This window comes from Diceros bicornis, chromosome 34, assembly GCF_020826845.1.
Source record: "Diceros bicornis minor isolate mBicDic1 chromosome 34, mDicBic1.mat.cur, whole genome shotgun sequence".
Lineage (NCBI taxonomy): Eukaryota > Metazoa > Chordata > Mammalia > Perissodactyla > Rhinocerotidae > Diceros > Diceros bicornis.
In genome coordinates this window covers 36,283,564-36,860,279 of record NC_080773.1, presented here as the reverse complement: position 1 = coordinate 36,860,279, position 576,716 = coordinate 36,283,564, and the positions used below count along the sequence as shown (strand labels likewise).

The following is a 576,716-nucleotide window of genomic DNA, read 5'->3' as shown; positions in this document are numbered from 1 at the left end:
CCACATCCTCTCCAACATTTGTTGTTTTTGGTCTTGGTCATTATAGCCATTCCAATGGGCGTGAGGTGATATCTTAGTGTTGTTTTGATTTGCATTTCCCTGATGATTAGTGATGTTGAACATCTTTTCATCTGCATATTACCCATCTGTATATCTTCTTTGGAGAAGTTGATTTCCTCTGCCCATTTTTTGATCGGGTTGTTTGTTTTTTTGTTGTTCAGTTCTCTGAGTTCTTTATATATTATGGAGATTAACCCCTTGTCAGATATATGTTTTGCAAATATTTTCTCACAGCTGGTGGGTTGTCTTTTCATTTTGATCCTGGTTTCGTTTGTCTTATAGAAGCTCTTTAATCTGATGGAGTCCCACTTGTTTATTTTTTCTTTAGTTTCCCTAGTCTGACTAGTCATGGCATCTGAAAAGATTCCTTTATGACCAATGTCAAATAGTGTGTTGCCTATATTTTCTTCTATGAGTTTTATAGTTTCAGGTCTCACCTTCAGGTCTTTGATCCATTTTGAGTTAATTTTTGTGAATGGCGATAGCAGATGGTCCACTTTCATTCTTTTGCATGTGGCTGTCCAGTTTTCCCAACACCATTTATTGAAGAGACTTTCTTTTCTCCATTGTATGTTCTTAGCTCCTTTGTTGAAAATTAGCTGTCCGTATATGTGTAGTTTTATTTCTGGGCTTTCAATTCTGTTCCATTGATCTGTGTGTCTGTTTTTGTACCAGTACCATGCTGTTTTGATTACTATTGATCTGTAGTATGTTTTGAAGTCAGGGATTGTGATGCCTCCAGCTTTGTTCTTTTTTCTTAGAATTGCTTTAGCTATCTGGGGTCTTTTGTTGCCCCAAATGAATTTTAGTATTCTTTTTTGTATTTCCGTGAAGAATGTCATTGCAATTCTGATTGGGATTGCGTTGAATCTGTAGATTGCTTTAGGTAATATAGACATTTTAACTATGTTTATTCTCAGGTAGGGTATTCTTGGCTGTATGTTTTTTCCTTTCAGCACTTTAAACATATCATGCCACTCCCTTCTAGTCTGTAAGATTTCTGCTGAGAAGTCAGCTGATAGCCTTATGGGGTTTCCTCTGTAGCTAAATTGTTGCCTTTCTCTTGCAGCTTTTAAAGTATTCTCTATCTTTAATTCTGGAGATTTTAATTATGATATGTCTTGGTGTGGGCCTCTTTGAGTTCATCTTGTTTGGTGGTCTCTGTGCTTCCTGTACATGGATATTTGTTTCCTTCCCTAGGTTAGGAAAATTTTCAGCTATTATTTCTTCAGATTCTCTGCCCCTTTGTCTCTCTCTTCTCCTTCTGGGACATCTATGACACGGATGTTAGTGCACTTGATGTTGTCCCAGAGGTCTCTTAGACTGTCCTCATTCTTTTTAATTCATTTTTCTTTTAGCTGTTCAGCTTGGGTGATTTCCTCTAGTCTTTGTCCAGCTTGTTAACCCATTGTACTGTATCATCTACTCTGGTTTTGAGTCCCTGTAGTGAATTTTTCATTTCCAGTATTGTATTCTTCGTTTCTGATTGGTGCTTTTTCATATTTTCCAATTCTTTGTTGATGTTCTCACTAAGCTCATCCATTCTTCTCCCACGATCAGTGAGCATCCTTCTGACTCTTTCTTTGAACTCTTTGTCAGGTAGAATTGCTCACTTCTGTTTCATTTAGTTCTTTTTCTGGGGTTTTGTTCTGTTCTCTTACTTGTAACATATTCCTTTGCCTCCTCATTTTGTCTCTTTCTTTGCTTATATCTATGTATTAGGTGGGTCACCTACGTCTCCTGATCTTGGAGAGATGGCCTTATGTAAGAGTCCTTTATGAGGTCCAGCAGTGTGCTTCCCTCTCATCACCAATTCCAAATGTTCCAGGAGTGACCCCCATGTGGGCTATGTGTGTCCTTCTGTTGTGGTAGGGTTGTTCTTGCTGTAGGTGCCCAAGGAGGCTGGGCTGTCCCTCTGGCCATCTGGTTGTAATGCTCAGTTGTGTGTGGCTGCTATGAACCCTTCAGTCTCTTTATCAGATGTGGGGAGCCCCAGCACAGTTGGCTTCAAGGTCTAATAGCACATTCCTGTTGCAGTTTTCTGTTAAGTGAGTAGGCCCCCAGTGTGGTTGGTTGTTAGGCCCAGGACCTTATAATTGCTGTAGGCCTCCAGCCTATAAGTTTTTTGACAGCTCTCTCAGGATTGCAGCTGGGTGGGCCTGGCCCTGGGCAAGGGAGCACCCAATCGTTTCAGGCTTTGGAAGGTGGGGCCAATTGCTTATGTGGCTGTTTGAGAAGCACAAGTCTTCTGCAGCTGACAAGCCCCACCGTCCTCAGGGCCACACATACAGTCAACACAGTCCTGCCCTGTGCACACGCCCCAACCCCCTGAAGAGGACCCAGTCGCCCGACTGCAGAGGCCCTGCGCATTCCACCATTGCCCAAACACTCCATCTGCTCCTCACACATGCCGTGCCCTGCAGAGGTAGACCCACTTGCCCAGCTGCAGAGAACTGAGTCACCTGGCCTATGCAGGCCCACAAGTTGCCTGAGGGCTTGCCATTGGGTGGGGCCAGTCCCTAGGGTGGGCTGCCTGCCCTGGCTGAGCTGGATTAAATTGGTGCTCTAGTGGATGGGGCAGACTCTGGGCTGAGAAGCCGGGAGAAGAACTCCAATGGTGTCTGCAAGTATCTGTGTCAGCACGCCTGCACCAGGTCACAATAATGGCTGCTGCCAACGTCTCAGTCCCTAGACAGGTCTCACTTCTCACTGAGATGCACCCAGAGCCTATCAGGTGAGTCTCTTTTCACCAAAGGGCTGTGCACCTTTCTGGTGATTTTAGGTTGCGTTCCAGAACAAGTGAATTTGTCCATGGGGCCTTTAAGATCTGGGTTTTTTCCTTTATGTCTGATAGCTTTTCTGGGGATATTCCCTATTGTTGTTAGTAGCCAGCAAGGCCAGATATTATGACACTCCTCTTGGTTGTGCTGGGTCTAAAAAACACTTATAGCAGCAACACTCCCCCGCTCAGGTCCTCCATTCCTCCCGGGAAGGCTGTGTACCTTTGGATTGCTCCTGGGCGGATGGAAAGTGCTGTGGCTTGTGAGGGTGGCTTTTTTTTTCTCTCAAGAAGGGAACTTCTGCCTCTTCCACCTCAGTCAGGACTGTGGCTTGTTGCAGGTGTTCCTCCTATCCAGTTTTTGGTTCTCTCTCAGGGGTAATTGTTCCAAGAGTAGTTGTAGATCTGTTGTGTCTATGGGAGGAAGTGAGTTCAGAGTCTGCTTATACCGCCATCTTGACACCAACCCCTCCAAGTAAATTTCTTTCTTTCTTTTTTTTTTTTGTGAAGAAGATTAGCCCTGAGCTAACATCTGTTGCCAATCCTCCTCTTTTTGCTGAGGAAGATTGGCCCTGGGCTAACATCTGTGCCCATCTTCCTCTACTTTATATGTGGGATGCCTGCCACAGCATGTCTTAATAAGTGGTGCATAGGTCTGTGCCCAGGATCTGAACCTGTGAACCCTGGGCTGCTGGAAGCAGAGCACTCAAACTTAACCACTATGCCACTTGGAGGGAAGGCCCCTCCAAGTGAATTTCAACATGAAATAAAAATGAAAGGAATTTGTTGGCAAAAGTCCTAGTAGACAAAATAACAATTTAATCAATTAAAATAAAATGGAAAAGGGCCAGAAATCATTTTTAAGACATACCAAAAAATAGATTTAACATACAAATTAGGTAGGTTCGTTGACTTGAAGTGAGAAGCAGCCAATTTTGTTTACATCTGAGACACCACAATAGATATTTAAGATCCCAGGAGGCATGGCATCTAATGGTGGATTACTGTTACCGTGGTCCATTGAAATGAGCGAGGCCATTCAATCTTTACAGGGAAATACTTTGCTGTTGTAAATGTTCTATTCAGTGCCTATTTCAATAGCCTCTCAGTCTTTCTTACCTTCAAAGGTGAATTCAGTTATTCACTTTAAAAGAAACACAATACACCTTCTCTCAGTTTCCCATGGGATACCTCAAAAGTTCAGCCATCACACACAACCTCTACTGGCGAGACCTTAATTGGATCCAGCTGTCCCCAGGCACCCAAATTTGGCACTACAATGATGACATCATCCTCCTGTGAGAGGATTCACTAGACACTCAGGATATACAAACACTCATCATTGCACTTACAGCAGATGGGCTATTTCCCTACCCAAGCTTCAGGGTCTTGCCACCTCAGTGAAATTCTTAGGTTCATCTAGTGTGCCTAAGGACCACTCTATTCCCGATGTAGTTAAAAGGCAATTACTAAGTTTTTCAGGCTTATTTATGCACTCATCCAATAATTGGCCCACTCTGAGACCTTTACAACAGAAGGCCCTAGATTCATAACAGGCACTTCTTTTAGTGTCTCCTGGTGGCTCCATGGTGGAAGCTCTGGTGCCCACCTACTATGCTTCCTAGAGTCTCTGGACCACCCATGATGGCAATAAGTTGCCCAGGGGCTTCTGGATTGCAAAAAGCTGCCTATTTTGACTCCACATTACATGCCCTTAGAGCAACAACTGCTGACTGTATGCTGAGCCTTCTAGGAAATGAGGTTCTCCCAGGACCTGAACCCGTGACACTCTGCAGCCATGTACCCATTATTTCCTGGGCCATAAAAGCAATATCACACAAGCTCAGCATGACCACCAATGCCTTGATACAGGATGGAGCCAAACCTGGACTCTGGTGTATCCCACCTGCAGGAAGAGGTGGCCTCCCCTGGCCTCCATCTCTTGCCAGATGCCATGGTCCTGAAGGAGGAAAATCCTCTTCTGGACCCTTAACTACCTGGGGATACCCTTGGGATCAACTAAAGTGAACAGCAAAGGGAGATGACATACTTTATTGACAGTAATGCCACGAGCATACATGATGGTGTTCTCTGGAGGGTTGCTGCTTTTCTTCCTCTGAACAGGACATCCCTGACAAAGACTAAGACCTAAGGGTCAGCACAAGTGGCCTAACTCCAGGAAGTCCTCTTAGCATTGGATTAGAGGATTAGAATAGCATAGATTAGATTGGATGATTGGATTGGCATTGATTAAAATAAATTTCAAAAACTCATGTGAAAATTTTGCCAGATGACCCTCCAGATCCCATTCTTCTATCTTGTCCCAATGGACACATGAAACATCAGTCACAGAGGAACCTCTGCCCTTGAAGCTTGGGCTGAACAGAAGGGGCTTCTCCATTCCTCTGCCATGGCCAACATGGTGACAAGTCAATGCATTCTACATAGGAACATCTATCACCAGCGATACAATGGAGGGACACCATCCCAGGAGGATCCCTCTCCTATAGTCACTGGCAAATCGACTTTATCAGGCCACTGTCCCCCTATGCCAGTGCCACTTTTTATGACTTGACAGTGGTAGATACCCACCCAGACGTCTTATTTGTCCACCCCCAGACATGCCACTGCTGAAGCTACCATGTAGAGCCTCGCAAAAACACTCCTCATTCCTTTTGGAGTTATTGACATTGAACAAAGCTCTCACTTTAGAACAAGGCATTCAGTAGATGTTTCACCTTCCCTCTCAGTCCCAGGCTGCTGGTTTTACAGAATGCCACAATGGCTTAGTTAAACAAACCTTACGGAAATTACAAAATAAAGTATGATCTTATCAATGGGTCTCCCTCCTACCACTGGACCTCATTATACTAAATTCCTGGACCTTGGGGCCCTCTACTCCATATCAAAATGCATTGAAAACAATGACCTTTCCTTGCCCTCTGTGGTGACACTTCACATACCAGGGTCTACAAAGATCATATTGAATTAGGCATTCCTCCTCGTTCCTCCTCGTTTTTTGTCTATCCTTTCTGGTCTTGTCCCCCTCCTGACTGGGAGGGAATCCAGGTGAGGCTTGAGTTATTGTGAGTTATGAACCTCTCACTATCAAATGCCCCTTTGGCCATCTGCCAGAGTTATCTGGCACCCTGATAAATGTTAATTGCCTAGCCTAAACCACAAGCTTTGCCAAATATTCCTGGCTATAAAGGATGCTTGATTTCTTTTTTTTTTATAATTTTATTTATTTATTTTTTTCCCCCAAAGCCCCAGTAGATAGGTGTATGTCATAGTTGCACATCCTTCTAGTTGCTGTATGTGGGATGTGGCCTCAGCATGGCCGGAGAAGTGGTACGTCGGTGCGCGCCCGGGATCCGAACCCCGGGCCGCCAGCAGCGGAGCGCGCACACTTAACCGCTAAGCCACCGGGCCGGCCCAGGGATGCTTGATTTCTAATGTCCATAATGATCTCACTTAGGAAGTAGACATCATGGCTCCAGGACCCACACCCATAACAGTGTGAATAGCAGAAAGGCCAAGAATGATTAAAACTAGACTCATCTAATAGGATCTTCCACTAAGGAACACAGGCTCCCTCCAACCACATAGATCTGAAATGGAAACATCACCCGCTCCACACTATGCCCATGTGGTCAGTGGGCCCTCGGTGCCTCAGGTTATAACACTTACACAGAAAAAAAGCTATTGCTCAGCCTTCTGGCTTTTCATAGCCTGGCTATACTTACTTTGGGTAGGTAATAGCCTGGGCCTGGGACACCCTAGGCCATGGGCAGACCCCACCTGGCAATGCAATAGCCATCTGGCTATATTTTGGCTCACTGATACCCATACTTAAATGGCCTCTTAAACACCAATACCATAGCCAACCACTAGTTGGCACCATAATTTTATTCCCATCGCACTGGCAAATTTTGTACAGCTGGATGTACCATAAGGCTCCCTGTCAACTGTCTGCCCACATGGCCACCCAATCAGCTGATCTTAAATAACTCTTGGCCATTGCACCACCCATACTCTATCGAGCTATTTGGCTGACGCTACTTCCAAACCTAAACCTCAATTGTTCTCCTGGCCTTCTCTTTAAAACACTGGCTGCATCTGTTCAGGATGGTCATATAATGTCCTGACCAAAATGCTTACTGGCAATACATTAATTCTTGGTTGTTCATGCCAAATGCTAAGTCCAAGATTTTAGCCCCTGAGGACTACTGGTTTTATTTCCCCAAATACCCCTCACTTCTGCAGGCATATGTTCCTCCACCTCAGACTTCTCTTATTTTGACTTGTACTATCTGCATTTGGGGGCTAAATATAGTTTTTTTGGACCTCCTGCCAAAAGAAGTTCTGTATCTTGATTATGGTGGTAGTTACATGAATCTACACATGATAAAATTGCACACACACACACACACACTTATATGTAAAATGGTGAATTCTGAAAAAGGCCTGAGGATTGAACCAGTGTCAAATTCCTGGTTTTGACATTATGGTTATGTATGATGTTACCATAGGGGAAGCTAAGTGAAAGCTACTCTGTACTATATTTGCAACTTCCTGTGAGTCTATAATTATTTCAAAATAAGACATTAAAAAAAAGATCTTGTGTCTGTCTTGCTAAATCCTTCCTAACTTTCCAGAGCAGTTAGAATAAAATTCAAATTTCTCATCATAGCCTACAAAGCCATGTGCATCAGCCCCTTCCCCCTCGTCCCTCCAACCACCACTTTTCCCTCCTGTCCTGCTGGCCTTCCCTCCATTCCACCGACAATCCAGCTGTCACTCACCTGGGGCTCTTGGTACACGCTTTTCTCTTTGCCAAGAATTTCTCCTCACCTTTGCACCTGGATGTTGTCTTCAGTGGACTGCAAAATATCAACTCTTATTTATTGTCTGCTGTTCCTTCTGTGCAGTTTAATATGTATTTTCCCACTTTTACAGATGTGAATCCTGAGGCCTGGGGAGAATGGACATGATCAAGGTCAGCCAGTTGGTAATAGGCACAGCTCAGACAAGTTAGATCCCAATCTGTCCCCAGAGACTGAGCACTTAGCTACTAGCCCACACTGACCCCACTCAGAAGTGAACTGGGAGGAGATGAAAAGAGAAAGGGCCAAGTTCTAAGCTTGGTGTTTTGTTTTATTATGAAGACAATAAAATCTTGAGGTTATGTTCACTTCAAAAAACAAGAATAAAATAAAATATATATTGAAATGCAAAAGACCTGTAATAGTCAAAACATTTTCTTGAAAGTAGAACAAATTTGGACCTTAAAGATCTGATTTCAGAACTTACTATGAACCTATAGTGGTAACAGTGTGGTGCTGGTGAAAGTATGGACAACGGAGCAATGGAAGAGAGTCTGGAAATAGACCCACATGTGTATCATTAATTTATTTTCAACATAGCTACCCAAGTAATTCAAAGGGAAAAGGATAGTATTTTCAACAAATTATTCTGAAAAAATGTGATATTCTCATGCATAAAAATTTAAAAAACTTCAACCCTTCCCTCAAAACATTCACAAAGTAACTCAAGATGCATCATAGACCTTAATATAAGAGATAAAAATGATACCATCTTAAAGATAACGTAGGAGGAATGCTCTTTGTTCTTGCTTTAGGCCAAGATTTCTAACACAAGAAAAAAACAAACAGAAACCATAAAAGACAAATATGATAAACTAGACTTAAATAAAAATTTCTTGCAGTTCAAAAGATACTGTTAAGGAAGCAAAAACTCTAGCGACAGCCTACGAAAAGAATATTTGCAAAACATCTATCTGATAAATGATGGGTATTTAGAATATGTAATAAGATGACCAACACCATTAAAAAATAGGAAAAATATTTGAACACATATTTCACTAAAGATGACACATGAATGATAAATAAGCATATGAAAATAAGTTCAGCATTATTAATATTTAAGGAAATACAAATGAAAACCACGGTGAGATACCACTACACACTCATTTCAATGGGAAACATTAAAAGGCTGACAATACCGAGCTGTTGAAGATACGAAAGAAACTGGAACTCTCATACATTGCTGGTGGGAATGCAAAATAGTAAAATAAATGTGGAAAACACTAAGAGTTAATAAAGTTAATTATCCACTTATCATTTGACACAATCTTATTCCTAAGTATAACCGCAAGAGAAATTGAAACGTGTCCACAGAAATACTTGTGTTTGCAAGTTCCCAGCAACTTTATTCTTCAAAGCCAAAAACTAGATAACAAAAACATCCATCCACAGATGAATGGGTAAGAAATTACGTTATATTTATAAATGGAATACTCCTCTTCAATATAAAGGAATAAATTACCTTGTTGACCGAGGAACAATTCAAACAGCAGGTATTTATTTGGGCAATTAGAATGGCAGTTCGGGAGACATGGATCCAAGGTAGAAACCCAAAATGTGCTCCAAGGAGAAAAAAAGAGGCAAGAGTTTATAAAGGCAAAAAGAGATAAATTACACAGGTTGTTTTGCAAGATTTGTGATTGGTGCCGGCAACAACTGTTACTTCTTGGCCATACATAATTGTTTGCTAAGGCCACCGCTAAGGCAGAAAGTTCTTATCCATGGGAGTAAGCATATTTCTTGGAAGAAGGTTAGGTTGACAACAGTGAAGCACAGTCCAAAGGGTACATTCACTATGGTTAGAGATAGACATAAGCCCCACTTCCCTAATGACCTCCCAGCTCTATTTTAGAAGCCTTGATGTATGTTACTACATTTTGTTATCGTTGCCTACAACTGATACAAGAAAAACCCCACATTGATCTCAAAAGCATAATAAGTATGGAAGTGCGCATGATCTAGATCAACTACTGCCTAGAGTTTTTGCCTAGCATCTAACAAGGAAACAATATAAAGCCTGGGATCTGGCCCTGGGCGCCCAGTTCTGAGGGGCCAGCCCTGGGTGAAGGTTTGCTCCTCTCCTCTGAACTGTGCTAAACGGCTAAAGATTGAGGGCCACTGGAGAGGTGAGAAAGCTTTTCAATTCACACCGGGGTCTTCTCTACCAAAGTATCAATCTCCCTTTCCCGCCTGTCCTGTCCCAGACTCCGCCCCACCACCCTCACTTTAAATGAGCTGCACCATTTCCAGGTTAGGATTCCTGCCTTCTTACATTCTGGTCTCTCTTTGCCACTCCTACCAGCCACTATACAGACTGTAACATCCTCATGGTGTCCCCAGCAATGGTCACTTGTGCCGCCTTCTTCGTGTCTCCTGACTCACCCACACCTGTGTCTTTCTGCCTCATCCCTGAGCTTCTGCCCCCTCCACCCACGTGCTTCCGAGTCCGGCAACTGAAGGATCTCATGGCCGCGCCCACCTTAGGCTGATGGACCCCCCACCTATGTGTCTCCTGCTGGGTCATCACAGATTTTTCCCCTCTTTTGGGGAGTACTTGTATCCAGATCTTGGTAACTCTCCTTCCGTTTTCTTTATGTATTGCACAACAGGTATTTAAGAGCAGCACATGTTAGCCACTGTTTCGGAGGCAAAAGCAGAAAAAGATACTTTCCCACAAGTGGATCACAACCTTCACTCTTTTATGCCTTCTACCTCCTTCTTGTGTCCTTTGCCTTTTAGATGTATCTCCAATCCAATCATCTGACTCAGTAATTCTTCAAATATCTCCATCCTCTTATTTATTCTATTCTGTCCTTTTTATTTTGTGTTTTTTTTGTGAGGAAGATCAGCCCTGAGCTAACATCCATGCCAGTCCTCCTCCTTTTGCTGAGGAAGACTGGCCCTGGGCCCCGAGGCCATGTAGGTGGTAAATGAAACTGCTTTTCTTGAACTGTTCCTCGCCGCAGCTTTGGGTTCTCCTCTAGACAAGTCTAAGATGGCCTAGATCTCCCCCAGGTCTGGGGACAGAACTCCACTAGTTGCTGTCATCTGTGTCTCCCTCTAACTTTGAACTTCTCTACGGCGATTTTGGGGTGTGATCAGCACCCCTTCAAGATCACCATCTCTCCCAGACCCTGAAGCTGTCTCGAAGTTTCTACTCCATAAATCCCTCTGTGGTTCATCTGATTCTGCCCTCCCTGCAGCTGCCACATCGGTTTAGGCCATACCCTCTCACACCTGGAATATCCATTTCACATTGACACATACTGAACAGGACCTGCCAAACACTGAGCTCCCTGTCAACTGCTGGGGATGCAGCATGGAACAAAATGGACAAGAATTCTTGTGTGTGAGTTGGTTAACTTCTATGGGGGGGTGACAGACAATAAACAGACAAATCAGGGGAATACAGAGTTTGTCTTTTGGAGGTCACAGCTTTGGAGAAAATAAAGCAAAGAGGGTGAATAGAGAAGCAGAGAGGGAGTGGGGGAGTGTGGGCTGCAATTTTAGAAAACGTGTCCAGGGCAGCTCTCTCTAAGGAGGAGATGTTTGAACAGAGACCTGGAGAGAGTGCGAGGAGAGCCGTGGGCTCCTCTCCCAGAGGCAGAGAGAAGAGGGAATAAATGCCCAAGATGGCAGTGAAGCTGCTGGGTTCTGGGAACTGCATGGGCCGTGAGGCTGGAGCAGAGCGAGCAACAGGGCGAGGTCACCAGGGTCTCCGGGGCACCGTGGAGAAGCTGGTTTCTGCACTATGTCTGTGATCTTCGGAGTGAGGTTCACACTCCGCGCTCTCTCCTGTCTGTGGTGAGGTAAGCACAGAAACAGAGTGAGCCTATAAACTCTGAGGGCAAGCTGACAGACATTTTATGTCCATTGAATCTGATGACATAAAAGACCTTGCACTTCGTGTGGCTTTGTTTTCTTATTAATTTCACATTTCTGGTAATTCATTTTGATTGTGTTTTGTGAAATTCTGAGTCCATGACAGACTGGAGATCAGGGAGATCCTTCACCAGAGGCAGTTTGAGCTCTGGCATAGTGACTCTGGGAGATGTTGGGGAGCTTCCGGAGAGGAGGGACGTGGTCAGACGGTTATAACAGGGTCCCTATGAGGCTGCTTTGAGAATTGAAAAGACTGATGGGAGGAGGGGAGGCCAATCAGGAGCTGACCTCATAATCCGGGGGAGGAATGATGGGGCTGGGTGGTGGATGGGTGAAAAGTGGTTTTATTCAGTTTTTATTCCCACTCAGTGTGAATATTGTTACATTTCACTGCAGAAATATTAGTGTGTTTGATTATGGCCTATTGCCCCAGGCCCGGGTGTATAATATAGTACGTACATGGATTAGTGAGCTGGATGAAGATTCCAACAGGGAGTCCATCAACAGGCAAACTTTATCCAATCATGTCTTTAAATGCATCACCCATCCCTGACCCTATAAAAGGAGGAGCCTGGGGAAGGCAATCAGATGAACCCAGTGAAGAAAGCCAGTCGCACAGCAGCTCAGCCTTCAGCCCAGGATTACTTGGTTTGAAGTTCATTCAAGGAGGTGAGTTTTCAGAACTTAAAAGGAAAATTCTAATTTTGTGTGTGCGAGTGTGCATGCATGTGTATGCTGGAATAGCTGTGCGGAGAAAATTCCTAGGTACAAAGAGGTGGGGGGTCTCTCGGGCATGGGGGATGGTCTATTGTGACAACTGCTCTAGCTGTGCAAAACCTGGCCTGAGTGAAGAAGACTTCTCCTGGGAAAGTCTTTTTGTATGGCTCTGTTGTCTTGTTAATTTTATGTTTCTGGTAATTCATTTTTATTGCATCTTGTGTGAGTCTTGGTCAATGGCCATTTGCGGTGGGACTGGGGCTGAAATTTAAAGGGTGAGTGTCAGTTATTTAGCAGACTTGTACTGAGTGCTTGCTTACTATGTGCCAGCAAATGCTCCCCGTGCTTCATATATATTCACTCCTTTAGCTCCCATGGCACCTCTGGGAGCTGGCGTCATTAGAGATCAGAGTCCCCATGACACAGATGGGGACCTGATGGGTAATGTGCCTGGGGTCACACAGTTTGTAAATGCCAGAGTCTAGATTAAGAACCCCAGAAGTCTGGGTATTTTTCTTTCCTTTTGTTTTTTACTGGGATATAATTGACATATAACATTGTATTCGTTTCAGGTGTACAACATAATGATTCGATATTTGTATATATTGCCAAATGATCACCACAATAAGTCTAGTTAACATCTGTCATCAAACATAGTTACAAATTTTTTTTTTCTTGTGATGAGAGCTTTTAATATGGCAGTCTGGTTTTGAATTCCAAGGTCTTAGCTGTAATAATGCTCCACAGCCGTGTCTGTGTGGGACTGAGTGCATGTCTGCAAGTGTGAGCATGTGGTCTGTGTGTGCTTGGGATGGTGCTGAAAGAGAATTTTTTAGGGAGGCCCAGATAAAGAAGAGGTCATGGGATCTACATAAAAAAGTAAATAGAGGCCAGTGTACCTGGATATAGAGAACCAGCCACAACACCTAAGATGGGGGGGAGGGGTGAGCGCAGGCCCAGGCCCTGGTCCCATGGGACCAGGGAGGACTTGCTACATTTCCCCCAGGGCAAGAGGGAGCCAAGGAAGGGAGTAAAGTGGGGTGTGACCTGAGCAGATTAGCATTTTATAAAGATTGACTGGAAGATTTGTGGTGAATAGATTAGGGAAAGTCAAGAATGTGTTCAATTTTCTTCTATGGGGTTTTTCTGGAATCATCTTTGCCTCGTTAATTGATGAGATCAGCGTGGCTAGTCTGATCAGACAGCCAGGTAAGGTTGACACAAATCATGAAATGAATGACACCAACTGGTGGAAATAAATGAGGTCTTTGTGTGTCCGTGTCTCAGTCCAACCACACACCCACAAGTTCTGATTTGTAGCATGAAATTTGCTTTTTAAAAAAAGACAAATCTTTGAATTGTTAACTATATATAAATTGGGAAAAGGACACAAAAATAGAGCAATGATATAGAAAAAGGATTAAATCTTTTATCCATTCGGCGTGCCTCTGGTTGCCCAGGTAATGTGATTTGTAGTCAGAAATCGAACTGAGCAACGCAAACAGAATTTCTTTTTTTTTTGTTTTTTTGTGAGGAAGATCAGCCCTGAGCTTACATCTGCCAATCCTCCTCTTTTTGCTGAGGAAGACTGGCCGTGGGCTAACATCCATGCCCATCTTCCTCCACTTTATATGGGACGCCGCCACAGCATGGCTTGACAAGCGATGCGTCGGTGCGCGCCCGGGGACCGGAACCGGCGAACCCCAGGCCAATGCAGCAGAGCGTGAGCACTTAACTGCTTGGCCACCGGGCTGGCCCCATGCAAACTGAATTTCATCTCCACTGGACCCTACTCTCCAGTGGAAAAGGACAGGCATTAGAAATAGATCAACATAAAACTATAACTTTGATAAATGTAGTGAAGCAAGGACAACTGTTGTTCACAAAGAAGGGTAATTGTTGATAGAATAAAGATGGTAAAGATGAAAGTAAAGGGAAAGCGAAGGAACGTATCCTTGGACAGTGGGTGTAGCTAGGGGTGGTTGTGCAGATGTTGCGACTGATGGAGGAGGCTCCAACACAGGATGAGATCATTTGCACGAATTCCGGCCTCTCTCTTCTATTTCATTCATTTTATTCTCAACTTTCTCTGATATTTTGTTGTCTTATAATAACTGAAAGAATGTATTTGTACCAGATCATTGCCTTCATTCAATTACATCATGTCCAATTACAATTTAAGATCCTATTTAGTATTTAAAGTTGAACATTTTTGTTTAAGTGTAGTGCAAATACAGAAAATAAAAAAGTGAAAGTATATAGCTTGGTGGATTTTTACAGAGAAACACTCCTGTGTAACTACCTCCAAGATCAAGAGGTAGAATATCACCAACTAAAACCGGAAGTACAGCATCCCAGGAACTCTCTTAGTCCCAGGCAAACTGAGATGGAGTCCTCCTCTGGAGCCCTCCATGTATGTACCTATCGCAGTGTCTACTGTTGTCTCCAAAAGTAACCAACATCCTAAATAATATTGATCATATTTGTATGCTTTTCAATCAACATAAATGGGAATAAACAAAATGTATTGTTTAGTGTCTGGATTATTTCAGTCAGCATTATGATTTGTGGTTAATCTGTGTTGTTGCATGAAGTGGTTCATTCATTTTCATTGCTGTCAAATATGCCTCTCTATAAATTAATTGTAATCTATCCCATTTAATGTTGGACATATAGTTAGCTACAGCATGGGAATGTTATGAATTATGATGACATAACATTCTTGAATGTGTCTTTTTTTCTGTGTGTGTGAGGAGATCAGCCCTGTGCTAACATCTGCCAATCCTCCTCTTTTTTCCTGAGGAAGACCGGCCCTGGGCTAACATCCGTGCCCATCTTCCTCCACTTTATATGGGACGCCGCCACATCATGGCTTGCCAAGCAGTGCGTCGGTGCGCGCCCAGGATCGAACCGGCTAACCCCAGGCCACCGCAGTGGAGCGGGCGCACTTAACCGCTTGTGCCACTGGGCCGGCCCTTGAATGTGTCTTTGATGCACATGTGTACTTTTTCTATTGAGTATATGCCAAGGAGAAAAATGGATGAGTCTCCAGGAATGTGTAAATACATATTTAGTAGATACCAGTCAAAACATTTGCCAAGTGAGCACTCACCAGTGGTGATTAGGAGTTCCAGGTGCTCTCATCCTCAAATAGCACTCAGGCTATTTGATTTTAGTCGTTCTGGTAGGTATTTTGTATCATGTTACTGTAGTTTTATTTTGCGTTTCTGGGATGATTAATGAGGTTGCGCCACTTTCCATTTGTTTATTATTCATTAAGATATCCGCTTTTGACAAGTACTTTTGACCATTTTTCTATTAAGCAGTCTTCTATTTAATTGATTTGAAGGAGTTCATTATAAACTCATTCTGTGTTTTGTATGTGTATTGGAAATATCTTCTCCTATACTGTGCTTAATCTTTTTAATGACTGAATAATTTTAGTTGACGAACAGAAGTTCTTGTTTTAACGTAGTCCAGGATAGCAATCTTTTCCTTTTGCTGAGTACTTTCTGTGTCGTATTGAAGATATCTTTTCCTACTACACATTCTTTTTTTTTTTTATAATCTTATTTATTTATTTTTTCCCCCAAAGCCCAGTAGATAGTTGTATGTCATAGCTGCACATCCTTCTAGTTGCTGTATGTGGGACACAGCCTCAGCATGGCCGGAGAAGCAGTGCGTCAGCGGGCACCCGGGATCCGAACCCGGGCCGCTAGCACTGGAGTGCACGCACTTAACCTCTAAGCCACAGGGCCGGCCCCCTCCTACACATTCTTAAACATATTCTTCCATGTAGTCTTCTAGAAGCTCTATTGTTTTATATTTCAGAGTTTTTTTGTTTTTTAAATCAACCTAGAACTAATTTTTATAAATGATGCAAGGTAGAGGTCAGGATTAATTTTTCATTTTACGGATGTTCAGTTGACCTACCACCATTTGTTGAAAAAAAAAATCTTTTCCCTCTGCATATGCAGTCAGTGTCAAGTTTTCAAGGAAGCAGGTAACTGTATAGATGTCAATCTATATCAGGACATTATTTTGTTCTGTTGCTTTATTTATCTGTCCTTGTGCCACGATCAGTGTAGTCTCCTAATCCATTTTGTCTTCTGATTATGTAAATCCTAAAAAAATTATTCTTCTTAAGAATTGTCTTGGCTATTTTTAGCCCTTTTATGTCTGTATAATTTTAGAATTAGCTTGTAAATTTTTGCACATGTGCACGGGCATACACACACACTTGCTGGATTTTCATTGAGATAGCATTGAATTTATAAAGCAACTTGGGGAGAATTGATATTTTCTATAATACTGAGTCTTCCAATCCATAACATGGCTGTCCTTTATATATAGAATATTTATTAACATTGTGTGTTTGGGTAGAGGGCTTGCACATTTTCACTGGATTTTTTTCTTAGATATTTGAGGTTTAATGGTAATATAAGTGGTAAAGTATTTTTTTATTTTAATTTCCAGCTGCTTGTGTTATTATACAATCCAATTGATGGTATATTGGCCTTGTATCGGGCATCTTGCAAAAATTCACTTAACCTAATATTTGTAGAATATGTGAGATTTTCCTGCAAACCAAATCAAGACGTGTATAAATAATGGTATTTAATATATTTTCTTACCATTTTTTACTGGCTAGGGAGCAGTCCAATATTGAATGGAGTTGACAGTGGGCATCCATCTCTCAATTTCAAGGGGAAAATTTTTAAGGATAGTTTTTGCTGTATTTTGAATACTTTATGACATTGAGGAAGTACTCTTTATTCCTGGTTTACTAAATGTCTTTTTCAGTAATGAGCACTGACTTTTATTAAATGTTTTAAATGTATCTACGGAGATGATCATATAGTGTTTTTCTATATTCTACTGATGTGATAAATTACATTGATTTTTAAATTTTAGCCCAACTTTTCATTTAGAAAGTAAACCCCACTTGTTTGTGATGTATTATTCTCCTTGTATGAGACTGGATTTCATTTTCAAATATTTTGCTTTCAATTTTTATGCCTACATTTGTGAGAGATATTGACCAGTAGCGTTCTCTTCTTTAATGTACTTGTAGGATTTTGTTATCAAGGAGCTGCTGAACTCATTAACTAAAAGGGGAATGTTCCCCTTTTTTTTCATGCTCTGGGAGAGTTTGTGTGAGGTCAAAATTCTTTCTTTCTTAAATGTCTAATAGAATTCGCCCATAAACTCATCTGAACCTGAAATTCTTTTGTTTTTTAATTTTTTTATTGATGTTTTAATAGTTTATAACACTGAAATTTGGGGTTGTACATTTTTGTTTGTCCATCACCATATATATGTCTCCCTTCACCCCTTGTGCCCACACCCTACCCCCATTGCCCCTGGTAACCACAATACGGTTTTCTCTGTCCATGTGTTGGTTTCTATTCCACATATGAGTGAGATCATACAGTGTTTGTCTTTCTCTTTCTGGCTTATTTCACTTAACATAATACCCTCCAGACCCATCCATGTTGTTGCCAATGGGACGATTTTGTCTTTTTTTATGGCTGAGTAGTAGTCCATTCTATACATATACCACATCTTCTTGATCCAATCATCAGTCGAGGGACACTTAGGTTGCTTCCACTTCTTGGCTATAGTGAATAATGCTGCAATGAACAGAGGGGTGCATAAGCCTCTTTGGATTGTTGATTTCAGGTTCGTTGGATAGATTCCCAGTAATGGGATAGCTGGATCATAGGGTATTTCTATTTTTAATTCTTTGAGGAATCTCCATACCATTTTCCACAGAGGCTGCACCAGTTCGCATTCCCACCAGCTGTGTATGAGGGTTTCTGTTTCTCCACATCCTCTCCAATATTTGTTGTTTTTTGTCTTGGTGATTATAGCCGTTCTAACAGGCATGAGGTGATATCTTAGTGTTGTTTTGATTTGTGTTTCCCTGATGATTAGTGATGTTGAACATCTTTTCATGTGCCTATTGGCCATCTGTATATCTTCTTTGGAGAAGTGTCTGTTCATTTCCTCTGCCCATTTTTTGATTGGGTTGTTTCTTTGTTTTTCAGTTGTGTGAGTTCTTTATATATTATGGAGATTAACCCCTTGTCAGATATATGTTTTGCAAATATTTTCTCCCAGCTGGTGGGTTGTCTGTTCATCTTGATTCTGGTTTTGTTTGTCTTGTAGAAGCTCTTTAATCTGATAAAGTCCCACTTGCTTATATTTTCTTTAGTTTCCCTAGTCTGGGTAGGCATGTCATCCGAAAATATTCCTTTATGACCAATGTCAAATGGTGTGTTGCCTATATTTTCTTCTATGAGTTTTATAGTTTCAGGTCTCACCTTCAGGTCTTTGATCCATTTTGAGTTATTTTTTGTGTATGGTGATAGCAGATGGTCCACTTTCATTCTTTTGCATGTGGCTGTCCAGTTTTCCCAACACAATTTATTGAAGGGACTTTCCTTTCTCCATGGTAGGTTCTTAGCTCCTTTGTCGAAAATTAGCTGTCTGTATATGTGTGGTTTTATTTCTGGGCTTTCAGTTCTGTTCCATTGATCTGTGTGTCTGTTTTTGTACCAGTACCATGCTGTTTTGATTACTATTGCTTTATAGTATGTTTTGAAGTCAGAGATTGTGATGCCTCCAGCTTTGTTCTTTTTTCTTAGGATTGCTCTAGCTGTTCGGGGTCTTTTGTTGCCCCATATGAATTTTAGTATTCTTTTTTCTATTTCCGTGCAGAATGTCATTGGGATTCTGATTGGGATTGCGTTTAATCTAGATTGCTTTAGGTAATATAGACATTTTAACTATGTTTATTATTCCAATCCAGGTGCATGGGATGTCTTTCCATTTCTTTATGTCATCATTGATTTCTTTCAATAATGTCTTGTAGTTTTCATTGTACAGGTCTTTCACCTCCTTGGTAAGATTTATTCCTAGATATTTTATTCTTTTTGATGCAATTGTAAATGGTATTATCTTTTTGAGCTCTCTTTCTGTTAGTTCGTTATTAGCATACAGACATGCAACTGATTTTTGTAAGTTGATTTAGTACCCTGCGAGTTTGCAGTAGTTGTTGGTTATTTCTAATAGTTTTCTAATGGATTCTTTAGGGTTTTCTATATATAAAATCATGTCATCTGCAAATAGTGAGAGTTTCACTTCTTTGTTGCCTATTTGGATTCCTTTTATTCCTTTTTCTTGCCTAATTGCTCTGACCGAAACCTCCAGTACTATGTTGAATAGGAGTCATGAGAGTGGGCAGCCCTGCCTCATTCCTCTTCTCAGAGGAATGGCTTTCAGTCTTACCCCGTTGAGTAAGATGTTGGCTGTGGGTTTGTCATAAATAGCCTTTATTATGTTGAGGTACTTTCCTTCTATACCCATTTTGTTGTGAGTTTTTATCATAAATGGATGTTGGATCTTGTCAAATGCCTTCTCTGCGTCTATTGAGATGACCATGTGGTTTTTATTCTTTGTTTTGTTGATGTGGTGTATCACGTTGATTGATTTGCAGATGTTGAACCATCCCTGCATCCCTGGTATAAATCCCACTTGATCATGGTGTATGATCTTTTTAATATATTGCTGTATTTGGTTTGCCAATATTTTGTTGAGGATTTTTGCATCTATGTTCATCAGCGATATTGGCCTGTAATTTTCCTTCTTTGTGTTGTCTTTGTCTGGCTTTGGTATCAGGGTGATGTTGGCCTCACCCTGATTTAAGAAGTTCCATCTTCCTCTATTTTTTGGAATAGTTTAAGAAGGATGGGTATTAAATCTTCTTTGAATGTTTGGTAATATTCACCATAGAAGCCATCTGGTCCTGGATTTTTATTTTTTGGGAGGTTTTTGATTACTATTTCAATCTCTTTACTTGTGATTGGTCTATTCAGATTCTCCATTTCTTCTTGTTTCAGTTTTGGGAGGTTGTATGAGTCTAAGAATTTATCCATTTCTACTAGATTGTCCAATTTGTTGCCATATAATTTTTCATAGTATTCTCTTATAATCCTTTGCATTTCCGTGGTATCCATTGTAATTTCTCCTCTTCCATTTCTAATTTTATTTACTCGAGTCTTTTCTCTTTCTTTCTGAGTAAGTCTGGCTAAGGGTTTGTCCATTTTGTTTATCTTCTCAAAGAACCAGCTCTTTGTTTCATTAATCCTTTCTACTGTTTTTTTTTCTTAATTTCATTTACTTCTGCTCTGATTTTTATTATTTCTCTCCTTCTGCTGACGTTGGGCTTTGTTTGTTCTTCTTTTTCTAGTTCTGTTAGGTGTAATTTAAGGTTGCTTACTTGGGCTTTTTCTTGTTTGTTAAGGTGGGCTTGTATTGCTATGCGTTTCCCTCTCAGGATTGCTTTTACTGCATCCCATATGATTTAGTATGGCATATTTTCATTTTCGTCTGTTTCCAGATAGTTTTTGATTTCTCCTTTAATTTCATCAATGATCCATTGGTTGTTCAGTAACATGTTGTTTAATCTCCACATTTTTGTCACTTTCCAAGTTTTTTTCGTGGTTGATTTCCAGTTTCATAGCATTATGGTCTGAAAGGATGCTTGTTATGATTTCAATCTTCTTAAATTTATTGAGGCTTGCTTTGTTTCCCAACATATGGTCTATCCTTGAGAATGTTCCATGAGTGCTTGAGAAGAATGTGTAGTCAGATGTTTTTGGAAGGAGTGCTCTGTATATGCCTACTAGGTCCATCTCGTCCCGTTTTTCATTTAAGTCCACTATTTCTTTATTGACTTTTTGTCTGGATGATCTATACATTGATGTAAGTGGGGTATTAAGATCCCCTACTATTATTGTGTTGTTAATGTCTCCTTTTAGGTTTGTTAATAGTTGTTTTATGTACTTTGGTGCTCCTATGTTGGGTGCATATATATTTATAAGTGATAAGTCTTCTTGGTGGAGTGTGTCTTTTATCATTATATATTTCCCTTCTTTGTCTCTCTTAACCTATTTTATCTTGAAGTCTACTTTGTCTGATATAAGTATGGCAACACCTGCTTTCTTTTGTTTGCCATTAGCTTGGAGTATTGTCTTCCATCCTTTCACTCTGAGCCTGTGCTTGTCTTAGAGCTGAGATGTGTTTCCTGGAGGCAGCATATTGTTTGGTCTTGCTTTTTAATCCATCCTGCCACTCTGTATCTTTTGATTGGAGAGTTCAATACATTTACATTTAGGGTAATTATTGATATATGAGGGCTTAATGTTGCTGTTTTGTCACTTATTTTCTGGTTCTGTTGCATTTCCTTTGTTTCTTGTCCCATTTGTTTCGGACTACCAATTCAATTTGGTTGTTCTGTCTTATGACTCTTCTAGTTTTCTCTTTGTTTATCATATGTGATTTTGTTTTGATTACTTGTTTAGTGGTTACCTTGAGGTTTGTAAAAAAAATCTTGTGTATGTGATACTCCATTATCTGATGGCCTCTTATTTCCTTATAATAAGTCAATTCAATCACTTTCCTCTTCCTCTTCTAAGTCATTCTTGTTATACCTTATTCTATCTTGCTTTGTGGGTGTGTGTTTACAGTGATGAGGTTATATTTATTTTTGGTGAATTCCGTCCTTTAATCTTTGATTTCGGTATTTAAGTGGTTGCTAACCTATTCCAGTAAAGATCTACTATTTTTCTTATTTTGTCTACCTATTTTTCTCCTTGCTCCAAGCTTTGTATTCCCTTTCTTTTTTTCATGCCTGAGGGCCTTCTTGAGTATTTCTTGTAATGGGGGTCTCATGGCCATGAACTCCCTTAGCTTTTGTTTATCTGGGAAAGTTACTATTTCTCCATCATATTTGAAGGAAATTTTTGCTGGATAGAGTATTCTTGGCTGAAAGTTTTTGTCTTTCAGTATTTTGAATATATCATGCCAGTCTCCCCTAGCCTGTAGAGTTTCTGTTGAGAAATCTTCTGAGAACCTGATGGGAGTTCATTTGTACATTATTTTTTCTTTTTGTCTGGCTGCCCTTAATATTGTTTCTTTGTCATTGACTTTGTCCAGCCTTACCACTACATGCTGTGGAGTGGGTCTTTGCCTGTTGACATATTTAGGTGACCTATTGGCTTCACTTACTGGTATTTCCTGCTCCTTCCCCAGATTTGGGAAGTTCTCGGCTATTATTTCCTTGAATAGGCTCTCTGTTCCTCTTCCCCTCTCTTCTCCCTCAGGAATACCTATGATTCTAATGTTACATTTCCTAATAGAGTCATATATTTCTCAGAGACTTTCTTCATTTCTATTTAGTCTTAGTTCTCTCTCCTCTTCCATCTGGAGCATATCTGTATTCCTATCCTCTATAATGCTAATTCTTTCCTCCATATTGTCAGTTCTGTTCCTTAAGGATTCCAGATTCTCCTTTATCTCCTCCATTGTGTTCTTCATCTCCATCAGCACTGATTGGTTTTTCTTTATGATTTCAATCTCTTTTGTGAAGGAACTCCTAATCTCATTGAATTGTTTGTCTGTGTTATCTCATATTTCGTTGAGTTTTTTTATGATAGCTATTTTGAAATCTCTGTCATTTAGGTTATGGATTTCTGTGTCTTTAGGGTTGGTTTCTGGGTGCTTGTCATTTTCCTTCTGGTCTGGTGATTTCATGTACCTTTGCATTGTGGTTCCTGTATTGGCTTTATTTTTCCTCATCCTGGAAATATCTGGTTGCAATTTCCACCACCACCACCATGTGAGGGTTAAGGGCTGTGTAATCTGAGCCCCCTGTGCTCTGCCCTGGCTGTTTGCTGGAATCTGCCGGCCGCTTAGTCTGGTCTGGTCGGCTGAGCTGCAGTGTCTGGCATGCAGGGGGGGGACTCTCTCTTTTGCCCGCTGGGTCCCTGGCATGGGGGGTTTCTCGCTTGCCCCTCGTTATCCACTCTCCTGGGGTGCTCAGATATTCATGGTACCCCTGTATCAGTTCTGAGTCCTCTTTGTGGGAGTTTCCCACTGGCTGAGAGAGTCCAAAGAGCTATGGTTTACCTGCAGAGTGCTGCTCCTCCCCCCTCACTGGGAGCCCTGCGGACTGGGATTGCTGATCTGATGGGGAGGGAGAGGAGGTCTCCTTACCTCTCCCCACTTCCTCTGGGGGCCCAGCACGTTCCACTCTCAGATGTGCAGCAGTGTGGATCTGTCTGATCTTGCTTTTCGCTGTCTAAGAGTCCATTGTTGGTCTGTGACTGTTCCTTTTGTTGTATCTTATCAGGGGAAGAGTTTACGGGAAAGCTCACTCTGCCATGATGCTGATGTCACCCCTCTATTTTTTTTTTAATTATGCCAGAGCTGTAATTAATTATATATCTCTTCTATTTGTAGCTTGCAGTTTTTAAGCATCCACCAGTTGTTGAAACAGATCCCAAGAGAACCAAGTCAGCAGAGACTGAATCCTTGAAGTTGAGTCTCTCCGAGCATTCTTTTAAGAATGGCTTTAGATCTCAGAATCTCATTTCAAGGTGAACCATCCAGGAACGATCCTGGGTCACAAAATCTAGAGCTTAAACCCAACCAAGGATGTGCTGTCCAGGAGGGAGAGGGGATCTCTGCATTCCCGAGCATGCAGCACAGCTTATTTCAAAATGGCAAGAACTCATGTGTAAGGCAGGAACTGCAAAGACTCTATAAGTTATTTCACTCATGGCTACAGCCAGAAAAACACAGTAAGGATGAAATGATTTCTCGTTTGGTCCTGGAGCAGTTTATGATCAATGGCTACTGCAGTGACAGGTCCATGTTGAAAGAGAAGTGGGAATCAAGTGGCAGAAACCTGGAGAAATTCATGGAAGACCTGAGTGATGATTGCATGAAGCCACCTGGCTTAGTGAGTAGAGGGTTCTGACCTCTGGGGTGAGGAGCTGAGGGATGTAAGGAATCAGTACAGTCAGTTGGAGTTGCCTGTAAGTAGCGAAAGAAGAGTTATTGTAGACATGGTTATTAGTCCTCACCAAGGGGAGTCTTTACCTCCTATGTAAGCAAGAATGAAAGCAGAAGTTTCTATAGGCATTTATTCAGTCAGACATATATGAGCCAACATATTAATTAATTGATTTTAGCCGGTGAGATGGTAGGAGGGCTCACAAAGAAATTGGCAGTTGAGCACAAACCTCAAGGAGGAGAAATGCCTTAACATGAGCTGGTGCTTCCCTCAGAGAGCCTTAGTATTTGTCTTTTTTTCACTGAGGAAGACACACTAACAGGAAATTTAATGCCAGCAGAGACAAGGGCAGGACAGTGGGTGTGGGGCACACAGTACAGGAATCTTGGGAAAGCCTGATGAGGGCAGGTTTTCCATGAAGGCTTCTGTCACTCAACAGATCTGTATACAACACTGAACAGGCTTTGTTTACAGGTCCACGTCTGCATGCAGGGACAGGAAGCCCTCTTTTCTGAGAATATGCCCTTAAGAGAAGTCATTGTTCACTTCACAAAACAGTTGTCAACAGGAACCCCAATAGGAGAGAACATGGGGACCCCCTTCTGGACTCCCCAAGATACTTTCCTGGAAACAGAACAAGGTGAGTGAGGGGAGCCCAGATACCAGAAGGATGTTCTGTGTGAACTCTTTTTTGGGTACAACTTCATTGAGTCACTTCTTTATTTTCACAGGAGATGAAGATAAAGAAAATGGTGGCAACATTTCTTTGAAAATTTGTCAAGTAAATGACAGTATTTCTGTCAATCGTAATCGAACACCTTCCCTGCTCATTATCCAGGAGGAGAACTGTCCTGGGCCTGAAGAGGGAGCTGTTTCCTTGGAGAATCCACTCAGCTCCAGAAGAGCAGGTCTAGGCACCTCCAGGTCCCAGGAAGGGTCCCTGAAAGGACCCCCTTATCGAGATGTCCTTATGGAGGTGGGACCAGGATATCTCTCCAGGCCAGACCAGGTTACCCCTGAGCATGTTCCCACCCTCCAGAGCATTGAAGGAAACTCAGCATGTGGGGGACACCAAGAAAGATGCCACAGAGCCCCCAAATCATACAAATGTGAGAAGTGTCCCAGGGTCTTTAGGTATGTCTCTCGGTTAAAAGCCCATCAAAGAAGACACGATAATGAGAGGACATTTATTTGTGCCCAGTGTGACAAAGGCTTCTTCCAGGCATCAGACCTACGTGTGCATCAGAGGATTCACACAGGAGAGAAGCCTTTCAGGTGCAGCACGTGTGAAATGTCCTTCAGCCACAAAACCAACCTTCGGGCTCATGAGAGGATCCACACGGGAGAGAAGCCCTATGCATGTTCCCTTTGCCAGAGAAGGTACCGCCAGTCATCCACCTACCACCGCCACCTGAGGAATCACCAGAAAATTCCCCTCAAAAGTGTTCCCTCCACACCAGAAGCTTCCTTGGGTATGGTCGCGATGGAATATGTATAAATATGTATGATAGTATGTATATTTCCCAGTACTTCTCTATTTAGAATACACTTTATAATTTCCCCATTATATTTTCCATTTATTGTCTCACTGCACTGAAGTATAAGCTTAAGAAGGGCAGGCAATTTCTCAGTTTTGTTCACTAAAGTATGTCTAAAGATGGTGCCTAGAAAAGTGGATGACACATTTCAAACGAGCAATAAATAACTGTTGAATAAATGAGTGAATGTGTAATGTTGGTGTTCATTCCTTACAATCCAGGAATGTCCAAGCCCAGGATACACACCCCAGCTCCCAGTGGTCCAGGGAGGCTTTCCCTGTCTGCTCCCCTGTCCTCTGTCCACACCTTTATCTCTAGTGCAGGCACAGGCGCCTAAAACATGGGAAGCAGAGGCGGAAACCTGGAAATAGGCCTTAGCGGATTAAAGGGAACATTTATATTTAAATGCTATAGTCATTTCTTTAATTCACTGGAAATATTAATAGCTAATTGGACCCAAATATGACTGGTGACTGAAGGTTGCAGAATGCTATTTTATTAACACATACCAAGAAAATCAAATGTTTTCCATCCGTTTCTTCTAGAGATGTAAGTTATGGGGGATGGGAGAGCTTATTTCAGAACTAGTTTGAAAAGGCAGTTTGGAGAAAAAGAAAGGATTCCACACAGTGCTGAGGCAAAAGCACCTGTGCTGGTTATTGGGAAAGCATTCATGAGCTGGTTTCCACTAGGAAATTGGGGCTCATTCCCACTGAGAAACTAGAAGGTGCCATGTAGAAATGGCTTGTATCATGGAAGCGGGCACTCTGTAGGGTAAATTCTGACATTTGTCTGATTCCCTCACTGCATCCACAGAACGGAGAATTATTAGGCTATGGATAATGTTCCACTGTGTGGATAAGCCCATTTATCCATCTTCTTTCCTGGGCTGTCCCCAGGTGTTATGCTACTGTGAATATTCTTGCACATACTTCTTGGTACAAGGGGAAGTTTTCTTTGGAAAGACCTCTGGGAGGTGGGTTGTGAAATAATAGAAAATATAGATATCGGTCTCTGCCCCTGGTTCCTGGCACAGAGCTCCTATATCCTTTGGAATTTCCTGGGTGAAAGGAGTGTCTTTTGTTTTAATAAGGCGACTCTTGGTGGGCTCCTGGATAGCTTCAGGATGGGGGCTGGTCAGCAGAAAGACCAAGCCATGATTAGAAGCTTGAACTTTTAGCCCCAGCTCCCCATACTCCAAGAAGGTGAGAGGGACTGCAGATTGAGTGAATGATCAATCACACCTCCATAAATAGGGAGTTGGGAGAGCTTGGTGAACACATCCACATGCCAGGAGGGTGGCACACCCCAGCTCCACAGGGACAGAAGCTCCTGCACTTGGGTCCCTTCCAGACCTCACCTTATGTATTTCTTCATCTGGCTGTTCATCTGCATCTTTTATCATATCCTTTATTATATAATAAGCTGGTCAACGTAAGTGTTTTCCTGAGTTCTCTGAACTGTCCTAGCAAATGATCACATCCAAGAAGGGTGGTCAGGGGAACCTCTAATTTGTAGTCAAGTCAGACAGAAGTTGTGGTAACCTGGGGACCTACTATTTGTGATTGGTGTCTGAAGTGGGGGGCAGTCTTGTGGGACTGGGCTCTCAGCCTGAGGGGTTTGTGCTAACTCCACTTAGTATCAGAATTCATTGACTTGTAGGACACCCAGCTGGTGTTGCAGAGAACTGCTTTGTGTGGAAAAAAGAAAGCCAGATTTCTGGTGTCAGGAGAGTTGTGTGTGGTAGTAGTGTGAGAGTAAAACATGAACGCAGGAGTGTATTTTTCCAATACACAGGGCAAACTTTGTGTGTGTGTGTGTGTGTGTGTGTGTGTGTGTGTGAGGAAGATGAGCCATGAGCTAACATCCATGCCAATCCTCCTCTTTTTGCTGAGGAAGACTGGCCCTGGGCTAACATCTGTGCCCATCTCCCTCCACTTTATATGGGATGCCGCCACAGCATGGCTTGACAAGCGGTGCATCGGTGCGTGCCCAGGATCCAAACAGGGGCTGCCAGCAGCAAAGCACACGCACTTAACTACGCACTTAGCTACGCCACGGGGCCAGTCCCCGGGGCAAACTTTTTCAAAGTGGTGTTTACCCATGATAGCACCATCAGCACTGTAAAAGATCTGTGCCCATGTCTTCCGAAACACTCTGTATTCTGACTGGTCTGACTTTTAACACCCAGACCCCGGGTACAGATCATTGCTTTAAATGGGTAAGATAAAGGTGTAAAAAATAAGTTATTGCTCTCTCCACCCTCTGCTTAGCCAATATACTTGGATTTTGCAGGTTAAATGCACGTTGACAGTTCTCCCTGACACATCGGCTGCCTGTACGACTCTGCCCGGCATCATACAGGTACTGAAATCACAGGTAGAATGCGTGCCTGGCCTCCACCCAGCTGCAACCTCAGTGATTATATGCAGCGTTCAACAACACAAAGGTGAGTTCCCACTCGGAACCTCCTGTCCATCTCAACTAAGGTGAAGTTCGGATCTGAGGCCCGGACTAGCACGTTTTTGGAGTTCCTGCTCATATGCTGGGGAGGAGAGGGCTTGCACATAGGGTAGAACCAAGAAGGTCACTGGATTTATCTTCGCAGTTGACATTTGTTTATTTGAGGTGGAGCTGGCTTACCCCTTACAGTAGCGAATCCATTTTCCTCTTTAAGATATTTACTTATATTTGAAAAATGAATCCATTAAAATACTTAATAATGATTGTGTGCAGGAGTATCATGTCCCCTAGTATGTAAACCCAAAACATCCTAATCATGAGATGAAACATTTTCATCACCCCAAATACATTCCTTCATGTCCCTTTGCACCTACTGTCCCAGGTGGACACTGTTCTTTTTTTCTTGCTTTTTTTTTTTTGACGAGGAAGAGTCTCCTTGAGCTAACATCTGTTGCCAATCTTCCTCTTTTCGTATGCGAGCTGCCATCACGGCATGGCTGCTGAGAGATGAGTGGTGTAGGTCTGAGCCCAGGAACCAAACCCGGGCCACAGAAGCGGAGAGTGCTGAACTCAACCACTAGGCCACCAGGGCTGGCCCAACACTGTTTTAATTTATACAATTATACCTCTGTATTGTTTGTGCTAGAACATCATGTAAATGGACTATACAGTTTATAGTTGTTTTTGATGGTTGCTTTCCCTCATAATTTCCTTGTGATTCATCCATGTTTAGGTATCTATCAGTCATTTGCTTTTTGTATTACTCAGTTGTGTTGCAACAAACACACACACACTACTGGGTCATTTTACATAGAATTCCAGACACCGGCTCAGAATACAGTTCCAAAATGTAAGCATTTCATGACTTTAATAACTTGATCACAGAAAATTAAAATATTTCAAATATCGTAAAATATGCTGTCAGTGTTTACTTTTCTCAGTTGTCTCAAACATGTGCTTGTTCTTTAAGGCACCTTCACTGCAATCAGGATCCAACATCTACCCACATGGCCTGTGGTAGGGATGGCTCATATGTCACTCTTTAACCTACACATGCCACTTCTTTCCTCTTTTTTATTCTTATAATTTATTTGTTGAAGTTTCTGGGTCATTTGTTCATAAGAATTTCCCACATTCTAGATTTGGCTTTTTGCATCTCTCTGTTGCTGTTTTAACATGACAAGCTCCTGACCACATCTCCTGTAAACTAGATATTGGTGGGAAGGGTGATGGAGGGCTGGTGCCAGCAGACAGGTATGTAATGTTGACTCACCTACAAGCACAGGGAATGTGACAACATTTTGGGCTAGCAAACCATGGCACAGCCTGGAAACACACAATCATGTCAAGTACCATATGACCCAGGTGTGTGACAGGTGTGATACTGCAGTGCAACCTAGAGACATGGATATCTTGGGAACCCTGTGTGACAAGTGTGTGCTACTGATACAGCCTGCACAACCTGGGGACCCTCCACACTCACCCTGGGGACACTGTGTAACTGATGTGGGATGCTGACACTCTATAAAACAGCCTGGAAACACAAATACCACATCCCAACAGAAAATATATGTGACAGACATGAAACATATACAATGAAGATACAAAACACACCAAGGACCTATGAGATTTCCTATTGCCCACAGCCATGGCAACACAAATACACAAATATTCCACGGAGACTGGAGACTGGTGAGACAGGCATGTCAGAGGGATGCCCCAAAGACACACAGAACCACACTGTCCACATGCATGGAGTGTGATGAGGGGGATGGGGGTGGGGATAGTCTGGCTTGGAGGAAACAACCCAACTCCGATCTCTGCAGGTTTGATGAGGCGCTGGTGGTGGTCACAACAGGAGTCAGGTGCACACCATGGCACAACCTTGGAGACTAACATTTGAAGAGTCACAGGTGGTGGGAGGAAACCAGCCAGAACTGAGAAGTCTACACAGAAATGCCTGCCCAGAAGGTCCTGGAGCCTCAATCAGACTTGGGTGGGAGGGTGGGAGGCTAATAGGTTTTACAGGAGGGGTGGGAACTCTCAGCCAGTTTCCCCAGCAAAAATTCTAGGGGGTTAGCAGCCATTGTTTTGGCTATTTGCAATTTACCAACAATGATGAGAAGGAGCTCGGAGGGCTAAGGTCTCCTGCAAGAGCCCCCTGGCAGAAATGTGTGAGGCTTCAGTGGCCCCTCTCACTCCTTCAGAGTCTCTCACAATGTCCACAATAGTGACAGTGATAACTGGGTGACAACTCAGTATGGGGGCACAGAGGGGAGGGGGCACCCAGAAGCCATATTTAGGAGGGAGACCTACCAGACCGCGTGGAGGAATCATTGCCTATGATGGCGAGGGGGCGGGATGCTTCCAGGGTGACACCGATCACCGTCCACGGATTGGAGGTTTCCAGCATCGCAGGAGGGAAGGAAGTTTGCCAGGAAGATGTTGCACATCACGGGGGAGGGCTCGGAGAGCCACAAGTGGAGATGTGGGGGTGTAGTTACTTGATGGACCAGGACTCAGCAGACAGTCTGGGCAGTCAGGTGTCTGGGAGTCCCAGCCGAGAGTCACTGGCAGTTCCTGCTGGGGAAGGACCAGAGGGAACAAGGTAAGGGACCCAGCGCAGTGTAGACTAAACTGTTTCCAGCTCAGCCGTTTAGCAGATGTGCGCCCTCATGGAAGTCGCTCACCCTCTTTGAGCTGTAGATCCCTCCTCTGACAAGTGGAAATAATAGGTCCTGCGCCCTGAGTGGTTTGGGGGCTATTAAAATGAGATAATCCTCAGGAGAGCTCATCAGTGTTAGCTCCCTATGAGCAGATGAGTGGGGGCCCTCAGCGTACGTGGAAAGGGGGCATGTCTGCAGAGCGCCCTGGGGGTCCAGAAGTAACCCAAGCGAGGGGCCTTCTGCGAACCTGGGGAGATAGCAGGGAAAGAAGGTGGGGTTCCCTAAGACCCAGGCCTAGTGGCCTGGGAGTGAGTCCTGTCACTGGGGGCTTACAGGCAGACAACACTCCCTTTCTGGGCCTCAGTTTTCTCCTGTGCACGATGGAGATAATGAGGGGACCTGATCCTAAGGCTCTCAGAGGAGGTGGGAGCGGAAGCAAGGGCCCTGCATGGCTGTTACTGGGGACATGCTCCCCCTGGTGCGAGTTCAGGGCATATTGGGAACTCAGGGTGACCAGAGGGAGAAGCCAGGCCACACGGCCCAGGCCCAGCTCCAATGGCCCTTGCCCGCCTGCTCTCTGCAGACCCCTCACTTGGGGGCATCGAGGGCTGTATGCCCAGGGTTCCGGGGAGAGCTTGGCCCCTAGGCTGCAATGTGGCTGCACCTGCGGCCCCTTGCTGCCCCAGTGCCCCGGCCCCTCTGTCCCTGGGTGCATGAGAAAGAAATGGAGCTCCTCAGAACCCCTTGGCCCTGCATGGCCCCCAAGTGTCAAGCTGCAGGGAGGGGGCTGCCGGGTACTGAGGTTTCAGTGTGGCTTCCAGGGGGGCCATTCCAAGGCTGTGACCTGGAGCAAGTCCCCTCACCACCTTTGGTCTCCATTCCCTCGAGTCTAAAATGGCAATATTATCAGTTCCTCCCTGTGTTGAGCAGACTGGAGAGGCCCCTGTGTTACCTGATCAGGTTCATTTTGCCCTTGTCAGGATTATGCCAATCACTGACATGATAAGTTTGCAAAGAGAAAGGGTTTAATCACAAGGCAGCCAAGTGAGGAGACTCCACCTCCCTGAAAAATGAGGATTAGGGATATTTATGGGATAAAGGAGCGAAGTGGTCTGAAGTGGGAATAGATCATTAGAGGTAAGGAGAATCGAGGTAACTGATGATCTGTGCAAGTATAATCAAGCTCCATGCCTCTTCATAGGATGCATGTTCACAAAATGGCAGTTTCCATGATCTGAGGGTGGAGTTTTCAGCTCCTTGAGATCAAAGTGTCACCTATCGGTCATCTGCACAGGCCCAGTTGATGAGTCAGTGGTCTTAACCAGCCTGAACTGGACAAGGAGTTGACTCTCAGTTCCTGAAAAACTCAAGCACGTTACCATGGTGACCCAGGCATCAGAGATGGGTTGTAGTAATGCATTATCTAAGCACTTTTGCAAACAAACAACTGAGTATAGTTAAAGCAAGTTGGTCCCTGGTTTCACCTGCGTGATGTGTGTCCCCTAATGCCCAGGTGGTCCCCTTAGTTCTCTTCCCCAGTGCAACGAGGATGGCTCAGATCCTCTGGCCAGATCCCCAGAAATATGAGCAGGGGAGGCTGAAATACTTATAATGGCAACAGCTGTTGGAAACATTTCATGTCCTGGTGATGGTGGGTTCACTGTGGTGATGGAGGAGCGTGGGGTTACAATGCATCCTGACCAGAGAGACCTGGGTTCAACCCCACCTCTGCTGTGTAGACTGAGTGACTTTCCAGAGCTGCCTGATCCTCAAACCTTGAGCAACTGATTGAGACAGAGAAGATGATAGGGGCTACCTCAAGGGTTGTGGGAGGACCATTAACAGTTGCAGAAACACCAGGAACACCTCCATAACCAGGTACCTCAAGATTTGCTTTTTGAGCATTTTGTCTTTAATTTTCACAACAACCTGGTGAAGTGGGAACTATTATTGCATTTCTGGGAAAATCCAGGATCAGAAAAATGAAGTGTCTTCCCCAAGGTCACACAGCAGAGAAAGTTTTGGATTCGAGAGTCTGAATAAAGGGAGCGACATCAGCATTATGGCAGAGTGAGTTGTTTTCTCAGCCTCTCCCCTTTAAGTTACAACTAAATGGACATTCATTAACCTGCAGAATATTCCTTGCATAGCACAACAGGACTTCTGAGAGATCCATGCAGCTATACATCTGAAGGTGGATTGACTGGATCCCTGGGAAGCAGTGGAACTAACTAAGTGCACCCCTCCTCTCCCTAGCAGTAGCAAGCCAGTTAATGAATCCTCACACAGCAGCCATGATGACTGTAAGACAAGGCAGGGACAGCCTGGCCTGCATGAATGCTTTTAGGCTCTGGCCCATGGGAGTGCCCAACATGCCATGGCAGCCCCACCCACAGAAATGCTCTACATTGAGTGGCAGGGGCTCAGCCATCACGTGGGCACCCCTCCCCCCAGCACAGTGCAGGCGAGAAGGCACCACACCCACTCAGATGGCTCCCCTGCCTGCAGAACACAGCAGCTCACAGGACCCAACATGTGGCAGCTCAGCCCCCATATAGACACTCCTTCTGCCTAGTGTGAAGCAGCTCAGCTGGTCCCCTGCTGAGCAGAGGCCCCACCTATGGTGCCTGACCTGACCACCCAGTGCAGAGGCCCTGCATATGTGAACACAACCTGCAGAGCAGCTGTGGCCAGCCTGGGCAAATGCAGAGTAGCCCTACCTGCACAACTCCCAGCAGACAGGGCAAGATCAGAAAACATAGCTCCTGCCTACCCCACCCCCAACAATAGCAGATGGAATCTATGACCTGATACTACCACAAATGTGCTGGCAAAGGATCACTTCATCAAATACCATGAAGAACTACATTAACACTTCAGAGCAGAAGGAAAATGACAAGTCTCCACAGAGACCAATCCTGAACTCATATAAATTTACAATCTAAATGACAGAGAATTCAAAATAGTTATCATAAACTCAATGAATTACAAGAAAACTCAGAAAGACAATTCAATGAGCTCAGGAATAAAATTAATGAACAGAAGGAATACTTCACCAAAGAGATTGAAACTCTAAAAAAACACCAAACAGAAATTCTGGATATGAAGAACACAATTAATGACATAAAAATAATCTAGAATCCATCAAAAATAGAGCTGATGTTACAGAGGACAGAATTAGTGACTTAGAGGATAGAAATATAGAAATGCTTCAGGTAGAGGAGGAGAGAGAATTAAGATTTTTTAAAAATGAAGAAATTCTTTGAGAAATATCTGACTCAGGAATGCAACATAAAAATTATAGGTATTCCATAGGGAGAAGTAAGGGATAAAAGAGTAGACAGCTTGTTGAAAGAAATAATGGCTGAGAACTTCCCAAACTTGGGGAAGAAACTGGACTTACAAGTACATGAAGACAATAGAACTCCTAGTTACATTAATGCAAAAAGTCCTTCTCCAAGGCATATACTATTAAAACTGGCAAAAGTCAATGACAAAGAAAAAATATGCAGGGCAGCAAGGCAAAAGAAAATAACCTACAAAGGAACCCCTATCAGGCTTTCAGTGGATTTCATGGCAGAAACCTTACAGACTAGGAGAGAATGGAATGATATATTCAAAATACTGAAAGACAAAAAACTTTCAACCAAGAATACTCTATCCAGTGAGAAAAACCTTCAGATATGATGGAGAAATAACAGCTTTCCCAGATAAATAAAATCTGAGAAAGTTCATTGTCACTGGGCCTTCCCTCCAAGAAACATTGAAAGGAGTCTTCCCATCTGAAAGTACAAAGCAAAAGTTTACAAAACTTTGAGCAAGGCGATAAATAGACAGATAGAATCAGAAAATTGCAGCTCTATATCAGAACAGGTCAGTAAGCAATTACAACATAAAAGACAAACGGAAGGAAAGCATCAAAAATAACTATAAACAGTTCAATTTAGTCACAAACTCACAACACAGAAAAGAGCAATTTGTGACAACAATAACTCAGAAGGGGAAAAGGAAAGGGATGGAACCTGCTTAGGCTAATGCAGATAAGAGTCTATCAGAAAATGGACTATCTCATCTTTGAGATGTTTTATACAAACCTCACAGTAACCACTAAACAAAAAAATCAGAGCAGAGCCACAAACCATAAATAAAGAGAAAACTGAGAAAACTATCACAGAAAACCACCAAAGTGAAATGGCAGTCAGAAATACAAGGGAAAAGAAACAATGGAAATATAGAACAACCAGAAAATAAGAGATAAAATAGCAGTACCAAGCCTCCCTATATCAATTATCACTCTAAATGTAAATGGATTGAATTCTCCAATAAAACGACAGAGAGTGGCTGGAGGGATAAAAATACAAGACCCAACAATATGCTGCTTCCAGGAACAGATCTCAGCTCTAGAGACAAACATAGGCTCAGAGTGAAGGGATGGAAGATGATACTCCAAGCAAATGTTAAGCAAAAGAAAGCAAGTGTAGCCATACTTATATCAGACAAAGCAGAATTCAAGATAAAAAAATATAATGAGAGAGAAAGATGGGCCATATATAATGATAAAAGGGACATTCCACTAAAAGGACATAACACATATGAATATATATGCACCTAACAACACAGGAGCACCAAAATACATAAAGCAACTATTAATGTACCTAAAGGGAGAAATTGACAGCAACACAATAATAGTATGGGACCTCAACATCCCACTTATATCAATGGATAGATCATCCAGACAGAAAGTCAACAAGGAAACAATGGATTTAAATGAAACACTAGATCAAATGGACTTAGTAGATATATATAGAACATTTCATCCCAAAACAGCAGAATACACATTCTTCTCAAGTGCACATGGAACATTCTCAAATATAGACCATACGCTGGGAAATAAGGAAAGACTCAATAAATTTAAGAAGATTGAAATCAAATCAAGCATCTTTTCCAACCACAATGCTATGGAACTAGAAATCAACTACAACAAAAAGGCTGGGAATGTCACAAATACATGGAGACTAAACAGCATGCTACTGAACAACCATTGGATCAATGAAGAAATCAAAGGAAAATTCAAAAAATACCTGGAGACAAATGAAAATGAAAACACAACACACCAACTCCTATGCAGCAAAAGCAGTTCTAAGAGGGAAATTTATAGCAATATAGGCCTACCTCAGCAAAAAGAAAAATCTCAAATACGTAATCTTGAACTACACCTAGCAGAAATAGAAAGAGAAGAACAAACAAAGCCCAAAGTTAGCAGAAGTAGGGAAATAATAAAAATCACACCAGAAATAAATGAAATAGAGACTAAAAAAACAATAGAAAAGATCAATGAAACTAAGAGCTGGTTGTTTGAGAAGATAAACAAAACTGAAAAACCCTTAGCCAGACTCACTAAGAAAAAAAGAGAGAAGGCTCAAATAAATAAAAATAAATGAAAGAGGAGAAATTACAATGGATACCCCAGAAATACAAAGGATTAAAAGAGAATACTAAGAAAAACTATATGCCCACAAATTGGGTAACCCTAGAATAAATGGATAAATTCTTAGACTTATATAACCTCCCAAAATTGAATCAAGAAGAAATAGAGAATCTGTAGAGACCAATCTCAAGTAAAGAGATTGAAACAGTAATACAAAAACCTCCCAAAAAACAAAAGTCCAGGACCAAGTGGCTTCTCTGGAGCATTCTACCAAACATCCAAGAAGATTTGATACCTATCCTTCTCAAATTATTCCAAAAAATTGAAGAAAATGGAATGCTTCCTAATCCACTCTATGAGGCCACCATTACCCTGATACCAAAACCAGATAAGAACAACACAAAAAGGAAAATTACAAGCCAATATCACTGACAAACATAGATGCAAAAATCCTCAACAAAATATTGGCAAATGAAATACAGCAATATGTTAAAAGGACCATACACCATGATCAAGTAGGATTTATACCAGGGATGCAGGGATGGTTCAACATTCACAAATCAATGTGATACACCACAGTAACAAAACGAGGAATAAAAATCACATGATCATCTCAATAGACACAGAAAAAGCATTTGACAAGATCCAACATCTATTTATGATAAAAACTCTCAATAAAATGGGCAGAAAAGGAAAGCACCTCAACATAATAAAGGCCATATATGACAAACCTACAGCCAACCTCATACTTAATGGTGAAAAACTGAATGCCATTCCTCTGAGAACAGGAACAGGACAAGGATGACCACTTTCACCACTCCTATTCAACACAGTACTGGAGGTTTTGGCCAGACCAATTAGGCAACAAAAAGAAAATAAAAGGTATCCAACTGGAGGGTAAGAAGTAAAACTCTCACTGACTGCAGACAACATGATTCTATATATACAAAACCCTAAAGAATCCAGCAGAAAGCTGTTAGAAATAATCAACAACTAGAGCGAAGTGCAGGGTACAAAATCAACTTACAGAAATCAATTGCATTCCAATACACTAAAAACGAACTAGCAGAAAGAGAAGTCTAGTATACAATCCCATTTAGAACTGCAACAAGAAGAATAAAATATCTAGGAAGAAATGTAGCCAAGGAGGTGCAAGACCTATACACTGAAAGCTATAAGACATTATTGACAGAAATTAAAGAAGACATAAAGAAATGGAAAGATATTCCATGCTCATGGATTGGAAGAATAAACATAGTTAAAATGTCCATATTATCTAAAGCAACCTACAGATTCAATGCAATCCCAATCAGAATCCCAATGACATTCTTCACAGAAATAGAACAAAAAATCCTAAAATGCATATGGAACAAGAAAAGACCCTGAACAGCCAAATCAATCTTGGGAAAAAAGAATAAAGCTGGAGGCATCACAATCCCTGTCTTCAAAATACACTACAAAGCTATAGTAATCAAAACAGCATGGTACTGGTACAAACACGGACATACAGATCAATGGAATAGAATTGAAAGACCAGAAAGAAAACCACACATTTATGAACAGCTAATCTTCAACAAAGGAGCCAAGAACACACAATGGAGAAAGGAAAGTCTCTTCAATAAATGGTATTTGGAAAACTGGACAGCCACATGCAAAAGAATGAAAGTAGACCATTATCTTACACCATACACAAAAATTAACTCAAAATGGATTAAAGACTTGAAGGTAAGACCTGAAACCATAAAACTCCTAGAAGGAAAGACAGGCAGTACACTGTTTGACATCGGTCTCAGCAGCATCTTTTTGAATACCATGTCTACTCAAGCAAGGGAAACAAAAGAAAAAATAAACAAATGGAACTACATCAGAGTAAAAAGCTTCTGCAAGGCAAGGGAAATCATGAAAAAAATGAAAAGCCAACCCAACAACTGGGAGAAAATATTTACAAATCATATATCTGACAAGGGGTTAATCTCCAAAATATATAAAGAACTCATATGACTCAACAACAAAAAGACAAACAACCCAATCAAAAAATGGGCAGAAGGTATGAACAGACATTTTTCGAAAGAACATATACAGATGGCCAATAGGCACATGAAAAGATGTTCAACATCACTAATTATTAGGGAAATGCAAATCAAAACTACAATGAGATATCACCTTACACCTGTCAGAATGGCTATAGTTAACAAGACAAGATGGGCCGGCCCCGTGGCTTAGCGGTTAAGTGCGCACGCTCCGCTGCTGGCAGCCCGGGTTCGGATCCTGGGTGCGCACAGACGCACCGCTTCTCTGGCCATGCTGAGGCCGCGTCCCACATACAGCAACTAGAAGGATGTGGGCCTATGACATACAATTATCTACTGGGGCTTTGTGGGGAAAATAAATAAATAAATAAAATCTAAAAAAAAAAAAACAAGACAAGAAATAACAAATTGGAGAGGATGTGGAGAAAAGGGAACCCTCATATACTGCTGGTGGGAATGCAAACTGGTGCAGCCACTGTGGAAAATAGCATGGAGATTTCTAAAAAAATTAAAAATAGAAATACAATATGATCCAGCTATCCCACCACCGGGTATTTATCCAAAGAACATGAAATCAACAACACAAAGAGATCTATGCACCCCTATGTTCATTGCAGCATTATTCACAATAGCCAGGATGTGGAAGCAACCCAAGTGCCCATCAATTGATGAGTGGATAAAGAAGACGTGGTATATAAACACAATGAAATATTACTTAGCCATAAAAAATACAAAATCGTCCCATTTGCAACAACGTGGATGGACCTTGAGGGTACTATGTTAAGCGAAATAAGCCAGACAAAGACAAACACCATATGATTTCACTCATATGTGGAAGATAAACAAACACATGGCTAAAGAGAACAGATTAGTGGTTACCAGAGGGGAAAGGGGTGGGAGGTTGCACAAAAGGGGTAAAGGGGCACATATATATGGTGAGGGAGAAAAACTGCATCGTGGTGAGCATGATGCAGTCTACACAGAAATTGATATATAATAATGTATACCTGAAAGTACACAATGTTATAAACCAATATGACCTCAACAAAAGAAAAAAAGAAAAAAGAAGCAGCTGAATACAAACTCCTGAGACTGGCCAGAGCTGATCGTCATGATCCTTTCCTCCATTCCTCTGAAGTCCAGGAGCATTTACTGTCTGCTCCCACAGGGCTCACGGGAATGCCATTGTCTGTCATCTCCAGTGGCTTCCCCCTTGTGAGGTTTTTCTCTCAGGCACAATTGCATTGTGTCCAAAGGCCACGTCCACCTCCCCCTTGAGCCCAAACCTGAGCTCACCCCTCAGGAGGTCTTGGTGATTTGGGCCTGGGTCTCTCTGCACCTTCACCAGTGACTGAGTGACAGGCTCTGATCTCATCCAACAGCACAAGGCCAACACCACTACCTCTGGTAGGTGTTGGTGGCCTTCAAGGATCTGGCCGTGACTCAGGAAGAATGGGGACAGCTTGACCTGGACCAGAGGACCCTGTACCAGAAGGTGATGTTGGAGACCTGCGGACTTCTGGTCTCACTGGGTAAGGGCTCACCTGTCACCCCTCTGGGGGAGCCCAGCCTCCTTGACTCCTGGCTGGTCAAGGAGGTCACAGTACCCACCTTCCCTCCTCCCTACAGCCCCTGCAGTTTCCTGGTCCCTTCTCCTCCTGCCTGGTCTCCTTGTGTCTGCATCAGGGATTATTGGGACAGAAACAACATCCTTCTGAACACAAACCCTCACCCCAGCGCCCAGCACACTGGGGCCTCAGTCTGAGCTCCTTACTCCCGATTCCACAGAAGGAGCTGACTGGCCCAGCCAGGCTGCATTGAGTATCCTCACAGCCCAGTTGGCAGGGCCATGGGTGAAGGGCTGTTCTCAGAAGAGAGGGTGAGTCACACAGACCTCCAGGTGGCATTTGTCAGCATCACCCCTCAGGGATCTTCCTGAACAATCTTGGTAAAAAGGACCCTGGTGTCTACATGATCATCACATGTTTCCTGTGGCCTGGGCCATGATCCCCCATTGGTATAGGTGATTTTAGAGAGTGCACAGGGGTGTCATCTAATGCCATGGGTGGACACCCTGAGAAAGCCGATCCTTTTCCCTTCACTTTCCCTCCTGATTATTGTCGACAGAATTTTTCAATTCAGCCCTGAGTCTGCCATGCCCCCTATCTGTCGTTAATTTCCCTTTTCAACAGAGGGAGCAGCCTCCAGCTCACAGCCCTGAGTAGGCCGCATGAGCTCACTGAGAGGTAACAGCATTATAGCGTCTTGTTGCTGTGGTTTGATGGCAACCTTCCATTTGTGGAAATGAAATTGGCTTTGCCCTCTACCAGAGAAATACCAGATTCTCTTTTAGAATAAAACTGTTTAAAATGATAAAAAGTGGGTCAATTTAAGGAAAAGCCAATGGTCACAGGTAACACCTCCTGAGCGCTGACCACACACCAGTCTGGTGGGCGCTACTCACGCTGTGTCCCTTAGCCCTCCTGACGGCCATCCTCCCAAAGTGAGGCACATAGGACCCATGCAGTGAGTCCCTCATTAGGCTGCATTTACTCAATTTAGATGTGCCCTTTTTTTGAGACACCATCCTCTGCTTTCTTTGATGAAAGAAGTCCTTGCTTTTGTGAAATGTAGGTGACAATAAATGTGAAAAGTCTTTATTGGACCAAAGGACAGGTAGGTTTTCTATTTTTAAACTTTTTAGCAGTTTTTTTATATTCATTTGGGAATCACCAAGTCAGCCCCTCCTAAAGCCCTCTTAGCCAAGGATTAAATACCCCAGATCACCTCCTCTCACCTACATTGCCCACATAACGCCTGTGGGCTGCCTCCTCGTTAGGGCTCCAGAGCCCGACCAGATGGTGTTGAATCCCAGCTCTGTTGTTTATGAGCTGTCTGGCCCTGGGTGAGTTTCTGAACCTCTCTGTGCCTCAGCTTCCTCTTTGGCATAATGGGTATTATGGTATCTACTTTACAGGGCTATTGTGAGGGTAAATTAGTTAATATATGAACAGCGCACAGAACAGGGTTTGTTCCTCCCTGTGTGTGGGTTAGTGATTATGACCCCTGCTGCCATCACGCTGTTGTTAATAGCATCATCATCATCATCATCATCATCAAAGTGCCTGGACTCAGCATCTTCTGGGGCCCTGAATGTGGGAACACCCCCAAAATATTGGCTCTGGTTTTTCTGTTAGGAATAAGCATCCCATGGCAGCATGGCACAGGGAGGGAGCAACTGGACTCAGAGCCAGTGTGTGACTCCTTCCTCGTGCTGACACTTATTAGGGTTGGGACATGGGGCTCCCTAGTGAAACTCTCTGGGCCTCAGTTTCTTCATATGTACATTTGGAGTTATTATAATAATACTACGAGGTGTGTTATTGCAGTTATTTAAATAGATTAATGTCTGTAGGACTTGAACTGAACCGGGCACATAGGAAGTGCTAGAAACACTTTTTTTTTTTTTTTAAATTTTATTTATTTATTTATTTTCCTCCAAAGCCCCAGTAGATAGTTGTATGCCGTAGCTGCACATCCTTCTAGTTGCTGTATGTGGGACGCGGCCTCAGCATGGCCGGAGAAGCGGTGTGAGGGTGTGCGCCCAGGATCCGAACCCGGGCTGCCAGCAGCGGAGCACGCGCACTTAACCGTTAAGCCATGGGGCCGGCCCTAGAAACACCTTTTTATACAAAATAAATTAATGAATTATCTGATGTTCTCCCACGTGATCCTTGCCAGCTAGTTGACCAAGAAACTAATGTGAATGGGAACTGAATGAAAAGTAGGGGGCTCTTCACACACAGATAACCAAAAAGTTCCGTCCGTCAGGGTCTAACGTGTTTTCCAACACCATCAAGCAATTAACTCAATTGGAGATCGTGTCAGCTCCCACAGGTTAAGGGCTCAGTTCCGTAAGACTGCCATCACTTCAGACTAAGAAAAACAACTTTTACAGGAACACATTCTAAAATACAGACACACACACAGAGCAATTTTGTGTGCAAAAGCAATTCTAAAAGGATACTATACTGCAAACTGTTTTTCTCCAGGAGAAAAATTTAATTATCTGAGACTTTTGACATTTTATTTTGTAATTGTATATGGTATAAGACTCCTTTAATAAATAATAGAAAATATTTTACACTTTTTTTTGTCTATTAGGAAAACAAATATACACTGATCCAGTTTTTTTTTCCAACTTCAGTTAAAAAATCCTACAGATTTAGGGCCGGCCCCGTGGCTTAGCAGTTAAGTGCGTGCATTCCGCTACTGGTGGCCCGGGTTCGGATCCCAGGCGCGCACCGACACACCACTTGTCCAGCCATGGGGAGGCCGAGTCCCACATACAGCAACTAGAAGGATGTGCAACTATGACATACAACTGTCTACCGGGGCTTTGGGGGGAAAAAAAAGGAGGCACATTGGCAATAGATGTTAGCTCAGAGCCGGTCTTCCTTAGCAAAAAGAGGAGGCTTAGCATGGATGTTAGCTCAGGGCTGATCTTCCTCACTAAAAAAAAAAAAAAATTAAAAAATAAAAATAAAAATGTTAAAAAACATCCTACAGATTTAGACAGAACAGCTATTAATTGCAAGAAATGCAGGTACACGTTTCTACAGAATACAGAGCAGAAGGATGGAAATTTCTTGAACATGTATCAGAATCACTTGGAAGCTTGTTAAAATATGATTCTTGGGCCTTATCCACAGAGTGCCTGATTCAGTACGTCTGGATTCAGGATTGAGAATGTGCATTTCTAATGAGTCACCAGGGGACACTGCTGGGGAAGGTCCAGGGATCAAACTCTGAAAATCAGATTCTAGGAAAGATGAGGCTGCCTGGGTTCAGGCCCCAGTCCATCACAGTGGAGATGTGCAGGCTCTGAGAGGCAGAGCCAAGATTTCTCACCCGTATGCCATGAGTGTGTCTGCAGTGAGCAAAGCAGAGGAATGGCTGACTGGGCTGGTGTCCCAGGCCCTCCACTGCTGAGGAGACCTGTGAAGCCTCCACCCACTGAACGACCCAGTCACCTGCTGCTTCTGCCCAAAAGTTATTGCAAAAATACCCACAAGGCTCATCCCTCACCAACTTCAAGAGTTTTCTCCTCTTATCAAGGAGCCCCCTTACTGTGCAGTGTAATGTTATATTCCATACTACCCCTCTCAGGACACTCACCCTGTCTTCTTCCACTTTGTCTGCCACATTCTAACATACTGTATAATTGAGTATTCTTTTCTGTTTCTGGTCTTTCTTCCTTGAATACCAGGTAAGTCCCATGGGTGCAGGGATCTTTGTCTCTCTTATGACCCAGTGTCTCTCATGCACCCACAATAAGTCCTAAAACCTAATATTTGTTCATTGATCATTAGTGAGACCAGAGAATAAACATGACATCTCAGTTTCCTTGTATATTTTTACAATTCTGGCTATTCTAAATGTCCCCTCCTTCTACGCCAGTATTGCTCAAATTTTTCAAGAATGAAGAAGAATCACATTTTGGAGACAAAACTTTCAGTGACCCTTCTAGTCACATGCTCAGCTTAATTCTATCTGTTCACAGACATCACTGCTAAAACTTCTCAGAGGTCTTACCCTTTGTCACCTTCCACTGGTGTTTCACCAGAGCTATTTCTGCCACCACCTGTGAATCACTACATAGAATTGTTAACAGCTCTTTGTAATTTGCATTTTACAATGTTTTTCTGAGATAACATCATTGCTTCATGCAAAACAGTCCCTTCATCACAAGAGAAATGATAATCACTTCCTAGCAATGAAATCATGAATTTAAGATACTCCCACTATCTCCAGGTTGAGAGCACCCTTTGCATACATGCTCCAACTTTGAGCACTGCAGCCATTGCACCATACCAAAATAGCATTTTTCTCATTGTTCTCTTTTTGACACTGATGTTAGAGTCCTAAAAGGAACTGAATGTATGTGAGGATATCAAGTAAGAGATATTAAATGGATTAAAGTGTTGCTCAATGAATTGGACAGAATAATTGATTGCACAGACAGGAGAGAGGTTTTCTTTGGGAACCACAGACAGATCTGTTAAATAAGAATTATTCAGACACATTAAACAGTAAGGCAGACTTTTACTCAGGACCATTACCATAGGTGTAGAGACAATGGGGTTTTGCAGTAGGCAAGAGATATTGGACTCAACTCCAATTTTTTTTAAACAGTTGGGATTTACAGCTAAGGAGGGTGGGGGTGAGTGCATGGAAAATTACTAAGAGAGCAGGGAAATTCTTCCCAAACTGATCTAAAAGATTCTTGCTGAAGGCAGGTCAGCACGATCAGATATCACCTGTGTGATGGTGATGGATGAGAAAATTTGATCAGGCAGGTATCAGTGGTGATCAGATACTGAGGATGGGAAACTCTCACTAAACCAACTTAGCAGGATTCTTGCATCTACAGGACAAGGCCCAAGAACTGGGCCTAGTCAAAAAAGATTAGAGGAGCCTGAGTAAAGTTTAGTAAAGGTGAGACTCTTTGTCCGATCTATCTTTGTACTCCTGCTTCAGCGTGGCCCAACATTCTTCCTCTATTTTCCTTCAGACGGCACAGTCTGGGGTATTTTCTCTCTTGTCTCTGACCAAACATAATAGGTTGACAAACTGACTTTAATGCTTCAGAGTGCATGCATTTGAATGAAATAAGATAATGTTTATTAGCTTCCACTAACAGTGGACACATTTTGTGTCTGAATGACTCTATGGAATTATATGTTTATTTGGATTTGTAGCCTTTGGAAGCATCTGAAGTAATATTTGTAGCCTCTGGGAGCATGCTGAGCTTCACTGTCTGAAATAATGTCTCCAAACAGCTAGATTATCAACTGCAGGAGCATTCTGCACGAATATGATTACGATCCCTTTAAAGAGGTGCAAAGCCTCCCTGGATATGCCATTTCCCAACGCCCCACTTAGTGCCGGGAAAAAGGGGGAAAAAAAACCCTTACTCGAAGTCTGTGGATCTGTGGGGACTACATTACCCAGAATGCTCGGAGTCGAGCGACAGCATCACTACCAAATTAGAGCTTAGAAAAGAGGATCCGCGTGCGGCCCAAAAGTCGGGGCGGGACTTCCGGCCTTTTACCTCAAGGCGGCCATGTTAGATGCTGGCGGTTTTGTTCAGCCGGTAAAAGACTCCGGAGCTCTGGGTCGGGGTAGAGGTGACGGGACCGAGAAGGTGCGAGAGGAGGCGCTGTCCCCGCTGCACAGAGCGGTTCTGAGGCTCGGCGACGCCGCCCGGGGGACCCGCGCCAGGGCCGGGACAGCGACCGCTGTCCCCGCGTCCCCTCCTCTCCCGCCGCTCCCGGCCCCGCTCCGCCTCCAGAGTCCGATGGCGGCGGCCGCGCGGAGGGAGCCGGCTCAGGTCAGTGCTCGTGCTCCGCGCCCTCCCGCCCTCAGCCCAGCCCAGCCCAGCCCTAGATCCTGAGTGCGGCGTCGCTCACGGGCCTGCATCCCAGGCTCTGGTGTCCGGGCCGGGGAGGCGCTCGTGGGGCCTCTTTCTGAGAGCTGGGGTGACGGGTGTGGGGGAGGGACCCAGGCGGAGGGATACCTGCTAAGGGGTCATACTGAGCCCTGAGGCACGAGGTTAAACGGCGGGCTGAGGCCTACTCTTTAGGGTCAGGGAAGGGTCCATGGAGGCCTGAGCCCATCGAACACCACCGTAGACGCATGCCTCTAGGGTCTACCTTTTCCCACACTGCTCACGGCTGCGGAAACGCTCGTGGAACCAACCCAGCCGAGAGGAGGGTGTCCCTTTTTCTCACTGGCCCTGACCCTCACCCACATTTCTCTGGATTATTGTATCCCGGGACTCTTAAGTGCCATTCCCGTTTTCCCTCTGAAGTGGAGACCCTGGAGAAACCCCCAGCCCGTGCCAGGAGTCATATGAAAGTGTTTCCATTTCTGGTAACCAGTGTAAACAGGTATGGAAGGTTATCCCAGGAACTGGTAGCACAGTGTGCCCATGCCTGAGTTGAAACTGAGCTGGAAGTGTTCAGGAAACTACAGATCTTTTTTCTTTCAATTGGGTAGAAAGAGCAGGGGGACGGGAGTCAGGACGGAATGACTGCCTGAGAAGCTGGGTGTTTTTTTTGGCGGTCATGAGATGTTTGGATCAGAGGAGGGAAGTGATATTGCTAAGGTCTTAATAGGCTCTCTCTGGCTACAGTATGATTATAGACTATGGGGTTGAGGGAAGAGGAAGATCAGGGTGGAGCCTGCTGCCATAATCCACTTGAGGGTTAATGGACCAGAAGTCATGGTTTAGGGGATGTGATTGAATTCTGGATGTGTGTTTTAAAAAGTGACAACTTTATTTTTTAATGTGGACCATGAGGGAGTGAAACAGGATTCAGCTATGTTGCTAGGGTTTTCTTCTTAGTAGCTTTGGGAGTGGAAGCTTCGTGAATTGAAATGAGAAAGTTGGTAATAGGAGTGATATTCACAGGAGCTATCAGGAGCTTCTGAAATGTTCCAGAGAGCACTAAGTGGAGGCATTGAGTGAGCAGCGAAACACACAGGTCTGGAAATCCGGGGAATGGTTGAGGATGGAGGCTTCTAAAATGTCAAGGTGAATAAGCTGTGGATCACATTAGGAGGAGCAATTTTTTTGTTATGGTGGTAAAGTTATTAGGGTGCTGGGAAGAGGGGGAGGTTAGGGATTCAGGACTTGTTTGTGTATCTGGGTGATGGCATTGGACTTCACAAACAAGTGAGGGAGGTAAGTGGCCATGAAGGGAGAGTGTGTCAGGGACAGGATAGTCTGGCAGGTGGCCAGGGTTTCCAGAAGAGCAGACGTGAGATGGATGCAGAAGCTTAGGAGTAATTAAGGCAAGATGGCACTCAGGCCTGAGCTGGTGTTTATTCACCACTCGGTGAACTCCGCCAGGATTTTGTGAGGACTTTGGTGGAGCCTGGAGTGTTTTATTCAGCTTGGAGGATAAAGTCATCTGTGACCTGCAGATGTAGTCACCTGTGAGAGTCACTAGGCCTGGGGTGGGCCACTAGTGAGGCTGGGCTTTGAATGATGGTTAGGTGGACAGAGGAAGGTTATGACTGCTGAGGGGACATCAAGTGCAGCACAGGAGTGGAAGAGGGCCGGGGGTATCTGAGCTCCACATGTGATTCTGTGTGGCTAAGTCTGAGGAAGGGAATGGAGCCAGGCAGGGTGGTCTTCTAGAAGGAATTTGGGCTGCCAGTGCTCATGGAACGCATGGTAGGTCTAGGGTAGTATTGGATGCTGTTCGAATTTGCCAAGCATACTCTGGATGCTGTCACCCATGTAGTGTAAGTCCTCAAATTAAGACCCAGTATCATGTGCTTGCCTTGACATCTGATGAAAGGTGGGGGGCCTCACATGGCCTGAGTGCATGGTCGTCTATATGGGTTTCAGTTCCCCGCCAGCCCAAGGAGTTGTGCAGACAAGCCAATCACATCTTCTTACAGGAACCAGGAGGTACTCCATCCTCTTGATCCTATAAAGCTTGCAACCTACTGGTTGGTCACTGTTTCTCAGAGTGCAACCCCCTTGTGGCCCTGTGTAGAGTGTGCCTTTCTCTCTTCTCAGGCTGTAAATATATGTGATTAATAAACTGCTGTGTGTCTCGTCTGTCCAGGGTCAGGTGTCATGTGTTTGGCCATCCCCATAACCATAAGGTGGGAATCCCACCCTCAGCAGTGGGGTGAAGAGGAGGTGATTAAAACACAAGTAATGTGGGGAGGCCAGAGATCCCTGTGGTGTGGGACATTGAGGTGGTGGTGACCATAGATTTGTGGCTGTGGGATCCAGTCTCAAGAATTATGTGTACTTGGAGAGGGAGTATGCCTGATGACCCCAGGGTCCTGGTATTGAGACTTATGTGACCTTGGCCACACCAGCACGATAGCCTGGCATGAGTGGGTAGATCCCTCCATGCCAGGTCCACAACTTAGACATCTACTTGTCCACCTACCTTTTCTTACTGGTGGCTGGATCCTGTGATCAGTGAGCCCATGAGGAGACTATAGCACAGTAGCACCCGTGGCACTAGGACCTGGTTTCTCCTCTGAGTTGGGGAGATTGGGAGGAGGGTAGGCATGGGGTAGATGGATGGGGGAAGGGATTGTGCGTTCTCGGGAGAGGGGCTTTTTATGGTTTCATCTGTCCCCATAATGCCAGGGCAGTGTGACCTTTGAAGACGTGGCTGTGTACTTCTCTTCAGAGGAATGGCGTCTCCTTGATGAGGCTCAGAGACGCCTGTACCAGGATGTGATGCTGAAGAACTTGGCACTTATAACCTCCTTGGGTAAGGCCCTCACACCTACCCTTGTGCCCTGAGGTAGGCTCTGCCCTTCCTTGTTCCTCAGGGCAGCTCTGTCCTTCTCACACAGGACCAAGGGCACTGCTTCCTTCCTCAGTTTCCTCGGTAGGTGCTTGGTTAGTAAGCCTGAGGTGTGTGCACTGCTCTTTCCTTTCTTGAGCAGGCCCAACACCAGCTTCCCTGCTGACTTGTAGGGAAGGATGCAGGGTCAGGAGTCCTGCAGTCACCCTAATGGATCCCACCTGCTTGCCTTCTCCCTGACTGTGTTATTCTGTCCAGATGCAAGGCACCTGTGTGTCCCAGGTCTCCTTCCTTCCCCAAGCTGACATTTCCTCATGCCTGCCTGTGCCAGGAATTGCCATCACTGACATAGTCGCTATTTACCTGGACCATAGGCTGCTCTTGCAAGACTCTCTTCCAAAGTTCTCTGTGTAATGTTTAGTTTTCTTTGTTGTGGGCTATCATGTGCTGAGTTGTTCTGGACTAGTGCTGGCTGCTCATCTGTCCTGTCTTTTCCTCTATTTATATCATCAAGGTGCCATGTATTTGCTCATAGAGGGAGTGCGGTTGGGTTGGAGAGCCCACAGTGTTTCCCAGGATGTACATGAATCCATCCATGGCAAGATGCCTCAGAGGGAGCCTGGCCCTGTGGAGTGGCCCTGGAAGAGGTCATGTGTTCACCTCAGAGCAGAAACCTATTCTGTTTGACTAGTATTTTGATGCCAGTGGCCACATTTGATTTCTATGTTTCCTTCCCCTTTCTTGATGCTTTGCCAATTTGTTAACTCTATTACTTGTCATTTCTAGTCTTACTTGCAGCCTGGAGTTAACCTCACATTTCTGGGCTCCATGTCTCACCTGTTTTTCTCACCACTCCATCTGTAGTGCTTTCCACCTTGGCCCCTATGTATTGTGTCATGAGGTGTGCACATGTCCTTACACAGTTCTTGAGCACCAGCTGCCCTGTTATAGTTGTATTTTCCTGGGTTTTGACACACCCTTCTGTACAGCGTTCATGTGTCACCAACAGACAAGCTTCTTTGGAAAGTTGTTTGCAGAGGAGTGAATTGTAGACCCTGTCTTTCATCTCTGTGTCATGCCTCATGGTTGTGTTCTTCACTTCATGAATCTTCTCTCATTCTGTCCTCTTTATAGCCCAGTACTGCTAAGTAGCTCCATTTTCAAGCTGAACCCACTCCTTTATCCTGCAAACAATCCCATGGACTGGTTTCTGGGTTATTTAGACACACACTTGTGCAGTAGCTGCCCGTTCCCACCAAAGTCAACATGTGCTTCACCAGGCTTTCTTGCTTTCAGGTTGTTGGCATGTAGCAGAGAATGAGGAGGCACCTGCCAAGCAGAGCATTTCTGTACAGAGTGTGTCACAGGTCAGGACTCCCAAGGCAAGTGTGTCTCCCTGGAAGGCCCATCCTTGCGAGATATGTGGCCCAGACTTGAGAGACATCTTCCACTTGACTGAGCACCAGGGAACACATTGTGGGCAGAACATTTACAGAATTCGGGCATGTGAGAAACAATTGTGTTTGCATGCAAAACTGCAGCACCAAAAGCAGTGCACTGGAGAGACATGCTTAAGAAGCAGCAAGGGCAGAGCCTCACTTGTGAAGGACTGCAAATCCTGTGTGTCAGGGAAGCCCTTATCCTGTGAGGAGGTTGTGAGGGACGTCGTGGCCGGCTCGAGATTTCTCCAGCATCAGGCCACGCACACCAGGGAGGAGTCAAACAGGAGAAGTGAATGTGGAGCAGCCTTTCATGGAGGAAACACTCAATACAACTCTGGAAAATGCACGAAAGACTTTGATTGCAAACGTACACTTCTTCAGTCCCAGAGAGTCCTCACTAGAGAAAGAAGCTACATGTGCAGTGAATGTGGGAAATCTTTTAGCAAGAGCTACAGCCTCAGTGACCATTGGAGAGTTCATACTGGGGAAAAGCCTTATGAGTGTGGGGAGTGTGGGAAATCTTTTAGGCAAAGCTCTAGCCTCATTCAGCACCGGAGAGTTCACACTGGAGCTAGGCCTCATGAGTGTGATGAATGTGGGAAATTATTTAGCAACAAGTCCAACCTCATTAAACATCGGAGAATTCACACTGGAGAAAGGCCATACGAGTGTAGTGAATGTGGGAAATCCTTTAGCGAAAGCTCTGCACTCCTTCAGCACCGGAGTGTTCACACTGGAGAAAGGCCTTATGAGTGTAGTGAATGTGGGAAATTCTTTACCTACCACTCTAGTCTCATTAAACACCAGAGAGTTCACTCTGGATCAAGGCCCTATGAGTGCAGTGAATGTGGAAAATCCTTTACTCAAAACTCCAGCCTCATTGAACACCGTAGAGTTCATAGTGGAGAAAGGCCTTATAAATGTAGCGAATGTGGGAAGTCATTTAGCCAAAGCTCTGCGCTTCTTCAGCATCGGAGAGTTCACACTGGAGAAAGGCCTTATGAGTGCAGTGAATGTGGGAAATTCTTTACTTACAGCTCCAGTCTCTTAAAACACCAGAGAGTTCACACTGGTTCAAGGCCTTATGCGTGCAATGAATGTGGGAAATCCTTTACTCAAAACTCCAGCCTTGTTAAACACAGGAGAGTTCACACTGGAGAAAGGCCTTATGAGTGCAGCGAATGTGGGAAATCTTTTAGTGACAGCTCTGGCCTCATTAAACATCGAAGAGTTCACACTGGAGAAAGGCTTAATCAGTGCAGTGAATTTGGGAAATCATTTAGCTGTAGCTCCAACTTCAGTGACCATTAGTGTTCACACTGGAGAAAGGCTTTATGAGTATTTGAATGTGGGGAGTTATTTACCTACGATTCCAGGCTCCTAAAACATGTCACATTGGGTGATGGCCTTATGAGTGTGGCGAATGTGAGAAATCATTTAACCGAAATCTAATCTCATTACACTCCAGAGACTTCAAAGTAGGGTAAGGCCTTATAAGTGTTGTGAAAAAACCTTCAGCCAAAGGACTTACCTCATTGGGTACCACAAATTTCAAACGAGAGAGATACTGTAAATGTGCAGGTATATACTATTTCTTTGTTCAGTGCAACAACACTGGAGGAGAGCCGTTATGAAGGTGCCGTTTGCGTGTATTGAACCTCATACAGCCAAGCATCCACATAAATTCCAGGTATGTGGGAGCTGCATTGTACTTTTTAACCTGCCCAGGGCCATTGCCAGATTTATGTCACTGCCGGTTCTGTAGCAGAGGCCATTTCACCTTTACCACCTGGCAGGTGCCCACAGTGGGCAACATTTATCTGTCTCAGTGTGTTCAGGGAAGTAAACCCCAGCGTTCTCCTATTTGTGGGACGATTCATGAGTAGCCTGGGCACTTTTTCCCCATTTTTTCCTCTTCTGATGAGTTAGGGCATAGACGTTACCCCATTTTGGCCTAGAGGACTCTTGGTGATTTGGAAAGATGGACTGCGTTTTTCAGAATATTATTGGTCTCATGAGACTCTAGCGATGGAATTTTCCAGCCTCTAAATCACCAACCCGGGAACAGTCTGCCTCCCATTGCTCTTGTTTGTATGATAATAAAGATCTTATTGTTTCAGCTACCATTAATCTTGGGGGTTCTGTTCACTGTATGGGGTGGTTTGAAGTTAACTGGGTTTGCTAAAATGAAGGGTGAACAGCTTTGGTTGAGATCCCAAACTTTGTATGCCTCCGAGAGGACAGTATGATGGCAGAATAAACCTCTCCCATTTTGCCCTCGTTTGCATTGTTGCTCAGAACCTTCAAGGAAAAACTGTAGGGCTCTGTGGTCCTAATTTGTAACTTGAATGGCATGATATTTTGTAGGTTCAGAGTTCAACCCAAGGAGGGGACAGTTGGTTGTTGTGACAACCTTCAGTGCTTCTGAGAACAACATGAACTTGTTCTCTTGTTCACAGGGGACATTGCATCATGCTCAGCAGTGCTGAGGGAAATCTCTTCCCCAGGTCCTGCAGCAGAGCCATGTGCCCTGATGTCCTGAATTCTATAGGGTAACATCACTGGTGTTAGGATTATAGGGACCAGGGGAATGAGGATTGTTACAGAAACACTGGATTAATAAAGGGTGCAGGAGACTGCAACAGATAACCTCATTTAAAAGGTTATCTATATAGTGTTTGGTCACTATGGCTGTGAAGGGGATGAGCAGGTAGAGAAATTCTCAGGATGTCCAGAACTGTGTGTCTTGTCACTGAGGGCCTTGTCAGAGAAAATAATCTAAAGGTTTTATGGATTCCTGTGGCCTCTCTGGGCTGTTCATTTAAGGCCATTGCCTCAGAGGCAGGCGAACAAGAAAAGAGAAAGGGAGATCTTTTAGTCCAGCGTGTGGTTGTGTGACCCAGCTGGTATTCCTGTTGAATGAGGTGGAAACAGCCTTCATGGCTCACCTATTTTTGCTGCCAGTGGGGCAAGTGTCCCTCTCGTGGAGAGAGAGAGACAGTGGAGTCAGTATGGTTACCAAACCTGATTTTCTAAAGAGCAGGAAATCCAGACTTTTAGTTTGAACCATGTTGTTAAAGTTTTAATAGGTATAAATGATATGCAGTAAGCTGTCCGTATTTAAACTATACAACTTGATAAATTTGAGATTCATATAAACTCATGAAACCATCAATCATGATGATAAAAATAAAAACTTTTCCATCACTCCTGTGTTTACCTTGTGTCTTTAATGTCTTTGTTTTCCAGGCAGCCACTGATTTGCTTTCCATTACAATAGGTTAGTTTGCATTTTCTAGAATTTTATATGATTGAAATCATAAAGTGTTTAGTTTTTTTTTTTCCTTGGGTACCCTCATGTGATGTTTATTTTGAAACTTGTCAATAGTGCTTATATGAGTAGTTCATTCTTTTTATGTAGTTGAGAAGGATAGGATGTTCTGTCAATATACCATGATTTATTTATTTATGGGTAGTTTTAATTATTTCCAATTTGGACTATTGCAAATAAAACTGCTGCAGAAGTTGGATGCATTCTTCATATTGGTATGATTCTTTTCTTTTGTTTTAGTACTTTGAAGTGCAATACCTGAGTCAGAATGTAGGTTAGTATATAACTTAAGAAACACCAAGTTATCGTCTGAAGTGGTTGTTCCCTTTTGTATTCCTACCAGCAGTGTGTGAGATTTCCAGTTCCTCCATATTCTTGCTAAGTGGCTGTAGTTAGTCTTTTAAAACTTGGATCCTTTTAGTGAATGTGTAACAGTATCTCACTGTTGCTTTAGAGGCGTTTCACTGATGTTTCATGATGTTGAGCATAGCTAGTGTACAAGAAATATGACAGAAGGGTGAGCATGTTAAACAGTATGAAGAATCAACAAGCCAAATCTGGATTGTGGCAAAATCTAATGGACAAATGGCTTAGCAACGTCAAGTGAAGAAGAATTAAGAAATAAGAAGTGGTACATATACGTTAAAAGACATGCAAGACACGCCTAATAATTGCCTGAGGATAAATTTTGCATCCAGATTGCAATGAATCTGCATTAAATAACGACTACAACTGACAAAATTCAGCACTTACAACAATTTATCATATTTTAAATATTTTGCTTTTATCTGAGAAAGTTATTGGAGTTAGATAAGAGCCTTTACATTTAGAAACATTCTGAAGGGGTTATGTGTGAAACGACCTGATGGCTGGGATTATAAATAAAATCAACCACTAAGTGCCTGGGGATAGATGAAACAAGAACAACCATAAACTGATAAATACTGACAAACAACTTCCTAACGGTCTTTTCGCTTTTCGATACATTTGAAAATAGCCATTACAAAGGGTAGAGTATGTCCTGTTATGAGTCATTTCATATGGGTAAGAAGGATAAATTTAAAAGGGCAGGAGGAAACTTTTAGTTTCAATACTCTAATGTAAATATTAAAATGTATATTTGAAGTATGAGCAGTTTAAAACAATTATGTGTGAATTAAGCAGTTTAGAAAACAAATAGTCAAAACTTACCACTTTCTAATCTTTATCTTTTTTCTTTTTGTGGGGAAGATCAGCCCTGAGCTAACATCTGATGTGGATCCTCCTCTTTTTTGCTGAGGAAGATTGGCCCTGCGCTAACGTCTGTGCCCATCTTCCTCTACTTTATATGGGACGCTGTCACAGCATGGCATGACAAGCGGTGCATCAGTACGTGCGTGGGATCCGAACCTGTGAACCCTGGGCCACCGAAGCAGAGAGTGCGCACATAACCCCTTGCGCCACCAGGCTGGCCCCTTTTTTAGTCTTGATTTTAATAGATATTACTATTGTGTGTGGCCATATTATTTTGTTTTATTTAATATGATATACAAAATCCTACAAATGTTCAGAGGGCCCTTGGTAGCTGTAAAATAGAAAGAAACAATTAACATTAACCATAGAAAGTTGGAATAGGAAAAAGCCTTAAATGTCACGAGACCCAGGAAGTTAACTAGGACCCAGAAAGGGGAAATGACTTCCATAGCTAGTTAGTAAGTCTTCCTAACCCTCAGTCCAATGTTTTGTTTTGTTTCGTATTTACATTTTTTGTGTTTCCATTTAAAGACTATTTTTTAGTGCAGTTTTAGGAACATAGCAAAATTAAGAGGAAGGTAGAGATTTCCCATGTACCCCCGTACCCACACATGCATTGCCTTCTCCATTATGCCGTCCCCCAGCAGAGTAATAACATTTGTTACAATTGATGAACCTACATTGACACATTGTTGTCACCCAGAGTCCATAGTTCATATTGGGGTTCACTCTTGGTGGTGTACCTTCTGAGTTGGAACAAATTTATAATGATATGTATCCACCATTGTGGTATCTCATAGAGGAGTTGCACTGCTTTAAAATCCTTCTGTATTCTGCCTATTCATCCCTCCCTTGTCCCTGCATTATCCTGAACCACCCATCTTTTTACTGTCTCCATAGTTTTGATTTTTCCAGAATGCCATATGGTTGGAATCATATAGTATATAGCCTTTTCAGATTGGTTGTTTTCACTTAGTGATATACACTTAAGTTTCCTCCATGTCTTTTCACTCCTTGATAGCATTTTCTTTTTAGAACTGAATAATATTCCATTGTATGGATGTGCCACTGTTTATCCATTCACCTACTGAAGGAGACATCTTGGTTGCTTTCAAGTTTTGCCAGTTATGAATAAAGCTGCTTTTTAAACAATCGTGCAGAGTTTTGTGTGGACATATTTTCAACTCCTTTGGGTAAATACCAAGGAGCACAATTGCTGGATTGTATATGGTAAGAGTATGTCTAGTTTTGTAAGAAACTGCCAAAATATCTTCCCAAGTGGCTGTACTGTCCTACCCATCAATGAATGAGAGTTCCTGTAGTTCCAGCTCCTCACTAGCATTAGATGTTGTTAGTGTTCCAGATCTTGGACATTCTAATAGGTGTGTAGTGGGATCTCATTGGTGAGAACTTTTGCATCTATATTCATGAGAGAGATTGGTCTGAAGTGTCCTTTACTTTGTTTGGTTTGAGTATTAGGGCAATGCTAGTGTTTTAGAACCAGTTAGGAAATTATATCCTCTGCTTCTACCCTCTGAAAGAGATTGTAAAGAACTGGTATAATTTCTCTCTTAAATGTTGAGTAGAATACACCAGTGAACCCGTTGGAGTCTAGTGCATTCTGTTTTGGAAAGTCGTTAATTATTGATTTAATTTCTTTTGTTCCTTTCTCTCTTTCTTCAGTTTTTCCTGTTTACTCATCATTTACAGCTTTTGTAGTCATCTTGCCATTCTTGGGTATCTTTTTTGTTTTTCAGCTTTTCTGTTCTTTTTTTTGTTCTCAGTTTTGGAGGTTTCTATTCAGATATCCTGAAGTCACATTCTTTTCTTAGCTGTGGCCAGTCTACTAATAAGCCTATCAAAAGCATTCTTCATTTCTGTTACAGTTTTTGATCTCTAGCATTTCTTTTGAGTGTGGTTTAGAATTTCCATCTCAATTGACATTGCCCATATGTTCTTCCTTGCTGTCTGCTTTATCCAGTAGAGCCCTTAGCAGATTAATCACAATTGTTTTAAATTCCTGGTCTTATAGTTCCACATCCTTGCCCTGGTTCTGGTGCTTGCTCTGCGTCTTCAAATTTTTTATTTTTATTTTTATCGTGACCTGTAAGTTTTTCTTGATAGCTAGGCATGATATACTGGGTAAAAGGAAGTGCTATAAATAATCCTTTTGTTAGGTGATGTTCAAAGCTGTGGATAGAGGGAAAGTGTTAGTTCTATGATTAGGTCTCAGTTGTTTTTTTGAACTGTCATTTTCTGTTTAACCTATGAGTCTTTTAGGAGTGTATTTATAAGCTTAGGAAGTTTTGTTTGTAGTTGATGGTGCTCAGGGCAAGCTGCCCCAGGAAGCACCACTCTGGTATGCGGATTATTTCGAGCTGAAGACAATAAGGACTCAGAGAGCTCAGGAAAAATATTTGAGTTTCCCCTCCCAAACTGCCTAAAGAATTTAAAACCAAAAAAATCTGTTTTAGGAAGGGGTTATTATCATGACTGCTATAAAAGATAATTTAGGATAGAGGTTACAATAGAAAAGGCACCAACAAGCCCATCTTATCGGGAGTCCTGTCTCTCTGGCCACATTCTTTGGATGGCCCTGCGAGGAGTTGTCAGACAATCATTTACAAGGGAAGTCTCCATTTGTAAAGGTATCTCCCTCTCTGTATTGAGAAAAAGGGGGGGTGAGCTCATTTCTAGTAACTTATCAATGTGGAAGATGAGGCCTTGGGGCTGTATAATAAACCTTACTCTTGTTTACTGTGCTTTAGTGGTAATCTCCTGTAACTGACTCCCCCACCCCCAAAATCCTCCTTTGTCATTGGCTGAAAATGATATTTAAGACGAGAATTTCTGCTATTGTGTGGAGAAACGCAGTGTCCCTGCTTTCTCCCATGTATACATGTTATTAAACTTGGTATTATTTTCTCCTGCTAACCTGTCTTGTTGATTATTTGGCCAGCCAGAAGAACCTTAAGGGAAAGGGCAGAGGGAGATTCTCCCTCTTCCCCCGACATAGTTTAACATTTCATTTTCTTTTATTTCAAAAAAAAATTTATTGACATATAACACAAGTGTCAGTCTTTTAGTGAGTTTGTGCTTCTGGACTGTGAACTTCACATTTGCTTTTCAGTCCCCCTTCTGCCTTAGGTGGGATGGGATAGCTGGAGTGGGCTGGAGTTGGTTGGGTTTTGTTTCCTTCTGTCATGAATAAGGCTAAAGCTGACTGGAGTTTGGGTATTTCCTTTCCCCCAGGTCACTCAGGCTCTGATGAAACCTGAGCAAGTTAGGCTCTGCTTAAATAGTTTCTCCTTGGGGCAGACTTGGTACAGAACAGAAGGCTTTAGCATAATTGAAAATGGTTCCTTTTCCTTTTCCCCTGCTGGAAGCATGACAGGATTTTTCTCCACTAGTCACTGTGAGAACCAGTAGAACTCTAGGGGGTAAAAAATCAGTGAAAGTGTGGGGCTCTCATGACTGGTTTCCCTGGAGTTTTCATCTCTCAGACTTGCCCCATGGAGCCTCCAGCAATTTGTCCATTACAGTTCAGGTTTCCCTATGCTGGCTCCTGCCATGGTTTCAGTTTGTGGGTTTCTGCTTCAGTAAGTTGTGATTCTCTGTATTTGCCTGTCAGTCTCTCCCATCTGGGGACAACGGTTTGCCCTGTGACCACACTTCTTTTAGGAATCTAAGAAGAGTTGTTTATTTTCCCAGTTTGTTTAGCTTTTTACTTGTTAGGAGTGAGTGATGACTTCTGGCTTCTTACATGCTGTACCGGAAACCAGAAGTACTCTCCTGCCCTTTTTGTGTCATCCTTCTCAACAAATAAAGTTGGTAATACTATGACAGTGCCGTGGTCTGAATGTTTGTGTTCCCCTCAAATTCATATGTTAAAATCCTCACCCACAAAGGTGATGGTTGTAGGACGTGGGGCCTTTGGAGGTGCTTAAGTCATTTGAGTGGAGCCCTCATGAATGGGATCAGTGCCTTATAAAAGAGGCTCCAGAGAGATCCCCAACCCCTTCCACCATATTGAGGACACAAGAAATCAGTGACCCTAAAGAAGGCCCTCCCCTGACCATGCTGGCACCCTGGTCTCTGAGTTCCATCCAGCCTCCAGTAGGGTGAGAAGTAAATTTCTCCTGTTTATAAGCTACCTAGTCTCTGGTCTTTTCTTATAGCAGCTCGAACTGGCTAAGACAGATACAGTCTGTCTTTTGTCATGGCTATATCTAAATATATACAAAAATGAAAAACACTGTTATGAAGCCAGATGAACTCTTCCCCAGTCTTCCACCATTATTTATCATTTCATGGCTGTTCTTGATTCATCTATCCTCACATATACTAGTGGGTTGTTTAATCAGACATGATATTTAATGCATAAGAAGGCATTGAGGGCCAGCCCTGTGGCTTAGCGGTTGAGTGCGCGCACTCCGCTGCTGGCAGCCCAGGTTCAGATCCCGGGCGCGCACCGACGCACCACTTCTCCGGCCATGCTGAGGCCGTGTCCCACATACAGCAACTAGAAGGACGTGCAACTGTGATGTATAACTACCTACTGGGGCTTTGGGGAAAAAAGAAAAAGAGGAGGAGGATTGGCAATAGATGTTAGCTCAGAGCTGGTCTTCCTCAGCAAAAAGAGGAGGATTAGCAGGGATGTTAGCTCAGAGCTGATCTTCCTCACACAAAAAAAAAGGCATTAAGAATACATGTTTAAAATGTAAGGGCTATTTTCTAATCCCAATAACCGTCACACAAAAATATTTTATATATGATAAATATGTTACCTATGCTCAATTTTCTCAATTGTCTCAAAAATGTTTTTTGTTTTTTGTTTTTGCTGAGGAAGATTTGCCCTGATCTAACGTGTGCTGCTGGTCTTCCTCTTTTTGTATGTGAGCTGCCACCATAGCATGGCCACTGGCAGACGAGCCGTGTAGGTCTGCGCCTGGGAACTGAACCTGGGCTGCTGAAGCGAAGCACCCTGAACTTAACCACTAGGCCACCGGAACTGGCCCCTGTGTTTGTTTTTTAAATCAGATTAATTGCAGTTAGGCTCAAAATATATCCTGATGGCTTTCAGTATCTGTATCTCATAAATTTCTTAACCTATATATGTTCAACTTATTTTTTTAATTCTTGTTTGTTGAAGTTGCTGAGTTATATGCTTACTAGAATTTGTCACATCCTAGATTTGGTTTATTGAATCTGTGATACTGGTTAACTAACTGATCACCCTCTCCCATAATCCTGTACACGAGGTATGGATGAGATGAGTGCTTGAGGCTTGGTCTCAGCAGATAGGTGTGTTGTGGTGACTGTTGGGGGAATAAAAACAAAATCTTCTCCTACCCTACAAATCCTCTCCACAATGGTGGTAGAGACAGAAAACACTTTTATTATTTGCAGTGTGTGGGTTTTCCAACACCACTAAGCAATTAATTCACTTCTGACACTGTCTACCTGGAGATCACATCAGAGCCCACAGCTTAATGGCTCAGTTTGATAAGACTGCCCCCATTTCAGACACCATGGCAAGTCCAGGTCACCTGTGCTTCAGAGTGACCAGCTATAGATTGGAGGTTCCCATGACCCCCTCCTTGGGTTTGATTAATTTGCTAGAGCAGCTCACAGAACTGAGCAACATGTTTGTCGGTTGATTATAAAGGATACAGATGAACAGCCAGATAATGTTAACTGAACTGAGTAGCTTTAGTAGGCAAAGATAAGTTTTAAAGTAAAGAGCCTTTATTAAAAGGTTTGCAAACTGGGGAAGTACATCTCAACCCGCAAGTTGATGGGTGAGTTTCCCCCTGGTCTTGGGGTGGCTGGTTTTTAAAGGTGAAAGGTTCAGAGTAGGCAAGGTTAAGGCTGAGTCTAGTTCTGATTTGTCACCCTTTCCAGCTACAGTTATCTTGTGCTCAGGGCTTTCTAAATGTCCTAACTGCAGGGAAAAGCTACTGCATTGTTCTCTAGCCATCTGGTGATGATGAATGTTAAAGTGTAATTTTCTATATCTGCCCATAGTTAAGCCTTGAATTGGCCATGGTAGCTGTCACCTTGACTCTGCCCCCGTTCTTATCTCTTTTATCATTTCCCCCTCTTGATCACAGGTTCGCCATGGTGACACCTTTGATCATTTCAAGGAGTATTCAGGTCCCTTGATGCTAAAGTGTCCCCTTGGCTGCTTAGGTTCCATCTAGTCCCGTGTAGGAGGCACCAGAGTATGGCATGGGCTGAACGTAGGTAGTGATTTGAGCCAGCGTTGTGGGTTGCCAGTGGCAGAGTGGCATCCAGACACCACTGCACCAATGTTTAGTCAGGTGAGGGGGGCTGTCAGCAAATTGTTCTCTTATCAGTGGTCTTCCTGTTGTTCTGCAAAACAAGCTCAGAAACTTTGGTTACCTTGTTTCCCATGTCAACCTTGTGGGTAAGAGGCACAGTTTCAACCTAGTCAAGGGAAAATCGTAACTCCTTTGTTCTTGGTTTCAATCCCCACTGCCTTATGATCATTCCTCAATCTTGGGGAATGGAGATGAAGAGTGCTCTAGCTACTTCCTGCTGTGAAAGTTCAAAGATGAGGGTCAGAGGAATGAAACTGTTCTACCTTTGTTTAAAAATAATTTTTGGCACCAGGTGGGGAGAGCGAGGTATGTTTTGCATGACTAATATTTTAGTACTCTGATCAGTGGCTTTGGAGCAACTTAAGTCCACATTTTCTAATTACATAGACAACCACACGTATTAGCAAAATAGCCCAAATTTTAGTATCCTCTCCATAATGGACCTCAATCCTTGGGGCATCCAGGAGAAGAGGTGTATAAACCAATCAAGCTTAGGGCCTGGAAACTCAAGTGAAATTTGATATAGCCAAATAGCCTGCTAGTAGTCCAACAAGTAAAGTAAGAACCTGGAAGTCATTTATTACTTATCTTTAGGAGATTGTCTTCTGAACAGCAGCTTGCAGTCTATCAGGGGTTCATTTGTCCAATTGGAGAAGTCACTGTCTACAGTGTGAAGCCAATCAAGGTTTGGGTGATCCCAGTTATGATATTCCTCTTCAGCGTGGTTCTCGTTCCTGTGGCGTTTCTTGTATAGTCCCATCCAGCAGGGATGAAGTTGATCTGGATGCTTGTGCTTCCAGGATTTTAATGGGACCCAGTTTCCATGACAAAGATGCTCAGAGGCACATCTGACAGTGTCTAGTTTCTTAATTAAAGTTCCCTCTGGGCCTTTTGGATCATCTCTAGAACATAGGAAGTGTCTCCCAAGGTTAGGCCTATATTACATAAGCAAGTAACCAGGTATTTAATAAGAAACATTTCTAGAGAAACAAAAAGAAAAACAAGATTAATGGTTGGAGCAAATTATAAACCAATTTCTGAGCCCAGGGTCACAGCCAGTCAACAAGATTTCTAGATGTCAGGGTTGAAGCATCTTTTGCAGTTTGAAATGTTTCTAATGATGTCTTTGGGTGTTCAGGTAAACTTTTTGAGTGGCTTATACAGCAACAGGCATGAAGATTGTCTAAACATGAGCTGTTGTGGTGATCTCTGTTAAGTTGATATCAAGTCGTCTAGATTCAGTTTGCAGGGCTTCAGCAAAACGTGTGGTTTCAGTTCTCAGTGATTCCAAATGAAAAGGATGGAAATAATTGAAAATATTAGTTTGGAGATCTGTACCAGATATTTGAGGAAACTAGAAGAATTCAGGTTTCAGTCCAGGTTACAGATGGAAAACAAAACCTCAAAGACAGTTAACAGAACTAAAATCTAATATCCACAAATGTGTATTATAGTTTCTATTGAAACATAATTTTTCTTTCTAAAATCACCTTCATTTTTACCAAAGATAGCCAAATTAAGACTCATTGGTTTGCAAAATAAGTCTAGTTTTAATAAATTTGGTCCAATTATTTACATAAATACAGCAAGAATAACAGTTGATCATATGGGCTCCTTTAAATCTGCTTTGCTGGAACTCTTTATAAGGAATCTCAGATTAAACTTTAAAAGCCTCTTGAGGCCAGGAAAACCAAGCCTAGGACTTGTGATCAGACTCCACTTGCAGTACCTACAGATTTGGGTGAATTCCTCTCTTCTCGCAGTTCCCAAAATATTCTGAGGTTCTTGTACCTGCCAAGGAAGTGACCTTTACTCACCTGATAAGGTTCCTGGGAACCCTGTAAGCAGGGTACCAGGCCAATATTTTCAAGTGGCTTTATGTGTTCCACAAAGTCAGTCCTTGTTCCTTAAAGCTGTTTAGTCATATCTGAGTCTGTGCATGTTTTTTCAAATATGACATTCCAGTCAAGCCTTTGGTAGTATGACCAGTGTTTCCAATTGTGTTTTGCTGTAAGGAGAACAGATGCTTATTGCACTTATGCAAACAACTATATTGCCATGGAAATAAGAATACTCACTTATCAAGGGTTTCCAAGTTCTGGAGGGATCAGGTAGAGAGAAAAAGATAAATGCTTCACTTCTGCTTACAAATTGCTATAAGTCATAGTTAGCTTAAGAGAAAAGAGTTCATTAAATCCGGAAAAAGAAAACATTAGAGCATCTTCCTCAGTTCATGTAGTCCCATGTAATTTAATATTTGTTCTGCTTGAATTTTTTCCATTAGTTTTTCCATTAGTGTTCTCAACTTGGCCTGATGATTGAGGATGACAGGAACCAAGAAGTTTAAAAGAAGTGTAAAAGTCCAAGAAGTTTAAAAGATTTTCATTAAGGTTCGTATGATTTGTCCAGTGATGTGGGTGCCTCGATCTCTGGAGACTGTGGAAGGTATACCCCAAATAAGAAAAACATTTTCTAATAATTTCTTTGCCATTGTGAGGTTATCAGCTTTGTGGCATGGGAGGGCTTTAACCCATCCAGAAAACGTACATACAATAACAGGAACATAATGATAACTCATACTAAGCAATTGAATGAAATCCAGCTGCAGGTGCTCAAAGAACCCAGAGGGAGGATTTCTGAGGCAGCTAGAGACAGAAATAGTTTTTCTTAATGCAGTATGGTGGGTGAGAGAATGAAAAAATGGAGTTTTGCCAGGGAGCTGGGAAGAAACAAGCAGCCATCTTGGGTTTCCCACAGCCCTGACTGTTTGTTTAATTTATAGCCACTGTTCACCCATCTTAATTTCTCTGATTCGGGAGCCGACTATTGCTATGTTACAAGGACATCAGGATGGCAAAAGTTTGGTAATGAGGGGTCAATTTTTTTTCTTTTTTTGTAAGAGAGGCAGAATAGACTTCGTCCACATGTATCATAACCTTTATAGAGTCTGTTGTTGCTACGTTTGCATGAAAATCAGGTAGGGGCGCTTTCCTAGTATTTACTGTGAGCCTCAATTTTAATGACAGACAACATCTTATACCAAGACATATTAGATTTCTTGGAATATCGCATGATTTCTGTAACTCTTATAATATATACTTATAAAGACATAACAAAGAAAGCTTAATGTTATTTCTTATTTGATAATGCTTCCCAAGTAATTTAACATACCAAATATGTCTAGTTTAATATCTCCCTCTTTAGAGAAAGAGAACAAATTCTTTGAGAAGTCCCAGGGCCATTTGGAATTCCCAGAGATCCTTTTTAAGTCAAAAGAAACACTTTACTTAGGATTCAAACCTTGGGGCAAGTTTGTCAAAAATATCAAAAGGTTTTAAAACATTTGGTCAAATAGGAAACAATGCTTAGTTATCCGTTCAATCAAGGTGACAATAGAAGATGTCAAAGACAAGCAGAGAGAGTTAAACAGTTAAAAAAAAAAACTAGTAGACCTCATCTTTTTTGAATATAGGAAATTATTTTAACAAAATAGAGATTTTCTGTCTTTTAGATGGACTTACTCAAAGGTAAAGAGAAACCTTTTATAATCTCTCTTTATCAAGACCAGACTAAAAGTTCAAGAAATTATCCTTTTAAGAGAAAGGTAAATTCTAATTTTTGTACCAGCTTACTTTTGGTATTAAAACTTATTTACTTAATTGAATTCTTTTTAATCTTAGCAAAGTTAACCATGCACAAAACTCTCCTCAGGGTTTTACTTCCACTAACTTCCTGCCCACCTGGGTTTTACATTCAGAATCTGTCCCATGCCCTCTTTCCTTTTTTCTTTCCTAATGCTTGAGGACAAATTTATCTTTCTTAACAAAACAAACAAAAATATTTCCATTCTTTATGCTTTCTTGTTGAAAACACATATCTTGTTGTCTACTTTTCATATATAGTCATTTTCTCAATTTCAAAACTTACACAGTTTATCGAGAAAAGAAATGATGCAAGGCAGTGGTTACAGAATAACAGATTTTACTCCTAGAGGATAGCATAGGTGCCTATGCTTTACATTAAATGAATATAAACTCCTTTTACATAATATAGTTAAAATAAACTATACACTTTTTGGAAATTACAGTATGAGATTCACTTGTGTCTATGGGTTCATCAAGACATTGCTTTGCCAAGCCAGGAATGATGGAGGAGGCAGAGGCAACAACATCCCCACATTATTGTTGAAGAGGGTTGCTCTAGGTTGAGTAAGCAGAATAAAGATTTGAAAGATGGAACAACAACTTCTAAACTGATGGCAGAACTACAAATATCTGGGAATCCACCACTAGAATCTTCAGCTTTGCATGTAGTTATAAGAAATGGCGGAAGTTCTTTTAAACAAAGATTCATTGCTTGACTGTAAATCTGAAAAGACAAGGCAACAGAGTTTGAGCTTATCAGAGAGTGATTACAGCTTGGCCTTGAGGAATTATTGTGTGTGTACAAGACAGAAAGAGTAGTTATTCTTGTATTGGCCTCTCCATCTGGCTGCGTAGACCCTTCTTTTGCTCAGTTTATTGTGATATAAGAGCAGTGTCTTTCAAACATGTTGGATCATTCCGTAACAAGAAATGTACTGTATGTTATGGTCCAGCTTATACCTATATAGATAAAATCATATAAGTAACTGAAATGAAAATTTAATAAACTGACATGTGTTTCCTATTTTTAGTATATGCCATACATGCATTCCATTTTGAATTTTATGAAATTATTTTCTTTTATTTAAATATACAAATTTTATGATAAATGTCTTTGTATTGTAGATAAAATTGAAGATATATATTATCTGCTTATCTATATTGATAAATGTAGATGCCATGTACATTTTGTATTTAAATAAATGTTACTCATAATTTATCAATGGTCTGTGACCATAGTTTGAAAAACAAGTTATAGTAAACCTTCCATAGTAGGAGAAAGCTCTCATGAGAGTTCCATTTCTTCTTATCTTTCAAAGGGGCTCCTGCTGCTTTGCCTGTATTCTCTCAGCATCAGTGCACACAGTTTCCATAGAGTTAATTTACGTTTATTACCATAAGTGTTCTGACATTTTCTCTTTGGTTCGTTTTATATTCTCAGCTCTTCTTCCAACTTTTTAAAAACCATTTGTAATCTTTGCTTCCCAGTGAAAACTAGGAAGCAGGCAATTATAAACTCTCTCTCATATATTAGCATCCTTTAGTAGATTAGCAAACCTGTAAACACGTTTCATAATTTCTAGAAGCATATTTCTCTTTGCAGTAAACTTTTCAGTGTGGCACACACATGTCCATTGATAGACCCAAATATTGTTTGTCTCTGTAATAAAAAATTAGAAAGCCAAAACTAGACAAACATATTTAGCAGTGTCTCAGTATACCACTCTATTTGGAAATGATTATCCATTATTTAGTTTAACTTAGTATAAACTTTTATCTTATTTATATCTATTTAAACGTTTTTTTAACAGTTATGTTTGAATTAGACGTTAAATAGTTAACCATCATCCCAAGTCATTCCCTCTGCTAACACATTCCACAACAGAAACAGCATGAGCCAACCTGACCAGTAAACCCAGGTAGAAAAAGTTGTATGTTTGCATTATATTCAATATTGGTACCTCTGAAGACATGCCTGTTTTTATTAAACCAAAAAACGTAAGTTATCTTTTATTTACCAAAGATCATTTTATGTCATGTTAACTTGAAATACTTCTGAGCTAGTTTCTATTATATTTAGAAATAGTTTATATAAGCATTTACTTCAAGCTAATTAAGTAGAGCTCTTTTAGAAATTATACCTTCTGGAGACAAATACATATAAAGGGAGACTTACATACATAGACATATATAGATACAAACAGAGATCTTTAAAAACCTTAGCCATTTCTCAGGCACAAAAATCAAAAGAATAGTTGGATCCAAACTGCTTCCTGGCAGGTGGACCTGCTCAGATGGCAAAAGATTTTTACCAAAGATTCTTTTCTTTTTGCCATAAGGATCCTTTTCAGAGCTGTTTTTGAAGTCATTTTGTCTTTTAGAAGCTTCTGCGTATTAACCAAAGAATGCATCCCATTGTGAGAGGTTTTGAATCCTCTCTTTTAAGGGTGACCCTTAAGGTGGACTTATCTGAAACAAAGATTCCCCAGAATGGCCTTTATAATTTCACATTATCTCAAAAGTCTACCCATTTGCACTTGCTTAATTTTAGATCAGGAATTTCGAGGGAGTTGAAGTGGGGGAGCTCGGCGAGAGAGGAGCAGCAGATTTGGTTTCATTTTGCTAGCGCAGTCGCTGGTGCAGCTGACACCTTCCAATCTGATATGGTTTTTATTTAATTGTTTCCTTTTAAAGAGGCAGTAAGGGATTCCCAATGTTGTGTCGAAGCCCGAAGAAATTAAAATAGGCTTCCTATAGTATTTGAGAGGTTCAATATCGTGTCTTTTCCAATTAAGTGCACAAATAAACCAATTTGGAAATATCAAAGGAGCCCCATTGTGGCCAATGTAATTTTATTTATTTATTTATTTATTTTTCCCCCAAAGCCCCAGCAGATAGTTGTATGTCATAGCTGCACATCCTTCTAGTTGCTGTATGTGGGACGCGGCCTCAGCATGGCTGGAGAAGCGGTGTCGGTGTGCACCCGGGATCCGAACCCGGGCCGCCAGCAGCAGAGTGTGCACACTTAACCATTAAGCTACGGGGCCGGCCCAGGCCAGTGTAATTTTAGATCGTCTCTAGTGATCTGGACGCAGGTGATAAGGAACTTGCAAGTGTTTGGTCCATAATTTTTGCACAGAAAAGCCGCAGAAGTGGTGGCAGGCAGCTGGCCATTTGCTGCTTCTTTAGAACAAAAGGTGCCCATCCCGAATGGAGAAACCTCCCTTTAAGCCAGCTGAACCTTAAAGAAACCTGAAATTGAGGGATTCCGCTCCTTAGAAATTGAGGGAGTCCCCTCCTCAAAGAGCCTCTAGACCTCTGCTGAAGCGTGGGAGGCTGAGGATGTGAGAGGGCTTTACCTTGATTGTCCAGTTGACTGCAGGAGGTGACCAGGCAACCAGACAGCTTCACATCCTGTCCTCCTCACCAGAAATGTTAACGAAAATGAGTAGCTTTATGAGGCAAAGATAAAGTTTTAAAGAAAAGAGAGGCTTTATTAAAAGGTTTGCATATTGGGGAAGTACAGCTCAACTTGCAGGTTGATAGATGAGCCCCTCCCCTGTGCCCTGGTCCTGGGGTCACTGGTTTTTAAAGGCAAAAAGTACAGACTGTGCAAGGTTAAGGCTGAGTAGAGTTCTGATTGGTCGCCCTTTCCATCTGCAGTTTATCTTGTGCCTCGGGGCTCTCTAAATGTCCTAATTGTGGGGGGGGGGGAAACTACTGCATTGTTCTCTGGCCATGGTGACAGTCAGGGTTAAAATGTAATTTTCTACTTCTGACAGTAGTTCAGCATTGAGGTGATCATCATAACCGTCATCTTGACTCTGGCCTCGTTCCTATCTCTTTCTTATATCACAGAGGTACTTAGGTGAGATGCGGAAGGGTCCTGAGTATAGGAGCTTCTGTCCCCATGGAACTAGAGTACTCTACCTTTTAACATGTGCTCACCAATGTGGAAGCTCATCAAATCTTGTTCAAGAGTTTTTATAGGGCTTAGTCTGCACCCCTTCTCTCCTTTCTCTTCTCAGAGGTCCATGTGTGGGGCTGACAGTTCTGACCCTAATCACTTGGGTTTTCTGGTGACCTGCCCCATCCTGAGTCTATCTAGAGACCCCACCCTAAGTCACGTCATTAGCATAAACTCCAAGGTGTCTCTTTATGAATGACAAAAGACATTCCTGTCACCCAGGAAATTCCACGGGCTTGAGGAGCTCTGTTCCTTGAGGGGAGGAAAACCAAATATATTTCTTTTTTAGGGCACACAGGGCTTTCCTATACTCTGTGTCCACAAGGTCTTTTCGAGTAGGCAGACCAGAGCTTCCAAACCCTTCACAGGAGTAGTGAGGGAGTGTTTAGTAATTTGTATTATCAGTGCCATTCATTTCCTGTGTGATATAAAGTGTTCTGTGTGTTGAGGACTTCCAAATCTTGTTCGTAGTTGCGACTACACCATATTTCTAGCCCAGTACATCCAGCTGTCAACTGGACATCATCAATCAGTTGTCCAATAAGCACCACCCCCCAAAACAAACCTCCCACATTCCCTATATCATTTCTTCTGCTCATCTTCCCTCTGTCTATACAAAACACAACCATCTGTGTAGTAAAGAATTAACCTTACCCTAAGAGAGGTCTGGCTTTTGCCCTTGGGTCTTGGGATGTAACCTTTAAGCCCTTGGAATCCTGCTAATAAGAATGTCTTTCTTTATCTAGGTGCTTTGGGCCTGTTAAAAAAAGAGACACAGGCCCAAAATGGAGTCACTTTTGCTAAACTCCACATCAACAAACCAAAACTTAATACCTAACCAGTTGCAACTTCAGCCTTTCCCAGGAAAGTAACCTTTAAGCAGTTAATTTGGAATTATTTGCTCAGCACTAGTAATCTGCCCCAATAGACTACTTCCATCCCCCTCAGGAAGGAGACCTTGCCTGAAACAATGCACTCCTTGCTAGTAACTTTTTCTTCTGCTCTCTTTCAGCTTTTAAAAACTTTTCCTTTTTCTACAGCTTTTCAGAGTTCCTTTCTACTTCCTAGATGGAATGGTGCCCAATTCATGAATCAGTGAATAAGGCTAATTAGATCTTCAAATTTACTGAGTTGAATTTTGTTTTTTAACAGATTTGGTGGTAGCATTGGTTTCAAAGTGAACTTCTGACAGCCTTCAGGGACAACGAGAAACACAGGCATGGTACCCTGTGATCTCTTTCAGTTCACTGTCTTTCTCACTGTTTCTGAGGGCCGTGGATAGGTTCCTCTCAGTTCTGAGCTCTGCTCTCTTTTCATTGAGCTCCTGATCTCATTGTCTTTTCCAGTCCACAATTTTCAGGTGTCGGGGGAAGAGGGAGAATCTCCCTCTGCCCTTTCCCTTAAGGTTCTTCTGGCTGGCCAAATAATCAACAAGACAGGTTAGCAGGAGAAAATAATACCAAGTTTAATAACATGTATACATGGGAGAAAGCAGGGACACTGCGTTTCTCCACACAATAGCAGAAATTCTCGTCTTAAATATCATTTTCAGCCAATGACAAAGGAGGATTTTGGGGGTGGGGGAGTCAGTTACAGGAGATTACCACTAAAGCACAGTAAACAAGAGTAAGGTTTATTATACAGCCCCAAGGCCTCATCTTCCACATTGATAAGTTACTAGAAATGAGCTCACCCCCCCTTTTTCTCAATACAGAGAGGGAGATACCTTTACAAATGGAGACTTCCCTTGTAAATGATTGTCTGACAACTCCTCGCAGGGCCATCCAAAGAATGTGGCCAGAGAGACAGGACTCCCGATAAGATGGGCTTGTTGGTGCCTTTTCTATTGTAACCTCTATCCTAAATTATCTTTTATAGCAGTCATGATAATAACCCCTTCCTAAAACAGATTTTTTTGGTTTTAAATACTTTAGGCAGTTTGGGAGGGGAAACTCAAATATTTTTCCTGAGCTCTCTGAGTCCTTATTGTCTTCAGCTCGAAATAATCCGCATACCAGAGTGGTGCTTCCTGGGGCAGCTTGCCCTGAGCACCATCAGTTCCCTCCTCTGAAACTTCCCTAGAAGTTTCACATATTAAAAGCTGAGCTGGTGACTGTGGAGAGAGAAATCGTGTTAGTACCCGGGTGATAAGAAGTCTGCAAAGAGAGAAAAGAACATAGATTAGAATGAGGATGAACAAGCAGAAAAGAACAAATCGGAGCACATTTCCCCACACTCCATTAAACCAGTCCCCCAATCCTGGAAACAAGTCAGTCCAATAAAATGTGTGAGCTTCGTTTATCTGATGAAAAATGTCAATCTTCTCTTTTAATAGATTTAAGTTAGATATTACTTGACCTGTTTGATTCACATAAAAGCAACATTTTTCTCCAATGATTGCGCATGCTCCTCCTTTCTGGGCAGTGAGTACATCCAGAGCACGCCGATTTTGGAGCACCACAGATGCTAGGCTGTTAATCTCTGACTGGAGTATGTTTAAGGTTTGCATGGTGGTGTTGAACTCTTGTTCCATTACCATAGAGAGATTTTTAATATTGCTTTCTCCAACTCATAATCTCCAACGCCGGGGAATAGGACTCTCAAGGCTGAAAAGAACTTGGAATTGTGATACACAAGTGGATTTTCCACGATTTCTCGACTGGCACGTTTATGTGGCACAATCTTATGAACAAACGAACCCAAGTTTGTAATTTGGCTAGCATTTAAGGTGGAGTGTTTGGTGACAGAAGGAGCCAGGTATCCAAGTCCGCATCGTCCTGACCAATTAGGTGGGAATCCTTTATACACTTTGTTGCCGCATAAAATGAAAAGACCAGTGTAGTTTAAAGACAAGGTTAGAATTGAGTCTGTAGTTCCCAGGATCTGGACTATTTCATGATCTGTGCCACTTGCACTGTTACTACCTAAACATCTCCATTTCCCATGAGCTCCTGTCAGTCTGCAAGAACAGAACAGATTGCGGAATAGCTGGTACAGGAGGCCTGCAGTCTGATTCTGACAGCTATAAAGCCTGGTCTTGTCACCTGACCAGGTGAGTCCAGATTTTTGATCCACCCATATATAGTCTGTGGCATTGGGCAGCTTAACCATGCGGATAGCTGCTATACCCCAAGTTGCACACGGGTGGCTCGTAAGCCATCCAGAGCACTTGGTGATTTGGCAAATGTTTGTGCCAGAGGGAGTAGTGATTAGAGTCACTTACAATTCCCTTGAGAGTTCTGAAGATGCCACCTGCGGAATCAAACCACAGAGTTTGACGGCAATATTGTCTCGGTATATCACCCAGGAAAGGTCCAGTGCCATGTTTACTTTCAATGCAGAGGCAAAAACTTTCACCTATTGCTTGTACTTGGGCAAGGGACAGTCCTTGACCTTCTAAGTAGTCTTTCTGGGGCCCAAGTGACTCATCAGGAGAAGAAGCAGAGTGAAGTTTCCCTTGTTGCGGATACCATACTCTGTTATTCATCCATTTTCCATACTTAGTCTACCAGGTGTTCATATCAGCAGGAACAAAGACTAGTTCAGGTTCTTTTGCACTATCTAGCTGTTGACATAACCAACAGTCAGATTGATTAGTTAGCGTGGCTAGGGCTTGGTAAACTGGCATAAGGGGGTGTTTGGTCTGTGCCCGACCTGTTGAAAAGGAGAGGGTTAGTAAAAGCAAGACACAGATCGGAAAAGAGCCCATAGCGGAGACTTAGAGAGGGGAAGAGGGACAGATAGAGACCAGCACTCTCCAGTCAGCTTTCTAATAAATGATTAAAAAAATATATATATATATCCACTAATAGTTTGTGTGTGTGAGTGTGTATATATATAGGGAGTTTTGAAGCAAGGGGGAGGAAATGGGTCAAAGTAGGTTTTCTTGATCCGTGATCTTGGGAAAAGCTGTCTACTTCGTGATGTCGGCTGCTTCTGGGGCCTGGGTTTTGGCCCTCGAAATCCTTAGTTTAAGGTCACCTGTGGGGATTATCTCCCAGTTGTCTTGAGAGCGATGTTCTGGGTCTATTTTGGCGTGGCTCGCATGGATCCAGGAAGATTTTTCCTTTATTTTGATGGCAGTGCAGGTCGTCAGTAAGACTTCATAAGGTCCTTCCCAGCGAGGTGACAGTGCGTGTTTTCTTCTAAAGACCTTGATGTACACCCGGTCTCCTGGTCGAAAGGGATGGCAAGGCTTGTCAGAAGGTGGTGGCCATGCCTCTTTTACCTGTTGACGATATGCTTCAAGTATACTAGTTAATTTTTGTATATAACAAGTCATAGCATCAAATTGTTCACTTAAGTTCCCATAATATTCATTTAATCCAGGAATTGAAGGTTTAGAGACACCAGTAGGCATTGGACGTCCAAAAACTATTTCAAAAGGAGTCAGTCCATGCCTTCTATTTGGAGTATTTTGAATCTTCATAAGGGCCAAGGGCAGAGCTTCTGGCCATTTAAGTCCAGTTTCTTGACAGATTTTTCCTAGAGTTCTTTTTATATCTAGATTTTTACGTTCCACTTGCCCTGACGACTGAGGGTGATATGGGGTATGAAATTTTAATGAATACCCCAGAGTTTTTGCAAGCAAGTGGTTTATCTCTGCTGTAAAATGAGTTCCTTGGTCTGATTCAATCCATAAAGGAATGCCAAAGCGAGGAATAACTTCAGTTATTAATTTCTTTACCACTGTTGTGGCATCTGCATGTCTGGTCGGATAACATTCAGTCCATCCACTAAACATGCAGACAATAACCAAACAGTGAGAGTAACCTAAAGCTGAAGGGAAGTCTATAAAATCCATTTGGAGTGCCACAAAAGGCAGCGTGGGCCTGGGAGGACTTTCTGGATCACACTGATTTCTCCCAGAGACTTGGTAAGATTTGCAAGTTGTGCACTGGGAGGGGATTTGGTCAGAAATTTTATGGATGCCAGGGCAAAACCAATTGTCTTTCAGTTCCTTAACTATCCCCCGTTTGCACATATGTCCCATTTGGTGGGAGATAAGTGCAAGCCAAAAAGTCAAAAGAAAAGGAGCTATTGGAAGTCCATTTGGTCCAATGTATAATCTATCTGATAATTGTTTGGCACCCTTTTGTATCTAATTGTCTTTTTCAGATTGTGGGGCATTTGCCTGATAGTTAATAACATCAGTCAGGGATAAAGGCAGGTTTAAGAATTGGGTGGAAAACGGATAAGGGGGTCCATAGTGAGCTGCATATTTAGCAGCTCTGTCAGCTCTGTCATTCCCTAAAGATATGACATCAGTCTCCTTAGTATGGGCTGAACAATGAACAATGGCAATTTTTGAAGGAAGGTGAATAGCTTGTAATAAGGCTGCAATTAAGTGTCTATTAGCAATAGGAGTTCCTGCAGAAGTTAAGAATCCACAGGATTTCCAAATTGTGCCAACAGCATGGCAGACTACAAAAGCATATTTGTGTAAACGAAAGAAAAACAAGGTTAATGGTTAGAGCAAATTGTAAACCAGTTTTTGAGTTCAGAGGACAGCCAGTGAAGAAGAATTTTAGATGTCAGCGTCAAAGTATCTTTTGCAGTTTAAAATGTCTCTGATGGTGTCATCAGGTCATCTCTTAAGTTTATATCAAGTTCATCAGCTTCAGTTTGTAAGGCTTCAGGAAAAAGGGCAGGTTCAGTTTTCAGTGATTTCAAATGAAAATGATGGAAAAAATCAAAAGCGTTAGTTTGGACATCTGTAGCCAGATATTTTACGAGACTAGAAGAAATCAGGATCCAGTCCAGTCAACAGATATAAAACAAAAACCTCAAAAGACAACAAAACTAGGATCTAATATCCGCAAATTTATACTGAAATACTTTTTACTGAAATATAATTTTTTTCTCTAACATCACCCTCATTTTTATTAAGATAGCAAAATTAAAACTAGTTTGCAAAATAAGTCTAGTTCCAATAGAGTTGGCTCAATTATTTGCATAAGTACAGCAAGAATAGCAGTTGATCACATAGGCTCTTTTAAATCTGCTTTGCTGGAACTTTTTATAAGGAATCTCACATTGAACTTTAAAGGTCTCTCGAGGCCAGGAAAGCCAAGCCAAGGATTTTGTCATCAGACTTTGTCTGCAATACCTATAAATTTGGGTGAATTCCTCTATTCCGAGGTTTCCCCAAAATATTTCAAGGTTCCTTGTACCTGCCAGATAAGTGACATTCTTTACTTATCCTGGTAAGTGCTGCTTGGAACATAAGGTACCAGGCCAATATTTCTACGTGGCTTTATTCCATAAAGTCTAATCTTCATTCCTCAAAAGCTGTATGGTTATATTGTAAATATGATGTTCCAGTCACAACCTTGGTAATAGAACCAGTGTTTCCAATTGTGTCCTGTTATAAGGAGAACAGATTCTTATTGAACTTATGCAAATAACTATATTGCCATGAAAACAACAATATTTACTTACTAAGAGTTTCTAAATTCGAGGGATCAGGTAGAGAGAAAAAGATAAATATTTCAATTTTACTTATAAAAGTATCATTTACCAAATTGCTATAAGTCATAGCTAGCTCAGGAGAAAAGAGAAAAAGTTTTTCTTAAATCTGAAAAAACATTAAAAATTCAGCAATACTTCAAACGAAAAATCATAAAAATTATAATCATCCTTATCAGTTGGTTCAGTCCTGTGTAATCCATTCTTGATCCCAATCTTTTTGTTAGCAGCTTTATGAAGTTATCAATCTCTCCATCAGATTTCTATAATTTTTTACCCAGTTCAGTTTTATGATCAGAAAGTTTGTCAGAAACCTGTACAGTTCCAGTGTAAATGTCAGAGTCCTTTCTATGAATTTTTCTGAAGTCGAAACATTTTGCAAAAGCATTAGAGCAAAGAAATAAGTCTGTAAACAACAAGACCTCAAAATGGCAATTGACAAGGGAATTTGGTTAATTTTGTGACATACAACACTTTAAAATAATAATAACCAGAATTATGACTGATAACCAGGACAGATCAGAATTTCAGTAATGTTATACAATTTTAAAACACCTATGTCAATAACATTTGCCCACATAATAGCACCTAAGCAGGCTTATCATCACTGTTCTGACAATGCTTTCCATGTAATTGAACATATTGAATAAGCCTAATAAGTTTAGTATCTTTCCCCTTATAGGAAGAGAGCAAATTTCTTTGAGAAGTTCCAGGGCCCTTTGAAAATTCTCAAAGAAAAAAGTAAAAAAAAGACTTTATTTAAGATATGAATTTTGGTGGAGCTTCTCAAAAATATAAACAATCAAAGCAAACAGAGCATTAACAGTCCAAAAGTCTTAATAGAGAGACCTCAGTCTTTTGAACGTAGGAAATTATTTTAACAGTTTTTTTTTTTTTTCTGTCTTTTAGGTAGACTTACTCAAAGGTAAAGAAAAATCTTTTGTAACCTCTTTATCAAGTTTAAGCAAATTATCCTTTTAAGAGACAGAAGACCAAATTTTAATTTTGCACCAGCTTATTTCTGCTATTAAAACTTATTTACTTAATTAAATTCATTTCAATCTTAGCCAATTTGACCATGCATAAAACTCCTTTTCCAGAATTCTTCTTCCACAAACCTTCTATAACTTTCCTTTTACATTCAGAATTTGTCCCATGTCTTTCTTTTCCCTCCTAGTACTTGAGGACAAATTTATCTTTCTTAACCAAACAAAATATTTCCATTCTTTGTACCTTTATACATCTTACTTTCCTTGTACACAGACATATTTTTTTTAATTTTTAGTAGCTTCAATCACATATATTAATTAGAAATTTTAACCCTTAGAAACCTTAATTTCTAAGTAAAAACTAAGTAAACAATTATAAACTTTCTTTTACATTAGTATCTTGTGGCTTGGAAAATTTATGAACACTTACTTCATCATTTCTGGAAACATGTTACTTTATAGTACAATCTTTTAATAAAACACATGTTTACCAATAGACCCAAAACACCTTTTAGTTTTCCTGTGATGAAAAGCCAAAAGTAGATAAACGTAAGTTTAGCAATCAATGTCTAATATTTTATCTTATTTGGAAATGATGATACTCAGAGAATTTTTATCATAAAATTCAGCAAAACTCTAAAGTTTTGGGTCACCAAAAAGAGTTTGGAAGCTGTAACCACCATAACACATAATTATTGTTTAAAGTTCATCCAACATTCATCTTTTTTACAACTATTTAGTTACTTCTTTCCAATAATTATTTAGATTGCCTACAAGACTTCATAAGACTTGAGATAAAATTAGCCATCATTTAAATTACTATTTTTGTTAACCAGTTCTGTAACAGAAATAACATCAGTTTTTTTTTTCTTACAAAATTTCATGTAAATTTCATCACCTCTTATACCTTTAAACATAGTTATCATTAAAATTTTTATCAATAGGTCTTGGTCTTTTAATTTTGGACAAGGGAAGCATTCTCAGTCAGACATTTTAAAACATACTCAGGCAAAGTTGATGTAACCTCTTTGTATAAAATTAGCTCAAACATTCCAACCTTTATAATCTTATCAACACTTACACTTTTACATGTTCTCAATTCAATTGTAACCTGAGTCAAGGTCTTAAGACTAGTCAAATTTTTCCCTTCCTTTTTCTGGCCTTAATTCTTAGGTACCAATTAAGCAATTATGTGAGAGCTCTCAAAAAATTTTTTTTGCCCCAATTTAGAAGTTTTTCCAATTCAAAGGATCCGTCGTCTGGCCATTGACGAGTAGGATCTTCACTTGTATATTTATTCCAATAGTGACTCAAACCAATAAGCCTTTTTAAGGAAAGACCCGGAGGTAACTTTCCACGCTTAGAATAAATCTACCATGGATGCAAGAGGCGTCCCTGGTGAGGGCGCAGATGATGTAGCCCCCATGATCCACAGAATTCACTCCCAAAGATATTCAGAGAAAGTAAAGACCTTCGTTGCACAGGCGGTAAGGATAAAAGGGTGTCTCCGGTCTCCCACAATAGTGTGGGACGCCTCCAGTCACAGACCCGCTAATCTGTGACACCGGGCGGGCGATACTGGAATGGGATTTTTCCAGCACTAACAAGCAACGAAGGTAAAGACGACAAAAGCCCTTATGGACTGGGCCTTTTATGACAAACTCCCCTGAGAACTTGGCACAGCCGGACAAAGAGACAGTTTGGAACCCCAGTCTACTCGACTGGCCACCAAGGTGCACCCCGGTAAATGCACCTTCCGTATGGTGGAGACCAAGGAGAATATTCTCACTGGTCACAAAGCCAAGTTTTCTCAGGACACAGAACAAGACAGAAGGAAAAACCTCATCCGGTTTTTTTTTTTTCTGTGCACAATGACAGCTTTAGTCACGCCTTAGGTCTCTTGGAGCCAGAATAATACCTGGGGGGGAGGTGCCGCAGGGTTGGGGACTGTGTGCTTTTACAGAGTACCTCGTCGTTGCACGGACATTTTCTTGCAGTTGGCGGGGGACCTGTGTCATCTACCCCGTTCCGTGATCCAACTTATCCTGTCACGGGAGTCTTCTGAAAGTGGCGAGCGCCCTAATGGCTCTTAACTGCTCGACCCGCGCCCACTTAAATTTGCGGCCTTTTTGGCTTCCAAGATGCCCTTGGCAATGACCTTCACTTCATGTGCATAATAACCCACAGCAAAGTTTGTAGACGCCAGTCTGGTGAGACCTGCAAACTCACCAGTCTGTGGGGCTGGCCCGGACAGCAGGCTTGTAGGGCCTATGCCTGCGTCCTACCCTATGGTATTTCCTTCTTATGACAAAAGACACAGACAAAAGAGAAAAACAGAGACTATCTCTGGGAGGAAAAGGGATCAAGATCAAAAACCAAGAGTACTCTACCAAATTTAAACCAAGAGTCACTAAAAGCCCAAGAAACTAGTTTCCCAAATATTTTCTCCTGCCAATCTAAATTTAGAAAGAGAAAAAATTCTCACCACTTCCTTCCGCCAGACTCCGCAGATAGAGATTCCGGGATGCTGACGTGGTAAGAAGTCTTACCTTTTGCCGGCTTTCGTCAGGCGTTCCCGTATCTCATCATCTGCAGTAGTCCAGGGAGAAGGCAGGTCTTCCAGCCAGAGAAGGCAACTTACCAGCCAGTGCTTCTCCTGGCTGGCTCGCCAAAACTGTCGGGGGAAGAGGGAGAATCTCCCTCTGCCCTTTCCCTTAAGGTTCTTCTGGCTGGCCAAATAATCAACAAGACAGGTTAGCAGGAGAAAATAATACCAAGTTTAATAACATGTATACATGGGAGAAAGCAGGGACACTGCATTTCTCCACACAATAGCAGAAATTCTCGTCTTAAATATCATTTTCAGCCAATGACAAAGGAGGATTTTGGGGGTGGGGGAGTCAGTTACAGGAGATTACCACTAAAGCACAGTAAACAAGAGTAAGGTTTATTATACAGCCCCAAGGCCTCATCTTCCACATTGATAAGTTACTAGAAATGAGCTCACCCCCCCTTTTTCTCAATACAGAGAGGGAGATACCTTTACAAATGGAGACTTCCCTTGTAAATGATTGTCTGACAACTCCTCGCAGGGCCATCCAAAGAATGTGGCCAGAGAGACAGGACTCCCGATAAGATGGGCTTGTTGGTGCCTTTTCTATTGTAACCTCTATCCTAAATTATCTTTTATAGCAGTCATGATAATAACCCCTTCCTAAAACAGATTTTTTTGGTTTTAAATTCTTTAGGCAGTTTGGGAGGGGAAACTCAAATATTTTTCCTGAGCTCTCTGAGTCCTTATTGTCTTCAGCTCGAAATAATCCGCATACCAGAGTGGTGCTTCCTGGGGCAGCTTGCCCTGAGCACCATCACAGGTTTTTGAGAGGAAAACCCCAGTCCTTGATTCTGTCCCAAGATCCACATAGGAACTGTTAGTGGCAGTTTGCAGTTTCTTATTTATCTGGAGCCACCAGTCCACAGTCCCCATTTTGGGGGTTTGCTGGTGTCGGGGGAAGAGGGAGAATCTCCCTCTGCCCTTTCCCTTAAGGTTCTTCTGGCTGGCCAAATAATCAACAAGACAGGTTAGCAGGAGAAAATAATACCAAGTTTAATAACATGTATACATGGGAGAAAGCAGGGACACTGCGTTTCTCCACACAATAGCAGAAATTCTCGTCTTAAATATCATTTTCAGCCAATGACAAAGGAGGATTTTGGGGGTGGGGGAGTCAGTTACAGGAGATTACCACTAAAGCACAGTAAACAAGAGTAAGGTTTATTATACAGCCCCAAGGCCTCATCTTCCACATTGATAAGTTACTAGAAATGAGCTCACCCCCCCTTTTTCTCAATACAGAGAGGGAGATACCTTTACAAATGGAGACTTCCCTTGTAAATGATTGTCTGACAACTCCTCGCAGGGCCATCCAAAGAATGTGGCCAGAGAGACAGAACTCCCAATAAGATGGGCTTGTTGGTGCCTTTTCTATTGTAACCTCTATCCTAAATTATCTTTTATAGCAGTCATGATAATAACCCCTTCCTAAAACAGATTTTTTTGGTTTTAAATTCTTTAGGCAGTTTGGGAGGGGAAACTCAAATATTTTTCCTGAGCTCTCTGAGTCCTTATTGTCTTCAGCTCAAAATAATCCGCATACCAGAGTGGTGCTTCCTGGGGCAGCTTGCCCCGAGCACCATCACTGGTTTATCCCTTTTCCCCAGTCCCAGCGTTCCACGGGAATTGCTGGTAGTGCACACATGGCCTCTATTGGCCAGTTCTCAGTAACATCTAAACCCCAGCCATTGCTCCTGTCCCCCCGATTCTATGTTGGGAACTGCTGGCAGTTTAGTTCACTGGTGGCAGCTGCAGTTCTCCATTTGTTTGGAATCAGTTCGCAGTCCTGATTTGATGAGATCTTCTGGTCCATTCCTTTCCCCAGTCCTTAATTCTTTGGTTACTGCTAGTGTCCACAGTCCTGTTTCTTCAATTACTGTTGGTTTCTGTTAATGTGCACATGAGATAAAGGCTATTGCTAAGGGAAATCTCAGAAGCCAGAAAGCTGCAAAAATTGGTGGGTGTGAGTCAAGCACTTCAAAGCTGTTAGAGCACTCACCACCTGACCCAGAGAGTCCCGTGTTAGGATAAGTTGGTCACTGAATGAGTTAGACTGACACTAGGTCACTTGCCAACCACAAGAAAATTTCTATGCAATGAGGTACACTATAACACACCGCAGAATCTCCAACCCAGCAGCATGTTGTTGGATTCCCAAGGGGAAGGGGAGGGAAATCCCAACTCACCAGGTCTCGGGATGACGCGGGCCCACAGACACAGAAGACCGAACTTGATGCAAACGCAAGAGGTTTATTGAGCGGAGCTCCGGGTCGACTCGTGTCCCTCGCAGGAGACAGAGGGGTCGACTCCGAGCCTTAGGGGGCAAGTTCTTTTATAGGATTTGGGAGCATAAAGCGGGAAAAGGTTGGCGCGGTTTTACATGATTGGTTAATTCAAAACATTCAGACAGTTACATTTTATGGCGCGAATTGCTACGGCGCGAAACAGCTATCAAGGTGCACACACATGTCCCCACCTGGCCCCCCTCCACCCCGACCCTCCCAAACTTATCCCTCTGTAGCACTCCCTTGTTCTCAATTTTCTCTGAACAGTTTAGGGTGAGTCTTCCGCGAACAGAGTCAGTCAGGATCGATAGACTCTATTCATAGAAGACTCGCCCCAACTGCCCCTTAAGGTGTTAACATATTAAATTTTTAACATAATTTACATCCTTCAATGTCACCTTCAGGTATTAATTTAGCTCCAGAGACCCAAAGACTTAAATAAATAAACAATAATAAAATGAGATCCTTAACTCCAAAGAGTTGAGCAGGCCACTGTCTGGCACACCTGCTTAAGAACTGTGGTCCTAGAAGCTATAAATATCTACAAAAATGGCAAAATCCTACCGAAAACAACCTAGAATTACAATAGCCATTATGAGGAACATTTCAATTAGATAAGATTGTTCATTTAAGAAGTACACTTGAAAGTAAGAGTTCCTAAATTAAACAGAATGGGATACCTATTTTAATTGGTATGCAGAAGCTTCCAAAAGGCTTCAATATTCCAAAATAGTTTCATTGAAAGATCTGTTTGAAAAGGCTAATGAAAAATTAAAGATACCAAAGGTATCTAAAACAACACCTATCCCTCCCCCCATTACACCCTTGTAGGAGTTCATTATCAAAACACTGGCCCAGGGATTGATGTTTCAATTGTAATCAACTGGGACACTGGAAAGGAGATTGCCTTCAAAGGCCATATGTAAATCGTTTACCCTTGTCGGGGGAAGAGGGAGAATCTCCCTCGGCCCTTTTTTTTTAAGGTTCTTATGGCTGGCCAAATAATTAACAAGACAGGTTAGCAGGAGAAAATAATACCAAATTTAATAACATGTGTACATGGGAGAAAGCAGGGACACTGCGTTTCTCAACACAATAGCAGAAATTCTCATCTTAAATACCATGTTCAGCCAATGACAAAGGAGGATGTTGGGGGTGGGGGGAGTCAGTTGCAGGAGATTACCACTAAAGCACAGTAAACAAGAGTAAGGTTATTATGCAGATTTAAGGCCTCACCTTTCACATTGATAAGCCCCTAGAAATGAGGCCATCCCCCCCTCTTCTCAAAACAGAGAGGGAGATACCTTTACAAATGGAGATTTCTCTTGTAAATGATTGTCTGGCAACTCCTCGCAGGGCCATCCAGAGATTGTGGCCAGAGAGACAGAACTTCCGCTAAGATGGGCTTGTTGGTGCCTTTCCTATTGTAACATTTATCCTACATTATCTTTACAGCCACCATGATAGATGTGTTCCAGGAAGGAGCCACCATGTCAAATTCTTTAGGCAGTTAGTGGGGGAGGTCAAATGTCCCTAGAGAAAACAACCAAGGTAAAGAGATAGATTTCAGGGTGGCCAAATCTTGATCTCCCACACCGTCAACTGAAATGCCCCTATATCTGTCTTCAAAGGATGAAAAAAAAGTTGATGAAACTGAGGGATTATCTGGTAAACTGCTTTGCTATTCCTTTAAACAGCCAGGGGAAACTAAAGTTAAAATAAATGAGAAAACTTGGCCAAATTCTGGTAGGTACTGCAGCCTGCAGAGGGGATCTTGGGAAAACGGGCATAAGCCGGCGAAGGGTGAGAATTCTTACCAGAGTCACTCTCCTGAATCTCTGTCTGTAGTGCCCAGTTGAGAGAGGAAAATAAAATTTCACATTGTCTCTTCCTTTCCAAATCCAGACCCATTGGTTTTTGATCTTTTCTCTCCCAGGGCTAGCTGTTGCCTTCTTGCTTGTCTCGTTTTGCATCCTGAGAACTTGACTTTGCTTTCTGCCTGTCTAGGACATGCAGGTTGTCAGTTCTTTTCTTTTGGCTATCTTTGGGAGTGACTAGCTCTTGTGAAGATAATATCTTTTGCACCCTCTTTGAGGACACCTCTTGGGTCCGTGTGTAATACTGCCAGAAATATTTACTGTTTGTCTTGGATGAAACGTGACAAAATACTTGAAAAGGCTTAATAACTGTGATCAGAGATTTGGCCAGATTGGAAGCTGATATTCAGTCTGATATGAATTTTTTAAGGCCTTCTCCACTAAGCTAAATGTACCTAGAGGGAAAGAAAAACATTCCAGCATAAGTGGATGGGTGTGTCAGTCCTTTGATAAGCAACTAACGTGCCTTTTCATCTCAAAAGGCTTGTAACTATTCTGGCCTTAGGAAATCAAAGTCCTTAGAGGAACTTACATTTTTCCCCTGTGCCTTTGAAATGTGAACATTAACTCTTACATAGGTCATCTCTTTCAAATAGCAACTTCAAGGAGGCAATTTTTTTTGAAAGGTGAACAAAAAGGGGGAAAAGTCATTTGGAACTTGGGTTAATGAAGAATCCTAAGGGTCTTCTCCACAGATATTAATAAACAACTTATTCCAACTGTTCTTTTATGAACTAGTGAGTTTTGCATTATCATACTCATCTCATAATTAAAATTTCAGAATGACAGCTATGAGGTCTCTGTTTGCATCTGTCTGTATGTTCTTGTGTGTCTGTATATGTGTTGTAGCTATGTGGTATTTTCTACCTTCGGATGATATTGCTAGAATTAATTTGCAAAAGAGCTCTATTTAATTGGCATTAAAAAATTAAGCACTAATATAAATTGAATTGTCAGAAATAAAATAGAAACTTAAATGAATTTCAGGTTCATGTGATCTGAGAAAATATTCAGTATGAAAGCTAATTTTAAGCTTGTTGGTTCAATTAAAAGAGATATGTCTTTAGAATTATTAAAACTGAATGTAATGCAGTCATCAAAAATTTATTCTACCTGGGTTTATTAGTCAAATGAGTTCATGTTATCACTTACAAAATTTGTCAGCCAGAAAAATAACTTCGAGTGGTGACTGACATTGTCTTATGTCTCATGAAGTTTTTGTGAGCACTCTGAACATATTTGTTAAGAACAATGCAATTAAATAGATATAATGAGGATAAAAAGTTTTTAAGTGAACTTTTTAAATAGTTTCCCCAAATCTTTTTGGTAACCTGAAACCTTAACGTTTTGCTAGGTTAAGTTAAATGATGACTTAAGTTAAATTCATTGAATATCTAGATCATTTCCAAATAAAATACTGAAACTAATTACTGAACATAGATTTATCCACTTTTTTGCTTCCTTTTACAGAGGAATTAAAGATATTTGGGTCTATTTGTAGACATGTTTTGTGCTATGCTGAGAAATTTACTATGAGAAAGCATATGTTTCGGGCCGGCCCCGTGGCTTAGCGTTTAAGTGCGTGCGCTCTGCTGCTGGCGGCCCGGGTTCGGATCCCGGGCGCGCACCAATGCACTGCTTCTCCGGCCATGCTGAGGCCGCGTCCCACATACAGCAACTAGAAGGATGTGCAACTGCGACACACAACTATCTACAATAGTAGATATTGGGGCTTTGGGGGGAAAATAAATAAATAAAATCTTCAAAAAAAAAAAAAAGCATATGTTTCTAGAAATTGTAAAAGGTATTTATGTTTTCCAAGCCACAGAATGCTAATACACTTCACAATTGTTTACTTCTTTATTTTCACACAAGAAAATAAATTTTTAAGGGCTAAAAATTCTCATTTACATAATTAAAGCTACTACGAGTAATAAGGGAAACGTCTCTGTGTACAAGGAAAGTAAGATGTGTGTTTTTGGTAGGAGAAGGTATGAAAAATGGAGATCCATTTTTAGTTGAAGGAAAAGAAAGTAATTTCGTCCTAAAATGAGGCTGGTTGTTTCCAGATGGGAAAGAGGAAAAGCAGGACAATCTGAATGTAAACAAGACAGTTGTAGAAAAGGTTTGTGGAGAAGGAATCTTTGGAGAAAAATATTAATGTGTGGTCAAGCTTAGCGAAGATTAGAATAAATTTACTTAAGTGAAATGAATTTTAATATTGTAAGCAATCTGGTGCAAAATTAGAATTGTTTTTCTCTATGATAAAAGATAACAGTTTCTTGGACTATTGGTCTGCCTCTGATAGGAGATTGTAAAAGATTTTTCCTTACCTTTCAAGTAATCTGCCTATAAAACAAAGATTTTGTGTTTTATCAAAATAATTTCTTGTGCTTCATTTTATCTTTCTCATGAGGTCTTTGATTACTTAGGATAACTGAATCTTCCTAATATTAAAAGAGCAAAGATTTGCTCACAACTATGTAACCTTCTGTATTTGCCTTTAAAATCTTTTATTGTCACTTTGGTGTAATAGATAATTAAGTATTGTTTCATAATGATCTCTGATCCTTTTTAGTCTAATGTCCAAATCTTCTGATGTTTTTGACAGACTTCCCCAAATTAAATTCTAAGTCTAGTCTTTTTGACCTGGAACAAACTTTAGGATTTTCTAGAAGTCCCCTGGAACATCTGAAAAGATTTGTTCTCTCTCCTTATAAAAAGAGAGAGCTTAAACTAATTATGCTAATTTAATCTGTTAAATTACATGGGAAGCATTGTCAAATAAGAAGTAAAACTAAGCTTTCTTTATAGTGTATTTGTATAGGTGTATAAGTGTTTCAAAAATTGAAATTCCAAAAGTCTGATATGTCCTGGTATAATGTTATCAGTCATATTACTAGTTATCTGAAAATGTTTTATGTTACAAAGATAACCAAGTTTCCTTATCAAGTGAACTCTCATCAGATCTTTAACAATGAGCATTTTTAAGTCTTTTTACAAAGAGATATTGTTTCACTCTGATGCTTTTGCAGAAAGTGAGCAAAAAGTGCTTCAACTTCAAGGAGATTCATGGAATGGACTTTTAACAGATACAGGTTTCTGATCATTTTCAGATCATAAAACTGAACTTGGTAAGAATTTCTAGAACGATAGAAAAACGGGATTCAAACAGAACAAGTATGAATTACATGGGACTGGGTGAGCTGAGGAGGATGATTATAATTTTTATGGCCTTTTCTTTGAAACATTGTTGGTTCCTTAATGTTTTTTTTCCCCAGATTGGAGGAAACCTTTTCTCTTCAGCTATGACTTTTTGGTAAAATATACCAAATATGAACCAAATACAAAATATACCAAAGGTAAAATATACCTTTATAAACAAAGATGAACACATTTGCTTTTTCTCCCTACCTGATCCCTCCGGCATTCAGAAACTCTTGAGTATTCTTTTCATGGTGGTATAGTCAGTTATTTGCATAAGTTCAATAAGAACATGTTCTCCTTATAACAGGACACAATTGGAAACATTGGTTAAGTGATCAGGCCGATTTTAATACAAACAAATTAGTTTTACTATGATTATCTTTGGTAAAAAGGGAGAATGATTATGGAGAGGAAAATTATGTTGCATCTTTGCAGATACTAGATTCTAGTCCTGTGAATTATATTTGAGGTTTTGTTACATACCTATAAACTAGACTGGATCCTGAATTCTTGTAGTTTCCTCAATCATCTGGCTACAACTCTCCAAAGTAATGTTTCCAGTTTTCTTCCACTCTTCTGATTTGAAACCACTAAGAACAAAAGACTGCTTTTGAATGTCCTTGGAAGGGACTATACCAGGTCTTCCTCACTACTACCCATATGGCAGCCAAACTTCAGGGACTTGAACCTTGGATACATATCTCAGAGCTGAAGAAGAGTCCACCTGACATCTAACCCTATACAAACACTGGAGACCTCCAAATAAAATTGGGAAGATAAGTAGCCAACATAGAGATAGACCACTTCCCCCCAAGACACCAGATCAAGATTTCATACTTCAACTAATCAGGAAATTCTTTCTTCCTCTCTTTCTTTCCATTACTCTGGCACTGGCCTCGAAAGATAGCACCATCAACCATATCTCCCAGGTCAGCTAAGGGGAGTCACCTCTGGAATTTAGAACAACTTTTTATTTCAGGCTAGAAGAAAACCTAACTGACCCTTGTCTTGAATGGGCAAATGCAATAATCCGTGTGAATGAATCCATTAACACGCCGCGTTAGTGGGAGTGGTTTTTGCCCCTACAGAATTTATCTTTGTTTGTGGTGGTCATCATTCTCCTTGGGCCTGTGAATGCGTAGATGGCTGGTGCATGACCAGCAATGCCTCTTAGGTTATCTAACTGTGCCCTTAACTATTCACAAACAAGCTGAGACACCTCATTGGTCAACTCCCTTGAATTTACATCTTTGAGTTAGAAAGTACCCACCAGGAGGCGTTCATGATCCAGGACTCGCTTGCTTTGGCAGAGTCCTGCTTCCCCGGTTAGGATTAATTGTAAATGAGGCTATGATCAGGAACCTCTTGTTTTTTTTTTGTAAGGAAGATCAGCCCTGAGCTAACATCCAATGCCAATCCTCCTCTTTTTTGCTGAGGAAGATGGGCCCTGGGCTGACATCTGTGCCCATCTTCCTCTACTTTATATGGGACGCTACGACAGCATGGCTTGACAGGTGGTATGTCAGTGCGCGCCCAGGATCCAAACCTGTGAACCCTGGGTTGCTGAAGCAGAGCGTGTGCACTTAACTGCTGGGCCACCAGGCCGGCCCCAGGAACCTCTTTTTAACTCTTGAAAGTATTCCAGAATCTGATATGAAAGCAATAACTGCCCAAGAAAAATCCTTAGACATTCTACAAAGTTGTTCTTGATAATAGGATAGCCTTTGATTATCTTTCAGCTGAGCAAGGAAGTGTCTTTGCTGTGGGCAACACCGCCTGCTGTACCTGGATTAACACTTTAGAGGAGGTTGAAGCTCAGTTACATAAGATTGCTGAGCAAACCCCTTGGCTTAAAAAGATGACTCCTTCAGTGGGGTCTTTGACTTATTTGATTTTGACTGCCCTGGGTCTTGGAGACCATGGCTCTAAGTTCACTCCAGACATTGGGAATCATCCTGCTGATAATAATCCCAGTAGTCTCTCCATGCGCTGTATTGTTTCAGAAGCTATAAATGTGTGTTTGTAGCCACTAACCACCAAGCAAATGATCTCCCTAAGACCGGAACGCCAGAAAAGGAGTGAAGAATATAACTGACTAAAAAATTTTGAGCCTTAAGTTGTGACCTGTGACGACTACAGGGATTCAGTAAAAAACATCATGACCTGTGAATACCACACAGAGGATCAGTGAAAGCTGTGAAAACTGCAAAGCAGTGTCTGGGGGTGGCACAAAGGGCTTAATTTTTGATCATGTCTCTCAGTGAGCCTGAGAGTTTGAGCAAAAGGGAGAAATTGTTAAAAAAAGAGCCAACAGGCCCCATATGGAGTCGTTGTGCTAAGCCCCACATCAAACAAAAAAAAAATTGTAGTTTCAGCCTCTCCCAGGAATGTAGTCTTAACCAGTCAGTCTGGAATTTCTCACTTAGCACTAGTGAGGGAATCCGCTTGTTAGGCCCGTGCCATCCCCCAAAAGTTGAGGTAATCTGCTCTTTCCTAAAAGTCTCCCGTTCTGTACGGCTCTTCAGAGCTCCTTTCTATTTACTAGATGGGATGCTGGCTGATTCGTGAATTGTTGAATAGAGCCAATTAGATCTTTAAATTTACTAGGTTGTGCCGGCCCCGTGGCTTAGCGGTTAAGTGCACGCGCTCCGCTGCTGGCGGCCCAGGTACAGATCCCGGGTGCGCACCGACGCACCGCTTCTCCAGCCATGCTGAGGCTGCGTCCCACATACAGCAACTAGAAGGATGTGCAGCTATGACATACAACTATCTACTGGGACTTTGGGGGAAAAAATAAATAAAATTATAAATTTACTAGGTTGAATGTTTTTTTTTTTTTAACGATCTCTAGGACAAGCAGGGAAGCTGGCAGCCAGAAAGGGCCTCTGAGGTCATCATCCACACAGAGATGTCTATGTTGAGTTCTGCACGGCAGTGGATGCCCTGACCCTTTCCTCTGTCTTGCAATCAAATCAGTGTTATTGGCCAACACTCGGTGGAGCTAGGCTTCCTCTGAGGTTGCAGCTGAGTCAAGTCCTCAGTGAGGACATCTTGAGAACAGCGCTATGCAGAGGGCCTTAGCCGCAGCCCACCACGAGTCCACGCACACCATCCAAACCACAGAAAGGTGAGTAAAGCCAAGCTCTGTCTGGTGTTGGGAGAGTGTAAAGAGTATCCGACTGTGATGCAGATGGGATCTTCCTGCCCGCAGCCAGCAGTGTGGCCGTGTCAGCAGAGGTCCGAGCTAGGTTTACTCTGTCCGTTTGGATAGAATGCCAAAGTGGATTCTCCCAGAGCTTAGCCAGTCCTCTCTCAGGCCAACCATGAAAGAGGACTTTAACAGACGGCTGTGCGTTTTCCCGAGAGGGGAGACCCGTCCCAGGCCGAGGACCCACTCTCGTCAGGATCCACAACAGGAAGCTTCTGAATCTCAAAGGAAGAATGAAGATGAGAGTTCTTGGAGGGAAGCATGGACATTTTGGGTGGCAGTCTGCAAATCGTTTGTTTGGCACAAATGTAAATTGGTTCTTTTTCTGATTGTAAAAACAATACTACTTAAAAAACATCAGACAACTCACAAAAGGGCTCAAGTGCAGACAGAAGTCAAAAGGACGGCCCAGTGACCTCCCTTAGTGGGTTCATGACTTGTAAATGAGACTACGTATCATGTAGATGAGTTGAACATGAATGGAGGTGGGCATGGTGCCCACGGTGCTGGTAGGGAGCAAGTGTGGCCTGGCCGCACGCACTGTGCAGTCTCGGCAGGCGCAGGACTGGCCCGAAACTTCGGCATCCCCTACGTCAAGATGTCACCCAAGATGTGCCAGGTGAGCCGGATCCCACCCACAGCTGGCCTGTGACCCGCTGCACCCACCCCGGCCAGGGAGCAGTGCTCACTGCCCCCTCTCCCTCCACACAGGGCAGCTGCTCTGGCTCTGACCCCAGCTCCAGGACCCCTGGGATCCAGCAGCCCCTAGTGCTGTAAGTCTCCCTGGACAGCAGGGCAGTGAGGGAGGCCAGGGCCTGGGTGTTGGCTGACACAGCTCCAGGGAAAGGTGGAGGCCCCTGGAGAGAGCTGCCCTGAGCCAGGCCAGAGCAATGACCCTGGAGACATGACCCCTCTGCCCCCAGAGCACCCCGTGGGCCCCTGTGGGCCCTGACCCCTTAGTGGGCTGTTGGGGACAGGGTGATAGCTTAGACAGGAGATGGACACAGGGTGGTCAAGCTCGGAGCCAGACCTGGGGGCCACCCTGCCCTGTTGGGGAGGGGCTGAGAACAAGCCACCTGATGGGGGTGGCTTTGGGGCCCACTCTGAGCAGGGCCTGGCTCCCTGTTTGTGGGAGTGTGGGGGCTGGGGAAGGGGCTGGATTCTGCTTGAGCCCGTGGCAGGGGTGCCTCGGTCCCCTCCCCTGCCGGGCCCTCAGGCTGAGTCCCCCTCTGAGCTGCCCCTTCTGCCCAGGGCGCAGAGGACACCTTCTACACGCTGGCGCACAAGATCTGGCAGCACAAGGTATGCAAGCTGAGCCCTGCCGACAGGGGCAGCCGGGCTACATGAGCTGCAGGTGCCTGCTCTCCTGAGGGCAACACCGCTGCGTCCACTCTGACCCACTCTGACGTCCCTGATGGTCCTTTGTGTGGAGGTGCGGATGTGGGGAGAAGGTGCAGAAGGAGGAAGGAGGGGGGAAGGCAAGAAGGAAGCGCCACCAGAGCCCAGCCGGCCCAGGGTGGACAGAGTGACCACAGACCTCCAGGATGCTTTGCACAGACTGCCTTGAACTGACCCCGCCAGACCCCAGCTGTTAGTCTCCTCCAGCCCCGTCCGGGCCCGATGGGCACACGTTGAATCGCAGGCAATTATTTGATGGTCTGGACCCTGGCGTCTGGCCGAGGTTGGGAGGCTGCAGTGCGTGTGGCTTCTAACCAGGTGCAGCGGGAACCTCTGCTTCCTCCAGCTGGTGGCCCCTCTGTGGGGACAGCTGGCAGAGGCTGGTCAGGTGGCCCCGACCTCGCCACCCTCAGCCTCGCAGGATGTCCAGCCCTTCCTGCAGAGAGCTCTGGGCGCTGCAAGAACAGGCCGGCCTTGCATTTTAACACACAAACCCTTTATTGACCTTTAAGCAGCAAGAAGAGAATGGAGGCCACGCACACGTCCCTTTGCCCTGGGAGGGAGGCCTTCTTGGGGAACGCTGAAACCAGGTTGGGGGCGGGTATCCGCCACCTTGGAGTCTTCTTCTGACTCTGGGTGGGGTCGCATTTCCTGAGTGTTGGGGACTCTGAAAGGCAGTTGTTGATGACCACAGAGTGAGGAACCCAGCCTCTCAGGTCCATGCCTGCCAGCGTCCTGTCCTCCAGCCCGACGTGGAGCAGCAGCTCTCAGGGTCTCAAAGCAGGGCCCCAGCACTGTCAGCTCGGTCTCAGGGCTCTGCCCCATCATGCTAGGTGGCTGCTCAGGGCCCTCGGGTCTGGCCGTCCCTGCCCCCTTGTGTGAGTGAGGGTGGGCTGTCCCACCTGCCCCTGCCACCGCCTCCCTGGGGTGGTCTGTTGCTCCCAGAGCTGCCTTAGGTCACTGACGAGGCCTTGTGGGTCATGCCCAGGTCCCAGGTGGCCCCATACTGCTCCGAGAGGGCTCACCCTGCTTTGGTTCAGAATCCAGGACCAGCCAGGACAACAGGCGCTTGGTGCCCTCAGTCCTCATCCCGGCTGGAGGGGCACTCGTGGCACCTCTCCCCTCCCAGGCCCCGGGTTCAGGCCAGGCCCCTCTGAGTCAGGGACTTGTGCCATGTGAGGCGGTCACTGTCCACCAGGAAGGCCAACATGAAGAGACAGGGCAACTGCTCGCTGGCTGGGTCTTTGGAGCCACCGCACTCTCCATCACCTTCCCCTCCAGAGGACCCCGAGCATCCAGCTTCCCTGTGGACATGGAGGTCAGGGAGGCAGGGACATGCAGGTCCTTGGGGCAGCTCGCCCAGCGCTACCAGGGCTCCGTCTCAGCCGTGCCAGTCATTGCCCTGAGAGGGATGTTGGCTGCAGGCGCCACAGGGCAGCAGGAGTGTCTGGCGCCCTATGACTTGGTCTTCAGTGGGCTGGGCAGGACCTGTCGCTGGGACCTCAGTGGGGGTGCAGGGCCGGGCCTGTTGTATGACCCCGGGGGTGGCCCAGGCAGGTGTTGAAGGGAAAGAGACCCAGTGTCCTGGATCAAAGCCGATGTCGGAGGCCACCTGCCCACAGCCTCGTGGTTCAGTGGGAGGTTTGGGAGGGATTTCCACCACTGTGGACTCAGCCAATCTGGAGAGTTGTTCTGGGCTGGGGGCAGGCAGGCCGGATCCAGAGCCTCCATGGCCCCTAGAGAGATGTGTGGAGCCTTGGGCCCTGCGGAGGTCCCCTCATCCTGCTGCTCCTCAGCCTTTGGGACAGCCTGGCCGGGTGTGAGTATGGGCTGCTCGTGCTGGGCAGGTGGTTCCGGGAGGGCCAGCCAGCCTTCTTTGGGGAGCGTCTCAATGCTGGGAGAAGCGAGGAGAGGCCTGGGCACTGGGGACACTCGCTCCAGGCCCAGGAGCATCGTGGGGAACTCTTGCATTTTCGCTGAAAGTAGGCAGACTGGGTTAGAGCCTCCACCGGGCCGTTTGGCCCACACAAGGTGGAGCCCCATGGTGTCCTCCTGGCTCCCCACATGGATACCCTGGCCTGGCACTGAGAACAACCCTCCAGGCTGCTGATCCCAGCGTCTGCAGTGTCTGCCCTGGCAGCCAGCCCTGGCCTGGTTTGCCAAAGCTTCTTCAAGCAGAAGAGCATGTGGACAGGGCCGGGGAAAGGCCCTGGGGGCGCCCCCACTATTCACTGCCTCAAAAGGGGGAAGCGGGAGGGGACCGTGCACTTGAGCCCACCTTGGGGGGGCAGGTCGCACTTTATCCTTCGTAGCTCAGCCATTGAGCCTGGAGGTGCTGAGCACCGTGTCGTCCTCCAGGGCCCAGGGCTGGGACAGCCTGTCCTGCAGAAACTCCCGCAGGCCTTCCAGGGGCAGCTGCAGGAGGCGTTCTAGGAGAAGGGTGCGAAGGGTGCGCGTCAGGCCTGGGGGGCCCACTGGGAAGGCTCAGGTCCCCACCTTATCCCCCAGGGCACCTCATGTGGCCAGCTGCTGTGTCTGCTTTATGCCACGCCTGAGGGTCCCGCTGTGCCCACGAGAGCCATGGGCAGTGCCACGGCAGGGGGAGGCCTGGGCAACAAAGGGCCCCCCCATTCCTGTCCCTTCTCTGGAGGGTGCCCTGCCCAGCTCGGGCCAGAGCAGTGGGCCGTCGTTCGCCCGGGCTCACATGGGCTCACCAGCTGCTGTGCACCTGGAGGACTGTGTATGCCATGGCTGTGAGCACGCGCTCACTCTCCAGGATGTAGGCGTCTCAGAGCTCAGGGTGAGCGGGAAGGGGGTCTGTGGGGACAGCAGACATGGGAGAGGCAGCCTGAGCAGGGCCACTCGGGGTCTCAGCACGGGGTAAGAACCCCCCATTTGCCTCTGGTCCCTGAGTCAGACAAGGTCCTGCAGCTCCTCATCGGGGTGGACTCGTCTCAATGGGGATGTGGCTGCTGGATGAAAGTGCTCCCCACCAGGCCGCTCAGGGTCCTAAGGGCTTGTCCTTGACGACCGCTAACCTGGGAGACAACAGAGACTCTCCCCCATCCGGCGGGAACACACCCGAGAGGAGGGCGTGACTGGCTGCAAAGTCACCGAGGGCTCGTCCACACCCCAGGCTGACCCAACCTTCCCTCCGGGAGCCGAAGTGGAAGCAGCTGGTCCCCGTGCCTGGAGGTGCCGGGTCCTCCTCGAAGAGGGCTCTGGGCTTCCCCAGGAGGGGTCCTGGCTCCATCCACCCCCGGGCAGAGCCTTGCTTGTCTGGGAGTGAGGCTGAGCTAGGCCCTCCCTGGGCGCCGGGGGCTGGGAGCATCTCGGGACCGGGTGTCCCCGGGCAGCCTCACCGGGTCACTGAAGCACTGAAGGAACCACTTGGCCACGTAAATCCCAGTGGACATCTGCTGCTTGTCCTAACGGAAGGGCAGAGGCTGCTCAGGGCCCACCAACCTCCCTATTTGGGGCCTTTGTAGCCACTCCCAGGGGCCGGGTGGATGCAGTTGCGGTAGCCCCACTCAGGCCCAGCTTGCCCCTGGCCCCACCAGGACAAAGAAAATGAATCCAAACTCTCTCCAGCAGCAGGAGGGCACACCCCACCTCCCTTGGCCTCTCAGCTAGTGGGCCAGTGCCCCTGGGGTAGGAGACGGGGACGCTTCTGCTCACCATGTGTTTCTTCTGCTTTGGGAGAGCTTTGCCTAGAATGTGCTGCTGATGGGCCTGAAATCTCAGTAGTTTCGGGAACCCAGAAATGAAGAAGCCTGAGAAGCCCCTAGGTCCCCAGCCAGTCGGAGCCTGCTCCCATTGGTGTGGGGGTGGGGCAGTGGGAGATGCCACATGCTGAACCCAAGGCCTCTTCTCTCTCGCAGTGACCCCACCATGCCCCCACACCGTCTGGAGCCCTGGCTGGGCACGCTCTTTCCAGAGAGCAGGACTGTCTTTGAGGCCCGGGGTGGCCTGGGGCAGAGGACCCCCCTCATGGGGCCCAGCCCAGCTGGCCCCCTTGCTGAAGGTCAGGCAGATGTTCTGGCCCCAGCACCCTGCCACCTCCCCAATCCCCGCAGCAGTCAGAATGGGAGCATGGGGGGTCCCAGCACTGAAGGGCAAGGAGTCCAGCCCACGGCGTGGGTGGCAGGGATGTGCATGGCCATTTCCTGGGCTCGGGAGCCAGGCTGGGGGCACAGAGCAGGGGGAGATGCTGTCATCTGGGCTTCATCTGGCCGTGGGCCCAGAGACACCTGGGCAGGCAGCCAGATGTGAGGCAGAAGGACCAGCAGGGATGTTAAGAATAGTCTGGACGAGGACGGGACCAAGGGCTGTGTCTACAGGACCCAGAGGGCTCTGTGGGGAGGTGGTGCCCTTTTCTGATGGGGAGATGGACTGAGTGAGGGTCCCCAGGCAGCCCCACTGCCATGGGAACTCGACAGGGAGGCTCTCCTGGGCTCCAAGTCACGTCTAAGAGCCTGTAGCAACCACCTGCTGTGTGTAGCATGCCTCTCACTGCTCATCAGCTGGGCCAGTGCTCAGAAGGCGTCTTCCTCACTCAGAAACATCAGCAGGATGGCCAGGACCTCACTCGTGCCCTGGCAGTAGCCCACCTCCTGCAAGAGTCAGAAGGCGTAGAAGGATACACCCAGAGGCCGCCTCTGTGCCCCTCCCCTGCACTCGCCTCTCAGCTTTCAAGGAGCTCCTGGACAGACCCCTGCCCAGCACAGGTTCACAGGGTGGAGGTGAGGACAGTGTGGGGCCACCGAGACGCGCTGGGCCAAGAGAGCCGCCATGCCGGCTCAGGTGCCAGCACCGCGGCAGCCCCGTGCCCGAGCTCTGGGGTGTCCTCCTGGGTCTCCTTTCTCAGGTGAGGCAGAGGCACCTCAGTGAGGTGCGCCAGGGTGACGGGGACCTGACCTCGCTATGGGCAGCCCATGGAGTCGTCTCAGCTGATGTTCCTTGAGAGAATGTTCTGGAAAGAGCAGGCAGAAGGGGAGCAGCACCTTGGGAACTGTCTTGCTGTCTGTGGCCTATTCCGGAGTTCAAGTTCATGGGAAGCTTCATCCCGCTCAGTTTCTGATTAATAATAAGGCATCTCCAGGATCCAAACTCAAGTTTGATGGCAGCAGCGGCGCTTATGAGGCCCCGCGCTAACTTGTGACTAGTTTCAGCGGAGCCGAGTGTCCGGCAGCCCCGCCAACCTCGTGGGGCCTGGGGCAGCCCCAGGGGTGAGGGGCCGTTGCTGGTTCTGGAAAGTGGAGTCTGTGCCCACCCCTCTCTTGTCTCTGTTTTAGACTAGAGAGCCCCCCTTGCTGCAGCTCTGTGACACTGTGAGCTGGAGTCCCGACTAGTGTGTCCTGTTTGGTCACGAATACTCTTAAGAGGCAAGGACACCTCGGGACACCATGGCTGGGTGGCCGGGACACTCACGGTGTTGTCCCTGGAATAGGCCGAGAGCACGTGGAACGCGGCTTGCTGACTAGGAAGGGGAACAGCAGAGGGTGAGTTTGTTTTGTGCTGATGCTGTGTTTCATTTTGTCTGACAAACCCTGACGACAACACAGGTGTGGTTAAGAAATCAGCCAAATAAGCAGTGAAGTCTCCAGGGCACCTCAGTGCTTAAAAATATTTTGGGGGTGAAGTCTACATACAATAAATGGCAAATATCTCAGCTGTACCATTGGTGAGTTTTAATTTTTATTCTGTTGTTCATTTGCATACATTAAGGTTCAGTCTTTGGGACGTACAGTTGCGTGGGTTTTCACAAACGTATAGAGCCGCCACATCCACCCCTCCAGCTCCGAGTGGAGCAGCTGCTTCATCCTAAAAGTCCCCCTTTGCAGCCAGGTGCTCCTCACTCCATCAGGCCCTGGCAACCACAGATTCTTCTCCTCCCCATGGCTTTGCCTTTTCCAGAATGTTCTATGAATGGAATCATTTATGGGTCTGGCTTCTTTCACTTTGCATCCAAGATTCATCCATGTTATTGAGTGAATCCATAGCTTGTTCCTTTTGATCACTGGATTGTATTCCAATTATGGATTACCACAGTTTATCCATTCTGCCATTGAAGATCATCTTGGTTGCTTCCAGGTTTAGCGATCATGTATAGAGCAGTGAATGTTGCAGGCAGGTTTTACATGGACATAAGTTTTCAAATCAGTTGGGTAAATATCTATGAGCACTTTGGGGCCTTGGTCAGAAACTGCCAGACTGCCCTCCAAAGTGGGTGCACTATTTTGCATCCCCACCAGCATGAGTGAGAATTCCTGTCGCTCCACGTCTTCGTCAGCATTTGGTGATGTCAGTGTTCTGAATCTTGGCCTTTCTAAGAGGTGTGTAGTGGCTTCTCCTTGTGGTTTTATATTGAGCACTTTCTCAAGTGTTTATTTGCTCTCTACATATGCACACAACACATATGGATATATATGTCTGTACATTTATCTTCTCTGTTGAAATGCCTGTTCAGATCTCGTGCCCATCTTTATTGGGACATTTATTATTGAGTTTGAGGAGTTTGTTGTTCTTATTCTGTATGGGTCCTTTAGCAGACATACGACTTGCAAATATCTTCTCCCCCTCCGTAGCTTTCCTTTTCCTTCTCTTAACAGTGTCCTTCGCAGAGCGCAAGTTTCTCATTTAGATGAAGTCCTATTGGTCAGTTCTTTCTTCCATGAGGGTGTTCTCTCTCACTTGACCAGCCTTTTCCTCGGCATCCGTGGCCTTACCCTCCCCCGGCTGTCTGGTTTTCTAATGCCGCAAAATGAGCTGTCCCCACCCTGTAAAAAGCTAGAGATTTCAAATGGGGTCACCAACTGGAACACAGCCAGGCCCATTCGTTTCAGATCCTATGGGCGTTTTCGAGGACAACAGTGGACTGTCCCCAAGTTGAAAATATTCACCATCTGGCCATTTACAGGAAACCTCATGGGTTGTGTGCCTGGGTCTGCAGATGGGGAGGGCTTGGTGGGAGCGGCTGGGGTCACTCACACCTTAGGCTCCTGTCTCCGTGAGGCCTGCTGCATGGCAGCCGTAGGGTGATGGACATTTGGGGTGTGGCTCAGGGCAAGGGCTGGTGGAGGCTGACTCGCCCTGGACCCAGCCTCAGACGTCAGCAGGGACACACTCCCTGGATCAAGGCAGTCACGGAGCCACCTGTGAGCCGACCAGGTTCGGGACACACGGAGCCCTCTAGGGGGAGGAATGTCAATGTCTCATTGTAAGAAGAACGTGTATCGGCTGTGGGTACTGAGTGGCCAGCTTAGGGAGACACGGTCCATGCCTGCCTGGCTGCTCCTCAGCACTGGCCTTGGCTGGACCCCTCTCCTCTCCCTCTCTCTGAGACGGCCTCTCCAATGTGTGGGCATTTAAAGAGCATCTCCTGGTCTGCCGTCTGGATCCACGCAGAGCTATGTCTCCTGTGGGCTAGCTACGTGCACCTCAAATCTGTCAGGATGGAAACCGCACTCCTGTCCCTCCCACGTGGTCTCCCATCAGTCAGAGTCTTCACCCCACACCCAGTTACTCAACAAGAAACCTGGCCTTCCAGGTGGTAAGGTGGTTGGGAAGATGTGAACTCTGACTAGGCTAGTAAGGAATAGCAGTGATACTTGAGGTGTGATGATGGTGTCGTGGTCACATATAAAAAAAGAAACCCCCAGGGGCCGGCCCGGTGGTGTAGCGGTTAAGTTTGTGCATTCTGCTTCAGTGGCCTGGAGTTCGCAGGTTTGGATCTCAGGTGCGGACCTACACACTGCTCATCAAGCCCTGCTGTGGCGGAGTCCCACATACAAAATAGTGGAAGACTGGCACGGATGTTAGCTCAGGGACAATCTTCCTCAAGCAAAAAGAGGCAGATTGGCAACAGATGTTAGCTCAGGGCCAATCTTCCTCACCAAAAAATCCCAAGAACCCCTCTTTTTAAAATTCATACTGAGACATCTACAAATAAAGTGGGACCAGATGTCTTGGGTTTGCAGTGACACACTTGCTGCTGGGGAGGTGTCTGGGGAACACAGGAGACTGGACTGGACAAGGGTCACTAATGGTGGATCTAGTGACTCAATCTGAGGGTTCGTCATATTATCTTTTATTTTAATAAATGATGGAAATTATCTAAAAGAAGCAAAAAGTTTGCAGAAATATATAACTAAAAACATGAAAACTGGGTGTTGTTATGACCCCTCTGACCCTCATTCAGTCCATCTGTGACCTGTTCCTGCCTAGTCTCTGCTGCCCAGTGCCCGCTGCCTGTGGGGCCCTCTAGGGGGGCTCTTAAGGACTCATGGCATGTCTAGCCCCTCTGGGCCTGGCCCCCAGCCTCACCTCAGCACCGCCCACCTTCGCCCCCCACACCTCTGCCCCTCCTCTTCATGAGGCCATCTCTGCACCACCCCTGGCTCAGCTTTCATGGTAATGCTGGGATTCCCTTGTCCTGCCACCATCCCAGTAGTTCCAGACCCCAGGCCCACATGGGTCATCGAGAGAACTTCCACCATGTGGCATTTTTGTGTTTGCTACTGTCGCCTCCCCTCTCCCATGAAATCCCTACATCCCCCTGGGACTCTCACCTCCCCTGGGACTCCCAAGTCCCGCTGGGACCCCTGCGTTTCTTCTGGTACCCCATCTCCCCTGGTACCCCCGTATACCCTGCATCCTCCCCCCAGGACTCTCATCTCCCCTGGGACTTCCATGTTTCCCTGGGACCCCTGCATCCTCCCCCCATGACCCACATTTCCCCTGGGACTCCCGGGTCTCCCAGGGACCCCTTGAGACCCCACCTGCCCAGCAGCCTCACTTGATGCTATAGTGATCCCAGAACACGGTGTGGTTGTGGAAGGTGCGGTTCACACCCAGGCTGATCTGTTTTATTTCTGGAAAGAGCTTTAGCCTGCCCCTTCGCTCTCTGTGGGTGGAACCGAAGAGGAGGAGCCAGCATCAGAGACACAGAACACTACCTGCCACAAACTGCCATCCTGAATAGAGCACTGCTGGCTGGAACCTGAGTTTTTCCTGCAGAAACCTCATTCTGTTGCTTGTTTCTGAAGCCAGGGAGGGTCCCAAGTGCCCCCCATGTCCGATAGGCCCCATGTCACGGCCTGTGCCCAGCAGCCCTGGGGAGGGGACCCCCAATGGTCAGCCAGCCATGGGCTCCTGCAAGGCCCAGACCCCCACCCATTAATTAGGCCTCTGCTCCCTGGTGCCCACCTGAGTCCTACAGCCAGACAGCGAGACGAGGCTGCTCTCTCTCTCCACGCTTCATCCTCACCCGCCATCTTCACCCGCTCATTCTGTTCTTCAAGCGTGAATCTGGCTCAGCCCACCCAGGGCCCCGGAGGATGGGAGGGCTGCAGGGGCTCGAGGCCCATCTGCGGCACCGGCTCCCATCACCCTGACACTAAAACCACCCGGAAGAGCGCAGAGCCCCACGGCCCTGACACCCCCGCTTTCGGACCCCTGGTTATGATGGCAGAAGAGCGTCCTTGGGGCTCCACGTAGGCCTCACTGCTGCATGTTTCCCATTTCAAAACTTTTTGTGCTTCTAGAGAGGAAAACTCTCGACCTTTGCATATTCTCTTGTACCCAGCCAACATGCTAGATTAGTTTACTGCTTCTGATTAATGGGTTTTTGCAGAATGTCTTCACTTTTCTAAGATCATACCACCTGCAAGTGGGGCTGAAGATAATTTTTGTTTCTTTTTTGCTTGTGTAACTGTTACTTTTATTTTCTTGTCTCAGTGTATGAGCTAAAACTACCAAACCAACTCTGAATGACAGTGATGACAGCAGACATAACTTTTTTCTCCCTAATTTTAATGGAAAGGGCTTCAGCATTTCATGGCCCCTTAGGATGTTTGCTGTTGGCTCTTCTTCAGTAGTTCTAAAAATATTTAGTTTATTTCTACTCTTATATTACTTATGATTTTTTAACCATTTACCAATAGCGGCTGAATTGTAATCACTAGCTTTCTGGAATCCACGGATGTCATCAGATGACTTTTCCCTTTGAATGTGTCCACGTGCTATTTGGTCCCCACAGGCTGGTTCTGGAACGCACCGTCCTAGGTCGTGAGGATCGTTCCTTTAATGCCTTGCTACGTTAAACCTGTTAGGATTATATTTAGACTTGTACATCCATAGCCACATGTGAAATGGACTGACCGGTGTTCCTCTCTGGCGCTCTGTACGAGGCTCTGGAAGTGGGGCTGGCAGCTTTATGAAAATGGAGCTTCCCCTCTGCCCCGCCCTGAGCCAGGCTGAGGAGCTGCAGCCAGGAGCAGCCGCCTCCGCTGACGGCGCTCCCGTCTTGCCCTTGGTTCTCCTTCACTTAAGTCTTCTCTTTGTCTTCCACGTGGGCCGATTTTGCTGGTAAATCATCTGTTTCCTCGATTTTCAAATGTATGCCCACGAGTGGCAGACGGCTTTCCCTTGGAATTCTCTGACCTCATCCCGCCTGTAGTCAGGGCCCCGCCTTTCTGAAGGCCCCACATTTTATCCTCTCTCTTCTTTGCGTCAAGCTTGGGAGAAGTTTAGCTACAAAACTGGTCTTTTCAAATAACCAACTTTGGGGTTTATTTATCTTTTCTACACCTTTTGGTTTTTATTTCATTTTGCATTTTAAAATTCTTCTTCTTTTTTTTTTTTTTGTGAGGCCGATCAGCCCTGAGCTAACATCCATGCTAATCCTCCTCTTTTTGCTGAGGAAGACTGGCTCTAAGCTAACATCTATTGCCAATTGTCCTTTTTTTGGTCCCCCAAAGCCCTAGTAGATAGTTGTATGTCATAGTTGCACATCCTTCTAGTTGCTGTATGTGGGACGCGGCCTCAGCATGGCCAGAGAAGCAGTGCATCGGTGCGCACCCGGGATCCGAACCTGGGCCGCCAGTAGTGGAGCGCACGCACTTAACCGCTAAGCCACGGGGCCGGCCCTCTTCCTTATTCTTTTACTAACTTTTTCTTCTCATGTTAACGTTCAATACGTAGTTCTTTAATGTCAGTCTTTAAAGATAAAACATATTTTGTGGGAATTTTCATGATCTCTTACATAATTTGTAATTCAGTTTTGATATTCTTTTAGCTCTAAAGTTTTGCTGCTTTGGTGAATAGAACATTTTTCTTATAATATTTACTAAGCAGTTGGTCAATACTGATTCAAGTGGCACCATCGTGTACTATAAATTTTAACCGCGTGTGCTGCAAGTAGTAACCACCTGCTCCTTCAGTCCACTCTCTCGTGGCCAACTGGGCTCTTGGCCGGGTCTCTCGTGTCCCTGTATACATGGCATCATCAGTGATTGGGCAGTTTGTCTGGTTTTCACCTGGATCTGGATGCACCTGGCTGGGATCCTAGTAATAAGTTTAGAAATGGACTCGGGCTCTCAGAAGCTTGAGGGAATTTGTGGGTGGCTGTGCAGGGTCCCCGGATTGGGGCCCAGCCGGGATGCAGATGTCTGGTGCTGCCCCTTCCTTCCTGGGGAGAAGCTGGCCTCGCCTGGCCCTGCAGCCGCGGAGCACGAGGGGTCTGGGCTCACCATCCTGCCATGACAGCACTCCACAGCCCAACTCATCCCGCAGCTTCTCTGAACGCCTGCTTTCCCCATCTCATCACCCTGAGCCGCGTCTGCAGGGCCACAGGGGTATGCTGCGCAGTTGGTTACTAGAGCCTCCTCTTGTCCCCGGCTGCACGGGGCCCCTTTGAGGGTTTCCAGATTAAGCACGATGCTGGCTGTTGTTCTACAATTATCAGTGGATGTCCACGTGTGTACATATTCACCACATTAAGGAATCGTCTATTCCTGGCTGCTTGTTGAAGTGTGACCACCATCGCTCCCCCTGGTGTCCAGGCTTCACTGGCCGGTCCCATCGGTCTGGACACATCGCTGCCCTTTCACTTGCCAGGTGTGCACAGAGCACCGTTCCTGGGCAATGTGACCTGGGGGGACCCTCGGGTGGAGACGGGGCTGAGCTGTGGGAAGGAGCCCGGGTGCAGGGTCCACGCTGGGGAGACAGGAAAAGACCCATTCCTCGTCCCAACTAAGTCTTTTCCTTTCTAAACAACTTCACTTTTAGCTGTTGTTCCTGTGTGTTTGGTTGCTTTTCTCATTTTATGGTTTCTGTGGGTGTGTTTCCTTGCTCTTTCCCCTGGTTTCTCATCCTTCCTGTGTGACTTTGTCCCCTGCTCAGGTCTGGGGCCCTTACTTGGATTCGGGTGGTGTCTGTCTGTCTCTGGATCCACTGTCTGCACTGGGCCAAGCTGAAAGGAATGGAGGTGCAGGCAGCAGGGGGACAGGCAGGGCCTTCTCGGCAGGAGTGTCCAGGGCCCCTGAGTCCGGGAGGGGCCGAGAAAGCGCTGAGGTCGGGCGAGGGGTCCCCATGGTGCACGACCTATCCCCTGGGCTACCCCAAGCTCCTGACAAGGCCTGGCCTGTTGGCGCTGCCTCTGCCGAGTGTGGAAGGGCCGAACCTCATATTTTCCTTCATTCTCCGCCTTCACCTTCTCAACGTCAACAGGAGAGACCACACCTGAGCTGCATGTGCGGTTCTGGGATGGGGAGGTGTGTCAACCCCACAGGACAGCTCTGGGTTTGGGGTACAGGACCCACAGCCCTGCGCCCGCAGCCTCCTCCTGCCTGCGGGCAAGGATGGCTCTCACCCTCGCCTCCTGGGGGCTGAGGCCGGCAGCTCCTTCTCGCTGGAAGGAAGAAAAGCAGAGCCCTGAGGACCTACCCCAGGCTGGCAGTCAGGGAAGGACCAGGCCCATCCCCAGGACCCCAAGTTGGGCCCCGGAGACTCAGAGGGAGGGCTGAGCCCGGAGGGAGCCAGGATGTGGGCAGAGGAAGGGCATGGCGGCCAGGGGCCTGTGGCCGGGGGAACACCCTCCCCGCGAGCCTGGGAAGCGTTGGTGCTGGAACGGGAGGTGACCTGTCACTGTCCTGGGGTTGGGCTGGCCCCAGAATGCCCTGTGTGCCCATCCTGCCAAAGTCCCCGTGTCCCCCACAGGGTCTGACTGTCCGGTGTCCCCCTGCCTCTGCCTGCAGCTGGCCGCCCACCCTCCAGCCCCGACTCCACCCATCTCTTGTCATCACTTCAGCCCCTGAGGCCCATCTTTCATGCTTGTCTCCTCAGAACCTCTCAGCATGAGCCACCTCTGGTGGGTCCAAACCGCTGCTTGTCACTAGGCCAGGAGCGGCGACTGAGGGCCCGCAGGCAGGCGGGTGGGCCCCCGGCCACATCGTCAGCCTCCTTCCCTCCCGGGGCGGGGTCCCCGCACAGCCCGCTGCGCCCTCTACATTTAGCCCTCATCCCCCAGGGCAGCCTCCTCCCTGTCCTCCCTGCTCCTGCCATGCTGCTCCTCCACTCTCTCTGCTCCGCGCCCTCCACCTCCATCGAGGTTTCTCCCTGCAGTTCTGACCGGCAGTGTCTCCAGAGAGCACTGCAGAAGCCTTGGGACTGACCGAGGCCCTGGCTCAAGTGTCTCAGGTGAGTCCCTCCCCGGGGCCTTACCCTGTGCCTGGCTGTCCTCCCTCAGAGAGGAGGCCCCATCCCAGGAGCCCAGCGCCTTTGGCGCTGCCCCAGGCTAGCTCCATCCATGTGCACACACGCCTCACCCAGTCCCATCTCCCCCAGTCTCCCCTTCTCTCCCCCAACCAATGCCCGGCCTCCATCCTGAATCTCCTCCCAGCACCAGACCAGGGGGTCAGGTCATCTTCAGCTGCCTTCAAACTCCACCTGCCTCTGTCCCCTTCCCATGAGATCCCCAGGCCAGGGCCTGCCTGAACGCTGCCCCTGCCTGTCCCCTCAATGTGTGAGGCCAAGCCCCTCACTGCCACGCCCCTCACTGTCCCTGGTGCTTGTCCCCACGGGGCCACTTGGCTGGGCCCACATGAGCCCTTGGAGACCTGCTGGACAACTGCCCCAGGCTGGGCCAGGCGGCCCTCACTCTGTGGCCACAGCTGTGGAGCCCCTGCTGACCAGGCTGGATGCAATCTGCCCGGGGGAGGCAGACACCATCACACCCTCCCTCATGCAGGTGTGGAGGCCACACTGCTGAGCAACCAGGCGCCTGGCCCAGAGCCCAGCTGCACCCCCTACCCCAAGTTCACCTCTGGGTCTCTCAGCTCAAGCCTACTGCCGACCCCGGACTGTGATGGGCACCTGGGGATGAGGCCCTGTGCTGAGGAGACGGGTCTTGTCTCCAGAGAGGTGTTTCCGCAAACAGAAACCATGCTTGAGATGAGATGGGGGGTGTCCAGATGACTCACTGCAGAAAACCGATACGGTCAGGAGTTTGCACAGCGAGAGGTCAGCATCTTCCCGAGGTTCCACTGGTGCCCCTGCTTGGCATCCCTGTACCCCAGAGGGGCCACCGTGGTGAGAGCACAGCAGAGCCAGGGACGTGGGGACAAGGAGGGAGCAGGGTGGCTCCTCCCTCCCCTGCATCCTGAGGGAGCCCAGGAACCTCTGACAAGGGGCACAGCCTGAGGGGCAAGGACCCACCTGCCTGAAAGGGAGCAGCCTGACAGCCTCACCTGCTCCTACAGGCTGTGATCCCACCTGGGCCTCAGCTGCTCCTAATGGCCATGATCCCACCTGGGCTTCACCTGCTCCTAGTGGCCATGATCTCCGCCTCGGCCTCACCTGATCATTCTGGGCTATTATGTCTGCTCATTCCAAGGCCAGCCGGGTGTCCAGGTCCTCTTTCAGGTCTAACATGCAAGACAAAAAGAATCCAAATATTACACTGCACTGAAGAGCTTCAGAGCAGAAACAAGCCTGCTCCCTGCGGCAGCTCCCCAGTCTGTCTGATCAGAGGGCGTGAAAACCCCGTAGCCAGGGTGGTTGACATCCAGCTTGGTGGATCATAGGTTCACACTCACACTTTCTAACACTCCCGCTTACAGGCTACCTTCCCAGCCCCCTGGAACTTATGTCCTCATGAGATTACCGAGTTCTCTTCAGAGTTATGAGGAACAATAACGTGGACCTGGCGGGCTCAGATCAACTGCTGACCAGCAGTGCAGTGTGCAAACTCCCAGCCCGGGGCTGGCACTGAGGAAAGGAGTGTGCAGCCGTCGGCTGATGAGGGGGTTCCTGCAGGCTTACTGGGAATCAAATTTTGCGCTTAGACACCAAAAGCACAAGCAACAAAAGAAAAAAATCAATAAACCAGACTTCATCAGAATTAAAAACTTCCGTGCTTCAAATGACACCATCAAGAAAATGAAAAGACAACTCACACAATGAATGAAAATATTTGTGAATCACCTGTCTGATAAGGGGTGTAGTATAAAAAATATATTAAAAATCCAAAACTCAACAATAAAAAGACAAATAGCCCAATTTGAAAACGGACACAGGGCTCAGGTGGACATTTCTCCAACGTGATTTACAAACGGCCAACAAGCACAGAAGAAGATGCTCAACATTAGCCATCAGGGAAATGCAAATTGAAACACAACGAGACACCACTTTTCACCCATTGGAAGGCTATTACCAATAAAATGGAAAAGAACAAGTATTGGTGAGGTTGTGGAGAAATTGGAGCCTCCTGTATTGCTGGTGGGAATGCCAAATGGTGCAGCTGCTGTGGAAAGCAGTTTGGAAATTTCTCGAAAGTTAAACATAGAGTTACACATGACCCAGCAATTCCACTCCTCGGTATATGCCCAAGGGAAGTGAAAACATGTCCTCAGCAAATATTTGTACATCTATGTTCATAGAAGAACTACTCACAATAGCAAAAAGTTGGAAACAACCTAAGTGTCCACAGATAGATGAATGGATAAGCAAAGTGTGGTCCATACATGCAATGGAAACTTAACCACAGAAAGGAATGAAATACTGATCTGTGCTACAACACGGATGGACATGATGCTGAGTGAAAGGAGCCAGACACAAAAGAGCACATATTGTAGGGTTCCATTTTTATGAAATGTCCAGAATAATCAGATCCATAGAGACAAAAAGTGGATCAGTGGTTGCCAGGGGCTGGGGGAGGGGGGAGTGGACGTATCTGCTGATGGGCAAGAGATTCTTTATGGGGCGGTGAAGTGTCGTGGAAATAGTGATGATTGTGCAACTCTGTAAATATTCTAAAACCCACTGAAGTGTGTACTGAAATGGCTGAATTTGATGGTTTGTGAAGTTAAGAAAATCCACTTGCAGAAACACATTCCCACTGTCTCAGCCCCAGGAACCCTGAAGGTGAGAGTTGGGAAAGGGACGTAGACTGAGAGAACTGCCAGGGGCCTTCCCAGCCACGGACACCCCTTTGTTCCTGCCCTCTAAGTTCCTCCCTGGCCCTGCGCTAACCGAGGGATGTGCCTGCTGAAGGAGGGTTTGGAGACCAGAGGTCCCTAGCACCAGGCTCCAGGAGGTTCCACAGACCAGGCAAATGCCCAGTTCTTCATAGGAAATGAGAACTCTCACATCTACGCCATTCTACTAAGTCTTAACTGGTTCTAGCTGGTGAATCAGCTTAGAGAACACCACCAGCCAATTGGGAGGGCTTGAGTTTGGGGAAAAAGATTACATATTTGACCTCAAGCAGCCTCTGTGCTTGTGAGACCTTCTCTTAGGTGGAGGGACCCTGGATTTCACAATTGTGAGCAAGGCAACAGGAGGAGGGGCTTCATTTTCCTCAGTCACGGTGAAGAAACACATTAGCTGGTGGGACTGGAGGTCCTGGAGACCACCCGGATGGATGATCCAGCAGGAAGCAGGCCTTGGGGCCTGGGGCGGCAACACGTCCAGAGACGTGGGGACAGGGCTGCACTGGGGGAGCCCCTCTGTCCCCACCCCAGCCCACAGGATGCAGAGTTGTCACCCATCGGGTGTCCGTGAGTCTTGACAGGCTGGAGAGCTCAAGGCTGGAGTCTAGCATGACACAGAGGAGCCCTTCTGAGTGAGCAGCACGGCCCTGGGCGAGTTGTCCAAGCTCTGACCTCCTCCTCCTCCCCTGGACATAGCACCGGGGGCAGCAGCCTCACTCATGAGCCCGGGGAGGGCTGCCTGAGCTCGGCTCACTGTAAGTGCTTGGGGGTGAGTATCACCTTGACCACAGCCCAGGGACGCCAGCACCACCCTCCCGGTGACCTCTGTTGCCAAAGCGGCCCAAGGGAGGAGCTAGCAGTTCACGCTCACCTGTCTGAGTGGTCACTGTGCAAGCCGCACCTCCTGTCTGGAATTGGACAGGCGGGTTGAGATGGTTGGTGCCAGGTGGCAGAGCCTGTCACAGGGAGCACGAGCATCTCCAACTGCTACAGACATGCGGCAGAGTGGGTGCCAAGAGGCGAGCAGAATGTGAGGGCTCTGCCATTCCACCGACAGTGGGGCTCCCGGTCAGCCGTGCAGATCAGCGGAGCCAGGAGAGCCCTCAGTCCTTAACCCCTGAGGGTCAAGCGCCCCAGGGAGAGGGTCTTGTCACCATTCAGGGCACAGAGCAGAGATGTGACACACTCCTACCATCCCTCACCCCGATCCCCAGGCCCTCCAGGCCTCCTGCCCTTCCAGACGGACCGTGCATCACAAATGTACACCTGTCCCCCTCACAGGTTCACAGCCTGCTTTTTTCAGTTAACGTTTTAGAAATCCTTATCATTATCTGCAGAGGTGCCTCATCTTTTGAACGGCTGTATAATATGCCCTTTTATGGATCCACCATGACTTTTTCTAGAATCCCCTGTCGACTGAAATAAAGAGTCTAGATAAAGGTTAAATGAAGGGGTTTATTTGATAATAAAAGTGAGGAACTTGGGTCCCGGGAAACAGTCCAACAGACTATTCTGAAGAACTGCTTCAAGATCTACGGATCTGAGTGCAGTTATATACTTTTTAACGAAGCAGTGCACATGCAGGAAAGGGCTTACACATCTAATAATAATATACTTCAAAGATAACTTAAGAACTTTTTGGTTATTCATCAAACAAGGCTTGGAATGTTGGTGTTATCTATGTGTTGAGGGAGGCAAGGACGAGGGTCGCTCATTTTCCCCTCAATATCTGAGAAATGCAGCTGGGGAATGTGAGAGCGAGGCACCATTTACCTGTTCCTGTTGCTAATGTCTCCAGCTGACGTCTGGCCTGAGGTGTGGGGTTTCAAGTCTCCAATCATGAAGTGTGGCGTTGTAGTCATTCTAACAGAGGCTTAAGATGGCCTGCACGGCCTCGGGAATTTATGTACTGACTTTAAGTCTATACAGCTCACTTGCTAGATTCGCCTGTTAGACCAGCGAGAGGGACCGCAAACGTTTGTTCACAATCCTCCCTTTTGGTCGTCATCAACCCACGGTTTTGTTCGTGACAAGGAGGCGCTCCTTTGGTTTTTCTCTGACACAGTGGAGTGCCTCTCATTTCCTTACCTATCTTACAAGTCATTCACTAAAAATGCACCCTGGATTGCGTCTACCTTCCTAGCTAACATGAGCCAGGCCTTTTCATGTTGTTGTCTCCTTTGACACCTAGCACAAAATCAGACTAACATGGTAATTAATACAGTCAAAATTACAATTCTGAATACAGTTTTTATAATATCAATGTTAGTAGATGAACAAGAAAGACAAGAAAACTATCCAATGAATTCCAAACAGATGTTGGCATATTTTTGAACTAACTGGATAATTCTTTTCCCTCCTTTATCTGCAGTTGTACTTTATGAGAAGTCTCCTCGGGCTGCTGAAGTGCATCTTGCACTTCTTGAGAAGCCAAATCTAATGTTTCCTCAGGCCATTCATTTTCCATGATCTTAACTTCAGCTGGGGGTCTTAGTTCCAGCTCCCAAAAGGCATAATTTTCTTCGTCTGTATTATCATAAGTCTTATTAACCTCTGGAAGATAAATCTTTCCTATAATTTCTATATTACACCAAACACCTGAACTGTTCATCTTAAATTCAGTTTGGTTGCAATAGTGATCTGATAGTTGAACAGTATGGTTTCTTATTCCCTCCCAGCGAAATCGTCCCCTTCCCATAGACCATATGTTGTTTTAGACAGGAGTTTTTATCACAGGCCAAGTAAGAGTTATTTCTGAATTCCACTGTTCCTGGGGGCATAGCTGTATCCTTTTACGTTGTTCACAACCTAGAACTGAGATAGGTTCCCATCGTGGTGTCGTTTCGTTTTGGGCAAGAAGGGCCCCCCAGCTCCCTACAGGAAGTACCTGGTAGTTGTAGTGGATAATCTGTTTCCCCACAGGTTGTACCACCTGATGTTTTTCGTTAGGCCATAGTCGAGGCTCTAGAGCCATCAGGGAACACGGTGCAGGTGGCAGGTTCCTTCAATTATTTCCCATAGGTTTACATGCAGGAGGGCAAGTTTTCTTCACTGCACTTAGTTTTAGTTTTTAAAAATTTCATACCTCTGCAATTAGTAGACCTATGAAACTTTATCATTCTGTTTGAATTTCATTAAATGTGATACTTCTATTTTTAAATTGCATTACTTACCCTGACAGACTTTCCATTCAGTTCTGCTGTTTGTTTCTGCTATTATTTAAAATGGATCTAAGGATTTAAATAGGTTTTCAAAGTTTATTTCAATATCTCCCTCAAATTCTACCTCATTTGTCTAAGAGACATCTAAAACAGAATATGTTCAAAAATGAGGTCCTACTGGTTCCTCCAAACCTCCTCCACTGCAGTCTTGAAATCTCAGCCCATAGCAAATCCATCCTTCTGGCTGCCTGGGACAAAGTTTGGAGTCACCCTCATCTCCTGATGTATTGTGAACCATCGAGGCTGCTCTTTGACAGGGAGCAGGGAAGGGGAGTAAGGAGAAAGGGACCAATCTCTGACGTTCTGTAAGACCTGGGTTGGATTCGCCTGAGCCTGTGCCACCTGCCCAGCTTGCCACCTCTCATGGCCCACTCTGACCACGGGCTTCTGTGGTGGCGCTGGCGCTGAAGACCGGGGCAGGTAAGTGGAGGGTTTCCCGGGCTGCCTCACTGAGACCCTCACCCCTCCCACAGGTCCTTAGTGCCCTGATATAGATGACGTTTTTTCCTGTACACTTTGTCTTCCTCTCTTCCTGATGTTGAGTCTGGGGTCACTCAACATCAGGAAGTCACTCCTGGAGTGACCCTCCAGGGGTCACTCCCACCCTAAAGTCCTGAATCCATGCCAGGGATTATATGGGGAGTTCCCACTACAGGAATCCAATGGGATGCAGTGTGGAAGGGTGAAATGTGGCTTCTCAGAATCCCACTGACCCCGTGCCATCTGCTTGGATGGAACCACAGGGAGAAGGGGAGCTGCTGAGTCCAGAAACTCCAGTGTGGATTTGGCTGAGCCCTTCCCCAGGGCTGTGACCTGGAGCAAGTCCCACTGCTCCCCTTGGTCTCCATTTCCTTGGGGGGTAAAGTGGGAATACTAACAATCCCCCTCTCTGAGTGGAGGGGAACAGAGAGGGCACATGTGAGGGTGTGTCCCCCTGTGCCAGCATGGCCAAGGGAACATTGCTCCGGACACTGCTATAGTGAGATGCATATCTGGGCTTGCAATGATCTTAGAGGCTCATCTCAGTGGGAGTCTGGCCCTCGGGCCTCCCTTCCCTTTGGGCTCCACACAGCTAAGGGCTGGGGCAGAGGAAGGGTTGAATTTGTGGGCAAAGATGGGTGGGAGTAGCGTTTTGAGAATTGCCACTCCTCTGCTGGGTCAAAGATGGTTGCAGGACAGACTGGGAACCAAGAATGTCACTGGGTTTATCTTTGCAGTTGTTGTCTATTTATCAGCAACAGGAAGCGGATTCTAACAGAGAATTCATTTTCCTGATGAAGACAATGACTTGTATTTGGAAAGCGATCCATTCAACTGTCCAGTGACTACAGTGTACAGAAATGAGGTGTCCCTTTATTTATTTATTTTTGTGAGGAAGATCAGCCCTGAGCTAACATCCGTGCTAATCCTCCTCTTTTTGCTGAGGAAGACTGGCTCTGAGCAACATCTATTGCCAATCCTCCTCCTTTTTTTTTCCCCCAAAACCCCAGTAGATAGCTGTACGTCATAGTTGCACATCCTTCTAGTTGCTGTATGTGGGACGCGGCCTCAGCATGGCCGGAGAAGCGGTGCGTTGGTGCGCGCCTGGGATCCGAACCCAGGCCGCCTGTGGTGGAGCGCGCGCACTTAACCGCTAAGCCACGGGGCCAGCCCATGAGGTGTTCCTTTAGATGTAAGCGCCCAAGAGGCCCTGTGTTTCTCTCATTGTACCCTACTTACTGGCGTGACTTGAATACTTTATTCATTTGTCATCCACATGCCTCTCTTTTTCACTTCATTCCAGACTCAGTCCAATATCCCCTCCTCTGAGAGCCCTTCTTGGGTTGCCCCATCTAAAGTCGCCCTAAACTCTCTGGTCTCCTCACGCTCTTCTGTTTTTGTTTTTCTTGGGATCCTTAGGGGCATTTTACATTCTCTTGATCATTTACTTGGTTCCTTTGTGAGGATGTGCCTCCATCCCTGGAACATGAGCTCCTCTTCACTTTTCCCCAAAATTGCCTCTTTGACATACATTTATTTTAAACTAAAGGCAATTAAAAAGCAGCAAACACAAGAAAAGCACTCTGTTCTCCCCCTATTTGCCTAAAAGCAGTACATAAATTTACAAAGGACAAAAGTTAATCACCAGAAACAACTTCAGACTCCCATCAGCCTGGAGACAGCACCAGAGGAATTTACATAAACTCTACCAAAGCCTTTATCCAGCGTTACTTTCCCATATGAATTGCCGCCGCTAGAGACTCAAGATACTTTTCCTTTGTCTTTGTTACCTCTTTTATATGTATTGTTCTTTGTAGAAGATGTTATATAAGACTCAATTCTAACCCACCTCTGAGTTCCTCAATTCTGACTCTGTCATGTATACATGAGATGTACGTGTTAATGAACTTCTGTTCGCTTTTCTCTTGGTGTAGTCTTTTGTTACAGAGCCTGAGCGAAGAAGGTTAAGAACAGGGTAGAGGGAAAAATTTTCCTGTCCAGTATCTCAAAATACTTTACTGATGAGCTGCAGTCAACACTCCCCTGCAGGCAGCCCTCGGCCCCTTTAAGAAGGAATGACCCTCTCCCACGTCCTTGATGCCCGGATGTTATTTCCCAGCGCCCCTCACAGTGCCCAGGAACGTTTCTCCTTAACGTCTAGCTAAGGAACGCCCCGAGCTGTGGGCATCTGGAGTCCTGGGAACTACATTACCCAGAACACACTGCACTGAAGGACGGCTGCGTTGCTCCAATGAAAGAGCAGAACAGGGACATTTCCGTGCCTAGGAAGCTTTACGGGAGGGACTTCCGGCGTCCCTTTTCTGAGGGTTACTGCGGTTTCTGTGCGTTCGGTTCGCGCGGACGGAGGCTTCCGGGTGTTGGGTGGGGCCTGTGGTGACGGGACCTAGGACCAAGAATGTCACTGGGTTTATCTTTGCAGTCGTTGTCTATTTATCAGCAACAGGAACCGGATTCTAATAGAGAATCCATTTTCCTGGTGAAGACAATGACTTGTATTTGGAAAGCGAGTCCATTAAACTGTTCAGTGATGACAATGTGCAGAAATGAGGTGTCCCTTTAGATGTAAGTGCCCAAGAGGCCCTGTGTTTCTCTCATTGTAGCCCTACTTACTGGTAGGACTTGAATACTGTATTCATTTGTCGTCCACATGGCTCCCTTCCTCACTGCATTCCAGACTCAGTCCAATATCCCCTCCTCTGAGAGGCCTTCTTGGGTTGCCCCATCTAGAGTCACCCCAAACTCTCTGGTCTCTTCATGCTCTTTTGTTTTTGTTTTTTTCAGGATCCTTAGGGGCATTTTACATTCTCTTGATCATTTACTTGGTTCCTTTGCGAGGATCTGACTCCATCCCTGGAATATGAGCTCCTCTTCACTTTGCCCTAAAATATGCCTCTTTGACATACATTTTTTTTGTGAGGAAGATCAGCCCTGTGCTAACATCTGCCAATCCTCCTCTTTTTTTTTGCTGAGGAAGACTGGCCCTGGGCTAACATCCGTGCCCATCTTCCTCCACTTTATACGGGATGCCACCACAGCATGGCTTGCCAAGCAGTGCGTCGGTGTGCGCCCAGGATCCGAACCTGCGAACCCCGGGCTGCCACAGTGGAGCGGGCACACTTAACCACTTGCCCCACAGGGCCGGCCCTGACATACATTTATTTTAAACTAAAGGCAATTAAAAAGCAGCAAACACAAGAATAGCACTCTCTTCTCCCCCTATTTGCCTAAAAGCAGTACATAAATTTACGAAGGACAAAAGTTAATCACCAGAAACAACCTCAGAACCTCATCAGCCTGGAGATAGCACCAGAGGAATTTACATAAATTTACCAACTAGGCTTTATCCAGCATTACTTTCCCATATTAATTGCCGCCCCTAGGGACTCAAGGTACTTTTCCTTTGTCCTTGTTACTTCGCTTAAAATGTATTGTTCTTCCTGGAAGAAGTTACACAAGACTCAATTCTAATCCACGTCTGAGTTACTCAGCTCTGACTCATCATGTATACATCAGATGTACGTGTTAATGAACTTCTGTTTGCTTTTGAAGTCTTTTGTTACAGAGCCTGAGCGAAGAAGGTAAGAACAGGGTAGAGGAAAAAATTTTCCTTCACAGCATCTCAAAATACTTTAGTGATGAGTTGCAGACAACATTCTCCTGCAGTCAGCCTGCGGCCCCTTTAAGAAGGAATGACCCTCTCCCACGCCCTTGATGCCCGGATGCTATTTCCCAGCGCCGCTCACAGTGCCCGTGGACGTTTCTCCTCAATGTCTAGCTACGGAACGCCACGCGCTGTGGGCATGCGTAGTCGTGGGAACTACATTACCCATAACCCGCTGCGCCCAAGGACAGCTGCGTTGCTCCAATGAAAGAGCAGAAGAGCGGCATTTCGCGACTGGGAAGCTGTCTGGGCGGGACTTCCGGCGTCCCTTTTCTGGTGGTTACTGCGGTTTCCATGGGTTTGGTTCGGGCGGATGGAGGCTTCGCGGCTTTGGGTCGCGGCAGAGGTGACGGGACCGAGGAGGCGCTGTCCCAGCTGCAGAGGGCGGGTCTGAGGCTTGGCGTCGCCGCCCAAGGGACCCGCGCCAAGGCCGGGACAGGGACCGCCGTGCCCGGGCCTCTCCTCTCCCGCCGCTTCCGGCCCCGCTCCACCCCGGAGCCGGATGGCGGCGGCCGCGCGGAGGGAGCCGGCTCAGGTCAGTGCTCGTGCTCCGCGCCTTCCCCGCCCTCAGCCCAGCCCAGCCCTAGAGCCCCGAGTGCGGGCGCCGCTCACGGGCCTGCAGCCCAAGCCCCGGTGTCCGGGACGGGAAGGCGCTCGTGGAGCCTGCTTCTGAGAACCGGGGTGACGGGTGTGGGAGAGGGTTACAGGGGAGGGCTCGGCGGGGGGTAAAGCCGTGCAGGGGCAGCTGAGCCGGAGGATTAGGGAAAACCAGGCTCTTGTTTCTGTCCACAGGCGACAGAGAATGTGAGGTTAAGTTGTGCTTGAGGAGTTTTACCTTCATTGTCAGGACGCTGGGAGCCACAGAGGGTTGTGAACAAAAGAGGGCCACTGCCTGAGATACGGTTCTGAAGGTTTTCCAAAAGCTGGTCTGGGGGAAGCACAGATCGGAGGAGAGATGCTAATAGTTAGCCACACGAAGGTTGAGTCCTGTAGAGGATTGCGTAACTGGAAGAGTGTACTCAGGACTGAGGCCATAGGGAATGCAGGCCTCTTGAGATCACCTGGCTCCTGGGCTGCGCAGTGGTACTTATCGGCCTGAGCCCGTGGGATCCTGGCCGTGGTTGCCAGACTCGCAGATGACCTTTCCCTTTCCCCCGATTCCCCAGAACTGCAGAATGGCATAGGGATACTGGTGTGTGTCCTTTATTGCAGGTCCTCCCTAGTCCTCACCCATCCTACCCACATAATCTCTGGGATAATGGTGTTCTGGGACTGTTCTGCCACTCTTCCAGCCCTTGGGCCTGGGGACCTTGAACAGGCACCAAACCCAGAGTCCTAAGTCCATGCATAAGATTTTTTGGAGTGGTTCCTGTTTTTGGCAATCAGAAAAAGCTGTGGAAGCTTGCCCTAGGCATGGTTACAAGAATGTACAAAGACTTGGAGGGAAGGCTGAACTGAATCAGGGACCTGCAGGTATCCTACTTTCTCATGGGAACTGGGAGCAGTAAGGTAGGAGTCAGGTCTGGAACAGCTCTGTGAGAAGTTGGGTGTCTCTTCTGGAGGTGGTGGGAGCAGGGGATTTTGGAGCGGTTAAGGCAGGTGATCTGACCCTGGTCGCATCAGGCTCCCTGTAGCTGCAGCATGAACAGTATGGGTGTGAGGTGGGTGGTAGGAAGATGAGTGTTGGAGTACTACTGCAATAGTCTGGGTGAGTGTAATGGTAGCTGGATCAGGGTGGTGGCTGTGGGGGTGGTTAATCATGGTTGGGTTCTGCATCAATGTCTTGGGTATGGTTGCCTGCATTTTCTAATTTTGAGGTTGAGAGAAAGAGAGAGAGGAATTAGGGATAACTTGAAGGTTTGCTTTTAGCAGCTGGAAGGATGGTACATCCATCAACTAAAATGGGGAAGTCCATAGTAAATAATTGTCAATGGAGATATCAGAAGGATTTTTTTTTCCCAGGCTACTTTTTTTTGAGGAAGATTCGCCCTGAGCTAGCCACTGTTGGCAATCTTCCTCCTTTTTTCTCCCCAGAGCCCCAGTAGATAGTTGTGTGTCATAGTTGTACATCCTTCTAGTTGCCGTATGTAGGATGCTGCCTCAGCATGGCTCCATGAACAGTATGTAGGTTCACACCTAGGATCTGAAGTGGAGCACACGAACTCAACTGCTACACCACTGGGCTGGACCCAGAAGTTTTTTTTTTTTTTTTTTTGTGAGGAAGATCAGCCCTGAGCTAACATCTGCCAATCCTCCTCTTTTTGCTGAGGAAGACTGGCCCCTGGCTAACATCCATGCCCATCTTCCTCTACTTTGTATGGGACGCTGCCACAGCATGGCTTGACAAACGGTGCATCAGTGCACGCCCAGGATCCGAACCGGCACACTTAACTGCTTGCATCACTGGGCCGGCCCCCTGGACCCAGAAGTTTTTTTATGACCTGCTAAGGGTATGAGATGTTTCAGAAAACAGTTTGTGGGCATCTGGAACTCTGAGGAGGAGTTCAGGATTTTTTAAAAAATTATTTATTTATTAACTATTATTTTTTTGGTGAGGAAGATTAGTTCTGAGCCAACATCTGTTGCCAGTTCTCCTCTTGTTGCTGAGGAAGATTGGCCCTGGGCTAACATCCATGCCCATCTTCCTCCACCTCATATGTGGGACATCTACCACAGCATGGCCTGATAAGTGGTACGCAGGTCCGCGCCCAGTATCCGAACCTGCAAACCCCAGGCCGCCGAAGCGGAGCATGCGAACTTAACCACTAGGCTGCTGGGCTGGCCCCAGGAGTTCAGGATTTAGACTTCTGCAAAAGGTAGTAGAGAGTATGTGGACCAGGGAGGAGCTGTAGGTTGCTTTAATATGGGGGATCCTGGTCAGGATGATAATGGTAATAGTAGCCCAGGAAGAAGAGGGTGGGCCTACTTGTAGCCGTGGTTGTGGGTGTCACAACACAGAGAGAGGGTTGGGGAGAGCATATGGTTTGGTATGTGGCCAAGGCCTTTGAGGAATGAGTGGAATGGAGATGGGTGCTGGAGGCATAGGAGGAATTGAAATAAGATGACACTGAGGCTGAGACTGGTGCTTATTCACTGCTCTACAGATTCACGAGGACGTTGCTGTGACCCTTGGTGGAGCCTGGGGTGTTCCAGTAGGCTGGTGGATTCATTTATGGGCACAAGTGGTCATCCGTGAGACTCCCTGAGGATGGTGTAAAGGGCCACTGGGGCTGGGCCTTGAATGAGGGTTAGGTGGAGACAGGAAAGCTGTGACTGGTGAGGGTACATCAAGTGAAGGAGGGCCATGGATATCTGAAATCTGATGTGGTTGTCAGTAGGTGAGGTTGAAGCAAAGAACAGTCAGAGAGAGAGGCCTTCATAGCAGGACTCAAGGTTGCCTCTGTCAGTGGGGACCATGAGAGTCTGGGGTAGTACTTGATCCTCATTGAATGTGCCGAGCATTCTCTGGACCACGTATGCTAAGTAAGGAGAGGTCAAGGAGATGACTGTGGTGAAGGGCAGGAGGTGACTGCGGCTGTGGGAGTGCAGTTATGAGAGAGAGGTGTGGTAGAAAGAGTGTTGTGCACATGGAGAGGGAATGTGAACTCATGGTCCCAGAGTCCTGGTGTAGGCCTAAGAGTGAAGGCCGAGCCCATGTTTGATGGGGTCTGGGAGAAACGAATGATCTGTGGACTCTCAGGGGAGTTGCCTGAAGAAGGGGGTCTGGGGCCCTACAAGTTAGCCCCAGAGCTTAAATGCCATCTACCTGTCTCCCTGCCTGTTGTTGAGGGCTGACACAGTGATCAATAGGACCATGATGAGACAGTGGGCATCAGTGCCCACTGAGCTTGGAAATCTTCACTGATGTAGGGAAGAGAGGAGGGTAAGCAGGGAATAGATTAGGGAGGTGTTGATATTAGGATCCTTGGAAAGAGATGATCATGAAACAAATTGTCTCCATCATGGTAGGGTTGTGTGACCTTTGAAGTTGTGCCTGTGGGAATGCAGCTGTGGGAGAGAAGTGGGGTTCAAAGAATGATGCGCACATGAGGAGGTAGTGTGAGCTGATGTCCCCAGGTCCCTCGAATTGGGGTCATAAGGGTGAAGGGTGATGCCATGTTTTTTGTGTCTTGGAGGGACGATCTGGGAGACCTCACAGGTAGTACCTAACAAAACCAGTGTCAGATCACTCTCACCTTCCATATAGCCAGCTTCTCTCCCTAACCCGTGTTCGCGACACCCATCACATTGTCAAGAGGCAGTGTGGCCTACATGTCAGGCCCAGAGCTCAGATATCATCAGTCTGCCCATCTGCCTATTGTTGCTGTGGGAGGACATGGTACCAGTGGGAATATAAGGAGAGAGTGGCTCCAATGGCATGGAGGTCTGGTATCTTCTGAGGTGGGGAGTACAGTGAGCAAAGGATGGATGTGGAGGGTGGGGGATATGATGAACTGGGAATCCTAGGAGAGAAGCTGATCATGGAATGAACTTTCCCCCTTATGACAGGGTATGGACTTTGGGAATATGGCCAGTCACTTCTCCCAGGAGGAGTGGAGGCTCCTTGATGAGGCTCAGAGATTCCTGTTCTGTGATGTGATGCTGGAGAACTTTGCTCTTGTAGCATCTGTGGGTAAGACCTTCACATCCCTCCTGGTGCCCTGAGGTGATGTCCTGCCTTTTGGTTTTCCCCAGCGTTAGTTCTGTCTTTCTGACATCTGAACTGTGGGCTCTGCTGCTTTTCGCCACTTTCTTGTCATATATGCTGTGCGTGCCAGCACGGAACTGTGTGTTATGCCCTGAACAATCGACTCCCCAAGCAGTCCTAACACTTGTGGCATCAAAAAGTGCAGAGAAGGGTCTGAGTGTCAGGAGTCTTACAGTCAGCTTAGTGGATTCCTCCTTGCTTGCCTTCTCCCTGTCAGGGTGACTACATCTAGATCCATGGCGTCCAGTTTTCCACCTTTCTCAGGCTATGTCTTCTTTGTGACTGCCTTGGCCAGGTCATGGTTGTTACTGCCATGAACCATGAACAGTTCTTCAGTTGTCTTTTGTTATATTTTCTTTTCTTTATTTTTTTCGGTTGAAGAAGATAGTCCCTGAGCTAACATGTTGCCAATCTTCCTCTTTTTGCTTGAGGAAGATTGTCCCTGAGCTAACATCTGTGCTATCTTCGTCTATTTTCTATATGGGATGCCAGCATGGCATGGCATGATAAGTGGTGCATAGGTCAGCTCCTGGGATCTGAACCCATGTACCCTGGGCTGCCAAAGTGGGGCAGGTGGACTTAACCATTACACCACCGGGCCAGCCCCAATATTTTCTTTTCTGAATACTATTGTGTGCCAAGTGGCTCTGGGCCAGTCCTGATCACTCACCTATGCTGTCTTTCATTAAGACATATCATTTAGGTTGTGAGTAGTTCCACAATGGAGGGTATAGGGATAACCCTGGTTGCTTCACAGGGTAAGCATGGCAAAATGATTTCAGAGGAAGCCTGGCTCTGTTGAGTGGAAACTAGAGGAGGACATGACATCAGGGCTGTGTTCACATCATGCCAGGAAACTGCCATGTGTCCAATAGTGTTTTGGTGCAGTGTCACTGGCCATACCTCATTTCTACCTCTTCTTCCCCTTACGTGACACTTTGCTCACTTGTCATTTTGACTTGGCTTTTCGTCACCTCCAACTTCGAGGCCTCTGTGTATCACCTATTCCTCTGCAATATTCTCCAACATTGACCTGCACTTGTGTCATGAAGTGTGCACATATTCCTAAATAGTCGTTGAACACCATTTACTCAATTACAATTGAATTGTATTGGGAGAGGACACAACTAGCCTTCCACACAGTGTGCCCATGTCACCAGCAGACCAGGTCCTGCTGAAGGCTATTGGCAGAGGAGTGATTTGGAGACTCTGCCTGTCCTCCATGTGGTGTACCCCATCCTTGTGTCTTTTGTCTGGTGAGATCTTTCCTATTCTGTGATCCTCAGAGACCTGGTACTGCTAAGCAACCCTTCTTCCTGCCCCCAAGTCCCTTGTTTTCAGAACAATCCCTTGGACCCAACTTGTTGTGTCTGACACAACTTTGTAATGGGGCTTTCCACACCCACTGAAGTTAACTTACATTTTCTCAACATTTCTGTGCTTTCAGGTTGTTGGCATGCAGCAGAAGATGAGGAGGCCCCTTCTGAGCAGAGTGTACCTGTAGGAGAGTCACTGGTCAGGGCTTCTAAGGCAGGTCCATCCACCAGAAGACCCATTCCTGTGAGATGTGTATCCTAGTCTTGAAAGATATTTTGCCCCAAGCTGAGCACCAAATAATATACTCTTTGCGGAAACCATACTTGGATTGCACATGTTTGAGATGTTTTTGTTTCACTGCAAACCTTCACCAGCAACAGAGGCAAGGCAGTGAAGAAAAGCCTTGGAAAAGAGGTGTGCATAGGGCCTCATTTGTGATGAGCTGCAGCCTTTATATGTCAGGGGAACCTCACCTGTAGGGAGGTTTGAGTGGACTTCCTGGCCACTTCTGGCCTTTTCCCGCACCAGGCCACTCCCAACAGTGAGGAGCCACACAGTGACAACGAGAGTGGGCAGGCCTGTCACAGTGGGAAAAGTCATTACAAGTGGGGTGAACGTGAAGACTCTGCCAGCCACAACCACACACTTGTACAACATCAGAGTATCTGCTCTGGAGAAGAGCTTTATGAGTGTGGCAAATATGGGAAAGCCTTCAGCTGCAACTACAGATTTGTTCAGCACCAGCAAGTTCACACTGGATGAAGTCCATGTCACTGTGGTGAATGTGGAAAATTCTTGAACAAAATCTCTGACCGTATTAAACATCAGAGAATTTGCACTGGGGAAAGGACGTATGAATGCAGTGAATGTGGAAAAGTCTTTATCCACAAATTCAAACTCATTCACCACCAGAGACAATACCACACTGGAGGAAAGCAGTATAACTGTGGCCAATGTGGGAAATCCTTTCCCCACAAATCTTACGTCATTCAACACCAGAGAATTCATACTGGCACAAGTCCTTATGAGTGCGGTGAATGTGGGAAATCCTTTAGCTTCAAATCCTCCCTCATTCAACGCCGGAGAGTTCACAGTGGAGAAAGACCTTGTGAATGTAGTGAATGTGGCAAGTCTTTTAGCCGTAAATCTAACCTCTGTAAACACCAGAGAGTTCACACTGGAGAGAGGCCTTATGAGTGCAGTGAATGTGGCAAGTTCTGTAGTCAAAGCTCTGGCCTTTTCCAACACCAGAGAGTTCATACTGGAGAGAGACCTTATGAATGCACTGAATGTGGCAAATGGTTTAGACAATGCTTTAGCCTTATTCAACACCAGAGAGTTAACAATGAAGAAAGACCTTATGAGTGCAGTGAATGTGGGAAGTCCTTTAGCCGACGCTCCACTCTTAATGAACACCAGAGAGTTCATTCTGGAGAAAAGCTTTATGAGTGTGGGGAAGGTGGGAAGTCCTTTAAACAAAGCTCTAGCCTTTTCCAACTCCAGAGAGTTCACACTGGAAAAAGACCTTACGAGTGTACTGAATGTGGAAAATCCTCTATCTGCAAATGTTACGTCATTCAACACCACAGAATTCATACTGACTCAAGACCATGTGAGTGGGGTGAATGTGGGAAATCCTTTAGATAATACTCTGTTCTTGTTCAACACTTGAAAGTTCATTCTGGAGAAAAGCCTTATGAGTGCACTGAATGTGGGAAATCTTTCAGATGATGCTTCGGCCTTATTCAACATGAGAGAATTCATTCTGGGGAAAAACCTTATGAGTGTAGGGAATGTGGGAAGTCCTTTAGACAAAGCTCTACCCTTTTCCAGCACTGGAGGGTGCACACTGGAGAAATACCTTATGAGTGTACTGAATGTGGGAAATCCTTTACCCACAAATCTACCCTCATTCACCACCAGAGAATTCATACTGGTACAAGTCCTTATGAATGCGGGAGAAAAGCCTTATGAGTCTGGGGAATGTGGGAAATCTTTTAGTCAAAGCTTGAACCTCAGTCAACATCAGAGAGGTCACTCTGGTGAAAGGCCTTGTGAGTGCAGTGAATGTGGGAAGACTTGTACTTAAAAATCTCACCTCATTGAACAGCAGAGAGTTCACACTGGAAGACTTTATGAGTGTGGTGAATGAGGGAAATTGTTAGCCAAAAATCTAACTTGCTTAGACACTGGAGAGTTCACAATGGAGAGAGGCCTAATGAGTGCAGTTCATGTAGGAAATCCTTTACCTTCAAATGTGACCTCTTTAGACACCAGCAAGTTGATAGTGACACAAGATTTTATAAATGTGGGGAATGTGGGAAATCTTTTGTCAAAGTGCTAGCCTCAATTGACACCAGAGAGGTCACACTGTAAAAGGCCTTATGAGTGCAGTGAATGTTGGAAACCTTTTACCCAGAAATCGATCTTTAGTCACCAGGCAGTTCACGCTTGAGAAAAGCCTGAAATGTGCCAGGAATGTTTTGTTTTTTCACTCAGTGTGATAACACTGGAGGGGATTCTGTGTGAGAGACGTTTAACTGAACATAAAACTCTTTTGTCCGAACACAGACTATACGAGATTGCTCAGAAGTTTCAGGTGTGTGGGAGGCTTTAAGGAGATGCAATGCACTATGTAACCTGCTGAGGACTATTGCCAGATGTACATCACTGCAGTTTCTGTGGCTAAAGCCATTTCATCTGTACTATCTGGCACATCTGCACAGTGTACATCAGTAATCACCCTAGTGTGCTCAGAAAAGCTGACTTCTGTGTTGTCCCATTTCTTTGAGGAAATTATGAATAGCCCAAGCCCTTCACAGAGTCCTCATTCGTTTCTCTCTGGCTTTAGGGAATGGACCTGACCCAGTTTCGGTCCAGAGGACCCATCCTCAGCTTGCTATGAAGGCCACCTTTTTCAGTGACATTGTTGTTCTCATGTCATGCTTGTGATGTACTCCTCCAGATTCTAATTGTCCAATCTGGAAACTGCTTGCTGCACATCGTTCTGGTTTATGTTCTTTTTGTAAAGGTATTTTTGTTTTTGACCCTTTAATTTCATGGTTCTGTTCACTGTGGGGTGATTTGAAAGCAAAATTGTGATTTGTCAGCATGTTGGGGTGACCAGATTTTGTGGGGATCCCAAACTTTCTGTCCTTCAGAAGGGACAGTATGATGGCAGAAATAGCTCTTTGTCCAACATTGTTCTAATTTGCATTGCTGCCCAAGGCCTCAAAAGAAAGACTGCAGGGTTTTGTGGTCCTAATTTGTGGTCTGGTGCCACAATTTTTTGGGAGGCCAGAGGTCACCCTGAAGGGGAGACCTTTGTTATGACAACCTTTTGTGCTTCTGTGAACAGCAGGAATTTTATTCCTTTGTTCATAGTGTCTATTACATAGTTCCCAGCATGTTGAGGGGACCTCTTCCCCAGGTCCTGCAAAGGAGCCCTGTGCTATAATGTACAAAGTTTCACAGGGTAGTGTCATTTGTTGTAAGACTGTAAGGGTCAGGTGGAAGTGTAATTGCTACAGAAACACTGGATTAATAGGGAGTGGAGAAGATTGTAGTAAATTGGATGCAATGTGTCTCTTCTAAGAGTTTGTAAACATACCCATATTGGAATGTGTGATCAATGTGTACAAAAGTCTTCAGGACCTTTGTAACTGTATTTCCTGTAGCTGAGTTCATTGAGAGAGAAAATGATCTAATGTTCGGTGGATTCCCACACTTTTCTGGTCTGTTCACCTCTGGGCCATTGCTCTATAGGCAGAAAAACAAGGACAGAGAGAAAAGTGATCCAGTTGTCCAAGGATGTGTCCTTTGTGATGCAGCCAGCATTCCTGTTGATTCAGGTGACAGCAGTCTTTATTGCTTGCTGATATTTGCTGCCACTGAGGCAAGGCTGCCTCTCTGGGGGTGTGAGGAGAGAGATGGTGGGGTCCATGTAGGGTTGCCAACCTTATGTTCTAGGAAAAGAGAGACACCTAGGCTTTCATTTTTAGAACTTAGTTAAGGTATAATTTGTATAATTGACAGGCAGGCAAGTGTACTTACCTAATGTGTACATTTGCTAAGTTTTGATGTACATATACAGCTGTGAAACCATTGTCATACTCGTGAAAATGAACTTATCTGTCACCCACATATTTACCTTGTGGGTGCCTTCCCCAGCTCTCCAGGTGATCGTTGATTTACTTTCCTTTACAATAGATTAGTTTTCCCATGATTTAAAATAGGTATCATAGGAGTGATGTCAGCATCATGGCAGAGTGAGCTTCCCCCATTGAACTCTCCCCCTCTAAGACACAACAAAAAGGACATTCATATTCCAACAGAAGCTAGTCACACAACACAGGGGACGTCTGAGGCACCCAGACAGCTGTACACCTGAGGACAGAGGTGCTGGAATCCCCAGAGTAAGTGGAAGGAGGTAAGAGGAACTCCCTTCTTTTCCCAAGAACCATGACCCAGAGAGTGAGACCATGCAGTTCTCGGGGGGGGGGGGGGGCGCAAGGGGCAGCTTGCCACATGGAAACCAGCGTTCTCCAAGACTGCTAACAGCCCATAGGGATCCCCCTATGGAGGGAGCAGTACTGTTGTGAGGGTACTTGCAACAAGCTAGCCCCTCAGGAGAGCAGAGAGCCAGAGCAAGGCAAGAAACCTCTGAGATTGGGGAGGCAAAAGTAAGCTCCCCTCCCCTACCCTGCCTGCCTGACCAGTGCTTCAGCACAGCAGCACTTGTGCTCAGCCCCATCCCCAGATGCAGCAGCCCCCGGGCACATGGGCCCCACCAGTAGTGGGGTGAGCCAGCTCCTCCTTTGACCCAGAGCACTCCAGCTCCAGCTTCTTTGGCCCAGTGGCACTCCAGCTCCTGCTTCTTTGGCCCAGCAGTACTTCAGCTGCAGCTGCTTCAACCCACCGGCACCCGAACCCAAGTTGCTTCACCCTAGCTGAGCTACAGTTCCAGCTGTTACCCTGCTCCAGCTCCAGCTGTTCCCACGCTTCAGCCCCAGCAGCCTTGGCTTAGCCACGCTTCACATCAGCCGGAGGCTAACAAGTGTGCCCGTGGATTGAGGCAGGCCAGAATACACAGCCCTTGACCCCCGCCTGGTGGCAGCAAGAGGAAACTGTGACCATATGTTTTCACTATGAGAAAAAGTAAGCCAACACCGACAGGCACTATGCAAAAATATATTAAATTTCTGGACCAAAAGGAAAATGACAAGCATCCAGAAGTCAACCCAGAAAGCACAGAAATGTATAACCTTAGTGACAGAGAATGCAAAATAGTCATCATAAAAAATCTTAATGAAATATAAGAAAACAGACAATTCAATGAAATCAGGAGTTTCTTCACAAAAGAGATTAAAACCATAAAAAAAACCCAATCATAAATCTTAGAGAGATGAAAAACACAATAGAGGAGATAAAGACAAATCTGGAAGCCTTAAGCATCAGAGCTGACAATATGGAGGAAAGAATTAGCAATATTGAGGACAACAATGCTCCAGAGGGAGGAGGAAAGAGAACTAAGACTAAAAAGAAATGAAGAAACTCGCCAAGAAATAGCTGACTCAATTAGAGAATACAACATAAGGATTATAGGTATTCCAGAGAGAGAAGAGAGGGAAAAAGGAGCAGAGAACTTTCCCTGCGAGGGAAACTCATAGCAATACAGGCCCACCTTAACAAACAAGAAAAAGCCCAAATAAGTGTCGGGGGAAGAGGGAGAATCTCCCTCTGCCCTTTCCCTTATGGTTCTTCTGGCTGGCCAAATAATCAACAAGACAGGTTAGCAGGAGAAAATAATACCAAGTTTAATAACATGTATACATGGGAGAAAGCAGGGACACTGCGTTTCTCAACACAATAGCAGAAATTCTCATCTTAAATATCATTTTCAGCCAATGACAAAGGAGGATTTTGGGGGTGGGGGAGTCAATTACAGGAGATTACCACTAAAGCACAGTAAACAAGAGTAAGGTTTATTATACAGCCCCAAGGCCTCATCTTCCACATTGATAAGTTACTAGAAATGAGCTCACCCCCCCCTCTCTTCTCCAAACAGAGAGGGAGATACCTTTACAAATGGAGATTTCCCTTATAAATGTAAATGATTGTCTGGCAACTCCTCGCAGGGCCATCCAAAGAATGTGGCCAGAGAGACAGGACTCCCGATAAGATGGGCTTGTTGGTGCCTTTTCTATTGTAACCTCTATCCTAAATTATCTTTTATAGCAGTCATGATAATAACCCCTTCCTAAAACAGATTTTTTTTGGTTTTAAATTCTTTAGGCAGTTTGGGAGGGGAAACTCAAATATTTTTCCTGAGCTCTCTGAGTCCTTATTGTCTTCAGCTCGAAATAATCCGCATACCAGAGTGGTGCTTCCTGGGGCAGCTTGCCCTGAGCACCATCAGTTCCCTCCTCTGAAACTTCCCTAGAAGTTTCACATATTAAAAGCTGAGCTGGTGACTGTGGAGAGAGAAATCGTGTTAGTACCCGGGTGATAAGAAGTCTGCAAAGAGAGACAAGAACATAGGTTAGAATGAGGATGAACAAGCAGAAAAGAACAAATCGGAGCACATTTCCCCACACTCCATTAAACCAGTCCCCCAATCCTGGAAACAAGTCAGTCCAATAAAATGTGTGAGCTTCGTTTATCTGATGAAAAATGTCAATCTTCTCTTTTAATAGATTTAAGTTACATATTACTTGACCTGTTTGATTCACATAAAAACAACATTTTTCTCCAATGATTGCGCATGCTCCTCCTTGCTGGGCAGTGAGTACGTCCAGAGCATGCCGATTTTGGAGCACCACAGATGCTAGGCTGTTAATCTCTGACTGGAGTATGTTTAAGGTTTGCATGGTGGTGTTGAACTCTTGTTCCATTATCATAGAGAGATTTAATATTGCTTTTTCCAACTCATAATCTCCAAAGCCAGGGAATAGGACTCTCAATGCTGAAAAGAACTTGGAGTTGTGATATACAAGTGGATTTTCCACGCTTTCTCGACTGGCACGTTTATGTGGCACAATCTTATGAACAAACGAACCCAAGTTTGTAATTTGGCTAGCATTTAAGGTGGAGTGTTTGGTGACAGAAGGAGCCAGGTATCCAAGTCCGCATCGTCCTGACCAATTAGGTGGGAATCCTTTATACACTTTGTTGCCGCATAAAATGAAAAGACCAGTGTAGTTAAAAGACAAGGTTAGAATTGAGTCTGTAGTTCCCAGGATCTGGACTATTTCATGATCTGTGCCACTTGCACTGTTACTACCTAAACATCTCCATTTCCCATGAACTCCAGTCAGTCTGCGAGAACAGAACAGATTGCGGAATAGCTGGTACAGGAGGCCTGCAGTCTGATTCTGACAGCTATAAAGCCTGGTCTTGTCACCTGACCAGGTGAGTCCAGATTTTTGATCCACCCATATATAGTCTGTGGCATTGGGCAGCTTAACCATGCGGATAGCTGCTATACCCCAAGTTGCACACGGGTGGCTCGTAAGCCATCCAGAGCACTTGGTGATTTGGCAAATGTTTGTGCCAGAGGGAGTAGTGATAGAGTCACTTACAATTCCCTTGAGAGTTCTGAAGATGCCACCTGCGGAATCAAACCACAGAGTTTGACGGCAATATTGTCTTGGTATATCACCCAGGAAAGGTCCAGTGCCATGTTTACTTTCAATGCAGAGGGAAAAACTTTCACTTATTGTTTGTGCTTGGGCAAGGGACAGTCCTTGACCTTCTAAGTAATCTTTCTGGGGCCCAAGTGACTCACCAGGAGAAGAAGCAAAGTGAAGTTTCCCTTCTTGCGGATACCATACTCTGTTACTCGTCCATTTTCCGTACTTAGTCCACCAGGTGTTCATATCAGCAGGAACAAAGACTAGTTCAGGTTCTTTTGCACTATCTAGCTGTTGACATAACCAACAGTCAGATTGATTAGTTAGCGTGGCTAGGGCTTGGTAAACTGGCATAAGGGGGTGTTTGGTCTGTGCCCGACCTGTTGAAAAGGAGAGGGTTAGTAAAAGCAAGACACGGATCGGAAAAGAGCCCATAGCGGAGACTTAGAGAGGGGAAGAGGGACAGATAGAGACCAGCACTCTCCAGTCAGCTTTCTATTAAATGATTAAAAATATATATATATATATCCACTAATAGTTTGTGTGTGTGAGTGTGTATATATATAGGGAGTTTTGAAGCAAGGGGGAGGAAATGGGTCAAAGTAGGTTTTCTTGATCCGTGATCTTGGGAAAAGCTGTCTACTTCGTGATGTCGGCTGCTTCTGGGGCCTGGGTTTTGGCCCTCGAAATCCTTAGTTTAAGGTCACCTGTGGGGATTATCTCCCAGTTGTCTTGAGAGCGATGTTCTGGGTCTATTTTGGCGTGGCTCGCATGGATCCAGGAAGATTTTTCCTTTATTTTGATGGCAGTGCAGGTCGTCAGTAAGACTTCATAAGGTCCTTCCCAGCGAGGTGACAGTGCGTGTTTTCTTCTAAAGACCTTGATGTACACCCGGTCTCCTGGTCGAAAGGGATGGCAAGGCTTGTCAGAAGGTGGTGGCCATGCCTCTTTTACCTGTTGACGATATGCTTCAAGTATACTAGTTAATTTTTGTATATAACAAGTCATAGCATCAAATTGTTCACTTAAGTTCCCATAATATTCATTTAATCCAGGAATTGAAGGTTTAGAGACACCAGTAGGCATTGGACGTCCAAAAACTATTTCAAAAGGAGTCAATCCATGCCTTCTATTTGGAGTATTTTGAATCTTCATAAGGGCCAAGGGCAGAGCTTCTGGCCATTTAAGTCCAGTTTCTTGACAGATTTTTCCTAGAGTTCTTTTTATATCTAGATTTTTACGTTCTACTTGCCCTGATGACTGAGGGTGATATGGGGTATGACATTTTAATGAATACCCCAGAATTTTTGCAAGCAAGTGGTTTATCTCTGCTGTAAAATGAGTTCCTTGGTCTGATTCAATCCATAAAGGAATGCCAAAACGAGGAATAACTTCTGTTATTAATTTTTTTACCACTGTTGTGGCATCTGCATGTCTGGTCGGATAGCATTCAGTCCATCCACTAAACATGCAGACAATAACCAAACAGTGAGAGTAACCTAAAGCTGAAGGAAAGTCTATAAAATCCATTTGGAGTGCCGCAAAAGGCAGCGTGGGCCTGGGAGGACTTTCTGGATCACACTGATTTCTCCCAGAGACTTGGTAAGATTTGCAACTTGTGCACTGGGAGGGGATTTGGTCAGAAATTTTATGGATGCCAGGGCAAAACCAATTGTCTTTCAGTTCCTTAACTATCCCCCGTTTGCACATATGTCCCACTTGGTGGGAGATAAGTGCAAGCCAAAAAGTCAAAAGAAAAGGAGCTACTGGAAGTCCATTTGGTCCAATGTATAATCCATCTGATAATTGTTTGGCACCCTTTTGTATCTAATTGTCTTTTTCAGATTGTGGGGCATTTGCCTGATAGTTAATAACATCAGTCAGGGATAAAGGCAGGTTTAAGAATTGGGTGGAAAACGGATAAGGGGGTCCATAGTGAGCTGTATGTTTAGCAGCTCTGTCAGCCCTGTCATTCCCTAAAGATATGACATCAGTCTCTTTAGTATGGGCTGAACAATGAACAATGGCAATTTTTGAAGGAAGGTGAATAGCTTGTAATAAGGCTGCAATTAAGTGTCCATTAGCAATAGGAGTTTTTGCAGAAGTTAAGAATCCACGGGATTTCTAAATTGTGCCAACAGCATGGCAGACTCCAGAAGCATATTTATGTAAACGAAAGAAAAACAAGATTAATGGTTAGAGCAAATTGTAAACCAGTTTTTGAGTTCAGAGGACAGCCAGTGAAGAAGAATTTTAGATGTCAAGGTCAAAGTATCTTTTGCAGTTTAAAATGTCTCTGATGGTGTCGTCAGGTCATTTCTTAAGTTTATATCAAGTTCATCAGCTTCAGTTTGTAAGGCTTCAGGAAAAAGGGCAGGTTCAGTTCTCAGTGATTTTAAATGAAAATGATGGAAAAAAATCAAAAACGTTAGTTTGGACATCTGTAGCCAGATATTTCAGGAGACTAGAAGAAATCAGGATCCAGTTCAGTCAACAGATATAAAACAAAAACCTCAAAAGACAACAAAACTAGGATCTAATATCCGCAAATTTATACTGAAATAGTTTTTACTGAAATATAATTTTTTTCTCTAAAATCACCCTCATTTTTATTAAGATAGCAAAATTAAAACTAGTTTGCAAAATAAGTCTAGTTCCAATAGAGTTGGCTCAATTATTTACATAAGTACAGCAAGAATAGCAGTTGATCACATAGGCTCTTTTAAATCTGCTTTGCTGGAACTTTTTATAAGGAATCTCACATTGAACTTTAAAGGTCTCTCGAGGCCAGGAAAGCCAAGCCAAGGATTTTGTCATCAGACTTTGTCTGCAATACCTATAAATTTGGGTGAATTCCTCTATTCTGAGGTTTCCCCAAAATATTTCAAGGTTCCTTGTACCTGCCAGATAAGTGACATTCTTTACTTATCCTGGTAAGTGCTGCTTGGAACATAAGGTACCAGGCCAATATTTCTACGTGGCTTTATTCCATAAAGTCTAATCTTCATTCCTCAAAAGCTGTATGGTTATATTGTAAATATGATGTTCCAGTCACAACCTTGGTAATAGAACCAGTGTTTCCAATTGTGTCCTGTTATAAGGAGAACAGATTCTTATTGAACTTATGCAAATAACTATATTGCCATGAAAACAACAATATTCACTTACTAAGAGTTTCTAAATTCAAGGGATCAGGTAGAGAGAAAAAGATAAATATTTCAATTTTACTTATAAAAGTATCATTTACCAAATTGCTATAAGTCATAGCTAGCTCAGGAGAAAAGAGAAAAAGTTTTTCTTAAATCTGAAAAAACATTAAAAATTCAGCAATACTTCAAACGAAAAATCATAAAAATTATAATCATCCTTATCAGTTGGTTCAGTCCTGTGTAATCCATTCTTGATCCCAATCTTTTTGTTAGCAGCTTTATGAAGTTATCAGTCTCTCCATCAGATTTCTATAATTTTTTTACCCAGTTCAGTTTTATGATCAGAAAGTTTGTCAGAAACCTGTACTCCAGTGTAAATGTCTGAGTCCTTTCCATGAATTTTTCTGAAGTCGAAACATTTTGCAAAAGAATTAGAGCAAAGAAATAAGTCTGTAAACAACAAGACCTCAAAATGGCAATTGACAAGGGAATTTGGTTAATTTTGTGACATACAACACTTTAAAATAATAATAACCAGAATTATGACTGATAACCAGGACAGATCAGAATTTCAGTAATGTTATACAATTTTAAAACACCTATGTCAATAACATTTGCCCACATAATAGCACCTAAGCAGGCTTATCATCACTGTTCTGACAATGCTTTTCTTGTAATTGAACATATTGAATAAGCCTAATAAGTTTAGTATCTTTCCCCTTATAGGAAGAGAGCAAATTTCTTTGAGAAGTTCCAGGGCCCTTTGAAAATTCCCAAAGAAATAAAAGTTAAAAAAAAGACTTTAAGATATGAATTTTGGGGGAGCTTGTCAAAAATATAAACAATCAAAGCAAACAGAGCATTAACAGTCCAAAAGTCTTAATAGAGAGACCTCAGTCTTTTGAACGTAGGAAATTATTTTAACAGTTTTTTTTTTCTTCTGTCTTTTAGGTAGACTTACTCAAAGGTAAAGAAAAATCTTTTGTAACCTCTTTATCAAGTTTAAGCAAATTATCCTTTTAAGAGACAGAAGACCAAATTTTAATTTTGCACCAGCTTATTTCTGCTATTAAAACTCATTTACTTAATTAAATTCATTTCAACCTTAGCCAACTTGACCATGCATAAAACTCCTTTTCCAGAATTCCTCTTCCACAAACCTTCTATAACTTTCCTTTTACATTCAGAATTTGTCCCATGTCTTTCTTTTCCCTCCTAGTACTTGAGGACAAATTTATCTTTTTTAACCAAACAAAATATTTCCATTCTTTGTACCTTTATACATCTTACTTTCCTTGTACACAGACATATTTTTCTTAATTTTTAGTAGCTTCAATCACATATACTAATTAGGAATTTTACCCCTTAGAAACCTTAATTTGTAAGTAAAAACTAAGTAAACAATTGTAAACTTTCTTTTACATTAGTATCTTGTGGCTTGGAAAATTTATAAACACTTCATAACTTCTAGAAATATGTTACTTTATAGTACAATCTTTTAATAAAACACATGTTTACCAATAGACCCAAAACACCTTTTAGTTTTCCTGTAATGAAAAGCCAAAAGTAGACAAATGTACATTTAGCAATCAATGTCTAATATCTTATCTTATTTGGAAATGATGATACTCAGAGAATTTTTATCATAAAACTTAGCAAAACTCTCAAGTTTAAGTCACCAAAAAGAGTTTGGAAGCTGTAACCACCATAACGCATAATTATTGTTTAAAGTTCATCCAACATTCATCTTTTTCACAACTATTTAGTTACTTATTCCCAATAACTATTTAGATTGCCTATAAGACTTCATAAGACATTAGATAAAATTAGCCATCATTTAAATTACTATTTTTGTTAACCAGTTCTGTAATAGAAATAACATCAGTTTTTTTCTTACAAAATTTCATGTAAATTTCGTCACCTCTTATACCTTTAAACATAATTATCATTAAGATTTTTATCAATAGGTCTTGGTCTTCTAACTTTGGACAAGAGAAGCATTCCCAGTCAGACATTTTAAAACATACTCAGGCAAAGTTGATGTAACCTCTTTGTATAAAATTAGCTCAAACATTCCAACCTTTATAATCTTATCAACACTTACACTTTTACATGTTCTCAATTCAATTGTAACCTGAGTCAAGGTCTTAAGACTAGTCAAATTTTTCCCTTCCTTTTTCTGGCCTTAATTCTTAGGTACCAATTAAGCAATTATGTGAGAGCTCTCAAAAAAATTTTTTTCCCCAATTTAGAAGTTTTTCCAATTCAAAGGATCCGTCGTCTGGCCATTGACGAGTAGGATCTTCACTTGTATATTTATTCCAATAGTGACTCAAACCAATAAGCCTTTTTAAGGAAAGACCCGGAGGTAACTTTCCACGCTTAGAATAAATCTTCACCATGGACGCAAGAGGCGTCCCTGGTGAGGGCGCAGATGATGTAGCCCCCATGATCCACAGAATTCACTCCCAAAGATATTCAGAGACAGTAAAGACCTTCGTTGCACAGGCGGTAAGGATAAAAGGGTGTCTCCGGTCTCCCACAATAGTGTGGGACGCCTCCAGTCACAGACCCGCTAATCTGTGACACCGGGCGGGCGATACTGGAATGGGATTTTTCCAGCACTAACAAGCAACGAAGGTAAAGACGACAAAAGCCCTTATGGACTGGGCCTTTTATGACAAACTCCCCTGAGAACTTGGCACAGCCGGACAAAGAGACAGTTTGGAACCCCAGTCTACTCGACTGGCCACCAAGGTGCACCCCGGTAAATGCACCTTCCGTATGGTGGAGACCAAGGAGAATATTCTCACTGGTCACAAAGCCAAGTTTTCTCAGGACACAGAACAGACAGAAGGAAAAACCTCATCCGGTTTTTTTTTTTTTTCTTATGTGCACAATGACAGCTTTAGCCACACCTTAGGTCTCTTGGAGCCAGAATAATACCTAGAGGGGGAGGTGCCGCGGGGTTGGGGACTGTGTGCTTTTACAGAGTACCTCGTTGTTGCACGGACATTTTCTTGCAGTTGGCGGGGGACCTGTGTCATCTACCCCGTTCCGTGATCCAACTTATCCTGTCACGGGAGTCTTCTGAAAGTGGCGAGCGCCCTAATGGCTCTTAACTGCTCGACCCGCGCCCACTTAAATTTGCGGCCTTTTTGGCTTCCAAGATGCCCTTGGCAATGACATTCACTTCATGTGCATAATAACCCACAGCAAAGTTTGTAGACGCCGGTCTGGTGAGACCCGCAAACTCACCAGTCTGTGGGGCCGGCCCGGACAGCAGGCTTGTAAGGCCTATGCCTGCGTCCTACCCTATGGTATTTCCTTCTTATGACAAAAGACACAGACAAAAGAGAAAAACAGAGACTATCTCTGGGAGGAAAAGGGATCAAGATCAAAAACCAAGAGTACTCTACCAAATTTAAACCAAGAGTCACTAAAAGCCCAAGAAACTAGTTTCCCAAATATTTTCTCCTGCCAATCTAAATTTAGAAAGAGAAAAAATTCTCCCCACTTCCTTCCGCCGGACTCCGCAGATAGAGATTCCGGGAGGCTGACGTGGTAAGAAGTCTTACCTTTTGCCGGCTTTCGTCAGGCGTTCCCGTATCTCATCATCTGCAGTAGTCCAGGGAGAAGGCAGGTCTTCCAGCCAGAGAAGGCAACTTACCAGCCGGTGCTTCTCCTGGCTGGCTCGCCAAAACTGTCAGGGGAAGAGGGAGAATCTCCCTCTGCCCTTTCCCTTAAGGTTCTTCTGGCTGGCCAAATAATCAACAAGACAGGTTAGCAGGAGAAAATAATACCAAGTTTAATAACATGTATACATGGGAGAAAGCAGGGACACTGCATTTCTCCACACAATAGCAGAAATTCTCGTCTTAAATATCATTTTCAGCCAATGACAAAGGAGGATTTTGGGGGTGGGGGAGTCAATTACAGGAGATTATCACTAAAGCACAGTAAACAAGAGTAAGGTTTATTATACAGCCCCAAGGCCTCATCTTCCACATTGATAAGTTACTAGAAATGAGCTCACCCCCCCTCTCTTCTCCAAACAGAGAGGGAGATACCTTTACAAATGGAGATTTCCCTTATAAATGTAAATGATTGTCTGGCAACTCCTCGCAGGGCCATCCAAAGAATGTGGCCAGAGAGACAGGACTCCCGATAAGATGGGCTTGTTGGTGCCTTTTCTATTGTAACCTCTATCCTAAATTATCTTTTATAGCAGTCATGATAATAACCCCTTCCTAAAACAGATTTTTTTTGGTTTTAAATTCTTTAGGCAGTTTGGGAGGGGAAACTCAAATATTTTTCCTGAGCTCTCTGAGTCCTTATTGTCTTCAGCTCGAAATAATCCGCATACCAGAGTGGTGCTTCCTGGGGCAGCTTGCCCTGAGCACCATCATAAGCAACCTCAAATTATGCCTAACAGAATTTGAAAAAGAACAAACAAAGCCTAAAGTCATCAGAAGGAGAAAAAGAATAAAAATCAGAAATAAATGAAATTGAAATTAAAAAAAATAATAGGATCAATGAACCAAAGAGCTGGTTCTTTGAGAAGATAAACAAAATTGACAAAGCCTTAGCCAGACTCACCAAGAAAAAAAGAGAGAAGGCTCAAATAAATAAAATTAGAAATGAAAAAGGAGAAACTACAACAGATACCACAGAAATACAAAAGATTATAAGAGAATACTATGAAAAACTATATGCCAATGAATTGGGTAATCTAGAAGAAATGGATAAATTCTTAGACTCATACAACCTCCCAAAACTGAATCAAGAAGAAATAGAGAACCTGAATAGACCTATCACAAGTAAAGAGATTGAAACAGTAATCAAAAACCTCCCAAAAAAGAAAAGTCCAGGACCAGATGGCTTCTCTGGAGAATTTTACCAAACATTCAAAGAAGACTTAATACCTATCGTTCTCAAACTATTCCAAAAAATAGAGGAAGATGGAACACTTCCCAACACATTCTGTGAGGCCAACATTACCCTGATATCAAAGACAAAGACAATACTAAGAAGGAAAACTACAGACCAATATCCCTGATGAACATAAATCCAAAAATCCTCAACAAAATATTGGCAAACCGCATACAGCAATACATTAAAAAGATCATACACCATGATCAAGTGGGATTTATACTAGGGACACAGGGATGGTTCAACATGCGCAAATCAATCAGTGTGATAGAGCACATTAACAAAACGAGGAATAAAAACCATATGATCATCTCAATAACTGCAGAGAAAGCTTTTGACAAGATCCAACATCCATTTATGATAAAAACTCGCAACAAAATGGGTATAGAAGGAAAGTGCCTTAACATAATAAAGGCCGTATATGACAGACCCACAGCCAACATCATACTCAATGGGGAAAAACTGAAACTCATCCCCCTGAAAACAGGAACAAGACAAGGGTGCACACTCTTGCTGCTCTTATTCAACATAGTACTGGAGGTTCTGGCCAGAGCAATTAGGCAAGAAAAAGGAATAAAAGGAATCCAAATTGGCAACGAAGAAGTGAAACTCTTGCTGTTTGCAGATGACATGATCTTATATATAGAAAACCCTAAAAAATCCATTGGAAAACTGTTAGAAATAATCATCAACTACAGCCAAGTTGCAGGGTACAAAATCAACTTAAAAAATCAGTTGCATTTCTATATACCAACAATGAAGTAACAGACAGCTCAAGAAGACAATTCCATATTCAATTGCAACAAAAAGAATAAAATATCTAGGAATAAATTTAACCAAGGTAGTGAAAGACCTATACAATGAAAACTATAAGACGTTATTGAGTGAAATCAGTGATGACATAAAGAAATGGAAAAATATTGTATGCAGTTCAATTGGAAGAATAAACATAGTTAAAATGTCCATACTACCTTAAGCAATCTACAGATACAATGCAATCCCAATCAGAATCCCAAGGACATTCTTTACAGAAATAGAACAAAGAATACTAACATACATATGGGGGAACAAAAGACCCCAAATAGCTAAAGCAATCCTGAGAAAGAAGAACAAAGCTGGAGGCTTCACAATCCGTGACTTCAAAACATACTTCAAAGCGATATTAAAATTAAAACAGTGTGGTACTGGTACAAAAACAGACACAAAGGTCAATGGAACAGAATTGAAAGCCCATAAATAAAACCTCACCTTTACAGGCAGCTAATCTTTGACAAAGGACCTAAGGACAAACAGTGGAGACAGGAAAGTCTCCTCAATAAATGGTGCTGGGAAAACTGGACAACCACTTGCAAAAGAATGAAAGTAGACCATCTTCTTTTGCCATAGACAAAAATTAACTCAAAATGGATCAAAGACCTGAAGGTGAGACCTGAAACTATGAAACTTCTGGAGGAAAATGTAGGTAGTACACTACTTATCATCAGCCATAAAGGGATCTTTTCAAGTTCCATGTCTACTCAGACAAGGGAAACAAAAGAAAAAATAAACAAGTGGGACTTCCTCAGATTAAAGAGCCTCTACAAGGCAAGTGAAACCAGGATCAAAATGAATAGAGAACCCACCAACTGGGAAAAAATGTTTGCAAACCATATTTCCGACAAGGGATTAATCTCCATAATATATAAAGAACTCACACAACTGAACAACAACAACAAAAACAACCCGATCAAAAAATGGGCAGAGGAATTGAACAGATACTTCTCCAAAGAATATATACTGATGGCCAATAGGCACATGAAAATATGCTGAACATCACTAATCATCAGGAAAATGCAAATCAAAACCACACTAAGATATCATCTTACACCCATGAGAATGGCTATAATCACCAAGACAAAAAAGAAATGTTGGAGATGCTGTGGAGAAATGGGAACCCTAATCCACTGCTGGTGGGAATGCAAACTGGTGCAGAGTCTTTGGAAAACAGTGTGGAGATTCCTCAAGAAATTAAAAATAGAAATACCTTATGATCCACTATCCCAGTACTGGATATCTACCCAGTGAACCTGAAATCAACAATCCAAAGAAGCTTATGCACCCCTATGTTCATCACAGTATTATTCACTATAGCCGAGACATGGAAGCAAGCCAAGTGTCCCTCAACTGATGATTGGATAAAGAAGCTGTGGTATATTTATACCATAGAATACTACTCAGCCATAAAAAACACAAAATTGCCCCATTTGCAACCACATGGATGGACCTGGAGGGTATTATGTTAAAATAGGCATCACAGGGTATATACTTTTTTTCCTACTGGTTTCCTTTATGCTGCATAATTATTTTGAGATTCAACAATGATGCCTATGTGAGTAGTTAATTCTTTCTATTGCTGAATAGTGTTCTGTTCTATGGATAACCACTTTGTTTATCCATTCATCTGTTTATGCTAATTTGGGTTATTTCCAGGTTTGTGGTATTACAAATAAAGCTACTATGAATATTTCCATCAATGTTTTAGATGTATGTATGTTTTCTTTCTCTTAGTAAGTAAAACTCTTACATTGTAGGTGAATGTTTAACATTTTAAGAATTGCAAAACTTTGATTTAAAATGGTTGTTCTCTCCCACCAAGAGTATATGAGAACTCCAGTTCCTCCCTGCCAGCACCTGCTATGGTCAATCATGTTTAATTTTAGCCCTTGGTGTAAGTGTAGTGGCAGCTCAGTTTGGTTTAAACTGCATATCCTGAAGAATTCATGATGTTGAGCATTTTTCATGCTTTTATTTACCTTCTGTTTGTCTTTGGTAAAATCTCTGCTCATAATCTTTTGCCTATTTTCTTTATATGAATTTGTTATTTTAACAAATATGAAGACAGTACAACAATGAAGACATGTTGGAATTTCACTCATTCATCAATGATTTGAATGACTTCTTTGCCATATGGAACAGTTGTTTTTGAGTACTGGAAGGAAATTTTTTCCCTCAAATTTTTGTCCTATGTGCAATTTAAAGTCTACTGCACCATACTCTTAAAGTTTAATCTGCATTGTTAACATATTCTCTACCACTTTCTTAAGTCTAAACATTCAGGAACACATTAAATGAAGGCTAGGTTTGTAGTCTTTGCCAATTTACCTGATATAAATATTCCTGTCATGATCAATTGCAACCTGCCAAAATGATGTCACTGAACATGGATTGGCAAGATGTTCCAGTAGCACACCATTATGTTCTCTTTCCAAAGTACTGATACAGTAGCCACAAATAACCTGAAGAACACAGATAATAGCAAAACAGTAAAATGATTAGGGAGTGGCAAGTTTTACATGTTTGTCTTTTTAAAAAAACAGTTTCAGTATAATTGACTTAAGCTGCACATATCTAAAATGTACATTTGGATGTTTCCATACATGCTTGCATCCCAGAAACCAAGTTTCCTCCTGCCATTTTCAATTCATCCTTTTCAACACATAAAATTTTTGATACAAAGACATAGTCTACCTTTTGTAATGGCTGTTTTCAAATATGTCTATAAATCGCAAAGACTTTTGTGGAGACCGATGAATCCATCCCAATTTTCCATCACTATCATTTTATGTTTGTTCTTGTGTCTATCCCCTTGCTCATTAGTGGGTTATTTTACTTATAATCTCAGATATGTCCATGCATAACCTCTTCAGAATGCATTTCTAGCTGTAAGGACACTTTCATAACTCTGATAACTTGAATACACAAAAATACTTTAAAATATGTTAGTGCTGGATTTTATTAATTGAATTAGCTGTTTAAGGCTGATTGGTTGCAATCAGGATACAAAATATATTTGTATGGCTTTTATCAGGTGTGTGTTTTAAGTTTTTATGCCTATATGTACCACTTACCTCTTTTTTTGATTCACTAAAATATTGTTTATTAAGGTGTTAATGCTTTATATAGTTGGTTCCATATTTCTTGTGTAATAAAAATCCTGAATTGCTCCTGAATAATCCAGATGTCTACAATACAGGCGTGTTTATACTATACTTCCTGATATTTAACATAATTGGACTTTAACTTTCATTTGTTGGATAAATAAAACATTAACCTTTCAAGGATATGCCTATAGCAGTTTATAAATTCCAATTTCTCTGAGTTTTAAAAAAATTTTAAATGTCCTCAAAACAGGAAGCTGAAACCCCCAAATCAAAAGCGTTAATCTACCTTTCACAATGTATATGTATATCACATCATCACGATATACAGTTTAAATAAATCTTGCATTTTATTTATCAGTTATATCTCAATAAAGCTAAAAGCACACGAACAAGAAAGATTGAAATCATGCATGCCCGAAAACCCTTAATCTGAACCAACATTGAGAAATAGAGCAATGGAAGAGGACCTTTTATTCATCACACAGAGCAAAAATACAGAATGTATTAATTTATTTTCCCCAAAAGAGAATACACTTTGGAGAAATAAAAGGTTACTTATTGGCAGTTGCCTTTGGAGGATGATCAATAAATTCCTTATCAATGTTCAGATATTGATATGGTGACCATTGTCTGTGGCACACATTGATCTTCATACCTTCAGCTCTTAATTGTAATTCAGCCTGTTTGGCTTCAATTTGAATGATAGCCATTGTTTTTCTCATAATTCTCTTCAGGACCATCAAAGAAAGTACAGCAATTCAACTTGATATAGGATGCTTGAAATATTTCCAGTGTTCTGGAATATAGCCTTCTGGAATTTCTGATAAATCACCTTCACCAATGAACACATTCACCAGAGTTATGCCAATTGCTACTGGAATCTCAGTCAACAAAATGTAGAATTTCACTAAATTCAAAAGACATTGTCATAAGCTCCAGAAATTGTGATGATAAACAGTCTTTTCCTGTTGTCTCCACTGTGTCCCACAGGAGGTAAGTCTTTGGAAGGCCACAGGTGAAGAAGCCCCCGAATCCAAGTCGAGTGCCAAGGTGGCAGTGAGACAGACTGCTGCCACAGTGACCAAAACCCACTGCAGTAAACTCATGGCTACCATGGCTACTACAGGCAATACCAAAACCACCTACTTCTTTTTTGTTATGTATGTGATAGTTGCTAAGCCATTTGTCCATAAGTATTTGCCACATGCTCGATTTGGCTCATCAAAGCTCTCTGATTCTGGGCGGGCCCTGTGGCTTAGCCGTTAAGTGCTCATGCTCCACTGTTGGCAGCCCGGGTTCGGATCCTGGGCACACACGGATGCGCCACTTCTCCGGCCATGCTGAGGCCGTGTCCCACATACAGCAACTAGAAGGATGTGCAGCTATGACATACAACTATCTACTGGGGCTTTGGGGGAAAAAATAAATAAAATTAAAGCTCTCTGATTCTGTTTAATATGTTCACCTTCCCCCATATTTTCTGTATAGTAGATGTCAATGAGGTGGGTGCTTAAGGTCTTTTCCAGATGGACAATTTTGTGATGGTGACAAACCTGGAAGCACAATGTGTCTCTTGTTTCCACACCACATGAAGCGCATACGTGCCAGATGTGCATGAGGTGTGTGGTGGTGACACTGCATCACAACCTAGAGATGTGCAGCACACATCTGTGGAACGCAGTGGGACAGATGTGTGATACACACCTTGGCACAACTAGAGGATCTCATATGTATACCCTAGGGACACAATGGTATGGGTATGGAATAGTGATGCCTCTCAGCACAGCCTGGAGCCACACTTGCATATACCACATCCTCAACAGAAAAGATTTGTGGCAAACATGAACTACACACGCTGGCATATGTAAAGCATACCAGGGACCTGTGCGATAGATGGAGGTACTGACACAGCATAGCAGTCTCCATGGAGACTTATTAGACAGACATGTGCTAGGGACACCCTATGGTTATGTATGGACCACACACACAATTGCACATTCCCTGTGGGCCAAGTGTGATAGGCAGTATAGCCAGGCATGAAGAGAACACACCTGCGCCCCCACCACACTCCTATAACTGCAAGTTTGATGATGTGCTGATGGTCAGATCAGGGAGCCAGGTGTACAGCTTGGCATGACCTGGAGACTTGCAGATGTGAGCAGTGGTTTGACCTGAGCAGGAGGGTGGGATGTTGATGGGTTTTACAGGAGGGCGTCAGCCCACATTCAACCATTTTCAGGGATGGCTGATCAAGTGCGATTCCCCAGGAGGAGGACAAGGGAATGTCCTTGGGGATTAGTTATCGTAGTCGTCGATTTGCAGAAGGGTGAGCATGTTAAACAGTATAAAATAATCAACAAGCCACATCTAGATTGTGGCAAATTCTAGTGGGCAAATGGCTTAGCAACTTCATCAAGTGAATAAGAATTAAAAAGTGGGAAGTGATACATATAGGTTAAAAGACTTGCAAGCCTCACCTAATAATTGTCTCAGGATAAATTTTGCATCCGGATTGCAATCAATCTGCATTAAATAACGACTACAACTGACAAAATTCAGCACTTCTAACAACTTATCATAATTTTAAGTATTTTGATTTTATGTGACAAAGTCATTCGAATTATATACGAGCCTTTACATTTTAGAAACACATTCTGAAGGGGTTATTTGCGGAATGACATGATGTCTGGGATTATAAGTAAAATCAACTACTGAGTGCCTGGGGATAGATGAAACAAGAATGACCATAAATTGATAAATACTGACAGAGTAATGACTTCCCAGCAGTCATTTTCCATTTTCTATGTATTTGAAAATAAACATTAGAAAGGGTAGAGTATGTCCTGTTATGAGTTATTTCATATGGTAAGAAGGATAAATTTAGAAGGGCAGGAGGAAATTTTTAGTAATAATACATAAAGCCTGTAAACATCAAAATGCGTATTTTAAATATGAGCATTAAGTCCATTGTCTGAATTGTTTAAAAAACAAATATTCAAAACTTGTCACTTCCTAGTCTTTTTTTTCCCATTCATTTAAATAGATATTACTGGGGCTGGCCCCGTGGCTTAGTGGTTAATTGTGTGCACACCACTGCTGGCGGCCCAGGTTTTGATCCCGGGCCTGCACCAAAGCACCGCTTGTCAGGGCGTGTTGTGGCAGCGTCCCATATAAAGTGGAGGAGGATAGGCACAGATGTTAGCCCAGGGCCAGTCTTCCTCAGTAAAAAGAGGAGGATTGGCATGGATGTTAGCTCAGGGCTGATCTTCCTCACAAGATAGATAGATAGATAGATAGATAGATAGATAGATAGATAGGTAGATAGATAGATAGATATTACTATTTTGTGTGTATGTGGCCATTTTATTTCATCTGATATATGAAATCCTACAAAGGTTCTGAGGGACATTGGTAGCTTTGAAATAGAAAGAATCAATTATTACTAACCATGGAAAGTTGGAACAGGAAAAAGTTTTACATGTCACAAGGCCTCTTTTTCTTCTCTTGGAGCGAAGTCAGTTAGGGCCCAGGAAGGGGAATTGACTTGCACAACTAGTTAGGAGCAGCATTGGAAGTAAAACCCAGACTTCCTAACCCTCAGTCCAATGTTTTGTTTTGTTTCATATTTACATTTTTAAGTTTATATTTAAAGACTACTTTTTAGAGCAGTTTTAGCTTCATAGAACCCTTCTCTAATCTTTCACCATTATTTATCATTTCATTACCATTCTTGTTTCATCTATCCTTATATGTACTAGTGGGTTATTTAATCAAACATGAGATTTAATGCATAAGAATGCATTGAGAATACATTTTTAAGATGTAGGGCTGTTTTGTAACCCCAATAGCCATCACACAAAAATATTTGAAATATGATAAATATGTTATCCATGCTCAATTTTCTCAAAGATGTGTTTGTTTTTAAAAGTAGATTAATTGCAATTAGAGTCAAAATGTATCCTAATGGCTTTCAGTAGCTGAGTCTCATAAATGTCTTAACCTATAGATTCTAGTTCTGTTAATTGTCTTTGAGGATTTTGTGTTCTACTTGTAAACTGGACTGGATCCCAAATTCTTGCAGTCTCCTGAAATATCTGGCTATTCCTTGTAATTAAATTGGGGATCAAATGTGTTTCTAAACTAATCTCTAAACCGCCTGTGTCAGTGACTCAACAACTCCCTCTCTGGAGTCATGCTGTCCCTCCAACCCATTATAAGACATGGATGACTCTGTTTCATTCAATGGTCACCCTATGCCAACTCCATTCAGCAGGAAGTAGCCAGACAGACAGTGATGACCCTGTTTCTGTGGCCAGCATATGATTATGCTGGGTTACAACTGACAGTGGGGAGTTGTTGGCACCACTCACATAAACAGTAATCTTTACTATATACATTAAAGATTTTGTTCTTATTATCTTTAAGCTAAATCAGGGTATACAGCATTGCTCCAGTCTCTGATGCATATCAGAGTAAGACAAAGATTATCAAGAACTAAGACTAGATGTCTGCCCCACCTGTAGATCAGATGTCTGCCCTACATGGAGACCAGCACCTATATAATTGGTCTGTAGTCTTTGTTCTGTAAGGTGGTTCTTTCAGACATAAGCCATATTCTGATCTGCTAGCTTATCACTTATTAAATGCCATTTCTCTTCTACCACCTTGCCTCTCGACTGTTGGCTTGTCTTGCAGTGAGCAGATGACCCCCCCTTGGGTGGTAACAAACACACAGAACAGTTTATACCACACAGGAAATTAATAGCAGTGATGACACAAATTATTAAACACTCCATCATTACTCCTGTGAAAGGGTTGGAACCTCTGGTCTGATCTAATGGAAAATACTGTGGACACAGAGTATGGGGAAGCCATGGATGCTATAATAAGAAATATACATGGTTTTCATGGCCATTCAGGGAACAGAGCTCCTGAAGCATGTGGAATTCCCTGACAGGAATGTCTTTTGTCATTCATAAAGACACACCTTGGAGTTTATGCCAATGAGGTGACTTAGGGTGGGTTCTCTAGATTTGGCAGGTCACCAAAAAGAATCTAATATCTACAAATGTGTATTATAGTTTCTAGTGAAACATAATTTTTTAAAGATCACCCTCATTTTGACCAAAGATAGCCAAATTAAGACTAATTGCTTTGTAAATTGTCTAGTTTTAATACACTTGGCTCAATTATTTACATAAGTACAGCAAGAACAACAATTGATCATATAGGCTCCTTTAAATCTCCTTTGCTGGAACTTGTTATAAGGAATCTCAGATTGAACTTTAAAGGCCTCTTGCAGGAAAGCAAAGCCAAGGACTTGTCATCAGACTCCGCCCATAATACCTATAGATTTGGGTGAATTCCTCTCTTCTCTTGAGGTACCCCCAAATATCCTTGAAGTTCCTTGCACCTGCCAGAGAAGTGACCTTCTTTATTCACCTGGTAAGTTTTCTGGGAATCCTGTAAGCAAGGTACCAGGCCAATATTTCCAAGTGGCTTTATTTCATAAAGTCCAATCTTTGTTCCTCAAAAGCTGTCTGGTCGTATCTGAGTCTATGTATGTTTCTCTCAAATATGACATTCCAGTCAAAGCTTTGGTAATATAACCAATGTTTCCAATAGTGTCCTATTAAAGCAAACAGATTCTTATTGAACTTATGCAAATAACTATATTGCCACAACAATAACAATACTCACTAAGAGTTTTCGAACTCTGGAGGGATCAGGTAGGGAGAAAAAGGTAAATGTTTCAATTCTGATTACAAATGTATAAGTTAGCAAATTCTTATGTCATAGTTAGCTTGAGAGAAAAGAGAAAAAGATTTCCTTAAATATGAAAAAACAAAACATTAAAAAAGAGCAATATTTCAAACAAAAAGTCATAAGAATTATAATCATCTTCATCAGTTCATTTAGTCTAATGTAATTAACTCTTGATCTTGACCTTCTGTTAACAGTTTCAGGAAGTGGGTTTTTCCATTAGAGTTCTGTAATTTTTTTACTCAGTTCTGTTTTATGACCTGAAAGTTTATTAGAAACCTGTATTCTAGAGTGTCAGAGTCCTTTCCATGAATTTCTATGAAGATGAAACATATTTGCAAAACCATCAGAGTAAAACAATAACTGTCTATAAATGACAAAAGATTTCAAAATGGCAATTGACAAATTTGGTAAATTTTGTGACATACAACACTTTAAAATAATAACTAGAATTATGACTGATAACCAGGACAGGTCAGAATTTTAGGAATGTTATATAGTTTTACAACAGTTATATCAAGAACATTTACCAACATAATATCATAGGTCCCTATGAAATAATGCTTAGTTATCCATTTAACCATGATGACAATTAAAGATTTTCAGATGAATGCAGAAAATTAAATAGCTATAAGAGAAACCTTAGCAACTGTGATTAAAGAACTGATAAAAATACAGGAAATTTATTTTGATAAAACATAAAATTCCTACCCTTCTGGTAGACTACTCAAAGAAAAAAACCTTTCATAATCTCTTTATCAAGAGCAGCTAGGGCTGGCCCTGTGGCTTAGTGGTTAAGTGCTCGGGCTCCGCTGCTGGCGGCCCGGGTTTGGATCCCGGGCGTGCACCGACGTAACGCTTCTCCGGCCATGCTGAGGCCGCGTCCCACATACAGCAACTAGAAGGATGTGCAACTATGACATCCAACTATCTACTGGGGCTTTGGGGGGAAAATAAATAAATAAATAAATAATATTATTAAAAACAAAGAGCAGCTAAAAGTTCAAGAAAGTTATCCTTTTAAGAGAGAGAAGACCAAATTCTAATTTTCACCAACTTACTTTTTGACATTAAACTTATTTTCTTAATTACCAGGTGCCTCCTCCCTGTGGAGCCCTCTAGGGTGGCCTGTTAAATGCTCACGGCATGTCTAGCCCCTCTGGGCCTGGCCCCCAGCCTCACCTCACACTTCCCACCTGCTCCCCCCACACCTCTGGCCCTCCTCTTCATGGGATCAACATCATGCCACCCTGGCTCAGCTTTCATGGTAATGCTGGGAGTCCCTTGTCCTGCCACCCTCTCAGTGGTTCCAGACCCCAGGTCCATGTGGGTCATTGAGAAGACTTTCACCATGCAGCATTATTTTGTTTGCTACTGTCACCTCCCCTCTCCCATGAAATCCCTACATGCCCCCAGGACTCTCACCTCCCCTGGGACTCCCAAGTCCTGCCAAGACCCCTGCATTTCCTCCAGGACCCCCACCTCCCCTGGTACCCTGTGAACCGCCTGCACCCCTGCATCCTCCCACTGACACTCCCATCTCCCCTGGGACTTCCATGTTTCCCTGGGACCCCTGTGTCCTCCCTCCAGGGACCCCCATCTCCCATGGGACTCCCAAGTCCCCCAGGGACCCACTGGAACCCTGCCTGCCCAGCAGCCTCACTTGATGTCATAGCGATCCCAGAACATGATGTGGTTGTGGAAGGTGCAGTTCACACCCACGCTGATCTGTTTTATTTCTGGAGAGAAGAGCTTCTCCTGCTTCTTCACTCTCTGTGGGTGGAACTGAAGAAGAGGAGCTAGCATCAGAGACACTGAACACTACCTGCCACAAACTGCCATCTTGATGGAGCGAGTGCTGCTGGCTAGAACCTGAGTTTTTCCTGCAGAAACCTCATTCTGTTGCTTGTTTCCGAAGCCAGGGAGGGTCCCCAGTGCCCACTATGCCCATGACGACCATGTCATGGCCTGTGCCCAGCAGGTCTGGGGAGGGGACCCCAATGGTCAGCCAGCCATGGCCTCTTCCAAGGCCCAGACCCCCACCCATTAATTAGGCCTCTGCTCCCTGATGCCCACCTGAGTCCTACAGCCAGACAGTGAGGGGATACTGCTCTCTCTCCACGCTCCATCCTCACCCTCCATCTTCACCCACTCATTCTGTTTTCCAAGTGTGAATCTGGCTCAGCCCATCCGGCGGCCCCCACCCTGGGCCCCAGGGCATGAGAGGGCTGCAGGGGCTCAAGGCCCATCTGCAGTGCTAGCTCCCATCACCCTAACACTGAAACTGTCCAGGAGGAGCGTGGAGCCCCACGGCCCTGACACCCCCACTTTCGGACCACTGGTTATGAAGGCAGAAAAACATCCTTGGGGATCCACATAGGCCTCACTGCTGCATGTTTCTGGAACATTTGAAAAGTTTTGTGCTTCTAGAGAGGAAAACTCTCGACCTTTGCATATTCTCTTGTACCCACCCAACATGCTAGATTAGTTTACTACTTCTGATTAATAGGTTTTTGCAGAATGTCTTCAGTTTTCTAAGATCATACCACCTGCAAGTGGGGCTGAAGATAATTTTTATTTCTTCTTTCTTTTTTGTGTGACAGTTACTTTTATTTTCTTGTCTGATTGTGTGAGCTAAAACTATCAAAACAATTCTGAATAACAATGATGATAGCAGACATCTCTTTCTCCCTAATTTTAATGGAAATGGCTTTAGCATTTCATGGCCCCTTTTATTTGCTGTTGGTTTTTTTCAATAGTTTTAAAAATATTTCGTTTATTTCTACTCTTATATTACTTATGATTTTTTAACCATTTACAAATAGTGGCTGAATTGTGTTCACTAGCTTTCTGGAACCCACGGATGTCATCAGATGACTTTTCCCTTTGAATGTGTCCACGTGCTATTTGGTCCCCACAGGCTGGTTCTGGAATGCACCATCCTGGGTCATGAGGATCATTCCTTTAATGCCTTGCTACGTTAAACCTATTAGGATTATATTTAGACTTGTACATCCATAGCCACATGTGAAATGGACTGACAGGTGTTCCTCTCTGGCGCTCTGTATGAGGTTCTCGAAGTGGGGCTGAAGGTTTATGAAAATGGAGCTTCCCCTTTGCCCTCACCTGAGCTGGGCTGAGGACCTGCATCATGGCAGCCAGGAGGAGTCCTTTGATGATGCTTTCATCTTGCCCTTAGTTCTCCTTCACTTAAGGCTTCTCTTTTTCTTCCACATGGGCTGGTTTTGCTTGGAAATCATCTGTTTCAATTTTCAAATGTAAGACCACCAGTTGCACATGGTCTTCCCCTGTAATTCTCTGACCTTCAAACAGAGGATGAAGGTGTTAAAATTTCCCTGGATTAGGGTGAAACCTGTCTTATACTCAGGAGGTTAATGTGGGAAACAAAGTAGCCAAAGTTTCTGAGCTTGCGTTGTAGCACAGCAGGAGGACGCTGATAAAGAGAGTAGCTTGCTGACAGCCCCCACCTGACTAAGCATCTCCTAGGAGCATTGGGAAGCTAGAATGTCCGATTGTAAACTTTAGCCACATGGTCCCCCTCCCCTACCTAAAACCCCAAATAAAAACCCTTGTTTGTAGCTTTTTGAGGAGTTCTGAGTTACAGCGTTAGCTGCCCATTCCTCTTGCTCAGTGCTTTGCAATAAAATTCCTATTTTCTTCCACCACACCCAGTGTCAGAGATTGGCTTGCTTTGCAACAGATGAGCAACTCACTTCAGATTTGATATCAACCTCATCCTGCCTGTGGCCAGGGCCCCGCTTATCTGAACACCCCACATTTTATCCTCTTCCTTTCCTCAAGCTTGGGAGAAGCTTAGCTACAAAACTGGTGTTTCCAAGTAAACAATTTTGGGGTTTATTTATCTTTTCTACGTCTTTCAGTTTTTATTTCATTTTGCATTTTAACTTCCTCTTCCTTATTCCTTTTCTAACTTTTTCTTCTCATTTTAAAGTTGAATATGTAGGTCTTTAATGTCAGTCTTTAAAAAATATAACATATTTTGTGAGGCTTTTCATGATCTTACATAATTTGTAATTCAGTTTTGATATTCTTTTGGCTCAGAAGCTTTGCTGCTTTGGTGAATAGAACATTTTTCTTATAATATTTACTAAGTAGTTGGTCAATACTGATTCAAGTGGCACCATTGTGTACTGTAAATTATAACCACGTGTGCTGTAAGTAGTAACCACCTGCTCCTTCAGTCCACTCTCTCGTGGCCGACTAGGCTCTTGGCCGAGTCCCTTATGTCCCTACACCCGTGGCATCATTAGCGACTGGGCAGGTTGTCTGGTTTTCACCTGGATCTGGATGCACCTGGCTGGGATCCTGGTAATAAGTTTAGAAATGGACTCGGGCTCTCAGAAGATCGGGGGAATTTGTGGGTGGCTGTGCAGGGCCCCCGGATTGGGGATGTCTGGTGCTGCCCCTTCCTTCCTGGGAAGGACCTGGCCTCACCTGGCCCTGCAGCTAGAACTGGAGGAGTCTGGGGTCACCCTCCTGCCATGACAGCACTCCACAGCTAAACTCATCCCTCCTCTTCTCTAAACGCCTTCTTTACCTGTCTCATTGCCCTGAGCCGCATCTGCAGGGCCACAGAGATACGCTGTGTGGTTGGTAACTAGAGCCTTCTCTTGTCCTCGGCTCTATGGGGGCCCTTTGAGGGTTTCCAGATTAAGCACGATGCTGGCTGTTGTTCCACAATCATCAGTGGATGTCCACATGTGTACATATTTACCACATTAAGGAATAGACTATTTCTGGCTGCTTGAAGTGTGACCACCATCGCACCTCCTCAGGCAGCATTTCCTGGTGTCCAGGCTTCACTGGCCGGTCCCATTGGTCTGGGTGCATCACTGCACTTTCGCTTGCCAGGTGTGCACAGAGCACCCTGCCTGGGCGATGTGACCTGGGGGGACCCTCAGGTGGAGTCGGGGCTGAGCTGTGGGAAGGAGGCCAGGTGCAGGGTCCTCGCTGGGGGTACAGGAAAAGACCCATTCTTCATCCCAACTAAGTCTTTTCCTTTCTAAACAACTTCACTTCTAGCTGTTGTTCCTGTGTGTTTGGTTGCTTTTCTCATTTTATGGTTTCTGTGGGTGTGTTTCCTTGCTCTTTCACCTGGTTTCTCATCTTTGTCCCCCACTCAGATCTGGGGCCCTTACTTGGATTCAGGTGGTATCTGTCCATCTCTGGATCCACTGTCTGCACTGGACCAAGCTGAAGGGAACGGAGGTGCAGGCAGTGGGGTGATGGGCAGGGCCTTCCCGGCAGGAGTGTCCAGGACCCCCGAGTCTCGGAAGAGCCAGGAAAGCACTGAGGTTGCATAAGGGGTCCCCATGGTGCGTGACCTACCCCCTGGGCTCCCCCAAGCTCCTGACAAGGCCTGGCCTGTTGGCGCTGCCTCTGCCGAGTGTGGAAGGGCTGAACCTCATATTTTCCTTGTTCTCTGCCTTCACCTTCCCAACATCCGACAGGAGAGACTGTACCTGACCCCGCACCCATGGGTGGACCCATTTATTGACCCGCCTGTGCATCTTCAGGAAAGAAGAAAGCTCTGGTGAAACAGGGCACAGGGTGACACCGAGGAGATGGAACGTTTGGCATTTGGAAGATTCTTGCCTTTGGCTCTGTGGTTTCCTGGGAGAGGTCAGGTCTACCTAGACCTGGGCCCCGTCTCCCACAATTAGGAGTGGATGAGGCCTTGGGCACATTGTGGACTGTGGTCCCAACTTATCCCTCCTGACTGGGCCCTGGGCCTAGGATAGGCCTGGCTCTGGCATCAGATTCTGTGTGAGTGAGGTGACACTCGTTGGGGTGGGCAGGAAAGCTGCAGGCTGTCCTGGGGACCCAGGCCTGTGGTCCTTCAGGGACAGGACAGTGCTGCTCGCCCAGCTCTCAGGTCTCTACTTTACCTTCTCACTGCCCTGGGATTGATCCCACTTCCTCAGCATCTTCACCCACTTTTCCACTCTCCCACTCTCCCAGAATCTTTGCTGGGAAATGAGAAATAGTGGTGTGAGCCAAGTTGCCGGCTTCCCTAGAGGGGCCCTGAGTGCAGCTGAGTCAAGCCCCTAAGGAGCCCTGATGGGAGCGGACTCGCAGGAGCCAGAACAGGCACAGCCCAGGTGCAGCCACTCCACAGAAAGCCCGGGCCTCCACCATCCCAGCCCCAAGCGGGGTCCTGGATGCCTGCAGGCAGTGCCCCCTGAGCTGCATGTGCAGTGCTGGGATGGGGGGGTGGGTCAGATATCCTCCAGGACAGTTCTGGATTCAGGGTGGCAGTACCCACTGCCTGGTGCACATGGCTTCTTCCCACCTGTGGGCAAGGATGTCTGTTACCTTTGCCTCCTGGGGCCTGAGGCCAAGCAGCTCCTTGTCGCTGGAAGGAAGAGAAGCAGAGCTGTGAGGACCTGCCGCAGGCCAGCATCCAGGGAAGGAGCAGGCCTGCACCCTGGACCCCAAGTCTGCACCCAGGAGTTGTAGTGGGAGGGCTGAGCCCGGAGGGAACCAGGACATGAGTAGAGGGAGGGCAGGGAGGCCAGGGGCCTGTGGCTGGAGGAGCACCCTCCACAGGAGCCCAAGAAGGGTTGGTGTTGGCAAGGAAGGTGACCTGTCACTGTCCTGGGGTTGTGCTGGCCTGAGAATGCCCCGTGTGCCCATATGCCCCCTGTGCCCATCCTGCCAAGGTCTCCTTGCCCCCCACAAGGTCTGACTGCCTGGTGTCCACCTGCCTCTCCCTGCACCCAGCCGCCCACCCTCCTGCCCTGATGTCCACCCAACATCTCATCACTTCAGCCACTTGGGCCCATCTTTAATGCTTATCTTATCAGATCCTCCCAGCATGACCCACATCTGGTGGGTCCAAACTGTTGCTTATCCACAAGGCCATGAGCAGTGACCAAGGGCCTGCAGGCAGCTGGGTGGGCCCCACGCCACATCTTCAGGTGCCTTTCTTCCCAAGGCAGTGTTGCTGCACAGCCTGCTGCACCATCCACCTTCACCCCTCACCCCCTAGGGCAGCCTCCTCTCTGTCCTCCCTCCTCCTGCCATGCTGCTCCTCTACTCTCTCTGCTCCGTGCCCTCCCCTCCTGATCCTGGTGCCTCCCCCGAGGTTTCTTTCTGCAGTTCTGACTGGCAGTGTCTCCAGAGAACACTGCAGAGGCCTTGGGACTGACCAAGGCCCTGGCTCAGGTGTCTCAAGTGAGTCCTTCCCCGTGGCCTCACCCTGTGCTGGCTGTCCTCCCTCAGACAGGAGGCCATCATCCTAGGAGCTCAGCGCCTTCAGCCTTACCCCAGGCTAGCTCTGTCCATGTGCACATGTGCCTCACCCAGTCCCATCTCCCCCCAATCTCATCTCCTGCACCCCCGACCAAGGCCCGGCCTCCATCTCAAATCTCCTCTCAGCAACCTGACCAAGGGGTCAGGTTGTCTTCAGCTGTGAACTTCACCTGCCTCTGTCCCCTTCCCATAAGATTCCCAGGCCAGGTCCTGCCTGAACGCTCCCCCTCCCTGTCCCCTCAATGCGTGAGGACATGCCCCCTCTGTGCCTCATGCCTGTCTCCTCGGGGCTGCTTCACTGGGCCCACAGGAGCCCTTGGAGACCTGCTGGACAACTGCCGCAGGCAGGGCCAGGTGCCCCTCACTCTGTGGCCACACCTGTGGAGCCACTGCTGACCAGGCTAGACGCTCCCTATGACCATGGAAGGCAGACACCATCACGCTCTCCGTCATGCTGGTGTGGAGGCCGTACCACTGAGCATGCAGGCGCCTGGCCCAGAGCCCAGCTTCACCCCCTTCCCACTTCCCTGAGTTCACCTCTGGGTCTCTCAGCTCAAGCCTACTGCAGGCTCTGGACTGCGATGGGCATGTGGGGATGAGGCCCCATGCTGAGGAGATGGGTCTTGTCTTCAGAGAGGTGTTTGCACAAACAGAAACCATGCCTGAGATGAGATGGAGGGGTGTCCAGATGACTCACTGCAGAAAACCGAGACAGTCAGTGAGCTTCTGCAGCTAAAGGTCATCATCTTCCTGAAGTTCCACTGGCACCCCTGCTTGGTGTCCCTGTAACCCAGAGAGGGCACCGTTGTGAGAGTGCAGCAGAGCCAGGGATGTGGGGGCAAGGAGGGAGCAGGGTGGCTCCTCCCTCCCCGGCATCCTGAGGGAGCCCAGGAACCTCTGACAAGGGGCATAGGCTGAGGGGCAAGGACCCACCTGCCTGAAAGGGAGCAGCCTGACAGCCTCACCTGCTGCTATAGGCTATGATCCCACCTGGGCCTCACCTGCTCCTAGTGGCCATGATCTCTGCTTGGGCCTCACCTGATCATATTGGGCTATTATGTCTGCTCATTCCAAGGCCAGCAGGGTGTCCAGGTCCTCCTTCATGTCTAACATGCAAGACGAAAAGAATCAAAATATTACACTGCACTGAAGAGCTTCAGAGCACAAACAAGCCTGATCCCTGCTGGCAGCTCCCCAGTCTGTCTGATCAGAGGGGGGGTGAAAACCGCATAGCCAGGGTGGTTGACATCCAGCTTGGCGGATCATAGGTTCACACTCACACTTTCTAACACTCCCGCTTACAGGCTACCTTCCCAGCCCCCTGGAACTTATGTCCTCATGAGATTACAATGTTCTCTTCAGACAGTGTTATGAGGAACAAGAAGGTGGACCTGGCAGGCTCAGATGAACTGCTGACTGGCAGTGCAGTGTGCAAACTCCTGGCCCAGGCTGGCACTGAGGAAAGGATTGTGCAACCACCAGCTGATGGGGCGTTCCTGCAGGCTTACTGGGAATCAAATTTTGCTCCTAGACACCAAAAGCACAAGAAATAAAAGAAAAAATAATCAATAAACTGGACTTCAATAAAATTAAAAACTTCTGTGTTTCAAATGACACCATCAAGAAAATGAAAAGACAACCTACACAATGGGTTTTGTGGGTTCCACTGAAAATATTTGCAAATCACCTATCTGATAAGGGGTCTAGTATAGAAAATATATTAAAAATTCATAACTGAAGGTGGAAGTTGGGAAAGGGATGTAGACTGAGAGAACTGCCAAGGGCACTCCCAGGCATGGACATGCCTTTGTTCCTGCCCTCTAAGCTCCTCCTTGGCCCTGCACTAACCCGTGGATCTCCCTGCTGCAGGAGGATCTGGAGACCAGAGGTCCCTAGCACCAGTCTCTGGGAGCTTCCACTGACCAAGCAAATGCCCAGTTCTTCATAGGAAATGAGAACTCTCACATCTACTCCATTCTACTAAATCTTAACTGGTTCTGGCTGGTGAATCAGCTTAGAGAACACCACCAGCCAATCATAAGGGTTTAGGTTTGGGGAAATGGATTACGTGATTGACCTTAAGCAGCCTCTGTGCTTGTGAGACTTTCTCTCAGATGGAAGGACCCTGGATTTCACAATTGAGAGCAAGGCAACAGGAGGAGGGGCTTCATTTTCCTCCATTATGGTGAAGAAACATGTTAGTTGGTGGCACCTGAGGTCCTGGAGACCACTCAGATGGATGACTGGGTGGGGAGCAGGCCTTGGGGCCTGGGGAAGCAACAATTCTAGAGAAGTGGGGATGGGGCTGCACTGGTGGAGCCCCTGTGCCCTTGCCCTGGCCCACAGGAAGGATGGTCATTACCCAGCTAGGTGTCCCTGAATCTTGACAGGCTGGAGAGGTCAAGGCTTGAGTCTAGCACCACACAGAGCAGGGCTTCTGAGTAAGCGGCAGGGCCCTGACTGAGTTGTCCAAGGTCTCACCTCAGCCTCTTCCCCTGGACATGGCACCATGGGCAGCAGCCTCACCCAAGAGCCAGGGAAGGGCTGCTTGAGCACTTTATGTAATTGATGGCTTGTCCAGGGACGTGCACATAAGTATTGGTCATCCAGTGCTCCAAGTCCCCACAGTAGTTTTAGACTGATGGCAGGAGAAACCAAGGCACATAAGAAAGTGTTCACAGCCTTTTAGGAAGTGACACTCACAAGTAGCACACTACTGACCCACTACAGTGTTCTTAGAAATTGTTCAATCTTTATAGTAAAGGGAAACTTAAAGAAAATGGGAAACTGCACTTCTGAGGCCAACCAGCTCCCAAATGGGCAGCCTCCCCCAAGAACTCCAACTGGCTTTGTGTACAATATGTATGGAGCTGATACTTGCAATTGCTTAACAAAATGGGGATAACTGTGAATGACTGGATCTTTAGATCAAGATAACTCAGGATGATTTAAAATTACAGGGACCACTTTGGGGTTCCTTTGAGCTTCCAAAACTTGTCTTTTTGTGTGCTACATTTGAGAGCCATGGAAGAGACAGATTAAATGCAATCTTCAAAGAGTCAAGTGTGCTACCTTCTGGCACAATTTCTAAAAAACTAAAGGTTCTGGAAAGTGCAAATATTTACAAAGAACAGCAAAATATCACTAAGCTTCTTTAGTGTCCTGAGAGCTTGTCTTCATAATCATCAGGTTGGGGACTCCAAAATAGGCACCCCATTTGTGGCCAGCTATAGCCAGACAAAAATGTAGGTTGCACTCCATTTTCAGCTAGGGCCCTAGCAAAGTGCCACCAGACTCAGAGGCCATTAGAAGGAACGTTCCAATTAGATAAGATCATTTAAGAAGTACACTTAAAAGCAAAGGCTTCAAAATTCCAAAATAGCCTTATTGAAAGTTTTGTTGCAAAAAGCTAATAAAACCTTAAGTTAGAAGACGTACCTAAAATAAAAGTCTATTAAGTTATGGCTTTACAGACACCCCCATAATCTACTTTCAAAGGAGGGCCCAATATGAGCCCCTCCCAGAATTAACAAGACTCTGATAGATTTTTTGGGAAACTGCTACATTATTCCCTTAAACAGTTAAGGGGAAACTAAAATTATAAATTAATTGAGGTGTTTAATACTGCCAGAAACACAGTTTGGATCCCACTATTCTTTTATAAATTAGTGATTTTATATTGTACCTGATTCATAGCAAAAGTTTAATGAATACTATTTAAGATCTCTGCTTGCATTTGTTTATGTATCTATGTATGTCTGTATGTGTGTTATATATATGTGATATTTTTCTACCTCTGGATGGTATAATTTCTAAAAGAGCTCTATTCAATTGGCTTAAAGTAAGATCTTATATAAATTGTTTCTAAATATAATTAAAACATTAACTCAATGAATTTATAGATCATGTGATCTAGAAAAATATTCAATATTAAATGTTTTGTGCCACACTGAGAGATTTTCTATGAGGAAGCACAGGTTTCTAGACAGTAGTGTGGGTCTGCCAATTCACAGGATACTAATATAAAAGAATAAGGAAACCATCTCTGTATACAAGAAAAGTAAGATGTATGTTTTCAGTAAAGAAGGTATAAGGAAGAGAGATTGTTTTGTTTTGTTAAGAAAGGCAAATTTGTCCTAAAGTACTAGGAAGGAAGACATTGGACAAATTCTGAATGTAAAAAAGAAAGTTATAGAAGGTTTGTGGAAGAAGAACACTGAGTTTTGTGAATGCTCAAGTTGGCTAAGATTAAAATGGAGTTAATTAAGTGAATAAGTTTTAATATCAAAAGTAACCTGGTACAAAAATTAGAATTTTGTTTTCTTTCTCTTAAAAGGATAATTTTCCTGGATTTTAGTCTACTCTTAATAAAGACATTATGAAAGGTTTTTCTTTATCTTTGAGTAAGTTTACCTAAAAGAAAAAATATATTTTGTCAAAATAATTTGCTATGTTCTAAAAGACTGAGGTCTCTCTATTAAGAGAACTAAGATTTTTTATTTTTGTTTAACTCTCTAGTTTTGGTTTACCATCTTCTGTTGTCACTTTGGTTAAATGGATAACTGAGCATTGTTTTACAGTGACCTATGATTCTATTTGACCAAGTGTTTTAAAACCTTTTGACATTTTTGACAAACTTCCCCAAAATTAAAATCCCAAATAAAATCCTGAAAGTAACTGAGAATTTCCCATGGCCACTGGGACTTCTCAAAGAATTTCTTCTCTCTTTCTATAAAGAGGGAGATGTTAAACTAATTGGGCTTATTTGGTATGTGAAATTACATGGGAAGAATTGTCAAGTGATAAACCTTCTTAGGTTATACTGCATGGGTGAATGTTATTAATATGTGTTTTAAAAATTATATAAAATTCCTAAAATTCGGATCTGTCCTGGTTATCAGTTATAATTCTAATTACTATCATTTGTCATTTACAGATATTTTACTCTGATTCTTTTGCAAATATGTTTCATCTTTAAAGAGATTCATGGAAACAACTCTGCCACTCTAGAATACAGGTTTCTGATAAACTTTCAGATCATAAAACTCAACTGGGTAAGAAATTACAGAACTCCAATCAAGAAACTGATGGCTTCATAAAACTGCTAACAAAAGATCAAGATCAAGAGTTGACTACACAGGATTGAATAAACTGATGACGATGATTATAATTTTTGTGACTTTTTGTATAAATTGTACCTTCGTAAGCAGAATTGAAACATTTATCTTTTTTCTCCCTACGTGATCCCTCCAGAATTTGAAAACTCTTGATGAGTGAGTATTCTTATTTTCATGGCAATATATTATTTGCATGAGCTCACTAAGAGTCTGTTCTCCTTATAACAGGGCACAATTGGAAACATTGGCTATATTACCAAGGCTTTGACCAGAATGTCATATTTGAGAGAGACATACATAGACTCAGACATGACCAGATAGCTTTAGGGAACAAAGGTTGACTTTATAGAACAAATGAAGCCCCTTGGAAATTGACCTGGTACCTTGCTGATAGGGTTCCCAGCAACCGTACCAGGTGAGTAACGAAGGTCAATTTCTGGCAGGTGCAAGAAACTCAGGATATTTTGGGGAACCTCAAGAAGAAAGGAATTCATCCAAATCTATAGATATTGCAGGCAGAGTCTGATGACAAGTCCTTGGCTTGACCTGGCCTCAAGAAGCCTTTAAAGTTGAGTCTGAGATTCCTTATGAAAATTTCCAGCAAAGCAGATTTAAAAGAGTCTATATGATCAATTGCTATTCTTATTGCACTTATGTAAATAATTGGGCTAAGTTTATTGAAACTAGACTTATTTTGCCAACCAACCATCTTAATTTGGCTATCTTTGGTAAAAACAAAGGTGATTTTAGAAAAATTATGTTTCAGTAGAAACTATAATACACATTATAGTTCTGTTAATTGTCCTTGAAGTTTGTTTTCTATCTATAAACTGGACTGGATCCTGAATTCTTATAGTTTCATGAAATACTTGGCTACAAATCTCCAAACTAACATTTTCAATTTTTTCCATCCTTTTCATTTGGATTCATTGAGAACTGAAACCACCCTTTTCCTGAAGCCCTACAAACCGAAACTGGACAACTTGATATAAACTTAAGAGAGAGCACCATGCTAGCCCACGCTTAGACAATCTTCATACCTGTTGCTGTATAAGCTACTCAAAAAGTCTACCTGAGCATCTTATGACATCATCAGAGACATTTCATACTGCAAAAGATGCTTCAACACTGACATCTAGATCTTCATGACTGGCTGTCCCCTGGGCTCAGAAACTGGTTTATAATTTGATTCAACCATTAACCTTTCTTATTCTTTTGTTTTCATAGAAATGACTCATTAAATATCTGATTCCTTGTTTACACAATATAGGCCTAACTTTGGGAGCCCACCTGCATCATCAACTCATGAAATGAATTTAACTGGACTGACCTATCATCAGGACTAAGAGACCGGTTCAATAAGATGGGACAACCTATGCCCCTAATCAGCAGGAAGTAGCTAGAGTGGTCATCACAGTATTTTCCTCAACTTTGAGGAATGTACAAAGAAAAGGGAGGAATTGAAACAGTGCATAAAACATTGACCAGCTTAAACTAGTTTTGCTTCCTTAAAACAAGTGGTTGATTAATAAAACCTTGCTCAATAACAGAGATAGCACTGCACACGTTCTGGGTAGGAACCCGTAGCTCCAGGATGACCGTGGAACCAAGGATCTTTAGAAATGTTGCCACCTGAGCCCTTTACAAAACAAGAAGTCTTTCAATAAGGAAAATATGGATTGCAGAAGCCCAAGTAGCTTGATTGCCGTGTATGGACTGATTTGAGACTAGCCTATCAACTTACCTGGGCCCAACTGTAGCCTAAAAACCCCTATCTCCTTAAATTTCACCCTGAACCCTGGATCGAGGAGACAGATTTGAGTGCTTTGCCTCCTGTCTCATTGCCAGTCAACCTCACGATAAAATCTTTTTTCCCTCAAATGTTGGTGCCATAGTATTGGCTTCTGTGCACATCAAGCAACAGGTTTTTACCCAGTAATACTTTAATATTGGGAAATCCATTAATAGGTGTCATCATAGTAATTCATCTAGAAGTGCTCAACCTCTCTGTGCACAGATAATTACGTTTTCATCTAGAGTTTCAGACAGGAAAACATGGTGATCTCACAAACCCACTTATTATATCACATAACAAGGCTATACGTTGACCCAAAACTGTCTACCCCCTCCCCCCACGGCATGGATGTTGATATTCTTCCATGTTTAATATTTCTTTGTAGAGGAAGAAATGTAGGGGAAGAATTCAGGGCTTCCAGAGATGGGCTTCCAGAAGGTCCATGGGGCTGTTCTTATAATTGGTTCATTGTTCAAAGCTGCGACACTCGATTCATTGATGATCTCTCCCCAAGGGATCAAAACTTGCCTCAGACTCTTTCAGGACCCCCACTCACACACACTCTTTCCCAGGCCTGGGCATACAAGTCTTACCCAGGGCTTCAGAAAAGCCAGCCACCTCTGGTGTTCCTCCTATTTCAAGTGTGAAGCATCCCAGCTGGGCATAGAGGCCACATTTCTGCTTTGGACCCTTCAAAAAACCTAAAGCAAGGAGAAAAATCACAAATTCATATCTTGGTAAATTATCTTGCAACCTATATTAATGTAATCTTTGTAACAACCCTGCCAAATGGAATACTCCCATTTTAAAGATGACAACACTGAGACTCAGAGGGGTTAGGTAAGATTGCACCAGGGCTGGGTCAGGGGTAGAGGTTGAATGGAGAAAAAAAGCTCCCTCTCCTTCAAGTCCTGGAATCCCCAGCCTCAGCTTCCAAGGACTTGAGGCTTGTCCCCTCCCCACCGCTGCTTGAGCAAGGCCACACTCTGCACTGAAGGGTCTGCAGGGCCCTCTGGCTCCACTCTTAGAACTGCCCCAGGGAGGGGTGGGCACGGCTCCCCCTCCCCTGCCCAGCCAGAGCCTGCATTCACTCACCTGCATCCCTCCCTGCGGGCAGTTCAAATCTCCCATCATTCTGGCTGAGCTCACACTCTCCTCTGCTCTGGCTCTGGCACCTGAAACTGTGTGACTTTGGGCCAGTTGCTTTCCCTGTCTGAGCTTCCTCATCTGATGAGAAAGATAATGCCGTCAGAAATAATGAAATAATAAGCTGGAAATGGTTTGAAAACTCTAAAGCTCTTTATAAACTGTAAAGCGCTATAAGGCTGTGCATCACCCAGTGGAATCCCACCTTACAAGGGTGGGAATTTCTGAAGTCAGGACATGAAGTGAAAACAGCACATCTTCAACACTCTGCTGATGACCCCATGAAATCATGGCTAGATAGCTTGAACCACAATTATGAGGCAGTAAAACTAGAAATTAATAACAAAATGAAAACAGAAAAAGATCCTTCACATGAAAATTTTAACTTTATTAAACAATTCTTAGGTGAAAAGGAAAGAGAAACAGAAATTTCAGAATTCTAAAATGTAATGATAATGAAAGCACTTCACAGGAGAATCTACAGTATGCATTTAAAGCAGTGCAAAGAGGAAAATCTATAGTTTTTAATATTTATATCATTGGAATAATGAAATTAATGAATTAAATTCTCAGCTAAAAAAGATAGAAAAAAGAATAACAAAGTAATAATAAAATAATATCAAAGGAAAACACTCAGAAAAAGAAAATAATAAATACAAAATCAGAAAGAATTTGAGGTAGCTAAGGGAATATTGGCAGCAGAAATCTGAAACTCCCAAGTTTATGTTTCTTTTTTTTATTTAATTTTTTGTTTATTGCAGTAACATTGGTTTATAAAATTGTATAAATATCAGGTGTACATCATTATACTTCTATTTCTGTAGGGATTACATCATGTTCTCATGTTCACCACCCAAATTCTAATTACAATCCATCACCACACACATGTGCATAATTATCCCTTTTGCCCTCCTCCCTCCCCCCTTCCCCTCTGGTAGCCACCAATCCAATCTCTGTCTCTATGTGTTTGTTCGTTGTTGTTATTATCTACTACTTAATGAGTGAGATCATATGGTATTTGACTTTCTCCCTCTGAGTTATTTCATTTTGCATTATACCCTCAATGTCCATCCATGTTGTCACACGTGGCTGGATTTCATCATTTCTTATAGCTGAGTAGTATTCCATTGTGTATATATACCACATCTTCTTTATCCATTCGTCCCTTGATGGGCACTTAGGTTGCTTCCAAGTCTTGGCTATTGTTAATAACGCTGCAATGAACACAGGGGTGCATGTATCTTTACACATTGGTGTTTTCAAGTTCTTTGGATAAATACCCAACAGTGGAATAGCTGGATCATATGGTAGTTCTATCCTTAATTTGTTGAGGAATCTCCATACTGTTTTCCATAGTGGCTGCACCAGTTTACACTCCCACCAACAGTGTATGAGAGTTCCCTTCTCTCCACATCCTCTCCAACACTTGTTGTTTCCTGTCTTGTTAATTATAGCCATTCTGAGGGGCGTGAGGTGATATCTCATTGTAGTTTTGATTTGCATTTCCCTGATAGTTAATGATGTTGAACAACTTTTCACGTGCCTGTTGGCCATCTATATATCTCCTTTGGAGAAATGTCTGTTCAGATCTTTTCCCCATTTTTTAATTGGGTTGTTAGTTTTTTTGTTGTTGAGATGCATGAGTTCTTTATATATTTTGGAGATTAACCCTTTTTCAGATGTATGGTTTGCAAATATCTTCTCCCAATTGTTAGGTTGTCTTTTCGTTTTATTGATGGTCCAAGTTTATATTTCTGAAGCTTCAAGAAATATATAGAATAGTAAAGAGGACAAGTAAAACGTTATCAAATGGGGAAGAAGTAATGTGGTTTGTTTATACAGCTTCTCAGCCCTAAATTTCCCATCTCTGGTGATAAGAATGTCTCCCTTCCTCCTGGTACAGGGAGAGGACATGTCACATGGGAGATTTATCTCCTGCTTTCAGAGAAGAAGTGGCGGGGGAGTGTCAGAGTGACCTTCCTGCTTCTTCCATTTTATCAAACTCCTTGGGCTTAAGGTATTCAATATGCCAAGGTGCCATATTCTAGGATAGCGTATCCCAAAGCCCACCAACACACACACGCAAGCAAAAACAAGCAGGATAGAGGTTCTCACAGGAACCAGGGGCATATCCCCACATTGGTCCACCTGCTCAGGGTTGCCTGACATCTACTCTCTCTGCTCCTGATGGCAGCCCTATCAGAAATCTTTTCTCCCCTGTGCCTGACTAAACACATGGAACCTCACAGTGAAGCTTCACTCAAAAGGCTTCCTGCTACAGGCCTATAAAAAGCAATTAGATGATGAAGATGAGCTTCCTGTTGCTGAGCTGACATCTGGAGTCTGAGTGATAGTTGCTATTTTTTTAAGTCTGTTGTGCTAAACAACATCTGTTTAAGTATGTCTATAGGCCTCTGTCATCAACAGAAGTGTGTGAGCATTTACATACCATTTAGGTAGTTCCAGAGCTCATGTCATCACATTTACTTCAGATGCAAGGAATCATCCAGGAATTTAACCTTCTTAAGATATAAACGTTACCCTGACATGTAATCAAAATTTAAAGCACCTGGCTGTCACAGCCTTCTATTAATGTCTCTGTATCTACCCTCCAAGGTGGTTCTTCTGCAAGAAAGAAAAAAAGTAACAGGAAATGATGTTCCGATGCACCGTCTGTCCATCAGGCAGGCGCAGCTCTCTGTGTGCCTGCAGGCAGGAGGCACTGCCCTGAGTTCCTCCCTGGGTCTCCACGGAACCACTAAGATCACGGGGGAATTTTGAGCCCTCGTTGCTCTGCGAGTTTCTGCAGTTCTTCAGGTGCTGGAGTCATCAATAATCACAGCAATTTCCAGCTTATCAGATTCCATTATGTGCTCTCTGATTCAAACAAACTTTATTAATTCCCACTCCATACCCACTGATGCCTCTGTCTTTATCTCAGTTCACTTCATGATTTATTTTCCAGCTTAGTCCTGCCCCTTCCCTCCCCCATCTCCTATTTAGCTTCACTGTTCTAGTTCTACTATATATTTCAGTCCACTCATGCTTACTTAAATGTCTCATTTCACTCTGAAATAGGGTTGTAAAATGTTGAACAAATCCATTTGTGTATAAACTGAAGGTTTTGTTCCCTCTGACATACTCATCCACTCCTCCCTCCAACCTCCCAACCCAAGGTGGTGAACAATTTTAAATTTGTGAGGATCTGCGGGACACATTTTTCCTTCATTTACAAATATTCAGTAAAATCTCCATTGACTCACTTTTACCTGACCTATTTGTTGAGTTAATTCATTGGCTCTATTTGTTTTAAAAATCTGAAGAATCAGTGTGCATAGTATGCGAAAGGTTATTGCTAGTGGCATATGTTCTGCCACATCTGCTATTCTGTTCCCATGGTTGTTTACCAAGAGGGGGAGTCTCTTTATTTTGGTTATTTGTTATGTGTAATACACTGAAAATAACTGAACTGTAAGTGCAAAAAAACCCCAGCGATTTATTTCAGTTAATGCCAAATTTCATATCCTGAAAAAAGTCAGTTCTTAAAAATGCCACTGAGTTAAAAAAGGACAGTAACACAAGGTTAAGTAATTATATCACGTGTCTATTTATGCATTCTGCTCTCCAAATAGTTTCCAAACATCTTTAAATTTTCTGGCCACTTTTAGTACCTCAAATTGTTGATTATATATGATGAATTATTGGTTTTTTTAGACAAGAATGATAATGCACAATTTGTTTCAGAGAAAATTGACACAATAGAATTTCAGCAAGCCAATATATGTTTTATTTGAAACATACAATGTCATTTTCAATTTAACTAGCATTTTGATCATTTCTTAGAAATATTTCATAGGTTTATGATTCTTTTTCCTCTGGAATTGCCATTCACATTCACTGACAGCCTCAATTGCTCTTTTGACAATGTGTTAGAAACAGCACCGAGGGGCTCGCCCAGTGGCGTATTGGCCATTAAGTTCGCGCGCTCCACTTCTGCGGCCCAGGTTTTGTGAGTTCGGGTCCTGGGTGCGGACCTGTATACTGCTCATCAAGCCATGCTGTGGTGGTGTCCCACATACAAAATAGAGGAAGATTGGCACAGATGTTAGCTCAGGGTGAATCTTCCTCAAAAAAAGTCATTCAAAATTCACCAAGCTATTAAGTGTAAAAGAAATTTAAATAAACTTTCCAATGATTAAAAAAAAAAAGAAATGGCACTGAGCTTAACATAGTCTGTTGTTTATTCTCTCACATATACTTTTTTTTTTACATTTTTATTTTTACTTTGTTTCTGTTATATTCCACCTTTCAGTAAATTTTTACTTTTATGAATTTGAGTATGCCACATGAAATTTTACACCTTCCTGTTTGGTTCACACTTAATAATGATTTGTCCAATCTGGGATTATAAAAATGTACTCTAGTAAGTTTATCTCAGAGATTTGTCTCTCTTCATGTTTGAATCCATATTTAGTAGCTCTAGGATGAGAGCTAAAATTGTGTTTGCTTGGAGCTGAAATTTTCCTTAATGTTTTCAATGAAATCTCAAATATTTTAATACCCTTTTAAGAGAAATTATTTTCCCCAACTAACTGACAACTGACTTTTATCATATATTAATTCTTAGAAATTATCTAACGTCTACTTCTAAAATGGCTTCTTCTTGGGCTCCCTAATGACCTGTGGTTAATAAAGTTTATGTAGGCGGGGCGTGTTTTCTTCATTGCATTTAGTATTATTGTTTGAAATTTTTGTATTCCTGCAATTAGTAGATGAAATATAGAAAATTTATCATTTTGTTGGACTTTCAGTAAATGTGATACTTCTATTTTTTTTTTTTTTTTTTTTGGTGAGGAGATCAGCCCTGTGCTAACATCCGCCAATCCTCCTCTTTTTTTGCTGAGGAAGACGGCCCTGGGCTAACATCTGTGCCCATCTTCCTCCACTTTATATGGGATGCCGCCACAGCATGGCTTGCCAAGCAGTGCGTCAGTGCGCGCCCGGGATCCGAACCAGCGAACCCCGGGCTGCCGCAGCGGAGCGCGCGCACCTAACCGCTTGCGCCACCGGGCCGGCCCCGTGATACTTCTATTTTTGAATTGCATTATTTACTATGAAGGACTTTCCATTCAGGCCTGCAGTTTGTTTCTGCTATTATTTAAAGTAGATCTAATGATTTAAATGTATTTTCAAAGTCTATTTCAATATCTCCCTCATATTTCTTAATTGTATTGAAATTCTACCTCATTTGTCCAACAGACATCTAAAATGGAATATGTTCAAAAATGAAGTCCTGATGGTTCCTCCAAACCTCCTCCACTGCAGTCTCAAAATCTCAGCCTCTAGCAAATCCATCCTTCTGGCTGCTTGGGACAAAGTTTGGAGTCACCCTCTTCTCCTGTTTTATTGTGACCCAATGAGGCTTCTCTTTGACAGGGAGCAGGGAAGGGGAGTAAGGAGAAAGGGACCAATCTCTGCCCTTCTGTAAGACCTGGGTTGGATTCCGCTGAGCCTGTGCCACCTGTCCAGCTTGCCACCTCTCACGGCCCACTCTGACCATGGCCCCTGTGGTGGTGCTGGCACTGAAGATGGGGGCAGGTGAGTGGAGGGTTTCTAGGGCCTCCTCACTGAGATCCTCACCCCTCCCACAGGTCCTTAGTGCCCTAAAATAGAGGATTTTTTTCCTGGACACTTTATCTTCCTCTCTTCCTGATGTCGAGTCTGGGGGCCCTGGAGGGTCACTTCCACCCTAAAGTCCTGAATCCATGCCAGGGATTATATGGAGAGTTCCCATTACAGGAATCTAATGGGATGCAGTGTGGAAGGGTGAAATGTGGCTTCTCAGAATCCCACTGACCCTGCACCATCTGCATGGATGGCACCACAGGGAGGAGTAGAGCTGCAGAGCCCAGAGACCTCAGCGTGGATATGGCTGAGCCCTTCCCCAGGGATGTGACCTGGAGCAAGTCCCCCTGCTGCCCTTGGTCTCCATTTTGTTGGGTGTAAAATGGGAATACTAACAATCCCTCCACCCTGAGTGGAAGGGAATAGAAAAGTTGTCACTGGTTCATTCCCTAAGCAGCTGGAAGGAAGTTTAAAGGTGCTTAACACTCCCTCAATGTTGTTATTCAGAGCTATGTCAGGAAGAGATACCAGCATAAACCAGCCTGAACCAGACTGAGCCCCACTGCAATGGCAGTGCCTGCACAGATGACCTGAAGATGACCAGAAAATGCCCTTTTCCTGATCTTAATACTATAATCTTTACCCTAGGTGGAGCCTAGGCCATATTAGCATAACATGTGACGTATGTGAGAGCATGTTTTCAGACTGTGCCTGCGCCAGCAGCAGCTAATACCTGCCTCTACCTGTGATGTCAAAACTTCCCTTTTAGATATTCATTCCCCACCTGACATAAAAGGACCTGCTTCCCTTTGTTCAGGAGGCACCACAACTTTGGAACTGATTCTGAGTGATATGCTATTTGCTGCAAATATACTTTGCCTTGTGTGACAACTACTTCTGATGGAGAGTCTGATTTTACTTCACCAGGGCATGAACTCATTTTGGTTCAGTAGCAAATCTGGTGACCCAGAGGGGCGTCATATCCTTCCAAAATTTCAGTCCTCCTGCTACCCTGGTCTCCAAGGGACAGAGCAATGGACAGCAGCAGCCCGCCTGGGCTACCCTGTTCATGCAACCGGGGGATGAGGATTAGACCTCAAGAGGGGGGGCTCCTTCCCTGGAGCTTGTACTCTTGGCTTGGCATTTCTGCCCCATCAAGAGACCCAGCAGCTGCACAAAGCGCCTTGCTCGGAGGATCTCCCCATGGAGGTAAGTAGCGCTAACCCCACGGCACAGCCATTAGAGTTATTTCTTTAAGTTGTCTCACAAAAACTGTTAGCTAGTCAGACTTGAGAAGGGATTGCAGGGCTCAGAGGGTGGGAACTATCCATCTGTTGCCTAGTTGTGTCAGAGCTGACAAGGTGTGTGTTGGTGATTCCTCCAGAGGTCACTAAATTTTTGCCTCTTGTGTGTTTGTGTTGTGTCTGTGTTTGTGTGACTGGGGACACCTGGCTTTGATCTTACTTCCTCTGCCACTCCAACATTCTGGACTCTGAAATCCCTTTTTTTCTCTTTTTTCTCCATCTCCTCTAGCAATAATCTCTAGGGAGGACCCAGCATCCAATCAGTCTGCTTTCCTCTTTTATTCCCTGCTAAGGAATTCCCACTGGTCTCCCTTTTCCTCCTGGACCACATCCTTAGATCTCAGTGGGGTGAATTGGTCTGTCTTATCATCGTGTTATGTGATCTGATCACCAACACGAAAAGACCTTCCTTTGGGCCCTCAGACCAACGTTCAGGTGTTTATTGCTATTAATCTTATTTTCTTAAAACAGGAAATTCAGGGGCCAGCCCAGTGGTGTAGTGCTTCAGTTTGCATGCTCTTCTTCAGTGCCCTGGGGTTTGCAGGTTCGGATCCCAGGTGTGGACCTATGCACTGCTTATCAAACCATGCTGTGGCGGGGGTCTTGCATATAAAATAGAGGAAGATGGGCACGGATGTTAGCCCAGGGCCGATCTTCCTCAGCAAAAAGAGGAGGATTAGCAAAAGCTAATGAGCTTTTGATGAGCTAATCAGCTAATGAGCTAAGATGTTAGCTCAGCGCTAATCTTCCTCACACACACGCACACAAAACAGAAAAATCAATCTGAACATTTACACCTCAGCTGGGGATATCTAGAACCCCTGCCCTGTCTCCTCCTGTGGGACTGTCTGACCTTTGAAGGGATTAGTAAGTTGTACAATATCCTGCCTACTCAGCCCACCTCCCCTGACTTGATTGCCCAGACCCACTTGGGTGCCCAGATTGTCACCCTTGGTCAACACGGGGTTTGGTTCCAGGCCAAAAGAGTCCAACATATTATCTGGGCAAGATCCTGTGACTTCTGTGTCACCACTAATTACTATAGACTGCCCGTAGGAAGTTGGAAACAGACCATAGGAAAGGACCCCAGAATATGGGGGGAGGGGGTGGTAAACTCCACCCCAGAGGACAGCCTACTGGGCTGCATCTTCCAGAATTGGAAGGCTTGTGGGCACTCCCCATTGACCTGAAAGCAGTTAATATTTTTCTGCAATATGGCTTGGCCACAATATTCATTGGAAGATGGGGAAAAATGGCCAGAAAATGGGACCCTAAATTTCAACACCGTACTACAATTAGATCTCTTTTGTGAAAGAACCAAGGAATGGGAAGAAATCCCCTATGTCCAGTGCTTTGTGGCACTTTATCAAAATGAAGGGTTACCAAAAAATGTGAAATTTACAAATTAAAGGTTGAAAAAAAGGTTTCAAAAATTTTGCCCATATTGCAGGATCCTTCTGACAAGGAGAACTTGCTCCTCCAAGTCAGGAAACTTGGGGTCAGGGAAAGCCCATCTCAGAGTCCACCCCGCTTTCTGACTCCAGCTTCAGCCCCACTATCTGGCCAACTGGGGGCCCCAGTGGGGCCTCCACCATATTCTTCTGATACCCAGACCTCACTTTCACTCAAGCTGGAAGTTATAACCCCAAAGTCCCTCACCCTTGTGGATTCAGAACCAAGTCCATTGTTGTTCCTGCCAAGTAATTCCCCTATAGGGAATTTGACTCTCCATCAACCCAAGACTGTTTACCCTTCTCTTCCAGATAGTACAAATAGATTGTGAACTAGTTACAAGCCTGGGATCTACCCCCTGAGACAGGTGCCTAATGGTGAAGGGGGACTTATTAATGTGCATGTCCCCTTTTCCACCTCTGACTTGTATAATTGGAAGGCACACACTAAAGGATTGAGGGAAAACCCAGAGGAATTCATCAACTTGACAAAGGGAATCTTCTCCACCCATAATCCAACCTGGGAAGATATCCAAAGCCTGTTAACTACACTCTTCATGGCTGAAGAGAAGTCAGCTGTTCTGTTAAAGGCAAAGGAGCAAGCAGACAATGAATATGACCCAGGGTCAGATATCCACAGGCTTAATGAACAGGCCTTACCAGGGACTAACCCTGGATGGAATCCCAATGACCCAGACGCTCGGGAAAGCTAGAGCATTTTGGGGGTCTGATTTTGAAAGCTATATGAATGGTGAGTCATCCACCCGTTAAATGATCTAAGCTGAGGGAGATCCAGCAAGATCCTGAGGAAAACACTCTGCCTTTCTACAGAGGCTGTGGGACTGCCTCAGACAGTATACCAATTGGGACTCTGAGTCTAAAGGCAGTGCCGTGGTTCTTAATACCTATTTTATATCTCAAAGTGCTCCAGATATCTTTAGGAAGCTCCAAAAATTGGATATACTATCAGGTCCTGATACTAATTCTGCATAGCTAGTAGAGGCTGCTTTCAGGGTGTTCAACAACTGGCATGAAGCTGAGTAAGAAAAGGATGATAAAAAAAATGCAGAGACAAGTGGCTCTACTTGTGGTGGCCCTCCAGTTTGCTCAAAGTAACCCAAGAGGGAGGAAGAAGACTTTGTGGGTGAGTAACTCCAGCCCCCACTAAGGGACCAGAAGGCCACCAACAAAGTTGGGGGCTAATCAACATGCATACTGCTGGCATGAAAGGCATTGGCAGCGGCACTGTCTGAACCACCTCCAGAGAGGGAGGGGATTGAGTCATGACAACTTCCCTTCACTTCAGATGAGATGTGACAGGGCCATGGGACTCCCCAGTTTGCTCCAGGCAATCAAATTCTCATCTGCCCTGAGGAGCCCTGGGTAACCTTGGCAGTGAGAGGAGAGCAAGTTGAACTCTTGTTTGATACTGGAGCCACATTCTCAGTGTTGAACACCCAGAAGGGAAACCTTTCAAAGATAAAATGTGATATAAAAGGAGTGTCAGGAAGAGGAGAAACTAAAAGGTTTCTGGAGCCTTCGACCTGTGAAATAGGATCTAAAATGTTAAAGCAAGGCCGGCCCCGTGGCTTAGCGGTTAAGTGCGCGCGCTCCGCTGCTGGCAGCCCGGGTTCGGATCCCGGGCACGCACCGACGCACCGCTTCTCTGGCCATGCTGAGGCCGCGTCCCACATACAGCAACTAGAAGGATGTGCAGCTATGACATACAACAATCTACTGGGGCTTTGGAGGGAAAAAATAAATAAATAAAATCTTTAAAATGTTAAAGCATTCTTTTCTATATGTGTCAGAACGCCCTGTTCCCCTACTAGGGAGGGACATGCTATCTAAGTTAGGAGCCTCAATAAGCTGGGAACAAGATAAAATAGAGATCCAAGACCCTAAAAGTCTGGGAGTTGAGCTCATGGCCCTATTGCAAGATACACCAGCACCTGAGAAGGAAGAGATTCCCCTAAATGTTTTAAGCTGAGGTAACTCGGAAGTATGGGCATGAGAGTAGGTGGGATGAGCAGCCAGTGCTATGCCTGTAAAGGTGGAATTAAAGTGGATAGATCGTTGGCCATGGGTAAAACAATACCTCTTGAAGCCAAAGGCCATAAGAGGAATCCTCTCTGTAACGGAAAGACTTTTATTTTATTTATTTATTATTTTTTGTGAGGAAGACCAGCCCTGAGCTAACATCCGATGCCAATCCTCCTCTTTTTTGTTGAGGAAGACTGGCCCTGGGCTAACATCCGTGCCCATCTTCCTCTACTTTATATGGGACGCCACCACAGCATGGCTTAACAAGAGGTGTGTCGGTGTGCACCAGGCATCTGAACCTGTGAACCCCCCGCTGCTGCAGCAAAGCACGCGCACCTAACCACTTCTGACACCGGGTCGGCCCTGTGGAAAGACTTTTAGAACAAAGATTGATCAGGCCATGTAGGTCCCCATGGAACACTCCCATTTTACCAGTTAAAAGGCCGAGAATGGAGGAATACAGGTTTGTTCAAGACCTTAGGGCTGTCCATGAAGCAGTCTGAGACATACATCCTCTAGTACCTAATCCTTATACCCTGCTAGCCAATCTCCCTGAGAACAGCAGGTTCTATACAGTGCTGGATTTAATGGATGCTTTTTTCTGTATTCCACTGGATCCCAAGTCCCGGGAAATATTTGCCTTTGAATGGGAGGACCCAGACTCCCACCAAAGGCAACAGCACTGCTGGACTCTCTTACTCCAAGGTTTTAAAAACTCCTCTACCATTCTTGGGGAAATTCTGGGCTGAGATTTAACAAAATTAAAATTAGAACAGAGTACTGTGTTACAGTATGTAGATGACATCCTAATAACCAGCCATACTAAGGAAATATCTGATGAAAACATTGTAGCTATATTAAATTTCTTAGCCAGTAAGGGATATAAAATGTCTAAAGGGAAGGCACAAATCTCTAAGGGAACTGTAAAGTATTTGGGGTTTATCATTTCAGCCTTCCTTAAGAGAGAAAAATGGCGGGGCCGGCCTGGTGGTGCAAGCGGTTAAGTGTGCGCGCTCCACTGTGGTGGCCTGGGGTTCGCAGTTTCGGATCCCGGGCGTGCACAGATGCACCACTTGTTAAGCCATGCTGTGGTGGTATCCCATATAAATTAGAGGAAGATGGCCATGGATGTTAGCTCAGGGCCAATCTTCCTCAAGAAAAAAAGGGGAGGATTGGCATCAGATGTTAGCTCAGGGCTAGTCCTCCTCACAAAAAAAAAAAAAAAAAAAGAAAGAGAGAGAGAAATGGCAATATGTCAACTTGCTCCACCAAAGACTTGTAGACGGCTACGAGGACTCTTAGAGATGGCTGCTTTTGCCACATTTGGATCCCTCATTTTGAGTTGATTGCTAAGCGTCTCTATGATAAATTACAGGGGCCAGAAATGGACATCTTTGAATGGGATAACCTATGTGACAAAGCTTTCAATAAGCTTAAGAACTTACTAACGGAAGTGCCTGCACTGGCCTTACCAGACCTGAGCAGAACATTTGACCTATATGTTCATGAGAGACAGGGAATAGCTGTGGGAGTATTAACCCAAATGTTGGGGCCCTTGAAAAGAGTGTTAGCCTGTTTCTCAAAACAACTAGACACTGTGGCAAAAGCATGGCCCCATGTTTGAGAGCTGTAGCTGCCACCTGGCTATTAATCAAGGAAGCAGAAAAATTGACAATGGGTCAACATATAATGGTGTGGACTCCCCATCAAATCTCTAGCCTACTAGAGACTAAAGGACATCTATGGCTATCCCAAAATTGAGTACTACAATATCAGGCTGTGCTGCTAGATTCCCCTCAGACTTCTTTAAAACTCTGTCATACCCTAAACCCAGCTACCCCGCTCCCTGATTCCAATGGTCCTATTACCCAGGCCTGCCCAGAAGTGATTGATCAGGTTTACTCTAGCTGCAAAGATCTCCAGAGTGAGTCAATGACTAATGCAGAGGAAATATGGTTTGTAGATGGGAGCAGCTTCATGCATAATGGACAAAGAGCAGGTTATGCAGTAGCATCCCTGTATTCAACCATAGAGGCCAAGGGGCTAACACCAGGCACCTCGGCTCAAAAAGCAGAAATAATTGCATTAAGTAGAGCCTTGGAATTGGGAAGAGGAAAAATAATAACAAAATATACAGACTCTAAGTATGCTTTTTCTGTAATTCACACTCACAGTGCCATTTGGAAAGAAAGAAGACCTCTTAACAGCAGCAATAAAGAAATTAAACATGGGCCAGAGATCCTTAGACTGCTAGAAATGGTACAGGGCCCAGAGAGAGTAGGTGTGGTCCATTCAAATGCTATCAAAGAAGAGAATCAGAGGCCATAAGAGGAAATAACTCGGCAGATGCAGCTGCAAGAAAGGCGGCCATATCTGGGGAACTTCTCCAATTACCATTAATTCCTACTCTACACTTCTATGAGTTTTCACCAGTGTATTCCTCTGATGAAGTGAGAGAAGCCACCACAAATGGTTACCAATGGTCCTCAATAATGAAGGGCTGGATAACAAACCAACAAGGGAAGATTTGTGTCCCCAAACAAACAGCTTGGGGTCTCCTTAAGAGTGCTCACAATTCTACACATTATCAAAAGAGACATTATACCTGTGGCTAACAAAAGTCATAAGCACCTCAGGTATGAATGAACTTATTGACAAAATAACTGAACAATGTCTTTATTCCCCCAAAAAAACCAATGTGAAAACTAGATCTCCTGTACCCCCCTGGCAAGAGTAACTCAGATCTGGGGAACTTTACCAGGAGAAGACTGGCAAGTTGATTTTACTGTTATGCCCATGGCCCCTGGGGGATACAAATACCTCTTGGTGTTTATAGGTTCATTTACTGGGTGGATTGAAGCTTTTCCTTGTAGGTTGGAAAGGGCAAATGAGGTAAGAATGGTGTTGTTAAAAGAGATAATTCCCCATTTTGGGTTGCCCAGATCAATTCAGAATGACAATGGGTCAGCCTTTATATCAAATATAACCTCTGAAGTGGCCAGAGTTTTAAGAATTAAATAGAGGCTACATGCTGCTTGGACACCACAATTATCTGGAAAAACTGAGCAGGCCAATAAAACTCTGAAGAAAACTTTGGCTAAACTGTACCAAGAGATTCAGGGAAATTGGCTAAAACTACTGTCAATAGCCTTCACTCGGATGAGGGCAGCCTCAAAAGGCAAGCTGAAGCTTAGCCCCTTTGAAATGACCTATGGGAGGCCATTCCCTAAGGACTCAGAGTCACTCATAAACCCAGACCCGGAGGTTTCCATGGCATTCAAACACATAATCAACCTAAAACAGGTGGTGGATGCCCTCAATAAATACAGAAACTTCTTTATTCCCATGCCCACAGAGGTCAACCTCCACCCATATGAACTTGGAGAGTGGTCTATCTTAAAACTTGGAGAAGTGGTTCACCCCAAGATCAGTTAAATCTTATTTGGGTAGGGCCTCACTTGGTGTTACTAACCACACACTCTTCCCTATAATTAGAAGGAGTCACCCCCTGGATCCATCACACATGCGCAAAAAGGGCTCCCATGCCTAGACATCAAGAGAGACCATCACAGGGCCAGCCCCGTGGCTTAGCAGTTAAGTGCGTGCGCTCCGTTGCTGGCAGCCTGGGTTCGGATCCTGGGCGCAACCGACGCACCGCTTCTCCGGCCATGCTGAGGCTGCGTCCCACATACAACAACTAGAAGGATGTGCAGCTATGACATACAACAATCTACTGGGGCTTTGGGGGGAAAAATAAATAAATAAAATCTTTAAAAAAAAAAAAAAAGAGAGAGAGACCATCACAGACAACTGATGACTCAGTTTTCCTGTGAACCACTCTCTGATTTGAAGCTCTTGTTCTGGCGACATCAAAAAGATAAGTAAATCCCAATGACCTGCCAACTTACTTTGACAGAAGTTCTAGGGATTGCATTTGCCATATTTGTACTAATAGTTTTAATCCTCACTCTTACCTGTGCTCCCCCTGGGACACCTGTAACCTTAGGAAAAGTATTTATGAGCTTGCCACGCTACAGGATGCTAACGTAAAAGATAGTTCATAATTGCTGCTTTCTTACTTTTCACTAAAAATTAAGGTTTCTAAAAGTTAAAATTCTAATATATGTTATTAAAGATACTAAAAATTAGGGAAAGTAAGATGTATGTTTTCAGTAAAGAAGATTCAAGGAATACAGATATTTTTGTTTGTTTTGTTAAGAAAGATAAATTTGTCCTAGAGTACTAGGAAGAAAAGAAGGTGTGGGATAAATTCTGAATGTAAAAAGAAAGTTATAGAAGGTTTGTGGAAGAGGAACCCTGAGGAAAGAGTTTTGTGCATGGTCAAGTTGGCTAAGATTAAAATGAATTTAATTAAGTGAATAAGTTTTAATATCAAAATGAAGTTGGTACAAAAATTAAAATTTGGTTCTCTCTCTCTTAAAAGGATAATTTTCCTGGATTTTTAGTCTGCTCTTGATGATGACATTATAAAAGGTTTTTCTTTACCTCTCAGTAAATCTACTTAAAGACAGAAATTCTATATTTTGTCAAAATAATTTCCTATATTCTAAAAGGTTGAAATCTCTCTATTAAGAGAACTAAGGTTTATTTTTTAATGTTTAACTCTGTATGTTTGCCTTTAACATCTTCTGTTGTCATTTTGGTTAAATGGATAACTAAACATTATTTCACAGCGACCGTTGTTTCACAGTGACACAAGATCAGTAAACACTTGATCCTGTTTGACCAAGTGTTTTAAAACTTTTTGTTATTTTTGACAAGCTTCCCAAAATTTCAAATCCTAAATGAAGTCTTTCTTTTGACCTGAAAAAAATTTTTTTCCTTTGAGAATTTTCAGAGGACCCCTGGGACTTTTCAAAGAAATTTGTTCTCTCTTCCTACGAAGAGAGAGATACTGAAGTAATTAGGCTTGTTTGATATGCTAAATTGCATGGGAAGCATTGTCAGGTAAATGATGATAAAGGATGAGCAAAGACATTATCAAGCTAGATATGCTGTCCAGCCTCAAGAACGCCTGCTACTTTCTATTAACTCTGCTAACACAGTAAATGATTTCCTTCTACGGGCTCGGGAAATCACCACGGAAGAGGAAAAACAAATATGGCAACAAAAAGGGGGAATTTTTGACACAACAATGCAGATGTGGTTCCGGCCTGATAAAACAAAAAACATAGTGCCTATTGGAGCACAATTTCCACTGCTCCAGTATATGCATAAATTAACCCAGTGGGCACCTGAAAAGATGATTTTATAGAGAAAACAGTACTTTTGGAATCTTTCTCCCACAGTACCTCATAAAGGCTATAGTCATTGTGCTATATGCCCAAAATATTATCTAGGGAAAGCATTTCATGGGTCACAAGGCCACTTTTCCCTTCCTAAGGGACTCTTTGAGGTATGGAAATTGCACTTTGTTCAAATGCCACCATCTCAAGGATAAATATATCTTGTAATGATCTGTATGTTCTCACATTGAGTTGAGGCCTTTTCTTGAAGAAGAGTGATGGCTTTATGTAAATTATTATTGGAAAGGATAATTCCTGTTTGAGGAATTCCTATCAAGTTACATAGTAACTGAGGAAATCATTTCATCTGACAAATAATTAAATCTATTTGTGACATTTGGCCAATAAAGCAACATTTTAACTAATGGCACAATCAAAACTCAATTGGCAAAGTTTTCAAAAGCATTTACTCTCTCATGGCCAAAGCTCTTCTGCTAGTGCTCCTCAGTCTTAGATCTACACACTTTGGTAAACATTGGCTGTCCCCTTTTGAGATAATAAGTGGATGGCCTATGCAATTAGATAAAGGAATGTATGAACCAACTTTACTTAAAGAAGATATTTTACATTATTGTTAGGGTCTCATTGAGGCACTTAAAAGAGATGAGAGGTTGGTAGCTGATTCTTTTCACAGAGATCTCCCAGACCTTAAGGATCATGGATTATAACCTGGAGAATTTATTTATCAGAAGAGGCATCAAATAAAAGACTCTTTGCAGCTCTGTTGGAAAGGACCATATCAGGTACTTTTAAGCAATTCATGCACTGCAGAATCAAAAGGCATAGACTCACGGATTCACATTTCTCATTAAAAAAAAAAAAAGGCTTCTCCACCTGAGTGGGTTTCAACTCCTATTTCTGATACTCAACTTCAACTGACCAGTACAAATATCTCCAAACCAGGATGAGAAGAAGACAGCATCTGTTGTAGACAGCTGTCCCAAGACTCTGGACCAGGCTTATATTCCCAACATTTTATCTCCTCATTTAAACCCTTGTAATGCTTAAACCATATACCATTTTATAATTGTTCCATTTAAGGTTTTCAGAATACTGTCATACTTAAAGAAAATGATTGATTTGGAACAGAGTGGTCTCGAAGGCCAGGCATTTATTGGGTGGCTCCTGATGGAACTGGTGGTTATGTGGAACAAACTCTGGCCTTGGCTACCTCCGGGATGGCTATCACATGTGGAAGCTTTGACTAAATTTACTCAACAAGCCGTTAAAGACAGCCTGCCAAGGTGGTACGTGTGCAGTCATTCAAACTGAATGCTGTATTTTTATACCTGATGAATCTTCCAATGTATCATCTCTGCTAAAGCACATGAAAAAGCAGGTAAATGCCTTAAACGATCCTATATCTAGTCTTGATTTGTTTGGTTGGCTCTCTTCAGGTATCGATTCCCTTTTTCGATCAGGATTGCAGTTCCTATTTCCATTACTCCTTGGAATTCTTGTATTAGTCATAACATTCAAACTAAAGATTTTCTTTACTCAGCATTGCAAGACTGGCATGCAGGCTAGAGTAATGATTGCTCAGCGACTTGAGATGGTCGATAAATCTTACAACATTGGATAAATTTTTATTTATGTATTTATTTATTTATTTATTTATGAAACATTGGTTTATAACATTATATAAATTTCAGGAGTCCATCATTATTTTTTGATTTCTGTGTAGATTACATCCTGTTTACCACCCAAAGACTAATTACTGTCCATCACCATACACATCAGCCTAATCACCCCTTTTGCCCTCCTCCCTCCCCCCTTCCCCTCTAGTAACCACCAATCCAATCTCTGTCTCTATGTGTCTCTCTGTCTCTCTTTATTATTGTTATGTTCTATTTATGAGTGAGATCATATGGTATTTGACTTTCTCCATTTGACTTATTTTGCTTAGCATAGTACACTCATGGTCCATCCATGTTGTCGCAGATGGCAAGATTTCCTCTTTTTTATGGCTGAGTAGTATTCTATTGTGTATATATACCTCATCTTCTTTATCCATTTGTCCTTTGATGGGCATCTAGGTTGCTTCCCAGTTTTGGCTATTGTGAATAATGCTTTAATGAGCATAGGTGTGTACATATCTTTACATATTCATGTTTTCATGTTCTTTGGATAAATACCCAGGAGTGGAATAACTGGATTGTATGGTAGTTCTATCCTTAATTTTTTGAGGAATCTCCATACTGTTTTCCATAGTGGTTGCACCAGTTTACACTCCCACCAGCAGTGTATGAGAGTTCCCTTTTCTCCACATCCTCTCCAACACTTGTTATTTCTTGTCTTGTTAATTATAGCCATTCTGACAGGCAAGAGGTGATATCTCATTGTAGTTTTGATTTGCATTTCCATAATAATTAGTGACATTGAATATCTTTTCATGTGCATGTTGGCCATCTGCATATCTTCTTTGGAAAAATGTCTGTTCAGATCTTCTGCCCATTTTTTAATTGGGTTATTAGTTTTTTTGTTGTTGAGATGTATGAGTTCTTTATATATTGTGGATAATAACCCCTTATTACGTATATGGTTTGCAAATATATTCTCCCAATTGTTAGGTTGTCTTTTTGTTTTGTTAATGGTTTCCTGTGCTGTGCAGAAGCTTTTTAGTTTGATGTAGTCTCATTTGTTTATTTTTTCTGTTTCTCTTACCTGGTCAGACATGGTACTTGAAAATATGCTGCTAAAACTGATGTCAAAGAGTGTACTGCCTGTGTTTTCTTCTAGAAGTTTTATGGTTTCACATCTTACATTCAAGTCTTTAATCCATTTTGAGTTTATTTTTGTGTACGGTGAAAGATAATGGTCTACTTTCATTTTTTTGCATGCGGCTATCCAGTTTTCTCAACACCATTTATTGAAGAGACTTTCTTTTCTCCATTGTATATTCTTGACTCTTTTGTTGAAGATTAGCTGTCCATGGATGTGTGGTTTTATTTCTGGGATCTCAATTCTTTTCCATTCATCTGTGTGTCTGTTTTTGTGCCAGTACCATGCTGTTTTGCTATTACAGCTTTGTGGTATATTTTGAAATTAGGGAGTGTGATGCATCGAGCTTTGTTGTTTTTTCTCAGGATTCCTTTGGCTAGTCAGGGTCTTTTGTTGTTCCATATAAATTTTAGGATTCTTTGTTCTATTTCTGTGAAAAGTGTCGTTGGAGCTTTGATAGGGATTGCATTGAATCTGTTGATTGCTTTAGGAAGTATAGACGTTTTAACTATGTTTAATCTTCTAATCCAAGGGCACAGAATTTCTTTCCATTTCTTTCAACAATGTTTTATAGTTTTCAGTGTACAGGTCTTTCACCTCTTTGGTTAAATTTATTCCTAGGTATTTTATTCTTTTTGTTACATTTGTAAATGGGATTGTATTCTTAATTTCTCTTTCTGCTACTTTGTTGTTGGTATATAGAAATGCAGCTGATTTTTGTATGTTGATTTTGTATCTTGTAACTTTTTGTGTTCATTTATTATTTCTAAAAGTTTATTGATAGATTTTTTAGGGTTTTCAATATATAATATCATGTCATCTGCAAATAGTGACAGTTTCGCTTCTTCCCTTCCCATTTGGATCACTTTTATTTCTTTTTCTTGCCTGATTGCTCTGGCTAGGACTTCCAACACTATGTTAAATAAGAGTGGTGAAAGTGGGCATCCTTGTCTGGTGTGTGTTCTTAGAGGGATAGCTTTCAGTTTTTCTCCATTGAGTATAATATTAGCTGTGGGTTTGTCATATATAGCCTTTATTATGTTGAGATACTTTCCTTCTATACCCATTTTATTTGGAGTTTTTATCATAAATGGATGCTGTGTCTTGTCAAATGCTTTCTCTACATCTATTGAGATGATCATGTGATTCTTACTCTTCATTTTGTTAATGTGGTGTATCACGATTGATTTGTGGATATTGAACCATCCCTGAATCCCTGGAATAAATCCCACTTGATCACGGTGTATGATCTTTTTAATGTATTGTTGTATTCAATTGCTCATATTTTGTTGAGGATTTTTGCATCGATGTTCATCAGTGATATTGGCCTGTAATTTTCTTTTCTTTGTGTTGTCTTTGGTTTTGTTATCAGGGTAATGTTGGCTTTGTAGAATGAGTTAGGAAGCTTCCCCTCCTCTTCAATTTTTTGGAAGAGTTTGAGAAGGATAGTTATTAAGTCTTCTTTGAATGTTTGGTAGAATTCACCAGGGAAGCCCTCTGGCCCTGGACTTTACTTTTGGGAAGGTTTTTGATTACTGTTTCAATCTCCTTACTTGTGATTGGTCCATCCAAATTCTCTATTTCATCTTGATTCAGTTTTGGAAGGTTGTATGATCCTAAGAATTTTTCCATTTCTTCAAGACCATTCAATTTTTTGGTATATAGCTTTTCATACTATTCTCCTATAGTCTTTTTTTATTTCTGAGGTGTCCATTGTAATTTCTCCTCTTTTGTTTCTGATTTTATTTATTTGATCCTTCTCTTTTTTCTTGCTGAGTGTAGATAAAGGTTTGTGAATTTTGTTTATCTTTTCAGAGAACCAACTCTTAGTTTCATTGATTTTTTTATTTTTTTGGTCTCTATTTCATTTATTTCCACTCCGATTTTTATTATTTCCGCCCTTCTACTGATTTTGAGCTTTGTTTGTTCTTCTTTTTCTAGTTCCTTTAGGTGCACTGTTAGACTGTTTATTTGAGATTTTTCTTGTTTGTTGAGGTAAGCCTATATTGCTATGAACTTCTCTCTTAGATCTGCTTTTGCTGTATCCCATAAATTTTGGCATGTATTTTCATTTTCATTTTTCTCCAGGTATTTTTTTATTTCTACTTTGATTTCTTCATTGACCCAACAGTTGTTCATTAACATTTTGTTTAATATCCACATATTTGCCACTTTTCCATTTTTATTTCTGTAGTTGATTTCTAGTTTCATACTGCTGTGGTCAGAAAAGATGCTTGGTATTATTTCTTGAGAATTTATTGAGACTTGTTTTGTGGTCTAATATGTGATCTATCCTGGAGAATGTTCCGTGTACATTCAAAAAGAATGAAATTTTCTGTATATGTCTACTAAGTCCATCTGATCTAACATGTCATTTAAGGCCAATGTTTCATTATTGAACTTCTGTTTGGATGATCTAGCCATTGGTGTAAGTGCAATGTTAAAGTCCCCTACTATTATTGTGTTACTGTCTATTTCTCCTTTTATGTCTGTTAATAATTGCTTTATATATTTAGGTGCTCCTATGTTGGCTGCATAGATATTTACAAGTGTTATATACTTTTGTTGGATTGTTCCCTTTATCATTATGTTGTGCCCTTCTTTGTCTCCTGTTCCAGTTTTTATTTTAAAGTCTATTTTGTCTGGTGTAAGTATTGCTACCCCAGCTTTCTTTTCATTGCCATTTGCATGGAGTATCTTTTTCCATCCTTTCACTTTCAGTTTGTGAGTGTCTTTAGGTCTGAAGTGTGTCTCTTGTATGCAGCATATATATGGGTCTTGTTCTTTTTATCCAATCAGCCAACTTATGCCTTTTGATTGGAGCATTTATTCCATTGACATTCAAAGTAGCTATGGATAAGAATGTACTTATTGCCATTTTGTTACTTTTTTTCTGGGTGTTTTAATAGTTCTCTATTCCTTTCTTCTCCTCTTGCTCTCCTCCCTTGTGGTTTTATGGTTTTCTTTAATATTATGTTTGGGTCCCTATCTCTTAATTTTTTGTGTATTTATTATAGGTTTCTGACTTGTGATAACCATGAGGTTCATATATAGTAACTTATCTAAATAACAATATATATTAAGTTGATGGTCTTTTAAGTTTGACTTCTTTCTAAAAGCTCTACTCTTTTACTCCCCTCCTCCCACATTTTATGTTTTTGATATCATATTTGACATCTTTTTTGTGTGAGTGTATCTGTTAACCTCTTATCTTGGTAATAGATAATTTTAGTACTTTTGTCTTTTGACCTTCATGTTAGCTTCATAGGTGGTTGATCTGCTACTTTTACTGTATATTTGCCTTTACCAGTGGTTTTATTATTATTATTTTTTGATAATTTTCTTATTCCTATTTGTGGTCTTTTACACTTAAATAAGTCCCTTTAGCATTTTTTGTAAGGCTGGTTTATTGGTGATAAACTCCTTTAGTTTTTGCTTGTCTGGAAAACTCTTTCTCTCTCTTTCCATTCTGAATGATAACCTTGCTGGGTAGAGTATACTTGGCTGTAAGTTTTTGCCTTTCAGCACTTTAAATATATCATATCACTCTCTTCTAGCCTGTAAGGTTTCTGCTGAGAAGTCAGCTGATAGCCTTATGGGGTTTCCTTTGTATGTAACTTGTTGCCTTTGTCTTGCAACTTTTAGGATTCTCTCTTTGTCTTTAGTTCTTGACATTTTAATTATAATGCATCTTGATGTAGGCCTCTTTGGGTTCATCTTGGTGGGTGCTGTCTGTGCTTCCTGTACCTGGATGTCTGTTTCCTTCCTTAGGTTAGGAAAGTTTTCAGCTATTATTTCCTTGAATAGATTCTCTGCCCCTTTGTCTCTCTCTTCCCCTTCTGGGACACCTATAATATGGATGTTATTGTGCTTGATGTTGTCCCAGATGTTGCTTAGAGTGTCCTCATTCTTTTTAATTCATTATTCTTTCCTCTGTTCAGCTTAGGTGATTTCCTCTAGTCTTTCATCCAGCTCACTGATCCGTTCTTCTGTATCATCTACTCTACTATTGATTCTCTTTAGTCAATTTTTCATTTCCATTATTGTATTCTTCAGTTCTGATTGGTTCTTTTTTATATTTTCTAATTCTTTGTTGAAGTTCTCACTGTATTCATCTATTCTTCTCTCAAGATCAGTGAGCATCTTTATGACTATTTGTTTATACTCTTTATCAGGGGGATTGTTTATCTCTGTTTCATTTAGTTCTTTTTCTGAGGATTTGTCCTGTTCCCTTATTTGGAACATATTCCTTTATCTCCTCATTTTGCCTACTTCTCTGTGCTTATATCTATGTTTTAGGTAGATCAGCTAACTCTCCTGATCTTGGAGAAGTGGCGTTATGTAAGAGATGCCTTATGAGGCCCAGCAGTGTGCTTCCCTCTCATTACCAGTTCCAAATGTTTCAGTAGTGTCCCCTGTGTTGTCTACCTGTGTCCTTCTGTTGTGGTAGGGTGGCTCTTGCTGTAGGTGTACAGGGATGCTAGGCTTTCCCCCTGGCCAGCTGGTTGTAATGCTCAGCTGTCTGTGGCTGCTATGGTCCCTTCAGTCACTTTATCAGGCATGGGAAGCCACAGCACAGTTGGCTGCAAGGTGTAATAGCACATTCCTACTGCAGTTTTTCTGTCAAGTGAGTAGGCCCCCAGCGTGGGTGGTTGCTAGGCTCAGGGGCTTACAATTGCTATAGGCCTCTGGTCTGGAAGGCTGTTGTCAGCCCTCTCAGGAGTGCAGCTGCATAGGGCTGGCCCCAGGTGTGGCAGCACACAGTTGTTTCAGGCATTGGAAGGTGTGGCCAATCCCCTATGTGGCTGCTTGAGAAGCACAAGTCTGCTGCAGCCGACAAGCCCCGCTGCCTGCACGCCCACACACCCTGTCAACCCAGTCCTGCCCCACATGCATGCCACAGCCCACTGAAGTGGGCCCAGTCACCCCACTGCAGAGGACCCACACACTCTGCGAATGCAGGCCCACCCCTTGCACACGCCCTGCCCCTCACATATGCACTGCCCTGCAGAGGTGGACCCACTCACCCTGCTGCAGAGGTTGTACACACCCCATCTATGCAGGCCCAGAAGTTGCCTGAGGGCTTGCTATTGGGTGGTTCCACTCCCTAGCGTGGACTGCCTACCCTGGCTGAGCTGGATTAAATTGGTGTTCTAGTGGGTGAGGCAGACCCCTGTACTAACACACCAGAGGAAGAACTCCAGTGGCATCTGCCAGTATCTGTGTCAGCACACCTGTACTAGGTCACAATAATGGCTGCTGCCAATGCCTCAGTCCCTGGGGAGGTGGTCCCAGCCCAGAGAGGTTTCAAATCTTGCCAAGATGTGCCCAGAGCCTATAAAGTGAATTTTCACCATAGTACTGTGCACCCCTCATTCTGGTGATTTTAGGTTGCTTTCCAAAAAGGGGTGAATTTGTGCATGGGCCCTTTAAGAGAAGGCTTTGCTTTCCCTTCTCTCCAATTGCTTTTCTGGAGGGTATTCTCCATTATTGTTAATAGCCAGCAAAGCCAGATATTACGACACTTGTCTCAGTTGTGCTGAGTCAATGAGCTGCTTATTGTGCAAAGCTCTACTGCTCAGATCCCCCACTCCTCCAGGAAAAACGTCATACCTTAAGATTGCTCCCAGCTGTGAAGCGCCATGGCTAAAATGTGGCTTTTTCCTCTCCAGAAAGGAATATCTGGGTCTTCCACCTCAGTCAGCACTGTCCCTTGTTGTGGGGTTCTTTTTATCCAATTTTCAGTTCCCTTTCAGGGGTAATTTTTCCAAGAGTAGTTGTAAATTTGTTGTGTCTGTGGGAAGAGGTGAGTTCAGAGTCTTTCTATGCCACCATCTTGACGCCCTCAGTTGAATTTTCTTTTCTGATGAAGACTATGCCTAAGAACTCTTTTCAAAACTAACCTTTTCTAATATTGAATTGTCATAATTATTACTGTACCTGTTCTATAATTGTAAACAATGTAAGCATGAGGAGTCATATAAAAGCACATGTACAACATTTGTTAACAATCTAAAGTTAATTGAAAAATTATATAATGTATTAAATGCTTCCTCTGTTAATATAAACATCTATATTTGTCTGACTATTAGCCCCCAGTGTGAATAACTAGGCAAATAAATGAGATAAAAGCCTAGCACTGAGGGGCATGATGGACCCAGAGCAGGTGCCAAGAGACAATATTTTGATCATCAACGCTTTTTACTGAAAGATTAGCTATCAAAAGGGGGAAAATGATAAATAAATGAAAAGGAATAGGATAAACTAGAGTATATGAGGAAGCCATTTGGCTTAAAGGGAATCTGGCCTGAGCTTGTTTTTCAAAAAAGACCTAACGTGGCCTGTTAAGCATGCATTATATGCCTGCTTTAAACATTTACAATGTCCCAAAGACAAGAATGATGCCCTTAAGAATAGGGATGTAGCTTCCCCCCATATTGGCATTTCCTTAAGGACAAGCATCTCTTCCTGGAAACTGAGAATTAATTACTGACCTGCTGTGCTCACCTTGTGACCACCAACATGCTGTGCCAGCCAAACATCTCGTGATAATAGTAAAAGGGACATTTCTATCATATGTGATGTATGCTCTTTGTTCCAAGATGATATATAACCATTCTGTACACCCCACTTCTTTGTGGGGCTTCCTTCCTTGGGGAACAAAGTCCCCATGGATGATAGTCCTCAAACCTAGCTCATGATAAACTCACTCTAATTTTGATGGATAGATTGGTTATGGCTTATTTGTATCAGCAATACTACTTATGGGTTGTTGTGGTGACTCTTGTGGAGAATTGGCACTCTTTTACAGGCATCTGCCCCAGGTGATGTTAGCAGCAGAAGGCTGGTCTCCTCATACGCCTGGTAAGAGAGACTCGGAGTGATGGAAGGGTTCTAGATTGTCAGTTTCTTCTGCACCAACCAGATGACCTCTATTCCAAGATTCAGAATCCCTCTATCAATCAATGGCCTTTCCCATAAGAAACATTGTGAGGGGCTGGCCCCATGGCTTAGTGGTTAAGTGCACACGCTCCACTACTGGCAGCCCAGGTTCAGATCCCCGGCGCGCACCGATGCACCGCTTGTCGGGCCATGCTGAGGCAGCATCCCACATACAGCAACTAGAAGGATATGCAACTATGACATACAGCTGTCTACTGGGGCTTTGGAGAGAAAAAGAGAAAAAAAGGAGAAGGATTGGCACTAGATGTTAGCTCAGGTCCGGTCTTCCTCAGCAAAAAGAGGAGGAATGGCATGGATGTTAGCTCACGGCTGATCTTCCTCGCAAAAGAAAAAAAAAAAAAAGAAACATTGTGAGAGTGTATATTCAACTGACATTGTATTTCAGCAAGCCGTGAGTTGAATGTTTTTGTTTCCAGCAATATGAGCCCTGAAGCTACAGAGATCATAGTTTCTTTATGACTTACAACTAGAATATACAACTATGTACTGTGGCTTTTCGGAGGAAAAGGAAAAAGAGAGGAAGATTGACAACAGATATGAGCTCAGGGCAAATATTTCCCAGCAAAAAAAAAAAAGAAAAAGAAAAAAATCAGTTTTTTTGAGGGGTATCATGGAAATTTTCTGTTTCTCATACTGAGACTTGCGCTGAGGGATAATGATCTGGAGCTTACCATTTACTCTTTGTAAGCAAAAACGTGAATTCAAAAGAATCCTTCCCAGACCTCACTCCTTGTAGTCACTGTCACCCCCTTAATACTCATCGCAGCACCCACATGGTCTCAAGGCATGTGCTGCAGTTGCCCCTTCATCATAGTCAATCCCAGGTCATAGATGAATTATGATGCCATTGCATACCATGGGTCCCTAGTATCCCATTTTCCGTTGGCTAGATGATCAGCACTTCCTTCAAGCTCAAGGGCATGGTTAAACCAATCCCCAAATCACATCCTTATGGGTTGATCTACTAGGACCACTGCCAGAACCAATTCATGATCAGTTAGGGTCCAATCAGGAGAAAGAAATTCCACAGTAATTTGAATGGAGAAAGTTTAATGAACTATTAACTAAAACTTTGGAGTATTGAGGAATTGCTAGTTATAATTAAAGACAACTCTAAAAACACTGGAATAACATGTATACATACATCACCTCAAAAATGTTGATTAAACATTGCAACACAAAGTGGTAAAAACAAATATGTGAATATTTGACTAAAGGACTTGCATAAAAAAGGAATCCTAGAAATCAATACGAAAAAGACAAAATCAAATAGGCAACATATTTGAGCAGAATCTTCATTAAAGAATGTTTATCAGTGGTCATCAGGGCTGGAAAAGTTGTTTAACGTGAGTCATTATGAAATTGTAAGTTAAAACTGCCACGAGAAACCACTACTGAACCATTAGAATGAAACTGAAGAAAAAGCACCACAATACAAGATTGGGCTCAGTTTAACTCTGACGGCTTCTCAGACTTCAGTATCTCCTGATAAAAATCATCTGAGGTCTTCACTTTTTCACCCTCCACTGATCTTTCCCCAGATCTATTGCTACCACGCTCTTTTACTAACTACATGATCATTATTAATAGCTCTCTGTGATTTGCATTTCACAACTTTTTTTCTGAGGTATCATTAATTCGTCATGCACAACAGTCCGGCAATCACTGGAATAATGATAATCCCTTCCCCACAAGAAGATGAGATGATGGTGTTCAGATGCCCCCTTTGCACACATGCTCTGCCTGAGAACACTGTAGCCACTATCCCATACCAAAACAGAATTTAATAGTTGCTTTCAGTTTGAGATAGATGTCAGATTCATAAAGGAATTGAATACATCTTCGGATATTGAGTAAGAAATATCGACTAGATAAACAGTATTGTATGATTTGAACACGATCAGAGTATACAGGCGGGAGAGATGTTCTCTGTGGGAACCAGAGGCAGAGATAAACCCTTGTCCTCCTACTTCAGGGCGGCCTAAACGTTCCTCCTTGTCTTCTAAGTCATGACCCTGACTGAACATACAGAGTTACAAAATCCACTAATGCTTCTGACGACATGCATTTGAATAGCAAGAAAATGTTTATTACATTCCAGCTAAGAGTAGATGCATTTTGTGTCTGAAAGAGAATACGTCCATTTGGATTTGTAGCCTTTATGAATAACTGAAGTAATATTTTTAGCCTCTGGGGGCATTCTGAGCTTCAGGGAGTCTAAAATGACGTCTCTACACACTTAAGTGATCGGTGGCGGACAGCCTTCCCAGAAACCTACAAACTACCCCTTTAAGAAGAAATAAGCACCTCCCTTTTCCCTGACGGGTAAAGTCGTCATTTCCCAGCGCCACTAGCTGTGTCGCCGGATCTTTATTGGCACAGGTCAATGGCTGAAACAGCCATTCGCCTGTGCAGTTGAAGAAACTACATTACCCAGTCGGCAATGCGCAAAACGCAAGTTGAGCCAATGAGAATCCACGACAGGGGAATGTCAGTGCAGGTCGGTCTGGGCGAGACTTCCGGCGTCGTCTTCGTGGCGGTCATTTTGGCTTCTCTGGAGGCTGTTCACTCAGCAAGAGACTCCTGAGCGCTGGTTCGCGACCGAGAAGGCGCTGAAGACGTTGTCCCCGCTGCACAGAGGCTGGTCTGAGGCTTAACAGCGGCGCACCCCGGGTGACCCCGCTCCAGACCGGGATTGGCAGCTCCGCCCCCAGAGTCCGATGGCGGCGGCCGCGCGGAGGAAGCCGGCTCAGGTCAGTGCTCGTGCTCCGCGCTCTCCCCGCCCTCAGTCCAGCCCAGCCCTAGAGTCCCGAGTGCGGGCGCCGCTCACCGGCCTGCAGCCCAGGCCCCGGTGTCCGGGACGGGGAGGCGCTCGTGGGGCCTGTTTCTGAGATCCGGTGTGACGGGGCGTGGGAGAGGGTCCCAGGCGGAGAGCCCGGCGGGGGAATGGCGGGGAGGGCCGGGAAACTCGGGCTCTGTTTTGTGTCCACAGGCGACACGGAATGTGAAGCGAAGTTGTGCCTGAGGAGTTTTACGTTTATTTTCAGGACGCTGGAAGGCACGGAGGGTTGTGAACAAAAGAGGGCCACTGCTTGAGAAAGGGTTCTGACGGTCTTCCAGAAGCTGCTCAGGGGAAGCACAGACCACAGGAGAGATGCTAACAGTTAGGCACACGAAGGTTGAGTCCTGTAGAGGATTGCATGACTGGAAGAGTGCACTGAGGACTGAGGCCAGAGGGACTGCAGTCCTCTCGAGGTCACCTGGCTCCTGCGCTGGGCAGTGGTACTTAGCAGCCTGAGCCCATGGGATCCTGGCCGTGGTTGCCAGACTCTCAGACTACCTCCCTCCTTCCCTAGGTTCCCCAGAACTGCAGAATGGCTTAGGGATACTGGTGTGTACCCCTTATTTCAGGGCCTCACTAGTCCTCACCCACCCCACCCATATGGTCTTTGGGGTAATGCTGTCCTGGGATTCTTCTGCCAACTCTTCCAGGCCTGGGGACCTGAACAGGCACCAAGCCCAGTGTCCTAAGTCCAAGCCGAGGGTTCTTTGGCGCAGTTGTTGTTTTTGGCAGTCAGTGGAATGAGGTGTGGAAGGTCTTCCCAGTCATAGGTACCAGAAGGTGCAAAGACTTGGAGGGGAGGCTGAACTGGTTCAGGGACCTGAGGGTATCCTACTTTCTCATGGGAACTGGGAGCAGTAGGGTAGGAGTGAGGTTTGGAACAACATTGTGAGAAGTTGGGCCTGTCTCTTGGAAGTGATGGGAGCAATAGGAGATATGGAGCAGTGAAGTCAGGTGATCTGACCCTGGTCTCATCAGGCTCCCTGTGGCTGCAGTGTGGAGAGCACTTAGAGTGTGAAGTAAGCAGTAGGAAGATCAGAGAGGAGGCTACCTCAATAGTTGGGGTAAGTGTGATGGTAGCTGGACCAGGGTGGTGGCCATGGGCGTGAGATACTTGGTTGGACTTTACGTCAGTGTCTTGGGTATGGCTGCCTGGAATTTCTAGTTTTGAGATTAAGAGAAAGAGAGATGGGAGTCAGGGATAACTGGAAGGTTTGGTTTTAGCAGCTGGAAGGGTGGAAGCTCCCTCAACTGAAATAGGGAAATCCAATTAAGAGTAGCTTTTTTCATTGGGGATATTAGAAGTTTTATTTATGGCTTCTTAAGTGTATGAGATATTTCAGAGAACAGTTTTTGGGCATCTGGAACCTGAGGAGGAGTTGAGGAGGGAGGCTTCTCCAAAACATAGTGGAGAGAGCGTGGACCGCACAGGAGCTGTAGGTCACTTTAATGTGGGGGATCCTGGTCAGGATGATAATGGTGATAGTAGACCAGGAATAAGAAGGGGAGCCCACGTGGGCCCCTGGTTATGGAAGGTGACTGTCACAACACAGGTTAAGAAGAGAGTGGTCATGGAGAGGATGGGGGAAAGCCTATGGTTTGACATGTATCAAGTCCTTCAAAGAATGAGTGGACATGAGATGAATGTGGAGGCTTAGGAGGATTTCAAAAAAGATGACACAGAGGCTGGAGCTGGTGCTTATTCACTGCTCTACAGAATCACTAGGATCCTGTGACTGTTGGTGGGGCCTGGGTGTTCCCGTCAGGCTGGTGGATTAGCTTAGGGGCACAAGTGGTCATCCGTGAGACTCCCTGGGCATGAGGTAGAGGGACACTGGGGCTGGACCTTGAATGAGGGTTAGGTGGAGACAGGAAAGCTGTGACTGGTGAGGGGGACATCAAGTGGAGGAGGGCCATGGATATCTGAAATCTGATGTGGTTTTCAGTAGGTGAGTTGAAGCAAGGAACAGTCAGGGAGAGAGGCCTTCATAGCAGGACTCAAGGCTGCCTCTGTCAGTGGGGACCATGAGAGTCTGGGGAAGTACTTGATCCTCTTTGACCTTACCAAGCATTCTCTGGACCATGTATGCTAAGTAATGAGTGGAGACATCAAGGAGATGACTGTGGTGAAGGGCAGGAGGTGGCTGTGGCTGTGGGAGTGCAGTTGTGAGAGAGAGGTGTGGTAGAAAGAGTGATGTGCACATGGAGAGGGAGTGTGAACTCATGGTCCCAGGCTCCTGGTATTGCCATAACAGTGAAGGGTGAGCCCGTGTTTGGTGGGGTGTGGGAGAAATGAAGTATCTGGGGACCCCCAGTGGAGTTGCCTGAAAAGAGGGGATTTTTGGGGTCCTACAGACCAGGCCTAGAACTTAAATGCCATCTCTCTGTCTCCCTCCCTGTTGTTGAGGGCTGACACAGTAATTAATAGGACCATGGTGAGACAGTGGGCGTCAGTACCACCTGGGGTTGGAAATCTTCCCTGATGTGGGGAAGGAATGAGGGTAGGCAGGGGATGGATTAGGGAGGTGGTGATATTAGAGTCCTAGGAAAGAAGGTGATCAGAAATGAACTGTCCCCGTCATGGCAGAGTTGTGTGACCTTTGCAGTTGCGCCTGTGGGAATGCAGCTGTGGGAGAGAAGTGCTGTTCAAACAATGATGTTTACTTAAAGATAATGTGAACTGATGGCCCCAGGGCCCTCAAATTGGGTTCCTAAGGATACAGGGTGATGTTGCATTTTTGGTGTCTTGGAGGAATGGTCTGAGAGACCTCACAGGTATTGCCTAAGAAGACTAGTGTCACATCACTGACACCCATCCTATAGTCAGCTTCTTTCCCCAATCTGTGTTTATAACACCCATCACATTGACAACAGGCAATGTGGCCTACAGGCCAGGCCCAGAGCTCAGATATCATCAACCTGCCTGTTGTTGGGGTGAGAGGACACAGTATCAATGGGAATATAAGGAGAGAGTGGCTCCAGTGGCACTGAGGCCTCCTCTGTGGTGGGGAGTACCGTGAGCAGAGGATGGATGTGGAGGGTGGGGGATATGATGAACTGGGAATCCTAGGAAAGAAGGTGATCGTGGAATGAACTGTCCCCCTTATGACAGGGCATGAACTTTGAGGATGTGGCCATCGACTTCTCCCAGGAGGAGTGGGGGCTCCTCACTGAAGCTCAGAGACTCCTATTCTGCGATGTGATGCTGGAGAACTTTGCTCTTGTAGCGTCTCTGGGTAAGACCTTCACATACCTCCTAGTGTTCTGAGGTGATGTCCTGCCTTTTCCTTTTTCCCCAGTGTTAGCGCTGTCTTTCCAGCATCTGAACTGTGGGCTCTGCTGCTTTCTATCACTTTCTTGCCATATATGCTGTGAGTGCCAGCACTGAGCTGTGTGTCATGCCCTGAACAATGGACTCCTCAAGCAGCCCTATGACTGTGGCCTCAAACAGTGCAGGGAAGGGTCTGGGAGTCAGGAGTCTTACAGTCAGCTTAATGGATCCCTCTTTGCTTGCCTTCTCCGTGGCATGGTGACTATGTCTAGATCTATGGTTTCCAGTTTTGCCACCTTCCTTTAGCTACATCTTCTTTGTGACTGCCTGTGCCAGGTCATGGTCATTAGTCCCATGAACCATGGACTGTTCTTTGGAGATCCCTCTTCAATTGTTTTTTCATAATATTTTCTTTCCTGCATACCATTGTATCGTGAGTGGCTCTGGGCCAGTGCTGGGCACTCACCTACACTGTCTCTCATTAAGACTGGCATCCTTCATGTTCTGAGTATTTGCACAATAGAGGGTGCAAGGAGAACCATGGTTGTTTCACAGGGTAGACATGGCAAGATGGTCTCAGAGAAAGCCTCGTGGTGAGTGGCACCTGGGGGAGGACATGACAAGAAAGCTGTGTTCAGATCATACCAGGAACCTGCCCTGTGTCCAATAGTGTTTTGATGCAAGTGCCACTGGCCACACATCATTTCTACTTTTTCTCCCTGTACTTCACACTTTGCTGACCTCTCATTTCATCTGTGACTTTTGGCTCCTGGCTGCCTACACCTTTGTGGCCTCCCTGTGTCACCTGTTCCTCTGCAATATTCTCCAACATTGACCTGCACATGTGTCACAAGGCGTGCACATATCTTTAAATAGTTTTTGAATACCATCTACTCAGTTCAAAGTGAATTTTATTGTGACAGGACTCATCCAGTCTTCCACACGGCATACACGTGTCACCAACAGACCAGGTCCTACTTAAGGCCATTGGCAGACTAGTGAGTTGGAGATGCTACCCCCTCCTCCATGTGGTACATCCCATTTTTGTGTCCTTTGTCTGGTGAGATCTCCTCTATTCTGTGATCTTCAGAGGCCCAGTACTGCCAAGCAGCCCCTTCTTCAACCTGTCCCCAGGTCCCTTGTTCTCAGAACAGTCCCATTGACCCAGCTTCTGTCTGACACACCTTTGTAATGGGGCTTCCTCCTCTCACTGAAGTCAACATGCATTTCTTCAACATTTTTGTGCTTTCAGGTTGTTGGCATGGAAAAGAAGATGAGGAGGCTCTTTCTGAGCAGAATGTATCTATAGAAGGAGAATTACAGGTCAAAGCTCATACAACTGGTCCATCCACCCAGGACACCCGCTCCTGTGAGATGTGTATCCTAGTCTTGAAAGATATTTTGCACCAAGCTGAGCACCAGACAATATACCCTTTGCAGAAACTATACTTGGTTGGCACATGTGTGAGATGTCTCTGTTTCAGTGCAAATCGTTACCAGCAACAGAGGCATGACGGTGGAGAGAAGCCCTGGAAAAGAGATGTCAACAGGACTTCATTTGTGATGAGTTGCAGCTTCTATCTGTCCAGGGAGCCTTTCACCTGTAGGGAGGTTGGCAAGGACCCTCTGGCCATGTCAGGCCTGCTCCAACACCAGGCCATTCCCTACAGTGAGATGCCACACAGTGGCAGTGAGAGTAGGCAGGCCCTTCCCAGTGGAAAAAGTCATTACAAGTGGGGTGAATGTGAAAAAGCTGCCGGCGACAACCACACACTTGTTCAACATCAGAGTGTCTGCTCTGGAGAAGAGCTTTATGAGTGTGACACATGTGGGAAAGCCTTCAGCTGCAATTACAGATTTGTTCACCACCAGCAAATTCATACTGGACAAAGGCCATATGACTATGGTGAATGTGGGAAGTTGTTGAGCAAAATCTCTGGCCTTATCAAACACCAGAGAATTCACACTAGAGAAAGGACTTATGAATGCAGTGAATGTGGAAAAGTCATTATCCACAAATCTAAACTCATTTACCACAAGAGACCGCACACTGCAGGAAAGCATTATGAATGTGACGAATGTGGGAAATCCTTTAGCTACAAATCTAACTTCATTGAACACTGGAGAGTACACACTGGAGAAAGACCTTATGAGTGCAGTGAATGTGGCAAGTCATTTAGACAAAGCTCTAGCCTTTTGCGACACCAGAGAGTTCATACTGGAGAAAGGCCTTATAAGTGCAGTGACTGTGGGAAATCTTTTAGACAAATATTTAACCTCATTCGACATGGGAAAGTTCACACTGGAGAAATGCCTTATGAGTGTAGTGATTGTGGGAAATCGTTTAGCTGCAAATCTGAACTCATTCAACACCAGAGAATCCACAGTTGCAAAAGGCCTCGTAAGTGCAGTGAGTGTGGGAAGTCATTTAGACAGTTCTCTAGCCTCATTCGACACCAGAGTGTTCATACTGGAGAAAGGCCATATGAGTGCAGTGTTTGTGCGAAATCTTTTAGCCGCAAATTTATCCTGATTGAACATCAGAGAGTTCACACTGGGGAAAGACCTTTTGACTGTAGTGAATGTGGAAAGTCCTTTACCCGCAGACCTGACCTCATTCAACACCAGAGAATTCATACTGGTACAAGACCTTATGAGTGCGGTGAATGTGGGAAGTCCTTTAGACAACGCTCTGGCCTTATTCAACACCGCAGAGTTCATTCTGGAGAAAGGCCTTATGAGTGTAGGGAATGTGGGAAATCCTTTAGCTACAAATCTAAGCTCACTGAACACTGGAGAGTTCACACTAGAGAAAGACCTTATGAGTGCAGTGAATGTGGAAAGTCGTTTAGACAAAGCTCTAGCCTTTTTCGACACCAGAGAGTTCACACTGGAGAACGGCCTTATGAGTGCAGCGACTGTGGGAAATCCTTTGGACAAATATTTAACCTCATACGACATGGTAGAGTTCACACTGGAGAAATGCCTTATGAGTGTAGTGATTGTGGGAAATCGTTTAGCTGCAAATCTGAACTCATTCAACACCAGAGAATCCACAGTGGTGAAAGGCCGTATAAGTGCAGTGAATGTGGGAAGTCATTTAGACAGTTGTCTAACCTCATTCGACACCGGAGTGTTCATACTGGAGAAAGGCCATATGAGTGCAGTGTTTGTGCGAAATCTTTTAGCCGCAAATATATCTTCATTCAGCATCAGAGAGTTCACACTGGGGAAAGACCTTTTGACTGTAGTGAGTGTGGAAAGTCTTTTACCCACAAATCTGACCTCATTCAGCACCAGAGAATTCATACTGGTACAAGACCTTATGAGTGCGGTGAATGTGGGAAGTCTTTTAGACAACGCTCTGGCCTTATTCAACACCGCAGAGTTCATTCTGGAGAAAAGCCTTATGAGTGTAGGGAATGTGGGAAATCCTTTAGCCGAAGTGCTAGCCTTATTCAACACCAGAAAGTTCACACTGGAGAAAGACCTTATGAGTGTAGTGAATGTGGCAAATCCTTTAGCCGCAAATCTCATCTCCTTAGACATCGGAGAGTTCACACTGGAGAAAAGCTTTAAATGTGCTGGGAATGTTTTCTTTCTTCACTCAGTCTGTTAACACTGAAGGGGAGATTGTGCGAGAGACATTTTCCTGAATGTAAACATCTTTTATCTGAACACAGACTACGCAAGATTTCTCATAAGTTTCAGGTACCTGGGAGGCTTTAAGGACATGCAATGCACTGTTTAACCTATCCAGGGCTATTTCCAGATTTACATGACTGCAGTTTCTGCGGGTAAAGCCATTTCATCTCTACCACCTGGCATGTCTGCACAGTGTACGTCAGTCATCACCCCAGTGTTCTCAGAGAAGCTGACCTGGGTTGTCTCATTTGCTTAAGGAAATTATGAATAATCTGAGTCCTTAGCAGGATGCTCATTCCTTTCTCTCTGGCTTTAGGGAGTGGACATGACCCTGTTTTGGTCCAGAGGACCCACCTTCAGCTTGCTAACAAGGACTACCTTTTTCAGGGACCTGGTGGTTCTTACATCATGCTTGTGATGAATTCTTCCAGGTTCTAATTCATCAACCTAGAAACTGCTGACATTGGCCTGGTTTATGTTCTTTTAGTAAAGGACTTTTTGTTTTTCCGCCTTTAATTTCATGGTTCTGTTCACTGTGGGTGATTTGAAAGCAGACCTGTGATATGTCAGCATATAGGGGTGATCAGATTTTGTGGAGATACTAAAGTTTCTGTCTTTCAGGAGGGACAGTATGATGGTAGAAATAGCTCTTTGTCCAATATTGGTCTAATTTGCATTGCTGCTCAAGGACTCAAAAGACTGCAGGTCTTTGTGGTCCTAATTTGTGGTCTGGTGCCACAATTTTTTGGGAGGCCAGAGGTCACCCTGAAGGGGAGACCTTTGTTATTTCAACCCCCTGTGCTTCTGTGAACAACAGGAATTTTATTCCCTTGTTCACAGTGTCTATCACACATAGTTCCCAGCATTTTTAGGAGACCTCTTCCCCCGTTCCTGCAAAGGAACCATGTGCCATGATATACAAAATTTCATCAGCTAGTGTCATTTGTTGTAAGATTGTAGGGTTGGGGGAACCATAATTGGGACAGAAACACTGGATTAATAGGGAGTGGAGAAGAGTGCAGTAAATTAGACAGAATGTGCCTCTTCTAAAAGTTCATAAATATTCCAGTACTGTTGGTTGTGTAACCAATGTGTGAAGAAGTTCTCAGGATCTTCCTAACTATTTCCTGTAGCAGAGTTCATTGACAGAGAAAATCATCTAAAGTTTGATGGATTAGTGTCTCTGGGCTGTTCACCTCTGGGCCATTGCTCTACAGGCAAGAAAATGGATAAAGAGGAAGGTGATCTAGTTTTCCAAGGATGTGTCTTTTGTGACTGAGCCAGCGTTCCTCTTGATTTGGGTGGCAGCTGTCTTCATTGTTTGCTGATATTTGCTGCCACTGAGGCAAGGTTTCCCCTCGCAGGGTGTGAGGAGAGTGATGGTGGGGTCCATGTAGTGTTGCCCAACTTTGTTATAAGAAAAGAAGAACATCTAGCTTTCATTTGGAACCACTTTTAAAAACTTGGTTAAGGTGTAATTTATATAATTGAACAGCAAAATGCACTTATCTAATGTGTACAATTTGGTAAGCTTTGACATAGGTATAAAAATGGAAAAGCATCATCATATTCATGAAAATAAACTTATCTGTCACCCACACATATACTTTGTGCTTTTATAATCTCTCTCTGCCTTCCCCAGCCCTCCAGGTCATCATTGATTTACTTTCTTTTACAATAGATTAGTTCGTTTTTCTGTGATTTAACATAGGCATCATAAAGTGTATACTCTTTTTTTTATTATTATTAGTGTCCTTCATATTGCATAATTACTTTGAGATTCAACAATGATGCTTATGAGAGTAGTTAATTCTTTTATTGTTGAGTAGTATTCTGTTCTATGGATAACCAGTTTGTTTATCCATTCATCTGTTTATGCACATTTGGGTTATTTCCAGGTTTGCAGTATTGCAAATAAAGCTGCTGTGAATATTTGCATTGAATTCTTCATGTGGATATGTTTTATTTCTCTTGTGTTAATAAGTCAGATTTTTACAGTGTTGGGGAATTTTTAACTTTGTTAAAAAAGTGTTTTATTGAGGTCATATTGGCTTATAACATTGTATAAATTTCAGATATATGTTATTGTATTTCAGCTTCTGTATAGACTGAATTGTCTTTACCACCAATAGTCTAGTTTTTATCTGACACCATACATACGTGCCCCTTTTCCCCTCTCCCCACCCCCTTCCCCTCTGGTAGTGACCGATCTGTTTTCCTTATCTATGTGTTTATCTTCCACATATGAGTGAAATTGTATAGTATTTGTCTTTCTCTCTCTGACTTATTTTGCTTAGCATAATACTCTTAAGGGTATTGTACCATCCATGTTGTTGGAAATGGCATGATTTTCTCCTTTTTTTATGGCTGAGCAGTATTTCATTGTGTGTATATACCACGTCTTTATCCATTCATCTGGTGATGGGCACTTGGGTTGATTCCAAGCCTTGGCTATTGTGAATAATGCTGCCATGAACATAGGGGTGCATATATCTTTTTGAATTAGTGTTTTCATGTCCTTTGGATAAATACCTGGAAGTAGAATCATTGGATCATATGGTATTTCTATTTTTAAATTTTTGAGAAATCTCCATACTGTTTTCCATAGTGGCTGCACCAGTTGGCATTCCTGTCAGCAGTGTATGAGTGTTCCCCTTTTTTCTGCATCCTCTCCAATACTTGTTATTTCTTGACTTGTTAATATATCCATTCTGAAAAGTGTGAGGTGATATCTCATTGTAGTTTTGAGTTGCATTTCCCTAAAAATTAATGAATATCTTCTCATGTGCCTGTTTGCGAAAGAGAAATGTCTGTTTTATCCTCTGCCCATTTTTTTTTTTGTAATTTTTTTGTGTGTGTTAGGAAGATCAGCCCTGAGCTAACATCTACTGCCAATCCTCCTCTTTTTTGCTGAGGAAGATTGGCCCTGGGCTAACATCTGTGCCCATCTTTCTCTACTTTATATGGGACACCGCCACAGCATGGCTTGACAAGAGGTGCATTGGTGTGCGCCCGGGATCCAAACCTGCAAACCCTTGGGCCGCTGAAGCAGAGCGTGCACACTTAACTGCTGTGCAACCAGGCCGGCCCCTATCCTCTGCCCATTTTTTGATCAACTTTTTTATTGTTTTATTGAGTTGTATGAGTTCTTTGTATATTTTGGAAATTCACCCCTTGTCAGATATATGATTTGCAAATATTTTCTCACAGTCTGTGGGTTGTTTCTTCAGTATGTTGATGGTTTCCTTTGCCATTAGAAGCTTTTTAGTCTGATGTAGTCTCATTTGTTTATTTTTTCTCTTGTTTCCATTGCCTGAGGAGACATGGTATTCAAAAAGATACTGCTAAGACCAATGTCAAAGAGTATACTGCCTATGTTTTCTTCTAGGAGTTTTATGGTTTCAGGTCTTACATTCAAGTCTTTAATCCATTTTGAGTTACTTTTTGTGTATGCTGTAAGATAATGGTGTACTTTCATTCTTTTGCATATGGCTCTCCAGTTTTCCCAGCACCATTTATTGAGGAGACTGTCCTTTTTGCATTGTATATTCCTGACTCCTTTGTCAAAGATTAGCTTGGTTTTATTTCTGGGCTCTCAGTTCTTTTCCATTGATCTGTGTGTCTGTTTTTGTTCATGCTATTTTGGTTACTATAGCTTTGTAGTATATTTTGAATTCAGTTAGTTAAAATTAGTTGGAATACCTCCAAATTTGTTCTTTTTTCTCCAGATTGCTTTGGCTATTCAGGGTCTTTTGCTGTACATATAAATATTAGAATTCTTTGTTCTATTTCTGTGAAGAATGTCATTGGGATTCCTATTGGGATTGTACTGAATCTGTAGATTGCTTTAGGTAATATGGACATTTCAACTATGTTTATCCTTCCAATTCATGAGCATGGAGTATGTTTCCATTTCTTTATGTCCTTTTTGATTTCTTTCAATAAGGTCTAACAGTTTTCAGTGTATAGGTTTTTCACCTCCTTGGTCAAATTTATTCCTAGCTATTTTGTTCTTTTTGTTTGCTATTGTAAATGAGATTGTACTCTTGATTTCTCTTTCTGCTAATTTGCTATTAGTGTGCAGAAATGCAAGTGATTGTAGGTTGATTTTGTACCCTGCAACTTTACCGTATTTGTTCATTATTTCTCATAGTTTTTTGGTGGATTCTTTAGAGTTTTCTGTATATAGTATCATGTCATACACAAATAGTGACAGTTTTACTTCTTCATTTGCAATTTGGATGCCTTTTCTTTCTCTCTCTCTCTCTCTCCCTCCTCTCCCTCTCTCCCTCTCCTTTCTTTCTCTTTATTTTGCCTAATTGCTCTGGCTAAAACCTCCAATACTATGTTGAATAATAGTGTCAAGAGTGGGCATCCTTGTCTTGTTCCTCTCCTCAGAGGAATAACTTTCAGGCTTTCACCATTGAGTATGATCTTTGCTGTGAGTTTGTCAAATATGGCCTTTATTATGTTGAGGTACTTTCTTTCTATACTCATTTTATTGAGTTTTTTTAATCATAAATGAATACTGTATCTTGTCAAATGCTTTCTCTGCATCTATTGAGGTGATCACGTGATTTTTCTTCATTTTGTTAATATGGTGTATCACAGTGATTGATTTGTGGATATTGAACCAACTCTGCATCCCTGGAATAAATCCCACTTGATCATGGTGTATGATCATTTTAATATATTGTTGTGTTCAATTTGCTAATATTTTGTTGAGGATTTTTGCATCTATGTTCATCATGATAATGGCCTGTAATTTTCCTTTTTTTTCTTTTCCTTGTCTGGTTTTGGTATTAGGGTAATGTTGGCCTCATGAAATGAGTTAGAAAGTGTCCTGTTCTCTTCAATTTTTTGTAAGAGTTTGAGTAGGGGGCCGGCCCCGTGGCTTAGTGGTTAAGTGCGTGCGCTCCGCTACTGGTGGCCTGGGCACGCACTGACGCACCGCTTCTCTGGCCATGCTGAGGCCGCGTCCCACATACAGCGACTAGAAGGATGTGCAACTATGACATACAACTATCTACTGGGGCGTTGGGGGAAAAAAAGGAGGAGGATTGGCAATAGATGTTAACTCAGAGCCGGTCTTCCTCAGCAAAAAGAGGAGGATTAGCACAGATGTTAGCTCAGGGCTGATCTTCCTCACAAAAAAAAAAAAAAGTTTGAGTAGGATAAGTATTATATCTTCTTTGGATGTTTGGTAGAGTTCACCAGAGAAGTGATCTGATCCTGAACTTTTGTTTTTTGGGAGGTTTTTTATTACTGTTTCAATCTCTTTACTGGAGATAGGTCTATTCTCATTCTTCATTTCTTCTTGATTCAGTTTTGGGAGATTGTATGCTTCTAAGAATTTATCCATTTCTTCTAGGTTATCCAATTAGCTGGCATATAGCTTTACATAGTATTCTCTCATACTTGTTTGTATTTCTGTGGTGTCCATTATAATTTCTCCTTCATTTCTGATTTTATTTATTTGAGCTTTCTTTTTTTTCTTAGTGAGTCTGGCTATGGGTTTGTCAATTGTGTTTATTTTTTCAAAGAACCCGCTCTTAGTTTCATTGATGCTTTCTATTGTTTATTTAGTTTCTATTTTTCTGCTCTGATTTTCGTTATTTCCTTCCTTCCACTGAGTTTGGGCTTTTTTTGTTCATTTACTAGTTCTAATAATTATAGTGTTAGATTGCTTACTTAAATTTTTCTTGTTTCTTGAGGTAGGCCTGTATTGCTATAAACTTCCCTCTTAGTACCACTTTTGCTGCATCACATAAATTTTTGTATGTTGTGGTTTCATTTTCATTTGTCTCACCCAGGTATTTTTTTATTTCTCCTCTGATTTCTTCATTGATCCAATAGTTGTTCAGTAGTATTTTGTTTAGTCTCCACATATTTGTGACCTTCCAGCTTTCTTCTTAGTTGATTTCTAGTTTCATACCATTGTGGTCAGAAAAGATGCGTGATATAATTTAGATCTTAAATTTATTGAGGCTTATTTTGTTTTCCAACATATGGTCTATCTTTGAGAATGTTCCATATGCACTTGAAAAGAATATTCTGCTGCTTTTGGATAGAATGTTCTATATAAATATTTATTAAATCCATCCGGTCTAGTGCTTCATTTAAGGCCACTTCCCTTATTGACCTTCTGTCTGGATGATCTATCCATTGATGTAAGTAGAGTGTTAAAGTCCCCTACTATTGTGTTGCTGTCACTTTTGTCCTTTAGGTCTGTTAATAGTTGTTTTTTGTATTTTGGTGCCCCTGTGTTAGGTGCATATATATTAATATATGTCTACTTGGTGGCGTGTCTCTTTTGTCATTATATAATGTTCATCTTTGTCTCTTGTTATCTTTTTTGTCTTGAAGTATGTTTTGTCTGATAAAAGTATGGCTACACTCACTTTCTTTTGGTTGCCATTTGCTTGGAGTATCGTCTTCGATCCCTTCACTCTGAGCTTTTCTTTGTCTTTAGAGCTGAGATGTGTTTCCTGGAGACAGCATATTGTTGGTTCTTGCTTTTTAATCCATCTTTCGATTGGTGAATTCAATCCATTACATTTAGTGATTATTGATATATGAGGGCTTATTACTGCCATTTTATGTTTTGTTTTCTGGTTTTTCTCTATTTTCTATTTTTTCTTTTTCCTTTTATTTCTGTCTGCCATTTCAGTTTGGTGGTTCTGTGTAGTTTTTCTGTTTTCTCTTTATTTATGATTTGTGATTTTTCTATCATTTTTTTGTTTTGTGCTTACCATGATGTTTGTATAAAAGATTTCATAGATGATCTAGTCTGTTTTCTTATAATCTCTTATCTCCATTAGCTTTTGCAGGTTCTGTCCTTTTCTCCTTCCCCTTCTGTGTTTTTGTTGTTACAAATTACTCTTTTTTGTGTTGTGAGTTTGTGACCAAATTGAAGTGGTTAAAGTTATTTTTGATGCTTTTTTTTCCTTTAGCCTTTATGTTATAATTAAGTGTTTGCTAACCTATTCTGATATAGAGTTGCAATTTTCTGATTCTATTTATCACCTTGCTCAAAGCTTTGTAAACCTTTGCCTTTAGGTTTCAGGCTATTTTCAACATTTCTTGTAAGACAGGTCTAGTGGCAGTGAACTCCTTCAGCTTTTGTTTGTCTGGGAAACTTTTATTTCTCCATCATATCTGAAGGATAATTTTGCTGGATATGGTATTCTTGGCTGATAGCTTTTGTCTTTCTATATATGAATATATCATTCCACTCTCTCCTGTAGGGTTTCTGCTGAGAAATCTGCTGAACGCTTGATGGGGGTTCCTTTGTGAGTTATTTTCTTCTCTTTGGTTGCCTTCAATATTCTTTCTTTGTAATTGACTTTTGACAGTTCTAATATTGTATGCCTTGGAAAAGGTTTGTTTGCATCAGATAATTAAGAGTTCTATTAGCTTCATGTATGTGTATATCTAGTTCCTTCCCCAGGTTTGGGAAGTTCTTAGCTATTATTTCTTTGAATAAGCTCTTTGCTTCTTTCTCCCTCTCTTCTCCTTCTGGGATATCTATTATCCTTATGTTACTTTTCCTAATTGAGTCAGGCATTTCTCATAGAATTTTTTTTTTTTTAAAGATCTTAGTTTTTTGTTTTCCTCCAGCTGACTCATTTCTAGATTTCTATCTTTGAGTTCACTAATTCTTCCATATGGTCTGCTTTATTGTTAATGTTTTCAACTTTATTTTCTATTTCATTTATTGTGACCTTCATCTCCAGAATTTCTGTTTGGTTTTTTCTTTGAGTTTCAATCTCTTTGGTGAAGTACTTCTTCTGTTCATTAATTTTATTGCTGAGGTTGTTGAACTGTCTTTATGAGTTTCCTTGTATCTCTTTGAGTTTCTTCATGATCCCTCTTTTGAATTCTCTGTCAGTTAGATTGTAAGTTTGACTTCTGGAGAGTTGTCATTTTCTTTCTGTTCTGCCAGATGCTACAGTTCTTCATGGTAGTTGATCCTCTGCCAGTGCATTTGTGGTATTAACCACTTTTCTTATTTGGGTAAGGCATTTGTTACTTTGGTTCTGTGCTGCTTCTGATTTTATTTGAGAGCCTGCACTTTCCGTCCTCCACTGCCTCTGCTAGAGGTGTCATCAGTGCCCTCCTTGTGCTGCTGGTGCCTCTGAGGTTGCTAGTAACTTGCTGCTTATGATGTAGCTGCAGTCTCGGGTGTCACTACCTGTTCACCAGGCCACAAACACTTCTGCTGCTTCTGGGGTCACCTGGGTCTAGTGTTCCCCCACTGGCTCTCTGTGGAGTCTCCACAGGCTCAGATCCTGCCACTCCATGACCAGCTGTGCTGCTGCTCCTGGGGTGTCTGGGGGTGCTGGCTGCATTGCCGTCAGGGGTGCTGGGTTCATAGTTGTCACTGTTGCTGCCAGGAGCCCAGGGACTTGTATGCAGCCCCTGCTGCTAGTAGAGTCAGTGTCAGGGTGCTGCCACTGGGGACTGGGTCACTGGTTCTTCTGTGGGGCCTAAAGCCTCTGGTCACAGGTTCCACCTGCCACTAGGGGTGGGGCAGGGGCTAAGCAGGGAGAGATTATTGTTGCTGCTTGCTTGTGCAGACTCTGGTCTTGGCAGTAGCCAGTGTTTTTATAACTCAGGTCAGGGTGCCCTGCCCCAGCCAGGAAAATCTGAGTTTTGTGTACTGTCTCCACTGTTGGAAAGACCAGGCCACTGCCAGGGGAGGAGGGGGGGCTGCGTTACCGGCTCTGCTGTGTTCTGAATTCTCAGGGTGTGTGCGCCACCTGTCTGTGCTGGGTGGTGAGGTCCAGGGCCTATGCCATGCCTATTGTGTCTGCCCCCATAGTGTATGCTCACAGGTGCCCATGCTGGAACCACTGGGGGGAGGGCAGAGTCCAAGCCGCTCCTGCTGTTTCTGCCCCCACAGTGTGTGCTTGAAGGCAGGTCCTTCAGGGACCAAGCCACACAATATCTGTCCTTGCCATCCACTTGCAGGCACGTGTGCAGTGTGAGGATCTGTGCCCTGGATTGCCACTGCTGGGGGAGGGGTAGGGGGCTCCTCCTCTAAATCCACTGCCTCCTGGGGATCCAGTCCACCCACCTTCAGATGTATAGATGCATGGATCTCTTAGGCATCCTGTTTTGCTGTGTAGGGAATCCTCTGTTGGTCATTGGATGTCTGATGGGTTGTAACTTAGAGGGGAGAGGCAAAGAGAATAACTCACTTTGCCGTGATGCTGAATCACCTCCTATTTAACATTTTAAGGAATGTGAAACTGTGATTTAAAATGATTGTTCTCTTTTGCCTTCTCACCAACAGTATATGAGGATTCCAGTTCCTCCCTGCCAACACTTGATATGCTCAATCTTGTTTAATTTTAGCCCTTGGTATAAGTGTTTGTGGCAACTCAGTTTGGTTTAAACTCCATTTCTAAAAGAATGCTTGATGTTGAGCATTTTTCATGCATTTCTTTGCCCACTGTTTGTCTTTGGTAAAACGTCTGCTCATAATTTTTTGCCTATTTTCTTTTTATGAATTTATTTGTTTATTATTTTAACAAGTAAAAAGACAGTACAACAAAAACATATGGTGGAATCTCACTCCTTGTCGATGATGTGAGTGACTTCTTTGCCATATGGAACAGTTGTTTTTGAGTACTGGAAGGAAATCTTTTTCCCTCAATTTTTTGTCCTACACAGAATTCACAGCCTATATACACCATACAGTTTTAAGTTTAATCTGCATTGTTAAAATACTATCGACCACTTTCTAAAGTCTAAACATTCAGTAATACATTACATCAAGCCTAGGTTTTTAGTCTTCATCAATTTCTCTGGTGCAAATACTCCCTTGTGGTCAATTTCAACCTGCCAAAATTTTTGATGTCACTAAACATGGGGTTGGTGAGACATTCCAGTAGCACACCATTATGTTCTGTTTCCAAAGTACTAGTACAGTAGCCACAAATAGTCTCAAGAGCATAGATAGTAATAAAACAGTAAAATGATTAGAGAGTGGCAAGTTAAAAAAAAAAACAAAACAGTTTCAGTATGATTGACTTAAACTGCACATATTTAAAATGTACATTTGGATGTTTCTTTTTTTTTTTTTTTTTTTGGCAAGGAAGATCAGCCATGAGCTAACATCTGCCAATCCTCTTCTTTTTGCTGAGCAGGACTGGCCCTGGGCTAACATCCATGCCCATCTTCCTCCACTTTATATGGGATGCCCCCACAGCATGGCTTGACAAGTGGTGTGTCGGTGCATGCCTGGGATCTGAACCCGGGCCGCTGCAGCAGAGCACATGCACTTAACTGCTACACCACCGGGCCAGCCCCTACATTTTGATGTTTCTGTGCATGCTTGCATCCCTGAAACCAAGTTTCCTCCTGTCCTTTTCAATTCATCCTTCTCAACACATAAAATTTGTGACATATTCTACTTTTTGTAATGGCTATTTTCAAATATTTCTACAAATGGAAAAGATTATGAAGCCCCATGAACCCATCCTGATCTTCCATCATTATTTATTATTTCATGGTGGTTCTTGTGTCTATCCCCTTGCTCATTAGGGGTTATTTTACTTATAATCCTAGATATGCCCATGCATAACCTCTTCAAAATGCATTTCTAACTGTAAGGACACTTTTATAACTCTGATAACTGGAGTACACAAAAATATTTTAAAATATGATAAACATATTAGTCCTGAATTTCATTAACTGGATTAGCTGGTTAAGGCAAATTGGTTCGAATCAGGATAAAAAATACATTTGTATGGCTTTTTTCAGGTATATCTTAAGTCTTTTTACCTATATGTACCACTTCTTTTTTTGCTCACTAAAAATTGTTTATTAAGGTGTTAATGTTTTATATAATTGATTCAATATTTCTTGTTTAATTTAAAATCATGAATTGCCCCTGAATAGTCCAGATGTCTATAGTACAGACGTGTATAAACTATATAGTTCCTGGTACTTAACATAATTAGACTTCTTTAACTTCCACTTGTTAAATAAAACATTAATCTTTCAAAGTTACGCATTTAGCAGTTCACAAATTCCAATTTCTATGAGTTTTAAAAAAATTTTAAACCTCAGAATAGGAAGCCAAAACCCCCAAATTAAAAGCCTTAGTCTGGGCTGGCCCCTTGGCTTAGCGGTTAAGTGCACGTGCTCCGCTGCTGGCTGCCCGGGTTCAGATCCCAGGCGCGCACTGACGCACCACTTCTCTGGCCATGCTGAGGCCGCGTCCCACATACAGCAACTAGAAGGATGTGCAGCTATGACATACAACTATCTACTGGGGCTTTGGGGGGGAAAAATAAATAAAATCTTAAAAAAAAAAAAAGCCTTAGTCTGCCTTTCCCAATGATTTGACATATGTCAAATCATCATGAAATACATTTTAAGTATCTTACAATTTAATTTGTCCTTTGTACCTCAATAAAGCCAGGGAAAAAAAGATGGAAATCACACCTGCCCCCAAAGCCTTAATGTGAACCAATATTGAGAAATAGAGCAATAGAAGAGGATCTTTTATTCATCACATAGAGCAAAAATACAGAATATATTAATTTATTTTCCCCTAAAGAGAATACACTTTGTATTTGGAGAAATAAAAGATTAGTTGTGGGTGTTGCTTTTGGAGAATAATAAGTTTCTTATCAATGCCCAGATATTCATATGGGGATCATTGTCTCTGGCACACATTAATCTTCATACCTTTAGCTCTTAACTGCAATTCAGCCTTTTTGGCTTCATTTAGAGGATAGCCATTTTTTTTTTCATGATTCTTTTCAGGAACATCAAAGAAAGTATGAGCAATTCATCTTGATATAGCAGCTTGAAATATTCCCAGTGTTCTGGAATATAGCCTTTTGGAATTTCTGCTAACTCAGCTTCACCAATGAATACATTCACGAGACTTATGCCAACTGCTGCTTGAATCTCAGTCAACAAAATATAGAATTTCACTAAATTCCAAAAAACACTGTCACAGAACCCAGAAAGTATGATAAATAGTCTTTCCGCATGGTCTCCACTGTGTCACACAGGAGATACAGTTTGCAGAAGGCCATGGGTGAAGAAGTCCCCAAATCCAAGTCAAGTGCCAAGATGGTGTCCACTCTGGCTGCCCCAGTGACCAAAACCCACTGCAATAAACTCATGGCTACCATGGCTATTAGGGTCAATTAGGAAGACACTTATCTCTTTTTTATTATGTATGTGATAAGGTTGCTAAGCCATTGGCCATTAGTATTTGCCACATCCTCAGTTTGGCTCATTGAATCTCTCTGATTCTGTTCAATACGTTCACCTTTCCCCCATATTTTCTCTATACTAGATGTCAATGAAGTGGGTGCTTAAGGTCTTTTCCAGATGAACAGTTTTGTGACGGTGACAAACCTGGAAACACAATGTGTCTTTTGCTTCCCACGACATACAGCCAGTATGTGCCAGGTGTGCATTAGGTGTGTGTTGGTGACGCTGCATCACAACCAGACATGTGCAACATACATCTGTGGAACACAGTGGGACAGGTGTGTGATACCTTCCTTGGCATAACTTGGGGATTCCTCACATACACTCTAGGGACACAGGGTAACTGGTATGGAATGCTGATGACCCTCAGCACAGCCTGGAGCCACACTTGTGTATACCACAATGTCAATGGAAAAGATTTGTGGCACACATAAAGTACGCACACTGGCATATGCAGAGCACACCAGGGACCTGTGCGATGGATGGAGGTACTGACATAGCACAGCAGTCTCCATGGAGTCTGGTTGGACAGATGTATCATAGGGACACCCAGTGGTCACGTATGGACCACACACACAATTGCATAGTCCCCATGGACCAAGTGTGATGAGGCTGGTGCAGCTTGGCATGAAGAGAACACACCTATGCCTCCATCATACTTCTATCACTGCAAGTTTGATGATGTACGATGGTCAGATCAGAGAGCACGGTGCGCACGTTGGCACAACCTGGATACTTGGAGATGTGAGCAGTGGTTTGGAGGGCAAGATGTTGATGGGTTTTACAGGAGGGGATCAGCCCACATTCAGCCATTTTCAGGAATGACTGATCAAGTGCGATTCTCCAGGAGGAAGACAAGGGAATGTCCTTGGGGGTTAGTAGTTCTGTCAGTAACTAATTGCCCTGAAGAACTCAAGGGTGGGTTTGGAAGCATTTAACTGTTTAAGAGATAGGGTGGTTGCGAGTGACGTCAGCATCATGGCGGAGTGAGCTTTCCCGTGAACTCTTCCCCCACAAGATACAACAAAAGCAACAGCCACAGACCAACAACGGAATCCCAGACAGTGAAAACCTAGAGGGGAGGGATCCACACTGCCGCACATCTGAGAGCAGAACGTGCTGGGCCCCCGGAGGAAGTGGGGAGAGGTAAGGAGAACTCCACTCCCTCCCCATCAGATCTGCGATCCCGGTCCGCGCGGCTCCCAGAGAGGGGGGAGGGGCGGCCCTCGGCGGGGAAACCGTGGCTCTTCGGACTCTCTCAGCCAGTGGGAAACTCCCGCACAGAGGACTCAGAGGAGCCACAGGGCTACCATCAACATCTGAGCACCCCAGAGAGCGGATAAAGAGGGGCAAACGAGAAGCCTCCCACATCAGGGACCCAGAGGGCAAAAAGAGAGCTCCCCCCTCCCTGCAACCCGGAGTCTGCAGCTCGACCAGACCAGACCTAGCGATCCGAGGCAGACCTGATCAAACTGGACTGGACCCGTGGATCGCAGCGGGGAAAAAAAACAAAACAAAACAAAAACAAAATCGCAGCAGAAAAACCGGGGCAGAGCGCAGGGGGCTTAGACTACACAGCCCTTTACCACCAGACAGTGGCGGCAGGTGGAAATTGCAACCAGAGACTTCCAGGATGAGGAAAAACAAAACCAACACAGGAACCACAATGCAAAAATATATGAAATCACCAGACCAGAAACAAAATGACAAGCACCCAGAAATCAACCACGAAGACACAGAAATCCATAAACTAAATGACAGAGATTTCAAAATAGCTATCATAAAAACACTCAACGAAATACGAGACAACACAGACAAACAATTCAATGAGATTAGGAGTTTCTTCACAAAAGAGATTGAAATCATAAAGAAAAACCAATCAGTGCTGATGGAGATGAAGAACACAATGGAGGAGATAAAGGAGAATCTGGAATCTTTAAAGAACAGAGCTGACAATATAGAGGAAAGAATTAGTACTTTAGAGGATAGGAATACAGATATACTCCAGATGGAAGAAGAGAGAGAACTAAGACTAAAAAGAAATGAAGAAAGACTCTGAGAAATATCTGACTCTATTAGAAAATGTAACATAAGAATTATAGGTATTCCTGAGGGAGAGGAGAGGGAAAGAGGAACAGAGAGCCTATTCAAGGAAATAATAGCTGAGAATTTCCCAAATCTGGGGAAGGAGCAGGAAATACCAGTAAGCGAAGCCAACAGGACACCTATATATATTAACAGACAAAGGCCTTCACCACGACACCTAGTGGTAAGGCTAGCCAGGGTCAACGACAAAGAAACAATATTAAGGGCAGCTAGACAAAAACAAAAAATAACGTACAAAGGAACTCCCATCAGGCTCTCAGCGGATTTCTCAACAGAAACTTCAGGCTAGAAGAGACTGGAATGATATATTCAAAATACTGAAAGACAAAAACTTTCAGCCAAGAATACTCTATCCAGCAAAAATATCCTTCAAATATGATGGAGAAATAGTAACTCTCCCAGATAAACAAAAGCTAAGGGAGTTCAAGGCCACGAGACCCCCACTACAAGAAATACTCAAGAAGGCCCTCAGGCCTGAAAACAAGAAGAGAAAGGGAACACAAATCTTGGAGGAAGGAGAAAAGTAGGTAGACAAAATCAGAGAAATAGTAGATCTTTACCGGAATAGGTTAGCAACCACTTAAATACTAAACTCAAAGATCAAAGGAAGAATTTCACCAAAAATAAATTTAACCTCATCACTGTAAACACACAGCCACAACACAAGATAGAATAAGGTATAACAAGAGCAACTTAGAAGGGGAAGAGGAAAGTGACTGAATTGACTTAGTATAAGGAAATAGGAGGCTATCAGATAATGGACTATCTCATGCACAAGACTTTTTGCCCAAACCTCAAGGTAACCACTAAACAAATAATCAAAGCAAAACCACATATGATAAACAATGAGAAAACTAGAAGAATCATAAGACAGAACAACCAAACTGAATTGGCAGTCCAAAACAAATGGGACAAGAAACAAAGGAAATGCAAAAGAACCAGAAAATAAGTGACAAAACAGCAACATTAAGCCCTCATATTTCAATAATTACCCTAAATGTAAATGGATTGAACTCTCCAATCAAAAGATACAGAGTGGCAGGATGGATTAAAAAGCAAGACCCAACAATATGCTGCCTTCAGGAAACACATCTTAGCACTAAAGACAAGCACAGGCTCAGAGTGAAAGGATGGAAGACAATACTCCAAGCTAATGGCAAACAAAAGAAAGCAGGTGTTGCCATACTCATATCAGACAAAGTAGACTTCAAGATAAAACAGGTTAAGAAAGACGAAGAAGGGAAATATATAATGATAAAAGGGACACTCCATCAAGAAGACATATCACTTATAAATATATATGCACCCAACTTAGGAGCACCAATGTACATAAAGCAACTATTAACAAACCTAAAAGGAGAAATCAACAACAACACAATAATAGTAGGGGATCTTAACACCCCACTTACAGCAATGGATAGATCATCCAGACAAAAAGTTAATAAAGAAATAGTAGACTTAAATGAAAAACTGGACGAGATGGACCTAGTAGACATACAGAGCACTCCATCCAAAAGCAGCTGACTACACATTCTTCTCAAGCGCACATGGAACATTCTCTAGGATAGACCATATGTTGGGAAACAAAGCAAGCCTCAATAAATTTAAGAAGATTGAAATCATAACAAGCATCTTTTCAGACCATAAGGCTATGAAACTGGAAATGAACCATGAAAAAAAAACTGGGAAAGTGACAAAAATGTGGAGATTAAACAACATGCTACTGAACAACCAATGGATCATTGATGAAATTAAAGGAGAAATCAAAAACTATCTGGAAACAAACGAAAATGATAACATGCCATATCAAACCATATGGGATGCAGCAAAAGCGGTCCTGAGAGGGAAACTCATAGTGATACAAGCCCACCTTAACAAACAAGAAAAAGCCCTAATAGGCAACCTTAAATTATACCTAACAGAACTAGAAAAAGAAGAACAAACAAAGCCCAAAGCCAGCAGAAGGAGAGAAATAATAAAAATCAGAGCAGAAATAAATGATATTGAGACCAAAAAAAACAGTAGAAAGGGTTAGTGAAACAAAGAGTTGGTTCTTCGAGAAGATAAACTAAATAGACAAACCCTTAGCCAGGCTTACTAAGAAAAAAAGAGAAAAGGCTCAAGTAAATAAAATTAGAAATGAAAGAGGAGAAATTACAATGGATACCGTGGAAATACAGAGGATTATAAGAGAATACTATGAGAAATTATAGGCCAACAAATTGGACAATCTAGAAGAAATGGATAAATTCTTAGACTTATACAACCTCCCAAAATTGAACCAAGAAGAAATGGAGAATCTGAATAGACCAATAACAAGTAAAGAGATTGAAATAGTAATCAAAAACCTCCCAAAAAATAAAAGTCCAGGACCAGATGGCTTCTCCAGTGAATTTTACCAAACATTCAAAGAAGATTTAATACCCATCCTCCTCAAACTATTCCAAAAAATAGAGGAAGATGGAACACTTCCTAAATCATTCTATGAGGCCAACATCACCCTGATAGCAAAACCAGACAAAGACAATACCAAGAAAGAAAATTACAGGCCAATATCGCTGATGAACATTGATGCAAAAATCCTCAACAAAATATTGGCAAACCGAATACAACAATACATTAAAAAGATCATACACCATGATCAAGTGGGATTTATACCAGAGACGCAGGGATGGTTCAACATCCGCAAATCAATCAACGTGATACACCACATCAACAAAACAAAGAATAAAAACCACATGATCATCTCAATAGACGCAGAGAAGGCATTTGACAAGATACAACATCCATTTATGATAAAAACTCTCAGTAAAATGGGAATAGAAGGAAAGTACCTCAACATAATAAAGGCCATATATGACAAACCCACAGCTAACATCATACTCAACGGGGAAAGATTGAAAGCCATTCCTCTGAGAACAGGAACGAGGCAGGGCTGCCCACTCTCACCACTCCTGTTCAACATAGTACTGGAGGTTTTGGCCAGAGCAATTAGGCAAGAAAAAGGAATAAAAGGAATCCAAATAGGTAACGAAGAAGTGAAACTCTCACTATTTGCAGATGACATGATTGTATATATAGAAAACCCTAAAGAATCTGTTGGAAAACTATTAGAAACAATCAACAACTACAGCAAAGTTGCAGGGTACAAAATCAATCTACAAAAATCAGTTGCATTTCTATATGCTAATAATGAACTAACAGAAAGAGAGCTCAAAAAGATAATACCATTTACAATTGCATCAAAAAGAATAAAATACCTAGGAATAAATCTTACCAAGGAGGTGAAGGACCTATACAATGAGAACTACAAGATATTATTGAGGGAAATCCATGATGACATAAAGAAATGGAAAGATATCCCATGCACGTGGATTGGAAGAATAAACATAGTTAAAATGTCTATATTACCTAAAGCAATCTACAGATTCAATGCAATCCCAATCAGAATCCCAATGACATTCTTCACAGAAATAGAAAAAAGAATACTAAAATTTATATGGGGCAACAAAAGACCCCGAATAGCTAAAGAAATCCTAAAGAAAAAGAACAAAGCAGGAGGCATCACAATTCCTGACTTCAAAACATACTACAAAGCAATAGTAATCAAAACAGCATGGTACTGATACAAAAACAGACACACAGATCAATGGAACAGAATTGAAAGCCCAGAAATAAAACCACACATTTACGGACAACTAATTTTCAACAAAGGTGCTAAGAACATGCAATGGAGAAAGGAAAGTCTCTTCAATAAATGGTGTTGGGAAAACTGGACAGCCACATGCAAAAGAATGAAAGTGGACCATGTGCTATCGCCATTCACAAAAATTAACTCAAAATGGATCAAAGACCTGAAGGTGAGACCTGAAACTATAAAACTCATAGAAGAAAATATAGGCAACACACTATTTGACATTGGTTTTAAAGGAATCTTTTCGGATGACATGCCTACCCAGACTAGGGAAACTAAAGAAAAAATAAACAAGTGGGACTTTATCAGATTAAAGAGCTTTTATAAGACAAATGAAACCAGAATCAAGATGAACAAACAACCAACCAGCTGGGAGAGAATATTTGCAAAACATACATCTGACAAGGGGTTGATCTCCATAATATATAAAGAACTCACACAATTGAACAACAAAAAAACAAACAACCCGATCAAAAAATGGGCAGAGGAAATGAACAGACACTTCTCCAAGGAAGATATACAGATGGCCAATAGGCACATGAAAAGATGCTCAACATCACTAATCATCAGGGAAATGCAAATCAAAACAACACTAAGATACCACCTCACACCTGTTAGAATGGCTATAATCACCAAGACAAAAAACAACAAATGTTGGAGAGGATGTGGAGAAACAGGAACCATCATACACAGCTGGTGGGAATGCAAATTGGTGCAGCCTCTATGGAAAACGATATGGAGATTCCTCAAAGAATTAAAAATAGAGATGCCCTATGATCCAGCCATCCCACTACTGGGAATCTATCCACGCACCTGAAATCAACAATCCAAAGAGGCTTATGCACCCCTATGTTCATTGCAGCATTATTCACCATATCCAAGAAGTGGAAGCAACCTAAGTGTCCCTCGACTGACGATTGGATTAAGAAAATGTGGTATATATATACAATGGAATACTACTCAGCCATAAAAAAAGACAAAATCGTCCCATTTGCAACAACATGGATGGGCCTAGAGCGTATTATGTTAAGTGAAATAAGCCAGAAAGAGAAGGACAAACACTGTATGATCTCACTCATATGTGGAATATAAACCAACACATGGACAGAGAAAACTGGACCGTGGTTACCAGGGCAGTGGGGGTGGGGGGTGGGCACAAGGGGTGAAGGGAGTCATATATATGGTGATGGACAAACAAAAATGTACAACCCAAAATTTCACAATGTTATAAACCATTAAAACATCAATTAAAAAAAATCCTCAAAAATTAAAAGTGTACTAAAAGTAAAAAAAAAAAAAAAAAAGGGTGGTTGCAATCACCAACCATCCTGAACTAGACCAAGCCCCACCACAAGAAGGATGTCTATGACCTTTGCCTCATTTTTAATGCTAAGATCTCCTCTCCAGGGGGAGCTCAGACCTCATTACCATAACGTGCAGAGTATGTGAAAGCATGTTTTCTGAATGAGCATGTGCAAATGAATGCCCACCTCTCCCTTTTGAATATTCATTCCACATCCAAGATAAGAGGCCTCTGCTTTCCAGTGTTCTGGGACAGCCACAACTTTGGAAATGATTCCACATGGCCTCCTATTTGCTGTACATAAGTTCTACTTTGTGTGACAACTACTTCTGTTCAAGAGTCTGATTTTAACTCACCAGGAGGTGAACCCACTTTTGATTCGGTAACAGTCATGGTCATTGATTTGCAGAAGGGAGAGCATGTTAAAACAGTATGAAATAATCAACAATCCAGATCTAGATTGGGCAAATTCTAATGGATGAATGGCTTAGCAACTTCATCAAGTGAAGAATAAGAATTAAAAAGTGAGAAGTGGTACATATAGATTAAAAGACTTGTAGGACACACCAAATAATTGCCTAAAGATAAGTTTTGCATCTGGATTACAATCAATCTGAATTAAATAATGACTACAACTGAGAAAATTCACCACTTGTAACAATTTATCATATTTTAAATATTTTAACTTTATCTGACAAAGTTATTGGAGTTATATTAGAGCCTTTATATTTAGAAACACATTTTGAAGAGGTTATGTGTGAAATGACCTGATGTCTGGGATTAGAAATAAAATCAACCACTGAGAGAGTGCCTGGGGAGAGATGAAAGAATAACGACCATAAATTAATAAATACTGACACAGTAAGGACTTCCTAACAGTCTTTTCTATTTTCAATATATTTGAAAATAGCTGTTACAAAGGGTAGAGTATGTTGTTATGAGTCAATTTATGGTGAGAAGTATAAATTTAAAAGGGAAGAGGAAACTTTTAGTTTCAATACTCTAAGCCTGTAAACATGAAAATGTATATTTTAAATATAAGCAAAGTCAATTATTTCTGAGTTAAACTGTTTAAAAAACAAATGTTCAAAACTTGTCATTTCCTAATCTTTTTTTCTCTTCATTTTAATAGATATTACTATTTTGTGTGTGAGTGTGGCCATATCATTCTATTTTATTTGATCTGATATATAAAATCCTGCAAAGGTTCTGAGTGCCCTTGGTAGCTTTAAAATAGAAAGAAACAATTAGTGTTAACCATAGAAATTTGGAAGAGGAAAAAGCCTTAGCTATCCTGAGACCCCTTTGCTTTCTCTTGCAGAGAATTGATTAGGACTCAGGGAGGGGAGGTGACTTGCACAGCTAGTTAGTAGCAGGGTTGGAAGTAAAACCCAGGCTTCCTAACTCTCGGTCCAATGTTCTGCTTTGTTTTGCCTTGTTTCATATTTTTATTTAAAGACAAATGTTTTAGGGGGCTAGCCCGGTGGCACAAGCAGTTAAGTGCACGTGCTCCACTTCAGTGGCCTGACGTTCGCAGGTTTGAATCCCGGGTGTGCACCAATGCACCGCTTGTCATGTGGTGTGGCGGCATCCCATATAAAGTAGAGGAAGATGGGCATGGATGCTAGCTCAGGGCCAATCTTCCTCAGCAAAAAAAAAAAAAAAGGAAGAGGATTGGCTTCGGATGTTAGCTCAGGGCTGATCTTCCTCACACACAAAAAAAATAAAGACAAATTTTTTAGAGAGGTTTTAGGTTCATAGCAAAATTAAGAGGAAAGTAGAGATTTCCTATATCCCCCCTGCCCCCATACATGCATAGCATCCTCCATTATCACATGCCCCAGCAGAGTAAAACATTTGTTACAATTGATGAACCTACATTGACACATCATTATCACCTAGAGTCCATAGTTCCTGTTGGGGTTCTCTCTTGGTGTTGTACATTCAGAGTTTGAACAAATTTATAATGATATGTATCCACCATTGTAGTATCTCATAGAGTAGTATTGCTGCTGTAAAATCCTTCTGTGTTCTGCCTATTTGTCCCTCCCTTGTCTCTGCATTGCCTGGGAACCACTGATCTTTTTACTGTCTCCATAGTTTTGCCTTTTCTGTTCCAAAATGCCATATGGTTGGAATCATACAGTACCTAACCTTTCCAGATTGGCTGTTTTCACTTAGTGATATACTAAGGCTCCTACATGTCTTTTTATGGCTTGGTAGCACATTTCTTTTTAGAACTGAATAATATTCCATTGACTAGATATGCCATCATCCATTCATCTACTGAAAGAGACATCTTGGTTTCTTTCAAGTTTTAGCAATTATGAATAAAGCTGGTATAAACAGTCATGTGCATGTTTTTGTGTAGGCACATTTTCAACTCCTTTGAGCAAATACCAAGGAGCACAGTTGCTGGATTGTATGGTAAGAGTATGTTCAGTTTTGTAAGAAACTGCCAAAGCATCTTCCCAAGTGGCTGTACTATTCTCCCCAGCAGTGAAGGAGAGTTCCTGTTGTTCCACCTCCTCGCTGTCATTTGGTGTTTTCCGTGTTCCAGATCTTGGCCATTCTAATAGGTATGTAGTGGGATCCCATTGGTGAGGAGATTTGCATCTATGTTCATGAGAGATACTAGTCTGAAGTGTCCTTTATTTGTAATATCTTTGTTTGGTTTGAGTTTTAGGGCAAAGCTAGTGTCTTAGAACAAGTTAGGAAATTATTCCATCTGCTTCTATGCTCTGAAAGAGATTGTAAAGAATTGGTATAAAATCTTCCTTAAATGGTTAGTAGAATACACCAGTGAACTCATTAGAGTCTGCTGCATTCTATTTTGGAAGGTCATTAATTATTGATTCAATTTTTTCTGTTCCTTTATTGCTTGCTTCTTCAGTTCTTCCCATCACTCATAGTTTACAACATTTGTAGTTGGCCCACCATTCTTGGGTATCTGTTCTGTTTTGTTTGTCAGTCTTTTCTGTTTTTTTTTTTTTTTTTCAGTTTTGGAGGTTTCTATTGAGATATCTTCAAGTCAGATTTTTTTTTTTGAGAAAGATTGGCCCTCAGCTAACATCTGTTGCCAACCTCCCTCTTTTTTTCCCCAAAGCCCCCAGTACATAGTTGTATATCCTAGTTGTAGGTCCTTCTAGTTCTTCTATGTGGGATGCCACCTCAGCATGGCTTGTTGAGTGGTGAGTTGGCCCATGCCCAGGATCCAAACCGGTGAACTCTGGGCTGCCGAAGTGTGATGTGCATTAACTTAACTGCTGCGCCACCAGGCTGGCCCTTCAGATTCTTTTCTTACCTGTGTCCAGTCTACTAATAAGCCCATCAAAACATTCTTCATTTTTGTTTCAGTTTTTTATCTCTAACATTTCATTTTGGGTGTTTTAGAATTTCCATCTCAGTTTCCATTGCCCATCTGTTCTTGCCTGCTGTCTGCTTTATCCAGTAGAGCCCTTAGCATATTAATAGCAATTGTTTTAAATTCCTGGTCTTATAATTCCACATCTCTGCCTTTGTTCTGATGCTTGCTCTGGCTCGTCAAACTTTTTATTTTATTTTATTATGCCTTGCAATTTTTTCCTGATAGCTAGGCATGATGTACCTGGTAAAAGGAAATGCTGTAAATAATCTTTTCATTATGTGGTATTGAGATGAGAGGAGGAGGGAAGTGTTAGACAGTCCTATGATTAGGTCTCCGTTTTTTTTTTTTTTTTTGCATTGTGATTTTGTCTTTAATCTATGAATTCTTTAGGAGTGTATTTTTAAAGTTTCCAAGCTTAGAAAGTTTTATTTGTAGTTTAGTTTCATTTTGTTAAAAAAAATTGACATATAACACAGGTCCCATTCTTTTAGTGAGTTTCTTATATCACTAGATTTGACTTATTAAATCTGTGATACTGTTTAACTGATCACCCTTTTCTCATAATCCTGTGCCCTAGATATGGATGAAATGAGTGAGGAGATTTGGTCTCAGTTGACAGGCATGCCGTTGTTACTGAGCAATGGCTCAATGCCTGCCGTGCATAGAAACCAACACTATGGCACCAGCTTTTGAGAAAAGAAAGAGCTTTATTGTGAGGTCGACTGGCAAGGACACAGGAGGCAAGGCTCTCAAATCTGTCTCCCCAATCCAGGGTTTAGGGTGAAATTTAAGGAGTTAGGGGTTGAAGCTGATTGGCTAGTCTCAAATCAGTCCATATATGGTAGTCAAGTTGCTGGAAGCCAGATTATCCTTAGTGAAGCACTTCTCACTTTGTAAAGGGCTCCAGTGGCAAACTTTCTGAAGATTCTTGGTTCCAGAGTCATCCTGGGGCTATGAGTTCGTGCCTGGCACATGTGCAGTGCTGTCTCTGTTATTGAGCAAGGTCTGATTAATCAATAACCTGTTTTAAGGAAGCAAAACTAGTTTAAGCTGGTCAATGTTTTATGTGCTGTTTCATCATGGTGACTGTTGGGAAAATAAAAATAAAATCTCTTAACCCACAAATCCTCTCCACAAAGTTAGTAGAGACACAAAGCAATTTTATTATTTGCAAGGTTTTTGTTTTCCAACACCACCAAACAACTCAATTCTGACATTATCTACCTGGAGATAGCATCAGATCCCACAGGTTATAAGGACTCAGTCCCACAAGACTGCCCCCCACTTCAGATGCTAATCGCAAGTCCAGGTTTTCATCTGTGCTTCTGAAAACTGGCTGTAAATTATAGGTTCTCACAACTCCCTCCTCATGTTTGATTATTTTGCTAGAGCAGCTCACAGTGCTCAGAAACATTTACAGTAGTTACCTGTGATCTGCGGGGGATACGTTCCAAGACTTCAGTGAATGCCTGAAACCGTGGATAGTACCAAGCTCTTTATAGACTGGTTTGTCCTATACATAAACCCCGTGATAAAGTTTAATTTATAAACTAGGTACAGGAAGAGATTAACAACAATAAATAATAATAAAATAGAACAATTATAACAATATACTGAAAAAAAAGCAATGTGAATGTGGTCTTAAAATATCTTATTGTACTGTACTCACTCTTCTTCTTGTGATGTTGTGAGATGATGCAATGTCTACATGATGAGATGAAGTGAGGTGAATGGCAGAGGCATTGTGATGTAGCACTAGGCTACTATGGACTTTCTGACAATACTTCAGAAGGACAATCATCTGCCACCAGACCACGATTGACCACGGGTAACTGAAACCTCAGAAGGCAAAACCATAGATAAGTGGGGACTACTGTACGTTTAACAGGCAGATGAAGAAGTACCTAGGGCAAGGCCCGGAAGGGCCCCCAGTGCAGGAGCTGCTGTCCCTGTGGCACTGAGGTGTGCCACCCTCCTGGCATGTTACAGACCTGGAAGCTCTTCATATCGTGTTCAAGAGTTTTTATAGTGCTTTACTCTCCAACTCCCCCCCTCCTGGAGGTTGGTGGGTGGGGCTGCAAGTTCCAACCCTCTAGTCAGTTGGTCTTCCTGATAGCCAACCCCATCCTGAGGCTATTTAGGGGCCCCACCATGAATCACCTCTTTACATAAATTCAGGTGTGCTCAAAAGAGGGATTTTCAGGAACACAAAAGATACTTCTACCACTCAGGAAATTCCAAAGGTTTTAGCAGCTCTGTGCCAGGAACTGGGGACAAAGACCAAATATATTTCTTATTCTGCCACAATATTGAAAAGTATTAAGCCAAAAAGTGATGTACATCACAAGCAATCTGCTAAGAAATTGCAAAGACAGAGAAAAACATCTCACCCCCATATGAAGACAAGAAAAGACAGCCCATTATGTATGTTTTGAAGATAAATATAACTAGTGTTCAAGTAAGAGGACTCCTTGCACCGCTTGTCACACAGTTTATCTTAACTTTAGCTGGTAACTGGGGTAATCATCTGTGTTAGCTTATTGGCTTTATCAGGAGGAAAAACAAACATCTTTTATCTGTATGACAGAAAGTAGTTTTTCAACTTGGAACAAGGCACCCACCAAGGTTAGGCTCCTGCCCTCCCACGGGAATTGGCACTGGGAGATAGAGGAGCTCTCTCCTTTGATGTTTGCATTTCATGCTGATGGCAGTCAGGATCTTTCCATTTTAAAGATATGGTTCCCAGGTGCTTAAGAAAAACATTCTGGGTCATGAATCTGGGGGGGCAAAAAAAAGCCCAACTGACAAAAGGCCTATCTAGTCTTCAAAGGGATGCATTTTAAAGAGATGAGAAAGTGCTTACAACTTCTCTAAGCTAAATACTCTGACAAAAGGGACAGAGAGAATCTTGCCATTTTCAGCAGGGGGAATTAGGTCTCTTATATTTAATTTGTATTTCACGCACCTGGAAACAGTATAATTGACATTGTAGCAACTGGTGGGTGTACCTAAGAAGGTATCCTTTGTGAGCGCTTCTTTCAGGGGGGCAGTCTTAGAGTCTAAATTGCATTTGGAAGCCTTGTCATAACAAGTATAGAAAGAGGACCATTGGTTAAATAGAATTTTAGTTCCTTTTTGTCCTGTAAATAAACAGTATTGCAGGGTCCTCTTAGGGGAGTCTGGTGTCAGGTAACTTATGAGGAGCTGAAAGCTTCCTCGCTGGTGAATCCACCCAAACCCTGTCCCTCTTTTTCCTATTTGTAGCCCTCCTCTCTTTTCGCTCCCTCTACAGTGTTCTGAACTGGCTGAAACAAGTCAATGTCCCTGGAGTTTGCAACTTCCTGGTGGAGGAGACATTTCTGGAAAATGGACTTTCAACCTGGTTGTGTTCAAATCTCTGGCATTGTCAAGGACTTCCCAAATCCCAGCTGGGAAAAGAAAAGTTTGTTAAATCATTCATTCTTCTGTGCACACAGTCCAAGTGTCAGTCACTCTGTCTTTTGATTGAGCCAAGGGATGAGAAAACATGGTTGGAAGAAGTCTAGTAGACCTGGTCTGGAAAGGATTTGAAGGTTAACCAAATTTTAAGGGTTAAAAAGAAAACAAAACTTTTGAAAAAGACACTTAATGTAAGGAAAAAATTGTCTTGATGTAGCATAAATACAAATATTAATCTTCTAATGCTTTGCAAAGTATTGAGTCTTTACATTGCTAAACATAATCATGCTCAAAGCTGTTTTTCAAGAAAAATTTACTAAACTTATTTTGAATAATTGCCTTGATTTATAGGTTACTAGATAAGAAGAAACAGGAGACACTCAGTGTTTTTGCCTACTTTCAAGAGTCTTTAAACATTTGGTTTATGTATAGTTTATAAAACATATTTTTGAAAGTTCATATATTATCTCTATCAAGATGACTTTTCAAACAAATTAGACCTATTTAATAATATAATTTTAAAATGGAACTACATTTTCTTGCTGATTTCACCAGCATGTAAAAAATGTTATCACAGTATTACAGTTTATATAAAACTAGGATTTAATTTCTAATGATTTCAAATTTGTAAATTGCAGACATTGGGTTTATGGGTCAGCTAAGTTAATGTTTCCCCAAATTATTGTATCTGCTCAGTTCAGCATCTTGACATGAAGTATCCTCCATTCTGTCTCTATCCTTTATCTCAGTTTCCTGAACGTTCACATCCCTCCCTAGTACCTGCCCTTCACACGCACTTTTCTTTTGTTGAAATGCTCTTCGCAGCACTTGACACTTAGTAAATCACTGAAGAATATTCATTCTAGAAATCAAAAAATATATTTCAGGGAATTTCCCAGAGCCTTCAGACTAGATCAAGTCCACTGCTTGTATTTTCTCATATTCACCCAAACTTGACCTTCCAGCATTTACAGTAATGTAAATTTTGTAGTCATTTGTATAGGTGTATGCTTATAGACTATGTACTGGCTAAACTTTTTTAACCAGAGCTACAATGCCGTCGATTATGAAAGAGACCCTTATTTTACAGACAATTCAAAAAGAAAAATGCTGTGATAAGGTTGTCTTCATGCTAGTTTTATATGATGTGGGAATTGGTCACACAGTTTCTTGTTACTTTCAAATTGCTTACATTCCCGGGGAGATTGGGTAATCTTTCCTGCCTCCTTTGTCTCACTCAGCTAAGGTACTAGGACTAGGATCAGTCCTGTGCAAGCAGTGAAATCTACATCACAGCTGTTGCAGTAGCAATATGTGATGCTATTCAGTATATGATGTCTCCCAATTTCAGAGTTGTCTGAATGAAGGGAAATGTGTGTCCTAAGGTCATTGAGATATATCACAACCTCTGTGAGGGCTGAGCTACTGGGTGCCTCTAATTTATTATATCACTGAATTACCTAATGGTCCCTGCTCCATAGTGGAGGCTTAGCCTTCCATAATGCATGAATGGACTTATAAGTATTTTGCAGAGAACACAAACTACCAGTCCTTGTGACAAATTTAGAGAAAATTCCCTTTTCCCCCAGCATGGAAAATAGAGCCTGGAGACAGAGTTGTTATTACTAATGAGCATGAAGGGGCTAAAGGTGGGGAAAAATGTTTCCACAAGTGCAGTGTTGTTTATCAGCCAGAATCAATGGCCCCATATAAAGACCCCAGATGGAAGGAAGCAAGGAGAAGGTGACAGAAGTGCACACCAGGATCAGGATGATTTGAGTAGGTCTGATCTCTGGGGAAACTCTTGGACAGTGCTGGGTTCTGTGAATATACTGTACTTGCCTCTTGCGCCTGTGGAGGATGCTCACCATGGAGGCACTAGCGCAGGCCAGGAGGCCCAAACACACAACACGGATGAAGTGGAACATGAAAACATACAGTGGAGTTACAATTGTGCCAGAAACAAACCAGACCACTACCCAAAATTCATTGTGTCAGTGATGTTTCTCCTGTGACTAGGGCCAGTCACTCTCATGGGAATCATGATGTATACAAGCAGGTGCACAAGCCAGCTGAGTAAACAGGAGGGACCAATCTACTTTGTGGCTCTCTAAATTACACCCGTCTGGTATTACTGGGGCTGATTGTGATTGCCTGGAAGGAACTCAGGAGGCAGGTGGTATCAGGTAAAAAACAAGTTTACATCCAGTGTCATCCAGGAAATGTTTCAAACCAAATGCTACCATTGTCTCAGGAATTCTTCTGCAGATAATATCCAAGGAGTTGGCTAAAGTCAAGTGCTTCAGTGAGTAGGCCCCCAGTGTGGCAGGTTGTAAGCAGGGGCTTACAATTGCTATAAGCCTCCAGCCTTTAGGTCTCTTGTCATCTCTCTGAGGATTGCAGCTGGGTGGAGCTGGCCTTAGGCACAAGAGCACCCAATTGTTTCAGGCTTTGGAAGGTGGGGCAAATCCCCTATGTGGATCCTTGAAAAGCACAAGTCTTCTGCAGCTGACAAGCCCCGGCGCCCACAGGTCCACACACACAGTCAACACAGTCCTGCCCTGTGTGCACGCCCCGACCTCCTGAAGTGGACCCAGTCTCTCCACGGCGGGAGCCCCACACTCTCCACCAGCTCCTGGTGCATGCCCTGCCCCACTGAAGTTGGCTCAGTTGCCAGGCTGCAGAGAATCCAGTCACCGATCTATGCAGGCCCACAAGTTGCCTGAGGGCTTGTTGTTGGGTGGCGCCAGTCCTTAAGGTGGGCTGCCTGCCCTGGCTGAGCTGGATTAAATTGGTGTTCTAGTGGGTGGGGCTGACCCTGGGCTAGCAGGCCTCAAGGAGTACTCCAATAGCGTCTGTGTCAGCACGCCCACACCAGGCCACAACAATGGCCACCGCCAGTGTCCCAGTCCCTGGAGAGGTCTCACCTCTCACTGTGATGCACTCAGAGCCTATCAGGTGAGTCTCTTTTCCCCAAAGGGCTGTGCACCTTTCTTTCTGCTGGTTTTAGATTGCTTTCTGAAACGGGTGAGTTTGCGCGTGGGCCCTTTAAGAGCTGGTTTTAATTTCTTTGTGAACCAACTTTTCTGGGGGTACTCCCCAATGTTTTAGTAGCAGGCAAAGTCAGATATTATGCCACTCGTCTCGATTGTGCTGGGTCCACAAAATGTCTACAGTAGGGGCCTCCCCGGCTCAGAGCCCTGCTCCTCCAGGGAGGGCTGCGTACCTTTGGGCTGCTCCCGGGCGGCCGTGAAGCTGGCGGCTTGTGAAGGCAGCATTTTTTTCTCTCCAGAAGGGAGTTTCTGCCTCTTCCACCTCAACTAGGATTGTCCTTTGTTGCAGGAGTTCCTCTTATCCAGTTTTCAGTTCTGTCTCAGGGGTAATTTTTCCAAGAGTAGTTGTAAATTGGCTGTGTCCGTGGGAGGAGGTGAGTTCAGAATCTGCTTATGCCGCCATCTTGACTTCTGTCTCTCAAGTGCTTCAGAATCAGGTCTTTGGACATTCAACTTGTTCCAGTGAACACAGGGAAGATATAAGGAAACAGAAGTGAGGAAATGCCTGGAGTTCCCACTCCAGTCTAGGAGAAGAATGAAGTCCCCATTGTCAAGCCCCTGGGAATGATTCTGTCTCCATCTAAAGGAAGATTAATTTGTTAAAGTTTACCAGACCCTGGAGAGAAAAATACAAGTGTGTGTTACTTTTATCAAGGCAGCTTCAATCCAGTGTTCATCTCTTCATCATATTTATGAATCTTTCCCACAAATAAATATCTTCTATAAATTTGCTCTTTATATTAATGGATATCTTCTATTAACCTCTGTAGTTCATATTACATACATTAAATGAAGCTTAATGATTGAGATATTTAAATATCCTCAATTTTTAAAAATTCTGCCCATTGACCCAAATGTTTCTATCATATATTTAAAGCACTGTTGATTGTTATGCTTATTTCAGTCTCTTTTTATTTTTTTTGAAAGTATTATTTTATAGCCTAATTTCACTTAACAATAAAGATGCAGATATCCAAAATATGATATGAACAAACTGATTTCAACATTTGTTTAATGATCCCTCTATAAAAAAATGTTCTTATAGAAGGCAAGAATTGTTCCATATCAAGATGGTGAAGCAGGAGACTCATTTCCATTAAAGTCAGAAACAACATTACAGTGGTTACTAAAAATGCCGTTGTTCAAAAATTTTATCATGCAATCAATTCTGTAGGAAATTAAAGCAAGATGTTTGGGAATAATAACTTATCACTGTTTTTCCATATCTAGTTATATAATATGCCTGTTAAAGTCAATTAAATGAATCCCAATTAGAATTAATGTAAAAATTCAATATTCTTCCCAAGAATATACAAGTTCTAGGTATAAAAAATAACGTGCTGGGGGCTCGTCCTGTGGTGTAGCGCTTAAGTTCACACACTCTGCTTCGGCGGCCTGAGGTTCGCAGGTTCGGATCCCGGGCACGGACTGAGGCACTGCTTGTCAAGCCATGCTGTGGCAGCATCCCATATAAAGTAGAGGAAGATGGGCACAAACATTAGCCCAGGGTCAATTTTCCTCAGCAAAAAGAGGAGGATTGGCAACAGATGTTAGCTCAGGGCTAATCTTCCTCACAAAAAGAAAAAAAACGGGCCAGCCCAGTGGCATAGTAGTCAAGTTCACATACTCTGCTATGGCAGCCCAGGGTTTGCAGGTTTGGATCCCGGGCACAGATGTACTCACTGCTCATCAAGCCATGCTGTGGCAGGCGTCCCATATATAAAGTAGAGGAAGATGGCCATGAATGTTAGCCCAGGGCCAATCTTCCTCAGCAAAAAGAGGAGGATTGGCAACAGATGTTAGCTCAGGGCTAATCTTCCCCACCTAAAAAATAAAAATAAAAAAAAGTGCTGTAATTTCAGCAAATTAATTTAAATTTAAATTTTAAGTTTCAAGGAATGCAAATAAAACATGAGGGAACTTGAGAAAAATTATTATTTTAGAATGAAAAAAGAATATTAAATAAATGAAGAGATATACCTTATTATTGGATGTGAAATCTCATTATTGCAAACAATTCAATGTTTTCCAAATTATTCTTTAAAATAAATGAAATTCTAATTAATCCCCAAAGAAGTTAACAAAAAAAAAAGATCACCTGCTTCTGAAGTTCACACAGACTAGAACTCAAAAATTAACAAGAGGTATTGGAGAAAATATTTGGAAATCGTATATCTGATAAGGGGTTAATATCCAGAATATGTAAAAAACTCAACAACAACAACAAAATAACATGATTAAAAAATGGGAAATGAACTTGAATAGACATTTGTCCAAAGACAAATACATGGCCAACAAACACATGAAAAGATGCTCAGCATCACTAATCATTAGGAAAATGCAAATCCAAACCAAAATAAGATATTGTCTCATACCCATTAGGATGGCTACTCACAAAAAACCCCAAAATATAACAACTATTGGCAGGGATGTAGAGAAATTGGAACTCTTGTTCACCCTTGGTGGGAATGTAAGATAGTGCAGCTGCTATGGAACACAGTATGGAGGTTCATTAAACAAATTAAAAATAAAATTATGATATGATCCAGCAAATCTACTTCTTGGTAGATATCAAAAAGAAAGCAGGGTCTTGAATAGATATATGTATGCCTATGTTCATAGCAGGATTATTTACATAGCCAAAATGTGGAAGCAACACAAGGTATCCATTAATGGATGAATGGATAAACACAGTGTGGTATATCCATACTATGGAATATTATTCAGCCTTAAGATAGAAGGAATTTGTGATACGTGCTACAAAATGGATGAACCTTGAGGACATTATGCTGAGTGAAATATGCCAGTCACAAAAAGACAAATACTGTATGATTCCATCTATACGAGATAGCTAGAGTAGTCAAATTCATAGAAACAGAAAGTAGAATGGTGGTGTGCCAGGGGCTGAAGGGAGGGGAAAATGGCAAGCTGTTTAATGGGTACAGAGTTTCAGTTTTGCAAGAAGAAAGCTTTGGACACCGGTTGCACAACAATGTGAATATACTTAACACTACTGAAGTTAGAAATGGTAAATTTTGTGTTATATGTATTTTGCCATAATTTAAAGAGTTAAGGGAATTTTAGTTAAAAAATGAGGGGTTCTTGTTTTGTTGTAACAATATAAAGCTACAATAATGATAGTCAACCAATAATGATGCAGGCTTAGGCACACAGATTAATAGGACCGAGTCGAGAGTCACAAATGAGAAACTTGTATTTCTATCTCTAGGAAGAGAACAGTGTTACTGCTCACTAGACAGAGTATATTGAGGTAAGAGTTGGTGAGTTGAGGTCCATTTGGTGACAGCAGTGACTGATATGAGACTGTCTTTACGCTCTAGATGAGAGCTATGGAACCCCTGGACCATAAGGGCAGTGGAATGGAGAAAGCCAAACACATTCTCATCTATTTCTCAGAAGTGGGGAGACATGGCTCCCCACAACACAGGTAACATCTGTGTGTTCTTGCACATGCCAAATAAATTGAGGTCTCTACAGCAACCTCATGGATTTGTAGTGAAAGAAGCAATAGAATGAGGCCAAATGTCTGTCTTGTCTCAAACTAGCTGAACTCTCAAGACAGAATGCCATTGTCGTAGGGGCTTTTTGCGGGGAAATAGTGTAGGTTTTGATTCTTAGCGCTCATATTTCCTTCAAGTTCTTTGAAGGAAAGAAGGTGATCTTATGACCACCTTATACCTGTACCATTTGTAAAACAATTGAATTACCTGATAGCAAGCATCGTCCATTCCTTCCCTGTAATTCAGTCACTGAGATGCAAAAATATAATTTAAAATGTTCCCAAAGCACAGGAATTTGTGAGCAGGAGGAATAGAAAGAGCAAAAGTAGTTCAAGAGACAGGATGACATTAGATGAAAGCTGCATAAATTAGAAAAACATTCTATGGGTCTGGCCCAGTGGCATGGCAGTTAAGTTCGCACACTGCTTTGGCGGCCCGGGATTCTCAGGTTTGGATCCTGGGCGTGGACCTACACACCACTCATCAAGCCATGCTGAGGCGGTGTCCCACATAGAGCAACTAAAAGGATGTACAGTCATGACATATGACTATCTACTGGGGCTTTGGGGAAGAAAAAGAAAAAAAAGGAGGAAGATTGGCAACAGATGTTAGCTCAGGGCCAATCTTCCTCAAAAAAAAGAAAAGAAAAAACATTTTAGGAAAGCATTTGAATTTTGAAACTGATAAAATTATTTCTTACTTTTGCTATGTGAAATCATTCAGTTTCTTCCATAAATTCTTTTTTTGTGTGTGTGAGGAAGATCAGCCCTGAGCTAACATCCATGCTAATCCTCCTCTTTTTGCTGAGGAAGACCGGCTCTGAGCTAACATATATTGCCAATCCTCCTCCTTTTTTTTTTTTCCCCAAAGCCACAGTAGATAGTTGTATGTCATAGTTGCACATCTTTCTAGTTGCTGTATGTGGGATGCGGCCTCAGCATGGCCGGAGAAGTGGTGCGTCGGTGCATGCCATGGATCCAAACCTGGGCCGCCAGTAGCGGAGCGCGCACACTTAACTGCTAAGCCACAGGGCTGGCCCTCTTCCATAAATTCTTATTTCCTTAATTTAAGAGGAGAGGGAAGATTTTTCCTCTTCAGCAGATCACAGAATTTTTTTCTATGGAGGCACAATGCTGATTTCCTAAGCATGTGCTGCTCACCTAGTTAGAGAATCATTAACATCATTCCAGATGCTGTCATGAGATTTGGAATCTCTGCTTGAATTGGGAGCTTCCCATGTACTGTATTATCTACCATCACCTGCGGGGCTGCATTATATTGCCCATGACGACGCAATGTGAAGAGACAACATGAGGTTCTCAGAAGGCAGATGGAACAGCAGATAAAAGACAGAAATACAATCTGTAATTGCACTGTAAAGATTAGGTTTCAAAACTGTATCAAAATTCAAACAGGGGCCAGCCTCGTGGCCTAGTGGTTAAGTTCGGCACATTCTGCTTCAGTGGCCTGAGTTTGGGGGATCAGATCCTGGGTGTGGACCTACACCACTCATCTGCCATGCTGTGGTGGTGACCCACATACAAAGTAGAGGAAGACTGCCACAGATGTTAGCTCAGGGCTAATCTTCCTCAAGCAAAAAAAAAAAAGAGGACAATTGGCAATAGATGTTAGCTCAGGGTGAATCTTCCTCAGCAAAAAAAAAAAAAAAAAAGTCAAACAAGCTTATCCTTGAGGATTCCACTAACTAATACAAGAAACAGAGACATACAGTATGTCTGACATCCAGGACCTTGTCTTGAACTCAATGAGGAACATTTTCTCATCATTTCACTGTGAATAAATCCACATGAAGAAGATTCCAAGTCTAGGAAGATACTCCAGATGGCTCATCATTCTCCTTTGTGGAAGTTTCACACAGAGTCAATACACGCATTTAATAATCCATGACTAGACGTGATCATGGATCAGAGAGATAGCAAATACATCGTGCAAAGCAAGAGAGAGTGACCTAGTAGACAGAGTGGAGAGAAGGGGAGAGGGGAGACAGAGAAAGAGAGTGAGAGAGAATGAATTATGTTAGAAATAAAAGACAGGGCCGGCCCGGTGGCATAGCGGTTAAGTGTGTGCCCTGCTTCAGCGGCGCAGGGTTCGCAGGTTCGGATCCTGGGTGCCCACTGTCGCACAGCTTGTCAAGCCATGCTGGGGCGGTGTCCCATATAAAGTAGAGGAAGATGGGCACAGATGTTAGCCCAGGGCCAGTCTTCCTCAGCAAAAAGAGGAGGATTGGCAACAGATGTTAGCTCAGGGCTAATCTTCCTCACACAAAAAAAGCAAAGAAAAAAATATCAGGAAGTGGCACAATTCTGCAAAATGAAAGCGTTAGAGTTATAGATGTGACTTTTGAATATAGAAAGCACTAACTCATGAGTCATCCTTTTTAACAAAAATCATATTTTAAATCAACGATTTCCTCAAGCTATAGAGAACTGAGAAGCAATTCATCAGAAAGAATGAAGTGGGGAGCTATAAAGAGAGAAACTAAAATCTAGATTGAAGAAAATTCAGATTTTGAGACACATGGGACAGTATAAGTCTTCAACAATGAGAATTAAGAACTGACACAACTGCAGGTCAGGAATTGAACAGAAGTCCCTTTTTTAACAAAATTAAAATGAGATGGACTTCAAAGGAGAATAATCAAAATAGAATTCTAATGAAGGTTTATTTTTCTAAGCCAACAAAACCTTAGTCTTTGAGCCCTGATGTCAAGAGAGTTGATAGAAGCAGTATTTGAAAGCACATAGATTCATAAAAAGATGAAAATATTTTCAGAAACAGCAGTTACAGGCACGGCGTGGCAGTGCTGTACCCCATGTTGGGTGTACCTCTCTGAATCTCAGTTTGTGTTGGGTTCTAAGCCTGACACTCTGCCTCCCATGTTACTCTCCCCTCAAGACAACATCCCAGGTTCTACTACGAGACAGAACAGATGGAGGGCTATCTAGGCATTTGGAGTCTGAGTGTATGTGACTAGGACTCTCCTGCACCTTCCTTCTTCTAGAATCCTGGGCTTATGTCCTAAAACTTTCCTTAGCTTCAGAGGACATCAGGGATGATAATTAGTTAATGATCAGCTTTCTCCGTTTGGATTTCAATCTAGAATTATTTTAATCGTTCTGACTATTGTGAGGAGTTCACAAAAAGCAGTGAAGATTTCCCCCATGATACTCCACAATCTAAAAGAGGAGAATGCGGATTGTACCTAAAACCTTTTCTCAAGTAACTAACTGAAAGAAATTTTCATTATAAACCTATTTTTCACATTGATTCTCACCCAGACAGAGTCCAAAGGGAAAGAAGAGCCACTCACACTCATTATGTACATTCCATGTCTCTGAGCATGTACATTTTCCCTTTACATTATGTAAAATCTGTTTCCAAAAAGTGTGATGATCCATATTTTTTAGAAGGTTTTATCTCATTTAACTACTTAAAAGATTTTGAGAGGTAGGGATGTAAATATTTGTTTTTGTGCATATGATTTTAAGGCTACTAACTTAGAGTCAAGAGAAGGGGGAAGGGAATAGAATAAGAAAGGAAGAAAGAATAGGAGAAGTCAGACTTAAAAAGGGGTGAGATCAAGGAGAATCTCTGGCAGCCTGTGGAAGGAATTGGGTTTGTACAGGGTGGGTGAGGTGGATACAACACACTCTGCATCACACTGGAAATACCTCTGACTTCATGTGAAAGGCTTTTTAGGGTCTCATTTCCAAAACCAGCAACAGAGTAGACTTCCCCTATCTCATCTGTTCCTCAAGTTTCTGATTACCCCATGTCTTGGTACAAAAGGAAAAGATACTCACCTCTAATACTATGATGGTGAGCCCCTGGTGACAAGGTGAGTCTGTCGTGTAATCTGGATGAGGCACTGAGCCCTGAGTTACGGTTTTATTACTCCCTTATCCCCTTCCCATCAGACCAATGATTTCCAAGTCATCTATAAATGCATGACAGTGTCTGCATAGAGGATTGAGAATAACTTAAACACTTTTGCCCCAACTAATTGTCATTAAAAACAAGTTCAAAGTACACGACAATATCAAAAGAAGCAATTAGGAGTAAGCGGGAGAGAAATTTTTCTATGGTCCTTCAAGTGCCCAGGATATCACGGAGAGAGGAGCAGAAGGTATGGAACTGATGACTAAGAGTGGAAGGCATTTGCAAGGCTCTGTCTGGATTTGGGCCAACCCATGGGGCTTTCTCCGGCACCGAATTCCCTGGGAGACTTCGTAACTCTGAGGAACATTAGTATTAAGTGGCATGAAAGAGGGGAATCCATATATCATTTGTGTCTACCTTCATTCAAGCAACATTTTCTAAAAGATTCATCCATGTTTTGTGGGTAGTTGTAGTTCATTCATTTTCATGCTGTAGGGAATTTCATTGCATGTTTATACTGCAATTTACATATCCATTCAACAGTTGACGGACCATTGGTGGGTGGTTTGCTATTTGGCACTCTGTGAGCAAGAGTACTCTGACCTTTATTGTAAATGTATCCTGGTGCACACATGCATTCTTTCTAAGGTATAGAACTAAGAGTAGAATCACTAGGTCATGGGGTATTTGTTTCCCTACATAATGCCAGTTAGTTTACCAAAATGATTATAGAAATTTACACTCTCAACAGCAATATCCGAGAGTTTCCATTAATCTATATCCTTGTTAGCTCTTGATAATGCCAACATTTCTAATTACTGCCAATTTTGGATATGTGTAAATTTAACTCATGCATTTTCCTGCAGTATGATGAAATTGGGTAATTTCCTTATAAATTCTCACCATACAAAATATTTCTTGTTGTTAGGTGATCTATTCAAATATCTACTCATTTTTCTCTAGGGCTGTTTGTCTTAATGATTTGTAGAATGTGTGTGTGTACATGCTCATTATGTGTTCTAAAAACAATATTGGTCAATTTTATATGTAGTAAATACTTCCTCTACATCTGTAGTAATCTTTCCACATGAAGAAAAGTTGTGATTCCTTTTTTATGTTGGCATTTTATAAATGTTTTAGTTTGAAATAATTTAAGGCTTATAGAAAAAGTACAAAATTAGTACACAGAGTTCCCTTATAGTTTCACCCAGATTCCCCAAATATATATATACATTTTCCGTACTGTTTAAGTCACATGTCACATTAATAGTTTAGTGTACATTTCCTAAAGTCAAGGATATTATATTATATAACTGCAGTACAATGATCATAGCCAGGGCATTTAACATTCATATAGTACCATTATCTAGTCTACAGGCCTTATTCAAATTTTGCCAAGAGTCCCAGTAGTGTCACTTATGGCATAAGAAAGAAAAATATTCTAGTTCAAGATCTAAACTAGGATCACATATTGCATTTAGCTATTTTGTTCCTTTATACTAAATATAAATCCAAACCTCACTGTATGGCCAAAGATACTATAATGAAATAAGATTATAGACTAGAAAAAACCAAAACAACAATAACAGATAAAATGGATGTACTGCAGCTGAAGGGTCAAGTGGTAGTTTCTATAACATGCAAAGAGCTCTCACAAATCACTCAATAGAAAAAAGAGGAATACAATTACATCAGACATGTCAAAGAAAAGTCAACTTTCCTGGAAAAGAAATGTAAGAAACATTATCTAGTTTCGTGAAATATGTGTAAATAAAAATTGAACTAATAATGAGGTACCTGAATGACAAAACTTAAAAGTGTTTTAATGCATTTTTTGAACAAGATGTAGGGAAAGGTACTCGTGCTTTGGTGATGCTACAGTTATTTAAAAAACAATGTATCAATACCTCTTAAAAGTACATATAATTACCACGAAAAAATTCCACTGAGAAGAACATATTCCTTATAATGAAAACATCCTTGTGGAAAGACATATGTGCAAAACTGTTTGCTCTGGTGTTATTGAGAGTGGTAAATAGAACTCAAAGGGAGGGCCCATTTTTAACATGTCACTGAATAAATTTTAATATATTTATACCATGAAAATTATAGTCATTAAAAAGATGGAATTACAGTTGCATCAGATTCCTTGTAGAAATTTCTATGATGTACTGCAAGAGAGCAAAATACACAAAATTAAAGAACCCACTTTTATTTAGCAGTGATGAGAATTGTATATAATTTCATAAGAAAGGATTTATTTATTTACAAAGACAAATAGGAGGCTACACCCAGGTTTGATAATCTGGGTTACAGGAGTGCAGACAGGGTGGTTAGAAAGGGGGATGAATGAGGAAGAGTGTGGAGGAAGGCATGCAAAAATGAAAAGAGAAAAAATATTGCACTAAAATGTTCATGTATCTGATCCCACTAAAGCATGAAATGAAAATGAACAATAGTAATAAAATGGGTAATAGTTAAAAAAATTATACACATGTAGCATGTGTGGCCTCATATAAACCCAAACTAGAGTAGAAGAAGAGGCTATATTAGAGAAAAATAGTTCTAATGAATGAGGTGCAAATACGAATCCATAGTAGGGAGAAAGCCCAGAGAAACATGTCACTGAAGAAATGGATATATGGAAGGAACTAAGCTTACAACAATTCAGACATTTTAATGAGACCTGGAGAATGCCTGGTACAGAATATCCTGCCTTGTGAAGAAGATACATCTTCCTGAGTCACTACATCAATGGAGCTACTCACAGCAGCCTGAATCGAGCAGGATGGGAATGGAGAATGCTTGAGGAGAGAGGAGTAGACAGCTATAAACAAGAATCCTCTCTCAATCTTTCTTTCTTTCTTTTTTTTTTTTTGTGAGGAAGATCAGCCCTGAGCTAACATCCATGCCAATCCTCCTCTTTTTGCTGAGGAAGACCGGCCCTGAGCTAACATCTATTGCCAATCCTCCTTTTTTCCCCCCATTTTTCTCCCCAAGGCCCCAGTAGATAGTTGTATGTCATAGCTACACATCCTTCTAGTTGCTTTATGTGGGATGCCACCTCAGCGTGGCCGGACAAGTGGTGTGTTGGTGCGCGCCCGGGATCCGAGCCCAGGCTGCCAGTAGTGGAGCATGTGCACTTAACAGCTATGCCATGGGTCCGGCCCCACAACATTCTTTTATTATATGAATTGAGGGATATTTGCTTCTCAAAAAAATAACTGTTTGCTTAAACATGAACTTGTAACACAATTATTTAATTATCAATAATGAATCTATTCTACCAAAGGCTTTTTTTTTTAAGTTTAATAACATTTCTTTTTTTTACACTTACAAGCAATACTTTTATTTTCCCACTGAATCATTGTGGAAGGAGGGGGAAAGAACAGAGAAAAATAATCTCTCATATTCCCACTACAGCAGTGAGAATCAGAGCTGATATTCATCATGTGTATATTCTTTTTCCTTGAAGATTTTTTTTGCATACACTCATAATATACATATATTATCTTGCATAAAAAAATAGATGTGATCATACCACATAGATTATTTATACTTGGGAAAGCTAATCTTTTCTCTTTTTTTATTGTGGTAAAATATACATAAGAAAATTTACCACTTTAATGATTTTAAAATCTACATTTCAGTGGAATTAAGTACATTCACACTGTTGTGCAACCATCACCACCATCCATCTCCAGAACTTTTTCATCATTACAAACTGGAACTCTGTACCCATTAAACAATAATTCCCCATTTCCCTCCTCCTCTCAGACACTGGTAACCTCTATTATATTTTCTTTTTCTCTGAATTTGACTATTCCAGATACCTCATATAGGTGGAATCCTACAGTATTTTTCCTTTTACGTCTGGCTTACTTCACTTAGTCTATCTTCACAGTTCACCCATTTTATCAAATGTAATAAGAGTAATAAGAAGTTTTCTCATATTGAGGTATAGGGGGAAGCCATTCTAGTTTAAATATAATCAGGCCTAAATCTTCTTTTTCCCAGAGCTGCCTGACTTATGGCCCACCAAACATGCATTGTAGGTCTGCTTCAAATATTTTCCCAAAGAAAACAATGCACTCTTTAAAGATGGGGATGTAGGGCCCAGCCTGGTGGTGCAAGCGGTGAAGTGTGCATGCTCCACTGCAGAGGCCTGGGGTTTGCCGGTTCGGATCCCTGGTGTGCACTGACGCATCGCTTGTTAAGCCATGCTGTGGTGGCATCCCATATAAAGTAGAGGAAGATGGGCATGGATGTTAGCCCAGGGCCAGTCTTCCTCAGCAAAAAAAAAAAAAAAAAAAACCAGTAGGATTGGCATTGGATGTTATCTCAGGGCTGGTCCTCCTCACAAAAAAAAAAAAAAAAAAGAAACAAAAAATAAATAAATAAAGATGAGGATGTAATGTCTCCCTTTTTCTGATGCCATTACTAGTAGTTCTTTGAAGATAAGCATTTCTTCCCAGAGAACTAAGGTCAAGTTGACCTGCTGCATATGTGCTAAACTGCAGCAAAACATCTCCTGTGACATTGGGAAAAAAATTCTTCCTGTCATGTTTGATGCCTAGTATATAACCGTGCTGTAAACCACACTTCCCCAGAGTGCGTTCTTCCCTGCTGAAGGAAGCGCTTCCATGCTAGTCCTTGGCTCAATTAAATATAACTCTATCTTTCTTATCTATAGATTGTTTATTGATTATTTGCATGGACACATGTATCAGAATTTCCTTCCTTTTTAAGGCTGAATAATATTCCATTGTATGTATACACCACATTGTGTTTATCCCTTCATCTGTTGGTAGCCACTTGGATTGTTTCCACTTTTTGGCTATTGTGAATAATGCTGCTATGAACATGGATGCACAAATATCTCTTCGAGTCCTTACTTTCAATTCCTTTGACTATATATATGTATATTTTTGAATATATATATGTATGTATATATAGTTTTTGTGGTGAGAACAAACCGTCACTTAAGTTTTTGCCTATTAATGAGTCCTAACTTTGCTTACAATACTCCCACTAGGAAGCATAGAAGTCGATCACAACCCTAATAGCCACAGTCCATAACAGAATCGGCCACGCAGGAGGCCCACTTTCTGTGACCTGCACCCTGTGCATCACAACTCTTTACATTTTCTAAATAGCCCCTTGGACTGGTGTGCTAGTTTTCTGCATTTTGCACAGGAGTAAACAGGCCCAGAGAGGGGTGTGTCCCTTGCTTGTAAGCTTGTAAGTAGAGAGAAGCAGGGTGCCTGGGTTGCCTTCCACTCCCTCCCTGCCAGGCCCCCTGCCTGCGAGACATCCTACTTTTGCTCCTCCTCCCAATCCTGAGAGGGCTCCTCTCAGAGCCCCAGAGTACTCTGCAGACACTCCTGAATGGTAATAGCCCTGACTCATCATTTCATATAGAGGTAATATTGACCAGCTCTCCTGAGGGTTACCTCAATTAATATTCCCAAAAGAACCAGTGCAGAGAAAATATTATTCCATTACTTACTTAAGAGATGTGCAGCTTAGAGAAGGTAAATGACCTCCACGAGGGTACACAGCTGCCAAGCAGCTGAGCTAGGAATGGTGTAGTCTCCACTGTCCTTGGTTTCCTCACCTGGTTCTCATCTTCTCCCCAACGGGAACTCAGAGACTCTGGGCTTGGACTCCTGGATTCCTCTCCTGCCAGGCAGTCGGCTGAGCCTCACATTATCAAATAACCACACTCCAAAATCTCCACCCTTCCCCACAAAGGCCTTCCAGCAAACTTCCTTCTCTCCCATAAATGTTTCATATGGACAGTATCACCACCACCTGGACACCCCTAACATGGTCATTGGTGTCACCTCAAATGTATCAATGGCTCTCACTTCCACATGCAATGATTCATTCCCAAGGTCCTGTCAGTCTTCCTTCTAAACACCATCTCAGGGTGACCACTCCGCTCAGTATACCCATACAGAGCAGTCATCCAGTAACCAGTCACTATTTTAGACTTGGAAGACACACTGAAGACTAAGACTCTCCACTGTGGCCCTCACGTGCCCCGTCCCTGTGGCTTTACCTCCGCACCCCCTCTAGCAAGTGACCTTGTTACTGATTGCACTTCCCCAGCTCTCTAGGTAAAAAGCAAATCAATGACTGACCATGACTGCTAATCTCCAAGGACATTCCCCTGTCTTCCTCCTAGGGAATCGCACTTGATCAGCCATTCCTGAAAATGGCTGAATGTCGGCTGACCCCTTCCTGTAAAACCCATCAACATCTCGCTCTCCTGCTCAGGTCAAACCACTGCTCACATCTCCAAGTCTCCAGACCGTGCCAAGGGGCACACCTGGCACCCTGATCTGACCATCAGCACATCATCAAACTTGCAGTGATAGGAGTGTGGCGGGGGCAGAGGTGTGCTCTCCTCATGCCCGGAATTTTACTGTATAGCACTGAGCAAGAGGAATGGGCAGCTAACGCTATAAGTCCAAAATCCTCAAAAAGCTACAAACAAGGGTTTTTATTTGAGGTTTTAGGTAGGGGAGGGGTATCATGTGGCTAAAGTTTACAATCAGACATTCTAGCTTCCCAATGCTCCTAGGAGATGCTTAGTCAGCTGGGGGCTGTCAGCAAGCTACTCTCTTTATCAGCGTCCTCCTGTGCTACAACGCAAGCTCAGAAACTTTGGCTACTTTGTTTCCCACATTAACCTCCTGGATATAAGACAAGTTTCACCCTAATCCAGGGAAATTTTAACACCTTCATCCTCCGTTTGAAGGTCAGAGAATTACAGGGGAAGACCATGTGCAACTGGTGGTCTTACATTTAAAGATTGAGGAAACAGATGATTTCCAAGCAAAACTGGCCCATGTGGAAGAAAAAGAGAAGCCTTAAGTGAAGGAGAAACAAGGACAAGATGAAAACACCACCAACGAACTGCTCCTGAGTGCCATGATGCAGGTCCTCAGCCCAGCTCAGTTGAGGGCAAAGGGGAAGCTCCACTTTCATAACGCTTCAGCTCCACTTCCAGAACCTCATACAGAGCACAAGAGAGGAACATCCGTCAGTCCATTTCACATGTGGCTATGGATGTACAAGTCTAAATATAATCCTAACAGGCTTAACGTAGAAAGGCATTAAAGGAATGATCCTCATGACCCAGGACGGTGCATTCCAGAACCAGCCTGTGGGGACAAAAATAGCACGTGGACACATTCAAAGGGAAAAGTCATCTGATGACATCCGTGGGTTCCAGAAAGCTAGTGAATACAATTCTGCCACTATTTGTAAATAGTTAAAAAATCATAAGTAATATAAGAGTAGAAACAAACTAAATATTTTTAAAACTGTTGAAAAAAACCAACAGCAAATAAAAGGGGCCATGAAATGCTGAAGCCCTTAGGGAGAAAAAAGAGATGTCTGCTATCATCATTGTTATTCAGAATTGTTTTGGTAGTTTTAGCTCACACAATCAGACAAGAAAGTAAAAGTAACTCACACAAATAAGAAAGAAGAAATAAAAATTATCTTCAGCCCCACTTGCAGGTGGTATGATCTTGGAAAACTGAAGACATTCTGCAAAAACCTATTAATCAGAAGTAGTAAACTAATCTAGCATGTGGGGTGGGTACAAGACAATATGCAAAGGTCGAGAGTTCCCTTCTCTAGAAGCACAAAAATTTTGAAATGTTCCAGAAACATGCAGCAGTGAGGCCTATATTGATCCCCAAGGATGATTTTCTGCCTTCATAACCAGTGGTCTGAAAGTGGGGATGTCAGGGCTGTGGGGCACTGCGCTCCTCCAGGACAGTTTTAGTGTTAGGGTGATGGGAGCTGTCACCCAAGATGGGCCTTGAGCCCCTGCAGCCCTCTCATCCCCTGGGGCCCAGGGTGGGGGCAGCCAGGTGGGCTGAGCCAGATTTACGCTTGGAAAACAGAATGAGCGGGTTAAGATGGAGGGTGAGGATGGAGCGTGGAGAGAGAAAGCAACATCGCCTCACTGTCTGGCTGTAAGACTCAGGTGGGCACCAGGGAGCAGAGGCCTAATAAATGGGTGGGGGTCTGGGCCTTGGAGGAGGCCATGGCTGGCTGACCATTGGGGTCCCCTTCCCGAGCTGCTGGGCACAGGCCATGACATGGACGTCATGGGCATAGTGGGCACTTGGGACCCTCCCTGGCTTCAGAAACAAGCAACAGAATGAGGTTTCTGCAGGAAAAACTCAGATTCCAGCCAGCAGCACTCGCTCCATCAAGATGGCAGTTTGTGGCAGGTAGTGTTCAGTGTCTCTGATGCTAGCTCCTCTTCTTCAGTTCCACCCACAGAGAGTGAAGAAGCAGGAGAAGCTCTTCTCTCCAGAAATAAAACAGATCAGCGTGGGTGTGAACTGCACCTTCCACAACCACATCATGTTCTGGGATCGCTATGACATCAAGTGAGGCTGCTGGGCAGGCAGGGTTCCAGTGGGTCCCTGGGGGACTCAGGAGTCCCATGGGAGATGGGGGTCCCTGGAGGAAGGACCAAGGGGTCCCAGGGAAACATGGAAGTCCCAGGGGAGATGGGAGTGTCGGTGGGAGGATGCAGGGGTGCCAGTGGTTCACAGGGTACCAGGGGAGATGGGGGTCCTGGAGGAAATGCAGGGGTCTTGGCAGGACTTGGGAGTCCCAGGGGAGGTGAGAGTCCTGGGGGGATGTAGGAATTTCATGGGAGAGGGGAGGTGACAGTAGCAAACAAAATAATGCTGCATGGTGAAAGTCTTCTCAATGACCCACATGGACCTGGGGTCTGGAACCACTGAGAGGGTGGCAGGACAAGGGACTCCCAGCATTACCATGAAAGCTGAGCCAGGGTGGCATGATGTTGATCCCATGAAGAGGAGGGGCAGAGGTATGGGGGGCGCAGGTGGGAAGTGTGAGGTGAGGCTGGGGGCAAGGCCCAGAGGGGCTAGACATGCCGTGAGCATTTAACAGGCACCCCTGGAGGGCCCCACAGGGAAGGGGCACCTGGTAATTAAGTAAATAAGTTTTAATGTCAAAAAGTAAGTTGGTGAAAATTAGAATTTGGTCTTCTCTCTCTTAAAAGAATAACTTTCTTGAACTTTTAGCTGCTCTTGATAAAGAGATTATGAAAGGTTTTTTTCTTTGAGTAGTCTACCAGAAGGGTAGGAATTTTATGTTTTATCAAAATAAATTTCCTGTATTTTTATCAGGTCTTTAATCACAGGTGCTAAGGTTCTCTTAAAGCTATTTAATTTTCTGCATTCACTTGAAAATCTTTAATTGTCATCATGCTTAAATGGATAACTAAGCATTATTTCATAGGGACCTATGATATTATGTTGGCAAATGTTCTTGATATAACTGTTGTAAAACTATATAACATTCCTAAAATTCTGATCTGTCCTGGCTATCAGTCATAATTCTAGTTATTATTTTGAAGTGCTGTATGTCAAAAAATTAACCAAATTTGTCAATTGTCATTTTGAAGTCTTTTGTCATTTATAGACAGTTATTGTTTTACTCTGATGGTTTTCCAAATACGTTTCGTCTTCAGAGATATTCATGGAAAGGACTCTGACACTCTAGAATACAGGTTTCCAATAAACTTTCAGGTCATAAAACAGAACTGAGTAAAAAAATTACAGAACTCTAATGGAAAAACCCACTTCCTGAAACTGCTAACAGAAGGTCAACATCAAGAGTTGATTACATTAGACTAAATGAACTGATGAGGATGATTATAATTCTTATGACTTTTTGTTTGAAATATTGCTGATATTTTAATGTTTTGTTTTTTCATATTTAAGGAAATCTTTTTCTCTTTTCTCTCAAGCTAACTATGACATAAGAATTTGCTAACTTATACATTTGTAATCAGAATTGAAACATTTGTCTTTTTCTCCCTACCTGATCCCTCCAGAGTTTGAACACTCATAGTGAGTATTGTTATTATTGTGGCAATATAGTTATTTGCATAAGTTCAATAAAAATCTGTTCTCCTTAACAGGACACTATTGGAAACATTGGTTATATTACCAAGGCTTTGACTGGAATGTCATATTTGAGAGAAACATGCATAGACTCAGATACGACCAGACAGCTTTTGAGGAACAAAGATTAGACTTTATGAAATAAAGCCACTTGGAAATATTGGCCTGGTACCTTGCTTACAGGGTTCCCAGAAAACTTACCAGGTGAATAAAGAAGGTCACTTCTCTGGCAGGTGCAAGGAACTTCAAGGATATTTGGGGGTACCTCAAGAGAAGAGAGGCATTCACACAAATCTATGGGTATTATGGCCAGAGTCTGATGACAAGTCCTTGGCTTTGCTTTCCTGCAAGAGGCCTTTAAAGTTCAATCTGAGATTCCTTATAACAAGTTCCAGCAAAGGAGATTTAAAGGAGCCTATATGATCAATTGCTTTTCTTGCTGTACTTATGTAAATAATTGGGCTAAGTGTATTAAAAGTAGACTCATTTTACAAACCAATTAGTCTTAATTTGGTTATCTTTGGTCAAAATGAGGGTGATCTTTAAAATATTATGTTTCACTAGAAACTATAATGTACATTTGTAGATATTAGATTCTTTTTGGTGACCTGGCCCATCTAGAGAACCCACCCTAAGTCACCTCATTGGCATAAACTCCAAGGTGTGTCTTTATGAATGACAAAAGACACTCTTGTCACTCAGGGAATTCCAAGTGCTTCAGGAGCTCTGTTCCCTGAACGGCCATGAAAACCAAATATATTTTTTATTATAGCATCCATGGCTTCCCCATACTCTGTGTCCACAGTATTTTCCATTAGATCAGACCAGAGGTTCCCACCCTTTCACAGGAGTAATGATGGAGTGTTTAATAATTTGTGTCATCACTGCTCTTCACTTCCTGTGTGGTATAAACTGTTCTGTGTGTTTGTTACCACCCAATGGGGGGTCGTCTGCTCACTGCAAGACAAGCCAACAGTCGAGAGGCAAGGTGGTAGGAGAGAAATGGCATTCAATAAGTGATAAGCTAGCAGATCAGAATATGGGAGGCTAATGTCCAAAAGAACCACCTTACAGAACAAAGACTACAAGCCAATTATATAGGGGCTGGTCTCCATCTGGGGCAGACATCTGATCTACAGGTGGGGCAGACATCTAGTCTTAGTTCCTGATAATCTTTGTCTTACTCTGATATGCATCAGAGACTGGAGCAATGCCGTATACCCTGATTTGGCTTAAAGATAATAAGAACAAAATCTTTAAAATGTATAGTAAAGATTACTGTTTATGTGAGTGGTGCCAACAACTCCCCACTGTCAGTTGTAACCCAGCATAATCTGGTCATGCCATGCTGTTTCCGTGACCAGCATATGCTGGTCACGGAAACAGGGTCATCATTGTCTGTCTGGCTACTTCCTGCTGAATTGGGTTGGCATAGGGGGACCATTGAATGAAACAGAGTCATCCGTGTCTTACAAGGGGTTGAAGGGCCAGCATGACTCCAGAGAGGGAGTTGTTGAGTCACAGACACAGGCAGTTTAGAGATTAGTTTAGAAACACATTTGATCCCCAATTTAATTACAAAGAATAGCCAGATACTTCAGGAGACTGTAAGAATTTAGGATCCAGTCCAGTTTACAAGTAGAACATAAAATCCTCAAAGACAATTAACAGAAGTAGAATATATAGGTTAAGAGATTTATAAGACACAGCTACTGAAAGCCATTAGGATACATTTTGACTCTAAGTGCAATTAATCTACTTTTAAAAACAAACACATCTTTGAGAAAATTGAGCATGGATATTTATCATATTTTAAATATTTTTGTGTGATGGCTATTGGGGTTACAAAACAGCCCTACATCTTAAAAATGTATTCTCAATGTATTCTTATGCATTAAATCTCATGTCTGATTAAATAACCCACCAGTACATATAAGGATAGATGAAACAAGAATGGTAATGAAATGATAAATAATGTGAAAGATTAGAGAAGGGTTCTATGAACCTAAAACTGCTCTAAAAAGTAGTCTTTAAATAGAAACATAAAAAATGTAAATAAGAAACAAAACAAAACATTGGACTGAGGGTTAGGAAGCCTGGGTTTTACTTCCAATCCTGCTCCTAACTAGTTGTGCAAGTCGATTCCCCTTCCTGGGCCCTGACTTCGCTCCAAGAGAATAAAAAGGGTCCTCGTAGCATGTAAAACATTTTCCTGTTCCAACTTTCTATGGTTAATAATAATTGTTTCTTTCTATTTCAAAGCTACCAACGTCCTTCAGAATCTTAGTAGGATGTTGTATATCAGATCAAATAAAATGGTATAAAATGGCCACATACACACAAAATAGTAATATCTATCTATCTATCTATCTATCTATCTATCTATCTATCTATCTAATCTATTTTGTGAGGAAGATCAGCCCTGAGCTAACATCCATGCCAATCCTCCTCTTTTTACTGAGGAAGACTGGCCCTGGGCTAACATTTGTGCCTATCTTCTTCCACTTTATATAGGACACCGCCACAGCATGGCCTGACAAGCGGTGCTTTGGTGCACGCCCAGGATCCAAACCTGGGCCGCCAGCAGTGGCGCACACACACTTAACCACTACACTACGGGTCCAGCCCCAGTAATATCTATTTAAATGAATGGAAAAAAAAGACTAGGAAGCGACAACTTTTGAATATTTGTTTTTTAAACAATTCAGACAATGGACTTACTTAATGCTCATATTTAAAATACACATTTTGATGTTTACAGGCTTAATGTATTAATGCTAAAAATTTCCTCCTGCTCTTCTAAATTTATCCTTCTTTTCATATGAAATAACTCATAACAGGATATACTCTACCCTTTCTAATGTTTATTTTGAAATACATAGAAAATGGAAAATGACTGTTAGGAAGCCATTGCTCTGTCAGTATTGATCAATTTATGGTCATTCTTGTTTCATCTATCCCAAGGCGCTTAGCAGTTGATTTTATTTACAATCCCAGACATCATGTCATTCCACAAATAACCCCTTCAGAATGTGTTTCTAAAATGTAAAGGCTTGGGGCCACCCCCATGGCTTAGAGGTTAAGTGCACGCGCTCCACTACTGGCGGCCCGGGTTTGGATCCCAGGCGCACACAGACACACTGCTTCTCTGGCCATGCTAAGGCTGTGTCCCACATACAGCAACTAGAAGGATGTGCAACTATGACGTACAACTATCTACTGGGTCTTTGGGAATTAAAAAAAAAAAGGAGGAGGATTGGCAATGGATGTTAGCTCAGAGCCGGTCTTCCTCAGCAAAAAGAGGAGGATTAGCATGGATGTTAGCTCAGGGCTGATCTTCCTCACACACACACACAAAAAATGTAAAGGCTCTTATATAACTTGAATGACTATGTCACATAAAATCAAAATACTTAAAATTATGATAAGTTGTTAGAAGTGCTGAATTTTGCCAGTTGTAGTCATTATTTAATGCAGATTGATTGCAATCCGGATGCAAAATTTATCCTGAGACAATTATTAGGTGAGGCTTGCAAGTCTTTTAACCTATATGTACCACTTCCCACTTTTTAATTCTTATTCTTCACTTGATGAAGTTGCTAAGCCATTTGTCCATTAGAATTTGCCACAATCTAGATGTGGCTTGTTGATTATTTTATACTGTTTCACATGCTCACCCTTCTGCAAATCGACGACTATGACAACTAATCCCCAAGGACATTCCCTTGTCCTCCTCCTGGGGAACCACACTTGATCAGCCATCCCTGAAAATGGCTGAATGTGGGTGACGCTCTCCTGTAAAACCCATCAACATCTCGCCCTCCTGCTCAGGTCAAACCACATCATCAAACTTGCAGTTATAGGAGTGTGGCGGGGGTGCAGGTGTGTTCTCTTCATGCCTGGCTATACTGCCTATCACACTTGGCCCATAGGGAATGTGCGATTGTGTGTGTGGTCCACATATAACCATAGGGTGTCCCTATCACATGTCTAACAAGTCTCCATGGTCACTGCTATGCTGTGTCAGTACCTCCATCTATCTCACAGGTCCCTGGTATGCTTTACATATGCCAGCGTGTGTAGTTCATGTTTGTCACAAATCTTTTCTGTTCAGGCTGTGGTATACGCAAGTGTGGCTCCAGGCTATGCTGAGAGGCATCACTATTCCATACCCATACCATTGTGTCCCTAGGGTATATGTGTGGGATCCTCTAGTTGTGCCAAGGTGTGTATCACACACTTGTCCTACTGTGTTTCACAGATGTGTGCACATCTCTAGGTTGTGATGCAGTGTCACCACCACACACCTCATGCACATCTGGCACATATGGGCTTCACGTGGTGTGGAAACGCGACACATTGTGTTTCCAGGTTTGTCACCATCACAACATTGTCCATCTGGAAAAGACCTTAAGCACCCACCTCATTGACATCTAGTACAGAGAAAACATGGGGGAAGGTGAACATATTAAACAGAATTAGAGAGCTTCAATGAGCCAAATCAAAGATGTGGGAAATACTAAGGGACAAATGGCTTAGGAACGTTATCATATACATAAGAAAAAAGAAGTACACGGCTTCCTTATCCCCCCTAGTAGCCACAGGAGCCATGAGGTTATCGCAGTGGGCTTTGGTCAGTGTGGCAGACACTCTCACTCGCTGCCAGCTTGGCAGTTGACTTGGATTCAGGCGTTTCTTCACTCGTGGCCTTCCAAAGACTTACCTCCTGTGGGACACAGTGGAGACCACAGGAAAAGACTGTTTATCATCACAACTTCTGGATTCTATGAAACTGTCTTTTGAATTTAGTGAAATTCTACATTTTGTTGACTGCGATTCCAGCAGCAATTGGCATAACTCTGGTGAATGTATTCATTGGTCAAGCTGAGTTAGCAGAAATTCCAGAAGGCTATATTTCAGAACACTGGGAATATTTCAAGCATCCTATATCAAGTGTAATTGCCTGTACTTTGTTTGACGGTCCTGACAGGAATTATGAAAAAAACAATGGCTATCATTCAAATTGAAGCCAAAAAGGCGGAATTACAGTTAGGAGCTGAAGGTATGAAGATTAATGTGTGCCACAGACAATGGCCACCATATCAACATCTGAACAATGTTAAGGAATTTATTGATCATTCTCCAAAGGCAATTGCCAATGTAATCTATTTCTCCAAATACAAAGTGTATCCTCTTTAGGAGAAAATAAATTAATATATTCTGTATTTTTACTCTGGGTGATGAATCAAAGTTCTCCCATTGTTCTAAGAAGTACAGTTATGTTAAGTATCAGGAAGTATAGTATAAACACGTCTGTACTGCAGACATCTGGATTATTCAGGGGCAATCAGGCTTTTTATTACACAAGAAATATGGAACCAATTATATAAAGCATAAACACCTTAATAAACCATTTTTTAGTGAAAAGGAAAGAGGTAAGTGGTACATGTAGGTGTAAAGACTTAAAAGACACACCTGATAAAAACCATACAAATATATTTTTTATCTTGATTGCAATCAATCCACCTTAAACAGCTAATTGAATTAATAAGATTCAGCACTAACATATTTATATTTTAGAATACTTTTGTGTATTCAAGTTATCAGTTATGAAAGTGTCCTTACAGCTAGAAATGCATTCTGAAGAGGTTATGCATGGACATATCTACGATTATAAGTAAAATAACCCACTAACGAGCATGGCGACAGACACAGGAACAAACATGAAATGATAGTGATGGAAAATTGGGATGGGTTCACAGGTCTCCATAAAAATCTTTTCCATTTATACACATATTTGAACATAGCCATTACCAAAGACAGAATATGTCTTTGTATCAAAAATTGTGTGTTGAAAAGGATGAATTGAAATGGTAGGAGGAAACTTGGTTTCAGATACACAAGCAGGTATGGAAATATCCATGTGCTGTTTAAGTCAATTATACTGAAACTTTTTTTTTTTAAAAAACAAGCATGTAAAACGTACCACTCCCTAACCATTTTACTGTTTTACTACTATATACGTTCTTAACGGTATTTATGGCTACTGTATCAGTACTTTGGAAACAGAACATAATGGTGTGCTCCTGGAATGTCTTGCCAATCCATGTTCAGTGACATCATTTTGGCAGGTTGAAATTGACCATGATAGGAATATTTACATCAGGGAAATTGGCAAAGACTGCAAACCTAGGCTTCATTTAATCTATTCTTGAATGTTTAGACTTAAGAAAGTGGTGAATATGTTAACAATGCAGATTAAACTTTAAGACTATGGTATGGTAGACTTTAAATTGCTCATAGAACAAAAAGTTGAGGGAAAAAGATTTCCTTCCAGTACTCAAAAACAACTGTTCCATATAGCAAAGAAGTCATTCAAATCATTGATGAATGAGTGAAATTCCCAACGTATGTGTTGTTGCACTGTCTTCATATTTGTTAAAATAATTAAATTCATAAAAAGAAAATAGACAAAAGATTATGAGCAGACATTTTACCAAAGACAAACAGAAGGTAAATAAAAGCATGAAAAATGCTCATCATGAATTCTTCAGGATATGCAGTTTAAACCAAACTGAGCTGCCACTACACACTTACATCAAGGGCAAAAATTAAACTGGATTGACCATAGCAGGTGCTGGCAGGGAGGAACTGGAGTTCTCATATACTCTTGGCAGGAGAGAACAACCAACAGTTTTGCATTTCTTAAAATATTAAACATTCACCTACAATGTAAGAGTTTGACTTACTACAAGAGAAAGAAAACATATCCATCTAAAAAACTGACACAAATATTCATAGTAGCTTTATTTGTAAAATAACACAAACCTAGAAATAACCCAAATTACCAAAACAGATGAATGGATAAACAAAGTCATTATCCATAGAACAGAATTCTATTCAGCAATAAAAATGCTACTCACATAAGCATCACTGTTGAGTCTCAAAATAATTATGGGGCACAAAGAAACCAGTAAGTAAAAAGAGTATATACTCTATGATGCCTATTTTAAATCACAGATGAACGAACTAATCTACTATAAAGAAAAGTAAATCAATGATCACCTGGAGGGCTGGGGAACAGAGAGAGAGATTATAAAAGCATGAGATAAATATGTGGGTGACAGATAAGTTCATTTTCAGGAGTATGCCGATGGTTTTGCAGCTGTACATGTATGTCAAAGTTTAGCAAAAGTACACATAAGTGCACTTAGTTGCTTGTCAATTATACAAATTATACCTTAACCAAGTTTTAAAAAGTGGTTCCAAATGAAAGCCTAGGTGTCTCTCTTTTCCTAGAACATAAGGTTGGCAACCCTACATGGACCCCGCTATCTTCCTCCTCACACCCTGGGAGGGGCAGCCTTGCCTCAGTTGCAGCAAACATCGGCAAGCAATGAAGACTGCTGCCACCTGAATAAACAGAAATGCTGGCTGGGTCACAAAAGACACATCCTTAGACAACTGGATCCCCTTTCTCTCTATCCTTATTTTGCTGCCTATAGAGCAATGGCCCAGGGGTGAACAGACCAAAGAGGCTGTGGGAATCCACCAAACTTTAGATGATATTCTCTGCCAATGAACTCAGCTACAGGAAATACAATTAGGAAGGTCCTGAAAACTTCTGTATACATTGATCACACAAGCCATAGTACAGGAATATTTATGAACTTTTAGAAAAGGCACATTCCTTCCAATTTACTGCAATCTTCTCCACTCCCTATTAATCTAGCATTTCTGTCGCAATTACACTTTCATCTCACCGTTACAGTCTTACAACAAATGATATCAGGCTGTGAAATTTTGTACATCATAGCATAGGGCTCCTTTGCAGGACCTGGGAAAGAGATCCCTTCAATGTGCTGGGAACTATGTGATAAACACTGTGAACAAAGGAATAAAATTCCTGTTGTTCACAGAAGCACAAGGGGTTGTCATAGCAAAGATCTCCCCTTCAGAGTGACCTCTGGCCTCCCAAAAAATTGTGGCACTAGGCCACAATTAGGACCACAAAGCCCTCCAGTCTTTCTTTCGAGGCCTTGGGCACCAATGCAAATTAGAACAATATTGGACAAAGAGCTATTTCTGCCATCATACTGTCCTTTCTGAAGCACAGAAAATTTGGGATCCCTACAAAATCTCATCACCCTTACAGGCCAACACATCACAATTCTGTTTTCAACTCACCCTACACTATGAAAAGAACCATAAAGTTAAAGATCCAAAAACAAAAAGACTTTTACGGAAAAAAAACATAAACCAATATGCAGCAAGCAGTTTCCACGTTGGAGAATTAAAATCTGGAGGAGTACATCACAAGCATGATGTGAGAACAACGCCCCCCAAAAAGGCAGGCCTTCTTAAGCAAGCTGAGGATGGGTCCTCTGGACCGAAACTGGGTCACGTCCATTCCCTAAAGCCAGAGCGAAAGGAAAGATGATTCCATGAAGGGCTCGAGCAATTCATAATTTCCTCAAAGAAATGGGACAACACAAAAGTCAGCTTCTTTGAGCACACTGGGGTAATGACTGATGTACACTGTGCAGATGTGCCAGGTAGTGGAGATGAAATGGCTTTACCCACAAAAGCCGCAGTGACGTAAATCTGGCAATAGCCCTGGGCAGGTTAGATAGTGCATTGCAGCTCCTTAAAACCTCCCGCATACCTGAAACTTATGAGCAATCCTGTATAGTCTATGTTCAGATAAAAGAGTTTTACATTCAGATAAACGTCTCTCACACAGTCTCCTCCAGTGTTACCACACTGATTGAAGAAAGAAAACATTCTTGGAACATTTAAAGCTTTTCTTAAGTGTGAACTCCCTGGTGACTAAAGAGACAGGATTTCTGGGTAAAAGGTTTCCCACATTCACTGCACTCATAAGGCCTTTAACAGTGTAACCTCTCTGGTGTGAAATGAGGCTAGCACTTTGGCAAAAGACTTCCCACATTCCCCACACTTGTAAGGTCTGGTGTCACTATCAACTCACCACTGTCTAAAGAGATCATACTTGCAGGTAAAGGATTTCCCACATGAACTGCACCCACGAGGCCTCTCCCCATCATGAACTCTCCGGTGTCTAAGGAAGTTAGATTTTTGGCTAAAAGACTTGCCATATTCACTACACTCATTAGGTCTTTCAGCGGAAACTCTGGTGTTCAATGAGGTGAGATTTTTAAGTAAAGGGCTTCCCACATTCACCGCACTCACAAGGCCTTTCACCACAGTGACCTCTCTGATGTCGACTGAAGTTCAAGCTTTGACTGCCCGATTTCCCACAAACCCCACATTCCTAAGGGTTTTCTCCAGCGTTCATAAGAACTTGTGCCAGTGTGAATTCTCTGGTGATGAATGAAGTCAGATTTGTGGGTAAAGGATTTCCCACATTCAGTACACTCAGATAAACTTTCTCCAGTGTGTACACTCTGGTGTTGGAAAAGGGTAGAGCTTTGTCTAAAGGACTTCACACATTCCCTACACTCATAAGGCTTTTCTCCAGAATGAATTCTCTGGTGTTGAAAAAGGCGTCATCTAAAAGATTTCCCACATTCACTGCACTCATAAAGGCTTTTCTCCAGAGTGAACTTTCCGGTGTTGAAAAAGACCAGAGTATTGTCTAAAGGATTTCCCACACTCACTGCATTTATAAGGTCTTGAACCAGTATGAATTCTATGGTGTTGAATGAGATCACATTTGCGGATAAAGGATTTTCCGCATTCAGTGCACTCATAAGGTCTTTTTCCAGTGTGAATTCTCTGGTGTTGCAAAAGGACAGAACTTTGTTTAAAGGATTTCCCACATTCCCCACACTCATAAGGCTTTTCTCCAGAATGAACACTCTGGTGTTGAATAAGGGTGAAGCGTCGACTAAAGGACTTCCCACATACACTGCATTCATAAGGTCTTTCTCCAGTGTGAACTCTCTGGTGTTCAATGAGGGAGTATTTGGAGCTAAAAGATTTCCCGCATTCACTGCACTCATAAGGACTTGTACCTGTATGCATTCTCAGGTGTCGAATGAGGTACAATTTGCGGGTAAAGGATTTCCGACATTCAGTGCAGTCATAGGGTCTTTCTCCATTGTGGATGCTCTGGTGTTGGAAAAGGCTCGAGTTTTGTCTAAAGGACTCCCCACATTCACTGCATTCATAAGGTCTTTCTCCAGTGTGAATTCTCTCATGTTCAATGAGGGAGAATTTGGAGGTAAAAGATTTCCTACATTCACTACACTCATAAGGACTTGTACCAGTATGCATTCTCTGGTGTTGAATGAGGTACAATTTACGGGTAAAGGATTTCCCACATTCAGTGCAGTCATAAGGCCTTTTTCCAGTGTGCACACTCCGGTGTCGGAAAAGGCTAGAGCGGTCTCTAAAGGACTTTCCACATTCACTGCACTCATAAGGTCTTTCTCCAGTGTGAATTCTCCGGTGGTCAATGAGGTGGGATCTGTAGATAAAGGATTTCCCACATTCAGTGCAATCATAAGGTCTTTCTCCAGTGTGAACTCTCCAGTGTTCAATGAGGCTGGATTTGTGCCTAAAGGATTTGCCACACTGACTGCACTCATAAGGTGTTTCTCTAGTGTGAACTCTCCCGTGTTCAATGAGGTGAGATTCATATCTAAAGGATTTCCCACATTCGCCACATTCATAATGCTTTCCTTCACTGTGCTGTTTCTTGTGGTGAATGAGTTTGGATTTGTGGATAAAGACTTTTCCACATTCACTGCATTTATAAGTCCTCTCCCCAATGCAAATTCTCCGATGTTTAATACAGTCAGAGGTTTTGCTCAAGAATTTTCCACATGCACCATAGTCACATGGACTTTGTCCAGTGTGAACTTCCTGGTGCTGAACAAATCTGTAGTTGCAGCTGAAGGCTTTCCCACAGTTGCCACACTCATAAAGCTCTTCTCCAAAGCAGACACTCCGATGTTGAACAAGTGTGTGGTTCTGGCTCTGAGAGTCTTCACGTTCACCCCACTTGTAATGACTTTTTCCACGGGGAAAGGCCTGCCCACTCTCACTGCCACTGTGTGGCTCCTCACTGTTGGGAGTGGCTTGGTGTGGGAGAAGGCCAGATGTGGCCAGGAAGTCCACTCCAACCTCCCTACAAGTGAAAGGCTCCCCTGACATACAGAAGCTGCAGCTCGTCACAAATGAGGCCCTATGCACATCTCTTTTCCAGGGCTTTTCTCCACTGCACTGCCTCTGTTGCTGGTGAAGTTTTGCATGGAACCACAAACATCTCAAACATGTGTGATCCAAGTATGGTTTCCGCAAAGAGTATACTGTTTGGTGCTCAGCTTGGCGCAAAATATCTTTCAAGACTAGGATACAGATCTCACAGGAGTGGTTCTTCTGGGCAGATGGGCCTGCCTTAGAAACCCTGACCAGTGACTCTCCTTCTACAGGTACACTCCACTCAGAAGGGGCCTCCTCATCTTCTGTTCCATGCCAACAGCCTGAAAGTACAGAAATGTTGAGAAAATGTAAGTTAACTTTGGTGGGTGGGGAAAGCCCCATTACAAAGGTGCGTCAGACACAACAAGTTGGGTCCAAGGGATTGTTCTGAAAGCAAGGGACTTGGGGGCAGGTTTAGGAAGGACTGCTTAGCAGTATCGGGTCTCTGAGGATCACAGATCTCTGGGGAGATCTCACCAGACAAAAGACACAAGGATGGGGTACACCACATGGAGGACAGGCAGAGTCTCCAAATCACTCCTCTGCCAATAGCCTTCAGCAGGACCTGGTCTGCTGGTGACATGAACATGCTGTGTGGACGGCTAGTTGTGTTCTGTCCCAATAAAATTCAATTGGAACTGAGTAGTTGGTGTTCAAGGACTATTTACGGATATGTGCACACTTCATGACACAAGTGCAGGTCAATGTTGGAGAACATTGCAGAGGAACAGGTGACACACAGAGGTCTCAAAGTTGAAGGTGGCCAAAAGCCGAGTCAGGATGACAAGTGAGCAAAGTGTCAAGTATGGGAATGAAGAGGTAGAAAGAAGTGTGGCCAGTGACACTTGCACCAAAACACTATTGGACACATGGCAGGTTCCTGGTAAGATCTGAACACAGCCCTGATGTCATGTCCTCCCCTAGTTTACAGTCAACGGAGCCAGGCTTCCTCTGAAATCATCTTGCCATGCTTACCCTGTGAAGAACCAGGGTTATCCCCGTACACTCCATTGTGGAACTACTCACAACCTAAATGATTTGAATCTTAATGAAAGACAGCATAAGTGAGGGACCAGGACTAACCCAAAGCCAACTGGCATACAGCAGTATTCAGAAAAGAAGATATTGCGGCTGGCCCGGAGGCATAGTGGTTAAGTTTGCCCACTCTGCTTCAGCAGCCCAGGATTCGTGGGTTCGGATCCCAGGTGTGGACCTACACAGTGCTCATCATGCTGCACAGGCCACCATGCTGTGGCTACATCCCATAGACAAAATAGAATAAGACTGGCACAGATGTTAGCTCAGGGACCATCTTCCTCAAGCAAAAAGAGGAAGAATGGCAACAGATGTTAGCTCATGGACAATCTTCCTCAACAACAACAAAAAGAAAATATTACAAAAGCCAAGTGAAAAAGGGCCTTACAAGAACAGTTCATAGTTCATGGCAGTAATGACCATGACCTGGCACAGGTAGCCACAAAAAAGACATAGCCTGAGGAAGGTGGCAAAGCTGGAGGCCATGGATCTAGACATAGTGACCCTCCCAAGGAGAGGGCAAGCAAGGCAGGATCCATTAAGCTGACTCCAACACTACTGACTCCCAGACCCTCCCCTGCACTGTTTGAGGCAACACATGTTAGGGCTGCTTGGAGAGTCCATTTCACAGGGCATGACACACAGCTCAGCCCTGTCACTCACAGCACATATGATAAAAAAGTGAGGGGAATTAGCAGGGCCCACGGTTCAGTAGTCTGAAAGACAGAGCTAACTCTGGGGAAGAAAGGAAAGGTAGGACATTATCTCAGGACACTAGGAGGGATGTGAAGGTCTTACCCAGGAATGCTACAAGAGCAAAGTTCTCCAGCATCACATCGCAGAACAGGAGTCTCTGAGCCTCATCAAGGAGCCTCCACTCTTCCCGGGAGAAGTGAATGGCCACGTCCTCAAAGTTCATTCCCTGTCATAAGGGGGACAGTTCATTCCATGATCAGCTTCTCTCCTAGGATTCCAAGTTCATCATACCCTCCCACCCTCCACATCCATCCTCTGCTCACTGTACTCGCTACCTCAGAGGAGATACCAGGCCTCAGTGCCATTGGAGCCACTCTCTCTTTACATTCCCGTTGATACTGTGTTATCCCACAGCAACAACAGGCAGATGGACAGACTGATGATTATCTCAGCTCTGGGCCTGGCAGGTAGGCCACACTGCCTCTCGTCAATGTGATAGGTGTCACGAACACAGGTTAGGGAGAGAAGTTGGCCATAGGGAGGGTGAGAGTGATCTGACACTGGTCTTGTCAAGTAATACCTGTGAGGTCTCTCAGATCACCCCTCCAAGATGCAAAAAACATGGCATCACCCTTCACTCTTATGACTCCAATTCCAGGGACCTGGGGACATCAGTTCACACCACCTCTTCACATGAACATCGTTCTTTGAACCACACTTCTCTCCCACAGCTGCATTCCCACAGGCACAACTTCAAAGGTCACACAACCCTGCCATGATCGGGATGGTTTGTTTCATGATCACCTCTTTCCTAGGATTCTAATATCAGCACCTCCCTAATCCATTCCCTGCTTACTCTTCTTTCGTCCCTACATCAGTGAAGATTTCCAAGCCCAGGTGGCACTGACGCTCACTGTCTCCTCGTGATCCTATTGATCACTGTGTCAGCCCTCAACAACAGGCAGGGAGACAGGTAGATGGCATTTAAACTCAAGACCTGACCTGTAAGGCCACAACACCCCCTCTTTTCAGGCAACTCCCCTGGGGGTCCAAAGATCCTTTGTCCCAGACCCCACCAAACATGGGCTCACCCTTCACTCTTAGGCCGATACCAGGACCTGGAACCATGAGTTCATACTCCCTCTCCATGTGCACATCACTCTTTGTACCACACTTCTCTCTCACAACTGCACTCCCACAGCCACAGCCACCTTCTGCCCTTCACCATAGTCATCTCCCTGACCTGTCCACTCACTGCTTAGTATACATGATCCAGACAAATTCAAAGAGGATCAAGTACTACCCGACTCTCATGGTCCCCAGTGACAAAGGCAGCCTTGAGTCCCACTAAGGAGGTCTTCTCTCTGACTGTTCCTTGCTTCAACCTCACTTACCGGCAACCACATCAGATTTCACACACCCATGGCCCTCCTCCACTTGATGTCGCCCTCACCAGTCACAGCTTTCCTGTCTCCACCTAACCCTCATTCAAGGCCCAGCCCCAGTGGCCCTTTACATTTCCAAAGAGTCTCACAGATGACCACTTCTGCCCGTAAATGAATCCACCAGCACACTGGAACACCCCAGGCTCCACCAAGGGTCACAGCAAAGTCCTCATGAGTCTGTAGAGCAGTGAATAAGCACCAGCCTCAGCCTCAGCATCATCTTATTTCAATTCCTCCTATGCCTCCAGCACCCATCTCACTTCCACTCATTCTTCAAAGGCCTCGGCCACATACCAAACCATATGCTCTCCCCCACCCTCTCTCTACCTGTGTTGTGACACCCACAACCAGGCTTACTTGCGGCCCACCCTCTTCTTCCTGGGCTACTATTACCATTATCATCCTGACCAGCATCCCCTATATTAAAGGAACCTACAGCTCCTCCGTGATGCACACACCTTTTGGAGAAATCTAAATCCTGAACTCCTCATTAGACTTCCAAACACTCACAAACCGTTTTCTGAAACATCTCAAACCCTTAACAGGCCATAAAAAAGACTACCGACATCTCCACTGAAAATTACTTACTATGGACTTCCCCATTTCAGTTGATGGAGCTACCATCCTTCCAGCTGCTAACACCAAACCTTCAAGTTATCCGTGACTCCTACCTCTCTCTCAACCTCAAAACTAGAAATTGCAGGCATCCATACACAAGACACTGATCCAGAACCCAATCATGACTAACCATCCCCACAGCCACCACCCTGGTCCACTTACCATTACACTCACCCAGATTATTGAGGTAGCGTCCTCTCTGATCTTGCTACCCACTGATCTTCCACCCACTTCAAACCCATACTGTTCCTCATGTTGCAGTCCAAGGCGCCTGATGAAACCAGGGTCAGATCACCTGTCTTCACTGCTCCATATCTCCCATTGCTCCCATCACCTCCAGAAGAGACACTCAACCTCTCATAACACTGTTCCAGATCTGACTCCTGCCCTTCTGGTCCCAGTTCCCATGAGAAAGAAAGGACACCTGCAGCTCCCTGAACCAGTTCAGCCACTCCTCCAGGTCTTTGCACCTTCTAGTACCTATGTCTAAGACCTTCCACACCTCTTTCCACTGGCTGCCAAAAATAGGAACCAATCCAAAGAACCCTAGGCTTGGACTTAAGACCCTGGGCTTGGTGCCTGTTCAAGGTGCCCCAGACCCAAAGGATGGAAGAGTGACAGAACAGTCTCAGGACACCGTCATCCCAGAGATCATAGGGTAGCATGGGTGAGGACTAGTGAGGCCCTGAAATAAAGGCCACACACCAGTATCCCTAAGCCGTTCTGCAGTTCTGGGGAATCTGGGGAAAGAGGGAGGTCATCTGAGACTCTGGTAAACATGGCCAGGATCCCATGGGCTCAGGCCGCTAAGTACCGCTGCCCAGCCCAGGACCCGGGTGACCTCGAGACGCCTGCATTCCCTCTGGCCTCAGTCCTCGGTGCACTCTTCTAGTTACGCAATTCTCTACAGAACTCAACCTTCCTGTGCCTAGCTATTAGCATCTCTTCTCCGGTCCGCGCTTCCCCTGAGCAGCTTCTGGAAAACCATGAGAACCCCTTCTCAGGCAGTGGCCCTCTTTTGTTCACAACCCTCCGTGGCTCCCAACGCCCTGAGAATGAAGGTAAAACTCCTCAGGCACAACTTCGCCTCATATTCTCGGTTGCCTGTAGACAAAACAGAGCCATAAACACAGAGCCCGAGTTTCCCGATTCCTCCCGGCTCAGCCGCTCTCCACGCGTTTCCCCCGCCGGGCCCTCCGTCTGGGACCCTCTCCCACACCCCGTCACCCCGGCTCTCAGAAACAGGCCCCACGAGCGCCTCCCCGTCCCGGACACCGGGGCCTGGGCTACAGGCCCGCGAGCGGCGCCCGCACTCGCGGCTCTAGAGCTGGGCGGGACTGAGGGCGCGGAGGGCGGGGAGGGCGCGGAGCACGAGCACTGACCTGAGCCGGCTCCCTCCGCGCGGCCGCCCCAAAGGACTCTGGAGGCGGAGCTGCCGATCCCCGCCGGGTGCACGTCACTCGGGGTGCGCGTCACTTGAGGTGCGCCGCCGCGAAGCCTCAAACTCGCCTCTGTGCAGCGAGCACATCTTGAGCGCGTTCTCAGTCGTGACCCAGTGCTCGGTAGTCTCTCACTGAGTAAACACTCTCCAGAGAAGCCAAAAAGAGCGCCACGAGAAAGACGCCGAAAGTCCAGCCCTGAGTCCACCCGCACGCACGGAAACTCCCGTCCTGTACTCTCATTGGCTCAACTCCGCGCTGTTTTGCTCATTGTCTCTGGGTAATGTAGTTATCTCTGTTTCACAGGCATTGGTTGTATCTTAGTCCTTGACCTGTGCCAATAAAAGTTTGAGCGCACTGCAAGCGGAGCTGGGAAATGACGACTTTAGCATTTAGGGGAACGAGAGGTGCTTACTTCTTCTTAAAGGGGCACTTCGCAGGTTTCTGGGGAGTGTTGTCGGCAACTGATCACCTAAGTGTGTAGACACCACTTCAGACTCCCTGAAGCTTAAAATGCTCCCATAGGCTAAAAATATTATTTCAGTTATTCCCAAAGGCTACAAATCCAAATGGACATATTCTCTTTCAGACACAAAATGCATCTACTCTTAGCTGGAATGTAATAAACATTTTCTTGCTATTCAAATGCATGTCGTCAGAAGCATTAGTGGATTTTGTAACTCGGTATGTTCAGTCAGGGCCATGACTTGGAAGATAAGGAGGGCCGTTTAGGGCCCCCTGAAGTAGGACAAGGAGATATCTCTGCCTCTGGTTCCCACAAAGAACATCTCTCCAGCCTGTACACTCAGTGATTGGGTCCAAATCATACAGCAACACTATTTAATATTTCTTACTCAATATCCGAAGATATATTCAATTTCTTTATGAATCTGACATCTATCTCAAACTGAGAGCAACTAGTAAATTCTGTTTTGGTATGGGATAGTGGCTACAGTGTTCTCAGGCAGAGCTCGTGGGCAAAGAAGGCATCTGAACACCATCATCTCGTCTTCTTGCTGGGAAGGGATTATCATTATTCCAATGATTGCCAGGACTGTTGTGCAGGATGAATTAATGATATCTCAGAAAAAAAGTTGTGAAATGGAAATTACAGAGAGCTATTAATAATCATCATGTAGTTAGTCAAAGAGAGTGGTAGAAATAGCTCTGGGGACACATCAGTGGAGGATGGAGAAAGTTAACACCTCAGATCGTTTTTATCAGGAGACAGTGAAGTCTGAAAAGTCAGAGTTTAAACTGAGCCCAATCTTGTACTGTGATTCTTTTTCATCAATTTCATCCTAGTGGATCTGTAGTGATTTCTCATGTCAGTTTTAACTCACAATTTCATAATGACTTGTTCAACAACTTTTCTAGGCCCAATGACCACTGACATACGTTCTTTAATGAAGATTCTGCTCAAATATTTTGCCTATGTGATTTTTTCTTAATTTCTAGGATTTCTATGTAAGTCCTTTAGTCAAATATTCACATATTCTTTTTACCATTCTGTGTTGCAATTTTTAGTCAACATTCTTGAGGCAATGTAAATATACATATGATGTTATTCAAGTGTTTTCTGAGTTGTCTTTACTTATACCTAGCAATTCCTCAATGCTCCAATGTTTTACTTAATAATTCTTCATTAGGGGCCGGCCCGGTGGCTAGCGGTTAAGTTCGCGTACTCCACTTTGAGGCCTGAAGTTCGCAGGTTCAGATCCCAGGCATGGACCTACGCACCGCTTGTCGAGCCATGCTGTGGTGGCATCCCATATAAAATAGAGGAAGATGGGCACGGATGTTAGCCCACAGCCAATCTTCCTCAGCAAAAACAAAAATAATAATAATAATAATAATTCTTTATTAAACTTTGTCTATTCAAATGGCCAAGGAGCTTCTTTCTCCTGATTGGACCCTAACTGATCACAAATTGGTTCTGGCAGTGGTCCTACTAGATCAGCTCATAAGGATGGGATTTGGGGATTGGTTTGGCCATGCCCTTGGGTTTGAGGTGCTGAACAACTAGCCAACGGGAAATGGGAAGCTAGTGACCTATGGTATGCAGTGGCACCATAATTCATCTATGACCTGGAGTTGATTATGATGAAGGGGCAACTGCAGCACATGCCTTGAGACCAAGTGGGTGCTGCACTGAGTATTTAAGGCAGTGATGGTAACTACAAGGAGTGAAGTCTGGGAAGGATTCTTCTGAGTTCATGTTTTTGCTTAGAAAGAGCTCAACAAGATCATTATCTCTCAGTTCAAGTCTCAGTATGAGAAACAGAAAATTTCCATGATAGCCATCAAAGAAGCTCTGATTTCTGTAGCTGCAAGGCTCATACTGCTGAAAACCAAAACATTCAACTCATGGCTTGCTGAATTACAATGAGAGTTGAATACACACTCTCAGAATATTTCTCATGTGAAAGTTAGGGCATTGATTGGTAAAGTGGGATTCTGAATCTTGGAAACAGGAACATCTGGTTGCTGCAGAAGAAACTGACACTCTAGAACCCTTAAGTCACTCTGAGTTTCTCCTACCAGGCGTCTGAGGAGACCAGCCTTCTTCTGCTAATATCACCTGGGGCAGATGCCTGTAAAGGAATGCCAGTTCTCCACAGGACTCACCACAACAACCTGTAAATAGTATCAACTCTCAGCATCATCCAGGGAAAGAGGAAGAAACAATGGACACACCAGAAGGACTGTGATACTTTGGTAGGATATATTATCAGAAACCTGGGGAGAATGTGAGGGTATGGGTTCTCAGGCTGTTTAACCAAGGAGGGTGGAATATATAATAGACTGGACCGAATTCACTGATATGGTGCAGTTAGTAGATGTTCTGGATTTACTGTGCTACCTTGTGCAGCTGGAGGTGATTCAACAGCCTACTTGTTCAGTTGACTGGCCTTGGATTCAACGGTGGCCTCTCAGTGAATGAGGCCGAGATGACAGAGTTAGTACCAGATGATGTACAAGTGAGTACAGGATGATGTACAAGGCAGAAGTGAAATTAGGGATAGGAATGTTGGCTGGATTTATCATATGCAAGATGTACATCTACAACTGTATTAATCATGTTCTTGTTATTTTCTGTATCTTATAATGTTGACATCTTGGGGGCCCTACAGACCTGCCTTCGAGTGGCCAGATCCTGAAACCAATGTCAAACAGCAGTTTTGCTGGACTGTTATACCTCAGCGTTTTAAAAAGTCGCTTAAAATGTTTGGGGAAATATTGGCTAGGGACCTAAGGGAACTTCAGCTGGTGGAAGGGACTCTCTTGCAGTATGTGGATGACGTTCTTATTGCCAATAAATCTAAGGAAGGTTCAACCCAAGACACCATTCAAACTAAATTTCTTAGCAGACAGAGGTTAAAAGGTTTCAAAGAGAAAGGCCCAAATTTGTAAAAAAAAATTGTTAAATACATGGGGTTTGAACTCTCAGGACAGAGAAGCCTACTCTCACACAGGAGGGAAGCAATCGCCCGAGTTGCTCCTCCCACTACCCGCCAACAACTGCACGATTCTGGGGGATGGCAAGCTTCTGTGGAATCTGGATACCAACTATGGATTAACTGTAAAGCCTCTATATGAGGCCTTAAAGGGAGGAGACCTCAGGCCTTTGACTTGGACACGAGGGTGCCAGAATGCATTCAATCAGGTCAAAGAAAAATTAATGACTGCCCCAGCCTTGGGACTCCCAGATTTAAGAAAGTCTTTTGATCTTTTTGTACATGAGAAACAGGGCCTTAGATTGGGAGTCCTGAACCAAAGCCTTGGACCCACCAGGAGGCCTGTGGCCTATTTCTCTAAGCAGTTGGATCAGACGGCCAAAGGACGGCCACCCTGCCTCTGAGCCATTGCTGCTCCCTGTGACGTACTATGGAAAGCCGAGAAGTTCACAGTGGGGCACCCCACAATGGTGCAGACTCCCCATTGTGTCCTCCCTTTATTGGAACAGAGAGGAGGATACTGGCTAACCTCAGGAAGAATCAGGCTAATTTATTAGACAACCCAGAGGTAAAGTTAAAGGCTATTTCTACCTAAAATCCTGCAACCCTGCTGCCTACCAATGTCGAACAGGCCCTCTTTCACGACTGCCTTCAGATCACTGAACAGGTGTTCTCAGGCCAACCTGATTTGATTGACCAACCGTTGGAGCAGCCGGACTTGGAACTATTTACTGATGGAAGCAGCTGCATGGATTAGGGGCAACATTGAGCAGGGTATACAGTTGTCACCCTACAGGACACCATGGAGCAAAGGCTCTCCCTCTAGGTACCCACGCTCAAAAGGCTGAGCTCATAGCCCTAACTAGGGCTCTTCAAATAGGTAAAGACAAAAGAATCAATATATATACAGACTCAAAATATGCCTTTTCAGTGCTCCATGCCCAAGGGGCCATATGGAAAGAGAGGGGACTGTTGACCGCTGGAAAAAGAGACATAAAATATTCTCAGGAAATACTGACCTTATTGGAGGCTGTTAATGACCCCACAGCAATAGGCGTCATGCACTGCCCTGGACATCAGAAAGGGGACACTTGGGAAGCCAGAGACAATCAACGGGCCAATCAGGCAGCCAAGACTGCAGCCAGAACTATGAGTTTTGAGGCACTCCTGGCTCCCTTAGATCCCCAAACTGACTTTGCAAAGTTTCAGCCTAGTCACACTCAGAAAGACTTAGAGACAGCCAGAGAATGGGAATTTGATTCCCCCTCTCTGGAGCATCTCGACTGGAAATGTAACTCAGAAGGACTCATCCTGGTACCTGAAGCCCTTCTGGGGGAGACTGTTAATCAAATCCATCAGAGCACTCACTATGGGAGAGACGCCACCTTGCAGTGAATCCACAAGTACATAATTGGTCTGAATTTGCAATGGACCATTCAGAAGGTTACCCAACAATGTGTCATCTGTGCCAAGAACAATCCTAGGATGGGGCCACACTCATTGAACAAGGGGGTTCAGCATCAAGGAGCAGTCCCCCATGAGGACTGGCAAGTGGACTTCACTGTGATGCCTGGGAATGTCAAGTACTTCCTAGTATTCATAGATACCTTCACAGGATAGGTTGAAGCTTTCCCTTCCAGAACTGAGAAGCCTGCTAAAGTGACCAAAGCCTTACTAAAGGAGCTCATTCCCAGGTACAGACTCCCACTGTCAATTCAGAATGACAACGGAGTTGCATTTATCTCCCAGATAACCCAGGAAGTATCAAAAGCCTTGGGAATCACTTGGAAACTTCACGCTTCATGGTGAGCCCAGTTGACGGGAAAGGCTGAAAAGATGAACCACACGTTAAAGAAGACAATTGCCAAAATTTGTCAGGAAACTAATTTAACCTGGGATAAGGTGTTGCCCTCTACCCTGTTGAGGTTCCGTGTAGCCCCCTGAAGTAGGCTTCAGTTGAGCCCCTTCAAAATGATGTATGGGAGACAGTCTTGGCTTCACCAACAGGGGACGAATTATGTACAACAGAAGGAAATAGCAATCAGGCAGTACTTAAAATTTCTAAATGAAATTCTAACCTCTGTTCATGAGTTTGCCTCTCACAAGTCCCAATTCCCCGTCAGACGTTCCACTCCACCACATCAAAGCAGGTGACCAGGTTCTCCTTAACTCTTGGAAAGAGTGTGGACCAGAGGATCCCCCAAGTGGACCAGGCATTATGAGGTTCTCCTGACCACCCATTCATCAGTCAAAGTGGCTGGAGTCAAGCCATGGATTCATCACACCCAAGCAGGGCTCGCGCCCCACCACGACCAGAGCACCCAGAAGCTGAAAAGGAAAAAAACCGGTCTCGTGAGCCACTGAAAGAACTTAAGCTGCTGTTCTGGGTGAAAACAGCTGATATCAAACAGTCAGATATGTAAAATGAATTTAGTTCTTACATTTTGGGTTCTAACCACACTATGAACCCTCTCTTCTGCGTGAAAGGATAATTCATTAGTGCATATTTCTCTGACCCTGGCATCATCAGCAAATTTATCCAGGTGTTGGATATGCCATCCCAAGCCTCACTCGGTTCAGGACCATCATGACCCTTTGGTGCAGCCAGTTTATAACTTTTTGGGTGTTCGCACATGCACATTCAAACACCTGAAAACTCCCGAGAGAGGAGTGTATCGGATACATCTCACTCACCCTATAAATGAGGCTGCTGGACCTCTATGCTTTTATCTCACTTACCAACAGCTAAGAGCCCCCCCGCTTTTCTAAAAGAGGGCACTCAGCAGTTTTTGGAAGGTGATCCCCCCCAATGGCATGGAGGGGGCTCAACATTACCAGAGTGTGATGGTGATAGGAGAGGCCCTTGGTTAGAAAAGATGGCCCTGAAGGCTATTCAACTAATGATACTATTACTCGTACCCCGAAGGTTACACTTTCAAGGTTACATTTTCATCCATAGACAGGAGAATCAACCCAGGGCTTACTGAGGCCTCAGGGGTTGGGTTGATAGAGGACAATGTTTGTTGGGGTTTTTGATCACCCCTTTCTCTATCCACAGCAAAAATACCACTCAACACTGGACTAGCTCCCTAAAGCTATTGACAGGATTGCTTGAGGCATACTGGAGAGGGACTCACTCTGGGGCCCTCCCAATCATGGCCTGGCAGGAGGAATACCAGATGGAGATGAGTATTTGTTTGGGTACACACTCCTCCCTTGGCGGGGTGTGGCAGCCCACCAACATGTATTGAGAAATCTCTCTATAACTTTAGGGATTATAGCTAATGAAACTGCTTCTGCTATCGCAGCCCAACAAAAGGCCTTAGATTCCCTGGCCAGAGTAGTTTCAGATAATCGTATAGCCCTGGACTATCCATTAGCAGAATAAGGCGGTGCATGTGTGGTTACTAATTCTCCATGCTGCAACTACATCAACACCTTGGGAGAAACAGAAAAACACTTAGATAAAATCTAGGAACACAGGCCGGCCCCGTGGCTTAGTGGTTAAGCGCGCACGCTCCTCTCCTGGCGGCCCGGGTTCGGATCCCGGGCGCGCACCGACGCACCGCTTCTCCGGCCATGCTGAGGCCGCGTCCCACGTACATCAACTAGAAGGATGTGCAACTATGACATACAACTATCTACTGGGGCTTTGGGGGGAAAATAAATAAATAAAATCTTTAAAAAAAAAAAAAAAATCTAGGAACAAGCCTCCTGGTTGCAACAAGTCCAGGCTGATAGGCCAGGGATAAATGATTGGTTTTCTGGGTTATTCTCTTATATTCCACAAGGAATTCGCTCTATATTCTTTGGCATCTTTAAATTTGGGATATCCATCTTGCTGATTATCGTTGTAGCTTACATTTGGATTAATGTTATTATCAAATGTGGAATAAAGTGCTGTTCTACGACTGTAGATAAAGGCACTCAAATAATGATAATACAAAACGCAAAATATAAACCTGGGACTCGAGGGTATTTTCAAACCCAGGTTGAAAGATTTCATTACTCAGTTTCCCCATCTTCACCCCCTTTCAGCAGGACATAGCTAGAACAATTGATGCCCCAATTCCTACATGAATGAGGAAAAAAAAAACAGTGTAGATTGAAGCCGGGTACCTGAAGGTTACTGTAAATATTCCATAAGAACATGGTTACCCTGCGACCCTGTTCCCAACACCGCCACAGGTGAAAAGAAAGAAAAAAGAAAAAAAGGTTAGTAGCCATGTAAATCCTAGATAAATAACCTCCATCCCTGTTAGATGTACTCATTGAGCCCACAGGCTTGCTTCACAGCCCACGCACATTAGCTTGTTAACTTGCTGTTTCCTGGTCTCACAAAAGGAGTGACTCAATGGTCACAAGGATTTATGAGCTTGTTTTGCGGAAGAAAGAAATACCTTTAAGGAAGTTGCAACCAACAGATGAGCAGACCCCAGCTGCCCCTGATGCCAAGAAGTCTGGTTGCTCAAGATTTTATCTGAAGTAAAAGAAACAGACTTCCCTTTTGTTTTCCCAAAAACCTGCCCACCCAAGCCCCTTAGCCCTACAGAGATGCCCTGCTTTCTTCTTTTGGGAAGGCAGATCTGAGAGAACATACTCTCCCACCCTCCCCCTGTGGCCAAATCAAATACACTTTTCTCTATCTCCAAGAGCCGGCGTCACAGTGATTGGCTTTCACTGCGCATGGGGCACACAGACCTCAGGTTAAGAGGTTCGGTACCAAGCGAACAGTAATGGGAGTGTGTAGATGTGTGACAGGCACTGCCAGCCATCATAGGTGATGGAGCTCAGTGGAATATTGCTGCTCTCCACCCCTTAGCCAGAATGTCCCCGAGAAAGGACAGGACCGAAAATCAACACACTTAGCCAAATTTCAGGCAGTCATCTTAGCACTGGATGCCCTGGCCAACAAGTGGCCCATCTTCACATCCATCATCAACTACTGGGCCATTACCTAAAAACTGTCCTCTTCAGGGTAAAGAACTTTGGGAATCTCCTGCCTCACACACACGCCAAATATAAATCAAAGGCCTTGCCACTCAAAGGCCTTGTCAGGACACTCCTTATGCCCTTAGGAGTTACACACAGGACTGATACTAACCAAGGCACGCATTCATCACAAGCATCATGTGAGACCAACACTGTCCCTGAAAAAGGCAGTCCTTCAGGGCAAGTCACCAGCACAATGCAGATAGAATCCTCGGGGCCAAAACTGGGTCAGGTCCATGCCTTAACTACTCAGAGGAGGGAATGGGGACGCCCTGAAAGTTCAGACTACTCATGATTCCCTCAAGTGAATGGAAGAGAACACAGGGCTAATTCCCTGGGCATTTGGACACTGCACGGACATGCTAGAAGTAGAAGTAAAATGGCTTCTGTCACAGAAATTGGCAGTGATAGAAGTCTGGTAAGGGCCTTGAGGAGGTCAAAAAGTATAACACAGCTCCTTACTAACACCTCATACTCTTCCCACAGACCGGGAACTTTTGGGGACTCTACTGTGGATGTTTGGATGTATGAGGTTTAACTGAGGTAGAAGGCTCCCTCACAAAGGTTCTCCTCCAGTGTCCTTACTCTGAACAAGGAAACAGCACATTAACTGCACAACTAGGGCCTTCCTCCAGGGTGAACTCTTTGGAACTGAATGTGGTCACATTGTGGTTCAAGGATTTCCCACGTTACCCAGACGGATACAGCCTTTCTCCAGTGTGAACTCGCTGGCGTTTTATGAGACTGGAGTTGCAGGTAAAGAACTTCCACATTCAGTGCACTCAGATGGCCTTTCTCCAGTGTGAATTCGCTGATTCTAAACAGGACTGTATTTGCAAGAGAAGGCTTCTCCACAGCAGACACTCTGATGTGGAGACTGTGTTTGTGGCTGGCAGCTTTCCCACATTCACCCCACGTCCCACTGTGAAAGGCTTCCTCAGCTCAAGGCTGCTGTGTGGTTCCCACCAATGCGAGTGGCCTGGTGCTGGAGAAGGCCCGAGGTGGCCAGGATGTCCTCCCCAACTTCCCCAGAGGTCAAAGGCTTCCCTGACATATGGATTCTGTAGCTCTTCACAAGCTCGGCCCAGTCCACATCCCTCTTCAAGGGGTGCTGTGCCCTGCAATGCTTCTGGTGCTGGTGAGAGCTAGTACATGTCCCACCCGAGTGCAGATTCCACCCAGGGTATGTTGCTTGGTGCTCAGGAACTTGCAGAACGTCTTTCAAGACCAGCACAGGAATCTCACCCAGGTGAGATTGGAAGGCCTGCCTTTCGACTCTACTTCTACAGAAGCACTGCTCAGAAGCTGTCTCCTCACCTTCCATTCCAGGATTGGGGGCAGGTTGAGAAAGGGGCTGCTTAGCAGTACTGGGCCTCTGAAGACCACAGAACAGGGGACAGCTCACCAGACAAAGGACACAAGGGTGCGGTACAGCACAAGGAGGAGAGGCAGAGTCTCCAGCTCATTCTTCTGCTAACAGCCTTCAGCAGGACCTTGTCTGCTGCTGACACGTGGGTGCTGGACAGAAAGGTGGCTGTGTCCAGGCCCAGGAAATTCAACTGGATCCAAGTAGTTGCCATTCAAGGATTATTTAAGGGTATGTGCACACCTCATGACACATTCTGTGTGGCTCAGTGCTGGAGAACATTGCAGAGGTAGCAGTGGAGAGGAACAGGTGACTCAAGGAGGCCACAGAGTTAACTGGGAGTCAGAAGTCACAGATGAAATGACAGGTCAGCGAATTGCCCAGTGTGAGAAGAAAAGCAGAAATTATTTGTGGCCAGTGACATTCACACCAAAACACTGGTGGACACATGGCAGGTGCCTGGTATGATCTGAACACAGCCCTGCTGTCACGTCCTCCCCTAGCTGCCACTCACCACGGCCAGGCTTCCTGAGACCATCTTGCCATGTCCACTCTCTGAGACAACCAGGGCTCTCCCAGCAGCCCCAGCAGTACAACTTTATGGGACCTGCATGAGGCAACTCCTAAAAAAGACAGGACACGGGAATGGCCAGCACCGGCCCAGAGCAACTCATCACACAGGAAAATTAATATTACCAAAACCTCAAAGAAGGTCTTGGAAGAACAGCCCATGGTCCACGTAACTACAGCAGTGACCATGACAATCCTTGCAATTCCTGGCACGGGCAGGCGTGAGGAAACGTCAGCTAGAGGCAGGAAGTAGAATCTGGGGCACACAGATGCCATGGACCTGGACAGAGTCACCCAGGCAGGGAGAGGGCAAGCAAGGTGAGACCCATTATTCTGACTCTCAGACCCTTCCATACGCATGGTGAAGCAGCAGGTGCCAGGGCTGCTCAGGGAACGCATTGCTTGGGGCAGTGCATGGCTCAGCACTGGCATCCACAGCACACATGCTAAGAAAGTGGGGAAGTTAGCAGAACCCACGGCCCAGCTGTGGAAAGGACAGAGCCACCTCTAGGGGAAAAGAGGACAGACAGAGAGCAGCTTAGGACACTGGCAGGGATATGAGGCCCTTACACAGGGATGCTCTAAGTGCCAAGTTCCCCCGCACCACATCACAGCACAGCAGCCTCCAAGCCTTGTTAGGAGCCCCATTTACCCTGGAGAAGTCGATGGCCACCTTCTCAAAGGTCACAGCCCAGCCGTGATGGGGACAGATCATTGCATGATCAGACTCCACATTCTTCCCTCCATACATCAATCCCCTGCTCACTCTCCTCCTTCATGTCCACACAGCAGACACCAGGCCCTGGTGCCAGTGGGCCCTGCTCTCTCCTCATGGTCTCACTGATCACTGTGTCAGCCCACAGCAACAACGGGCAGGTGGGCAGATACGTGATATATAAGCTTGAGGCCCGGCGAGCAGGGCCACCCGCCTCATCAGGCAATTCCCCTGGGTTGCTCCAGATTGTGTTTACAACACACAACCAAATTCGGGCTTAACCACCACCCTGATGTCCTCAATGCCAGGGCCCTGGGGCCATCAGTTCTCATTCCCTCTCCACATGCACATCACTCTCTCAAGCACACCTCCCTCACACAGCTGCCCCAACAAAGCCACTTCCACCTCCACCTCACACCAAGGCTCCTCTCTGGGCTCCCCATGTTACACACAAGACACATAACACTGTCCTCGCACAAGACATTCGAGAATCCTTAGCAAATTCAAACTGGATCCAGTTACCCCAGACATCAGATGCTCCCCACCATGAAAGGCAGCTCTGATTCCTGCTATGAAGGTTCCCCGCCTGCCTCGCTTTCTTGCTTCAACCTCAGCCACCCAAAACTGCCATGGCTGCCTTCCACTTGTCTGCACTCGATGTCCCCTCACCAGTCACAGCCTTCCTCTCTCCTCCTAACCCTCATTCAAAGCCCAGCCTCGACAGCCCTCCACCTCAGGCCCAGTGACTCTCCCCCATGACCAAATGCGCCCCTGAGCTAATCTGTCAGCCTGAATGAAACACACCAAGGTCCCGACAAAGTCCTAGAGATTGCACAGAGCAGTGAATAAGCAATAGTCCTGCCTCACTGTCATCTGCCCTCAATTACTCCCGTGCCTCCACATCCAATCACGTGCACGCAACCCTCAAAAGCCCTGGCCACCTGCCACATCACCCACTTCCCCACACTGTTCCCATGGCCACTTCTCTCCCTAACCAGTGTTTGTGACACCCAACACTCCCACCCAGAAGCCCAAGCAAGAGATCCACTTCTCAGCCCCTACACTCCCCTCCCTGGGCTGCTATTAGCAGCACCATCATGACCAGGTTTCCTCTCTATAAATGCGACCCAAGGCTCCACCCTGGTCCACACACTGTCCCCCACCTTTTAGAGAGGTCTCCATCCTGAACCCCTCCCCAGAGTACCAGACCTGTATGCCCAGCTGCCCACTTCAGCCTCCACTAATTGTTCCCTGAAACACCTCATACTCTTAACATGGCCAAAATCAAAACTCCTGATATCCCCAGTGAAAATTACTCCCATTACCAACTTCCCCATCTCAGCTGATGGCCCTTCCATCCTTCAGCTTCTAAACCCAAAAATCTTGCAATCATCGCTCACTACCTTTCTCTTCCTCATACTCAAAATCAGAAAACCTGAGCTGACCTGCTAAAAAAAAATATATCCAGCCTCCCACCATTTCTAGCACCTCAATGGCCACCACATGGTCCACCCCATCAACACTCACCCGGACTCCTGCAGCAGCCTCCTCCCTGGTCTCCTATCTCCTCCCTCACATGCACACTCCTCTTGCTCTTCAGCTGCAGCCACAGGGAGCCGGAGAGCTGGGTCTGATCACCTCCCTCCTCTCCTCTGAATCTCCCATTGCTTCATCACCTCCAAAATAGACACCCCACCTCTCAGGGAGCCATTCCAGACCTGACTCCTGCCCCCTTGCTCTCAGTTCCCTTGAGAATGAAGAGACCTGAGCTTCCCTCAGTACTCCTAGCTTAGCGTCGCCTCCAACCTTTGCACATACTGGTACCTAGGCTTGTGCAACCTTCCACACCTCATTCTATTGATGGCCCACAACAGGAACCCTTCCATGTAAACTGTGGCCTGGACTGACCACCCAGGGATGGGGTCTGTTCTGGGTCCCCATGTCTAAGGCTTGGAAAATGGCCAGGGAAATGTTCCAGGACACCACAATCCAAGAAATCACCTGGGTGGGGTCAGAATTTGGAAGGGTTGGGGACACCATCCAGTCACCTGCGTAGGGTCCATAAGAGCTTCTGTACTCATGTGAATCTGTGGAATGAGGGAGTTCTTGAGAGGCTAGCAACCATGGCCGGCTCCATCCTGTAGCCACTGCCCAGTCCTGGCGCCAGGAGATCGTGGAATGACTGTATTATCAGCAGGGCTCAGTCCTCAGTGCTCACTCTTACCAGCTGTGTGGTCTCGTCAAGGACTCAACCTCCCTGTGCCTCGCTGTTATCATGCCGCCTCCCATCTGCTCTCCTCTGAGCAGCGCTTGAAAAACTTTTAAATCTCTAACTCAGATCCATCTTCTCCCTCTTCTGTTCACAACCCTCTGTGACCCACAGCATCCTGAGAAGAAAAGTACAACCCTCAGCCTGACAGCCCAGGCCTGACGCCCAACTCTCTGTTCCTTTCAGATACAACACTCCGTTCCCGACTCCTCCCCGCTCAGTGGCCCTCCGCCTGGGACCCTCTCCCACACCCGTCACCCCGGCTCTCAGAAACAGGCCCCACAAGCCCCTCCCCGTCCCGGACACCGGGGCCTGGGCTGCAGGCCCGTGAGCGGCGCCCGCACTCGGGGCTCTAGGGCTGGGCTGGGCTGAGGGCGGGGAGGGCGCGGAGCACGAGCACTGACCTGAGCCGGCTCCCTCCGCGCGGCCGCCGCCATCGACTCTAGGGGCGGAGCGGAGCCGGGAGCGGCGGGAGAGGAGGGGACCCGGGGACAGCGGTCCCTGTTCCGGCTCTGGCGCGGGTCCCCTGGGCGGCGTCGCCGAGCCTCAGACCCGCCCCGTGCAGCGGAGACAGCGCCTCCTCTCGCGCCTCCTAGGTCCCGTCACCACAGGCCCCACCCAACACCCGGAAGCCTCCGTCTGCGCGAACCGAACGCACAGAAACCGCAGTAACCCTCAGAAAAGGGACGCCGGAAGTCCCTCCCGTAAAGCTTCCTAGGCACGGAAATGTCCCTGTTCTGCTCTTTCATTGGAGCAACGCAGCCGTCCTTCAGTGCAGTGTATTCTGGGTAATGTAGTTCCCAGGACTCCAGATGCCCACAGCTCGGGGCGTTCCTTAGCTAGACGTTAAGGAGAAACGTTCCTGGGCACTGTGAGGGGCGCTGGGAAATAACATCCGGGCATCAAGGACGTGGGAGAGGGTCATTCCTTCTTAAAGGGGCCGAGGGCTGCCTGCAGGGGAGTGTTGACTGCAGCTCATCAGTAAAGTATTTTGAGATACTGGACAGGAAAATTTTTCCCTCTACCCTGTTCTTACCTTCTTCGCTCAGGCTCTGTAACAAAAGACTACACCAAGAGAAAAGCGAACAGAAGTTCATTAACACGTACATCTCATGTATACATGACAGAGTCAGAATTGAGGAACTCAGAGGTGGGTTAGAATTGAGTCTTATATAACATCTTCTACAAAGAACAATACATATAAAAGTGGTAACAAAGACAAAGGAAAAGTATCTTGAGTCCCTAGCGGCGGCAATTCATATGGGAAAGTAATGCTGGATAAAGGCTTTGGTAGAGTTTATGTAAATTCCTCTGGTGCTGTCTCCAGGCTGATGGGAGTCTGAAGTTGTTTCTGGTGATTAACTTTTGTCCTTTGTAAATTTATGTACTGCTTTTAGGCAAATAGGGGGAGAACAGAGTGCTTTTCTTGTGTTTGCTGCTTTTTAATTGCCTTTAGTTTAAAATAAATGTATGTCAAAGAGGCAATTTTGGGGAAAAGTGAAGAGGAGCTCATGTTCCAGGGATGGAGGCACATCCTCACAAAGGAACCAAGTAAATGATCAAGAGAATGTAAAATGCCCCTAAGGATCCCAAGAAAAACAAAAACAGAAGAGCGTGAGGAGACCAGAGAGTTTAGGGCGACTTTAGATGGGGCAACCCAAGAAGGGCTCTCAGAGGAGGGGATATTGGACTGAGTCTGGAATGAAGTGAAAAAGAGAGGCATGTGGATGACAAATGAATAAAGTATTCAAGTCACGCCAGTAAGTAGGGTACAATGAGAGAAACACAGGGCCTCTTGGGCGCTTACATCTAAAGGAACACCACATGGGCTGGCCCCGTGGCTTAGCGGTTAAGTGCGCGCGCTCCACCACAGGCGGCCTGGGTTCGGATCCCAGGCGCGCACCAACGCACCGCTTCTCCGGCCATGCTGAGGCCGCGTCCCACATACAGCAACTAGAAGGATGTGCAACTATGACGTACAGCTATCTACTGGGGTTTTGGGGGAAAAAAAAAAGGAGGAGGATTGGCAATAGATGTTGCTCAGAGCCAGTCTTCCTCAGCAAAAAGAGGAGGATTAGCACGGATGTTAGCTCAGGGCTGATCTTCCTCACAAAAATAAATAAATAAATAAAGGGACACCTCATTTCTGTACACTGTAGTCACTGGACAGTTGAATGGATCGCTTTCCAAATACAAGTCATTGTCTTCATCAGGAAAATGAATTCTCTGTTAGAATCCGCTTCCTGTTGCTGATAAATAGACAACAACTGCAAAGATAAACCCAGTGACATTCTTGGTTCCCAGTCTGTCCTGCAACCATCTTTGACCCAGCAGAGGAGTGGCAATTCTCAAAACGCTACTCCCACCCATCTTTGCCCACAAATTCAACCCTTCCTCTGCCCCAGCCCTTAGCTGTGTGGAGCCCAAAGGGAAGGGAGGCCCGAGGGCCAGACTCCCACTGAGATGAGCCTCTAAGATCATTGCAAGCCCAGATATGCATCTCACTATAGCAGTGTCCGGAGCAATGTTCCCTTGGCCATGCTGGCACAGGGGGACACACCCTCACATGTGCCCTCTCTGTTCCCCTCCACTCAGAGAGGGGGATTGTTAGTATTCCCACTTTACCCCCCAAGGAAATGGAGACCAAGGGGAGCAGTGGGACTTGCTCCAGGTCACAGCCCTGGGGAAGGGCTCAGCCAAATCCACACTGGAGTTTCTGGACTCAGCAGCTCCCCTTCTCCCTGTGGTTCCATCCAAGCAGATGGCACGGGGTCAGTGGGATTCTGAGAAGCCACATTTCACCCTTCCACACTGCATCCCATTGGATTCCTGTAGTGGGAACTCCCCATATAATCCCTGGCATGGATTCAGGACTTTAGGGTGGGAGTGACCCCTGGAGGGTCACTCCAGGAGTGACTTCCTGATGTTGAGTGACCCCAGACTCAACATCAGGAAGAGAGGAAGACAAAGTGTACAGGAAAAAACGTCATCTATATCAGGGCACTAAGGACCTGTGGGAGGGGTGAGGGTCTCAGTGAGGCAGCCCGGGAAACCCTCCACTTACCTGCCCCGGTCTTCAGCGCCAGCGCCACCACAGAAGCCCGTGGTCAGAGTGGGCCATGAGAGGTGGCAAGCTGGGCAGGTGGCACAGGCTCAGGCGAATCCAACCCAGGTCTTACAGAACGTCAGAGATTGGTCCCTTTCTCCTTACTCCCCTTCCCTGCTCCCTGTCAAAGAGCAGCCTCGATGGTTCACAATACATCAGGAGATGAGGGTGACTCCAAACTTTGTCCCAGGCAGCCAGAAGGATGGATTTGCTATGGGCTGAGATTTCAAGACTGCAGTGGAGGAGGTTTGGAGGAACCAGTAGGACCTCATTTTTGAACATATTCTGTTTTAGATGTCTCTTAGACAAATGAGGTAGAATTTGAGGGAGATATTGAAATAAACTTTGAAAACCTATTTAAATCCTTAGATCCATTTTAAATAATAGCAGAAACAAACAGCAGAACTGAATGGAAAGTCTGTCAGGGTAAGTAATGCAATTTAAAAATAGAAGTATCACATTTAATGAAATTCAAACAGAATGATAAAGTTTCATAGGTCTACTAATTGCAGAGGTATGAAATTTTTAAAAACTAAAACTAAGTGCAGTGAAGAAAACTTGCCCTCCTGCATGTAAACCTATGGGAAATAATTGAAGGAACCTGCCACCTGCACCGTGTTCCCTGATGGCTCTAGAGCCTCGACTATGGCCTAACGAAAAACATCAGGTGGTACAACCTGTGGGGAAACAGATTATCCACTACAACTACCAGGTACTTCCTGTAGGGAGCTGGGGGGCCCTTCTTGCCCAAAACGAAACGACACCACGATGGGAACCTATCTCAGTTCTAGGTTGTGAACAACGTAAAAGGATACAGCTATGCCCCCAGGAACAGTGGAATTCAGAAATAACTCTTACTTGGCCTGTGATAAAAACTCCTGTCTAAAACAACATATGGTCTATGGGAAGGGGACGATTTCGCTGGGAGGGAATAAGAAACCATACTGTTCAACTATCAGATCACTATTGCAACCAAACTGAATTTAAGATGAACAGTTCAGGTGTTTGGTGTAATATAGAAATTATAGGAAAGATTTATCTTCCAGAGGTTAATAAGACTTATGATAATACAGACGAAGAAAATTATGCCTTTTGGGAGCTGGAACTAAGACCCCCAGCTGAAGTTAAGATCATGGAAAATGAATGGCCTGAGGAAACATTAGATTTGGCTTCTCAAGAAGTGCAAGATGCACTTCAGCAGCCTGAGGAGACTTCTCATAAAGTACAACTGCAGATAAAGGAGGGAAAAGAATTATCCAGTTAGTTCAAAAATATGCCAACATCTGTTTGGAATTCATTGGATAGTTTTCTTGTCTTTCTTGTTCATCTACTAACATTGATATTATAAAAACTGTATTCAGAATTGTAATTTTGACTGTATTAATTACCATGTTAGTCTGATTTTGTGCTAGGTGTCAAAGGAGACAACAACATGAAAAGGCCTGGCTCATGTTAGCTAGGAAGGTAGACGCAATCCAGGGTGCATTTTTAGTGAATGACTTGTAAGATAGGTAAGGAAATGAGAGGCACTCCACTGTGTCAGAGAAAAACCAAAGGAGCGCCTCCTTGTCACGAACAAAACCGTGGGTTGATGACGACCAAAAGGGAGGATTGTGAACAAACGTTTGCGGTCCCTCTCGCTGGTCTAACAGGCGAATCTAGCAAGTGAGCTGTATAGACTTAAAGTCAGTACATAAATTCCCGAGGCCGTGCAGGCCATCTTAAGCCTCTGTTAGAATGACTACAACGCCACACTTCATGATTGGAGACTTGAAACCCCACACCTCAGGCCAGACGTCAGCTGGAGACATTAGCAACAGGAACAGGTAAATGGTGCCTCGCTCTCACATTCCCCAGCTGCATTTCTCAGATATTGAGGGGAAAATGAGCGACCCTCGTCCTTGCCTCCCTCAACACATAGATAACACCAACATTCCAAGCCTTGTTTGATGAATAACCAAAAAGTTCTTAAGTTATCTTTGAAGTATATTATTATTAGATGTGTAAGCCCTTTCCTGCACGTGCACTGCTTCGTTAAAAAGTATATAACTGCACTCAGATCCGTAGATCTTGAAGCAGTTCTTCAGAATAGTCTGTTGGACTGTTTCCCGGGACCCAAGTTCCTCACTTTTATTATCAAATAAACTCCTTCATTTAACCTTTATCTAGACTCTTTATTTCAGTCGACAGGGGATTCTAGAAAAAGTCATGGTGGATCCATAAAAGGGCATATTATACAGCCGTTCAAAAGATGAGGCACCTCTGCAGATAATGATAAGGATTTCTAAAACGTTAACTGAAAAAAGCAGGCTGTGAACCTGTGAGGGGGACAGGTGTACATTTGTGAAGCACGGTCCGTCTGGAAGGGCAGGAGGCCTGGAGGGCCTGGGGATCGGGGTGAGGGATGGTAGGAGTGTGTCACATCTCTGCTCTGTGCCCTGAATGGTGACAAGACCCTCTCCCTGGGGCGCTTGACCCTCAGGGGTTAAGGACTGAGGGCTCTCCTGGCTCCGCTGATCTGCACGGCTGACCGGGAGCCCCACTGTCGGTGGAATGGCAGAGCCCTCACATTCTGCTCGCCTCTTGGCACCCACTCTGCCGCATGTCTGTAGCAGTTGGAGATGCTCGTGCTCCCTGTGACAGGCTCTGCCACCTGGCACCAACCATCTCAACCCGCCTGTCCAATTCCAGACAGGAGGTGCGGCTTGCACAGTGACCACTCAGACAGGTGAGCGTGAACTGCTAGCTCCTCCCTTGGGCCGCTTTGGCAACAGAGGTCACCGGGAGGGTGGTGCTGGCGTCCCTGGGCTGTGGTCAAGGTGATACTCACCCCCAAGCACTTACAGTGAGCCGAGCTCAGGCAGCCCTCCCCGGGCTCATGAGTGAGGCTGCTGCCCCCGGTGCTATGTCCAGGGGAGGAGGAGGAGGTCAGAGCTTGGACAACTCGCCCAGGGCCGTGCTGCTCACTCAGAAGGGCTCCTCTGTGTCATGCTAGACTCCAGCCTTGAGCTCTCCAGCCTGTCAAGACTCACGGACACCCGATGGGTGACAACTCTGCATCCTGTGGGCTGGGGTGGGGACAGAGGGGCTCCCCCAGTGCAGCCCTGTCCCCACGTCTCTGGACGTGTTGCCGCCCCAGGCCCCAAGGCCTGCTTCCTGCTGGATCATCCATCCGGGTGGTCTCCAGGACCTCCAGTCCCACCAGCTAATGTGTTTCTTCACCGTGACTGAGGAAAATGAAGCCCCTCCTCCTGTTGCCTTGCTCACAATTGTGAAATCCAGGGTCCCTCCACCTAAGAGAAGGTCTCACAAGCACAGAGGCTGCTTGAGGTCAAATATGTAATCTTTTTCCCCAAACTCAAGCCCTCCCAATTGGCTGGTGGTGTTCTCTAAGCTGATTCACCAGCTAGAACCAGTTAAGACTTAGTAGAATGGCGTAGATGTGAGAGTTCTCATTTCCTATGAAGAACTGGGCATTTGCCTGGTCTGTGGAACCTCCTGGAGCCTGGTGCTAGGGACCTCTGGTCTCCAAACCCTCCTTCAGCAGGCACATCCCTCGGTTAGCGCAGGGCCAGGGAGGAACTTAGAGGGCAGGAACAAAGGGGTGTCCGTGGCTGGGAAGGCCCCTGGCAGTTCTCTCAGTCTACGTCCCTTTCCCAACTCTCACCTTCAGGGTTCCTGGGGCTGAGACAGTGGGAATGTGTTTCTGCAAGTGGATTTTCTTAACTTCACAAACCATCAAATTCAGCCATTTCAGTACACACTTCAGTGGGTTTTAGAATATTTACAGAGTTGCACAATCATCACTATTTCCACGACACTTCACCGCCCCATAAAGAATCTCTTGCCCATCAGCAGATACGTCCACTCCCCCCTCCCCCAGCCCCTGGCAACCACTGATCCACTTTTTGTCTCTATGGATCTGATTATTCTGGACATTTCATAAAAATGGAACCCTACAATATGTGCTCTTTTGTGTCTGGCTCCTTTCACTCAGCATCATGTCCATCCGTGTTGTAGCACAGATCAGTATTTCATTCCTTTCTGTGGTTAAGTTTCCATTGCATGTATGGACCACACTTTGCTTATCCATTCATCTATCTGTGGACACTTAGGTTGTTTCCAACTTTTTGCTATTGTGAGTAGTTCTTCTATGAACATAGATGTACAAATATTTGCTGAGGACATGTTTTCACTTCCCTTGGGCATATACCTAGGAGTGGAATTGCTGGGTCATGTGTAACTCTATGTTTAACTTTCGAGAAATTTCCAAACTGCTTTCCACAGCAGCTGCACCATTTGGCATTCCCACCAGCAATACAGGAGGCTCCAATTTCTCCACAACCTCACCAATACTTGTTCTTTTCCATTTTATTGGTAATAGCCTTCCAATGGGTGAAAAGTGGTGTCTCGTTGTGTTTCAATTTGCATTTCCCTGATGGCTAATGTTGAGCATCTTCTTCTGTGCTTGTTGGCCGTTTGTAAATCACGTTGGAGAAATGTCCACCTGAGCCCTGTGTCCGTTTTCAAATTGGGCTATTTGTCTTTTTATTGTTGAGTTTTGGATTTTTAATATATTTTTTATACTACACCCCTTATCAGACAGGTGATTCACAAATATTTTCATTCATTGTGTGAGTTGTCTTTTCATTTTCTTGATGGTGTCATTTGAAGCACGGAAGTTTTTAATTCTGATGAAGTCTGGTTTATTGATTTTTTTCTTTTGTTGCTTGTGCTTTTGGTGTCTAAGCGCAAAATTTGATTCCCAGTAAGCCTGCAGGAACCCCCTCATCAGCCGACGGCTGCACACTCCTTTCCTCAGTGCCAGCCCCGGGCTGGGAGTTTGCACACTGCACTGCTGGTCAGCAGTTGATCTGAGCCCGCCAGGTCCACGTTATTGTTCCTCATAACTCTGAAGAGAACTCGGTAATCTCATGAGGACATAAGTTCCAGGGGGCTGGGAAGGTAGCCTGTAAGCGGGAGTGTTAGAAAGTGTGAGTGTGAACCTATGATCCACCAAGCTGGATGTCAACCACCCTGGCTACGGGGTTTTCACGCCCTCTGATCAGACAGACTGGGGAGCTGCCGCAGGGAGCAGGCTTGTTTCTGCTCTGAAGCTCTTCAGTGCAGTGTAATATTTGGATTCTTTTTGTCTTGCATGTTAGACCTGAAAGAGGACCTGGACACCCGGCTGGCCTTGGAATGAGCAGACATAATAGCCCAGAATGATCAGGTGAGGCCGAGGCGGAGATCATGGCCACTAGGAGCAGGTGAAGCCCAGGTGGGATCATGGCCATTAGGAGCAGCTGAGGCCCAGGTGGGATCACAGCCTGTAGGAGCAGGTGAGGCTGTCAGGCTGCTCCCTTTCAGGCAGGTGGGTCCTTGCCCCTCAGGCTGTGCCCCTTGTCAGAGGTTCCTGGGCTCCCTCAGGATGCAGGGGAGGGAGGAGCCACCCTGCTCCCTCCTTGTCCCCACGTCCCTGGCTCTGCTGTGCTCTCACCACGGTGGCCCCTCTGGGGTACAGGGATGCCAAGCAGGGGCACCAGTGGAACCTCGGGAAGATGCTGACCTCTCGCTGTGCAAACTCCTGACCGTATCGGTTTTCTGCAGTGAGTCATCTGGACACCCCCCATCTCATCTCAAGCATGGTTTCTGTTTGCGGAAACACCTCTCTGGAGACAAGACCCGTCTCCTCAGCACAGGGCCTCATCCCCAGGTGCCCATCACAGTCCGGGGTCGGCAGTAGGCTTGAGCTGAGAGACCCAGAGGTGAACTTGGGGTAGGGGGTGCAGCTGGGCTCTGGGCCAGGCGCCTGGTTGCTCAGCAGTGTGGCCTCCACACCTGCATGAGGGAGGGTGTGATGGTGTCTGCCTCCCCCGGGCAGATTGCATCCAGCCTGGTCAGCAGGGGCTCCACAGCTGTGGCCACAGAGTGAGGGCCGCCTGGCCCAGCCTGGGGCAGTTGTCCAGCAGGTCTCCAAGGGCTCATGTGGGCCCAGCCAAGTGGCCCCGTGGGGACAAGCACCAGGGACAGTGAGGGGCGTGGCAGTGAGGGGCTTGGCCTCACACATTGAGGGGACAGGCAGGGGCAGCGTTCAGGCAGGCCCTGGCCTGGGGATCTCATGGGAAGGGGACAGAGGCAGGTGGAGTTTGAAGGCAGCTGAAGATGACCTGACCCCCTGGTCTGGTGCTGGGAGGAGATTCAGGATGGAGGCCGGGCATTGGTTGGGGGAGAGAAGGGGAGACTGGGGGAGATGGGACTGGGTGAGGCGTGTGTGCACATGGATGGAGCTAGCCTGGGGCAGCGCCAAAGGCGCTGGGCTCCTGGGATGGGGCCTCCTCTCTGAGGGAGGACAGCCAGGCACAGGGTAAGGCCCCGGGGAGGGACTCACCTGAGACACTTGAGCCAGGGCCTCGGTCAGTCCCAAGGCTTCTGCAGTGCTCTCTGGAGACACTGCCGGTCAGAACTGCAGGGAGAAACCTCGATGGAGGTGGAGGGCGCGGAGCAGAGAGAGTGGAGGAGCAGCATGGCAGGAGCAGGGAGGACAGGGAGGAGGCTGCCCTGGGGGATGAGGGCTAAATGTAGAGGGCGCAGCGGGCTGTGCGGGGACCCCGCCCCGGGAGGGAAGGAGGCTGACGACGTGGCCGGGGGCCCACCCGCCTGCCTGCGGGCCCTCAGTCGCCGCTCCTGGCCTAGTGACAAGCAGCGGTTTGGACCCACCAGAGGTGGCTCATGCTGAGAGGTTCTGAGGAGACAAGCATGAAAGATGGGCCTCAGGGGCTGAAGTGATGACAAGAGATGGATGGAGTCGGGGCTGGAGGGTGGGCGGCCAGCTGCAGGCAGAGGCAGGGGGACACCGGACAGTCAGACCCTGTGGGGGACACGGGGACTTTGGCAGGATGGGCACACAGGGCATCCTGGGGCCAGCCCAACCCCAGGACAGTGACAGGTCACCTCCCGTTCCAGCACCAACGCTTCCCAGGCTCGCGGGGAGGGTGTTCCCCCGGCCACAGGCCCCTGGCCGCCATGCCCTTCCTCTGCCCACATCCTGGCTCCCTCCGGGCTCAGCCCTCCCTCTGAGTCTCCGGGGCCCAACTTGGGGTCCTGGGGATGGGCCTGGTCCTTCCCTGACTGCCAGCCTGGGGTAGGTCCTCAGGGCTCTGCTTTTCTTCCTTCCAGCGAGAAGGAGCTGCCGGCCTCAGCCCCCAGGAGGCGAGGGTGAGAGCCATCCTTGCCCGCAGGCAGGAGGAGGCTGCGGGCGCAGGGCTGTGGGTCCTGTACCCCAAACCCAGAGCTGTCCTGTGGGGTTGACACACCTCCCCATCCCAGAACCGCACATGCAGCTCAGGTGTGGTCTCTCCTGTTGACGTTGAGAAGGTGAAGGCGGAGAATGAAGGAAAATATGAGGTTCGGCCCTTCCACACTCGGCAGAGGCAGCGCCAACAGGCCAGGCCTTGTCAGGAGCTTGGGGTAGCCCAGGGGATAGGTCGTGCACCATGGGGACCCCTCGCCCGACCTCAGCGCTTTCTCGGCCCCTCCCGGACTCAGGGGCCCTGGACACTCCTGCCGAGAAGGCCCTGCCTGTCCCCCTGCTGCCTGCACCTCCATTCCTTTCAGCTTGGCCCAGTGCAGACAGTGGATCCAGAGACAGACAGACACCACCCGAATCCAAGTAAGGGCCCCAGACCTGAGCAGGGGACAAAGTCACACAGGAAGGATGAGAAACCAGGGGAAAGAGCAAGGAAACACACCCACAGAAACCATAAAATGAGAAAAGCAACCAAACACACAGGAACAACAGCTAAAAGTGAAGTTGTTTAGAAAGGAAAAGACTTAGTTGGGACGAGGAATGGGTCTTTTCCTGTCTCCCCAGCGTGGACCCTGCACCCGGGCTCCTTCCCACAGCTCAGCCCCGTCTCCACCCGAGGGTCCCCCCAGGTCACATTGCCCAGGAACGGTGCTCTGTGCACACCTGGCAAGTGAAAGGGCAGCGATGTGTCCAGACCGATGGGACCGGCCAGTGAAGCCTGGACACCAGGGGGAGCGATGGTGGTCACACTTCAACAAGCAGCCAGGAATAGACGATTCCTTAATGTGGTGAATATGTACACACGTGGACATCCACTGATAATTGTAGAACAACAGCCAGCATCGTGCTTAATCTGGAAACCCTCAAAGGGGCCCCGTGCAGCCGGGGACAAGAGGAGGCTCTAGTAACCAACTGCGCAGCATACCCCTGTGGCCCTGCAGACGCGGCTCAGGGTGATGAGATGGGGAAAGCAGGCGTTCAGAGAAGCTGCGGGATGAGTTGGGCTGTGGAGTGCTGTCATGGCAGGATGGTGAGCCCAGACCCCTCGTGCTCCGCGGCTGCAGGGCCAGGCGAGGCCAGCTTCTCCCCAGGAAGGAAGGGGCAGCACCAGACATCTGCATCCCGGCTGGGCCCCAATCCGGGGACCCTGCACAGCCACCCACAAATTCCCTCAAGCTTCTGAGAGCCCGAGTCCATTTCTAAACTTATTACTAGGATCCCAGCCAGGTGCATCCAGATCCAGGTGAAAACCAGACAAACTGCCCAATCACTGATGATGCCATGTATACAGGGACACGAGAGACCCGGCCAAGAGCCCAGTTGGCCACGAGAGAGTGGACTGAAGGAGCAGGTGGTTACTACTTGCAGCACACGCGGTTAAAATTTATAGTACACGATGGTGCCACTTGAATCAGTATTGACCAACTGCTTAGTAAATATTATAAGAAAAATGTTCTATTCACCAAAGCAGCAAAACTTTAGAGCTAAAAGAATATCAAAACTGAATTACAAATTATGTAAGAGATCATGAAAATTCCCACAAAATATGTTTTATCTTTAAAGACTGACATTAAAGAACTACGTATTGAACGTTAACATGAGAAGAAAAAGTTAGTAAAAGAATAAGGAAGAGGGCCGGCCCCGTGGCTTAGCGGTTAAGTGCGTGCGCTCCACTACTGGCGGCCCAGGTTCGGATCCCGGGTGCGCACCGATGCACTGCTTCTCTGGCCATGCTGAGGCCGCGTCCCACATACAGCAACTAGAAGGATGTGCAACTATGACATACAACTATCTACTAGGGCTTTGGGGGACCAAAAAAAGGACAATTGGCAATAGATGTTAGCTTAGAGCCAGTCTTCCTCAGCAAAAAGAGGAGGATTAGCATGGATGTTAGCTCAGGGCTGATCGGCCTCACAAAAAAAAAAAAAAGAAGAAGAATTTTAAAATGCAAAATGAAATAAAAACCAAAAGGTGTAGAAAAGATAAATAAACCCCAAAGTTGGTTATTTGAAAAGACCAGTTTTGTAGCTAAACTTCTCCCAAGCTTGACGCAAAGAAGAGAGAGGATAAAATGTGGGGCCTTCAGAAAGGCGGGGCCCTGACTACAGGCGGGATGAGGTCAGAGAATTCCAAGGGAAAGCCGTCTGCCACTCGTGGGCATACATTTGAAAATCGAGGAAACAGATGATTTACCAGCAAAATCGGCCCACGTGGAAGACAAAGAGAAGACTTAAGTGAAGGAGAACCAAGGGCAAGACGGGAGCGCCGTCAGCGGAGGCGGCTGCTCCTGGCTGCAGCTCCTCAGCCTGGCTCAGGGCGGGGCAGAGGGGAAGCTCCATTTTCATAAAGCTGCCAGCCCCACTTCCAGAGCCTCGTACAGAGCGCCAGAGAGGAACACCGGTCAGTCCATTTCACATGTGGCTATGGATGTACAAGTCTAAATATAATCCTAACAGGTTTAACGTAGCAAGGCATTAAAGGAACGATCCTCACGACCTAGGACGGTGCGTTCCAGAACCAGCCTGTGGGGACCAAATAGCACGTGGACACATTCAAAGGGAAAAGTCATCTGATGACATCCGTGGATTCCAGAAAGCTAGTGATTACAATTCAGCCGCTATTGGTAAATGGTTAAAAAATCATAAGTAATATAAGAGTAGAAATAAACTAAATATTTTTAGAACTACTGAAGAAGAGCCAACAGCAAACATCCTAAGGGGCCATGAAATGCTGAAGCCCTTTCCATTAAAATTAGGGAGAAAAAAGTTATGTCTGCTGTCATCACTGTCATTCAGAGTTGGTTTGGTAGTTTTAGCTCATACACTGAGACAAGAAAATAAAAGTAACAGTTACACAAGCAAAAAAGAAACAAAAATTATCTTCAGCCCCACTTGCAGGTGGTATGATCTTAGAAAAGTGAAGACATTCTGCAAAAACCCATTAATCAGAAGCAGTAAACTAATCTAGCATGTTGGCTGGGTACAAGAGAATATGCAAAGGTCGAGAGTTTTCCTCTCTAGAAGCACAAAAAGTTTTGAAATGGGAAACATGCAGCAGTGAGGCCTACGTGGAGCCCCAAGGACGCTCTTCTGCCATCATAACCAGGGGTCCGAAAGCGGGGGTGTCAGGGCCGTGGGGCTCTGCGCTCTTCCGGGTGGTTTTAGTGTCAGGGTGATGGGAGCCGGTGCCGCAGATGGGCCTCGAGCCCCTGCAGCCCTCCCATCCTCCGGGGCCCTGGGTGGGGGCAGCTGGGTGGGCTGAGCCAGATTCACGCTTGAAGAACAGAATGAGCGGGTGAAGATGGCGGGTGAGGATGAAGCGTGGAGAGAGAGAGCAGCCTCGTCTCGCTGTCTGGCTGTAGGACTCAGGTGGGCACCAGGGAGCAGAGGCCTAATTAATGGGTGGGGGTCTGGGCCTTGCAGGAGCCCATGGCTGGCTGACCATTGGGGGTCCCCTCCCCAGGGCTGCTGGGCACAGGCCGTGACATGGGGCCTATCGGACATGGGGGGCACTTGGGACCCTCCCTGGCTTCAGAAACAAGCAACAGAATGAGGTTTCTGCAGGAAAAACTCAGGTTCCAGCCAGCAGTGCTCTATTCAGGATGGCAGTTTGTGGCAGGTAGTGTTCTGTGTCTCTGATGCTGGCTCCTCCTCTTCGGTTCCACCCACAGAGAGCGAAGGGGCAGGCTAAAGCTCTTTCCAGAAATAAAACAGATCAGCCTGGGTGTGAACCGCACCTTCCACAACCACACCGTGTTCTGGGATCACTATAGCATCAAGTGAGGCTGCTGGGCAGGTGGGGTCTCAAGGGGTCCCTGGGAGACCCGGGAGTCCCAGGGGAAATGTGGGTCATGGGGGGAGGATGCAGGGGTCCCAGGGAAACATGGAAGTCCCAGGGGAGATGAGAGTCCTGGGGGGAGGATGCAGGGTATACAGGGGTACCAGGGGAGATGGGGTACCAGAAGAAACGCAGGGGTCCCAGCGGGACTTGGGAGTCCCAGGGGAGGTGAGAGTCCCAGGGGGATGTAGGGATTTCATGGGAGAGGGGAGGCGACAGTAGCAAACACAAAAATGCCACATGGTGGAAGTTCTCTCGATGACCCATGTGGGCCTGGGGTCTGGAACTACTGGGATGGTGGCAGGACAAGGGAATCCCAGCATTACCATGAAAGCTGAGCCAGGGGTGGTGCAGAGATGGCCTCATGAAGAGGAGGGGCAGAGGTGTGGGGGGCGAAGGTGGGCGGTGCTGAGGTGAGGCTGGGGGCCAGGCCCAGAGGGGCTAGACATGCCATGAGTCCTTAAGAGCCCCCCTAGAGGGCCCCACAGGCAGCGGGCACTGGGCAGCAGAGACTAGGCAGGAACAGGTCACAGATGGACTGAATGAGGGTCAGAGGGGTCATAACAACACCCAGTTTTCATGTTTTTAGTTATATATTTCTGCAAACTTTTTGCTTCTTTTAGATAATTTCCATCATTTATTAAAATAAAAGATAATATGACGAACCCTCAGATTGAGTCACTAGATCCACCATTAGTGACCCTTGTCCAGTCCAGTCTCCTGTGTTCCCCAGACACCTCCCCAGCAGCAAGTGTGTCACTGCAAACCCAAGACATCTGGTCCCACTTTATTTGTAGATGTCTCAGTATGAATTTTAAAAAGAGGGGTTCTTGGGATTTTTTGGTGAGGAAGATTGGCCCTGAGCTAACATCTGTTGCCAATCTGCCTCTTTTTGCTTGAGGAAGATTGTCCCTGAGCTAACATCCGTGCCAGTCTTCCACTATTTTGTATGTGGGACTCCGCCACAGCAGGGCTTGATGAGCAGTGTGTAGGTCCGCACCTGAGATCCAAACCTGCGAACTCCAGGCCACTGAAGCAGAATGCACAAACTTAACCGCTACACCACCGGGCCGGCCCCTGGGGGTTTCTTTTTTTATATGTGACCACGACACCATCATCACACCTCAAGTATCACTGCAATTCCTTACTAGCCTAGTCAGAGTTCACATCTTCCCAACCACCTTACCACCTGGAAGGCCAGGTTTCTTGTTGAGTAACTGGGTGTGGGGTGAAGACCCTGACTGATGGGAGACCACGTGGGAGGGACAGGAGTGCGGTTTCCATCCTGACAGATTTGAGGTGCACGTAGCTAGCCCACAGGAGACATAGCTCTGCGTGGATCCAGACGGCAGACCAGGAGATGCTCTTTAAATGCCCACACATTGGAGAGGCCGTCTCAGAGAGAGGGAGAGGAGAGGGGTCCAGCCAAGGCCAGTGCTGAGGAGCAGCCAGGCAGGCATGGACCGTGTCTCCCTAAGCTGGCCACTCAGTACCCACAGCCGATACACGTTCTTCTTACAATGAGACATCGACATTCCTCCCCCTAGAGGGCTCCGTGTGTCCCGAACCTGGTCGGCTCACAGGTGGCTCCGTGACTGCCTTGATCCAGGGAGTGTGTCCCTGCTGACGTCTGAGGCTGGGTCCAGGGCGAGTCAGCCTCCACCAGCCCTTGCCCTGAGCCACACCCCAAATGTCCATCACCCTACGGCTGCCATGCAGCAGGCCTCACGGAGACAGGAGCCTAAGGTGTGAGTGACCCCAGCCGCTCCCACCAAGCCCTCCCCATCTGCAGACCCAGGCACACAACCCATGAGGTTTCCTGTAAATGGCCAGATGGTGAATATTTTCAACTTGGGGACAGTCCACTGTTGTCCTCGAAAACGCCCATCGGATCTAAAACGAATGGGCCTGGCTGTGTTCCAGTTGGTGACCCCATTTGAAATCTCTAGCTTTTTACAGGGTGGGGACAGCTCATTTTGCGGCATTAGAAAACCAGACAGCCGGGGGAGGGTAAGGCCACGGATGCCGAGGAAAAGGCTGGTCAAGTGAGAGAGAACACCCTCATGGAAGAAAGAACTGACCAATAGGACTTCATCTAAATGAGAAACTTGCGCTCTGCGAAGGACACTGTTAAGAGAAGGAAAAGGAAAGCTACGGAGGGGGAGAAGATATTTGCAAGTCGTATGTCTGCTAAAGGACCCATACAGAATAAGAACAACAAACTCCTCAAACTCAATAATAAATGTCCCAATAAAGATGGGCACGAGATCTGAACAGGCATTTCAACAGAGAAGATAAATGTACAGACATATATATCCATATGTGTTGTGTGCATATGTAGAGAGCAAATAAACACTTGAGAAAGTGCTCAATATAAAACCACAAGGAGAAGCCACTACACACCTCTTAGAAAGGCCAAGATTCAGAACACTGACATCACCAAATGCTGACGAAGACGTGGAGCGACAGGAATTCTCACTCATGCTGGTGGGGATGCAAAATAGTGCACCCACTTTGGAGGGCAGTCTGGCAGTTTCTGACCAAGGCCCCAAAGTGCTCATAGATATTTACCCAACTGATTTGAAAACTTATGTCCATGTAAAACCTGCCTGCAACATTCACTGCTCTATACATGATCGCTAAACCTGGAAGCAACCAAGATGATCTTCAATGGCAGAATGGATAAACTGTGGTAATCCATAATTGGAATACAATCCAGTGATCAAAAGGAACAAGCTATGGATTCACTCAATAACATGGATGAATCTTGGATGCAAAGTGAAAGAAGCCAGACCCATAAATGATTCCATTCATAGAACATTCCGGAAAAGGCAAAGCCATGGGGAGGAGAAGAATCTGTGGTTGCCAGGGCCTGATGGAGTGAGGAGCACCTGGCTGCAAAGGGGGACTTTTAGGATGAAGCAGCTGCTCCACTCGGAGCTGGAGGGGTGGATGTGGCGGCTCTATACGTTTGTGAAAACCCACGCAACTGTACGTCCCAAAGACTGAACCTTAATGTATGCAAATGAACAACAGAATAAAAATTAAAACTCACCAATGGTACAGCTAAGATATTTGCCATTTATTGTATGTAGACTTCACCCCCAAAATATTTTTAAGCACTGAGGTGCCCTGGAGACTTCACTGCTTATTTGGCTGATTTCTTAACCACACCTGTGTTGTCGTCAGGGTTTGTCAGACAAAATGAAACACAGCATCAGCACAAAACAAACTCACCCTCTGCTGTTCCCCTTCCTAGTCAGCAAGCCGCGTTCCACGTGCTCTCGGCCTATTCCAGGGACAACACCGTGAGTGTCCCGGCCACCCAGCCATGGTGTCCCGAGGCGTCCTTGCCTCTTAAGAGTATTCGTGACCAAACAGGACACACTAGTCGGGACTCCAGCTCACAGTGTCACAGAGCTGCAGCAAGGGGGGCTCTCTAGTCTAAAACAGAGACAAGAGAGGGGTGGGCACAGACTCCACTTTCCAGAACCAGCAACGGCCCCTCACCCCTGGGGCTGCCCCAGGCCCCACGAGGTTGGCGGGGCTGCCGGACACTCGGCTCCGCTGAAACTAGTCACAAGTTAGCGCGGGGCCTCATAAGCGCCGCTGCTGCCATCAAACTTGAGTTTGGATCCTGGAGATGCCTTATTATTAATCAGAAACTGAGCGGGATGAAGCTTCCCATGAACTTGAACTCCGGAATAGGCCACAGACAGCAAGACAGTTCCCAAGGTGCTGCTCCCCTTCTGCCTGCTCTTTCCAGAACATTCTCTCAAGGAACATCAGCTGAGACGACTCCATGGGCTGCCCATAGCGAGGTCAGGTCCCCGTCACCCTGGCGCACCTCACTGAGGTGCCTCTGCCTCACCTGAGAAAGGAGACCCAGGAGGACACCCCAGAGCTCGGGCACGGGGCTGCCGCGGTGCTGGCACCTGAGCCGGCATGGCGGCTCTCTTGGCCCAGCGCGTCTCGGTGGCCCCACACTGTCCTCACCTCCACCCTGTGAACCTGTGCTGGGCAGGGGTCTGTCCAGGAGCTCCTTGAAAGCTGAGAGGCGAGTGCAGGGGAGGGGCACAGAGGCGGCCTCTGGGTGTATCCTTCTACGCCTTCTGACTCTTGCAGGAGGTGGGCTACTGCCAGGGCACGAGTGAGGTCCTGGCCATCCTGCTGATGTTTCTGAGTGAGGAAGACGCCTTCTGAGCACTGGCCCAGCTGATGAGCAGTGAGAGGCATGCTACACACAGCAGGTGGTTGCTACAGGCTCTTAGACGTGACTTGGAGCCCAGGAGAGCCTCCCTGTCGAGTTCCCATGGCAGTGGGGCTGCCTGGGGACCCTCACTCAGTCCATCTCCCCATCAGAAAAGGGCACCACCTCCCCACAGAGCCCTCTGGGTCCTGTAGACACAGCCCTTGGTCCCGTCCTCGTCCAGACTATTCTTAACATCCCTGCTGGTCCTTCTGCCTCGCATCTGGCTGCCTGCCCAGGTGTCTCTGGGCCCACGGCCAGATGAAGCCCAGATGACAGCATCTCCCCCTGCTCTGTGCCCCCAGCTTGGCTCCCGAGCCCAGGAAATGGCCATGCACATCCCTGCCACCCACGCCGTGGGCTGGACTCCTTGCCCTTCAGTGCTGGGACCCCCATGCTCCCATTCTGACTGCTGCGGGGATTGGGGAGGTGGCAGGGTGCCGGGGCCAGAACATCTGCCTGCCCTTCAGCAAGGGGGCCAGCTGGGCTGGGCCCCATGAGGGGGGTCCTCTGCCCCAGGCCACCCCGGGCCTCAAAGACAGTCCTGCTCTCTGGAAAGAGCGTGCCCAGCCAGGGCTCCAGACGGTGTGGGGGCATGGTGGGGTCACTGCGAGAGAGAAGAGGCCTTGGGTTCAGCATGTGGCATCTCCCACTGCCCCACCCCCACACCAATGGGAGCAGGCTCCGACTGGCTGGGGACCTAGGGGCTTCTCAGGCTTCTTCATTTCTGGGTTCCCGAAACTACTGAGATTCCAAGCCCAGCAGCAGCACATTCTAGGCAAAGCTCTCCCAAAGCAGAAGAAACACATGGTGAGCAGAAGCGTCCCCGTCTCCTACCCCAGGGGCACTGGCCCACTAGCTGAGAGGCCAAGGGAGGTGGGGTGTGCCCTCCTGCTGCTGGAGAGAGTTTGGATTCATTTTCTTTGTCCTGGTGGGGCCAGGGGCAAGCTGGGCCTGAGTGGGGCTACCGGAACTGCATCCACCCGGCCCCTGGGAGTGGCTACAAAGACCCCAAATAGGGAGGTTGGTGGGCCCTGAGCAGCCTCTGCCCTTCCGTTAGGACAAGCAGCAGATGTCCACTGGGATTTACGTGGCCAAGTGGTTCCTTCAGTGCTTCAGTGACCCGGTGAGGCTGCCCGGGGACACCCGGTCCCGAGATGCTCCCAGCCCCCGGCGCCCAGGGAGGGCCTAGCTCAGCCTCACTCCCAGACAAGCAAGGCTCTGCCCAGGGGTGGATGGAGCCAGGACCCCTCCTGGGGAAGCCCAGAGCCCTCTTCGAGGAGGACCCGGCACCTCCAGGCACGGGGACCAGCTGCTTCCACTTCGGCTCCTGGAGGGAAGGTTGGGTCAGCCTGGGGTGTGGACGAGCCCTCGGTGACTTTGCAGCCAGTCACGCCCTCCTCTCGGGTGTGTTCCCGCCGGATGGGGGAGAGTCTCTGTTGTCTCCCAGGTTAGCGGTCGTCAAGGACAAGCCCTTAGGACCCTGAGCGGCCTGGTGGGGAGCACCTTCATCCAGCAGCCACATCCCCATTGAGACGAGTCCACCCCGATGAGGAGCTGCAGGACCTTGTCTGACTCAGGGACCAGAGGCAAATGGGGGGTTCTTACCCCGTGCTGAGACCCCGAGTGGCCCTGCTCAGGCTGCCTCTCCCATGTCTGCTGTCCCCACAGACCCCCTTCCCGCTCACCCTGAGCTCTGAGACGCCTACATCCTGGAGAGTGAGCGCGTGCTCACAGCCATGGCATACACAGTCCTCCAGGTGCACAGCAGCTGGTGAGCCCATGTGAGCCCGGGCGAACGACGGCCCACTGCTCTGGCCCGAGCTGGGCAGGGCACCCTCCAGAGAAGGGACAGGAATGGGGGGGCCCTTTGTTGCCCAGGCCTCCCCCTGCCGTGGCACTGCCCATGGCTCTCGTGGGCACAGCGGGACCCTCAGGCGTGGCATAAAGCAGACACAGCAGCTGGCCACATGAGGTGCCCTGGGGGATAAGGTGGGGACCTGAGCCTTCCCAGTGGGCCCCCCAGGCCTGACGCGCACCCTTCGCACCCTTCTCCTAGAACGCCTCCTGCAGCTGCCCCTGGAAGGCCTGCGGGAGTTTCTGCAGGACAGGCTGTCCCAGCCCTGGGCCCTGGAGGACGACACGGTGCTCAGCACCTCCAGGCTCAATGGCTGAGCTACGAAGGATAAAGTGCGACCTGCCCCCCCCCGAGGTGTGCTCAAGTGCACGGTCCCCTCCCGCTTCCCCCTTTTGAGGCAGTGAATAGTAGGGGCGCCCCCAGGGCCTTTCCTCGGCCCTGTCCACATGCTCTTCTGCTTGAAGAAGCTTCGGCAAACCAGGCCAGGGCTGGCTGCCAGGGCAGACGCTGCAGACGCTGGGATCAGCAGCCTGGAGGGTTGTTCTCAGTGCCAGGCCAGGGTATCCATGCGGGGAGCCAGGAGGACACCATGGGGCTCCACCTTGTGCGGGCCAAACGGCCCGGTGGAGACTCTAACCCAGTCTGCCTACTTTCAGCAAAAACGCAAGAGTTCCCCACGATGCTCCTGGGCCTGGAGCGAGTGTCCCCAGTGCCCAGGCCTCTCCTCGCTTCTCCCAGCATTGAGACGCTCCCCAAAGAAGGCTGGCTGGCCCTCCCGGAACCACCTGCCCAGCACGAGCAGCCCAGACTCACACCCGGCCTGGCTGTCTCAAAGGCTGAGGAGCAGCAGGATGAGGGGACCTCCGCGGGGCCCAAGGCTCCACACACCTCTCTGGGAGCCATGGAGGCTCTGGATCTGGCCTGCCTGCCCCCAGCCCAGAACAACTCTCCAGATTGGCTGAGCCCACAGTGATGGAAATCCCTCCCAAACCTCCCACTGAACCACGAGGCTGTGGGCAGGTGGCCTCTGACATCGGCTTTGAGCCAGGACACTGGGTCTCTTTCCCTTCAACACCTGCCTGGGCCACCCCGGGGTCATACGACAGGCCCGGCCCTGCACCCCCACTGAGGTCCCAGCGACAGGTCCTGCCCAGCCCACAGAAGACCAAGTCATAGGGCGCCAGACACCCCTGCTGCCCTGTGGCGCCTGCAGCCAACATCCCTCTCAGGGCAGTGACTGGCACAGCTGAGACGGAGCCCTGGTAGCGCCGGACGAGCTGTCCCAAGGACCTGCATGTCCCTGCCTCCCTGACCTCCATGTCCACAGGGAAGCTGGACACTCGGGGTCCTCTGGAGGGGAAGGTGATGGAGAGTGCGGTGGCTCCAAAGACCCAGCCAGCGAGCAGTTGCCCTGTCTCTTCATGCTGGCCTTCCTGGTGGACAGTGACCCCCTCACACGGCACAAGTCCCTGACTCAGAGGGGCCTGGCCTGAACCCGGGGCCTGGGAGGGGAGAGGTGCCACGAGTGCCCCTCCAGCCGGGATGAGGACTGAGGGGACCAAGCCCCTGTTGTCCTGGCTGGTCCTGGATTCTGAACCAAAGCAGGGTGAGCCCTCTCGGAGCAGTATGTGGCCACCTGGGGCCTGGGCATGACCCACAAGGCCTCGTCAGTGACCTAAGGCAGCTCTGGGAGCAACAGACCACCCCAGGGAGGCGGTGGCAGGGGCAGGCGGGACAGCCCACCCTCACTCACACAAGGGGGCAGGGACGGCCAGACCCGAGGGCCCTGAGCAGCCACCTAGCATGATGGGGCAGAGCCCTGAGACCGAGCTGACAGTGCTGGGGCCCTGCTTTGAGACCCTGAGAGCTGCTGCTCCACGTCGGGCTGGAGGACAGGACGCTGGCAGGCATGGACCTGAGAGGCTGGGTTCCTCACTCTGTGGTCATCAACAACTGCCTTTCAGAGTCCCCAACACTCAGGAAATGCGACCCCACCCAGAGTCAGAAGAAGACTCCAAGGTGGCGGATACCCGCCCCCAACCTGGTTTCAGCGTTCCCCAAGAAGGCCTCCCTCCCAGGGCAAAGGGACGTGTGCGTGGCCTCCATTCTCTTCTTGCTGCTTAAAGGTCAATAAAGGGTTTGTGTGTTAAAATGCAAGGCCGGCTTGTTCTTGCAGCGCCCAGAGCTCTCTGCAGGAAGGGCTGGACATCCTGCGAGGCTGAGGGTGGCGAGGTCGGGGCCACCTGACCAGCCTCTGCCAGCTGTCCCCACAGAGGGGCCACCAGCTGGAGGAAGCAGAGGTTCCCGCTGCACCTGGTTAGAAGCCACACGCACTGCAGCCTCCCAACCTCGGCCAGACGCCAGGGTCCAGACCATCAAATAATTGCCTGCGATTCAACGTGTGCCCATCGGGCCCGGACGGGGCTGGAGGAGACTAACAGCTGGGGTCTGGTGGGGTCAGTTCAAGGCAGTCTGTGCAAAGCATCCTGGAGGTCTGTGGTCACTCTGTCCACCCTGGGCCGGCTGGGCTCTGGCGGCGCTTCCTTCCTGCCTTCCCCCCTCCTTCCTCCTTCTGCACCTTCTCCCCACATCCGCACCTCCACGCCCCGCGTCTGCACACAAAGGACCATCAGGGACGTCAGAGTGGACACAGCTGGTGTCACCCTCAGGAGAGCAGGCACCTGCAGCTCATGTAGCCCGGCTGCCCCTGTCGGCAGGGCTCAGCTTGCGTACCTTGTGCTGCCAGATCTCGCGCGCCAGCATGTAGAAGGTGTCCTCCGCGCCCTGGGAAGAAGGGGCAGCTCAGAGGGGGACTCAGCCTGAGGGCCCGACAGGGGAGGGGACCGAGGCACCCCTGCCACGGGCTCAAGCAGAATCCAGCCCCTTCCCCAGCCCCCACACTCCCACAAACAGGGAGCCAGGCCCTGCTCAGAGTGGGCCCCAAAGCCACCCCCATCAGGTGGCTTGTTCTCAGCCCCTCCCCAACAGGGCAGGGTGGCCCCCAGGTCTGGCTCCGAGCTTGACCACCCTATGTCCAGCTCCTGTCTAAGCTATCACCCTGTCCCCAACAGCCCACTAAGGGGTCAGGGCCCACAGGGGCCCACGGGGTGCTCTGGGGGCAGAGGGGTCATGTCCCCAGGGTCATTGCTCTGGCCTGGCTCAGGGCAGCTCTCTCCAGGGGCCTCCACCTTTCCCTGGAGCTGTGTCAGCCCACACCCAGGCCCTGGCCTCCCACACTGCCCTGCTGTCCAGGGAGACTTACAGCACAAGGGGCCGCTGGGTCCCGAGGGTCCTGGAGCTGGGGTCAGAGCCAGAGCAGCTGCCCTGTGTGGAGGGAGAGGGGGTAGTGAGCACTGCTCCCTGGCCGGGGCAGGTGCGACGGGTCCCTGGCCAGCTGTGGGTGGGGAGCTGGCTCACTTGGCACGTCTTGGCTGACATCTTGACGTAGGGGATGCCGTAGCTTCGGGCCAGTCCTGCGCCTGCCGAGACTGCACAGTGCGTGCGGCCAGGCCACACTTGCTCCCTACCAGCACCGTGGGCACCATGCCCACCTCCATTCATGTTCAACTCATCTGCATGATACGTAGTCTTATTTACAAGTGATGAACCCACCAAGGGAGGTCACTGGGCTGTCCTTTTTGACTTCTGTCTGCAGTTGAGCCCTTTTATGAATTATCTGATTTTTTTTAAGTGGTATTGTTTTTACAACCAGAAAAAAATCAGTTTACATTTTTGCCAAATGATTTGCAGACTGCCACCCAGAATGTCCACGCTTCCCTCCAAGAACTCTCATCTTCATTCTTCCCTTGAGATTGAGAAGCTTCCTGTTGTGGATCCTGACGAGGACAGGTCCTCGGCCTGGGATGCGTCCTCACTCTTGGGAAAAAGCACGGCCATCTGTTAATGTCCTTTTTCATGGTTGGCCTGAGAGAGGACTAGCTAAGCTCTGGGAGAATCTACTTTGGCATTGTATCCAAACTGATAGAGTAAACCTAGCTCGGACCCGTGTTGACACGGCCACACTGCTGGCTGAGGGTGAGAAGATCCCATCTGCATCAGAGTCAGACAATCTTTATTATCCCAGCACCAGCCAGAGCCCGGCTTTGCTCACCTTTCTGTAGTTTGGATGGTGTGGGTGGACTCACGTGGCAGGCTGTGGCTAAGACCCTCTGCATAGCGCTGTTCTCAGGATGTCCTCACTGAGAAGGACTTGACTCAGCTGCAACCTCAGAGCAAGCCCAGCCCAACAAAGTGTTAGCCAATAATACAGATTTGATTGAAAGACAGAGGAGAGAGTCAGGGCACGCATTGCCTTGCAGAACTCAACGTAGACATCTCTGTGCAAACGATGACCCCAGAAGTCCTTTCTGGTTGCCTGTTGCCTTGCTTACCCTAGAGATTGCTTAAAAAACAAAATTCAACCTAGTAAACTTAAAGATGGCTTTATTCAGTGATTCATGAATCAAGCAGCATCCTGTCTAGTAAATAGAAAGGAGCTCCAAAGAGCTGTACAAAATGGGAGACTTTTATAGGAAAGAGTAGATTACCTCATCTTTGTGGGGATGAGAGGGGTCTATGAGGTGGATTCCCTCACTAGTGCTAACTGGGAAATTCCAGACTGACCAGTTAAGACTACATTCCTGGGAGAGGCTGAAACTACAATTAAGTTACACATTAAGTCTGGCTTTGCTGACTTGGGGCTAAGCACAATGACTCAATCTGGGGCCTGTTGTCTCTTTTTTAACAATTCCTCCCTTTTGCTCAAACTCTCATTCTCATTGAGAGATGTGATAAAAAATTAAGGCATTTGTGCCACCCCCAGCCATCGCTCTGCAGTTTTCACAGCTTTCACTGATCCTCTGTGTGGTATTCACAGGTCATGATGTTTTTTGCTGAATCCCTGTAGTAGACACAGGTCACAGCTTAAGGCTCATAATTTTTTAGTCAGTCATTTTCTTCACTCCTTTTGTGGCGTTCCAGTCTTAGGTAGATCATTTGCTTTGTGGTTAGCAGCCATGAACATACATTTAAAGCTTTTGAGGGCCGGCCCCGTGGCTTAGTGGTTAAGTGCGCGAGCTCCGCTGCTGGCGGTCAGGGTTCGGATCCTGGGTGCGCACCGACGCAGGGCTTCTCCGGCCATGCAGAGGCCGTGTCCCACATACAGCAACTAGGAGGATGTGCACCTATGACAGACAACTATCTACTGGGGCTTTGGGGAAAAATAAATAAATAAAATCTTTAAAGCTTTTGAGAGAATACAGTGGACAGGGGAGACTACTGTGATTATTATCAGCAGGATCATTCCCAATGTCTGGAGTAAACTCGGAGCCATGGTCCCCAACCCAAGCCAATCAAAAGTCAAATAAGTCAAAGACCCCACTGAAGGAGTCATCTTTTTTTTTTTAAGATTTTATTTTATTTATTTATTTTCCCCCCAAAGCCCCAGTAGATAGTTCTATGTGACAGCTGCACATCCTTCTAGTTGCTGCATGTAGGACGCGGCCTCAGCATGGCCGGAGAAGCGGTGTGTCGGTGCGCGCCCGGGATCCAAACCCAGGCCGCCAGCAGCAGAGCGCACACACTTAACCACTAAGCCACGGGGCCGGCCCAGGAGTCATCTTTTTAAGCCAAGTGGTTTGCTCAGTGATCTTATGTAACTGAGCTTCAACCTCCCCAGAAGCGTCAATCCAGGTACAGCAGGTGGTGTTGGCCACAACAAAGACACTTCCTTGCTCAGCTGAAAGATAATCAAAGGCTACCCTATTATCAAGAACAACTTTGGCCAGAGTGTCTAAGGATTTTTCTTGGGCAGCTGTTGCTTTCACATCGGATTCTGCAATACTTTCAAGAGTCAAAAAGAGGGGGCCGGCCCCATGGCATAGCGGTTAACTGCACACACTCCACTGCTGGCGGCCTGGGTTCGGATCTCGGGCGCACACCGATGCACCGTTTGTCAGGCTGTGCTGTGGCAGCATCCCATATAAAGTTGAGGAAGATAGGCACAGATGTTAGCCCAGGGCCAGTCTTCCTTGACAAAAAGAGGAAGATTGGTATGGATGGTAGCTCAGGGCTGATCTTCCTCACAAAAAAAAAAAAAGAGTTAAAAAGAGGGTCCTGGGGCCAGCCCCATGGCTTAGTGGTTAAGTGCATGCGCTCCACTTCTGGCGGCCCTGGTTCTGATCCTGGGCGTGCACCGACGCACTGCTTGTCCAGCCATGCTGAGGCCGCGTCCCACATACAGCAACTAGAAGGATGTGCAACTATGACATACAACTATCTACTGGGGCTTTGGGAAGAAAAAGGGAAAAAAAGGGGGAGGATTGGCAATAGATGTTAGCTCAGGGCCAGTCTTCCTCAGCAAAAAAAAAGAGGAGGATTGGCATGGATGTCAGCTCAGGGTTGATCTTCCTCACACACAAAAAAAAAAAGAGATTCCTGATCATAGCCTCGTTTACATTTAATCCTAACGAGGGAAGTAGGTCCCCACCAAATGAAGCAAATCCTGGATCATGAATGCCTCCTGGTGGGTCCTTTCTAACTCAAAGATGTAAATTCAGGGTAGTTGACCAGTGAACTGTCTCAGTTTGTTTGTGAACAATGAAGGGCACAGTTAAGAGGCATTGCTGGTCATGCACCAGCCATCTAGGCATTCACAGGTCCCAGGAGAATGATGACCACCACAAAAATGATAAATCCTGTCAGGGCACAAACCACTCCCACTAAGACGGCGTGTTAATGGATTCATTCACGTGGATTATTGCATTTGCCCATTCAAGCCAGGGGTCAGTTAGGTTTTCTTCTAGCCTGAAATAAAAAGTTGTTCTAAATTCCAGAGGTGATTCCCCTTATCAATGGCCTGGGAGATACGGATGATGGCATTATCTCTCCAGGCCAGTTCCAGAGTAATGGAAGGAAAGTGAAGAAGAAAGGGTTTCATGTTTAGTTAAAGTATGAAGTCTTGGGGCTGGCCCTGTGGCGTAGCGGTTAAGTGAGAGCGCTCCGCTGCTGGCAGCCCGGGTTTGGATCCTGGGCATGCACTGACGCACCACTTGTCAAGCCATGCTGTGGTGGCGTCCCATACAAAGTGGAGGAAGATGGGCACAGATGTTAGCCCAGGGCAAGTCTTCCTCAGCAAAAAGAGGAGGATTGGCATGGATGGTAGCTCAGGGCTGAGCTTCCTCACACACACACAAAAAAAAGTATGAAGTCTTGATCTAGCATATTGGTAGGAAGCAGTCTACCTCTATGTTGCCTACTTCTCTTCCCAGTCAATTTTATTTGGAGGTCTCCAGTTCTTGTACAGGATCGTATATCAAGTGGATCCTTCTACAGCTCTGAGATGTAGATCTCATGAGGATGAGAACCAGAGTTCAAGTCCCTGAAGTTTGGCTGCCATCTGGGTAGTGAGGAGGACCTGGTATAGTCCCTTCTAAGGAGATTCAAGGGCAGTCTTTGTTCTTAGTGATTCCAAATCAGAAGGGTGGAAGAAAATTGCAAATGTTACTTTGGCGAGTTGTAGCCAGATAACTGACTAGAAGAATTCAGGATCCAGTCTAGTTTACAGGTATATAACAAAACCTCAAAGATAATTCACAGGACTAGAATCTGTTATCTACAAAGGTGCAACATAATTTTTCTCTATATATCATCCTCTCTTTTTACCAAAGATAATCACAGTAAAACTAATTTGTTTGTATTAAAATTGGCCTGATCACTTAAGCAATGTTTCCAATTATGTCCTGTTACAAGGAAAACAGGCTCCTATTAAACTTATGCAAATAACTGACTATATCACCATGAAAAGAATACTCAAGAGTTTCTGAATTCCGGAGGGATCAGGTAGGAAGAAAAAGCAAATGTTTTCATCTTTGTTTACAAAGGTATATTTTACCAAATTGTGGTAAGTCATAGATAGCTTAAGAGAAAAGGTTTCCTCAAATCTGGAAAAACAAAACATTAAGGAACCAGCAATGTTTCAAACAAAACGTCATAAAAATTATAAGCATCGCCCTCAGTTCACCCAGTCCCATGTAATTCATACTTGTTCTGCTTGAATCCAGTTTTTCTATCAGTTCTGGAAATTCTTACCAAGTTCAGTTTTATGATCTTTTTTGTGTGTGTGTGAGGAAGATCAGCCCTGAGCTAACACCCGTGCTAATCCTCCTCTTTTTGCTGAGGAAGACTGGCTCTGAGCTAACATCTATTGCCAATCCTCCTTTTTTCCCCAAATCCCCAGTAGATAGTTGTATGTCATAGTTGCACATCCTTCTAGTTGCTGTATGTGGGACACGGCCTCTGCATGGCTGGAGAAGCACTGCGTCCGTGCACGCCCAGGATCCGAATCCGGGCCGCCACTAGCAGAGCACGCGCACTTAACCGCTAAGCCACGGGGCCAGCCCAGTTTTATGATCTTAAAGTGATCAAAACCCTGCATCTGTTGAAAGTCCATTCCATGAATATTCTTGAAGATGATGCACTTTTTGCAGCCACACTTTTCCAAAAGCAACAGAGTGAAACAGTATGTTTGTAAAAAGACTTAAAGATGTTCATTTTTAATGATCTGATAAGAGTTCATCTGGGAAGGAAATTTGGTTATTTTTGTAACATAAAACATTTTAAGATAATAACTAGAATTATGACTGATAACAATACACCAGGACACATCAGACTTTAGGAATTTCATACAATTTTCAGAACACTTGTAACATACACCTATACAAGTACAACATAAAGAAGGCTCAGTATTATTTCTTATTTGACACTGCTACCCATGTAATTTAACATATCAAAATAGCCTAATTAGTTTAATTTCTCTCTGTTTATAAGAAGAGAAAACAAATATTTTGAGATGTTCCAGGGGCCTTCTAGAAAGTCCCAAAGTTAATTGCATGTCAAAAAGACTTCATTTAGAATTTAATTTTGGGAACTTTGTCTAAAACATCAAAAGCTTTGGGCACTAGACTAAAAAGTATCACAGATAAATATGAAACAATATTTAATTATCTATTTCACCAAAGTGACAATAAAAGACTTCAAAGGCAAATACAGGAGGTTATATAGTTGTGAGCAAAACTTTGCTCTTTTAATATTAAGAAGGCTTAGTTCTCCTAAGTAATCAAAGACCTCATGAGAAAGATAAAATGAAGCACAGGAAATTATTTTGATAAAACACAAAGTCTTTGTTTTATACGCAGAGTACTTAAAAGGTAAGGAAAAAGTTTTTACAATCTCTTATCAGGAGCAGATCAATAGTCCAAGAAGACTAGGTCCTTTTAGCAGAGAGAAAACCAATTCTAATTTTGCACCAGCTTACTTTTGATATTAAAAGTAATTTCACTTAATTAAATTTATTCTAACCTTAGCCAGCTTGACTACACATTAATATTTCTTTCCAAAGATTCCTTTTCCACAAACCTTCTACAACTTTCTTTTTTACATTCAGATTGTTCTGCTTTTCTTCTTTCCCATTTGGAAACAATCAGCCTCATGTTAGGACAAAATTACTTTCTTTCCCTTCACCAAAAGTGTATCTCCATTCCTCCTAACTTCACTTACCAAAAACATATCTTACTTTCCTTGCACACAGAGATGTTTCCCTTACTATTTCTAGTAGCTTTAAGTACATATGAGAATTTGTATCTCTTAAAAATCTTATTTTTTTGTGAAAACAAAGAAGCAAACAATTGTGAAGCGTATTAGCATTCTGTGGCTTGGCAAATGTATAAATACCTTTTATAGTTTCTAGAAACATACTTTCCCACAGGAAATTTCTCAGCGTAGCAGAAAACGTCTACTAATAGACCCAAATATCTTTAATTCCTCTGTAAAAGGAAGCAAAAAAGTGGATAAATCTATGTTTAGTAATTAATGTTTCAGTATTTTATTTGGAAATGATCTGGATATTCAATGAATTTAACTTAATTCATCATTTAACTTAATATAGCTAAACTTTAAGGTTTCAGATTACCAAAAAAAAAATGGAGGAAACTATTTAAAATGTTCACAGGGCCAGCCCAATGGCATAGTGGTTAAGTTCTTGCACTCCGCTTCTGTGGCCCAGGGTTCATGGGTCCAGATCCCAGGCATGGACCTACACAGTGCTCATCAAGCCATGCTGTGGCGGCATCCCATATACAAAATAGAGGAAGACTGGCACAGATGTTAGCTCAGCAACAATCTTCCTCAAGCAAAAAGAGGAATATTGGCAACAGATGTTAGCTCAGGGCTAATCTTCCTCTCAAAAAAAAAAAAAGTTCATCTAAAAACCTTTTATCCTACTTACATCTATTTAATTTCTTTATTCTTAACAATTATGTTTAGACTACCCACAAAAACTTCACAAGACATTAGACAACATCAGTCATCATCCTTAGTTATTTTTCTGACTGACAAATTTTGTAAGAGATAACATGAACTCATTTGACTGTTAAACCCAGGTAATAAAACTTGTATGTCTGCATTACATTCAATGTTAACAACTCTAAAGACATGTCTCTTAATTAAACCAACAAACTTAAATTAGCTTTAATGTTGAATATTTTCTCAGATCACATGAACCTGAAATTCATTTGGGTTAGTTTCTGTTACATTTTAGAGAATTCAATTTATATAAGCATTTACCTTTTTTTTGTATTATAAACTTTTATTCTTTAGTTATTTTATTGAGGTCACATTGGTTCATAACATTCTGTAAATTTCAGATGTACACTATTATCTTTCAGCATCTGTATAGACCGCATTGTGTTCACCATCAATAGTCTAGTTTTTACCCATCATCATATATATGTGCCCCTTTACCCCTTTGTCCTCCCCACACTCCCTTCCCTTCTGGGAACCACCTATCTGTTCTCCTTATCTATGTGTTTGTTTGTCTTCCACATATGAGTGAAATCATACAGTATTTTTCTTTCTCTGACTTATACTTAGCATAATACCCTTAAGGTCCATCCATGCTGTTTCAAATGGCACAACTTTGTCTTTTTTTATGGCTGAGTAGTACTCCATTGTATATAAATACCACTTCTTCTTTATCCATTCGTCTATTCATGGGCACTTGGCTTGCTCCCAAGTCTGGGCTATTGTGACTAATGCTATGATGAGCATACAAGTTCATATATCTTTTTGAATTAGTGTTTTCATGTTCTTTGGATAAATAACCCAAAGTGGAATAGCTGGATCATATGGTATTTCTATTTTTAACTTTTTGAGAAATCTCTAAACTGTTTTCCATAGTGGCTGCACCAGTTTGCAATCCCATCAGCAGTGTGTGAGGGTTCTCTTCTCCACAACCTCATCAACTTGTTATTTCCTGCCTTGTTAATAATAGCCATTCTGACTGGTATGAGGTGATATCTCATTGTAGTTTTGATTTGCATTTCCCTAATAATTAGTGATGTTGAACATCTTTTCATGTGTCTGTTGTCCACCTGTATATCTTCTTTGGAAAAATGTCTGTTCAAAACTTCTGCCCATTTTTTAAATTGTGTTGTTCATTTTTTTGTGGTTGAGTTGTATGAGTTCTTTATATATTTTGGAAATTAACCCCTTGTTGGATATATGATTTGCAAATATTTTCTGCCAGTTACTGTGTTGTCTTTTTGTTTTGTTGATGGTTACCTTTGCCATGCAGAAGCTTTTTAGTCTGATGTAGTCCCATTTGTTTACTTTTTCTTTAGTTTCCCTTGCCTGAGGAAATATGGTATTCAAAAAAATACTGCTGGGGCCAGCCGGGTGGCATAGCAGTTAAGTTTGCATGCTCCACTTCAGCAGCCTGGGGTTCACAGGTTCAGACCCTGGGCGTGGACTGACACACCGCTTGCCAAGCCATGCTGTGGCAGCATCGCATATAAAGTACAGGAAGATGGGCACAGATGTTAGCCCAGAGCCAATCTTCCTCAACAAAAAGAGGAGGATTGGCAACAGATGTTAGCTCAGGGCTAATCTTCCTCACACACACAAAAAGATACTGCTAAGATTGATGTCAAAGAGCATACTGCCTATGTTTTTTTCTGGGAGTTTTATGGATTCAGGTCTTACATTCAAGTCTTTAATCCATTTTGAGTTAATTTTTGTGTATGGTGTAAGATAATGGTCTACTTTCATTCTTTTGTATGTGGCTGTCCAGTTTCCCCTACACCATTTATTGAAGAGATTTTCCTTTCTGCATTGTATGTTCTTAACTCCTTTCTCTGAAGATTAGCTGCCCATAGATGTATGGTGTTATTTCTGGGCTCTGAGTTCTGTTCCATTGATCTGTGTGTCTGTTTTTCTGCCAGAACCATGCTGTTTTGATTACTATAGCTTGGTAGTATATTTTGAATTCAGGGACTGTGATATCTCCAGCTTTGTTCTTTGTTTTTTTTTTTTAGGATTGCTTTGCCTACTCAGTCTTTTGTTAGTCAATATAAATTTTAGGGTTTTTTGTTCTATTTCTGTGAAGAATGTTGGGATTCTGAAACTGAAGATTGCTTTAAGCAATATGGACATTTTAACTATGTGAATTCTTCCAATACCTGAGCACAGAATATCTTTCCATTTCTTTACGTCTTCTTCAATTTCTTTCAATAATGTCCTACAGTGTTCATTGTATAGGTCTTTCACTTCCTTGGTTAAATTTATTCCTAGCTATTTTATTCTTTTTGTTGCAATTGTAAATTGACATAAACAGAAACCAAAAGTAACTAAAGAAACGGGAGTGCAGACACCAGTAGTAACCAACAAACTAGGGACTGGGGAAAGGACTGGACCAGCAGATCTCATCAAATGGAGACTGTGAACTGATTCCAAACAAATGGAGAACTGTAGCCACTGCAAGCAGACTAAACTGCTGGCAGTTCCCAACATAGAATCTGGGGACAGATGAAACAAGAACAGCTATGGAATGATAAATAATGGTGGAAGACTGGGGAAGTGTTCATCTGACTTCATAACACACTGTTTAACGTTTCTGTATATATTTGGAAATAACCATAACAAAAAATAGAGTATATCTGTCTTTGTTTGGGGTGTTATAAAAAAAGACCACAGACTGGGTAGCTTATAAACAGGAGAAATTTATTTCTCACAGTACCGGAGGCTGGAAGTGGGAGATCAGGGTGCCAGCAAGGTCAGGTGAGGGCTTTCCTTGGGGTCATTGATTTCTTGTTCTGTCCTCAACATGGTGGAAGGGGTTGGGGATCTCTCTGGAGCCTCTTTTATAAGGCTCCGATCCCATTCGTCAGGGCTCCACTCACATGACTTAAGCATCTCCAAACTTTCCACGTTTCCACCATCACCTTTGTGGGAGAGGATTTCAACATATGAGTTTGAAGGGAACACAAACATTCAGACCATAGCCATAGCACTGTCATTGTATCAGTAATTTTCTTTGTTGTAAAAGATGACATAAAAAGGACAGGAGGGTACTTCTGGTTTCTGGTCCAGCATGTAAGAAGCTGGAAGTCACCACTCCATCCTAACAAGTAAAAAGCTAAACAAACTGGGAAAATAAACAACTCTTCTTAGATTCATAAAAGAAATATGGTCACAGGGCAAACTGTTGTCCCCAGATTGGAGAAACCAACAGGCAAATACAGAGAAGCACAACTTACTGAAGCAGAAACCCACAAATTGAAACCACAGTGGGAGCCAGTGCCAAGTTGGGGAAACCTGAACAACAATGGACAAATTTCTGGAGGCTCAGCAGGGACAAATCCAGGAAATGAAAACTTCAGGGGAACTCAGTTATGGGGAGAGCCCCACACTTTCATTAAGTTTTACTCTGTAGAGATCTACCTGTTTCTCCCAGTGATTATCAGAGAAAAAATCAATCATATCTCTAGCAGGAGAAAAGGAAAAGAAAACTATTTTCAAATATGCCAAAGCCTTCCGTTCTGTACCAAGTCTACCCCCAGGAGAAACTATTTAAGCAAAGCCTAACTTGCTCAGGTTTTATCAGAGCCTGAGTGTGCGAAGGAAAATACGCAAACTCCAGTCAGCTCTAGTCTTCATGAGAGAAGGGAACAAAATCCAACCAACTCCAGCCCATTCTAGCCATCCCATCCCACCTAAGGTGGAGGGGGAACTGAAAGGCATGTGTGAAGTTCACAGTTCAGAAGCACAAACTCACTAAAAGACTGACACGTGTTATATGTCAATAAAAAAATTTTAAATAAAAAAATGAAATTTTTAACTACAAACAAAACTTTATAAGCTTGGAAACTTTAAAATATACCCCTAAGAACTCATAGGTTAATGATGAAATCAAAACACACAGACACACAAAGACCGAGACCAAATCATAGAATTATCTAAAACTTCTCCTCTCCCCACACCTCAACACCCCATAACAAAAGGCTTATTTACAGCAGTTTCTTTTACCCAGTACATCACGCCTAGATATCAAGAAAAAAAATTACAAGGCATAATAAAATTAAATTTAAAAAATTCAGAGACAGAGCAAGCATTAGAACCAAGGCAAGGATGTGGAATTATGAGACCAGGAATTTCAAACAATTGTGATTAATATGCTAAGGGTTCTACTGGATAAAGCAGACAGCACACAAGAACAGATGGGCAAGAGAAATTGAGATGGAAATTCTAAAACACACGCAAAAAGAAATGCTAGAGATAAGAAATCTGTGACAGAAATGAAGAATGCTTTTGATGGGCTTATCAGTAGACTGGACACAGATAAGAAAAGAATCTGACTCGAAGATCTCTCAATAGAAACCTCCAAAACTGGGGGGGGGGAAAGAAGTCTCAAAAAACAAAAGATACCCAAGAAATGTGAGACAATTACAAAAGCTATAAGTGATGAGTAATAGGAAGAACTCAAGAAAGAGATAAAGGAACAGAAGAAACTGAATCAATAATTAATGACCTTCCAAAACAGAATGCATCAGACTCAAATGGTTCACTGGTGTATTTTACTAACCATTTAAGGAAGAAATTATACCACTCTTTACACTCTCTTTCAGAGCATAGAAGCAGAGGGAATAATTTCCTAACTTGTTCTAAGAGACTAGCTGTCTGTTATGAGAGGTTCGGGGATTTTATCGTAGACGTAAAAGAAACTTTCCACTCCAAACAAATGGACTGAAGGTATATTTTATTATATAGAGGATAGTAAAGGCAATAGTCCACAAACAGATCCGAATAGGTCAAATAATAAGAGGGAAAAAACACCAGCTCAACTAGAAAGGGAAAACATCCACAACGGCTGAGATAGCAGCAGATTCGAATAGGTCATATAATAAGAGGGAAAAACATCAGATCGATCTGAAAGGGAAACACCAGATCGACTGAAGGGAAATGACACAAATCAACTGGAAAGAGAAACACCAGGTTGACTGAAAAGAGAACACATCAGATCAATTACTTCACAATAAATCAATTACTCACAACATCCAAGCCCCACTGCCGGGAGAGTCCTGTCAATCGACATGGCTGGGCAAGGATCACACGTCCTGGGCAAGGCGTCCCTTCCACAGGTGGAACTCTCACCAGACCTCAGTTTCCAGCAGTTTATATAAGCAGTTACAGAGTTTACAGAGCAAGCATTTTGTGTTCCCATGCACAAATGGTTATCAGTGGCATACGTGCACTGAGCCCCCTGGCTATCGTCCCAGCCCAGTAGTTGTGTACGTGCATTATTTACCCTATCGTCCCAGCCCAGCACAGATGGCCAGTCTGTTCCAGGCCGCGGTGCCCAAAGGGCCTTGAAATTTTTACACATTGCAACTATCTCCATGGGAGAAGGGCCAGATCCCACCACGCAGAAAGCAGCTTTTATATTTCTTTTTGTGCTGGTGGCTGTAGGTCAATGGAGCAGCCAAACATGGCTATACTCATGTCAAGACACTGTCTGACTGCATGCTCAGTTGCATGAACAGTGCTGGATAGGTTGCAGAGAGACCAAAGAAAAGACGTGGAGACAGTATATGAGACATAAGGGTTTATTGGGACTCACATACGCGGAGTCCAGGAGCAGTCAGTTGGACGGAGTTGTGGACCTGCACCCACTATCGAGAACTGGGAGGATGCTGCTTAAATAGGCAGGGGAACAAAAGCTATGTGCTTGCCAAGAGGGACTGTCCTTGCATGACCAGCATTCCAAGGATGAGCAGCTCACGTGGAAGGGCTCTGTTTTCCTTCAAGAAGTGACGTTCCTTGAGATAAACGGTTACAATACCAAATAGTTGGTGTGTTCCCCAGAAAGGGGCCAGAAAGACACATGGTTGCTATAGGGGACATAGGCTAGTGCCCCTACACTAGCATTGCCCTAACACTCAAACCAAAGATATTACAAGTAAACGACACTTGAGATCAATCTCTCTCATGAAAATAGATGCAAAAATCCTCACCAGCAAGATACCACTACACACCTATTAGAATGGCCCAGATCTGGAACACTGAAAACACCAAATGCTAGTGAAGAGGTGGAACAACAGGAAATCTCATTCATTGCTGGGGAGAATAGTACAGCCACTTTGGAAGATACTTGGGCACTCTCTTACAAAACTAAACATACCTACCATACAATCCAGCAATTGTGCTCCTTGGTATTTACCCAAAGGAATTGAAAACATGCCCACACGAAAGCCAGGACACGATTGTTTATAGCAGCTTTAACAATAATTGCTAAAACTTGAAAGCAACCAAGATGTCTCTTCAGTAGGTGAATGGATAAATGGCACATCCAAATAATGAAATATTATTCAGTTCTAAAAAGAAACATGGTATCAAACCATGAAAATACATGGAAGAACCTTAAGCACATACCACTAAGTGAAAACTGCCAATCCGAGAAGGCTACAGACTGTATGATTCCAATTATATGGCATTCTGGAAAAGGCAAAACTATGGGGACAGTAAAAAGATTGGTGGTTCCAAGGTAACATGCAGACAACAGAGGGATGAATAGGCCAAATACAGAGGGATTTTAGGGCAGCAAAACTACTCTGAGATACTACCATGGTGGATACATATCACTATAAATTCATTCAAACCCAGAATGTACACCAAGAGTGAACCCCAATATGAACTATGGACTCTGGGTGATGATAATGTGCCAATGTAGGTTCATCAATTGCAACAAAGGTATTACTCTTCTGGGGGATGTGATAATGGAGGAGGCAATGCATGTGTGGGGTACATAGGAAATCTCTACCTTCCTCTTAATTTTGCTATGAACCTAAAACTGCACTAAAAAAAACAAAGTCTTTAAATAAAAAAATTTACAACGTAAATATGGAACAAAACAGAACATTGGACCAAGGGATGGTGAGCCTAGGTTTTACTTCCAATCCTGCTAGTAACTAGCTTTGCAAGTCACTTCCCCTTCCCGGGCCCTAACCAACTTCTCTGTAAGAGAAGAACAAGGGGCCTAGTGACATCTAAGGCTTTTTCCTGTTCCAACTTTCTATGGTTAATACTGTTTCTATTTTAAACCCACCAAGCATCCTGAGAACCTCTGAAGGATTTTGTATATCAGATCAAATAAAATGGCCACACACACAAAGAAAAGAGTAATATCTATTAAGATGAAAGGGATAAAAAGATGAGTGACAAGTTTTCCATATTTGTTTTAAACTGTTTAATTCAGACATAACTGACAAACTGCTCATATTTAAAATACACATTTTAATGTTTAGAGGCTTAGACTATTAATACTAAAAGTTTCCTCCCACGCTTTTAAATTTATCCTTCTCACAATATGAAATGACTCATAACAGGACACACTCTACCCTTTACAATGACTACTTTCAAGTATATAAAAAGTGAAGACTGATAGTCATTACTGTCGGTATTTATCAACTTACGGTCATTCTTGTGTCATCTACCCTCAGGCACTTAGTGGTTGATCTTATTTATAATCCCAGACATCGTGTGATTTCACACATAATCCCTTCAGAATGTTACTAAAATGTAAAGACTCATATGTAACTCCAATAGCTTTGTCACATAAAATCAAACTTATGATAAATTGTTCTAAGTGCTGAATTCTGTCAGGTGTAGTTGTTATTTGATGCAGGTTGATTGCAATCTGGATGCAAAATTTATCCTTAGGCAATTAAGTGTGTTTTACAAGTTTTTTAACCTATAGGTACCACTTCCCACTTTTTAATTCTTATTCTTCACTTGAAGTTGCTAAGCCATTTGTCCATTAGAATTTGCCACAATCTAGATTTGGCTTGTTGATCATTTCACTGTTTAACACGCTCATCCTTCCGAGAATCAATGACTAACCATGGCTGCTAATCCTCCAAGGACATTTCCTTTTCTTCCTCCTGGGGAATCACACTTTATCAGCCATTCCTGAAACTCATTAGAAATCTTGCATAGTGTATGTTTGGATAAAAGAGGTTTACATTCAGGTAAATATCTCTCACACAGAGTGCCCTCCAATGTTACTACATGAAGTGAAGAAAGAAAACATTCCCGGCACATTTAAGGCTTTTCTTCAGCTTGAACTCTCTGGTGACTAATGGGGTCAGATTTGTGGGTAAAGCAATTCCCACACTGAATGCACTCATACAGCCTTTCTCCAGTGTGAACTCTCTAGAGTTGAACACGGCTAGCACTTTAGCAAAAAGATTTCCCATATTCCCCACACTCATGAGGTCTTGTGTCAGTACAAACTCTCCCATATCTAAAAAGGTCATAATTGCAGGTAAAAGATTTTCCACATTCACTGCACTCACACAGCCTCTCTCCATTGTGAACTCACTGACGTCTAAAGAAGTTAGATTTCTGGCTAAAAGATTTGCCACATTCACTATACTCATAAGGCCTTTCTTCCAGTGTGAAATCTCTGGTGTTCAGCGAGGTCAGATTTGTAAGTAAAGGGCTTCCAACATTCACTGCACTCATAATACCTTTCACCAGTATGACCTCTCAGATGTTGATTCAGGGTAGAGCTTTGTCTAAAGGACTTCCCACATTCCCCACACTCATAAGGCTTTTCTCCAGAATGAACTCTCTGGTGTTGAATAAGGCCAGAGCGATGCCTATATGATTTCCCACATTCACTGCACTCATAAGGTCTTGTGCCAGTATGAACTCTCTGGTGTTCAACGACGTAAGATTTCTGGGTAAAAGATTTCCCACATTCAATGCACTCATAAGGTCTCTCTCCAGTGTGAACTCTCTGGTGTCGGAAAAGGCTAGAGCTTTGTTTAAAGGACTTCCCACACACCCCACACTCATAAGGCTTTTCTCCAGAATGAACTCTCTGGTGTTGAATAAGGCCAGAGCGTCCTCTAAACGATTTCCTGCATTCACTGCACTCATAGGGCTTTTCCCCAGAATGAACTCTCCGGTGTTGAACAAGGCCAGACCATTGTCTAAAGGATTTTCCACATTCATGGCATTCATAAGGACTTGTGCCAGTATGAATTCTCTGGTGTTGAATGAGGTCAGATTTGCGGGTAAAGGATTTCCCACAATTACTACATTCATAAGGCCTCTCTCCAGTGTGAACTCTCCGGTGTCTAAGGAGGTTAGATTTTTGGCTAAAAGATTTGCCACATTCACTACACTCATAAGGTCTTTTTCCAGTATGAACTCTCTGATGTTGAATGAGGTACGATTTGTAGCTAAAAGGTTTCCCACATTCACTGCACTCATAAGGACTTCTGCCAGTATGAATTCTCTGGTGTTGAGTAAGGCCATGTTTGCAGGTAAAGGATTTCCCACATTCACTGCACTCATAAAGTCTTTCTCTAGTGTGAATTCTCCGGTGTTGGGAAAGGCCAGAGTTTTGTCTGAAGGACTTCCCACATTCACTGCACTCATAACCTCTTTCTCTACTGTGAATTCTCTGATGTCTAAGGAGGTTAGATTTTTGGCTAAAAGATTTGCCACATTCACTACACTCATAAGGTCTTTCTCTAGTGTGAACTCTCCAGTGTTCAATGAGGTGAGATTTGTAGCTAAAGGATTTCCCACATTCACCACACTCATAATGCTTTCCTCCAGCATGCTGTCTCTGGTGGTGAATCAGTTTGGATTTGTGGATAAAGACTTTTCCACATTCACTGCATTCATAAGTCCTTTCTCTAGTGTGAATTCTCCGGTGTTTAATCAGGCCAGAGATTTCGCTAAACAATTTCCCACATACACTACACTCATATGGCCTTTGTCCATTGTGAATTTGCTGGTGCTGAACAAATCTGTAGTTGCAGCTGAAAGCTTTCCCACATTTGTTACACTCAGAAAGCTCTTCTCCAGAGCAGACATTCTCATGTTGAACAAGTGTGTCATTGTGGCTGGAAGCTTTCTCATATTTACCCCACTTCCAATGACTTTTTCCACTGGGAAAGGCCTGCCCACTCTTATTGCCATTGTGTGGCTCCTCACTGTTGGGAGTGTCCTGGTGTTGGAGAGGGCTTGAGGTGGCCAGGAAGTCCACCCTAACCTCCCTACAGGTGAAAGGCTCTCCTAACACATAGAAGTTAGAGCTTGTCACAAACGACGCCCTGGTCACATCTCTTTTCCAGGGCTTCTCTCTACTGCCATGCTTCTGATGCTGGTGAAGATTTGTACTGAAACAGAGGCATCTCACCCATGTGCCACTCAAGTATGATTTCTGCAAAGGGTATATTGTTTGGTGCTCAGCTTGGTGCAAAACATCTTTCAAGACTAGGATACACATCTCACAGGAGTGGGTCTTCTTGGTGGATGGATCTGCCTTAGAAGCCCTGACCAGTGACTTTCCTTCTACAGGTACACTCTGCTCAGAAGGGGCGTCCACATCTTCTGTTCCATGCCAACAACCTGAAAGCAGAGAAATGTTGAGAAAATGCAAGTTAACTTTGGTAGGTGGGGGAAGCCCCATTACAAAGGTATGTCAGACACAATAAGTTGGGTCCAAGAGATTCTTCTGAAAACAAGGGACTTGGGGGCAGGTTGAGGAAGTGTTGCTTAGCAGTACTGGGTCTCTGAAGACCACAGAATAGGGGAAATCTCACCAGACAAAAGACACAAAGATCAGGTACACCACATGGAGGAGAGGCAGAGTCTCCAAATCACTCCTCTGCCAAAAGCCATCAGGAGGACTTGGTCTGCTGGTGACATGCACATGCTGTGGAAGGTTAGCTGTGTCCTTCACAATAAAATTCAATTAGTGTAGATGGTGTTCAAGGACTATTTAAGGATATGTCCAACCCTCATGACCCATGTGCAGGTCAGTGTTGGCAAATATTGCAGAGGAGCAGGTGATCCACGGAGGCCACAAAGGTGAAGGTATCCAGTAACCAGAAGTCACAGAGGAAACGACAAGTGAGCAAAGTGTCAAGTACGGGGAAGAAGAGGTAGAAATGACCGTGGCCAGTGGCACTTGCATCAAAACACTATTGGACACATGGTAGGCTCCTGGTATGATCTTACCACAGCCCTGATGTCATGTCCTCCCCCACGTGCCCCTCACCAGGGCCAGGCTTCCTCTGTGACCATCTGGTAATATCCACCCTGTGAAACAACCAGGGTTCTCCCTGCACCCTCCATTGTGGAACTAGTCAGAAAACAAATAACGCAAGTCTTAATGAAACTCAACATATGTGAGTGGCCAGCACTGGCTCAAAGCCATGTTCCATACAATAGGATGCAGGAAAAAGAATATTACATAAAAACAACTGAAAGAGGGTCTTACAAGAATAGCCCATGGTTCATGGCAGTAATGACCACGACCTGGCACAGGTAGTCACAAAGAACTCTTAGCTAGAGGAATGGGACAAACTGGAGGCAATGGATCTAGATATAGTCACCCTGCCAGAGAGAGGGCAAGCAAGATGGAATCTATTAGGTTGACTGCAACACTCCTGACTCCCAGACTCTTCCTTGCACTATCTGAGACAACAGGTGTTAGGGGCTGCTTGGGGAATTCACTGCTCGGGGCATGACACACAGCTCAGCCCTGGCACCCACAGCAGATATGACAAAAAAGTGGAAGAAATTAGCAGAGCTCATGGTCCAGCTGTGGGAAAGACAGAGCTAACTCTGGCAAAGAAAGGAAAGGCAGGACATCACCCAGGACACTAGGAGGGATGTAAAGGTCTTACCCAGGGATGCTACAAGACCAAAGTTCTCCAGCATCACATCACAGAACAGGAATCTCTGAGCCTCATCGAGGAGGCTCCACTCCTCCTGGGAGAAGTCAACGGCCACATCCTCAAAGTTCATACCCTGTCATAAGGGGGACAGTTCATTCCATGATCAGCTTCTCTCCTAGGATTCCTAGTTCACCATATCCCCCACCCTCCACATCCATCCTCTGCTCACTGTACTCCCCACCTCAGAGGAGATACCAGGCCTCAGTGCCATTGGAGCCACTCTCTCCTTATATTCTCATTGATACTGTGTCCTCCCACAGCAACAACAGGCAGATGGGCAGCTTGATGATATCTGAGCTCTGGGCCTGGCATGTAGGCCACATTGCCTCTTGTCAATGTGGTAGGTGTCACAAACATAGGCTAGGGAGAGAAGTTGACCATAGGGAAGGTATGAATGATCTGACACTGGTCTTGTCAGGCACTACCTCTGAGGTCTCCCTGATTGTCCCTCCAAAGACACAAGGAACACAACATCACCCTTCACCCTATGACTCCAATTCCAAGGACTTGGGCATATCAGCTCACACTACGTCTTTACATGCACATCCTTCTTTGAACTACAAATCTTATAGCTGCATTCCCACAGGCACAACTTCACAGGTCACACAACCCTGTCATATTGGGGACAGTTTGTTTCATGATCACCTTATTTCCTAGGATTCTAACATCACCACCTCCCTAATCTATCCCCTGCCCACCCTCCTCCATTCCCCACATCAGTGAAGATTTCCAAGCCCAGGTGGCACTGACGCCCACTGTCTCATCATGATCCTATTGATCATTGTGTCAGCCCTCAACAACAGGTACGCAGGGAGGCAGACAGATGGCATTTAAACTCTAGACCTGGCCTGTAAGGCCCCAACACTCCCTCTTTTCAGGCAAGTCCCCTGAGGGTCCACAGATTATTCATTTCTCCCAGACTCACCAAACTTGGGCTCACTCTTCATTCTCATGCCAATACTGGGACCCTGGCACCATAAGTTCACACTCCCTCTCCATGTGCACCTCATTCTTTCTATCACACCTCTCTCTCACAACTGCACTCCCACAGCCACAGCCACCTCCTGCCCTTCACCACTGTCACCTCCTTGACCTCTCCACTCATTATTTGGCATACGTGGTCCAGAGAATGCTTGGTAAATTCAAACAGGATCAAGTACTACCCTAGATATTGATAGTCTCCACTAAGAGAGGCAGCCTTGAGTCCTCCTATGAAGGCCTCTCTCTCTGACTGTTCCTTGCTTCAACCTCACCTACCAAGAACCATATCAGATCTCAGATACCAAGGGCCCTTTTCCAGTTGGTTGTCCCCTTACCAGTTACGGCTTTCCACCCTCCACCCAATCCTCATTCAAGGCCCAGCTCCAGTGGCCCTCTACCAAGGATCACAAAAAGATCCTGGTGAGTATGCAGAGCAGTGAATAAGCACCAGCCCCAGCCTCAGTGTCATCTTATTTGAATTCCTCCTATACCTCCACATCCATCTCACATCCTCATTCCTAGAAGGCGTTGGTTACGTGCCAAACCATACTCTCTCTCCAACCCTCTCCATGACCACTCTCTTCTTAACCTGTGTTGTGACAGCCACCTCCCAAAACCAGGGGCCCAAGTGTACCTACCCTCTTCTTCCTGGCCTACTATTACTATTATCATCCTGACCAGGATCCCTCATATTAAAGTGACCTACAGCTCCACTGTGGTCCACACACTCTCCACTACCTTTTGGAGAAGTCTCCATCATGAATTCCTCCTCAGAGTTCAAGACGCCCACAAACCATTCTCTGAAACATCTTGTACCCTTAACAGGCCATAAACAGAACTTCTGATATTCCCAATAAAGATTACTTACAATGGACTTCCCCACTTCAGCTGATACAGCTTCCATCCTTCCAGCTACTGAAACCAAACCTTCAGGTTATCCCTGACTCCTCTCTTTCTCTCAACCTCAAAATTAGAGAACCCCGGCAGCCATACCCAAGATACCGATCCAGAATCCAACCACATCACCCACACACGCCACCACCACCCTGTTCCAACTACCATTACACTCACCCAGACTATGGCAGTAACCTCCCTCCCTGATCTTCCTACCGCCCACCTGACACCAATACTGTTCATGCTACAGCCACAGGGAGCCTGATGAGACCAGGGTCAGATCACCTGACTTCACTGCTCCATATCTCCCATTGCTCCCATCACCTCCAGAAGAGACACCCAACTTTTCACAAAGGTGTTCCAGAGCTCACTCCTACTCTACTGCTCCCAGTTCCCATGAGAAAGTAGGATACCTGTAGGTCCCTGAACCAGTTCAGGCTCCCCTCCAAGCCTTTGCACCTTCTAGTACCTATGCTGGGGACGACCTTCCACACCTCATTTCACGGACTGTCAAAAACAGGAACCACTCCAAAGAACCCTGGAGCCAGAACTTACCACCCTAGGTTTGGTGCCTGTTCAGGGTCCTCAGGCCCAAGTGATGGAGGAGTGGCAGAACAGTCCCAGAACACTGTTATCCCAGAGACCATTAGGGGTGAGGTGGGTGAGAACTAGGGTGGACCTGCAACAAGGGGCACACACCAGTATCCCTACACCATTCTGCAGTTCCAGGAAATCTGGGGAAAGAGGAAGGTCGCCTGAGAGTCTGGCAACCACGGCCAGGATCCCAGAGGCTCAGGCTGCTAAGTACCGCTGCCCAGCCCAGGAGCCAGGTGACCTCCAGAGGACTGCATTCCCTCTGGCCTCAGTCCTCAGTGCACTCTTCCAGTCATGCAATCCTCTACAGGACTCAACCTTCGTGTGCCTAACTATTAGCATCTCTTCTCCCATCTGTGCTTCCCCTGAGCAACTTCTGGAAAACCGTCAGAACCCTATCTCAGACAGTGGCCCTCTTTTGTTCACAGCCCTCCGTGGCTCCCAGCGCCCTGAGAATGAAGGTAAAACTCCTCAGGCACAACTTCGCCTCATATTCTCTGCCGCCTGTAGACACAAAACAGAGCCCGGGCTTCCCCAACTCTCCGGGCTCAGTCGCCCTCCACGCCTTTCCCCCGCCGGTCCCTCCGCCTGGGACCCTCTCCCACAAACGTCACCCCGGCTCTCAGAAACAGGCCCCACAAGCGCCTCCCCGTCCCGGACACCGGGGTCTGGGATGTAGGCTCGTGAGCGACGCCCGCACTCGGGGCTCTAGGGCTGGGCTGGGCTGAGGGCGGGGAGGGGGCGGAGCACGAGCACTGACCTGAGTCAGCTCCCTCCGCGGGGCCGTCGCCATCGGACTCCGGGGCGGAGCTGCCAATCCCGGCCTGGCGCGTGGTCACCCGGGGTGCGCCGCTGTTAAGCCTCAGACCAGCCTCTGTGCAGCGGGCACAACGTCCTTAGCGCCTTCTTGGTAGCAACTTAGCGCTTCGGAGCCCCTGACCGGGCGAACGGACTCCAAGGAAGCCAAAATCACCGCCACGAAGACGCCATCAGCAGTCCCGCCCAGACCCAACACGCACGCACGGAAATTCCCCTATCGTGGATTCTCATTGGCTCAACTCCGCCACTTTTGGGCGCATAGCCCTTTGGGTAATGTAGTTTCCTCAGGTTCTCAGGCGATTACTTCAGTCTTTGACCTGTGCCAGTCAAAGTTTGGCCACACCGCAGGTGTGCAGGTGGAGCTAGAAAATGGCAACTCGAACCTTCAGGGGAAAGAAACGCGCTTACTCCTTTTTTTTTTGGTGACGAAGATTAGCCCTGAGCTAACATCTGTGCCAATCTCCCTCTATCTTGTATGTAGGATACCTCCACAGCATGGCTGATGAGTGGAGTAGGTCCGTGCCCAGGATACGAACCCTCAAACCCAGGCCACCGGACAGAACTTGAACCACTCGCCAAGGGGCTGGCCCCCGCCCCCTCTCGCCCGCTTACTCCTTCTTAAAGGAGCGGCTTCCAGATTTCAGGTACTGTTGCCTGCGACTGATCACCCCAGTGTATAGAGACGTTATTTCAGACTCCCGGAAGCTCAGAATGCTCCCAGAGGCTAAAAATATTATTTCAATTATTCCTAAAGGCTACAAATCCAAATGGACACATTTCTCTTTCAATACAAAATGCATCTACTCTTAGCTGGAGTGTGATAAACATTTTCTTGCTATTCAAATGCATGTCGTCAGAAGCATTAGTGGATTTAACTCTGTATGTTCAGTCAGAGCCATGACTTGGAAGATAAGGAGGGACGTTTAGGCCGCCCTGAAGTAGGAGGACAAGGAGATATCTCTGCCTCTGGTTCCCACAGAGAACATCTCTCCTGCCTGTATACTCAGTGATTGTGTCCAAATCATACAGCAACACTCCTTATCTATTTAATATTTCTTACTCAATATCCGAAGATATATTCAATTCCTTTATGAGTCTGACATCTATCTCAAACTGAGGGCAACTTATTAAATTCTGTTTTGATATGAGATAGTGGCTACAGTGTTCTCAGGCAGAGCACGTGTGCAAAGTGGGCATTGGAACACCATCATCTCATCTTCTTGCTGGGAAGGGATTGTCACTATTCCAGTGATTGCCAGGACTGTTGTGCATGAGGAACTGATGATATCTCAGAAAAGAAGTTGTGAAATGCAAATTACAAAGAGCTATTAATAATGATTATGTAGTTATTCAAAGAGACTGGTAGCAATAGCTCCTGGGACACATCAGTGGAGGGTGAAAAAAGTGAAGACCTCAGATGATTTTTATCAGGAGATACTGAAGTCTGAAAAGAGGTCGAGTTAAACTGAGGCCAATCTTGTATTGTGATTCTTTTTCATCAGTTTCATCCTAGTGGATCTGCAGTGATTTCTCATGGCAGTTTAAATTAAAACTCATAATGACTCATGTTAAACAACTTTTCTAGGCCTAATGACCACTGATATACATTCTTTAATAAAGATTCTGCTCAGGGGCCGGCCCCATGGCATAGCAGTTAAGTGCGCTCGCTCCGCTGCTGGCGGCCCGGGGTTCGGATCCCAGGCAGGCACCAACGCACCGCCGCTTGTCAAGCCACGCTGTGGCAGCGTCCCATATAAAGCCGAGGAAGATAGGCACAGATGTTAGCCCAGGGCCAGTCTTCTTCAGCAAAAAGAGGAAGATTGACATGGATTTTAGCTCAGGGCTGATGTTCCTCACCAAAAAAAAAAAAAAAAAAAAATTATGGGGAAACAAAACAAAGTGAATAAATAATTTAAAAAGAAAACATTCTGTTCATATATGTTGCCTATTTGATTTTTTTGTCCTTTTCATATTGATTTCTATGATTTCTTTTATATGCAAGTCCTTTAGTCAAATATTCACATATTTTTTGTACCATTTAGTGTGCAATTTTTAGTCAACGTTTTTGAGGTAATGTGTGTGTGTATATATATTATATATGTGTATATATATAATATATATAATTATTCCAGTGTTTTTAGAGTTCTCCTTACTTATAACTAAGCAATTCTTCTATACTTCAATGTTTTAGTTAATAATTCTGTTATTACACTTTCTCTATTCAAATTACTACAGAGTTTCTTTCTCCTGATTAGACTTTAACTGATCAGGAATTGTTTCTGGCAGTAGTCCTAGTAGATCAACCCATAAGAATGGGATCTGGGGATCGGTTTAGCCATGTCCTGGGGTTTGAATGAAGTACTGAACAACTAACCAATGGGAAATGGGATGCTACTGACCCATGGTATGCAGTGCATCATAATTCATCTATGACCTGGGGTTCATTATGATGAAGGGGCAACTGCAGCACATTCCTTGAGACCAAGTGGACACTGCAATGAGTATTGAGGCAGTGATGGTGACTACAAGGAGTGAGATCTGGGAAGGATTCTTTTGAGTTCACGTTTTTGCTTACAAAGAGAAAATGGTAAATTCAAGATCATTATCTCTCAGCTCAAGTCCCACCATGAGAAACAAAATTTCCACAATACCCCTCAAAGAAGCTCTGAATTCTGTAGCTGCCGGGCTCATGTAGCTGAAAACCAAAACATTCAACCCACGGCTTGCTGAATTACAGCGACAGTTGAATACCCACTCTCACAAGGTTTCTCACGTGAAAGATAGGGCATTGATTGATAAAGAGGGATTCTGAATCTTGGAATGGGGGACATCTGGTTGGTGCAGAAGAAACGGTCATCTAGAACCCTTAAGCTACTCTGAGTCTCTCTTACAAGGTGTCTGAGGAGACTAGCCTGCCTCTGCTAATATTACCTGGGGCAGAAGCCTGTAAAAGAATGCCATTTCTCCACAGGACTTACCACCACAACCTGTAAGTAGTATCAACTCGCAGCATCATCCAGGGAAAGAGGAGGCAATCATGGACACACCAGAAGGATTGTCATACTTTGCTAGGATATATTATGGGAAACTGGGGAGCAAGTGTGGGTATGGGTTCTCAGGCTGTTTAACCAAGGATGGTGGAATATAGGAGAGACTGGAATAAATTCATCAATATGGTGCAGTTACTAGAGATTCTGGCTTTACTGTGCTAACTTGTGCAGCTGGAGATGACTCTAACAGCCTACTTGTTCAGTTGACAGGCCTTGGATTCAATGGTGGCCTCTCAGTGAATGAGGCTGAGATGCCACAGTTAGTACAAGATGATGTACAAAATAGAACTGAAAGGCTTAGGGCTAAGAATTTTGGCTGGATTTATCATGTGTGAGAGGTACCTCTACATCTGTATTAATCATGTTATTTTATTTTATTTTTTGTGAGGAAGATCAGCTCTGAGCTAACATCCATGCCAATCCTCCTCTTTTTGCTGAGGAAGACTGGCCCTGGGCTAACATCTGTGCCCATCTTCCTCCACTTTATATGGGACACCGCCACAGCATGGCTTGACAAGCAGTGCCTCAGTGTGCGCCCAGGATCCGAATCCAGGCCACCAGCAGTGGAGCACGTGCACTTAACCGCTACGCCACCAGGCCAGCCCCCACGTTACTTTTATTTTCTGTATATTTTATAATGTTACCGTCTACAGAGCCCTACAGACCTGGAAGAGACTGCCCCTCTAGGGCTAGCTAATTCCTCAGTCTAGTAAACAGCTTGTCCAAGAGCAAGCCTTTCATACGCAAACCAATCCAAAGCCAAACTCCCAACCACTTCCTTAATCTAACTCACACACCAAGCCAGTATTTCCCCTGCCCTAAATCAACCCAGGGCCAGGTACCAGACTATTAGGGACCACCCCTATGCCACAAGCCCAACAGAATTTTTTAGACTAGCCAATCCTAAATGGTTTACTCTGCCCTGCCTTGCCTTTCTCAAGGAAACCCCAACAAAGGCTTGTGCCCATGTTCTCTTCTCACTCCTTTCTGCCTTCTGACCAACACTGTTGCTTCCCCATATGGCCATGTGTGGCACGGGGTGCCCCTGCACTTGGAAACTAAATAATATAAACTTCTTACAGAGGTATTAACCTCTCCACATTGCCATTCAGTCCCCTCTATAAATTAAAACCCCTTGGGTATAACTGAGACAACTGACCTAGAGAGCAGGGTGACCGACAGTGTTCAACAGAGAAGCATGCCTCTTGATTGCTCTTGGCTTCCTAACTGGATTCATTAAACAGCCTACAATGCCTGGGAAGGCACAGCTGGCTGCTGGCTCACTTGTGCTCTGGCTGCCATTTCTTTCTGCTGTGTCTGTATGTGCTGCCATGGTATTCCAACATAAATTGTGAGAGGACCTTGAAGGCATGTGCCTTTCTGGCTATCTCCATTTAGTCTTAAGGGCTGTATCTTCTGGGATGTACAATTGGATCCACTGGGTACCATTTGATTCCCTATGCTGACACACCCAGAGGGAGTGACTAAGGTAATTGGTTATCATACAAGGTAGAGGCTGAGGAGTGAGGAGACCTCTCCCTCAGTGGGTTGCCCTCCTCACAGAAGCCACGGTACCCAAAAAGCTTCACTGTGGCTTCTGTCTTGACGTGAGTGCAGCCATGTTTGGCCATCCCATTAACCTACAGCCACCAGCACACAAAGAAATATAAAGCTGTTTTCTGTGTGGTGGGAACTGGCCTTTCTCCCACAGAGCTGGTTGCAATTTGTAAAAATTTCAAGGTCCTTTGGGCATTGCGGCCTGGGGCAGACTGGCCATCTGTGCTGGGCTGGGATGATAACCAGGGAAAACGATGCATGTACACAACTGCCAGGCTGGGACGATAGCCAGGAGGCTCAGTGCACATATGCCACTGATAACCATTTGTGCATGGGAACATTGAATGCTTGCTCTGTAAACTCTGTAACTGCTTATATCAACTGCTGGAAACCAAGGCCTGGTGAGAATCTCACCTGTGGAGGGGACGCCCGGTCCAGGACCTCTGATGATCGGATTCCCGCCCAGCCGTGTCAATTGAAACGCCTCTCCCTGGCAGTGGGGCGTGGATGTTGTGACTAACCGATCTGAGGTGTTCTCTTTTTGGTCAACCTGGTGTTTCTCTTTCCAGTTGATTTGTGTCTTTTCCCTTTATTCGATGTGGATGTTTTCCCTTTCCATTCGATCTGATGTTTTTCCCTCTTATTATATGACCTATTTGAATCTGCTGCTACGTCAGCCAAAGTGGCTGTTTTCCTTTTCCAGTTGAGCTGGTGTTTTTCCCTCTTATTATTTGACCTATTCAGATCTGTTTGCAGACTATCACCTTTACTATCCTCTATATAATAAAATATACCTTCAGTCCATTTGTTTGGAGTGGAAAGTTTCTTTTACATCTCCAATCGAATCCCCCAAACCCCTCATAACAGCTTCTAAGGCAAATCTCTTTGTTGTTGCTTACCCTGCTGTGTCACAGTTCATCCCCAGTAGGGTATAAGGGATCACACATCCTGGAAGGTCGGTGGCTCAATGCTTAATGAAAAAGGAAGAGGAGAAGGAGCATTTTGTTAGCACTCCTTCTAAGACACCTGAGGAGGTTCTCAATTTCTGTGAAATTACAAATCTCCAGGCCAATGTGCTTGGGCACTCCAAAGTGCTACTGCTTGTCAACATGCTAGGAGTCTCCTCCTCAAGACTACATGGTCACAAAATCAAGATACCGCCCACACAGCTCTCCTGGATGCAGACACTAGCCTCTCTGAGGGTGATGGAGACACCACAGAAAGAGAGGCTGCTGCTCACATCAGAGGCCCCTCAGGACACCATGAGTTTGGCAGGTAAACATTCAAAGAAGGAAAAAAAGAGGAAAAAAACAATTAGGAATGGACAAGAAATAACAGACCAAAAAAACCGAGAAATTTTCCCTGCCTAGAGTCACAACCCTTTCTAAAAGATTCATTTAAGAAAAAGGGGAAAGGGGGCCCGCCCGGTGGTGCAGCAGTTAAGTTTGCGCACTCCGCTTCAGCAGCCCAGGGTTCGGGGGTTTGGATCGCAGGCGGGGACCCACGGACCTCTTCTCAAGGCATGCTGGGGCGGCGTCCCATATAAAGTAGAGGAAGATGGGCACGGATATTAGCCCAGGGCCAATTTTCCTCAGCAAAAAGTGGAGGATTGACAATGGATGTTAGCTCAGGGCTAATCTTCCTCACAAAAAAAAACACAGGGGAGAGGACTGATGACAAGTCCCAGAGAGAGGCTGCTGCCTAGAGGCCCTGGGCCCCTCCCTCCCCCTTGTCCTCTTATCAGCCAGAGACAGAAGCTACAGACCACAGCTTCAGGGCTAAAAGTCTAAACCAGGAAAAAAGGAAAAACAGGAGAAAAAGAAAAAAACCTAAATATAGGAAAAGAAAATAAAAGGCACCTAAATAGATTTATATATATATATATACACATACATATACACACATTTATATAAACAAAAATACATATATGTGCTCATATACAGTATTTTAATACAGGTAGATACAGATTGATAAGATTGAAAATAGAAAACTAAATTAAAACAAAAGTCCATAATTTGACCAATTGGGAATCAACAATTTATATAATAGAACTTATACACTAAAAATTTAAATAACAAGTTATATATATGTGTAACAAATATATAACAAAATTTATAAACTAAAAAAATTATATAGGGCTGGCCCGGTGGCATAGTGCTTGGGTTTGCGCACTCAGCTCTGGCACCCCGAGTTCGTGGGTTTGGATCGTAGGCACGGACCTACACACTGTTCATCAAGCCATGCTGTGGGAGTGTCCCGTATACAAAACAGAAGACTGGCACAGATGTTAGCTCAAGGACAATGTTCCTCAAGGAAAAAAGAGGAAGATTGGCAACAGATGTGAGCTCAGGGCCAATCTCCTTACCAAAAAAAAATTCGTTACAACAAAAAATTAAGCACTGATTGGCTTTTGTGCCTCTACAACATCAGCTGTAAATTAACTTCAGCATTTGCAAAACCACACTGATTGACATAATTTCATGGATTTAATACTGGGGTTTATATTATAGTTGTCGCTGGAGATCCCATTCAATTTAAATATTGTACCCCTTATCTATCATCTTAAAAAAGGTAACCAGGGCCCCTGTGGCTCCGCTCCAAGTTTGCGGCCACCGCTGCGCCCGCCCGCCCGCCGGCTGTATGGGTGATACACTGCGGCGGGCGTCAGGGCGAGGGACGGCCACATTTGCCGGTGCGGCCCGCGCCGTCAACAACAGCAAGTGCGCGGGAGCGCGGCGGGCGTACCGACGGGCGCACGGACGCCGGCGCCGCCTCTCCTCCGCCGCCCCGCGGGCCTGCCCCGCTGAGCCCCGGCGCGCCCCGCCGCTTGGGGGGATGTCTTACAAACCGAGCTTGACCGCGCACATGCCCGCCGCCTCCCTCAACGCCGCTGGGAGCGTCCACCCGCCCTCCACTAGCATGGCAACGTCCTCGCAGTACTGCCGGCTGCTGAGTGACTACGGGCCACCACCTCTAGGCTACGCCCAGGGAACGGGGAACATCCAGGTGCCCCAAAGCAAATATGCGAGCTGCTGGCCATTATCGAAGAGTTGGGGAAAGAGATCAGACCCACCTACGCGGGGAGCAAGAGCGCGATGGAGAAACTAAAACGCGGCATCATCCACGCGAGAGGACTGGTTCAGGAGTGCTTGGCCGAAAGAAACAGAACAGAATGCCAGATCCTAGCCGTCTTGTTAGAGGGGAAGGTTTTCCATCTTCTCCCAAGACGAGAAGTTACAGTTGATCTCCCCTGTTCAGATGAAACTCTTGTTTTCAAAATGGTAACCAGTTTGGTTTCTCCTCCCTGTGCCCGACCCGGGGTTCACCAGGCTCTGAACCTACAGTCTCTAAGATTGAGAAAAGATTTTGCAGCTGACTAGGATTTACATTTTAAATAGTTAGGAACCACCCAGGGTTTTTGTTTGTTTTGTTTTTTTAAAGCATTCGTTCAAAAGATTGCACGAAGAAGTTACCTATCTTACAGCAAACTGTAGTTTGCCTCCAAGAGACCAGTGTCTCGCTTTCATCTTCTCTTTTGAATACATTTATGTGACCCAGATTGTTCTTTGTTCCTTTTCACAAGCTAATACAACTCTAAGGGATTTGTTTTTAGTGCATACTGACAGCACGCTTTTCTTAGCAGCCGCATGGTCCCCGTTTGCCATACAGTGTAGATTCTACTTAATGTAACTTCTTTTTTGCTTAAGCATTTGCATGACTACTAGTGCTTTGAAGTCAATTTAAAAAATGCACAGGTTATACATAAAGAAGAAAGAGCATCTACCCAACCTAACAAGGACCCTGAACATTTCCCTACTAAGACTGTAGATTTCAGTTCTGCCTTTCCTGTAAGTGGATCCAAATATCTGGAATAGAATGACTAGAACTGTTTGCATCTTTGTATGTATTTATTACTTGATGTAATAAAACTTATTTTCATTAACAAAAAAAAAGGGTAATGAAACATAAAACAGGAAAAATAGGTATGTCTCCCTTTAACAAAGCCTTGCCTAAACTTCCTATAGTCATAGTACCCAATGCCCTGAAATATCCCACATTGGACATAGATCCTTTCACACAATGAGGGAGAAATTAAGTTGGCAATTACAAATTGACTGGATAAAATGGGACCCCATGAATCCTCTTCAGGGACTTATGATAGGACACCTAACGTATGTAAGGAGTGATGATCCCCATTGCTTCTCTATTTGGGAGCCCAATTTTGCCTGTTCTTAAACCTAAAAAAATAAAGGGCACATCTGGGTGGATTCCTGCACCCTCAATGCTGTGATCCTAGCAGGAAGGCCCAAACCCAATACCCACTTCTATTAAAATTACTGACTCTACTCCAGCAATAACCAGTGTGTATTTCATTCTTAAAGATGTGGCTAATATGTTCTGTTCAGTGCCAATTTGAGCCGCCTCTCAAACTGCCATTTGCCTTCCCCTCTGGAGAGACACAATACACCATTTCCAGACTCCGCATGGGGGACCTCAACAGCTCTGCTGTCACGCATCATCTTTGCAGCCAGGATCTTAACTGCATCCACCTCCGCCAGCAGTACTGATCACATCAGCGACAACCCCCAGGAGATGCATTTCACACACTCAATACGAACATACAAGCCTAACATCTTTTAGTCCTTTTTGGGTTCTGGTGGCAACACAGTTATCATTTCTTTTTTTTTTTTTTTAAAGATTTTATTTATTTATTTTTTCCCCCCAAAGCCCCAGTAGATAGTTATATGTCACAGCTGCACATCCTTCTAGTTGCTGTATGTGGGACGCGGCCTCAGCATAGCCGGAGAAGTGGTGTGTCGGTGCGCGCCCGGGATCCGAACCCGGGCCGCCAGCAGCGGAGCGCGAGCACTTAACCGCTAAGCCACGGGGCCGGCCCATACAGTTATCATTTCTAAATGTACTTAATCTCATTGATTTTGCTGCTTACAAATCAGCTTGCCTCAAATGGGAGTCCCTTCAACAAAAGGCTCTAAAATCTGACAAAATTAAATCCACAGGCACTTCCATCCGTGCCCTCAGAGACTCATTCCCTGTAGAGGCACTGACAACCCCTTCTCATACCTCCTGGAGTCTCTGGACCACATAGAGTGGACATGAGTCGCCCAAGGGCTTCCAATGCAAGAAACCGCCCCTCTCCACCTTATACTGTGCACCATTAAAACAACAAATGACTGGCTACCTACTGGGCTCTCCTGGAAGGGAAGAGAGGCTCCCCCAGACCCTGAGCCTATGACCCTCCACACCCAGCTGCCGTTATGCTTTGGGTCATGGAAAGAGCACATCACAGGCTCGGCACAGCTACCAAGGCTACCTTAAGAGAGGATGGAGGTAAACCTGGGCCCTGGCATGTATCCCACCCGCAGGAGAGGTGGCTTCCAGTGTAACCAGTCCCCTGCCAGATGCTGTGGTGCTGAAGGACGTCACCTCTCCCCTAGATCCCTGGGGGGCTGGGGGAGCCCCTTTGGATAGAGGGAGTGAACAGTAATGGGAGTGTGTAGATGTGTGAAAGGCACTGCCAGCCATCATAGGTGATGGAGCTCAGTGGAATGTTGCTGCTCTCCGTCCCTTAGGATGTATCTGAGAAAGGACAGAAATGAAAAACAACACACTTGGCAAAATTTCAGGCAGTCATTTTAGCACTGAATACCCTGGCCAACAAGTGGCCCATCTTCACATTTATCATCAACTACTGGGCCGTTACATAAAAACTGTCCCCTTCAGGGTAAAAAACTCTGGTTATCTCCTGCCTCACAGACACCCCAAAACATAAATCAAAGTCCTTGCTATTGCAAGGCCTTGCCGGGACACTCCTTATACCCTTAGGAGTTACACATGGGACTGATACTAACCAAAGCACACATTCATCACAGGCATCATGTGAGACCGACACTGTCCCTGAAAAAGGTAGTCCTTCAGGGCAAGTCACCTGCACAATGCAGATAGAGTCCCCGGGGTCAAAACTGGGTCAGGTCCATGCCTTAACTACTCAGGGGAGGGAATGGGGACACCCAGAAAGCTCAGACTACTCATGATTCCCTCAAGCGAATGGAAGAGCACGCGGGGCTATTTCCCTGGGCACGTTGGACACTGCACGGACCTGCCAGATGGCAGAGGTGAAATGGGTTTTGTCACAGAAATTGGCAGTGATATAAATCTGGGAAGGGTCCTGAGGAGGTCAGAAAGTACAGCACAGCTCCTTAACTTCCCACATACCTGGAAGTTTGGGGGACTCTCTCTACTGTGGATGTTTGGATGTATGAGGTTCAACTGAGGTAGAAGTCTCCCTCACAAAGGTTCTCCCCCAGTGTCCTTACTCTGAACAAGGAAACAGCACATTAACTGCACAACTGGGGCCTTCCTCCAGGATGAACTCTTTGATACTGAATGTGGTCACAATTGCAGCTAAAGGATTTCCCACGTTCCCCACACTCACACAGCCTTTCTCCAGTGTGAACTCGCTGGGGTTTTATGAGACTGGAGTTGCAGGTAAAGAACTTCCACATTCAGTACACTCAGATGGCCTTTCTCCAGTGTGAATTCGCTGATTCTAAACACAACTGTATTTGCAAGAGAAGGCTTCTCCATGGCAGACACTCTGATGTCGAGTAAGAGTGTTTGTGGCTGGCAGCTTTCCCACATTCACCCCACGTCCCACTGTGAAAGGCTTCCTCAGCTCAAGGCTGCTGTGTGGTTCCCACCAATGCGAGTGGCCTGGTGCTGGAGAAGGCCCGAGGTGGCCAGGATGTCCTCCCCAAATTCCCCAGAGGTCAAACACTTCCCTGACATGTGGATTCTGTAGCTCTTCACAAGCTCGGCCCTGTCCACATCCCTCTTCAAGGGGTGCTGTGCCCTGCAATGCTTCTGGTGCTGGGGAGAGCTAGTACATGTCCCACCCGAGTGCAGATTCCACCCATGGTATGTTGCTTGGTGCTCAGGAAGTTGCAGAACATCTTTCAATACCAGCACAGGAATCTCACCCAGCTGAATATTATGGGTCAATGGAAGCGCCTTGAAAGTCCTGCCTTTCGACTCTCCTTCTACAGAAGCACTGCTCAGAAGCTGTCTCCTCATGCTCCGTTCCAGGCCAACAACCCAAAAATAGAAAAGCTGAGGAAACGCACACTGATATTGGTGGGAGGGGGAGGCCCCGTCACAAAGGTGTGTCAGATACAATAGCCAATGAGTCCATGGGATTGTTCTGAGGACAAGGGAGCTGGGGGTAGGCTGAGGAAGGGGCTGCTTGGCAGTACTGGGCTTCTGAAGATCACAGAACAGGGGACACCTCACCAAAGGACGCAAGGATGGGGTACAGCACAAGGAGGAGAGGCAGAGTCTCCAGCTCATTCTTCTGCCAACAGCCTTCAGCAGGACCTTGTCTGCTGCTGACATGTGGGTGCTGTGCGGAAAGGTGGCTGTGTCCAGGCCCAGGAAATTCAACTGGATCCAAGTAGTTGCCATTCAAGGATTATTTAAGGGTATGTGCACACCTCATGACACGTTCTGTGTGGCTCAGTGCTGGAGAACATTGCAGAGGGAGCAGTGGAGAGGAACAGGTGACTCAAGGAGGCCACAGAGTTAACTGGGAGTCAGAAGTCACAGATGAAATGACAGGTCAGCAAATTACCCAGTGTGAGAAGAAAAGCAGAAATTATTTGTGGCCAGTGACATTCACACCAAAGCACTGGTGGACACATGGCAGGTGCCTGGTATGATCTGAACACAGCCCTGCTGTCACATCCTCCCCTAGCTGCCACTCACCACGGCCAGGCTTCCTGAGACCATCTTGCCATGTCCACTCTCTGAGACAACCAGGACTCTCCCAGCAGCCCCAGCAGTACAACTTTATGGGACCTGCATGAGGCAACTCCTAAAAAAGACAGGATACGGGAGTGCCAGCACCGGCCCAGAGCAACTCATCACACAGGAAAATTAATATTACCAAAACCTCAAAGGAAGGTTTGGAAGAACAGCCCATAGTCCACGTAACTACAGCAGTGACCATGATGACGCTTGCAATTCCTGGCACGGGCAGGCGTGAGGAAACGTCAGCTAGAGGCAGGAAGTAGAATCTGGGGCACACAGATGCCATGGACCTGGACACAGTCATCCAGGCAGGGAGAGGGCAAGCAAGGTGAGACCCATTATTCTGACTCTCAGACCCTTCCATACGCATGGTGAAGCAGCAGGTGCCAGGGCTGCTCAAGGAAGGCATTGCTCGGGGCAGTGCACGGCTCAGCGCTGGCATCCACAGCACACATGCTAAGAAAGTGGGGAAGTTAGCAGAACCCACAGCCCAGCTGTGGAAAGGACAGAGCCGCCTCTGGGGGAAAAGAAGACAGACAGAGAGCAGCTTAGGACACTGGCAGGGATATGAGGCCCTTACACAGGGATGCTGTAAGTGCCAAGTTCCCCCACATCACATCACAGCACAGCAGCCTCCGAGCCTCATTAGGAGCCCCATTTACCCTGGAGAAGTCAACGGCCACGTTCTCAAAGGTCGCCGCCTGGCCATGATGGGGACAGATCATTGTATGATCAGCCCTTTACTAAGACTCCACGTTCCTCCCTCCACACATCCATCCCCTGCTCACTCTCCTCCTACACGTCTACACAGCAGACACCAGGCCCTGGTGCCAGTGGGCCCTGCTCTCTCCTCATGGTCCCACTGATCACTGTGTCAGCCCACAGCAACAACGGGCAGGTGGGCAGATACGTGATATGTAAGCTCGAGGCCTGGCGAGCAGGGCCACCCCCCTGGTCAGGCAATTCCCCTGGGTTGCTCCAGATTGTGTTTACAACACACAACCAAATGCAGGCTTAACCACCACCCTGATGTCCTCAATGCCAGGGCCCTGGGGCCATCAGTTCTCACTGCCTCTCCACACGCACATCACTCTCTCGAGCACACCTCCCTCACACAGCTGCCCCGACAAAGCCACTTCCACCTCCACCTCACACCAACGCTCCTCTCTGGGCTCCCCACAAGTTACTCAACAGAAGACATTGGAGAATCTTGAGCAAATCCAGTTACCCCAGACATCAGATGCTCCCGACCACAAAAGGCAGCTCTGATTCCTGCTATGAAGGTTCCCCGCCTGCCTCGCTTTCTTGCTTCAAGCTCAGCCACCCAGAACCGCCATGGCTGCCTTCCACTTGCCTGCACTCGATGTCCCCTCACCAGTCACAGCCTTCCTCTCTCCTCCTAACCCTCATTCAAAGCCCAGTCTCAACAGCCCTCCACCTCAGGCCCAGTGACTCTCTCCCATGACCAAATGCGCCCCTGAGCTAATCCGCCAGCCTGAATGAAACACCCCAGACACACCAAGGTCCCGACAAAGTCCTGGAGATTGCTCAGAGCAGTGAATAAGCAGTAATTCCTGCCTCACTCTCATCTGGCCTCAACTACTCCCGTGCCTCCACATCCAATCACGTGCACTCATCCCTCAGAAGCCCTGGCCACCTGCCACATCACCCACTTCCCCACACTGTTCCCATGGCCACTTCTCCTAACCTGTGTTGTGACACCGCCCACCCAGAAGCCCAAGCAAGAGATCCACTTCTCAGCCCCTACACTCCCCTCCCTGGGCTGCTATTAGCAGCACCATCATGACCAGGTTTCCTCTCTATAAATGTGACCCAAGGCTCCACCCTGGTCCACACACTGTCCCCCACCTTTTGGAGAGGTCTCCATCCTGAACCTCTCTCCGGAGTTCCAGACCTGTCTGTCCAACTGCCCACTTCAGCCTCCATTAATTGTTCCCTGAAACACCTCATACTCTTAACATGGCCAAAATCAAAACTCCTGATCTTCCCAGTGAAAATTACTCCTATTACCAACTTCCCCATTTCAGCTGACGGCCCTTCTATCCTTCAGCTTCTAAACCCAAAAACCTTGCAGTCATCCCTGACTACCTTTCTCTCTCTCATCCTCAAAATCAGAAAACCGGAGCTGACTTGCTAAAAAAAACAGATCCAGCCTCCAACCATTTCCAGCACCTCAATGGCCACCACATGGTCCACACCATCAACACTCACCTGGACTCCTGCAGCAGCCTCCTCCCTGGTCTCCTATCTCCTCCCTCACATGCACACTCCTCTTGCTCTCCAGCTGCCGCCACAGCCGGAGGAGAGCTGGGTCTGATCACCTCCCTCCTCTGCTCTGAATCTCCCATTGCTTCATCACCTCCAAAATAGACACCCCACCTCTCAGGGAGCCATTCCAGACCTGACTCCTGCCCCCTTGCTCTCAGTTCCCTTGGGAATGAAGAGACCTGCACTTCCCTCAGTACTCCCAGCTTAGCGTCGCCTCCAACCTTTGCACATGCTGGTACCGAGGCTTGTGCAGCCTTCCACACCTCATTCTATTGATGGCCCACAACAGGAACCCTTCCATGTAAACTGTGGCCTGGACTGACCACCCTGGGCTTGGAGTCTGTTCTGGGTCCCCATGCCTAAGGGCTGGAAAATGGCGGGGGGAACGTTCCAGGACACCACAATCCCAGAAATCACATGGGTGAGGTCACAACTTAGAAGGTTCGGGGACACCCTCTACTCACCTGCGTAGGGTGCATAAGAGCTTCTGTACTCATGTGAAGCTGTGGGATGAGGGAGTTCTTGAGAGACTGGCAACCATGGCCGGCTCCATCCTGTAGCCACTGCCCAGTCCTGGCGCCAGGAGATCGTGGAATGACTGTATTATCACCGGGCCTCAGTCTTCAGTGCTCACTGTTACCAGCTGTGTGGCCTTGTCAAGGACTCAACCTCCCTGTGCCTCACTATACTCTTCAACCCCCTTCCAGTCTGTTCTTCCTCTGAGCAACCTTTAGGAAACATTTAACACCCTAACTCAGATTGTGTCCCTCCTCTCTTCAAAACCCTCCATAACTCCAGGGGTCCTCAGAATGACGACACATCTCCTCAGCCTCCAGTCCAGGCGACACTCCTCCTCTCACTCTGTTCACTCCACACAGAACACGGACCCCGGGTGCCCGACTCCTCCCGGCTCAGTCGCCCTCCACGCCTCTCCCCCGCGGGCCCTCCCCTGGGACCCTCTCCCACACCCGTCACCCCAGTTCTCATAAACAGGCCCCACGAGCGCCTCCCCGTCCCGGACACCGGGGCCTGGGCTGCAGGCCCGTGAGCGGCGCCCGCACTCGGGGCTCTAGGGCTGGGCTGGGCTGAGGGCGGGGAGGGCGCGGAGCACGAGCACTGACCTGAGCCGGCTCCCTCCGCGCGGCCGCCGCCATCGGACTCTGGGGGCGGAGCGGGGCCGGGAGCGGCGGGAGAGGAGGGGACGCGGGGACAGCGGTCCCTGTCCCGGCCCTGGCGCGGGTCCTCCCGGCGGCGTCGCCGAGCCTCAGACCCGCCCTGTGCAGCGGGGACGGCGCCTCCTCTAGCGCGTTCTCGTCCCGTCTTCTCAGCCCCTGATGCCGGCCCTGATAGCTGTTTCCGTAAGTTGAACCCAGCATATATGGGGTTAAAAACCAAAACGCCCGCATTCCCCCTTCTCTGCTTCTCTAAGATCCGTTCACACGTAGATATTGGTTGTTTTAGGCTTTGTATCCCTGAATTCCACAAGGCAAATGGAGGTAATGAACTGTTAGAAGCCCAAGAAATTGGGCCCTGGGGAGAGGAAGGAAACTGCAGCCAATTAACGATTACAAAGTTTACTAGGTTTTAGATAGGGTCACATTGTGCCGGCCACATCCTGTCTTTTGGACAGGTCCCCAAGATTATCCTGACAGGTGGCCTGGCGCTGCTCAGGTGCTACAGGTGAGTTGTCAACCTCTGGAGTGAGAAGTGAGGACTCAGCCTCTAGAAGAGGAAACTAGGATTCAGTGACTGGTGGCACCTGTCTGCACCTGACCTCTGATGGGACAGTGATGGTCTCTGTTTCCGTGGTGAGGGGGACCTAGGGAGCCTGGCCCAAGGGTATAAATCACTGCCACTCAGGGAGACCTCCTCCCCAGAGGACTAAGCAGCAGGACTTCCTGTTGCCTTCACAGCCCTGGGCTCTGAGCTCTGTTGCCTCCACCCTCTGCTCTCTGGGTTCCACTTCCATGTGTTGGTTTGGAAAGTGCCCTGAAAGGCGGATGGGAGGATGCGACCGCACATGCTGTGCCTTCCTTCTGCTGGCACTCTCTTTTAATTTTCATTTGAGCTGTTACAGATAACAATAACCAAGAGATTACATATTGTGCTTTTTTCTTATTAGTTTCCATTTCCTCATGCATCCAGTCAACCAAGTCCCCAGGAGCTGGATCCATCTCTAAATTCCACTGGTAACTTTACCTTTAGTAACTGATTGCAGCCCAGCCACTGCCCCATACCATGGATAACCAGGTGGCCACTCAGGAATCAAAGGTTCCTGATCCCCCATCCTTTCAACTTTTCTTTTCCCAAACCACATGTTTCCATGAGTCAGGGCTATTAATCCCACTTTTCTGACACCAAGGGAAGACCCCAGTGGCCTCCACAGAACTTTCCGTGGCCTTTGAGGAAGGACCTTGCTGAGACTGAGGGGAGATCAGTAGGCAGGCCCAGTTCCCCCACTGCAGCTGGCCAGCCATGGAGCATGCAGACAACGAAATGCAAAGCAGTCTTTAAATAGAGGCAGCTTCAGGTCTACAAAGTGTGGCAATAAGGAAGTAAAAGGTGTAAAAGGAGGAAGTAGCTTTAGATTGTCCAAAATACATTGTTAAGTGAGAAAAGCAAAAGTACAGATCTGTATATGAAACATGGCTTTCTTTTTACTAAGAAAAACAACTTGTATAGGAACATATTTTAACATATAGACACACACACAGAGCAATCCATGTGCAAAAACAATTTTAAAAGGATACTATATTGCAAACTTTGTTTTTCTCCAGGAAGTTTAATTATCTGAGCCTTTTGACATTCTATTTTGTAATTGTATATGGTGTAAGACTTCTTTAATAAGCAATAGAAAACATTTTATACTTTTTTTTGTAGTAGGAAAACAAATACGTATGGATCCAGGTTTTTTTCCCCAACTTCAGTTAAAAAATCCTACAGATTTAGGCAGAATCCTATTAATTGCAAGAAATCCAGGTACACGTGTCTGCAGAATACATAGCAGAAGGATGGAAATTTCTTGAACATGTATCAGAATCACTTGGAAGCTTGTTAAAACACAGATTCTTGGGCCTGATCCACAGAGTGCCTGATTCAGTACATCTCGGTTCAGGATTGAGAATGTGCATTTCTAATGAGTCACCAGGGGACACTGCTGGGGAAAGTCCAGAGATCAAACTCTGAAAATCAGATTCTAGGAAAGGTGAGGCTGCCTGGGTTCAGGCCCCAGTCCACCACAGTGGAGATCAGCAGGCTGTGAGAGGCAGAGCCAAGATTTCTCACCCGCATGCCCTGAGTGTGTGTGCAGTGAGCAAAGCAGAGGAATGGCTGACTGGGCTGATGTCCCAGGCCCTCCACTGCTGAGGAGACCTGTGAAGCCTCCACCCACTGAACGACCCAGTCACCTGCTGCTTCTGCCCGAAAGTTATTGCAAAAATACCCACAAGGCTCATCCCTCACCAACTTCAAGGGTTTTCTCCTCTTATCAAGGAGCCCCCTTACTGTGCGGTGTAATGTTATATTCCATACTACCCCTCTCAGGACACTCACCCTGTCTTCTTCCACTTCTGCCACATTCTAACATACTGTATAATTGAGCATTTATTCTTTACTGTTTCTGGTCTTTCTTCCTTGAATACCAGGTAAGTCCCATGGGTGCAGGGGTCTTTGTCTCTCTTATGACCCAGTCTCTCTCATGCACCCACAATAAGTCCTAAAACCAAATATTTGCTCATTGATCATTAGTGAGACCAGAGAATAAACATGACATCTCAGCTTCCTTGTATATTTTTACAATTCTGGCTACTCTCCATGTCTCCTCCTTCTATGCTGGTATTGCTCAAATTTTTCAAGAATGAAGAAGAATCACATTTTGGAGATAAAACTTTCAGTGACTCTTCTAGTCCTGTGCTCAGCTTAATTCTATCTGTTCACAGACATCACTGCTAAAACTTCTCAGAGGTCTTACCTTTTGTCACCTTCCACTGATGTTTCACCAGAGCTATTTCTGCCACCATCTCTGAATCCATACCTAGACATTGTTAATAGCTCTTTCCAATTTTCATTTTACAATGTTTTTCTGAGATAACATCAATTCTTCATGCAAAACAGTCCCTGCATCCCAAGAGAAATGATAATCACTTCTTAGAGATAAAATCATGAATTTAAGATACTCCCACTATCTCCAGGTTGAGAGCACCCTTTGCATACAGGCTCCAACTTTGAGCAGTGCAGCTATTGCACCATACCAAAATAGCATTTTTCTCCTTGTTCTCTTTTGTTTTGTTTTTGTGAGGAAGATAGCCCTGAGCTAACATCCGTGCTAATCCTCCTCTTTTTGCTGAGGAAGACCAGCTCTGAGGTAACATCTATTGCCAATCCTCCTCCTTTTTTTTTTACCCCAAAGCCCCAGTAGATTGTTGTATGTCATAGTTGCACATCCTTCTAGTTGCTGTATGTGGGATGCGGCCTGAGCACGGCCGGAGAAGCAGTGCATCGGTGCATGCCCGGGATCCGAACCCGGGCCGCCAGTAGCGCAGCGCGCGCACTTACCACTAAGCCGCTGGGCCGGCCCCTCCTTGTTCTCTTTTTGAGACTGATGTTAGAGTCCTAAAAGGAACTGAATATATATCAGGATATCAAGTAAGAGATATTAAATGGATCAAAGTGTTGCTCAATAAATTGGACAGAATAATTGATTATACAGACAGGAAAGAGGTTTTCTTTGGTAACCAGAGACAGATCTGTTAAAGAAAAATTATTCAGACACTTGTTAAATGGTAAGGCAGACTTTTACTCGGGACCATTATGATAGGTGTAGAGACAATGGGGTTTTGCAGTAGGGGAGAGATATTGGACTCAACTCCAATTTTTTTTAAACAGTTGGGATTTACAGCTAAGGAGGGTGGGGGTGAGTGCATGGAAAATTACTAAGAGAGCAGGGAAATTCTTCCCAAACTGACCTAAAAGATTCTTGCTGAAGACAGGTCAGCACGATCAGATATCACCTGTGTGATGGTGATGGATGAGGAAATTTAATCAGGTATCAGTGGTGATCAGATACTGAGGATGGGAAATTCTCGCTAAACCAACTTAGCAGGCTTCTTGCTCTAGAGGACAAGGCCCAAGAACTGGGCCTAGTCAAAAAAGGTTAGAGGAGCCTGAGTAAAGTTAAGTAAAGGTGAGACTCTTTGTCAGATCTATCTTTGTACTCCTGCTTCAGCGTGGCCCAACATTCTTCCTCTATTTTCCGTGACATGGCACAATCTGGGGTATTTTCTCTCTTGTCTCTGACCAAACATAATAGATTGACAAACTGACTTTAATGCTTCAGAGTGCATGCATTTGAATGAAATAAGATAATGTTTATTAGCTTCCACTAACAGTGGACACATTTTCTGTCTGAATGACTCTATGGAATTATATGTTTATTTGGATTTGTAGCCTTTGGAAGCATCTGAAGTAATATTTTTAGCCTCTGAGAGCACGCTGAGCTTCACTGAAGGTGAAATAATGTCTCCAAACAGTTGGGTGATCAGCTGCAGCGAGCACTCCGCACAAACATGATTAGGATCCCATTACAGAGGGGGCAAAGCACCCCTGGATATGCCATTTCCAAACGCTCGTCCCTGCTGGAAAAGGGGGAAAAAAGCCCCTTAATCTAAGTCTGTGAATCTGTGGGGACTACATTACCCAGAATGCTCGGAATCGAGCGGCAGCGTCACTATCCAATGAGAGCTTTGAAAAGAGGTTCCGCGTGTGGTCTGCAACATCGGGGCGGGGCTTCCGGCCGCCTTTCGGAAGGTGACCGTGTTAGCTGCTGGCGGTTTTGTTCAGTAGGTAAAAGGCTCTGGAGCGCTGGGTGGGTGCTGAGGTGACGGGACCGAGGAGGCGCCGTCCCCGCTGCACAGGGCGGGTCTGAGGCTCGGCGACGCCGTTTGGGGGACCCGCGCCAGGGCCGGGACAGGACCGCCGTGCCCGGGTCCCCTCCTCTCCCGCTGCTCCCGGCCCCGCTCCGCCCCGGAGTCCGATGGCGGCGGCCGCGCGGAGGGAGCCGGCTCAGGTCAGTGCTCGTGCTCCGCGCCCTCCCCGCCCTCAGCCCAGCCCAGCCCTAGAGCCCCGAGTGCGGGCGCCGCTCACGGGCCTGCAGCCCAAGCCCCGGTGTCCGGGACGGGGAGGCGCTCGTGGGGCCTGTTTCTGAGAGCCGAGGTGACAGGGGTAGGAGAGTGTGTTAAAAAAAATAAAATTCAACTTGGTAAATGTAAAGATCTAAGTGGCGTTTTTCAACGATTCATGAGTAGGGCAGCATCACATCCAACAGGAAGGAGCTCTGAAGACCTGTACAGAATGACTCATTGGGCCGGCCCCGTGGCTTAGCGTTTAAGTGCGCGCGCTCGGCTGCTGGTGGCCCGGGTTCGGACCCCGGGCGCGCACCGAAGCACCGCTTCTCCGGCCATGCTGAGGCCGTGTCCCGCACACAGCAACTAGAAGAATGTGCAGCTATGACATACAACTATCTACTGGGGCTTTGGGGGAAAAATAAATAAATAAATAAAGAGCAACACAAAATGATTGACCTATTAAAAAAAAAAAATGACTCAGGCAGAAAGGGGCGGCAAGAGGAAGTCACTAGGGAAGAGTGGATTGTTTGGCGCAAAGTCACCTTTCTTTGGGGAGTAGCAGGGGTCTGTCAGACGGGTTTTGTCACTAGTGCTGACGAGGAAATTTCAGACCTACTGGTTAAGATTACATTCCTGAGAGAGGCTGAAACTGCAGTTAGGTTAGATATTAAGCCTCCTTTTGCTGACGTGCGCTTAGTACAAGTGACTCCATTTTGTGCTTGTTTCTTTTAACAAGTGCTATAGGCAGAAAGACAGCTGGTAAAACGAACTGAGCGCTGAGGCACGAGGTCAAACGGCCGAGGCCTACTTTTCAGGGTCAAGGAAGGGTCCACGGAGGCCTGAGCCCATCGAACACCACCGTGGACGCATGCCTCTAGGGTCTGCCTTTTCCCACACTACTCACGGCTGCAGAAACGCTTATGGAACCAACCCAGCTGAGAGGAGGGTGTCCCTTTTCCTCACTGGCCCTGATCCTCACCCACACGTCTCTGGATTGTTGTGTCCCAGGACTCTTAAGTGCCATTCCTGTTCTCCCTCTTAAGTGGAGACCCTGGAGAAACCCCCAGCCCGTTCCAGGAGTCATATGAAGGTGTTTCCATTTCTGGCAACAAGTGTAAACAGGTGTGGAAGGTTATCCCAGGAACTGGTAGCACAGTGTGCCCATGCCTGAGTTGAAACTGAGCTGGAAGTGTTCAGGAAACTACAGATCTTTTTTCTTTCAATTGGGTAGAAAGAGCAGGGGGACGGGAGTCAGGACGGAATGACTGCCTGAGAAGCTGGGTGTTTTTTCTGGCGGTCATGAGATGTGTGGGTCACAGGAGGGAAGTGATTTTGCTAAGCTCTTAATAGGCTCCCTCTGGCTGTAGTATGACTATAGACTATGGGGTTGAGGGAAGAGGAAAATCAGGGTGGAGTCTGCTGACATCATCCAGGTGAGGTTTAATGGACCAGAAGTCATGGTTTAGGAGATGTGATTGAATTCTGGATGTGTATTTTAAAAAGTGACCACTAGGGGCCGGCCCGGTGGCGCAGGTGGTTAAGTGCGTGCATTCCGCTGCGGTGGCCCGGGGTTTGCCGGTTCAGATCCCGGGCGTGCACCGACACACTGCTTGGCAAGCCATGCTGTGGCAGCGTCCCATATAAAGTGGAGGAAGATGGGCATGGATGTTAGCCCGCGGCCAGTCTTCCTGAGCAAAAATAAGAGGAGGATTGGCAGATGTTAGCACAGGGCTGATCTCCTCACAAATAAAATAAAATAAAATAAAAAGTGACAACTATATTTTCTAATGTGGACCAGGAAGGAGTGTAACAGGATTCAGGGATGTTCCTAGGGTTTTCTTGTTAGCCGTTGTGGGAATGGAAGCTCTATCAATTGAGATGAGAAAGTTGGTAGTAAGAGTGATATTCACAGGAGCTATCAGGAGCTTCTGAGGTGTTTCAGAGAGCGCTAAGTGGAGGCATTCAGTGAGCAGCGAAACACACAGGTCTGGAAATCTGGGGAGGGGTTGAGGATGAAGACTATTCTAAAGTGTTATGGCTGCTATGTGGGCCAAGGTGAATGAGCTGTGGATCACATTTAGGAGGAGCAATCTTCTGGTTATGGTGGTAAAGCTATTAGGGTACCAGGAAGAGGGGGAAGTTAGGGACTCAGGACTGGATCTGTTGTCTGTGTATCTGGGTGATGGCATTGGACTTCACAAAGAGAGGTGAGGGAGGTAAGTGGCTATGAAAGGAGAGTGTGTCAGGGACAGGATAGTCTGGCAGGTGGTTTCCAGAAGAGTAGACATGAGATGGGTACAGAAGCTTAGGAGTAATTAAAGCAAGATGGCACTCAGGCCTGAGCTGGTGTTTATTCACCGCTCTGTGAACTCCACCAGGATTTTGTGAGGACTTTGGTGGGGCCTGAGTGTTTCATTCCGCCTGGAGGATAAAGTCATCTGTGAGGGTCACTAGGCCTGGGGTGGGCCACCAATGAGGCTTGGCTTTGAATGATAGTTAGATGGACAGTGGAAGGTTATGACTGCTGAGGGGACATCGAGTGCAGCACAGGAGTGGAAGAGGGCCATGGGTATCGGAGATCCACATATGGTTCTGTGTGGCTAAGTCTGAGGGAGGGAATGGAGCCAGGCAGTGAGGCTTTCCTGCAAGGAATGGGCTTGGGCTGCCACTAGGGGAAAGCATGGTAGGTCTAGGGTAGTATTGGATCCTGTTTGAATTTGCCAAGTGTACTCTGGATGCTGTCACCCAGTTGTAATGTGAGTCCTCAAATTAAGGCCCAGTATCATATGCTGCCTTGACATCTGGTGAAAGCCGGAGGGCCTCAAATGGCCTGAGTGCAAGGTCCCCTCCCCACTCTGCTACTGCTGCTCAGGTCTCCTCGTTGAACAACCTTTTCATCAAAGGGACCAGGTACAGTTCCTGCTTAGTCCTATGTATGGATTTCAGTTCCCTACCAGCCCAGGGAGTTATGCAAACAAGCCAGTCACATCCTCTCACAGGAACCAGGAGGTACTCCATCCTCTTGATCCTATAAAGCTTGCATCCTACCCTGCTCCTGGTTGGTCATTCTTTTTCAAAGTGCAAGCCCCATGTGGCCCTGTGTGGAGTGTGCCGTCCTCCTCTCCCAGGCTGTGAATATATGTGATTAATAAACCGCTGTCCATCTGTTCTGTCCAGGGTTAGGTGTTGTGTGTTTGGCCATCCCATAGCCCTAAGATGGGAATCCCACCCTCACCTCAGCAGTGGGGTGAAGAGGAGGTGATTAAAACACAAGTAACGTGGGGAGGCCAGGAGATCCCTGTGGTGTGGGACAGTGAGGTGGTGGTGACCATAGATTTGTGGCTGTGGATCCAGTCTCAAGAATTATGTGTACTTGGAGAGGGAGTACGTCTGATGACCCCAGAGCCCTGGTATTGAGACTTACATGACCTTGGCCACACCAGTAGAATAGCCTGGCACGATCAGGTAGATCCCTCCATGCCAGGACCACAACTTAGACATCTACTTGTCCACTTCTTGCCTCTTCTTGCTGATGGCTGGAAACCGTGATCAGTGAGCCCATGAGGAGACAAGAGCACACATGGCACTAGGACCTGGTTTCTCCTCTGAGTTGGGGAGATTGGGAGGAGGATGGGCATGGGACAGATGGATGGGGGAAGGGATTGTGCGTTCTCGGGAGAGGGGCTTTTTATGGTTTCATCTGTCCCCATCATGCCAGGGCAGTGTGACCTTTGAAGATGTGGCCGTGTACTTCTCCTGGGAGGAATGGAGTCTCCTTGATGAGGCTCAGAGACGCCTGTACCAGGATGTGATGCTGGAGAACTTGGCACTTATAACCTCCTTGGGTAAGGCCCTCACACCCACCCCTGTGCCCTGAGGTAGGCTCTGCCCTTCCTCTTTCCCCAGGGCAGCTCTGTCCTTCTCACACAGGAACACGGGCACTGCTTTCTTCCTCAGTTTCCTCGGTAGGTGCTTGGTTAGTAAGGCTGAGGTGTGTGCACTGCCCTCTCCTTCCTTGAGCAGGCCCAACACCAGCTTCCCTGCTGACTTGCAGGGAAGGATGCAGGGTCAGGAGTCTTGCAGTCACCCTAATGGATCCCACCTGCTTGCCTTCTCCCTGACTGGGTTACTCTGTCTAGATGCAAGGCACCTGTGTGCCCCAAGTCTCCTTCCTTCCCCAAGCCGATATTTCCTCATGCCTGCCTGTGCCAGGAATTGCCATCACTTACATAGTCGCTACTTACCTGGACCATGGGCCGCTCTTGCAAGACCCTCTTCCAAAGTTCTCTGTGTAATATTTAGTTTCCTTTCTTGTGGGCTGTCATGTACTGAGTTGTTCTGGACTAGTGCTGGCTGCTCATATGTCCTGTCTTTCCCTCAGTATTTATATCATCAAGGTGCCATGTATTTGCTCATAGAGGGAGTAGGGGTTGGGTTGGAGAGCCCACGGTGTTTCCCAGGATGTACAGGAATCCAGCCATGGCAAGATGGCTCAGAGGGAGCCTGACCCTGCAGAGTGGCCCTGGAAGAGGACATGTGTTCACCTCAGACCAGAAACCTATTCTGTTTGACTGGTATTTTTTTTTTCCCCTTTTTTTCTCCCCAAAGCCCCAGTAGATAGTTGTATGTCATAGTTGCACATCCCTCTAGTTGCTGTATGTGGGACACTGCCTCAGCATGGCTGGACAAGTGGTGCATGGGTGTGCACCCGGGATCCGAACCTGGGCTGCCAGCAGCAGAGCAGGCGCACCCAACCGCCAACCCACGGGGCCGGCCCCCCATTGACTGGTATTTTGATGACAGTGCCAGTGGCCACATTTCATTTCTGTCTTTCCTTCCCCTTTCTTGACACTTTGCCGATTTTTTAACTCTGTTACTTGTCATTTCTAGTCTTACTTCCAGCCTGTAGTTAACCTCACATCTCTGGACTCTATGTCTCACCCCTTTTTCTCACCACTCCATCTGCAGTGCTTTCCACATTGGCCCCCATGTATTGTGTCACGAAGTGTGCACATATCCTTACACAGTCCTTGAGCACCAGCTGCCCTGTTACAGTTGTATTTTCTTGCGTCTTGCAACACCCTTCTGTACAGCATTCATATGTGACCAGCAGACAAGTTCCTTCAGAAAGTTGTTTGCAGAGGAGTGAATTATAGACCCTGTCTTTCCTCTCTGTGTCATGCCCCATGGTTATGTCCTTCATCTCATGAATCTTCTCTCATTCTGTCCTCTTTATAGCCCAGTACTGCTGAGTAGCAGCATCTTCAACCTCAACCAACTCCCTGGTCCTGCAGACAATCCTATGGACTGGTTCCTGGGTTTGTTAGACACACACTTGTGCGGTAGCTGCCCCTTCCCACCAAAGTCAACATGCACTTCACCAGCCTTTCTTGCTTTCAGGTTGTTGGCATGGAGCAGCGGATGAGGAGGTACCTGCCAAGCAGAGCATTTCTGTAGAAGGAGTGTCACAGGTGAGGACTCCCAAGGCAGGTGTGTCTCCCCAGAAGGCCCATTCTTGCGAGATATGTGACCCAGACTTGAGAGACATTTTGCACTTGAGTGAGCACCAGGAAACACATTGTGGGCAGAAGCTGTACAGAATTGGGGCATGTGAGAAACAATTGTGTTTCAGTGCAAAACCTCAGCCCCAGAAGCAGCACACTGGAGAGACATGCTTCAGAAGCAACGTGGGCAGAGCCTCATTTGTGAAGGACTGCAAATTCTGTGTGTCAGGGAAGCCATTTTCCTGTGAGGAGGTTGTGAGGGACATTGTGGCCAGCTTGAGATTTCTCCAGCATCAGGCCACACACACCAGGGAGAAGTCAAACAGGAGAACTGAGTGTGGGGCAGCCTTTTATGGGGGAAACACTGAATACAACTTTGGAGAATGCACAAAAGCCTTCGATTGCAAACACATACTTGTTCAGCCCCAGAGAGTCCTCTCTAGAGAAAGAAGCTACACGTGCAGTGAATGTGGGAAATCTTTTAGCAAGAGCTACAGCCTCAGTGACCATTGGAGAGTTCACACTGGGGAAAAGCCTTATGAGTGTGGGGAATGTGGGAAATCTTTTAGGCAAAGCTTTAGCCTCATTCAACACCAGAGAGTTCACACTGGAGCAAGGCCTCACAAGTGTGATGAATGTGGAAGATTATTTAGCAACAAGTCCAACCTCATTAAGCATCGGAGAATTCATCGGAGAAAGGCCATATGAGTCTAGTGAATGTGGGAAATCTTTTAGCGAAAGCTCTGCACTCCTTCAACACCGGAGTGTTCACACTGGAGAAAGGCCTTATGAGTGCAGTGAATGTGGGAAATTCTTTACCTGCCACTTCACTCTGATAAAACACCAGAGAGTTCACTCTGGATCAAAGCCCTATGAGTGCAGTGAATGTGGAAAATCCTTTACTGAAAACTTCAGCCTCAATAAACACCATAGAGTTCATAGTGGAGAAAGGCCTTATAAATGCAGTGAATGCGGGAAATCTTTTAGCCAAAGTTCACATCTCATTCAACATGGAAGACTTCATACTGGAGAAAGGCCTTATGAGTGCAGTGAATGTGGGAAATTCTTTACTTACAGCTCCAGTCTCTTAAAACACCAGAGAGTTCATACTGGATCAAGGCCCTATGAGTGCAGTGAATGTGGGAAATCCTTTACTCAAAACTCCAGCCTCGTTGAACACCGTAGAGTTCATAGTGGAGAAAAGCCTTATAGGTGCAGTGAATGTGGGAAATCTTTTAGCCAAAGATCTGCGCTTCTTCAGCATTGGAGAGTTCACACTGGATCAAGGCCTTATGAGTGCAGTGAATGTGGGAAATCCTTTACTCAAAACTCTGGCCTCTTTAAACGCAGGAGAGTTCACACTGGAGAAAGGCCTTATAAGTGCAGCAAATGGGGGAAATCTTTAAGCAACAGCTCTGGCCTCATTAAACATTGAAGAGTTCACGCTGGAAAAAGGCCTAATGAGTGCAGTGAATTTGGGAAATCATTTAGCTGTAGCTCCAACTTCAATGACCACTAGAGTGTTCACACTGGAGAAAGGTTTTATGAGTATTTGAATGTGGGGAATTATTTACGTACAACTCCAGGCTCCTAAAACACTGTACCTTCAGATTGGACAAAGGCCTTATGAGTGTGTCAAATGTGGGAAATCGTCTAGCCTCGTTACACTCCAGAGACTTCACAGTGAGAAAGGCCTAATATAAGTGCAGTGTATGTGAGAAAGGCTTCAGCCAAAGGACTTACCTCATTGGATACCACAAGTTTCAAATGAGAGAAATAGCATAAATGTGCAGGTATATACTATTTCTTTGTTCAGTGCAACAACACTGGAGGAGAGCCCTTACAAAGGTGCCATTTGCCTGTATTGAACCTCATACATCTGAACGTCCACGTAAATTCCAGGTATGTGGGAGCTGCATTGCACTTTTTAACCTGCCCAGGGCCATTGCCAGATTTATGTCACTGCTGGTTCTTTAGCAGAGGCCATTTCACCTCTACCACCTGGCAGATGCCCACAGTGGGCAACATTCATCCATCTCAGTGTGTTCAGGGAAGTAAACCCCAGCGTTCTCCCATTTGTGGGACTATGCATGAATAGCCTGAGCACTTACTCTTTCCCCATTTTTTTCACTTCTGATGAGTTAGGGCATAGACCTTACCCATTTTTGGCCTAGAGGACTCTGTTGGTGATTTGGAAAGATGGACTACATTTTTCAGGATATTATTGGTCTCGTGAGACTTTAGCAGTGGAATTTTCCAGCCTCCAAATCACCAACCCGGGAACAGTCTGCCTCCCATTGCTCTTGTTTGTATGATAATAAAGGTCTTATTGTTTCAGCCACCATTAATCTTGGGGATTCTGTTCACTGTGTGGGGCGGTTTGAAGTTAACTGGGTTTGCCAAAACGAAGAGTGAACAGCTTTGGTTGAGATCTCAAACCGTGTGTACCTCGGAAGGGGCGTATGATGGCAGAATAAACCTCTCCCGTTTTGGCCTTATTTGCATTGTTGCTCAAAACCTTCAAGGAAAGACTGCAGGGCTCTGTGGTCCTAATTTGTAACTTGGATGCCATGATATTTTGTAGGTTCAGAGTTCAACCTGAAGAGGGGGCAGTTGTTGGTTGTTGTGACAACCTTCAGTGCTTCTGAGAACAACATGAACTTGTTCTCTTGTCCACAGGGTACATTGCATTGTGCTCAGCACTTCTGAGGGAAATTGGTTCCCCAGGTCCTGCAGCAGAGCCATGGACCTGATGTCCTAAATTCTGTAGGGGAACATCACTGGTTTTAAGATTATAAAGGCTAGGGGAATGAGAATTGTTACCGAAACACTGGATTAATAGAGAGTGCAGGAGACTGCAACAGACTGGTTAGAATGTGCCTCTTTTAAAAGGTTATCCATAGTGTTTAGTCACTATGGCTGTGAAGGACGAGCAGGTAGAAAAATTCTCAGGATCTCCAGAACTGTGTATCTTGTGTCGCTGAGGGCCTTGTCAGAGAAAATAATCTAAAGGTTTTGTGGATTCCTGTGGCCTCTCTGGGCTGTTTATTTAAGGCTATTGCCTCAGAAGCAGGAAAACAAGGAAAGAGAAAGGGAGATCTCTTAGTCCAGTATGTGGTCTTGTGACCTGGCCGGTATTTCCGGTGGAAACAGCCTTCATGGCTCACCTATTTTTGCTGCCACTGAGGTAAGTGCTCCTCTCATGAGGAGAGAGATGGTGGAGTCAGTATGGTTACCAAACCTGATTTTCTAAAGAGCAGGAAATCCACACTTTTAATTTGAACCTTTTTTTTTTTGGTGAGGAAGATCAGCCAACATCTGCTGCCAGTCTTCCTCTTCTTGCTGAGGAAGATTTTCCCTGAGCTAACATCTGTGCCAATCTTCCTCTATTTTGTGTATGGGATGCCACCACAGCATGGCTTGATGAGCGGTGCATAGGTCTGTGCCCGGGATCCAAACGTGCAAACCCCAGGCCACTGAAGCGGAGCACACGAACTTAACCACTATGGCACCGGGCCGGCCCCTGAACCATATCTTTAAAGTTTTATTATGACATGGAATAAACTATCCATATTTAAACCGTACAATTTGATACATTTTGACATTCATATAAACCCATGAAACCATCAATCATGATGATAAAACCTTTCCATCACCCCCATATTTACCTTGTGTCCTTTAATCTCCCTGTCCTTCAGGCAGCCCCTGATTTGCTTTTCATTATAATAGATTAGCCTGCATATTCTAGAATTTTATATGATTGAAATCATAAAGTGTTTAGTGTTTCTTTTCTTTAGGTACTCTTATGTGACATATTTATTTTGAAATTCACCAATGGTGCTTATATGAGTAATTCATTCTTATTATGTTGAGAAATATGTTCTAGCGATATATCATATTTATTTGTTAATCTGTTTATGGATCTTTTCATTGTTTCCAGTTTTGGCTATTGCAAATAAAACTGCTGCAGAAATTAGATACATTCTTCATATTGATAGGATTCCTTCCTCTTGTGTTAGTACCTCGAAGTACGATACCTGAGTCAGATTGTAGGTGAATATATAACTTGTTAAGAAACACCAAATTGTCATCTAAAATGATTGTTCCCTTTTGTATTCCAACCAGCACTGTATGAGATTTCCAGTTCTCCCTTATCCTTGCTAAGTGGCTGTGGTTAGTCTTAAAATTTTGACCCTTTTAGCGAATGTGTAGCAGTATCTCACTGTTGCTTTAGATGCATTTCCCTGATGTTTCATGATGTTGAGCATAGCTAGTGTACAAGAAATGTGGCGGAAGGGTGAGCATGTTAAACAGTATGAAGAATCAACAAGCCAAATCTGGATTGTGGCAAAATCTAATGGACAAATGGTTTAGCAACTTCAAGTGAAGAATAAGAATTAAAAAGTGGGAAGTGGTACATATAGGTTAAAAGACTTGTAGGACACACCTAAGGATAAATTTTGTATCTGGATTACAGTCAATCTGCATTAAATAACGACTACAACTGACAAAATTCAGCACTTACAACAATTTATTGTATTTTAAATATTGTGATTTTATGTGGTGATGTTATTGGAGTTAGATAAGAGCCTTTACATTTAGGAACACATTCTGAAGGGGTTTTGTGTAGAATGACCTGATATCTGGGATTATGAATAAAATCAGTCACTAAGTGCTTGGGGATAGATGAAACAAGAACGACCATAAACTGATAAATACTGACAGAGTAATGACTTTCTAACAGTCTTTCCCATTTTTGATATATTCAAAAGTAGCCATTATAAAGGGTAGAGTATGTCCTGTTATGAGTCCTTTCATATGGTGAGAAGGATAAATTGAAAAGGACAGGAGGAAACCTCTAGTTTCACTACTCGAAGCCAATGAACATCAAAATATATGTTTTAAATATGAGCAGTTTAAGTCAATTATGTCTGAATTAAACTGTTTAAAAAACAAACATTCAAAACTTGTCACTTCCTAATCTTTTTTTCTCTTCATTTTAATAGATATGACTAGTTTGTGTGTGTGTGTGTGTGTATGTGTGGCCATATTATTCCATTTTATTTGATCTGATATACAAAAATCCTACAAAAGTTCTGAGGGCCCTTTATAGCTTTAAAATAGAAAGAAACAATTAGTATTAACCATAGAAAGTTGGAACAGGAAAAAGCCTTAGATGTCATGAGACCCCTCTGCTTTCTTCTACAGAGAAGTCAGGGCCCAGGGAGGGGAAGTGACTTGCACAGCTAGTTAGTATCAGGATTGGAAGTAAAACCCAGGCTTCCTAACCCTCGGTCCAATGTTCTGTTTTGTTTCATATTTACATTTTTAATTTTTTTATTTAAAGACTTTTTTTAGAGCAGTTTTAGGTACATAGCACAATTAAGAGAAAGGTAGAGATTTCACATATACCCCCTGCACCCACACATGCATCGCCTCCTCCCTTATCTTGTCCACCAGCAGAGTAATACATTTGTTACAATTGATGAACCTACTTTGATACATCAATATCACCCAGTGTCCATAGTTAACATTGGGGTTCACTCTTGGTGTTGTACCTTCTGAGTTGGAACAAATTTATAATGATATGTATCCACCATTGTAGTATCTCATTCAGTAGTTTTGCTATCCTAAAATCTGTATTTTGTATTTTGCCTGTTTGTCCCTCCCCTGCCCCCACATTCCCTGGGAATCACTGATCTTTTTTTTTTTTTTTTTTTTTTTTGTGAGGAACATCAGCCCTGAGCTAACATCCATGCCAATCCTCCTCTTTTTGCTGAGGAAGACTGGCCCTGGGCTAAATCCGTGTCCGTCTTCCTCCACTTTATATGGGATGCCGCCACAGCATGGCCTGACAAGCGGTGCATCGGCGCGTGACCGGGACCCAAACCCATGCCGCCAGCATTGGAGCGCGCGCGCACTTACCCACTACACCACGTGGCCAGCCCCACAATTATGCATGTTTTCAAGATAAATATAATAGTTCTCAAGTAAGAGGACTCCACACCACTTGTCACGCAGAATTTATCTTAATTTTAGCTAGTAATTGGGGTGACCATCTGTGTTAGCTTATTGGCTTTAACAGGAGGAAAAACAAACTTCTTTTATCTGTATGACAGGAAGTAGTTTTTCAACTTGGAACAAGGTACCCACCGAGGTCAGGCTCCTACCCTCCCATGAGAACTGGCACTGGGAGATAGAGGAGCTCTCTCGCTTGATGTTTGCATTACACAATGATGGCTCTCAGGATCCTTCCATTTTAAAGCTATGGTGCTTAAGAAAGATGTGCTGGGTGGTGAATCTGGGGGGAAAAAGCCCAACTGACAGAAGGCCTATCTAGTCTTCAAAGGGATGCATTTTAGAGATGAGAAAGTGCTTACAACTTCTCTAAGCTAAATACTCTGACAAAAGGGATGAGGAGAATCTCTCCATTTTCAGCAGGGGGAATTCTGCCTCATATTTAATTTGTATTTCACGCACCTGGAAACAGTATAATTGACATTGTAGCAACTGATGGGTGTACCTAAGAAGGTATCCTTTGTGAGCGCTTCTTTCAGGGGAGCAGTCTTAGGGTCCAAATTGCATATTGTTGTAACAAGTGTAGAAAGAGGACCACTGGTTAAACAGAACTTTAGTTCCTTTTTGTCCTGTAAGCAAGCAGTACTGCAGGGTCCACTTAGGGGACTCTGGTGTCAGGTAACGTATGAGGAGCTGAAAACTTCCTTGCTGGTGAATCCGCCCAAACCCTGTCCCTCTTTTTCCTATTTGTAGCCCTCCTCTCCTTTCTTTTCCCTCCCTCTACAGTGTTGTGAACTAGCTGAAACAAGTCAGTGTCCCTGGAGTTTGCAACTTCCTGGTGGAGGAGACATTTCTGGAAAATGGATGTTCAACCTGGTTGTGTTCAAATCTCTGGTATTGTCAAGGACCCCAAATCCCAGCTAGAAAAAGAAAAGTTTGTTAAATCATTCAGTCTGTGCACACACAGTCAGTCACTCCATCTTTCGATTGAGCCAAGGGATGAGAAAACATGGTTGGAAAAAGTCTAATAGACCTCGTCTGGAAAGGATTTGAAGGTTAACCAAATTTTAAGGGTTAAAAAGAAAACAAACAAACAAAACTTTTGAACAGGACTTTTGAATCAGACTTTTGAAAAGGACACTTAATGATAATGTAAGGAAAAAATTGTCTTAATGTAGCATAAAGATAAATATTAATCTTCTAATGCTTTACAAGGGGTTGGCTCTTTACATTGCTAAACACAATCTTGCTCAGAGTTTTTCAAGGAAAAACAGTTAAACTGTAATTTTGAATAATGGACTTGACTTCTGGGTTACCAGATAAAAAGAAACAGGAGACACAGAGTTTCTGCATACTTTCAAGAGTCTTTAAACGTTTGGTTTATGTGTATAGATGTTTACAAATTATATATTTTTAAAAGTTCATATAATAGCCTTATCAATTCGACTTTTTGAAAAGATGAAACTGATTTAATAATTGAATTTTAAAATGGAACTACATCTGGGCCGGCCTGGTGGCGTAGCGGTTAAGTGCGCGCCCTCTGCTGGCGGCCCGGGTTCGGATCCCGGGCGCGCACCGATGCACCGCTTCTCCGGCCATGCTGAGGCCACGTCCCACATACAGCAACTAGGATGATGTGCAGCTATGACATAGAACTATCTACTGGGGCTTTGGGGGAAAAATAAATAAATAAATAAAATTATTTAAAAAAAAAATGGAACTACATCTTGCTGATTTTATTACCATGTAAAAAACCTTATCACAGTATTGTAGTTTATATAAAACTAAGATTCAATTTCTAATGATTTCCAATTTATAAATTGCATACATTGGTTTTATGTGTCAGCTAAGTTGTTATTTTCACAAATTATTATATCTCCTCAGTTCATTGTCTGGACATGAGTATCCTTCACTCTATCGCAGCCCTTTCTCTCTCTTTCCTGAATGCCCACGTGGCTTCCCAGCACCAACCCTTCACAGGCATTTTTCTCTTTTTGGAATGCTCTTCCCTACATGTAGTAAATCACTGAGGAATATTCATTTCAAACACAAAAATAGATTCTCAAGGACTGTTTTCTTGAGCCTTCAGACTAGGTCAAGTCCACCTAGTCTGAAGGCTGTTTTGGTTGTATTTTGTCATAATCACCTGAACTTGACCTCCCAGCATTTACACCAATTTAAATTATGTAACAATTTGTATAGAGGTATCCTTATAGACTATGCACTGGCTAAACTATCTTTTTTTTTAAACCAATGCTAAGATGTCACTGATTGTATAAAAACCATTGTTTTATAGGCAATTCAGGAAGAAAAATGCTGTGATAAGTTGCCTTAATGTTAGTGTTACATGATACAGGAGGCAGTCACAGTCTCTTGTTACTTTCACATTGCTTACATTCCTGGGGATCTGGCAACTTCTGCCTAATTTGTCTCACTCAGTTGAAGCACTAGGACTAGGATGAAGCCTGTGCAAACCATGGAATCTATATCACAACTGCTCAGCCACAATATGCTATTCGGTATATGATGTCTCCTAATTTCAGAGTTGTTAGAATGAAGAGAAATGTGTGTCCTAAGATCGATCACTGAAATATGTCACAACCTGTATGAAGGCTGGGCTACTGGGTCTGTCTAATTTATTACACCACTGAATTACCTAATGGTCCCTGCTCCATAGTGGAGGCTTAGCCTTCCATAATGCATGAATGGACTTATGAATATTTTGCAGAGAACACAAACCACCAGTCCTTGTGACAAATTTAGAGAAAATTACCTTTTCCCCCAGCATGGAAAATAGAGCCTGGAGACAGAGTTGTTATTACTGATGAGCATGAAGGGACTAAAAGTGGGGAAGCGTGTTCCCACAAGCACAGTGGTGTTTATTAGCCAGAACCAATAGCCCCATATAAAGAACCCAGATGGAAGGAAGCAAGGAGAACGTGACAAATGTGCACACCAGGATCAGGATGGTTTGGGGAGCTCTGGTCTGGGGAGTCTGGGGCAGAGCTGGGTGCTGTGAATATACTGTACTTGCCTCTTGTGTCTGTGGAGGATGCTCGCCGTGGAGCCACTAGCCCAAGCCAGGAGGCCCAAACACAACATCGATGAAGCAGAGCATGAACACATCATATTTTTATATAATGAGAGAACAGCTTTCCCTGTGAAAGGAGGAAACCAGAATATGTCACCCCCAAATAAGCCACTTTGGCACATTGATTATTTTAAATTCTAGGCACTTAAGAAATAGCAAACACAAGGACACTCTGACTCTCCCTTTTCTTCCCAAAAGCGGGAGATAAAACTCCCCAGTGAAAGGTATCCTCCCTGGACAGGGAGAAAAGAAGACATTCTTATCAGCCCAGAGAGGGCACCAGAGAACCTGCAAACAAACCTTACTTCACTAGTTTCCTATCTACTTACCTTCCAACAGTTTGCCTACCTTGGAAGCCTAAACCTACCTTCCTTTTTCCTGTCATTTCTCTACAACTTTATTGTTCTTTGTTGAAGATGCTATAGAAGCTGGGATTCTGAGCTGCCATCTTGAGTTACTTCTTTAGTTTTCTCCTGCATGATATGCACACATTAATGAACTGTTTTTCTCTTCTTGATCTGTCTTGTTACACGAGTCTCAGGCAAGAACTCAAGAGTAATAGAGGGGACATCATTTTTCCTCCGCTACACCTGCTGATTGCAGACATACACAGGAAACTCTTCCCCACCCCTACTCCCCACCAAGATCCTGTACATCCTGGGGGTTGCACACAGTCTGCCGTGGCCACCAACAAAACATTTCGCAACAGGCTTGGTTGCTCTGCAGTTTCCAAGTGCCACCCCCCATCCCCCCTAATGAAATTACACATAATTCACAGTGTAAATGCTGTGAAAGATGGACAGGGTATGCATCTCACTGCTAAAATTCTCCTTGCCTTTCCTTTTCGATTATAGCACATACACCTACTGTCATTTACAATTTTTATTTGCTTCGAGAAGAAGAAAATATTCCAAATTGCTAATGACCCTCTCCGACAGACCCAGGAACTCCCTTATGCCAAGTCAAGGAGAGAGTGTTTTGTTTTGTTTTTTAAAACTGCAGTAAAAATATACATCGCATACAATTTATCATTTTAGCCGTTTATATTATAAGCATACAGTTCAGTGGTATTAAGTACCTTCACACCCTCCTCGTCGTGTTAACTCTTAGTTCAATTTTTAAAACAACCCCAGATCACGACTTAAGAGTCACAATTTGCCCAATGAGAGTCCCCCTTCATTTTAGAGGTGCAGTCTGTGGAGTTCTGTTTGTCCATCTTCTGTTTAGTGGTGAGAAGACGGGGTGTGAAATCCAAAAGTGGCCAGATGGAAGCAACTCAAAATGACCTGTAGGCCAAATTGGCCTTAAATGTGGTCCAGAAATCATTTAAGTTCGTGTGCCTCTGATGAAATCGCTGCTCCGGAAACCCTGGCATTTATAACCAATCATCTCCGTGTCCTTCTAACCTTCGCTCTCCCTCTTTTCACCTGATATCTTGCCTGATTGTTCATGCAGAAATTAGATCCCATCCAGCAAGAGCCAAATCATCTTCCCACTACATGAGAAAAGAATACGCACAGGCCCGCCCGCTCCTATCTCATCCTTCTCTACCCATCCCATTGTGTCAGAAAATGTGTCCCTCAGAGAAATATGTCCTTCCTCCCATAAAAAGCCAAACCCGAGATAAAAGACTTGGCTGTAAAGGACACCAGAGTATTGTTTTGAGCTACAGACACTTTTCAAAAAACAAGAAGGGGCCGGCCCATGGCCCAGGTTCGGATCCCGGGCTCGCACCGACACACCGCTTGTCAGGCCATGCTGTGGTGGCGTCCCATATAAAGTGGAGGAAGATGGGCACGGATGTTAGCCCAGGGCCAGTCTTCCTCAGCAAAAAGAGGAGGATTGGCATGGATGTTAGGTCAGAGCTGATCTTCCTCACACACACAAAAAAATAAAAAAACAACAAAAACAATCAAAACCCAACAAGCAGCAGGTACAGGAAGGGCACACTGACCCTTTCTTCCTGGAAGTAAGAGATAACTCCCCGCCCCTCCGCCCCTGCCACCACCACAACAGATGTCCTCCCTATGCCAGGAGAGGGGCATTCTTATTGTCAAGGATGGGAAGCTGAGAATTCTGTACAAACAAACCTTGTGAAAATAATTCTTATCTTCCTTTAGCCTCCCCACACAGCAGTTAGTTTTCCACAATACCTTCTCATTGTTCAACCCAGTGTAAAAGCATTTAGGTTTTGGGGCCGGCCCTGTGGCTTAGCGGTTAGGTGCGCGCACTCTGCTACTGGCGGCCTGGGTTCAGATCCCGGGCGCGCACCGACCCACCGCTTGTCGGGCCATGCTGAGGCCGTGTCCCACATACAGCAACTAGCAGGATGTGCAACTATAACATACAACTATCTACTGGGGCTTTGGGGAGAAAAAGGGGAAAAAAAAAAGAGGAGGATTGGCAATAGATGTTAGCTCAGGGCCGGTCTTCCTCAATTTGTATGCTTTTCTCCTTTTAGTCTGTCTTGTGTTAATGTAATTCTCTTCTCAGGAACAGCCATAAACCGAAGAGGGTGGAGGTAAGGTTTTGCTTCAGTGACATTTTCCTTTCTGGCATCTTTGGACCTTCATTGGCTTGATTCTTCAATCTGCTGACATGCTCTCAGCTACCATCTCAAGAAACTCTATGAGGGCCGGCCCCGTGGCTTAGTGGTTAAGTGAGCGCGCTCCACTGCTGGCGACCCGGGTTCGGAACCCCGGGCGCGCACCGACGCGCTGCTTCTCTGGCCATGCTGAGGCCGCGTCCCACATACAGCAACTAAAAGGATGTGCAGCTATGACACACAACTATCTACTGGGGCTTTGGGGGGGAAAATAAATAAATAAAATCTTTAAAAAAAAAAAAAAGAAACTCTATGAATGTGGGCGGTATCTTTCAAAACTAAACATACTCTTAACATAGGATCCAGCAATCACGCTCCTTGGTGTTACTCACCTAATGTAAACTCTGCACTCTGGGTGACCATGATCAATGTCAATCACATTGTAACCAATGTAACCAACACACTGCTCTGGTGCTGGACGTTGAGGTGACAGTGGGGGAAGAGGGAGGCTCTGAGCGCCTGTGTGTATGTGCATGTGCATTTCGGGGGGAGCATTGAGGGCAGAGCAGGGGGTGTATGGGGACTCTCTGGACTCTGCTTAATTTTGCTGTGAACCCAAAAATGCTCTAAAAAAAAATAAAGTCTATTTAAAAAATTCTAGTACTATCACATGGTTGCTCCTCTTTTGAGACCTCAATTTGGGCCACATCAGAGTCGAACTTCTGTGAATACTTGTCCTTTCAGCAGGCATCCCTTCAACATCTTCACCTAACGTCTGCTCTTCATTTCATTACACTCTTAAGTCATCTACCAGATCGCTCCAAAAACTGCTCTCTCTTGCCATGGACACCAATGACTTCCATGGTGAACATCTAATGCCCACTTTCCATTTACTATCTCACTGGACATTCTAGCAGCTGTGGGGGAGGAAAACTTCTCCTCTACCCTCTTAGGGTCTCAGGCTGGGCCTAAGATTGAAACTGACATAAGACAGATTAACAGGAGAAGAGCATACACATTTTATTAAATGTCTCCAAGTACACCGGGGCCTTCTCAAGAGAAAGACCTGAAAAAGTGACGATAGTAGGAAGCTTTTACACCTCTTAGAGAAAGAATCAGTAAATGTGTGAAGAATGGACAAGACAAAGGGGTTTGGGTAGAGGTGAAAAAGTGACGAGGAAGATAGGGGCTAGTTTAACAAGCTTTGTTGGTCTGATTGCTCGGCCCCCAATTCTCCCACCGCTCTCACCTGTCTCTGCTGATGAAGGATGTCTTCCTTCCTTCTGGTACAGGGAGGGTACCTTTGACATGGGAGTTTTATCTTCTGCTCTTAGGAAGAAAATGGAAAGTCAGAGCATACTTCTTGCACCTGCTGTGTCTTAAGAGCCAATTTCAAAATAATCAATGTGGCAAAGAGGCACCTTTTTCTGGTGACTTGTTCTGGTTTCCTTCAGAGCAGCAAGGTAACTGGGCCACTCACCTTTTTTCTTTAGGACACTCATCTCTGGCTCCTGACAACCAGAAGCTTCTCCTTTCATTCCTACCTTTCTGGATGCTCCTCCACAGCACTGTTTGCGAGCATAGGCTCCTCTGCCTGAGTGGTTAAAATTTTGAAGTGCATCTGTAGGTCAACCCTGGGCCTTTAGAGAGTCTATTATCGCTACCATTTTTTTTTTTTGGTGAGGAAGATTGGCCTTGAGTAACACCCATTGCCAATCTTCTGCTTTTTGCTTGGCAAAGAGTGGCCCTGAGCTAACATCTGTGCCCATCTTCCTCTATTTTGTATGTGGGATGCCGCCATAACATGGGTTGATGAGTGGTGCATAGGTCCACCCTCGGATCTGAACCCACAAACCCCGGGCCACCGAAGTGGAGTGTGTGAACTTGAACTATTATGCCACCGGCTCAGCCCACCATTTCATCTTATTTTATCAATTTTTATTGACTGCCTTTCTCATCCTGTGAAACAGAAAAGGCTCTGTCTTTTCATGCGTCTCATACACTTTATAGTGAGAATAATGTATGGTACACAATAGGGATTCTAGTAGGTGTATACAAAAGCAACAAATCTTCTACTGAAGACTCTTGGTTCTTTTTCCCCCTTTTGGCCAATTTCATGGTGGCTTTCTCTTATTCTTGATGGCTCTCCAAGCTTCTATTGTTAAAGTGCAGCAGTTTGGAAGACAGAACCCTCAGGGCTGACAGGAATTCCATACAGCCATATGTGCCCAGATTAGTTCTCCCACTTCCAGATCTCACTATTCTCTGAGGATGTTTCAGTTGACACCAAGTATTTTTTCAGTGATCACTGACATGTTTTCCTCTAGGTAATTCTGCCTAAATTAATCATTATGGCTAACTTTCAGTAATTTAAGCATTAGTTCCTCCCAGGTTAACAGCCACTCCCTGTGCAGAACATGTCAATGCACCTACAGGGGAAATCATCACAAGGAAGTGATCTCATGGCTCCCCAAGTCTTTGTCTCAGGAATAAGATGTCCCTTTGCACATGTGCGCTGCGACCATGGCAGCCACTGTCCTGGCAGTAAATGACACTTGGTAAGTGGAACTTCCTCTTAGATTCTCAGAGAACTATTCTTTTTTTTTTTTTTTTTTTAAATAAATAATGAATTCTTCTGCCTCTGGATTATTTTTTTTTATAATTTTTTTTTTTATTTATTTTTTTCCCCCAAAGCCCCAGTAGATAGTTGTATGTCACAGCTGCACAACCTTCTAGTTGCTGTATGTGGGACGCGGCCTCAGCAAGGCGGGAGAAGCCGTGTGTCGATGTGCGCCCGGGATCCGAACCCCGGCCGCCAGCATCGGAGCGTGCACACTTAACCGCTAAGCCACCGCTAAGCCACCGGGCCGGCCCTCAGAGAACTATTCTTAAAGAATCTTTAAGAAATAGTATGTAACTTTTCTCCTAGAGTTGGAACATGGATACAAATATAGGCAGGAGGGATATTTTCTGAAGGTTCCTGAGTAGAAACCCCTATATACGTATCCCAGGGCTCTCTGAATAGTGGTTTGCTTGCTGCCTCCTCTGCTACAGTCCTGTGTGGAATCCTCTTCGAGTACGTAAGCTGAAGTTCAGTCTCACAACCCTGCTTGTAGGAGGGATAAGAGCCTGCGTGGCTCTCTACCATTTAATGTACACCGGTGGTCTGGCGGCAACTGCTGGTAAAATGAGGCTGTTTTTTTGGTCTCATGGTGGGTATGGTGTGGTTTATGTGTCTGTAGAAGCTTTCTGTGATCATTAGAAGAGTGTAAACACCAATCTCCTTTTCTATTGGTTCTGGGAAGAGGTACTTTATTGTTTCAGTAATTTTTATAGTATATTTCCAGGATGAAGGTAAACTATAGAGAAACTGAAGTCTTAGTCTTATTTGAAGTGTCTAAAAGTGAGTCAAAGGTGTTAGAGCTGTAATAGATATGACCCTTAGGTGTAACTTCACTAAGCTGTACTTGGTCAAAATTTTAATTTTCCCAAGCTTTACTGCCAATTACAACTTAACTACTAATTTAAACAAATGAAATACTGCGACACACTTAAGAGTGTTCTAATTTTGATTAATCCTAATTTGAATTTTCTGGGAGACATTTCAGGTGTTTGAATTAAAAGCAATAGCGGAACTATAAAACTTTCCATTTCCATACTTAGGTATTGTAAACGTAGAATTCTAAAGAAATCTGTTTAGAGAATCCCAATGTGAGAACAGTTATTGAATTCGTTCTGTTTTTGTATTAACAAGGTGATGCGAAATCCAATGAGTAGACGAATTAAACAAATGAAGTGTGAGCCTGAATTATGCGTAAGCCTGCATTACGTGTGAGGTCTGCATTTAAAAAAAAGTCTCATTTATAATTTTGTATTGAAGAATTTCCTATTTAGAGGTATTTTTCTCATGAGATGCTTTTTCTTCCCCTACTAATTTTCCAGCTTGGAAAAATGTCAACAGCTTCCTTTTCTCCATGTTTTTAAGTGTTTTCTGGGCCGGCCCCATGGCTTAGCGGTTAAGTGCGTGTGCTCCGCTACTGACGGCCCAGGTTCGGATCCCAGGCATGCACCAACACACCGCTTCTCCGGCCATGCTGAGGCTGCGTCCCACATACAGCAACTAGAAGGATGTGCAACTATGACATACAACTATCTACTGGGGCTTTGCGGGGGGCAGGGAAGGAGGAGGTTTGACAATAGATGTCAGCTCAGAGCCGGTCTTCCTCAACAAAAAAATGAAGATTACCACAGATGTTAGCTCAGGGCTGATCTTCCTCACAAAAATAAATAAATAAAAATAAATAAATAAGTGTTTTCTATTAGTGTCTTATTTTTTTACATACTCTGATGCATGTTATACATAATCTATATACTCCTAAGTTTTAAATTCCTTTTTCTACACATGAAATTCCTAAACATACTATAAATTTAACCATTTTTCTAAATAAAATAATCCACTAATATAGGGAGGCTAGATGAAACAACAGCCATACAATGATGAATAAGGGGGTAAGGTTCACAGGCCTTCAGCACACATTCCATTTGTGCAGACAAATGAAGCTTTATTATAGCCCAAAACTGCAAACAAGCCGTTGTCCATTAACAGAGAAATGGGTAAACAAATCATGTTACATCCATACAGGAAAATAGTACCCAACAATAACAAATTATTTACATAAGCAACATTTATGAATCTCAAAATAATTATGCAGCATGAGGGAAATCACAATTTAAAAAAAAAGCATTTTATGATTTCAATCATATAAAATTCTATAAAATACAAATTTTCTGTCAAAGAAAGTAAATCAATAGTTGCCATGAAGGCAGAGGAACAGATTAAAAAAGGGCACAGGTAATTCTGAGAGGTGCAGATATGTCCATTATCATGATTTTGATGGCCTCATGAGTGTACATGTCAAAACCATATTGTACAGTTTAAATATGTGCATCTTATAGGACATCAATTCCACCTCAATAAAGCTTTGTAAAAACTGTTTAAATATAAGTGTAGATATCTTTTCTCCTAACCAGAGGTTTAGAAACCCTACATCAACTCAATTGCTCTCTTCATGCCTTGAGAAGGGCAGCCCTGCATCAGTGGCAGAAAATATTAGCAAAGATCTTTTCTATCTGGGTCAGCAGGAATAGCTGCTGGGTCACAAAAACCACATCCCTGGGCTACAAGAGCTCCCTTCCGTCTACTCTCATTTTCTTGCCTATGCAGCACTATCCTTGAGGTCAAGGGTCCCGAGGCTAGAAGAAAAAACAAAGCTTTGTTTGCTCTGACAATGGCCTCAACTACAGGAAGGACACAGGTATAGAGTGTACTATACACTCATCCCATGTAGCCATAGTCACTGGGACATCTTGTGGACGCACCTTTCTCTGCGGTCTCCTCCAGTGCATGTTAATTAATCACATCCAGTGTTTCTGTACAAACTGGTTTCAGCCTGGCCCCTGTAGTCTTACAACCAGTGATGTAAGAAAATCCAAACTTTAGACATGAAGGCACACGATTTGCAGTACCTGGGGTACAGCTCCCCCAATAGCGCTTGACAGTATGTGACATCCCTGGGAAAAGGGAACCAATTTCAACTTCTCATGGAAACACTAAAAGTTGTCATGACAACTATACCCTCCTCCAGGTGACCTCTGGGCCCACAAAAATCCTGGCATCCATGCCATAAACTAGGAATACAAAGCCCTGTAGTCCTTCCTAGGAGGCCTTTGGCAGCAGTGCAAGTTAGACCAGAACTGGACTCTTTTTAAGCTGTAAGCCGCTGGCATTACCCAGACTGATCTTGGCCAAAACTGGGTCAGGATCATGCCCTAATTAGTCAGAGAGGAGAGAATGAGGTCCCACAGAACTTTCATTACATTCTCCAAGGAATGGGAGAGAAAACAGAGACATTTGCCTTCCCTGAGCACACTGGGGAGGGTGATACACACTGTGTGGACTTCCAGGTGGTAGAGGGGAGATGGCTTCTACCACAGAAACTGGCAGGGACCCGGCAGGATAGAATATGCAACAAGGCTCCTACAAGCTCCCCACAAACTAGAACTCATGGGGAATCCCCCCAATGTGGATGCTCAGATGTATGGGGTTTGACTTCAGGCAGGCGGCTCCTCACAAAGACTCTCTAGTTCTGTTACACTGAACAAAGAAATATCATGTTCCCTGCAGGTCAAAGGCCCTTCTCCTATGTGAACTTCCTGCGGCAAAACAAGATCTAGACCTTTAGAGAAAGGGTTTCCTGAGTTTGCTGCACAAAAGGAAGTATAGTTGGATTGTGAAGTTTTCATGTTGAATTGCAGGAGGACATTGGCTAAAGGTTTTCCCACAGTTGTTGCGTTTATGAGGTTATCTGGTATGAAGTTTTCTGTGCTGAATGATGTGGGAGCTTTGGCTAAAGGATTTCCCACATTCCCCACACTCGTAAGGCCTTTCTCCTGTGTGAACTCTCCAGTGCTGAATGAGGTTGGACTTTTGGCTAAAGGATTTCTCACACTCATCACACTTATAAGGTCTGGCTCCAGTGTGAATTCTCCGGTGTTGATTGAGAGTGGACCTGTGGCTAAAGGATTTCCCACAGTCACCACACTCATAAGGCCTCTCTCCAGTGTGAATTCGCAGGTGCTGAACAAGTTTGCATTTGTAGCTGAAGGCTTTTCCACATTCACTGCATTTATAAGGCCTTGCTCCACTGTGAATTTTCTGGTGTTGAATGAGGTTGGAGCTTTGGCTAAAAGAATTCCCACACTCACCACACTTATAAGGCCTGGCTCCAGTGTGCACTCTCTGATGTTTAATGAGAGTAGAGCTGTAGCTAAAGCATTTCCTACATTCGCCACATTCATAAGGCTTCACTCTATTGTGAATCTGCAAGTGCTGAACAAGTCTGAATTTGTAGCTGAAGGCTTTTCCGCATTCGCTGCATTTATAAGGTCTTGCTCCAGTGTGAATTCTGTAGTGTTGAATGAGGCTGTAGCTTTGGCTAAAGGATTTCCCACATTCGGTGCACTGGTGAGACTTTGCTCCTGTGTGAACTCTCTGGCAATTACTAAGGATGGAGCTTTGGTTGAAGGGCTTGTCACAGTTGTCATAGTCATAATAACTTTCTCTAGTGTGAATTTGCTGATGTTGAAAAAGTTTATATTCATAGCTGATTGATTTCCCATCTTCACGGCACTTGTAAAGACTTTTTTCACTATGAAAGGCCTCTCCACACTTCAAACTGCTGTGTGGCTTTGCCTCTTTGAGAGTGGCCTGATGCTGGAGAAGACTCAACATGGCCAGGAAGTCCTTCCCAACTTCCCCACAAGTAAAGGGCTTCCCCGACACATGGATTTTGCAGCTCGTCACAAACGAGGCCTTGTCCATGTCCCTTCCGAACGGCTTCTCTTCAGTGTGCTTTTGGTGCTGGTGGTGGTTTGGACTAAACCAGAATTGCTTTCCACATGCCTCACAGGTGTATGATTTCTGCCCAAGATGTGATCCTTCGTACTCAGCCAGGTACAAAATGTCTCTCCCAACAAGGACACACTTCTCACAAGGGTGCTTCTGAATGGATGGACCTGGATTTGGAGTCTTGTCCAGCGACATTCGTTCTACAGAAACACTCTGCACAGAAAGGGCCTCCTGATCCTCCATTCCATACCAACAACCTGAAAGCACAGAAATGCTGGTGGTGAAGCGCATGTTGTTTATGGTGGCAGGGGACAGCTCCACCACAAATCTGTCAGAACACCAACGAATGAATCCATTGGACTGTGTTCCACATAAGGGCAGTGGGATCAGGTTGATGAAGGGGCTGCTTTGCAGTACTAGGACTCTAAAAATTCACAAAAATGAGGGAGGCCTCACAAGATGAAGGATGTAAGGATGGGGTGCAGCACAGGAGGAAGTAGGTCCAATTCACTCCTCTGCCAGTGGGCTTCAGCAGGGCCGTGGCTGTTGGTGACACGTGAGCGCTGTGTGGAAGTTTGTGTCCAGGGCTGGGAAAATCTGGTTGCAACCAACTAGATGGTGTTCAAAAACTAAAGGTTGTGTGTATGTGTGACCTGATACTGGGGAACACTGCAGAAGGAACAGTAGAGAAAAGGTGATATATGGAGGTAGAAAGGAGGGGGCAGCCAGGGACCAGAAGTCAGTCAAGAACTAGCAAGGAAAGGCAGAAGTGAGGTGTGGTCACTGGCATTGGTGTCAACACACTGGTGGACACAGGGGAAGTTCTGGTATGATGTGAACACAGCCCTGATGTCACGTCCTCCCACAACTGCCATTCACCAACGTCAGGCCTCCTCTGAGCCTATTCTGTGAAGCACTCAGGACTCTTCTTCCTAAACCCCAGTTGAACAACTGCATGGGAACTGTATGATATAAGTCCTAAGGCAATGACAGGACAGGTGAAGGGATAGTACTGACCCAGAGCAACTGTGCACATGACAGACAATAGGAAACAAAACTAAATATTCTAAAAATAGCCCATGGTCCCCAAAGGTAGGGAACAGATCACTGCTGGCACAGATAGGAGACAGCGTCTGCTAGAAGGAAGGAGAAAATCCTGGGCAGAAGTGCCAGGAAGAGGGCAAGCAAGGTGTTCCATCAAGTTCCCCGCAAGACTTCTGATCCTGAATGGCTCCCTGTGAAGTTTTAAGGCAGCACTTTGGGGGCTGCAGGCTTGAGAAGGAAGAGTTGTTCAGCCCAGCCTGTTGACCCCAGCACCTAGCCAGGGAACCGGGAAAGGAGGCAGCACCATAGTCCAAATGTGAGAAGAACAGTGCAGTCCCTGGAGAAAAGCAAAGAGCAGAGTCTAGCCCCAGGGTACTGGGGGAGGAGCAGGGCCTTACCCAATGAGGTCACAAGGGCAAAGTTCTCCAGCATCACATCATGGTAGAGGCATCTCTGAGCTTCATCAAGGAGACCCCACTCCTCCCAGGAGAAGTATACAACCACGTCTTCAAAGGTCACACTATCCTGCCATGAATGGGAAATATGAAACCACAAACAGCTCCTCTCCAAGGACCCATAACCCACCCGCCATGCACCTACCCCATGTTCATCCTCCTCCCAAGCTCCCCAACTCAGAGGTGGTACCAGGCCCTGGTGAGACTGATGTCACTCTCTCTTCATGGTCCCATTAACCACTGTGTCTAGCCCTCAGCAATAACAGACAGGTGCCAGAGAGACAGAATCCAGGTTCAGAGCCCGGCCTCCAGGGCCTGACCAGCCCGCAGCCAGGCAATTTCCCTGGGATTCTCCAGGTGTACCTCCCAGGTACAACCAAACGTGGTCTCACCTTTCAATCTTGAGTCCTTAATATCAAGGCCCTGGGGCTCTCAGCTCCTGCTCCCTCTCCAGATGCACATCTTTCTTAGCACCGCTTTTGCATCTTTGCACCGCCCAACCACATCCCCACATTACTCATCCTACGGCACCAAGAGTACCTGGCAAAATCAAACAGGACGACCCCAGACCTCTGCTCAATTCCACTTCCTGGGGCAGCCTCAAATCCACTGTGAAGGCCAGCCTGCCTGTCTTGGATCTTTGCTTCCATCTTACATAGCCCTGGTCCTCTTCCCACTTTATACTGTACTTGATGTCCCCTCACCAGTCACAGCTCTTTTCTGTCCACTTACCCTATTCAAAGCCCAGACCCAGTGGCCTTCTTCCTCAGGTATATTCATTGGTTAGGACAACGATAACAAAGTACCACATACTGGGTAGCTTCAACAAAAATTTATTTTTTGACAGCTCTAGAGACTAAAGTAGCACGATTAAGGTAGGGGTAGGATTAGTTTCTTTTGTGGCTTCTCTCTGTCTATGTCCAAATTTCCTGTTCTTATAAGGACAATTAGATTAGAGCCCATACAAAAACCTCATTTTAACTTAATTACCTCTTTAAAGACCTTATCTCCAAATATAGTTACATTCTGAGGTACTGGGGATTAGAACTTCAATGTGTAAATTTCAGGGAAACAAAATTCAGCCCATAACACCAGGCTTAGTAACTCACCGATGACCATATTTGCACCTGAGCTCATCCACTAGCCTCACTGAAACACCCCAGGCTCCATGAAAAGTCACCACAAAATTCTGGTGAGTCAAGAACGGTGAATGAGCGGCAGCCCCAGCCTCAGGGCCACCTGCCTCAATCACTCCTACGCCTCTGCGTTCATCTCATGTCCACTCTTCCCTCGGAAGCCTTGGCCACCTGCCAGATCATCCTCAAATCCTCCCCCCACGTTACGGCCACTCCTCTCCCTCACCTGTGTTTGAGAGGCCACTTCCTCCAACCAGGTGCCCAAGAAAGAGACCCAGACTGGGTACCCACTCTCTTCTTCCTGCCTGTTAACATAACGATTATGACCTGAATTTCTCTTCCTAAATGTGACACAAAGCTCCACTCTGACCCCACAGCAGCTACCACCTAGATATGTCTAATGCTGAACCTCTCCTCAAATACCTAGACCTTTACATGCAGCAGACCACTTGATACCTCCCTTCAGTGTTTTCTGAAACCCTGACACATCCCATTCTCTCCCTCACTCTCTACATTGACAAATCTGACTGGCTCAACTTAAAAAAAAGAATCTAAAATCCAACAACTTCTCCCACTTCCATGGCCACAATTTATATCCACCTCACCTGGTCTATCGTGGTACCCTCCTCCCTAACCCTCCCAGTTTGTTTTCTTCTGCAGCTACATAGAACATGTTAAGGCATAGGTAAGATCACCTCCGTCTTATGATCCAAACTTTCCTTTGCCCCTACCCACCTCCAAAAAAAAAGTATGCTCAACTTCTGAGAGAGACATTGCAGGCCTGCCTCCTGCCTCCCGCCTCCCTGCTCTCTGTTCCCCCTAGAAGGAAAAGAGCCCTACAAGACGGGAGACTCACATTTCGTTGAATACTTACAGTTAAACCTCACCTTCACCCTTTTGCACTTACTGGTACCTGTGCCCCTGACAATCTCATTTTACCGACTGTCAGAATTGGGAACACCTCTATATAACCCCAAGGCTGGGTTCAACGTTTCTCCAGAGTCTTAGACATAAAGACTGAGAGAATGGCAGGTGAGGAGTCCCAAGACATAACAATCTCAGGCACCATACGGATGGGGTGAGGACCAGTGAGGATCTCGGGCGCCTTCCCTTTACTTGTGTAGGTTCCAAAGTGCTTCGCTAGTTGTGGGAACCAGCCGGCAGAGATCAGCAGAGGCAGGGAACCACGGTGGGGATCAATGGGCTCTAGTCCTCACTCTACCTCTGCCCACCCCACCCCCGGAGCCAGGAGACCTCGGGCTGACTGTCTAAACTCTGGGATTCAGGCCTCAGTGCTGACTCTTACCAGCTGTGTGAGCCTCACAAAGGCTCAATCTCCCTGTCATCAATCCTCTCCAACAGTCTCTTGGGAAACTTGTATTCCTAACTCACATCACATTTTTCCTTTGCTGAAATTCCCCACGGCTCCCAGAGCCCACAACCCCTGACCCTGCCAATCCAGGCGAGACTCCACCTCACTCTCTGCTCCCTGCAGGAACAAGACAGACCCCAGGTTTCTCGAATGTTTCCGGACCAGTCGCCCCTCCACTCCTCTCCCCCGCCGGGCCCTCCGCCTGGGATCCTCTCCCACACCCGTCACCCCGGCTCTCAGAAACAGGCCCCACGAAGGCCTGCCCGTGGCATAGTGGTTAAGTGCGAGCACTCCGCTGCTGGCTGCCCGGTTTCTGATGCCGGGGGAGCACCGAGACACCACTTGTCAGGCCATGCTGTTGCGGCGTCCCATATAAAGTGGAGGAAAATGGACACAGGTATTAACCCATGGCCAGTCTTCCTCAGCAAAAAGAGGAGGATTAGCATGGATGTTAGCTCACGGCTGATCTTCCTCGTAAAAACAAAAAAAAGAAAAAAAAGAAACAGGCCCCACGAGCGCCTCCTCATCCCAGACACCGGGGCCTGGGCTGCAGGCCCGTGAGCAGCGCCCGCACTCGGGGCTCTAGGGCTGGGCTGGGCTGAGGGCGGGGAGGGCGCGGAGCACGAGCACTGACCTGAGCCGGCTCCCTCCGCGCGGCCGCCGCCATCGGACTCCGGGGTCGGGTCGCGTGGAGCAGACACGGGCACCGCCGGGCCGGGACCAGGAAGCAGAGTCACTGCAACCCGGCGCTTGAGGGCCGCCTCTGCGCGGCGGGGACGACGACTCCTTTCGCGCCTCCTCCTTCCCGTCACCTCGATCCAGAGCCCACGCCCCGGAGCCTCGGACCAGCAAACACTGCCGAGAGCGGCCAAAACGACCGCCACGAGGAGGACGCCGGAAGTCCCACCCCGTTGTGACGGCACACACGGAAACGCCCCTCTCCTGAACCTTCATTGGCTCAACGCTGACGTCGCTCGGCGCAGGGTCCTCTGGGCAATGCAGTTCTCACAGCTCCAAAGGCCTCGGTGAAAGGAGCCCCATCGTGGAACCTCCCGGAACAAAGGCGGAGCAGCACCGGAAGGGGCGCTGGGAAATGGTGTCCTGGCTCCAAGGGCGGTGGAGCGGCGTCCTTCGTTCTGAAAGGGGCCGTACTCAGATTCCTGCGGAGTTGCCTGCAACGGAGCACTTAAGTATTTAGAGACATTACTTCAGACTCCATAAAGTTTAGCATGCTCCCAGAGGCTACAAATATTATTTCAGATGCCCCCAAAGGTTACAAATCCAAGTGGACATAACGTTCCGTAGAGTCACTCACACACTGTCCACTGTAACTGAAAGCTAATAAACCTTATCTTACTGCTCTTCTTGTGCAGATCATTCACTCCTGTAGCCTGAAGTGTTCGTAAGTTTCAGGATATTGATCAGGGACAAGGTAAAAACGATCTCTGCAGAAAGCTGGGAAGAATGCAACCTCACCTGCTATGTTTTCATTTTCTCAAGGGTCACAGCCCAGTGTTTTTCTCAACATCTGAAAGCATTTGCTTCCTGTATTTTGTCCAGTTTTATAGTCATTTACAGAAGAAGTATGAGTCAGACCCTATTACAGATTCACAGCCAGAACCTACAACACACCTGAAGAAAATGAAAGTGATTGTAAAGGTTTCAAAAACTAATTCTTTTTTTAATTTTATTTATCTTTTTTCCCCCAAAGCCCCAGTAGACAGTTGTATGTCATAGGTGCACATCTTTCTAGTTGCTGTATGTGGGACGCTGCCTCAGCATGGCGGGGGAAGCGGTGCGTCGGTGCGTGCCAGGGATCCAACCCGGGCCGCCAGCAGCGGGGCGCCAGCACTCAACCGCTAAGACACGGGGCCAGCCCTCAAAAACTAATTTTTTTTTTTTTAAGATTTTATTTATTTATTTTTTTCCCCTTAAAGCCCCAGTAGATAGTTGTACGTCATAGCTGCACATGCTTCTAGTTGCTGTATGTGGGACGCCGCCTCAGCATAGCCAGAGAAGCGGTGTGTCGGTGCACGCCCGGGATCCGAACCCGGGCCACTAGGAGCGGAGCGCGCGCACTTAACCGCTAAGCCACGGGCCTGGCCCCCCAAAACTAATTCTTAATGCACAGCTTTCTTTGCACTTTGGCAAATTTTTGGATTCTTTAGTACTTTCTGGCTAAGTTTTGGATTCTTAACAGATATGGGTTAAAAATATAAAGCTCCAGGGCCAGCCCGAGGCTTAGCGGTTAAGTGCGCGTGCTCCGCTGCTGGCGGCCCGGGGTTCAATCCCAGGCGCGCACCGACGCACCGCTTCTCCGGCCATGCTGAGGCTGTGTCCCACATACAGCAACTAGAAGGATGTGCAGCTATGACATACAACTATTTACTGGGGCTTTGGGGGGGGGAAATAAAATCTTAAAAAATATATATATATACAAAGCTCCAAACCAAATTCCCCCCAATGTTATATCGGCTGACTAAAATGTCACGTAGACATTATCTAGTCATGTAGACGGACACCAACTGTGTTCCTTAGCTTACATGGCTTTTGAAGCTGAGCCTTTTTCTATTTTTATTATTTGTATTGATGTAGAACCCACTAAGAGACAGCATGAGGGGTACTCATGCAAGAGCTGGCAATAGAGAACAGAAAGACTGGACCACTGTGAATGTGTGCTCATTCCTGTACTGAAGCAGTTCTAACTTACTGAGTGGGTTTGATTTAAAGCAGTGAATAAAACTCCTCTATGTATATTTTATCTAAATATTTAGTGAGTTTAAGTAGATGAAGATATAGAATCTTTAAGGACAATTTGTGGAATTTACTCCTGAATTGAGTTGCCAAAGCTCATAGCTACTCTCCATGAAAATTTTGAGACAGTGATTTGCTAATTTGCATGTATACAAATCATTTGGTATGAAAGATGCTATGAGTTGCTTAGCAAAACCACGTAAGTTGAGGTACCTGGGAAGGACAAGTCCTCCACACAAAAACCACTGCATGATTATAAGCACAAAGAACATTTCCAAAATATGTGAATTCTTGAAAAAAACACAAGAGGTGCGCCAGGGATAACTTTTGGGATCTTGAACTAGAAAACATTTTAAAGCTCATAATTTTCTTGTGGAAGCAAGAAAATTAACAGGTTCGATATTTCCAGGTAATGGAACCCTATTCAAAGGGCCATCTAGGTAAGCCACTGAGTGCTTATGTAAAAAGCCTGTGAAGAATTAACATATTAGATAAATCCCATAGAGAAAACATGCAGATTCTAAATTGATTAGATGATGATAAAATCTCCCCGAAAAGAAACAGTTTTTACTATGAGAAACAGTGTTTCCGTTTACTATATTAGAAGCAAGTGTAGGGCACCAAAATATATCACTGCAAAATATGCCACTTTGGCATGAGGATTATTTTGAGCTGGAGGCAAATGAGAATCAACACCTACAGAAAGAAGTCTTCCTGGAGCATCCCCAATTTGATTAAAAGCAGAAACTTTTGAGAAATGAGAAGTGCTATCAATCTCCTCTCTGGGAGAAATTTTACGGCCATGAAGAAGACAGAAAGTTGGAGCTCTGATCAGCCTGCACAAACCAACCTCAACCCATTGGTTTCCTCCTATTTTTAACTTCCCAGTGTGCTGCCCTTGGAAGTCTAAAATCCTTTTGTCTTGTCACTTCTTTACAAATTTATTGCTCTTTTGTTATGATGCTATATAAGCCCAAATTCTAACCACCTCTTTTGAGTTACTCATCACTGAGCTCTCCCACATGAATGTGCAATGCCCACCTCACTAAACCCTGTTTTTCTCTTGTTAATCCCTCTTTTGTAGAAAGTTTCATTTCTAGGGCCCCAGCAGGAGAACCTAAAAATGTAGAGGGAAAAAGGGTTTTTTCCCTCCCCTACACAAGAAATGTAATTTATTTCATCGTGATATTCATAGCATCCATGTTGCCTAAATACATATTGTATAAAATGCTAGTTAGACAATTCAGAGATTTATATTATTACAAAAAAGAAACAACAGGCCCAAAATAGGGTCACTTGTGCTAAGCCCCACAACAGCAAACCAAGACTTAATTTCAGTTTCAACTTCTCCCAGGAATGTGACCTTTAACCAGTCAATCTGAAATTACCTGGTCAGCATTAATGAGAAAATCTGCATGATAGACCACCCCTTCCCCCAGAGGAAGGTGACCTTGCCTGACACAATCCTTCCTTTTGTTTATGATGTCTTTGTCTCGCTCCCCCACCCCCATAAAAGTTTTCCATTTTGTACAGCTCCTTAGGGCTCCTTTCTACTTGTTAGATGGGATACTGCCCAAATTCACTCAGTTGAATTTTGTTTTTTAACAATATTTATATTAACTTAAGTCCACATGCATATTCCCAAGTCAGGATATCCCCAGTTCATTTTCTGCTCACTTGAAACATTCTTCACCCACTATGTTTACAAAATAAAAATAAACATTTTGGGTGTTACCTTAAAATTCAAATCAGCATTGAATTTCTACTGTCAAACTCTCCAAACCTGAAAAAGCTGTATATTACATTTTCATGAAATTCCCTGAAATAACATTACACAATTTTGGAGCATCATCTTTGAATAATTATTGACACAATGGTTTCTGTGTATCCTACAACTAGTCACGCACCGCATATACGATGGTGGTCCCCATAAGATTAGTACCAAATAGGCTAAGTGTGCAGTAAGCTATACCATGTAGGTTTGTGTAAGTACACTCCATGATGTTCACACAATGATGAAATCACCTAACTACGCATTTCTGAGAACATATCCCCATCGTTAAGCGACTCATGACTGTTCTGTGAGGACAGGGTTATTATAATTGTTACTCAATACTGAATGCAAAATTCCCAGCCAATAAACTGGCATAGTTTGAGACTATAAATATATAAAAGAAAATTTATTAAATACATGATAGAATGTCCTAGAGAGAACTTAAGAGCGCAGAGGCTATATTTGGAAAAAGATGTTTTCCTTGCCTAGCAGGCAAAGCAGAACTGAGAGACACAGTTGTCTTTGCTAATGAGCAGAAAGGAATGAAATACTGAGAAACGTGAAGACAGAAGAGAAAAGAGCTGTTCATCAGCCAACGGCTGGGGTTCACAATCAGGGCTATGCAGAATGACAAAATAGAAACGAATAAGTAAAAGGAGCTAAACATGCTCACCAGGATCAGGAGGGTGCATGTGGCTCCGGAAGAAAGTCTACTGCTGAGAATGTATGGGACTCACTGCTTGTATCTGTAAAGAACAAAGACAATGGAGCCATTAGCCAGACCATGAGGCTCAAACACATTCTATCAGTATCACAGATGCTGACCATATTTCCTAAGCTTTTCAATCTGTCTGGAATATCCCAGAAAAAAATCATATATTTTTTCCCCATACTTATGTTTCTGCTCCTCAACAAAACTGTCACTCTCATAGAAATACTGATATATATGCCAAGAGTTTCAGGATCCAGTAGAGGAAATAGAAGCCAATGTACTTTCGGGATCAAATTCTGAGTTCCATCCACTGAGAGGTACTGGGACAAAGCTTAATGGCCTGGAAAGTACCCAAGAGGCAAGTCAAGCTGAGGGAAAGCCTCATGCCCATTCTCTGTAAATAAAACACAAGTTTACATCCAGGATCATTCAATCCAAAACCTGCCATGGGTAGATGATCTCTTGAGAGAAAGAACCAACTTGTTAGCAAAGACCAATTCACTCACCTCTGTGAGTCTCAACACATGCCCCATTTTGAATTACGAAGTTAAGTTATAAATAAAAGAGTGAGGAAGTTCCAAGGATCTCAACTCTAGTCTGAGTAAGGAAGATAATATTCAAATTTAAGTTAGTAGAAACTACTTCATCAATTCAGAGGATATGTTAGAGGCTGATTTTTTTGTGTGTGTGTGAGGAAGATCAGCCCTGACCTAACATCTATTGCCAATCATCCTCCTTTTGTTTTCCCCAAAGCCCCAGTAGATAGTTGTATGTCATAGTTGCACATCCTTCTAGTTGCTGTATGTGGGACGCGGCCTCAGCATTGCCGGAGAAGCGGTGCGTCCGTCAGTGCGCACCCGGGATCCGAACCCGGGCCGCCAGTAGTGCAGCGCGCGCACTTAACTGCTAAGCCACGGGGTCAGCCCTTAGAGGCTGATTTTATTTGAATCAGAGCACTCTAGTGACAAAGAAAGATTAGGTCATTATCATTACGCCAAAAAATTTCTTCACTCACATAACAAATTATTTCAATTTAATAATAAGAGCAAGTCTTTCATAATTACAAAGCTATTTTGTGTAATAACAAAGATTAGGATCAACCTAGTATCTATCAATGGGCAATTGAACAAGCAATAAGTAGTTGTGGACGTGACCAATCAATTTTCTCTACTGTTGAGCTTTCAGGTCATAATCTTGCATTATATAAAAGTATCAGAATATCATATGTAGTTAGCTCTTTTTGCCTAACAATGGGAGGAAACAATTTATTTGTGTGATTATATATGTGTACATCCTTATATTAAATACTTAAGTTTTTAAAACATTACAAGAATGGTATCTATTTAGAGAGAGAGGGAAAAAAGTGGAAGAAACAGGATTAAAGACAGACTCCCTTACATGTACCTTTTGTTGTTTTTATTTTAGAATTAAATAGACATTTTGCCTAAATATATATATACTGAAACATTTTAAAATATAATTCATAAAAATAAAAACTCTTGGGGCAATTATCTCAGAGAAATGAAAGCTTATTTTCATACATGAATGTTCATAGCATCTTTACTAGGAACAACCCAAATGTCTTTCAATGGGTGAATAATTGAACAAATTCTGGTACATCCATACCATGGAGTGCTACTCAGCAGTAAAAGGAATGAACTACTGACACATGCAATAATCTGAATGGACCTCAAGCACATTATGTTTAGCAAAGAAATACCAAAAAGTTACATGCGGTATTACGCCATTCCATTTATATACCTTCTTCAAAATCACAAAACTATAGAGATAGAGAACGGTTTAGTGGTTTCCAGAGGACGGGGACAGGGGTCAGGTGTGCTCTTGATGTGAATACAAACACAGCATGAGGGAACTCTTTGTGGTGACAGACCAATTCTGCACTTTAATTGCAGTGGTGGTAATATGAATCTATATATGGGAAAAATTTTGTAAAAGTACACACACAAGTTAAAAATGGTGAAAACTGAATATGGTCTGTAGTCTAATTAACAATGATACACCAGGGCCGGCCCCGTGGCTTGGCGGTTAAGTGTGCGCGCTCCACTACTGGCAGCCCAGGTTCGGACCCCAGGTGCGCACCGATGCACCGCTTCTCCGGCCATGCTGAGGCCGCGTCCCACATACAGCAACTAGAAGGATGTGCAACTATGACATACAACTATCTGCTGGGGCTTTGAGGAAAAAAAGGAGGAGGACTGGCAATAGATGTTAGCTCAGAGCCGGTCTTCCTCAGCAAAGAGGAGGATTAGCATGGATGTTAGCTCAGGGCTGATCTTCCTCACACAAAAAAGAAAAAAAACAAAAAAAAACACAATGATACATCAATGTCAATCTCTGGTTTTGATACTGTACTACAGTAATATAAGACCTCAGCCATCATGTGGGGAAACTGGGTGAAGGGAACATGGGACTTTCATACTATTTATGCAACTTCCTGTGAGTCTATAATTATTTCAAAATAAAAAGCTAAAAATAAAATAAAAATAAAATTGCATGTCAAATCTTAGGCCTTAGCCAAAGAGAAATTATTTCTATCTATTTTAAATTCATTAATTTCTATATTAATAAATAACTGATATAAAACATTTCACTAACAATACTGGGAACAATGGTTATATTTATATATCTAAGTCTATATATCTCTACAGCTGTCTATTCCTTTATCTATTGATACACCTTTACACATCTGTCTATTGTTGCCAAATATTATTTTAACTTAAAGAAAACAGGGAGTCTTAAGAAATGACTAAATCCACATCTAAGGCAGGAGGAATAGAAAATAAGCCCAGACACCTCAGTGTAGAAGAAAAGCAAGGGAGTCACGAAAGACCACTGGGGTCACATGAACAGGACACAGGCGCTAACGCGAAGAACTCCCAATGGTTGAGTAGCAGATATTTTCTGCATCAAACAAATACTTACAATGGATTAAAACATAAATTTTTAAAAATTCTATATGTTTACTACTACTAGAAGAAAAATATCCTCACATTTGGAGAATAGCAAAGGATCAAATCATCACACTGAGAAAGGAGAAATAAAGGAAAAGAATTTCTGTGTATCTTTTTTTAAATTTTATTTTATTTTTTTCCTGCAAAGCCCCAATAGATAGTTGTATGTCATAGCTGCACATCCTTCTAGTTGCTGTATGTGGGATGCGGCCTCAGCATGGCCGGAGAAGCGGTGCGTCAGTCAGTGCGCACCCAGGATCCGAACCCGGGCCGCCAGCAGCGGAGCGCGCGCACTTAACCGCTAAGCCACGGGGCCGGCCCCATCTGTGTATCTTTTTCTAATCTGAACTTTTCCTTCAGTAACTTCCTTCTTTGTAAAGAAAGTGTTCCACCTAATAAAAGGAAAGGGAGGACAGAACTGGCCCATCACCTACAGTGATGGTACAGGCAATAATCGTCAATGGCTGCCAAACCCCTTAGGTGAAGAGTGACTCAGGTGTAGTCAATACATTGACTACATTGATCATAATCTCACAAAAAAGAGAAAAATGAGATATTACATGCTTTATAATGTGATGCAAAAAGTAAACATAGCCACGTATGAATAATTCTGAATCTGATCTCATCTCTAAAAATAATTACCTTTTTGCAGGAAATATTAGGCATAGAAGGTCATGATCAAAGACATCATGAAAAGGCAGTAAGTCAAATCAGAGTATCAGAAAATTCTACGTGGTGTATGATCTCTTTCAAACAAAATTAATATATAAAAGGGAGTTCTCCATAGAATACAATAAAATCAAGATATATAAAATGTGATAATAGATAAGAAATGATTTCATATTTCTTTAAACAGACCTGTCAAATTATCTAATAAATATTCAGGTAAATTTGAATACTGTTTCTGTTTTGATACTGGAAAATATGTAGGAATTACTGTTTATATTTACATATGATCAAGATACTGCAATTAAGTTAAACAAAAAAGTCCTTGCCTGTTAGGGACACTCGTGGAAGTATTTAGGGAGGCAATGCTAGGACTTCTGGAGTTTGCCTTAACATAAGCAGATGCTGGAGGGAGGTGGTGTAGGAGTTTAGATGAAATCGTTTAGGCTGTGATGGGGACTTGTGGTTTTTTATATCACCCTCCTCACTTTTCCAGGTATTTAAAAAAAAAAAATCCTGTAATATTATTTCCAAAAGCCTTTATATTAATAAACATGTTGAGTTTTGTTTTGTGTTTGCTATAATGTTATCTTTTTATTCTGTGGTGTATCACATTTTCTTGTTTTGTATCTCATAACCTCTCAAGTTCAGATAATATTACTATATTTCCCATCATTTTTTCTTAGTAAGGTTAAAAATATTAAATGCCTTCAATCTCAGGAGAGGTACAGAGCAGTCAGCCATGCTGTGGGAGGTGTCAAGTGGGGAGGGGAAGATCCAACTGTGTGGGTTGTTATTTCACAGCTCTCACCAAATTGTCACTTCTATTACCAGGTCATCAAACTCAAGTTGTTATCCAAAATAACAATTTTTTAAGCCAGAAAAACTAAAAACAAAAAAGGTTCAATTAAAACACTCAGCAGATAAACATACGTCTATGATTAGGAGAAGCTTATGGATTCCCAATACTAGCCCAATATTGTCCCAATATCTGACACCATTCACGGATAAAGATGCAGTATATGTATGTACTACCTCATGTACAACTTGTATTTCTTCCAAAATTACAAGTTTTTAAAAAGTATTATCATTGGTAAATATTAGAAGCAAAAGCAAATTATTTAGAAATGAGCCACAGTGCCAGGAACCACCATATATGAGATGCCTAAAGAAGATCAGGTGAGGGCCGGCCCCGTGGCTTAGCGGTTGAGTGCTCGCGCTCCAATGCTGGCAGCCTGGGTTCGGATCCCGGGCACGCACCGACGCACCGCTTCTCCGGCCATGCTGAGGCCGCGTCCCACATACAGCAACTAGAGGGATGTGCAACTATGACATACAACTATCTACTGGGGCTTTGGGGGGAAAAATAAATAAATAAAATTATACAAAAAAAAAAAACAGATCAGGTGAAAATGAAGGTGCCATGAGGACATTGAGGTCTAAGAAGTGAGAGAAAAAAGCTGAGCAAAGGCTTGGCTCTGTTTAAGGCCGATCTGTGGGTTCTGTTTCCTAAATATGATGAGTTTTCATTTTGGAAAACCGTGCAAAATTGTAGTCTGGGAGAGAGAGGCAAAGAAAGAACCACTTAAGTAAAAACAGTCAGAATCTTAGGAATAAACATGAAGAAGAAGGGGCCAGCCCAGTGGCGTAGCAGTTAAGGGCTCGAGCTCTGCTTCGGCAAGCAGGGGTTCACAGGTTTGGATCCCAGCGCACACCGACACACTGCTTGTCAAGCCATGCTGTGGCAGCGTCCCATATAAAGTAGAGGAAGATGGGCACGGATGTTAGCCCAGGGCCAATCTTCCTCAGCAAAAAGAGGAGGACTGGCATCAGATGTTAGCTCAGGGCTAATCTTCCTCACACACACACAAAAAAAAAGAAAAAAAAAAAAAAACCATGAAGACGACGAAGAAACTTTTATTTGCTGCTTCCAAATCACGTGCTAAGCATCTAAAGCATGTCATATATTATTCTCAGTGTATGAGACGTATCAAGAAATGAAACTCAGAATCAGAAAACCAAGACAGTTCAGAAGGCAGGACATTACATAATAATTAAAGTAAATAAAATATGCAGTATGTAATAAGACAAAGATGTCTTAGGAGAAAAAGGAGCCCAATTAGGGGGAAGGAGGTGGAAGGGATGCAATATTAAATATGTTAATAAGGGGAGATCTCATTGACAATTGGATATTTCAGGCAAATCTTGAAAAGAGGTGAAGAAATAATCCATGTGAATATTTTGGGCATATGATGCAAGCAAAAGAAGTAGCTAGTATCATATCATGTCCCAGGCAAAGCGAGGTGCCCACGCACACGAGAACAGTTGAGTGAGGTGGAACATTTAGGAGAGGAGGTCAGACAGGAACATGAGGTTCCACAGGGGTCCTGTAAGGATGTTGAATTTTCTCTTAGAAAAATGATAGCCATTACAGAATTTGACCAAAAAACTGACTTTTTCTGACTCATACATTGAAAGAGCCATGTTGTCTGGTAAACTGAAAACAGTCTGCAGAAGAATAAGGGTGGGGGCAGGGAGACCAGTTAGATGACCATTGAAGAAAGCCAGGTAAGAGAGGATGTTGGCTCCGACCAGGCCGGTGGCAGAAATGGTTTGGAAAGTGGTTAGATTCTTGATAAATTTTGAGAATAGAGCCAACATGATCTCTTATCAGACTAGATGTGGGTGTGAGGAAAAGAATGCAACAAAGATGATATCTAGATTTTTGGTCTGCCTCAACAAGTGGAAGAATGAAGTCGGCATCAACCAAGATTGGGAAGGCAGTGGCCAGGAAAGGACTGGAAGGAAGCTCAGAAGAAATTTTTGAACATGTTGAGTTTGTGATGTTTACTAGAAATCCAAGAGAAGGTCTCAAGTAGACTGTTATATAGGTAACAGTGGGGTCTGTGATGGAAATGGAGATTTGGAAGTTTTTGGCTTATGGTGCTATTTATAGTCATGACACTGCATGAGATCACAACAGGATGTGTGTAGACTGAGAATTTAGAAATGACTAATGATTGAGCTCTTGGGCATTCTAATGTTAAAGGGATGGGAGAAAAGAGGAACCAGCAAACTCAAATTAAGAATAAAAAATGTCAATTGTAGCAAAACCTTCTGAGAGGAATTTTAAACAAAATCTTAAGAGTCACCATTGGATTTAGGAGTTGTTAATGGCAATGGAGTTATGAGGCTAATAAACCAACCCAAATGAGCGGAGAGCTACAAAGAACTTGAGGTAACTGAGACAGAGAAAAAAATACTCTTTAAGTAAAAGTTCAGTTGTAAAAGATGAGAGAGACAAATGGTAGAACAGGAAATGTACTGGATCACTAAGAGAGGGAAAATTATTTTTAGAAGGATACAAATGTTTATAATGTTATTTTAAAAAGAGATTGAAAGAGAAAGAGCAGTAATGGACAGGTTACCAGTCATGAGATTTGATAAAGAACCAGTCTCCAGAGAAGTTCAGAGATGGTGGCACGGTCCTTGGTTGGCATTTGTAATTGAGCCTAAATTAGAGGGGAAGAATCATTTCTATTTCGACATAAGCAGGTACATGAGAGTTAACATGGTATGTTTTAGGTTAGCAAGCAGAAAGTGTTTTCAAATGGTGATTTCTCTGTTCTTTGTCTTATGGGGGCAGAATATCAAGATAGAGGGGAGTAATACCGGGGAACTTAATGAATTAACAATCAGATTTGTTGGCACTGCCAAAAGTTTAGTGAATACGTTGAGCCAAGAACTGCAATCCGGAGAGGGAAGTAACAGGAGACGGAAAGAGGCTGCTGAAGCAGGGGACGGCACGTGCACGGGAGTTCAGGTGAAGTCTGTGACCAGGATTTGGGAAGTTTATTTTTTTATTTTTTATTTTTTAAAGATTTTATCTATTTCTTTATTTTCCCCCCAAAGCCCCAGCAGATAGTTGCATGTCGTAGCCGCACATCCTTCTAGTTGCTGTATGTGGGACGCGGCCTTAGCATGGCCTGAGAAGCGGTGCGTCGCTGCGCACCTGGGATCCGAACCCGGGCCGCCAGCAGCGGAGCGCGTGCACTTAACCGCTAAGCCACAGGGCCGGCCCAGGATTTGGGAAGTTTAAAGTGCTGGAGCTGTAGTGAATGAGCTCTTTTATCTGAGAGTACTGAAATATTCATAGTAATTATTAAGATAGTTCAGGGGAAGAACTTTTAGATTTTTCTGAACATTCCCCAACTAAGTGAAGTAACGGCTGAAGGTGGTGGCAGGCAAGCAGTAAGACTAACAAGGAAATCTCCATGTGGAGTCTTTGTAGTCAATGGGAACAGTGAAATCTTACAGCAATGAGGATAGAAACCGGAATTACATCTCTAAAGAGCAGAGACTGTGTTTGAGACCCTAGCTGGTGGTTCCAGACGTCTCCGCTCTTTAAGCTAGCAAATGCTCCATGCAGTGAGTGACTGGCATGTGAAACTGTGCCAAGGGTCACTGGGATAAGATGCAGCTACACTCCCCTAGTTTTTTTTTTTTTACCTTGAAAAAAACCTGTGATGAGAATAGTCCAAAATGAAACATGAGACAGTGCTGGAAAATGAGACCCACCCCCTCCCTGGGTCAGAAGGGACTCAGTTACCGGGAAAGAGCAACCAGATTCAAGTCGGAAGGATGCCTAGCGGGGTCAGTGCACAAAGGTGAAAGGAAAGTCTGACACTGTACAGCACACACAATTGGAACGTGGAACATGAGAAACAGGAACCAAGGTAAACTGGAAATTGTAAAGCAAGAAATGGAATGTTTAAATAGCACAGTGTTGGGCCAGCCCCGTGGCTTAGCAGTTAAGTGTGTGTGCTCCACTGCTGGTGGCCCAGGTTCGGATCCCAGGCACCCACCGACGCATCGCTTCTCTGGCCATGCTGAGGCCGCGTCCCACATACAGCAACTAGAAGGATGTGCAGCTATGACATACAACTATCTACTGGGGCTTTGGGGGGAAAAAAAATACATAAAAATTAAAAAAAATAGCACAGTGCTCCGCATCAGCGAACTAAAATGGACTGGAATGGGACACTTTCCGTCAAATGACTATAAAGTGTTCTACTCTGGAAATAAAAAATGACAAACTCAGAAGAAACAGAGCGGCTCTAATACTGAGGCAAGGTGTAGCACAGGCAGTTAGGGGCTACAACGCAAGGTCTGACTGAATAATATCAATCAGACCTCTGCGAAACTCTATTAATATAACCATCATTCAAGTTTATGCTCCAACTACAGATGTTGAAGAAGACGAAATTGAAAGTTTTTAGGCAAATATCCAAGAAGAAATTGATCATACACCAAAACAAGACATGCTGATAATTACAGGTGACTAGAAAAAGCAGAATATAAAGGGGAATCAAATGTCAATGGAAAATTTGGACTAGGGGTCAGAAACAAAGCAGGAGAACAGCTCCTGGATTTCTGCGAAACTAACAATCTGTCCATAGCAAATACATACTTCAATCAACTGAACAGACAACTGTCTACATGGACATCACTAGATGGACAATACAGAAATCCAACAGACTACGTAACTGGAAGCAGGAGATGGAGGAGCTGTATTCTCTGCCAAAACAAGACCAGGAGCAGATTGTGGTACTTACAACGGACTATTCACATCAAATATCAGAGTAAAGCTGAAGAAGAGCACTAAAAGAATCGTAGTGGGAAAACACAATGCAAATAACATTCCCATCAAATTTAAAGTCCACGTGAAAAACAGACTTGCACTGTTGAACCAGAACTATGGACTGAAACCAGAAATATTAAGGAAGAATGAGAAAAAGTGCCTGAAGTAAAAAGAAAAGAAAAATCAAGATGGATGACAGAAGAAACACTAAAAATTGTTAAGGACCGATGAGAAGCAAAAGTAAAGGTGACAAAAGCAGGATTAGAATCCTGAATGCAGTTTTTCAGTGACTGTCACGTAGAGATAAAAAGAACTACTATAATGGCCAATGCAAAGAGACAGAAGGGAACAATAAAAAAGAACAAGACGTTTCTTCCAGAAGATTCAAGAAATCAAAGGGAAATTTAAACTAGATTAGGAATGCTGAATGACCAACAGAGAAGCACACTATCTGATCAGGAGAAAATAAAGGGAAAGTAGAAACAGTATACTGAAGATCAACACAGAAGAGACAAAAGGATGACAGATTCCTTTGAAGATTCCTATGAGGAAGAATCCATTATTCTAGAATGTGGAGTGAAAGCTGCCCTGAAAGTACTGGGAAGAAATAAGTCACCAGGGGTAAATGGGATATCTATAGAATTATTTCAAGCCACAGAGACTGAATCTGTCAAAATCCTAACAAAAACATGCCAACACATATGGAAAACAAAACAATGGCCTACAGATTGGAAATGCTCAATACATATCCCAATCCCCAAGAAAGGAGATGCCAAGGAGTGCAGTAAATATAAGACCACTGCTCTAATTTCTCATACAAGTAAAATGATGCTCAAAGTGCTGCACAAAAGGCTTTTTTACCTTATATAGAGCAAGAAATGCTTGATGTCCAAGTTGCATTTTGAAAAGAGAGGCACACAAGATCTAACTGCAATTATTCGTTCGCTACTGGAGTGCTCCAAGGAATTTCAGAAGGTTAGTCTATATTTTACATACTACAGTAAAGCCTTTGATTGAATGGATCATGAAAAACTAGGGGCTGCTCTGAAAGAAACGGGCGCGCCTCAGCACTTGATGGTCCATCTGCAGTGCGGATAAAAAGCCAGTGTCAGAACAGAATATGGAAAGACAGGGTTTCCTATAGGCAAAGGCGTCAGACAAGGGTGCATTTTATCTCCCTATCTGTTTAATCTGTATGCAGAACATATCATACAAAAACCTGAGCTAGGTTCAGATGAAGGAGGAGTGAAAATTAGTGGAAGAAATACCAACAATCTAAGGTATGCAGATAACACCATCTTACCGGCAGAAAGCAGCAAGGACTTGAAACACCTTCTGCGAAATTTAAAGAAGGAAGTGCCAAAGCAGGACTGCATTTGAACATCAGGAAGACAAAAATCACGACCACAGAAGAACTACACAACTTTAATGTAGACAAGAAGACACTGAAATTGTTAAAGATTTTGTTTACCTTGGTTCAGTCATCAATTTAAATGGAGACTGCAGCCAAGAAATCAAGAAAAGACAGACTTGGAAGGGCAGCAATGAAAGAATTAGGAAAGAACATCAAGTGTAAGGAAGTGTCATTAGAAGTCAATGCCAAGACTATCCACACCCTCATATTCCCAATTACTGTGTATGGGTGCAAAAGCTGGACAGTGAAGAAGGCCAACAGGAAAAGAATTGATTCATTTGAAATACGGTTTTGGAGGAGAGCTCTATGGATACCCTGGACTGCCAGAAAAACAAACAAGTGGGTCTAGAGCAAATTAAGCCTGAACTATTGCTGGAGGCAAAAATGATAAAACTGAGGCTGTCCTACTTTGGGCACATCACGAGAAGGCAGAATTCTTTGGAAAAGATAGTAATGCTGGGAAAAGTAGAAGGCAGCAGGAAAAGAAGACCAAATATGACATAGACTGACTCCATAAAGTAAGCCATAGGCATGAGTCTACAAGAGCTGAGTAGAGCTGTTGAGGACAGGACATCGTGGACATTACTCATTCATAGGGTAGCTAGGAGTCGGAGCCAACTTGATGGCATGTGACAACAAAGTGCTGTGATTTGGTGGCTGTGGTATAAGGAGAGTTTCAGTTAGAAAAAGAAATTATGATGTCTGCAGCAAACAGCCTATGACACATCATGAGACGATATTACATCCATTTAAAACCGAAGTACGGTTTGTGTACAAAAAAAGGGAAAGATTTCCAGAAGCCTTTAGCATTGTGGATGTTAAATCAGAGATTATAAATTTGGGAAAACTACTTGTTTCACAAAATGTGTTCTCCTTAAAATTGTTAAAAAAAAAAGAGACATAAGGCCCCAAATAGAGTCACTTGTGCTAAGCGCCACATCACCAAACCGAGACTAAATACCTTCAGTTTCAGCTTCTCCTAGGAATGGAGTCTAAAGGAGTCAGTCTGGAATCACCTGGTCAGGTAAACTGCCTGACAGACCCCTGCTGTTCCCTAAAGAAAGGCGACCTTGCCACAATCAGCAATTTGCTAGTATAACTTCCTTGTCCTGCCCCTTCTGCCTATAAAAGTCTTTCATTTTGTACAGCTCTTCAGAGTTCCTTTATACTTGCTAGAGGGGATGCTGCCTGATTCATGAATCATTGAATAAAGCCAATTAGATCTTTAAAATTTACTCAGTTCAATTTTTTTTTTTTTTAACAGATTTAGTGGCAGTGCTGGGATCCAAAAGAAACTTCTGACGACTTCAGAGAAAATGAGAAACACAGGCACCGGTATCTGTGAACCCATTGAGTTCTGTCTTTCTTGCTGTTTCCGAGGGCCGTGCATAAGTTCCTCTCAGTTCTGAGCTCCACTCTCTTCGCATCGAGCTTCCAATCTAATTGGCTTTCCAGTCCAGGGTTGACAGGTCAGTCTAGACTGACAGGAGGCTCTTAGAGAACCAGTTCTTCGCTCTTGGTTAGTCTGCAGTCCCAATCCAGGATACAGCAGGTCAGCTCGAGCTGGCAGACAGTTCCACAAAGAACCCAAATGCCTAGCCCTTGGTTAAGCCTGTGGGACACATTTGTTGGGGTCTGCTGGTTCCATCTGTAGTTCCATATTGGGAACCGCTGGTGGTGGGCACATAAGGCCTTCTCTTAGGCAGTCTGCAGTAACATCTCTTTGGTTACTGCTGGTGTGTTAATGTGCACATGAGGTAAAGGCTATCGCTAATGGCAATCTCAGAAGTCAAAAGATGCAAAACAGGTGGGCAAAGGTCCAGCACTTAAAAGCTGTTAAAGCGTTTGCCACCTAACTCAAAGACTCTTGTGTTAGGATAAGTTGGTGACGGAATGGGTTAGATGACAGTAGGTAACCCGCCAAACTCAAGAAAATTTCTGTGCAACGAGGTACACTATGAAACACCACACAGGGTTGGCCCCGTGGCGCAGTAGTTAAGTGCGTGCACTCCGCTGCTTGCAGCCTGGGTTCAGATTCCGGGCACGCACCAATGCACCGCTTGTCAGGCCATGCTGTGGCGGTGTCCCACATAAAGTGGAGGAAGATCAGCACGGATGTTAGCTCAGGGCCAGTCTTCTCAGCAAAGAGAGGAGAACTGGCATGGATGTTAGCTCAGGGCTGATCTTCCTCACAAACAAAACAAAACAAAACAAAACAAAACAAAACAAAACAAAAAACACCACACAATCTCAAACCCAGCAGCACATTCCTCTCAGGTATTCATTTGGCTCCAAGAGACCCAAGGCTTAGCTAAAATGGGATCCTTAAGTTTCAAAGAGTCGAGCACATGACCTTCTGGTACACCTACTTATTTTATGTCTAAGAACTACGATCCCAGAAGCTATGAATATCTACAAAAATGGCAAAATCTTACTAAAGACAACCTAGAATTACAATGGCCATAAGGGGCAACATTCCAATTAGACAAGATGGTTCACTTAAGAAGTGCACTTGAAAGCAAGGTTTCCCAAATCAAACAAACAGAATGGGATACCTATTTTAATTGGTATGTAAAAGCTTCCAGAACACTTCAAGATTCCAAAATAGCTTCTTTGAAAAGTTCGTTACAAAAGGCTAAAGAAAAATTAAAGACACAAGAGGTACCTAAAACAAGACTGTAAGACTGACGCAACTCTTACCGCTCCCCTCTATCCTCCTTTACTTGAGTCCTCATTCTACTAATACCGTCTGAATTGTCTTTCCACTCTGAAGAGATCACACGACCATAAACAAGTCTGTCAAGTTAGTGGCCTTACAGATGCCCCCATATGGACCTTGCCCAGGGTTGACTGGACTCTTAGGGATTTTCTGGTAAACTGCTACCTTATTCCCTTAAATAGCCAATGGCAAGTAAAATCAAATTTAATGGAAAACCTTACCAAATTCTGACAGATACCAGAGCCTGCCGAGGGGATCCTGGGAAAACTGGCAGAAGCCAGCAAAGGGTGAGAATTCTTACCAGAGTCAGCTCTCCCAAATCTCTATCTATAGTGCCTGGTCAAGAGAGGAAAATGCAATTCCACATAGTCCCTTCCTTTCCAAATCCAGACCCATTGGTTATTAATACTTTCTTTCCCAGGGACAGCCATTACCTTCTTGTTTGTCTTGTTTTGTGTCCTGAGAACTTGGTTTGATAACTGTCAGGTCGGAGGCCCCAAAATATGACCCGACAGAAATGTGGGTTGCACTCCATTTGCAGCTAGATATGGCTGGACAGAAATGTGGGCTGAACGCCAAAGGCAGCAAGGGTCCTACCAAACTACATCCAGCCCTCAGGGGAATTACCTAAATCTCTTTTTAGGAATGGCTCTGGATCTTGGGAGGGTAATATCTTTTGCATGCTTTTTGGGGACTCTCTTGAATCCAACGGGTCATTCAATACTGCCAGAAATATTTACTGGCAGGCTTGTCCAGGCTGAAAACTGAGAATATATCTGAAAGGATTTTTTTCAAAGTAGCTCTGTGGTCAGAAATTGGCCAAATTGAAAGTTGATATTCAAAGCCTGAAAAGAACTTTTTTGGCCTTCTCCCCTAAGCTAAAATGAAGTACACAGAGGAAAAAAAAAAAACCTTCTGAACCCTTTGTAGAAAAATTTGCTTAAACATTCCAAAGACAGCTCTAAATCCAGAACATAAAAGTATTTTGATTTCCATCTTAGTTGGAAATCTTCTCCCTGACATTTAAAAAAAAAGCAAATTAAAGATAATATGGTTAGTCGGGCAGATCAGTCCCTTGATATCATTTAGTCTGCAACTCAATTCTTTGAGGAATTAAAAGCAACTGTCCTTATTTTACAAGTCTTTACAAAATCAGAAATGCAGCTCTAGAAATAATTCAAAGTCCACCTATCCTTTTTACCAATCCCAAAATCTCCCCCTATTCATCTCAAAAGGTTTGCAGATACAAAAATTCTGGCCTTAGGAAACACAAGTCCTCCTTGGAGGAACTTGCATTCTTTCCCTGTGCCTTTGAAACGTAAATATTCTACTTGGTCCTCTCCAAGAACTCTTATCTAAGTCATCCCTTTGAAATGCAAACTTCAGGGAGGTAATTCTTATCAGAAGGATAACAAAAGGAGGAAAGGTTATTTGGAACTTAGGTGAATGAAAATCTTAAATGTTCTCTTTAGAAATAGTAAAAAGCTTCAGCCATCTGAACAGGTGAAATTACCTCATTCCAACTGCCAAAACAAAATTTGGATCCAACTCTTATAAACCGGTGAATTTTGTAGTATTGTACCTGACTTACTGCTGAAATTTTAGAATGATAGCTATAAGGTCTCCGTGCCTGCCTGTATGTTTATGTGTGTTTATATCTGTATGTTTATGTGTTAGAGATGTGTGATATTTTTCTACCTAGGGATGGTATTGCCAAAATTAATTTGTAAAAGAGCTCTATTTAGTTGGGTTGAAGGACAGCGCTTGTAAGGATTGGGTATTCTACAACTCTCAGAAATACAGAAACTAACTCAAATGTTTTTCAAGTTCACATGATCTAGAAAAATCTCTGGTAAATAAAAGCTAGTTGAAGTTTGTTGGTTTAATTAAAATAGGCATGACTTCCCATTTATCAGCGTTAAATATAATGCAGATAAACAACTTTTATTCTACTAGTAAACCTGCTTTACTAGTCAAATTCATGTTATCTATGTTACAAAATTTGTCAGCAAGAAAAATAACTTTGTATGATGAAATTTTCATGATTAATCTGAATATAATTGTTGAGAACAAATCAATTTAAATAGATGTAAGCAGGATAAAAGTTTTTAGGTGAACTTTTCAACAATAATTATATTTTATGGTATAGTATATTTTATGTTTGTCTCTGAAATGTTTTACACCACCTACAGTTTCCCAAAATCTTTTTGGTAACCTGAAACCTTAAAGTTTTGCTAAATTAAATTAAATGATGGATAGTCACTGAATATCTAGATCATTTCCAAATAAAATAAAATACTGAAACATTAATAACTGAACATAGGTTCATCTACTTTTGGCTTATTACCAAGAAACTTAAAATATTGGAGTCTATTAGTAAATATGTTTTGTGCCACACTAAAAATTTTACTATGAGGAAAAATATACTTCTGGAAATTATGAAATGTATTTATAAGCCTACCAATCCACAGAATGCTAATGTATAACACAGTCCATAATTGCTTACTTCTTAGTTTTCACTAAGAATTAAGGATGTTAAGTATTAAGAATTCTAATCAACATATGTAATTAAAACTTATAAATAATAAGGGTGAAAAGAAACAACTGTGTATGAAAAGTAAAGAAAATAAAACGATTGATTGTTCCAGAATGAGAAAGAGGAAAAACATAGGACAAAATCTGACGGGATATTAAAAAAGCTGTAGGTTTGTGGAAAAAGAATCTTTGGAAAAGAATTTTATGTGTAGTCAAGCTGGCTAAGATTGAAATGAATTTAATTAAGTTTAAAAAAAATAAATGAGTGAATTTTAGTATCAAAAGTAAGCTGGTACAAAATTAGAATTGGTTTTCTCTCTGTTAAAAGGACAAAGTTTTCTTGGACTTTTGGTCTGCTTTTGATAGCACACTGCAAAAATTTGTTCTCTTTATAAAAAGAGAAACGTTAAACTAATTAGGCTTATTTGATATATGTTAAATTACATGGGAAGCATTGTCAAAATAGGCAGTAATACTAAGTCTTCTTTATGTTGTATTTGTATAGGTGTTGTTATTGTATTATAGGTATTTGTTATAAGTGTTCCAGAAATTGTATGAAATTCCCAGAAATCCAATGTCCTGGTATAATGTTATGAGTCATAATTCCAGTTATTATCATAAAATGTTGTAAATCACTGAAATAACTACATTTCATTATCAAATGAACTCTCATCAGATCTTTAACAATGGACATTTTAAGTTTTTTGTCATTTACAGACAGTTATTGTTTTACTCTGATGCTTTTGCAAAAACCAGACTCATGAGAAGGTCCTTACCAAGTGCTCCTGCCCACTGACTGCCATGAAACTAGAAAACATTGAACCTTAGATACACATCTCACAGCTGAAAAAGACTCCACCTGACATCTGGTCACGTGCAAACGCTGGAGACCTTCAAATCAAACTGACTAGGAAAAGAAGCAGCTGACATCAAGGTAGACTGCTTCCACCTAAGACATCAGATCAAGACTTCATACTTTAACTAAACATGAAATCCTTTCTTCTTCCTTTTTCTTTCCTTTACTCTGGCACTGGCCTGGAAAGATAATGCCACCATCAGTATCTTCCAGGCCATTGCAAAGGGGGGTAACCTTTCAGACTACTAGATTTGTCATCAAAGACTCCAATCTGTCCATGTTGCTAGATACTCCCTAGTCATCACTGTGACCAATTTCTCTTCTACTCCCAATGTCACTATAAACTACAATCAACTCCCCTTAGAAGTCACTTAAGAGTCCAACTTTTAAGGCTAGAACACCCAGTGCCTTGTTTTTACTTTTCTCAAATTATGGCTGTACTTGCCCAATTAAACACAAACAACTATGCAAATCGTAGTACATCTGCATCTCCAAGTTCTTATGATTATCTAAATCAGATCTGCCCCCAATCACGAAAAGATCTCACCAGTAGCACCCATCTTTGCAAGGAATTTAGAGCAACTTTTTATTTCAGGCTAATAGATTTATTTTCCAAGTGTGCTGAAAACCTAACTGACCCCTGGCTTGAAGGGGCAAATGCAATAATCCCTGCAAATCAATCTATTAACAGTGCATTAACCTAAGGCCTCTTAGATTATCTAACAAATGCTCCTAACTGTGCACAAACAAACCGAGACATTTCACTGGTCAACTCCCCCGAATTTATACCGTCAAGTTAGAAAGGACCTACCAGGCAGCTCTCCATGATTCAGGATTTGATTTCTTTGGCAGGTCCCTAATTGCCCGGTGAGGCTATAATGAGGAACCTCTCCTTAACTCTTCAACGTATTGCAGAATCTGCTGCTAAAGCAATAACTACTCAACAAAAATCCTTAGACTTTCTGGTCCAGGTTGTTCTTGCTAATGAAATAGCCCTTAACTGTCTTCTAGCTGAACAAGGAGATGTCTGTGATGTGGCCAACATCACTTGCTGCACCTAGATTAACACTTCTGGGGAAGTTGAAACTCAGCTACATAAAATCATTGAACAAGCCACTTGCCTTAAGAAAGTGACTCCTTCAACAGGGTCATTCTTTGACTTATTTGATTGTGATTGATTTGGGCCTTGGGGACTATGGCTCCAAAGTACACTCCAGAAATTGGGAATTATCCTGCTTATAATATAGTAGTCTCCCCGGTGTGCTGTATTCTCTCAAGAGCTTTAAATGCATGTTCACAGCCACTAACCACCAAGCAAATAATCTCCCTAAGATTGGAACATCAGAAAAGGAACAAAGAGAACGACTGACTTAAAACACATGAACCTGAAGTCTTGACTTGTGAATACCACAAATAGGATCAGGAAAAACTGTGAGAACTTCAGAGTGGTAGCTGAGAGTGGCACTAATGCTTTAAATTTTGATCACATCTCTCAAGCTTAGAGTCAGATCAAAAGACAGGAATTGTTAAAAAAAAAAAAAGAGACAATAGGCCCAAAATAGAATCACTTATGCCAAGCCCCATATCACCAAATTGAGACTTAATACCTAACTTACTTAGTTTCAGCTTCCCCCAGGAATGGAATCTTAAACCAATATGAAATTACCTCGTCAGCAATAGTGAGGTAATCTGCCTGACAGACCCCTGCCATCCCCTAAAGAAACTGCCACAATCAGTTCTTTGCTAGTATAACTTCCTTGTCCTGCCCCTTCTGCCTATAAAAGTCTTTCATTTTGTACAGCTCTTCACAGTTCCTTTCTATTTGCTAGATAGGATGCTGCCCAACTCATGAATCATTGAATAAAGCCAATAAGATCTTTAAAATTTACTCAGTTGAATTTTGTTTCTTAACAAAAGCAAATGGAATTCTTTGATTTTGCCTAAGCAAACCCCAGAGGGCTTTCTAATTCCAGATCTGTCTACCTAAATTTCTTCTCTTTTGAATAGCCACATGAAGTGCCTGCTGCCCACTCCTTTCAAGCCACTGTCCTAATGTCATTTTATTACAGAGTCCTTTAAATAGAGTCCTATTAAAAATAGCCACTCTTTGGCATTTATGTCTTAATTTTCTACAATATTATATGCTGTAAAGTGACGTCTTTCTAATGTACAGTTCTCCATGTTTTGACAGCACAATCATAAATTCATTAACATAATAAATATACAGAACCCCATCTTTCCCTAAATCCTCCTATCCTCTTTGTATAAAGTTATTCCCCCATCCCCAGCCCTATGAAACCTACAACGTGATCTCTGGCCCTCAGGCTTTGGGCACATACTTTTCCAGTGTATCAGATAAAGGGAAACAAACAGCACGCAGCCTTTTGAGTCTGGCTTCTTTCACTTAGCACAATGCATTTGTAACTCCTCCTTGTTTTTGTGGGAATCGGTAGTACATTCTTTATATTGCTGAGTAGTATTCCACTGTGGATGTACCATAGTTTATCCATTCCCCAGCTGAGGGACGTTGGGTTGTTTCCAGTTTTCAGAGATTATGAGTAAAGCCACTATAAATATTTGCCTATGGGTTTTAAACTTAGGTTTTCATTTCACTAGAAATGAAGTTGCTGAGTTGTATGTGTAAATGTATATCTAAATTTATAAGAAACTGGAAAACTGTATTCAAAGTAGCTGTACCATTTTGCATTGCCAACAGCAAATAGACGAGAATTCCCATTCCTCCACATCCACTTCAAGATAACTTTAGATCACAGAAAGATATCTCTACAAAATGCTGATGTGTTTTTTTTTTTTTTTTCCCCAAAGCCCCAGTAGATAGTTGTACGTCATAGTTGCATATCCTTCTAGTTGCTGTATGTGGGACGCAGCCTCAGCATGGCCGGAGAAGCGGTGCGTCGGTGCGCGCCCAGGATCCGAACCCCGGGCCGCCAGTAGCGGAGCTCGCGCACTTAACCACTAAGCCACGGAGCCGGCCCTGATGTGATTTCTGAAGAATGAAAATCTCTTGTGTGTGTTCACGCGTACATGAGTGCATGTGCCAAGTGTGTTTCAGTGCAAGCATTTGCATGTATGCATGTGTCATACACGCATATTTGTGTGTATGCATGTGTTTGTATGTCTTTGTGTGTGCTTCATGTGGGTGGGTAGGGCAGGGAAAGGGACAGACATGTAGGGGTGTTTCTGGGTACTCCTAAAGTTGATCAAATTGTGCATCATAAAAGATTTGGTTATCCTAACTCAACGTAGTGCATTTGCACAACTGCATCAGGGCCCCAGAATGTTTTCCAAGTGATTCACAAGGTTCTCTTAACAGCCTGAAGCTAACTGGACACATCTGACCACTTTTCTGTGTGCTTTCATATCTATTGTTTCATTTTATCTACCATCAGTCAGCTGAGTGATGAACGTCTGTTTGTTTTTACCCTTCTTTATCATAAGGAATAACCAGGGTTCTAAAACTAGCAAAACATGCTCATAGTGCTGGAGTGTACATGCCCACTAGATTTTGTGCCCATTGTGTTTTCTAGCATACCCAGAGCTGCCTGACAGAACACAGGATATGTAGTTTAATTTGAATTTCCGATGAGTAATGAATAATTTTATAAGGTACACTGAATGGGATATATTTATACTAAACAAAATTCATTGTTTATCTAAAGCTCACATTTAACTGAGTGTCCTGTATTTTTATTTCCTAAATCTGGCAACTCTAAGTATATCAGTAAGGCACTAGTTCAACTGGGTATAATTTTAATATGTGAAAACAGCTGTATTAGTTTCTTACCGCTGACGTAACAATTACCACAAACTTAGTGGCTTAAACAACACAAATTTTTTATACTACAAATCTGGAAGTCAGAAGTCCAAAATGGATCTCACTGGTGTCAGCACGGCTACCTTCCCTTCTGGAGGCTATAGGAAAGAATCCATTTTCTTGCCTTTTCCAGTTCTAGAGGCCACCCACATACCCGGGCTCATGGCCCCTTTCCATCTCAAAAGTTGAGTCTTTCTCACCCTGCATGACTCTTATTTTCCCTCTTCTGTCACCTATCATTTCCCCATATGAGAACCCTTATGATTACACTAGGCAGACCCAGATAATCCAAGATAATTTCTACATCTCAAGGTCAGTTAATTAGCATTCTTCATTCCATCTACTACCTTAATTCTCCTTGACCATGTGACCTAAGAGTTAACCACGTAACCTAACCATTAGAATGAACACTTTTTTTTTAAGTGGGGCAGTATTCTGCGTACTCCTTTGGCTTAGAAACTACTCTAACTCTCAAAATCCAGAATGATCTCTCTCTCTCTCTCTCTCAATTGTTCTCCTGCAGGCCACCCTCTCATTAGGAACAGTATTGGGTTATATGGTTTTAGGAATATCTGGTGCTGGATCCTCCTCTAGCCTTGACGCTATGACAGTGACTCCAACAACTCCATCTTCTTTTTGGGTAGTTTCTCCTTTATTCTTAACTGCATACTGATATCACTGGAGAGAAGAAGAAAAAACCCAACCCAGTTTTCCCTTTTCTTCAGAATTCTATTCTGGTAGCTACAATTTCTCCCTTATTGCTTTCATTCCAACCATTCTCCTCAGATAGATTCTTTATCTTACTGTAAATAAAAGTATTTTTTATTTATTTATATTTTCATGGCTTTATTGAGCTATAACTGAAATATTTAAAATGTACAATGTGATGAGTTTTAACATAGGTATATACCCATGAAACCATCACCACAGTCAAGATAATGAACATATTCATTACCACCCAGTTTTCTCAGAATCCTTTTCACTATATCCCTCCTCATCCCAAACATCATTCTCAGGCAACCACTGATCTGCTTACGTTATGATGGATTAATTTGCATTTTCTAGAATCTTATAAATGAAATCACGCTGCGTTCTCTTTATTTGTCTGAATTCTTCCACTCAGCATAATTATTTAGAGATTTATCCATGTTGTTGCATACATCCATATTTCATTCCTGGTATGGATGGAAGGTGTGTCCCCCCAAATTCATATGTTGAACCCCTACCACCAACATAATGCTATTAGGAGGTGGGGTTTGGGGAAGGTTACTAGGTTAGATGAGGTCATCGGGCTGGGACCCTCAGGATGAGATTAGTGCCTTTATAAGAGACACAAGAGAACCTGCCCTTCCTCTGTCTTTCCACCATGTGAAGACACAACAAGAAGGCAGCCATCTGCAAGCCAAGAAGAGAGCCCTCATCAGGAACCAAATCAGTCAGCACCTTGATCTTGTACTTCCCAGCTTGCAGAACTGTGAGAAACAGATTTCTGTTCTTTAAGCCACCCAGTCTATGGTATTTTGTTACAGCAGACTAAGTCAATTCTTTTTTATTCCTGAGTAGTGTCCATTATATAGACGTACTACAATCTATTTATTCAATTGTTGTTGATGGACTTTCGGGTTATTTCCCCTCTTTTGCTATTAAAAATCAAACTGCTTTGAACATTTGTGTACAGGTCTTTGTATAAACATATGCTTTTATCTCCTTTGGATAAATACCTAGGAATGGGATGGCTGGGCTGTATGTAAGTTGCATGTTTAACTTTTAAAGAAACTGCCAAAATGCTTTCCAAAGTGGTTGTACATTTTCCATTCCTACCATCAGTGGATGAGAGTTCCAGTTGCTCCATATGCTTGACAACACTTGGTATGAGTTTTAAATTTTAATGATTCTAACAGGTGCCCAGTGTTAAGTCATTATGAGTTTAATTTTTCATTTTCCTAATTACTAATTCTTTTCTGCATCTTTTAATGTAATTATTTGCCATAACTTCTTTGTGAAATACCTGTCCAAATCTTTCGCCTGTTTTTTAAAAAATGAAATTGTTTCTCTTCTAACTATTGAGTTGCAAATATTCTTTATATATTTGAGATACTTGTCCTCTGTTGTGTATGTTTTGCAAACATATTCTTCTAGTCTCTGCCTTGATTTTTCATTTTTCCATCTTTTGAAAAACAAAGTTTTTAACTTTAATAAAGTCCCTTTCTTCTTCTGGGCCTGCCATAATGCATATACTGGTCAGCCTGATAGTAACCAATATGTTCCTTAGGCTCACTTTACTTTTCTTCATTCTTTTCTCTTTTTGCTCCTCTGACTTGACAATTTCAAATGACCTGTCTTCAAGTCTGCAGGTTCTTTATTCTACCTGATGAAGTCTGCTACTGAACCCCTCTAGTAAATTTTTCAGTTCAATTATTGTATTGTTCAGCTCTAGAATTTTGGGTTGGTTTTCTTTTAGTTTCTATCTTTTTGTTGATTCTCACATTGTTCATGTGTTGTTTTCTGATATTGTTGTCTATCTGTGTTTTCTTTTAGGACACAATTGTTTTAAACTTTTTATCAAGTAACTCAGAGGCCTACATTGCTATACAGTCAGTTTCTGGAGATTTATTTTGTTCCTTTGATTGGGTCATGTTTTCCTGTTTCTTTGCATGCTTTGTGATCTTTTGTTGAGATATGGATATTTGAATAAACAGCCAATTTTTCAATCATTAAAGACTGGCTTTGTGTAGGGGAAGACCTTCACTAATCACTCTAGCTTAGAGGTTCTGGGATCACTCACACCTCTTCTAGGGATGCATATTCCCTGTGCTTGTGTGTATGTGTGTGTTTTAATTCCAATATATACGGCTGCCTTTAAATATCTTAATTTCCCAAAGAGGCTCTCCCTGGTTTCTTTTCAGAAGCCACAGCCACCTCCCTGCCCCTACATCATAGGCATCTCCCTGGCCTCCCCACATGTTACTCAATGCATGGCATCCAGAGAGTCTTTGGTAAATTCAATCAAGACCCAATTGAGGGGCCAGCCTCACAGCCTAACGGTTAAGTTTGGCGTGCTCCACTTCAGCAGCCCGGGTTCGGTTCCCAGGCATGGACCTACACCACTCAAGAGTGGCCATGCTGTAGTAGTGACCTACATACCAAATAGAGGAAGACTGGCAAAGGATGTTAGCTCAGGGTGAATCTTCCTCAACAGAAAAAAGACCCAGTTGCCCTCTTGATGATCCTTACTGCCAGAGGCAGCTCCAAAGCCTGGTATGGAGGCCTCCCTGCTTAACTCTGTTCCTTGCTACAACCTCTACAACCCAGGATCACCTGTGACTCTCAGATCCCCATGGCCTCTTTCCACTTCTGTGCTTCACTGGCTGGGCCCTTTGCAGTCAGAACTTCCCTCTTTCAACTTAACCCTCACTCAAAGCCCAGTCTCACTGGTTGCCCACTCCAGTCCTACCTGTTCTCACAGATGACCATATTTGCCCTTGACGTTATCTTGCAGACTGAATGCAATACCTCAGGCCCCACCAAAGTTGCCAAAAATCCACGTTAGTCCCTTGAAGTGGAATAAGCACTAGCTTTGGGGACTGAGTATTACTCTGCCAACTCCTATGCTTCTGCATCCATCTTATGTCCACTCTTCCCCTGGTAACCCTCACCACCTGTGAGACTACTCTCTCCTCAACACATTGTCCCATCAGGGCTACTTACTTCCCTAACCTGAATATGTGTAGCTCAATGCCATTGACCAGATATCCAAGCAAGAGGCCTAGTCCTCCGTCACCACCTTCCCTTTAGCTAGTCTGAAAATGCCTTTACCATCATAGCCTAGAGATTGCCCCGCCTAAATACAACTCACAGCTCCCTGACCTGGACATATACAGTAGCTACAATATTTTGGATGTCTCCATCCTGAACCCCTCCCCAGATTTCCAGACCTGAGTGTCCAGCTGCCTACTTGATGCCTTCACTCAGTGGTCTTTGAAATACCTCAGATCTTAAAATGGCCAAAGCAAAACTCCTGATATCCCCAGTGAAAACTACTCCTACTATCGACTTCTTCATCTCAGCTGATAGAACTATCATCCCTCCAGCTGCTTAGGGCAAAACCCTAGGGTCACCTCCGAATCCTCTGCTTCACCTTCTCACTGTTAAATACTGAATGTTTGTGTCCCCCCCCAAATCCACAGGTTGAAACTCTATGCCTCAATCTCATGGTATTAGGAGATGGGGCCTTTGGGAGGAAATTAGAATTAGATGAGTTAGAAGCCATCACGAAGGGGATTAGTACCCTTATAAAAGTCCTGAGAGAGCTTGCTTCTCTGTCTGTTCTCCACCATGTAAGGACACAGAGAGAAGATGACTGTCTATGAACCAGGAAGCAAGCCTTTACCAGACACAGGATCTGACCACGCAGGCATCCTGATCTTGGACTTGTAGCTTCCTAAACTGTGAGAAATAAATTTCTGCTCTTTGTAAGTTACCTAGTTTATGGTATTTTGTTATAGTGACCCAAGCAAACCAAGACATTTTCCTTCCACTCCACATTAGAAAATCTAGTTGACCCTAAACAAAAACATATCCAGAATCCAGCCAGTTCTCCTAAGCCACCATTCCGTTCCATCAACTCTCAACCCGACTACTGCAGAAGCCTCCACCCTGGTTTTCCTTCCTCCTCCCTCACAATCTGTTCTCCACTGTGCAGCCAGATGGAGCCTGTTAAGACCTGGGTAAGATCATCTCCCTCCTCGCATCCAAACCTCCCATCACTTCCAAAACAGATATCCAACTTCTCAGGCAGCCATTCCAGTCCTTAATCCTGTCCTCCTGCCCTCTGTTCCCACCTGAAGCAAAGGAGAGCTATGGTTTCCTTAATGCTTACAGCTCAGATTTACCTTTAAGCATTTTTACATCCTGGTACTGGGATAATCTTCCCACACCTGTCTATGTTAGGTGCCAGAAATGGAAATACTTCCATATAATCCCTGGTACGGACTCTAGGTGTGGTGGGGTTTCTCTAGGGTCCCCAGACCCCAGGTCTGGAGGAACAGCACCTAGAGTCCCAGGACACCACAACACAGAGAACATATGGGTGGGGGTAGCAGCCAATGAGGGAATGGGACACTCTACACATATACATAAGCTCTTCTACAGCCAGGTTTTAAGAGGCAGTTTATAGACAAATACAACTATGTCAGGTTTCAACAGGTTCAGGCCCCTATGTATCCATACCTGGCCCTTGAGCCAGGTGAACTAGGGCTGCATGTCTAACCTCTGTTAGCCTCTGTGTCTCATTTTACAAGCTCTGTATCCTTGAACACAGATTCAACCTTCTAGTGCCTCAATGTCTTCACCACCCTCCCTCAGTCTGTTCTTCCGTTGAAAGGCCCTCGGGAAACTTTTAAAACCCTAATGTAGTTTGTGTCCCTCCTTTGTTTAAAATTCTCCACAGCTTCTAGAATCCTGAGAATGTAGGTAGAACGCTCAGCCTGCTATTCCAAGCGTGACTCTGCCTGAAACTCTGTTCCTCGCAGGCACAACGGACCCCACCTTTCCCTAATACTCACTCCCAGCTCAGTTGCACCTCCACGCCTTGGCACATGCCGGGTTCTCTGCCTGTAATGCTCTCCCACACGCCATCACACCCCCAATAGTAAAATTAAACAGGGAAGCTAAGCGGAAGGTTTACTCACAGCCATTGTCAGAAACAGGACCTCACCTACTAGCGCCTCATCGTCCTAGACACCGAGGCCTGGGCTGTAAGAACGCGAGCAGACACCCCTCCATCCGGAGCTTTAGGGTTTGAGCAGGGGTGAGGCCCCGGAGACGCAGCATTTACCTCAGCCGGGTCCATCAGCGTGGTCGCCGCGATCCGGGCCTGTGGGCGGAGCGGGCCGGCGGTTCTCACACCGACCCCGGTGCGGATCATCTCGGGCGGCGCCGCGACCGAGCCTCACAATTTCCTTTGTGCAATGGGGACAACGACTTCTCCGAGTCCTTCTCAGTATCGTCACCCAGGCCCCGACACAGTGATTTGGAACTTCTGCCCAGACGCACACACCCTAGCACCCAAAATGACCGCCCGGAGGAAGACGCCGGAAGTCCCGCCCCGCGCTAGTGCCACACACGGAAACGCCTCTATCCTGAGCCTTCACTGGCTCAGCGACGCAGCAGTTAGACGCAGAGCACACAGGGTAATGTAGTCCCCACAGATTCGAATACCACGGGTAAAGCGTTCCCCACCAGACCTCCAGCAGAGAATTTTAGACCTGTGAGGGGCGGTGACAAGTGCGTGTCTGGTCCAAGGGCTCAGACCGGTCTTCGTCCCTTCTTAATGAGGCAGAACTCAGATTTCTGGGGAGTGGTGTGCTGCCTGTAGCTGTTCACCCAAGTGTTTGAGGATGTGTAATTTCAGACTCTGTGAAGCTCAGCATCCTCCTAAAGGCTAAACAAATTATTCATAATTCTCCCAAAGGCTACAGATCCAATGCACATATCATTCTGTCGTCTTTCAGACACAAAATGTGTCCACTGATAGCAGAAGCTAATAAACATGCAATGTTGCAATTCAAAACCAGACACTACGAACTGTTAAGAGTCGGTTTTATCAGCCTCTGTATGTTCGGTCAGAGACAAGAGAAAAAACACTCCAGATGGGGCCATGACAGGAAAGAGTCGAGAGATGCTGGGCTATCCTGAAGCGGGAATACAAAGGTGGATCTCTGTAGTTACCACAGAAAATATCTCCCCTGACTGTATAGTAAATTACTGTGTCCAATTTAGTGAGCAACGCTTTTATCCATTTAATCTCTCTTTTTGGATAGCCTGATAGTCACTTCCTTCTGGGAATCTGACATCAGTCTCAAAAATAGAATAACGAAAGTTAATCTATTTTGATACGGGATAGTGGCTGCAATGTTCACAGGTGGAGCATGTATGAAAAGGGTGCTCTGAACCCCATAATGCAGGGGGTAACTTAAATCCAAGATCTCATCTCATTGCTGGAGAGTGGTTATCATTTCCCCTGTGATTACAAGGACTGTTCTGCATGAGGAAGTGATATTATCTGAGAAAAACAGTTGTAAAATGCAAATTACAAAAGGTATTAATAATGACTATGTAGTGATTCAGAGATGTCTTGGAGAAACTATCAGTGGACAGTAAAAATGTGAAGATCTTACAGCAGTGATGTCTGAGAAGAGATACAATTAAGCTGAGCATGCAACTAGAACAATCACTCTCAAGACTTGGTCTCCAAAATGCGATTCTTCTTCATTCTTAAAATCATTCAGCAATACCAGTGTTCAGGGAAAGTTAAAGGGGACATTAAGAGTGGGCAAAATCGTAAAAACATACAGGGAAGCTGAGGTGTCTTGTTTATTCACTATTCTAACAAATTATCAGTGAGTAAATATTTGGCTTCAAGAACTTATTGTAGATGCATGGGAGACACTGGGGCACAAAAGGACCCCTCAGGGGAAGACTCCTGCCCTCCTGAGGATTATATTATATTCAAGGAAGACACAGGAATCATAAAAGAAGAAATTCTAAATCATATAGTAGGTCAGAATGTGGTAGGCACAATGGAAAGTGCATAAGGTGAATACACTTAGAAGCAGCATATGGTATGGATATTACATAGTGCAGTAAGGGAGGCCTCTTTGAGAGGGTCATTGAGCAAAAACTTGATGGAGATGAGGGATGACTATGTGGGTATTTTTGGAATAAGTTCTAGGCAGAATAATCAGGTGGCTAGATAGTTTTGGCAGGTGGAGCCTTCACAGGGCTCCTCCTCCTCCTGGAGAGCCTAGGATTCCAGCTAAGTTGGCCACTAGCCTGACTTGCTCACTGCAGAGACTCAGGGGATGAGGGTGTGGAACCCTGCCTCTGCCTCTGGGAGTCAGCAAATTTCCACTTTGGTAGACTGGGGGCTGGAACCAGGCAGCCTCATTTTTCATAGAACCCTGATTTTCAAGTTTGATTCCTGGCCCTTTACCATCAGTGTCACCTGGGGACTGGTTAGAAACGCTTTCTCATTTCAGAACCCAACCCAGTGACATTCTGTGGGTCAGGCCCTAGAATCTGTGTTTTAGCAATCTTCCAGGTGATTCTGATGCACGTTCAAAAACGTTCCATCCTGTTGTGGTTTCTGTGGACCAGGTCACTATGTTTCTGGCACTGAGTCCTCTCTAAATCTGCAGGATTTCGGAACTGATATTAAAGGGGGGGGTGTGTGTCAGAATAGGTTATTTTTCCTAATACAAAACACTAGATACTATCATAAAATAGAGTGTGAAAAGTCTGTGATATTTCTACCTTCTGGAGAAAAATGTTTGCAGTATAGCATTATCTTTTCAGAACTGTGTCTGCACATGTGTGCATCACTGTGTGTGTCTCGGTGTTCAAATATATTCCTTTATAAATTGTTTTTCTCAGTAAAAATAAAGTCAGACTTTGTATACCGATCTGTTTTGATTCTCTCACTTAACATGGGAGAGCCTGAAGCTACTCTCTCATTTTATACGCCATACTTCCTTCTCTCCATACCTTGTGGACGTAAAGCTGCCTCCTTTTAAAGATTGCTTTGCATTTTGTCCTCTGCATGTACCATGGCTGGCCAGCTGCTGTGAGGGAGCAGGGCTCATGGCTACTCTTCATCTCTCAGTCCCTGCAGGGCCCCTTCTCCAAGCCTAAAGAAAACTCCTCAGAGGCAACCAGAGTCTTCCAGTGCTGGTCCAACCCTTCTGAAGCTCCCCACAGGCAGAAAAACCAGACCAAGTAGTGATGGCATGAAAGCCTAGAGGCTGGCAACCATGTCCCAGGGGTCAGGTCAGCCATGGTTCCCGACACGGAGCCCATGAGGCCACGTCCTGACCCAAGGGCAGGTCCCCAAGATTGCATGGACACATGTGTAAGAGAGGGGCCAGCACTGTTCAGATGCCACAGGTAGAGCATCAACTTCTGGAGTAGGAGGAAGTGGGGCCTCAGCTTTTGAGCCAGGGATGAGGACATCACCTCTGGATGAGGAAGCCGGGATGCAGTGCCTGGTGGCACCTGTCTGCACCTGACCTCTAATACAAGACGGAGGGTCTCTGCCTCTGGGGCTGGGGGTCCGAGGGAGCCTGGCCTGAGGTTTTGGAACACTCCTGCCTGGGAGGACACCCCTGAGAAGATGCAGCAGGGTCCCCCTGAGAAGATGTAGCCACAGCATTTCCAGCTCCCTCTGCAGCACTGGGCTCTGATCTCGGTTGCCTCTGCCTCTGCTCTCTGGGCTAGGCTTCCCTGTGCAGGTTTGGAAAGTGCCCTGGCAGGAGGATGGGAGGATGAGACCTCACCTCCAGTGCCATTCTTCCCTCAAGGACCATAGCCCCTGCTGTGTGCTGTCTTGTGCCTTTGGGCCGGAACTCTGTGTATTTTGCCACTTTTACACTCATTTACAGCAGAAGTGAGTCAGAGTCTGTTACTACATCACAACCAGAACCAACAACACACTTGAAAACAATAAAAGCAGTTCTGAGGGTTTTAAAACCTAAAACTCAATGTAGAACTTTGTTTACACCTTGAAAATTGGAGCCAAGTTTTGGTTTCTAACAGACGTGTCACAAAATATACATCTCCAAACTCAATTTCTCCACTTTTATATAAGCTTATAGTTATGAGGGATTTCCAGAGTTGACACCAATCAGGACACTAGCTATATCTTCTAAGATAAGCCTTTTTTAATTTTCATTTTGTTGCTAATATAGAACCCACTAAGAGACAGTGTAAGAGGAAAGACGTGCAAGGATTATGAAGAAGAGAATGGAGAGTTTGGAGAACTAGGAGTTGTGTTCATTCCTATAATGAGGTAGTTCTGATCTATGTTCAGGTCAAAGGAGTGAAGGAAATCGCCTTGTTTTCTACTAGTGTCTTTTTCATCTATTAAGATACAGAATCGGGGCCGGCCCCATGGCTTAGCGGTTAAGTGATCACGCTGTGCTACTGGCAGCCCGGGTTCGGATCCTGGGCGCGCACCAACGCACCGCTTCTCCGGCCATGCGGCATCCCACATACAGCAACTAGAAGGATGTGCAACTATGACATACAACTATCTACTGGGGCTTTGGAGAAAAAAATGGAGGTGGATTGGCAATAGATGTTAGCTCAGAGCCGGTCTTCCTCAGCAAAAAGAGGAGGATTGGCATGGATGTTAGCTCAGGGCTGATCTTCCTCACACAAACAAACAAACAAACAAATAAATAAATAAATAAGACACAGAATCATAGGGGCTGGCCAGGTGGCGTGGTGGTTAAGTTCGTGCGCTCCGACCAACACACCACTCATCAAGCCATGCTGTGGCAGGCATCCCGCATACAAAAAACAGAAGATGGGCACAGATGTTAGCTCAGGGACAATCTTTCTCACCAAAAAAAAGAAAAAAGATACAGAATCATAAAACATATTCTGAGGAATGAATCATTACCAAAGATCATATCCAGTCTCTGGAATACTGAGTTTTGACATAACGTTACACCAATCCTCCTCTTTTTTGCTAAAGAAGACTGGCCCTGGGCTAACATCTGTGCTCATCTTCCTCCACTTTATACGCGACACTGCCACAGCATGGCCTGACAAGCGGTGCATCGGTGCATACCCGGGATCCGAACCTGGGCCGCCAGCAGTGGAGCGCGTGCACTTAACCGCTATGCCCCTGCGCCAGCCTTTTGTATTTTTGTGAGGAAGATCACCCCTGAGCTAACATCCATGCCAATACTCCTCTTTTTTTTTGCTGAGGAAGACTGGCCCTGGGCTAACATCTGTGCCCATCTTCCTCCACTTTATATGGGACGCTGTCACAGCATGGCCTGACAAACGATGCATCAGTGTGCGCTCGGGATCGAAACCTGGGCAGCCAGCAGCGGACCACACGCACTTAACAGCTACGCCACGGGGCTGGCTCCTAATTTGCATATATTTAAGTGACCTCGAGTTTCTCACTGTAAATACCATGGGAAGTTGTGGGAATAGGGGAGGCTCCCCACAGATCGCTTCACCGTGACAGGCTCAAAAAAAGTTGCCACAATATGTGTGCTTTTGAAAAATGCAATAAGTGAACAACAGACAATTTTGAGGATCTTGAATTAGGACAGATTTCAAAGTCAACATTTTGTTGTGAAAACAAAAAAAAAACATTCAACATTTCAAAAAAATGGCATCACATTCAAGAGGCCATCTAGGTAAGGCACTGAACACTTACTAAAAACTCTGCGCCTCTGAAGAATAGTAAACTGTCAAATTAAAATCTTAAAAAAAAAGAAAACCATGCAGATTCTTAGTTTACTAAGAGAATATAGACTAACGTCAAAAAGAAACAGCTCTTACTCTGGGAGATAATGTTGCTATGATATTTACTAGTGGTAAGAAATACAACTTATTCCAGCATGATTTATCATTAATAACATCAATATTACCTAAATATTCTGGATTGAGGCCAGCCCTGGTGGCCCAGTGGTTAAGCTGGGCCCGTTCCGCTTTGGCGGCCTGGGTTCAGTTCCCAGGTGCAGACCTATACCACTCGTATGTCAGTGGCCATGCTGTAGTGGCGGCTCACATACAAAAAGAGGAAGACTGGCAGCTGATGTTAGCTCAGGGCGAATCTTCCGCAGCAAACAACAACAACAAACAATATTCTGGATTGAAATACTATTTAGACAATTCAGTCATGTGCTTCATATTTAGATACATTAAACAGATACATGATTGGTATATGATTAATATAAAAAATTTAAAACAATTATCCAATCAATTTTGAGTAGATATCACAGAACCGCAGAATTACACATTTAGGCACAGACCAGACCAGACTGTTTTTCAATGACCAAGTGTTATGTTTATAAGTTAGTCATAAAAAAGGCAAATGATTATTAAATATGGACAACAGGGCCGGCCCCGTGGCTTACCGGTTAAGTGCGCACGCTCTGCTGCTGGCAGCCCGGGTTCAGATCCTGGGTGCGGCACACCGCTTTTCCGGCCACGCTGAGGCTGCGTCCCACGTACAGCAACTAGAAGGATGTGCAGCTATGACGTACAACTATCTACTGGGGCTTTGGGGGGGGGGGATAAATAAATAAAATATAAAATATGGACAACAAAGAGTTCCTAGGGGCCGGCCCAGTTGCGTAGTGGTTAAGTTCGCATGCTCCGTTTCAGTGGCCCAGGGTTCACAGGTTCTGATCCGAGGCACGGACCTACACATCGCTCATCAAGCCATGCTGTGGAGGCGTCCCACATACAAAATAGACGAAGACTGCCACAGATGCTAGCTCAGGGACAATCTTTCTCACCAAAAAAGAAAAAAGACTACCTAAAAATTTAGCTCTTTAAAAGTCAGGTGCCAATGGTTGTCAAATTGTGCTAAAGATAACTTATATTTCACTTAAAAATATCTAAAATATTCATGTAGTACTTGAAACTAAAGTTAAATGGTGGTAAATGTAATCTTTAATACGATAAAGTAAATTTAGTTTTTTAAGGAATGTGATCACTTCACCCACACGAATAAACACTCAGTGACCCATCATGTCTCCTCTGGAAAGGTTCTGATCTTTGGCATGTCCATCAAGACCTGGCAGAAGAAATGATGACTTCCTTTGCTTTATCTCTCACACACACACACACACACACACACACACACACACACACAATTCTTGAACTCCCTTCAGTTCTTCTTTTTTTTGTGTGTGTGAGGAAGATCAGCCCTGAGCTAACATCTGCCAATCCTCCTCTTTTTGCTGAGGAAGACTGGCCCTGGGCTAACATCCATGCCCATCTTCCTCTACTTTATATGGGATGCCACCACAGCATGGCTCAACAAGTGGTGCGGTGGTGTGCACCCGGGATCCGAACTGGCGAACCCCGGGCCACCAGAGCGGAGCTCGTGCACTTAACCGCTTGCGCCACCAGGCTGGCCCCACCCTTCAGTTCTTTGAAGTCTTCATAAACCTCCACAAACCAGCACAGTCCCGGGATTTTTCTCTCCATTTGAAGGGACTTTCACCCGACATGCTTAGAAAATGCAAATGTATCTTTTTGGGTGTCAGCTTAAAGTTCAAATCAACAGTGAGTTTTTTATAGGTAAATACCAATCTTAAAAAAGAAAAAAAAAATCCCGAGGCCAAAAGAGAAAGAGACTTTCACCATCTCCTTTTCTTAGAGCATTTACTTGAGAAAACTTGTAATTGTGAAATCTTCCTTTTACCTATTAAGATGTAAGTAAATATTTTACAGGGCCGGCCCCGTGGCCCAGTGATTAAGTTTGGCATGCTCCACTTCAGCGTCCCACGTTCTATTCCTGGGCGTGGACCTACGCAACTTGTCGGTGGCCATGCTGTGGCAGCAACCCACATAAAAAATAGAGGAAGACGGGCACAGATGTTACCTCAGGGCGAATCTTCCTCAAGCAAAGAGGGGAAGATTGGCAACGGATGTTAGCTCAGGGTGAATCTTCCTCAGCAAAAAACAAACAAACAAAAAAAAAGAGGTTAAGTAAATATTTTTAAAAGCTAAGTAAGGGGCCGGCCCCATGGCTTAGCGGTTAAGAGTGAGTGCTCTGGTACTGACGGCCCGGGTTCGGATCCCGGGCGTGCACCAACGCACTGCTTCTCTGGCCATGCTGAGGCCGCATTCCACATACAGCAACTAGAAGGATGTGCAACTGTGACATACAACTATCTACTGGGGCTTTGGCGGTGGGGGCGGGGAAAGGAGGAGGTTGGCAATAGATGTTAGCTCAGAGCCGGTCTTCCTCAGCAAAAAAGAGGAGGATTAGCATGGAAGTTAGCTCAGGGCTGATCTTCCTCACAAAAAAAAAAAAGCTAAATAAGCCTCTTGCCAGTTTTACAACCCAGGAATCTTCTCCAGAACCTGAGAGACAGCTCTTTGAAATGCAATCATTGAGGAAGACAGTGCCCTATCCTCCAGTTTTAGTGGGAGTAGGAGCCTAACTTCAGCAGAAGCCTGGGTCTAGGTCATAAGACTACCTCCTGTCATAAAGGTATGAGAAATTTTTTTCTTTAAATAAAGGCACTCAGCAAACGCCAATGGCCCCTCCAATTACGAGAATTTATGATGAACCATATGACAAATGGTGCTGTCAAGCCCTTTTACTTGAGGACTTGTTTTCATTTATGTTTAAGAACATGTATGTAATGGGTTGTATCTGCCTGAAGCTGAGAGTTCTTATTGACTTTACAATCTCTTTACTGGATTGCCTGTGATGCACATCACATTCTCGTTTAATGCTTATTCAAAAATAAAAAATTTTTTTTCCTTCTACTTGCGTGGAGAGGTTTTCTGGGTTAACAAGACATTTTGTTTATAATTACGTTTCCCCAACAGTTTCTACCTCAGAACTCCAAAACACTGAAAATCTCCTACATGGCATTACCAGGAAATCCCGGAACTACGTTAATGAATAACACTAACATTTTAGAAAGTCATCTTTGAGTAATAATTATTATTTTTACATTTTTTATTATGGTAAAATATACATAATGCAAAATTTACCATTTTAACCATTTTAAAAATGTACAGTTCAGTGGCAGTTCAGCACATACACATTGTTGTGCAACCGTCACAACTATCCATCTCCAGAACTCTTACATCATGCTAAACTGAAACTCTGTACCCATGAAACAACAACTCCCCATTTCCCCATGCCTGCAGAACCTGGCAACCACCAATCTACTTTCTGACTCCCAGTATCTCATATAAGTGACATGAGAAATCACAGTATTCGTCTTGTTGTGTTTGGCTGGTTTCACTTAGCATTATGTCTTCAAGGTTCCATCCACGTTAAAGTATGTGTCAGAACTCCATCTGTTAAGGCTCAATAATATTCTTACTGTATGTATATGCCACGTTTTGTTTATCCATTCATCTCTCAATGAACATCTGTGGGTTTTCTACCTTTTGGCTATTACAAATAATGCTGTTATGAACACTGGTGTACAAATGTCTGTTTGAGACCCTGCTTTCAATTATTTTGCATATGTATCTAGAAGTGAAACTCCTGAATCATATGGTAACTCAATGTTTAATTTTTTGAGGAACCATCATGCATTTCAGTAATTATATATACCATGTTCCTTTTTTTGGCAGTCTGAACGCTGCTGCTATCAATTCTCTTGATATCAGAGTACAGAGACAGTTTGTTGGCTCAACAAAATAAATCTTTATTAGAATTGATTATTCTCCCTTTAAGTTCATCTCATTTTAATTGTGTTAGAAAACATACTTTCCTTCAGTTCCTGATATGTAGTTATGTCAGTCTCTGTTTCTCATTATTGAAGACTTATAATACTGCCCCAACCACCTGAGAATCTGGATTTTCATGAGTCTAGATTGTAGTTTTGCTCTTTACAGCTTGCCCCTTATCTCTAATGAATTGCTTCTCATTCTTTATATCTTGAGAAAATAATTGAATTTAAATGATTTTTATCAGAAAATATTATGCGTTACTGTTTTCCATATTCAAAAACCATACATATAACTCCAACACTCTCTCATCTTCCAGAATTATGTCACTTCCTGGTATTTTTTATCTGTAATTTCTAATGTGATTCATATTCTCTCTTGTCCCCTTTCCCTCTCCTTCTATCCCTTGTATGCTATATCACTCTCTCGTGCTTTATCCTATGTATTTGCGCTCTCTCTCTGATCAAGATCACACTGGACCACAGGCAATTAAATGTATGCAGTGACCTTGTACTAACCTTCCACAAAAAGGGAACACAGGAGAATGACGAGCCATCTGGAATGGCTTCCCAGACTTGGAATCTTCTCCACATGGATTTATTCCTCGCAAAATGAAGAGGAAATGTTACAGGTTGATCAAGATGAGGACTTGGATGTCAGACATTTTCTATCTCTCTGTTTTTCATATTGTTTAGTGATCCTCAAGGATGGAGTTGTTCGAGTTTTGATACAGTTATGAAACCTAATCTTTATAGTGCAATTACAGACTGTATTTCTACCTTCTATCTGCTCTTCCATCTGCCTTCTGAAAACCTCATGATGCCTCTTCACCCTGCAGAGCCATGAGTATTTTTATCATGTAGATGATGGTAGATAACACAGTATGTAGGAAGCCCCCAATTCAGGCAGAGATTCCAAATCTTATGACACCATCTGGAGCCTGACTAATGTGAGCAGGTGAGTTCACATTAATTGGGGTGAGAAGGACATGCTTAAAAAAATCAGGATTGTGCCTCCACAGGAAAAAAATTCTGCAACCTGCTAAAGAGGAAAAATCTTGCCTCCCCTCTTAAATCAAGAAAATAAGAATTTAAGAAATAGACAGTTATTTCAGACAGCAGGAGTAATAAACGATTTTATCAGTTTCAAAATTCAAATGTTTTCCTAAGATTTTGTTTTCTAATTTAAGTAGCTTTCATCTGATCTCATCCTAAGTCTCTTGATCCACCTTTGCTCCTTTCATTCCTCCTTCTCACAAATTTGTGCTTTAGGGAATCTTTTAAATTACATTTTTGGTCTGAGTGACTAGATTCCAGGGACAAGGAGACTGATGTTTGTGATCAGTTAATTCAACTGTTTTACAAATGGTAGAGGTGTAAGGTGGTAAGTTAAAGATCTGGTAGGAGACTTAAGGGCTAAGAGAAGAAACACTGTTTCAAAAAAAAAAAAGGAACCTAACACTTGAGGGACTGTGGCATTCTGTTGTGAGAGTTCAGCTAGTTTGAGACAAGACAGACATTAGGCCTCATTCTATTGCTTCTTGCACTACAAATCCGTAAGGTTGCTGTAGAGACCCCAATTTATTTGGCATGTGCAAGAACAAACAGATGTTACCTGTGTTGTGGGGAGCCATGTCTCCCCACTTCTGAAAAATAGATGAGAATGTGTTTGGCTTTCTCCATTCCACTGCCCTTATGGTCCACGGTTTCCATAGCTCTCATCTAGAGCATAAGGACAGTCTCATATCAGTCACTGCTGTCACCAAACGGACCTCAACTCACCAAATCGTACTGCTTTACAATCGTCTTACTCACTGCTGTATAATTGTTCATAGTAGTCTCTTACGCTCCTTCGTATTTCTGTGCTATCAGCTGTTAAAGCCTCCATTTTTATTTATAATTTTATTTATTTGGGTCCTCTCTTTTTTATCTTGGTTAGTCTAGCTAAAGGTTTGTCAATTTTGTTTTTCTTTTCAAAAAAACCAACTCTTAGTTTCATTTATCATTTCTATTGTTTTTCTAGTCTCTATTTCATTTATTTTGTTCTCATATTTATCACTTCTTTAGCTAACTTGGGGCTTATTCTTTTTTTTCTAGTTCCCTTAAGTGTAAAGTAAGGTTGTTTATTTGAGATCTATCTTTTCTCTTAATATAGGTGTTTATAGGGCCGGGCCCGTGGCTTAGCAGTTAAGTGCGTGCACTCCGCTACTGGCAGCCCAGGTTCGGATCCCGGGCGTGCACTGACGCACCACTTCTCCGGCCATGCTGAGGCCACGTCCCACATACAGCAACTAGAAGGATGTGCAACTATGACATACAACTATCTACTGGGGCTTTGGGGGGGAAAAAAAAGTTGTTTATATCTCTAAACTTTCCTTAGAACTGATTTTCCTGCATCCCATAAGTTTTAGTTTGTTATGTTTCCATTTTCTTTTGTTTCAAGATAATTTTTGATTTCCCTTTTTATTTCTTCTTTGAACCACTGGTTGTTTAAGAATGTGTTAATTTCAATTTATTTGTGAATTGTCCCATTTTCCTCCTACTGTTTATTTCTAGTTTAATACCCTGGTCGGAAAAGATACTAGATATGATTTCCATCTTCTTGAACTTGTTTAAGACTTGTTTTGTGGCATAACACATGACCTATCTTTCTTTGCTGCTTGACTATCTTATTTGTCAAGATTCATTTTTTAAAAACAGGCAAAAGATATGAACCAACATTTTACGAAAGAAGACATACATGTGGCAAATAAACAAAAAAATGCTCAACATCATGAAACATCAGGGAAATGCAAGTAAAACCACAGTGAGATACTGAGATACATTAATTAAGGGTTCAAATTTAAAAAGACTAACCATATCCACTACTGACAAGGATATAGAAGAACTGGAAGTCTCATACACTGCTAGTAGAGGGAACAACCATTTTAGATCAGTTTGACATTTCTTAAAAAGCTATACATTCATTCACTTACCCCATGACTCCAGCATTGTATCCTGAAGTATTAACACAAGAGAAATGAAACACAGCCACATAAAGAATTGTATTAAAATGTCTGTAGCAGTTTTATTTGCAACCACCAAAAGTGGAAACAATTCAATATCCATAAACAGACGGATGAATATACAAATAGCAATATTTCACAGAAAATCATACTTCTCAGCAATTTAAAAAGAAAGAACTATTCATATAAGCATCATTGATAAATCTCAAAACAAACATGCTGAATGAGGGCACCCAGGGGAAAAAAGGGGTAAACACTTTATGATTTCAATCATATAAAATTCTAGACAATGCAAACTAATCCATTGTAAAGGAAAGTAAATCAACGGTTACCTGGAGGGCAGGGAGCGCAGGGAGAGAGAGATATCATTAAAGGCACAACATAAATATGGGAGCGATGGATAGATCATCATCATTAATATGATGATGGTTTCATGGGTTATATGAATTTCAACTTATCAAATTGTACAGTTTAAATATGTGCAGTTTATTGCATGTCATTTCTAGCTTATCAAAGCTTGAAAAAGGGGCCAGCCCTGTGGCGTAATGGTTAAGTTCAGCGCGCTGCACTCTGGCAGCCTGGGTTCGTGGGTTCATATCTCAGGTGCAGACCTACACCACTCATCGGCCATGCTGTGGCGGCATCCCACGTACAAAACAGAGGAAGATTGGCACAGATGTTAGCATAAATTATGGCTAATCTTCTTCAAGCACAAAACAAAAAAAAAAGAGCAAGATTGGCAACGGATGTTAGCGCAGGGCGCATCTTACTCAACAACAACAACAAAAATAAATAAATAATTTTTTTTTTTTAAAAAAAAAAGCTTGAAAAATAGAGTTCAAAATAAAAATCTGGATTTCCTACTGTTTTTGGAAAATCTCCTAAATTGACTCCACCATATGTCTCCTCACGCCCCAAGAGGGGCGCTTTCCCTCAGTGGTAGCAAATCTGGTGAGCAACAAAAGCCACTTTCACCTGATTCAAAAGGAATGTAGGACCGGCCCGTGGCTTAGCGGTTAAGTGCGCGCGCTCCGCTGCTGGCGGCCCAGGTTCGGATCCCGGGCGCGAACCGATGCACTGCTTCTCCGGCCATGCTGAGGCCGCGTCCCACATACAGCAACTAGAAGGATGTGCAGCTATGACATACAACTATCTACTGGGGCTTTGGGGGGAAAAAAATAAATAAAATTATAAAAAAAAAAAAAAAGGAATGCAGGCTGGGTCACAAGGACCACATCACTGACGAAGAGATCTCCCTTCTCTCTACCCTGGTTTTCCTGCCTGTACAGCGATTGTCTTGAGATAGACAGACCAGAAAAACTACAGGACCCACAAAACCTTTAGATTATTTCCTCTCATAATGACCTCAGCTACTTCACAGTTCAGATGATTTGAAAACTTCTATACCTGCTCATCCTTCATAGCCATAGTAACAGGAACACTGGGCATGGCCCTTTAAAAGAAGCACATTCCAACCAGTTTGTTGCCATCTCCCTACTTCCTACTAATCCATGTTTCTGTAACAATTATGATTCCCTCTATATAATCTTTCAACAAGTGTACCCTAAGGAATTCAGGATATCAGGGCACGTGGCTCCGCTAAAGGACCTGGGAACAGACTTCTCTCATTAGTGCTGAGCACAATGCAATATCCCCTGTGAACATGAGAACAATTTCATGTTGTTCTCAGAAGCACCAGAGGTTGTCACAACAACTGTCCCCTCTTCAAGTTGACCTCCGAACCTACAAAGTATCATGACATCCAAGCTACAAATAAGGACCACAAAGCCCTGCAGTCTTTCCTGGGAGGCCTTGGGCAGCAATGCAAACTAGCCCCAAATGAGACAGCTCTAATCTGCCATGATATTGTCCCCTCTGAGACAAACAAGTTTGAGATCCCAACAAAAGCTGGTGACACCTTCACGTTAGCAGAACTCAGTTGATTTCAAACCACCACATACAGTGAATAGAACTCCCAAGATCAAAGGTGGCTTAAAGAATAAGGCCTTTATTATTGCACAAACCAGAGCAACAGGAGGTAGGCTGTTCCTAGGTTTGTGATTTGGAGGCTGGAAAATTCCATTACAAGAACCATGTGAGACCAACATCCCTGAAAAGGGAAGTCTATGTTTTCAAATCACCAGCAGAGTCCTCTGGGCCAAAACTAGGTCAGGTCCATACCCTAACTCATCAGAGAGAAAAAAATAAGAAAGGAATTAAGTGCTCAGGATTCTCATGTACCCTTCTGCAAATGGGAGAACATCAAGTTTTACTTCCTTGAACATGATGTGGTGGGTGAATGATGCACACCGTGGGCACCTTCCAAGTAGAAGTAAAATGGCTTCTGCAACAGAATTAAAAGCGACATAAAACTGGCAAAGGCCTTGAGTAGGTTAAAAAGTACAATGCAGCTCCCACATACCTGGAATTTAGTGGATGTTTGGATGTATGAGATTACATACATACATGTAGATGGCACCCTCATAATGGATCTCCTCCACTGTTATAATGAACACAGAAACAGCACATACCCTGCACATCCACATTAATTCCCTAAATTTCCTATGTGAACTTTCTGGTATTCAATAATTAAGGCCTTCACCTGAAGGCTTTCTCATATTCAGCACACTCATAAGGCCTTCATCCAGTGTGAACTCTCTGGTGTTTTAAGAGCGTGGAACTGTAGGTAAAGAATTTCCCACATTCACTGCATTCATTAGGCCTTTCTCCAGTGTGAACTCTCCAATGTGTAATGAGGTTGGAGCTTTGGCTAAAGGCTTTCCCACATTCCACACACTCCAAAGGCCCTTCTCCAGTATGAACTCTCTGCTATTGAAGGAGCATAGAGCTTTGTCTAAAACATTTCCCACATTCACTGCACTCAGAAGACCTTGGTTCAGTGTGAATTTTCTGGTGATTAAAGAGACTGGTGCTGTAAGTAAAGAATTTCCCACATTCCCCACACTCATAAGGCCTTTCTCTCGTGTGAACTCTCCAATGGTGAGTGAGGCTGTACCTTTTGCTAAAGAATTTCCCACATTCACTGCATATGTAACATCTTTCTCTAGTGAGGTCTGTCTGGTAATGAAAGTGTGTCTGCCCATGAAAGCTTTCATGTCCCTTTCCCCGTTACAATGAATTTTCACACCATGAAAGGCCACTCACTATATACTAAGTTCTGCCGTTCAACTTCTCCCTGGTGTGAGTGACCTGTTGTTGGAGAAACTCCGAGCTGGCCAGGAAGTCTTTCCCAACCTCCCTGCAGGTAAAGGGCTTTCCTGACACCCCGAATTTGTAGCTCTTCACAAGTGAGGCTTTGCTTCTGAAGTGTTTCTCCCCCATGTGCTGCTTTTTGGCGCTTGGAAGGTTTGCAGTGAAATAGAATTGTTTCCCACAGGCCCCGCAGGTCTACAGTTTTGGCCTATATATGTTCCCTGGTGCTCAGCCAAGTGCAAAATGTCTCTCGGACTAGGCTACACACCTCACAGGGATAAGCCTTCTGGGCAGACACACCTGCCTTGGGAGCCCTGACCTGCGACACTCCTACAGAAACGCTCTGCTCAGAAGGGGCCTCCTCATTCTCTGCTCCACACCAACAACCTTAAAGGAATAAAATGCTGGAAGAGTACATGTTGACTTTTGTTGGAGGGGGCCGCCCAAACACGAGAGTGTGTATGACAAACTCTGGACGAGTCCATGGGACTGTTTGCAGGACCAAGGTGTCGGTTCAGGCTGAGAATGAGGCTGCTTTGCCGTATTGGGGAATAAAGAGCACAGAATGGAGAAGGTTTCGCAAGGTGAAGGACATAACCATGGGGTGTGACATCTGGAGGAGAGTAGGGACTACAACCTGTTTCTCTGCAAATATCTTCCAGCAGGCTCTCATTTGCTGGTGACACACGAGCACTATGTAGAAGTGTATGTCCAGGACCAAGAAAATCTGACTGCAATAGAGTAGCTTGTGTTCAAGGACTATTTAAAGATATGTGTACACCTCATAACACAATATGTAGAAGTCAGTGTTGGAGAGCACTGCAGATGGAGCAGCGAGAAGAGCGAGACATGGAGGCCAGAGAGGTGAGGACTAGTCCTACATGGGATGTAAGAGCAGAAGTGACAAGGAGAGTTGACAAGTAGGCAAAGTGTCAAGCCTGGGGAAGGACCAGCAGAAACTAGGTGTGGCCAGTGGCACTGGCACCAAAATACTAATCAAGCAGAAGAGGCTTCTCCTATAGTTTGAACACAGTCCTGACATCATACCCTCCCCCAGATGCCCTCCCTAGGATCCTCCTGAATACATCTTGCTGTGGCTGGATTAACAGCCATTTATGAACCACTGAAGGCTCTGCACCCTACTTCCAAGATGAGCAAATACATGGCACCTGTATGATGTAATTACTAAGGGAAAGACATTACAAAACAGCAGCCAGTACTGGACCAGAACAATTCAGCACATAAGAGCCCACAGGAAAGAAAACTATTACAGAAAACTTTGCAGGACAGTTTTGTAAGGAAAGACCCCAGTCCAAGTAAGTCATAACCACGTCAGTGATGGCAATTCCTGGCACAGGCAAGCCTGAGAAAACGTCAGCTTGAGGAAGGAAGCAGACCTGGGGCACACAGGTGCTTTGGATCTGGACGAAGTCAACGGGCCATGGAGAGGACAAGCAAAGAAGAACAATCAATTAGTGACTTCTAGGTGCCTGACCCTGAATCCTTTCTTGTGAGGCTGCAGGGAAGCAGGTGTTGGGGCTGCTTAATGAAGGAGAGGGCAGTGCACACACCTTAGCCCTACAGCCACAGCACCTACTTAGGGAACTGGGGAAGGAAGCAGTGTCCATGGTCTTAATGTGGAAAGACAGACCAGTCCCTGGGGAAAAATAGAAGAGCAGAGAATATCTCAGGGGACAGGGGTGGGTGTGAGGCCCTTACTCAGGGAGGTTATAAGTTCAAAGTTCTCCAGCATCGCATCATGGGATACGTGTCTCTGAACCTCATCAAGGAGACCCCACTCCTCCCAGAAGTACACGGCCACAAGGTGACAGTGCCCTCTCATGACGACGACACATGAAACCATAAACAGCCCTTCTTCATGAGCAACCACAATCCATCCCATACACATCTACCCCACCCCATCCTCCTTCCAGGCCCAACTCAGGGGACAAACCAGGCCCTGGTGCAGCTTGCACTGTTGTCTCCTCATCGGCTCACTGGTCATGAAGTCCAAACATCAGCAACAAGAAGCAGGTGGATAAACAGATGTCTAAGCTGTGGCCCCAGCACAGAGGTATCCACCTGCTCCTGCCAAGCGATTCCCCTGACATGATCAAAGTCATGTAAGACTCAATACTAGGGCCCTGGGTCATCAGACATACTCCCTCTGCAAGTGCACATCATTCTTTAGACTGCACATTCCTCACATCCCTGGACACCAAGCCACATGGCCACAGACACCACACCTCACTGCCCCACAGCATAGGCATCTCTCTGGCCTCCTCATGTTACTTTCATTTTAATCACCTCCTCTTTACCCTACTGGTAAAGGGGGAATTCCTGTCCTAGGGTTATGGGGATGGCCAAACACAAGACAGCCGACCTCGGACAGAGGAGACGGACAGCAGTTTACTAATCACACATATTCACAGCCTGTGAGAGGAGGACACCACACCGCATACAGGGCCACGTGAATGTTGTACACCAGAAAAGAGTGAAAAACCAGGGGCTGTGAGTTGCAAGTTTTGGAGGATCAAGAGGTGTGGTATAAGCTGATTCCCATGGGATGATGAGAACGTCTTCTCTGAGTAACTCTGCGGGCTAGTCGAGAATTGAAACCTGCTTCAAAGGGATAAGCAGGAACTGCTCTAGTCCCCTTGATAAAAAGGGGATGTTTGGCTAGGAGGCCTTATCCAAGATTACAGAGTGGGGAGGGGAACTTGCACTCAGGCCATTCGAGGCCCTCTGGATTTCACCAGGTGTCAAGGCAGCGCATAATAATGGGCCTTAATTTTAGGCCTTAAAATACAACTTGGCAGCAAGTATTCAGTGTTGCCTGGCAAATTCAAACAGCATCCAATACTAGCCCAGAACGCCCATGACTCCCACAAGGGGTAGAAACACCTAATCCCCCTAGGAAGGCCTCCCTGCTTGGTTCTGTTCCTTGCCTGAGACAGCCATACATAAGCACCTGTGGATCTCAGATACCCACGGCCCTATTCCACTTCTGTGCTGCACTTGCTGTCCCCTCAGCAATGACAACATTCTCTGTCCACCTAACCCTCGTTCAGAGCCCAGCCCCACTTACCGTCCACCTCAGGTCTAGTGATTCTCACAGATGACCATATTTGCTCCTGACCATATCCATCAAGCTGAATGAAACACCCCAGGCCCCACCAAAGTCTTCACAAAATCTTGGTGAGTCCACAGAGTGATGAATAAGCAACAGCTCTGGCTGAGTGTCACCTTGCCTCAATTACTCCTAGGCCTCTGCATCCATCTCATTTCTACTCTTCTCTTGGAAGCCTTGGCTACCTGCCAGACTATCCTATCTGATACACTCTACCTTCATGGCCACTTACCTCCCTCACTTGCATTTAATAAACCCAATACTATCACTCAGGTATTCAACCAAGTGACCCAGTGCTCTGCCCACACCCTTCATGTCCTGGCCCCCAAACAGATTTATGACCATAACACAAGATTATACCTCCTAAATGTAACCACAGGTCATTTACTTAGGCCCACATGGTAGCCACCACACTGAACGTCTCCAACTTGAACCCCTCCCTTTGAATTCCCAACTTTACATCCAACTGCCAATTTGATGCCTCCATGTAGCAGAAATACCTCTTAAACACCTCAGACTCGACACAGCCAAATAAAGCTCCTGATATTCCCAGTGAGTATTACTTCTGTCACCAGCTTCCTCATCTTAGTTGGAGCTTCCATCTCTACAGTGCTAAGACCAAATACAATGGAGTTATCCTTGATTCCTGTTTTACTCCCTCACCATCCACATTAGAAAATCTACTTGCCCTTTTTAAAAACATGCATCCAGAATCCAACCACACCTCCTAAACCACAGCTCTGGTCCATTAACCCTCACCTAGACTACGGCAGAGTAGCCTCCACCCTGATCTTGATCTTTCTTGTTCCTCCCTCACTCCCACGGTCTGTTCTCCACTTTATGGTCAGATGGAGCGTGGTAACATCACCTGACCCCTCTGATCCAAACCCCCCATCACCTCCAGAACAGACACTCAACTTATCAGGCAGCTATTCCTGTCCTCATTCCTGTCCCCTGTTCTTTGTTCATACCAGAAAAGGAGACCTGTGGTTTCCTGAATACTCTCAGCTCAGTTTTAACTCTTAAGTATTTGCACATCCTGGTACTAGCTCCTGGCTTGACCTTCCACACTTGTTTACACTGGTTGCCAATAATGGGAACACCTTTATATAACACCTGGCATGGACTTAAGACCCTGGGCTTGGGGTTCTCTAGGGTCCCCAGATCCAAGGACTAGAAACATGGCAATTAAAGAGTCCTAGGAAACAAAACCCAGACAACATTTGAGTGGTGGTCATGGCCAACGGACTAGGACACCCTCTAAATACCTGTGGTGGTTCCATAAGCGCTTCTGCAGCCTTGGGACTCTGTGGGAGAGGCAGGCCTTAGAAAAATGCGACCGTGGGTGTGTATGCGGGGTGAAGGGAGGGCGGCGATGGCCTCATGCCTCCCTATACCCTTCCCTGGCCCTGGAGCCAGGTGACCTCAGGCTGGTTGTCTAACCTAACCTCTGGCCTCAGTGTGGACTCTGACTTGCAGTGCGACGGTGAACAAAGATTCAACCTTCTAGTGCCTCCATGTCTTCATCACTCCCCTTGACTCTGTTTTTCCTTTTAACAGCCTTGGCAACATTTAAAACGCTAATGTGAATCATGTTCCTTTGTTCAAAACTCTCCATGGCTTCATGGGTCCTCAGAATAAACATACAACTTGCTATTCTACGCTTAACTCCGCCTCACACTCTGTTCCCTGCAGAGAGAACACGGACCCCAGGTCCCCGACTCCTCCCGGCTCAGTCGCCCTCCACGCCTCTCCCCCGCGGGCCCTCCCCTGGGACCCTCTCCCACACCCGTCACCCCAACTCTCAGAAACAGGCCCCACGAGCGCCTCCCCGTCCCGGACACTGGGGCCTGGGCTGCAGGCCCGTGAGCGGCGCCCGCACTCGGGGCTCTAGGGCTGGGCTGGGCTGAGGGCGGGGAGGGCGCGGAGCACGAGCACTGACCTGAGCCGGCTCCCTCCGCGCCGCCACCGCCATCGGACTCCGGGGCGGAGCGGGGCCGGGAGCGGCGGGAGAGGAGGGGACCCGGGCGCGGGTCCCCCGGCGGCGTCGCCGAGCCTCAGACCTGCCCTGTGCTGCGGGAAGAGCGCCTCCTCTCCCACGTTCTCTGCCCGCCACCTCAGCCGAGACCCACAACTCTGTACCTGGAACACACCCCTCAGCACCCAAAATAACCGCCTGCAGCAGGACACCGGAAGTCCCGCCCAGACGCGATGATGCGCACGGACGAAAAAAAAAAATCCTTTATCCTAATCCTTCATTGGCTCCTCACTGCGGCCTCTCGGCGCACGATCTTCTGGGTAATGTAGTTCTTAGAACTCTAGAGGCGGCAGCTGAGGGCGTTCACCCTGACCAACCAGGTCAGTTGTGCGGCAGTAGGGAGGAAGCAGGAAAACGGCGCTCCTACCTAAACGGAGGGAGGGGTTTGCTCATTGTTAAAGGCGGAAGAGAGACATTATTTCAGATTCCATGAAGCTCAGCCTACTCCCAGAGGATAAAAATATTATTTGAGATGCTCCCAGATCTACTCATGTAAATAACCATGTCATTCCATAGTCGTTCAGACATAAAAGGAGTCCAGGCATAGCTGGAAACGTTATGTTATTGCTCTTCAAATGCATGTAGCCTGCAGCCTTATTCAATGTTGTGAGTTTCATTATGTTTGGTCAGGACGAAGGGAAAGACTCCACGTAGGGCCATGAAGGGAAGGAAGAAGAGGGATGTTATGCCGCCCTGAAGCAGGTGGACAAGCAGGAGCTCTGCCTCTGGTTCCTACAGAAAACTTCTCTCTTGCCTGTATCATCAGTGATTGTGTCCTACCCACTAAGGAAAACTTTTTATCCATATATATTTCTTACCCCATATCCTAAGATATGTTCTGTTTCTTTTAGCAATCTGACATCTGAATCCGAGAGCAACGTAACTAATGCTATCTTTTTTCTAATAGACTTTATTCTTAGGATCACAGCAAAGTTAAGCAGAAGGTACAGAGATTTCCCCTATACCTCTGGTCCCCACACATGCATAGCCTCCCCCATTACTAATATCCCCCACTAGGGGGATATTAGTAATTTACAATTACAATTTTGTTTTTGTTACAATTTATGAACCTTTGTTCAATTTATGAACCTTTACTGACATATCATTATCACCCGAAGTCCATGGTATACATAACGGTTCACTCTTGGTGTTGTACATTCTATGGGTTTGGACAAATGTATAATGACATGTATCCACCATTATAATATCATACAAAGAAGTTTCACTGACCTAAAAATTCTCTGTGCTTCGCCTATTCATCCCTCCCTGTAGTTTAAGGGCCTGACAATAAGCTTTTTATTGCCAAGCCATCCATTTTCAAGACATCCATCTGAAATAAACATATTGCCAGCTGTAGATACAGCTACTAGTAAAACAACTAGATAAGAAACCAGGCCACCCCACCCATGAAGTTTCCCTTTTATAAAGCCCTGGGTAATCTAGATGACTGATCGTTTAAGTAACCCTGTTTTTTCCTCTCTGCATTCTAATTCCCACTCTTATTTATTTATTTATTTATTTATTTTATTTATTTATGTGAGGAAGATTGGCCCTAAGCTAACATCTGTTGCCAATCTTCCTCTTTTTGCTGAGGAAGATTAGCCCTGAGCTAACATCTCTGCCCATCTCTCTCTATTTTGTATGTGGGATGCCACCACAGCATGGCTTGATGAGCAATGCGTAGGTCCCTGCCCAGGATGCGAACCCACAAACCCCAGTCCGCTGAAGCAGAGCGCCCGAACTTAACTACTACACCACCGGCTGGCCCCCCACTCTTATATTTTAAATTCTCCAATAAAGAGTGAACCTGTGAAAGCCTAGGTAGCCTACCCTCAATCCTAATAAACACAGAGCCCCAGATCCAGGCTTCCTCCATCTCTCTCTACTAGTGACCTTGTAACCAGGGGCCCATTTAGAGCCAGTTCGAACAGACCCCATCTCTTATCAACAAAGTGATTAAGGATTGTCTTTCAGAAAATCTGCAAAGTCACGTAGCCAGAGCATGTGCAGAAGAAGAAATCTTGACCTGAAATGACCACAGAACCAAAGATCCTCCTTCCCAGGGAAACCAAGGACGGGGACATCACCAGAACTGGAAAGTAGGACTCTTATCAGAAGCGAGGGATCCCTTGTTCAGGTAGATCTGGTGTTAAAATTCCTTCCCGACCTCATCAAAAATGTTTACAACCCTATCATAAAAGTTTAGAACCTCATCATAAAAGTTTAGAACCCTGCCATAAATGTTTAAAACCTTACCATAAATGTTTGAAGCCTGCCAAGCAAAACCTGTTCCGCCAGTGTTTCAGAGTGCCAGCGTATTCTCCCTAACCTCTTAAATTTTGCCCCAAATCCTGACTCAGGATTCATGCCCCTGTCTCCATGCAGGTCAATTTCACAGAATAAAGCTGATTTCTCCCCCAAAAGCTGATGCTGTAATTAATTGGGGTGTTTTTCATGTGCATCAGGCAAAAGAACTCCAATTTTGTGCAGTAACAACCTCTCTGTGTGGTCCTTGGGTGTCCCATGTATCCCCCAGAACCTGTGAATAATAAATCGGTTTTTTTTTTTTGGTGAGGAAGATTGGCCCCAAGGTAACATCTGTTGACAACCCTCCTCTTTTTGCTTGATGAAGACTGTCACTGAGCTAACATCTGTGCCAATCCTCCTCTACTTTGTACGTGGGACGCCACCACAGCATGGCTTGATGAGCAGTGTGTAGGTCTGTGCCTGGAATCCAAACCTGCGAACCCCGGGCGGCTGAAGTGGAGCATACGAACTTAACCACTACGCCACTGGGCAGGCCCAAAAATCTTGTTTTTTCAAAGTTCACTGATGGTTTTGCTGAGGTGTGTCCTGCAATCATAATAAGAACCACAAGGACCAGTCTAGCCACAACATTTGCTCTGGGGAAATGTCTGTGAGGGCTGCCACAAGTAGTACTGCCCAGGTGAGTACCTCAGGCATTTCTAGTTGATTGCATCACTATAGATAAGCTGAGACCAACACAAAGCACTCCCTCCATCCCTTACCCCAACTATCCCTATTTTGTAAAGGGTAAATGGTTGCATCTTTCCCAGTCCAAGCAGGGGTACAAGGGGAGCATCTGAACTCTGAGACAGACAGGGCACCTGAATCCCATGATTTTCTCTCCTTGCTGGGAAGTGATTATCATTTTCTAATAATTGCAGGGACAGTTCTGCACGGGGAATTGAGATTATCTCCAAAACATTTTGAAATGCAAATTTCAATTAGTAATAAAGTTTATGCAGTTATTCAAAGTGTCAGAAACAGCTCTGGGGAATTATAAGGGAACTTTGAAGAAAGTTAAGATCTAAGAGAATTTTTAGCAGGGCTTTTATTCTTGAAAACATTAAGCAATACCAGCTCGAAGGGAGAGTTGAAGTGGACATTTATAGTAGTCAGATTAGCAAAAATGAATAACAAGCTGAGGTGTCATGTTTATTCACTCTAACAGATGTTCATTGAGCAAATACTCAGTTTTAGGCACTATGGTTGGTGGATGGGAGACATTGGGACACAAGAGAGGCAAAGACCCCTGTCCTCATGAAGCTTACATTCTTCAAAAAACACATGCAGGTACTATGAAAGAAAATTACAAAATTACACAGTAAGTTATGTCAACTTACAAAAACAGAAACCAGCTTAAGAGGCAAAGTGTCTATTTGGGATCAAAGAATTGCAATTCAGGGAGCACAGATTCAGGTAGAAACCCAAATAGTGTCCCAATTACAGACGAAGGGCTTAGAGTTTTTATGGGAAAAAGGGAGGATGAAGTGAGTTGTATTAAAGAAGAGTTCATTGGTGCTAGATGAGGAGAGGCTAGGTTTGTACTTCATAGATGGGCTTGAGATTCAGTCATCAGGCAAAAGGGTAGACTTGTACTTCATTCATTGGTTGAGATTCAGTCATCAGCAAAGTCCAATGTTATCAGTTCTTACAAACAAGATATTCTTGTCCTTACTGACTTCTTGGAATGTTGGTGGTTTGGTCCAGTTTGGAAGATAAAGAAAACAAGACATGCAATTCCTCGGAAATGGCTGCTCTGGCTCTGTTTTAATGTGGCCCCACTCATGTCATCTTTCACAGTTAGAATGTGGTGGAAACAATAAAAACAAGACAAGGTGTGTGTCTTGAGATGTCTAGTATGGAATGTAATATTACACAGCACAGTAAGTTGTCGAGGGTGGGGGTGCCCCTTAATAAGAGTAAGAGGGGCACTGAGAAAATACTTGAAGGAGGTGAGGGATGAGTCATGTGGGTATTTTCAGATAAGTTCAGGGCAGAAGAGAAGCAGGTGACTAGCTGGCTTTGGTGGGTGGAGCCCTCACAGCATTCAACAGCAGTGGGGGGAGGGTGGGTTCTGAGACTTGAGCCCAGTTAGCCATTCATCTCCTTTGCTCACTGCAGAGACACTCAGGGGATTTGGGTAAGCAAACTTGGGTCTACCCCTTACAGCCTACAATTTTCCACCTTAGTGGACTTGGGCCTGGAACCAGGCAGCCAGGACTTTATACAACTCTGGTTTTCTCAGTTTGATCCTTGGACCTTCACCATCAGTGTCACCTGGGGACTCATGGGAAATGCATCTTCTCAGTTTTGAATGCAGACCAACTGAATCAGGCACTCTGGGAGTCAGGCCCTAGAATCTGTGTCTTAAGCTCCAGGAGATTTTGATGCACATGAAGAACATTCCAAGCTTCTCTTGTGATTCCTGTGTATGAGGTGCCTGTATTTCTTGTTAACTGGAATCCCTTAAAAACCCACAAGATTTTTGCACTGAGGTTACATAAATACATTGTATTTTAAAATACATAAGTTTTACGTATTACAAGATGTCAAATTTTCAAGTTTTTATGAAAGAGGTATTACACTATATATGTTTATAAAATAGAACTCGAATAGGCTCTGATCATTCTAGCTCCTGGAGAAAAACAAAGTTTGCAGTATAGGATTATCCTTTCAGAATTGTGTCTGCACATGTGTGCATCACTCTTTGTGTGTATCTCTGTATTCAAATATATTCCTATACATAGTTTTTTCTTAGTAAAAATCAAGGCATATATTGTATACTGATCCATAGATTGATTTTCTTACTTAATGTATCTTGGACAATCTATAGCTACTTCCTCATTTTACACCTGAGACCTCCTCATCTCCACACTTTGTGGACCTAAAGCTGCCTCTTTGTGAAGACTGCTTTCCATTTTCTTGGCAGGGCCCCTCCTTCCAGGCCACAGAAACTCCTCAAGTCTTTTCGAGTTTTCCTTGCTGGTCAGGCTGCTCTCAAGTGTTGCCAGGGCTGAGAACCAGGACCAGGTAGTGTCTCATGAAGGCCAGGAGGCTGGTGATGCTGAACTAGGCCTGGGGAACCAGAACTGTCCCATCTTGCTGGCTGGGGTCAAGTTTGGTTGTGGTGCCCAACACAGTGTCCAGGAGGACCACATCCTGCCGGCTGTACCTTGCCCTGCAGATTCGTCCCTGAGATTGTCCCAACATGTGGGACTGGCACTGTTCAGGTGCTAAAGGGGGGCATCAGCCTCTGGAGGAAGAAGTGGGGACTCAGCCTCTGGGGCCAGCAGAGGACACTGCCTCTGGAGGAGGAAGCTGGGCTTCAGTGGCTGGAGGTGCCTGTAAGCACCTGACCTCTGATGTCGGAGGGAGGGTCTCCACCTCTGTGGTAAGGGCATTGAAAAAGCCTTTATATTCCCCCCCAATCCAAGGAAGACCCCCGAGAGGACTCAGCTGCAGGATTTTCTGTTGCCTGCCCAGCCCTAATCTCTGAGGTCTGTTGCCTCCACCGTCTGCTCTCTGGGCTCCCCTTCCCTGTGCAGGTTTCAAAAGTGCCCTGGCCGGAGGAAGGCAGGATGCAACCTCACCTGCTGTGCATCTGACTCTCACTACCTGGCTTCTTTTTGGACTTTGCAAATTGGAGCTAAGTTTTGGTTCCCAACAGAAGTGGAAGCAAAAAGGAAGCTCCAAACTAAATCTCCCCAATTTTTAAAGAAACTAATTTATAGTTCTGTAGCATTTTTAGAATTATACCAGTTGTGTCTCCTAACTATATCTCTTTGGATGTTGAGCCTTATTATTTATTTGGTGAAGAAAACACATTTAATGGCAGTTGTGTTACTCTGCTGGGACTGCCATAACAAAATACCATAGACTGGTTAGCTTAAACAACAGAAATTTACTTTCTCACAGTTCTGAATGCTGGAAGTGCAAGATGAAGGTGTCAACAGGCTTGGTTTCTCCCGAGGCCTCTCTCCTTGGCTTGCATATGGCCATTTTCTCGCTGTGTCCTCACATGGCCTCTTCTCCCTGTGGGCTCACTCCTTGGGTCTATTCCTCTTCTTATAAGGAAACCAGTCCTAATGGAGTAGGGCCTCACCTTTATGACTTCATTTAACCTTAATTACCTCTGTAAACGTCCTATTTACAAATACAGTCACTTGGGGGTTAGGGCTTCAAAATATGATAAGTACTATGTTAATAAGTGTTAGTGGTAATGAAAAGCAAATGAGTCACTAAAGTTGAGTAATAAAGAGGAAAAGAGCATCTAACTATTTGAAAGTATCTTCCAGGTGCCAGTGGCTCATAAAAATTTCTAAAAGTGACTTTTATAAAAACATAATTTCCAGGGACCCGGCCCCGTGGCGTAGCGGTTAAGTGTGTGAGCTCCGCTGCTGGTGGCCCAGTTTCGGATCCCGGGCGCGCACCCATGCACCGCTTGTCAGGCCATGCTGTGGCGGCGTCCCATATAAAGTGGAGGAAGATGGACATGGATGTTAGCCCAGGGCCAGTCTTCCTCAGCAAAAAGAGGAGGATTGGCATGGATGTTAGCTCAGGGCTGATCTTCCTCACACACACAAAAAAAACATAATTTCCAAAAGCTGCCCACTAAATACTGTAAATGCATTACTTTTAAGTAACATTAATGCATTACTTGTGTGTGTGTGTGTGTGTGTGTGTGTGTGTGTGAGGAAGATCAGCCCTGAGCTAACATCCATGCTAATCCTCCTCTTTTTGCTGAGGAAGACTGGCTCTGAGCTAACATCTATTGCCAATCCTCCTCCATTTCCCCCCCCCCAAAGCCCCAGTAGATAGTTGCATGTCATAGCTACACATCCTTCTAGTTGCTGTTATGTGGGACATGGCCTCAGCATAGCCAGACAAGCGGTGCATCAGTGCGCGCCCAGGATCCGAACCCGGGCTGCCAGTAGCAGAGCGCATGCACTTAACCGCTAAGCCATGGGGCTGGCCCAATGCATTACTTTTAAGTAACAAAAAAGCTTTCAATTAAAACAAATGCTAAAAGGTGCTAAAATGTAGCGTTTAATGAAATAAATGTGTTTCAGTTGAATACTTCGCACTTCCTATCATAAGCAATGCTGATTATTTATCCCACCTGATTAAACTCTCAGGACCCATCATCTCCTTGATGTATAGTTCTGATCATTCTGACTGTTGAAGTGTCCTCCGATACCCGGCAGAGAAAGCCTTCACCTAGCTTCTCGGCTGCTTTTCTCTCCACTCTCCCCATCACACACTGTACCACAAAGACATTGACCTTCCTTCAGTTCTCTGAATTGCACATGTGCCTTTCCAACTCAGAGTATTCCCAGGTCCTTTTTTCTTCAACCGAAACATCTTTTTCCCACTCTGCTTTGTAATTTGAAATAAATCTTGGGCCAGCCCCGTGGCTTTGCGGGTAAGTGCGCACGCTCTGCTACTGGTGGCCTGGGTTCGGATCCCAGGCGCACGACGCACCGCTTCTCGGGCCATGCTGAGGCTGAGTCCCACATGCAGCAACTAGAAGGATGTGCAACTATGATGTACAACTATCTACTGGGGCTTTGGGAGATAAAAAAAAGGAGGAGGATTGGCAATAGATGTTAGCTCAGGGCTGATCTTCCTCACAAAAAAAAAAAAAAGAAAGAAATCTTTTAGGTATCAGTATGAATTTCTAATCACAAGTAAGTTTCTTCTTCAACCTCCTTAACCTTGAATATTCCTATATATAGTATCATAAAATTCTCTGAATCTCTAGTAAATAACATTATACAATTTACAAAATTATGTTTGAATAATTATGAGTAGCTTTCATGTTTTTATATGCTATAAGCAATACAAAGTGCAGTTATTATCGTTCTTATTCAATTTTGAATCAAAATGTCCTGGGTGATTAAACAGCGTAAAATGTGAGCCTACAAATACATAATGTTGATTAAATAAGAGGTGAGATGTTCTAGAGGGAACTTATAGTCCAGAGACTACAGTTGGAAACTTTACTTTCCTTGCCCAGCAGGCAAAGCAGAACTGAGAGGCACGGATGTCACTGCCAAAGAGCACGAAGGGATGAATGTCCGGGAGCCCAAAGACACCAGAGCAGAGGTGTTCATCAGACCACGGCGTGGGTTCATAATCAGGGTTATCCAAAAAGATAAAATAGGAGAGAGAGTAAAAGGAGATATTCACCAGAATGAGACGGTGACATGGCTTTTGTCTCACCAGGGTGAGAATGGCGCCTTGGTCTCATGCGAAAGTCTCAGGGAAAGCTGTTGCTATCAACGTGTTGGACTCGCCGCTAACGTCTGTGCAGAACAAGTCCATCTTCTCCTGCCGTCGGACATGGGAGCTCCTGGATCTCAGTCCTCTGGACACTGGGATTTACACCAGCAGACCCTTCATTCTCAGGCCTTCGGACTTGGACTGAATTAGACCACCAGTTTTCCTGGTTCTCCAGCTTGCAGCCAGCTGACTGGAGGACTTCTTAGCCTCCATAACCATGTGAGCCAATTCCTATAATAAATGTTCTCTTATATATATCTATATATCCTATTGGCTCTTTTTCTTTGGAGAACCCTAATACAGATAATATAAATTCCCCATGTAGAACAGTCCCTGCAATCACAAAAGAAATGATACTTCCCGGCAATGAGATAAAATCACGGATTTACGATATTCCCAATATTTCAGGATCCAGAGCACCACTGACATATATGCTCTACTTTGAACACTGCAGCCATTGCCCTATACCAAAACAGCGTGTGTTTCCATGTTCCCCTTTTGAGGCTGATGTTGTCAAAGACAAACACAGCCAGACATTAGTTAAAGAGGTAAAAACATATTTTATTCAGTAACTACTGACAGTAGGGCAAAGAGTTGAACTCCATTCTGATTTGTGCAGAGGTGATCAAGCGATTCTCCAATCAAGCCGGAGAATGAGGGGCCGGCCCGGTGGCAGAGTGATTAAGTTTGAGCTGTGCTTCAGTGGCCCAGGGTTCCCAGGTTCAGATCCCAGGTGCAGACTTACACATCGCTCATCAAGCCATGCTGTGGTGGTGTCCCATATACACAGTAGAGGAAGAGGGGCACAGATGTTAGCTCAGGGCCAATCTTCCTCACCAAAAAAATTAATTAATTAATTAAATAAGGGAGGATAAGGGAGCAAGGAGAACGGGGATTCAGCAAAGTCACAAAACTGAAAAATTACAAAGGGTTGGTCAATGTAAATGTGATTAGTGCAGCTGTGTTTGCTGGCGGTAGTTACGGAAGTTACAATTCTATCCTTCCACAGACACTGGGAGATAGAGGCCTTATCCTTCCTGAAGATTACATTTCAAAGGAATAGATCGTAGGTCCTTGAGAAAGACACCTGTTTTTTTTTGTGTGAGGAAGATTAGCCCTGAGCTAACATCTGTCACCAATCCTCCTCTTTTTGCTGAGGAAGATTGGCCCTGGGCTAACATCCGTGCCCATCTTCCTCTACTTTATATGGGACACCACCACAGCATGGCTTGACAAGCAGTGTGTTGGTACGCGCCCGGGATCTGAACCTGCAAACCCTGGGCCACCAAAGCAGAGCGCACACACTTAACCGCTAGGCCACTGGGCAAGCCGCTGAGAAACACACTTCTGAAGTGGAAGAGATATATATTTACAATTGTAAGCCTTTTTCAGTAAAGGCTCAAAGAAAAAGAGGTCAGGGGTCTATCATCAGACTTAGCTAGAACAAATAGTAAATTCTCCTGGTAGCCTTGAGCTTTCTCAGTCTGGCATTTTAATGGAGGCTGAGGTCAATGGAGGGCTGGAGTTATCCAAGGGACTAGGCCTTATGCTGCTAGAAGGCATCCTAGAATTTGGTCAAGTCTCTCAGTGCCGGGTTTGGACAGAGTTCTTCTGTGCTGAGCTCAGTTCTCAATGTTACATTCCTAAATGGATACAAATGCTGCTCACTGAAATTGACACAGTAATTGACTACACAGACAGGAGGAATGTTTCACGCGGGAACCACAGACAAATATCCATCTTGGTACTCCCGTTTCATGGTCGCCCAATCTCTCTCCTCTGTCTTCCCTGTCATGGCACTATTTGGAGTATTTTTTTTTCCTCTCCCTGACAGGATGTATACAGGTTGATAAAACTTACTCCAAGTTTTCAGCATGCATGCATTTGAATTGCAGTATGTTTAGTAGGCGCTTCCAGTGGACGCATATTGTATCTGAAGGACTGCATGGAATGATATGTGCATTTGGATTTGTAGGCGTTGGGAGCATCTGAAATAATATTTTTACCCTCGGGAGCTTGCTGAGCTTCACGGTGTCTGATATAATTCATCTACAAACAAGTGGGTGATCAGTTACCACGACACTCCCAAAACACCTGAATACGAGCCCTTTAAGAACTGGAGCCGCGCCTCCAGAACCCTTGGCCCAGACTCGCCAATTCCCTCCAGGTGGAACCTGGCCGTTTCTCCAGGAGTCCGGCAGGGAGCATCTTTACCCGCGGCCTGTGTATGTGGCAACTACATTACCCAGAAATCTAAGCATCAGGCGACGGCGTCGTTGAGCCAATGAAGTCTCAGAAAAGAGGCGCGTCTCCGTGCGTCACAAAATGAGAGGGCGGAAATTCCGGTGTCCTCCTCCCGGTCATTTTGGCTGCTCTCCCGACCACAGATGAACGGTCTGAGTGCTGTTTCCAGACCAAGGTGCTGGGACCGACAAGGCGCGAGAGGAGGCGGTGTCCCCACTGCACAGCACGGGTCTGAGGCTCCGCGACGCCGCGGGGGAGACCCACGCCAGGGCCGGAGAACTTGACACTTACCACCTCCCTGGGTAAGCCCTCACACCCACCTCTGTGCTCTGACCTAGCCTCTACCGTTTTCCTTTTCCCCAGGGGCACCTACGTCCTCCTCCCATCAGGACCAACGTGTCTGCTTCCTTCTCCAGTTAACATAGGTAGGCGCTGTGGTTGGTACAGTTGAGGTATGTGCACTGGCCTTGAGCAGGCCCAACACCTGCTTCCCTACACTCCTGCAGGGGAGGATTCAGGGTCACACATCTTGCATTCAGCCAAATGAATCCATCCTTGCTTGCCCTCTCCCTGGCTGGGTCACTTTGTCCAGAAATAGGGCACTTGTGTGCCCCAGGTTGTAATTCCTTCCTCTAATTGACATTTCCTAATACCTCCCTATGCCAGGATTTGCCACCACTGACACAGTCAGTACTTAATTGCACCATGGGCTCTTCTTACAAGACCTTCCTCTGGAGTTCTCTTGGTGATAGTTTTCTTTCATGTGGGCTGTCATGTCCCGAGCTGGTCTTGGCCAGTGCTAGCTGCTCTTCTGTCTTTCCCTTAATGATTACATCATCCAAGTACCATGTAGATAATCATCTTGGTGGTGTGATAGAGGGCCCTTAGTGGTTCACAAGATGGATATGAATCTAGCCACAGCAAGATGGGGTCAGAGGGAGCCTGGCCCTGAGGAGAGGCACCTGAAGGAGAATATGACATCAAGACTGTGTACAAATCATATCAGAAGCCTATTCTGTTTGACTAGTGTTTTGGTGCCATCACCATGCCCACACTCCATTTTTGCCTTTCCTTCTGCATTCTTGACACTTTGCTGACTTGTCAGTTCTATTGCTAGTCACTTCTACTTTTTTTTTTTTTTTGAGGAAGATTGGCCCTGTGGTAACATCTGTTGCCCATCTCCCTCGTTTTTTTTTTCTGCCCAAAGCCCCAGTACATAGCTGTGTATGATAGTTGTAGAGTTGTAGCTCTTCTATGTGGGACACCGACTCAGCATGGCTTGATGAGCGGTGAGTAGGTCGGCGCTCAGGATCCAAACCGGGGAACCCTGGGCCATCGAAGCAGAATGCGCGCACTTAACCGCTGCGCCACTAGACTGGCCCCAACTACTCTTACTTCCAGTCTAGGGCTAATCCTCATGTCTTTGGACTCTGCGTCTCACCCGTCTTTCTCCCTGTTCCATCTGCAGTGCTCTCCAACATTAATCTCTACATGTTGTGTCATGAAGTGTGCACATATCCTTAACAGTCCTTGAACACCAGCTGCTCTGTTGCAGTCAAATTTGCTGGTACCTGGACATGCCCTTCAGCACGGTGCGCACATGTGAACAGCAGACAAAATCCTGCTGAATGCTGTCTGCAGAGGAGCGAATAGTAAACCATACCTCTCCTCCCTGTGTCACACCCCATGGTTGATGCTTGTATCTTTCACCTTGGGAGGCTTCCCCCATCTTTATAGGGCTGTACTACTACTGCAGCCCAACACTCCCCTTGAACCTACTCCCTGCTCCTGGAAACAACCCACGGACTCATTCCTGGGTTTGTCAGACACACACTTGTATGCAGGTCACCCCCTCCAACGTCAACATGCACTTTACCAGCATTTCCCTGCTTTCAGGTTGTTGGCATGGAGTGGAGGATGAGAGTGTTTTGAGCAGAGTGTTTCCGTACAGGGAGTGTTGCATGTGACTCCTAAGACTGCTCCATCTCCCCCAGAAAGCCCACCCCTGTGAGATTTGTGGCCTAGTCTTGAGAAACATTTTGTGCTTAAATGACCACCAAGGAACACATCGTGGGCAGAAACTATACATATGTGGGCATGTGAGAAATGATTCTATTTCACTGCAACCCTTCATCAGCACCAGAAGCAGCACATTAGAAACACTTCAGAAGTAAGGTGTGGAGAGCCCTGTTTTTGAAGAGCTGCAAATTCCATTATCACAGAAGCACTTTGCCTACAGGGAGGTTGCAAAGGACATCTTGACCAGCTTGGGGTTTCTCCAGCAACAGACCCCTAACACTAGAGAGAAGTCAAACTGTGGACTGAGTGTAGCACAGCCTTTCACAGTGTAAAAACTCACTGCAACTGGGGAGATTGCAAAAACTCTCAGCCACACACACTTGTTCAGCACCAGAGAGACTTCACTAGAGAAAGATGTTATATGTGCAGTGTATGTAGGAAGTCTTTTAGCAAAAGCTGTAATCTCATTGTCCCTTGGAGAGTTCACACTGGAGAAAAGCCTTATGAGTGTGAGGAATGTGGGAAATCCTTTAACCACAGATCTAACCTCATTAAACACCAGATAGTTCACAGTGGAGAAAGGCCTTATGAGTGCAGTGAGTGTGGGAAATTCTTTGCCTACAGCTATAGTCTCCTCCAAAATCAGAGGAGACTCAAGTAAGACCTCACAAGTGTGATGATTGTGGCAAATTATATAGCACTAAATATAGCCTCATTAAACATTGGAGAGTTCACACTAGAAAAGGGCCATATGAGTGTAATGAGTATGGGAAATCATTTAGTCAGTCCTCCAGCCTCATAAAACACTGGAGAGTTCACAGTAAAGGCGTTACAAATGCAAAAAATGTGGAAAATTCTTTTGCATATTATTTGTGCTCCTTCAACATCAGAGAATTCACACTGGGGAAAGACCTTATGAGTGCACTGAGTGTGGGAAATTCTTTGCCTACAGCTCCAGTCTGTTCCATCACCAGTGCGTTCACAATCGAGTAAGAACTCACAAGTGTGATATATGTGGCAAATTATATAGCACAAAGGACAGCCTCATTAAACATTAAAGAGTTCACACTGGAGAAAGTCCTTATGTGTGCAGTGAATGTGGAAAATCATTTAGTCAATCTTCCAACCTAACTGAACACCAGAGAATGCATCCTGGAGAAAGACCTGACAAATGCAATGAGTGTGGGAAATTTGCAGATTTTTGCTCCTAGAACATCACAAGAGTTCACACTGGAGAAAGGCCCTATGAGTGCAGTGAATGTTGGAAATCCTTTGCCTACAACTCCAGTTTCCTAAGACATCAGAATGTTCACATGGGGTGAAGGCCTTCACCTAAGACAGTACCGTGTTATAGACTGAATTATTTCACCCCTACCTCTACCCCACCATTCTTGTTTGAAGCCTTAACGCCCAATTTGACTACATTTGGAGATAGGGCCCTAAAGGTGGTAATTAAGGTTAAATGAGGCCTGATGTGATAAGACTAGCATCCTTATGAGAAGAGGAAGAGACATCAGAGGCCTCTCTCTCTCTCTATGCATGTATGCATAGAGAAATCTGATCTGGAAGCTAGAACACCAAGATCAAGGTGCCATGAGGGGGCCATCAAGGTTGATTTCTCCTGAGGCATCTCTCCTTTGCTTGCAGATGGCCACCTTCTGGCTGTGTCCTCAAATGGCCTTTTCTCTGTGCGTGTGCTTCCCTGGTGTCTTTTCCTTTAACTATAAAAACAGCAGTTATATTGTATTAAAGCTTCACCCTTATGATCTCATTTAACTTTAACTGTCTCTTTAAATGCACTAACTCCAAATACAGTCGTATTAGGATTAAGGCTTCATATGTGAATTTCGAGGGGACACTGATCAGTATATAACAATTGTTTTTGTGTACTGAAGGATATAGCCTCAATGTTTTGTGCTATTCATAATGTAACAGCCATAGACACTATATACTTTTTAGTATAATCTGCTTTCTTAACACATTGTTCATCACTTTCTAAAGTCTAGACATTCAATAAAACAAGCAAGCACTGGTTTGTAGTGATTGTCAATTTTCCTGGTGTAAATACTCCTTCCATGGCCAATTTCAAGCTGCCAAAATGATGTCAGTGTAAATGGAGCTGGGAGAGATGTGCAGTAGCACAACATTACATTCTGTTCCCACATGCGGATTCAGTAGTAATAAATAGCCTCAAGGACATAGGTAATGGCAAAACCTGGTAACATAATTAGGCAGTGACAAATGTTGAGAATCACCTTTGCTTTTTTAACAGCTATTGAAATACGGTCACTTATTATTCACGGTAGCTATGTTTTCTAAAGCCACTGTTGTTATGGTAGTTATGATCTCTAAAGCAGTGGTTTCGTATGCACTAATTCAGTGTTTGTAATACTGAATTTTTGCATACAAAACCATTGCTCCTAGAGGAAATACAGGTTTAGGTTCCTTACAGCCTCAGTCACAACATTTTTGTCCACTGATCAATACATAACATTGTTTCATGTATATTTCTGTTTAAAGACACCTTATTTGCTGTCTGTTGATTTATTAACATAGGACTTGCAGCCAACAGCACTGTAACTCATGCCTGAACAAAACTTATCTAACACACATACGTTCTTTCTAAGGCACATCACAGCGTTGTGCTTAGGAATACTAGACAGCACATAAGCACTACATTTCAGGGCCATTTTAAACAGCAGAATAACCAATAAAAAGTACAAACGTGGCACTAAGTAGACCATAGAAAGGACACTTGTTTATGACAGCTGAAAGCAGAAGAGAACCAACCTTAGCTGTGACCATTACTAATTTTATTCTCTTTAAACTGACACACACACTTTTTGCCTTAAATACAATGTATTCTAAAAAGCATATTTGTCTCTCCCCTAACTAGGAAAACCAGTTCAACTTGACAAAAGGAAGTTTATCATGAAAATAAAAACATGAAATCAAAATACTGCTCTGAATCCCAGGGAGCTCCCAGGTCCTGCTCAGGGCTGCTCTCTCTGATAAAAAAGGGAAATTAGTAACAGGGGGACATTACAGATGCAGCACGACTCCAAGACTTTGTCCTGACAACACTCAGAAGGAAAAAGAAAGGAAGAAGGACCAGCTTTTTCAGAGTGTCAATGCATGCCACCTGATACCATTACTGTGTGCCGTCTAAAATCATCTCCTAGACCAGTGCAGGAGCTGGGCCCAGGCCTTCGGAAACAAGGGACGATGGTGCAGCCCTCAAGGGCGTTTTTACTGAGATTGTGTTGTTCAGGAAGATATGTGGGGAGCACCAGGGCAAATGTCTTTCCAGGGGTGCTGCCTGACTTACCCTCTCTTCTGAGAACAGCCCCTCACCCACGACCCTGCTACGGGGCTGTGGGGACACTTGGCCCAACCAGGCTGAGTCAGTCAGCTTCCCTCCTGTGGAATCTGGAATAAGGAGCTCAGACTGAGGCCCAAATGTGCTGGGCACAAGGGTGAAGGTTTGTGTTTAGAAAGACAATGTTTCTCCCCAAAGATACCTAATTTAGACATAGGGAGACTGGAAAGGAGGAAATCGGTCTAGAACACGGTGAGAGGTAGAGGGAGGAAGACGGGTGAGTTTCACTGGTCTTCGTACCAGCGAGGCCTGTTTGAGAGGGCAGAATCAAGGAGGCTGTGGATCCCCTGCGTGGAGAGGGGAGCCCTTACCCAGTGAGACCAGGAGTGAATAGGCCTCCGGCATCACCTGCAAATACAGAATGCCTGAGCTCTGTGTTGGGCTCAAAGGGGAAGAGAACGTGGCCTTTGGTCATAACATAATTGTGTCTGACAGAAAAGCCTCCCATGGATGAAGCCACTGGAGAAACAATCAATGGGATTCTCTTGAGAACTTGGGGGCAGACGGTAAGTGCTCTCGGCCATCAGAGGAATGGGGGAAAATGATCATGACAGTAACTCCAACAATAAAAACAGCAGCAGCAGCTGACCTTCCCTGGTCCTTGCCATGTGTCTGCCCTGGGCTGAGAGCTTCACATGCTGAGATAAAGGGATTCAACTACCCAGTTCTGGATCTAGATTCAGGGGTATGAATCCAGCCTCTTGAATGTGACACCTGTCTTGCCTTCTCCACTCCCAGAAGCTGCTCCAAGGACACAAGCCTCGAGATAGTAATGTGATGTTGAGTCTGTAAAATAAATGTGACTGAATCCAGTTAGGGTCTCTATATAAACTTTTAATTAAGATTTGGCAGGTGGGTGTGGAAAACTACTTGTCTTGTGGCTGCCCAAGACAAGCACTCTGAGTTCCCTTGCTCATTAAAACTGCCACCTACTAATCTGGAGTGGTCTGCCTGTTTCTTCAGTCTTGCTCTGTCCTCCATGTATTGGGGCCAATTTCAGATTACACCCAGGAAGCTCCCAAGGATGTTGTGAACTAACAGAATTAGAGAAAATACTCAAAATGCAAATGCTGGAAATCTGGTGCTGCTAAATGCTCACTGTTGTTACTTTTATTGACCCTCACAGAGGCCAAGGTACATGTCACAGTCAGTGACCTGCCCTCCAGGAGCTCTAGTGAATCACCTAGAGACTCCCTGGTGGGGAACCCACACTGAGACCTCAGTACCCTGCAGCCCCCTCCTGCCTGCCGGTGGCAGAGGGGTGACTTGCCCCAGGATTGTCACCACACGCACATGTAGACCACAGGTGCAGCTGCTGTGCAATGAATGGGTGCCTCAGCTCTTCACCTCTTCCAACAGCCCAGGAGCAGGGTCACCCCTAATCCCCATTTTATACAGGAGGAAACTGAGGCCTAAAGTAGAGCCACTGTCTGTGAGCTGCAGTGGTGGTCAGCAATCTGAGATTCAAACTCCAGCCACTTGAGGAGTCTGATCACCGCCTTCCTCTTTCCCTCCCCACTGGGCTTTGAATGTCCAGGCCATCCTGATGCCAATTGGTTCCCTATCTGCTCCAACCCACCAATGAAGATCAGGAAAATCAGCAAACACTACAAAGCAAGACATTACTGTATTATGGAATGTCTGGACTTAAGAAACAGATGGAGGATGTTAACAATACAGACTAATCTTAAAAGTGTATGGTATATGTGCCCATTACATTGTGCATAGCAAAAAAATTGAAAAGAATTAAGATATATTCTTTCAGTATTAAAAACAATTAACCCATTAAGCAAAGAAGTCACTCATGTATTCAAGAATGAGTGAAATTCTAATATATATCTTTCTTGCTTCATTGTCCTGTTTTTGAAAGAAAAGGAAAATGGCCAAAGTTCACAAAATAGGCAAAAGTTAGGAGCAGACATTTTATCAGAGACATACAGATAGCAAATAAACATTTGAAAACTGCTCATCAGGAATCTTTAAGAAAATGCAATTAAAACAAAGTGAAATACCACTACAAACTAATTAAAACGGCTAAATTAAAAATGATAAGCCAAGCCAAGTAATCACTACAACGTGGAGAGATGGAACTCTCATACCCTGCTGGTAAGAATGAAAAAAGGTATAATCATTTTAGATCACAATTTGTTAGTTTTTTCAAAAGTTAACACTTACCTACCCTGTGACTCAGACATTACACCCAAAGTTATTGAAAAAAGATAAACATATATCCATATAAAGAACTGTACACGTTTGTACAAGCTTTATTTACAATAGTCAAAACACTGGTAATAATTCAAATGTCCATAAAGAGATGAATGGATAAACTAATAGTGGTATATCCAAAGGTAGCAAAAAAACAAAAAGCAAGTTGACCTTCTTGTATTATTGATGAATCTCAAAGTAATTATGCAACATGAAGGAAACCAGAAAAAAAAATTAAACATTTAATGACTCCAATCATATACATTCTAGAAAATGCAAAGGTATCTGTAGTAAGAGAAAGTAAATCAATGGTTATTTGGAGGGTGGTGACAGGCAGGGAAAGAGACCATAGAAGGACATAAGGCAAATTACACAGTGACAGATATCTTCACTACCAGGACTGTGATGATGTTTTCATAGGTTCTTATGTATGTCAAAACTTATCAAATACTACACTTTAAATACGTGCAGTTTATTACATGTAAACTATACCTTAATAAAGCTTTAAAAATGGCTCAAGATAAAAAAGTCTTTATTGGTCATTTTTTTGGAAAATAGGTTTGGCAACCCTATATTCACTCCACTATCTATCTCCTCATGCTCTCTGGGAGTCAGTCTTGCCTCAGTGGCAGCAAATACTGGCTACTAACAAAGGATATTTCCATTGGAGTCAAGAGGAATGCTGGCTAGGTCACGAGAGTCACATCCCTGGACTACTTTTCTCTTTGTTTTCCTCCCCGTGCAGCAATGGCCTTGAGGTGAACATCACTGAGAGACTACACTACAGGAATCCCCAAGATCTTTTGATTATTTTCTCTGACAATGACTTCAGCTACACAAGATAAACAAACCTGAGGCCCTGAGATTTGTGTAAAAACTGATCCTACACAGTCACTGTCACAAAAACATTTCTGGATGCACTTCTAGAAGAGGCACATTCCATCTAGTTGGCTGCAGTCTTCTCCAATCCCTAATACAGTGCACTTTCAGTAGCAGTTATGGTTTCCCCTGACCCCAGTGGTGTTACAACCACTGACCATCACCCGTGGATTTGTGGACATCAGGGCACATGGTTCTTTGCAGGACCTAGGGAAGAAATTCCCATCAACAGTGCTGACATCCCCTGTGAACAATGGAAAACATTCATGCTGCTCCAAGAACAACTTGAGATTGTCACATCTGATTCCTCCTCAGGGTGACCTGAATCTCCAAAAACTCACAGCATCCAAGCTTCAAATGATGACCAGAAAGCCCTACAGTGGTTCCTAGGTTGTTGGCAGCAGTGCAAATTTGGCCCAAACTGGCGAGCTCTTTTTTGCCATTATACTGTACCCTCTGAGGCACACAAAGTTTGAGACCCCAATAAAAATTGTGCACCCTTCATACTTGTGGAGCCCAAACCTGTTTATAAAACATCGCACACAGTAAACAGAACACCCTAAATGAAAGAAAACTTAAACAGCAAGGCTTTCGTATTGTACAAACCAAAGCAATGTGAGCACACTTTGGATTAGCGACCTGAAAGCGGGAACGATTCATCACGTGAGAACAACATGTCCCTGAAAAACGGTTGTCCTTCTCTGCAAGTTGCCAGCCAAACTCATATGATATTGTCTGGACCAACATTGGGTCAGGTCCTTGCCCAAACTAGTTAGAACGGAATACGGACCCCCTAACACCTCAGGCTACTCCTAATTTACTCCAATACCTGAGAGAACAGAGGTCAGCTTCCCTGAGCACATTGAGGTGGTGATTGATGCACACTGTGTAGACCTGCCAGGTGGCAAAGGTGAAATGGCTTCCACAACAAGAACATGGCAGTGACATAAATCTTGAAAGAGCCCTGAGCAAGTTATAAAGTGCAACATAGCTACACATGCTTCCCACATAACTGGAACTTATGTGGAATCTCCCCACTGTGGACAACTGGACGTATAAGATCGAATTCAGATAGATGGTTCTTCAAGGTTTCTTCCAGTGTGGTTACACTGAACAAAGAAATTGCACATTCCCTTGTACCTCTAAGGCCTTTCTTCAGTGTGAACTCTATGATGTGTAATGAGGTAAATCCTTTGGGTAAAGGAATTCTCACATTCCCTGGACTGATAAGGCCTTTCTCTTGTGAACTCTCTGAAGACAGTGGAGAGTGGAACTACAGGTAAAAGATTTCCCACAATGACTACACTCGTAAGGCTTTTCTCCAGTGTGAACTCTCTGATGTTGACTCAACTGGGAACTATCCCTAAAGGATTTCCCACATTCACTGTATTCAAAACAGTTTTCTCCTGTATGAACTCTCTGCTGACAATGGTGGGTAGAACCAGAGGTAAGACTTCTCACATTTACTGCACCCATAAGGCTTTCTCTTCTGTAACTTTCTGATGATAATGAAGGGCGGAGGTAGAGGATTTCACACATTCACCACACTCATAAGATCTTTCTCCTTTGCCAGCTCTCTGGTGTACACTAAGGGCAATTCTTTGGGTAAAGGATTTCCTACATTCACTACACTCATAAAACCTTGATGCAATGTGAACTATTAATATTGAAGGAACACAGACCTGTAGCTAAAGAATTTCCCACGTGGGCTTCACTCATAAGACTTTGATCCAGTGTGAAGTCTCTGGTGTTGACGCAGTGCAGAGCTTTGGGTAAAAGATTTCCCACATTTACTGCACTCATAAGGCCTTTCTCCAGTGTGAATTCTCTGATGTTGACGGAGCGCAGAGATTTGCCTGAAAGATTTCCCACATTCACCACACTCATAAGGCCTTTCTCCTGTGTGAACTCTCCGATGCTGAATGAGTGCCGAGCTCTTGGGAAAAGATTTCCCACATTCACTACACTCATAAGGCCTTGACCCGGTGTGAACACTCTGATGATAACGAAGGCCAGAGCTAGACGAAAAAGATTTCCCACATACACTACATGTATAAGGCTTTTCTCCAGTGTGAACTCGCCAGTGTTCAATGAGATAAGAATTTCCTCTAAATGACTTCCCACATTCAGTGCATACATATGGCCTTTTGCTTGTGTGAACTCTTTGATGATCACGGAGAGTGGAACTAGAGGTAAAAGATTTCCCACATTCACTGCACTCATAAGGCCTTTCTCCAGTGTGAACTTCCTGATGATAACGGAGAGTCCTCCTAGTGGTGAAAGATTTCCCACATTCACTGCACTCATAAGGCCTTTCTCCTGTGTGAACTCGCTGGTGTATAAGAAGGTGATATCTTTGGATAAAGGATTTCCCACATTCATTGCACTCATAAGGCCTTTCTCCAGTGTGAACTCTCTGGTGATTACTGAGATTGGAACCAGATGAAAAAGATTTCCCACATTCACTGCACTCATAAGGTCTCTCTCCTGTGTGAACTCTCTGGTGTATAACAAGGTGATATCTTTGGATAAAGAATTTCCCACATTCAGTGCACTCATAAGGCCTTTCTCCTGTGTGAACTCTCTGGTGATTACTGAGGTTGGAACCAGATGAAAAAGATTTTCCACATTCACTGCACTGATAAGGTCTTTCTCCAGTATGAACTATCTGATGATAATGGAGTTTGGAGCTAGAGATGAAACATTCACCACATTCACTACACTGATAAGGTCTTTCTCCAGTATGAACTCTCTGATGATAATGGAGTTGGGAGCTAGAGATAAAACATTTTCCACATTCACTACATTCATAAGGTCGTTTCCCAGCATGAACTCTCTGATGATAACGGAGGCCAGGGCGAGAGGTAAAACATTTCCCACATTCACTACACTCATAAGGCCTAGATCCACTGTGAACTCTCTGATGATAACGGAGGCCAGGGCGAGAGATAAAAGATTTCCCACATTCGTTACACACATAAGATCTTTTTACACTATGAACTCTCTGGTGTTGAGTGAGATAAGATGGATGGCTAAAGGATTTCCAACATTCACTGCACTCATAAGGCCTTTTTCCTGTGTGTACTCTCTGGTGTAGAATGAGTATCGAGGTATTGCTAAAAGATTTCCCACATTTACTGCACTGAAAAGGCCTTTGTCCTGTATGTACTCTCCGGTGGAGAATGAGTACCACGCTGTTGGTAAAAGATTTCCCACATTCACTGCATTCATAAGGCCTTTCTCCAGTGTGAACTCTCCAGTGTACAATGAGATAGAATTTTCTTCTAAAAGATTTCCCACACTCAGTGCACTCATAACGCCTTTCTCCAGTGTGAACTGTTCGTTGTCGAATAAGGGTGGATCTACAGCTAAAAGACCGTGCACATTCACTGCACAAGTAACAACTTTCTCCAAGGTGACTTCTCAAAGGATAAATGAGGATGGATTTTTGGTTAAAGGATTGTCCACATTTGCTGCACTTGCATGGCCTTGTTCCAGAATGAACTTTTCGGTGCTGACTAAGGGTTGAGGTTCGCCTAAAAGACTTGCCACATTCTCCACACACGTGAAGCCTTCTTCTAGCATGGAGTCTCTCGTGCACAACAAATGAGCATTTGCACCTGAATGTTTTCCCACATTCATGGCATACAAAACACTGTCTTCCTGTGTGGACACCCTGGTCCTGACAAAGTGTGTGTCTGGGGCTGAAGGGTTTCTTGCATTCTGCCCAGATGTAATGACTTTTTCTGCTTTGTAAAGTGTCACCACACTGCGTGATTTTCTTTGGCTTCTCCGTGGTGTGGGTGGTCTGTTCCTTGAGATGTCTAGAGCTGTCCAAGAAGTCTTTCTCAACTTCCTCAGGGGTAAAGGGGTTCTCTGACATGTGGAACCTGCAGCTCTTTGCAAGGGAGGCCCTGTCCACAATGCTTCTAAAGGGTTTATCTCTCATGTGCTGCCTCTGGTGTTTTCGGAGGTTTGTACTGAAATAAAATAGTTTTGTACACACCCCACACCCGAACACTTTCTGGCAGTGTTGTGTTCCTTGGTGCTCAGCCAAGTGCAAAATATCTCTAAAGACCAGACTACACGACTCACAGGGGTGGGTCTTCTGCGAAGTTGAAGATGCCTTGGGAGTCCTGGCCTGTAACACACGTACAGTAATGCTGTGTTCAAAAGGAGCCTCTGCATCCTCTGCTCCACTCCAGCAACCTGAACACAAAGAAACCCTGGTGAAGTACATGTTGACTTTAGAGGGAAGGGGAAACCCCATCACAAATCTGCATCTGCCACATCTAGGAAGGAGTCTATGGAATGTTTTTCCGGACAAAGGGGTTGGAATCCAGTTGGGAAAGTGACTACGGGGCATTACGGGACCCCTAAGGAAAAAGAATGGTGGAGAACTCACCAGGGATGGACACAAGGATAGGGTGTGACATAAAGAAGAGAGGCATATTTTAAAACTTGTTCCTCTGCCAAAGGATTCCTACAGGACCTTTATTGCTGGTGACGTGAGGCTGTGTAGAAGCAAGTGTCCAAACCCAGGAAAAAACAATTACAGCAGAGTAGCTGCTGTTCAAGGTCAATGTAATGATGTATGCACACTTCATGGCACATGTGGACCAATGTTGCAAAGCAATAGAGTAAGAGCTATGAGAGAAATGGATGAGATATGAAGTCTAGAGAGGTGGAGATTCTCCCTAAACTGGAAGTCAGAGTAGAAAGAACAAGTAGAAAAACTGACTAGAAGACAAAGTATCAACCATGGGGAAGGAAAAGTAGAAATGGAGTGTGGCACTGCAATCACAACAAAACACTGCTTAAATGGGAAACGTTTCAGTTATGATCTGAACACAGATTTGGGGATGTCACACTCTCCCCAGCCTTGGCAGTCCAGATACCTGTGAGTTCACCCTGTGGCCCTGGCTACTGAGAATGCCTACAATCTTTGTCACCCCTGACCTCCGCTGACAAAGCGGCACAGTGATTACATGGCTGGTACCTCCCCAGAGCCAAAACCGCCACATTCTACCCAGCTGGTGACCTCACAAGCAAGCCAAGGTGAAGGTCTTTCCCCACCACAACCAGCCCCTAAAGGCTGGAAATGGTGACTGACCCATCAAATGTGGAGACATCACCAAGAGTCCATAAGGAACATGAAAAATCAAGGAACCATGACATCACCAATGGAGCACAAGTTCCCAGCAAATGAACCCAAAGAAACACAGATCTGCAAACTGCTGGACAAAGAATTCAAAATAATTGTTTTAAGAAAGCTGAGCCAGATCCAAGAAAACACAGATAGACAACTCACTGAAATCAGGAAAATATACAAGAACAAATCAAGAAGTTTAGATATAGAAAGAAAAAAAACTTAAATTCTGAAGCTGAAGAATACAATGAATGAAATAAAAAATGCAATAGAGAGAACCAATAGCCAACTTAAACAAGCAGACTAAAAATGTGTTACTTAGAATCAGGTCATTTCAACTCACCCAGAGGAGAAGAAAGACTATGTAAATTATGGGATGCCATCAAGGGAAAAAATATTCGCATTATGGGAGTGCCACAAGCACAAGTGAGGGAGAAAGGGGCAGAAAGCTTATTTAAATAAGTAATTGCTGAAAACTTCCCAAATCAGGAGAGGGATGTGGACATCCAGGTACATGATACTCATAGGTCACCATACAGATTCAATCCAAAGAGATCGTCACTGAGACACATTATAATAAAACTTTGAAAAAATCAAAGACAAAGACAATTTTGAAAGCAGCAAGAGAAAAGAAACTCATACATGTGAACCCCCATGAGGCTATAAGTGGATTTCTCAGCAGAAACAGGGCTGACCAGGAGGGAGTAAAATGATAAATTTACAATGCTGAAGGAAAAAAACTGCCAAACAAGAATGCTTTATCCACCAAAGCTGTCCTTCAAAAATGAAGGAAAGATGAAGACATTCCTAGACAGACAAAAGCTGAGGGAGTTCATCACCACTCAATCTGCCTAACTAGAAATGCCAAAGTCAGTTCTTCAGGCTGAAATGAAAAGACACTAATTAGTGGGGCCAGCCTGGTGATGTAGTGGTTAAGTTCGCGTGCTCCACTTCAGTGGCCCAGAGTTCGCAGGTTCCGATCCTGGGCGTGGACCTACGCACCACTCATCAAGCCATGCTGTGGTGGCGTCCCATATACAAAATGGAGGAAGACGGGCACAGATGTTAGCACAGGGCCAATCTTCCTCAGCAAAAAGAGGAAGATCGGCAACAGATGTTAGCTCATGGCCAATCTTTCTCACCAAAAAATAATAATGATAATAATAAAAAGACATTAATTAGTAACATAAAAACATATGAAAATACAAAGCACACTGGTAAAGGCAGTTATATAGTCAAATTCAGAACCCACCAATATTGTAATATGGTGGTGTGTAAATCACCTAACTCTGGTATAAAGGATAAAAGACAAGAGTATTAAAAATAACCATAGCCACGATAGTTTCTTAATGGCTACACAATATAAAAATTGTAAACTGAGACATCAAAAAGATAAAGTGCAGGTGGGTGGGATATTAAAAGGGTACTTTTTAAGCGATTGACATTAAGTTGCTATCAGCTTAAAACAGACTGTTATAAGATGTTCTATATAAACCTTATGGTAACCACAAAGCAAAAACCTACAATGAAGAGAAAAGAATCAAAGCACACCACTATGGAAAGTCATCATATCGCAAAGGAAGAGAGGACAAGAGACTACAAAAGAGCCAGAAAAACATTAACAAGATGGCAATTGACAAGTCCTTACAAAATTTTCCAAGCAAAAGACACACAGTGGCTGAACAGATAAACAAAACAAGACTCAATTACATGTTGCCTACAAGAGAGACCCACTTTAGTTCTAAGGGTGCAAATAAGCTGAAACTGAAAGAATCAAAAAAATTATTCCATGCAAATGCAAATCAAAGGAAAGTAGCTTATACATATAAGTAGTTATACCAGACAAAACAGATTTTAACTCAAAATCTGTCACAGGAAACAAAGAAAGTCATTATATAATGATAAAGGAATCAATCCACCTAGAGGATATAACAATTATAAGTATATATGCACCAACATCAGAACACCTAAATATATTAGGCAAGTATTAACATATTGGAAGGTAGAAAAGACAGCAACAAAATACTAACAGCCAACTTCAATACCCATCTTTCAAGAATGGACAGATCATCCAGATGGAAAATCAATAAGGAAATATTTGACTTGAACTACACTTTAGACCAAATGGACCTAACAAACATATATAGAACATTCCATCCAACTATGCATAATAAACATTCTTCTGAAGTGGACACAGAACATTCTCTAGGACAGATCACATCTTAGATCACAAAAAAAGTCTGAACAAATTTAATAACACTGAAATCATATCAACAATCTTATCTGACTCACAAAGGTGTGAAACTAGAAATCAGTAACAGGATGCAAGCTAAAAAGTTCACAAATATGTGGACATGAAACAACACACTCCTGAACAATCAATAGGTTAAAGAAAAAAATCAAAATGAAAAGTAAAATTATCTTGAGACAAACAAAAATGGAAACAAAATATGCTGAAACTTATGAAAAGCAGCAAAAGCAGTTCTATGAATAAAGTTTAGAGCAACCAATACCTACATTAAAAAAAAGGAAAATTTCAAATAAACGACCTAACTTTACACAAGAAACAATAGAAGCAACAACAAACTAAACCCAAATTTAGGAAACGGAAGGAAAAGAACAAAGATAAGAGCAGAAATAAATGAAATATACACTAGAAAAGATCAACAAGCTAAGAGTTGGTTTTTGAAAACAAACTAAATCCACAAACCTTTAGCTAGACTAAGACAGAAAAGAGAGAAGACTCAAATAAATTAAAATCAGAACAGAAACAGGAGACATTAAAACTGATACAGCAGAAACACAAAGATCTTAAGAGACTACTATGAACTGGATTAACTAGAAGAAGTGGATAAATTCCTACAAATATATAATCTATCAAGTCTGAATCACAAAAAAACAGTAAATCTGAATAGACCCATAATGAGTAAGGAAATGGAATCAGTAATCAAAAATCTCCAAATAAAGAAAAGCCCAAGACTAGACAGATTCACTGGTCAATTCTACAAAAGATTTTAAGGAGAATTAATATCAGTCCTTCCTCAGCTCTTCCAAAACATTGAAGAAGAAGGAAAACTCAATTCACGAGGTCAACATTACCCTGATACCAAAGCAAGATAAGGAAACTACACGAAAATTAAATTCAAAGTCAATAATCTTAAACATAGAAGGAAAAATCCTCAACCACATACTAGCAAACCAAATTTAACAGCATATTAAAAGAACCTTACACTATGATCAAGTGGGATTTATCCTTGGGATGCAAGGATGGATCATCATCGTCAAATCAGTAAACAGGATACACCATATTAATAAAATGAAGGATAAAAATCATATAATCATTCAATAGATGCAGAAAAAGCAATAAGGAACTCGAGCATACTTTCATGTTAAAAACTCTCAAGAAGTTAGGTATAGAAGAAATGTACGTCGCTATAATAAAGGCTATACACGATACGCCCATGCTAACACCACACTCAACAGTTAAAAGCTAAAAGCTTTTCCTCTAAAAGCAGAAACAACGGAAGGATGCCCACTCACCTCACTACCTCACAACATAGGTCTGGAAGGCCTAGCCAGAGCACTTAGGCAAGAAAAAGAAACAAAAGGTATCGAAATCACAAAAGAGAAAGTAAAAATCTGTTTGCAGAAGACATGATCTTATAGATAGAAAACCCTAAAGACTCCACCAAAAAATTCTTACAACTAAGAAACTAATTCAGGAAAGCTGCAGGATACAAAATCAACATACAAAAATCAGTTACCTTTCTATATGCTCATAGTGAGGTATCTAAATAAGAAACTAAGAAAGCAATCCACTTGCAACATCATCAAAAACAATGAAAAACATACAAATAAATTTAATTCAGGAGTTGAAAGATTTAGACTCTGAAAACTATAACACACTGACGAAAGAAACTAAAGACACAAATAAATGGAAAGATATCCCATGTTCTCGGATTGGAAGAATTAATATTGTTAAAATGCCCATACTTGCCAATGTGATGTACAGAATCAATGCAATTCCTAACCAAATTACAATGGAATTTTTCACAAAAATAGAAAAGGAATCTGAAAATGCATATGGAACCACAAATGATCCCAAATAGCCAAAGCCATCTTGAGCAAGATCAAAGCTGGAGGTGTCATACTTCCTGATTTCAAACTACATTAGGAAGCTATAGTAATCAAAACAGCATGGTACTGCCATAAAAACACACACACAGAGGAATGGAACAAAATAAAGAGCCCAGAAAAAATCCATACATGGTAAACTAATCTTTGACAGAGGTGCCAAGACCACACAATGGGGAAAGGACAGTTTCTTCAATAAATGGTCTTGGGAAAAATGGATATTCACATGCAAAAAGATGAAATTAGAGCCCTGTCTTCCACCATTAACAACAATGAACTCGAAATGGATTAGAGTTAAAGGTAAGACATGAAAATGCAGAACCCTTTGAAAAAACAGAGAATAAGCTACTTGACAGCAGTCTTCATAATGATTTTTTGGATACGACACCAAAAGTTCAGGGGAAAAAACATCAAAAATAAACACGTGGAACTACATCAAACTAAAAAGCTTCTGCACAGCAAAAGAAACAATCAACAAAATGACAAGGCAATCTACAGAATGGGAGAAAATATTGCAAGCCATGAATCTGATAAGGGGATAATATTTTAAATATATAAGGTACTCATACAACTCAAGAGCAAAAGAACAATGTGATTAAAATATGGGCAAAGATCTGATTAGACATTTTTCCAAATCCGATATGCAAGTGGATAGCAGGTATATAAAAAATTGGTCTTCCTCACTAATCATCAGGAAAATGTAAATCCAAACCATGAGATATTACCTCATACCTTAGGATGGCTATCATCAAAAACAGGAGAGATAAGTGTTCGCGAGGGTATGGAGAGAAGGGAGCCCTTGCACACTGTTGGTTAGAATGGAAACTGGTAAAACCGTTATGAAAAAGAGTATGGAAGATCCTCAAAACATTTAAAAGAGAACTACCATGTGATTTAACAATCCCATTGGTTGGTATACATCCAAAGGAAATGAAACCAGAATGTGGAAGAGATAATCTGCCCTCTGATGTTCACTGCAGTATTATTCACAATGGAAACACAAGATATGGAAACAACCTCAGTGTCCATAAATGAATAAACGGATTAAAAAAGTGTGATGTACACACAACCCTGCAATATTATTCAGCCTTAAAAAAGAAGGAAATCCTGTCATATGTGACAATATGGATGAATCTGGAGAGCATTATACTAAGTGAAATAAGCCAATCAGAGAAAAACAAATACCATATGATATCGCTTATATGGGGAATCTAAAACACACAAACAAAAAATGTTCAACTCATAGAGAGTAGAAAAATGAGGAGTGGTAAAAATGGAGAACTGTTGGTGAAAAGGTACAAATCTTCAGTTATAAGATGAATAAGTTCTGAGGATCTACAATGTACAACATGGTGACTACAGTTTATAATGCTATGTTTTACACTTGAAATTTACTGGGAGAGTATATCTTAGGTGTTCTTACCAAAAAAAAGTAACTATATGAGGTGATAGAGATGTTTATTAACTTGATTACACAATTATTTCATAATGTTTACATATATAAAATCGTCACATTGCACACCTTAAATATACAACATTTAATAGAATGACAACGCCGCAACAAAAGAAAAGAGATCTAAACTAAATACTACAAACAGTGCAAGACAGTCTTGAAAAAAAGCCCATGATCCAGGTAGGTAGTGACCATGACAGTGCCTGCAATTCCAGGCTCAGGCGGGCACAAGGAAATGTCAGCTAAAGGAAGCCATCAAACCCTGGGATACAGAAGCGCCATGGAGCTGGACACGTCCACCTGGCCAGTGAGAGGGCAAGCAAGGTGCTATCCATTAGCCTCACTGCAAGACTACTGACCTGGAATCCTTCCCTATGACGATTCAATACAGAGGGTATTGGGGCTGCAGGGGAGGGAAGAGGGCACTGCAACACCCCAGCCCCAGCAACACAGCAACTGCTCAGGAAAGCTGGGGAAGAAACAGTGCCCTCATTCCCATGGCAGAAGAACAAAGCACCCTCTGGGGAAAGGGGGGTGAGGCAGGATACAAAGCCTAGTCCAGGTCACGGGGGGAGAGAGGGCCTTACCCAGCGAGGACATGAGTGCGAAGTTCTCTAGCATCACGTCGAGGTACAAGTGCCTCTGAGCTTCATCAAGGAGCCTCCATTCCTCCCAGGAGAAGTACACAGCAACATCTTCAAGGGTCGCACCGTCCTGTCAAGATGCAGACAGATGAAACCATTAACTTTATCAGAACCCACAGTCCATCACCTCACACATCTACTCCACACTCCTCCTCCTCCAAGGGTCCCCACCTCAGAAGAGATACCAGGCCCTGCTGCCACTGATACCCGTTCTCTTCTCCGAGTCCCATTCATCACAGTGTTCAGCCCCCAGCAATAACAGGCAGGGGGACACACAGATGCCATCCAAGCTCTGGGCCTGGCGGGCACAGCCCCATCCCTCCTGCCAAGCAATTCCCCTGCATCTCCCAAGACACACCTAAACGTGGGCTCACGCTTCACCCCTAAGTCCCCAATACCAGGGCCTTAGGGCCCTCAGCTCACACTACCTATGTAAATGCAAATCATTCTGGAAACACTACCTCTCACATCCTCAGTCCCCGCAGCTCTGCCACCTCCCTGCCCTACAATACAGGCGTCTCCCTGCACTCACCCATGGACGTGGCACACAGCATCCAGAGGGTGCCTGACAAACTCAAACACAATCCAGTACCTTCTCAGTCCTCTGACGGATCCCACAGCCAGGGAAAGCCCACAATGCTGCTTTGAAGGCCTCCCCACCTGCCTCTGATCCTTTCTTCAAGATCAGCCACCCAGAACCACATGTGAATTTCAGATCCCCAGGACCCTCTTCCACTTCTGTGATGCACTTTCTGTCCCCTCAGCAGCCACAATCCCCTCCTCTCCACTCAATCTTTCTTAAAATCCCTAGCCCTTACAGTCTCCCTGCCAGGCACAGTGACTCGCACAAATGACTACATTCACCCCAGATCTTACTGACTAGCAAGAGACTGCAACACCCCAGACCCCATCAAGGCTCACCACACAATTCTGGTGAATGTGAACAGTAGCGAATTAGCAAGAGCCCCAGTCTCACTGTCAACTTGTCTCACAAGACAAGTTATTCACAATACACAAGATACGGAAACAACCCCAGATTCCATAAAGGAATAAATGGATTATAAAAAGTGTGATGTACACACACATGTCGAATATTATTCAGCATTAAAAAATAAGGAAATCTTGCCATATGTGACAATATAGATGAATCTGGATGGCACTATGCTATGTGAAATAAGCCAGTCTGAAGTCATCTCACACCCACTCATCCCATGGAAGCCTTGGCCACCTGCCAGGTCATCCTCAAGCCCACACCCTTCCATGACCACTTCCCTCCCACCTGTGTTTCTCATACTCAGGAACCTCAACCAGGAGCTAAGCAAGAGAACCATTCCTCAGCATGCACCCTAATCTTTCCGATTGGCTAACAGCATTATCACTATATTCTGCATTCCACTTCCTAAATATGATCCACAGCTCCACCCTGGTCCTCACAATAGCCACCACTTTAGAAAGGCTCCAAACTGATTTGGAGATTTCCAGACCTGTCTCTCCAGCTGCCCACTTGATGCCTCCACTCACTGTTCTTTGAAACATCTCAGAGTATTAACCGGGACAGAACAAGACTTCTGATGTTTCCAAGGAAAATAAACCTACCAACAACTTCCACGTGCCACTTGATGGAGCTTCCATCCCTTCAGCGGCTTCAACCCAAAACCGTGGAGTCTAACCTCTCCCTCAACGTTGTCGCTGTTAGTGCCATCGAGTCAATTCAGACTCCTGGCAACCCTGTGTACAGCAGAGCGGAACCCTGTCCAGTCTTTTTTACAACATCCTCTCATCTTCCAGCACTGTATCAGACAATGCTCCGTTGCTATTCATAGGGGTTTCATGGCCAAGATTTCCGGAAATCAGCGGCCAGGTCCTTCTTCCTAGTTTGTCTTAATCTGAAAGCTCCGCTGAAACATGTCCACCATGGGTGACCCTGCTGGTATTTGAAGTACTGGTGGCATAGCTTTCAGCATCACACCAACAAGCAGCTGCCACAGTATGATATCCAACAGAAACGTGGTGTGGTTCCCTGACCAGGAAACAAACCCAGGCTGCGGCAGTGAGAACACCAAATCTTAAGCACTGGACCACAGGGCTGGCCCTCCCTCAACTACTACACCCAAAAATCAACTTGGCTCTTCTTCATGGACCTACAATCCAAACTTTTCTCCCACCTCCACGGCCACCACTCTGCTCCATCAACACTTCTCCTGCGCTCCCTGCCTCCTCCCTTAACCCAACAGACTGTGCTCTTCTCTGTAGCTAGATAGAACCTATTAAGACCTGGGTAAGATCACCTACTACCTCTTATCCAAATCTCTCATCACCTCCCTAATAGACACCTCACTTCTCAGGCAGCCACATTAAGCCCTCATTACTTAAACCCCTACCACTACCTCTTTGTTCTTCACAAAAGAATGGAGACCTGTGTACCCTGTTCCCAGCTCAGTCACACTTCCAAGCATTTGCACATCCTGGTATCTGTTCCTGGGATGACCTTCCACACCTGTTTACACTAGCGGCCAGAAATGGAAGCACCTCTATGACCCTTGGCCTGCACTCAGGACACAGGGCTTGGGGTGTGCTCAGGGTCCCCGCACCCAAGAGCTGTGAATATACCACAATCTCAGACACCACATGGCTGGTATTATTATCCGAGTAATACTAACAACGAAGGACGGGGACGCTCCCTCCATCCTTGCACAGGTTCCATGTGCACAGGCCTCCCGGGTATCCTCGCCCAGCCCTGGAATCCGGGGACCTCAAGTTCACTTACTAACCTGTATTTCAGTCCTCAGAGAAGACTCTTTTAACATCTCTGCGACCTTGGACGAGGACTCAACTCCCTGTGCTTCACTGTCCTCTTCACCCCAATTCCAGTCTGTTCTCTCTCTGACCAGCTTTGGGAAAACTTTTTAAACCCTTACACATACTGCGTTCCTCTTCTGTTCACAACCCTCCACGGCTCCCAGGGCCCTCGGATTGAAGGAACCGCCCGTTAGCCTCCAATCCAGGCGACACTCCTCCTCACACTCTGCCTCACTCCACACAGAACACGGACCCCAGGTCCCCGACTCCTCCCGGCTCAGTCGCCCTCCACGCCTCTCCCCCGCGGGCCCTCCCCTGGGACCCTCTCCCACACCCGTCACCCCGGCTCTCACAAACAGGCCCCACGAGCGCCTCCCCGTCCCGGACACTGGGGCCTGGGCTGCAGGCCCGTGAGCGGCGCCCGCACTCGGGGCTCTAGGGCTGGGCTGGGCTGAGGGCGGGGAGGGCGCGGAGCACGAGCACTGACCTGAGCCGGCTCCCTCCGCGCCGCGGCCGCCATCAGACTCGGGGTGGAGCGGGGCCGGGAGCGGCGGTTCCTGTCCTGGCCCTGGCGCGGGTTCCCCGGGCGGCGTCACCGAGCCTCAGAGGCGCCCTGTGCAGCGGGGATGGCGCTTCCTGTGGCGCCTTTTGGTGTCATCACCTCAATCTGTGACCCAGCACCCCAGACCCAGAAGTAGCCCAGAACAGCCAAAATGGCTGCCACGAGGACGCCGGAAGTCCCGCCCCGGAGAGCTGAATTCGCAGGGACATGCAGCCATCGTGAGCTGTCATTGGCTGGACTCTGGCGCCAGTTCTTCAGGGTAGACTCCGGAGGGAAGGGTGTTCTCTATCAGGCCCATCCAGAACATTCGCCAGGCGGAACCGTGATGGGAAAATGATGCCCTCAACTAGAGGGAGCGGTTTTGCTCCTTGTTAAAGGGGGAAAGGAGGTACAATTTTATACGCTGTGAAGGACTCTCACAAGATGAAACTAGTATTTGAGATGCTCCCAAATCTACTGATCTTTTTTTTGGTGAGGAAGATCAGCCGTGAGCTAACATCCATGCTAATCCTCCTCTTTTTGCTGAGGAAGACCGGCTCTGAGCTAACGTCTATTGCCAATCCTCCGCCATTTTTTTTCCCCAAAGCCCCAGTAGATAGTTGTATGTCATAGTTGCACATCCTTCTAGTTGCTGTATGTGGGACGCGGCCTCAGCATGGCCGGAGAAGCAATGCGTTGGTGCGCGCCCAGGGTTCCGAACCTGGATCCGAACTCGGGCCGCCATTAGCGGAGCGCGCGTGCTTAACCACAAAGCCACAGGGCCGGCCCCCAAATCTACTGATCTTAATGGCCAAATCATTCCATGTGGTCTGATATAAAACGAGTCCAAAGGTAGCTGGGCACATTATGTTATGGCTCTTCAAATGCATGTAGCCTGAGACAATGGTCAGTTTTGTGAGTTCTATTTAGATGGGCTAGGAACAAGAGAAGAGACTCCATTCACGGCCATGATTGGGAAGAAAGAAGAGGGATATTCTGAACTAGGTGGACAAGCAGGAGTTCTACTTCTGGTTCCCACAGAAAACCTCTATCCCGCCTGCAGAGTCAGTGATTATGTCCTACCCGTTGAGCAACATTTTTATACATATAATATTTCTAACTCCACATCCTAAGATACACTCAATTCCTTTCAGTGAACACAGATCTATCTCAAACGGAAAGCTTAACTAATGCTGTTTTGGTATGGCTCATTGGTTGCAACTCTCACAGTCGCAGCATGTGCGCCAAGGGAGTATCTGAACACCGAAATAAACCGGGCATCTTAAGCCCATGATCTCATGTTCTTGCTGCTAAATAATTACCATTTTCCAGTGATTGCAGGTACGGTTCTTCTAGGGAATTGAGATCATCTCAGAAAAACAGTGAAGAAATGCAAGTTTCAGAAAATCATTAATGTGTATTTAGTTATGCAAAGATAATGGCAGAAATATCTCTGGGGAAATATCAGAGGATGTTGAAGAAAATTAACACTTGAGAATTTTTGGTAGGGCTTTTATTCTTGAAAACATTAAGCAACACTAGCCTGGACAAAGAATTGAAATGGACATTAAGAATTAATGTCCGAATTAATAAAAATGAACAAGAAGTTGAGGTGTTTCTTCACAGCTCTAACAAATGTTCATTGAGCAAATACTCAGTATCAGACACTTTTGTTGGAGGTGCCTGAGAGACCTGACAAAGACCCCTGCGCTCATGCAGCTTACATTCTTCTATGAACACAGACAGGAAACTGGAAAGAAAAAGTATGCAATTATAGAGCAGCTTATATATAGAGCAGTGACAGAAAAAATTCCAAAGACTCATCTAAGTCAGATATGAGTGAGACTCAAGGTACAATTCATCCTGAGGCAAAATTCCTCTCCAGCTATGAACCTGAGAACCCAAAAAAGTTAGGTGTTTCCAGAATACAATGGTGGGACAGGGAAGGAATAATTTCCATTCCAAAAGGGGAAACAGGAAGTGCAGAAGGAGCAAGGGGTCCCAAGCAGGTCCAAAACCTACCAAGGCAAACTTCATGAGATCATGAGAGATCCTATGGCTCAAGAATAATCCTCTTTGGCTCGATGCTCAGCCTTCCAGAGCCACTGGGGGCAGCAGTTCTGTCTCTGCTGCTGTTGGATAAGATCCCTGCCCCCAGGGATCTGCCTGGTGGGAATCCCACTCCCAGGGCTCCAGTTGGTTCCATCTCTTCCCCAAGACATTGGGGGTGGTGGTGGAGGTGGGAGAAGTGGATGGGTTTTATATAAGTTTTTAAATAGGACCGCCCAAATTTTCTGATTGTATTGGTGACAGAAAGAAAGGTAGGAGTCAGGGATGACTCCAAGATTTTTGGTGTTAGCAGCTGGAAGGATAGAAGCTCCATCAACTGAGATAGGTATTCCTCAGTGGGAGTAATTTTTAATAGGGATATCAGCAGTTTTCTTTTTGGCCAAGTTGAGGATATGAGATATTTTAGAGCACAAGGGAGTGGAGTTACTAGTGGGCAACTGGACACACAGGTCTGAAACCATGGGAAGGGCTTCCAGGTGGACACATACACAAAGGTGGTGAACGGTGTGTGGCCCAGGGGGAGCTTCTAGTAATGTTTATAGGAGAAATCCTAGGCATGATGGTAATGCTAATAGCAAATCAGGAAGGGAAGGGTGGGTGCCACAAGTGCACGTCTAGCCTGGATACTGGGGTGAGGGTGGAGAGGATCACAAGCATAGGTGTGGGACAGAGGATGATCTGGCAGGGGACCACAGCTTCTGAGGAATGAACAGATGTGGAGGCACAGGTGTAAACGTGGTAAGATGACACTGAGGCCTGCTGTTTATTCCCTGCTCTACAGACTCATGGATTTTGTTGTGACCCTTGGTGGGGTCTAGGCTGTTTCACTCAGGCTGGTAGATTAGCTTAGGGGCACAGTGGCACTCTAGTAGAGCAAGTGGGCCTGAGGTGGAGAGCCAGTGGGGCCGGGCTTCAAATGAGAGTTAGGTGGACAGAAAAGGGCTGTGACTGGTTTTAGGGAAGCAAGTGCAACACAAGCAGAAGAGAGCTGTGCGTTTCTGAGACTGGAGGCAGTTCACAGTGCCTGAGGATGAAGCAAGGAACAGATTCAAGAGGGAGGCTTTGATAGCAGGGGTCAAGGCTGCAGTGGGGACATTCAGAGTCTGTGGTAGTACCAGCTCCTGTTTGAATTTGCCAAGCACTCTCTGGACGCCTGGTGCTCAGTATGTGTGGTGAGCCAAGGAGATGCATATGTGCAAAGGGTGAGCCCACATTTGGTGTGTCTGGGAGGCAGAATCTGGGGAACCCAGGCAGGGTGCGAGGGACTGGGGCCCCACACGCCAGGCCCAGAGGCAGGATATTGTTATCTGCCCACTTTCTTGGTCCTGCCGTGTGCTGAGATGGTGATCAACGTGGCCATGAATTGAGAGCGGGCACCAGGGCCTCTTATCTTCTCTGAGGTGGGGAGAAAGGGAATAGGGTATCCAGGGGATGGATGTGGGGGGATCAACATACAGTTTAGGAGAGAAGCTAATCATAGAACCAACCATCTCCATTATGGGAGTATGATCTTTGGAGGACGTGGCCATTAACTTCTCCCAGGAGTGGGGGCTCCTGGATGAGGCTCAGAGGCTCATGTACTGCAACATGATGCTGGGAACTCCGCGCTGACGGTATCTATGGGTAAGACCTTCACATCCCTCCTAGCGTCCTGAGTGGGTCTCTATCTTCCCTCCCTCCCCAGAGTCATCTCTGTCACTGCACAGCTGGACCATGGGCTCTACTAATGCCCATACTTTCTTGGCATTTGTGCTGTGTGCACTAGTGTTGACCTGTGTGCACTGGCCCCAGCAACTCTCTTCCACAGCAGCCCTAACACCTGCTGCTTCACAGGGGGAAGGAAGTGTCAGGGAATAGGGAACCTTGCAGTCAGCCTAATGGATCTCACCTGGCTTGCCTTCTCCTTGGTATGGAGACAAGGTGATACGTCTGTGTTTCAGGTTTTGTCCCCTTCCTTTGGGTGACATTTCTTGGTGCTGCCTGCGCTAAGAACTGCGAGTGTCGTCACAGATCACTATTTACACGAACCAGGTGCTGTTCTTCTAAGAACCTCTTTTGAGGGTTTTGTAGTAGTATATTGTTTTTCCCATTTTCTGTTGTGTGCTGAATTGCTCTGAGCCACAAGCCAGTCCTTTCCTCAGCTGGCTGCTTCTTTGTTCCTCCAGCTTTATTTATTTATTTTTTTTAAGATTTTATTTATTTATTTTTCCCCCCCAAAGCCCCAGTAGATAGTTGTATGTCACAGCTGCACATCCTTCTAGTTGCTGTATGTGGGACATGGCCTCAGCATGGCCGGAGAAGCGGTGCGTCAGTGCGCGCCCGGGATCCGAACCCGGGCCGCCGGCAGCGGAGCGCGCGCACTTAACCGCTAAGCCACGGGGCCGGCCCTTCCTCCAGCTTTATGATAGAGGAATGTCTTTCTCAAGAAGCTGGAAGCCATCTCTTTAAAATGAAAACATTCTGGGCCGGCCTGGTGGCAGGTGGTTGAGTTCATGCACTCCACTTCCGCGGCCTGGGATCCGCAGGTTTGGATCCCAGGCGCAGACCTACACACTGCTCATCAAGCCATGCTGTGGTGGCGTCCCACATACAACATAGAGGAATATTGGCACAGATGTTAGCTCAGGGCCAAGCTTCCTCACAAAAAAAAGAAAAAAAAAAAAAAGGAAACATCCCGAGAGCCATTTTTTGAAATGCAAACATCATGAGAGAGCTCTCCAAACTCCCAGTTCCAGTGAAAGGGAAGGAGCCTACCGTCAGTGCTCCCCTTGCTCCAATTTGGAAAACAACCTCCTGTCACAAAAATGTTTGCCTTTCCTCTGAATAAAGGCAAAAAGCTACCATAGTCACCTCAATCACCGTGTAAAGTTAGAAGGAGCTCTGTATGACAAATGGTGCTGTCAATTCCTCTTACTTGAGGAATAGTTCTTGTTTATCTTGAATATATGTATGTAATGGGTTCTATCTGCTTATCTATGTAAAGGGGTGAGATTTTTTTCTGTCTCTGCAATTTCTTAGCAAATTGCCTCTGATGCACATCAAACTCTGGCTTCATGCTTATTTAAGAGGTCTCTACTACTGTTGTGGAGAGGATTTCTGGATTGGGAAAAGATTTTGTTCTTATTTCCCCAAAAGTCATCATCACCCATCTGTCTGCTGAGACCAAACCTCCTCACCCATCTCATCAATATCTAGTGCACAGGATCAAGGGGGAGGGTGATCAGTTAAACAGTATCACAGATTCAAGAAGCTGCATCTAGAATGTGACAAATTCTAATGAGCAAATCACTCAGCAACTTCAAGAGATAAATAAAAAGAATAAAAAAAGGTAAGTGGAACTATAGGTTAAGAGGAGACAGCTCCCGAAAGCCATCAGGATACACTTAAGATCCTGACTGAAATTGAAATTCATCTGATTTAAGAAGCAAACATGGGCCGGCCCCATGGCGTAGTGGTTAAGTGTACACGCTCGCTGCTGGCAGCCCGGGGTTTGGATCCCGGGCATGCACCAACACACCACTCGTCAGGCCGTGCTGTGGCGGCATCCCATATAAAGTGGAGGAAGATGGGCACAGATGTTAGCCCAGGGCCAGTCTTCCTCAGCAAACAAAAAAAGAGGAGGATTGGCATGGATGTTAGCTCAGGGCTGATCTTCCTCATAAAAATAATTAATTAATTAAAAAAAAAAGAAGCAAACATATTTCTGAGACAACTGAGAAAATGGAGAGGTGATAACATAGATACCATATTTTAAAATACTTTTGTTTTGTGTAATAGTTATTGGGTTATGAAGACCTTCCATTTCAAACATGTGTTCTGAAGAGGATATGCATTAAATGATATGACGTTTGGATTTATAAGTAGTATATTCCACTCTTGTACATGGGGAGAGATGAAACAATAATGGCCATGAAATGATAGAAATTGATAAAAGATTGGGGAAAGGTTCATGTGGCTTCCTAACACTCTTTTCCATTTTCGTATATATTGAAAATAGTCATAACAAAACATAGAATATGTCATTGCTTCTGTATTTTTATATGTTGAGAAGGATGCATTTAAAAAGGCAGGAGGAAGCTTTGGGTGTCAGGCTGTAAGCATGCATCAAACATCAAAATGCACATGTAAGTCTGTGCAGTTTACTATAAATCAATTACACTGCCATTAAAATGTTTAAAAAGCAAAAAAAACTTCTCACTTTCTAATCATTTCACTACATTTTATTATTTTCTACGTTCTAGAGGTTACTGGTAACTACTGTACCAGTATGCCAGCAATAGAATATCATAGTGTACCACTGGCAACTCTTCCCAACTCCATGTGCAATGACATCATGTGGGCAGTTTTAAATTGGCCATGGTGGGAGTGTTTACACCAGGGAAATTGGAAAACACTACAAATCATGGCTTGATACATGGTATTGTTGAATATCCAGACTTAAGAAGGTGACAGAGAATCTGTTTATCATGCAGATTAGCCTTTACAGTGTATACTGTGTGTGGTCACTGCATTGGGTACAGCACAAAAAACACTCAGGAAATATTCCCGAATTCGAAACCAGTCATTCCTTACAGCAAAGAAGTCACATCACCAAAGAAGGACGTTCTGAGTCTTTGTTGTTTCACTATCTTCTTTGAGAAAAGGGAAACAGCCAAAAGTTATTTAAAAAACAAGAAAAAGATACAAAAAAACATTTACAAAAGAAGACATACCAGTGGCAAATAAACAAGTGAAAACATGTTCAACATCAGGAAGCATCAGGGAATTGCAACTAAAACCACAGTGAGATACGGTTACACCTTGATCAAAAGGCTCAAAAAATTTTTAAACCAACCATACCCACTATTGGCAAGGAAACGGAAGAATTAGAAGTCACATTCACTGCTGGCAGGGAGACAAAAGAGGACAATCATGTTATGTCACAGTCTGGCATTTCTTAAAAAGATATCTACCCACCTGCCTTGCACCTTAGGCATTGCACCCCAAAAAATTAACACAAGATCAATGAAACATATGGATATGAGGAACTGTCTTCGAATATCTTCGCAGTTTTATTTGCAACAGTCACAAACTGGAAACAACTCATATATGCATAAACAGACAAAAGAATAAACAAATAGTGGTACATCCACAGAACATTACACTTCCCAGCAATATAAAAAGAAAGAACTACTCACATGAGCACCATTGAGGAATCTCAAAATGAAGACTCCACACAAGGCTACTCAGGGGAAAAAAAAGAGCAAACACTTTATGAGAAGAATCATATAAAATTCTAGAAAATGCAAACTAATCTATTGTAAAGGAAAGTAAATCAAAGGTTACCTGGAGGGCAGAGAGAGGAGAGAGAGAGACATGACAGGGCGAGGTAAATAAGAGGATGATGGAGAGCTTCACTTATCATCACTATGATAGTGGTTTTATGGGTTTAAATGAGTATCAAAACTTACCACATTGTACAGCAATTTATTGCATGTCATTTATACCTTATTGGAACTCTAAAAATATGGTTAAAATAAATATCTGGATTTCCTACAATTTTGGAATGTCAGTCTGATAAACCTATATTGACTCTACCACCTCTTTCCTCATGCCCTGGAGGGATGCCCTGCCTCAGTGGTAGCAAATACTGGAGAGCTATGAGCCAGTTCCCACAGGATTCAAGAGGAATGCAGGCTGCGGCACAAAGGCCACAGAGCTGGCCTCTGTAGCCTCATGTTCCTGCACAGCAATAGCTTTGAGGTGAACAACCCACAGAGGGTACAGGAATCCACAAAATATTTACATGTTTTCCTCTCACAATGACCTCAGCTACACAAGATACACAGTTCTGGAGGCCATGAGAATTTTTGAGCCTGCTCATCCTTCACAGCCATAGTGACTGGAACCTTCTGGATGCCCCTTTAAAAGTGGCACATCCCAACCAGTTTGCGGCAGTCTCTTCCCCTCCCTATAAATCCAGTGTTTCTGTAACAAGTATGATTCCCCTATCCATATAATCCTATAACCTATGACACCACTCTGCGGAATTCTGGACATCAGGGCACATGTCTCCACTGCAGGACCTGGGAGCAGACCTCCCTCAGCAGCACTGAGCACAATGCAACATCCCCTGTGAACATGAGAACAATTTCATGTTGCTCTCAAAAGCACAGGTTATCACAGCTGTCCCTCCACAGACTGACCTCTGAACCACAAAATACCATGGCATCTGGGCTACAAATAGGTCCACAAATCCCCGCACTCTTTTCTTGGAGGTCTTGGGCAGCAATGCAAACTCGGGCAAAACTGTAGAGAAAGGCATATTCTGCCATCATACCATCCCCTCTGAGACACACAAAGATTGGGATCCCAACCAAAGCTATTCACCCCTTCCTGTAGCAGAAGCCAGCTGTTTTCAAACCACCACACACAGTGAACAGAACCCCCAGATAAAAGGTGGCTTAAACAATAAGGCCTTCATTTTTACACAAAGCAGAGCAATGGGCGGCAGGCTGCTTCTGGGGGAAGACTTGAAGGGCAGGAAATTCCATCACAGGAGTCATGTGGGACCAACAATATTCCTGAAAAAGGTGGTCCATGTTTCAAGTCACCAGCAGAGTCCTCGGGGCGAAAATTGGTCAGATTAGTGACCTAACTCATCAGAGAAAGTAATTAGAAAGGAATGAGTGCTCAGCCTTCTTACAAATCCCTGCCGCAAATGGAGACCATCAAGGTTTGCTTCCTTGGACGTGTGTGAGTGGGTCAATAATGCACAACATGAGCACCTGCCAAAGAACAGAGGTGAAATGGCTTTTGCTATAGAACGGGCAGTGACATAAATCTGGTTATGGGCTCTGGGCAAATTAAAAAGTACAATGCAGCTCCCATATTCCTGGAATTTCCGTGGTTTATCAGGGGCATGAAGTTCAATACAGGCAGATGGCACCCTCATAAAGGATCTCCCCAACGTTGTTATACCGAACAAGAAATGACATATTTATTCCCTGCACATTATCAATTTTCTGAAGTGAACTTTGTGGTATCCAATGAGAAAAGACTGAAGGCTTTCTCACATTTAGTGCACTCATAATGTGTGAACTGAAGTCTCCCAGTGTGAACTGAATTCTCCAGTGTGTAATGAGGCTAGAGTTTTGGCTAAAGTGTTTCCCAATTTCATCAAACTCATAAGGCCATTATCCAGTGTCCACATTCTGGTATTTTGGGAAAGTGGAATTGTAGGAAAAGGATTTTCCACATCATAAGGACTTTCTGCAGTGTGAATGCTCCTGTGTTTAATGAGACTGAAGATTTTAGCAAACTATTTCCCACCTTCACTGTACTTATAAAGCCTTGATGCAGTGTGAACTATCGCTGCTGAAAAAACAGAGCTTTACCTAAAGAATTTCCCATGTTTGCTTCACCCAACAATAATAGAGAACCTTCGATATTCCCCTTTCAAAAATGGGCAAATCATCCAGACAGAAAATGAATAGGGAAACTTTGGACTTGACCTATACTTTAGCATATACAAAACATTCATCCAACTGCAGCAGAGGACACATTGTCCTCAAGCATATACAGAACATTCCCTAGGATAGATCATATGTCATATGTCATAAAACCAGTCATAACAAATTGAAGAAGATTGAAATAATATCAAGTATCTTTTCCAACCACAATAGTACAGGCAAACCTCATTTCGTTACGCTTCACTTTATCGTACTTCGCAGATATTGAGTTTTTTACAAATTGAAGGTTTGTGGCAAACCTGCATCTAGCAAGTCTGTCAGCACCATTTTTCCAACAGCGTTTGCTCCGTTTGTGTCGTTGTGTCATATTCTTGGTAAAAACATTTCAAACTTTTCATCATTATTATATTTGTTATGGTGATCTGTGACAGTGATCTATGAGGTTAACTGTTGTAATTGTTTGGGGGTGCCACAAACCATGCCCATATAAGACGGTGAACTTAATAAATGTTGTGTGTGTTCTCACTGCTCCACTGACCTGCCATTCCTCTGTCTTTCTCTCCCTCTCCTAGGGCCACTCTATTTCATGAAACTCAACAATATTGAAATTAGACCAATTAATAGCCCTACAAGGGCTCTAAGTGTTTAAGGGAAAGGAAGAGTCGCACATCTCTCACTTTACATCAAAAGCTAGAAATGATTAAGCTTAGTGAGGAAGGCATGTTGAAAGCCGAAACAGGCCAAAAACTAGGCCTCTTGAGCCAACAATTAGCCAAATTGTGAATGCAAAGAAAAAGTTCTTGAAGGAAATTAAAAGTGCTACTGCAGTGAACAAAAGAACGATAAGAAAGCAAAACAGCCTTATTGCTGATATGGAGGAAGTTTTAATGGTCTGGGTAGAAGATCAAAGCAGCCACAACATTCCCTTAAGCCAAAACCTAATCCAGAGCAAGGCCCTAACTCTCTCCAATTCTATGAAGGCTGAGAGAGGTGAGGAAGCTGCAGAATTTGAAGCTAGTAGAGGTTGGTTCATGAAGTTTAAGGAAAGAAGCCATCTCTATAACATAAAAATGCAAACTGAAGCAGCAAGAGCTGATGTAGAAGCTGCAGCAAGTTATCCAGAAGATCTAGCTAAGAGAATCAATGAAGGTGACTACACTACACAACCGATTTCAATATAGACAAAACAGCCTTATATTGGAAGAAAAGGCTATCTATGACTTACATACCTAGAGAGAAGTCAATGCCTGGCTTCAAAGCTTCAGACAGCCTGACTCTCTTGTAATGTAGCTGGTGACTTTAAGTTCAAGCCAATGCTCATTTACCATTTCAAAACTCCTAGAGCCCTTAAGAATTATGCTTAATCTACTCTGCCTCTGCTCTATAAACGGGAACAATAAAGCCTGGATGACAGCACATCTGTTTAAAAAAGGGTTTGCTGAACATTTTAAGCCCACTGTTGAGATCTACTGCTCAGAGAAAAAGATTCCTTTCACAATATTACTGCTCATTGATGATGTACCTGGTTACCCAAGAGCTCTGATGAAGATGTACAACAACATTAATTTTGTTTTCACCCCAGCTAACACAACATCCATTCTGCGGCCCATGGATCGAGGAGTAATTGCGAATTTCAAGTTTTATTATTTAAGAAATACATTTTGTAAGGTTATAGCTGCCATAGATAGTGACTCCCCCAACAGATCTGGGCCAAAGTACACTGAAAACCTTCTGGAAACGATTCACCATTCTAGATGCCATTAAGAACATTCGTGATTCATGGGAAGAGGTCAAAATATCAGCATTAACAGGAGTTTGGAAGAAGTTGATTCCAACCCTCAGGAATGACTGACAGAATCAAGACTCCAGTGGAGAAAATAGCTGCAAATGTGGTAGAAATATCAGGAGAGGGCCGGCCCTGTGGCTCAGCGGTTAAGTGCGCACACTCCGCTGCTAGTGGCCCGGGTTCGGATCCCGGGCGTGCACCGACACACCGCTTGTCCAGCCATGCTGAGGCCACGTCCCACGTACAGCAACTAGAAGGATGTGCATCTATGACATACAACTATCTACTTGGGCTTTGGGGGAAAAAATAAATAAATAAAATTAAAAAAAAAAGAAATATCAGGAGAACTAGAATTAGAAATGGAGCTGAAAATGTGACTGAATTGCTGCAATCTTATGATAAAACTTTAACGGATGAGGAGTTCTTCTTATGGATGAGCCAAGAATGCGGTTTCCAGAGATGGAAACTACTCCTGGTGAAGAATCTGTGAAGCTGGTTGAAATGACAACAAAGGATTTAGACTATTACATAAACTGACTTGATAAAATAGTGACAGGGTTTGAGAGGCTGGCTCCAATTTTGAAAGAGGTTCTACTGTGGGTAAAATGCTATCAAACAGCATCCCATGCTAGACAAATGGTTTGTGAAAGGGAAGAGTCAATCGATGTGACAAACTTCATTGTTGTCTTATTTTAAGAAATCGCCATAGCCACCACAGCCTTCCATGACCACCACCCTGCTCAGTCAGCAGCCATCAACATCGAGGCAAGACCCTCCACCAGCAAAAGGATTACAACTCACTGAAGGAGCAGATGATGGTTAGCATATTTTAGCAATAAAGTATTTTTATTTTTATTTATTTATTTATTTTTTTGTGAGGAAGATCAGCCCTGAGCTAACATCCATGCCAATCCTCCTCTTTTTTGCTGAGGAAGACTGGCCCTGAGCTAACATCCGTGCCCATCTTCCTCCACTTTATGTGGGACGCCGTCACAGCATGGCCTGACAAGCGCTGTGTCTATGCGCGCCCAGGATCTGAACCCGGGCCGCCAGCAGCTGAGCACAGGCACTTAACCACTACGCCATGGGGCCGGCCCTAAAGTATTTTTAAATTAACATATGTACATTGTTTTTTTAGACATAACGCTATTGCACACTTAAGAGACTAAAATATAGTGTTAACATAACTTTAGTATGCACTGGGAAACCAAAAAATTCACATGACTCCCTTTATTATGACGTTCGCCTTATTGCAGTGGTCTGGAACCAAACCCACAATATTGCTGAGGTATGCCTGCACAAAACTAGAAATCAGGGCTGGCCCCATGGCTTAGCGGTTAAGTGCACGCGCTCTGCTGCTGGTGGCCTGGGTTCGGATCCTGGGCACACGCCGATGCACCGCTGTCCGGCCATGCTGAGGTGGTGTTCCACATATAGCAACTAGAAGGATATGCAACTATGACATACAACTATCTACTGGGACTTTGGGGAGCAAAAGGGAAAAAAAGGAGGATTGGCAATAGATGTTAGCTCAGGGCCAGTCTTCCTCAGCAAAAAAGAAGAGGATTGGCATGGATGTTAGCTCAGGGCTGATCTTGCTCACACACACACACACACACAAAAACTAAAATCAATAACGGGAGGAAAGCTGGGAAATTCACAAATATGTGGAAATTGAACAACACAATCCTGAAGAACCAATGGGTTTAAGAAGAAACCAAAGTAGAAGAAGATGGGCATGGATGTTAGCCCAGGGCCAATCTTCCTTGGCAAAAAGAAGAGGAGGATTGGTATTGGATGTTAGCTCAGGGCTGATCTTCCTCACAAAAAAAGAAAAAAAAAAAAAACAAAGAAAAAGAAAGATCTCAAACAAGTTAACTTTCTATCTCAAGGAAGTAGAAAAAGAAGAAATTAATCCCAAATTTAGCAGAATGAAGGAAATAACAAAGAGCAGAGCAGAAATAAATGAAATAAGAGACTGGAAAAACAGAAAAGATAATGGACACAATGAGCTGGTGTTTTAAAGATATAAATAAAATTGACAAACCTTAAAGTACACTAAGAAAAAAGAGAAGACTCATTAAAATCAGAAATGACAGAGGAGACATTGCAACTGACAGCACAGAAACACAAAGGATCATTAAGTGACTACCATGAACAATTCAGCGCCAACAAATTGGATAACCTAGACAAAATGCATAAGTTCCTAGAAACATACAACTTACCAAGACTAATCAGGAAAAACTGAAAGCTGAATAGACCCATAAGGAGATGAAATCAGTAATCAAACATCTGCCAACAATGAAAAGCCCAGAAACAGATACATTCATTGGTGAATCCTACCAAACTTTTCAAGAAAAATTAATATAATCCTCCATAAACTTTTTCAAAAATTACAGAGGATGAACCACTTCCAAACTCATTTCATGAGGCTACCAAAGCCAGACAAGGACACTACAAGAAATTTATACCCCAATATTCATGATGAACATACATGCAGACATCCTTACTAAAATACTGCCAAACCAAATTTAACAGCACAATAAAAAGATAATCCACCATCACCAAGTGGGATTTATCCCTGGGATCTAAGAATGCCTCAACATATGGAAGTCAATCAATGTGACACACCACCCTAACAGAAGGAAGGATAAAAATCATTAGATCATCACAATAGATACAGAAAAAGCACTGCAAAAAGTTCAGCATATGTTCATGATAAAAACTCCTTCAAATTAGGTATAGAAACAACGTACTTCCGGGCCGGCCCCGTGGCTTAGCGGTTAAGTGCACACGCTCCACTGCTGGTGGCCCGGGTTTGGATCCCAGGCGCGCACCGACGCACCGCTTCTCCGGCCATGCTGAGGCCGCGTCCCACATACAGCAACTAGAAGGATGTGCAGCTATGACATACAACTATCTACTGGGGCTTTGGGGGAAAAAATAAATAAATAAAATTATAAAAAAAAAAAGAACGTACTTCAACATAATAGATGCTATATTTGACAAGCCCACAGCCTATATCATATTCAACAGTGGAAAGCTTGTCCTCTAAGATCAGGAACAAGACAAGGATGGCCACTTTCTCATCACTTCTTTTCAACATGGTGCTGAAGTCCTAGCCAGAGCAAGTGGACAAGAAAAAGAAAAGACATCCAAATTGGAAAGTAAGAAGTAAAATCATCTCTGCAGATGACATGGTCTTACATACAGAAAACACTAAGAACACCTCAAAAAACTGTTAGAACGAATAAAGAAATTCAGTAAATTTGCAGGATGTAAACTCAACATACAAAAATCACTTGCATTTTAGTATATTCACAATGAACCACCTGAAAGAGAAAGGAAGAAAGCAATCCCAGTTACAATAGCATCAAGACCAACAAAATACTTAGGAATAAAATTAACCAAGGAGCAGAAAGATATGTACCACTGAAAACTCAAACAATGATGAAGAAAATTGAAGAAGACTGAAATTAACAGAAAGATATTCCATACTCATGGATTGGAAGAATTAATATTGTTGAAATGGCCATAATACCCAAAGCAATCTACAGTTTCTATGCAATTCCTATTAAAATTCCAACGGTATCTTTCACAGAAATAAAAAAAAAAACATACCTTAACTCTGTATGGAACCACAAAAGAGCCTGAACACTGAATAGCCAAAGCAATCTCGAGAAAGAAGATCAAAGCTGGAGGTTTCACATTCCTGACTTCAGACTATCTTACAAAGCTCTAGTAATCAAAACAGCACAATACTGGCATAAAAACAGACCAATGGAACAGAAGTAAACCCACACATATACAGTCAACTAACCTTTGACAAGAGCACCAAAAACACACAATGGGGAAAGGATAGTCTCTTCAATAAGTACTATTGGGAAACCTGGATATTCACATGCAAAGAAACGAAACGGGATCCCTGTCTTCTAGCACTCATGAAAATGAACTCAAAATTGATTCAAGACTTAAATGTAAGTCCTGAAACCATAAAACTCCTCGAGGAAAACACTGGGAAAACGCTCCTTGACATTGTACTCGGCAATAATTTTTTATTTTTATTTATTCTTTGTATTTTCTGGAGAAGCATTTTTTTGGCAAGGAAGAATGGCCCTGAGCTAACATCTGTGCCAATCTTCCTCTATTTTTATATGTGGCTTGATGAGTGGTGTAGGTCTGTGCCTGGGATCCAAACCCACGAACCCAGGCCACTGAAGCGGAGTGTGCCGAACTGAACCACTACACCACCAGGCCGGCCCCGATAATTTTTTAAATATGACATCAAAAGCATAGGCAACAGGGCCGGCCCCATGGTTTAGTGGTTAAGTGCGTGCGCTCCGCTACTGGCGGCCCAGGTTTGCATCCTGGGCGCGCACCGATGCATCGCTTCTCCAGCCATGCTGAGGCCGCATCCCACGTACAGCAACTAGAAGGATGTGCAACTATGACATACAACTATCTACTGCGACTTTGGAGAGAAAAAGGGAAAAAAGAAAAGGAGGAGGATTGGCAATAGATGTTAGCTCAGGGCCGGTCTTCCTTAGCAAAAAGAGGAGGATTGGCATGGATCTTAGCTCAGGGCTGATCTTCCTCACAAAAAAACAAACAAAGAAACTTGTGAACAAAAAAAAGGAACAATCAACACAGTGGAAAAGATATACAAATGGCCATCAGGTGCTCACAAACGCTAATCATCAGGGAAAGGCAAATCAAAACCAGGAGATATCACCTCACACCTGTAATAACGGCTATGATCAAAAAGACAAGAGGTAACACACATTGGCAAGGATGTGGAGAAAGGGAACGCTTGAATACTGTTGCTGGGAATGTAAATCAGTGCAGTCATCATGGAAAATATTATGAAGGTTGCTCAAAAAATTAAAAATAGAACTAAATAGAATTAAAAATATGATCCACCATGCCCACTTCTGGGTATATGTCCCAAGGAAACAAAATCAGTATCTCCAAGAAATATCTATATGTGCATATTCATTGTAGTATTATTCGCAATAGCCCAGATAGGGAAGCATCATTAAGTGTCCAGCAATAAACGAACTGATGAAGAAAATGAGGTACACGTGTACACACACACACACACACACACACACACACACACTATTCAATCAAAAAAAAGAAGGGAAAACTGCCTGCCACTTGCAACAACATGGATGAACCTGGAGGACATTACACTAAGTAAATAAGCCACACAGAGAAATACAAATACTGTACTGTATTATTTATATGTACGCCTATAAAAATAAAGTCAAACTCATAGAAACAGACAGTAGAATGTCAGAAGCTGGGGGCTGGAGAAATGCAGAGATGTTGGTCAAAGGATATACACTTTCATTTATGAGATGAGTGAGTTCTGAGGATGTAATGTACAGCATGGTGACTACAGTTAATAATACTCTATTGTACATTTGAATTTGCCAAGCAAGACAGTAAATCTTAAGTGTTTTCACCAACCAAGAAAAGGTAGTTACATCAGATGATGGGTGTGTTAATTAACTTCGTTGTGGTAATTATTTCATAACGTATACATGTATCAAATCATCATGCGCTACACTTGAAATACATATAATTTTATTTGTCAGTTATACCTCCATAAAGGGGGGTGTAGAGGGCAAGAAGAAGAAGTCTAAACATTACAAAAAGAATGAAACAAGAAGGTCTTAGAAAATAGCCCACAGTACTGCTAAGTAGTGATCATGACAATACCAGTGATTCCTGTCACAGGCAGGCACAAGAAACTCTCAGCTCAAGGAAGGGATCAAACCACAGAGAACAGAAATTGCATGGATCTGGACACATTCACCTGGTCAGGGAGAAGACGAGCAAGGCGCCATCCATTAGCCTCACTGACCTGGAATCCTTCCCTTTGAGGGTTCAGAACAGAGGGTATTGGGGCTGCAGGGAAGAGAAGAGGGCAATGCAAACACTCCAGCCCTAGCAACACAGCAACTACTCAGAAAGACAGAGAAGTATGTAGTGCCCACAATTCACATGTGAGAAGGACAGAGCATCTCCTGGGGAAAAGGAGTGGGGGGAAATGCAGAGTCTAGTCCAGGTCACTGGGGAGCGAGAGGGCCTTACCCACGAGGATATGAGTGCAAAGTTCCCCAGCATCACATCGTGGTACAGGTGAATCTGAGTCTCATCAAGGAGGCCCCATTCCTTCCAGGAGAAGTACACAGCTATGTCCTCAAAGGTCACAACACCCTGTCATGACCAACACAAATGAAACCATGATCATTCTCTATCTCTGAGAACTCACAATCCAAATCCTCACACATCTTCCCCATGCTCATCCTCCTCCAAAGCTACCCACTGCAGAGCAGACACCAGGCCCTGCTGCAACTGAGGCCTGTGTTCAGCCCTCAGCAATAACAGACAGGGGAGCAGATAAATGCCATCTAAGTTTTGGGCCTGGCCTGCACAATCTCATCCCTCCTGTCAAGCAATTCCCCTGGAGTCTCCCAGATTGTGCCTCCAAGACACATACAAAAGTGGGCTACTGCTTCACCATTCATCCCGAACACCAGGGCCCAGGGACCATCAGCTCACACTTCCTCTCAATGTGCACAGAATTCTGTGGACTCCACCTCTCTCACATTTTCAGACCCGATCACTGCACCCCCACAGCTCTGCCACCTCCCTGTCCCACACCACGGGCATCTCCCTGGACTCATGCATGTACTTGGCACATGGCATCCAGAGAGTGCTTGAAAATTTCTAATAGGATCTACTACAGCCTCAGTCCTCTGATCCCAAGCCAGGGAAAGTCACAATACAGCTTTGCAGGCATCCCCTTCTGTTTCTGATCTTTGCTTCAGTATTAGCCACCCAGAACAATGTGTGAAATACAGATGCCCATGACCCTCTTCCAATTCTGTGCTGCACTTGCTCTCCCCTCAAAACCACAACCTTTCACTTTCCACTCAACTTTCATTAAAAGACCACTCCCCTTGGTCTTCATGCCAGGCACAGTGACTGGGACAAATGACCACAACTGCCCCACATCTTATTCACCAGCAAGACTGAAACACCCCAGACCCCATCAAAGCTCACCACACAATTCTGGTGAATCCATACAGTAGTGAATCACTAGGAGCCCTGCACTCAGTGTCATCTTCTTTCAATTACTCCTCTGCCTTCACAGCCACCTCAAGTCCACTCATCCCAGGGAAGCCTTGGACACCTTCCAGATCAACCTCTCTCCCACACCATTCTCAATATCACTTCTCTCCCTCACCTGGGTTTGAGGGCCAGCAACCCCAATCAGGTGTCAAGGGAGAGAACCACTCCTAGGCAATGCACCCTAGCCTTTCTGACCCACTAATAGCATTCCCACCAAAACCTGTATTCCCCTCCTCAGGGTCATCCACAGCTCCACCCTGGTCCACACAATAGCCATCACCTTTGGATGTCTCCATCCTGAACCTCTCCCCAAATTTCCAGACCTGTGTCCAGCTGCCCAAGTGACGCCTCCACTCACTGTTCTCTGAAACATCTCAGACTTTTAACAGGGCCAAAAAAAATCCTTCTGATAGTCCCAAGGAAAATTAACCACCAATTTCCCTATTCTACTTGTGGAGCTTCCATCCATTCAGCTGCTAGGACCAAAAACCCTGTGGTCATCCCTGACTCTCCCTCACCTATAACATCCAAAAGTCTACTTGACATTTCTTAAAGAGGACGGACCTAAAATCCAATCTTTTCTCGCACCTCTATGGCCACCACTCAGTCCATTAACAACTCATCTGGATTATAGTAGTTGCCCCCTCTTGGGGTCCCTGCCTCCTCCCTTAACCCCAAAGCCTGTTTTCCACTGTGCAGCTAGATGGAGCATGTTAAACCTGGGTAAGACCAATTCCTGCCTCTTCTCCAAACCTCTCATTACGTCTGTAACAGAAATCCAACTCCTGGGCCAGCCTCGGTTGCCTAGTGGTTAAGTTTGGTGTGTTCTGCTTCAGCGGCCCAGTTCAGTTCCTGGGTGAGGACCTACACCACTTGTCTGTCAGTGGCTGTGCTGTGCTGGTGGCTCACATACAAAATGAGGAACACTGGCAACAGATGTTAGGTCAGGGGAAGCTTCCTCAGCAAAAAAAAAAAAAAAAAAGAAACCCAACTCTTCATGCAACCACATTACAAGACTGATTACTGACCCCCTGCTCTTTGTTTTTAACAGTGGAGACCTGCTGTTCACTGTTCCCAACTCAATCACACTTCCAAGCATTTCACATGTTGCCATCTGTTCATGGCATAACCTTCCACATCTGTTTATACTGGCTGCCGGAAATGGGAACATCTCCATGTAACTCTTGCCTGCACTCAGAACCCAGGGCTTGGTGCACTCTCAGGGTCCCCACATCCAAGAGCTGAGAAAATAACAAACGAAGAGTCTCAAGACACCACATGGGTGATGTTAGGACCACTGAGGGTCTGGGACACCCTCTCCTTTCTTGTGTAGGTTCCCTAAGTACTTTTTCATCCTTCAGAATCTGTGGGAAGAGGCAGGCAACCATGGCTGGGATCCAGATGCACAGGCCTCCCCTGTATCCCCCGCCCAGCGCTGGAATCTGGTGACCTCGGACTAAGTGACTAACCTCTGTTTCAGTCCTCAAAGCTGCCTCTTACCAGCTCTGCGACCTTGGACGAGGACTCAACTCCCTGTGCCTCACTGTCCTAATCACTTCCATTCCAGTGTGTTCTCTCTCTGAGCAACTTTTGGAAAACTTTTTAACCCCTAACTCACACTGTGCCCCTCTTCCCTTCACAACCCTCCACGGCTCCCAGGGCCCTCGGATTGAAGGAACAGCCCCTCAGCCTCCAGTCCAGGCGACACTCCTCCACACACTCTGTTCACTCCACACAGAACACGGACCCCGGGTCCCCGACTCCTCCCGGCTCAGTCGCCCTCCACGCCTCTCCCCCGCGGGCCCTCCCCTGGGACCCTCTCCCACACCCGTCACCCCGGCTCTCACAAACAGGCCCCACGAGCGCCTCCCCGTCCCGGACACCGGGGCCTGGGCTGCAGGCCCGTGAGCGGCGTCCGCACTCGGGGCTCTAGGGCTGGGCTGGGCTGAGGGCGGGGAGGGCGCGGAGCACGAGCACTGACTTGAGCCGGCTCCCTCCGCGCGGCCGCCGCCATCGGACTCCGGGGGCGAAGCGGGGCCGGGAGCGGCGGGAGAGGAGGGGACCCGGGCACGGCGGTCCTGTCCCGGCCCTGGCGCGGGCCCCCCGGGCGGCGTCGCCGAGCCTCAGACCCGCCCTGTGCAGCGGGGACAGCGCCTCCTCTCGCGCCTCCTCGGTCCCGTCACCTCAGCCCCGATCCAGCACCCCGGAGCCTCTAACGGGGTGAGCCGACAAGAGAGAAGCCAAAAGGACTGCGAGGGATGTGAGGGCGACCTTGCTGACTAGACGGGTGTTCCCTTCTCCCTCACTGCTCCATGACGGCGACCTTCCCTCGAGGAGGGCCGTTCTCGGTCAAGGGTATCCGAGCACCCGCGTTACCGGCTAAAACCTCCAAACAAATGACCGCCAAGTGCAGGAGCGGGAAGTCCCGCCCAGAAGCGATGCGCGCGCACGAAAACGCCTCATTGTGGTCCCTCATTGGCTCATCTCTGCTGTCTCTCTCCCTCAGTTCTTCAGGGTGCCATAGTTCCCGGAGCTCTGGAGGCCGCGGGGAAGAGTGTTCTCCATCCTGACCCAGTACGGTCTTGGCCACGGGTCCCCTGAGAGATGCTGGAAATTGGTGCTCGTACCCAGAGAGAGGGGCTTTGCTCCCTGTTAAAGGCGGCGAAGAGATGTAATTTCAGACTCGGTGAAGGTGAGCCTGTTCTCACAGGATAAAACGAGTATTTGACAGGCTTTCAAATCTACATGGCCATGTCATTCCATAGAGTCAGTCTGACATAAAATGAGTCCACGCATAGCTGGAAACATTGTTATTGCTCTTAAAATGCGTGGTTCCTGAAGTGTTATCCAGTGTTGTGAGTTAGGGTACGTTTGGTCAGGGAGAAGAAAAAGACTCCATAGAGGGCCATGAGGGGAAGGAAGAAGAGGGATGTTAGGCTGCCCTGAAACAGGTGGACAAGCAGGAGCTCTGTTTCTGGTTCCCACGGAAAACTTCTCCCTTGCCTTTTGGACAGCGATTGTGTTCTACCCATTGAGGAATAGTGTTTTATCCATATAATAATTCTTAGTCCATATCCTAAGATATACTCAATTACTTTTAGCAATCTTACATATATCTCAACCAGAGAAAACTTAACTAATGCTATTTTTTTGTAACAGATTGTATTTCTTAGAGCAGTTTTACCATCATAGCACAACTGAGCGGAAGGTACAGGGAATTCCCGTATACCTCCAGCCCCGCCACATGCAATGTGTTCACAGGTGAGTAACACCTCACAAGTATGATGAATGTGTCAAATTACGTATCGGCAAGTACAACTTCGTTAAACATTGGAGAGTTCACACTGGAGAAAGACCATATTAGTGCAGTGAGTGTGGAAGATCATTTAGTCAATCCTCCACACTTATTGAGCACCCAAGTGTTCATTTTGGATAAAGGCCTTACAAATGCACCAAATGTGGGAAATTCTTTTCCAAAAGATTTCTACTACTTTGATACCAGAGAGTTCACATTGGGGTAAGGCCTATGAGTGCATTGAATGTGGGAGATCCTTTACCTTTAGCTTCAATCTCCTAACACATCACAATGTTCAAATGAGGTGAAGGCATTAATATAACACAGTTAGTACTGTGTTATGCACTGAATTATTCCCTCCACCTCATTTTTGTGGAAGCCCTACCACCCAATTTGTCTATATTAAGAGGGTAATTAAGGCTAAATACAGGCTGATTTAACAGTGATTTTATAAGAATAGCTAGAGACATCAGAGGGCTCTCTCTACTCATGCATACACAGAGTGTGAAAAATGTAGAAACAAAAAATTAAAGCCATCAGTAAAATAGTATTTAGTAAGTGTTCATTGCGTTGAAAAGAACAGTTCGTGAACTTGGAGTCTTTTAATCCAAAACTGATATGAAGCTCAGAGGCATGAAGTTACAGGATGGCTTATAAAGTGAAAATGAAGATGTTGTATAATGATTACGATGATCAGTTATCACAATGAGGGTTTCTAAATGGCATGGGATTCATTAAAAGTGATTATCTTAGGGGCCGACCCAGTAGGGTAGTGGTTAAGTTCTCGCACTCTGCTTCGGCGACCCACGGTTCGGGGGTTTGAATCCCAGGCATGGACCGGCAGACCACTTACCAAGCCATGCTCTGGCGGCATCCCATATAAAGTAGAGGAAGATGGGCACAGATGTTAGCCCAGGGCTAATCTTCCTTAGCAAAAAAGAGGAGGATTGGCAACAGATGTTATTAGCATAGGGCCAATCTTCCTCAAAAGCAAAAAATAAAAAAAAAAAAGTGATTATCTTATACCGTTTTAGGAAGATGACTTAAATTGCTTTTATGATTATCAGAGGCATTTATAAGAAATAAGTTAAGTTTAGATTATGTTCATGAAATAAGCTAGATTTAGTTTTGCTTAGGTGGTTTAAGTGGTTTTGTCAGCTTGGGGGATTTCTAGCCTGGTCTCTATTTTGTTTATTTTAACAACAGGAAAGGTCATCTACAAGCCAAGAAGAGAGTTCACACTAGAAACCAATGCTGACGGCACCTTGATCTTGAACTTCTAGACTCCCAAACTGTAAGAAAATAAGTTTCTGTTGTTTAAGTCACCCACTCTATGATACTTTGTTATGATAACCTGAGCTGACTAATGCACATTATGGTAGCAGGAGTTGGATGTTGCTGTAACAAATACCTAAAAATGTGGAAGTGATTTTGGAACTGAGTAATTGGTAAAGCCTGGAAGAGTTTTGCGGTACATGCTATTATTGATAAAAATCTCTGGAAAACAGGAGTTTTGTCAAAGGAAAGCTTTGTTGTATTTGCATGAACAGTTTGCAAACCAGGGAGACGCAGAGTTTGGGGCAAACTGAAAGTACACTCTGAAGAGGGGGAAGGCCCAGCAAGGGTTTTAAAGACTAAAACCACAGAAGCCACAGGAACATTTTCGCAGTTCCTCTACTAGCTTATCCTCACATAGAAACTATTGTCTTGTGCTGACTCCCTGCTGGGTTAAGGTGAGGCTGTATTGGGCTGAGCTACCTAGATACAGAAGGAAACATTTGGTTACAAGTACAGCTTGAGGTTTTTCTCAACAGAACAGAATATGTGACTGCACATTGGTCCCATTATGGCCACTTGACTCCACCCTGTTTTTAGGGCCCAGTTAGCCACACAGAGTCCATTTTGTTTTTCTCTATTATTCCGTGTTTGGCGGTTTCTGATTTTATTTCATTCCACACCATATAAAGAAAAGATTGCCTTCAAGGGACTGTTGGTAGAAATATTAACGTTAATGGTGATTCTGCTAAGGTCTCAGATGGAAACTAAGATGGAAATGTGACTAGAAATTGGAGCAAAGGCAATCCTTGTTATAATGTGGTAAGAACATGGTGAAATTGTGTTAGAGTGTTTGGGCAGGTAGATGTGGTTTGTGATGCACTCGCATATTTACCTGAGGATACTTCTAAGCACAGCGTTGAAAGTGCAGCTTGGGTTTTCTTTACTATTTATTGTAAAATGCAAGAGGTAGGAGATGAACTGAAGAAAGACTTTTTAATCAAACAAGAATCAGAATTTGAAGATTTGGAAAGTTTTCCATCATCCATAGTGCAAAAAAATAAGAAACCGTGTTCTAGACACAACACCAAGATATGGCTGGAAAATTATTTGATAAAGAGATTATGGGGGCTGGCCCGGTGGTGTAGTGGTTAACTTTGCGCATTCCACTTTGGTGGCCCAGGGTTTGCAGGTTCGGATCCCGGGGTGGACTCATCAAGCCATGCTGTAGTGGCATCCAATATACAAGGTAGAGGAGGATTGGCTCAGATGTTAGCTCAGGGACCATCTTCCTCAAGCAAAAAGAGGAAGATTGGCAATAGATGTTAGCTCAGGGCCAATCTTTCTTGCACACACACACACAAAAACCCCCAAAACACTTAAAAAAAAAAAAGAGATTATGAATAAATAAGGACACACAAAATTAAAAAAAAAAAGATATTATGGATGTGAATCAATTTTAATCAACCATCTCAGGAGAACCCAGGAATAGAGATGGCATTTTATCAGCAGAAACACTGCTAGCTGAGACTAAATGAGACAGGAAAAAAAAAGGATGAGAAGAAGAAAGGCTGTTGGACTTGTGGGATTTCATGGGACCTGACAGGAGAGCTATCTGAATGCAGACATGTGTTATCCTTCAAGAAAGGAGAACAATGACCCCAAATGCAATTAAGACATCATCAGGGCTGCCACTCCCAACACAGGCCAGGGGACAGGGCTGTTTCCTCCTCAGTTTCAGAGGGTAGGGCCCACTCTTCAGTTTCAATGGGCCAGGAAACCACTGGACAGGTCTCAGGAGTAAGGCTGCCCTGCAGAGCTGAGGAGGCGGGGGTGCCCTTGAGAAACCGAGATGTTGTGGCCACTCTCTGGGTCTGTGGGAGTGTTGCTTCCACCTCAGTGGCCCCAGAGGGCAGAGCATCCAGCCAAACAGAACTGTTCTGGAGCCTTAGGATCTAATGGAATTTTTCTTGCTAGGTTTTGAATGTGCTTGGGACCTGTCACCCCTCTCTTTTTCTCTGATTTTGCCATTTTGGACTGCAGATGTCTATCCTATACCTGTCCCACCACTGTATTTCAGCAGCACTTGTCTGGTTTCACAAGTTCATGCCTGCAGAGGACTTTTGCCTCAGGATGAGTCCTACCTTGAGTCTCACTCATATCTGATTTATATGTTCAGGTGAGACTTTGGACTTGGAATTGATGTCAGAATGGTTTATGATTCTTGGTGTTGTTATGAGTGGGTGAATGTGTTTTACATGCAAGAAGAATATGAATTTGGGGCAGCCAGAGAGCAGAATTAAGTTATGGACTGAATTGTGTCTCTCCCAAAATTCTTATGTTGAAGGCCTAATCCCTAACAGGAGTATATTTGGCAATAGGGCCTTTAAGGAGGTATTAATGTAAATGAGATCATAAGGGGAGGACACTAATCTGATAAGACTGGTGCCCTTAGAAGAAGAGGAAGAGACACCAGAGGGCTCTCTCTCTCCATGTGCATGCACAGAGGAAAGGCCATGTGAGGACACAGTGAGAAGGTGGCCATCTACAAGCCAGGAAAAGAGCCTCACCAGAAACCTGCTCTGACATGTTGATCCTAGACTTCTAGCTTCCAGAACTGTGAAAAAATAAATTTTTGTTGTATAAACCACCCAGTCTGTGGCATTCTGCTATGACAGTGTGGTATGGTGATAAGAAATATGTGTTTGGTCTTCGTCCCTGTTCCTGGCACAGAGCTCCTAAAACCCCAGGAATTTCCTAAGTGAGAAAGAGCTATAAAGGTGAAAGGAATGTCTTTGGTTATTATTCATAACTAGCCCCTTTAAACCACACCTGACTTTATGTTAATGAGATGACTTTTGGAAAGCCCCTAAAGATGGGGGCTAGTTGCCAGGGGAACCAGTCATATGATTGGGGGGTTGGAGCTTTGAGTCCCAACCGTGACCTCTGGGGAGGAGAAAGGGACTGGAGATGAAGTTTATCATCAATGGCCATTGATTTAATCAGTCATGCCTATGTAATGAAGCCTTCATAAAAACCCAAAGGACAGGGTTTGGAAAGTGTCCATGTTGGTGAACATGTGGAGGTACTGGGAGACTGGCAGGCTCAGAGAGAGCACAGTAGGGCCACACTCCTGCTCACATACCTTGCCCTATGCATCTGTCCCATCTGGAGGCTCTTAAGTTGTACCCCTTTATAAGAAACCTGTAATCTAGTAAGTAAACTTTTCGAGTTCTGGGAGCCATTCTCACAAATTGTTATACCTGAGAGGGGGGTCATGAGCACCTCCAATTTATAGCCCGTTGTTCAGAAGCACAGTTGATAACCTGGACTTGTGACTGGCATCTGAAGTGGGGGCCGTCTTGTGGGACTGAGCTCTTATCCTGTGGGGTCTGTGCCAACTCCGGGAAGGTAATTGTCAGAATTCAGTTCAATTGTAGGACACCCAGTTGGCATCCATGGAGAGCTGGAGAATTGGTTGGTGTGGGAAGAACCCCACACATCTAGGGTCAGAACTGAAGTACTGAGTGTTGGTATGAGTGCAGAGAAGAGTCCTTTTGAGGCAGTCTGTATCAGTCTTCCTGGGCTGCCATAACAAAATACCACAGATTGGGTGGCTTAAACAACAGAAGTTTATTTTCTTGTGGTTCTGGAAGCCGGAAGTCCAAGATCAAGGTGCCAGCAAGGTTAATTTCTTCCAAGGCCTCTCTCCTTGGCTTGCAGATGGCCAGCATCTTGCTGTGTCCTCACATGGCCCTTTCTCTGAGTGTGTGCGTCTCCCTGCTATCTTCCTTTTCTTATAAAAACAGCAGTAATATTGTATTAAAGCCCCACCCTTATCAGTTTATTTCACCTTATTTATGTCTTTAGGCCCTGTCTCCAATTATAGTCACACTGGGGGTTAAGGCTCTCACATATGAATTTGCAGGGGACACAATTCAGTCCACAACAATTGTTTTTGAGTAGTAAAGAATATATCCTCAAAGTTTTGTGCTATTCATAATGTAACAGCCATAGACACTATACACTTTTTAGTATAATCTGCTTTCTTAACACATTGTTCACCACTTTCTAAAGTCTAGGCATTCAATTAAACAAGCCAGCCCTGGTTTGTAGTGATTGTCCATTTCCCTGGTGTAAATACTCCCTCCATGGTCAATTTCAAGCAGCCAAAATGATGTCAGTGAAAATGGAGTTGGGAGAGATGTGCAGTAGCACAACATTGTATTCTGTTCCCACCTACGGATTCAGTAGTCATAAATAACCTCAAGAACATACGTAATAGCAAAACATGGTAAAATAATTGGGAAGACGCAAATGTTGAGAATCACCTTTCCTTTTTTAACAGCTTTACTGAAGTACAATCGATTTTAATTGTCCACAGTAGTTATGTTCTCTGAAGCCACTCTTATTCACGGTAGTTATGTTCTCTACATACAGGTTGAGCTCCCTGAGAGCCTCTGGTCCCAACATTTTCATCAACTCATCAATTCTTAGCATTATTTCCTGTGTGTTTCTGTTTAAAGAGACCTTATTTGTCATGTATTGCTGATTTATTAACATCGAATTCATGGCCAACAGCACTGTAACTCACACCTGAACAAAGCTTAGGTAACATGCATTTGTTCTCTCTAAGGCACATCGCAGCCTTGCACTCAGGAACACTAGACAGCACTTGGGGGCCATTTTTTTTTTTTTTTTGTGAGGAAGATCAGCCCTGAGCTAACATCCATGCCAATCCTCTTCTTTTTGCTGAGGAATACTGGCCCTGAGCTAACATCCGTGCCCGTCTTCCTCCACTTTATGTGGGATACCGCCACAGCATGGCCTGACAAACGGTGCGTCGGTGCGTGCCCGGGATCCGAACCCGGGCCGCCAGCAGTGGTGTGTGCGCACTTAACCGCTACACCATGGGGCCGGCCCATTGGGGCCCATTTTAAACAATGGAAACACCAAGAAAAACCACAAATGTGGCGTGAAATAGACCACAGAAAGGACATTTGTTTATAGCAGGAGAGCTGAAAGGGGAACATACACATTGGCTGACTCAAATTTTTCACAGCTCTGCACAAGTTCACAAATGAATGTAAAACTGTTGTTAGTATAGATTTAGGGATTACAAATAAAAAAGCAAATAGGTGAATTTCCAAAAAAAGTAGGGATTTCCAAACATAGAATCATGAAAAAAGGAGGATCCACAGAATAATTATCTTATAATAAATTGTGTGTATTTAAAGTTTATAATTTGTGTTTTGATACATACTTAAGCCCCTGGGACGAAAAGTTTCTTCCTGCCCTTTTCATCCATCCTTCATGTCTAAAGTTATTGATACCAGGACACATTCTACCTTGTGTGACAGATATTTTCAAGTACAGACACACAGAAAGGACTGTGTTATGAAGTCCCATGAACGCTTTCCCAATTTTCCATCGTTTGTCATGTCATGGTAATTCTTTCTTCATCAATTCTTAAGCACAGTACTGGGCTGTTTTGCTGATAATCCTGACATCTTGTCTTTTAATGTATAATTTCTTCAGAGGCATTTCCAAAGTCTAAGGGCTCTTTCATAACTAACAGCATATTCAAACAAAAATATATAAAGCATAATAAAATATATTATTAGTGCCCAGTTTTCTCCATTTTCTCAAAAACTTGTTTGTTTTTTAAAGCAGGTTTGTTGCAATCAGGTTCCAAAATATTTCCCTATGACTTATATCTCAGAAATCTCTTTTTACCTATAGGTATCACTTTTCTCATTTTAATTCTTTTTATTTCTTGAAGTTGCTAAGTCGTTTGTCCATTAGAACTTGTCGGACTAGATTTGTCTCTTTTGCATTATCTCTGATGCTGTTTTAAGTTGCTCGCAGTTCTCCCATGTTTCCTATAAACTAGACAGTAATGAGATGGGAGAGTGATGTGTGGTCCAGATAAGGGTGTGATGGTGACGCACCTGCAAACACACGCAGTGTGATTGTGTTTTCCCGGCATCCCATGGCATAGCCTGGAAACACACACATTTCAGACTCTGTAGGTCCCAGGTGTGTGACAATAGTCCTGCTTACACTGCAGCACAGCCTAGACACACACACAAATCTCTGTGACCGTGTGTAACCTGTATGTGTATTGACAAACTGCAGTCCAACATGGGGGTGCCCCCCCCACCCTGAGGACACTGTGTGACAGGTGTGGGATGCTGACACCCTCAACATAGCCTGGGCATACATACACATGTACCACACTGACCATAGGACACAAGTGTGACAGACACGAGACACAACCTGCACATGCAAAACACCTCTGGGACAGGATGGAGATGCTGACATTCCACAGCAGGCGTGGCCACAGGAACACATACATACTGCACAGAGACTTGTGAGACAGGCATGTGACAGGGATGCTCCAAAGCTGGAGTGTGGGCCACACACACAATCACACAGTGTCTATGGATTGAGTGTCATAAGACAGGCACAGCCTGGCTTAGAGAGAACATCGCACCCCCCCCCCCCCCCCCCCCCCCCCCCCCCGCTTCATCCCTGCAGATCTGGTGACACCTTGATGGGAGTGAGAACAGGGAGCCAGGTGCACAGATTGGCCAAACCTGGAGACTCACACACGTTTGATGCATGAATGTCGGTGCACGAGGACACTTGGTGGGAGGTAATCAGCCTGAGCCCAGGAGGCAGATAGCTTTACTCAGAACACCTTGAAACAGCGGTCTCAGGGGGCAGGAGTGCGCAGTAGGGTGGGGCGGGCTTTACAAGAGCAATCAGCTCACTTCCAGCTAGCTTCAGGTTGGGTGGACTCTGGCCCTCTCTGTCCCTCACACCTCCTTCAGCTCCTCTGTCCCTCAAGCCACCCCCTCTCCCTGTTCCCCACTGCCCCCAGCACTCTCTAGCTTCTAGCCCCTTCTGTTTCCCTGGTGCAAGGAGAGAACAGTGGGGTTTCTCAGAACTCCTGACCTTGCACAGTCCTTGTGGACCAAGAAGCACCAGGGAACTGCAGAGTCTGGAGACTTTAGTATGGATTTCGACTGTGCCCCTTCCCAGGACTGTGACCTTGACCAAATCCCTCCCTGCTGTCGGCCTCCATTTCCTCATGTCCAAAATTGGAAAATTCACAATTCCTTCCCTGTGTGGGGGGACACGGAGAGGGCACATGTGTGATGCATTCCCTTAATTCCACCAAGTGGCCTCCTTGGTGAGAAGACATGCCCCTTCTGAGGTGGCCTCCAAAAATATTCTCAAGAATATAGAGGCGCACCATGAGGGTGTACAGAAATTCTCAGTACATCCAGTGCTGTGTCCCTCATGGCCCAGGTCACTGGCTATACAAATAGTCTAAAGATTCTGTAGATGCCCATAGCCAAGGTGCACATTCACTATGCAGTGGCTGCACCTGTGGTCAGTACCGGCCGTACTGAGAGTTTCTGTACACCCTCACGGCGCACCTCCACATTCTTGGGAATATTTGTGGAGGTCACCTCAGAAGGGGCACATCTTCCCTACTCAGCTGCAGTCTGCCCAACTCCCTATTCATCTCGCCTGATTCTGTGCCAACTGTGGTTCCCACACCATCCCCCACAGCCAGTAACACCTGCCCACTAGATTCCAGACTTCAGGGCACATGGATGCTGGGCAGGTCCCAGGGAACAGGTTTCCTCCATCACTGCTGGGGAAAATGAAACATATGCTGGAAAGAAGGGGCCCAATTCATGCTGCTCCCACCTGCACTGGATGTTATCACAGCAAGTGCCCCTCTCCAGAGTGACCTCTGGGTCTTCACATAATGGAGGCATGTGGAGTTTACACTCACAAAGCTTGTCAGTCTTTCCAAGAGGCCTTGGGCAGCAAGGTGAATTAGGCCCCAATTGGACTGAGAAGTTGCTCTCTGCCATCCTGCTGCACCGAGGCACACAAAGTTAACAGCCCCAAATACGTGTGCAGCATTGGCTAACAGCGGAGTTCTCGTCTACATGTGTTACGGTTATTGATGTGTTTTAACCCTCACAGGAACTTTATGAGGGGGTACTCATACTATTATCCCCAGTGTAGAGATGAGAAAACCGAGGCCAGAGGAGTTCAGGGATGGGCCCCACAACCCACTGCTAGTAAGTGTCAGCACCAGGAAGGAGTCACACGCTGGCTCTGGGTCCAGGTGCTCCATCACACGCTGCCACAGGATGCTTATCCCTAACACTCAGTCCAGAACCAATACTTGTAGGGTGTTCCCACGACCCAGCGACTTTTTCAGGCATTTCAATTGCATTATAAGTTTCTGAAATTCATTAAACTTATGGACTAATTTGTAGAAGTCACATGTATAAAATGTTGAGTTTCCTCATTCAGGAGCGTGTTATGTTCATCCTCTGTAAAGAATGAGATGGCCCTTCCTGTAGACCCTGAACTAAAAGATTCTATTTGGGGTTTTCCTTGCAGGCTTCTCATGTAGCAGGTGCAGGAAAGGCCCCATTTTTTTGTGTGTGTGTGTGAGGAAGATCAGCCCTGAGCTAACGTCCATGCCAATCCTCCTCTTTTTGCTGAGGAAGACTAGCCCTGAGCTAACATCTATTGCCAATCCTCCTCCTTTTTTTTTTTTTCCCCCTTTTTCTCCCCAAAGCCCCAGCAGATAGTTGTATGTCATAGCTGCACATCCTTCTTAGTTGCTGTATGTGGGACACTGCCTCAGCATGGCCGGACAAGTGGTGTGTCGGTGCGCGCCCGGGATCCGAACCCCGGGCTGCCAGTAGCGGAGCATGCACACTTAACCACTAAGGCATGGGGCCGGCCCCAGAGGCCCCATTTTTGAGATGAAGAAACTGAGGCTCAGGGAGGTTAACTGCTTTGTGAAGGACATGGATATGTGGCTGATCCAAATCAGAGACCCAGGTTGGCCCTATCATTTTTCTGTTGAACCACAAAGCTACACAACCCTGTTCCAGAAGATGCCAAGTCCCAGCACGTCCATCATGATGATGGGGATAATGATGATGAGGATGATCATGATGAGGATGAGGGTGTCAACAACAGCAGTGATGGCAGCAGGATTCATACCTCGATCCTGCACAGTCAAGGAGGAACCGACTGTTTTCTGTGTCCTTTTCATATATGAACTCATTCACAGTCACAATGCTGTGACGTAGATACCATCTTACCCCATTTTGCCAAGGTGGAACCTGAGGCACAGAGGGGTTCAGAAACTTGCCTGGGGCCACACAGCCTGTGAGTGCACAGCTGGGATCCTCACCAGGAAACTTGGCTCCAGGGCCCAGCCTTCCTTCCACCAAGGAGGAAACATTTCCTAGCTACTGTGTGGGGCCAGCATTCATAAAGAAGGTGGGCCATGAGGGGCGGGGTAGGTGACTGGAGTATTTAATCCTTAGGGAAGGGGAATCTGTGTGAGGAGACAACTTGGTGATTCCCAGATTTAGATATTTCATGAACCTCTAAAATTTTTTAAAAATTAGAAAACTCACGGGCCCATCCCAGTGGTGCAAGCGGTTAAGTGCGCGCAGTCTGCTGTGGTAGCCCGGGGTTTGCCAGTTCAGATCCCGGGCGTGCACCAACGTACCGCTTGGCAAGCCATGCTGTGGCGGTGTCCCAGATAAAGTGGAGGAAGATGGGCATGGATGTTAGCCCAGGGCCAGTCTTCCTCAGCAAAAAAAAAAAAAAGAGGAAGATTGGCAGATGTCAGCACAGAGCTGATCTTCCTCACACACACAAAAAAAATTAGAAAACTCACACAGTGAATTGATCCAATAAGGACATTTCATGGACCACTATCATCTACTCTCACTCATACTTTTATAAAAGATAGGACTTTGACAAGCAAAGAAAGCAGAGGACAGCACCTCATCATGAAGGAAGATCTTCTGCATTGAATAAGGTGTCTAAGGGACTCACAACAGTGGCCGAATTTTCCTTACTGTGCCGAGGACGGGGATTTCATTAGAACTAAATGAGTTGAAATAAACACTGTCTGCAACAGGCCTGACACCTCTCTGTGCTCAAGGGACCTAAGCTGTGACCATTCTTACTAATTTATTCTTGTTAAACTAACCCACATTCCATTTGTCTTAGAGTGTATTCTAAAAAGCACACTTGTCTCTCTGCTAATTAGGAGAACCATTTGGACTTTGCCACAAATGGAAGCTGACCATGAAAACACAACCATAGTCAAAATACTGCTCTGAATCTTAGGGAGCTCATGGGGGCTGCTCAGGGCTGCTCCCTATCTTGAAAAAAGAAATTAGTAACAGTTAGGGGGACATTACAGATGCAACACGATTCCAAGACTTTCTCCTGACAACACTCAGAAGGAAACAGAAAGGAAGAAGGAGCAGCTTTCTCAGGGGGTCATTGCCTACCACCTGATGCTGTTTCTGTGCACCCTCTAAAATCATCTCCTGGACCAGTGCAGGAGCTGGGCCCAAGCCTTAGGAAACAAGGGATGAAGGCGCAGCCCTCAAGGGCATTTTTACTGAGATTGTGTTGTTAGGAAGATACATGGGGAGCACCCCTGGCAAATGTCTTCCTAGGGGTGCTGCCTGACTCACCCCCACTTCTGAGAACAGCCCCTCACCCACAACCCTGCTATTGGGCTGTGGGGACACTTGGCCCAACCAGGCTGAGCCAGTCAGCTTCCCTCCTGTGGAATCTGGAATAAGGAGCTCAGACTGAGGCCCAAATGTGCTGGGCACTGGGGTGAGGGTTTCTGTTTAGAAAGACGCTTTCTACCCAAAGACATCTGATTCAGACAAAGGGAGATTAGAAAGGAGGACATGGGTCCAGAGCATGGTGAGAGCTAGAGGGAGGAGGAAAGGTGAGCTCCATTGCTCTTCTAAACCTGCGGGCCTGATTGAGAGGGCAGAATCAAGGAGGCCGTGGATCCCCTGCATGGAGAGGGAAGCCCTTACCCAGTGAGACCAGGAGTGAACAGGCCTCCAGCATCACCTGCAAATACAAAATTCCTGAGCTCTGTGCTGAGCTCAAAGGAGATAGGATACAGCCTCTGGACTTAACAATTATGGCTGAGAGGAAAGCCTCCCATGGGTGAAGCCAATGGAGAGAATCAGTGGGGTTCCCTTGAGAACTTGGGGGAAGAGGGTAAGTGCTCTGGGACATCAAAGGAATAGGGAGAAATGATCATGACAATAATTCCAACAATGAACACAGCAGTAGCAGCAGCAGCAACCGCTGAGCCTCCCTGGTCCTTGCCATGTGTCTGCCCTGGGCTGAGAGCGTCACATGCCGAGGTAAAGGGATTAAACTTTCCAAGCTCTGGAGCTAGACTCAGGGGTATGAATCCAGCCTCTTGAATCTGGCACTTGTCCACTGTGTGAACCTGGAGAACCCACTTCATTCTGTGATCCTGGAGTTTTCCCAGTAATACAGTAATAGTTCCCCTTCCCCAGGTTGTTGTGAGAATTAAAGAGAAAATGCTCAAAAAGCAGGTAAGAGATGGTGTGTTTTGTTCCTTTTATTGATCCTCACAGAAGCCAAGGTAAATGCCATCATTACCTGCATGTCACACAGTCAGTGCCCTGAGCCCCCAGAAGTTCTAGTGAGTCACTCAGACATTCCCTATTGGGGAACTCACACTGAGACCTCAGTACGCTGCAGCCCCCTCCTGCCTGCAGGGACAAAGGGTGCCTTGCCCTGGGATCATCATGGCACACAGATGGAGACCACAGGTGCAGCCGCTACTCAGTTAATGGGCACCTTGGCTCTTCACCTCTTCCAACAACCTGAGGCAGGGTCAACCCCAGCCCCATTTTATAGGAGGACACTTTGGCCTAGAGGAAGTCATTGTCTTGAGCTCCAGTGATGGTCGGGGAACTGAGATTCAAACTTAGGCACCTGAGGTATCTGATCAGTGTCCTCTTTCTCTCCCCACGGGGCTTTGAACACCCAATCCATCCTGATACTATCTGGTCCCCCATCAGTGCCAAGCCAACAATATAGACCAGGAAAATGAGCAAACACTACAAAGGAAGACTTTATTGTATTACTGAATGTCTGAACTTAAGAAACAGATGGAGAATATGTTAACAATGAACATTAATGTTAAGAATATGTGTCCATCACATTGTGCACAGCACAAAAAATTTTAGAAAAAATTAGGATATATTCTAGTACTGAAAACAATTATTTCATTAAAAAAGGAAGTCACTGATGTATTTGAGAATGAGTGAAATTCCAACATATATATTTATTGCTTCACTGTCCTATTTGTCAATGAAAAGGAAAATAACCAAAGTTTATAAAAGAACAGGCAAAAGGTATCAGCACACTTTTTATCAAAGACTTACAGATAGCAAATAAACATCTGAAAAACTGCTCATCAGGAATCCTTAGGGCAATGCAATCGAAACAAGAGTGAAATAGCATGACAAAATTATCAAAAGGGCTAAATTAAAAATGATTAACCACATTCGGTACAGCATAAGGACTTCCTACATTGTGAATTCTCCTGTGTTGAATGACACTGGAGTTTTAGGAAAGCATTTTTGACATTCACTACACATAAGGCATGATGCAGTGTGAATTTCTGATGTGGAAAGAACACAGTCCTTTAGCTAATGAATTTCCCACATTGGCCTCATTCATAAGGCCTTGATCCAGTGTGAAGTCTCGCATGTTGTCGGAGTGCAGAGCGTTGGGTAAAAGATTTCTCACATTCACTGCACTCAAAAGGCCTTTCTCCAGTGTGAACTCTCTGGTGTTGAATGAGTGTTGAGCTACAGGCAAAATATTTCCCACATTCACTACACTCATAACACCTTTGCTCAATGTGGACTCTCTGGTGTTTACTGATTTGGGAAATATACCTAAATGATTTCCCACAATCAGTACACTCATAAGGCCTTTCTCCCGAGTGAACTCGCCAGTGTTGATTGTAATGTGAACTCCTCATGAAGGATTTTCCACATTCACTGCACTTATAAGGCCTTTCTCCTGTGTGAACTCTCTGGTGATCACTGAATTGGGAACTATACCTAAATGATTTCCCACATTCAGTGCACTCATAAGGCCTTTCTCCAGTGTGAATTTTCCGGTGTTTAGCAAGCGCTGAGCTATTGGTATAAGATTTCCCACATTCATTACACTCAAAAGGCCTCTCTCCAGTGTGAACTCTCTGATGTTTTTTGAGTTGGGAACGATCCCTATACAATTTCCCACATTCAGTGCACTCATAATCCCTATCTCCAGTGTGAACTCTCTGGTGTTCACTGAATTGTGAACTACACCAGAAGGATTTTCCACATTCACCGCACTTATAAGGCTTTTCTCCTGTGTGAATTCTCCTGTGTCGAATAAGTGTCGAGCTATTGGTATATGATTTCCCACAGTCAACACATACATAAGACCTTAACCCAGTGTGAACACTCTGATGATAACGAAGACTCGAGGTAGACGAGAAAGATTTCCCACATTCACTACATTTATAAGGCTTTTCTCCAGTGTGAAATCTCCAGTGTTGAATGAGATGAGAATTTACTCTAAATGATTTCCCACATTGGCTGCACTCATAGGGCCTTTCTCCAGTGTGAACTCTCTGATGATCACGAAGGGTACCCCTAATGCTGAAAGATTTCCCACATTCACTGCACTCATAAGGCCTCTCTCCTGTGTGAACTCTCTGGTGTTTAACAAGGTTGGATCTTTGGATAAAGGATTTCCCACATTCAGTACAACGATGAGGCCTTTCTCCAGAGTGAATTCTCTGGTGTATAACAAGTTTGGATCTTTGGATAAAGGATTTCCCACATTCACTGCACTCATAAGGCCTTTCTCCTGTGTGAACTTTCTCATGATAAAGGAGGGTTGTCTTAGTGGTGAAAGATTTCCCACATTCACTGCACTCATATGGCCTCTCTCCTGTGTGAACTTGCTGGTGTATAACAAGTTTGGATCTTTGGAGAAAGGATTTCCTACATTCACTGCATTCATAAGGCCTTTCTCCTGTATGAACTCTCTGATGATTACTGAGTTTGGACCCAGATGAAAAAGATTTCCCACATTTACTGCAATGAAAAGGCCTTTCTCCCGTATGTACTCTCTGGTGGAGAATGAGTACCGAGTTTCTGGTAAAAGATTTCCCACATTCACTGCATTCATAAGGCCTTTCTCCAGTGTGAACTCTCCAGTGTACAAGGAGGTAGAATTTTCGTCTAAAAGATTTCCCACACTGAGTGCACTCATAACGCCTTTCTCCAGTGTGAACTGTTCGTTGTCGAATAAGGGTGGAACTACGGCTAAAAGACTGGGCACATTCACTGCACAAGTAACAATTTTCTTCAGTGTGACTTCTCCAGGGATAAATGAGGACAGATTTTTGGTTAAAGGATTGTCCACATTTGCTGCACTTGCACTGCCTTGCCCCAGAATGAATTCTTTGATGCCGACTGAGGGTTGAGGTTCGCCTAAAAGATTTGCCACATTCTCCACATATGTGAAGCCTTTCTACAGCATGGACTCTCTGGTGTACAACAAATGAAGATTTGTACCTGAATGTTCTCCCACATTCACGGCATACAAAACATTGTCTTCCAGTGTGGACACCCTGGTCCTGAACAGGTATGTGTTTAAGGTTGAAGCGTTTCTTGCATTCTCCCCAGGTGAAGTGACTTTTTCTCAGACCTGCCTTGGGAGTCCTGGCCTGTGACACACCTACAGAAACACTGTGTTGAAAGGGTGCCTCCACATCCTCTGTTCCACTCCAGCAACCTGAATGCAAAGAAACCCTGGTGAAGTACATGTTGACTTTAGAAGGAGAGTGATAACCCATCACAAACCACATCTGTCACATCTAGCAATAAGTCTATGGACATTAGACTTTTCCAGAGAAGGGAGGTGGAATCCGTTGGCGTTGGGGAAGTGACTTCAGGGCATTACTGGGCTCCTAAGGCAAAAGAATGGTGGAGACCTCACCGGGGAAGGACACCAGGATTGAGTGTGACACAAAGAAGAGAGGCATATTCTAAATCTTGCTCCTCTGCTAAAGGATTCTTGCAGGACCTTTACTGGTGGTGACATGAGGCTGCGTAGAAGCATGTGTCTAAACCCAGGAAAAAACAATTGCAATTGAGTAGCTGTAGTTTAAGGCCAATGTAAGATGTGTGCACACCTTATGGCACACGTGAACCAATGTTGCAGAGCAACAGAAGAAGAGTTATGAGAAAAATGGGTGAGATATGAAGTCTAGAGAGGTGGAGATTCTTCCTGGGCTGGAAGTCAGAGTTGAAAGCACAAGTAGCAGAATTGACTAGAAGACAAAGTATCAACCATGGGGAAGGAAAAGCAGAAATGGGGTGTGGGACTGGCAATAACAACAAAACACTGGTTAAATGGGAAACGTTCCTGGTATGATCTGAAAACAGTCCTGATGTCACACCCTCCACAGGCTCACCAGGCCCAGGTACCTGTGAGTTCATCTTGCAGCCAGGGCTATTGAGAATCTCTACAATCTTTGTCACTGCTGACCTCAGCTGACAGAGGTTCAGGGTGATTACATGGCTGGGACCTCCCCAGAGCCAAAAACGCCACAACCCATACAGCCGGTGACCTCACAACCAATCCAAGGTGAAGGTCTTTCTCCACCAAAACCAGCCCCTAAAGGTTGGAGGAGGTGACTGATCCATCAAATGTGGAGACATCAACAAAAGGCCATAAAGAACATGAAAAATCAAGGAAACATGACATCACCATTGGAGCACAATAAGTTTCCAGTAAGTGAACCTAAAGAAACAGATCTACAAACTGCTGGACAAAGAATTCAAAATAATTGTTTTACGGAAGCTCAGCCAGATCCAAGAAAACACAGACAACTCAGTGAAATCAGGAAAATAATAAACAAACAAATCAGAAATAGAAATAATAAAAATAAGGAATTAAATTCTGGAGGTGATGATTACAATGAATGAAATGAAAAATATAACACTGAAATTATACAAAAGTGAGCATGAACAGCCAAACTGATCAAAGAGGCGAAAAACATGTGAGCTCAAATCAGATCATTTCAAGTTAGCCAGTCAGAGGAGAAAAAAGACTGAAAAGACTATGTAAATTATGGGATGCCATCAAGGGAAATAATATACACATTATGGAAGTGCCCCAAGGACAAGTGAGGGAGAAAGGGGGAGAAAGCTTATTTAAAGAAATAATGGCTGAAAACTTACCAAATCAGGAGAGGGATGTGGACAATCAGGTACATGATGCTTATAGGTCCTCATAAAGATTCAATCTAAACAGATCCTCACAGAGACACATTATAAAAAAACTTTCAAAAATCAAAGACAAAGGGAATTTCAAAAGCAGCAAGAGAAAAGAAACTCATCACATACATGGGAAACCCCATAAGGCTGTAAGTGGATTTCTCAGCAGAAACCAGGTTGACCACGAGGGAGTGAAGTGATAAATTCAAAATGCTGAAGGAAAAAAACTGCCAAACAAGAATGCTTTATCCACCAAAGCTGTCCTTCAAAAATGAAGGAGAGCTAAAGACTTCCCTAGGCAAACAAAAGCTGAGGGAATTCATCACCACTCAACCTGCCTTACCAGAAATGCTAAAGGGAGTTCTTCAAGCTGAAATGAAAAGACACTAATTAGTAACATAAAAACATGAAAATATAAAGTACACTGGTAAAGGCAAATATACAGTCAAATTTGGAATGCACCAATACTCTAACATGGTGGTGTGTAAATCACCGAACTCTAGTATAAAGCATAAAAGACAAGAGTATTAAAAATAACCCTATCCACAATAATTTCTTAATGGTTACACAATGTAAAAAGATATAAACTGTGACATCAAAAAATTCAGGGGGGTGGGATACTAAAAGGGTACTTTTTATGTTATTGACGTTAAGATGTTATCAGCTTAATATAGACTGTTGTAAGATGTTTTATGTAAACCTCATGGTAACCGAAAAGCAAAAACCTACAATAGATAAAGAGAAAGGAATCAGAGCATACCACTAGGGAAAATCATCAAATCACAAAGGAAGAGAAGATGAGAGGAAAAGAGACTACAAAAGAGCCAGAAAACAATTAACAAGATGGCAATCCACAAGTCCTTACAAAATTCCCTAATAAAACACACAGAGTGGCTGAATGGATAAACGAAACAAGATCCAATTACATGTTACCTACAAGAGATGCACTTTAGTTCTAAGGAATCAAGTAAGCTCAAAGTGAAGAAATCGAAAAAATTATTCCATGCAAATGGAAATCAAAAGAGTGTAGCTTATACTTATAAGTAGCTGTACTCATACCAAACAAAATAGACTTTAACTCACAACCTGTCTCACGAAACAAAGAAAGTCATTATATAATGATAAAGGAGTCAGTTCATCTAGAGGATATAACAATTATCCCACACCCAACATCAGAGCACCTAAATATATTAAGCAAGTATATGGGAAGGTAGAAAAGACAGCAACAAACCACCAATAGCAGACTTGAATAACCGTTTTTCAAGAATGGGTAGATCATCCAGATAGAAAATCAATAAGGAAATATTTGAAGTACACTTTAGACCAAATGGACCTAACAAACAAATACAGAACATTCCATCCAACTACAGCAGGATATACATTCTTCTCAAGTCGACGCAGAACATTCTCTAGAACAGATCAAATGTTAGGTGACAAAACAAGTCTGAACAGATTTAATAAGACTAAAATCATATCAAGAATCTTATCTGACTACAAAGGTATGAAACTAGGAATCAGTAACAAAGCTAGAAAGTTCATGAATATGTGGACATTAAATAACACACCCCTGAACAATCAATGAGTTAAAGAAAAAAATCAAAGTTAAAAATAAAATTATCGCAAGATGAATGAAAATGGAAACAAAACATGCCAAAACTTATGAAAAGCAGCAAAAGCAGTTCTAAGAGTAAAATTTATGGCAGTCAATGCCTACATTAAGGAAAAAGAAAAGTCTCAAATAAAGAACCTAACTTTACACCACGAGGAACTAGAAAAAGAACAATAAACTAAGCCCAAATTTAGGGGAAGGAAGGAAAAGAACAAAGATCAGAGCAGAAATAAATGAAATACAGAATAGAAAAACAATAGAAAAGATCCACAAAGCAAAGAGTTGGTTTCTGAAAACAAACAAAAATTCATAACCTTTAGCTAGACTAACTTAGGAAAGAGAGAAAACTCAAATAAATAAGATCAGAAATGAAACAGGAGACACTGAAATTGATACTAAAGAAACACCAAGATCTTACGAGACTACTATGAACTGGATTAACTAGCAGAAATGGATAAATTCCTACAAACATATAATCTATCAAGACTGAATCATAAAGAAATAGGAAATTTGAATAGACCAATAATAAGTAAGGAAATTGAATCATTAAACAAATCTCCCAACAAAGAAAAGCCCAGGACCAGATAGATTCACTGGGCAATTCCAGCAAAGATTTTAAGGAGAGTTAACACCAATCCTTCCTCAACTCCAAAACTTCCAAAGCATTAAAAAGGAAGAAAAATGTCCAAACTCAATTTACAAGGCCAGCATTACCCTGACACCAAAGCAAGATAAGGAAACTACAAGAAAATTAAATTACAGACCAATATCCTTGATGAACATAGAAGGAAAAATCCTCAACAAGATACTAGCAAAGCAAATTCAACAGCATATTAAAAGAATCTTACACTATGATCAAGTGGGATTTATCCTGGGATGCAAATATGGCCCATCACATGCAAATCAACAAATGGGACACACCATGTTAACAGAATGAAGGATAAAAATCGTATGATCATTCAATAGATACAGAAAAAGCACTTAACAAAACTGAACATACTTTCATGTTAAAAACTCCCAAGAAATTAGGTATAGAAGGAGTGTACCTCAATATAATAAAGGTATATACGATATGCCCATGCTAACATCACACTCAATGGATAAAAGCTAAAAGCTTTTCCTGTAAAAGCAGGAACAAGACAAGGATGCCCACTCTCCTCACTTCCTCTCAACATAGTTCTGGAAGGCCTAGCCAGAACACATAGATAAGAAAAAGAAACAAAAGGTATCAAAATCACAAAAGAGGAAGTAAAACTGTCTGTGTTTGCAGAAGACATGATCTTAGAGATAGAAAACCCTAGACTGCACCAAAAAACTCTTACAACTAAGAAACAAATTCAGGAAAGTTGCAGGATACACAATCAACATACAAAAATCAGTTGCCTTTCTATATGCTTATAGTGAAATATCTAAATAAGAAATTAAAAAAGCAATCCATTTACAATATCAACAAAAACAATTAAAAACATACAAATAAATTTAACCAAGGAGGTGAAATATCTGGACTCTGAAAACTGTAGGTCACTGATGAAAGAAAATGAAGACATATATAAATGGAAAGATATCCCATGTTCTTGGATTGGAAGAATTAATACTGTTAAAATGCCTAGACTGCCCGATGCGACGTACAGAATGCAATTTCTATCCAAATTTCAATGGAGTTTTTCACAGAAATAGTAAAGGAATCTGAAAATTCATATGGAACTACAAATGATCTCAAATAGCCAAAGCCATCATGAGCAAGAAGAACAACGCTGGAGGTATCACACTTCCTGATTTCAAACTACATTAGGAAGCTACAGTAATCAAAACAGCATGGTACTGGCATAAAAACACACACACACAGGAATGGAACAGAATAAAGAGCACAGAGAAACATCCCCACCATATATGGTGAACTAATCTTTGACAGGGGCGCCAAGACCACACAATGGGGAAAGGATGGTCTCTTCAATAAATGGTGTTGGGAAAACTGGATATTCACATGTAAAAAGATGAACTTGGAGCCCTATCTTTCACCACTAACAACAATGAACTCGAAATGGATTTAAGAGTTAAAGGTAAGACATGAAAATGTAAAACCCCTTGAAAAAACATAGAGAATAAGCTCCTGGACAGTGGTTTTGGTAATGATTTTTTGGATATGACACCAAAAGTCCAGGGAAAAAACATTAAAAATAAACAAGTGGAACTACATCAAACTGAAAAGCTTCTGCATAGCACAAGAAACAACCAACAAAATGAAAAGGCGACCTAAAGTATGGGAGAAAATATCTGCAAGCCATGAATCTGATAAGGGGATAATGTTTTAAAAATATAAGGTACTCATACAACTCAACAGTAAAACAATAATCTGATTAAAATATGGGCAAAGGATCTGATTCGACATTTTTCCAAATCTGATATACATATAACAGGTATATGAAAAATTGCTCTTCCTCACTAATCATCAGGAAAATGTATATCCAAACCACAATGAGGTACTACATCATACCTTAGGATGGCTATCACCAAAAACAGGAGAGATAAGTGTTGGCAAGGGAATGGAGCAAAGGGAGCCCTTGTTCACTGTTGGTTAGAATGGAAAATGGTAGAGCCATTATGAAAAAGAGTATGGAAGTTCCTCAAAAAATTCAAACTAGAACTACCATATGATCCAGCAATCCCATTTCTTGGTATATATCCGAAGGAAATGAAACCAGAATGTGGAAGAGATAATCTGCCCTCTCATGTTCACTACAGCGTTATTCACAATACACAAGATACGGAAACAACCTCAGTATCCATAAATGAATAAATGGATTAAAAAAGTGTAATATACGCATCTAGAATATTATTTAGCCTTAAAAAAGAAGGAAATCCTGCCATATGTGACAATATGGATGAATCTGGAGGGCATTATGCTAAGTGAAATATCTGGAGGGCATTATGCTAAGTGAAATAAGCCAGTCAGAGAAAAACAAATACTGTATGTTACCACTCATATGGGGAATCTAAAACAAACAAACAAAAAATGGTGAACTCATAGACAGTAGCATACCAGGGCCTGGGGAGTGGGCAAAATGGGGAAATGTTGATCAAAGCACAAACCTTCAGTTATAAGATGAATAAGTTCTGAGGATCTAATGTACAACATGGTGACTACAGTTAATAATAATGTATTTTACACTTGAAATTTACTAGGAGAGTACATCTTAAGTGTTCTTACTAAAAAAATAAAAGTAACTATACGCAGTGCTGGAGGTGTTCATTAACTTGATTACACAATTACTTCAGAATGTATATATATATGAAATCATCACGTTGTACACTTTAAATACATAACATTTAATAGACCAAAGCTGGAAGAAAGGAAAAGAGATCTATACTAAACACTACAAACTGTGCAAGAGCGTCACGATAAAGAGCCCATGGTCTAGGTAAGTAGTTACCATGACAATGTCAGCAATTCCTGTCACAGGCAGGTCCTAGGAAATGTCAGCTAAAGGAAGCCATCAAACCATGGGATACACATAAAAGTGCCATGGAGTTGGACATATTCATCTTGCCAGGGACAGGGAAAGCAAGATGCCATCCACTAGCCTCACTGCAAGACTACTGACCTGGAATCCTTCCCCATGAGGGTTCAGTACAAAGGGTACTGGGGCTGCAGGGGAGAGAAGAGGGCAGGGCACACACCCAAGCCCTGGTAACACAGCAACGACCCAGAAAACTGGGGAAGCAAGCAGTCCCCGCCTTCCCGAGTGAGAAGGACAGAGCATCCCATGGGGAAAAGAGGGTGAGGCAGGATACAGAGCCTAGTCCAGGTCATAGGGAGGGAGAGGGCCTCACCCAGCGAGGATATGAGTGCAAAGTTCTCCAGCATCACATCCTGGTACAAGTGCCTCTGAGCTTCATCAAGGAGCCTCCATTCCTCCCAGGAGAAGTACACGGCAATGTCTCCAAAGGTCATAATGTCCTGTCAGATGGGAAGAGATGAAACCAGGAACTTTATCAGAACCCACAGTCCATCACCTCACACATCTCCACACTCCTCCTCCTCCAGAGCTCCTCACCTCAGAGCAGATACCAGGCCCTGCTGCCACTGATACCCACTCTCTCCTCAGAGTCCCATTCATCACTGTGTTTAGCCGTCAGCAATAAAAGGCAGGGGGCACAGAGATACCATCCAAGCTCTGGGCCTGGGGGGCAGGGCCCCATACCTCCTGCCAAGCAATTCCCCTGCATCTCCCAGATTGCACCTACAAGACAGCCACACGTGGGCTCATGCTTCACCCCTGAGTCCCCACTACCAGGGCCTTGGGGCCCTCAGCTCACGCTACCTATGCAAATGCACATCATTCTGGAGATACCACCTCTCTCACATCTTCAGTCCCCACAGCTCTGCCACCTCCCTGCCCTCACCCATGGACGTGGCACATGGCATCCAGAGGGTTCTGACAAACTCAAACACAGTCCAGTACCTTCCCAGTTCTGATGGATCCCACAGCCAGGGAAAGCCCAGAACGCTGCTTTGAAGGCCTCCCCACCTGCCTCTGATCCTTGCTTCAAGATCAGCCACCCAGAACCACATGTGAATTTCAGATCCCCAGGACCCTCTTCCACTTCAGTGATGCACTTTCTGTCCCCTCAGCAGCCACAATCCTCCCCTCTCCATTCAATCTTTCTTAAAACCCCAGCCCTTACAGTCTCCCTGCCAGGCACAGTGACTCTCACAAATGACTACATTCACCCCACATCTTAGCCACCAGCAAGACTGAAACACCCCAGACCCCATCAAGGCTCACCACACAATTCCTGTGAATGTGAACAGTAGTGAATTAGCAGGAGCCCCAGTCTCACTGTCAACTTGTCTCAATTACTCCTCTGCCTCTGAAGTCATCTCACACCCACTCATCCCATGGAAGCCTTGGCCACCTGCCAGACCATCCTCTCTCCCACACCATTCCATGACCACTTCCCTCCCTCACCTGTGTTTCTCATACTTAGGAACCTCCACCAGGAGCTAAGGAACAGAGACTTTCCTCAGCATGCACCCTAGTCTTTCTGATTGGCTAACAGCATTATCACTATATCCTGCATTTCACTTCATAAATATGATCCACAGCTCAACCCTGGTCCTCACAATAGCCATTTGAAAGCCTCCATCATGAACCCCTCCCCAGATTTCCAGACCTGTGTCTCTAGCTGACCACTTGACTTCCCCACACACTGTTCTCTGAAACATCTCAGACTCTTAACAGGGCCAGAACAAGACTTCTGATGTTCCCAAGGAAAATAAACCTACCAACACCTTCCACATCCCACTTGATGGAGCTTCCATCCCTTCAGCGGCTACAACCCAAACCCTGAAGTCTCCCTAACCTCTCCCTCAACTTGGTTGCTGTTAGTGCCATCGAGTCAATTTAGACTCCTACTGACCCCGTGTACAGCAGAGGGGAACCCTGTCCAGTCTTTTTTGCACCATCCTCTCATCTTCCAGCACTGTATCAGACAATGCTCCGTTGCTATTCATAGGGGTTTCATGGCCAAGTTTTTCGGAAATCAGCGGCCAGGTCCTTCTTCCTAGTTTGTCTTAATCTGGAAGCTCCGCTGAAACCTGTCCACCATGGGTGACCCTGCTGGTTTTTGAAGTACTGGTGGCATAGCTTTCAGCATCACACCAACAAGCAGCTGCCACAGTATGACATCTGACAGAAACGTGGTGTGGTTCCCTGACCAGGAAACAAACCCAGGTTGCGGTAGTGAGAGCGCCGAATCTTAACCACTGGACCACAGGGCTGGCCCTTCCTCAACTACAACATCCCAAAATCGACTTGGCCCTTCTTCATGGACCTAGAATCCAAACTTTTCTCCCAGCTCCATGGCCACCACTTTGGTCTATCAACACGCATCTGGATTATAGCAGTAGCCTCCTCCTGCGCTCCCTGCCTCCTCCCTTAACCCAACAGACTGTGCTCTTCTCTGTAGCTAGATGGAGCCTATTAAGACCTGGGTAAGATCACCTACTTCCTCTTATCCAAACCTCTCATAACAGATCCCAAACTTCTCAGGCAGATACATTAAGGCCTCATTACTGACCTACCCACCCCACCTCTCTTTTCTTAACAGAAAGAATAGAGACCTGTGTACCCTGTTCCCAGCTCAGTCACACCTCCAAGCATTTGCTTTTTTTTTTAATTTTTTTGTGAGGAAGACTGGCCCTGAGCTAACATCTGTTGCCAATCCTCCTCCATTGTTGTAGGTGGGATGCATGGCTTGATGAGTGTGCATCAGTCCACGCTCAGCATTCGAACCCGCGAACTCCAGCAGGAGCTGAACGCGCGAACCTAACCACTACACCAGCAGGTGGGCCCCTTCGAGTATTTGCACATGCTGGTATCTATTCCTGGGATAACCTTCCACACCTGTTTACACTGGCAGCCAGAAATGGGAACACCTGTACAACCCTTGGTCTGCACTCAGGACGCAGGGCTCCCGGGTATCCTCAGGGTCCCCGCAAAGCTGTGAATATAGCAAGTAGAGTTTCAAGACACCATAATCCCAGACATCACATGGGTGGTGTCTTTTTCAGTGAGGGAGTGAGACACTCTCTCCTTCCCTGTGTAGGTTCCATAAATGCTTTTCTAGTACCAGAACCTGTGGGAAGAGGCAGGCAACCATGGCTGGGCTAAAAGTCCAGGCCTCCCCTGTATCCCGGCCCAGCGCTGGAATCTCAGTCCTCAGACCTGCCTTTTACCAGCTCTGTGACGTTGGACGAGGACTCAACTCCCTGTGCCTCACTGTCCTCATCACCCCCCATTCCACTCTGTTCTCTCGCTGAGCAGCTTTTGGAAAACTTTTTAAACCCTAACTCACACTGTGTCCCTCTTCGGTTCACAACCTTCCACGGCTCCCAGGGCCCTCGGATTGAAGGAACAGCCCCTCAGCCTCCAGTCCAGGCGACACTCCGCCTCACACTCTGTTCACTGCAGACAACACAGACCCCAGGTCCCCGACTCCTCCCGGCTCAGTCGCCCTCAGTCGCCTCTTCCCCGCCAGGCCCTCCGCCTGGGTCCCTCTCCCACACCCGTCACCCCGGCTCTCAGAAACAGGCCCCACGAGCGCCTCCCCGTCCCGGACACCGGGGCCTGGGCTGCAGGCCCGTGAGCGGCGCCCGCACTCGGGGCTCTAGGGCTGGGCTGGGCTGAGGGCGGGGAGGGCGCGGAGCACGAGCACTGACCTGAGCCGGCTCCCTCAGCGCGGCCGCCGCCATCGGACTCGGGGCTGAGCGGGGCCGGGAGCGGCGGGAGAGGAGGGGCCCCGGGCACGGCGGTCCCTGTCCCGGCCCTGGCGCGGGTCGGGGCGGCGTCGCCGAGCCTCAGATCCGCCCTGTGCAGCGGGGACGGCGCCTTCTCTTGCGCCTTCTCGGCCCCGCTACAACCCTTCAGAGCCTTTCAGAAGGCGAACAAGCCCCAGAGCAGCCAAAACGAACCCCTCGAGGGAGTCACCGGAAGTCCCACCTCCACTCCTGTAACCAAACGGAAATGCCTTGTTTCTAAGCCTTCATTGGCTGAGCGACTCCGTCTTTCGTCGCAGAGCATTCCGGATGATGTGGTGCCCACAGTCCAACGTCGAGCTAAGAAGGTTCCTCAATGGACTCCATAACAAATGTCATAATACACCACGAGTTGCGTTGGGAAATGACGCTTCTCTTTCCAAGAGCGGTTCACCCCTTCTTAATGGGGCCATATGCGGAGTTTGGGGAACTGCTTTCTGTAACTGATCACCCAGGCATTCAGGCCATGAGTTAGGATGACAGATCTTTCCCAAGAGGTCATGGGCAGCAAGGCATATTTGCCCAAAACACACGTGCTATTTTGTGGCGTAATACTGTTCCCTCAGAGGCACACCAAGTTTGGGACCCCACAAGTTATAATGCTTGAAGAGCCCAAATCTGTTTAAAAACCATCCCACAAGGTGAACAGAAACCCCAGGAAAAAGAAGACTTAAACGCTAAAAGCTTTCTTATCGTACAACCCAAATCAAAGTGTGGCAGGTAATTCTGGTGTTGGGTACTTGAGTGCTACAAAAACTCATCACAAGTATCACTGGAGACCAACACGTCCCTGAAAAAGGTAATCTTTCTTGGCAAGGTGCCAGTAGAATTCATTGGGCATCCTCTGGGACAAACCCATGCCACAACTACTCAGAGAGAAGGGGCTGTGGAGTCCCTAAGAGCTCAGGCTACTCCTGATTTGCTCCAATACCTGAGAGAAGAGAGGTCAGCTTTCCTGAACACGTTGAGGTGGTGACTGATGCACACTGTGTGGACCTGCCAGCTGATGTGGTGAAATGGCCTCGACAACAGAAAGTGGTAATTACATAAATCTGGGAAGGGCCCTGCATAGGGTAGAAAGTGCAACACAGCCACACATGCTTCCCACATAAATTAAACTTATGGGAAATCTCCCCTGGATCTTTGGATGTTTGAATGTATGAGATTCAAATCAGACTGATGGCTAGTCACAGAGGCTTTGCTCCATTTTTGTTATATTGAACAAAGGAACTGCACATTCCCTGCACAACTAAGGTCCTTCTCAATTGTGAAGTCTGCAATGATAATTGAGGCTGGAGCTATAGCTAAAAGATTTCTGGCTGTGGAAATTAATAAAGGAAACCTTAACTAAATTGGAGCCTGGAAGGCCTGTAGGGGCAGCTCTCACACGCTATCACCCACGGTCAATTACACCAGCCTGGAAGAGACACACTGTTGCGTCTTTGACGGAAAGTAAAACTACTCTACTGCTGAAAGAAGATTTCTCTCTCCACCCAGCAACAGCCCAGCCAATGAGAAACGCTGCAGCTCAGTGAAGCCCTTACTGCTCTGAACTGTTACTTTCTTCCAACACATCACATCCTGTTTCGTGCTGATTCCACAGTATAACTGTTTTCTCTTTGTGTGGAGAGGTTTCGTGGTCAGCAGATTTTGTTTCTAATTATATTTCCCCGACAGTTTCTACCTCAGAATTCCAAAACACTGAAAATTCCCAATACGGCATTATCATGAAATCCTCAAGTTCAGTAGGGAACACCACTACCATTTTAGAAAGTCATGTTTGAGTAATTATTATTATTTTTACAATTTTTATTGTGGTAAAATAGAACATAAAATTGGCCATCTTAACTATTTTAAGTATACAATTCTGTGGCATTAAGTACATTAACATTGTTGTGCAACTATCACCACTATCCATCTCCAGAACTTTTACATCATCCCAAACTGAAACTCCAAACTCAGGAAACAGAAATCCGCATTCTCCTCTCCCCTCAGCCCCTAGTAACTAATCCTCTACTTTCTGTCTCTACGAGTTTGACTTCTCTAGATACCTCACATAAATAGAATCATACATGTTTTTTTTTGTCTAGCTTATTTTACTTACCATAATATCTTGAAAGTTCATCCATGTTGTAGCATGTGTCAGAATTTAATTCATTTTTAAGGCCGAATAATATCCTACTGTAACCGAGCAAAATGGGGCTCCTTCTGCTCGCTGCAATCCAGTGCCAATCTATTGCAAACAAGCTGGTGGTTGAGAAAGGAAAGTTTATATGATTAGCTAGCATAATCAGAAGATGGTGGCTAGTGTCCTAAAGAACCATCTTAAAATCATACAGAATCTTGAGGCAGTTATGTAGGGGAAATGGGCAGGGAAGGAGGGGGTTTAGGCATGTCAACCATCTGGTGTGACGAACTTCAAGGCACCACATTATCTTTTTCTTCTGTCATTTGTGATGGATATCAATGCAGAGTTTTTCTTTCTGGAGGTCATCATGTTCCTGGGAGACTCAGAGAACAAAGTGATCGTCTTATCACAGCTGGGAGATATACGTAAGCAAGAGTCAGAACTAGCAGATCATGTATTTTGCAAAAGCAAGAGGTGCTTAATCATTTAGGCTATGTGCAGACTACAGTGCATTCTCAGAGACTAGTGATTCAGGGCCATAGTTACAATATTGCTTCCTTTCCCTAAGATCGCTTCCCTCATGCTAACTTAAGATCTAGCTGTTACACTACTGTATGTATATTCCACATTTTGTTTATCCATTCATCCATCCATGGACATTGGGTTGTTTCCACATTTTGCCTATTGTGAATAATGCTCCTGTGAACATTGGGGTACAAATATCTGTTTGAGTCTCTCCTTTCCATTCTTTTCAGTATAGTGGAATTGCTGGATCATATGGTAATGCTAAGTTTAGTTTTTTCAGGAACTGCCAAACATTTAAGTAATTATACCATGTTCATTTTTTGGCAGACCAATAAGCAATATGAGGTCATAGTTATTATGATTTTTATTCAATACTGAATCTCAAAGTCCTTGCATGTAAGCCCAAAAATGTTGAGAAAAGTAATCCAGTAAATGGTGGGATATTCTGGAGGAACTTCTGGCCCAGAGACCATGCTTGGAGCATTTGTGTTCTTTGTGAGCAGACAAAGCAAAACTTTGAGATGCAGGTATCACTGAGAATGAACACCAAGGGGCTGAATGTCGGTAATCCCAAAGACACCAGGGCAGAGGTGTTCATCCGCCAATGGTGTGGGTTCACAGCCTGGGTCATCCAAAATGATAAAATAGCAGATGGACAGTGCAAGGAGATGAACATGCTCACCAGGATCAGGATGGCACATGTGGCTCTGGCCTTACGGGATGGTCTAGGGGAATGTCTGTTGCTGTGAATGTGGTGGACTCGCTGCTTGTGCCTGTGCAGGACAAGGACCACGGAGCCACTGGTCCAGACCATGAGACCCAAACACATACCATCAGTGAAGGAGTAAATGCAGCCACGCAGAATACCAATTTCTCAGGAATGGGTGAGGAACAGTGTCTATAACTGTTTTCGATACTCATGTTTTTGCTGTTCTTTGGGCCAGTTACATTCATAGTAATAAACATTTAACAAGAGATGCAGGACCCAGCAGATGGAACAGCAAACTTCAAAGCACTTTGGAGATCGTATTCTGGGCTCCATCGAACTAGAGAAGCTGGAGTTAAGCTTAATGGCCTGGAATCCACTGAGGAGGCAGGTGGTGCTGAGGGAAACCACCATGAGCACTCTGTGTAAACAGAAAACAAATTTACATTCAGCATCATTGAGAGAAGATTTCAATCCAAAAGCTGCCACTGTCTAAGGGATCCTTTTAGAGAAAAGAACCAAGTTGTTAGCTAAGACCAGCTGATTGAGAATCAGGTCTGTGGGTCTCAAGATGTGACCATTGAGCAAAGTAACATTATAAAGACAAAAGAATGAACAATTTCCAAGGATTCCAGCACCAATCTGAGTGAGGAAGGTAAGACCCCACTTTAAGTTAATAGAAATTAATCCATGCATTTAGAGGAGATGATGAAGTTTGATTTTATTTGAATCAGAAGAATGTGGAGGGCCGGCCCCGTGGCTTAGCGGTTAAGCACGCGCGCTCCGCTACTGGCGGCCCGGGTTCGGATCCCGGGCGCGCACCAAGGCACTCCTTCTCCAGCCATGCTGAGGCCGCGTCCCACATACAGCAACGAGAAGGACGTGCAGCTATGACATACAACTATCTACTGGGGCTTTGGGGGAAAATAAAATAAATAAATAAAATTATTGAAAAAAAAAGAAGAATGTGGAGACTGAAAGAGAAAATTGGGTTACTCTCATTACATCTAGGAAGTGTCTTATTCTCAAAAAACCCATTATTCCCAGTGAATATGAACATGAAGGGTGACTTCTGGTTTCTTTTTTTGTGTGTGTGAGGCAGATCGGCCCTGAGCTAACATCTGCCAATCCTCCTCTTTTTGCTGAGGAAGACTGGCCCTGGGCTAACATCCATGCCCATCTTCCTCCACTTTATATGGAATGCCGCCACAGCACGGCTTGACAAGTGGTGTGTTGGTGCGCGCCCAGGATCCGGGCCGGTGAACCCCGGGCCATCCCAGCAGAGCGTGAGCACTTAACCGCTTGCGCTACTGGGCTGGCCCCTGACTTCTGGTTTCTGGTTCCACATATAAGGAGCTTGGAGATTGCCATGCTGACCTCACAGAAAGGTAAAAGCTAAACAGACTGGAAAACCAACAACTCTTCTTGGATCCATAAGAGAGGGTAGGACACAGGGCAAACCCCTGCCCCCAAGATTGGAGAGACATATAGGTGAACACAAGGGGTCATGGATCAGGGGAGCAGAGAAACTCATGAGCAGAAAGTGCCATGGGAACCAGCCCTGGGGCTGGGGAACCTGGACTGTAATTGATGAATTGCTGGAGGCTCAGTGCAGACAACTCTGAGGGTTAGAAACTCCAGGGGCCCAGTCATAAGGGAGCCCCACAAAACTGTGAGACTTACGTCCAGGAGCTCGACCTGATTCAACACAGTAAATATGAAGACAACAACCCGTCGATTAGTTGCCAATGTTAATTGTAAACTCTAGGGCAACAACTTAAAACAGTAAAAAAAGAAGTATAACTGATGTGCTAAGAAAGGAGAGAAAATGAAATCATATAAAATGCTCAATTAAACCCACAAAAGGCAGGAAGAGCGTGGAAGACAAAAATAGAAACAAAGAATAAGGGCAACAAATGAACGTGAAGAACAGGCCTCTCGGAACCACAAATCTGTTTCTTGCAGCATCATTTGTAACAATAAAGACTGGAACCCACCCAGCTTCACTCAGGGCGGGAGGGAATGAATCCCAGCGCCTCCCCTGACGGAACCCAGGCCACTGTGGACGCGGTGAGGACGTTCTCTTGACTGTCGCCCTGACAGTACATACCGTGATGTGCAAAGAAACAAAAAGAAACTCTCAGAACATCCTGTGCCGTTAGCTTTATTTTACTAAGAACCAGAGAGAAATATACATTGATAAGTTTGTGTGTGTATGTCTATATTTTTATATGTAAAAAATGGAAGAATAAATTTTAAAAATGCTAAAAATGGGTTCCTGTGAGGAAGAGGGGAAACTGCTGAGGAGACAGCATGAAGCTCGACTGCTCTGACTGTGTCTTGGTTTGGTTTAGAAGTTTATACATATTTTTCTCAAATATATAAAATGCCCCAGGGCTGGCCCCGTGGCTTGTCAGTTAAGTGCGCGCTCTGCTACTGGCGGCCCGGGTTCGGATCCCGGGCACGCGCCGTTGCACCGCTTCTCCGGCCATGCTGAGGCCGCGTCCCACATACAGCAACTAGAAGGATGTGCAACTATGACATACAACTATCTACTGGGGCTTTGGGGAAAAAAGGAGGAGGATTGGCAATAGATGTTAGCTCAGAGCCGGTCTTCCTCAGCAAAAAGAGAGGATTAGCATGGATGTTAGCTCAGGGCTGATCTTCCTCACACACACACAAAAAAATGCCCCAAATATTTTCAAATCTAATTTATAAAGCTAAAGACAAAACCTAAAAAGCAAATAAGGAAATAAATGTAACTGTGTCCCAAATTAGGGTTTAACTAAGCAAAGAATTATTTCCACTGAATTTTAAGCAAAATTATTTGATTACGTTCTGCATTAATAAATGAACAAAATAAAATGTTTAGATAACAATATTGTGGATATGAGTAATTAATTTCCAAATTTTACATATGCATACATATATATATAGAAGATATATATATATATATAATCTTTAGGTATCATCTTTACTAAAAGCAACCAAAGCTTTCTGAAGAAATCACTGGATCCACGCCTAGAGCAAGAGGTACAGGGGAGGAGCTCAGAACATTTCCTGCACAAGAAAGCAGAGGAGCCACCAAAGACCACCAGGTTCATGGGAACAGAACAGAAAGGTTGGCATGAATGAGTCCCACTGGAAAAGGGTAGGACATTTATGGCACCAAGTAATATTTGTAATGATTAAAACAAGTGAATATATAAAGCCTATATGTTTAATACTGCTAAAAACAAAACAAAACTATCCTCACAGTTGGGGAATGGTAAACCAAATCACCACAATGAAAACGTAGAAATAAAGAGGAAGGATCAAGATCTTTCTTTTCTCTCAGAACTGTTCCTCAGGAAACTTTCTCTTCTTCGTAAATGGTTTCCACCTAATAGAGGCAAAGGGAGGACTGACCTGGGTTGTCCTTATCCTGATCGTACAGTCACTGAACATCAACAGCTTCCAAACTCTTTAGGAGCCAGGTCAACAGTGAATATCCTACTGGATGGATCTGGCTGATGATACAGGAACCTACTGATTACATTGATCATAGTGTCACAAAAATAGAGACAAGAAGATATTATATTTTCATGTAATGTAAGAAGAAGTAGACAGAAGTAGACATGAACCCCTATGAAAAACATGGGAGGAAGACCTGTAAGGCCGTCTAGGTTTCTATAAGAATTCAGAATTTCTCTAATTAAAATGGGAGCCATCACAGGGTTTGACCAAAATACAGACACTGCATGATTCATCCATTGAAAGCTTCATGTTGACTCTTGAGTGGAGAATATGCTACCAAGAAGAAGAGGAGGAAGAGGAAGAACAGTCAGACAACCAATGAGCAAACCCAGGAAAGAGAAGATGGTGACTCTGTAAGTCACAGAGACAGTGATGGAAAGTGGTCCCACTGTGGGTACATTGTGAAGACAGAGCCAGCAGGATGTCCTGTAGGACTGGATGTGGGGAGTGAGAACAAGAACGAATCAAGGATGGTCCCTACGTTTGTGGGCTCAGCAACTGGAAGGATGAAATTGGCCTCAACTGAGGGCAGGAAGGCTGTGGCCAGGGCAGCTCACATTCCTGTGAAAATCACACACCCAAATACTCCTCAGTTTGAATGCCAATTTTACTCCTAATTAAACCATAGTAAGTAGTTGTATAATGTCTTATTTAACTGTCATACCATATTATGAACATCTTACCTCCATTGAAAGTGCTATGAATGTGTGTTATTCTATTCATTTTTTAAATGGTGAGACATGGTGTTAAGCTTCCGTCTGTAGCCTCACCCCTTACCAACCCTCTAAGGTTGCACAGAAACCTTCAGCCTCTTATCTCTGCTCATCTTCCCTGAATATTCTGTATATTTCCTCTTCTGTGCCTTTTCACATCTGCTCATCTCTTCTCAAAACACTTAGTGAACAAATGACACCCTGTGTGAAGTTCTGTGGCTGCAGCTGTGGACAAAACAGACACAGAGCCTTTGCCCCCACGGACCTCCCATGCTAGAGAAAGAGGCAAGTGTGATGAAACTGGTGCCTGCCCTCCATGCTCCCTGAGGACATCTCACTTCTCCTCCAAGGTCACCGCAGAGAACCTTCTCTGTTATCCAAGGCTTCACTAACCCTTGTTCTGCCCTCAATGCTCCCATAACATCCCAATCTCCATCATTTCGTGCAGCACCATGTTATGATTATTGTGGTCTTCCTACCCAACTCGTCCTTGGGCCGTGCATCACAGCCTCCCCATTGCCACAGAGCTCCCAGGAGGTGTTTGTGCTATATGAAGGAAGACAGCAAACTCTTTGCTATTACTCCCATTGAAAAGTGAGTCTATTTCATCTCACCCTGAAAGTGGATGACTTGCTTGACCAAAAGAATTGGTGCATGTGTTTTTTTTTTTTTTAATTTCTGAGAACAAGACACAAAGAGTTTACAGCTTCTGCATGGGTCTTTGGAAACACCCTAGGCTGCCATGGAAACACCCTAGGCTGCCATGTACGAAGTCTACCCAGGTGTAAGTGCCCTGGTTGAAAGTTCCCGCTGAGCCTAGCCTTCCAGCCATCTATAAGAAGGCACAGCAATGTGAGTGAGGTCATCCCAGACCCTCTAAACCAACCCACACACCACCCAAGTGTCGCCAAGTGATTTCCATTGATGCCACGTGGAAGAGCAGACTCACCCAGCTGAGCCCTGTTCGATTTTCTGACCCCAAAATTGTGAGAGTTAACGCATTGTTTGGTGTCATGTTTTTATGCAACAATAGACAACTGCAAAAGTAATAAATTCTTTTCACCCACCTAATTCCTAACCTCCTCCAAGGACAAGTGGACGTCCCACACTCTTCTTTGTAAGTTCTTTCACAGACTCAGTTTTCCCTCTGGGGATCCCTCATGGTCCAATGAGCTCACAGAAAATGAAGAACTTACCTGACAGGTGAGGTTCTCTCCTTGAGAATTCAAGACAAAGGAAAAATTCTAACTTGGAGAAATGAAGACATCTGAACTCTCCTGTGTCTCTTTTCAGTGCCGCCTTAGACCTCAACATCCTCGAATATATTCAGGAGTCTCTGTCTCTCAGCCATTCCAGAGACCAGCCCTGGGGGACGACTCTCCACTCATCCCCAACCTGGCAGGCAGAGCTTAATCTCATGATGCAAACTATTGGACAAGTCAACCAGCAGACGAGGCATTATGGTCACCTGGAGGTGAGAGTGAACAGTGCCTTGTGGCCCCTGACCAAGGCCTGTCTTTGGAGGAAAGTGCCCATGTTCCCTCAGGGAAGGCAGACACGGCCTTCATCTGGGAGGCAGGAGTGTGAAGGAAACTTGCTTGGGTGTTAGGAGACCTGCATTCTGGCCTCAGGCCTGACACTTCCAATTTGTGTGACATTGGGTAAGTCCCTTCCCTTCTCTCCCACACAGAGGTAGCCCTTTCTGTGACAGTGTCCCATTTTGGACAATGAGAAGGTTAGGCTGTTAATTCTGGGGACCATTTAAACAAGCTAAGAGTTTTTTCCCACTTCATTGAGGCATGATTTAAAAACAAGAAAGTGCACCCATATGAAGTATACAATTCCTTGAGTTTTGACAAATGTTTGCGCTTGTGTAGCCACCACCATAAACAAAATATTGAGCCTTCCCGTCTCCCTCTACATTCCTTGTATCCCACTGCCGTCAGTGTCCCCCACAACCCCAGCCCCAGACGACCACTGATTTGATTTCTTTGAATTTCTGTTACCTTTTCAAACATGCTATATAAATGGAATATATGCCATGTGTTTGGCTTATTTTACTTAAGCATGATGTTCTTGGGACTCCTCCACCCTCCGACATTTAGCAATAGTTAACTCCTTATTGTTGCTGAGTAGTGTCTCATTCTATGGACATAACACATTTTGTGTATCCATTTACCTGTTTCAGAAGATCGGGTGAGTGTCCAGATTTGACTAGTATAGAATAAAGCTCCAGGCAGTGATCACGTTTATTCACATTCATTCAAGAAATGAATGAATGAACAATACAATGTGTTGGCCAGTTCCTAGTTACATATATTGAGACCCTAGATGACAACGGTGAGCTCTGTGCACATCAGGACGCAGAGCTAGTGATTGCTAATCCTGGACAAGAGTCCCCAACCCCTTGGTTCACTAACAATTATCACTTGCTCTGTGTTCACCAATAATGAGGATTTCCTGTATTTTGCAGATGTTGCCTTGAGGTGACTCTGGGCAGTCCAAGTGACATGAGCTGGGAAAGACTGATGGCTGATAAAGAATCCACTTTCAAGAGACGGCACTTGCTTGACGGGTTTATTGGTGCTGAGGGATGGCTGGACTCTGAGCCAGTGTGCTGGGCAGTGTCTCAGATGGCCCCTGGCTGAGAGTGTGGTGGAGGCCAGACCAACACCCTGAGATCCAGGGATGGGTACAGGCACATTCCCTTTGATCCTATTCCACCCAAAACAGAAATATCTTGACCAAGCCATAGGGAAAGACAAGAATGTGAGCAGGCACCCATAGGCCCAGGAAGGGGAGAAGCATTGTTAGTAGTAGAAGTCTCTACCACACAAACATTTTGTTAAATTTATCCTGAGTATCAGTAATCTTTTTTGGTTATAATCTTTTTTGGTTATCTTTTTTTAATTTCCTTTTTGGCATTATGATTCTCATTTGTGGAAAAGTAATTTATTTTTGGACATTTATTTCATATATGACAAACTTGATGAACTGTCATAAGTACGCCAGATATTCATGACATGTTAGAGTTTGAAAATTTTCTATGTAGATAATCATACAATTTGAGAGAAATTATAGGTCTGTACATGGTATTCAAATTATTTTAATTCTTTTTTGTTTGTGTCATAGCCCCAGCTAGAATGTCTGGTATGATATTTAGTTTAGGCACTAATAATGACAGCCTTGTTTGGTTGCTAATTTAAAAGCCAAAATTTCTGATATTTTCTTATGAAAATTCAGGTTTATTGTAGTATTTTCATCGACAAATTTCAACTAGTTAAGGGTGTATATTTCTATGCATGGTCTAGTGTTTCTATTGTGAATGGATTTGTATTTTATTTTTTCTGCATTTATTAAGATAGTCACATATTTTTCCATTAATATGTTGAATGCTTTTAATATATTTCCAATAATAAATCATTCTTGAATTTCTGAGATGCTTTCAACTTGTATAACATTCTGTAAGCATAGCTGAATTTAATTAACAAGTTTTACAACAATGTTATTCTAGCAACATATAATGAGCTGGGGAATAGGAATCTTTGAAAGATTTTGAATAAGTTTGGATACATCCTTTCATTGAGTGATTCATGGAACTGTCTTTCTGTAAGTCTATCAGGGTCTGGGATTTTCTCTTGGAGATTATTTAAAAATAGAAAGTATCAAATAGATTTGATATTTGTTAGTTTGATCAAGAAAGGCATGTCTGGGGGTTTGATTTTTTTAATGTTTTTATTGTATTTACATTAAATTTTTTAATCTCAGCTTTATTGTTAAAATTGACATAAAATTGTAAGCTATTAGAGTGTACATAGTATGTTGGTGATTTGATATATGTGTACATCATAAAAGGATTCCCACATTAACACATCCATCACCTTTTTATCTCGTGTGTGAGAACATTAAGTTCTACTCCCTTAGCAAGTTTCCGTTATACAACACAGTGTTATCAACTATACTCACCGTGTCTTACATTAGATCCACCAACCTTGTTCCTGTTATAGCTGAAAGTTTGTGCCTTTCACCCACTTTCCCTATTTTCCCCACCCCGCAGCCCCCTGGAATCACTTTTCTACTCTCTGTTTCTATGACTTTGACTTTTTTTTTTTAATTGAGGTCACAATGGTTTATAATATCATGTAATTTCAGGTGTACATTATTGTTTATCATTTTCTGTATAGTCTGCATCGTACTCACCACCAACAGTCTAATTTTTATCCATCACCATACATATGTGCCCCTTTATCCCTTTCACCCACCTTTTTTTTTTTTAAAGAATCTACATATAAATGGTATCATGTAGTACTTGTCTTTCTCTGTGTTGCTTATTTCACTTAGCATAATGTCCTCAAGATCCATTCACGTTGTCACAAATGGCAAGATTTCCTTCTTTCTCATGGCTGGATAATATTGCATTGCATATAGATGTTAGCTCAGAGCCGGTCTTCCACAGCAAAAAGAGGAGGATTGGCATGGATGTTAGCTCAGGGCTGATCTTCCTCACACACACACACACAAAAATATTGCATTGCATATATATATATATATATATATATATATATATATATATATTGCATCTTCTATGTTCATTCATCCATTGATAGACACTTAGGTTGTTTCCATATCTTGGGTATTATGATTAATGCTGCAACGAACATGGAAGTGCAGATATCACTTCGATATCCTGTGTTCATTTCCTTTGGAATTATACCTATAATTGGAATTGCTGGGTAGCATGGAATCCTATTTTGAATTTTTTGAGGAACCTCCCTACTCTTTTCCATGGGCTGCACCAGTTTACATTCCCACAAACAGTGCATAGGAGTTCCCTTTTCTCCACATCCTCACTAATACCTCTTATCTCGTCTTTTTTGATGATAGCCATTCTAACAGGTGTAAGGTGATATCTCCTTATGGTTTTGATTTGCATATCCTGATATTTAGTGATGTGAGCACTTTTTGATGTGCCTGTTGGTCATTTGTCTATTTTCTTTGGCAAAATGTCTATTCAGTTCCTCTCCCCATTTTTCAATCAGTTTTTCTTTTCTATTGAGTTCTTTATATATTTTGGATATTAACCTCTTATCAGGTAAACCATTTGCAAATATTCTCTCCTATTTGGTAGGTTGCCTTTTCCTTTTGTTGCTGGATTCCTTTGCTGTGCAGAAGCTTTTTAGTTTGATGTAGTCCCATTTGTTTATTTTTTATTTTGTTGCCTTTGCTTTTGGTGTTAAATTCAAAAAAAAAAAAAATCATTTCCAAGACCAACGGCAAGGAGCTTACTCCGTATGTTTTCTTCAAAGAGTATTATGGTTTCAGGTCTTACATTCAAGTCTTTCATCCATTTTGAGTTGATTTTTGTCTATGGTGTAAGATAGGTGTCCAGTTTTCCCAACACCGTTTATTAAAGAGCCTTTCCTTTCCCCATTGTGTATTTTTGGCTTTTTCTCATAAATAAATTGACTATATACACATGGATTTATTTCTTGGCTCTCTATTTTGTTCCATTGATCTATGTGTCTGTTTCTTGGTCAATGATGACATTTAAAAGCTTGTTTAATTCCATACCCTCATATTATTCTTGGAGTAAGATTTCATATTTATCAACTTGCATACACTCTGTGAATAGTTATTGGGCTTAAGTTCATGCAATAGGCTGTGATGAGGCCCTATCCTTCCCATACCTCCATTCACAGAACCTTCCCAATCAGGTGAAGGGTAGGTTTTGTTAACCCAGAATGACTTGAATGCTTTCCAATTAGCTAAATAGGCCACCAACTAACTTTTGCCCCCTGTAGTCCTAGGGTCATTTCTTTTTTTCCCCCCTCACCAAAGCCCCAGTACATGGTTGTATGTCCTAGTTGTAAGTCATTCTAGTTCTTTTATGTGAACCACTGCCACAGCATGGCAACTGACAGATGGGTGGTGTGGTTCCACGACTGGGAAGTGAACCTGGGCTGCTGAAGTGGTGAGTGCTGAACTTTAACCACTAGCCCATCAGGGCTGGCTCCTAAGGTCATTTCTAACCCAGGCATATCTGAACAATTTTAAGATGAAACATCAATAGAAAATTATACCTTTTCCTGATGACAGCTAATGGATGCTGTTAAGCCACAGTAGATAAAGCAGTTTCCTTACCCACACTGACCTCACAGGGTCACTCATAGTCAGAACCTTCATAAAGAAGTGAGCACTAGCTCACTTGCTCTAACTTTGTCTTTCTCAATTATTTCATTTCTTTACATGTCAGTCCCTCTATTATCTACTGCCCTGTTCCGCCACATGCCCAGCTGGGTGAGCAGTGTGGGATAGGTTGTTGAGAGACTGAAGAAAAGACCTGGAGACAGAGAATGAGACATATGGGAGTTACTTACAGGGAAGGTCCAGTGGCGGCTGGCTGGACAGGAAATGTACACCCGTTACCACCCCCTGAGAAAAGCTTGTTTAAGTATGCAGAGGAACAAAGGCTGCATGCTTGCCAGGGGGGTCGTCCCTGTATGACCTACATTCCAGGGACTAGAGCCCCCCAGAGGGCCTCCGTGTTCCCATAGACTGTGAGGGTCTTTGTGCTAACTCTCCCATGAGAAAACAGCTGGGTTGGCCAAGCCCAGGACTGTTATCATCATGAGTACTGATGCGTAGCCCAGACAAGGAGCCTCAAGGACACATCGCTTAAACGGCGTGCTAGCTAGTGCCCCGACACTCTACCCACCATGTGTCCAAATGGCCCTTACAATCTCATTGCGCCAGCCTTCTGCGGTTTCCCTTGAGCCAGACACAGAAAGGAGCACTGTAGCCAGAGACCACAACAGTAATAGAGAGCACAACATGAAAACAAAAAGTAATAAAAAGGCAAGGACACCAAAGAAAACATGTTGCCAGGTGGTGGGGAGGGATTGTATCCAAGTGGATACTGATACAGTGGACAGGTCATCAATGGCCTGTAATGAGCACGTAAGGAGGCCATTGCAGAGGAATCGTTATGGGCATAATCAGGGATATATACACACAGCATTCTTTAATCAGGGCACAGGTCACCCCTTGGGCTGCAGTAAGCATGTCCAAAGCTATTCTATTTTATAACACTACCTGTCTCATTTGGGAAGTTTCTTCATTTAGTAGAGTTATTGCGTGTCTGGTATCATTGAGAGCTGTCGCCACATGTTTGGCTAGGGCAGACACTGCCATTTTACATCCGTAACCACAGCCTGTGGGAAAAAGATAGTGAGGGGGTAAAACCACCCTGCAGTGCATCACACATGATGGCATGCCTGGACTGCGTCCCAATTAGAAGGAGGCTGTTGAAGGGAGGATAGGATGCATGCAGGCATGTAGGGGCGCCCCCATGTGCATCCGCCAGTCCAATTATAGGCAGATAGGGCCAGCCATGAGTGCTAGAAGCCCACAACCGAGGAGAGGCATAGCCTCCTCTGATGGTGTTGTCTTGTTTCCCCAGCCACATATCAGCAGGAATAATAATTGTTTGGTTACACATTGCTTTAGGTGTCCACCTCACATTTTTTGAGATGCTTTCATTTGGTGGTGCGAAGTTATTGTGATGTTCAATGCACCAGGGAAGAGAACCTCTTAATTCTATTGGTACAGCAGTTAACCATCCTAAACCATCAAAAACAGAGTACTCCAGCTTTGGGGTATATCAATCTGCTCATGCACAAGCTGGAAGATATACTTTCACGAGGCAGCATAAGAGGGCAAGGACAGGTTACTTGGCGAGAGGGGAGTAGAAACGGGAAAGTGGGTGATACTCCTTCACTCTCGCAGGGGTCTCCAGTCAGAGGCATTGGCAGCTTGGAGATGCCATGGTAACCCTGTGGCTGAAGAGAGAGGCAGCTTGCTGCATACCCAGCAGTTGGAGCAATTTTGTAAGTCAGCAACAGTGCGTGCCCAAGCAGAGAAAATGTTGGCAGATGTTGTCCTAAGGACGAAAGTAAGATGTTTAGAGGGGACCAGAATAGCAAGGTCATGACCGTCTAGCAAGACACATGCAGTTGCAGTGTCTTGAGTCAGTATGGTACTGGCCTGTGGTTTCAGACCAGGCCGGCAATACCACACCACTGGCCCAGTTGGTGTGGGCATCACAGGGGCAGAGGTATAGGATAAGAGAGGAAGAACAACACACCAGAAGGGAAGGATGAACGTACCTTGGGGAATTGGAGGCCCTGGCTTAGTAAGTTTGAAGGTTTTGGGTGGCCTCCCCACGATGAACAGTGTTACTGTGATATCCTGTTCTAAGCCTGTTCCCCAAGGGGCTAAGACACCCCACCAGTGGGGCCCCACCTGTCAGTCTCAGGGGCAAGTGACCACATGGGTCCCAGTAGGGAGTTCTTGTGGCAGAGGAAAATGCAAGTTGTTCTTTTTTTTTTCTAAATATCTTTATTACCCTACTTCTTTTTTTTTTTTGTGAGGGAGATCAGCCCTGAGCTAACATCCATGCTGATCCTCCTCTTTCTGCTGAGGAAGACCGGCTCTGAGCTAACATCTATTGCTAATCCTCCTCCTTTTTTTTTCTTCCCCAAAGCCCCAGTAGATAGTTGTGTGTCATAGCTGCACATCCTTCTAGTTGCTGTATGTGGGACGCGGCCTCAGCATGGCTGGAGAAGCGGTGCGTCGGTGCGCGCCCAGGGTCTGAACCCGGGCCACCAGTAGCGGAGCGCACGCACTTAACCGCTAAGCAACCGGGCCGGCCCGTGCAAGTTGTTCTAAGTGCCCACCTGTGGTTGTAGCACGTGTCCTTCATTAGCTCTTGTCTGTAGACTGTCGTATCAGGTCGTTGTGTCAACATCTGATATGCACTGGGTCGGGTGCGCTTCTCATGTTCATTCAGTTGACATATTGTCATTGTCAGGTGTCTCGTACAATGGGCTAGGGTCCTGTCTTCTGTCTTCGGTTGTTTCAGCAAGCTGTTCATTTGTTCCATCAGCCCTGCAGCCGTGGGATTGTATGGCAGGTGAAAATGCCAATGTATGTCCATTTGATCAGCCCATGTCTGTACCTGGTGGCCAGTGAAATGCGTACTTTGCTCACTGTCGATGCCCGTGGGAACACCGTATGCAGCACAGAGGTGTTCCAGGCCTCTTATGTGTGGTCTTTTGTGTGGCCCTCTTGCTGGGGTATGCCTGTAGCAGTCCTGTATACGTGGGCATACCGGCAGCCATCAGAAACAGGCAAGAGCCCAATGTAGTCCACCTGCCAGCATTGATCAGGCTGGTTGCCCTTGCAATTTGGCCTGTGTCCTGGGGAATGGCTCAGCGTCTCTGCAAGGAAGAAGGGCATGCTTGACAGACCTGTCAAGGTCCCATAGGGTCCTTTGTCCTTTATGTCCAGTCTTCTTGTGTAGCCACTCTACCACTCTTTCGCCTGGCACTTCTTCCAGGAGACAGATCCCAGCTAACTTGCCTGCTTGTTTGTTTCCTGGTGGCATTGTCACCTGATGTGCAGACACATGGTACACTATTATTGTTATTCTCTGGACCTGCTGCCAAATATCATTCTAGAGTTCTGTCTGTCTCCCACAACGGGCAACCATTAATAGTCCACATTTGTCGTGCCCATTGTGCCATCCACAGGGTGAGCCCCTTTTCACAACTGAGACCAGAAGCTAAGGGGCATTCATTTATTGCCTTGCCTTTGCCAGATACCCCATCTGAACCCCTCTGGGTAACTGGAAATGTCCAATTCACACAGTTGTCCTTGTGCTGAAACACCCAAGGACTGGATTTGTTTCATTGTTACTTTGGCTTGAGTGAATGCCTCCTGCTCGGTGGTCCCCTAGTCCCAGATAACACCCCTTTGCACCAACTTATAAAGAGGACAGCCTGTATCTTATCTATAACAGTAGCAGGAACCACTTTTGTCTTACCTGACCAGACAACACCCAAATATCTGACAGATAACCCAGACCCTTGTACTTTGTTGTCGTTCACCACCTATCCTCGTTGACATAAGTGGGCAATGAGGGAGCAGGGGGCTTCTTGAAGGTCTGAAAAAGACTCAGAGGTTAACATGACATCAATCATATAATGGAACAAGGCAACACCAGGGGGTTTTGTCCACTGGGTGGTGCTACAGAAGCATTGCCACAGGGTGGGGTGAGAAGGGATGGGACTCATTTTGCTCATTTCCACCCCTGACAGCGAGATGCCTTCTGTTCCTGTAGACCAATACATTGTTATTTCCACAGGTGGCCTCTATTCCCCAGATACCTGAGCCAACCACACGGCGCTGCAGGGATGGGCAGAGGTCCCTTGGTCTTTCCCCTAGTCGAGCGGGCTAGGGTGTTCCCAGGCTGTCATTGGGGGCGCTGTTGAAACCACTAGAACAGCATTTGGTTTTTCTCACTTTTTTTCCCTTGAGGGATGTTTGCCGTTCCTAGGGGCTGCCACAGCCGCCACGCAGACTGCTCTCCCCATGCTTTGCTCAGCCTTAGTCGTGCCGCCCGGACAGGAGGGAGGGGCGGGGAGTCCCGGCCACCTGCCGCTGGAGACTCAGCGTCCCACTTCACTCCGCCTCCGTGCGGTGCCAGGGTGCCTGGACCAACGCTCCCCGTGCTCTCTCTGCCCTGCAGGCACTTTCTGCCCCCAGCCAGAGTGCTCCTGCACACGCACTGGACCCAGCGGCTCTTCTTGTGACTGTCTTACTTTTTGATATTGAAACTCATTCATTTTAATCTCAGCCAACTTGACCATGCACAAAACTCCTCAGGGTTTTACGTCCACAAACCTTCTGTCACTTACTTTTTACATTCAGAATTTGTCCCACACCGCCTTCTCTTTTTATCTTTCCTAGTACTTTAGGACAAATTTATCTTTCTTAAAAAAACAAAGAAAAATATCTTTATAGCTTCTTTACTGAAAACATATATTTTACTTTCCTTGTATACAGGCTTTCTAGAAATACATGCTTTCTCATCACTTATCATGCCCAACACTTCCCTTGCCTTCATTGCAAGCCATCCCACAGTGAGGAGGGGCTATCCCAGGGCTGTAGCGACGGCCTGGGCTTCTTTCATGCCCAGGACTTTGCCCTAGGCCCTTTGGCGTTTTGGGGGCGTCCCCGTAATCACGCAGTGGGCCCAATCCATCAAGGATAGTGACGACTGGCCCCACAGGCAGGACACCAGCCAACCTGGGATTACCCCCTGCAGATTTCCCCTTCCCATCCCCCACAGTCTCGGCACTCAAAAGGTTTTTTGGTCTCCTGGCTGGCTCGCCAAGTGTTCTGCCACATGTCCAGCTGGGTGGACACTGTGGGATAGGCTGTCGAGAGACTGAAGAAAAGACCTGGAGGCTGGGAATGAAACATATGGGTTTATTGGGGAGTTACAGGGAAGGTCCAGTGGCAGCCAGCTGGACAAGAAATGTGCACCCGATACCACTCCCTGAGAGAAGCTTGTTTAAGTAGGTGGAGGACAAAGGCTGCATGCTTGCCAAGGGGGATTGTCCCTGTATGACCTACATTCGAGGGACTAGAGCCCCCTGGAGGACCTCCGTGTTCCCTCAGACGGAGAGGGTCTTTGTGCTAACTCTTCCATGAGAAAACAGCTGGGTTGGCCAAACCCAGGACTGGGTTATCATCGTGAGTGCTGGCATGTAGCCCAGACAAGGAGCCTCAAGGACACATGGCTTAAAGGGAAATGTAGGCTAGTGCCCCTACATGCCCCTGTAACAAATCACTGCAAACTTAGAGGCTTAAAACACTGTAAATGTATCATCGCAGTTTCTGTAGACAACCTATAGCAAGATCTTGGTTTTTGACTCACTCTGAAAATCTCTTTGAATTGGTCTTTGAATCAGTCTTTTGCCATTCAAAGTGATATTGATATAGTTGGAGTAATACCTACATGTTGTTACTAATTTCTACTTTGTTCTGATTTTTGTCTTCAACTCTTTTTCTGCTTTGTGTGGTTTTAATTGAGCATTTTATATGATTCCACTTTCTCTCCTTTCTTAGCACATCAGTTATGCTTCTTTTTTTAATCCAAGTCCACTTTCAAATAACACTATACCACTTCCCAGGCAGTGTGAGCACCTTATCCTAACAAAATTACCCCAATTCCTCCCTCCAGTCCCTTCTATCATTGATGTAATTCATTCCACTTATATAAAAGCATAATAAGCACATATATACAAACATACACATAAGATATGCATACATAACACATTATCGGTATTACTATTTTGAACACTGTTCTTTGTTCGATCAACTAAGAAGGAGAGAGCCGGCCCCATGGCTTAGCGGTTAAGTGCGCGCGCTCCACTGCTGGCAGCCTGGGTTCGGATCCCGGGTGCGCACCGACGCACTGCTTCTCCCGCCATGCTGAGGCTGCATCCCACATACAGCAACTAGAAGGATGTGCAGCTATGACCTACAACTATCTACTGGGGCTTTAGGGGAAAAAATAAATAAATATATAAAATTATAAAAAAAAAACCCAAAAACTAAGAACAAGAAAAATAATACTTTTTACTTTGTCTTCACTTATTCCTTCTTTGATGCTCTTCCTTTCTTTATGTAGATTGAGTTTCTGACCTAGATCATTTTCCTTGTCTCTAAAGAGGTGCTTTTAAAATTTCTTGCAAGGCAGTGCTATGGTCTGAATGTTTGTGTCCCCTCAAAATTCATATGTTGAAATCCTGACCCCTCAAGATGACAGTATTAGGAGGTGGGGTGGTTGGGAGGGGCTTAGGTCCCAAGGTTGGAGCCCTCTTGAACATGATCAGTGGTCTTTATGAAAGAGGCTCGGGAGAGATCCCTAACTCCTTCCACCATGTGAGGACACAGCAAGAAGGGCTATGAACCAGGAAGAGGGTCCTCACCAGAGAACTCGCCCAGCCTGGCACCTTGATCTTGGACTTCCCAGCCTCCAGAACTGTGAGAAATACTTATTTTTTATAAACTACCCAGTCTGTGGTATGTTGTTATAGCAACTGGAATGGACTAAGGCGCCAGGTTTACCGGCAACAAATCCCCTCACTTGTTTGTCTGACAGAGGCTTTGTCTCCCCTGCACTAATGGAGGATAATTTCGTCAGGTAGAGAACTCTAGGAAGGTGATTTTTTCTCTCAACACTAAATATCTCATCCCTCTCTTCTTGCTCTTATGGTTTCTGAGGAGGAGTTGGGTGTAATTCCTATCTTGTTCCTCTACAGGTAAAGGAAGGTATTTGTCCCCTCTGGCTTCTTTCAGGATTACTTTCTCACTTTGATTTTCTGTAATTTGAAAACGACAAGCTACATGGAGCTTTCTGGCATTTATCCTGCTGAGTGTTCTCTGCGCTTTCTGCCTCTGTGGTCCGCTGTCGGACGTTCATTTCTCCCTCGACAACACACCGCTGACAACCCAACCGCGGACTTGAGTCCCGACCGCCACGCGTGCCGCCTAGGGGCGGCTCCGAGCGTCCCCGGGCCGTGGGGCGGAGGGCGGGGCGCTGCCGCAGGCGGGAGCTGGGCCGGGACCGCACCGCGTCCCTCGGGGCCGCAGGGCAGGAGCGCCAGGAGCGCTGGGCGCGGCGTCGCCTCAGAGGGAGAAGCGGGCGCGGCGCGGAGGCTCCTTCCTGAACCCCGTCCGCAGGGTGCGACCCCCCGGGGGTCTCCTCCGGGCCGCCCGCCCCGGGCACCATGGGTCTGCGCTGCCCCGTGGGCCCCCAGCACCCCTCCCTGCGCCCGACCTGGCTCGCCCCCTCCTCCCGTCCCCTCCAGATGCGACCTCAGACTCCTACGAGGCCCTGGTGACTGGAAGCACGTGGGGCCGCGACGAAAAGACCTCCCCAGGGGCCCCGGGAAGCGCGAGCAGGGAGAGCCCGGCGGGAGCCGCCCGCGTGGGGCGCCCGAAGGCCCCTCGACCCGCCGCCCCCACCCGGGAAGGCAGGAGTCCTCCTGGAGCAGGGGTGTCTGGAAAAGCAGCCCACAGCGGTGGGAGACGCACGGAAGGGGAACCCCGGTTGGAGACCAACAGGCAGGGAGCACCGAGGGAACGAGGAAAAGGGCGGGACGGAGAGCGGCCAAAGGGTGAGAAGCCCTTACAAGGGTGGGGTCGGAGGAGGCAACTGGGAACCAAAGGTGTCTGCTCTGATGCCTTGTCACTAAGGTCGGGCCACTCGGGGTCTCCAAGACTCCCCAGGATGTTCAGGGAGGTCCCTCCCCTCTGACCCGTCAGGATTCTAATGTTTTCCGCCTGTGATGCCTCTGCAACCTCCCACCTTCCCGCAGCACCCCCAGCTGTCTGCCTGGCCTCGTCAAGTCGCCTGCACACGTTAAGTTTGGTTTTCTGCCCAACATCAGCGGCCCCAGGTACATTTTTCTGCTGCTTCTTTGAGCACATCCCACTTCCATGGTGGGAGAATTTACACTTAGGAAGTTGGCAAACACGACAGACCAGGGCTAGATTTACTGTATTAGTGAATGCCTGGACTTATGTGATGGAGATTATGGTAACAATGCAGACGACACTTAACCATGTATAGTGTTTCTGCCCATGACATTATGTGTGACACAAAACTGTGTGAAAAACAATGAGGAAACATCTTTCTAGTATTTAGAAACAATGACTCCATAAAGAAAAATGCTGCTCATGCCATTTAAGAGAAAAATTCCAACATATGTCTTTGTTGCTTCGCTGTCTTATTTGAAAATTCAAAGGGAAATAGCCATAACTCATGTGAAAAAAAATACGCAAATGGGATGAACAGAAATTGTACAATAAATTGGCAAATAAAGACATGAAAAAATGCTCCAAATCAAGAACCTTTGGGCAATGCAATTAAAATGACACTGAGCTAAAACTACACATTTATCAAAAGGCTGACATTGAAGAATGACCACATCAAGTATTGGCAGGGACTTGGAGGAAATGGAACTTGCACACACTGCTGGCGGGAGTGCAAAAGAGGGCACTCATGTTAGATCACCGGCTGGCAGTTTCTTCAAGAGTTGAAAACATTCATCTACCCTGTGACTCAGACATTGCACTCTAGGTTATCGACAAAGATAAAAGAAACACAGATCTTATAAAGAACTGAGGCCAATGTTTGCAACACCTTTATTTTGAATAGTTAAAATTTAGAAATAAGCTACATGACCATAAAAAGATGAACAGTGGCATATCCAAAGATAAGACTATTACTCAGGAAAAAAGGATGATCTACTCATATATCATTGGTAAATGTCTAATTATGAAACATTAAGGAAATCAGTAAAAAAAAAAAAAAAAAAAAAATACACTAAACAGCTTATGCTTCCACTCATACAAATTCAAGAAAATGCAAAGGTATCTTTGTAAAGGAAAGTAAATGAATGGTTAGCTGGATAGGTCAGAAGAGCAAGGAGAGATGATGATGGGATGTGAGGCAAATATACCAAGACAGGTAAGGTCATTCTCAGGACTATAATGATAGTTTCAGAAGTTCATACATGTCAAGTTATAAAATTGTACACTTTACATACACGTAGTTTAGTACATGTAAATTATACCTTAATAACGCTTTAAAAATTGGTTCAAGAGAAAAAAAAAACTATGTCCCACTCTTTTTGGAAAATAGATTTGGCAACCCTTTATCGACTCCACCATTTGTCTCCTCATGCCCCCGGGGGGTCATTCTTCCCTCAGTGACAACAAATACGGGGAGCAATGAAGGAGATGTCCACCTGAGTCAACAGGAATGCTGCCTGGGTCACAAGAGCCACATCCATGGACTATGAATCCCCATTGTTCTTTCCTGCCTGTGCAGTAATGGCCCTGAGGTAAACAATACTGGAGACTACAGAAATCCACACAAGTTTTTATTTTTTTTATTTTATTTTTTATGAGGAAGATCAGCCCTGAGCTAACATCTGCCAATCCTCCTCTTTTTGCTGAGGAAGACTGGCCCTGGGCTAACATCCATGCCTATCTTCCTCCACTTTATACGGGACACCGCCACAGCATCGCTTGACAAGCGATGTGTCGGTGCACGCCCAGGATCCAAACCAGCAAACCCCAGGCCGCCGCAGCGGAGCACGTGCACTTAACCGCTTGTGCCACTGGGCCGGCCCCAAAAGCATTTATTTTTTATGACAATGACATCAGCTACACAAGATAAACATGACTGGCGGTGCTGAGATTTGTGTACAAACTGAGCCTGCACAGTCACTGTCACAGAACCATTTCTGGACGCACTTCTAGAAGAGGCAAATTCCATCTAGCTGGCTGCAGTCTCCTCCACTCCCTGTTAAGCCAGCGTTTCTCTATCAACTATGGTTTCCCCTGGACCCAATGGTCTTACAACCAGTGACCCTCACCCATTGAACTGTGGACATCAGGGCACATGGCTATTTGTAGATCTGGGGAAGATATCCCCTCCACAGTGCTGTTGTCTCCTGTGAAACCTCCTGTGAGGAAGGAAAAAATTCATGGTGCTCTCAGATGCACTTGAAATTCTCACACCAGCCGTCTCCTCAAGGCCATCACTGAGACTCTGGAAACACATAGTATCTAGGTCTCAAATGAGGACCAGAAAGCCCTGCAGTCTTTCCTAGGAGGCTATAGGTGGCAATTCACAAATTTAGTGAAAACTGCCTAATTATTTTCTGTCATCATACTGTCTCTCCTCAGGCACAGAAAGTTTGGGACCCTTAAAAAGTGTTTTCCCTTCATGCTTGTAGAGCCCAAATCTGTTTATAAACTACCCCACACAGTGATAGAACACCCAAAATTAAAAGAGAACTTAAACAGTAATGCCTTCATTATTGTACAAGACAAGGCAATTCTCCAGCTCATGACTAGGAAGCTGGAAAAACTCACCACAAGTATCACGTGAGGCCAAAATGTCCTGGAAAATGTCGTTCTTTGTGAAAAGCTGCCAGCCAAACCCATATAATATCCCGAGTCAATACTGACACAGGTCCATGTCCAACGTAGTCAAGGACGAAAGCTGACCTAAGGGCTCAGCTTATTCCTAATCTGCTCCAATACACGAGAAAACAGAGGTCAGCTTTCCTGAGCATACTGGGGTGGTAACTGATGCACACTGTGGACCTGCCAGGTGGTAGAGGTGAAAGGGCTTTGGCTGCAGAAATCAGCAGTGACATAAATGTGGCAAGAGTCCTAGACAGCCTGGAAAAGGCAACATACCACACATGCTTCCCATAAGTTACGGGGACACTCCCCACTGTGCATGTCCAGATGTATGAGATTCAATTCAGACAAATGGCTTCTCAGTTTCCTCTGGTGTCCTTACACCAAACCAGGGAATTGCACATCCCTTGCACATCTATGTCTTTCTCTAATTTGAACTCTCTGATGTTGAAGGTAGATTTTCCCATAAAAGATTTCCCATGTTCATTGCTCTCACAAGACCTTTCTCTATGTCACCTCTCTGATGACAATGGAGTCTAGGACTAGTGATAAATGATTTCCACATTTGTATTACTCATAAGGCCTTTCTCCTGAGTGAACTTTGTGATGATAACAGAGGCCCGAGATAGAGGTGAAAGATTTCCCACATTCGGTGCACTCATAAGGCCTTTCTCCTGTGTGAACTCTCTGATGGTAACGGAGGCCCGAGCTAGAGGTAAAAGATTTCCCACATTCACTGCACTCATAAGGCCTTTCTCCTGAGTGAACTCGCTGATGGTAACAGAGGCCAGAGCTAGAGGTAAAAGATTTCCCACACTCACTGCACTCATAAGGCCTTTCTCCTGTGTGAACTCGCTGATGATAATGGAGACCCGAGCTAGAAGTAAAAGACTTCCCACATTCACTGCACTCAAAAGGTCTTTCTCCTGAGTGAACTCTGTAATGATAATAGAGGCCCGAGCTAGAGGTGAAAGATTTCCCACATTCGTTGCACTCATAAGGCCGTTCTCCTGTGTGAACTCTGTTATGATAATGGAAGCCTGAGCTAGAGGTAAAAGATTTCCCACATTCATTGCACTCATAAGGCCTTTCTCCTCTGTGACCTCTCTGATGTAAAATGAGGTTCTTTCTTTGGATAAAAGATTTCCCACATTCATTGCACTCATAAGGCCTTTCTCCTGTGTGACCTCTCTGATGTAAAATGAGATTCTTTTTTTGGATAAAGGATTTCCCACATTCACTGCACTCATAAGGTCTTTCTCCAGAATGAACTCTTAGATGTATAGTGAGGTGACTTCTTTGAGTAAAGGACTTCCCACATTCACTGCACTCATAAGGCCTTTCTCCAGAATGAACTCTTAGATGTATAGTGAGGAGATTTCCTTGGGTAAAGGACTTCCCACATTCACTGCACACATAAGGCCTTTCTCCAGTGTGAACTCTGTGGTGTATAATGAACTTCCACCTATTCTTAAAAGATTTCCCACATTCACTACACTTGTAAGGCTTTTCTCTAGTGTGAACTCTCTGATGATAACGCAGTTGGGAGCTAAAGATAAAACATTTCCCACATTCACTGCACTCATAAGGCCTTTCTCCACTATGAATCCTCTGATGATAACGGAGGACAGAGCTCATGGTAAAAGATTTCCCACATTCGCTGCATTTATAAGGTCTTTCTCCTGTGTGAGTACTCTGATGATAACGAAGGCTGGAGCTAGAGGTAAAAGACTTCCTACATTTCTTGCATTTGTAAGGTCTTTCTCCTGTGTGAACTCTCTGGTGTGAAATGAGACAATTTCTTTGAATAAAGGATTTCCCACATTCTGTGCACACATAAGGCCGTTCTCCAGTGTGAGCTCTCTGGTGTTGATTGAATTGGCTTCTATCCTTAAAGGATTTCCTACATTTAGCGCACTCATATGGTCTTTCTCCTGTGTGAGATCTCCAATGATAACTGAGGGCAGAGCTAGAGGTACAAGATTTTGCACAGTCACTATACTTATAAGTTGTTTCTCCAAGGTGACCTCGCTGATGAAACTGGAGGGTGGAGGTACATGTAAAAGATTTCCCATATTCAGTGCTCTCATAAGGCCTTTCTCCTGAGTGAACTCTTAGGTGTAGAATGAGGTGATTTCTTCGAGTAAAGGACTTCCCACATTCACTACACTCAAAAGGCCTTTCCCCACTGTGAACTCTCTGATGATAATGGAGTTGGGAACTAAAGATAAAACATTTCCCACATTCACTGCACTTGTGAGGCCTTTCTCCAGAATGAAGTCTCTGATGATAACAGAGGACAGACCTAGAGAAAAAATATTTTCCACAATCACCACACTCATAAGGCCTATCTCCTTTGTGAGATCTCCGATGATAATTGAGGGCAGAGCTAGAGGTAAAAGATTTCACACAGTCACTACATTTATAAGGCCTCCCTCCAATTTGAACTCTCCTGTGTTGAATGAACACCAACCTACGGCTAAAAGATTTTGCACAATCACTGCACAGATAGCTGTTTTCTCCACTGTGCCCTCTCTGGGGATGAATGAGGACAGATTGGTGGCTTAACGATTTTCCACATTTGCTGCATTTGCACAGCCTTGTCCCAGCATGAATTCTTCGATGCTGATTCAGGGTTGAGCTTTGCCTAAAAGATTTGCCACATTCTTGACACACATGAAGCCTTTCTCCTGTGTGGACTCTCTGGTGCACAACAAATGAGGATTTGTACCTGAATGTTCTCCCACACTCATGGCACACAAAACACTGTCTTCCACTGTGAACACCCTGGAATTGAATAAGCGTGCCTTTAGGGCTGAAGGCTTTATTGTATTCTCCCCAGGTGTAATGACTTCTGCTTGGTAAAGTGGCCTCGCACTGGGCGAGTTCCTTTGGCTTCTCCCTGGTGTGAGTGGCCTGTTGTTGGAGATGTCCAATGCTGGCGAGGAAGTCCTCCTCAACCTCCCCCCAGGGAAAGGGGTTCCCTGACATATGGAATCTGCAGCTCTTTACAAACGAGTCCCTGTCCATGCTGCTTCTGAAGGGTTTCTCTCCCATGTGCTGCTCCTGGTGCTGTTGCAAGTTTGCACTGAAATAAAATCGCTTCACACAGGCGCCACACTTCAACAGTTTCAGGCTGTGTTGTGTTCCCAACTGCTCAGCCAAGTGGAAAATGTCTCACAAGACTGGACCACCCGTCTCACAGGGGTGAGTCTTTGGAGAAGACAAAGCTATAGTAGGAGTCGTGGCTGGTGACACACCTCAAAATGCTTTGTTGAAAGATGGCCTCTACGTCCTCTGCTCCGCAGCTGCAACCTGTACACAAAGAAATCCTGGAGAAGCACATGTTAACTTTACAGGGAGTGGGCAATCCCCTCACAAACGTTTATCTGCTTCATCTAGGAATGCGTCTATGGGATGCTCTTAAAGACAAGAAAGTTGGCAAACAGTTGAAGTGCTGCTTGTATTACCAGGCCCCTAAGGTCAAAGAATGGTGGAGACCTGACCAGGGGAAGGATACAAAAATACGGTGGGACACAAGGAAGTGGTAGGGTGTACAAGACAGAAATAGACAATAACACAACAATAATAGAGGACTTCAATATTCCTCTTCCAACAATGGGTAGATCATCCAGACAGAAAATCACTAAGGAAACTTTGGACTTGAACTCTACTTTGGATCAAATGGACTTAATAGACACATACAGAGCATTCCACCAAAAGGCAGCAAAATATATTCTTCTCAAGCACACAGAGAACCTTCTCTAGCACAGATCATACATACAGGTCATAAAACCAGTCTTAACGAATTTAAGAAGACTGAAATAATATCAAGTATCTTTTCCAACCACAGTAGTATGAAACCGGAGACCAATAAGAGAAGAAAAGCTGTAAAATTCAAAAAATATGTGGAAATTAACACAATCCTGAAAAACCAATAGGTCCAAGAAGAAACCAAAAAATACCTTAAGACAAAGAAAGTAGAAACACAACATACCTAAACTTACGGGAAACGGCAAAAGTACTTCTGAGAAGGAAATTTAGAGCACTAAATGCCTAAATTAGGAAAAAGAAAGATCTCAAATAAACAACCTAACTTTATATCTCAAGGAACTAGAGAAAAAAGAATAAAGGGCAGAGCCGAAATAAATGAAACAGAGACTAGAAACATAGAAAAGATAAATAACACAGATTTCATTTCTGAAAACATAAAATTTACAAAGCTTTAGGTACACTAAGAAGACTCAAAGCATCAGAAATGAAAGCGGAACATTACAACTTATACTACAGAAACACGAAGGATCATTACAGACCACTATCAACAATTAAATGCAAACAGATTGGATAACCTAGAAGAAACGGATAAATTCCTACAAACAGAACTTACCAAGACTGAATCATGAAAATCTGAATAGATGTATAACTAGTAATTAGATTGAAGCACTAACCAAAAATCTGTAAATGATAAAAAGCCCAGCACCAGGGCTTTTTATCACTGGTGAATTCTACCAAACATTTCAAGCAGAAATAACATCAATCCTCCACAAACTCTTCCAGAAACTGAAGAGAATGGACTGATTCCAAACTCATTTTATGAGGCCAGCATTATCGTGCTACCAAAGCCACATAAGATCACTTTAAAAAAAGAAAATTACACCCCAATATTTCTGATGAACATGCGTGCAGACATATTCACTAAACTGTTACCAAACCCAATTTGACAGTACATTAAAAACATGACACACCAAGATCAAGTGGGATTTATCCCTGGGATGCAAGGATGCCTCAATATATGGAAATGAATCAATATGATACACTACCTTAACAGAATGAAGGATAAAAATCATATGATCACCGAAATATATGCCAGAAAACGCATTTCAAAACATTCAGCATACTTTCATGATAAAACTCTCTCAGTAAGTAGACCATATGGAAGAGACAATTAGTGAGCTCGAAGATAGAAGTCTAGCAATGATTCAGGAGGAGGAGGAGACGGAACTAAGATTTAAAAAAAAAAAAAAAAAAACTACAAGAACTATCCGACTCAACTAAGAAAAGTAAAATAAAGATAATAAGTACCCCAGGAGGAGAAAAGAGGGAGAATGGAGCAGAAGGCTTGTTCAAAGAAATAATAGCTGAGAACTTCCCAAACCTGGGGAAGGACCTGGAAATACAAGTCGAAGAAGCTACTAGAACTCCTAAATATATCAATGTAAAAACACCTTCTCCAAGGCATATAGTATAAAGCTAACAGAAGTCAATGACAAAGAAAAAATATTAAGGGCAAGAAGGCAGAAGAAAATAACTTACAAAGAAACTCCTATCAGGCTTTCAGTGGATGTCTCAGCAGAAAACTTACAGGCCAGGAGAGAGTGGAATGATATATTCAAAATTCTGAAAGACAGAAACTTCCAGCCAAGAATACTCTATCCAGTGAAAATATCCTTCAGATATGATGGAGAAATAAAAACTTTCCCAGATAAACAAAAGCAAAAGGAGTCCATTACCACAAGACTCTCCCTATAAGAAATGCTCAAGAAGGCCCTCATACCTGAAAAAAAAGGGAAAGAGTTTAGAAAGCCTTGAGCAAGGCAATAAACAGGCAGACAAAATCAGGAAATTGCAGCTGTCTATGAGAACAGGTTAGCAATAATAACATTAAAGATAAAGGGAAGGAAAACATCAAAAATAATTATAATCTTGTCATTTTAACCACAAACTCACAACACAAGATGGAATACGTTGTGACAACAGTAACACAGAAGGGGAAGAGGAAAGGAATGGAATCAGCTTAAACTAAAGGAATCAGCTTAAACTAAGGAAATAAGAAGGCTATCAGAAAATGGACTATCTCATCTACGAGATCTTTTATACAAACCTCATGGTAAGCACTAAACAAATAATCAGAACAGAGATATACAGACAATAAACAAACAGAAAATTGAGAAAACCATCATACAGAACTACCAAATTGAATAGACAGTCCGAAATACATGGGATGAGAAACAAAGGAAATACAGAACAACCTACGAACAAGTGAGAAAATGACAGCATTAAGCCCTCATATATCAATAATCACTTTAAATGTAAATGGATTAATTCTCCAATCAAAAGACATAGAGTGGCTAGATGGATTAAAAAACAAGACCCAACAATATGCTGCCTCCAGGAAACACATCTCAGCTCTAAAGACAAACACAGGCTCAGAATGAAAGGATGGAAGACAATATTCCAAGCTAATGGCAAACAAAAGACAGTAGGTGTCGCCATACTTAGACAGAAGTAGACTTCAAGATAAAAAAGGCAATGAGAGACAAAGAGGGGCAGTACATAATGATAAAAGGGACACACCATCAAGAAGACATAACACTTATAAAATATATATGCACCCAACACAGGAGCACCAAAATACATAAAGCAACTATTAACACACCTAAAAGGAAATATTAATAACAACACAATAATAGTAGGAGACCTTAACATCCCACTTACATCAGTGGATAAATCTTCCAGACAGAAACTCAACAAGGAAACAGCCAAATTAAATGAAAAACTAGACCAGATGGACTTAATATATATATATAGAACACTCCATCTAAAAACAGCAGAATACACATTCTTCTCAAGTGCACTGGAACATTCTCAAGGACAGACCATATGTTGGGAAACAAGGCAAGCCTCAATAAATTTAAGAAGATTGAAATCATACCAAGCATCTTTTCCAACCACAATGCTATAAAACCAGAAATCAACTACAAGAAAAAAATTGGGAAAGTGACAAATATGAGGAGACTAAACAACACACTACTGAACAACCAATGAATCACTGAAGAAATTAAAGGAGAAATCAAAAAATATCTGGAGACAAATGAACATGAAAATACACCGTACCAACTCATATGGGATGCACGAAAAGTGGTCCTAAGAGGGAAATTCATAGCTATACAGGCCCACCTTAACAAACACGAAAAATCTCAAATAAGCAATCTTAAACTATACCTAATGGAATTAGAAAAAGAAGAACAAAGCCCAAAGTCAGAAGAGGGAGGAAAATGATAAAAGTTAGAGCAGAAATAAATGAAATTGAAACCAAAAAAACACTAGAAAGGATCAAAGAGCTGGTTCTTTGAGAAGATAAAATTGACAAACTCTTAGCCAGACTAACAAAAAAAGAGAAGGCTCAAATAAATAAAATTAGAAATGAAAAAGGAGAAATTACAATGGATACCACAGAAATACGAGGATTATAAGAGAATACTATGAAAAACTATATGCCCACAAATTGGAAAACCAAGAAGAAATGGATAAATTCTTAGACTCATACAACCTCCCAGAACTGAATCAAGAAGAAATAGAGAATCTGAATAGATCAATCACAAGTAAAGAGATTGAAATAGTAAGCAAAAATCTCCCAAAAAATAAGTCAAGGACCAGAAGGCTTCTCTGGAGAATTCTACCAAACATTCAAAGAAGACTGAATACCTATCCTTCTCAAACTATTCCAAAAAGTGGAAGAAGACAGAACAATTCCCAACACATCTTATAAGGCCAACAACAACCTGATTCCAAAGCCAGACAAGAACAACACAAAGAAGGAAAATTACAGGCCAATATTGCTGATGAACATAGATGCAAAAATCCTCAACAAAATATTGGCAAACTGAATACAGGAATACATTGAAAAGATCATACACCATGATCAAGTGGGATTTATTCCAGAGATATAGGGATGGTTCAACATTGCAAATCAATGCGACATAGCACATTAACAAAATAAGGAATAAAACCACATGACCACCTCAACAGATGCAGAGAAAGCATGAGACAAGACCCAACATCCATTTATGATAAAAACTCTCAACAAAACGGGTATAGAAGGAAAGTATCTCAACATAATATAGGCCATATATGACAAACCCACAGCCAACATCATACTCAACGGGGGAAAACTGAAAGCCATCCCCCTGAGAACAGGAACAAGACAAAGGCGCCCACTCTCATCACTCTTATTCAACATAGTAGTGGAGGTTTTCGCAAGAGCAATTAGGCAAGAAAAAGAAATAAAAGAAATCCAAATAGGCAATGAATAAGCGAAACTCTCGCTGTTTGCAGAAGACAATTTTATACATATAAAACCCTAAAGAACCAATTGGATAATTATTAGAAATAATCAACAACTACAGCCAAGTTGCAGGGTACAAAAGCAACTTAGAAAAATCAGTTGCATTTCTACACTCTAATAACGAACTAAGAGAAAAAGAAGTGAAGAATACAATCCCATTTACAATCGCAACAAAAAGAATAAAATACCTAGGAATAAATTTAACCAAGGAGGTGAAAGACCTATACAATGAAAACTACAAAACACTATTGAAAGCAATCAACGATGACATAAAGAAATGGAAAGATACCCCATGCACATGGATTGAAAGAAGAAATACAGTTAAAATGTCCATTCTACCTAAAGCAATCCACAGATTCAACGCAATTCCAATCAGAATCCCAATGACATCCTTCACGGAAATAGAACAAAGAATCCTAAAATTCATATGGGGCAACAAAATACCCCAAATAGCTAAAGCAATTCTGAAAAAAAAGAACAAAGCTGGAGGCAGCAAAACCCGACTTCAAAATTTACTACAAAGCTCTAGTAATCAAAATAATATAGTGATCAGGTACTGGCACAAAAACAGACACACAGATCAATGGAACAGAATTGAAAGCCCAGAAATAAAACCACACATGTATGGACAGCTAATCTTTGACAAAGCAGTTAAGAATATACACTGGAGACAGGAAAGTCTCTTCAATAAATGGTGCTGGGAAAACTGGACAGCCACATGCAAAAGAATGAAAGTAGACCATTATCTTTCGCCATACACAAATATTAACTCAAAATGGATCAAAGACTTGAAGGTGAGACCTGAAACCATAAAACTCATAGAAGAAAATACAGTCAGTACACTCTTTGACATCGATCTTAGAAGGATCTTTTTGAATACCATATCTACCCAGGCAAGGGAAACAAAAGAAAAAATAAACAAGTGGGACTTCATCAGACTAAAGAGCTTCTGCAAGGCAAAGGAAACCAGGAACAAAACGAAAAGACAACCCACCAACTGGGAGAAAATATTTGCAAATCACATATCTGACCGGGTTAATCTCCAAAATATATAAAGAACTCACACAACATAACAACAAAAAAACAACGTGATCAAAAAATGGGCAGAGGGGGCCCAGCCCGGTGGCATAGTGGTTAACTTCATGTGCTCTGCTTCGGCAGCCCAGGGTTCATAGGTCTGGATCCCAGACATGGACCTATGCACTGCTTATCAAGCCATGCGGTGGCAGGTGTCCCATATATAATAAGTAAAGGAAGATGGTCACAGATGTTAGCCCAGGGCCAATCTCTCTCAGCAAAAAGAGGAGGATTGGCAACAGATGTTAGCTCAGGGCTAATCTTCCTCACCAAAAAAAAAAGGGGGGGGGGGCAGAGGATTTGAACAGACATTTTTCCAAAGAAGATATACAGATGGCCAATAGGCACATGAAAAGATGTTCAACATCACTAATCATCAGGGAAATGCAAATCAAACCTACACTGATATAACCTTACACCCGTTAGAATGGCTATAATCACCAAGACAAAAAATAACAAATGTTGGAGAAGATGTGGAAAAAAGGGAACCCTCATACACTGCTGGTGGGAATGCAAACTGGTGCAGCCACTATTGCAAACATAGAGGAAAATTAAAGATATGGAAATTTCTCAAAAAATTAAAATAGAAATACCATATGATCCAGCTATCCCACTATTGGGTATTTATCTAAAGAGCTTGAAATCAACAATTCGAAGAGGCTTATGCACACCTATGTTCACTGCAGCATTATTCACAATAGCGAAGATGTGGAAGCACCCCAAGTGCCTATCGACTGATGAATGGATAAAGAAGATGTGGTATATATATACAACGGAATACTACTCAGCCATAAAAAAAAAAACAAAATTGTGCCATTTGCAACAAGATGGATGGACCTTGAGGGTATTATGTTAAGCGAAATAAGCCAGACAAAGATAAATATCGCATGATTTCACTCATATGTGGACGATAAACTGACACACAGACAAAGAGAACCGATTAGTGGTTACCAGAGGGGAAGGGAGTTGGGGGGGACTAAGGGGTAAAGGGGCACATTTATATGGTGACTGACAAATGATAATGTACAGCTGAAATTTCACAATGTTATAAACTATTATGACCTCAATAATAAAAAAAAAAAGGATCGGGACCGGCCCGGTGGTGCAGCGGTTAAGTGTACATGCTCCGCTTCGGCAGCCTGGGTTCACAGGTTCGGATCCCAGGCACGCACCGACGCACCACTTGTCAAACCATGCTGTGGTGGCATCCCACATAAAAGTAGAGGAAGATGGGCATGGATGTTAGCCCAGGGCCAATCTTCCTCAGCAAAAAAAGAAGAGAATTGGCATTGGATGTTAGCTCAGGGCTGATCTTCCTCACAAAAAATAAATAAATAAATAAATAAAAGGATCACACAGCACAATCAAGTGGGATTTATTCCAGGGATGCCGGGATGGTTAACATCTGCAAATCAATCAATGTGATACACCACATTAACAAAATGAAGATAAAATCACATGATCATCTCAATAGATGCAGAGAAAGCATTTGACAAGATCCAACATCTATTATTATAAAAACTCTCAATAAAATGGGTAAAAAGGAAAGCATCTCAACATTATAAAGGTCATACATGACAAACCCACAGCCAACATCACACTCAATGGTGAAAAACAGAAAGCTATCCCTCTTAGAACAGGAACAAGACAAGGATGCCCACTCTTGCCATTCTTATTCAACACATTATTGGAAGTCCTACCCAGAACAATTAGGCAAGAAAGAGAAATAAAAGGTATCCAAATTGGAAAGAAAGAAGTAAACTGTCACTATTTGTGGATAACATGATTCTACACATGGAAAACACTAAAGAATCCACCAAAAAGCTGTTAGAAATACATAATGAATACAGTAAAGTTGCAGGGTAGAAAAGCAACATACAAAAATCAGGTGCATTCTACAAACTAATAATGAACTAGAAGAAAGAGAAATCAAAAATACAATCCCAGGGCTGGCCAGGTGTTGTAGCAGTTAAGTTCGTGTGGCCCGCTTTGGTGGCCCAGGGTTTGCTGGTTTGGATCCTGGGTGCGGACCTGCTCACTGCTCCTCAAGCCACACTGAGGCGGCATCCCACATAGAAGAACTAAAAGGACCTCCCGGCTAGGATATACAACTATGTACTGGGGCTTTGGGGAGAAAAAAGAAAAAAACAAAAAAGAAGAAGATTGGCAACAGATGTTAGCTAAGGGCCAATCTTCCTCAAAAAAAATAATACCACCCCATTTACAACTGCAACAAAAAGAGTAAAATACCTAGGAATAAATTTAACCAAGGAGGCAAAAGACCTATACACTGAAAACTATAAGACATTATTGAAAGAAATTCAAGAAGACATAAAGAAATGGAAAGATAATCCATGCTCATGGACTGGAAGAACAAACATAGTTAAAATGTCCATATTGCCTAAAGCAACCTACAGATTCCGACCAACGTTCTTCACAGATATAGAACAAAGAATTCTAAAATTCACATGGAACAACAAAAGACCCCACCCAAATAGCCAAAGCAATCCTGAGAAAACAAGAACAAAGACAAAGGTGTCACACCCCATGAATTAAAAACATTCTACAAGGCTATAATAAACAAAACAGCATGGTACTGGCAGAGAAACAGACACACAGATCAATGGAACAGAATTGAGAGCCCAGAAATAAAACTACACATCTATGGACAGCTAGTCTTCAACAAAGGAGCCAAGAACATACAATCGAGGCATCACATTCCTGATTTCAATCTACCTTACAGGCTATAGTAATCAAAACAGTATGGTACTAGCATAAAAACAGACAGACCAATGGAACAAAACAGAGAGAGCCCAGAAGTAAACCCACACATGTACAGTCAACTAATCTTTGACAAGGGCACCAGGAACACACAAGGGGGTAAGGATAGTCTCTCCAACAAATAGTGCTTGGAAAACTGGACAGCTACAGGCAAAAAAATGAAACAGGATACTCATAACATGCATGAAAATGAACTCAGAATGGATTAAAGACTTAAATTTAAATGTATGAAGTGAAACCTTAAAACTCATAGAAGAAAATATAGAGAAACGTCTTCTTGACATTGTTATTGGTAATGATTTTTTGAATATGACATCAAAATCATAGGCAACAAAAGCTAAAAATCAACCAGTGGGACTATATCAAATTAATGCAGAGAAAAGGGAACCCTTAAACACTGTTGCTGAGAACGGAAATTAGTGTCATTATGGAAAATATTATGGAAGTTCTTCAAAAAATTAAAAAGAAAACTTCCATGTGATCCACCATTCCCACTTCTGGGTATATATCCCAAGGAAACAAAATCAGTATCTCTAAGAAATATCTGCACGTGCATATTCATTGCAGCATTATTCACAATAGCCCAGATAGGGAAACTAAATGTTCATCAGTGCATGAACTGATAAACAAAATGTGAGACACACACACACTGGACTATTCAGTCATGAACGTGAAGGACATTACGCTAAGCGAAATAAGCCATTCAGACAGAGACAAATACTGTATGGTATTACTTCTATGTAGAATCTAAAATAAAAAGTCACACTCACAGAATCAGAAAGTAGAATGCCAGAAGCTGAGGGTTGGGGAAATAGGGAAAGGTTGGTCAAAGGGCACACACTTCCATTAATAAGATGAATTAGTTTTGAGGATCTAATGTACAGCATGGTGACAATAGTTAATCATGCTCTACTGTACACTAGAAATTTGCTAAGAGAGTAGATCTTAAGTGTTCTCACCAAAAAACAAAAAAGAAACACAAAGATAATTAGCTCAGGTGATGGGTGCATTAACTAACATCGTTGTGGTAATTCTTTCATAATGTATATGTTATTCAATCATCGTGCTATACAACTTAAATACATATAAATTTATTCCTCAATTATACTTTAATAAAGCAGGGTGAGTAGGAATTGGGGAAGAGGTCTAAACACTATAAAAAGTACTTTATAGGATAGTCTTGAAAAGTAGCCCATGGCCCAGGAAAGTAGTGACCATGACAATGCCTGCAATTCCTGGCATAGGCAGGTGCTAGGAAATTTCAGCTAAAGGAAGGGAGTAAACCCTGTCATACACACACCAGTGCCATGGAGCTGGACACGTTCACCTGGCCAGGGAGAAGGCAAGCAAGGTGCCATCCATTAGTCTCACTGCAAGACTACTGACCTGGAATCCTTCCCTATGAGGGTTCAGCACAGAGGGTACTGGGGCTGCAGGGGAGAGAAGAGGGCACTGCAACACCCCAGCCTCAGCAACACAGCTACTACCCAGAGAGCTGGGGAAGCAAGCAGTGCCCACATTTCCGAGTGAGAAGGACAGAGCACCCCCTGGGGAAAGGGGGGTGAGGCAGGATACAGAGCCTAGTCCAGGTCACGGGGAGGGTGAGGGCCTTACCCAGCGAGGATATGAGTGCCAAGTTCTCCAGCATCACATCGAGGTACAAGTGCCTCTGAGCTTCATCAAGGAGCCTCCATTTGTCTCAGAAGTACATGGCAACGTCTCCAAGGGTCATACTGTCCTGTCAAGATAGGGAGAGATGAAACCATGAACTTTATCAGAACCCACACTCCATCATCTCACACATCTAGTCCATACTCCTCCTCCAGAGCTCCTCACCTCAGAGCACATACCAGGCCCTGCTGCCAGTGATACCCACTCTCTCCTCAGAGTCCCATTCATCACTGTGTTCAGCCTTCAGCAATAACAGGCAGGGGGCACAGAGAGGCCATCCAAGCTCTGGGCCTGGCAGGCAGGGCCCCATCCCTCCTGCCAAGCAATTCCCCTGCATCTCCCAGATTGTACCCACAAGACACAGCTAAATGTGGGCTCATGCTTCACCCCTGAGTCCCCACTATCAGGGCCTTAGGGTCCTCAGCTCACTCTATGTAAACACAAATCATTCTGGAGACACCCCCTCTCTCACATCTTCAGAGCTCAAAGCCCTGTCACCTCCCTGCCCTACAATACAGGCATCTCCCTGCACTCACCCATGGACATGGCACATGGCATCCAGAGGGTGCCTGACAAACTCAAACACAATCCAGTACCTTCCCAGTCCTCTGATGGGTCCCACAGCCAGGGAAAGCCTCGAATGCTGCTTTGAAGGCCTCCCCACCTGCCTCTGATCCTTGCTTCAAGATCAGCCACCCAGAACCACATGTGAATTTCAAATCCCCATATGACCCTCTTCCACTTCAGTGACGCACTCTCTGTCCCCTCAGCAGCCACAATCCTCCCCTCTCCATTCAATCTTTCTTAAAACCCCAGCCCTTACAGTCTCCCTGCCAGGCACAGTGACTCTCACAAATGACTACATTCACCCCACATCTTACCCACCAGCAAGACTGAAACACCCCAGACCCCATCAAGGCTCACCACACAATTCTGATGAATGTGAACAGTAGTGAATTAGCAGGAGCCCCAGTCTCACTGTCAACTTGTCTCAATTACTCCTCTGCCTCTGAAGTCATCTCACACCCCCCCATCCCATGGAAGCCTTGGTCACCTGCCAGGTCATCCTCTCTCCCACACCATTCCATGACCACTTCCCTCCCTCACCTGTGTTTCTCATACTCAGGAACCTCAACCAGGAGCTAAGCATGAGAACCGTTTCTCAGCATGCACCCTAGTCTTTCTGACTCGCTAACAGGATTATCACTATATCCTGTATTCCACTTCCTAAATATGATCCACAGCTCCACCCTGGTCCTCACAATAGCCACCACTTTAGAAAGCCTCTGACCTGATCCCCTGCTCAGATTTCCAGACCTGTGTCTCCAGCTGCCCACTTGATGCTTCTACTCACTGTTCTCCAAAACATCTCAGACTATTAACGGGGACAGAACAAAACTTCTGATGTTCCCAAGGAAAATAAACCTACTGACAACTTACACATCCCACTTGATAGAGCTTCCATCCCTTCAGCGGCTTCAACCCAAAACCGTGGAGTCTCCCTAACGTCTCCCTCAACTTTGTAGCTGTTAGCACCATTGAGTCAATTCAGACTCCTGGCAACCCTGTGTACAGCAGAGCGGAACCCTGCCCAGTCTTTTTTGCACCATCCACTCATCCTCCAGTGCTGTATCAGACAATGCTCCGTTGCTATTCATAGGGTTTTCCAGGCCAAGTTTTTCAGAAATGGGTGGCCAGGTCCTTCCTCCTAGTCTGCCTTATCTGGAAGCTCTGCTGAAACCTGTCCACCACGGTGACCCTGCTGGTATTTGAAGTACTGGCGGCACAGCTTTCAGCATCACACCAACAAGCAGCTGCCACAGTATGATATCCAACAGAAACGTGGTGTGGTTCCCTGACCGGGAAACAAACCCAGGCTGCAGCAGTGAGAGCGCCGAATCTTAACCACTGGACCACAGGGCTGGCCCTCCCTCAACTACTACACCCCAAAATCGACTTGGCCCTTCTTCAAAAATAGACCTAGAATCCAAACTTTTCTCCCACCTCCATCACCACCACTCTGCTCCATCAACACTCCTCCTGCGCTCCCTGCCTCCTCCCTTAACCCAATCGACTGTGCTCGTCTCTGTAGCCAGATGGAGCTTATTAAGACCTGGGTAAGATCACCTACTTCCTCTTATCCAAACCTCTCTACCTCCATAATAGACAACCAACTTCTCAGGCAGCCACATTAAGTCCTCATTACTGACCGCCCCACCCCCACCTCTGTTCTTCACAGAAAGAATGGAGTTCTGCTGTACTCAGCTCAGTCACACCTCCAAGTATTTGCACATGCTGGTATCTGTTCCTGGGATAACCTTCCACACCTATTTATAGTGGATGCCAGAAATGGGAACACCTCCATGTTACCCTTGGCCTCACTCAGAACCCTGGGCTTAATAGTATCCCCAAGATGCCTACACCCAAAAGCCAGAAGTACAGCAAAGAAAAAGGCTCAAGTCACCAAAATCCCTGACACAGGTGATGTGAGGACCACTGAAGAACTGGAACGCTCTCTCCTTCCCTGTGTAGGTTCCGTAAATGCTTTTTCTAGTACCAGAACCTGCGAGAAGAGGGGGGCAACCATGGCTGGGTTCCACGTGCGCAGGCCTCCCCTGTATCCCCGCCCAGTGCTGGAATCTCAGTCCTCAGACCTGCCTCTTACCAGCTGTAACCTTGGACGAGGACTCAACTCCCTGTGCCTCACTATCTTCATCACCTCCATTCCAGTCTGTTCTCTGAGCAGCTTTTGAAAAACATTTTTTTTTCTTTTTTATTTGCTGAGGAAGTTTTGCCCTGGGCTAACATCTGTTGCCAATCTTCCTCTTTTTTGCTAAGAAAGTTTCGCTCTGAGCTAACATCTGTTGCCAATCTTCCTCTTTTTTGCTGAGCAAGTTTCGCCCTGAGCTAACGTCTGTTGCCAATCTTCCTCTTTGTTGCAGAGGAAGATTCGCCCTGAGCTAACATCTGTTGCCAATCTTCCTCTTTTTGTCTGTGAGCCGCAGCCAGCATGGCCGCTGAGGAGTGGTGTAGGTCCCCGCCCAGAACTGAACCCAGGCCGCCGAAGTGGAGCGCGCCGAACTTCACCACCAGGCCACCAGGCCGGCCCTGGAAAACTCTTTAGACCTTTAACTCACACTGTGTTCCTCTTCGGTTCACAACCCTCCACGGCTCCCAAGGCCCTCGGAGAAGAAACAGCCCCTCAGCCTCCAGTCCAGGCGAGATTCCTCCTCACAGTCTGTTCACTCCACACAGAACACGGACCCCAGGCCCCCGACTCCCCCCAGGTCAGTCGCCCTTCACGCCTTTGCCCACGCCGGGCCCTCCCCTGGGACCCTCTCCCACACCCGTCACCCCGGCTCTCAGAAACAGGCCCCCTCCCCGTCCCGGACACCGGGGCCTGGGCTGCAGGCCCGTGAGCGGCGCCCGCACTCGGGGCTCTAGGGCTGGGCTGGGCTGGGCTGAGGGCGGGGAGCACGAGCACTGACCTGAGCCGGCTTCCTCCGCGCGGCCGCCGCCATCCGACTCCGGGGCGGAGCGGGGCCGGGAGCGGCGGTCCTGTCCCGGCCCTGGGGCGCGGGTCCCCCCGGCGGCGTCGCCGAGCCTCAGACCCGCTCAATGCAGCGGGAAAAGACCCTCCTCTTGCGCCTCCTCGTCTCACCCCGGCCCCTCGGAACTTTCGACAAAGTGAAGAAACCCGCGAACAGCCAAAATGACCCCCTCGAGGAGGACGCACAAAGTCCCGCCCCCACCCCTGTGGCTAAAGGGAAACGCCTTTTTTCTGAGCTCTCATTGGCTGAGTGACGCCATCTTTCGTCGCAGAGCATTCTGGACAATGTAGTGCCCACAGGCGGAGGCCGAGCTAGGGGGTTGCCCACAGGCCTCCGGGAGCAAAACTAAAGATCTACCGCTAGGGACCTTGGGAAATGATGCTTGTCTCTCCAAGGGCAGAGGAGGCGTCATCCCTTCTTAAAGGGGCCATGTGAGATTTCTGGAGACTGCTTTCTGCAACTGATCACCCAGGCATTCAGGCCGTGAATTAGGATGGCAAATCTTTCCCAAAAGGCGATGAGAAGCAAAGCAAATTTGCCCAAAACTTACGTGCCATTTTTTGCTCTAATACTGTTGTAACTGCAGGCCCTCCAGGACCAGTTCAACTGACCCCATCTTATCAGCGGAGTAATTAAAAATTGTCTTTTGGAAAATATGCAAAGTCCCACAGCCAGAGCATACCCAGAAGAAGAAATCTTGACCTGAAATAGCCACAGAACACAAGATTCTCCTCCCCACAGGACTGAAGGACCTGGAAATGACCCGAACTTAAAAGTTGCATTCTTATCAGAAGCAAGGGGGCCATCATTCAGGAAGATCTGGTTTTAAAATACCTTCCCCACCCTACCATAATTGTTTAGAACCTCATCAGAAATGTTTAGAACCTTACCATAAATGCTTGAAGCCTACCAGTCAAAACCTGTCTCACCAGCATATCTGAGTGCCATCCTGTTCTACCTAACCTCTTAAGTTTCACCCCAAACCCTGAATCAGGAAGACAGATCTGAGGGCACATGCCCCCTGCCTCCCTGCACATCGATCTTGCAGAATAAAGCTGATTCCTTTCCCCAAAGGCTGATGCTGTAATTAATTGGCTTCTTTATGCCCATTGGGAAAGAGAACCCCAATTTTGTGCAGTAACACTATTCCCTCAGAGGCACACAACATTTGGGACTACGTAAAAGTTGTAATGCTTGCAGAGCCCAAATCTGTTTATAAACCACCCCATACAGTGAATAGAATCCCCAAGAAAAAGAGAACTTAAACAGTAAGGCCTTTCTTATCCTACAATCCAAATCAGTGTGCGGCAGGTAGTTCTTGGGTTGGTGACGTGGGAACTGGAAAAACTCTTCACAAGTATCACATGAGACCAACATGTCCCTGAAAAAGTAGTCCTTCTTGGCAAGGTGCCAGTAGAATTCACTGGTATCCTCTAGGACAAACCTGGGGGAGGTCCATGGCACAACTAGTCAGAGAGAAGGGAATGTAGACCCCCTAAGGGCTCAGGCTACTCCTTTTTTTTTTATGTAGGTGTATAATAAACATTTATTGTTATTGACCCACAGGCATTGAAAATATTAAAAGAGAAAAATATGGAACGCTTCACGAATTTGCATGTCATCCTTGCGCAGGGGCCATGCTAATCTTCTCTGTGTCGTTCCAATTTTAGTATATGCGCTGCCGAAGCGAGCACTTATATATCCTTTTTTTTGTGTGTGAGGAGATCAGCCCTGTGCTAACATCTGCCAATCCTCCTCTTTTTTTGCTGAGAAAGACTGCCACTGGGCTAACAACCGTGCCCATCTTCCTTTACCTTATATGGGATGCCGCCACAGCATGGCTTGCCAAGCAGTACGTCGGTGCGCACCCGGGATCCGAACCAGCAAACCCCGGGCTGCTGCAGCGGAGCGCGCGCACTTAACTGCCTGCGCCACCGGGCTGGCCCCAGGCTACTCCTAATTTGCTCCAATACCTGGGAGAACAGAGGTCACCTTCCTTGAGCACATTGGGGTAGTGACTGATGCACACTGTGTGGACCTGCCAAGTGGGAGAGGTGAAATGGCTTCAACAACAGAAACTGCTAATGACATAAATCTGGGAAGGGCCCTGGGCAGGGTAGAAAGCGCAACACAGCCACACATGCTTCCCACATAAATTAGACTTAGGTGGAATCTCCCCTCCATGTTTGGATGCGTGAGATTCAAATCAGACTGATGGCTAGTCACAGAGGCTTTGCTCCATTTTTGTTATACTGAACAAAGGAACTGCACAACTAAGGTCCTTCTCCAGTATGAAGTTTCCAATGATGATTGAGGGTGGAGCTACAGCTAAAATATTTCCTACATTCACTGCACTCATAAAACCTTTCTCCAGTGTGGACACCCTGGTCCTGAACAAGAGTGTGTTTGCAGCTGAAGGCTTTCTTGCGTTCCCTCCAGTTCTGATGACGTTTTCTGCCAAACTCATTTTCGGTGATTTTGTTTGGCCTCTCTCCCTGGTATGAGTGGCCTGCTTATGGAGATAGCCCAAGGTGGCCAGGAAGTCCTTCCCAGCCACCACACAAGTAAAGGGCTTCCTGGACACATGGAATTTGCAGCTCTTCACAAATGAGGCCCTGTCCATGTTGCTTCTGAAGTGTTTCACCAACGTGCTGCTCCTGGTGCCATTGAAGGTTTGCACTGAAATGAAATTGTTTGGTACAGGCTGCTCTCCTGTAAACACTTTCTGCCCACGATGCATTCCATGGTGCTCAGCCAAGAGTAAAATGTGTTTCAAGATGGGGAGACACATATCACAGGGGTGGACCTTTGGATGAAGGGACCTGCCTTGAGAGTCCTGACCTGTGCCACTCCTTCTACAGAAACACTGTTCGGAAGGTACCTCTTTGTTCTCTGCGCTGCACCAACAACCTGAAAGCCAAGAAATGACAGAGAAGTATGTGTTGATGTTGTTGAAAGGAATGAGTCTACACTGACTCGTTGAATTACAACCAACTGAATTACTCCATTGAATTGCATCCAGGAATGAGTCTATGGGATGCTTTTCAAGAAGTGGGAATGGGGGTCTGGTTGTGCATTACTGGGCCTATAAGGTCACATAATGTTAGAGGCCTCACCAGGGGAAGGGCACAAGGACAGGATGTGGCACAGAGAGACAAGACAGGTCTACAACTCCTTCCTCCACCAAAGGCTTTCAGCAGGAACTTGTGTGCCAGTGACATGTAAGACTGTGCAAAGGCCTGTCAAAGCCCAAGAAACTCCAAATGCAACATTATCAGGAGTTCAAGGCCAATTTAAGGATATGTGTACACTTCATGGCATAACATGTGTGGGCCAATGTTGGAGAGCACTGCTGAAGGAGTGGTGAGAGGAATAGGTCAGATGTGGAGTCCGGGGAGGTGGAGATTATCCCTGGGCTGGAAGTCACAGAGGAAATGATGAATAGTAGAATTGACAACTTAGCAAAAGTGTCAATATGGGGAAGGAAAGGTAGAAATGGGGTGTGGCCATTGGCAGTGGCGCCAAAGCTCTGGTTGAACAGGAGAGGCTCCCACTATGATATGAACATGAGCCTGAAGTCATGCCCTCCCCAGCTGCCACTCACCAGGGCCAGGCCCCTTGAGCCTACCCTGCCATGGCTGGGGTCAGGTCCATCCTGTGAAGCACAAAAGACTCTTTCCCCTAGGTCTAGTTGGACAACTACATGAGACATGGAGGACACAGGTACTGAAGGGAAAACCAAACAGGTGAGTGGCCAGCACTGACCGAGAGCAACTCAGCACACAACAGACCACAGAAAAGAGATCTAAACACTACAGAGAACCATGTAGGAGGTCTTGAAAAACAGCTCATGGTCCAGGGAGTAGAGACCATGGCAATGTGTGTAATTCCTGGCACAAACCAGCATGAGGAAACATTAGCTAAAGGAAGGGCAAAAACCTGGGGTACAGAGGTGCCATGGATCTGGACACAGTCACTGGCCAGGGAAAGGCAAGCAAAGTTGGCTCCATTAGGCTCACTGTAAGCTTCTGACCGAGAACCTTTCCCTATGGGGCTTCAGGGCAGTAGGGGTTGGGCTGCAGAGGAGGGAAGAGGCCAGTGCAAACAACGAGCCCTGTCAACCACAGCACCAGCCCAGGGAAATGGGGAAGGAAGCAGTGCCCATGGTGCCACCCCCTGGGGAAAGCAGGGCGGGGGAAGGGTGGATGCAAAGCCTAGACCAGGTCACTGGAAAGGGTGTGAGTGCCTTGCCCAGTGAGGATATGAGGATATAGGTGACAAGCTCTTCAGAATCACCTCATGGTGCAAGTGTCTCTGAGCCTCATCAAGGAACCCCACTCCGCCCAGAAATATACAAGTGTGTCCTCACATATCATAGCACCCTGTCATGATGGGGACAGATTAGATGAGGAGCAGCCTCTCTGAGGACCCACATCCATACTCAGCTTCCTACAGAGTTCCACATCTCAGAGGAGATGCCAGTCCTTGGTGCCACTGATGCCCTCTCTCTCCTCTTGGTCCCATTAACACCCTGGTCAGTCCTCAGCCACAACAGGCAGATAGGTAGGTAGATGCCATCTCTTAGATGCAGTGGGTGTGGACTGCAGATCCCAGCCCCACCTACAAGACAATAACTCTAGGGCCCCCAAGATAATGACTCCCAGACACAAGGCAACCTGGCTTCACAATTCCACCTCAGTCCCCAAAAGCAAGCTCACATTTCCTCTTGATATGCACGTCATTCTGTAGACCATGTTTCTCTCACATCTCTGGACACTGGAGTCACCTTCCAACAGCCACCATCACCTCCCTGCTCCACCCTATGGCATCTCCCTGGACGCATGTATGTATTTGGTACATGGCATCCAGAGAATGCTTGGCAAATTCAAACATGATTCGGCACAACCCAGACCTTTGATGGATCCCACTGCCAGGGAAAGCCATGATTGCTGCTTTGAAGGCTCCCCTGCCTGCCTCTGATCCTTCAGTATTAGCCACCCACAACCACATGTGAGTTTGAGGCACCCATGGCCCTCTTCCACTTCTGTGCTGTGCTTGCTGTCCCCTCAGCAGCCACAACCCACCACTCTCCACCAAACCTTCATTTAAATCCCAGCCCCACTGGTCCCCATGACAGGCATAGTGACTCTCACAGATGATGACCTTTGCCCCTGACCTTATCCACCAGCAAGACTGAAACACCTCAGACCCTAACAAAGCTCACCACACAATTCTGTTGATTTCGTACAATAGTGAATAACAGCAGCCCAGACTCGGTGTCATCTTGTCTCAGTTTCTCCTACGCCTCTGCATCCACCTCATGTCCACTCACCCCATGGAAGCATTGGTCATCTGCCAGACCATCGTCCTCACTCACCTACCCCCTTCATGTCCACTAATTTCCTTCATCTGTGTTTGTGCCCACCACCCTCAACCATGTGCCCCAGCAAGAGACCCAGTCCTTGGTACCACCTACTTCTTCCCGACATACTAATAGTCTTACCACCATGACATAAATTCCCAATCCTAAATGTGATCCAGAGCTCCACCCTGGCCCACACAATAACCACCACTTGTGGATTTATCCATCCTCAACCCCTCCCCATATTTCCAGACCTGTTGTGTCCACCTGCCCACTTCACGACTTCACTCCCAGTTCTCTAAAACATCTCAGACTTTTCACAGGGCCAAAATAAAACTCCCGATATTCCCAGTGAACAGTAGTCTACAACCAACTTCCTATCCCAGTTGATGGAGCTTCCATCTGATCAGCTGCTAGGACTAAAAACCCTTAAGTTATTCCTGACTACTCCCTATGTCTTCCTCACCTAAAACATCCAAAATCTACTTGGCCCTTCTACAAGAATTGACCCAGAATCCATATACTTCTCCCATTTCCAAGGCTACCACTCTGATACATCAACACTCACCTGGAGCATTGCAATAGCCTCCTCCTGGGCTCCCTGCCTCCTCCCTCAACCCCATACATAATCTGCTCTCAGATTTTAATTTGATGGCTTAGTAGTTTTGTCACCCTGTAGTAGTCACACTCTGCACAGTGAGGGTGTGACTCAGACCCTGTACTCTATCAAAGCCAGAACCTACAACACATGTGAAGAAAAGAAAGGTGATTCTGAGAGTTTCAAAAACAAATTCTCAAAGTGGAGCTTTCTTTACACTTAGACAAATTAGAATTAAATTTTGGATACTAACAGACATGGGACACCATCATAGGCACAAAAAAAATCCTCACATCATATGTGTGCTTTTGAAAAATGCAGTAAATGAACAACAGATAACTTTGAGGATCTTGAGTTAGGCCAGGTTTCAAAGTCAATATTTGTGACAACAATGAAAAGATTCAACATTTCAAAGTAATGGCATCCCATTCAGAGGTCATCTAGGTAAGCCATTGAGCACTTACTAAAACTTGTAGCCTGTGAAAACTGTTACTGAACCAAAGTATGTCCGCTTCTTGGTGAGTTGAAATCAAAGCCTTTACCAGAAATAGTTGTCACACAAAGTATAATTTATTTGCAGCAGATAAGGAGACCATGTGGAATTATTTCCCGAGCTCTGGCTCCCTGAGCAAGGGAAACCATGGTTCTTTTATTTCAGATGGGGAATGAATATTCAAAGGGAAGTTTCATCATCACATGTAGAGGTGGGTAGTTGCTCACGCAGGTGCAGTTTTAAAACGTGCTTCAACATACATCACATGTTATGTAGGCCTGAGCTCCTCCTGGGGTGGAGATCTTAACATTAAAATGAGGCAAAGGTAGGGGCCGGCCCCGTGGCATAGCGGTTAAGTGTGCATGCTCCGCTGCTCGTGGCCCAGGTTTGGATCCAGGGCGTGCATCAATGCACCACTTGTCAGGCCGTGCTGTGGCAGCATCCCACATAAAGTGGAGGAAGATGGGCACGGATGTTAGCTCAGGGCCAGTCTTCCTCAGCAAAAAGAGGAGGATTGGCATGGATGTTAGCTCAGGGCTAATCTTCCTCACAAAAAAAAAAATGAGGCAAAGCTAACTCTTGGGAACGTCTTGGCCTGTCTGCACAGGCATCGCTTTTTTGGTGGGATTTGGACTGGTTCAGGGCAGCTGGTGATTGCATCTCTCAACGTAACTAGGAAACAGTTAAGTGCTTCCAAAACCTCCTTTGAGTTACTTGGGGCAGATAGTCGTGACAAAACTATAAACTATGAAATTAAAATCTTCAAAGAAAACATGCAGATTTTCAATTTACTATTGGAATATAGACTACTGGTGAAAAAAAACAGGTCTCACTATGGGAAATAATGTTGGTATTGAATTTATTGGAGATAATAAATGTAACATATCAGCAAGATTTATCATTCATAACATCCATGTTACCTAAATACACTGGACTAAAATGCTATTTAGACAATTATGTACTTCATATTTAGTGACATTAAACAGTAATTTACATGATTAAAATTAAAACAAAATCAATTTTCAAATCAATTTTGTGTAAAGCAGACATCGCAAAACTACATTTAGCTGCACATTGTACATTCAATGACAGAGAAGATGATTTTTCAATGACCCAGTATTATGTTCGTAAGTTAGTCATAATAAAAGACAATTGGAGAGAAGTCAAGATGGCAGCATAGGTGGACTCCGAACTCACCTCCTCCCACGGACATAGCCAATTTACAACTACTCTTGGAAAAATTACCTCTGAGACAGAACTGAAAACTGGATAAGAGAAACGCCTGCAAAAAATGACAATCCTAATTGAGACGGAAGAGGCAGAAATTCCCTTCTGGAGAGAAAAAAAATGCCATCTTCACAAAGCACCACACTTCACGGCTGCCCGGGAGCAGCCCAAAGGTATGCAGCCCTCCCTGGAGGAGTGGGGCCCTGAGCCAGGGAGTGTGCCCACTATAGGCATTTTGTGGACCCGGCACAATCGAGATGAGTGCCATAATGTCTGACTTTTCTTGCTACTAAAACATTGGGGAGTACCCTCAGAAAAGCTGGTTCACAAAGAAATAGAAACCAGCTCTTACAGGGCCCATGCAGAAACTCACCTGTTTCAGAAAGCATCCTAAAATCACCAAAAAGAAAGGTGCACTGTCCTTTGGTGAAAAGAGACTCACCTGATAGGCTCTGAGTGCATCTCAGTGAGAGGTGAGACCTCTCCAGGGACTGAGACATTGGTGGTGGCCATTGTTGTGGCTTGGTGTGGGTGTGCTGACATGGACACTGGCAGATGCCATTGGAGTTCTCTCTGGGGCCTGCTAGCCCAGGGTCTGCCCCAACCACTAGAGCACCAATTTAATCCAGCTCAGCCAGGGTGGGCAGCCCACCCTAGGGACTGGCCCCACCCAACAACAAGCCCTCGGGCAACTTGTGGGCCTGCATAGATTGGTGATTGGATTCTCTGCAGCCTGGCAAGTGGGCCCACCTCTGTGGGGCAGGCTGTGCACGAGGAGCAGGTGGAGAGTGTCGGGCAGTGGTGGAGTGTGTGGGGCTCCCACCTTGGAGAGACTGGATCCACTTCAGGAGGTCAAAGCAGGTGCGTGGTGCAGGACTATGGTGACTGTATGTGTGGACCTGCGGGTGGTGGGGCTTGTCAGCTGGAGAAGACTTGTGCTTCTCAAACAGCCACATAGAGGATCAGCCCCACCTTCCAAAGCCTGAAACAATTGGGTGTTCCATTGCCTGAGGCCAGCCCTACCCAGCTGCAGTCCTCAGAGAGCTGACAAGAGACCCAAAGGATGGAGGCTTATAGCAATTGTAAGCCCCTGAGCCTAACATCATGCCATGCTGGGGACCTACTCACTTAATAGAAATACTGAAACAAGAATGTCCTATTAGAACTTGCAGCCAACTGTGCTGGGGCTCCCCATACCTGATAAAGAGACTGAAGGGCCCACAACAACTACAAGCAGCTGAGCATTACAACAGCTGGCCAGGAGCATAACTCAGCCTCCCTGGGCGCCTACAGGGAGAACAACCATGCCACAACAGAAGGACACATGTAGCCCACATAGGGGTCACTCCTGGAAAATTCAGAACTGAGGGAAGCACACTGCCGGGCCTCATAAGGCATCACTTATATAAGGTCAACTCTCCAAGAGCAGGAGATGTAGCTGAACTACCTAATACATAGACACAAGCACAGGGAAAGAGGCAAAATGAGGAGGCAAAGGAATGTGTTCCAAGTAAGGGAACAGGACAAAACCCCAGAAAAGGAACTAAGTGAAACAGAAATGAGCAACCTACCCAACAGAGAGTTCAAACAAAGAGTGTTAAGCTCACAGATCTTTGGAGAAGAATGTATGAACTCAGTGAGAATGTCAACAAAGAAATGCAAGATATAAAAAAGAACCAATCAGAAATGAAGAATACAATACTGGAAATGAAAAATTCACTAGAGAGACTCAAAAGCAGAGTAGAGGATACAGAAGAATGCTGTATTTGTGAGCTGGATGAAAGACTAGAATAAATCACCCAAGCTGAACAGATAAAAGAAAAAAGAATTAAAAAGAGTGAGGACAGTGTAAGAGACCTCTGGGACAATATCAAGTGCACTCACATCTGTGTTATAGGTGTCCCAGAAGGAGAAGAGTGAGACAAAGGGGCAGAGAATCTGTTTGAAGAAATAATAGCTGAAAACTTCCCTAACCTAAGGAAGGAAACAGACATCCAGGTACAGGAAGCACAGAGAGCACCAAACAAGATGAACCCAAAGAGGCCCACAGCAAGACACATCATAATTAAAATGTCCAGAGTTAAAGATAAAGAGAGAATCCTAAAAGCCGCAAGAGAAAGACAGATTACATACAAAGGAAACCCCATAAGGCTATCAGCTGACTTCTCAGCAGAAACCTTACAGGCTAGAAGAGAGTGGCATGATATATTTAAAGTGTTAAAAGAAAAAAACCTACAGCCAAGAGTGACGTCAGCATCACAGCAGAGTGAGCTTTCCCGTAAACTCTTCCCCTGATAAGATACAATAAAAAGGATAGTCACAGACCAACCAGGGGCTCTTACACAGCAAAAAGGAGGATCGGAAAGACCCACACTGCCTCACATCTGAGAGTGTATGTGCAGGGGCCCCCAGAGGAAGTGGGGAGAGGTAAGGAGAAATCCTCTCCCTCCCAATCAGATTGGTGATTCAGGTCCACAGGGCTCCCAGATAGGGGGGAGAGGCGGCCCTCTGTGGGGAAACCATAGCTCTTTGGGCTCTCTCAGCCAGTGGGAAACTCCCACACAGAGGACTCAGAACTGCTGCAGGGGTGCCATCAACATTTGAGCACCCCAGGAGAGCAGATAACGAGGGGTGAGTGAGAAGTCCCCCATTCCAGGGACCTAGCGGGCAAAAGAGAGAGCTCTCACATGACTGACACTGCAGCTCAGCCAACCAGACAGAGCGGCAGGGCAGATCACAGGCAGGTGGCCACTGCCATGGAGCAGCCAGGGCAGAGTGTAGGGGCTCAGATTACACAGCCCTTAACCCCCACATGGTGGTGGCAGGTGGAAACTGCAACCAGATATTTCCAGGATGAGGAAAAACAAAGCGAATCCAAGAACCACTATGCAAAGGTACCTTAAATTGCCAGATCAGAAGGAAAATGACAAACACCAAGAAATCAACCCCGAAGGCACAGAAATCCATAACCTAAATGACAGAGAATTCAAAACAGGTATTATAAAAGAGCTCAATGAAATACAAGAAAACAGAGATAAACAATTCAACGAGATGAGGATTTTCTTCACTAAAGAGATTGAAATCAGAAAGAAAAACCAATCAGTACTGATGGAGATGAAGAACACCATGGAAGAGATAAAGAAGAATCTGGAATCTTTAAAGAACAGAGCTGACAATATGAAGGAAAGAATTAGCATTATAGAGGATAGGAATACAGATATGCTCCAGATGGAGGAAGAGAGAGAACTAAGACTAAAAAGAAATGAAGAAAGTCTCTGAGAAATATCCGACTGAATTAAGAAATGTGACATAATAATTACAGGTATTCCTTAGGGAGAACAGAGGGAAAGAGGAACAGAGCCTATTCAAGGTAATAATAGCTGAGAACTTCCCAAATCTGCAGAAGGAGCAGGAAATACCAGTAAGTGAAGCCAATAGGTCGCCTAAATATGTCGAGGGGCAAAGGCCCACTCCGCAGCATATAGTAGTAAGGCTGGCTAAAGTCAATGACAAAGAAACAACATTAAGGGCAGCTAGACAAAAACAAAAAATAACGTACAAAGGAGCTCCCATCAGGTTCTCAGCGGATTTCTCACAGAAACTTTACAGGCTGGGAGAGACTGGAATGATATATTCAAAATACTGAAAGACAAAAACTTTCAGCCAAGAATACTCTATCCAGCAAAAATATCCTTCAAGTATGATGAAGAAATAATAATTTTCCTAGATAAACAAAAGCTAAGGGAGTTCATGGCCACTAGACCTCCACTACAAGAAATGCTCAAGAAGGCCCGCAGGCCTGAAAAAAAGAAGAAAAAGGGAATACAAAGCTTGGAGCAAGGAGAAAAATAGGTAGACAAAATCAGAAAAATAGTAGATCTTTACCAGAATAGGTTAGCAACCACTTAAATACCAAAATCAAAGATGAAAGGAAGGAAAACACCAAAAATAAATATAACCTCATCACTGTAAACCCACACCCACAAGACAAGATAGAATAAATTGTAACAAGAATAACTTAGAAGGGGAAGAGGAAAGAGATCAAATTGACTTAGTATAAGGAAATAAGGGGCCATCAGATAATGGACTATCTCATGCACAAGATTTAACCACTAAACAAATAATCAAAACAAAATCATATATGATAAAGAGAAAACTAGATGAGTCATAAGACAGAACAACCAAACTGAATTGGCAGTCCAAAACACATAGGACAAGAAACAAAGGAAATGCAACAGAACCAGAAAATAAGTGACAAAACAGCAACATTAAGCCCTCATATATCAATAATTACTCTAGATGTAAATGGATTGAACTCTCCAATCAAAAGATACAAAGTGGCAGGATGGATTAAAAAGCAAGACCCAACAATATGCTGCCTCCAGGAAACACATCTCAGCTCTAAAGACAGGCACAGGCTCAGAGTGAAAGGATGGAAGACAATACTCCAAGCTAATGGCAAACAAAAGAAAGAAGGTGTTGCCATACACATATCTGACAAAGTAGACTTCAGGATAAAACAGGTTAGAGAGACAAATAAGGGCAATACATAATGATAAAAGGGACACTCCACCAAGAAGACATTTCAATTATAAATATATATGCACCCAACATAAGAGCACCAAAGTACATAAAGGCACTGTTTACAAACCTAAAAGGAGATATTAACAACAACACAATAATAGTAGGGGATCTTAATACCCCATTTACATCAATGGATAGATCATCCAGACAAAAAGTCAATAAAGAAACTGTGGACTTAAATGAAAAACTGGATGAGATGGACCTAGTACACATATACAGAGCACTCTATCCAAAAACAGCTGACTACACATTCTTCTCAAGTGCTCATGGAACATTCTCAAGGATAGACCATATGTTGGGAAACAAAGCAAGCCTCAATAAATTTAAGAAGATTGAAATCATAACAAGCATCTTTTCAGACCATAATGCTATAAAATTGGAAATCAACTATGAGAAAAAAACTGGGAAGGTGACAAAGATGTGGAGATTAAACAACACGCTACTAAACAACCAATGGATCATTGATGAAATTAAAGGAGAAATCAAAACATATCTGGAAACAAACGAAAATGAAAATATGCCATACCAAATCATATGGGTTGCAGCAAAAGCAGTCCTGAGAGGGAAACTCATGGTGATACAAGCCCACCTTAAAAAACAAGAAAAACCCCAAATAAGCAACCTTAAATGACACCTAACAGAACTAGAAAAAGAAGAACAAACAAAGCCCAAAGTCAGGAGAAGGAGAGAAATAGTAAAAATCAGAGCAGAAATAAATGAAATTGAGACCAAAAAAACAGTAGAAAGGATTAATGAAACAAAGAGTTGGTTCTTAGAGAAGATAAACAAAATTGACAAACCCTTACCCAGACTCACTAAGAAAAAAAGAGAAAAGGCTCAAATAAATAAAATTAGAAATGAAAGAGGAGAAATTACAATGGATACCATGGAAATACAAAAGATTATAAGAGAATACTATGAGAAACTATATGCCAACAAATTGGACAATCTAGAAGAAATGGATAAATTTTTAGACTCATACAACCTCCCAAAACTGAACCGAGAAGAAATAGAGAATCTGAACAGAACAATCACAAGTAAAGAGATTGAAACATTAATCAAAACCCTCCTAAAAAATAAAAGTCCAGGACCAGATGGCTTCTCCGGTGAATTTTACTAAACATTCAAAGAAGATTTAATACCCATCCTTCTCAAACTATTTCAAAAATAGAGGAAGATGGAACACTCCCTAACTCATTCTACGAGGCCAACATCACCCTGATACCAAAATCAGACAAAGACAATACAAAGAAGGAAAATTACAGGCCAATATTGCTGATTAACATAGATTCAAATATCCTCAACAAAATATTGGCAAACTGAATACAGCAATACATTAAAAAGATCATACACCATCATCAAGTGGGATTTATATCAGGGACGCAGGGATGGTTCAATATCCGCAAATCAATCAACATGGTACACCACATCAACAAAACGAAGAATAAAAACCACATGACCATCTCAATAGATGCAGAGAAGGCATTTGACAAGATCCAACATCCCTTTATGAAAAAAACTCTCAACAAAATGGGTATAGAAGGAAAGTACCTTAACATAATAAAGCCTATTTATGACAAACCCACAGCCAACATCATACTCAGTGGGGAAAGGCTGAAAGCCATTCCTCTGAGAACAGGAATGAGACAAGGCTGCCCACTCTCACCACTCTTATTCACCATAGTACTGGAGGTTTTGGCTAGAGCAAGTAGGCAAGAAAAAGGAATAAAAGGAATCCGAATAGGCAACAAAGAAGTGAAACTCTGACTATTTGCAGATGACATGATTGTATATATAGAAAACCCTAAAGAATCTGTTGGAAAACTATTAGAAACAATCAACAACTACAGCAAAGTTGCAGGGTACAAAATCAATCTACAAAAATCAGTTGCATCTCTGTATGCTAATAATGAACTAACAGAAAGAGAGCTCAAAAAGATAATACCATTTACAATTGCATCAAAAAGAATAAAATACCTAGGAATAAATCTTACCAAGGAGGTGAAGGACCTATACAATGAGAACTACAAGACATTATTGAAAGAAATCCATGATGACATAAAGAAATGGAAAGATATCCCATGCACGTGGATTGGAAGAATAAACATAGTTAAAATGTCTATATTACCTAAAGCAATCTACAGATTCAATGCAATCCCAATCAGAATCCCAATGACATTCTTCACAGAAATAGAAAAAAGAATACTAAAATTTATATGGGGCAACAAAAGACCCCGAATAGCTAAAGAAATCCTACGAAAAAAGAACAAAGCAGGAGGCATCACAATCCCTGACTTGAAAACATACTACAAAGCAATAGTAATCAAAACAGCGTGGTACTGGTACAAAAACAGACACACAGATCAATGGAACAGAATTGAAAGCCCAGAAATAAAACCACACATATACGGACAGCTAATTTTCGACAAAGGTGCTAAGAACATGCAATGGAGAAAGGAAAGTCTCTTCAATAAATGGTGTTGGGAAAACTGGACAGCCACATGCAAAAGAATGAAAGTGGACCATGTGCTATCGCCATTCACAAAAATTAACTCAAAATGGATCAAAGACCTGAAAGTGAGACCTGAAACTATAAAACTCCTGGAGGAAAATATAGATAGTACACTACTCATCATCAGCCATAAAGGGATCTTTTTTAATTCCATGTCTACTCAGACAAGGGAAACAAAAGAAAAAATAAACAAGCGAGACTTCATCAGATTAAAGAGCTTCTGAAAGGCAAATGAAACCAGGATCAAAATGAATAGAATGAATAGGGAACCCACCAGCTGGGAAAAAATATTTGCAAAACATATATCTGACAAGGGGTTAATCTACATAATAGATAAAGAACTCACACAACTGAATAACAAAAAAACAAACAACTCAATCAAAAAATGGGCAGAGGAAATGAACAGACACTTCTCCAAAGAAGATATACAGATGGCCAATAGGCACATGAAAAGATGCTCAACATCACTAATCATCAGGGAAATGCAAATCAAAACCACACTAAGATATCATCTTACACCAGTTAGAATGGCTTTAATCACCAAGACAAAAAGCGACAAATGCTGGAGAGGCTGTGGAGAAATGGGAACCCTAATCCGCTGCTGGTGGGAATGCAAACCGGTGCAGCCTCTATGAAAAACAGTATGGAAATTCCTCTAGAAATTAAAAATAGAAATACCTTATGACCCAGCTACCCCACTACTGGGTATCTACCCAACGAACCTGAAATCATGTCTTGACATGAGTACAGCCATGTTTGGCTGCTCCATTGAGCTATAGCCACCAGCACACAAAGAAATATAAAGCTGCTTTCTGTGTGGTGGGAACTGGCCTTTTCCTGGGAACTGGTTTTTCCCACGGAGAGAGTTGCAAGTTGTAACATTTCAAGACTCTTGGAGCATCGTAGCTCGGGATGGACTGGCCATCTGTGCCCGGCTAGGACGATAACCAGAGGGAACAATGCACGTACACAATTACTGGGCTGGGACATTAGCCAGGAGGCTCAGTGCACGTACGCCACTGATAAGCATTTGTGCATGGAAACACTAAATGCTTGCTCTGCAAACTCTGTAATTGCTTACTCTGAAAATTACTGATGGTATAAAAACTGCTGGAAACTGAGTCCTAGTGAGAGTTCCACCTGTGGAAGGGACGCCTTGCCCAGGACGTGTGATCCCTGCCCAGCCGCGTCGATTGACAGGACTCTCCCAGCAATGGGGCGTGGATGTTGTGAATAATTGATTTATTGTGAAGTAATTGATCTGATGTGTTCTCTTTTCAGTCCACCTGTTGTTTCTCTTTCCGGTTGATTTGTGTCATTTCCCTTCAGTCCATCTGGTGTTTCCCTTTCCAGTCGAGCTGATGTTTTTCCCTCTTAATATTTGACCTATTCGAATCCGTTTGCAGACTCTAGCCTTGACTATCCTCTATATAATAAAATATACCTTCAGTCCATTTGTTTGGAGTGGAAAGTTTCTTTTATGTCTCCAATTGAATCCTCGAAGCTCTCATAACAAATCAACAATCCAAAGAGGCTTATGCACCCCTATGTTCATTGCAGCATCATTCACTATGGCCAAGACATGGAAGCAACCCAAGTGTTCCTCAACTGAAGATTAGATAAGGAAGATGTGGTATATATATACCATGGAATACTACTCAGCCATAAGAAAAGACAAAATCGTCCCATCTGCAACAACATGGATGGACGTGGAGGGTATTATGTTAAGTGAAATAAGCCAGAGAGAGAAAGACAAACACTGCATGATTTCACTTATATGTGGAAGATAAACCAACACACGGACAGATAGAACTGTTTGGTGGCTATGGGGGTGGGGGGGGGTGGGCACAAGGGGTGGAGGGATGCACTCGTATCGTGACTGACAAACAATAATGTACAACAAAAATTTCACAATAAAAAGAAAGACAAAAAAAAAATACTTGAAACTGACCTTTAATGGTGGTTAAATTTAGTGGTCAATAAAATAAAGTAAATTTATTTCAATTGAATGTTTAAAAGAAATCTGATCATTTCATCCATGTGAATAAACAGTCAGTGACACATCATGTCTCCTCTGGAAGGCTTTTGATATTTGAGCATCCGTCAAGACCTGGCAGAAGAAAGATTTACTATTTCCTCTGCTTTATCTTACACACACACACTGACAAGAGATTTTCACATATTGAGGTATATGGGGTAACTATTCAGGCTCTGCTTGAACTAAAGAAGTCTGACTTATAGCCTATCAAACATACTTTGTACACCTGGTTTAACTATTAAAGAATGCACTCTCTTAATACAAGAAAGCATACCTCCCCTCTTGGTAATGCCCTATTGGTAACTCCCTATTGATAATGACCTTATTAGTCCCTTTCCCTACATCAGGGTCATGTTGACCTGCTAATTTGCTACTGAATACCTCTTTGAAACTTGGATGAATATGTATCCTGGGCACGTTTATTATGTTCTTTGTTCTAAACAGGTATATGACTGTACTGAAAACCATGCTTCTCTGGAACGTTTTCTGGAAAAGGCCTTCCCAGGTTATAATACATTGGCTCAAGTAGAACTCACCTTGTTTCTCTTATCTGTAGAATGGTTATCGGTTATTCTGCATGGACAACATACAAACACACACACACACACACACGCACTTTTCTTAAACCCCCTTCAGTTCTTTGAAGCCTTGAAAAACCTCTACGATCTAGATATTTCTAGGATTTTTTCTTTCCATTTGAAAGGACCTTCACTAAATATGCTTAGAAAATGCAAATAAATCTTTTGAGTATCAGCTTACAGTTCAAATCAGCAGTTTTATAAGGATAAATACAAATCTAAAAAAGAAAAAAAAAAAAACCCTGAGGCCAAAAGGGATAGCCACTACTACCCATTCAACACTTTTCTTAGAGTATTTGTATTTGCTTTAGAAAATGTGTAATTGTGAATTCTTCCTCTGCCCCTTGGAGATATATGTAAATTTTTTAAAAGCTAAATAAGCCTCTTGCCGGTTTTACAGCCCAGTAGTTTTTTCTTGCAGACCTGAGCCACATCGCTGAAATGTAACCATGGGAACAGCTCGGATCACGTCTCCCAGTCTCCATGGAAGGGTAGGAGCCTAACTTCAGCAGAAGCCTGGGTCCAACTTACAAAATTCCCTCCTGCCATAAAGACATGAGAAATTTATTTTTCCTTAGGATAAAGGCAATTGGCAAACACCAATGGCCATTCAGCTTACGAGGTGAATTTAAGATGGACTGTGTGTGACAAATGTGCTGTCAAGTCCTCTTACCTGAGGGCTAGTTATTGTTTATCTTAAGAACATGTGTATCCTGGGTTGTATCTGTCTGACTATGTAAAGGCTGAGAGTTCTTAATGACTTTACGGTCTCTTTAGTGGGTTGCCCTTGATGCACATCACATCCTGTTTCATGCTTATTCAAGAATATAACTGTTTTCTACTTGTGTGGAGAGGTTTTTTTGGTTAGCGGGAGATTTTTGTTTCTAATTATATTTCCCCAACAGTTTCTACCTCAGAACTCCAAAACACTGGAAATGCCCAACACGGTATTATCAGGAAACACTCAAATTTCAGCAGTGAATACCGCCATCACTTTAGAAAGTCATCTTTGAGTAATTACTATTATTTTTACATTTTTTATTGAGGTAAAATAGAACATAAAATTGGCCATCTTAACCATTTTAAGTATACAATTCCGTGGCATTAAGTACATTCACGTTGTTGTGCAACTATCACCACTATCCATCTCCAGAACTTTTACATCAACCCAAACTGAAACTCCAAACTCAGGAGACAAAAATCTCCCTTCCCTTCTCCCCCAGCCCCTGGTAACTAATCCTCTACTTTCTGTGTCTATGAGTTTGACTACTCTAGATACCTCATAGAAATAGAATCATACAACATTTGTCTTTTCTGGTCTAGCTTACTTCACTTAGCATAATAGCTTCAAAGTTCTTCCATGTTGTACCATGTGTCAAATTTAATTCATTTTTAAGGCCGAGTAATCTCCTACTGTATGTATACACCACATTTTGTTTATCCATTCATCCATCCATGGACATTGGGTTGTTTCCACCTTTTGCCTATTGTGAATAATGATCCTGTGAACATTGGGGTACAAATATCTGTTTGAGTCTCTGCTTCCACTCTTTTCAGTATAGTGGAATTGCTGGATCATATGGTAATTCTAAGTTGAATTTTTTCAGGAACTGCCATACATTTGAGTAATACCACGTTCATTGAGTTATATCATGTTCAGTTTTTGCGAGTCCACTAAGAGTTATAATTTTTATTCAATACTGAATCTCAAAGTCCTTGCGTATAAGCCCACAAATGTTGAGAAAAGTAATCTAACAAATGGTGGGATGTTATGGAGGGAAGTTATGGCACAGAGACCATGCTTGGAGCCTTTGTGTTCCTTGCCCAGCAGACAAAGCAAAACTTTGAGATGCGGGTATCACTGAAAATGAATGCCAGGGGGCTGAATGTTGGCAAGCCTAAAGACACCAGGACAGAGGGGCTGGCCCTGTGGCCTAGCGGTTAAGTGCACGAGCTCCGCTGCTGGTGGCCTGGGTTTGGATCTCGGGTGCACACCGATGCACCGCTTGTCATGCCATGCTGTGGCGTTGTCCCATATAAAGTAGAGGAAGATTGGCATGGATGTTAGCTCAGGGCCAGTCTTCCTTAGCAAAAAAAGAGGAGGATTGGCATGGATGTTAGCTCAGGGCTGATCTTCCTCACCAAAAACAAAACAAAACAAAAAAAAGACACCAGAACAGAGGTGTTCATCAGCTAATGGCTTGGCTTCACAGCCTGGGTCATCCAAAATGATAGAATAGCATATAGACAGTGCAAGGAGACAAACATACTCACCAGGATCAGGGTGGCACGTGTGGCTCTGGCCTCATAGGAGGGTCTGGGGAAAGTCTGTTGTTGTGAATGTCGTAGACTCACTGCTTGTACCTGTGCAGGATAGAGATTATGGAGCCACTGGTCCAGACCATGAGACCCAAACACGTACCATCAGTGAAGGAGTAAATGACTGCAGCTCTGTAGAATATCAATCTCTCAGGAATGGGTGAGGAATAGTATCTATGAATGCTTTCCACACGCATGTTTTTGCTGTTCTCTTGGTCAGTTACATTCACAGTAATAAACATATTTAACAGGAGATGTAGGATCCAGCAGATGGAACAGTAGAAGCCAATGCACACTGTGGATCTCATTCTGAGCTCCATCCACATAGAGAAACTGGGGCAGAGTGTAATGGCCAGAAAACCACTAAGGAGAAAGGTGGTGCTGAGGAAGCCCACCCCCCGCCCACTTTGTGTAAATAGAAGACAAATTTACATCCAGTATCATTGGGAAAACATTTCAATCCAAAAGCCGCCACTGTCTGAGGGATCCCTTTAGAGAAAAGAACCAAGTTGTTAGCTAAGACCAGCTGATTGAGAATCAGGTCTGTGGGTCTCACGATGCATGCATTGAACAAAGTAACATTATAAAGATAAAGGAGTGAACAATTTCCAAGGACTCCAGCACCAATCTGAGTGAGGAAGGTATGACCCCTCTTTAAGTTAATAGAAATCAATCCATCCATTTAGAGGAGATGGTGAAGTTTGATTTTATTTGAATCAGAGGAATGTGGAGACTGAAAGAGAAAATTGGGTTACTCTCATTACATCCAGGAAGTGTCTTTTCTTTTTTTTTACTTTTTCTTTTTTAAAATTTTTTGTTTATTGCAGTAACATTGGTTTATAACATTGTATAAATTTCAGTTGTACATCATTATACTTCTATTTCTGCATGGATTACATCATGTTCCCATGTTCACCACCCAAATACTAATTACAATCCATCACCACACACATATGCCTAATTATCCCTTTAGCTCTCCTCCCTCCTCCCTTCCCCTCTGGTAACCACCGATCCAATCTCTGTCTCTATGTGTTTGTTTGTTGTTGTTATTATCTACTACTAAATGAGTGAGATCATACGGTATTTGACCTTCTCTCTCTGACTTATTTCACTTTGCATAATACCCTCAATGTCCATCCATGTTGTCACAAATGGCTGGATTTCATCGTTTCTTATGGCTGAGTAGTATTCCATTGTGTATATATACCACATCTTCTTTATCCATTCGTACCTTGATGGGCACTTAGGTTGCTTCCAAATCTTGGCTATTGTGAATAATGCTGCAATGATCACAGGAGCGCATGTATCTTTACACATTGGTGTTTTCAAGTTCTTTGGATAAATACCCAGCAGTGGAATAGCTGGATCATATGGTAGTTCTATCCTTAATTTGTTGAGGAATCTCCATACTGGCTGCACCAGTTTGCACTCCCACCAGCGGTGTATGAGAGTTCCCTTCTCTCCACACTTGTTGTTTCCTCGTCTTGTTAATTATAGCCATTCTGACAGGCGTGAGGTGATATCTCATTGTAGTTTTGATTTGTATTTCTCTGATAGTTAATGATGTTGAACATCTTTTCATGTGCCTCTTGGCCATCTGTATATCTTCTTTGGAGAAATGTCTGTTCAGGTCTTTTTCCCATTTTTTAATTGGGTTGTTAGTTTTTTTTGTTGTTGAGATTCATGAGTTCTTTACGTATTTTGGAGATTAAGCCCTTATCAGATGTGTGGTTTGCAAATATCTTCCCCCAACTGTTAGGTTGTCTTTTCATTTTGTTGATGGTTTCCTTTGCTGTGCAGAAGCTTTTTAGTTTGATGTAGTCCCATTTGTTTATTTTTTCTATTGTTTCTCTTGCTGGGTCAGACATGGTGCTTGAAAATATGTTGCTAAGATTGATGTCGAAGAGCATATTGCCTATGTTTTCTTCTAGAAGTTTCATGGTTTCAAGTCTTACAGTCAAGTCTTTAATCCATTTTGAGTTAATTTTTGTGTATGGTGTAAGATAATGGTCTACTTTCATTTTTTTGCATGTGGCTGTCCAGTTTTCCCAACACTATTTGTTGAAGAGATAGAAAGTTTCTTTTCTCAAAATACCCTTTATTCTCAGTGAATATGAACATGAAGGATGACTTCTCTTCTTTGGTTCTGCACATAAGGAGGTTGGAATTCACCATGCTGACCTCACAGAAAGTAAAAAGCTAAACAGACTAGAAAATCAACAACTTTTCTTGGATCTGTAACAGAGGGTAGGACACAGGGCAAACCACTGACCCCAAGATTGGAGAGACAAATGACTGAAAACACAGAGTTATGGATCAGGGGAGCAGAGAAACTCATGAGCAGAAAGTGCCATGGGAACCTGCACTGGGACTGGGAAACCTGGACTGTAATTGATGAATTGCTGGAGGCTCAGGGCTGACAACTCTGAGAGTTAGAAATTCCAGGGGCCCAGTTATAAGGGCCTCCACAAAACTGTGAGATTTCCCTCCAGGAGCTCGACCAGATTCACACAGTAAATACTGAAGGAAAAAAGCCATCGATTAGTTGTCAACTTTGATTATAAACTCTAGGGCAACAACTAAAAACAGGAAAAAAAAGAAGTATGACTGATACGCTAAGAAAGGAGACGAAATGGAATCATATAAAATGCTCAATTAAAACCACAAAAGGTAGAAAGAGCATGGAAGGCAAAAATAGGAAGAAAGAACAAGGGCAACAAATGAACGTGAAGAACAGGCCATTCAGAACCACAGATCTATTTCTTGCAGAATCATTTGTAACTACAAAGATTGGAACCCACCCACCTTCTCTCAGTGCATGACGGAATGAATCCCAGTGCCTCCCCCCACCCCATGAAACCCAGAACCATGGCCACTGTGGATGCAGTGAGGATGTTCTCTTGACTGTCACCCTGACGAGACACACTGTCATGTCCAAAGAAACAAAAAGAAAGTCTCAGAACATCCTGTGTCATTAGCTTTATTTTACTAAGACCCAGAGAGAAATATACATTGATATGTTTTTTTGTGTGTATGTCTATATCTTTGTATTTAAAAACTGGAATAATAATTTTTTTTTTTTTGTAGGGAAGCATTCGCCTTGAGCTAACATCTGCTGCCAATCTTCCTCTTGTTTTTTGTTTTGTTTTTTTCTCCCCAAAGCCCCAGTTCATGGTTGTATATCCTAGTTGTAAGTCCTTCTAGTTCTTCTGTGTGAGCCTTGCCACGGCACAGCAACTGACAGATGGGTGGAGTGGTCCTGCGAGCAGGGTGTGAACCCAGGCCACTGAAGCAGTGACAGTGCAGAACTTTAACCACTAGGCCATCAGGGCTGGCTCAAGAATAAATTTTAATTTTTTTAATTTTTTAATTTTTTTAATTTTTATTTCTTATGTGAGGAAGACCGGCCCTGAGCTAACATCTGATGCCAATCCTCCTCTTTTTGTTGAGGAAGATTGGCCCTGGGCTAACAACCATGCCCATCTTCCTCTACTTTATATGGAATGCAGCCATAGCATGGCTTGACAAGTGGTACCTGGGTGCCCACCCGGGATCTAAACTTACGAACCTCAGGCCGCTGAAGCAGAGCACGTGCACTTAACTGTTACGTCACTAGGCCGGCCCCTCAAGAATAAATTTTTAAAAGTATAAAAATGGGTACCCAGGGCTGGCCTGGTTGCATAGTGGTTAAGTGCACATGCTCCGCTGCAGCGGCCTGGGGTTTGCAGGTTTGGATCCTGGCCACAGACTGACACACTGCTTGTCAAGCCATGCTGTGGTGGTGTCCCATATAAAGTAGAGGAAAATGGGCACGGATGTTAGCCCAGGGCCAATCTTCCTCAGCAAAAAGAGGAAGATTGGCATTAGATGTTAGCTCAGGGTTGATCTTCCTCACACACAAAAAAAGTAAATAAATAAAAAAAATAAAAATGGGTACCTGTGAGGAAGAGAGGAAACTGCCTAGGAGACAGGATGAAGCTCCACTGCTCTGAATGTATCTCGGTTTGGTTTATAAGTTTATAAGTATTTTTCTCAAATGCATAAATTGCCAAAAATATTTTCAAATATAATTCATAAAACTAAGGAGAAAATAAAAAAACTCTAAGGAAATAAACATAACTTTATTCCAAATTAGGTCTTAACTAAACAAAGAAGAATTATTTCCACTGAATTTTTTTTTTGGTGAGGAAGATCAGCCCTGAGCTAACATCCATGCAAATCCTCCTTTTTTTTTTTTTTGCTGAGAAAGACTGACCCTGGGCTAACATCTGTGCCCAGCTTTCTCCACTTTATGTGGGATGCCGCCATGGCATGGCCTGACAAGCAGTGCATCGGTGCCCACCCGGGATCCGAACCCGGGCCGCCAACAGCGGAGCATGTGCACTTAACCACTATGCCATGGGGCTGGCCCCATCCACTGAGTTTTAAGCAAAATTATTTGAATATATGTTCTGCTTTAATAAATAATTGAACAAAAGAAAAGTAAAATGTTTCGATAATAATATTGTGAACAAATATAATGAGTAATTCATTTCCAATTTTATATATGCATATATATGAGATATATATATATGTAGTCTTTAAATACCATCTTTACTAAAAGCAACCCAAGCTTCCTGAAGAAATTGCTGGATCCACACCTAGAGCAGGAGGTACAGGGGAGGAGCTTAGAACCCTTCCTGCACAAGAAAGCAGAGGAGCCACCAAAGACAACTGGGTTCATGGGAACAGAAAAGAGAAAGGTTGGCATGAAGGAGTCCCACTGGCAATGGGTGGGACATTTATGGCACCAAGTAATATTTGTAATGATTAAAACGAATATATACAATCCTATATGCTTGATACTGCTAAAAGCAAAACAGAACAATCCACACAGTTGGAGAATGGTAAAGAACCAAATAACCACAATGATAAGTAGAAATAAAGAGGGAGGATCAAGATCTTTCTTTTCTCTCAGAACTGTTCCTCAGGAAACTTTCTCTTCTTGGTAGACAGTTTCCACCTAACAGAGGTAAAGGGAGGACTGACCTGGATCATCCTTATCCTGAGCGTACAGTCACTAAACATTGAAGGGGAGGAAAACTATCCTCTACTCACTCTGGGTCCTTTCTGGCTGGGGTATGAATTAAATTGGCATGAGACAGAATAACAAGAGAAAATCAAACAAAGCTTTATAACATGTATACATGGGAGAGACCCGGAAAAACTGGGTAACTCCACAAAATGGTAGAGGTTCTCTTCTTAAACAGCATATTCATGTAAAGACAAAGGAGGATGTTGGGGGTGGGGAGAGTCAGCTATGGGAGATTACCAGAAAAGCACAGTAAAAAAGAGTAATGTTATTATGCAGATTTAAGGCCTAGCCATCCACATTGACAAACTTTTAGAAGGCCCCCTTCCCAGTACAGATAGGGAGATACCTTTACAAATGGAGATTTCCGGTACAAATGTAAATGTTTGGTAAACAGAACTTTGATAAAAATGGGCTTAGCAAGGACCCTCCCAGTGTAGCCATACTCAGAGTTATCTACGGTGATGGCCTGTCCTGGGGACAGGCCTTCTATCTTAAATCCTTGTAGGCTGTTAGTGGTGGGGGGGGGGGCAGGTGTCAAAGTCTCTTTCAGAGTCTTCTGAGCCTTTATTGTCTTCAGCTCAAAATAATCTGCATACCAGAGTGGCACATCTTGGGGCAGCCTGCCCTGAACCCCATTAACATCAATGAGTGCAAAACTCTTTAGGAGCCAGCTCAATGGTGAATATCCTACTGGATGGATATTACATTTTCATGTGATGCAAAAAGAAGTAGACAGAAGTAGACATGAATATCTATGAATGAGTCTACCCAAATGTTACATTAAGTAGAATAACCATCTGTTTGAGGAATTCTGGGGCAAAAAAAGTCATGCAGAATGATACCTCAAGGAGACAATAAGCCAAGTCAGAATAAGGAAAGTTCTATATGATAAATGATGTCTTTAATGAAACAAAATATTTGAAGATAAAAGAGGAAGAGTATCTGTAAAATATAACAAAATCAAAGGACATATACATATGATACAAGGGTCAGAAAACTGGTTGGATGTGGAATCAAACAAAATATTCTGAATATTTAATAATTACTCAGGTGAATTTTAACAATGACCTGTTTTTGATGATACCAAAGAATTAACATGTTTATGGAGGATAAGATCCTGTAAATGATAAAAAGAAAAGCACCTTTGTCTTTTAGAGAAATTAATGATGTATTTAGAGATGCAATTATATGGCTACTAGGATTTGCTTGAACTTAAGTAATTCCTGGAGGAGAACTGGGTGCAATTAGACATGAAATGAGTTGAGCCCTGGATTGGTCCTGGTGGAGCTGGGTGGCACATTCACATGGTCTGTTATATCACCTCCTCATCTTTTGTAGATGTCTGGAAATTTCCATATTAATGTTTAAAAATTCTTATTTCAATATTTAACAAATATTGAGATTTTGTTTTCTATTTGCTGCAACATTTTTTTTTCTCCTGGGCACCATAATTGTTTACTGTGTCACTTCACCGGCAATTTTCAGATAGTGTTATGCTGAACTGGAGTCTCTTTATATTATTATATTTCTACTTTTTTCAGAAGCCAGATTCAAAAATTTAAATGCCTTCGCTATTCAGAGAGACAAATCAAAGGAAAGAGGCCAGCCACGTGGGCAGAACTGGAAAACACAGAATGAAAGGCCCAAAGAAATGGTTGTTGCTCCCAGTTCTAAGTTTTTGTCAACATTTGTGTTATCACTTCATCAAATCTAGATCGTTTTTTAAGAAATATCCTTAACTATTTTTTTAAGATTGGCCTGAGCTAACATCTGTTGCCAATCTTCCTCCTTTTTTCCTTTTTTCTCCCCAAAGCTCCAGTACATAGTTGTATGTCATAGTTGTAAATCCTTCTAGTTGCTCTATGTGGGACGCCACCTCAGCATGGCTTGATAAGCAGTGAGTAGGTCGACACTAAGGATCCGAACCAGTGAACCCCAGGCTGCCTAAGTGGAATGCTCGAACTTAACCACTACGCCACCAGGCTGGCCCCTCCTTAATTTTTTAAAATCTTTTTATTTATTTTATTTATTTTATTTTATTTTTATTTTTTTGTGAGGAAGATCAGCCCTGAGCTAACATCCATGCCAATGCTCCTCTTTTTGTTGAGGAAGACCAGCTCTGAGCTAACATCTATTGCCAATCCTCCTCCTTTTTTTCCCCAAAGCCCCAGTAGATAGTTGCATGTCATAGCTGCACATCCTTCTAGGTGCTGTATGTGGGACTCCACCTCAGCGTGGCCAGAGAAGCGGTCTGTCAGTGCACGCCCGGGATCCGAACCCGGGCTGCCAGTAGTGGAGCACAAGCACTTAACCACTAAGCCACGGGGCTGGCTGCCCCCCCTTAATTTTTGTATAAAAACAAATTTCCATTTAAAACCCAAAGCAAACAGACACAATCTACTTACTATTTAGGTGACACTTATTGACTTCCACTTTCAGACCCCAGTAATGGATAAAGCTGAGGTTTCTCAAGGGAACACTATCTCTGGTAAAATTTTCCTTTTTTCCAACACTAAAAATCACCCTTTTAAGTATTACAGTGGTTATACTTAGCAGCACATGAAAATCGTTCCGAAATAAGACCACATGTTGAAATCTACCATTTTTAAAATTCAGTATCCAGTATCTGTAACAAGAACAATTCAGAAGGCAAAAGTACAACCATACTGAATTCTATGGTCATCACACATTTACCTTTTAACCCGTGGAGATGACTCAGTGGAATAATTGTGAAATCACTTGCTAATTAGTAAATGGAATAAAATGAATTATTAATAGTTATAAGAGTTTAGAAAATGCACAAATGCTGGTAAAATGAATAATTTACAAATTTTTCTCTCTAGAGACCATTTTATATTTGAACATATGACAAAAAAAGTGCTTTGAGAAAACGTGTGCAAATGTACAGAACAACCACAGAATTAAATAAATATGGAATAAATATTTCAAGAAAATGAAGAACTGGGTCGGCCCCCGGCTTAGCGGTTAAATGCGCGCGCTCTGCTGCTGGAGGTCCGGGTTCGGATCCGGGGGCACACCGACGCACTGCTTCTCCGGCCATGCTGAGGCCATGTCCCACATACAGCAACTAGAAGGATGTGCAGCTATGACATACAACTATCTACTGGGGCTTTGGGGGGAAAAAATAAATAAATAAATAAAATCTTAAAAAAAAAAAGGAAAATGAAGAACTTAAAATAGCATCTAAAGAAATGCAGAGAGAAACAATTATCTTGCATGGAGTGCTTTGATATTTTAAATATTTTGATCAACTAAATATCAGCATGTATAAACCATGTAATTTATAACTAAATGCAACATTCCCAAATATCCTGTGCTGGAGAAAAGAAGAAGAAGAAGACGATGATGAAGATGAAGATGACGAAGATGAGGATGAAGAGAAAGACAAAGACAAAGACAAAGAAGAAGGAGAAGAAGGAGAAGGAGGAGGGGGAGGAGGAGGGGAAGGAGGAGAAGGAGAAGATAGAAAATGAAATTGAATGTAATGGAGCAGTTCTGAAAAATATTTTTTTAAAATTACAAATACAGCTTGTTTATAGTGAACCAACGATATAGAACAGAGAATCCAAAAAATAATTTTAAGTATTTGGTAGGTAGGTAGATAGGAAAATAGATACAGAGATAGAAAAGTCATTAGATCTATTAAATTTTTAAATTTTTTAAAAATAGAGAGCTAAGACTTAAGGTATAAAAAATATTATCAATTTAGTGTATAACTAAAAATGAGATAAAATTACTTGCAAAAATGTTATTAAATACATGGTATAAAAATATTTGGACACAGGTAGAAAAACGGCAAATTTTTAGTGTATGCCATCGAGATAAATAAACCTATTCATATACTGGCATATAAATATACAAATTAAAATACCATAGATTAATCATATAGGAATGTGTGTACTTTTTTTGAAACATGAGTTGTGGCAAATACACATTAAGCAATAGAAAAAAAGTGGGGCGCCATACAATAATCTAGGAATATTAGAATATATATACTAGTAAAACTCACATAAAATGAAAGACACAAAAATATAAAGATGAAACAGAACATTAGAAAATATTTTATATAACAAAATATAAAAGAGAGGTTGTTGATAAGATTTTAAGTGCCCATCCTAAACAATTAGATAAAGGAGCATGTGTTTTCTAAGCAGAGAAATTATATAAACAAGCCTTTCTCAGGACAAAAAGTACTATCAAATATAAAATGTGTTTCCCTCAAAATTATCATGCACATACAAAGTAAATTTTAAAAGAGGTATCATTTTTCATTTAAAAATACATTTTCTTTTTTGCCAAATGTTTAACTTAGGGTCACAGCTTAAGCTTAATCATTTGTATAATGATCATCTTAAGTTTTGCATGATCATGTCTAGACAAAATTCAGTGAATTAATCATGGTTTCTCAGTTCAGCATTACTTAAGCAGAATGAGAATAGAATCCTTCTGCATTGACATGATATTATTAAATAATTTTTTTTTTTTTTGTGAGGAAGATCAGCCCTGTGCTAACATCTGCCAATCCTCCTCTTTTTTTGCTGAAGGAGACCAGCCCTGGGCGAACCTCTATGCCCATCTTCCTCCACTTTATATGGGACGCCGCCACAGCATGACTTGCCAAGCCGTGCATCGGTGCGCGCCTGGGATCTGAACCTGCGAACCCCGGGCCGCCGCAGCGGAGCGCGCACACTTAACCGCTTGCGCCACCCAGCTGGCCCCAAAATAAATTTTTATAGTCATATTCAATTTGACAGAAAATTTTATAATCACCTAAAATTTAGATGTTTTCCGTAGAATTCAAATTAGGATTCAACAAAACAATTGTCTTTATTTTTGAAATACTATTTTACTTGTTTACTTTGATAATTAACAAGTTATTGGGGCTGGCCTGGTGGTGTAGCAGTTAAGTGCTCGAGTTCTGCTGCAGCGGTCCAGGGTTCGCAGGTTCCGATCCCAGACACGCACAGATGCACCACTTGTCAAGCAATGCTGTGGCGGCATCCCATATAAAGTAGACGAAGATGGGCACGGATGTTAGCCCAGGGCCAGTCTTCCTTTGCAAAAAAAAAAAAAAAATGAGGATCAGCATCAGACGTTAGTTCAGGGCTGATCTTCCTCACCAAAAAAAAAAAAAATTATTAAATTACAATAAGTGATTTACCCAGCATTAAAATGTGGGAAATAGTAGAATCCAGATGGAGTACAAATTAGTTAAAAGAAATAGGTGCTAAAAAATCAAAAATGTTTCTGGAACGATGCACAACAGTCAATAATATATTAACCTCTGTGTGAGAGAAGAGGGAGAGAAAAGTGGATGATAAAAGAACATGCATTTCACATACATGCACAAAGATCTGTTCAAATTTCTCTTAGGAATAAAGAAAGCATACTACACACATTGAAAGTGTAGTAGAAATCTATCAAAAATCCAAATAAGAGAAATAGGAGAATGCCCTGAGAAATTATCAAGGAGTCATAAAAATAAATTTGAATTATACGCAGGCCAGACTATCAAATAAGAAAGAGAACAGCTAAATTTTGGTAAATATTTTTGAACAAGAAAATCTCCAAATCCTGGACCAGCTGTGGTTGTGGATCTGGGTGCCCTTCAAGAACTGCACTCATTCATGGAAAAACAAAGACCTTTCTCCTTCCCTTCATCAAAGTGTTTCCTACGGAGGCACAATTTGGGGGCACCGGGCACATCTTCTTTCCCGCGCAGTGATGGGGAGATGCCTGCTCCACAGCTCTCCCAGCTGGGAGCGGTCGAAGCTTTCACTGCTGAAGACCCAGTGGGGCGACAGCTTCAGACGCCGCAGCGGGTCTGGGGCAGATGCAGAGGTTCGCAGACCATCACAGCACTTTTATCTGGTTACAGGTCAGAGTTGCAGTGAGACGTTAACACATTTGTAATCCCTGACTACTCCTGCTCCCTAAGCCTGGCAATCTCTCTCACTTTCAAAAAAAATGAGATTCTTATTTCACTACAGGGGAGATATAGTTTACTTTCTTCACACTTATCCCAGAAATGTTCTATAGAGATGAAAGTACTGGTGCAAGAAAGTGCATCCTGCTCCACAGAACCCAAAGTAAAGGATATGGAGGTCTCCGGTTTTGCATTGATCACAGAAAGTTCTCACAGACACACTGTCACAGCCAGCAAAGCCCGACACACCAGCACAGATGTCATGAGTGTCCTCTGTCATAGGTGCCACCAGACACCAGGTGTGTACACAGCAGCCAAGCACTGAACACACCAGCAGCATCTTGTCAGCAGGAGCGGGGACGTGAGGGAGGGTGTCTGCACTCAGGGAGAGGATTCCAGAAGGGGCACTGACAGAGAAGGGGCACAGGACACGCCAGGCACCCGGGGACAGGAAGGTGGGGGTAGCTCTACCTCTCAGGAACCCTCAGAAAATATCGCTCTTTCATGTCTTTTTCTGTGCTCAGTTTCAACTCCGGGGGTGGGGAGAGGAGTCACGTCCACACCATATTTCTTAGGAGGTTTCTAGAGAAACATTCTGCTTTCTTGGTGTCGATACAAAATAACCAATAACCACCCTATAGAAAAGAGAAATAAGATGAGTTTATTTGAGCCAGAGTGAGGATTATAACCCGGGAAGGCATTAGAAAGCCTCCTGGAGAAGCACGGTTTTCATACAGTCTTGCATCTTTTTAGAACAAAGAACATACATTAAACACACCCAGGATACATTTTTATCAAAATTTCAAAGAGGTATTCAATTGCAAATTAGCAGGTCAACGTGACTGTGACCGTGATGTCAGGAAAGGGACTAATCCGGGCATTACCAATAGGGTGTAGGAGGGGAAGTATGCATTCTTATTTTGAGAGTGCATTCTTTACTTTAATGGTTAAGCAGATGTACAATGTATGTTTGATAGGCCATAAGTCAGGCTTTTTAGTTCAAGCTGAATCAGTTTTGAACCTGATTAGTTATCCCAGATACCTCAATATGTGAAAATCTCTTGTCACTAGGAATCCATCTCTCTGTCTAAAAAGAAGGCCCACTCACCAAATGCCGCTGCTGCTGGGACAGTAGCTACCATGGTCACAGCCTGAGCACAAGTGCAAATGGGGCATCTTGTCCCCGAGATGAGGCTGGGGACACAATGAGGTCACCTCCCTGCTGGGGACTGATTATCATTCCCCTTGGAAGTGCAGGCACAGTGTCTCCATGGGGAGTGGAAATTTTCTCAGAAAAACAATTGAGAAATGTGCAAATTACCAAAAGTGATTAGGAACAATTTGTCATGATTAACCAACTAGAAAGAGAGAGAGAGAGACTGAGAAACGGAAAGGGAAAACATCTTTCAGGGGCCTGGAAAAGTCCAGGTGAAAGTGACAGGGAGACACGGACACCGAGGTCTGGGGAGGGAGAGAGGGAGCTGAGAACAAGACTGCACGTTGTTTCTTGTCAACCTGAGGCGTTTGCCTCCAAAATATGATTATTTTTCAACTCTGGTAACTTTGCACAGTGGCAGCCTGGAAGGGAGAAGGAAAGAAAGTGTTGATTAGGAAAAAAATGCCAGAGTGTTAGAAATAACCTTGGAGAAAGTGCAGACACCTTTCCTCACAGCTTCAGTAGGCATGGGTGAAGCATCGATGTCTGTCACACATTGTTCTTGGCGTCTGAGGGGGACCAGGAAAGATGACTTGCAAAGACCTGCCTCTACTGAGCCAATATTAGAGATGAGAAAGATGGACAATAACAAATAATAAATAAAATCTTCAGTATGTTACAA

At 44.1% G+C, this 576,716-nt stretch overlaps 10 protein-coding genes, 1 long non-coding RNA gene, 1 other non-coding gene and 4 pseudogenes across 31 annotated transcripts; 7 read left to right on the top strand and 9 right to left on the bottom strand.

Moving 5' to 3' along the window:
- Window positions 1-23,711: 23,711 nt before the first annotated feature.
- Window positions 23,712-25,685, top strand: LOC131397756 (zinc finger and SCAN domain-containing protein 4-like). Its single transcript, XM_058530805.1, has 3 exons — window positions 23,712-24,133; window positions 24,662-24,827; window positions 24,919-25,685. The coding sequence occupies exons 1-3, from the start codon at window positions 23,738-23,740 to the stop codon at window positions 25,683-25,685; spliced, it is 1,329 nt and encodes a 442-aa protein (XP_058386788.1). The 5' UTR covers window positions 23,712-23,737.
- Window positions 25,686-45,431: 19,746 nt separating this feature from the next.
- On the top strand, window positions 45,432-51,491 carry LOC131397525 (zinc finger protein 154-like). The gene is made up of 3 exons (XM_058530560.1): window positions 45,432-45,705; window positions 48,499-48,625; window positions 49,958-51,491. Exons 1-3 carry the CDS (start codon window positions 45,439-45,441, stop codon window positions 51,412-51,414), a joined length of 1,851 nt encoding a protein of 616 aa, XP_058386543.1. The 5' UTR covers window positions 45,432-45,438; the 3' UTR covers window positions 51,415-51,491.
- A 63,111-nt stretch (window positions 51,492-114,602) lies between these two features.
- On the top strand, window positions 114,603-124,846 carry LOC131397524 (zinc finger protein 551-like; annotated as a pseudogene).
- Window positions 114,836-198,210, top strand: LOC131397518 (zinc finger protein 551-like). The gene is given in 5 exon segments (XM_058530542.1): window positions 114,836-114,857; window positions 189,557-189,687; window positions 192,464-192,587; window positions 193,875-196,171; window positions 196,174-198,210. Coding segments are annotated over 4 exon segments (2,550 nt in total). The 5' UTR covers window positions 114,836-114,857; window positions 189,557-189,663; the 3' UTR covers window positions 196,279-198,210.
- LOC131397528 (zinc finger protein 154-like) lies at window positions 189,034-347,082 on the top strand. The gene is given in 4 exon segments (XM_058530574.1): window positions 189,034-189,262; window positions 342,955-343,081; window positions 344,637-345,429; window positions 345,431-347,082. Coding segments are annotated over 4 exon segments (1,698 nt in total). The 5' UTR covers window positions 189,034-189,229; the 3' UTR covers window positions 346,176-347,082.
- LOC131397523 (zinc finger protein 551-like) lies at window positions 249,659-273,299 on the bottom strand. 8 transcript variants are annotated; one of them, XM_058530554.1, is made up of 6 exons: window positions 273,061-273,125; window positions 272,436-272,774; window positions 266,864-266,911; window positions 264,823-265,072; window positions 255,887-256,010; window positions 249,659-254,334 (listed from the first exon to the last, which is right to left on the bottom strand). In XM_058530554.1, the coding sequence occupies exons 5-6, from the start codon at window positions 256,005-256,007 to the stop codon at window positions 252,425-252,427; spliced, it is 2,031 nt and encodes a 676-aa protein (XP_058386537.1). In that variant the 5' UTR covers window positions 256,008-256,010; window positions 264,823-265,072; window positions 266,864-266,911; window positions 272,436-272,774; window positions 273,061-273,125; the 3' UTR covers window positions 249,659-252,424. The 8 variants fall into 8 exon arrangements, with proteins under 8 accessions (XP_058386537.1, XP_058386534.1, XP_058386541.1 ...); XM_058530551.1 differs by lacking the exons at window positions 264,823-265,072; window positions 266,864-266,911; XM_058530558.1 differs by lacking the exons at window positions 264,823-265,072; window positions 266,864-266,911 and having other exon boundaries at window positions 272,612-272,774.
- On the bottom strand, window positions 310,576-334,396 carry LOC131397522 (zinc finger protein 551-like). The gene is made up of 3 exons (XM_058530550.1): window positions 334,236-334,396; window positions 315,056-315,179; window positions 310,576-313,772 (listed from the first exon to the last, which is right to left on the bottom strand). The coding sequence occupies exons 1-3, from the start codon at window positions 334,266-334,268 to the stop codon at window positions 311,779-311,781; spliced, it is 2,151 nt and encodes a 716-aa protein (XP_058386533.1). The 5' UTR covers window positions 334,269-334,396; the 3' UTR covers window positions 310,576-311,778.
- On the top strand, window positions 325,823-334,187 carry LOC131397942 (cyclin-dependent kinase 2-associated protein 1-like; annotated as a pseudogene).
- Window positions 347,083-360,935: 13,853 nt separating the features above from the next.
- LOC131397527 (zinc finger protein 211-like) lies at window positions 360,936-475,026 on the bottom strand. 5 transcript variants are annotated; one of them, XM_058530569.1, is made up of 6 exons: window positions 474,770-475,026; window positions 414,164-414,266; window positions 373,011-373,083; window positions 368,444-368,981; window positions 365,245-365,366; window positions 360,936-364,059 (listed from the first exon to the last, which is right to left on the bottom strand). In XM_058530569.1, the coding sequence occupies exons 4-6, from the start codon at window positions 368,761-368,763 to the stop codon at window positions 362,756-362,758; spliced, it is 1,746 nt and encodes a 581-aa protein (XP_058386552.1). In that variant the 5' UTR covers window positions 368,764-368,981; window positions 373,011-373,083; window positions 414,164-414,266; window positions 474,770-475,026; the 3' UTR covers window positions 360,936-362,755. The 5 variants fall into 5 exon arrangements, with proteins under 5 accessions (XP_058386552.1, XP_058386554.1, XP_058386553.1 ...); XM_058530571.1 differs by lacking the exons at window positions 414,164-414,266; window positions 474,770-475,026 and adding an exon at window positions 420,208-420,407; XM_058530570.1 differs by lacking the exons at window positions 414,164-414,266; window positions 474,770-475,026 and adding an exon at window positions 409,437-409,456.
- LOC131397516 (zinc finger protein 345-like) lies at window positions 438,765-499,070 on the bottom strand. 5 transcript variants are annotated; one of them, XM_058530538.1, is made up of 4 exons: window positions 475,060-475,129; window positions 471,745-471,870; window positions 450,942-451,068; window positions 438,765-443,827 (listed from the first exon to the last, which is right to left on the bottom strand). In XM_058530538.1, exons 2-4 carry the CDS (start codon window positions 471,775-471,777, stop codon window positions 441,330-441,332), a joined length of 2,658 nt encoding a protein of 885 aa, XP_058386521.1. In that variant the 5' UTR covers window positions 471,778-471,870; window positions 475,060-475,129; the 3' UTR covers window positions 438,765-441,329. The 5 variants fall into 5 exon arrangements, with proteins under 5 accessions (XP_058386521.1, XP_058386523.1, XP_058386522.1 ...); XM_058530540.1 differs by lacking the exons at window positions 471,745-471,870; window positions 475,060-475,129 and adding an exon at window positions 453,770-454,529 and having other exon boundaries at window positions 438,765-439,825; window positions 443,714-443,827; XM_058530539.1 differs by lacking the exons at window positions 471,745-471,870; window positions 475,060-475,129 and adding an exon at window positions 499,013-499,070.
- Window positions 475,084-478,682, top strand: LOC131397533 (uncharacterized). Its single transcript, XR_009216779.1, has 3 exons — window positions 475,084-475,480; window positions 475,948-476,049; window positions 477,290-478,682. It is a non-coding gene; the product is annotated as an uncharacterized LOC131397533 (long non-coding RNA).
- On the bottom strand, window positions 486,645-544,116 carry LOC131397520 (zinc finger protein 586-like). Of its 4 annotated transcripts, none has more exons than XM_058530547.1 (3): window positions 544,084-544,116; window positions 499,013-499,139; window positions 486,645-492,085 (listed from the first exon to the last, which is right to left on the bottom strand). In XM_058530547.1, exons 1-3 carry the CDS (start codon window positions 544,114-544,116, stop codon window positions 489,957-489,959), a joined length of 2,289 nt encoding a protein of 762 aa, XP_058386530.1. In that variant the 3' UTR covers window positions 486,645-489,956. The 4 variants fall into 4 exon arrangements, with proteins under 4 accessions (XP_058386530.1, XP_058386529.1, XP_058386531.1 ...); XM_058530546.1 differs by lacking the exon at window positions 544,084-544,116 and adding an exon at window positions 502,404-502,644; XM_058530548.1 differs by lacking the exon at window positions 544,084-544,116 and adding an exon at window positions 502,040-502,167.
- On the bottom strand, window positions 505,517-523,729 carry LOC131397941 (vomeronasal type-1 receptor 1-like; annotated as a pseudogene).
- LOC131397519 (zinc finger protein 345-like) lies at window positions 525,125-544,148 on the bottom strand. Of its 2 annotated transcripts, none has more exons than XM_058530544.1 (3): window positions 544,084-544,148; window positions 540,539-540,662; window positions 525,125-530,273 (listed from the first exon to the last, which is right to left on the bottom strand). In XM_058530544.1, exon 3 carries the CDS (start codon window positions 529,996-529,998, stop codon window positions 527,512-527,514), a length of 2,487 nt encoding a protein of 828 aa, XP_058386527.1. In that variant the 5' UTR covers window positions 529,999-530,273; window positions 540,539-540,662; window positions 544,084-544,148; the 3' UTR covers window positions 525,125-527,511. The 2 variants fall into 2 exon arrangements, with proteins under 2 accessions (XP_058386527.1, XP_058386526.1); XM_058530543.1 differs by having other exon boundaries at window positions 525,125-530,256.
- A 1,585-nt stretch (window positions 544,149-545,733) lies between these two features.
- LOC131398002 (U6 spliceosomal RNA) lies at window positions 545,734-545,840 on the bottom strand. The gene has a single exon (XR_009216801.1). It is a non-coding gene; the product is annotated as a U6 spliceosomal RNA (small nuclear RNA).
- Window positions 545,841-562,446: 16,606 nt separating this feature from the next.
- LOC131397755 (vomeronasal type-1 receptor 1-like) lies at window positions 562,447-564,539 on the bottom strand (annotated as a pseudogene).
- Window positions 564,540-576,716: the final 12,177 nt, after the last annotated feature.

Coding starts and splice junctions, on each gene's coding strand:
- LOC131397756 (XM_058530805.1), top strand. CDS start 23,738: ATGGCTTTAGATCTCAGAATCTCATTTCAAGGTGAACCATCCAGGAAC. Junction 24,134..24,661: donor GCATGAAGCCACCTGGCTTA/GTGAGTAGAGGG, acceptor CTTTGTTTACAG/GTCCACGTCTGCATGCAGGG. Junction 24,828..24,918: donor TTTCCTGGAAACAGAACAAG/GTGAGTGAGGGG, acceptor TTATTTTCACAG/GAGATGAAGATAAAGAAAAT.
- LOC131397525 (XM_058530560.1), top strand. CDS start 45,439: ATGTTAGATGCTGGCGGTTTTGTTCAGCCGGTAAAAGACTCCGGAGCT. Junction 45,706..48,498: donor CGCGGAGGGAGCCGGCTCAG/GTCAGTGCTCGT, acceptor CCATAATGCCAG/GGCAGTGTGACCTTTGAAGA. Junction 48,626..49,957: donor GGCACTTATAACCTCCTTGG/GTAAGGCCCTCA, acceptor TCTTGCTTTCAG/GTTGTTGGCATGTAGCAGAG.
- LOC131397523 (XM_058530559.1), bottom strand. CDS start 272,427: ATGGTGTCCCCAACCCTTCCAAATTCTGACCCCACCCAG. Junction 256,011..272,388: donor CAAATTCTGACCCCACCCAG/GTGATTTCTTGG, acceptor CCCTTATGACAG/GGAATGAACTTTGAGGACGT. Junction 254,335..255,886: donor TGCTCTTGTAGCATTCCTGG/GTAAGACCTTCA, acceptor CTGTACTTTCAG/GCTGTTGGCATGGAACAGAA.
- LOC131397522 (XM_058530550.1), bottom strand. CDS start 334,268: ATGGCGGCGGCCGCGCGGAGGGAGCCGGCTCAG. Junction 315,180..334,235: donor CGCGGAGGGAGCCGGCTCAG/GTCAGTGCTCGT, acceptor CCCTTATGACAG/GGTATGAACTTTGAGGATGT. Junction 313,773..315,055: donor TGGTCTTGTAGCATCCCTGG/GTAAGACCTTTA, acceptor CTCTGCTTTCAG/GTTGTTGGCATGGAACAGAA.
- LOC131397527 (XM_058530569.1), bottom strand. CDS start 368,763: ATGAAGGTTCAGGAGAGGGGCGTTTCCGTGTGTGCCGTCACAACGGGG. Junction 365,367..368,443: donor CGCGGAGGGAGCCGGCTCAG/GTCAGTGCTCGT, acceptor ATGGCAGGATAG/TGTGACCTTTGAAGACGTGG. Junction 364,060..365,244: donor TGCCCTTGTGACCTCATTGG/GTAAGGCCCTGC, acceptor CTGTGCTTTCAG/GTTGTTGGTATGGAATGGAG.
- LOC131397516 (XM_058530535.1), bottom strand. CDS start 453,805: ATGTTAAAAGAGTCTTCTCTGAGGACTGAAATACAG. Junction 451,069..453,769: donor CTCTGAGGACTGAAATACAG/GTTAGTAAGTGA, acceptor GCATCTTGACAG/GACGGTGCGACCCTTGAAGA. Junction 443,828..450,941: donor CGCACTCATGTCCTCGCTGG/GTAAGGCCCTCT, acceptor CTTTGTGTTCAG/GTTGCTGGAGTGGAGCAGAG.
- LOC131397519 (XM_058530544.1), bottom strand. CDS start 529,998: ATGGGAGAGAAACCCTTCAGAAGCAGCATGGACAGGGACTCGTTTGTA.
- LOC131397520 (XM_058530547.1), bottom strand. CDS start 544,116: ATGGCGGCGGCCGCGCGGAGGAAGCCGGCTCAG. Junction 499,140..544,083: donor CGCGGAGGAAGCCGGCTCAG/GTCAGTGCTCGT, acceptor CCCATCTGACAG/GACATTATGACCTTTGGAGA. Junction 492,086..499,012: donor TGCACTCATATCCTCGCTGG/GTGAGGCCCTCT, acceptor CTTTGCATTCAG/GTTGCTGGAGTGGAACAGAG.